Source organism: Mauremys mutica, chromosome 1 (assembly GCF_020497125.1).
Source record: "Mauremys mutica isolate MM-2020 ecotype Southern chromosome 1, ASM2049712v1, whole genome shotgun sequence".
In the NCBI taxonomy this organism is placed as follows: Eukaryota; Metazoa; Chordata; order Testudines; family Geoemydidae; genus Mauremys; species Mauremys mutica.
Genome location: NC_059072.1, coordinates 46436398 through 46932423, shown reverse-complemented (window position 1 = coordinate 46932423; position 496026 = coordinate 46436398). Strand labels below are relative to the sequence as shown.

Genomic DNA, 496026 nt, shown 5'->3' with positions numbered 1-496026 from the left:
TAGGAAGCAAATGATCATGAATGCTTATATATCAATGTTCTAACAATTAAAGCACAGGCTAGGGGGATTGTCTGCCACCAAATTGAACTACAGGATGGCCGGTTCCTTAAGCAGCTTTCTAAAATATTTTGGGGGCAAAACTTATCATGGGGGACTTCAAATTGAATGACATACTTGAAGTCTCATGCTACTAATACTAAAACTTCATTGGAATTTCTAGGTATTATAGATGACAATTTCCTAACTCGAAGTGATGCATCTAACATGGGGGAATTCTAAATTAGACCTCTTGACAGATAAAAAGGACTTAAGCAACAGGGGCGGCAGGTTTGTATGATTTTTGGTCCCTCACCAGAACGGGTCCCTCACCCAGGGGCCACAGGGACATGCTGCCTGCTTCTGGAAGCAGAGCGGAGCAAGCAGGCGGGAAGCTGCCTTAGCCCCATTGTGCTGCTGGTGGTGACGGCAGGGGCCCTTTTAAATTGCCCAGGGGCAGCAGGCAGGGCTAGGAGGGACACTCCAGGGGAGGGGCATGGAGGCCACAGGCGAGGCTGGGGGCAGGGGCGGCTCTAGCTTCTTTGTGGCCCCAAGCACAGCAGGCAGGCTGCCTTCAGTGGTGCACCTGCAGGAGGTCCCCGGTCCCACAGATTCGGCGTATCCGCCACTAAATTGCTGCCAAATCCGCGGGACTGACGGAGCTCCTGTAGCCTGACTGCCGCCCTCACAGAGACTGGCAGGGCGCCCCCCAGCTTGCCGCCCCAGGCACGCACTTGGAGCGCTGGTGCCTGGAGCCGCCAATGGCTGGGGGAGAGACCCGGCTCTGAACTTTGATGGAGCCGGGCCCCCGTGCTCTCATATTGGTGGAGCACGGGCCTCACGGGCCCATACAACTCACCACCTCTGCTGGGATCAGGTGGAAGTGATCATGACTGGATCACACTTGTTGTGTGCAATCAGAAAAAAGTCCCAAAGCTGACCACAGTTCAAGAAGGATGTTGATAAATTGGAGAGGCTTCAGACAAGAGCCACTAGAACAATTCAAGGATTAGAAAACATGCCTTATAGAGAGTGACTCCAGGAGCTCAATCTAGATTTTTAAAGAGAATATTAAGGGGTGATTTGATCAGTCTATAAGAACCTACATATTGAACAGAAATTTGATAATAGAGGCCTCTTCAGACTAAGATCATGTCTAAACTGCACAGCTTTCTTGATATAAGGCAGCTTATGTTGACCTAACTATGGAGGTGTACACACTGCAATGCTCCTTCTGCCACTTTATCTTGCCTGCTTTGCTGACATAATAAAACCACTTTGACAAAAAGCATAGAGCTTAGAGCAACGTAGTTAGAGAGATGCAGTGTCAGCGTAAACACTATGTTACTTACGCTGACATAAATGGCCTCCAGGAGGTATCCCACAATGCCCAACATGACTATTCAAGTCACCGTTTTGAACTCCACTGCCCTGCAACCAGGTACACAAGTGGACACCCTCTGGACTACACGGGAGGTGGTGGATCTCCTGGGTCTGTGGGGAGAGGAGGCTGTGCAGGCACAGCTGCCCTCCCAGCCGCAGGAACTTGCTCAGGGCATGGAGGGGAAGGGCTATGATAGGGACATGCAGCAATGCCGTGTACAAATCAAAGAGCTGTGGCAGGCATATCAGAAGGCAAGGAAGGAAAATAATCACCTCTGGTGCAGAGCCACAAACATACCGCTTCTATGAGGAGGGGGCTGGGGTCAGAATGGTGGTGAATAGCCTTCCTCCCTCCATTAAGCTTCTCTCTTATAGCCTTGTGCTTATAATGCTCAGCACAATACTGAAGAGCAGTGCAGGATTCATGCTTTCTGACACAGATGGCTGGTTCAGAGGTTACCAGGGCAGTTGAAAAGCAGCTGGAAACCTAGTAGGATGCCCATGGAACAATGGGATTGAGAAACCTGCATCATGTGACACTGAACCTGGCCCCATGAGGCATTGCAGACCCTTCCCAAAATACCCTATGACCAGTCCTGCCGACACAAGGAGCATAGTGTGGACATGCAACCACGATTTAATTACAGTGGTGGCTGTATGTTGACGTAACTTAAGTTGACTTAACTTTATAGTGTAGACATTGCCTAACAGACAGAGGTATAACAAGAATCAGTGGGTGGAAGCTGAAACTAGACACATTCAGACTAGAAATTAGGTGTATATTTTTAACAGTGAGGATAATTAATCACTGGAATAATTTACCAAAGGGTTGTGACAGATTGTCCATCACCTGAAATTTTGGATGTTTTTCTAAAATAGAACATACCTTTTAGAAAAAATATGCAATCATATTCAAACATAGCTACTGGACATGATGCAGGAATTAATTCAGGTAAGTCCTATGGCCCATGTTATGCAGGAGATCATCTCTTTGAGAGCATCTAGAAAAAGAAAGACCTTACCTTATTTTTCACTCACACAATCTGCGGATTTGGTAAGGAATGTGAAGAAGCCCACAAGAGGATGTTAACTGAAGTAATAAGGGTATGTGAATCAATATCTCTCAAACAGCTTTCAAGAGAAGGCACTGGTAACTAATTTGCTTTTAAAGGCAACGACAACTCTAGTCAGAAAACAAGGTTTTCCCTGAACATAGTAAAAATGTGTGCTGCTGGGATCATATTGGCTGTAATGGTGATAGTTGGATCATGAATTCCCCTGCCTCCAGGATTGTAAAAGTTTATTCCCTCACTGGCAAGAATGATGCCGGAATCTGCAGCACTTGGGAGTACATGCCCTTGTTTTGGAATTTAACTTTTAACCCTCAAACCGCTATCCTGGGGAACTAATTTCCTGAGGGAATGTCAGATGATATTATTGCAGGACCTCATTAAAAAAAAATAAAAATGTATTGCTATCCCTAACACTTCTGGCCTCCGTTTTTATTATCCAAAAGGATGCGTTTTGAAATGATTCCTATGGTACAACCATCTCATCCAGAAAATGGGACAGTTAACCATCCTCCTTCCAAGCTGAAAGTGTAATACTGCCCAAATGGAACCACTGTAATGGGGGACAAATTCCAGTGCAATGGAGGTTATTCTTGCTGTCAGTGTTGAACTACTACTATCTTGCTGTGCAGACTGTAATATTGCACTAGGAAAATGAGGACTCACTGCATGAAACAGCTTCATTAAGAAGTTATCTGTATAACTGAGCAAATAAAAATCACAAGGGAATTTAAGCAATTGACTGCCAAGAAGGACTGATCACACTAAGGAGTTAACTCCCTTAGCAGTTGGATTAAACCCCTATGCTAGGGAGCTGGTAATGAAATGCTGTTTGTATTGAAATGCTTCACTAGGGAGAAGTTTACTTACTAATGAAGTAAAACTGCTTCACTAGGTCATTAGCTCCATCAATATAACCACAACACAGGGGAATTAGATCCCTTGCTGCTGATGTGGAAGTTTACTAGGAAGTTTACTCCCTCAGGGGTGAAATTCAGCATCTGCGGTTGTGAAGGAACAGGCTTACAGCCCATTGAAAACTGTGCACTGGCTCGTTGTTGAGATTGAACCATTGTATTGTGAATTTTCTATACTCCCAACTTTGAAACTTAACTCCTTCATCAATACTACAGTAATCTAAGGATTTCTCTCTTTCATAAGCTAGTTTGAACTTCTGGTATGGAAATTAACATTCAGGGCCAAATCCAGCCTGAGGGAAAGAGATACAACTGACACATAAGTCCCTAGCCCAAATTCAGTGATCACATAAATAGTGATGAGAGTTATATATCAGGTGTAAGTAGAGAAAACAAGTCTAAGTTGCAAAGTAACTTGCACCAACTTGGCATTCAACAGGTGTGCAAAATTAGTGTATTTATACACAGAGAAGGCTGCAGGAAGAGCAACTAACAAGAATGTGTGAGATAAAGCAACCTTTCCTCCTTCACTGATTTTAAGATCTTAGGTAGGAGGGATCTCAGGCAAGATCCTGTTCTCAGTTATGCTGGTGAAAACTGGCCCATGGGAGTGCAGTGCTCGGAGCGGGGGCAGCACGCGGAGCACTGTGCACCCCCCCGCTTAGGAGCCGGACCTGCTGCTGGCCACTTCCGGAGTGCAGCGCGGTGTCAGAACAGGTAGAAACTAGCATGCTTTAGCTGGGAAATACTGCCAATGGGACTTTTAATGGCCCAGTCAGTGGTGCAGACCAAAGCCGCCATGACTCAATGCCTTCCCTGCCACGACCCAGTACTGGGTCACGATCCGCAGTTTGAAAGCCCATGACCTAGTGTATGCCTTATTAGGTGCCTGTCTCTCCCCATTCATTGTACAGTAACTCCGCACTTAAAGTCATCCCTGTTAACATTGTTTCATTGTTACATTGCTGATCAATTAGGGAACATGCTCATTTAAAGTTGTGCAATGTTCCACTTCTATGTTGTTTGGCTGCCTGCTTTCTCCACAGCTGGCAGCCTCCCCATCCCCATAGCACCTCCTGCCCGCCTGCAGACCCTGCGGATCAGCGCCTTCCCCCTCCTCCCCCCGCCTCCTGCCCGTGGCAATCAGCTGGCTTGCGGTGTTTAGGAAGCAGGAGGGAGGGGGGAGGAGCGAGGACTCGGTCCGCAGGCTCCCCCTCCTGAACAATACAAAACAGCTTATTGCCCTGGGGGGAGGAAGGGGGAGCCTGTGCACCAAGTCCTCACTCCTCCTTCCTGCCTCCTAAATGCCGCAAGCCAGCTGATTGCCCTGGGCAGGAGGCATGGGGGAGGAGGAGCAAGGACTCGGTGTGCCTCCCCCTTCCCTCCCCTGCCTCCTGCCTGCAGCAATCAGCTGGCTTGCAGAGTTCAGAAGGAAGGTTGGAGGAGGTGGGGGGGAGAAGAGGCAGGTCAAGGGTGGGAGTTTGGGGGAAGGGTAGGAGTGGATGGGCCGAGGGTTGAGCCCCCTACCCCCCCGGGCAAAGTCAGTGCCTGTGCTTGCAAGAACAGCAAGAGGAGCAGCCGGACAATCCATCCTTTTCCACTCTCTGACTCCACCACCTCAACCAAGCTTCATACTCAGCAGCAATGATTGTCGTATTAAATTGCTTGTTTAAAAATGTTTTAAATGTATATAATGCCTTTTGTCTGGCAAAAAAAAATTTCCCTGGAACCTAACCCCCCCTATTTACATTAATTCTTATGGGGAAATTGGATCCACTTAACATTATTTCACTTAAAGTCACATTTTTCAGGAACATAACTACAGCGTTAAGTGAGGATTTACTGTACAGGGAGCCTAGGCACTTAAGTCACGCTTTGTGGAACATGGTATTGGTCCTGTGATTTTCTAGATGCCTAAAAGTTGGGTTCCTAGAAAAGTCCAGGCATAAAAAACTTTACTGTGAGGGCAGAGCCAGGGAGACAGAATGCCACTAGTTTGGGAATGAGGAGTATTTTAGTATAATTTGAGCACTTTTATTGTAATACTTACTACAATATATAAAATTCAAGTAATGTTAAATATGTTAAACTGGGTATGCTCAGCAATATGTATCTAGCACCTTTCCTCAAAGGATTTCAAAGCACTCTATAAAAATTAATTAAGCCTCACAACAGCTGTGATAAATGAAGGGCAGGGGGAGGTAGCTCCCTTGTATGGACACCTAGCCAGCCAGCTATAAAATCCCTGTTAGTAGCTATTCTCTACTTACTTTACCTATAAAGGGTTAAAAAAGCCCATAGGTAAAAGGAAGGAGTGGGCACCTGACCAAAAGAGCCAATGGGAGGGCTAGAACTTTTTTAAAATTGGGGAAAAAAACTTTCCCTTTGTCTGTCTATTGTTGTTCTCCAGAGAGAGGAGATGCAGGGTAGGAACAGGGCTGAACTAGGCTGTAGGAAGCTTTAAGCCAGGTATGAAAAACCATCAGATCATACCTAGGGACATAGGCGGCAGGTTTGTATAATTTTTGGTGGGGCCCAAAATGGTGGTGCCCCCCCGCTCCCGCCCTGTAAGCCGATATAAAATGAAGCTACAACGCGTCAGCACCACAAGATTACAAGGGTCAATTAAAAGTGGAAAGTCAGAAGCAGCACTTGCCTACTTCAATATACGGTATTATATTTTGTTGCATCTGTTGTGATGAAGTGGGAATGTTCTTAATATTTTCTCTGAATACTGTGTGGGTGCCTCAGTTTCCCCTGCAAGATGCCAACTGAAGGTGTTGGGGACAAAGAGATCAGGTGGCCTCCTTGTCCAGAAGAGACACAGAGGCCAGAGGAGGGAGTGTCAGTTTGGAGCTGGCTGGGGAAATTGGGAGAGACCCAGAACTTGGTTCTGGGCTCCCCACCCCCCAAGATGGACCTGACAGAGGGGTTCTGTTTTCTGTACCAACAAGCTCTGTTTAAACTGTGTTCCCATCATCTAATAAACCTTCTGTTTTACTGTCTGGCTGAGAGTCACATCTGACTGCAGAGTTGGGGTGCAGCGACCTCTGGTTGCCCCAGGACCAGCCTGGGCAGACTCACTTTGGAAAGTGCATGACGTGGAAGGGCATGCTGAATGCTCCGAGGTCAGACCCAGGAAGGTGTAAGCTTCTTGCCCTGGAGACAGTATGCTCCGAGAGAGGAGGCTCCCCCAGAGTCCTGACTGGCTTTGTATGGAGATGTTCCAAAGCATCACAGCATCCCCTTCCACACCGTGCACTTCCCAGAAGTCCGCACAGGCACTGACACTCCCTCCTCCGGCCTTTGTCTCTTTTCCAGGCATTAGGAGGCCACCTGATCTCTCTGTTCTCCAACACCTTCAGTTGGCACCTTGCAGGGGAAACTGATTTGGGAGAAATGAAGTAAAAGCTGCCCAAACCGAGCTTGAGCACTCCTGAATTTTGAGGTGTTCAAATCTGGAAGGCAGGTGCTGGGGGTGGGAGAGGGCTGTGGGCTCCATGGGGGAGCATGGCAGCAACTGTCTGGAGCTGCATGGAGCCAGATACGCTGGTCTGAGTGGCACAGTAAGCGGTTTGGGGGTTGGAGAAGAGGTAGGGAGTTCCGGGGGGCAGTCAAGGGACAAGGAGCAGGGGGAGTTGGATGGGGCAGAGGTTCGAAGGGGCAGTCAGGGGACAGGCAGCAATTGGATAGGCATGGGAGTCTAAGAGGTTTATCAGGGGACAGGTAGGGGGTGCGGTCCTGCGGGGGGGAAGTTGGGTGGGGTCTCAGGAGGGGGCAGTTGGGGACAAGGAGAAGGGAGGCTTAGATAGGGGCTGAGGTCCCAAGGGGCAGTTAGGGGCAGGGGTCTCGGGAGGGGGTAATTGGGGAACAAGGACCAGTGGGGCTTAGATAGGGGGTGGAGGTTCTGGGGGGCAGTTGGGGCAGGGGTCTGGGGAGGGGGCAATCAGCGGACAGAGGCTGGGATTCAAACGGCTCTGGGCTGCTGGCAGCCGCGGGGATCCCAGAGCCCTTTGAATCCCAGCCCCGGCTGGGAGTCAGAGGACTCTGGGCTGCCTGCAACCGCAGGGAGCCCAGAGCCTTTTAAATCCCAGCCGGGGCGGGAATCAGAGGGCTCTGGGCTGCCCGCTGCGGCGGGGAGCCCAGAACCCTTTAAATCTCAGCCGCTGCTGGGATTTAAAGGGCTCTGGGCTGCCTGCAACCGCGGGGAGCCCGCAGCCCTTAAAAACTCAGCCGCGGCAGGGATTTAAAGGGCTCTGGGCTGCCTGCAACCGGGGGGAGCTGAGACCCTTTTAAATCCCAGCCGCAGCCGGGAATCAGAGGGCTCTGCGCTGCCCGCTGCGGCGGGGAGCCCAGAGCCCTTTAAATCTCAGCCGCGGCTGGGATTTAAAGGGCTCTGGGCTGCCTGCACCCGCGGGGAGCACAGAGCTTTTAAAATCCCAGCCGCGGCCGGGAATCAGAGGGCTCTGGGCTCCCCGCCGCAGCAGGCAGCCCAGAGCCCTCTGATTCCCGGCCGCGGCTGGGATTTAAAAGGCTCTGGGCTGCCCGCCGCGGCGGGGAGCCCAGAGCCCTCTGATTCCCGGCCGCGGCTCGGATTTAAAAGGCTCTGGGCTCCCCGCGGTTGCAGGCAGCCCAGAGCCCTTTAAATCCCAGCCGCGGCCGGGAATCAGAGGGCTCTGGGCTGCCTGCTGCAGCGGGAAGCCCAGAGCCCTCTGATTCCCGGCCGCGGCTGGGATTTAAAAGGCTCTGGGCTGCCCGCCGCAGCAGACAGCCCAGAGCCCTCTGATTCCCGGCCGCGGCTGGGATTTAAAGGGCTCTGGGCTCCCCGCCGCAGCGGGGAGCGCAGAGCCCTTTAAATCCCAGCCGCGGCTGGGATTTAAAAGGCTCTGCGCTCCCCGCGTTTGCAGGCAGCCCAGAGCCCTTTAAATCCCCGCCGCGGCTAGGATTTAAAAGGCTCTGCGCTCCCCGCGTTTGCTGGCAGGCCTGTGCCCTATAAATCCCCGGCGCGGCCGGGAATCAGAGGGCTCTGGGCTGTCTGCTGCGGCGGGCAGCCCAGAGCCTTTTAAATCCCAGCCGCCGCCGGGAATCAGAGGGCTCTGGGCTGCCTGCAACCGCGGGGAGCCCAGAGCCTTTTAAATCTCAGCCGCTGCTGGGATTTAAAGGGCTCTGGGCTGCCTGCAACCGCGGGGAGCCCAGAGCCTTTTAAATCCCAGCCGCAGCCGGGAATCAGAGGGCTCTGGGCTTCCCGCTGCAGCAGGCAGCCCAGAGCCCTCTGATTCCCAGCCGCGGCTGGGATTTAAAGGGCTCTGGGCAGCCCTGGCGGCGGCGGCAGCGGCGGGGGGGCGCTCCAAGCAGGGGAGAAAAAACATTGGTGGGGCAGAGCCCCTGCTTGGGATTTATTCATGGGGCTAAAGCCCCAGAGCCCCATATAAGTCGGCGCCTATGCCTAGGGACTACTTATTTGAAACCCCCAGATATGTAAGTAGATCAAGGAATGTCTAGGAAGGCGTGATTAGATTTATCACTTTTTTTTTCGTATTGGCTTGCAGACTCCTCTGTGCTAACCCCCAAACGCTTTTGTTTTGCTTGTAACCATTAAGCTGGACCTCAAGAAAACTATCCTTGATGCTTAATTATTATATTTGCTCTTTTTAAATCTAGCAATAACCTAAGTTCCAGATGTATTTTCTTTCTTTTTGTTTTTAATAAAATTTACCTTTTTAAAGAACAGGATTGGGATTTTTTGTTTGTTTTTTTGGTGTCTTAAGAGGTTTGTGCATATGTTGTTTAATTAACTGGTGGCAACAGCTGATTTCCTTTGTTTTTCTTTCTCAGCTCTTCCCTGGAAGGGGGGTGAAAGGGCTTGAGAGTACCCCATGGGGAGGAATTCCCACGTGCACCTTCCTGGGTCCAAATGGGTTTTTTGCACTTGGGTGGTGGCAGCATCTATCCATCCAAGGTCACAGAGAAGCTGTGATCTTGGGAGTTTAATACCAGCCTAGAGTTACCAGTATTAATTTTTAGAATCCTTGCGGGCCCCCACCTTCTGCACTCAAAGTGTCAGAGTGGGGAATCAGCCTTGACAATACCCTTTTGAGTTAGATAATATTTGAGCCATTATTTAGATGTGGAAAACCAAGGCATAAGAAGGCTAAGTGACTTGCTCCAGACAACACAGCAAATCAACAGCAAGAGCTGAGGCAAGAACCCAGAGGTACTGATTCCCAGTCCTTTGTTTTATTCAGTAGACCATCTGTCTAAATATATAAATTGAACAGACTGGGAATCAGATGTCCCAGTGCCAAGAAAAAGAGCTTGCACTGGAAATTAACTGATACTTTCCTAGACAAAATAAATGGCACCATGAACTAATGCTTTTGCAGCTGGAAGAGACCACTTTTCAGTGGGATTTGTTCCATTTCATACTCCCTATGCTGTTGAGATGTCAGCTTAGTGCACCAGCTTCAAAGAAAAACCCTTTTAAAATTCAAATTTATGATCTGGCAAAGGGTTAAGATCACTGCACAAGAAATCAATCCTCTTTATGTCTGGGACAAGGGGAAAACCATTCTCATTGGAACTAGAAGTGAACCCACAAAAACACCCTCTTTGGTAAGAAGATGTAATATTATGACTATTGTGAGTAACCAGAATCCAATATTGTATTTCTGACCATAAAAGCTCTTGCTAAGTGTAAAAATAATATTGTTTTATTCAATTTCAGGTTTTCTTTATTTCCCAGACCATCTTGTTTCCTTTCACCATGGTTGAAAGACATTAGTACATGCTAGACCACAAGGGAGATTTGGCTTAGTGAGGTCACTCTAGAAAATAACTTAAACAAGCTTGTCCAGAACAAAGCTGCCTCTCACCCATCTCTGCAAGAAATGGATCCTTCTCTTTCATTTATTTGAGCCCCCCTTGATAAGCTGACAGGCCTACAGTAGTTGGTTGCTAGGCAACCGCAAAAGCAGTGATGTTTATACCATTAGGTATTAATTATTGTCATGTTTTTTTGCTGTAGAAAGTTCTGAAAATATGTAATTAAACACGTCATAAGAAGTAATTTTACATTCTGACAGACAAGTACTATTAATCTTTAGAAAATTCAGAATTCTACAAATTGTTCTAAGTTGATTGACTATATCCAGCCTAATATTTTCCTTTTGTCATGCTAGTTTTTGTAATTGCAGCAGGAGAGTTGGAATAATATGAATACACTGTTTAAAAAAAATCTAGACATAAAATATAATATTGTTTCCTTTAGTTGCCTGATGAAGGTATACAAGTTTTAAATGATCTTTATAAGGATTTACTTTTGTTAGGTCAAGCTAGAGGCTGGGCATTAATATATAGCTTTACACTTAGAGTTTGAAAGCTGTAAAATAAAATGTGTATATTAGGAACATGATGCCAAATAAGGAACAGTAGCAACTCAACAGCAACTATCCTCAATAGCATGGGATGTAATATTGTGAAACATACCATTGTTATGAATGGGTACTGCTGAAAAAATTCTGTCCTATGCAATATTGTTTTTCCATTGGACATACAGGATCACACTTTTCTCAGGAACACCCATGTAAATCCAGGGTAACCCTACTGAAATCAGTATAGTTAGTCCAGATTTACACAAGTGAAACTGAAAGAAGAATTTGGACAATGGAAAGAAAAATGGAATTTGAACAAAATCATGGTGCTACCAAAGGTGAAAAATAAACTTGCCATCATCACTTCACCATAGTCTTCAATATGCTGCCAAAGTGTATATAACCACAGTGTAGCCAGAAAATTGCACCTCCACCACTTGAACTGAGTGGGGAAAAAAAAAGGATAGAAAGAAATGTTTGGAATTTTAAACATCACTAAACACTCAGAAGTTCCAGGTCACGAAGGCATGGGTATGTGAAAAAGTGCCTATCATTTTCTAATCAAGGGAAGGAGACAATAGGGATGGGAGAGGAGGGGACCGAGACAACACAGGGAAGAAGCAGCTGTGTAAAACCTTTGTCCACATAAGAAGTTCCTCTTCCCATACCCAATTTTCTCTGTGCTGCACATTCCGGTTCTCCATGACCTTGTAACTTGTGTACATTTACATCTATGCAAAGTGAGCATTAAATGCTACCAAATAAGAAAGAGAGCATTTTGACCCTGACTTTGCAAAGGTGTAAATGGCTGCACTGGATATAAGGTGGTAGAGAACCAAACCCTTCCCTTGTATTGTTTCCCTGCTGTGCTGCCCTAGGATGGGGTTTGCTGGCAGCAAATCATATCAAGGAAATGGATATCTGATGAACCTACACAGAATGCTTCGCAGAATACACCTCTACCCCGATATAACATGACCAAATATAACACAAATCCGGATATAACACAGTAAAGCAGTGCTCCGGGGGAGGGGAAGGGGCTGTGCGCTCCAGTGGATCAAAGCAAGTTTAATATACTGCGTTTTAGGTAAAACCGCATTAAGATTTTTTGGCTCCTGAGGACCGTGTTATATTGGGGTAGAGGTGTTCCTAAACAGAACACCTGGAGTATTAGTCAGTATGACTGGTACTCTGCTGCTGTAAGTGTCCACAGATCTGGGTGCAATAAAAGCAGGGTGGGGGGAATCAGGAAAAAATTGAACCTCTGCTTGCTCAAGTAGGAGACAATCAGAAGTTTGAACATTCAGGGGGTTACTTTAGATTAAACGGGGCCTGGCTCCATGAAAGGTTCAGGTCTGCCTCGCAGATAGTTAAAAGATGACTTGGCTGTTCCAAAGCACTGCTATCTTTGTGCTGAGCTCACTGATGGCTATAGCGTTCTCTGCTCCTGCTTCCAGGCAGAAAGCTCTGAGCCTCAACCACTACACTCTGCTTTTAGGTAGACAGATCATGAGATTAACTACAGTTTGCCCTCGAGTTATGGGTGGAAGATTCTTGGAACATGTTGCTCCATGATCCTAACTGTGATGGATGTGTTCCCAGGTCCTGGTTTTCCAAGGATCCTGCCTTAATCCACCACAAATGCTTTTCAACAGAGTGGTATTTTCAGGAAATCAGTAAAGTAATTTACATAATTTGATAAGAGATTATTCCACATACAATCAATACATTCAGAGACAAGTTAGCATACTGAAATTAGTCTTCTTGGAAAAGAAAATTAATATGCAATATTAAATGCTGTAATGAACTAGAGTGCATGTGTGCTCTCTTCTGGATAAAATCAGAATTGCTCAAATTTGTGTCATAGGCACTATGCTGCTATCAGATAATAAAGACTTTTTTTTAAACTCAGAAGGTTGGGGCCAGTGCTTTTAAATCAGGTGGATCTGCTGTCACCATCAAGTTCTTAGGCGCTCACAACGTAGCACAGAAGTAATCATAAATTTCAGGGTGACCAAAGATCTGTTATAATATTAAAGCTTTGATTAAACTTTCTGGCACAGCAAAAGTAATGATTTAGCCAGGAGAAGTGGGCAGATGTGAATCAGACTGTTACATTGTAACACAAGCTATTCCACTACTCCTCACCACCAATTAATGCATCTTTATAAATGCTCCCTTATTCCTCTCTTTCTCTCATGCAATTGATCTACAGGTTTGTCTTTTCTAGTAGCTGTCTGTTTAGAAAGCATCAGTGAGAAAGGAAAATAAATGTTTTAGACATTTTCTATTTATATATTTTTTTGGGAAATGCAACTGTATTCCTTGAAATCTTTTAGCATACCCTGTTTGTCACAGAGCGCTGGGTTTAGAAACATGCCTGATGCAGTTACTCTGGTACATCTCTCCCCTCTTCTACAGTTTTCCAATCAGGGCAAGCCAATTAAGTTTTATTATTATTTTACATCTCTTTGGTTAGAAACTTTTTCAAACTAACCATTGCCCTTAGTTATGTCCGTTAATTACAACTTCCATACCATTCCTACTCAGATGTCTACCTTTACAGTATCTTTCTCCCTAGCCAAGTCTTCTTCGGTAATCTATTGTCTTCAAGAATTTTGAATTCAACTTAGCACTAACATGGTGCAGCTCTCTGGCTACTGAGGGCCAGCTCTTCAGCTAGCGTAAACTGACTTCACCTCCAGCAAAGTGAAGGGAGCTATGCCAATTTATTACCAGCTGAGGATCTAGTCTCAAGCCTGTGCTTTAAGTCCAGTACAGCACTCTCCATTGACCTATTTAAAAACAAAACAAAAAACCTACCCAGAAATTCCAGCTTAGTGTTCTACAATACTGATTAATAAGAGCTTAATCCACTTGTCCCCCTAGTAGGTTTGCTAGGGGTTATACAGTTATTGAACAATAAGAGCCATTCTTGCCCAGTGTTTAGCCACCAAGATTGCAGCCTAGATGGTATCACTATCCCCAAGAAATGAATGATGCTCTAATGTCTGCTGACTGGCCCCATGCTTTAAGGTGCTAACAAGATCTTGCATCCCAAGGATGTTGATTTATGGGGCACTTAAACCAGGTTAAAATGGATACATCTTTAGCAAAATTCTGGCAAGAGCAGGGTTGGAATGGAGAGAGAGAGAATTCACTGGAAGCTCAGTTTTAAGCACAAATAAGCCTCTCTGGTGTTTCAGACTACTTTCAGCATGGGTTTTGGTTAACTAAAATGATACAAACTTGGCAACCAGCCTTTGTCTGGGTCCCCTTTCTGCAGGGATATCCCAACCCGCTGATTATACAGACTAAACCAGGTCATTCTTATATCCTCATCCTCCACCCTATCCCCAAGCAACTTGTTCTGATTCCCCTCAGCTGCTCTTTAAAGTGCTGGATCTAAATAGGATCAGCTGTACATAATCAACTTCCAGCTGGGAGTGCTTCCCTAACACATTCTGAACCCTGCCTGGAAGTTAACCCCAAAACTTCATCCTCAAGATGGATCTGCAGGGCCTCTCTTTACCAACATGGCCATAGCATCTCTTCGAGGGGGTACCCTGTAACCTTCAGTACCCTAGTCCTGTGATTTCTTATAGTGCACCAACTTTCCCAGTTCCTCTGCTGGCCACAGCCAGTGTCCAGGTGGTACTTCTAAGAGGGTGTTCTGAACCAATTCCTCTTAGATAGGTAATATTGTTTTCTCCTGCAATGCATCTCACCAAAGGTCAATAGGTATCCTTCTCATGAAGGATACAGTACTTCAATGACTTTACCTCAGTACAATCTAGAACTCAAATCTTCTTATTAAAAACAAGATTTAAGAACAGAAAAAGAAAATCAAATTAAAATAAAAGAAGCTGTGCAACATCTCTAGTTTTATAATTGAGATGAGTTAAACTAGGTAAACACATCTCGAATTATTTGTACTAATGGAACAAGATGATGTTTCTAGAGTGTGGTCTGTCTTAATCTAACATGTGTCCCTTTTGGCTACTCTGCCTCTCAGAAATCTTCTTGGATTTCCTCCTCTTGTTGTCTCTCACAGCCCTATTACACCTGGTAGATGCCTTTGGTGTACCTGGTTTATTGTCATAAAGCACATGCCCCGCAAAGTGATGCTCTCTGGGGTCCACACATTCAGGATTGTGTTCAGTGTTGTACCTAGACAGTTTCAGTTCCTGCTTCCTGTCCCAATTTTGCATCTTATCCCGCCAAATAAGCACGCTCCTCTCCAAGATGTCTACCTTTGCATGTTAATTTTCATGGTGGTAGTCACTCTGAAACCATCTCCAATTGTTTTTAAAGATACAGGTTTCCTTTACTCTACAATAAATCTTAACATTAATCCTACTCTATATCAAAGATGAATTGTGGACAATGAAGCTTATGTGTCACAACCAAATCACACATGATCCACATTTAAGTGCTACTATTGTCTTAATTACCTTGTTCCTATTAGCAGTGGCTGGCTCAGTAGTTACATTCCCTTTTGATCCCTCGGTTACATCATCATTATCCCAGTTACATGGAATAAACTAACATTAACAGGAATAACCCTATTTAAAGTTAACTTAGGTCTATCTTCTCTCACCTGTCTTGGGTAGGCCCAGATATACCACTTAACAGTTATATGTAATGAGTGTGCCAGTGAAATAAAGACATGGCAATGGATTATTCCAACACAATCAGTGCATGCTTCTGTACAGCAGTCTCTTTGACTACATCTTCCCCCAGTTTATTTTCCCTGACAACTCGTCGTCACTCACTCACCTATTGATCTCACAAGAAATTGCAATTTATATTTATTTATAAAAAATAAAAGATTCATTATTCAACATTCTGAACTGTATTAAGGTTTATTTTACTTTCTCTGGGATAAAGAAGGTGCACAATACTCAGTTTGGGGAACAGTGGGTTCTTAGTATTTACTGATTAGTGATCAGTCCAGCAGCATTGCAGCCAACTACGGAAAAAGATTGGGGTGAGCATTTCCCACATCTCTGGGAATAGTGTGCTTAAATCCCATGCTACTCCAAATATCTAGGAGATAATGAGACTCCCACAGAAAATAGAAAAATGAGGAACAAGATAACTTCAGTATAAGAAGATGGAAATATGAACATTGCTTTTTAAGTCACTTTTGGAAACAGATGGCTGCTTCAGCACACATTTGTGACCAAAATACTGTAGGGAGGACAAAAGAGTCTACCCTGGTTGCCAAATGCTAAACCCAAAAATTCCATGAATGTTACTGATATGGACTATTTGTGGAGCATCTTCTGTACATAGAGTTTGTAAAGCTCATTTATCTGGTTTATTGATGTCCTCTTAAAATGTAGGTCAGTAAATCAGACTTGTCCTGCACTACAAGCATGTTATGGTAAATAATAGCAGCAAGAACCTAAGTAACCCCAACTAACCTGGAACAACAACAAAGAATTTGCTGCAGGCCTTCTAAGCCTCCTGGATTTTTTCCTAAGCATAAGGTTACTTGAAAGTTTCATAATACTTCATTCTCTGTGAAACTGGTATTCTCTGGGCTTTTTTCTTGCAAATTCTTATGTTCGTTTCTAAGCTCTGAACTCCTTGTCCAAACTCTCAGAACTTTCTACCTATTTTCCTAATTAAAGTGTTTACTTATGCTCTGTTTTCCAAACATAACAGCACATTAATAAACAGGAACATAGTTCAATTTGTCAATCTTTTCTAAACATTCTGGCAATTTTAGAAATTTTTCTGTCTGGTTTACTGCATATAATTATAGTGATCTACATGATGCAGGAATGAAAGAAATGCAGCTGAAAATAATGCATTCATTGACATAAATAAACCAAGATTGATATGAAATGAACCCACACTATTGGCACCAACATCATTGTTGAAACAAAATGCTCTCCCAACAACATTCAAAATGGTAATGTACTGAAGACAGGCACAGAATTTGTAGGTAGGGCAGAAGTGCCCCCAGCTGTGAAAGAACCTCAGGCACCCTTGTGCATAAGACATTATGAAACTATGCCACCTATAATACCATACAAACCTCAGAAATTTCAACCGTTACTGTATGAGCAGAACCTTAAAACTTCGGCTGTTGGAATTATAGTCAATCACATTTCTGTGTTTATTGCAGATCTACCAGCACACAGGAAGAATGGTAAAACACCACTTACTACTGCTGCTTGGAACTAGCTTAATTACTTCCTACTTAACCTTTCCTTTGCTGGGTGAGACTAGTAACTTATGCTGGGATTCCCTCTGAGACCTTTTCCACTCGACTTATCCAGAACACCTTGTCCAGTTCTGGGAGAACACTTTATCCAGTTCGCTGGAATCCAAAAACTTGGTTTGAATCTGGACTCATCCCTGAGGTGTCTTTATTGACATTTCATAAAGCTACACCTGAGGTGATCAGGCTCATGTGTAGTGGGGTGGGTTAGGGTGCACCACAACTCCAAAGTACATAATTACAAATCAGATTATATACATATTCTAAAACAGACTAACACATTCACATTACATTCTACATTGTATCACATGCTTTATGATGGGTTTACCAATTTTGAAACCAATCTCTGTATAGATCACGAGCTGTCCATGCACTAAAATATGTGCTAGTTAGCAAAGCTGCAGCTGCAGCTGCAAGCTTATCACACATTATCTTCTTACTATTTCTTTATCCACTAGCTACATATTATTTACAAGGCCATTTGTGAATTCATGCTTTGTCCATTGTTAACCTCTATTTCCTCACTTCTGTTTTCTTTCATTGTTCATGCAAGACCTACAGCTTGCCGCAATAAGAACCAGGACCTTGATACTAGAGAAACATATTGAAATTAGGAAAAGGGGTGTTAAACCTCTCGATCCACTGTCTTTTGAATGACATTATCTTCTAGTAATAACTTTTGATAGCTGGTAAGGCTACAGATGCCAAGAAATGAGTTTAGTTAGTTCAGCAGTGACTTCCATTTGGCAAGGTGAGTTAGGAGCAATGGGTAGAGCTAGTGATTGAAGAAGATCACTATATACTGCTATCCACAGAAACCACCCTGTTAGTACACAGACTGGGATACAGGGGACAGAGTTCTGGATAGACCCTATACTTCCCAGCCCCCTTCCCTTCAGCAAATTGCTTCTTCTTGGCCTGGGGAGCAGCTGCAATTCTGGGCAGCCCTTACATGGGGTGCATGGGTTGAGGGAAGGGTGTTATCACACAGCTACATAAGGAGGGGCTCACAATCTAGATTTTGATTTCAGTGGGAGTAAGGTCTTTTCAGAGGGCAGGTGGACCTGATTCACGTGCACCATTCACCTGTGACAGGATCTCTCCATAACTCCCTATTAGTAATCATTAAAGTAGGGGTTATCAGCATTGGAGTCACAAACCCCAAGGGGGCTGAGAACAGATGTCAGGGGGTCATGACCACCCTGCCCTTCACTTACTAAATGAGAGGTGGGTCCCAGCTAGATTCTGGCTAGCCAGTAGGTGAGTCCTGGTATGGAAAAGCTTGAGAACCACTTACTGACATATAACCTAAATTTATATGGTGTACCAGAATATTGTGCTCACTCTAAAATTCAGGGTATTTTCTTGTTGTGTCTTGTTATTTGAGATGCAAGTGCTGTGTTATTTCATTTTTTCCAAATAAAACAAGGTGTTATTAGTAAAGAAAATTTATACCGTTAGCTGCCTATTCCTTGTGCAGGAAAGACTTGGTACATACTTGATTGATGACTGGTACTGAGTGACCACATGAAACCAGCAAGGGCAGCTTATCTGACCTTTTCAGAGTTGTATTGAACTGTTTACTTGACAAGTCAAGTGGTGTTGAACAAGTGGTGCTTTTTGAAAGTCAGATAACATGGATGCTTCTTGGCACCAGGATATTGTGTATCCAGTGCTGAGAGAAAAGTATTTCTATTTAGAAAAAAAATGTCATGGAATAATGTGGCTTGACTCCAAATGACACAACATGAAGCTTGTAACATGACGTGCGTGAGGAATGATGGGGAATGCCCACATTATCCTTGGATGGACCCAAGAATGCTTCTGCAGTACGTTTGTTTAATGACTTTTAACTCTTAGTGAAAGATGCCCACCTATTGTTTAGATATTTAATCTATTTAAAGGGCTCCTCTTGCAAGACATCTAAGAAAGCTGGTCCAGAATGTAGCAGCTTGTCTACTCACTAACATAGGTTATTAGGAACATATTGTCCCTGCTTTGTCACTCTATACACTTTTGGGGAAAAGAGTCTAGTTAATGGGTGCAGTACTGATTTTCTAAGTTCTGCATGGTATTGGCTGTGGCCATCCAAGAGCTCACCCTCTCCTTCCACAATGATAACCTCACATGACAGATTCTCTCCACTGGAAAAATTAAGTGGTCTGCAAACAAGGGAAGACTCTTATTTGTAGGAGCTAGAATTTTCACAGGAGCTGGATGAAGATTATGTTGACTGCAGTATTCTTTCACTGACACAGCTGTGTCTACACTGGAGGTTAAGTTGCCATAGCTACGTTGGTCAGGAGTGTATTTTTTTCACACCCCTGACCAATGCAGCTGTGTCAACCTAACTTTTAAGTGTAGACCAAGCCAAAGATATTTTTGTGTGTACTTCTTGTGGAAGGTGATCAGATACTATGATGTTGGGAGGCACCATGAAAACCTAAACAGATAAATGTTATAGAGTAAAGATCAATCAAAGTATTAAGGGCTTGATTCTGAATTCATTTTAGCCTGTTTTACATCATTTTAACTCCATTGGCTTCACTGGAGTTATTCCTGATTTACACTGAATAGGTGAGAAGAGAATTGGGGTCTAAGGACTGGATTCTCCACTCACACCAGTGTAAATCAGCAGTCAATGGAGTCATATCTGTGTATGTTAAAAGAAAACCAGGTCCTAAAGTCTAAATAGAAAGCAGTTAGCCAAATAAAACTCATCCAGATAACAAAAAAAACCCACACACCAACCCAAAATTGATCAATTTGCAACTAGTTAGAGGAGTGGGAGAAATAAAAGGTGGTTGTTTTACCTGAGGTTACTGGGATCTTCTTGAATCAATGCACTCACACTAACTCTTGTTGCATCTGACGAAGTGGGTATTCACCCACGGAAGCTTATGCTCCAATACGATTGTTAATCTATAAGGTGCCACAGGACTCTTTGTTGCTCTTGAGGAATGTAACTATTGGCTTTCTTGATCAGGCCTGCACTGCAGGAGTAGCCACACAGTATTGCCTAAATAGTCCCCAAGTCCTGTCCCAGCACGTTCTGGGCTCAGTGTAATAGCTGACATGGTTTTTTAGGGGTGGTCTCTTCTTCACTCATTCTAAAGTCATGGGTGGGAATCTGGAAGGGATTTTCCCACATAGCAGATGAAAAAACATGGTAAAGATGCTGCAAAACAGGCAAAGATAGGCCTATGGAAAGAAAAAGGATGTGCAGCATGCCATAAAACCAGCCAGGAAGTGATTCTGTGGACATCTTTTGGGAGGGAGCGCTATAGGAGAGGACCTGTGTACAAGACAGACTTGCTTATAGCTCAATTTGGATGAAAACAGCGGCCAAGAGCAGACCCACTTTAATTCTGTGCTTTAGATACTTATGAAAGTACAAGAATGTGGCAGCCTTCTGCCAAGAGAGTTATTCACTGACAGGTGAAATTATTTGATCTGTTCCATTAACTCTGCTGATTTCCCCAGACATTTGAAAGGAAAAACTACAACTGCACAGAAGCTGGGACACCAAGAACAATGTGATGTTAGGCGTAACTTTGAGCAAGGGATGTTGGGTAAATTGCACCATCCCAGGAGCAACCCCAGAAGACACTGTGCTCTGACTTCTGCAGCTGGAGCCACAATCTGAGTAGACCTATCTCATATAAGCAGGGCTTTACTCCCCTGCTTGGCCAGGGGAAAGTTAAGAAAATCCATCTTCAAATGGTATGAGTATAAAGATGCTCCACAATGAATAACATAGAGCTTGTTTAATATTTTCATCTGAAATGGAAGAACCTTATTTGGCTTTGCAAATGACCCTCCAGAGAATGCTTTACAATTTGTTCTCTTTTCCTAAGTAACTGAAGCTCCATTTTTTGTTCTATTTGCTTTTCCTGCCCCTCCTGTCCAGTGTATTTTATTTTCTCAAAATATATGAAATGGTTAAGAACTGAATCCAGTTTTGCAGAGCAGAAGTAGGACATGGATTTTCTGTTCTGTGTTCCTATAGTACATCCTCCCGCCGTTGAGAAGTGATATCAAATGGTTTGAATTTAGAAGCTACAGTTCACCTTTGACTGGGGAGGCAAAGTATAAAACCTACATTTCTGACAAAAATTGCTTCTTTCATTTCTGCTGTGATTTTCACACCCACTGTGCACTGCCTTACATAGATGTTATGGAATCTTTCATGTTCCTTTTTATACCACCTCTGAAGCAAATGATAATAGACAAGTGGTCGACAAAATAATATTCTGAGATTTACTGCAGTACTCAAAAAGAAAAACACATTTCAGAAATAAAAATGATCACTTGACTTAGAAAGAAACAGATGGGCATGAATTACTCAACCAGTTAAAATGTGAAATAGACCCAACGTGAATTAACTGCTAGTGTGATGAAAATTAAGCATTTTTTTTCTGCTGAAGTGAGAAAACAATCCTACTTACAATGGAAAATTATTCACTTCTTTACTGTAGCAAAAGACAAAATCCATCACACTGGAAAAAAGGTGTTGCTAGGATGAAGAAATACACGCCCTTGCCAATGGAATTAATTGCCTTACTGCAGAAGAGGTTGCAAAAATAGTTTTAAAATTAGGCAACCCTGGACAAGAAATAACTGCTGCAGTAAGTAAATATTTAAAACTTTTTAGCTGAACAGGTAGGACTAGCAGAACAAGGTTTTTTAAACACGTTCTAATGTTAGAATCATAGAATTCAAGATCAGAAGGGACCATTATGATCATCTAGTCTGACCTCCTGCAAGATGCAGGCCACATTAGCCGATCTACCCACTCTTTTAGCAAGCGACCCCTGCCCCATGCTTCGGAGGAAGGCGAAAAACCTCCAGGGACACTGCCAATCTGCCCTGGAGGAAAATTCCTTCCCGACCCCAAATATGGCGGTCAGCTGAACCCCGAGCATGCGGGCAAGACTCTCCAGCCACACCCCTGTTGCAAATCTGTCATTTGTTATAAAATTGCTAGGAGGCTTCACCATCACATTTTCTACCCTTGACAGATCTTGCAGTGATTAGTAATCATTATTGTTCTTCCATCAGCAATAGGTGTTCTTATATACTCTATCACTCCATCTTAGTTTGTTTAAGAAGTCTCTCTTTAATAGGACTAAAACTGCTAAATATCAACTCACTTCCACAATACTGTGTGGAACAACAACAACAACGACAATTGATAATTATTTATATTACAGTAACACAAGCCCTACCAAGATTAGGGCCCCCAATGTGCTAGGTGCTGTGCAGGGTATGTCTTCATTGCAGAGTTAATTTGATTTATCTACATGTAACCCACACACCTCCAGGGTGTGGTGTTCTGTCCCATGTAGTGGCACCGAGACCACTGAGAGATGAATGAGCCTGCTCTACAGCCTTAGCTAAAAGCCAGGTGTCTTTTAGCTAATGCAGTAAAGGTTCATGCATTTAGCTCCAGAGGTCTCTGGTTCAATCCCACGTGCCAGGGACCATGGTCTGGCGGTGTTATATACATTTGATATTCTTTCTCTTGAGTTAGCCTAGTCAAGTGAGAGCAGCCACACTATGAAATAACATTCACGCTGATGTGGTCATATTAGTGCTGCAGTCACTCGTGTTTGGCATGAAAACTTTTGGGAGCACATCCCACTATTCTTTTTGCTACAGCAAGATGAGCCAATCTATGAATTCTTTCTCAGTGAATTGTGGGAAAACTTGTCCGGCATCTCTGGGCACACAGGAAGAATTATGGGAAGGGACTGGAGGACCAATGGCACTAGAGTGGAGCTAGTCTGCATCCACACTACAGAATGGTCATGTTAGTAGGTGCCATATTGTGCTGACTTGCACTTTAGCTATACCTCCTGACAAGCCAGAGAACTTGAGATCAAAGCAGCACTACATTGGAGTTAAGGGTTTTTGTGTGTTGATAGGACTCAAGTTAGGGCAACACAAGTTATAACTCGAGTTAACTTTTCAGTGAAGACAAGCCCACAGGGAGCAAGCAGCAGTCCCTGTCCCAAAGAGCTTACAATCTAAACCTGGTCTACACTAGGCGTTTAAATCGGTTTTAGGAGCGTAAAACTGATTTAACGCCACAACCGTCCACACTAGGAGGCACCTTATATCGATTTTAATGGCTCTTTAAACCGGTTTCTGTACTCCTCCCTAACGAGAGGAGTAACGCTAGTATCGGTATTACCATATCGGATTAGGGTTAGTGTGGCCGCTGATCGACGGTATTGGCCTCCGGGCGGTATCCCACAGTGCACCAGTGACCGCTCTGGACAGCATTCTGAACTCGGATGCACTGGCCAGGTAGACAGGAAAAGCCCCGCGAAGTTTTGAAATTCATTTCCTGCTTCCCCAGCATGGAGAGCTCATCAGCACAGGTGACCACGCACAGCTCATCAGCACAGGTAACAATGCAGTCTCCTGAGAATCGTAAAAGAGCCCCAGCATGGACTGCACGGGAGGTACTGGATCTGATCGCTATCTGGGGAGAGGATTCAGTGCTAACAGAACTGCGTTCCAAAAGACGAAATGAAAAAGTATTTGAAAGAATTTCTAAGGCTATGACGGATAAAGGCCACAGCAGGGACTCAGTGCAGTGCAGAGTGAAAGTTAAGGAGCTCAGACAAGCCTACCAGAAAACCAAAGAAGCAAACGGAAGGTCCGGGGCAGGTCGAAAAACATGCCGCTTCTATGCTGAGCTGCATGCAATTTTAGGGGGCTGCGCCACAAGTACCCCACCCCTGATCATGGATTCCGAGGTGGGGGTTGTAATCTCTGCCATGGCTGAGGATTATGCAGACGGGGAAGATGAAGATGAAGAAGAGGAGGAAGACCTAGCAGAGAGCACACAGCACTCCGTGAGCCCCAGCAGCCAGGAGCTTTTTATCACCCTGACGGAATTACCGTCCTCCCAGCCCTCACAAGCCACTATCCCAGACAATGACACCATGGAAGGGAGCTCTGGTGAGTGTACCTTTGCAAATAGCAAACATTGTTTTTTAAGCAAGCCTTTTTTAATGATTGATTTGCCCTGAGGACTTGGGATGCATTCGCAGACAGTATAGTTACTTAGAAAAGTTTGTTAACATGTCCGGGGATTGAGAGGAAATCCTCCAGGGACATCTCGATGAAGCGCTCCTGTAGGTACTCCAGAAGCCTTTGCAGAAGGTTTCTGGGCAAGGCAGCCTTGTTCCGCCCACCATGGTAGGACACTTTACCACGCCATGCATGTAGCAAGTAATCAGGTATCATTGCGTGGCAAAGCATAGCAGCGTATGGTCCCGGTGACTGCTGGCATTCAAGAAGCATCCGCTCTTTATCTTGTTCTGTTATCCTCAGCAAAGTGATATCGTTCAGGATAACCTGGTTAAAAATCAGGAATATAAGTAAGGGGGGTGGCCATTTTTCTACTGGGTTCGTGGACTGCAGCAGCTTAAAAAAAAAAACTTTCCTGCACGTAGCGAAGCGGGGGGGAGGGGAGGAGTGAAATGCCGATGATCTTTTCTGTGTTTGGTCACCGGCGATCTTCCCCAAGCTACCAGCCACGCAGTGGGTGGGGGGGTGGGAAGGTTGTTGATTAGCAGGGAGCTAGCGTGGTATTAGCCATGCGTTGAGGGGGAGGGGGTAAATCACTACAGAAGCCGAAAGACAGTGGCTTACCATGGCCGCATGCAAGCTGAATTCTGATGCCTGGACCTGTGTCTGTGAGATCTGTAACTCCAGAGCTGCAAGCACTCACTATTAAGATGAAAAATGCGACCTTGTAGGGAAATCACGTGCTAGGTGAATAGTGCTGTTCACTGTGAAAGAGTATAACCATTGTTCTGTAAAATGTATCTTTCTAAATATTTATCTCCCTCATGCAGCTGCAAATTTTTCAACCATCCCTCCTCCATCCCAAAGGCTAGCACAGATAAGGCGGAGGAAAAAGAAGACGCGAGATGAGATGTTCTCGGATATTATGGAAGTTACACGCAATGAAAGAGCTCATCTGAATGAGTGGAAGGACGTGGTATCAAATTACAGGAAAGAGGCCAGTGAACGTGAGGACAGGAGAGATGAACGTGAGGACAGGAGGGACAACCGAGATGAGAGGTGGCGGCAGGAAGACCGGCAGGAAAATCAGCGGTGGCAGGATGCAACTCTGGGGCTGCTGCGTGATCAAACTGACATGCTCCGGCGTCTTGTGGAGCTTCAGGAACGGCAGCAGGATCACAGAGTGCCGCTGCAGCCCCTGTATAACCACCCTCAACCCTCACCATGTTCCACATCCTCCTCACCCAGACGTGTAAGAACACGTGGGGGGAGGCTCCGTGCACCCGCCCACTCCACCCCCATGGACAGCCCAACCAGAAGGATGTCGTTACTGTGAATTTTTTTTAATGGCCTTCTCCATCCCTCCTATCCTCCTCCCAAACCACACCCTTACTTCTCTCCCTCTTTTTATAATGAATCAATAAAGAATTCATGCTTTTTAAATGAGAGTGACTTTATTTGCATAAGTAAGCTGTACTCGAAGGGGGAGGTGGAGTTGCTTACAGGGACTGAGTCAATCAAGGGGGTTGGGTGTTCATCAACAAACACAGCAGTCACACTGTACCCTGGCCATTGATGAAGCTCGTTTTCAAAGCTTCTCTGATGCGCGCCGCTTCCTAGTATGCTCTTCTAATCTCCCTGGTGTCTGGCTGCGCGTAATCAGCGGCCAGGTGATTTGCCTCAGCCTCCCACCCCGCCATAAAGGTCTCCCCCTTACTCTCACAGAGATTGTGGAGAATACAGCAAGCAGTAATAACATAGGGGACATTGGTTTGGCTGAGGTCTGAGCGAGTCAGTAATGTCCGCCAGCGCGCCTTTAAACGGCCAAATGCACATTCCACCACCATTCTGCACTTGCTCAGCCTGTAATTGAACAGATCCTGACCACTGTCCAGGCTGCCTGTGTATGGCTTCATGAGCCATGGCATCAAGGGGTAGGCTGGGTCCCCCAGGATAACGACAGGCATTTCAACATCCCCAACTGTTATTTTCTGGTCTGGGAAGTAATTCCCTTGCTGCAGCCGTTTAAACAGAGTAGTGCTTCTGAAGACGCGAGCGTCATGAACCCTCCCTGGCCATCCCACGTGGATGTTTGTGAAACGTCCCTTGTGATCTACCAGTGCTTGCAGCACCATTGAAAAGTACCCCTTCCGGTTTACGTACTGGGTGCCCTGGCGCTGCGGTGCCAAGATAGGGATATGGGTTCCATCTATCGCCCCCCCACAGTTAGGGAATCCCAGTGCAGCAAAGCCATCCACTATGGCCTGCACGTTTCCCAGAGTCACAACCTTTCGTAGCAGCAGCTTAGTGATTGCTTTGGATACTTGCATCACAGCAGCCCCCACAGTAGATTTTCCAACTCCAAATTGATTCCCGACTGACCGGTAGCTATCTGGCATTGCAAGCTTCCACAGGGCTATCGCCACTCGCTTCTCTACTGTGAGGGCTGCTCTCATCTTGGTATTATGGCGTTTCAGGGCAGGGGCAAGCAAGTCACAAAGTTCCATGAAAGTGCCCTTACGCATGCGAAAGTTTCGCAGCCACTGGGAATCGTCCCACACCTGCAACACAATGCGGTCCCACCAGTCAGTGCTTGTTTCCCGGGCCCAAAATCGGCGTTCAATGGATAGAATCTGCCCCATTACCATCAGGATCTCCAAAGCGCAGGGGCCCGCGGTTTGAGAGAATTCTGTGTCTACGTCCTCATCACTGTCATCGCCGCGCTGCCGTATCCGCCTCCTCCTCGCCTCGGATTGAAGGTCCTGGTTCACCATAGACTGCACGAGAGTGCGCGAGGTGTTTAAAACATTCACGATTGCGGTATTGAGCTGAGCAGGGTCCATGCTTGCTGTGCTATGGCGTCTGCACAGTTCACCAAGCAAAAAAGGCGCGAAACGGTTGTCTGCTGCTCAGGGAGGGAGGGGTGAGGCTGTACCCAGAACCACCCGCGACAATGATTTTTGCCCCATCAGGCACTGGGATCTCAACCCGGAAATGCCAAGGGGCGGGGGAGGCTGCGGGAACTATGGGATAGCTACGGGATAGCTACCCACAGTGCAACGCTCCAGAAATCGACGCTAGCCTCGGACCATGGACGCACACCACCGATTTAATGTGTTTAGTGTGGCCGCGCTCACTCGATTTTATAAAATCTGTTTTACAAAACCGGTTTATGCAAATTCAGAATAGTCCCGTAGTGTAGACGTACCCTAAATACACAGACCAGACAGACAGACAGTGGGAGAAAAGTATCATTATCTCGATTTAACAGATGAGGAACAGAGGCACAAGAAAATTAAGGATGAAATCCTGGCTCTGTTGAAGTCAATGGGAATTTTGCCATTGACTTCAATGGGGCCACTGACTTGTCTAAAATCATGGAGGAAATATGTGGGAGAGCCAGGAATTAAACCGAGATCTTCTGAGGCCTAGTCCAGTAATTTGACTACAAGTCCATCCTTCTTCTCAATTATAGTTAAATAGGGTTATAATTACTGGACTATAACAGTGAGATAATTATATCTAAGTAACGTTACAGTCAGCTACACTCCCTCCCACCCCAACACCAAACTCTGGAACTGTGGAACTTCGACCACAATAGAAAATGCTTTAGAGATTTTTTCATTGAATGCACATATTTTCTAAAGAATATCCTACCATTTCAATAACTACTCAAAAGAACTCATTGGGGTGCTAGTTGCAATGCGTTTTTTACCATCTGGTTTTAGTCAATCATTTTGTGGCACCATGCCTACCAAACAAAGGTTTCCTGCTGTAACATGCCATGTTATTGCACAGTGACTACTCATTATTTTAGTCACTCTGTCCTCCCAATGTCATGCACTGCCTAGGGGGTCTAATAAATGTATGTGCTACAGAGAAGAGTGTGGTATAAGAGAAATATTCATAATGGACTTCTTTATTGTTGACTGCAATAGCTTTAGACACGTTGCCTACATTTTAGCAACAAACATTTGAGCACTAAAGAGAATATTTGTTATTAGAAAGGTGATCGTCACTGGTTACATACAGTTAAGAGTGAAAACAGAATGCTGAATATATGAGAGAGAGAAATGGCATTAAAGGAACTGAACAATTAACTTTTTCCTCTGTATACTTCATGCTAGTGAACAGGGGACCGCAAACAGGGGAGTTTGAGAGGAGGAGAAGGAGATCCCCCTGCTGAACGAATAAGGTATGAAAACTAACTTTGGGGTGAGTGAGTTTGTTTGGCTGTTTGTGTTTCTCTCTCTCTTTCAGGTTATTTCAATTATTTTCAGTTATTTCAGTTACTGGGTCAGTTGGGATTGTGTGTGAGGACTGTTTGAGCCTTTGTTCCCTGGATCATCCTTAATCATCTTTGATCAGCCTCAATCAGCTTTGTGATCACCCTCCCCCTGTGTGATTAACGAGGGAATAGGGCTGACCTAGGAGAAAAGGCCTTAAAAGCCAGAGGCTAAGTGACCAAGGGGTGTTTGAGAGGAAGTTTTTGTGGAGGGGAGATGTAATATAGTCACTATGGTTAGGAAGGGCTGTATTGCCTTAGCCAACATTGCTCCTGTCTCCTCCACCTGCACCTGTATCCTGACATAGAACCTAACCATGGATGCCTCTACCCAGATCCTGGTGTGGATTTGCAGAGACTGTGGCCTGCATTTCCCACTCACAGAAAGCGAGGCTGGGAGGACCATCCAGTGTGAGAGATGCCTGCTGGTGGAATCTTTCAGGAAGCAGGTGGGAAAGCTACAGGAGGAGGTGGCTAGGCTGAGGAGCATCCGTGCACACAAGGAATTCATTGACAGTATTCATATGAAGACTTCCAAGGCTGAGGACACTATCCAGCTAGAGCACTGCTGTCAGGCCACCGGGGGAGGAGGATATGGCTCTGGCTGGTTATTTCTGTCAGCAGGCAGTGCTCCACCCCTACTCTGAACCCACCCACCACGGTGATGGAAAACCGATATGCTGCCCTGGCAACGAGCAATGAGGAATAACCTCCAGCGGAGGAGGAGAATCCATGTACCCCTAAGGCTGGGAGGATCACAGCCACCACTCCCAGGAGGAAATGTAGGGTAGTGGTTGGTGACTCTCTTCTGAGGAGGATGGAGGCACCCATCTGGTGTTCTGACATGGCATCCCGGGAGGTATGCTGTCTGCCAGGGGCCCATATCCGAGATGCTACGGAGAGATTGTCAAGGCCCATCTGGCCTTCTGACTACTACCCCATACTACTCATCCATGTGAACACTAATGATACTACAAGGTATGACCCTCAGCAGATCAGAAGTAACTACAGAGCTCTGGGAGTATTGGTGAAGGAGTTTGGAGCAAGGGTGGTGTTCTCTTTGATCCTTCTGGTCAAGGGTAAAGGCCCAGGCAGAGACAGATGCATCCTGGAGGTGAATACCTGGTTGCGAAGATGGTGTCGCCAGGAGGGTACGGCTTTCTTGACCCCGGGATGCTGTTCCAGGAAGGACTGCTAACCAGAGATGGGGTCCACCAATCGAGGAAGGGGAAGAGCATATTTGGATACAAACTGGCTAACCTAGTGAGGAGGGCTTTAACTAGGTTCGAAGGGGACAGGTGACCAAAGCCCACAGGCAAGTCAAGAACATGGAGACCTGGGAGAAGGTTTGGAATTTGGGGGGGACATGGGCTGCTATAGCAGGGATAAAGGAGAGACAAGACAATTGGGGGGAGGAGAATCAAATCAGTATCTTAGATGTCTGTATACTAATGCAAGAAATATGGGGACTAAGCAGGAACTATGACATAGATAGCATCACGGAGACCTGGTGGGATAATACACATGACTGGAATATTGGTATAGAAGGATATAGCTTGCTCAGGAAGGACCGGCAGGTAAAAAAGGAAGGAGGTGTTGCCTTATATATAAAAAATGTATAAGCTTAGACTGAGATTGAGATGGAAATAGGAGACAAACTTGTTGAAAGTCTCAGGGTAAGGATAAAAGAGGTAAAAAACCAAGGTTGATGTCATGGTAGGGGTCTACTACAGAGTACCTAACCAGGAAGAAGAGGTTGATGAGGCTTTTTTTAAACAGCTAACAAAATCATCCAAAGCACAAGACTTGGTGGTGATGGGGGACTTCAACTACTCAGACATCTGTTGGGAAAATAACACAGCAGGGCACAGATTATCCAATAAGTTCTTGGAATGTATTGGAGACATTTTTTTATTTCAGAAGGTGGAGACAGCTACCAGGGAGAGGCTGTTCTAGATTTGATTTTAACAAATAGAGAGGAGCTGGTTGAGAATTTGAATGTGGAAGGCAGCTTGGGTGAAAGTGATCATGAAATGACAGAGTTCATGATTCTCAGAAATGGTAGGAAGGAGCACAGCAAAATAAAGACAACAGATTTCAAGAAGGCAGACTTTAACAAACTCAGGGAGTTGGTAGGTAAGATCCCATGGGAAGCAAGTCTAAGGGGACAAACAATAGAAGACAGCTGGCAGTTTTTCAAAGAGATAGTGTTAAGGGCAAAAGAGGAAACTATCCTATCTTGCATAGGAAAGATAGGAAGTATAGCAAGAGACCACCCTGGCTTAACCAGGAGATCTTCAGTGATCTAAAAATCAAAAAAAGAGTGCTACAAAAAGCAGAAACTAGGTCAAATTACAAAGGATGAATATAAACAAATAACACAAGTATGTAGGGACAAAATTAGAAAGGCCAAGGCACAAAACAAGATCTAGCCAGAGACAAAAGAGTAACAAGAAAACATTCAACAAATACATTAGAAGCAAGAGATAGACTAAGGACAGGGTAGGCTTGTTACTCAATGTGGAGGAGAGGTGGGGGGAATAATAACAGAAACTGCGGAAATGGCAGAGGTGCTTAATGACTTCTTTGTTTTGGTTTTCATCAACAAGGTTGGTGGTGATTGGACATCTAATGTAGTTAATGCCAGTGAAAATGAGGTAGGAACAGAAGAGGCTAAAATAGGGAAAGAACAAATAAAAAATTATTTGTACAAATTAAATGTCACCAGGGCCTGATGAAATGCATCCTAGAATACTCAAGGAGCTGACTGAGGAGCCATTAGCGATTATCTTTGAAAAGTCATGGAAGACGGGAGAGATTCGAGAAGACTGGAAAAGAGCAAATATAGTGCCAATCTATAAAAAGAGAAATAAGGAAAACCCAGGAAATTACAGACCAGTCAGCTTAACTTCTAAAAAACATGACCTATGAGGGAAGATTGAAAAAAATTGGGTTTGTTTAGTCTGGAAAAGAGAAGACTGAGAGGGGACATAACAGTTTTCAAGTATGTAAAAGTTTGTTACAAGGAGGAAGAAGAAACTTTGTTTTTCTTAACCTCTGAGGATAGAACAAGAAGCAATGGGCTTAAATTGCAGCAAGGGAGGTTTAGGTTGGACATTAGGAATAACTCCCTAACTGTCAGGGTGGTTAAGCACTGAAATAAATTGCCTAGGGAGGTTGTAGAATCTCCATCATTGGAGATTTTTAAGGGCAGGTTAGACAAACACCTGTCAGGAATGATCTAGATAATTAGTCCTGACACGAGTGCAGGGAACTGGACTAGATGACCTCTCAAGGTCCCTTCCAGTTCTATGATTCTATGTTCTAACAGGGAACATGATTCTATGTTCACATGTAATTATTGTGAAATGTATAAGAAAATGGAGTATCCTTGTAAAAACACACCACAGAAGCAAACTACTTTGTGTTTTGTTTATTTTCTAGAGATGAAAGTGTCAAATGAGGGATGATTAGTATTGCTCAGTCAATGCTCTTACTAAATCCTCACCTACATTGAGACATGCAATGGACTAGTCTCAGGGAAACCAATACATTCTGCTATTTGCCAAATTGCAAGAGCTTATAGCAAGATTGTAAATAACTGATCTACAATTTAAACTAAGGACTAGCCTAGATACATGTTTTGTGAAAAATAAGTACAGATAAATAAAATAAGCAATGACCTTTTGCAGAGAATAATTCTTTGCACTGGTGCAGTGGTTAGTCTGATGAATACTTGAAACTTTCAGCAAGTGCACTGTAAAGCTTTCAGTTCTAAATAAACTATTCATGTACTGATACTGTGTACTGCAGCAGAGACAAAATTTAAAACATCAAGATTTCTAGGTCTAAATTTGATTTGCAAAAATCCTTTTCTTGTAGGATGAGGGAACCCACAGAGACCTGTTCACCACTCAAGTTCCACAAAAAGAGAGCAATTCTAATCTCAGATACACCAGTGTAAATCAAAATAACTCTGCTGAAGTCAATGGAAATTACACTTGTGTCATAAACATACAGCAAAGGGTAGCATAAAATCCCCCTTACTCTGTAAAGGGTTAATTCCTCTTTTACCCTTAAAGGATTAAGAAGCTGAGGTAACCTGGGGGGCACCTGACCAAAAGGAGAGAAGATACTTTCAAATCTGTGGGGGAAGGTTTTTTGTCTGTCTCTCTTGGAACCAGCCAGGAAACAGGACAGGGAAAGTACATCTCCTTAAGCATATCTGAACTAAGCATCTAGTATTGCAGAAATAGTAAGTAATAGGAAAAAAAATGTGTTAGGTTATCTTTTGTTTAGCTTGTGAATTTTCCCTGTGCTAACAGGGAGGTTTATCCCTGTTTTTGTAACTTTAAATCTTGCTTAGCAGGGAAATCCTCTGTTTTTGAGTCTTTTGTTATTCTGTAAAGTACTTACCATCCTGATTTTACAGAGGTGATTCTTTTACCTTTTCTTTAATTAAAATTCTTCTTTTAAGAACCCAATTGATTTTTCATTGTTCTTAAGATCCAAGGGTTTGGGTCTGTGTTCACCTGTACCAATTGGTGAGGATATTATTCTCAAGCCTCCCCAGGAGGGGTTTAAGGGGATAGTTGGAGAAGGTAGGGCTCCAAGTGGCCCTTCCTGAATGTTTGTTTAAATCACTTGATGGTGGCAGCGATACTAAGGCAAGGAAGGAATTTGTGCCTTGGGGAAGTTTTTAACCTAAGCTCGTAAAAATAAGCTTAGGGGGTCTTTCATGCAGGTCCCCACATCTGTACCCCAGAGTTCAGAGTGGGGAAGGAACCCTAACAACTTGTATAAAATAGGGTTAAGTTAGATCAGAATCAGGCCCTTATTATGTAGGTTAAGTAGTGCATAGGCTCTGAGAGGGCAACTTTTGGCACTGGAGTAAATTTCAAACCTAGTGAATATGTTTGTAGATTTCCCTCCTAAAATCAAGTAGGATTTTTAAAGTTAATTCTTCAAGCATTCAAAAATGTTAAATATAACTTATCCTTGATTATCTATCCCCTAATATAAACAAAGCTGTCCATGAACATAGTCTACCACCGCGTGTCACACATGCCTGTACTTGACCAAATGAAGAGACATCTCTAAGCATCAACAGAATTATTAGGGAATTCGCTATTCTATATCTGCTTATTTCATAGGGTAATTTGCTTTGTGAACACGGTTTCACAGTAAGGCTCAGTTCTAATCTCAGATAAATACTCCACATGGATCTTGTAAAATCAGTTCCTGCTAATGTGTGCACATGCACAGGAGCTGATTTCACAATGCACAACCCCATATCTGAGATTAGGATCAAGCCCTGAGTGTTATCAAGACTTCACCGTGTTCTGCAATCTCCATTTCACTCTCAAGGAAATGCCAGCTGTAAAGAGGCATTATGCATTGTTACAGTTTCAGTCTAACTGCACCTGTATTTCCCCCTCCATGGTCCACCAAGAGCACCCAATTTAGGCTTTTGGCTCCCAGCCAGGGGTGGCTCCAGGAACCAGCGCAGCAAGCGTGTGCCTGGGGCGGCAAGCCGCAGGGGGCAATGTGTCGGTCGCCGTGAGGGCAGGAGTCAGGCGGCCTTCGGCGGTGTTTCTGCGGGAGGTCCGCCAGTCCTGCGGCTTCGGCAGCAATTCGGCACAAGGTGCCGAAGGCGCAGGACCATCAGATCACCTGCAGAAATGCCGCCGAATCCGCGTGACCAGCGGACCGCCCGCAGGCATGCTGCCGAAGACTGCCTGACTGCCGTGCTTGGGGTGGCAAAAACCATAGAGCTGCCCCTGCTCCAAGACATTGCCTCTTTTGTGTGGAGACGCTCATTTCTTTCCCTCCTGACTGGGGATTTTAAGACTGCACAGCTCCCTTACTCTGTGATGTCCCCAAAAAGACAGACTATCTGAAAAGGCCAGAGCTTGTGGTTTCCAGGGGCTATGACCAGTATATTGCCCATGGTTTTAAGTTACTACACAGCTCTTTCTAAGCAGGCTCATTTATTCTTAAAGTAACATTTTATAGGGAAAACATATTAAAACAATAAAATAACCTATGTGTATGCTAAAAAGATTATTAGAGGTCACCTCCAACTCCAATAGAAGGCATTGGTAGGTGTCCGTCCTTCAAACCCCACAACTGGGTTTTCCCTGTGGTTACAAGTTTATTAATCTTAGCTCCACAACCAGACCACAGACCGGGCAGATCAGCATTTCTTTATACAGCTCAGGCCTTTGGTCTTGGCTGTCTGTACCAGGTAATCAGTAGACAGTGATTCTGTCCTCGGGGCATAGTTTCAGAAGGCAGGATTTGTGCATAACTGGAGTAGGGGGATGTGCATTAATCTCTCCACAGGGATTCCCCAGAAAATCCATTTAACACTGATTGTCCCAAAAGTCCATGCTTGTCTGGCACATTTTCAATACTGCATAGTCTTTTGAACTCCCAGATCTTACTTCTGTCACATCTCTACCGTAGAGAATTTACATACACTCCTGCCCCACAATAATACATGTACTAAATATAACAAAGTCTTCCAAGGACATTGCAGGAAACTGCCATATCTGTCACACACATTATCTGCTTTGCCCATTTTTCATGTGACAAAACTCTTCTAAAATGTGTAAGCAAAGCAGTGTTCAGGGGAAGGACAAGCCACCTCTTCCTATTTTTGAAATCATATTCCATAATGTTTATTACCATAAGTTATACAGGACCTTGAAGGGAACTCTATTATATAATCTGTGCCTCAAATTCATCATCACTTTAGCTATAAAAACTGCAGTTATAGGGCTACATAGTAGTAAATGATTGAGTCCCATTGTCACTATGGGGCTATCAGACTAAAGCAATCATCCTCCTCCCGGTGCCTAGTTCATCTGGGCCACATTCTGATCCTCTTACTTACACTGAATAGCACCTTACTCTGAAAGTAGACCCATTGACTGCTCTGGCTCAGCTACTTGTGGGAAAAAGTGCTTATCAATATCAGTAATGTTGGCTGAGCATGGTTCTTAACATTTGTAAAGCAGTTTGAATATGTCAAACACTATATAGGAACATAAAAATGGCCATGCTGGATCAGACCAATGGTCCATCTAGCTCAGTATCTTGTCTTCTAACAGTGGCTGGTGCCAGATGCTTCAGAAGGAATGAACAGAACAGGGCAATTATCTAGCGATCCATCTACGGTTGTCCAGTCCCAGCTTCTGGCAGGCAGAGATATAGGAACACCCAGAGCTTGGGGTTGCATCCCTGACCATCTTAGCTAATAGCCATTGATGGACTTGTCCCCCATAAAATTATCTAATTCTTTTTTTAACCCAGTTATACTTTTGGCCTTCACAACCTGCCTTGGCCAGGAGTTCCACAGATTGACAGTACGTTATGTGAAGAAGTACTTCCTTATATTTGTTTTTAACCTACTGCCTATTAATTTCATTGGGTGATTCCTGGTTCTTATGTTATGTGAAGAGGTAAATAACACTTCCTTATTCACTTTCTCCACACCACTCATGACTTTATAGACCTCTATTATATCTCCCCATTGTTGTCTCATTTCTAAACTGAACTGTCCCAGTCTTTTTAATCTGTCCTCATTTGTAAGTTGATCCATACTGTTGCCCTTCTCTGCACTTTTTCCAGTTCTAATACATCTTTTCAGAGAGAGGGTGACCATACTCACAAAACTGGGTGCCGACGACCCAGACAGTATTAAAGTCATGGTACAATATGGCTTTATATAGTGACATTATGCTATTTTCTGTCTTATTATCTATCCCTTTCCTAATGGTTCCTAACATTTTGTTAGCTTTTTTGACTGCCTCTGCACATTGAGCAGATGGTTTCAGAGAACTATTCACGATGACTCCAAGGTCTTTCTTGAGAGGTAATAGCTAATATAGACCCCATCATTTTGTATGTATAGTTGGGATTATGTTTTTCAGTTTCCATTACTTTGCATCTATCAACATTGAATTTCATCAGCCATTTTGTTACCAAGTCACCCAGTTTTGTGAGATCCCTTTGTAACTCTTCACAATCAGCTTTGGATTTAACCGTCTTGTGTAATGTTATATCATCTGCAAACTTTTCCACCTGTTTACCCCCTTTTCCAGAACATTTATGAATACGTGAACAGCTAATGCTGTTCCGTCCCAGTACAGATCCTTGGAGGACCCTGCTATTTACCTCTCTCCACTGTGACAACTAACGGTTTATTCCAGCCCTTTGTTTTCTATCTTTTAACCAGCTATTGATACATGAGAGGACCTTCCCTTTTATCCCATGACTGCTCACTTTGTTTAAGAGCCTTTGGTGCGGGACCTCATCAAAGGCTTTCTTAAAGTCCAAGTACACTATACTGACTGGATCACTCTTGTCCACATGTTTGTTGACATCCTCGAAGAATTGTAATAGATTGGTGAGATATGATATATCTTTACAAAAGCCATGTTCATGCTTCCCCAACATATCATGTTCATCTGGGCTTTCAATAATTCTGTTCTTTGCTATAATTTCAATCAGTTTACCTGGTACTGAAGTTAGTCTTACTGGCCTATAATTGCCAGGGTTACCCCTGGAGCCTTTTTAAAAATTGGCATTACATTAACTATCCTCCAGTCACCTGGTACAGAAGCTGGTTTAAGCGATAGGTTACATCCCACAGTTAGTGGTTCTGCAATTTCATATTTGAGTTCCTTCAGAACTCTTGGGCGAATACCATCCAGTCCTGGTGACTTATTACTTTATCATAGTCATTGAACTCTGGAACGTATCTAGTCAATACCTCCAATAGACTACTTTATAGGAGTGTGGATGGAGCCTCAACAGAGCACAGCTTTGCAGCATACTGTGTGCTTGTGTATGTGTGTCCCTTTGCAGGATCTCTATATCCTGCTTCACATTAGGCAATGGAATTGCACCAGTTCTTCTGAAGTTTTGGCTTTCTGTAACCTTTAACTGGGCCACACAGCTATGACCCTGAGTATTGTTAATATTAACAGCTGAATTCTAACACTACCTGTAATTCTAGATTAAGGAAGTGAGGAAGAAGAGAGGAGGAGTTGTTTAGAACTGTTCAGTTTATAGGCTAGTAGTTAGCAAGAGTCTGAAAGGTAAAATTACCAATTAGCATTCTAGCAGAATCTGCGTATGAAAGATTACTGTTTATCAGCTAAGAAATGACATTTCCTTTCCTATTGCTTCCTGGTGTTAAAATCTCCTATAGCCAGGTTAATTTAAATAAATCTGCTATCAGCAGTTCAGTAATTCTTGTAGACAAAAATGATTAAATGCCCTGTTCACACTATGCGTGTGCATATATATTTTATGAGTACAGCTAATAAACACAGTGGCTGACATTTCATTATTATAATTAGGTCATGCAGTGTCCCACACTCATGAGTAAGTTATACAAAGTAAAAGGAAAGGACCTGCACATTGCATTCTGATTCATATAGAAAGCTAAATTACAAAGTATTGGCCACATTCTGCCCTGAGATAAAACGCACAGTACTGCCACAGGCAGCAGTGGGAGTTGTGCATGTTTATGAGGGCAGAATATTTTAAGGTAAAATAGCTTACTTCTCTTCTACAATCTCCCAGGCAAAGATCTAGTCCTAGTGCTCCCTGCCTTTGCCTTCAGATTATTTGACTGTGAAACTCACTACATGTGGGTCTCAGGGTAAAGGCAACATAGAGATTCCAATTTGTATAAATTACAGCAGCCCATTTTTGTAGTAGGAAAAGCCACACATAACATACCATATCAGGTTTCTACACTGTCCACTCACTCTGAGTTCACATCTGATGCACATCTTGATAGGCTGGGGCTTGGCTACATCAGAGTCTGCTTCTTAATTCATGACCCACCAACATTTATGATATTTTAATAAAGAAACCACTCCGAGGATGCAAGCACTAGCTAGTTACATTTATTCTTATTTCTAATCCTCTTTTCCAAACAAAGAGCAGACATCACCATACAGACTCAAAAGATGCTCTTGAGGGAGCAGGAAGCCTTTCACAATATCCTTTTCTATTGACATCCCAGCCCAGGTGTTCATGCTTACATAACAGAATACAGCAGCAAATTCAAGGATACAAAGGAAAACCAGATCTAACTCACTCATTTATCCTCACACATGAACAACTCCACAGACAATGGGCCATGTGCTCAGCTCAGAGGGGAGCAAATATGGGAAGGAAAAGTCCCTGAATACACAGATAAGAGCTATGATGCTGCAACATGTTGTTCCCAGGAAACTGTTCAAATCAAGAGTTTCAAAGTGAGGACCTGTGGCTTTTGGGTGTGTAGGTCAGGAAGAAGTGGGCTGTAGCCCACGAAAGGTTATGCTCAAATAAATGTGTTAGTCTCTAAGGTGCCACAAGTACTCCTGTTCTTTCTGAGGAGCGTGTACAACCCCCACTGTACTATTTGCATTTCCACTGGAAATCCGAATGGCTGGCAGAACACCTCCATACTCCCTGCGAGAGGGAGTACTCTGGGGGTGGAACCCACTGACACCGAGGCACCAAAGGAAGTTGTACCAAGAGTGGGGTGTCACGTGGCAATGGTAAATTCAAAGAGAGAGTTACTTGCTACTAATATTGAACACTAACACTAGTCCACAAGCCTCTCTCTCTCTGTGTTTTGCTGCATAGCTTCTTCTCAGAACCACTCCTGCCTGGTTCCCTCCTGGAGCTTTAAAAACACCAGTGCACATATTCCAATATGTTGGGTAGCCATAAGATAGGTGCAGATATGCCCAAGATCCCAGATCCTTGGTTCCCCTACAGAGGGGAAAATTTCCCCACTCCCATTACATTTGTCTGATCTTCTCTGAGGAAATTTAATATCATCACGTGTCCTGAATTTACTCCTTCAGGCAGTATTGCCCCATCTCCAGGAAGCTATCTAGTAACCACCTTCCTTTTATCTTCTCTAGAGACTATAAGCCCTCACATTTTAAAAGATTCCCAAAGTAATCATGCAAGCAAAAAACACAGCTAGAGGCAGCCAGCTAGATGGAGGTTCTAAACCTGCACATGACTGCAAAGTTTGGTGAAACAGTATTTGAAAGGATGAGGGACATACCAATCTACACATGCTTGACTGGTGTAAACCTAAGGGAGGGAGAGGAATTATTATGTTGTGATAAGGGTATAATTAAGAGTAATAGGATGAAAGAAAGGGAAAGCTTTGGCTGAATAGCAGGAAATTAGATCTACTAGAGCATGCTATGGACCAGTCTCCCCAGGGAAGTGGTGAAAACCAATCACAGTGAACACTTCCATTAAGATTTGACAAAGTATTAAGGTAGTGTTTGTTAGAAACAATCCTGCATTGGCTGAGGATGACATAATAGGTCTTTTTCAACCAGGATTTCTGTGATCAAATGCAGGTGTATTTTGAGAGGACAGATGGACATGAACAGAGAAAAACAGGTTTTTGGCTGGGAATTTATCTGATCAAAAACAAAGGGATTTTGACAGGTTTTTTTGCTTTGGTTGGTTGGTTGTTTTAGTGGGTTCATCCATCTCTATTCTTGGCATTTACCAGTGGTCAATTTTCTGCAAATTCTATTTTATTCAGATTCTTATAATTTTCCCATCATCATGGTATCTGAGCACCCTTATAATACAGAACTATACAGTCTCCCTCAGATCTAGTTTTCTGTGCTTGTGGTAGAAGTTATTCTGGTTTGCTCAGAATGATGCCTAAATTATCCTATGTGCTATAATATTGTCTCATTTCATGCTCTTCTAGTAGCCTCATAAAGGAATCACTTATATCTGCTACAGTCAGGATATTTGCTATGGTTATTCACTGGTCTGAGGTTTCTGCGGTTTGTGTTTCAGTGCATTTCTTTAGGTTTTTGCTAGTTGCCATTTTGCATATCAATATAATTATTGAAGCCTCTTTGAACAATTTTTCAGCGGAGAGGGAGCAGAGTTTTATTTCCCTGCCTACAAACTTCCTTGCTATTAATCTTTTTACTGCTCCTGGGGTGTAGGAGTCAGACTAGAGGTGTTGATCTGTGCCAAATTCCTTTCTGTGAATTATCGTCTGTATTTTGCCATCTGGCTGCTTGATAATGAATTCATCTCATTATCAAAAAATGGCTCATTATCAAAAGGATGGTACATATCTAAACTATATTTTGCAAGGGACTGTGTCAGCTCAGTGAAATTGTCTTGACAGTGGTGTCTCATGATCACATATATGTCATCATGCAAACCTTTCCTGTGTTTTGCACTAGATTAGGATTGTTGCACTATGTATTCAAAATATAAGATTATTGATATATGCAATGTTTTGAGTATACCATAGCAAGGTAATCCCATAGAGACTGATGTATGTATTATATAGAATTAACAAGAAATTGCTAATTAGATAGAGGGTGAATAATACTGTATACAATCCACTGTTCCAAGGGAAAATTTATGATTAGGGCTGGTTGAACATTTTTCATCAAAACTGTTCCTAATGGAAGTCCCTGTCTGTGGTGCATCATAGGAAATGTAGTCTGGGCAGGGAACCCTGTTTACAGAGGAGAATGAGGCACAGAACTACAACTTCCATGAGGTACTGTGAAGCAAGTCTGAATAGAATTTTTTCAGTTTTCAGCTGCAATATAGTGATATTTGAATTTTCTGCTGAAAAAAATCAAAATTTTCCTTTGGAAAAAAAAAAGAATTTGGTCAGCTCTATTCAGGATGCCTATAAGCAATTAGCCTACTAATTAAGATTAGGTTGGAGCAGTCAGGTATAGCTGATATGCATTTCTTTACTTAAAAAAAGACCTATGTAACCTATATAAAAGAGTGTACCCAGTTGTATTCTATTCTTCTTCTCCTCCTCCACCTTCATATATTTCTTTTCATCTTTCATTGTAAACTCTTTCAGGTATGGAGCATGTATTTGTATGGTGTCTAGTACGTGTCTAGTGGTAGGGTATGACCTGATCTTGATTAGGACGTCTGGATACTACAGTGATTAAACAATAAAGGTTCATGTTGAAACATAGTTTACAGATAACCTTGGGGGCAGAGGAGTTTGTCTATGACCTCATTTGTTTTGTTGGTTCCCACCCTCACTCTTTAAAGGTGACTCCTCCACATATTTCTTCTTTTCTGCTTGACTTGAGTGTCTGAAGAGGAGGAAACATTTCCCCTTTTCATACCTAGCCAGTTTACATCATAGTGGGAAGTTACTCAGCAGTCTTGGTACTTAGCTACTGTAAAAGATCATTGTTATTACTAAAGTATATATAAAATGAGCTGGAAATGTCTTTGATATAGATTTATTGAGTGAAAGATTTTTAGTTTTTTAAAGGTAGATTTTTTATTGGGCATCCTGTTTTGCTGGGCAATTTAAAAGAATCATATTTCATGGTTGTATCAAAGTTATGGAAAGCAGCCTTCTCAACATCAAAGGCATGAGATACATTGTGAGTCATAGCAATTTTTTTCCTAGCCAGCCACAGGATTTTTGCTGCTGCATACATCCTGCTTGTGAAAGATGTCAATTGGACAGTCCTGGAAACTGCCAAAGGGACCCAATTGTTACTAGCCATGATGGATTTGGTGATGTGGACATTGTCCACTAGGAACTCATCTGATGCCACAAAATAGGTACCAATAGGTATTGAAGAAAAGTGACAATAAAGTCATGACTTATCACGTCTCATGTTTTGGATGGTGTCACAGTTCCTGAGGGAATTGCACCTCTAACTCCTTTATGGCATCTTTGAGGGTACCCCACTTAGATTTGAGGCCTGTAGCCATCACATTTCTGGATATGTTCTTCTCTCCTTCTAGACCAGGGATTTAAGCTGCAATTTCCCCTTTAGTTCACTGTCATCACCTAGGCAAGTCTGACTTTTGTTCAGCACCTGCAGTCCTGTTCTCTGAAGAACAATGACAGGATTAATCTGTGACTGTCCAGCCTTCATAAAAGCAACATATTACATATTCATAACAAAAGCTTTAAGAAAACAATATCTTAACAAATAAACAGTTTATATGCATGTCTATCTTATCAGGTATTACCCACCTTCCACACGGTCCCTGACAGGTTTCAAAGTCCTTCAGGTCCTCTCACCGGGCCTGTCTCTCTGGGTCAACCTCATGTCACTTTTTGGATCAGGTAAGAGCGACCTCTCACCCTATGTTAAGGTGGTTACTTTATACAGTTTTCCGTTCTTTGTTTTTTAGCCTTTACACCTGGTGAAATCCAGTCAATGCAATTTTGTCCAGAGGGTGAACCTTCTGACTTGTGAAATGCCTGAGGATTTGCATTAATTACCCCACCATGATTTTTCTTCCTGCAGGAAACTCCTTTAACTTCAGTGGAGCTTGAATGTAGTCACTAGCCCACACAGGTACATATAATGTTTATAAGGTTGATACAATATTCAGAATATTCGATGTGTCTGGATTATCTCCCACAGATAGAACTTTCAATCACTATCTATTTGGGCTGTATGCAAAATGACAATGATATATATAAGGAGAATTACGAATCCCTTAAGGTATCTAGTCCCCAGAATGTATATTAGTTGTTAAGATAGTCTGCTGCACATGAGCCTTGGATTCACCTTTCATTCTATAGTGTAGTTGATTATTTCCTTTTGAATTTAAAAATGTTTGTCTAGCTTGAGAAATAATGTAGTGAAGTAACATGGAAAAGAACAAACCCTGCCCTTAATTTGTACACATGCAAGTTGAATTTTTTTAATTTTTTTTATTTTGACATCACAATCTAGGCAGGCGACAAGAAGAGTGATCTATTTCTATCCCTGATGCTTTTTGTTTAATAATAAAATTTGTACCTATGTAAGAGATAATGGAAGGCTTTGTTTTGTGTAAATGCTGCAAGACTGGCCTTTGATTAGTTTGTGGCTGTTGCTTATTACACTAATTGTCTCACTGTTTCCTTGTGCTCCTCATCTGTTGGTTGTATGTACCTGTTTCTCATCATATGTGCAGTTAGTAAGACTTTTGGGACAGGGATCTTTGTTTTGTTGTATAGTCATAACAAGAAGGGGCTCCAATCCCTAACTGGGACCACTGGGCTGGGCACTACTACAATTCATATGATAATAGTCTTGAATGTGATCAGTAACCCCTATCAGGATAATATATATTTGCTTCACAAACTAAGCAGGTTATGTGCTTGTCTAAGTGAAGGTGTTGGCTTGATCGTCTCTGAGCGCTATATTTTTCATTAACCTATTTGTTCACATTTTTATTTTTAAACGGTCAGAGAATACATGGCACCACTGGTGAAGAACAAGTACAATAATAAATCAGATAATGTGTTCTTCACCAGCAGTAAATGCTTGGAATGCTGCAGACCCTTCCCTCCCCCCTCAAAAAAAACCCCAACCAACCAATCAACAAAAAAAACCAGAGCAATTACATTCTGCAATACACCACCTCAGCAAGGGATATCAATTATCAGTTCATGTCAAATGCCTGTCATTACAGCATTTAACTGCTGTCTATGAATTATAAAATTCCAACTCTGTGGAAGTCCAGTCAACTCTGCCATCCTACTTTATTTAATCTTGGGTTGCATCGTTGGAGCATGTGTATGGATTTTCTTCTGTTCTGGTTCAAAGGGGAATGTTATATCAAAGAGGCAAGTCTTACATTATGATCTGAAAATGGCAAAGCTTGAACTCTTCCTGATCTCCTTTGGAAGGATGTTCCAGAAGGTTGAGCATGCTGTTGTGAAGACCTATTTCACCTTCTTCAAGTAGGTAGCTGGACTCTCTTAAATCCAGTGTGCTAGATGATCAGACATCACAATTTGGAATGCCTCTTTTGGTTGGTTTTTGGTGGGTGTTGTGGCCAGGGAGAATAATTGTTTGTTTGGTTCCAGAGAGAAATTCTGTTTCACTATAAGCTATGCCTGTCTATAGTCAAAGTGTTGGATAGACATAATGAGGCAAATTCTACTTTAAGCTACATCAGCATAACGTCATTGTGGTGCATAGGTTGCACAGGGGTAAGAGCAGAATTTGGGTTATACTGTGTATAGAGAGGAATGCAAATCAGCATTAACAGTTTTCAGGATTTGAAAAAATCACGCTAAGCTTAACTTCAATTACTTCATTTCTATTGGTTCATGTATTTAGAGTCAGAGAAATCTCTTTCAGTCAATGAATGCTTGTTAGTGTTATGTAAGCTAAGTTGATATGTTGATGCACAGGCATCAGCCACTGAAGACACAGACACAGAGTGGCAACAAATGCACAATAGGTAAACTGCATAGATGGCGTATCAGCAGACTTCTCTATATGTCTGGGCTGAAGACTGTCTCTTTGCAAAGAAACAGTAAACTTTGCAGAGAGACCGCTTTCAGCCCACAGGAAAAAATCTGCTAAGGGCACCTATTGTGTACTTGTTGCCATGCAATCTCTGTCTGTATCCTCAGCGGCTGATACCCGTGCGAACTCCTGGCCACTGGATAAAGGCTCACTCTGGAGCCTTTTACAGAGGATGAGAATGAGGAACTTCAGTCACTTTAATATATATCAGTGAGTCGCAAATTTTATACCTTCCAGCAAACAACTGGTTTTAGTCTCATTTTTATGAATTTCGTAACCATGAATGGTTGTCCTGACTAGCATCTACTCACCCTAAAAAGTAAACACTCTGGGCTTTCACTATAGGAAATTAGAAGTTAAATATGCTGCCACCCATATTACTCTTATTTTGCTTCTTTTTATGTCTGCGATCATAAGGGAGCATTACTTCACCCTCTAACGTGTTAGAGTACTGCAGTGTGTTGTTAGATACGACAGCTTAGGGCCTGATTCTCATTTACAGGAAGGTCCCTTTATACTGATCTGACAGCATATCTAATTTATACCTTTTATATCAGTAGTGCAGTGTAAAACCTTAAGAAGTGTAAAGGGGCCTTTGTGTAAATGAGAATTGTCCCTTAGATTCTTCCCTCCTCACTTGGTTCTTGTACACCTCTCAACATTTGTTTCATTATTTTGTTGGGCCTAGAAGTCAGACTTTCAGCCTCTGGATATTGATTGTCAGGAACAGACATCTTTCCATTTTTTTGAAAAATCAGTATTGGTTTTGCCTCTCTTCTAAAATGAATGCGGGGGGGTATAGGAAGGTCATTTGCCAATATCCATTATATTCTAGGATGCTGATCGCCCTGACTAGCTGATTGTCTCACAATGGGTATTAAGAATACTATTTATGGAAATATGTCATTAGCTGTAAAAGAAGTTATCAAAAGTGATACAGAGAAATAATTGTCTGTTCCTTAAACAAGAAGTCACAGCAGGTTCTGAACTAGGTTCCAGTGATTCACATCTACTGCACAATTAGGCACAAGGCCATAAGTCAGCTTCATTTCGAGTGACAATACAGAAATGTTTTACAACGTTTTGATTTAATTAAGAAAATGCAAAAAGTGTTCAGTTCTCATTTTCCTCCCCACACACCCAACTTTTGTCACAGAACACAAGAAAATATTGCAGAAAGACAGAGCTCAGGATAGCGGTTTGAATCCAAAATGTGAATTAAAGCATTCTCTCCCCACTGTGAAGAGTGATAGCAAATCCAGTATCAGAATTACCAGCAGGTTTAATGAAGAATGGATTTTTGTCTGACACCACATAGGATCCATAGTTCATCTTCATAAAATATTCATTTCCTGGCCTATGAAAGCAATTTCACATGCAGTATTACAACAGAAAGCAAAGGAGAATGACCTTTTATTTATAGCATTTTCCGCCTTTAATTTAATTTCAAATTAATGTACCACACTAAGGGCTTTCTCCTGTGCTGGTATAAAATGTCGCTGTTCAATTTAAATCAATGAAGCTATCAGAGCTTACACAAGCTGAGGATCTGGCCCTAAATATTTAAAGTATAAAAACATGCCTTTAAATTCTGTATGAATCGGTGCAGTTAACACTCTTAGCTGTCATTTTAAAACTGCCTAGAACCGAGCTCCTTGAATAGAGAGATTGTCAAACTACCAGCTTTCCCCCCTGATTGCAGCCAAGTTTTAAAGTCTGCAAAACTTTACTCTTCCACTGGTGTAGAAGGGGAGCTGGTTATTTGAACTTCTGTTTATCTTAACTAGCCCCTGCAGCAGCTTCAAAGGATACTCTAAAAAAAATGGCAAGAGCTAGGCCAGTGCACATGTAAAAGAAGAGCAGTGACTAGGGCTTTCACAGCAGGTTACAATTATGTAGGGCAGAGTTTTCCCATTGGACAATACAGTGGAAACAAAGTGTCACATTTTGCTCTTCTTTCAGTGGTCTAAATCCACTGTAATCCATTAATACCAATGAAATTATTCTAGATTTACAGGACTGTGAGCAGAATTTGGTCCAAAAGGTCTATAAAACCCCTACCCTGCAGCACAACAGCAGGGGTATATGCACCTCATGTAAGTCTTGAATGAAAAAGGATTCTGTCTGGGTTTCATGAGTGTACATAAGAGTTTTTACTGAATTTAATTCTAATTTCTTTCTTTCTGTTGAGTTACTACCTGTAATTATCAATTTCAACTATACTGTAGCAGGCTGCAGCCCTAGCCAGCTCTCAACCAGCTCCACCCAAACTGGCATCAAAGCCTTCCAAACAAAAAAACCTGAAAACACTACCTTCATTGCAAAGTCCTTCCCTCCCAGGCATCTCTGCTGGGACATCCTTGGAGACCAAATTTCCCACATTATGGTAAGGGAAGAGGCAATTTATATGCTGACCATTTTCCCAGCACTTGTCCTGGTTGGCTGAAAGTGAGGAGCCTTGGCCCACCCTACATGACAAGGCTCTTTGGCCTGGGCCCTTAAAGAAACAGTCACCTAGATTTTTCCACAGACACTGTAACCATGGGACCACCTTCTCTTCCCTCTGCCATTTCCTACACCCTGTTCTGCTCCAGAAATCTTGTAAAGAGGTAGACTGGCCTCTCAGACTTCCCCATCTGGCCTTAAAGGGCCAGTATATCCCTTGCCTTGATGTTTTTTCACTAGAAATAAAAAGACTAGACAAAAAATAAAACTAACCAGTGTCAGTAGCAGCACTGAAGGGACCGCGATGAAGCTACAGACTTCCCTTAGCAGGATGGATGGAAGATTCTGAGCTGTTTGGGGTGGGTAGCAATTGAGCTACTTCTCTTTGGGTGTGAAAGTGATGCAAGACACAGGCAGAGATTGAAAGCTTCCCCAGAAATTCTCCTTGACCACAAAATATTGAGAGGATGAAAGAATACTGCAGTTAAAATCACTGATATATTCTCTTTCCTTTTGGAACTACACCAATGACACAGAGATGATGATTATACATGCATGTAGATTTGCATTAATGAAACATTATTACAAATTATGTAAATACTTGACTGAGATGGCACCACAGGCAGGTGTAAGAGCTGAGAGCTTTGTTTTGTAATAGATTTTATTTTGAATGGAAATATAAAAGTCATGTGACTTTCTAGAGAGTCTTTAGTAAAGCAATAGTCTGGCAGCCATAAAAAGTTCATATTGACTTTAGGCAGTTCAAGATCCTATACCAGTACTTGCTAGCATTTAGAAACATTCACATTCAATGCAAATAGAAAAATAGGAGTCATTTCTGTTATTTGTGTGCTCTTTCAGGGTCATATTAACATGTAGAAGGTTGAATTGGGTGATGAGTTTGGAAAAGTCAATAATGTATTGTAACACATCAGCCAATGTTCAGCAGACCAGATTGTTCAATTAGCTCAGCATGCCAATATCTTTTTTTTTTCAGGATAAATTATTAAATGGTTCTGAACAGCTTGTAACTTTGTACTGACTACTGTTTATCGTACCAAAAATGAACACTAGTTCTAAATGAAAACAGAAATGGGGTTTTGCCTCCTGCAACAATACCAATGGAATGTTCGGGGTGGGACTTTTAAATTTAGGTTGTTTTTATAAATTGGCCAGTCGGACAATAAGTTTTTAAACAGTTTATTCTTCATCACAGAAAATCCTTATCTGGATAAAAGGGAGTATAATATCTACTGCTTCACTGGGATACCTATAATATATTTATTAAAATCCTCACCTATCTAGCATCAGGGATTCACACCGTATATAGTAGGCCAGAGTTTGATCTTGATTACACCTATAGAACCTGATTGATTTCAGTGTGGGTTATATGTGTCTAAATATGGGCAGGTTTTGGCCCAGAGTCTTTAGCATACCTTTTATGTACAACTGTTAACGAAAATAATATTTCGCCTTTATATGGCACCTTTCATCTAAAGTTCTCACAGTACTTTTAAGGTAGTGAAGGGTTACTAGCCCCATTATGGGAAAACTGAAAAAAGAGAGGTTAAGGGACCTCCCAAGAGCCCACCCAAGTCAGGGATAGAGTGGCACACAGCAGAACTCAGACCTCCTGATTCCCTAGTCCCTGCTTTAACACCTTGCCACCACAATATAATTTTAAAATTCACAAACAAAAGACTTAGCTGATAGTGTATTTCAGTGAACTCCAGCTACCTCCCTAAGACCAATATTATATGTTCCCCTTTCGAAAACCCAAATGTATGAAAGCCTGGAAAGGGGCAACTTAAGGATGCAGCCAGATCTTCACTGCCACAGAACCTTCCATCACTCCCTGTCAGTCCACCCCCTCCCCCCACCCTTGGTTTTATCTCCTTATTTTGTAATGGAAATACGCTGTTGGGTATACGCTGTTGATAATGTATATTTTTAAAACTGAATGTGTCATAGTTTAAAAGGAGTCTAGCGCCTCAGTCCATTAGATTATGTTAGAGTTTTATATGCTCTCTTAGGCCTGGTCTACACTAGGAGTTTATGTCGAATTTAGCAGCGTTAATTCGAATTAACCATGCACCCGTCCACACCACGAAGCTATTTAGTTCGACCTAGAGGTCTCTTTAGTTCGATTTCTGTACTCCTCCCCGACGAGGGGAGTAGCGCTAAATTCGACATGGCCATGTCGAATTAGGCTAGGTGTGGATGGAATTCGACGGTAATAGCTCCGGGAGCTATCCCACAGTGCACCACTCTGTTGATGCTCTGGACAGCAGTCCGAGCTCGGATGCTCTGACCAGCCACACAGGAAATGCCCCAGGAAAATTTGAATTCCTTTTCCTGTCTGGCCAGTTTGAATCTCATTTCCTGTTTGGACATCGTGGCGAGCTCAGCAGCACTGGCAGCGATGCAGAGCTCTCCAGCAGAGGAGTCCATGCAATCTCAGAGTAGAAAGAGGGCCCCAGCATGGACTGACCAGGAAGTCTTGGATCTGATCGCTGTGTGGGGCGAGGAGTCTGTGCTTTCGGAGCTGCGCTCCAAAAAATGGAATGCAAAGACCTACGAGAAGGTCTCCAAAGCCATGGCACTCAAAGGATACAGCTGGGATACAACGCAGTGCCGTGTGAAAATCAAGGACCTGAGACAAGGCTACCAAAAAATCAAAGCGGCCAACGGATGCTCCGGAGCCCAGCCCCAGACATGCTGCTTCTACGAGGCACTGCATGCCATTCTCGGTGGGTCTGCCACCACTGCCCCACCAGTGACCATGGACTCTGATGATGGGATAGTGTCGACGGACAGTTCCTCGGCGATGTTCGCCGATGGGGAAGATGAGGAAGGGTTTGTGGAGGACGAGGCAGGTGACAGCGCTTACAATGCTGATTTCCCTGACAGCCAGGATCTCTTCATCACCCTCACAGAGATCCCCTACCAAACCTCCCCGGCCGTTAACCTGGACTCTGAATCAGGGGAAGGATCAGTCGGTAAGTGCTATAAACATGTAAACATTTATTTTTTAAAGAACAGGAATATAAACTATGTGAAAAGAAGGTCAATATATATGGGGATAGAACAGAAATCCTCTTGGGAGATTTCCACGAAGCTCTCCTGGAGGTAATCGAAAAGCCTACGCATGAGATTCCTGGGGAGAGCTGCCTTATTGGGTGCTCCATGGTAGCACACTCTTCTGCGCCAGGCTATCATCAGGTATTCTGGGAGCATTGCCTCCACGAGCATGGCAGCATAGGCCCCTGGTTTGTGCTGGCTTTCAAGCAGCATGCGCTCTCTATCTCTCTCAGTGACCCTCCTCAGGGTGATCTCGCTCTGCGACTCCTGCATCTAATTAGGGGAATTAGTGTAATGTTAGTACTTAGTAATGCTTCACTTTTGCTTTGCATAACAATAAGCGTCGGTTTACAGCCACGTGATGGAGGCTGCAGAGGGGCAGCATACAGGGATCTTTCCTGGGGACAGCCGCGAGGGGGTGGAACAGGGGCAGAGTTTATGCTTTCCGGATTGCCTGCAGCAGGAAGGCACTGCTATACATTAAGTTTTAAGCAGCCTAAAGTCTACGGCTTACCATGCCTGGCTGCTCCATGGATTCTGCTGTCCTGCCCAGCTTGTCTGATCTCCAGTGCAAGACCCCAGGCAATGAAAGCGAAGGCCGAAAATTCGAACTTGTCCTGAGTGCGCATGAGATAGGTGCTGTGCATGGTCTTGTTCACAGAGACAGACTAGACTGTGTTCATTGTTCACAAAAATGTATCTTTGCAAGGAATTCACTCCCTTTTTCCCATCACACAGCTGTGACTGTCTCCTGACCTGCCCCAGCATCCCCCTCACAGAGGCTGGCTCAGATTAGGTGGCGAAAGAAAAAGACACGGGACGAGATGTTCGCTGAACTTATGGGCTGCTCCCGAGCCGAGGCGGCCCAGCAGAGCCAGTGGAGGGAGAACCCCTCTCAGTACCAGCGCTCACACAGCGAACGGGAGGAGAGGTGGTGTGAGGAAGACAAGCAGGCGACTCAAACGCTGCTTGGACTAATGAGGGAGCAAACGGACACGCTCTGGCGCCTTGTGGATGTTCTGCAGGACCGCAGGCAGGAGGACAGAGCCCCCCTGGAGGGTATCTGCAACCGCCCTCCCCCGCCACAAAGTCCCATATCCCCCTCTCCCAAAATAACAAGAAGGAGGGGCGCCAGGGGCCGTGAAAACTGTCACAGCACCCCAGCAGAGTGCTCAAGTACCCAAAAGCTCTCATTCCCTAAATTTTGAGAAGTCCTTCCCTTCCTGACTCACCCAAGCCCCAATCCCAGTTTCATCCACTAACTGTCTACTTGATTATTAAAAATACTTTGCTGTTAATTACTGTTTCCGTCATGTTTTTGTACAGAAGACTGTGTTTGAAGGGGGGGTGGGGAAGGGGGTTGGTAATTGCATAGGACAGTCACCTTTACCAGGGTACAGACACGGGGGCAGGATCAGCAGCAGGTCACACACACAGTGCAGTCAGTAGGCACCCTGGTCGGTATGGGAGGTGGTTTCCATGTTCTGTGTGGGTGTCGGGTTACGTGACTTTGTAGCGGGGGAGGGCGGTTACAGATCTTATGCAGCGGTCCTTGTCCTGGACCACAGAGCCACACAGCAGGGGAATCTGTAACCGTCCTCCTCCGCAACAAGGTCACATAGCCACCGCACACAGAGTCCCAAAAAGGAGGGATGGCAGGCTCCGTTGAAACGACCAGTCCGGCACTGCAGACCGCTCTAGGAGCAGGAACCTGTCATTCCTCGAGTTTAGAGGCGGTCTTTACATCACTGCACACCCTACCCAGCACAGTCTGTGTCCCAGTTTCAACCCTTTAACGCAAAGTCATTAATAAAGAAACCTTTGTTAAGTAACAATGGAATATGTATTTTATTTTTACACGTGTGTTGGAAGGGGGGAAACGGGGTGAATGAGGTATGTAACTGCAGAGGATAGTCAACAGTAACTGGGTAAAGAAACAGGGGCAGGTTCAGCTTCTATGTAAATAAACTGAACAGTCACAGGTCACGCTGCTCGCTGAGGAACCTAGCTTTCAAAGCCTCCCGGATGCACAGCGCTTCCCGCTGGGCTCTTCTAATCGCACGGGTGTCTGGCTGAGCGTAATCAGCAGCCAGGCGATTTGCCTCAACCTCCCATCCCGCCATAAAGGTCTCCCCCTTGCTCTCACAGAGATTGTGGAGCACACAGCAAGCTGCAATAACAATGGGGATATTGGTTTCGCTGAGATCCGAGCGAGTCAGTAAGCTTCGCCATCTCCCCTTGAGACGTCCTAAAGCACACTCCACCACCATTCTGCACTTGCTCAGCCGGTATTTGAAGAGTTCCTTGTCAGTGTCCAAGGCGCCTGTATAGGGCTTCATGAGCCAGGGCATTAGCGGGTAGGCTGGGTCCCCGAGGATCACTATAGGCATCTGCACATCCCAACAGTTATTTTGTGGTCCGGGAAGAAACTACCTTCCTGCAGGCGTCTAAACAGACCAGAGTTCCTGAAAACACGCGCGTCATGAACCTTGCCCGGCCACCCGACGTTGATGTTGGTAAAACGTCCCCTATGGTCCACCAGTGCTTGCAGCACCATTGAAAAGTAGCCCTTTCGGTTAATATACTGGCTGGCCTGGTGGTCCGGTGCCAGGATAGGGATGTGAGTTCCATCTATAGCCCCACCACAGTTTGGGAATCCCATCACGGTGAAGCCATCTATGACGACCTGGACGTTTCGTCCAGGACGTTTCGTCACTACCTTTGAGAGCAGTAGCTCAACGATTGCGTGGGCTACTTGCATCACAGCAACCCCCCCGGTAGATTTGCCCACGCCAAAGTGGTTCGCTACTAACCGGTAGCTTTCTGGCGTTGCAAGTTTCCAGAGGGCTATGGCCACTCGCTTCTGCACAGTCAGGGCTGCTCGCATCCGGGTCCTTGCGCTTCAGGGCAGGGGACAGCAAGTCACACAGTTCAAGGAAAGTGCCCTTACGCATCCTGAAGTTTCGCAGCCACTGTGATTCATCCCAGACCTGCAGCACTATGTGGTCCCACCAGTCCGTGCTTGTTTCCTGGGCCCAGAATCGCCATTCCACAGCATGAACATGACCCATTGCCACCATGATCTCCATGGCACGGGATCCCATGCTTTCTGAGAGGTCTGTGCCACTCTGAGACTTCATGTCCTCACCGTGCTGCCGGAGCCTCCTCGCCCGATTTCTCAGCAGCTGACTGTGGAAGAGGTGGACAATAAGGTGCGAGGAGTTGACAACGTCCATAAGTGCAGCGATGATCGCAGCGGGCTCCATGCTCGCAGTGCTGTGGCGTCCGCGCTGTCACTGACCAGAAAAGTGTGCGAACAGATTTCCTGCCGGCGCTTTCAGGGAGGGAGGGCGGGAGTGACGGTTCAATGATGACAGTTACCCAAAACCACCCTCGACACATTTTTTCCCCCAGCAGGCATTGGGGGCTCTACCCAGCATTCCAATGGGCAGTGGGGACTGCGGGAACTGTGGGATAGCTGCCCACAGTGCACCGCTTCCAATGTCGACGCTTGCCCCGTTAGTGTGGACTCACAAAGTCGAATTAGTGTCCTTAGTGTGGATACACAAATTTGACTTCGTAAGGTCGATTCCACAAATTCGAGTTAAGTTGAATCGAACTACTCTTGTAATGTAGACATACCCTTATGGGGTGGTGTGCTGGCGGAGTAGAATTATTTGATGAATGACTGAACTGGATGGTGTTCTGAACTGTGTTGATTAGATGATGATTACATTTATGGAAGTATAGCTAGACCTTGCAATACTATTTTTAACTACACTTTGCAGCAACTATCATAAGTAGTTTATATGAGGAATGTTGTAATATGTATTAGTGCTATGGCATATTAGAAATTGATCCCTTAAATACCAAACTGGATTTTATAGGTCTTGAGTGTAAATTGGGGGTGGGGGGACACAAGGAGCTGAATGTGGCTCCTTGATCTGGAGTCACCCAGCTTTGGGGAAGGTTAGAGCCACACAGGACTTTGAGGACTTATAACAGAGGAGAATCATATGGCAGAGCTCTGCTCTGTTACATCCCCTTTCCACCCCACCCACAGAACTGCTCCAGTATGGCCCTTCTCTCCTTTTACTCTGGAGGTTAGGGGAGAGGATAATGCAACCGGGTCCTTTGCAGGTGGGAGAATACAATCCATAATCTCCTAGTAATTTGTTATTTTTGATTTTTGCTTCTATTTTTGTAAAAGTTAGAGGGCAAGGTTAAGGCTAGGTGTGTGGAGTTTGTTAGGTGTAGTGTCAGTGAGTGAAAAAGTATTGTACAGCAGTGGAGAAATGACTAGATCCCTTTTCTCTTCATTTCCAAACACATGTTGTTGTTGTTTTCTAAGGTAGAGAAGTTTTGTACTATTGTTCCATAGTTGTAATCTCGGCTCCACTGAAACACACATTCAATCTTAAATCTTATGTAATTAAGTGTTGGGCCAAATAATGCTGTCATGATGCAGGGGCTTGATTAGAGCTGGTTGATTTGATTTTATTTAGTGAAAAAGATGCATATTTTTGTTTCATTTGAAATCTCTTTTTTTAATGTAAAACCTCCATACTAAATTTTTCAAAGTGAAACAAAACATTTTGTTTAAAAAAATTGTTTTGAAATGTTTAGGATGTGGGAGAGGGGTTCCTGAACCTGTCATTTTTTTAAAACTTTCCCATTTTTTCCCCACCGAGATGAATGGAAAATTTTGAGACTTTAAAAAAAATTCAAAACTTTTATTAGAAAATTTGCATTCAAAAATGTGTTGAAAAATGAAAACAATTCAAAGAGATGTTTTTCTTCAGAAAATATCATTGTCATTGAAGTGCCATTTTTTTTTTAATTTTAAAAATAACTGTCTAGAGCTGACTCTCATTTACATTAAGGCCCTTTCACATTGGTCTGAGCATAAGGAGTCTTAAAATGGATGTAGATTACCTTTACACTTCCTTTAAAGGCCCCTTTGCACTGCCATATCTTTTGTGTAAATTTCAGAGTAGCAGCCGTGTTAGTCTGTATCCACAAAAAGAACAGGAGTACTTGTGGCACCTTAGAGACTAACAAATTTAATTGAGCATAAGCTTTCATGGGCTACAGCTCACTTCATCGGATGCATTTGTGTAAATGTGAATCAGGCCACATATGTCTCTTTGTACTGTACCTATCAAACTCAGCAAGACTCGTTCAGTGAGAAAGCACCATCCATGAGTGGTGAATCTAAAACAGTAACAAGTATGGAAACCACAACAACCCTACCTGTGAATAAACACCCTTCTGTCTCACTCCCGGGTTCAGAGGTGCATATGTTATGTCTGAAATATTGTTTATTGATACATTAGCTCCCGATTATTCTCTGATAGAGTGCTAAAGTATATGTCTGTAATGTGCTTCAGTGCCAGCATATTAAGCAGAGTGTAATTTATATTTGATTTCATACAAAAATTAATGACATTTCCCAAACCAAATCTAACCATGTCCCATTTTCTCTGTTTTTCTTCTCTCTCTACTGCCATCTCTCCAAGGGGAGAAAAGAGTCAGGTAGGCCAGTCTAGTACATCCAAATCTCCTGTCTGGAGGATGGCAAAGTAATGTTTAATACACTGGAATTTTTAATCCCTTGGAAATTGTCATCACATGAATGGTTCATATATACAGTGTGACCACGGTAGCACAGCAGAATATTACAAAATAATATCTAGTTTGGGAAACAAATTATTGTGAAATAACCGCTGCATGGGCAGATGTCTGTGCTTGCGGGGAGCCCCACTGAGTTCAGTAGTTCTATCCAGCTGCAGGGATCTGCCTGCACAGAGCTCATTGCTGGATTAGGGTCAACATAATTTTAACTCACAAATGTAGGGGGGAAATAGGGGTGAGAGCTGGAATGGTGAACTCGCCAAAACCCTTGACTCAAAAATCCTCCTACTGCTTTACATTTTTGAAAGTTTTATGTACAAGCTTTAAAGTTACAATATTTCAAGAACAACAAAAACAAGTATAATTTCATCTAGTTGGGGACATATTCTGTTGTTACCTTACAGCTCAGTACAGGAAAGCATTTAAGCATGTATTTAACTACATCCCTATTGGGGTAATTAAGCATGTGTTTAAGGACCACTATGGGATTAAAACATTGCTTTGCTGAATAGAGATGCTTCCCTGAATTAGGACCTCAGTAAGACCATACTGATTACAATAGGAGCGTTGCATGAGTGTGACAAATAGTATGACAGAGCGAGAGAGGAAGACTACATGATTCTGTTAGTACTCTATTAAATACCAGAATGCATGCTATTCCCTATAAAAAATAAATATGAATTAAATATTAAAAATATACAGTGAGACTTGATAAAACTTGGTATGACACCATCCTGAAGTAAACAACTGTCAAGCTCTTATTGGTGAGAACTGGTAATTCCCAAAGCTAAGTTAAAAAAACAAAATACATTAGTGCTTAATAGTAGCAGCTTTGCAGCTGGAAACAATTTCAGAGGACAAAGTACACATTCATTCCCAGTGGAGGCACAAGCCATAGATAAAACATAGCGTTCAGGACAAAAAACTTTGTCTATCAAAATTTTTTTTTTAGATTTGTTGTTGTTGGTGTGTTGAGGAATAGAAGATTGAATATCAGAGGGGTAGCCATGTTAGTCTGGATCTGTAAAAGCAGCAAAGAGTCTTGTGGCACCTTATAGACTAACAGACGTTTTGGAGTATGAGCTTTCGTGGGTGCATGTAGTGGAAATTTCCAGGGGCAGGTATATATAAGCAAGCAAGAAGCAGGCTAGAGATAACGAGGTTAGTTCAATCAGGGAGGATGAGGCCCTCTTCTAGCAGCTGAGGTGTGAAAGCCAAGAGAGGAGAAGATTGAATGTTATTCCTGAAGTTCTAGCTCCAGTATCACTGCTTCAAAAACAAGTTAAGTAAAGCCTGTCCTCTTGCACCTCATTCAACATAATACAATAGGCACAGAAGTTAATTTTAGCCTCTGCACGATAACAGTAGCTATATACGTAGCTATATAATAGCTAGATATTAATTAGTATTATTGTAATGCACACAAAAGATGAAAACACATTTAAGAGATCATATTCCAGCAGGCATTTAGACCATATTAGATCTATTTCTCACATTTCTCTCCTTACCACTTGCCATGATGCTATTTCTTGTGACGTTATTTGGTCATTCAGTGCACTTGTTTCATAGCAATAACTCCTCTTCTGACTGGCTGATTGCAGCCTGATCATTGATAAAACCATGGAGAGAAAGTTATAAAGCTGACTTCAACCTCCTAGCAATGGCAAATCATTGCAAGGAGATGCACAACTCTTACACCTGTAAAACAAACACCTTGACGTCTTAGTGAGACCTGAGTTTAGATTCCAGTAGGTGTTTCTGTGTACAAGAAAGCTTGGAATTTCCTATTCTCTTCCCACGTTTTCCCCAAAGCATGATGAATTAGATATTGTACTCATCTGGTATTCAATATCTACTCTAAAATGCACTTTTGAAAAGAATAAGCACCCTGGAATCACAAACACTCCTACAATGCTCCAGTCTAGGCTTTCAAATTATCTAGTAATTAAGAGACTCCTTGTGCTCCAGATATCTACAACAGAAATTGAAATTTTACTCTACTTTCTAGGAGGCTAAGTGAAAATATTGTTTAATTATAAATCCTGTTTGAAGATGTCCAGTTATCTGTCTGCTAAGGTTCAGATATAATTTGAGAGAGGGATCTTTGTAACAGAGTCCCTTACTCACATGATTGTGCCTCCTTATATAGAAAAATATTTCATTGATTTCAATTACAACTTCATTACAACAACCTGTAACCCACTAACCCTCCTTTGTCCTATGACTGCAGAAGTATTAATTGTCCGCTTCATCTTGAACGGTCTCTTGCAATATGTGTTAACTCCTTATGCTCCAAACTCTGGCCTGGTCTACATTGTGGAGTTAGGGTCTATGTAAGACAGCTTATGTCAACCTACATCTGCAAGTGTCTACACTAAAATGTAGCTCCCACCGATGTAACTCGCCCAGTACACTAACTTAATAACTCCTCCTCCGCAAGAGGCATAGTGCTTAAGTCGATATAGTTAGGTCAATACAGTGTCAGTGTAGACACCGCAATGTTACTGCCTTTCAGAAACCATCCCACAATGCCCCACGCTGGCAGTTAAATCAGTGCAAGTGCTCCTGGTGAGGACATGCACCTCTGACACAAGGAGCATACTGTGGACATGTAAAACTGATTCAAATACTGCAGTGGCTGTACATCAACATAGCTTAGGTCAATTTAATTTTATAGTGTAGACTTGCCCTCTATTACACCTTGTATTTAGCTATGACATTCTGGTTACTTTTTCCAGACCTGAAGAAGAACTTTGTGTAGTGTGAAAGCTTGTTTCTCTCACCAACAGAAGTTGGTCCAATAAAAGATATTACCTCACCCACCTTGTCTCTCTCCAATGAAACTGCTCATTTGAAAGATGATTTAAAGGCTTAGGTCTTTAATATAAATTCATTTCCTGTAAATGAGTATGCTATTTAATAAACAGGTTCAACTATTTGATGCCACATATCAGCCCGATGTGGATAAACCTGCAGGAGCCTAAGCATGTGCCAACAAAACTTCCACCAATTATACATAGGTGAGTTACCGGCAAACAGCTCTGAAAGAGGACAGAGGGAGGATGGGCAAAAAAAACTCGTCTAGTCTAGTCCCATATTCATATATTATGAAACTATTCTTACCTCATTGCTAGTTGTATTGTGATTAAACTAATCACATTTTAAAACAAAAGCCTTTTTATTTATTTTCATTTTGCCTTTGTTTTTGATTGTGCATGAAAGGGATCAAGTCTTTAGAGAAGAGTTTACTGTAAATAGGAAAAATAGCTCAGCAATAATGGTTTAAAATGAAAGTATCATTTTACCGTAGATACTCTGTGAAGAATCTATGGTGGAATTATGTCATCAGGAATAAGTAATGTCTATAATCCACTTATTCCATTCTTTCTTTGTTCCTTTTAGTATTAATTCAAATTTCAATAGTATTGGAAAAACACAGCTGTTTCTCGTTGTAAAGTCTGTTATTTCCCTCGTATTTACAGAAATAATTGATTCAGTGAGATGTAATCTATAAATCTGGCTTTTAAAAACAAAATTATATACTGAGCCATGTTTGTCCAAGCTACTTCCGGCAAACATGCATCATTAACCCTCTTTCCCATCCATACACAGTTATATGTTTTGAATGTGATCAAAGGGACACTATCAAGATTTTAGGCACAAATATTAACCTTCATTGAAGTGGTCACTCTCCTGGGGAAAGTTCTCCAGATTCAGTTCTAAGCAATCCAGACCAGAACTCCCTTGTGTGTGCATATATCAAAGGAAGGTCATGGTCCTTTGTGTCTTGTTTTTTAAAAAAACAAAGGAAACACACACTGACACCACACACACATATACAATTTCATTGTATTCATTTTTTTAAAGAAGACACCAAGGACCATGTACTACATATAAAATATTTGATAGTATGTAGTAGTATAAAGGGTATAAAGATATCAGCATGATTTTGTGATAGCAGTTTTACACATAGTGTCAAACCATGAGTAAGTCGTGCAGACCATCCTAAAACCTTTATACCTCATACAGAATACATGATGTTGTGAGATGCCACGTGTTACAGAAAAAACATTTTAGTGAGGTTTTAGAAATGTTATTGACCTACTTTTCATATCCCTCTCCCTGTAAATCCAGATGCTCCAGTTATCAGTTCACCTACAGAAGGTTTCAGAGGAAGCATAAAAATCTCTAATAATAACCTATGCCTTTCAATCCCATCATCTTGGGACATACTAAGACTGATAGCTAGTTCTGGGTCCCATTGGGAAGCTATGACTTTCTCATTCCCAAGTGGATAAAACTCCCAGTTCTAGCCCTGGGGGTTCTGAGATACCAGAAGCTTTAAATTCATGACATTTTTATGAATGGAAAACCTGTTACTGGTGCAAGATTGAATGTTATTTGTCCTAGGGTATGTCTACACTACCGGATTATTCTGATTTTACAGAAATCGATTTTTGGAAACAGATTGTATAAAGTCAAGTGCATGGCCACACTTAGCACATTAATTCAGCAGTGTGTATCCATGTTCCGGGGCTAGTGTCGACTTCCGGAGCGTTGCACTGTGGGTAGCTATCCCATAGCTATCCCATAGTTCCCGCAGTCTCCCCTGCGCATTGGAATTCTGGGTTGAGATCCCAGTGCCTGATGGGCAAAAAACATTGTCACTGGAGGTTATGGGTACATCCTCCCCTTCCCTCCGTGAAAGCAACAACAGACAACCATTTCGCGCCTTTTTTCCTGGGTGAACTGTGCAAACGCCATACCACGGCAAGCATGGAGCCTGCTCAGCTCAAGACAGCAGTCATGAACATTGTAAACACCTCACGCATTATCGTGCAGTCTATGCTGAACCAGGACCTGAAAAACCAGGCGAGGAGGAGGCGGCGACAGCAGCGCAGCGACAAGAGTGATGAGGACATGGACCTGGACACAGAATTCTCTCAAACCGCAGGCCCCCGCGCTTGGGAGATCATGCTGTTAATGGGGCAGGTTATAGCCATGGAACGCCGATTCTGGGCCCGGGAAACAAGCACAGACTGGTAGGATCTCATAGTATTGCAGGTCTGGGATGATTCCCAGTGGCTGCGAAACTCTCGCATGCATAAGGGCACTTTCATGGAACTTTGTGACTTGCTTTCCCCTGCCCTGAAGCGCCAGAATACCAAGATGAGAACAGCCCTCACAGTTGAGAAGCAAGTGGCGATAGCCCTGTGGAAGCTTGCAACGCCAGAGAGCTACCGGTCAGTCGGGAATCAATTTGAAGTGGGCAAATCTACTGTGGGGGCTGCTGTGATGCAAGTAGCCAAAGCCATCACTGAACTGCTGCTACCAAAGGTAGTGACTCTGGGAAATGTGCAGGTCATAGTGGATGGCTTTGCTGCAATGGGATTCTCTAACTGTGATGGGGCGATAGATGGAACCCATATCCCTATCTTGGCACCGAAGCACCAGGGCAGCCACTACATAAACCGCAAGGGGTACTTTTCAATGGTGCTCCAAGCACTGGTGGATCACAAGGGACGTTTCACCAACGTCAACATGGGATGGCTGGGAACGGTTCATGACGCTCGCGTCTTCAGGAACACTAATCTTTTTAAACAGCTGCAGCAAGGGAATTAATTCCCAGACCAGAAAATAACTGTTGGGGATATTCAAATGCCTATAGTTATCCTTGGGGACCCAGCCTACCCCTTAATGCCATGGCTCATGAAGCCATACACAGGCAGGCTGGACAGTAGTCAGGAGCTGTTCAACTACAGACTGAGCAAGTGCAGAATGGTGATAGAATGTGCATTTGGACATTTAAAGGTGCGCTGGCGCACGTTACTGACTCACTCAAACCTCAGCCAAACCAATATACCCATTGTTATTGCTGCTTGCTGTGTGCTCCACAATCTCTGTGAGAGTAAGGGGGAAGACGTTTATGATGGGGTGGGAGGCTCAGGCAAATTGCCTGGCCGCTGATTACGTGCAGCCAGACACCAGGGCGATTAGAAGAGCACACCAGGAAGCACTGCTTTGAAAACCTGTTTCATGACTGGCCAGGCTACAGTGTGAAAGTTCTGTTTGTTTCTCCTTGATGAAAACCCACCCCCTTGGTTGACTCTACTTCCCTGTAAGCAACCCACCTTCCCCTTTCGATCACAGCTTGCTTTGAAAGGAAATAAAGTCACTATCATTTAAAAATCATGTATTCTTTATTAATTGATTATAAAAAGAGGGAGAGAACTGATAAGGTAGCCTGGGTGGGGTTTGGCAGGAGGATAGGAGGGAAGAAAAAGGCCACTAAAAAAGTTCAAAATAGTGACAGCCTTTTGCTTGGGCTGTCCACTGGGGTGAAGTGGGAGGGTGCACAGAGCCTCCCCCGCCGCGTTCTTACACATCTGGGTGAGGAGGCTATGGAACTTGGTGAGAGGGGAGGGCAGTTATACAGAGGCTGCAGCAGCACTCTGTGGTCCTGCTGCCATTCCTGAAGCTCCACCAGATGCTGGAGTATGTCCTTTTGCTCATGCAGCAGCCCCAGCGTTGCATCCTGCCTCCTCTGATCTTCCTGTCGCCACCTCTCATCTTGAGCGTCTCTCCTCTCCTCACGTTGGTCCTGTCTGTCCTCACGTTGGTCCCTCATGTCCTCACGTTGGCTCCTCCTGTCCTCGCGTTCACTGGCATCTTTCCTGTACTGTGAGACCATGTCCTTCCACTCATTCAGATGAGCTCTTTCATTGCGGGTTGATTCCATGATTTCAGAGAACATTTAGTCTCACATCCATTTTTTTCGCTGCCTTATCTGAGATAGCCTTCGGGACGGAGGAGGGAGGCTTGAAAAATTTGCAGCTACGGGAGGAAGGGAAAAAAGAGAGAGAACTATTTAAAAAGATACATTTTACAGAACAATGCTTATACCCTTTCACGGTGAACAACACTATTCACATTACATAGAACATGTGATTTCAGTACAAGGTCACATTTTGCATCTTAATATTGAGTGCCTGTGGCTTTGGTGTTAGAGATCACAGACGCAGGTCTGAGCAACAGAATTCCACTTGCATGCAGCCATGATAAGCCATTGTCTTTCGGCTTCTGCAGCCTTCATAAAAGCAGTGCCTTCCTTTCCCACATACCAAGTAAAGCCCGTTGAGTGCTGCGGTTTTCCTGTTAACATGCAGCAGCAGAAACCAAACTAACCCTCCCCAATCCAATTCTCTGAGATGATCGCTTTACTCCTCCCCCCCCCACCACATGGCTGGTATCAGGGAAGATACCTGCTAGCCAAATGCGAAAAGCTCAGCGCCAATGCCTCCCCCACCCCTGGCTTGGCTAACTGCAGGGAAGGATTTCTTTTCAGCCACAGGCAAACAACCCAGTAGGAATGGCCACCTCTGTCCCCTTAATTAAATTTCCCTATTTCAACCAGATTACCATGAACGATATCACTCTCCTGAGGATAACACAGTGAGATAAAGAACGGATGTTGCTTGAATGCCAGCAAACATTGGGACCATACGCTGCCAGGCTTTGTCATGCAATGATACCAGATTACTTGCTACTAGCGTGGCGTGGTCAAGTGTCCTACCATGGAGGACGGAATAAGGCTGCACTGCCCAGAAACCTTCTGCAAAGGCTTTTAGAGTACCTCCAGGAGAGCTTCATGGAGATGTCCCTGGAGGATTTCTGCTCCATCCCCAGACATGTTAACAGACTTTCCCAGTAACTGTACTGGCCACGAATGCATCCCAAGTCCTCAGGGCAAATTAATTATTAAAAACCGCTTGCTTTTAAACCATGTTTTATATTTACAAAGGTACACTCACCAGAGTCCCTCCCTTCCATGGCTTCATGGTCTGGGATACTCGGTTGGGAGGGTACTTCAGTCAGGCTGAGAAAAAGATCCTGGCTGTTGGGGAGAACGGAGTGCTGTGTGCTCTCCACAAGCTCGTCCTCATCCTCATCTTCCCTGTCCGTAGAATCCTCAGCCATGGCTGAGATTACCCCCTCCTCGGAATCCACGGTCAGAGGTGGGGTAGTGGTGGCGACCCCCCCTAGAATTGCATACTGCTCAACGTAGAAGCGGCATGTCTGCGTCTCTGAGCCGGACCTTCCGTTTGCTTCTTTGGTTTTCTGGTAGGCTTGTCTGAGTTCCTTAACTTTCACGCGGCACTGTATTGAGTCCCTATTTGGCCTCTCTCCATCATGCCCTTGGAGATTTTTTCAAATGTTTTGGCATTTCGTCTTTTGGAATGTAGCTCTGCTAGCACAGAATCCTCTCCCTATACAGCGATCAGATCCAGTACTTCCCGTACAGTCCATGCTGGAGCTCTTTTTCGATTCTCAGACTGCATGGTTACCTGTGCTGATGAGCTCTGCATGGTCACCTGTGCTGATCAGCTCTCCATGCTGGGCAAACAGGAAATGAAATTCAAAAGTTCGCGGGGCTTTTCCTGTCTACCTGACCAGTGCATCTGAGTTCAGATTGCTGTCTAGAGTGGTCACAATGGTGCACTATGGGATAGCTCCCGGAGGCCAATACCGTCGCATTGCGGCCTCACTAACCCTAATTTGAAATGGCAATGTCGATTTCGGCGCTACTCCCCTCGTCGGAGAGGAGTACAGAAATCAATTTTAAGCGCCCTTTATATTGAAGTAAAGGGCTTTGTTGTGTGGACGGGTGCAGCGTTAATTCGATTTAACTCTGCTAAATTCGACATAAACTCGTAGTGTAGACCAAGCCCTAGATTTCAGGCGGGTGTCATTTTTTGCAAGGAGAAGCTCTGCGAAGAATGCTAGTTAGTTAACAGTAAAATTGTCCAAAATGCATGTGTGTTTACTTATATGCATGATTCTCAAATATACTAAGTACAGTGGGAAGTAGTGTAATATAAATTCTCTTTAAGGCCCTTTTATGCTGCGAGACCGGTGTGAAGGAGGTCTTAGTGACTATTAGAATCAGGTCCATATATATAATATTACACACACTACTCCTGAGGGAATTCTGAGGCAAAAATATAAAAATTCTGCACACAATATTTTAAAATTCTGCAAATTTTATTTGTCAGATAAATGTGAAGGCTTCAGCCTGGCATTGGGGAGCACAGGCCACTGGCTGCACAGAGGTGGGAGATCACTGTGCAGCTCCCACTGGGACATGGAGTCAGAGATGAGGCTGCACCCAACCCTGACACAGCGCAAGGACTGGGCCTGCCCCAGAAATACCCCAGGGCCCTGCTCCTCTGTGCCAGGTCCACTAGGTGTGGGCAGGCAGGGTCAGCAAGGCAGGACCCAAGTGTGGAGGGGCTTAGTGTGGGGGGATCCAGGTGTGGGTTGAGAGGGTTCTCTGTGGGGCAATCTGGGTGCGGGCAGCTCAGGAGGAGATCCAGTTGCAGGGGGATCTGGATGCACAGGAGCTTGTTTGTGGGGGGTGTTCTGGGTGCAATGGTAAGGGGACTCTGCGGAGGGGGGGGTCCAGGTGAAGGTGGTTGGGGCTCAGCGGGGGAGGAGTGTCTGGGCATGGAGGGGACAGAGCTTGGCAGGGGGGTCTGGGTGTCTGGGGCTCAGTGGAAGGTCCAGATGCAGCTGCTTGGGGCTCAGTGGGGTGGGGATTCGGGCGGCTCGTCAGGGTGGTCCAGGTGCAGGGGGAGTGGGGCTCATTGGGGGGAGGGTTCTGAGTTTGGGGGTGTGAGGCTTGGTGGGAGGGTCTGGGTATGAGAGGGTCTGGATGCACAGGAGTTGGGCTGATGGGGGAGCAGCTCCCTGTACAGGGATCCCTGCCCTTGCAGCTAAGTAGTGATGGGTGCAGGAAGTGGGGAGGAGGCATTTGAAGAGCTTCCTTCAGCTGGGGGAGAAATCTGGGGGTGGGTCTGACCCAGCCCTGGATGCTGTGCAAGGGAAGAGGAAGTCTTGTCCTCCCCAGCCCAGCTGCACAGGGTAGGAGCCACCAGCTGGGTTTTCCCAGTCCCGCCTCCTGCCCCACAGTGATTTACCTCTCTGCTGGCTGCCCTGGGCCCCTGAAACATACTTCTGGGGAGGGTCGCATGACCACTCTTGTGGCTTCCCTTTGCTTTCCCATTAGAAAGTCATTTTTATGTGGGGAAGCAAAGAAATCTGCAGGGGACATAAATTCTGCGCATTCACAGTGGTGCAGAATTCCCCCAGGAGTAACACACACACACCACACATGGGTTGCTTGGAGGATGACAATTCAATTTCATGGCAACTTTTGAGATTTCAAAGGTTTCAAAAGATTTCAAAACCTTTTGAACATTTTCCTGAAAACGGACTTGTGTCAAAATGTCCATTTTTGATTGGGAAGGCAAGTGTACATCCTGGTGGGTGGGGCACTGATCTGGGATTTCAGAGATTTAGCTTCAAGTCCCTGCTCTCCCTGAGTCAGAGCAAAGTTTTTCAGCCCAAATCATCCTGAATCTGGCACACCTGGGACGTAAACCAGGCTGGCCCACATCCAAGCCCAGAGCTCTAATCTCCAGGCAATAGAATCTCTCTCTTTCTTTCAAAGACTTCCCAATAAAAACGTCATTTAAACCAATTCAGCTCCTTAAATGTTCTAACCAGCTCTAATGCATACTCTTTGCAGATTCCACAAAACAAAAGAAAATACAACTCCCCCCACACACACATTTTGCATTATTCTGTTGGTTCCTCCTTACCAGTTAATTAAAAAGCTCTCTTCCAAGTTCTGCACTGACATTAGTCAATGATGCTTGTCTACAAACAAGAAGGTTTTGTAGTGAGTGTTCTGTTCAAGTGGAATTTTCTGTTATTATACCGAATAGCCATGTTCATTTCATCTCCAGTCAATAAATGCAGGGAAAAAAGAAATAAATATTTGCCAAAGGAAAAAGAACAGGCTTGGATAGGTAAAATACAGTTTGTCTATTTATTTATTTATTGGAATTATATCAAAGTAGCATTTAAAAATCTTGTACACGAGCCATCCAGACTAACATTACCATCTAAGAAAATATATATCCCAATGTCTGCTTCTCGACAGAAGGACTATATGAAAATGCAGTGACCATACCAATTAGTACAACATCACTGATCACCTACACACACGAAACATAATGGAGATGGGGAAAATTAATGTAAGAAAACCATCAGATTCATCTGAAAGACAAAGAGAAAAATGTTTCTTGATTCAATAAACACACACAATTTTAATTCAACAGCCCAGCAGGCTGCTTTGCTCCAGCCCTGGAAGGACTGCCCTGGCATATGAGGATCTTATGGTGGTAGAGAACCATATAGTGGCTCCTTCACCCCCACATCTATATGTCTGGGGCCAAGACTTCCCTTTGGCAATCCTAGCAGCCATATTGTGGATCCTGGTAGCTGGTTTAAGCTAGAGCAGCCCTGAGGCTGCTATGGAGAGCTGGCTGCTACACATCTGGCCTAGGAGTGATTAGTAAATCCAGATCAACTTCCTTATCTGGTTCCAAAACATCAGAATTCTCAAGAACATTGCTTTCTAATTTAAGAGGCAGTTGCAAACAAAAGTGTGTGTGTATACTCACAAACACACACATACACACTATCTAGATATACAAAATGCAAACTGTTCTAAAAGTATCTTGACAGCATCCTTTAACGCTATAAGAATATGCTGATTTAAATATCTAACTATTATCCATATGACACAAAACTGCACTAAAATAAACACAAATATCCACAATGCAGTAAAGATCCTTACATTTTGAGAAGCCCTCTTTGCACCCTTCATAGTAGAGTTCCAGTACGCACTATATTTGGTTAAATGCCACAAGTAAGGCATCAATGGAAAAGACAGCATAATCTTTCATTGCCTAAGGGATGAACAGCTTATGCAAGTGGGATATCATTAAATCCTTCAGTAAATCATTAGATTTTCTCAGTGTCCTACATCTACTGTATATATGTATAATTATATCTGCAGAGCATTGTAAAGCATCCTCTCCCTAACTTCAAACACCACAGAAACTATAGATGTTCACATTAATTCTGGTTGTTAACTTTCATATGAAAATTTATGTTGCTCAGAACTCACCATGCATTATTTCCCCAAATGCATGTGAAATGAGTCACCATCATTGTCTTACTTACATCTTACATTTCTTCAGAAAAATTAGCAGTCACTCTTCTGTATGCTCAGTTTGTACGGACTGTCAGTCGGGGAAGTGATAGCCAGTGGGAAGATTACAATAAGAAAGGCCCACTGCTGGAATTCACACGTGTCATAGGCCTTTCAGGTGGAAAGCCTTCAGTTTCTGCTGGTGGCAATTACAGTGGAAACAAAGAAGTACTGGAATCCTTGGATTCCCATGAGTATCATTATCCCTCTGTTTTATGGCATGTAGTAAGGTTCATTTTCACACGTACAACTTTAGCTTTCCCTAATCAAGAATTTTATTCTGGGCTCAGTATACATAGGTGGAGATACTATACATGCATTCCTAGTATTAATAGATTCAAATAGCACATCACAACTGTTAAAAATAACATCTAAGCACTCTTTGGGGTTTCAACTTGAAAGAAACCTAGGTTCCTGAAACTTAATTTTTACATTAGAAATTCAAGTTATGTCTAGCTCAGAAGATTCCAGTACAACAGGGAAACTAGTGAAACAACATCACAAAATTCAAGAGAGTGAAAAGTGGGCAAGTGAAAGGTGAAAAGGGTTTTTTAGTTTGACTACTTAAGATTGCTATTCTTAACACTATTCAACTTTAATGACTAAGTAACATTTTGGAGAAAAATGTTCTTAGAGATTCAACTGCCTGTCCTTTCAATGAAGGTATAAGAATTCACAGTATATCTCCTCTGAACTACTCAGTAGGTCTCCTGCAAAACCAGGGAAGACCAGACTTGAAATTCCTGGTATTTCTAAGGTAAAAAACAAGCCAATTTTTTTTAAACAAGAAAGAAAGAAAGAAAGAAAGAAAGAAGAGCTCACAAATGGAACATGGTCTCATTGTGAATGGGATCTCCGAAGATACTGTGACGTATTTGAATCTAATTTACTAAATACTACAATGCCTGCTGAAGAACTGTCTCAGAAGGTATTATATTCTCAGGACCTAAATACCAAATATTTCACTCTGTGCCTGTGGACCAGCAGAGATTGTTGTTCATATTCTCTAGTGCTTTGAAGAGTAAACTTGTGGAATAAGCACAGGAGATGCCAGTATTTCTTTCAGCCTTCCGGACAATTATCTGAGCTGAGCTGTGACCATTCATTTCAGAACTGAAGTGTAGGCCAAGGCATCCAGATATGTGGAGAAAAATACTAAAATCTAACGCTGGGTTTTTAGGTCACATTGTGTCTGAGCAGGATTATAATGTATCTTGGGTGCTGGCTGGGATGATTTAGCTGGGGATTGGTCCTGCTTTGAGCAGGGGGTTGGACTAGATGACCTCCTGAGGTCCCTTCCAACCCTGATATTCTATGATTCTATGGGTATAATATGCCTTCCAAGCCCTTCCACAATGTGTTAAATGGCAATAATATCAATGCTGCCCACATGGACTAGATGAAGAATTCCAGGCAGGAAGTGGTAATGGTAATGCCAATGCCAGATGATTGTGCTATATCATATGTCCTTCAAAATCAAAGTTTCTTTACCCCAAGAGGCCGTTGATTCCCTTAGGTCAGGAACAGGGCTATCACAAACACAGTGTGCAAAATAAATTGGAAGTGAAGTGCCCATTTCACCTTTACATATCTTCCAGGAGCAAAAGCCCATCCCTTGTGAAACACTGAGGCATAACAAAGATTATTTAAAAGGAAGATGGGTATATTTTGGGAAGCCTTAACACAGTGTTTTGAAAGGGAATACAGATCATTTATCTCCTTTCTTAGATTTAAAGATATTAGAGATATGGACAGTCATTTTGTTCTATGGCTGTACAGTGCCTAGCACAATGGGTCCTGGTACATGATGGGGGCTCCTAAGAGCTACTTCAATCAATCAATCAAAATAAAGAAGAAATTATTTACAGGCTTTTTATACTGTAGTTTAGTATTTATATACTTCATAAATATGAATGGATTTATCCTCACAACATTCCCCATTTTACAGATGAGGAACTAAGGTTCAGAGAGATGTGAATGACTTGCTCAAGAAAGTCTGTGAGCACCAGGTCTGAATCCCAGTCCAATACCTTAACGATAAGGTTGTCTTTCCTCTCTAAAACTGTCACTATAGTAACTGCCTTATTAAACATTTCCCTTATTAACATGGAAATACAAACATCTGCCTAAAACAACCACACTTACTATATCAATAATATCAGCTAAGTATTTTTTCATTGTTTTTAAAAAGAAAATAAATATGAACTGTCTATTCTTGGTGACATGATCTTTTGGGTGACATGATCTTACACAGAGTTATGGGATGTTCTCTCTTTCTTTCCTTAATAAATTAGTGTACATATACAAAAAGGAAAGGTGGAAGAAAAAAAAAGATGGAAAAACTACATTTGAGAGGAAAGAGAGCTGGATGGTGTAAGACTAATTGTTAAAATTCCTTCTGGTTTTGCAGCAGCTCAAAGATCAAGCAGTAGTAGTGTTAACTTGCACTGTCTTGAATATTATTTGGAGAGAACACAATTGCATTGCCATGAGCTGGTACAACTTATCGTTTCTTGCTTGCCATTGTTTTCCATGCAGAATTGTTTCTGAATATTTCAAATCACTGACATATGTTTGCAAAATTGCATGTCACGTAGAACCAGCCAAGGGATAAGGCATATCCCTACTGTACAGTATATAAGGATCAGCATAAATTAGAGTTAACACATGATCGGCCCTTCTGTGTGCAAAGAAGGATTTTCTCCCAAAGTAATTAGGCTTTTTGTGCAAATAGCGTTTTTCCCCATTACTTGTTTATAGAAGCCTGATCAGATACTAATCTCTTTATCATCTTTTTAAACACAGATTGTCTGGCTGTTGCCTAAGGTTTTTTAGCATGGTACTTTCATCATCATGAAACTGATAATAGTGCCTCAAATCCACAATTTTTTTCCTTTAACCTTTTCATTGCAGATTGTGATATGAAAATCACATATATTATTCCCAAGACCCTTTTTAATACACTTAGCACTTTGCAGGGGCGGCTCTACAAATTTGGCCGCCCCAAGCAGTCATGCCCGGGAGGCGCCCCCGAGCCGCGGGAGCAGCGGACCTCCCGCGGGCATGACTGCAGAGGGTCCGCTGGTCGCGCGGCTCGGCTGGACCTCCCGTAGCTGCGAGCGGTTGGCTGGTCTGGCGGCTCCGGTTGAGCTGCCGCAGTCATGCCTGTGGGAGGTCCAGCCGAGCCGCGGGACCAGCGAACCGTCCACAGTCATGCCTGCGGCAGGTCCGCTGCTCCCGGGGCTCCGGTGGACCTCCCGCAGGCATGACTGCGGCAGGTCCACCGGCCCAGCCTGCCGCCCCCCCGGGAAAGGGCCGCCCCAGGCGGGTGCTTGCCCCGCTGGGCTCTGGAGCCGGCCCTGGCACTTTGACTTGTGAAATACCAAGCTCTCTTTTTTTAAATGTCCTCTTTCGTTTTTGCGGATCTTAATACTTGCAAAAGGTACCATGTCACTAGGGCTGAAAATTGAAGATCTATTTTTAATCACAAAATGGATGTAGGCAGAGACAGAACAAGCTTCCCACACTGTCCTTCCAATGTACTTCCAACCTGACATGGGGTGTGGCAGGCTATTTCTGGGGGTGAGATATGCGCTTGCTATCCAGCTCCTTTTAGCCATTAACTTCTTTTCTGAGACAGCCAATTAAAAGGTGACAGCTGGAATGATGGTTTTTATGATGAAGCTCTATCTACTAGGTATTGGACTGAAATCACAAAGGGCTTGTCTACACAGAAAGTTAGTGCATGGCAAGCCAGAGTGTGCAACATAACTAGCTGACTGTGCACTATCTCACTGTGTGGACCCTGTTACAATGCACAAAAAGTTCTGAAGTGTGCTTTGATAAGCTTCCAAACTTTGATATATTTGTCGAAGAACTGAATTTCGGTGCGGATTGGTCCATCAATTTTCCAAGCAAACTACAATACTTCTCTTCTCCCCGCCCCCCCAAAAATTTTTTCTAAAACTTATTCCACATTTTAGCTGTAAAATTTGCTGCATGTCATAACCACAGCACATATACTTCATTACAAAATAATAAAATGTCAGAACTCTTTCAAGAAGCTAGAGGTGTCGGGCTGTGTCCCAATTTATTCTTTTATTAGCTACTTCAGTAGAATGATCTTTAATGAAGTGGAGATAGATTTCATCAGCATCTAATTAAAAAGGGTAGATTAGACAGTTTATTGTTGAAGGGTAAGAGATCAGGTTATGCCCCAGCAGGATTAGCTGTATTAGGCTAAAATAGTGATATAACCTAATTTGTATTAAAAATAAAGATTTTTCTGATGTATGGGATTTTTAAATGAGCTGTGTTGTTTTTTTATACATAAAAGTTTACACTGATTGAAGAATATATTTTCAAGGAACTTTTTTTATTATGTTATGTTTGAAGTCTGCAGGGAAAAGAATAACAATATAGAACAAAGACAACAGAAGGGTTGCTTATAGCAACTATAACATACACGGCAACTATATATAAGACCTGGGTGTTATATAAAACTCCTTAAAGTAGGCTGGATTTAATAAAAGTTAAAAGTCAAAAACAAGACTGATTCTCAATGTTACTGTTTGTTACAACATTGTGCAAAGAACTGTGTTGATCATCAGGGGTTCAGTTCCACAAGATGCTGTGCACAGGCATGAGGTAAGGAGCACCTTCAGTCCTGTCACAGTTAATGAGAGGTGAGGGGTCTCAGAACCTCACAGGAATGCTCATCACCTTGCAGAATTAAGCCCCAGACTCCTGTTTGCTTTATGTTCTGTTAAGCTATGGTGCAATCCTAAACTCTATGAGCCAATAGTGAAGTATAATATTGTGTTGGTCCATGTGTTTTATTGCTCAGTGGCTCTTGCCCTCTGCTCCTGTCCTCCACTGTGCACACAGACTGCTTGGAAACTGTGTGTGTAAACACTACGGTGTGGTTTATTTACCATGTTCCCCCATCACCCTTAAAGCATTGTGCAGCCCCTTATTTACAATAACATGTAAGTCCTTAGCCTCATTAAACCAAGTTGAGGAGAGGGAGGAGATCTCTCCCTTCAAGATCAGGCTGAGATCCTGCCTTGCTTGAGCTTTCTTGCTCATCTCTCATCCTTCTGCATATTCATTTCCGCCCGGAGCTAGTGGGCTAATTAATGTTTTAACTTGTCTCAGCCATTCTAACTTAACAATTAGGCACAGTTTTGCCCTTCAGGTTTCCCATTCTCCCCCCACACCTCCTCCACTCCAGGGCGATTTAATTGGTGATACAGTGATCAGAGTAGTGCTACAGCAGCTGACTCTTATCAAGGTCCCAGTTCAATGAGACTTACGTACATGCTTAAAGTTAAATACATGTTTAACTGCTTTCCTGAGTCAGGGCCCAAATTAACTTAGATTTTACTGAAAAGATTCCCCTCCCCCAACTGTGAACCCACCCTACAAACCCAGCATGGGATCCGAATATCAAACTGGTTACTCTCCTGTTGCAGCATCACCAGTAATAAGAATTCTGTAGTTTGAATCTCATTAACAATTCTGTTGATGATGCATGAGCTAGGATACAATCCAACTCACTCTCCCACAGATGTCTTGGTTTCACAGTATGAAAAGGGAACAGACCTATTAAGTAAAAAAGTTCCATTTTTTTTTACATAGCCACTCTACTGACCACTTTAAACAAGACTGCTGCATGGAAATAAAGTAACCACTGCACTCATTCTGTCAAGCTGCAATGATCCACCATGCTTTGAAAATAGGTTATCCTCATTTTTATTGATTTATTTAAAAAAAAATTCTCTCTGGAATATTCCTTGGAGGGTTACAAGCTCTTTGACAACTTGACAAGGCATGGAACAGATACATATTAGGCAGTTGTAGTGGTAATGTATATAGTAAAAGAATCTATATAAATCCAGCATCTCATCAACAATTTGTTCCCAAGTTTATGGTAGAATTTCATTCTACTGTTTAATATAATTATTCAGAAGACCTTGTTTTCATTTAACATAGATGTTTTAATGATTTAATGCTATGCTAAGAAAGTGGCAAGAGGATTTATGAACATGAGATAGATCAATCCATAAAGAAAAATCAGAACAGTAATTGAAATGACTCCTATTCACTTTTTTACTTCAAAATAATAATGTTCTTGGTAGATCACATCATTTTAATTTTTTGGCCAGTTTAATAAAGATGTTTTAGAGATTTATTCTGTTCTCTTCTTGGTGTAACATTTACAAAGAACAGACAAATGGTGCAGGCTGAGTCAGTCATTGTTCTACCCACATAATACAGTACAGTAATTCCCCATCTTATAAAGCCTGAAGGAATAACAAAATCATGCTGTTATAATGCCATGTGCAGATTTCCAAACTAATCCTTATCTTTTCTCAGAGTGAAATAGGATAAAATACCTGTTTTATTGAACTCACTCTAATAAACTCACAGTATGGAAGAAGGAAATGTTAATATTCATTTCCCTGGAAACAGAGCTTGCAGGAGTATCTATTATGCAGTGTTTTGGGTTAGGAACAGAGTTCAGATCCTACTTTCTGCGCAGTCAAAATTGATTATACACTGTGAATATGCAGTGACAACCTCCATGTTGTGTCAACCTCCACTGGTATGAGTCTGGGTAGGTATCACTTCTCAAAAACTGACTGACTCATTTCTATAAGCTTTCAATAGCAATGACCCAACCCAGCTACTCTGTAGATTGTGGGACACTAGTTTGTTTTTTCCCTTATGGATGAATTTTGTTTTAGTGATTCTGAAAGTAAGCTACACTGAACTACATTCTGCTCTTTGCACACCTATTGCCACCCCACTGACTAGGGTTACAGAGAGGAGCAAAATGCAAAACAGGGCAGCATCTCACCCTTTTTAGTTCTAGTTGGACACTGCAAGCTGGACCACACAGCTAAATCCAGACCTGAAACATCTTTACTATTTCAGCATAAATTTCTTGTGTGCAGAGAATGTCAGTTGTGCCAGATGCTGTTGTGATGTGAGCCAATGACAACTGCAACCAAGCAGTTTAAATTTAATGCATGCTGTAAGTCAGCCCTGAATCCAAGTAGCTCCCTAGGTTCAAAAGGCTCATGAAACTCTCTGCTTTGGAACCTTTTATTTGTTGGCACAATCACTATTTTGAAAGAAAAAAATAATGTATTGAATTCTGGTTCTTTTAATGCATCTATGGCAGCTGATGAGAATCATTTGAAAATCCTGTGACTGAGCATCTAATACTATCCTCAGCCAAAAAATAGACTAGAAGTCTTTATCTTTAAAACAAACAGCGTGCATTTGTGTGTGTCTCTCCTTTTTGTATGTCTCTTTTGATTTAGTTTGCTTAGTTCATTTGCTTTTTGTTGTTTATTGCCTTTGAACTTCCCATGCAGTACATGTAAGTTTACACCTCAGATGACCTGTATGACTCTGATTAACATGGGCAAAGGTTGGAGAATGATCTAGATGTGCAGGGGAGCTTATATAAGGCCTATGCACCATATAAGTCCCATTTGAGCCTTTTAAGTTACTGATAAAACCAAACTTCACAAGGGAGGAAGTCTGGACTATATACCATGCAGTTAGACGCTGGAGCAGGGTGGGAACTTCACTTGGTAACAGTACCAAATTTCTATACACACTCGAGTGGATGGCAATGGGTAGTGCCTTGCCTAAATGCCTAAAATTGTCTTGTTAATTCAGCACCTCCAATTTATTTAGCACATACAAATATGAGGAATCCAAATTCATATCAAAATGCTGTCAGCATTGTTTTCCCACATTGTATTACACCACTCAAAGACAGCTATGTAGGTGCTGCTAACAAGCAAGATCTGTTTTTTCTAGAGTCATAGACTAAAGCAGTTTGCAAGAGAGAGGGGGAGTTATACCATAGGGTGGTGTTTCAGAAGTCTCTCATCATCAACTCCCATGCAGAATACATGTCACATGTTCCTTGATGCAAGATCTCAATGAGGTAATAAATCCAAAGGAAAGGGGCAGAGATAGAAAGGAAAGAATATATTTATGAATGTCAAATGCAATTTATTCAATCTTTATAAGAAAAACAATAAAAAAAAATCTCAAAAATAGTATAGCATGGGAAGCTGCAATATACTCAGTCCCTTGGCACTGTGTATCAGAAAAATATAAGCATTTCAAGTTGATCCCTCAATGATCTCTCCATCTACAGCATATCATTTATTCCAAGAGACTATTAAGAGCATTTACAAAATGCAATATGTTTCCCAAGATCTTCATCAATGAGAATTACTGGTATGGACCTAGAGCAGTATATGAATTTAAATCAGAACAGCGAGTAGATTTTCCTGGGTTTTTTTAAGTTAACCCTGGACATTGGCATTTTTCAAATTGCTGGCAAATTAATGCTTAGAAGGATAAACACTGTGTATGTCTGAATTTTCCTAAGGGTTATGTTTTAATCTACATATATTTACTATCTCAGATCTTCATAGCTTTCAATACAATTATAAGTTTGTAGTTATAAGTGTGTAGTTATTATTAATTGTTGTAGTGCCTAGGACCCCAGCCATGGATCAGGATCCCATTATGCTAGGAGCTGTACAAACAAAAGATGTTCTCTGTCCCAAGAGCTTTTAGTTTGTTTTTGAAAAAGGTCTTTGCATTGTGTCGCATCCAGCCACTATTAACATCTGTGCCCCAGGAAATTGCACAACTGGGCATAATGATTATAGCACACCCCTTAATTTCTAGCCTCAAGATAAAAATCTTCAAGACCACCTCAGCAAAGATTCCATCCTTCTTAGCAATATATTACTATAAATGTACTCTACTAACTTCACACTCAGCAAGTTCATTTGATATTTGTCAGAAATTTCAAGCTGCTAGGCCTAGAGATTCCTACTAGGTTACAACCCACGACTGAATATCACAACCATATTTTCATGCTTCTGGAATTCTTCTCAACCTGGTGAAAATCTTTGGCTGATTGCCACTTATCTACAGTTTTTTTACCTAGTTTTTTCTTTGATATTTCTAAAGCAATTCCAGCTGTTTTGCTGGAACAGCTTATTCCAGCCCTCCCAAGTGAAATAAGCTATATTGGCAAAAGAGCTTATCACTGTGTCTATGCTAGAGGCTTTTGATGGCACAGCAAGGTCAGTCATAAATCACACCTCATCACACCCATGACCCAGATATGCCAGCAAAAGTTTGTAGCATAGACCTGACCTCACACCAGGAAGGCAGGTGGGTTAAAAGAACAGCAGGGAATGTTATCAACTGTGTTCATGGTGGATCTTTGCTTCTAGGAGTATATGTATGATTAGAGGAAAATTCATATGCAGGAAGGCTGTTCGTTGTTTTAAATTTTTTTTTCTCTAAAGCTTTGTTCTAGCTGCTAAATAAAAATACTTTGCTTTTAAGAAGGTTGGTCAATTTCACTGGTTCTCAAAGGAAGGCTCATGCAGGTAGAATGGCTGAGACAGGTCTGTGCGGTAATAAGCGATTGTTATCCACCTGATCATGCATCCAGGTCCTGGTCGAAGATTCTAAGAACTACGAGATTCCACCAACACAGGTAATGGCAAGAAGCCAGAACCTTAGGCTTGCTCTTAGAGACACTAAACAGTGGGCAGAGATGCAGCGAGACCTATAAGGTCACAGTTTGATTTAAAGATGGACCCAAACACCTCTGGTGTTCTGGGAGCATTTAGATCTATAATGCTGGATCCAGATCCACCTCCAACCCTTAACTCCTCCAAGGTCCCACCCATGATTGCTGGTTTTGAAGAGGCAACCCCAGAAGTATTGCTAAGTTCAAGGGATCAAAAATCATGAAGTGGGACACCCTCAAGAAAGATCAAAAACATGAGTCAGACCCCCAAAACCATAAGATTGACCTAAAAATCATTAGATTTGAAAAACCATCTAAGTATGTTTTTTTAGTCTGTCTTGTGACTTTTTAACTCCCCTCTATTCTTTTGCCAATGTGTGTGTGTGATAATTGCAGGTTGAAAAGTCAAACTGGAATGCACAAGAAAATGCCTAGCTGATCAGATGCTGACTCCACTTACTCTTTCTCAGCTGTGAGACAGATGAACTGCCATCCATTTCCTATTACTGTCTTGACTCCCTTCCCCCTTAATTTATTTCCTCTGATAAAAGAAGGGCTGGCTGGTAAATAGTTTGAGAACCGCTCTTCTAATTAATGCATCATGATTCACGCTCGCACATAGAACTTATATTACTTTTTTAGGGTTGATGAGTTACAGATATGCATATTAAAGAATTTTACATTAACTCCTTCTTTCTGAATTTAGCTGAACAGGGTGCAGAGGAATATGTCAGGAGAGGAGGTCTTAGACAAAAATGAGTCCTGTACATTGCATACAACAGCAAAAAGAAATAGCTCTGCCATTACATTTGAGTAAATTCAAAGGTTTTGTGCTGGTGGGGGTGGGAGATGAAACTGTCTTCTGTTCCTGATATTCCAGTACACCACCTCAACAGTCCTATACATATAACACGTTTTAGGGTCCAGATCAATATTCACCACAAAGCACTCCCACATCCATGATATACCTCCCCTTTCGTATCAAACAGGATGGCAGACATGGAAAGTTCCCACACACCCTCACCCCATTATCTCAGAACTTCTGGGTCTGAAGTTGAGATCTGATCATGCCACCTTCTCCTCTCATTCAACAGCTAGGGATTGTGGTGGAGAGTAAACCCATATTTCTTAAGGTGCCAGACACCAGGTTCAACATACAAAAATGTGCCTGGCAAAGGAAAACAACAATGCTTCTTAAAATTTCCACCATTTTGCTTCAGATGCTGGTCTGGAATTCATACCTAAAATGCTGTCAGCTGAACAGTCAGATAAAAATCTGCATCTTAAATTCTAATTTTAGAAATATCTACGTCTGGACATAGCTGGGTAAGAAATTTCTCACTTAAATAGACAGGGTTTGGTTTTCCTCTCAATTGCACCAATTTTGCACTGAGGTAAATGCACTGAGTGCAGAGGAGACAGGCCAGGTCTACACTGAAATGTTCAGTTGACCCAGCTACGTTGTTCAGGGGTGTGAAAAATCCACACCCCTGAGAGATGCAGTTAAGCAGACCTAACCCCTGGTGTTGACAGCGCTAGGCTGATGGAAGAATTCTTCTGTCAACCATGTTACCACCTCTCGGAGAGATGGATTAACTGCAGAGATGGGAGAACCCCTCCCATCACTGTAATGAATATCTATACTGAAGCACTACAGAGGCACAGCTGAGTTGTTGCAGCTGTGCTACTGCAGCATTTCTAGTGAAGACATAGACTTAATCCTCATTTATACTGGTGTAAGTGAAATGAGACTCAGGCCCCTATTTGTTTAGTGAAACTGAAGCTTATAACGTTTTATTCTTTGGAACAAACATTGCAGGCAAATTATACAAACACACACTATATATATATATATATTGTCCTCGGATACAAAGTTACAGACTCAAGATGAGAGCAAAACAAATTTTAAAATTATATTGGTTGCTCATCTTCCAGAAATGGCAATGGAGCACATTCTTTCCGAGAGCTACAAAATAAAATGTTGATCTATGGCAAATATGTTTAAGCTTTAAAAACATAATTTTCACTGTGAAAAGCTTTTCTGAACATCATTTATGCTCAAATAAGCATTTTATAGCCAGATGGGTTTTAAAACTTTACACTCTCAGATGGGCACCAGATCCTTGTGGGGCTAGCCACGGGAAGTTCAGTGAGTGGAGCTCGGGGACTGCCAGACGTTCACAGGGACAACACTGTAGATATCAGTTGTCAGGGTAAAACTATTTTGGTGATGGGTGTTTTTGTTTTACTTCATTTTATTTAAATTGCTGAAACTCAGGTATATCTCCCAGGTTTTTGGTTTTTTTATTCCAGCTTTGGAGAAAATCATCTTTCCACTTACATCACAGCTGTGAAATTTAGCTAATGGAGAGTGAGTTTAGGGTCATCTGCTATGAATATTTCTATATTTCAGAGATGTAGAGTGGCCTAAGAAATCCTGTTTTAAGACACACACATGGGAGTTTTGACACTGACTTCAGTGGGGGCAGAATTTGATTTTGGGTGATGGCATTGCTATTCTTAGTATGTACTTCATTCTGTTGTCATTGTTTAGAAACAGCTTCTGATTCTCAGTCAAGATCAGACCAACTCTTGCCCTATTTCAGAACAATAGAAAAACTGGGGCGAAGTTAAAAATGACAATTGGCATTCATCATATTATTTTTCTAAGCTCAGATAGTCTTCTGTGTATTTCTCTTATTCTGAAGTGTGCAGAAAAATCTGACAATGAAGTATTGCATACTATCAGTATTACCTTTTGTCTGCTAATTAAGAACTGACTAATTGCCATAAATTAGTAGATACTTCAGGCTTTTACAAAGTGTATAGAAGTCTATAGAGACTTATGTTATGCATATTGGCAATATATAGCATGCAGAGAAGGTCAATTAAACTCTCTACCAGATGCTCTGTAAATGGAGAGGAAAGCACATGTACTTTGCTTGTACTAAGCCTATTTACATAGTCATTAATTGCAGTCTGCTGCTCAAACAGTCTCCTGAACTGTGGAATAAGTGGAATTTAAATAAATGGATTGCTCTTAGTTCAGCATGCCCATTTGAAAAAAAATTATATAAAGCTTTAGTTCAACAATGTAGATGCTATCCCCTCTTTTATAGCTTTTAAATATAAGCATTCAAAATCGGGGATGTTTCCCTATTTTCTTATTTTAAAACACAAAGTGAATCCATGAACTTAGAACAGTTTTGCAAATTGTGCCATGAGTGGAAAGCTTGCTGGTGACAAATAGCCTCAGCAGAATTACACTTAAAGTCATAAAAGTAACATGTCACAAACAATCACAGTTCCCCCTTACTTAACATGTTGTGCTGTTTTTGGTAAAAAAAAATACTGGACCAGATTCTGTGGTCTAGCTGTGATGTGCTACAAGAACAGGAAAGAAGAGAAAGGTGATTTTGTACCACGTTTGTGGCATCTGGATCCTGGGGCCATCTGAGGACAATTTTGTTCTACTGCCTAAGATATAACACAGCACGTCAGGCTCTGTGACTTATGCCTGACTACTCAAAGCCCCAAAGGGCCATTACAACAGGTAGGGATAGCCAGAGCACCAAGATGCTCCATCCATACCCCCTTGTACCATGAACCAGCATGAGGGTGAATAAGAGCTACTATGCCAGCTGGCTGGATAAGCAGAATCTAGCCCACTATATCTCTTTCTTTCATAAGGTCAGGCCGCTACATGTGACAGTGATGCTGACGATCTTGCAGATGATATTCCATTCTAGACCAAGCTCTCTCTTATGCTGGACATTGCGTTCCTAAGCATTTTGTTACCTCAGGCACTTTTATTCCTGCTACATTTCACATCTGCTTACTCTTTTAAGAAGAGCTGTGTGGAGCACAGAGATTCTGTTTTGTGAAGGATTTTGAGATTTAGAAATTTGGCTTTGTTCCAAATCAGACCAAAACCTGAACATTTCTAAATTCTCCACAAAGGAAAATGCTGAAAACAATTTTGGGGGGGAATTAATTAAGCCGTTTGGTGTAAATTTTGACTTTTAAAAAAATTGTATATTGATAAGCAGATGTCAAATCTTGCAGGAACAATATATCATATTAATACAAAAGTTTAAAAATCAAAACATCCATTCAGGTGATGTAGAATCAGGACATTTCTGCATTGTCAGAACTTTATTTTCCTGTTTTTCCTCTTAAATAAAATTTCAGTGAAATCAACACTATTTCAGGAAGCATTTTGATTTCAACAGAAACTTATTCTCCAATAGAAAATGGTTCTGTCAAAGTTTTCCTGACCAGCTCTAATTTCACATTTCTCTTTTCAGAGACACAGGCAGACACACCATGTGTCTGTGAAGATCTTGTATTTTGTGTACAGTTACAGCACAGATTTTACCACTATAACAGAGCCCAGAGGAAAAAAAATGCAAAACTATATTATCTCCTGGCCTTAGACTAACTGCTATTGAAAGTCTAAAGAAGGGTTTTTCTTACAAGAGACATCTGTTGCAGTTACTAGGCTAACTACATCTCTGACCCCTCTTGGTTTCTTCAAGCGCACACCCTCTCAGGTGTCAGGACACTAGCTGTCACCAGTCTCAAGGGTGCAGTCACATGATTCTCCCACTCTCAGGGTACGTCTACACTACGGGACTATTCCGAATTTGCATAAACCGGTTTTGTAAAACAATTTGTATAAAATCGAGTGCGTGCGGCCACACTAAACACATTAAATCGGTGTGATGGAGCTCAGCCTGACTGCATCGCCACCCGTGCTGATCAGGAAATATTCAAAAGTTCGCGGGGCTTTTCCTGTCTACCTGGCCACTGCATCCGAGTTCAGATTGGTCCAGAGCGGTCAGTGGTGCACTGTGGGCAGACTGGGTTTGGTCTGCAGTCCCCTCGTAGTAACCATGATTGCCTCAACAGGTCTGACTTAGGCTCAGACACTGCAGTTCTGTTTCAGGAGCAATGACAGTGATATCCAGTAACCCAACAGCTTGTTTAAAGCAAAGTATTATTTACTTAGAATCAAAGCATTTAAGAGAAAACAATAAACCGTCTACACTCTTGCCTGTCTTTCCCTAAGATTTACCATTCCCTGGGAGCCAGGAAAGGCCTCAGTTGCTTTCAAACACTCCTATGGAGCTTCTTTCTGTCAGCCTGCTCCCTGACAGCTCTTGACAATTGACTCCTGCTCCTTGTCTTCTCCTGATAAGGGCTTTTTCATTGTTTAGTGTTCTTTTGATCTCTTCATTCTTAGCATTGGCAGTTATGTCACTTTGGCCTGGGGCCTGGAAGAATGCTATTGTCCTGTAATTGCCTCCCCAGTGTTTGCTGGGAGGTTGCTTTAATATAGTTATTGTGTTGCGTGTTTTCCCCACTGCCCACTGCTAGAACAATACATTCATACGAGAAAGAATTATAAACTCGAGTTGGCAGAATTTGATTATTTTTTATCTTTTTGACAGATATTATTTGTAAGCTTCTCTTTTTTTTTGTAGATTTTCATCTATTTAAATTTTACAATTGTATGGAATTATGGGGCAGGTATGTGATAGGGTGCTCGGGGGGCCAGGCGGTCTAACAGTTAGCACATTGGGCCTTTGGCCCCTTGCCTCTCTGTTCGGGTGGCACAGGTGCCTGGTGCCTTACCCTAAGCCAGGAATCTTCTGGCCTCCACCCACATCTGGGCCTCAGTGCTTAAGGGGACATGGTAGCTAATGCTGGGGGAGCTCTCTGTACTTGCAGGAAAAGATCAAGGAGGAAAGTGTTCTAAACACTGAGAAGGTACACAACACTGATGAATCTGTGTTTTGGGAAAATGATATCCACTCACCCATTAGCTCAGAGCACCAGGGAGGCAGCACACAAGGGTTACAAAAAGATGAAGAATAGACCACCTGTAGTTTTGTGCCCCTGCAAGTGGTTGCCATGAGCTTTTCTGCACTGGCTGTTATGTAACTCCTTGATAGGCTAAACACATTAATGTACAAGCACTCCTATAACACAGTACTACTTCCAACAGCTAGAAGACCTACTGAAGACTTTAAGAAAAACTTGGTGCCTTCTGTTAAAAATTCTCTGCTGTAGCAAAATGTCTGCCAAAGCCACTTTGCTTAGAGACAAGTGTCCTGACCACTCAGTAATCCTGCCCATGAAAATAGTGAAAGGAGAAAATGTATGGTTTTCTACCCCCAAACATCACATTCTGTATTCAGTCCCTGGATCAAGATATGGCTTCTGTCTTGTGAAGCTTTGTCCTTGAACATGTGATCACTGACTTTGTGAAAGGCTTCATCTGGGTAGGGGAGTGTAACAGGTGGGTCCGGGGCTCAACCCTCTGAGGGGAGGAGGGGAGCCACACCGGCCCGCTTGTCTCACAGGGGTTCTGTCCTGTCTCTTTAAGGCTAGGACAGGCCCAGGCCCCCTGGTGCAGGGGCTGGGCGACAAACAGTCTAAATAGGTCTCAGGCCTTTGGGTAGCAGGCTGAGCCAGTAACAAACAGTACAGGGGCTCAGGCCTCTTGTGGCAGGCTGAGCCAGTAGCAAACAGTACAGGGGCTCAGGCCTCTTGTGGCAGGCTGAGCCAGTAGCAAGCAGTACAGGGGCTCAGGCCTCTTGTGGCAGGCTGAGCCAGTAGCAAACAGTACAGGGGCTCAGGCCTCTTGTGGCAGGCTGAGCCAGTAGCAAACAGTACAGGGGCTCAGGCCTTTTGCGGCAGGCTGAGCCAGTAGGTAGAGGGGGATGACTGCCACCCGTGAGTGGGGTGGCAGGGGGGGACACAGGCCCACCCACTCCACTGTGTCCCGGCCCGGGGCCCTAGGCAGCGGTCCTCACCGCTGCCGGTCAGTGGGGATCCTGACCGCAACACACTGACATGGGTTCAGTCTGGTCAGCAGCCTGACTGAGGTCAGCTGCCCCCGGGCCACTTCCACTATCCCCCTCTTGGCCTACCTGGTCCACGGCGTCTCGCCCCGGGAAGTCCTACTGCATGGGCTCGTCCCAACCTGGGCTGGGGGGTAGGTCTGGTAGGTCCTTAGGGAAGTCCAGCCAATCCTGCCCCGGGGGCTCCTCGGGGTAACAGCATGGCAGCTGGGGCGTTCCCCCGGGCTCCTCGTCGTAGGTGGCGCGGGGGAGTTCCGGCTGGTCTTCCCAGGAGCGAGGTAGGGTGCTCTTCATCCAGTCCAGGCAGTCGCTCGGGGCTCCAGTGGTTCCTCCGGTAGGAGCTCCCTCAGGCAGGTCTGCTCTCCCCGGTGGCTGAGAGCTGACTGAGCTGGGAGGCCCGGCTTTTATTCTTCCGGGTCGCCGCCTGACCCTCTGAGGGGCGGGCTCACCCTGCTGTAGCCCCGCCCCTTCCTGTGTCCGGGGCTCAACCCTCTCCGGGGAGGAGGGGAGCCACACCGGCCCGCTACAGGGAGTGAATTGAATTGTTACCATGTTGCAAACTACTGGGTGCACTATTTGCTTGGTATGTATTCTGAACAAAAAAGGGAGGAAAGAATGTCAGATAGTTAGAATTTCACGTGCAATATTGCCCCAGTAACAACTGAATCATATTAGCCTATGTAATGCATGTGCAAATGGGTAGCGATTGGTCATTTGAGTGTCTAAAGACTGCAATTGTGCATGCAATCAAGGTACACATGCAGAAGTCATATTCACATTTGCCTGTACAGTATTTAAAATATTGGCCAGAAATAGATGCACTGGGCAGGAGAGGGAAACTGAGAGGATGATGGAAAGACTTGAATTGACAGAAAATGTTTGCAAGGCAGCTGAAAAGTGGCTCCATGCCCATGACCAATGACTCAGACTATGACTGACAATGAAATTGTTCAAGGAGTCACGAAACCTAATGAACCTTAGAATGAGCACATTGATGAAATGAGCGCAGTAGAAGAGCTAACACAACCAAAAATTGTGTTTCTTTCCATAGTCCGAATACAGAACTTCACTGACTAGAAAGACAAGGAATTGACTCTATAGAGGTACTGAACACAAAGGCAAGACTGTGCTTATTCTCTTCTCAGACATGTCAACAGTGGGATATCAGGTTAGGATTAAGACAATTCTCATACCAGCTCAGTGATATCTTTGCAGCTCTCAGGCCTGCTGGGATTAGGGATGACTCAGAAAACTGAGGTTCTATTCCATGTTCTTCACTGGCCTGCTGGGTGACCGTAGACTAGCCAATTTGCCTCTCTGTACCTCAGTTTTCCCATCTGTAAAGGGGGGATAATTTTTTGCAAAGTGCTTTGAGATCTATGGATGAAAAATACGAGCTAAATATTATTATTTAGTGCCCTGAATACTGACTACTAACATGTCAGTAGCCCCAAAATACAAAATTAAACTATTACTAATATGCTGTTTTTAATCTTATTTGTTAATTCTCTTACAGGGTTTTTTATGTTTTCCTTTTTCTGTTGTAATTAGTGGTATTTTATGTGGAGGAACAATAAAAGAATTAATCTCAGGGCTTGTCTATCCAAACACATAGTTCCCAGCAAGCTGGAGTGTGAATCTGCTGCCCTAAGTGTCCATGTGAACCCTGCTGATCTTTCCTGCACTTTAATCTTCTCCCATTTCAAAGCAGGGTACATCAAAGTGCCCTGAGGAACTGTTATTGTGTGTCAGCAGGGTCCACAAGCAGCAAGCTAGTGCATGTTAGATTCACACCCCAGGTTGCGATGAAATAAATCATAAGAAAGTAGCTAATGCCAAAAATGCTCAGTAACATTATAAATAATTTCACAAGCATTGCGCGCATACTTTTTTTTAAAACAGTAGAAAATGAGCGGGATGATCTGGCTAAGATTAATTTTCTGATCGTCTCAAAAAGGCTTTGGAAGATGAACAGCAGAAGTCTTTGAAGTAGCACACCCCACTGGTAGCTGCAGTTAAGTGACTGTCTCAGAGTTTCACAGGAATGTATTGTGGGTATGGTTTTTACTTTAATTTAATGAATTGCTTTTGGACTGAGGGCCCTATCCTGCAAGCTTTTGGCATGCAGAACTCTCAGCAAACTGGATAGGAAGTCCACATGCTAATGGCATGCAGGATCGAACCTTTTGGATGCCATTAAATACTTGTGAAGAGCCATGAAATGCATTTAACCGAATCTACTCCCTGCCAAGGGTCTCAAGCCAGCCCGCATACTGTTTGTAAGGGTGCTGACTAAGTAGTAGGAGACAACCTATAGAGAGTTCATGCCATGTGAGTTCAATAAATAGATATCAACTTTAGGATCACATTATGTAACATGCATTCCCCACATTGGTACCCTCTTCTAAACCTCCTTCACTACCTCTACAGCCAGCTATTGCACCTTGTATTAATCTAGACCATAAATTATTTCAGGGCAAGGACTGTCTTACCCTGAGCAAGTCCAGTGCCCAGCACTCAGATTCTGATTGTGGCCCCATGGCACTATCGTAGTACAAATAAATAATAATGAGGTTTTGCTACTTCATACACCCTTTTTTAGATGTGGATTTTAGTGGGGAACGTGTCATTTTATGGGTTTTAGCAGTGTAACTTTTGCACCCTTGTGGCCAAGATGGAGTCTGCTCTGCAGGCATCTCTGGCCAAGAAAAGATGCATGCAGGAACACAGCAGGGAAAGTCCCTTCCACCGCAGGGGCACCTGTTCCAACCCCCTTCCCCTAGAGTGAACACACACTCACTGGAAAAGTACAATGAATAGAGGAAAGAGAAATATGTATTCACAGAGAGATGAATGGAGAAAAACCAACAGGGAGAAATATAGGGGGAGTGGTAAAACTGGGGCTATGGCTACATTAGCACTTCAAAGCGCTGCTGCGGCAGCGCTCCCGCAGCAGCGCTTTGAAGCGCTAAGTGTAGTCAAAGCGCCAGCGCTGGGAGAGAGCTCTCCCAGCGCTGTCCATACTCCACCTCCCTGTGGGGAATAACGGACAGCGCTGGGAGCCGCGCTCCCAGCGCTGGGGCTTTGACCACACTGGTGCTTTGTAGCGCCGCAATTTGCAGCGCTGGAGAGGGTGTTTTTTCACACCCTGCTGCAGCGCTGCAAATTTGCAAGTGTAGCCATACCCTTAGTTGCATTCAACACAAGGCCCCACAGGCCTTGAAAGGTCAGACACCGAGCAATGTCTCTGCACATAGAGTTCAGGAGTCCTGGGCAAAGTTCCAGTCCAGTGGTGAGTCTTGGGTGCTCCTGGTCGTCTTTGGCACCAGTAAACTTTCCCCCAACAAGCCCCTCCAGTCAGGCCCAGCTCTAGGCACCAGCAGGTGCTTGGGGTGGCACATTTTCAGGGGTGGCATTCTGGACATCCTTTTTTTTGCTTTGGGCAGCAAAAGCCTAGAGCTGGCCCTGACAGCAGCAGTGTGTCATGTGCGGGGGGCACCCTGGGGCTGCTGCAGTTAGAGCCACGGGAGAGCAACGCCCGCACCTTGTGTCTGGGCCAGGCAGGCTCCGAGAGCGGGACACTCGGGCTGGGGGCTGCCCCACGGGGCACACGGGGCTGGGCAAAGCAGCCCGAGCTGCCCAGGGGCTGCGGCAGGGTGGCCAGAAGCAGCAGCAGCAGCGGGGCTATAGAGGGTGGGGCGCTGCCATGTGGGGCCCGTGTCCCACTCTCTGGGGCTCTGCTCCCTCTGGAGCTACCCTGCCCCAGCTCCTCAGCCCCCTGCCGGGGCGGTCCCCCAGCTCTGCCCTCCCGGGTCCTGGACAGTCCTGGAGGCGGGAGCCCTGGATGGAGGCGTGGCCTGGGAGCCCCACTGCTTACCCCGACCCTGCCAGCACCAGACCGGCTGGAGGCGAGGGGGGAGCGGGTGGAGTCAGCACTGGTGGGGGGGAGCCCAGGGCTGGGACGGCAGGGGGGGCAGGTGGGGGAGGGCACGAGTGTGCGGGGGGTGAGAGCCCAGGGCTGGGGTGGGAGGCAGCCAAAACATTTTTTGCTTGGGGCGGCAAAAAACCTAGAGCCGGCCCTGCCTCCAGTGCACTCTTCTGCCACTCTCCGCAAACCCACACAGAGCGACCACCTCCCCGCTTAACTAGCTAGCAGCCTCTCTCCTTATTCCCAATGCAGTCACAAGTGCCAGTACTCATGGCCCCATGCAGCTCCGGGCAGCAGTGACACTGGATCCAGCTTTGATTTGTCCTTCTCAGGAGATTCCTGCCTGGCACACCGCTCCTCCTGGCTCCTGTTCTGGGGTGTCCCCAGTCAGACTCTCTGTCCCTCCCAGACTTCGGGCATGTTCTTGGCTGCTTCACTCTGTGGGGGCCTGCTTGCTGCAGCCCTTATGTCCGGACTTCCAGACACACACCCTTTTGCTCTCCCACCCCCCAACCACCCAAAACACTTCCTTTTCCTGGAACAATCCGCGCTTCCCCCCTCAGGACAAAGATTTAAAGGGGCCATGCTCTCTAAACACCAAAATGGTTAAACCAGTGTCTTCTGCTTTATGTAAATCAAACCCTTTCCTTGATTTATCAGACTTTTGGTGAGTTAGTCCCAAACATTCTTCTGTCCCAAATCATTTCACTGATATCAGTAGAGGTACAGTCTTTAAATGGCAACTTTTACTCTGTCACAAGCTGTTCTGTGGGTTCATTTGCCTCTTGTACTCTCAATGCTTTTGGGATGACATTCATCAAAACTATTTTAATATGACCTTGGCTCTTTTTTCCTCTCTTCAGCTAACATATCTAAGGGTAGGTTTACACTTACCGGCCGGGTCGACGCGGTGAGTTCAACTTCTCGGAGTTCGACATATCGCGTCTGATCTAGATGCAATAGTTCGAATTCCGGAAGCGCTGCGGTCGACTCCGGTACTCCACCACAGCAAACGGCGGTGGCGGAGTCGACGGGGGAGCCGCGGAGTTCGACCCCGCCGCGTCTGGACGGGTGAGTAGTTCGAACTAGGGTACTTCGAATTCAGCTACGCTATTCACGTAGCTGAATTTGCGTACCCTAATTCGAACCCCCTTTTTAGTGTAGACCAGGCCTAAGTGTAAGTATCACAACCCTTCTTGCCAGCACAGATTAGCAGATAACAATATCTTTCTTTCTCAATTTTGGGTTTTCTGGGATGTTTGAAAATAAGCTCTTCATGTTGCTTGTGCTTCAACTTTGTACAGGTTTTCCTCATTCATTTGGGGCAGATGCATTATGCTGGCCAGTTCCTCTCTTAGGTTTGTTTCTGCACTTACAGGGCTTCTGACACCTAGTCATGTTTTGTTCACTTACAGGGGAGTAACCTTGGCAGTACTTATTCCTTGGAAGGATTCTCAGAGAGATTCAGCCAGAAAAAATTAGGAAAGAAACCAATGTTATTATTGATAAATTCAGCTTCTAAGAAGAACTGTATCAAAGCTGTCAATAAGCATTTTCTCAAGATCTAATTCCTATAACACATTATATAAACAGAATTATCAATTACATATAACAACACAATCTGGTAGCTACCAATGATGTTACTTTGAAAATATCTGTAATGGAGGAAGTCTCCGGGCTCATAGGATTTTCTCCGGAGGCAGTCTGCAGCATAGGAGCAGCAGTGGAAAAAGCACATGTTGAACATGAGCCAGGGTCGGGGTTAGTGTAACAGATGGCAAAGTGGTAGTCAAAGTGGAAGAGAGAGTTGAGTGGATGAACAACAGCTGACTCAATGGATGTGAGAATAACAGGTGGGAGACTTTGAGCAGCTGAAAAGTCAGGAGACTAAATGATTTGGAGGCAACAGAAAAGCTGCATGGAGAGGTGGGAAATAGGGGTGGAAAGGAGAATGTTAAAGGAGAGGAGGTAGTTATTGGAGGGAAGGATCATAGTGCCAGAAAGATCTGAGAGAGAGCAATGCTTAGTGAATGCAAAGTCAAGTGGGTGGCCATTTTGGAGGATAGGAGAGTTGAAAGACAAAAGAGTAGGCAAGAGGGAGGAGGCAGGGGACTAAAGGAGCTGGATATATCATCAACACAAAAATTGAAGCCACCAAAAAATGGGGTGGATTCATGTTCCAGGAGCACTGAGAAAGCAGATGGTATTGCCATTGATCCTGCTTGCCTTTGTACCCTGTTCAAGTAGCCATTTGGGATAAAGAAATACAGACTAATGTCTGAACCTGGCTGTCTGTGTGGCTAGTCTGAATCTACCTTACCTTATCTGAAAGCTCAGCAGCACAACACACCATGAAACAAGGCAGAGAAAAGCAGAGTACACATCTGTGGGGAAGGTCTGAGTGTTCCTTGTGTGTTTTGGTTAAGTCCCCTTTTTCCTGAGCATACATCTTACAGCCATGTCACACTACATGGTCAGCGGGTCTTCACATTCATTGCACTAGGCCCTCCAAATGGGTTTTAGGGCTGCCATTTGCAATAGTCAGCTTCTTTTGTATATCCTCATATTTGGTCAATCATTTGGCAACTGGTCACTCAGTGATAGGTGAATTAGAAAAGCAGATGGATTGAGTTAGGTAAGATAATGTGTTATAAATTTATGTTGGGCCCAACACTTGGTATACAAACAAATCCCACATCCATTGTGGATAGTGTCCAATGCATTAGTTCTCTTGTCAGACATAAGTCCAGGAGAGGCAGAGAGAAAGTGAAGGTGTGGGGTGGGGGGGAGAGAGAGGAGGGGAGTCTCAAAGGCCCTCATGTTGTGATGCAGCTTCTCCTACACTTATTACAATCTGGGACTTGTCTGAACTACACAGGGCAGAATGTCACTTTCCAGTGTGCACTGTTTGGTGGATGAGAAATCAGGATGACATTTGCCAATGATTTCATTCTCTTTTCCTTTGGGGTTGTCCAGTACTGCACCAGCAGTAGTCTTCTTAGCAGATATTTTTCTTAACTTATTGAACAAGAATTTTTCAAACATCTTTCTACAACAGCAATTCCTTCTGTGTATCATCATTCCATCTACTAACAATGTTCCTATAACAGATTGCTTTGCTGGAAGCCTTCCGATTCAGTGCAAAACCCCTGTTATTCTGATGTACAGTGTGTTTTCAGGTTGCTTGGCAATGGTGAATGTGGGCGTGTGACTCCCTCCTCCATCTCCCCAGCACCACTTGCATTTGTCTTGGCCTTTCTTCTTTTGTTCCCACATCTCAGTGGGATGCTGGTTACAGAGAGATTTTCAACTTTGCTTTCCTCTGAGTTTCTGCCTTCAATGGTTTTATTTTAAATCAGCGCCATTGTCATCATTGTAAGAAGCACTGATTTCACCTAAAAGTTCCTATATGTGTAATGGCGTTACTGATAGGTGGACACTACGAATATGTCTTCACTGCAGAATTAACTCAGGTAATCAGCACCCAGGTCTGAGCATCCAGGTTAGCCTAGCCTGGGTGTGAGCAGCCACATAGCACAGGCCTCCCTGTTACTTGGCCTCACTGGTGCTATACTCACACATGTATGTCATTATGACTTCTGGGGGAATAACTGATGGTTCTTTGCACTGCACTAAGTTGAGACACTTTATGATTCTTTCCTAGTGAATTATAGTTAAACTTGTCTGTCCTTCTGGACACACAGGGGTGTCAAGCTGCCGGGAGTGGCTCACCAACGAGAGTACCACCCTCAGGGCAGACTATTACAAACCAGGGCACAAACCTTACACTGACTGTGAGTTCTATACTTAGATTTCACCAACCAGCTATCAAGTGTTAACTCCTCAAGTTCCATAACAGCCTTAACATGGAGTCACAGACAGTCCCCTTGCATGCTGTGGTCTATCTTGCCACTCAGGCAAGCCTGCCTTTGTGATAGATGGTCCCTTACACCAAAAACCACAACAATGTTCAGGTTACTCCCAGTCCCAAAGGACCGGTCCCTCACCCCAGGTCAATTGCACCTCAGATCTCAAACAATGGCAACGCTTTTAGTCAATCCTTTATGAAACTAACTGAAGATTTATTAACTAAGAAGAAGAAATAAGAGTTATTTACAAGTGTGATACATGGCCAGAAAGGGTTAAGCATACTGCAGGATAGATGACCCAAATTCAACCCTTAGAGACATTTTGGTAGATAAAGTTTGTGCTGTTGTGTGTTTACATATATATTGTTAGAGGTTAACAATGTAATCAAACAGTCCTTGTCTATGCTGTATTCTGTTAATTCAAAGATCAAAAGGACATCTTAACATTTAAATGAACTGTAAACGTAGGATATTGCTGTATTCATCTCTCTTTGAAATGTACAGGCAATCACCTGCTAATTGTGGAAAACAGACAATTGCCTTATGTTAATCCCTGTAGCTAATTACCAGTGATGCTTAGGAAATAGATCTAATTTGAAGTCTCCATGATTGCCTATTGTTCGCCTAAGGACTCAAACCTGTCAAGAGAAGGCCTGGAACTGTATAAAAACTCCTTGGGTCCTGATCCTTTTTATCTCAGATTTGTTTGATGATTCATGCAGGGGACACTTAAGTCATAAGGCTGAGATCTCCAGTCCTAATCTGGATCACCCTGAATATGAATGTTGGTCTATAACCTATGGACTAATTCTGAAAGAACTCTTTGCAACTACAAAGCTCACCATCTCTACTACAAATCTGATCTCAGAGCTGTACTCAGGTCTGTATGTATACTGATATTTTAACCAATACTCTCTTTTCTTTTTTAATAAATTTTAGTTTAGTTAATAAGAATTGGCTGTAAGTGTGTAATTGGGTAAAATCTGGAATATTCATTAACCTGGGAGGTAATGTGTCTGATCCTTTGGGATTGGTAGAACTTTCTTATATAATGAATAAGATTTTCAGTAATCCTCATCATACTTGACTTGGGTGTCTGGGTGGAGGCCTGAGGCTGGATTGCTTTAAGGGAACTGTGTTGTTGGCTTCTGGGTAAGCCGTGAGGTATTACAGAAGCTGTTTTGTGCTGGCTTGGTAAATCTAAGTATTGGAATATCCACCAGCTTTGGGGATTGTCCACCCCATTCTTTGCAGTTCACCCTAATTGAGTGACCTCAGCGTGGCCTCCTGGGACCCCGGTCACAGCAAGGTTAAATCAGGTAAACATACGCACACAAATTAGTTACAGTCTTAGGTTCTAAAAGTAATAGAAGCTGCTGTAATGTGCAAGCTCTATATGTTCTTCATGGCTAACCCAAGCTAAACAATGAGATCCCTTGCTTATGCTTAGAAGCCTTACCCTGTCTTTGAAATCCAAGCAGCATAGGGATAACAATTTCTTATTGACAGGGATTTTTATTCCCTTTCCCCAGAGCTCATGCTGATGGGATGAATGTTTGTGCACATTTCCTCTTCATGGGTGTGGGGGAAGCAATCAACAAAGTCTTTTGTGCACTGATGTTCCACAATGGCTTGTCTGGTATCTACGGGGCTTCTTTTGTTGATCAGGAGATGATACCTCTTGTGGTAAACTAGTATTTCACACTTGGTAATGCTTCTCTCCTGACTGTAGGGATTTCCAGTTTCATAGCAAACTCTTTTATAGTTACAGAGCGAAACACCTAAATATTACCTTATAGCATGGGGTAAACATATTTTAAATGAGATTAATGCATGCAGCAATTCACAAGCATTTCATTAAGTCTAAACACTAAACACATTTTTATAAAGCAAATGCCTATTTTAACAATGCTAACACAGGATGAGCCATACTGGTTTCCATCTATGCATTTGTTATCAGTGAGGCCTGGGGGCTTTAGCATGAGCTGGCACCTGGTCTGCCAGAATCATGGGGGAATTGTGGGAAGACTTTGGAGTGACTATCAGCCTGCATCCTCACTCACAAAGTGAGCAAGTTACCAACCCAGGTAAAAGCAGCACCTGGGCTATAGTCTATAATCCCAGCTGTGCCAGCTAGCTGGGTTGAAAGCACCGGAAAACTTGGCTGAGAATATTTTGTATGTAGACAGGAAGGGGGTTAGCCCAGCTAACTCTGTAGTGACACCATAACCTAAGAGTTTGCAGAAATACAAATTGCCACGTGAGAAAGATAAGTGATGTAATGTCTAGTAGTAGAGCTCAGTGTATAACTAATAATAAATAATTGGTTGCATTTCACCTGTTTTTCTCTTTGTGAAATGTTTGTAGCAGATTGCAAAATTCTCAGCTGTATTCGTTATTCAAAACTATTTCCAAATTCCTTCACCAAAAAAATTTCCTGCATGCATAGCTGCAAATAATTTGTAACGAATATTAGATATTTGAGCTTTGAAATTCCTGCTTTGTTTGGTTATATAATTAAATCACATTAACATTTCTGATCCTTGAGTGGATGACATATGTAACCAACCAACACAGTGCAAATTGCAAGCTTTGCTTATTACCAAAAAACATGCAATTTGAAATTCATTTCCAGCCAATATTTGAGCATGCAAGCTTAATATTCTTTTATCATGAGTGCACTGGCTATGCATTTTCTTAATCTGGTTCTCTAAATAGCCAAATATCTTTACCTAAAATAAGGGAAAATGCTGTGAGTAGATCAGAGCAGTGCTCTCCATGCACAAAGCCTTTGAATTATACATTGCAGAAGGCTTCTCATTTACAGTATTTCTGCAAAACTGGGCAGGGCAGGAACAACAGATATTTGAGTATCAGGATCATGGACACCCAATTGAAGGGTAAACTGCAGAACACTTTATAAGGTGCTGAATGCCCTGAACTCTGACAGAAGTCAGGATTGGGCCAGCCCTAATAAATCTCTGTGATGATTGTTATGATTCACCTTAATCTACCTGTGTGCTTGCAATTCTACTTTGTGATTAATGCCTCTACCTGTGTTACGAGGTTATTGACAGCTGACCCCATGACAGTTTAGCAGATTCTTTTAAGAGCTGGCGTGTGTACAAACTGGAAAGCATTTGGGGCCTGAACCAAAGCCCATTGACTTCAGGCCCTATATATTTTTATTTATTTGGCACCTTGCATTGTTCATTCAAAGCATGGATTTATGGACGTGGATTTTAAATAATTAACCATTAAAACTAGGTACTATCTGTTGTTTATCACTGCAATTTCCAAGAAAAATACATAAAATAGTGTAATGTTAGAAAAACAAATATATGCTGGTGAAATACTGAAGTAGATGAAAATGGTTTAAGGAAAATATTACAGTCCAAATATTGAACTGAGACCTTAAAGAAGCAACAAAAGGAATTCCCTCCCCAGTTTTGTAAGAGCCATTTCACTCTCTTGCATTTTAATTTCAACAGTTATAGTAAGAGATATAAAAAAACCTCTTGAAAATTTCTTCCAACCCTACAATCTACATGCTTTGAATATCATTAAACAAGAGAGGGAAAGCACTCCTCCTTTGTAAAATCTAATAGAAAAAATATTATTGAATACTGGGAAATGATGGTAAAATTGTTGGCAGTGTGAAGATACCACTTAGTTATTATTAGTTTAGTTGGATATTTTTCCATAACCAAAGTCTTCCATTAGAACTGTGTGAGAACACAGAAAATAATCCAAATTAAAATAATATCTTAAAATATATAGTCCCTTCTATCTCAAAGGATTCCAAAGCACTTTTTTAAAAAATGGGCTTGATTCATCACTCTGCCATTAGTCCATTGCTTGTAATTTGTGTCTCAGTACAGCCATGGGGACAGAGGCTTATACCATTACTGTCCTCCTTTAGGCAGCTTTCATTTACAGCAGGAATTCCCCAGTCTACTTTTTGCACTGTGCCAGCTGCCCAGAATCCCCCAGCAGAGCAGATGTTTTGGACAGCTTATACTGCTGTCCACATACTCAGGTGCAAGCACACAGAGCCTGCTTCCAGGGTTCCACCTGCAAAATCATTAAGGTCAAAGTTCACCAATCACTGACATGCAGCCACTTCCAGCATAAGAACCCAGCAGTTGTTTAACGAAAAGCTCCACCACAATTTAGGATATGATGATGAATAATTTATGCAATGAAACTGCAGAAGGAACTCTGGTTAGCAGAATGTGATTGCCTAAATTAGAATTCGACCAGGGTATCTTCTCTTCCACAATATGTCAGGGACCCTAAAATAGGTAGAATGTCATTTTTACCCAAAGTTGCAAGATCCAAAATACTCCCAGCAGTGCATGGTTCTTTAGTACCATAATTGGGCATTATTTCAATACCAATTCAAGAGGAAGATTGACACCTACTGATTCTCCTGCATTATCACAGGATTTCCTTTGAGGCCTCCCATCCAATTACAGATCAGATACAATCCTGACTGACCTGTAAGATCTGATAAGGTCACAGCAGAAGGTGGTATGAGGACAAATATAGCTGATTCTGCCACTTCAAATATCAGTACACTTGTTGTATAGGGGGAAGAGGAAACATATACTTACCTGATGTTCCTGAGAAGTAAATGTAGACAAGAATTGATTACACATGAAAGCAAATGCAAGCCTTTTCTTAGTGTTCACACTGAGTTGTCTTGGGTTACTATGGTGGTATGTCATCTTATCAATTTTCTGCTGGCCCTATTGATTTCTGCAGAATGTGAGATTTTATTAAAGTTTCAAATGCTCCTGAGTGCAAAGAAAATGCTCTGAATTTGCACCAATGAAGAGGTGGTTTCCTGAGTGTGCAGATGGACAGATGGCACAAAAACTCTAAGCATCTATAGAGACATTTCTAAGGCAGCCATCACGACAGTGTTTGGGCACCAGACACATAATTATGAAAAATATTATTATTGTCTGAATGGACCACAATTTTCACATTCTTCCCTGTTTACATTAATCTAGTGTTATTCTTGTTTGTCTTCAGGAGACTGATGGATGGGCTATTTTGCAGCCACTCTTACTGTGGGCTTGCATAAAGACGTGGGCTGCGGCATGTGACCTGCCCCCATTTATACTAATAGGATGTTATCTCTTGAGTAAAGTTTTACTGCTTCTCATACCTTACCCAAATTTGGCCTATGATGTGCATCGATTTCTTTCCCACATTGTGCTTTTCAAGTGGGGAGCGTGATTGATTGATTTAATTTGTATACTTCCTGAAAGTTTCTGTATCCATAAATGCCATATGTGGTAAATACATCTTATCAATTTTCTTCAAAGAAATAGCTAGGAAGACGTCTCCCTGACATATTGTACTGTAGTTAATAGTGGAAGCTATACAAGACTGAACACTAAACTGAAAGCAGGACAGCAGGGATGGCAAATGCTGTTGGATTTTCCCTAGAAACAGGCTAGAATCTTTCTGGTCCCCCTGATTGCCCCACCTGCCACTAGGTTTTGCAGTCTTGCCTGTGGCTCTTTAATAACACACAAAATAACTGAGAAAAATTGCATTTCATCCAGAAAATACATTTAATCTGGAATCCAGTCTTAAAGATTATTATCAATCACCTCTCTGTGAACATGGGTGGCACCAGCATGAATGACTTTTCCTAGTGTTCATTTCACACATATGAAAACACACAGATGGCCAATTATGCCAGTGACTGCACTCAATTATTATATATAATTAGAAAGGGGACCATGCTTCGAAGTTAAGAGAAGTTTAGATCTGAATATCTTAAGTCTAGGATTTGGTATGAGTGTGTGAGGAGGGGCATGTTTTGGGTCCTATCTCCATATATGTCTTGGTACTATATATTTCATATCAAGCAATCGCGCAAATACTTGGGAAACCATTCAAACTGAAAGCATTAAACCATGTTGCACTTGTTTTTCATTATTATTTTTTCCCAGTGGAGAGAACACTGGACCTGGACTCAGAAGGCCTAGGTTCTATTGACATCCTGCATTGACCTGTTGGGTTACCTTGGGCAAGTCGTATCTCTCTGTGCCTAGGTTTTCTATCTGTAAAATAGGGATAGACCTCCTTTATAAAGCACTTTGATATCTAGGGATGAAAAGTGCTAGAAAAGGGCTAGTTATTGTTATGGTCATTTATTTAAGTAGATAAATGAGCTGAAGAGGAATAAATCTTCATTCATTTCCACTCTGACATGTTCTGCCATAAACAGGAGATAATAACTTCACTTTGAGGTCAAGCAGAAAGAGACTAGAAAAAATAAAGCTTTCATCCAAATTCAAAGGTCTGAATTAGTAGCAAAGGAAATTGGTATTTGGTTGGATGTTCTCATCTTTCAAGTTTATGCTGGGATGAAATTATTTAAGTAGAGTTGGACCTGGTCTATTCACATGAATGACTGAATGATTCATTGGGACTTTCTACATTTTTCAAATGTGTAAGCAAGCAAACCAACTCAATGGAAAAAATGAGAGAATGCATGTACTCAAAATGTACTTTGATTAATCTGATAAGCATTGTTTAATTTTATTTCTGATAATATTTCATAGCATGCTACTACTAAGTGTTCAGAGTTATATTTTGAAAAAAAAAAGGACATCATAATATGAGCTCTCTACTGGTCTACTTTACTGCTATTAAATATTTGAATAGTGGGGAGAGACATCCAGGGCCACCGAGAGCGGGTTCGGGCCCCAGTGAAAAAAATTTTCTGGCTCCCCCAGCAAGGGTGGATCGGCTAAACAGGGCCAACGAAGCTGGGGAAGCCGAGCCCCGGGCCCCCTTCCGGACGGGGTGGTTCTAGGTATTTTGCCGCCCCAAGCATGGCAGGCAGGCTGCCTTTGGCGGCTTGCCTGCGGGAGGTCCCCGGTCCCGCGGATTTGGCAGCACGCCTGTGGGAGGTCTGCCAAAGCCGCGGGACCAGCGGACCCTCCGCAGGCATGCCGCCAAAGGCAGCCTGCCTGCCGCCCTCGCGGCGACCCGCAGAGCGCCCCCCGTGGCTTGCCGCCCCAAGCACGCGCTTGGCTTGTTGGTGCCTGGAGCCGCCCCTGCTTCCGGACCGTCGGGCCCGGGTAATTTGTACCGGCTTCCCCCCCTCTCCTGTCCGAGTACGTAATCCACCCCCCGAGAGGCAGCAGCTAGGGCAATGGAAGAGTTCATCCATCAACCTAGCTCTGTCTACAGCGGGGGTTAGGTCGGTATAGCTACGTCTCTCAGGAGTGTGGATTTTTCAAACCCTTGAGAGACATAGTTATGCCGATGTAAAATCCTAGTGTAGACCAGGCCTAAATCCCCTAAGCCCGTCACAGTCTCAACCTGGGGCAATAAGACATAGTTTATTCCATATGTGTCTGCTGGGATTAGGTTACTAATTTTTGTTTTCATAGTAAGTGATTCCTGAATGCTTTCATTGGCTGCCAATATAGTTGGACTTTAAAACTCAGTGAAAATTGAAGGTGCCTGGAAGGAACCAGGCTAATGGCTGAATCTCTGTGTACATCCTGGAAAGTAATACACTAGTACACAAGAGGTGCTGCCTTAAAGAAGTGAGGAATTAAATCAAGGTGTGCCATGCATTGAAATGACAACAGAATCCCAATTTTACCAAGGACTTCAGGACACCAGAGAGCTGCATCAAAACTAGCTGAGCACCATTAGAAGCAGAATTCCTGTAGGGCTCCATTCATATGCTGCTTATCAGCTGCATTGGACCTTAGCTTCAACTCTGAGACGCTTAGCAGCTCCACAGGATGAAAGCTAGAGGCTCCACTCTTGGGTAGCTCCTAGGTAGGAAAAGAGCTTGAGCCAGTGAAACTGGGGGATACAATTAACCCTTGGTTAATCTTGACTTCTGTTTAATCTGTCTAAACATATCTATCTGCCACCATAGTATCTAGGAATTATATTGGAGTGAGATAAAGTGTAGAGAAACTTCGTTGTCTCCATTGAACACGGGGTTAAACTTATTTTTGTACAGATGTTCTGCTAACAGGCTATGTTTGGGAAACAGAGGTGGGGAGAACAAATCTATTTACGTTAGATACTTATATACCCCTTCCTACCCAATACAATAATATTTGAGCATGTCACAATTTTTAATGTAGTTATCCTCATAACATCCCTGAGAGGTAAGGAAGTGCTATTATCCCCATTTTACAGGTGGCAAACTGAGGCTCAGAGAAAGTGACTTGGCCAAGGTCATATAGGAAGTCTATAGTGAGCCTAGAATTGAATCTAGATCTCTTGCTTTCCATCAGACCATTTTTCCTCCCTGAAAACCCTTGTGGGAGGGAGAGCTCCACAGCCAGACTCATAGGACTTGGTTGAGCCCCACACTGGGGAGCTTTTCTGTTTATTTAATTCAGCTTTGTTTTGTTCCCTTTTAGGAAATATTCCCCAGTCCTAAGCTGTGGGCCCACTAAACCATATCAGAAGAATTCAAAATTACTTGAAAAAAAAGCTGTAATAACTGTACAATCTGCATCCCGTCATCCACAAATTATCAGCAATTTATAACTTCCTCCCAGGAAGCCTGAGAACAAATCAATCATGCAATATTGCCCCAAAGTTCAACAGATCTGGGGTATGAAGCAGCTTTCCTCTCAGCTCCCCTGGCTGTTGCTGCTATCCATCCCTCAGTGGAGGATCCACTCCCTGAGAGAGCCTCCATCCTCCTCTTGTTTAAACCAGGGAGGGTTTTCGATTGATTGGTCTGAGAGGTTTCAACTGTTGCAGTATCACGTGGAGACAGAGGCAGTTTCCCAAGATCACAGTGGTAGTCATTGCAAATACTGGAGTACAGTAACTGGAGTACAGTAACTCCTCACTTAAAGTCATCCCGGTTAATGTTTCATTGTTACATTGCTGATCAATTAGGGAACATGCTCATTTAAAGTTGTGCAATGCTCCCTTCTGTCATTTGGCAGCCACCTGCTTTGTCCACTGCTTGCAGAAAGAGCAGCCGGATACAGCTAGCTGGTGGGGGCTTGTAACCAGGGTGGACCGGCAGCCCCCCATCAGCTCCCCGCTCCCCTAAGTTCCCTGTGTGGCAGCTGCCCGCAGGCTAACAAGTACCAGGCAGGTCAGCTGTCCCTCTCCTCACTGCCATGTGCTGCTCCTGCCCTCTGCCTTGGAGCTGCTCCCAGAAACTCCTGCTTGCTGTGCAGGAAGGGGGGGGGTCTAATGTCAGGGTGTCCCCCTCCTCCCTGCTCCTGCACCCTGCTTACCCCTTCTCCATATAGAGCAAGGAGGGGACACGGAGGGAGAGAGACAGAGAGAGCTTGGGGCAGCAGCTGCTGTCTCAACTTCCTGATCCACTTAAAAAGACAATGCACTTAAGAGTGGGTTAGCTTACTTAAAGGGGCAGTGTGCATCTCTCTCTCTCTCTCCCACACACAAGGTGTGTGTCTGTCTCTATCTGCTATGCTGTTTCCCCTTCCTCGTGTTCATGCTGCCTTGTGTGAGAGGCTACATTAACAACAATGTGTTAACCATTGAGGGCTCAGCCAAGTGCTAGTTCATCGTTTAGCAGTAAGGCATTCCCTGGGAAATATCCTTCCCTCTTCCACCCTCTAACTTCACCATCTCAACCAAGCTTCACAATCATCATAGCTGTGAACAGTATTAAATTGTTTGTTAAAACATAACTGTGTGTATTTCTATATAAAATATAGTTTTTTATCTGGTGAAAAAAATGTCCCTGGAACCTAACCCACCCTTTTTACATTAATTCTTATGGGGAAATTTGATTCGCTTAACATCGTTTCGCTTAAAGTCACATTTTTCAGGAACATAAATACAACATTAAGTGAGGAGTTACTGTAATATGCTCCCTGCAGGAAAATTGCCTCATCCCCCATTTATTGGAGCCTAATAAATAAGCTAAATATAGCTCTGTCCAATTAAGCACAAGGGGCAATAGGTTAGTTGACAATGTCAGAGTGTTTGCTAGTACCAATACAATGAATCCATTGCTTCTGATTTCATATTTGTATTACATTAATACCTAAAGACCCCTACCAGGTCAGGGTTCCATGTCGGTAGGCAATGATAGTTTCAGTTTAAGACATGACTCAACAGGTGGGTGTAACAAACAACGCTGGCTAGAAAGAAGTCTTTCTCTCCCACAAAAAAGTTCAATTTTTTTGAAAATTTTTTTATCCTGAATCAGGATGAAAAGTCAAAATTTTGTATTTTTTTTTTCATGGGAGGAAAAGAGAGACAAAACTGTCTGGAAAAAACAAAATAGATTTTTTTTGTCTTGTTCCCTGGGCTGCCTTACTCCCCCAGAGGCTGTGTGATTAACAATGTGCTAATACATTGGCATGGTGCTAGGAGCATTTGTGCTGCAGGCGGTCGCCTTTGGATAAGATGAAGAGCTGGGGCTCTGACCATTTTTGTTTGTTAGGAACCTGATACAAGCTTGCAATGTTATCCTCCAATCGCTGGCATGTTTTGAGAATGTCAGACAAGTTCCCGGGGGGGGGGGGGGGGAGGAATGTAATGAGTAACCTATAGATAACTAGCTCCTGTTTATGCTAGACTGGTTATTATTCGATGTTTTAAGACTTCTAAAGGGTACAGTGCTTGGATTATCAGTCTACCACCAGGAAAAAATATTTTCTTGAGACAAACAAAGGCAAGACTGAAAGCCCAGGAATGGACTGCATCATTAAGAGATGCAGCTTCATATGAAATGGTCATTTATAAGTTGTCTAATAATGAAGATAAGTATGGGGACATCTGGGGTCCTTATCTTTTATACTGTATAATGGCAATCAGCCACTTTAACCTCCCTTAATCCTTCCCTCCCTTCTCTGACTTCTTTCTTTCTTCTTAAGAAGGCTGAGGAAAATGTTTGCTCTATGAATATATATTTATCTGCCTCAGCGCTGTCATCTGATCAAATTCCTGCAGGACATTGAAGTTGCAGATCTGTTTGCAAGTGTAGCACTGCATGAATTTATTTCCCTTGGTTGTCCTTTTGTGATTGTGGATTATGCTTTCAGTAGCTACCTCTCCCGCAGAGAACTCACACAGAGCCATAAAAATCCATCACTGCAGGAACTGGCGTTACACTAAAAATGGATATGCCCTGTCTTGATACAGCTGGTGGTGCCCTTTATCAGGCAGTATGAAAACTGTTAAAAAATTAATGTTCATGCTGCATAATAGCTTATGAGAAGAGGAATATTTCCACAAGACAACAATGCCATGTGAAATGAGAGAAGGAGAAAAAGTGCAACATGCAGAGCACTCAAATGTTCCAGTTCATAAAGAAGGAAGAGAACTATTGGTAAAGGATCTTTATATGTTTGTGAGATACTCCCTTAATTGGGAAAATAAGTTAATCAACTGAAATGTGAAATTATAATTAGCAATACAAATGCTAGTAGGGAAACTTGCATGGTTATTGTGCTCTGCACCTGAAGATTCCAAAGCACTTTATAAACCCTGGGAGGTAGATGTCTTAGGGCCAGTGCAGAGACAGAAGGGATGTGGCTTGTACATCCCCTATTCAAGGGTTGCCATGGACCAGTGTACCACTGGACACAGGCTAGAGCAGCCCTGAGGAGGGCCCCAGCCATAACCTTCATCTACTCCCTCCCTCCTCTGAGCTGCCCCAGAAAATACTCTCTTCACTGAAGCTTTATGGGATGGTGGTGGTGGCAGTGGTCACAAACAGTCTTTGAACTAAAAGAATTAATTGAGGGTTGTGAGCGGCCACAAAATAACTTTGAACCAGGCCCTGGGCCACTGCACCTAGTGTCAAAGTGCAAAGTGTAAAATGTCACTGTTTGGACTTGCATCGGTATCAATGGTGACACAGTGCAAGCCTAAGAAGAATCAGGCACATTTCATGCATTCTGATAACTCCCTTGTCTGGTAGGTAAATGTTAAATGGTTAAAGTTGTTAAATGTTAAATGGTGAAAGTTGGCCTCTTGTTTTTGGGGCTGTAGTCTGTGCACAGAAAGATTGTTAGATCGCTTGGACATTAAGGTACCTGCTTTGTAGGTTCAGTTTGGTATCTAAACATCATGATGATCCTAATTACAAGTGCATGATTAAGCCTAACCAATTGCAGAAGCAAAATCAGAGGCTGGGTTAAGGCCATGCTGAAAGTCTGGTTCTATTCTTGTTTTACAGTTCGGTTAGCTAAGTACAGTTAGATAAACTGCTTGGCACCTATATGGTCACACTGTGACAGAACTAGAAAGAGATCCAATGTTACTGACTCCTAGGGGCTTGATTGTGGTGTAGGTCAGTGGTGCACAGTTGGTGTGAGATCAGAGTCGGGAGTCTTCTTGACACCATTTAACTGCTAGACCACACTATCTTCTCAGCCAACCATAACCAAAACACTATGTCTATTTCCCTCCCAAGACCCCCTGCAAATTAGTGATGGTCTATTCCAGAAGGACAATTAGTTACAAGTCATGACTGTCTAATGTCACTTAGGGATAGATTGTGGAACCCTTACGTTACCCTGTATCAGTGAGCGGTGGCAGAATTGGGAATAATGTTTCTTGACTCCCACTTGCCTGTCCTAACCACCAGGTCACATGCAGTCTTATGCTTTGTGGAATCCCAAATGCTGTGTATGTACATTTTCTTCATTCGGTCAACTGTTAATTCCCTGGATCTATGCCTAAATACTGCTACTGTGTATGTTCATAATGTTCCTAGTACCACCGACAGAAATTGGTCACACCTTTAGAGATCTTATTCTCATCAGCAATAATAAAAATCCTCAGTCCGCTCAAGTGAGGACTATGACATGTCAGTATCATAATTCTCCTTTACTCAGTTTACTAGTGAGATGAGATTCAAGAATATTCTAACTGAAACCCCCTAAAAAGATTGGTGTTTGTTTTTTCTTAGAAATTGAAAAGTAGTTTCATTCTTACCAATGTATACTTTAATCCTGTCAGTAATTTTTATTGAGTTCTCAAAATGTAGTTGAGAAATATACCAGGTCCCTGCTACGTATGGCTTTATGTGTAACAGTCTTTTTCTATTGTGATAAATCATGGATATAAAATGCAGGATGGGTTTGTCATCTGTCTTGCATTTTGTGGAGTCATTTACCACTGTGTCAAGTGGGTACAAAATGTTACCCCACCAGTATGAGTGAAGAATGCTGATTTGGTAACATTTTACATCCACTTACATGGGGCGCTGTAGACTAATTGTAAAATTGAACTTCTGGCAAAAGACAACTATCCTATTCACTGACCTATCTACAGTGTAATATACCCAGCCTTCAGGGCCAACACAAAGTGCTGGTGATTGTTATCACACAATAGCACAGCCTGCAAATAAATGTGAAGGAAAGCAAATAAGATGATAGGATACATTGCATATGAAAATATATGCACAAAGACTTGACTTTAACCATACTAAATCAATAAATATTCTGGCTCTCTGGCACCCCCTTCCTGCAGAGCTAGCACTGCAGTCAGGTCTAGAGCTGCATGAATGCTGTGATGATTTGGGAAATCTGTCTGTACAATTTATTAATTCTGTCAGATTATGAATGGTCTGTATGTATTTTTATCCACCTGAAAACTCCATTTTGAATGTGGGGGCTAGTTGTCTTCTCTGATGTCGTCTTGTCTCTATGTTGGACTAAAACTCCAAGTCTTAGGGTACGTCTATACTTACCGTCCGGGTCGGCGGCTAGCGTTTGACTTCTCGGAGTTCGATATATCGCATCTAGACACGATATATCGAACTCTGAACGCGCTCCCGTCGACTCCAGAACTCCACCACCGCGAACGGCGGTGGCGGAGTCGACGGGGGAGCCGCAGACTTCGATCCCGTGGCATCTGGACGGGTGAGTAGTTCGAACTAAGTTCGAGTTCAGCTACGCTATTCGCGTAGCTGAACTTGCGTACCTTAGTTCGACCCCCCCCCCTTAGTGTAGACCAGGCCTTAGGGATACAGGGTTGACTATAGAGGGTCATTGACTTAAGTGCTCTCCCACTGAAATGGAATAGAGCTACATAATAGGCTAGCTCCTACGCAGGAGAATTGATTTGTCAGGGAAGGGATCACCTGGCAACAAAGTCACCTGGCAGAGTTCTGTGATCCTCTGTTGAAGCTTATCTGGAGGTCACCTGACCGAGGGACTGGAAAGTTAATAAAAGGGCAGGAACTGATTTATTCAGGATCTTTGGCCATTTTCATGAACTCAAGATGAGGGAAGCTGCTGTAGGAGCCTCATGAGGCCTGGGGACACCCTGCTTGTCTGAGCAAAAATGGTCCCGCAAGGACTCACAAGGGAAGGTCAAGCTAGAGTGAGGGACACTGCATTCAAGTTGTCTGTTGCTTTCTATATGATCTATACTTTCTGTGTATTTCCCATGCTTAAGTAAACGTTGTGTTTGAGTCCTGTGCAAAGCCTATATGTGGTTATGCGCTACACCTTATCAAGTGCCTCCTGAGAGAGCTACATGATCACCCAGACAGTTCACACTTTGTGTGAGATTGTGAGAGAGGGTGTTTTTAAGATACAGGCAAGCTTGAGGGGCCAGTACTAGTTCCAGGGACTGGGCAGCAGGCTGCTCTCAAGAGGGAATGCTAGATAGAGGATCTGCACTCTAAGAGTGTGCCTAGGGAGCCCATAATAGGGACAGTATCTGGGCTCTGTTCAAACTCTGGAGGCTTAAAACACACAGGCTCCAGCAGCTGGGTCCTCTTGCAGCACTCTGGTGAGTGGCTGAGGGAGGATGCTCAACTAGAGTTGTGACACACACTGTTAATCCTTAGCATGGCCATTGGATTCATGCAATCCCACTTGCAGGAGGGGCTGGTTCTATAAACGGCAGGTCTTATTCCATTTTGGATTCATTCTCTTGCACAGCAAACCAGCCAAAGAAGGTAGCTTTTAAACAGGAGAAAGGGAATAGTAAAGAAAGGAGCACACCCAAGGAGAGAGGTGGAGAGAGTGTACACCCTCTGTCTACATTCAAACTGTAAAAGGAAAGTTGGGAGTTAAAGGGGACAAAGGTGTTACGTCTTGGAGTTCTCTGGGGGTAAGGGACATCTCACTATCACATCCGCCTGTATCATATGTCTGAATGTCCCTTCACAGGGTGAATTGTTTAATCAGTCCCAAAAGACCTAAAAAGGAAAGATAAATTCCTGGTTGGGCTACTACATAAGTTATACTTAGAAAGCATCACTATGAATATGGAAAACACAATTCAAGTCCTCTGTAACAATTGAGAGGCAGCATCATAATTCTTAGTTCAAAAGTTGAAGATGCGCCACCAAATAAAGTTTAAGTGTTCCTAATCCCTTTCCCTCACTCAGCCAAAGGTCCATCCTCTCTCATGCAACCCCGAGCCTCCCTGTAGTATTATTTATTCACTGAATTCCCAAAGCTCTAGGTACTGTAGAGATACATGGAAGAGATGCAGTCCCTGCCCCAGAGAGCTGTTGATCTAGATTAAATAATTGCTCTCCCTTTAACCTCAATCTTCACCTGCTAGCTACTCCCACTCTTTGCCACCTTCTTCACTTGCTGGCTACCAGCTCCCTTACTATTTCTGGTAGGCGAAGTGGCTGAGATTTGGCAGCTTCCCTACACCTTGCTCTGGCCGCTCTCCTTCTGCACTGGTTAGAGGCCTCTGCAACCCTGCCCCTTCTACTTCTCCACAGCCTCGTTTCCACAAGCCAATCAGAAGCAGCGCTGGGAGAGGCAGCAGGGCCAGCTCCAGGCACCAGCCGAGCAAGCTTGTGCTTGGGGCGGCAGATTCCAAGGGGCAGCATTCCCGCAGGTTTTTTTTCCCCTTTGCTGCTCCGGCCGCCCTATAGGGGGTGGCAGCGCGGAGGAGGGGAGTGCCCTGCTGGGAGCAGTGCCAGGTCTGTAGCAAGCCCTGCAGGTTTGTTTCTTTTCCCCCCTTCGCCGCTCCAGCCGCCCCGCAGGTTTGTTTCTTTTCCCCCCTTCGCCGCTCCAGCCGCCCCGCAGGTTTGTCCCCCCACCACCACCTTTGCCGCTCCGGCCGGCCCACAGGTTTGTTTTTTGGGTTTTGGGTTTTTTTGCTTGGGTGGCAAAAAAGCCAGAGCCGGCTCTGAGAGGCGGTCTGGGAAACTCACTTTTGTTTTCTTATATTGAAGTCTGGCAGCTACTGCCTGGGCCATTCATGGGTCTTGTGCTCTGTTGCACCCCTGAATTAATCTTAGGGGAGTCCAGCAGTGATGTGCTGGAGAGGAGTTCTTGGGCACATCCAACAGCCCACTGTTAAAAATCTACCACCAACAGAGGGGCGGGTTGGAGTGACTGCCCTTCCATTGATAGACTTTCCCCCCTCCCCCCCCCCCCGGATATGTCTGAATGTTACTTCACAGGGTGAATTGTTTCTGGGCTATATAAAAAATACTCTGATGAGCATTTTTTTAATGGGCTAATTTGCACCAGATGGCAGCTAATTAAAAAAATCATACGGAAGAAGAAGCCACAATTCTCTGTAAGGTCTTCGCCCCCACATCAAACTATACAAGCTGAACATTGTGCTATACTAACAATACACTCAGTATATTTTTCTGGAACAAAGTATTAATGTGTCCTGCAAATGCACTTAATCTTTGTTTGCCAAGTGGTGCCTCCCTTGTTGGTTATGTTTGAGAAAGCATTTTTATTTTAATGGAAAGACAAATTATAGACCCCCTTCATCCCTCCATTCTCCACTCTGTCAGCAAATACACCCTTCCTGTGCAGGGTTCCTTCAAAGAAAAGAGGGTAATGTTATGGGAGCCCTTTGTTTAAAACATTGTCAGTATACGATTGGAGTTGAGTCTGGAAGACCAGAGTGAATCTCTCAGTCATATCAGCAGGCACGCTACTGCTGTGTTCATGTGTGAGGCAGGGGTCAGACTATAATGCTGGAAAAGACATGTTGTGATAAACTGCTTGAGGTCTCTTGAAGAATGATTATTACTTGGTGCTGCTTATCAATATTATCGAAGTAATGGAATTAATCCTGATTTACACTGGTGTAAGGGAGAAGAGACCCAGTCTAGCCACATATATATTCTTAGATGAGCTTGTTTTGTTAATATCTTGCCTATGTGATGTCTTAAGATGTATGCCTCCTATGATGGCAGCTCCAGGTCATGATCTCATACATGAGGACTTAAGCGTCAGAATATAGGGCCAAATTCCCAGCTGGTATAAACAGGCATAACTCCAGTGAAATCAATGGAAGACCACCAATTTATATTGGCTAGGTAGCTCTGGCTGAAGTCTCAGACATTCTCCTAGTTATAAACACTACAGAGACATGGTTTTGCTGCTACTGTCTGAAATAAGCATGTGCAGGAATCTTGCAGAGAAGTCTATCTAACGAGTGTTTGAATGCTATGGTACCATGAAAACACCCACATAGCAATATCTAGGAGACATGTGCTAAGCTGTCTCATGAGTTAGCTGTGATGTGCTACCAGTACAACAAGCAAGTAATATTCTCTGTGGAAGACCTTGTTGCAATTATTTAGTACCAGAACACATGCCATTTGCAGTACTTTGCGATTTAAAAAACCCCCAATATTTAGGAGGAACTATCATATTAAAAATTCCAACTATTTGGGGCCAAGTCATATTCCCATTAAAGTCAGCGGGAGATTTGCATTGACTTTGAAAGGAAAAGGATTAGACTCTAAACAGCTAATGTATGAAAGACAAGTGTTATTTTGGTAGACTAGGGTTTTTTTCCAGAGTATTTCAGGAAATTTATTAATAGCAACTGAAGAAATCTGAAAAAATACTTGAAAAAATGCTAAATTACCATAGCAACCTCTGCATCACATACTGTAAGATCTCATGCCTCCAGAGAGGCAGAGAGCTAACATGACCAGATGACTTCTTTTCAAATGTCATATTTATTAAAATTCAGACTTTACAATATAAGCCCATTTAAAGACAATCACGAAGATAGTTCCTTTTTGATGATTTTTCCAGAGCAGCTCCACTGACATTTTCATAAACAAATTCACGATACAGTCTTTATACATTTTAAATGACGTTGTTGTTGTTGTTGAAGCAAGGATGGCACTGAGATGCAGAGATTTCCAAAGGATGTGTGATATGCTTGTGATGAACTGGGGGGCTCTGTCTGTACATCTTATGAATTCTGGATAATAAAACAGTATCCTGAAATTACTGTGTCATTTAAAGCCTATATGTATATGGACCCCCCACTGCTGACAGGATATGCATCAGGTACACCCCCAGACTCAGGACAATGGGAAGGTACTTAATGAGAGTGCTTTGACCAGACAGTGGAAATGCTCAGCAGGGAGAAAATACTTCCTGCTCTGTTTGAAAGGAGAGGAAAGTGGGAACAATGGAAAGTTACCAGACACAGAACAAAGGAAATCAGGTAACCAGGAGGGGATTAAATAAGGAAACATGTTGGAAGCTGGGGGAAAGAGAGGAAGGTCACAGATACTGGGGAAGAAGTCTCCATGAAGGAGCAGCAGCCCAGCATGTAGCAGTCTCACAAGCCGGGGGCCCGGCCTGTTTCCTGAGTCCAGATGGTCCCCAAGGACTCCCAAGGGAAGGGTGAGCTAGTGAGGGGTACTGCAGTTAGAATGTTTGTTGTGATCTAAATGATCTGTACTCTCTTGTGCTTTATATGATTAAATAAATGAGCAACTGTGTTAGACTGGGGGCAAAGTGTCTCTGTGTGGTAAATGCTTGACAACAGCTACAAGCTTACAAAGAGAGTTATACAGTAAACCAGAGGGCTCAGATCTTTCAGTGGAGTTCTGGGAGAGTGTGTGGTTAACTACAGGGGAGTCTGAAGGGCCAGCCCTGCACCCAGAAGGGCTAGGTAGCTGGACAGCAGGTTCCTAGGGATGCTAGATGTCCAGTTTTTGACTGGAAAGTTCGGTCAAAAGGGGACCTGTACAGTGTCCAGTCAGACGTACTGATTGGACACCAGAAGTCTGGTTACTGCCCAGAGGGGTGCTGGAATGGGGGGCCAAGGCAGCATCCACTGCAGCAGGTGTGACCGCAGCAGGGCACTTGCAGAGAGCTGGGGGCAGCATGGCTGTGAGCCAGGTGGGTGCCAATCCATGCCGCTGGATTGAGTTTGGATCGCATCCTATTTTCCACTCTCCTCTCTGCTCCCTGGCTCTGCCCCCGCCCTGCCTACTGCAGAAACACCCCATCTTTGTGGGAAGCTGCTCCAGGGGCTCCGAGACATGCATGACCAGCACCGGAGCCACAACCTGAGCCAGAGATCCCATGCCAGGTGGTCGCTTCTCCTCAGGGCAGAAGTGACTTTGCAGCACCAGCCCCCGCTTCGCCTCCCTCCACTCAGATGAGAGCTCAGTGGCCCAGCCCAGGAGGGTAGGCGAACAGCACCCTTAAAGCTCAGGGCATGTGGCTCATTGCGGAGCCTGGCCTCCAGTTTGCACACACAGTGCGGGGAGGGAAGGGCATTCCCCCCCCGCCCGGACCGATTTGCCCAGACAGACAGAATGACAACACCCCCTGCCCTCCTGCCTTCCCATCACTTCCTGCGAACACCCCACCAGCCTAGCCCAGGGCGTGGGGACCCGGGGTGCCAGATCATCAACCCGCACCAGCCCCTTCTCAGCCAGGGATGACTCCTACCTTCATTTTGTGGGCAGGCTCCGCTTCAGCTCCCAGCCCAGCTTGCAGGTGGCAGGTGAGTCCCAGGAGGGAGGGGGGAGCAAGCAAGCGAGCAGGGGTGGAGGAGCTGTTGTGTCCAGATTTAAGAAATTGGAAAGCTGGCAACCCTACAGGTTCCAGCTCTCAGGAGAGGGAGTTAGACCAAGGGTCTGTACCCCAACGGTATGCGTAGGGACCCCAAGACGCCATTCAGGCTCCAGAAGTTAAAAACATCCAGGGATTCAAGGACCCAGAGGCCTGGATTCCCCTCACAGCAGTCTAGTGGGTGGCCAGAGAGGACACCTGACTTACTCTGTGTCAATTCTCAAATCAGCCTAATTTAGAGAGAAGATAAAATCTGGATCTCTTAAAATGTGGAGCGTGTTTAAAACATACTATACATATTTATTGACTGACACTTGATGCACAGTACAGTGTATATAAAGTAGGAAAACCAAGGAAATGTAGGAGGAAAATATATTATGATGTATTCATTGTGATTCAGGATGGTTGTTAATAAACTATGCAGTCTAACTGTTGAGAACAACATTACTTTGTTATTAGCCTCAACCACCATGATGGCCTCAATCAGGCAAAACACTTTCAGAATGTGAGATGCCCTGCTACTCCAATGGGCTTTGGATCGGGCCCTAAAAATATTTTGATGGATTCGGACCTATGTAATTGGTAGGGAGTCAGGTAACCAGAAAGCACCAGCATTTTGCAGCACTTCTTCCTCTGCTAATGAAGTACTCACTCCAGGCCCATGGGAAGAAATCCAGAGACTGTATAGCAGGTGTCTTGGTACCATACCAACATCTATTTTGAGCCTGAATTTTAAAAAATGATTTCGTTCAAATGGGTAGCTATATTACAGAGCATGAGCTTGTCACCCTCTCTTGCATTTGCTTAAAACTTCTGTAGGCTTTCACCCTTGGGGACTCAAACATTCCAAACTTGATATCTGCCCAAGGGACATCTTTTTTTTTAATTTTGAGGTGGGGGGGGGAAAGGTATAGCGATTTTTGAGAATGAAGACAGTGGGGAAATATCTGTTTGTCCTGTTGAAATTCTCTGTCTTTATCTGACATACACAGAGTTGTACTGTGCACTACAAGATACTACACATGTATATTTAAGGTTGTAGAAATGTATATATTATACCGTGTTATCTGATCCACAGGATGACCCTGCAATGAAAGACTGTACTGTAATACATACACATAAGGTAAGGGCCTCCCAGGATTCTGATTCATTCTAGCTGGCTCTGATTGTTTATGAGAACAGATCTTATTACTAAAATAGTATCCTAGCGCTACAGAACAATTCCATGACAATTGTGGGGTGCCCAAAGGGAAGAAGAATACATCTTACTAGAGGAAGCAGAGTGTACATTCATTTTACTGTATTTCTGGCAATATATAGCTCACTTGAAGAACATTTTCTGACAATAGTAAAATAACACTCTCTGAAGACTAGCTATTTAACCCCCCTGCTGGATGAATCCTGACAAGAATTAGAGGGTTTTATTAATTTGATAACTTGAGAGAATTAAGCCTGAGTCATTGCATAATGTGCCAAAACAAGTGAACTACTGAAATCTTTAAACTTTCCCTCATGATACATGATCTTTTAATTAGAACCTCAGACACACACTAAAGTCAATCATTTTACATGCAAAAGGAACTCTCTTGCCAGAGTTCAGTGCAAGAAAGGAGTCTATAAAAGCAGAAGGGAAAATGTGGTACCATGTAATGCATTTTTGCCTCACTAAAAATCTCTAATGTCCCCTGAGCACTGAGTTAGAACAAATGGCTTTTTAGAAGTATGACTCTCTAGTGCTGACTTCCCCACTTGGGAATGAAGTGTTCATGCTGCCATTATGGTGGCAAAGGAAAATCAAGTTAATTTAAACTACCACCTTCATAGGGTCACAGAATCGCGGGTAAGAAATGGCATATTTTTAAAGCCTCAGTAAATATATTTGTTCAATTACTTCTGCTGTAGCATAGATCAGTTTCATGACCCTAATACACTCCAGATAGCTTAACTTAAAAGGTGTTTGATATTATGCATCATTACTGAATGAGCACTCTTACCTTTTTATATACAAGACATCTTTACATCATTTGCATTTGAAAGTACTGCGTAATTTTCAGCTTTGAGAGAGTTTAGCCCACGTTTCTGCACATAACTTTGTATTCCACTTAAAAATTCTTTCTCTCAGGCTGCAGCTTTCATATTCCTTTTATGCTTGTGTTACCCAACATCTCTCACCCTGCCAGGTTTGCCCAGTATCACTCACGAGTACTGCTCAGGAACACCCACAGAGGGAGATGAAAGCTCAGTTCTGCTCTGCATTTCTTCAAACCACTTCACTAATGTCTACTGGGGATTATTCATGGAAAATAATGTAAGAAAAGAAGAATAAATTTGCTATATAAATCTTATTTTGGCTTTGCGTATTATCTTAATCCAATTAAAATATGCACTACTCAATACTAGTCACCTTTTTTTAAATTAAAAAAAAACCTAGTTTCTTCCCTCACTGCATCCAGTAGGGCTCTGTGCAGGTGCAGATATCTACATGGATGGAACTACTAGAAGGGCCTAAATCATCCCCATAACTGACTGCCTGTTCATCCTGTCTTCTGCATCTTCATGGCCATAAAATCCTACAGTTATGTCTTGTTCACCATTGTGATCTTAAGAGCCCTTTAATGCCAAAAGGCAGGTGCAGATATCTACATGGATGGATACACTCACTACACCTAATGCACTGTTGTCATAGTATGAATCTGTAAAGCAGGGGTCGGCAACCTTTGGCACGTGGCTCTTCAGGGTAGTCCGCTGGCGGGCTGCAAGACATTTCGTTTATGTTGACCATCCGCAGGCACAGCCCCCCACAGCTCCTAGGGGCTGGGAACAGCATACCGCGGACACTGGGAGCTGCAGGGGACCGTGCCTGTGGACAGTCAACGTAAACAAAATGTCTCGTGGCCCGCCAGCAGATTACCTTAATGGACCGCGTGCCAAAGGCTGCCGACTCCTGCTGTAAAGAGTGTCATGTGTGTAGCAAATGAAAGCTGGTGACACACCAGTTGTTAGTACCATTGTGTGATGTATGTACAAATGGTGTGTAAAATGTATGTATGTATGCTGGAAATATATTCCCAAAACATGTTTGTGGGAGGAGGACTTGATAAACAAGTTTGTCCTAGACAAAGGACTGTTGCTTTGCCTATTTGCCTGTGTCTATCATGTAAGTTGAGCAGGATGATGCCAGAGATAATGGGCAGTTCACTTGCATCTGAAGTAAACACCAGTTATCAGGAGGATGAGGAAACAGCATGGTGTCATCTCACTGGAGCACATGCAGTAGGGGAGAAAAACTTTATCTGGGGATACACTTCCGAAGAGCACATCTCAAACGGTTACTGGACTACATGAGAAAGGGGAGAGAACCCTTTGTTATGCCTCACTGAGGGATAACAAAGAGGTTAGCGCTCTTTGCATCTATGAACAGTGGATCTCCAACTATAAGGGTTGCTGATGCTGAGAGGTAACTGTAAGTGAGAAGGCTGCTTTATAAAGCTTGGAGCCAGCTAAGAAGTGGCTTAGGGTAAGACAACAGCCTTAGACAAGGATTGTAACCCATTAAGCTTTAGTCACTAGCAAGCATGATTATATTTTTGTTTTATTTGTAACTATTTTCTGTTTCTATTATCTCTGCTTAGTATTACTTAAATCTCCGTTCTTTATTAATAAACTTATTCTTATTTCATTATAAATCCATCTCAGTGCTGTTATGTTAAAGTGAGGGGTGCATCCTCAGCCAAGCCAGCAGGCTGGTGTGTACTCTGTCTCTTTGAAGACAGCAGATTTGGTATTTCTGTAGGCATCCAGTGACAGGAGCTGGATGCTGTGGAGGAACGCTGTTCCTGGGGATTTGGACTGGGGTCACCAAGAGTTCCCTACAAGGCAAGGCAAGGACTGGCAGGGTCCTGAGAAGTTTGTTGGGCTGTCTAACAGACTGGAGTGTCAGGGAGTTGGCACACCGTTTTGTAGCAGCAAATGTCTCTTGCTGAAACAGAAGGGTAACAAAGTGACTTACAGTTCTGGACACCCCAAGAAAGCATCACAAGCTCTACAAGTTACTCAGGAAAAAAAGTCATCAGGGCTGTGTAGAAACAAAACTAGAGTAGGAAGAGGGCTCTTGGGTCTTCTTACCAATCCTCTGCCAGTGCCAGACTGTTCTATATAGTACGCACAAGTTGGGAAATATACATTACAGCGCTGAAGCCTCTGCCTCTTTTCCTCAAACTCTTCAGTTTCTTATGTTAAGTCAAGGGACATAATTGAAAGGTGAATGCTGAGTTTTTTGAATGTATTAAGTTTTATCACTAGAGACACTTGTCCCAATTACTTTTTAAAGTAAATCTGCCTTCAAAACAATACCTTTTCCAGGTCTCTGAACTAGTATTCTGACTGCACCCGCTTCTTAGATAGAGTCGTTATTGGCACTAATGATTAGTGCTGGAGTTGGAAATCTCATGTAGCATGCTCTGCACTTCAGCCAATCTGTAATGATGTTAAGTGTTGCATGGCTAATTTGTTATTTTAACTGCCCATAGAGAGTTTCCTTTATTTCTTGTTTTTATCTGGAATGGGCTAGTTCAGTCAGGAATTGAGACCATATAAAAGCAATCCAATGTTACTGATGAACAGCTGACTTATTCTGATGTGCCTTCTCTAAGCAGGTCTTTGCTGGGAATGCCTATATTAGTACCTACATTATTACAACAGAACTAAGTTTACTCCTCATTTTTTAATGTTACTGTAGTTCTTATGAAAAGAGTTAGCTTGATAGTCCTGGAGAATGAAGTCCTCTATCCACATACCAAGTTCAGGACAGACAACAGTATAGGCTTCCCTACGTACAGCAGGCTACTCGGTGGGATCTTCATGTGAGACAATGCAATAGTTCAGTGTCTACACTCATTAGACATGGAACTCAGTGTGTCCCATTTCTAAAGCTGAAGGCACCTTTGAGAAACCCTGACAATGGAAGGTCTGGATTACTAAGATACAAGCATCATGTGTGTTGTTTCTGTAGTTCTTCAGACAAAGGTAATATGAAGGAACCTCATGGGAATGTTGAGGTTCAAATAACCATGTATACAACATGCAAGGCTGTGACCTTCCCCTCTGGTGTTCTCTGGACTAGTGATCTGCTAGATGACTCCAATCCTTGACTCTGGGAGCCAGCCCGAGAACCCCCACTCCTGGCCTGCTCACGCACAGCCTCTGGCATGTTAACTGCTCCCGGGTACTTGCAACCAAATGACACTAGCCAATATCTCTGGTCCCAGACACAACCCTGGGAACCTCCACCTTGCAGTGTCCAGTTACGCCGGCTGGACACTGCAAGTTTATATGAGTTCTCAATTTAACAAAGAAATTGATATGTACCAGGCTTGTTCTCCCAAGAGGAATCTCTGACACACTTCAAACCAAACGCACTGCTTCAGGTAGAATAAACGAACAGATTTATTAACTATATAGATAGATTTTAAGTGATTATAAGTCAAAGCATAACAAGTCAGATTTGGTCAAATGAAATAAAAGCAAAATGAATTCTAAGCTGACCTTAACACTTTCAGTGTCCTTACAAACTTAGATGCTTCTCACCACAGGCTGGCTGGTTGCTCTTCAGCCAGGATCTCCCCTTTGATCCGCACTTCAGTTGCTTGGTAGTGGTGTCTGAAGATGGAGATGGAAAAGACAGGAAAAGCATGGCAAACATCTCTCCCTTTTATCATGTTCTTTCTTCCCTCTTGGCTTTGCTTCCCCCCCCACACACACACACACACACTTCTGAGTCAGGTGAGCATTACCTTATTGCAGTTCCAAACTAACAAAAGGAAGTGGGGTGACCCACTCGAGAGTCTAACACAGGAGTAGTCAACCTATGTCTCTGGAGCCACATGTGGCTCTTCAGAAGTTAATATGTGGCTCCTTGTATAGGCACTGACTCCGGGGCTGGAGCTACAGGTGCCAACTTTCCAATGTGCTGGAGGGTGCTCACTGCTCAACCCCTGGCTCTGCCACAGGCCCTGCCTCCACTCCACCCCTTCCCTCCCCCTCCCCTGAGCCTGCCGTGCCCTCGCTCCTCCCCCCCTGCACACCACAAAACAGCTGATCGGGAGGTACGGCGAGGGAGGGGAAGGCGCTGATCGGTGGGGCTGCCAGTGGGTGGGGGAACTGATGGGGGGCTGCTGACATAATACTGTGGCTCTTTGGCAATGTACATTGTTAAATTCTGGCTCCTTCTTAGGCTCAGGTTGGCCAGCCGTGGTCTAACAGATCTTTTGTTGTTGCCTAGGTCTGCATCCTTTGTTCCTGTGAGTCTGGGCTGAGTTTGTCCCATATATGCCCTGGTGAGGTATGAAATGCTTCTCTGTTCTTGGAGAGCTTTTGCCTGGGCTTGCTTTCAGCCATGAGGATATATTTTCAGCCTCATAACTATATACACGAAATTATAACCTATAACCTTACTGTAACATTACTGTAACAATTACTATAACATCAACCCCTGCCCCGATTTTTCACATTTGCTATCTGGTCACCCTAATTGAAGATGCTTTAGACTATTGTAAATTTAAAGATACTGTTTTGCGAAGTTTTCAGATTACCTCTGAAACATATAGAGTTAAATTTTGGAATCTTAAGAGGGATATTGGGATGAGTAATGAGGAATATGTCAACAAAATCAAAGATTTGTTGGGAAAATGGGTGAGGGGCAAAGAGGTGGCAAGTTTTGAGGGAATGTTGGATCTTATTGCTCAAGAGCTTTTCCTAAGGCGGATGTAAAGCAGTGTCTATGGGACAAAGATGTAAAGTCTGTGGATGAGATGGCTTTTTTAGCTGACGCCTTCAAACAGAATCAGGCGTCTACTGAGGGCAAGCCCCAGAAGGAGGGTTTAAAACCGGTGGGAAGGGAGGATCCCATTTTGTCCCTGGAAATAGAGAAGGGGGTTGGGAGCCTAAGCATTCTCTTACCCAAAAACATTCCTCTACTGGTAACTCCTATCCCAAATCTGTAAAAGCAAAAGAGCCCAAAAGGTGCTATCAGTGTAATTCCACTGATCACCTGAGGAATAAATGCCCTGTGCTAGGAGGAAGCAGGCAACAAATAATGTATGTTAGTTCTGCTGTCCTCAACACAGAAACCCCCCATGCAATTGAAACCTATCACATTGGTTTTGTGAGGTTAGCCTCTGCAGAACCAGATATGGAGCATGTTAAGGCTGTCCAAATTGATGGCAGGGAATACTTGGGGCAGAGCGATAAAGGGGCCCAGATCTCTCTGGTTAAGCAGAGTGTAGTCCCAAAGGCCACTATGCTACCTGGCCAAATGGCAGAGATTGTGGGGGTGGGCAAAAGCAGATTCCTCATACCACTAGCTAAAATCCATGTGGTGTGGAAAGGTCTGGAAAGTGTTTTGACTGTGGGGATAATAGAACACCTCCTAGTCAACCTGCTTCTTGGTAATGATTTTTTCCATGTAGCTCAAGTTAAAGTATTTGCCTGCAGCAGGAGGGAGTTTTATGCTGGGACCCTCGAGAGAAAGAGTAAGGTCTCAGGAACTGCTGAGAGAATGGGAGAGAGTCTCCTTGATTCTTCTGCAGCAGGGTGAAGCCAAATGCTTCCAGGTGGGAGGGTTGTTGAAACCAACTCCTGCACTGCAGCTGGAGGCAACACCACATCAGGAAGGGATGGGGGTGTAATGCCTGCCAGGGAAAGAACTGTCCAGGTTCTTAACTGCCAGCAGGTTGCAGCTGAACAAGAGGCAAACTCAGCTCTAGGGAGCATAGAGAAATGTGTCCCAGAGGAGAGCCCAGAGAAGGGGCAGAAGATCTCAGAAACCACTGAGGTGGCTGAGGATTCCTGTGACTCTGTAACACAGGGAAGCAGGGTGCTTCCAGGTATGGGAGGGGCTGAGACTAACTCCTTTCTAGCAGAAGGCAACATGCCCTCAAGCGTAGGGGCAGGAGAGGTGTTGTCAGTGATTAAGGAAACTTTCCCAGTTGTTAGCTGACAGTTCTGCAGATGAACAAGAGACAGAACCCTTCCTATGTAGCACAGAGAAATGTGTTGGGGGGGACGACAGAGGAGGAAACTGGGGAAGGAATAGTGGGGGTACAGGAATGTCTCCTCACTAGTCACTTGGGGCGGGATGCCCAGGACACTAAGAGGATGGCTAGGTCAGCATCTGTGCACCCAGGCACCCATCCTGTGACCCGGGTTTGGGAAGGAACTGTATACCTCACCTCCCGGAGGGGAGCAGTTACACAGATGACTTCTCAGGGAAAGAGAAAGGGGTGGCAGAGGATACCTCAGTCCAGGTCTCAATTTTTCAGGATGCTATTTCTGTTAAATTTTTGGAAAGTAACTGTGTCTCTTTAAATGAAGGTGCAGCTCCAATGCCTGTGATAACAGAGGAGTTGAGACCAGGAAATTGCCACGTGGTAGTTTGCCAGAATACAAATAACCCAGCTAACAGACAAGGGGGTGTTTTCCCCCAGGCTGGTGAGACAGAGAGCAGTTATGGGAAAGCTGCTGGGAAAAGGTGAATCTGATCAAAGGGTAAACACACCTAGCCCAGAGAGCACAGATCACCGCCCTCTAGGGGGCAGGGAAGGACTCAGTGCTGGGAGAGGGAAACACAGGGTAACCCCAAAAGGAGAGTTGGATTTTCTGCATATGTACAGTCCTGGGCTTGGGAGACTGCTCCCCAAAGGGCCAGCCAATGTGCAAGATCTCCCTGAACACCTATTTTGTCAGACTCCCCTTGGGATAACAAGCCTAATACATATGAATTTGTTTGTTAAATTAAAGAACTTATATAAGCTTGCAGCGTCCAGTGGGCATAACTGGACACTGCAAGATGGAGGTTCCTAGGGTTGTGTTTGGGACCAGAGATATTGGCTAGTGTCATTCAGTTGCAAGTAGCTGGGAGCAGCTTACATGCTAGAGGCTGTGCGTGAACAGCCCGGGAGTGGGAGTTCTCACAGCAGAGCAGAGTAAGGCTGGCTCCCAGAGTCAAGGATTGGAGTGGCCGAGCAGATCACCGGTCCAGATAACACCAGAGGGGAATGTCCAAGGCCTAGCTACATATACACACTGCTGCTCCGGCAGGGTTTGTTTACTTCTGAAACACGGAAGACAGTGAGGGCCATGAGAGGGCTCCAGCTGAAGGGATTGTCCAATTCCTATACACCACATACTCCTCCCCCTTTAGTGTAAAAGTACATAAGCAAAAAGAGTTACAAATACTGTAACAGGGTGCTGGCCAGGAGAGCCTGGCCAGGTCCCTGTTAGCCCCTTTCCAATTAAGGGGATTAGTTGGGGCTGGCAGGGGAGACCAAGCCCTGATTACTTGAGCATCGGCACTAGGGTGACCAGATGTCCCGATTTTATCGGGACTGTCCCGATATTCGCTTGTTTGTCCCGCGTCCCGACCAATGTTCGGTCGGGACACGGGACAAACAAGCAATTTTGCCCTCTGCTCCGGCACAGGCAGAGCCCGGAGGGACTCTCGCTCCCCACCCTGCAGTCCTGCTACCTCCTTCCCCCATTGGACCCCTCCCCAAATCCCCACTCTGGCCCCACCCCCTCACTGCCCCATTGGATCCCTCCCCAAATCTCTGCCCTGGCCCCGCCTCTTCCCCAAACACGCCGCATTCCTCCTCCCGCCCACACTGGAGGGAGGGGAGAAGTGGAGACGGAGCAGAGGCAAGCTGATGGGTGGGATGGAGCGGCGGCGGCGGGGGGGGGGGGGTTTGGAGTTTTTTTGTTCCCCCCCTCCCCCCCCCGCGTCCCGATATTTCACCTGTGTGATCTGGTCACCCTAATCGGCACCTGCGGGCCTAATCAGCCAGCCAGCCATATAAAGCTGGCAGAGGGGAAACTAGGGGGTGAAGGGACACAGGAAGGGGAGGAGTGTATGGCTCTAGGTCCCTGCTGGTAGGGAAAGCTAGCAGTCCCCCGGGGGTTGGCCTGAAGAAAGTGTAAATAGCTGGTGGTGGGAACTGGCACAAAGGAATAAAATAGCACTGGTGCATATAGTTGGTGTGGTCTCCAACTGAGTTTTGTGGAGGAGCCAGGAGGGCACCGTTACAGATAACCTATAATTGAATAAGCAACATGTTGCAAATCAAGTCTGAGAGCTGGATTATGACTTCTCTTGGATAAAGTCTCATAGGCATCACAACAGTGTGTGAAACAGTGTCTATACTTTCTGGTGTAGCTGTATCAGCAACAACTTCCTGCTCTGCAGCGTTAGGGTCTTGTGTAGCAGAAACAAGGACATGAGGCTCACTAGTACTATCACAAGTCACTGTCCGGGGCTGTATTGTAGGCTCAGCCATCACTGGAGTTCAGCATCCCACTGAACATGTACTCGAAAGCTGGTTCATGTGTTTGTGCCACTTTTGTCTGACAGACAATTGAAACTCTTCAGATGTTAACTGAGTTTCAGGGTCACAATTTGATCAGGAATTCCCATCCATGAAAACAATTCTCTTAACACTTCCACCATGTGCAGTGATTTATCCATACACAATACCTTAGGACAGTTAGAATGGACATCTACCGCAATCCAAAACACATGTTCCATAAATGATCCGAAACAGTTTATGTCGATTCTTTGCTATTGAATTGTTGGCCACTCCCTGGGATGAAAAGAAGCATGTTTATGCATCCTTTGCATTTGCTGACAACCTTGACATTGTTTTGCCATTTTCTCTACTCATGTATCCATTTTTGGCCACCACACAAAACCCCTGGTGAGGATGTCCATTTTTACAATTCCCAAGCGGCCTTCACTTAATTCTTGGGATACATATGACCTGAGGTTAGTAGTAATTACCACTCTGATGCCACATATTAGGCAACCTTGATATAGGTTAGGATCACAAAACAGTATCCCAATACAAGAGGGCCAGGGTCTTGCTGGTCTCTGGTAGCGAATTTCAGCGGGCCTGACCAGTTCAGTGTACTCCAACTCACTAATGTCAGAACCGATATCTAAAAGGCGTCATGTAAGATAGTAATAGAAAGCTAATAACATACTGGTCACTAATATTATTGTGTGGTATATGTATGAAGGACAAATTCAAAATTACAGACATATTGGGAATTATGTTGTTAAAGTATGTGTGCCAGGCAGGGCTGATGTTATCCCACCTTAGAAAAAGGAATGCCACCTTGAAGGTACTTCCAAAGTACTTTAAGAGACAATGGGAATGCATTTACAAAAAAGGTAAACAAACCCATCAAACTGAAAAGGGGAGGTGATAACCTCTCTGCATCACAGCAGAGTGAGGAGATTGCAGGAACAGTTCAATCTGTAATTTAGCAAACACTAGCAGGGAAAGAAGCCAGCATGGAACTTCCTTCATCACCAGGCTCCATGTCTCCTTTCTCACAGCTTGAATGCATTGGTGACCTTCCAATGCATTGGTGACCTTCCAGAAAACATCATCCTGGCCACCATGGATGTGGAGGCTCTCTACACAAACATCCCACACGCTGATGGAATACAAGCTGTCAGGAACAGTATCCCTGATGATGCCACAGCACAACTGGTTGCTGAGCTCAGGGCCTTTATCCTCACACACAACTATTTTAAATTTGATGACAATATATATCTCCAGATCAGTGGCACCGCTATGGGCACCCGCATGGCCCCACAATATGCCAATATTTTTATGGCTGACCTGGAACAACGCTTCCTCAGCTCCCGTCCACTCACGCCCCTTCTCTACCTACGCTACATTGATGACATCTTCATCATCTGGACCCATGGGAAAGAGACTCTGGAAAAATTCCACCACAATTTCAACAGCTTCCACCCCACCATCAACCTCAGCCTGGACCAATCTACACGGGAGGTCCACTTCCTAGACACTACGGTGCAAATAATTGATGGTCACATTAACACTACCCTATACCGAAAACCTACTGACCGCTATGCCTACCTTCATGCCTCCAGCTTCCATCCCGGGCACACCACAAGATCCATTGTCTACTGCCAAGCACTGAGGTACAACCGCATCTGCTCTAACCCCACAGACAGAGACCAACACCTACAAAATCTCCACCAAGCATTCTCAAAACTACAGTACCCGCACAAGGAAATAAGGAAACAGATCAACAGAGCCAGACGTGTACCCAGAAGCCTCCTACTGCAAGACAAACCCAAGAAAGAAACCAACAGGACTCCACTGGCCATCACATACAGTCCCCGGTTAAAACCCCTCCAGCGCATCATCAGGGATCTACAACCCATCCTGGACAATGACCCCACACTTTCACAGGCCTTGGGTGGCAGGCCAGTCCTCGCCCACAGACAACCTGTCAACCTGAAGCATATTCTCACCAGTAACTGCACACCGCACCATAGTAACTCTAGCTCAGGAACCAATCCATGCAACAAACCTCGATGCCAACTCTGCCCACATATCTACACCAGCGACACCATCACAGGACCTAACCAGATCAGCCACACCATCACCGGTTCATTCACCTGCCCGTCCACCAATGTAATATACGCCATCATATGCCAGCAATGCCCCTCTGCTATGTACATCGGCCAAACTGGACAGTCTCTAAGGAAAAGGATAAATGGACACAAATCAGATATTAGGAACGGCAATATACAAAAACCTGTAGGAGAACACTTCAACCTCCCTGGCCACACAATAGCAGATCTTAAGGTGGCCATCCTGCAGCAAAAAAACTTCAGGACCAGACTTCAAAGAGAAACTGCTGAGCTCCAGTTCATCTGCAAATTTGACACCATCAGCTCAGGATTAAACAAAGACTGTGAATGGCTTGCCAACTACAGAACCAGTTTCTCCTCCCTTGGTTTTCACTCAACTGCTAGAACAGGGCCTCATCCTCCCTGATTGAACTAACCTCGTTATCTCTAGCTTGCTTCTTGCTTGCCTATATAAACCTGCCCCTGGAAATTTCCACTACTTGCATCCGAAGAAGTGGGTATTCACCCACGAAAGCTCATGCTGCAAAATGTCTGTTAGTCTATAAGGTGCCACAGGATTCTTTGCTGCTTCTACAGAACCAGACTAACATGGCTACCCCTCTGATAGCTTGAATGAACTTTACTTTGGAGGTAACCTTCAGAAGAATCAATTTCAAAGGCTCATTGGATTAGAAGAAGAGGGGCAAAGAACCCCATGTTATCTTTCACCTAAGAAGACAAAGGAACAGAGCACTTTTGACTTTGTAGAAGATCCTGACTAAGGGAGTGGTCAGGCATCTTTCTGGAAGGTAGTGTGGTAAAAACTTACCTTGAACCAAGACTGTAGTTTTATTAAGTCTTAGTCTCTAGAAAGCATTTTCCACTTTTATTTGCATATAACTATTGCTAACTCTATCTTTTATACTTGAGTTCATTTAAAATCCGATCTCCTTTTGTTAATACACTTGTTTTACTTATAATCTAAACCAACCCAATGCTGAGTTTCAATTGAAGTGATAGTTAACTCTAGTTAAAGTGATAAGCTTGCAGTTTGTCTCTTTAGAGGAGTAAACAAACTTTGTTATTCCTCTGAATGGCCCAGGAAAGGGCTAGAGATTGCAGAGCACATGGTTTGGGGAAAATTTGGAAGGGGTGGTGGTGATGGAGTCATCTTGCTAGGTGTAACCAATGCTGGTAGAGGTCAGAATGCGGCTGTTGTGTAACACGCAGGCTGCTGGGGTCAGAGCTGCTGGTCCAAGGCTGCTTATCACACAGACACTGAGTGTGTGCTTGTATGCTGGCTGTGAGCATCCAGACAAGGGTGCTACAGCAGCAGAGCATTTTAAGATGCCCAGGATTACAGGGCAGGTGATGACACAAGCCCCCATTGGTCTGGATTGCACTCCAGAATGTGACAAGGCTTAACTGCTCTTTTCAAGGAACTAAAGCTGGAAACAGTTATCTGTTGAGTCCATGCATTTGATGTAATGTCATACACTTTAGCGAGAATGTGGTTGTGACAGATATTGCAAACACATGTAGTACCTTTGGGGAATATGGTTTTAACTTTATGAACATTTTGTGTGCGTGCCACTGCATGCATCCGACGAAGTGGGTATTCACCCACGAAAGCTCATGCTCTAATACGTCTGTTAGTCTATAAGGTGCCACAGGACTCTTTGCTGATTTTGTGTGTGTGTGTGTGTGTGTGTGAGAGAGAGAGAGAGAGAGATCCTATTGTACCCCTTTGTAAAAGTTAACTGTGTGAGCCAGGAACTGACATCAGTGGGGGATGATTACTATGAATCCTCAGATGGGTAAACAACTCTGGAAAAGTACCACACATAGGGAGAATTACATACATTGGTTCAGACTGGGTCACAGAGGCCCAAGGAGAAAAAGGTGTTATAAAAGGTGAAATTTAAATTAAAGGGCCTTCATTTTTTGATGCAATAAATGGACATGACTCTTTGCCCAAGGGCTGCTAAAGGGTTGGAAGGACTTTGATCTCCCAGGCCCCCAATGTGGAACAACTGGATTTTTGTTGTTTGATTTTTTTTCTCTATCAGGCTTTTAGCCTAAAATAAATGTACTTTGCCTTGTGAAAGCTGCTAGTCCCTGGTAAACCACTGTCTTAGTCTTGAGAGAAACAGAGTGAAACTGCAGGGGCTGAGCTAAGTCAGTCATGCTGGGATAATCGCAGACAACTGCAGGAGGGACAGGAAGACTAAAACCCCACTCTGGAGGAAAAGGGATGTGGGCCCCTGCTCAGAGAGAGGTGATGGCCTGAGACGTAAGGGGCATTCCTTGCATAGACCATGGGGTAGGGCTGTGCGTCAGCAGTGCAGTTACCTCGAAACTGACAGTAGTTGCTAATCCAAAACCAGCTATTGACTAAGGCTGGTTTGTTCCTAAAATATGCATTAGATATGCAATATCTAATTGTGTCCATTAGAAATGGCTTTATCTATGTGTGACACTCTCCTCAGAGTGTCCATAACCATAAGCCACTACCTCTCTGACTCAGCAAGGGAGAGCTCCAGTGTGGCTTACGCTGTGTGTCAGCTCGCTGCCACACCAGTTCTGTTAGCCTCGCCAGCAAACTCCCTGAGACTTGGACAATCTAAACCTTGCTTTGCAGGTAACATTCAGTGCACTCCAGTTCCCCAGAGACGTCTCTCTGCAGTGTCCAGTCACTCTCACTGGACAGTCACAGAATTTACTAAGTCCCCTGTCTCCAAAGAGACAGAGCATACGTCATCCTGTTGGCTCACTGAGGACACACTCTTTACCATAATACACAGCACTGAGATAGTTTTATAATAAAACAAGAATAAATGTATTAATAAAGAACAAAGATGTAAGTGATATTAAGCAAGAGAAAAAGAGACAAAAATGGTTGCAAATAAAATATAAGTAAAAACACACTTTCTAGTGGCTAAAATTTAACATCTTATAATCCTGGTGTGACACTACACCCCATATTCATCCTAGGGGTATGACAATGATGTAATTATGACATAATTATAATGCAATTTGTACAAGATGAATCATGAAAGCTGTCAATGGAAAAGTTATGGTTTGCTGAATATGATTATCCTATTTGTATGCATGTATCATTTTTGTATCCAAAGTTATGACTATGTGTCTGTGTTCCAAATGTAGTTACACCTGAGTGATATCATCTGTAAGCAAGATGCTTCCATCCTAGTTAGCTGGTTGGGAAGGGCCTATTCAAGGTAATGGGCCATCAGGGGAAACAATAAGCCTTAGGAGAAGCTTATCTCCCACCTGGTGAGCCTTCCTGAGAACCCTCCAGACAGCCTATAAACAGAGGTGAAAGTAAGCCAGTACGGTCCGGTACGCCATACTGGCAACAGCCGGTACACCATACCAGACTGGACTGGCTTCCCCGACAGTGACTTAAAGGGCCCAGGGCTCCAGCCACTGGGGCTTGGGCAGTGCTTTAAAGGGCTCGGGGCTCCCTGCAGTGGCCAGAGCTCCGGGCCCTTTAAATCCCTGCCCGAGCCCAGCTGCCGGAGCCCCGGAAGCAGGGCTCCAGTGGCGCTTTAAAAGGCCTGGGGCACCCCGCAGCGGCTGGAGCCCTGGGCCCTTTAAATCCCTGACTGAGCCCAGCTGCCGGAGTCCTGTGGCTCTGGCAGCCAGGCTCTGGTGGGGATTTAAAGGGCCAGGGGCTCCGGCTGCTGTGGGGAGCTTCAGGCCCTTTAAAGTGCTGCCCGAGCCCCGATACCAGAGCTCAGGTGGTGCTTTAAAGGGCCATGGGCTCCCCTCAGCGGCCGGAGCTCCGAGCCCTTTAAATCACTGCAGGAGCCCTACCACCCCAGGGTAAAGGTGGCAGGGCTCCTGCGGTGATTTAATGGGCCCGGAGCTCTGCAGCAGCCAGAGCCCCGGGCCCTTTATTTCGCCCCTGAGCCCCGGGGTTCCAAGCTGCCTCTGCAGCTGGTAGCTCTGGGGTGATTTAAAGGCCCTGGGGCTCCCAGCCACAACCGGAGCCCCAGGGCCTTTAAATATTGAAAGGCCCTGCCTCTTTTGGTTGAGGCCACGGCCCCGCTCAGGACTCTGGCATACCAGTAAGTCCTTTAAGTTACTTTCACCCCTGCCAATAAGTAATGACTGCTATGACTCAGCGGGGCATGCAAGGGCATGTGATCAGACCACATGACACTGATCTCCATTTTGGGTACCTGTATTTTTCCAGAAACTGGGCTGGGAACTGATTTTGGAACAAAGGGGTCATATATAAACAGAGACACACTGCTCATGAATATCATTGTGTGATATATATATCCCATATATTCATATCATTTTTTACACAACTCATTGTGGATTTGAATGGGTTGTATTTGAATTAGCAATCTCTCACCCTGAGTGATGATACAAGCAGTTCCCCAGGTTTCCATATACAGGCTGGAAATCCTTTTAGCCTGGGACCAACACTTCCCCCATTCCAGTCTTTTTTCCGCAGGTGTTTTCAGGAGTTCTCATGTATGGGGAGTCAGGCACCTTGATGATGTCACACCCCACCTTATCTAGCTTTAACATATGGCGGGACCCCTTTGTTCCAAAATCAGTTCCCAGCCAATACAGGTACCCAAAATGTTTCTCTACACCCATCATGATTTTGTAGACCTCTCTCATATCCCCCCTTAGTCGTCTCTTTTCCAAGCTGAAAACTCCAAGTCTTATTCATCTCTCCTCATACAAAAGCTGTTCCATACCCTTAATCATTTTTATTGCCCTTTTCTGAATTCCAATATATTCAATTTTCCAATTCCAGTATATCTTGTTTTGAGATGGGTTGATCAGATCTGCACACAATATTTAAGATGTGGGCATACCATGGATTTATATAGAAGCAATATGATATTTTCCGTCTTATTATCTATCCCTTTCTTAATTATTCCCAACATTCTGTTAGCTTTTGACTGCCACTGCACATTGAGTGGATGTTTACAGAGAACTATCCACAATGACTCTGAGATCTCTTTCTTGAGTGGGAACAGCTAATTTATACCCTTCATTTGTATAGTTGGGATTATGTTTTCCTTCAATAGCATCATGTTATTTGTGCAACAAATGAATTGGGGTCAAGCAAAAAGCACAACATGGACAACACTCAAAGATTGTTTCCCATAACAGAAGTGCAGTCTGAAATTGGAGGTGACTGTTAGTTCAAGGACAAACCTTGTAGAAACTGGGACATACACAGTAAATGTGCACATCAGTACTAAAAGCACAACCACCACCTCATGCAAGCAATACTAGATAATTTTAGTTTCCTTAGCTCGCAGATGACAATTTGCAACACGGACTCCACTGAGAACAATATAGCATCTATACAACTATTTAATTTACAAGATAATAAATGAATTGTTATTTAATGGATTTCTTTACAAGCAGAAAAAGTAATACTTAAATTAGAGGTTGATCCAGGGCCTGCTGTTTCAGTAATTTCACAGTGAAATTAAAAGAGACTACTTAGAGGTAAAGGTGCAGAAAACCCCTGTGCTTCTAAAAACATATTCAGATGAAATCTTCACTCTTCTGGGTGTTATTACAGTGAAGGTAACATAAGTGTAAACAGCATATGCTAAACCTCTATGCTGTGAAGCGAGGAGGTCCTGCATTGTTTGGTACAAAATGATGGGGAGAGATTCAGCTGGATTGGCAAAGCACAGAAAGCCTGTGTGGTTCAAAAATTATGAACGTCACCCTAAAATAAAAATTAAATTACAACAGCATTTCAATATTCCATGAAAATGATTACAAGAAAAGTTTAAATCTAACCTCATGGCAGTGCCTTTGCAAATTCCATCTCTCCAGTAATGCTGAAGTCTTGGTGGTGGCAAGTTGCAGAAGTGCTGTGCTGACAGGTTGCTTCTTCTTGATGCTGAGTTATGGCTTCTCTGTTCTTAGTTGTCTGGTTGCTGGCAGAAAGATGAGATGAACAGGTGGTGGAGTATGCACCTCTTTCAGGCACTAACCTGGACTCAGATATCAGCCATTGTCGCCTTTGGCTTAGTACTTCCTGGAATGGCCTTAGTAACATTTTCAGCTCATGGATATCCAATCTACTATGCAAACACAGCAGGGCTGTAACTGCTTTTGTCTTTGTGGCGGGAAACTCTCAGAACATTTTTAAAGGTAGAGTTTTAACTCTTACTCAGTTCATTTTAGGTTCATCAGGGTTTAATAGGATTTGAAATTCTTGTTTCAAATGAGTCCAAACACTCCTATTTCCTGTACAGGAGTCTTTCAGTGCTTAAAATAGTCTTTTTAAATGTAGATGATTCTATAAAAGAGTGTCTTTAGATGTAAATGGTTAAAGAAGGGGGGAGAGATAGCTCGGTGGTTTGAGCATTGGTCTGCTAAACCTAGAGTTGTGAGTTCAATCCTTGAGGGAGCCACTTAGGGATCTGGGGCAAAATCAGTACTTGGTCCTACTAGTGAAGGCAGGAGGCTAGACTCAATGACCTTTCAAGGTCCCTTCCAGCTCTAGGAGATTGGTATATCTCCTATTATTACCTAAGAAATTATTGTATTTTCTTAAAACCTGGAGAGATGGTTCTTGTCTGAATTTGGTAAGGAGTTACTTAAGCAATGTCAGCTAGCTAATTAATTCCCCTATATTAAAATGTTTATATTCAAAGAATATTCCTTCCTGGCAGACATAAGAACACTCTACCTTGAGAGATAGGAAGAATAGAAAACTCCTGAATCCTGCCAAATTCCACAATATACTCATAGAGATCTCTACCCAAACCAAAAGCCCAGTAGTAGAAGTAGTAAAGCATATTACAACCACTTTCTTAGGCTAGGACTGACGCACACACACACACACCCTCCCATCCACACAGATCACAGCAGCACTTGAGTGACCTGTGACAGAAAAATCAATGAGGAAGAAAACTTGAGTGGTGCTGGCAGAAGATACAGCCTGACAGACACAGACTCAGACACAAGGGCTTTCTGGAAACATATACCGCTGCCAAGAAGACAAAGAGAGGCAGAAAAATCACACTGTACAGAACTTTTCCAGACCATAAATCACTTTATAAAACTAGACTTGCTCCACCGAGCTACAGAACTCAGCTCTCCTCACTAAAATGAATGATCTTTTTTTTCCAAAGAGGAGATCACCAGCATCTAGATGGCTTCATGGACTACCAGTAATAAGTCAAGCACAGGATCAGAATCACAATGCCTTCATAGCCAAGCTTCAGCCCACTCACATAAGAAGTAGTCATGGCCCAGATGTCAGGGCCACCAACAAGTGACTCAGATCTCCTTTCCTTCCTGAATGGCAGTAACTCCTAAGGCCTGATTCTCATTTACTCCAAATCACCTTTACATGGCTCTGGCAATTTAAAGGAAAATCTCACTTTCAGGCCTCTTACAATGTCAGTGGGGCCCCAACTGGCTTTAGTGAGAACAGCATCGGGGCTTGGCCCAGAGCCAATTCTAAGAAGATTATACCATACAACTATGGTATAAAACTTCAACAACAAATAGAACACAATGTTACAGAACCTTTTAATTTTTCACTAAACGGCTGTCTTTATTTTCCTAGGGTAAGAACACACCAGTGTCCCTGGAGTTAAATTTGTTAGCATAATAAGACTCAGTGTCTACAAGAAGTTTATATGGTGATCTGAACTTTCATTTTTGTTGCCTGCATACTGGAGAAAGATGGAGTAAAAACCATCTTATATGCTGGTAAAGATGAAATTAATTAGAATTACTGTAATGGTCTGATAATGGGTTATCCCAATTCAGCAAAAAAGGCTCAGCTAGATGCAATTAAATTAGATTAGATAACTACTCATGGAAACTGTATTTCCATAAAAGTATTTCCCCCTCCTATATAGACCATTGTCTTATGACTGCATAATTATTGGAATGAATTCCGCTCATCACTGCTGGGTTTGATGGCACTCTGGCATTTTTCAATACAGATTTTATTAGGAAGAGAAAGCAGATTTTGTCGCAACATTACTTTTGTATTTTTAGCCTGTGAGGTCTGACTAATGAGTCAAACTTCCTATTTGCAAAGCATGTGCCAAATTCATCCCTGGTGTCAACTTACTGCTTTAAGATTTACATTGACTCCGGTTGGGTTTTCCCAAGGATAGATCAAGCCCAAAGAATTTTACTGCAGAGTTATCTGAAGAGAGTTTGCAAGATTTAGACTGTACAGGTGAAGAAATTAATTTTTATATTCTCCTGAAATAACCTTGCTATATAGAAACAGGGCTGGCCTTAGTGAAAATGGCACCTGACATCGAGTCAGAAATGGTTAAGCAACTAGCAGGCTAAAACGACCCAAATTCAACCTTTCAAGACATATTAGAAAAGTATATAAATGGCAATTAGGGCCATGCCTTATAAGTAGCTAACAAAGCCACATTAGATAGACTAGAGCTTTGAAATGCAAACCTGTATTGTTAGAGAATTAGAGGTAATACTAATTGTATGTGTTTACTAATTTCTTGTTAGATGTTAACCATGTAACCAGATTAGCTTGTGGATGCTAATTCCCTTTCATGTCTTAACTACATTATATTATGCTTGCGGATAGTTCAGTTAACCTTAAGATCAAAGATGTAATATATTGCAAGAAATAAAATTACTTACATTGTCTTCATCTTACATCGTTTGTGCCATAATGGAATGCCTTGATCGTTTGAATGGATAATTGCCTTATGTTAATTAATGCTACTAGTTTACCTTAGGGTTGCCAGGCATCTGGTTTTTGACTGGGCAAGGGACCCTGGCAGCTCCAGACAGCTTTAGGGTTGCCAACCCTCCCAGTTTTGCTGGGAGTTTCCCGGAATCTGGCTTTATCTCCGGAGGCTACTGAAGCCAAACCAGGAGGTTTTAGGCCACTAAAAGTCCAGCGGTGCAGCGGGGCTAAGACAGGCTTCTTACCTGCCCTGGCTCCACACTGCTCCCAGAAGTGGCTGGCACATCCCTGCGGTCCCTGGGGCAGGGCAGGGGGATCTTCCAATGCTGCCCCTGCCTCGAGCACCGACCGCAGCTCCCATTGGCTGGGAATTGTGGCCAATGGGAGCTGCAGGGGTGGTGCCAGCATGCAGAGGCAGCGTGCGGAGCCCTTTGGCCTCTGCCCCAGGGGACATAGGGAGGTGCTGGCCACTTCGGGGAGTGGCACAGAGCCAGGGCAGGCAGAGAGCCTGCCTTATCCCCGCTGCACTGCTGACCAGGAGCCACCTGAGGTAAGCACCGCCCAGCCAGAGCTCACACCCCTCACGCCCTGCCATACCCCAACCCCCTGCCCCAGCCCTGAGCCCCCTCCCAGAGCCAGCACCCCAAACCCCCTCCTGCACCCCAACCCCCTGCATGAGCCTGGAGCCCCCTCCTGCACCCAAACTCCCTCCCAGAGCTTGCATCCCACAGCCCCTCCTACACCCCAATCCCCTGCCCCAGATTCAGCCTGTACTTTCCTCCCATGCTCCGAACCCCTCAACCCCAGCCCAGAGCCCACACCCACTCCCACAGCCAGCCCTCTGCCCCATCCCAGTGAAAGTGAGTGAGGGTGGGAGATAGCAAGCGACAGGGGGGCGGCATGGAGTGAGAGGGGTGGGACCTCAGGGAAGGGGTGGGGCCTCAGGGAAGGGGCGGGGAAGGGGGCAGGGCAAAGATGTTTGGGGTTTTGTGGTTAGATAGTTGGTAACCCTAGTCAGCACCACTGAACGGGCCTTTAAAAGTCTGGTCAGCAGCGCAGTGGGGCTAAAGCAGGCTCCCTACCTGGCATGTCTCCCAGAAGCAGCTGGTATGTTCGGCTCCTAGGCACAGGGGCGGCCATGGGGGCTCCATGCACTGTATCCGCCCCAAGCACCAGCTCCATGGCTCCAATTGGCCGGGAACTGTGGCCAATGGGAGCTGCAGGGACAGCGCCTGCAGGTGGAGGCAGCATGTAGAGCCCCCTAGGCCCTCCGCCTAGGAGCCAGACATGCCACCCGCTTCCCGGAGCCACCTGAGGTAAGCATTGCCCAGCCAAAGCCCGTACCCCAAACCTCCTCCCATACTCCAACCTTCTACCCCAGCCCTGAGCCCATTCCCACACCCAAACTCCCTCCCAGAGCCCACACTGCATACCCCCTTCTGCACCCCAAGCCCCTACCGCAGCCCAATGCTTCCTCCTGCACCCCAAACCTTTCATCCCCAGATGAACTCCAGAGCATGCACCCCCAGACAGCACCCTCACCCCTCCCAAACCCTAGCCCCCTGTCCCAGCCAAGTGAAAGTGAGTGAGGGTGGGGGAGAGTGAGCGACAGAGGGAGGGGGAATGGAGTGAGCAGGGGCAGAGCCTCGGAGAAGGGGCAGGGCAGGGGCAGGACAAAAGTGTTTGATTTTGTGTGATTAGAAAGTTGGCAATCCTAATTTAACTGTGTATAGAATTGACTTCAAAGCCACAATGTTATTACCTATTCTTCATCCAATGAATGCCTGTTGTGTTATGATGCGGTCAAGAAGCCATAGAAGCCTGCCAGAGATCTATAAAAGAACTCTAGGACCTGATCCTGTCATCTCAAATCTCTTGAGCCTTTAGCAGGGGGAGTTTTGAGTTGTAAGACTGAGGTCTCCAAGTATCCTGGACTGTCCTTGCGCATTCTTATGGAAGGATTTGAATAAATGCTTTACATGAACTGCCTATTTGGATTATAAAAAGGTAATAATTGGAGATATACCAATCTCCTAGAACTGGAAGGGAGCTTGAAAGGTCATTGAGTCCAGCCCCCTGCCTTCACTAGCAGAACCAATTTTTGCCCCAGATCCCTAAGTGGTCTCCTCCAGGATTGAACTCATAACGCTGGGTTTAGCATACCAATGCTCAAACCACTGAGCTATCCCTCCCCCCATAACCTATGGAATTCATTCTGAAAGAATTTTTTGCAACTCAGTGGCTAACCATCTCTATTATGAAACTGACCCAAGAACTTTATTCTTATCTGTATATATAATGGTCTTCTCACCACAATACTCTCTCTTTTCTTTTTCAATAAATCTTAGTTTAGTTAATAAGAATTGGCTGGAAGCATGTAATTAGGTAAAATCTGAAATATTCATTGACCTGAGGGTAATGTGTCTCATCCCTTGGGAATAGAAGACATTTATATATGATGAACTTTATATATGATAAGCCTTTTAATTTTTCACTAAAACACTAAATTTGGCTGTCTGGGTGGAAGCCCGAGGCAGGGTTGCTTTAAGGGAACTGTATTTTTGGCTTCTGGGTAACCAGTAAGGTATTGTAGAAGCTGTTTTGTTGCTGGCTTGGTGACTCTAATAATTAGAATAACCACCAATTTTCAGGATCGCCTGCCCCATTCTTTGCAGTCTGCCCCGACTGAGCAATTTCAGTGTGGCCCCTCCAGGAACCAATGGTCACAGGCGACTTGGGTGTATTTTCTTTGGCACCCTTTAAGTACTGCTTTCTGAGCAAGTAGGCAGATTTTTAGGAAAAGGAACAAAACTATCAGGCAGGGGAACAGCAGAAGCAACAACCATCATCAACAGTTTGTGCTGTCTGATTAAACTGGTAACTAGTTAGCACTGGATTAACACACTTCTTCAGAACAGTGCAGAATATCAGGCTCAAGGAATGTCTGGCCCTCTTAGGAGGGCTGCCAGAAACAGAACATTGCCATAATTTACCTAAGTAACTCTTATGCCCTTTGTCAACTGCACACTGAAGTCAATGGAATTACACTGATTTACACTAGTCAATGATTTGACTCCTTTGCAGGAGGGACCTGAGGTTATACTCTCCCCCAGGGTAATTTAAAATGAAAAAACACCTGGCACTAGGTGACTCTAGTCAATTCCAAAGAAGTATTTGGAGTCCCAAGGGATAAGGTATCACTGCCAGGAATTATTTAGCAGCAGCCGGAGAGGGATGCCTCCATCAGAGGAAGGAGAAATCATCCTAACCCTTGCCTCAGTTTGCTGGCAGAATTTCAGTCGGAAGTTTCTAGGAGCCCCCAGAGGTCCCTTTTTGCATATCACTGAAAGATTTCATAAGTTGCAATTGCACAATGAGAAATATTTACACTTCCTTTGCTTTTATTACTGCAAAAAAGGCCCTGATCTGCAAACCTCAATCCTTACCCCTTCGTGGAGTCCCATTGACTTCAAAACCCTTTGCAGAACTGGGGCCTAAAACAAAATTTTTGTGTATACAACCTGAATAGAGTGGGCTAAATTCACTATGGAGAAGTTTCTAGCTGATAATTTGCAATTTGAGCACCACATGAAAATATTTAAGACCACTGTGCATCTCTTTGAAGATTTGAGCCAAGATGTATTTAACCTTAAAACGGAAAATGCTTTTAAAAGATGTGCTCCTCCTAAAACATGTTCACAATCCTGATCCTACTAAAGGCAATGACAAAACTCTCAATGATTTCACTAGGAGCTGGATCTGACCCTTAAAAATGTGTATGAAGCTCAGAGTATATAGCAATTGGACAGTTGATAAAAATGTATGAGTAGTTTTGTGTATGGACAATACGTGTTTGACAGAATCATGAAAAGATCAAATATTGTGTTCTTGATTTCTTTTCTTTAATGCTTATCAGATTGTTTTTCAGCATTTTTCCACTTTTAGACCTGATTCTCTGGCTGCACAGACTGTCAAACCTACCTAACTATAATGGAGATATTTTTAAAATCTTCTCGCTTAGCTCACCAAAATAGAATATGTATACAGGTTTCCTAACTTTAGTGCAACTGCAGCAAAGAATCCTGTGGCACCTTATAGACTAACAGACGTTTTGCAGCATGAGCTTTCGTGGGTGAATACCCACTTCTTCGGATGCAAGGTGAATACCCACTTCTTCCTGCAACTGTAAGTCAGGAACAAAGGATAGCATTTAAGACAAAACCCATGTGTTTTTGTCTAAGGTGATGTAGCTGAAATCCATATCTCAGCTTTGAAATAATTATTAATAACCTATTTCTATAAATGTGCACATTCATTTTAAAGTACTTTTCTAAAAAAAAAACAACCCCACAGTTTACACATTCTCAGTAGAGACTTGTTAGAGTCTGGTAGCTAAATTCTCTGGATTCTATCAGGATTGAGCATGCTCCATCCCCTCACGGTCCCTACACACTGACCAGAGCATGCACACACCATTCCCTTGCAGCTCCTACATACTGATCAGATTGCACATGTGCCATCCCCACAGAGTGACTGAGCAATGCTCCAGCCCAGGGCTTCTTTTTCTGACAAAGCTCATAATGGGATATGCAGAAAGAAGGGTACAATTATAAAATATTGTGGCTAGCAAGGGGAAAACAGACAAAGAACTTCAAACAGAATTTCTGGAAATGTTTTCTGCTATGTTGCTTCTACTTTATTGAAATGGTCTCTGCTTACAAGCGCCCCCAGAGAACATTATTGCACTTTTATGATCACCTGCCATGATTTGCATTAACAACGTCAAACTGAATGTTCAGACAATAGTGGCTTCTTAGTTAGAAATTATATTGAGCCAAAGTGCTTATACATTTCTAACACAAATCTATCATTAAAGAAAGGAAGATGCATTCACATGAACTTAAGAGTGCTATGCACTCTCTACATGAACACTATGGTGATTAGCTATTTCAGGAATGAAGAAGTTTTAAAAACTCCCTTAGGTTAAATACAGGATCCTGTGTGCAAGCAGAGTTGCTATGGTGACATCGCTTAGTACTTCTATCACTAACTTCTATATTATAATGCTGTAGTCTTCTATTTTCTAATTCCTGTTGAAATTTTAAAAACTGTTCTAGATTACTTGCTACAAGGCAAAAGGTGTTGTGAATTATCATTAAGAAAAACTACTAATATGGCATGATTAAAAACAATGACAATATTTAATTCCCAATTAAAACAACTTCCTTAAGATAGAGTTCAGATAAGATTATAAGTATAGCTATTAATTTACTGTTGGGACCTGGTAGATACAAAATAACAAATTCTTGAAAGTAAGGTTTGCATCTGGAGTTAAGATTACAAAAATTAACTGTTAAATGTCAGGAAATTATAATGCTGTCATTAAAAAATACTAAGCATCAGAAAATTTGGAAATACTCAGCTAAAGTTCTGCCAGTCTGCCCCCTATGCCTTGCTTAGTCTCCACTTATTGGTAGGGAAACCGCATTAGTTGTCACTTCGGAAATAACTAAGTGTTCCCTGTTATGAATATGGATACTGCTATTATTGAGTAATATTTATACTAAAGTAACATCCAGAGATCCTGCTATGGTAATTACTATGCAAATACAAATTGAACAACGCAGCAGGAGTAGTTTCCCTTAGAAAGGAGATGAATACGAGGGGACATGGTATATGTTTATAAAATAATGAATGTTATAGAAAAGGTCTATTGGGAACTTCTGGTCTCCCTGTTTCATAAATGCAAAAATAATGAGACACTGATTGAAACTGAAAGGGGGTGTGATGGGGTGCTCACCCCACACTGGAGTGGAAGGGGTTAATTGAACCTCATGGGCCTGCCGCACCCCATCCCAGAAAGGAGCAGTGGAGGTGAGTCCTCCAAGCAGCCTAGAGAGGCTGCGCAAGAAGCAGCCAATTGGAGAGAGGCTGCATGAAGCAGTCACTTAAGGCCCAGAAGGCTAGTACAAAAGAAGCTTCTGGGTAAAGCAGGGTCGGTTGCTATGGGGAGCCCAAGGAGTGAGGACTGTGTTCCGACCAGGCTGCACCAAGGGTTGCAACTTGGAAAGAGCAGTTGCTGGCAGGGACTAGGGGAACAAGCGGGAGCTCCTGGCTGGCTGCTCGGACTTGCGCAGGGGTGAGCTGGAGCCGGTTCGCACCGGTTCGCACGAACCCGTTGTTAAATTTAGAAGCGGTTTTAGAACCGCTTGTTAACTAGCTTCCCTGCGAGGGAAGCTTTGATGGGCTCTGCCTGGGAAGCCTGTAATTCCTCCTCCCGGCCGCCGGGGGGCGCTGCGCTGTGCTGCGAGAGCCATGTGAGCTGCCTCCTGGCCCTGTTGCTGCTGCTCCTTGGACCTCTGGCTGTGGGGCTCCTGCTGCTGCTGCCTCGTGAGTCCCCGGCTGCGTCTGGCTGCTCCCAGCCCCCCCCCCCCGTGTGAGTATCTGCGCCCCTCCCCCGCCTTCCCTGGCCACAGCCACCCCCTGCTACAGCCACCCCCCGGCCCCCAGCCACCCCCCTGCCCCACCCTCTGCCCCCAGCCACCCACAGCCAGCCCCTGCCCCCAGCCAGCCCCAGCCAGCCCCTGCCCCCAGCCACCCACAGCCAGCCCCTGCCCCCAGCCAGCCCCAGCCAGCCCTGCCACACCCTGCCAGCCCCAGCCACCCCCTGCCCCCTGCCAGCCCCTGCCACCCCCTGCCCCCAGCCACCCACAGCCAGCCCCTGCCCCCAGCCACCCACAGCCAGCCCCTGCCCCCTGCCAGCCCTGCCACCCCCTGCCCCCTGCCAGCCCCAGCCAGCCCTGCCACCCCCTGCCAGCCCCAGCCAGCCCTGCCACCCCCTGCCCCCAGCTAGCCCCTGCCATCCCCTGCCCCCAGCCACCCACAGCCAGCCCCTGCCCCCAGCCACCCCCTGCCCAGCCACCCGCTGCCCCCAGCCAGCCCCTGCCCCACCCGCTGCCCCCAGCCACCCCCTGCCCCCAGCCACCCCCTGCCCCCAGCTACAGCCACCCCCAGCCGCCCCCCTGCCCCCAGCCACCCCCTGCCCCCAGCCACCCCCTGCCCCCAGCCACCCACCCCCAGAAACGGAGCTCATTTCTAGTTCAGCCCCATCTTTTTAAAAAAGAACTTTAGGTAGGGTTAAAATACATCTGTATTTTCCTGGACATGTCAGGCTTTTCGGTTCTTAATCACCTGGGAAAATATGGACGTATGGTAACCCTATTGGTACAAAAAATACATGCTGTCGCACATCCCTTAAATCAGAACTTTTTATAGGGAACCCGTCGTTAAATCAGAACTTTTTATAGGGAACCCGTTGTTAAGATTTTGGCAGCTCATCACTGGACTTGCGGGCTGAAGGCCCTGAAGAGAGGGTGCTGGGGCCGCGGAGAAGTGGCCCAGGGAACTGAAACAGCATTGAACCAAGTTAAAGAGATGAAACAGGAGGCTGCTCTCTGCAGAGTCCCTGGGTGGAGACCTGGAGTAGTAGGCAGGCCTGGATCCCCTCATTCACCACTGGGGAAGTGGCTTGACTGGTGGACAGTGACACCTAACCCCGGAAGGGAGAAACATAGATGGTGACACAGCCAGAGGGCCGAATCATGGAGGATGCTGAGGTACTTGGACTAAGGCCAGTCTGCAGGTTGAGAAGATGATGAGAGAGGCACGACCTGGAGAGATAAGTAACCATTCTCTGGCAGGGGGAAGGCATGAACAAGAAATTTACATTTCATCACAAGGACAATTCAAACCTAATGTCCACAAAAGATTGTTTTGCCACTGTGACTCAGCAAGGATATTTCTAGCACAAGAAATTGAATTATAAAAAGGGGAGAAGAATGCTTGACCTCACTCTTCTCCTTCATCTCTGCTCATGACACCAGTGACTCTTAAAGAACTGAATTGGGATGGGGGAATCCTGGCTGAAGCAAGCCTCCTGTAGTCCTCCAAGATGCCTGTAAGCTTATGATGAGAAAAAACTTTTGCTTTTAAGTTCACTTAGCTTTTTAAGTGAGGCAGTTAGCTTGTGTTTTATCTTTTTTATTTTCTTGGTAACCAGTTCTGACTTTTATGCCTCATCACTTGTAGTCACTTAAAATCTTTCTTAACTTTCTGTAGTTAATAAACTTGTTTCACTGTTTTATCTGTCCAGTGTGTTTGGATTAAACTGTGGATGGGGGGACTCCATTTGGGATAACAAAGCTGGTGCATAGCATTTTCTATAGATGAATGATGGACTTTATATGTGCTTGCATTGTTCAGCAGGGTGCTGGGCAATACAAGACACATTTCTGGGGAAAGGTCTGGGACTAGAGAATGTGCTGGTATTCTTCTATAGCAGGGGTAGGCAACCTATGTTTTTAATCATGCCATATTAGTAGTTTTTCTTAATGATAATTCACAACACCTTTTGCCTTGTAGCAAGTAATCTAGAACAGAATCTATGGCACGCGTGCCGAAGTCGGCAAGCGAGCTGATTTTCAGTGGTACTCGCAAACAAGCTGTATGAAATCAGATCTACTCTATGGTCTGGGTAACAGCCTAATGAGATAGGTTGAAATCTTGTAGTCAAAATCTTATAGTTACACTTGACTTAAACATGCATGAACTTTCTTCATAGAATTCATGACCCTCTCTCCGCAGCTGCTGCTAGCAGCTTTCTCTGCCTCATTACTAGCTAGAATTAGTCAGAAAATCCTTTTCCCCCTGCACTCAGAAATTTCAAGTTTTTTGTGAATATTTCAGGTCTCTCATCTTGGTAATGGGAGGTGGTTCAACATATCAGTCACATGGGCTGTGGTGTATCATGGTGACAAAGTAAGTTTGGAGCAGAGGCTTTCTGTGAAAAATTCCATTTTGTCGAAAACCCAATTTTCCCATCAAAATCAGTTTTGACAGAAAGTTTTCCGCCATTTCTACTGCTAGCATCACAACACATCAGGTGTGGAGTCTTCTCTCTCTCCCTTTCTCAGTATTGTGTCATCCCACTTATACTGTTGGGTGCTATGAACATATTTATTCAATGACATCTGATCAAACACAGTTTATAATAGAGACATGGAGAGAGATATTCCACCTTTCATTGTTTGAACAAAAATCTGCATCCATTAATGCACAATTTGTTTTTCAGTCTTCTGTCAATCTATTTCACACCAAATGCCACTCTAAACGTGAGCAGATACAAGTTATTTTATATATCCCTTCCACTGTCACCCAGCTACTTTTACCCTAACAGATTATATTATCGGTTATTTATTTGTAGTAGCACCTGCTATGTGCCAGATACTTTCCAAACACTCAAGGATGTTCTTTGTTCACAGTCTCAGGACAAATTAGTCGACAGAAGTCAGGAGAAGGGGAATAACTACAGACAATTGATATATAAATCAACTTGATTCACTACTGACAGCATGACAGAAGTGGACCTTTAAAAGGGACTTAAATGTGGACAGGGTAGGGGTCAACCTAATGTCTTCTCCTTTTCTGGGTATGAGTAATTACATTACATAGGTTTTCTTTCCCAGACTAAAGAGTTAGTTTCTTTTGGACTAGTGTAGGATCTCCCCACTATCTTTATGTGGAGTGTTAAGCCAAAGATCTTTCCCTTTTTAGCCATAGTTTTCAAGTTCCCATGTTTCTTTCTAATTCCTATTCATAATCAGGTAGAATGTATCTCAACACTGTGTCACAATGTAGAAAAATGGATCTCTGCCTTATATCAGGAGTGTGAGGTCTCTATACAATAGAGGGAGGGAGGATAGGGTAGGGTGGGCTATCCTACCCACAGTAGAGTGGCTGAGGAAGGCAGAATCTTGTGTATACAATATTTTGTGGAGGGTAGTATGTTAGGTTTTGCAATCTTTGGTCCTTCCAAGGGCACTGTAGTTTATAGTCTCTATCCTTGAATTAGAGTGTCTCGGGCGGGGCTGGGGAACTTGCAGGTTAGAAACAAACATGTAGTTTTCCCTGAGATAATGAAGGTCCATGGCTCCTAGATGAATCCTTAAAGGATTGTGCTTTGGCCTGAGAGGCAGACGCATAGGTGCTGAAACTAGGGGTTCTGGGGGTGCTACCACATCTCCTGGCCTGAAGTGGTTTCCATTATTCACAGGGTTTACAGTTTGGTTCAATGGCTCTCAGCAGTCCCACTATACAAATTGTTCCAGCACCCCTGGGCAGACTTAAGACTGTCACTACAGCTTCGGACAGTTATTTCCAGAGTCTGATGCTTAGGTTTCATATCCCAACTTTCAAGTGTTGAATTTGTAACCTTGCCTCTGGCAAGAAGAGGTTGCAAGGAGGTCCCTTTGCAAATTACACCTAAATATAAGGAAACTGTGGCTATGAAACATAATTATTATGGAAGGATGGTTTATCACTATACATATGGGTGTGTAGAAGCTTCTATTTCAAACTTAAATACTGGAAAGTATATACTTCAGTAGAAGAAACAAAGAGCTATTAAACAGGTGAGAGGGACTGTAGGGTTCAAAGGTTTATAAAAGGTCTATAGAACCTTGGACATCGCAATTACCAGTTCAGGTCAGGACTTTTCAGAAGTTTTCCTTACACTATTCAACAACTAAGTGAAATGGGTTTGGTGGTTTAAGTCCAGTTCCAGCTGAGAGGTGTCTGCATCAGAAATCATCACCACAGTTGTCATTGCTTATAGCAGAAAGGCCTGGAGACAACTTATTCTTTCATCTTTAGAGGTTATCCTTCCAGGTACGGCTGAAGTTCTCTGACAGCAGCAACATGGGGATACCTGCATTGCCACTGCTGCACCTGTTTAATGGATAAATGCTGGATTTCAGTCTCCAAGGCTGTCAGTCTGGTAACTTTCACAAGCACTTAAATCACATAAAAATTCCATCAAATATATTTCTTCAGGCAGTATGAATAAAGTTTGTTTTGCTGGGCTAAGCCAGTCCTGGGATCACAGCCCACTGCTGCCTTCTAATGAGGCATTTGAGATGTATATGGTAAAATAATTTAGACTGAATGTGTTACATAGTACATGCAACCCTGACAGATATTTAGATTTAATGAGACAATTATTGCATGTTATATAAGGATAAAACATGTTTAAAGGTTAAGTCATGTAACAGATATATCTATTGCATAGCTTTTAAATCACAGTAGCTTTTTAAAAAAAATTAATTGGTGTCTAGCTGACATCCTGGTAAAATCCCATTAAGTCTAGCTCTTAAGATGGAATGACAGCTAGCTGATCCTTAGAATGAGTAGGTATACATGATACTTTGGGAGATTTACAAGGTTATAAGTTAAAAGCATTTCTTATTCTTTAATGTAGTATTTTTTCTGGAATCATTTAGGCTCTTCAGAGAAGACCACGTGATTCTGAATTCTCAAGGATCCAACCATTTCCCATCCTTTACCACTTATCACCTTCAAGAATTGGAACCAAAATGGCTTTCTCTCCTGACCTGAGGGACTGGATGGGACATTCTTTGGAGACCATCAACACACATACTCGGCCAGAGGGGTCTCTGAAGAGTAGCATCATCATAATAATTAATAATAATTATAATAATTAATAATACAGTAGCACATAAGGTAAGAGACAGTATCAGCCCCAAACTGCTTATAATCTAAACAGACAAGACAGACAAAAGTATTTTATCCCTGTTTTACAAATGAGGAAACAAAGCACATAGCATGTAAGTGTCTTGTTCAAGGTCACACAGGAAGGCTGTGGCCTAGCTGAGACCTGAGCCTCTTAGACTATGGATGCCTTAGCTTTGAAGATGTTGAGAGGTATGGCTTTGATGCATCGCAGCTATCCAGCTGGAGAGAGAGAGAGAGACCCACACGTTAACCATAACACAGACAAAGACTAAAACCGCACCTTTTAACATTCTTGCTATTTTTGAAAGAATAGTCATTTACAAATTGAGACGTGTGCAAATACCGAGGAACCAGTTTCCAAAGCAACCGTAACTAAGAGCAGCCCAGGAACCAAGTCGTGATTTTTTAGATGTTTGACAGTAGGGATAATAAATGTAGGTACAAAGCATCCTACCCATATGTATAGCAGTTGCCTTTATTAATTATTAATGATTATTTATGTATTATTTATTAGAGAGAGAATTGTGAGATTTTGTCAGAATAAAAAAGGGCATAGAACATAATGCAAAATACTTGCAGTGGAATCAGCCATAACAGAAGGATAGTGGGCATTTTACACTGCAGCAGATGTAAATGATGAGCTTTGGGATCAATTATAGTTTAGTATTCACAGTATAATCCCGAGTCTGACTAATGAAATGGCACTAACTAGTTTCCTGTTACCTGACTGAGACTATGATGAGAGAGAAGGAAGACAAAAATAAAAATTCAAAGAGATGGCACCAACTCCTTCAATCCCTTATACAACTGTTTTCATTGGTGTCAAGAGGATTGCTTACAAGACTAAAGATTATTTGAGTGTGTAAGATGTTGCTGAATCAGGTTGGAATTTAAAATTATAATCAAGTGTATGGGATAATAATTGTCTTTTACAAATGTGCTAAAAATCTTATTCTGCACATAGCAAAATATACAATCATCTGGTTTTTATAATTGTGAAAATTTAAACTATTGAAATTGGACTGGTTGAAAATGTTCTATTGAAACTGGTTTTTGACAGAAATTTGCATTTTTGATCAAATGAAATTTTTCACAAAAAGCCTTTGCTTTCTGTGGAAAATTTATATTTTTAACTGAAAAAACAAAAATATGAAAAATGAAAAATTTCATCTGAAAACCAAAAAGGATAGTCAGAAACCCAAAACATTTATATTTGAAAATACCATGCAGTGTCTTATGGGAGTTGTAGTTTTGGTATCTCATTCCCCCATTCTCTTTTTGGGACGGGTTCCCCTGCCAGACTACGGCTCGCATGGTGTGGCTAGGTACTTCCATGGTGCACCATGGTAGGTTGGCAAGAGGGGAGACAATGTTGCATGATGGGTATGTAGTCTAGCCAGGATGCCTTGTGTACAGAGAAGAATGTTGGCATGAGGTACCTGAACTACCATTCCTATAAGGCACCATGTCAGTATGTCCAAATCAAAGTTCTTCATTTTCAGCCAAAAATATTCTTTTTTGCCAAAAAGTTGTACTTTGCTATGGAAAAATTTCTACTATTTTTTTTTTTGGTTTGGCTTTCCTCAAAATTTTCATAGGAAAAACTGCTTTTTTCCTAACATTTCTAACACTATACATCATTAGTTCAGAGCTAGTAGCATTACTATGAAGCCCACTTAATAACACATTAAAATATATTCATAATAAGATATTACTTTAAAATATCAGTGACTGCACTAAAATGAATAAAGAGAAAAGAAATGCAGAATGTTAGATACGACAATGTAATGCAGAATACGTACTAGTCTGAGAAGTTACAGAGATATACAAAACATCAGGAATGTTCCAACAGCCAGAGAGCATGGAAATTTGCCAGTGTCCAACAAATACATATGTCACACACAGGCTCTCCAGACCAATGGGGTCATCCATGTTTTGCATCGTTTTTATAAGAACGACCTTCTCTCAAATACTGGACTGGTCCTGTTGGCTCCCCCTAACCACTACACCAAGAGATATTCAGCATTCTAACCTCTCATTAGCAATTTCAGCTGTTCACCCACACAGTACAGGAATCTGTGTTCTCTCACCCTGTCTGTGCACCTATAGTGATGAGTTTCTTGAAAGGCTCACTATATGTCTTTCTTCTTCTTTGGGATCCTCCCCTATCCTGGGACTTAAATGTGGTGCTCATCAAATTGATGGGACTATCTTCTAAGCCACTGTCAGAATGTTCTCTGTGCCACATCTAAAGACTCCATTTCTAGTGGTAATTGCATCATCTCAAAGTGTCTGAAATCCAGACACAAATGACCAGTTCAAACAGTCAATGTTCCATAAAGATAAGCTGGGTGGATAATATGCCCACATCCTGAATGCTTATCAAAGAGGGACTCTGTTTTTTCACCTCAAACAGTTAATTAGTCTGCCTTCATTTTTCCCCAGGCCCCACTCACTACCAGACTTTATTGTTTAGATGTGAAGAGGGAACACAGGACCTGATCCAACTTCCATCAGGAGTCTTTCCATTGGCTTCAACTGGCATCAGATTGGGCCTTTTGTTACATGGTAAATGATTATGTAGGTTGCAAAGCATTGGAAACCCTAACACCCTGCCTTTTCCTGCATCAGTAACCCCTTAAGTATTTCAATATAATGCATTTCCTACACAATGGTTTATAAAATTATACAGCAAAGTGTATGATAAACTCACATAATGATACTTCATGAAGCAAAAGACCCTATCATTGCTGCATGCACTCATGTGGGGAAGAGTTAAAGACAAGACACTCAGAGTTGAGGCCACAGCCACCTTGTGATTAATATTTTGACCTTGCCATTTTACTAATAATGGGTCAAATCCTGAACTCCTTATTTCAGCATTATCCATCACTCCATTTAAAGTTTTGCCTGAATAATTTTTAAAGTAAAATCTGAGTAAGTACCTTAGGATTTTGCTCATAGTTTTATCTATATCTATATCTATATGTATATCTATCTATATATAATTTTCTTTTAAAAAAAGTCCAACCAACCAAACAAAAAACCCAATAAAATTTTGGAGAGAAGTACAACCTCAACAGCAGGCAAAGCTTCTGTAGGAGATTAAAATAGCAGCTGGATTCTGTTAAAAAACAACTCCTTTTTTCTTTGAGGTCTTTCAATCAAGTACTGACCAGGACCAGTGTAGCTTAGCTTATGAAATCTGACAAGCTCACAGCCCATGGCTGTAAGATAGTGATTTTTTTGTTGATGTATTCATTGAAGCTCTAGGGAACAAAATTACAAGATCCGGCATCAAACAGAGGTCTCCAACATATTGCAGAGCACTGCATCTAGGCCACCAGGCAAGATGTCAATAATACACATATTTTACTTTGATTTTATTCAACAATCATTACATTGTTAAGACCAGCTGTTTCTGTCAAAGAGAAGCATCAAGTGTACATGCTCAGGTAATCTCAAGAGGCACTGTGTACAATATTTACATCATCTTACTTTTATGTTGAGATGTATATTTTTCTTATAAATCAATTTGATCTATTAATTACATTTACTTTCGAGCATAACAATGATTCACAGTGGGTTTGTTGGACACAAGTAGCTTCTTTTTATTTTTTTTTTAATTAATTTTTTTTCATTGGTATCAGTGGGAGAAAACAGGCTTTTATGGTCTGAGTCAACACAACTAAAGTCAATGTGAGTTTTCTCGTTGACTTCAACAGGAACAGGATTGAAGCCTTAAAATTTAAATGTCTCACAGCTGTCTTAGTGCCCTCTAGTGATACTTAGAGCTACTGTTGAAAGAAACTGGCAAGGACACAGAATTCTCTAAAATTCATAACAAAAGTCTACTGAAAGTGTGCCTTCTTGTATTCGGAGATACAAATGTATCTCTTGAATGTCAGGCCATTCTGATATTTTTTCCCCTAGCAGAACAGGTAAAATATTGCAGTATCAAAAGTTTTGAAAACTCCACAGAAGAATTGCAATTGAAGAGGCCCATTCTTTATTTCTTTAATGACTAACACCCCAAATTTCTTTTTCTTCTTCTCCAGGGTCTCAAGCTTCCTAGTAATTACTGGAATCACCTTTTTCTAAAATGGAGTGGAGTTTTTACTTTCTATAAAGGAGCTATTGGGTTAGGTTTGCTTGCTCATGAAGGAGAAAAAAATCTAACTGCTCTTTTCCTATCATCCAAGTTAGAAGAGTCTGGGAGCAAAGTAATAGCCTTTATGCCAGACCTCCTGCAGAAATGCCTTCCAGTTGTGATATTCTCCAAAACACAGTTTTGCTTGTTCATAGCCTGAAAACTCTTGGCCTTATGTGGAGAGATACTGAGGACCCACAGCTCCCATTGAAGTCAAGGTGAGGTGCGTGTTGTGCCATGGGCGTTTCAGAATAAAACCTGTAGTAGCCTAGTTAACTACCTAACACTTGTTGGCCAGATCATTCTCCCAGTAATCACAAAGTGGAAAGAACCCTCCATGCTGATCTTCTCTGTTCTGTGTGAACAATGGAGCTTCCACAGCACATCACTCCAACCTCAGACCCTGCAGAGTGTTTTGATGTCTAATGCTGGGAAGAAGTGGGCCAACAACAAGAAGGTGCTGGCTGGGAGAGGGTGGGAAGGAAGGCACATTGTTTTTCCTGGACACCATCAGAAAAGACAGTGGAAGGTTAATGCATGCAGCCTGATAGTTCACTAATTGTTCCATGACTCCCCTCCACATTTGGGAAACCCCTTTGAAGAGAAGACTCCCAGAGGTGGCAGCAGCAGCAGCTAAGGCAGCAGCTCCTCCCAAAACATTCTATAAAAACTCCACCGCCCACCTGTGCCATAATAACTGGTTTTCTGCATATAAAAGCCAGGGCTGGCGTTAAGGGGTAGCAAGCTGGGCAGTTGCCCAGGGCCCCAGGCCACAGGGGGCACCGTGAAGCTAAGTTGCTCAAGGTTGGAATGGTTTGGAGAAAACTCCATGAGGCAATCCTGAGTCTGCCTCTCCCCAGGCCACCACCCATAGATATTTGCAGTAGATGGATCATCCCAGGCTTTAGTCTCCTGTATTCCAGAATTCTTAAGGAGTCCATGAATAAATGGATAAACAGGATTTGTGGGGCATAAAACTTAAACAGATGGCAGGGCAGAGATTGCAGGAGACGTACTGGCATCCAGGTTGAAAGGGAGATCCCGTTTTGGGGCTATGCCAAAGACTTTCAGTGCTGAATGGCTCTGTCAGCCTGCAATAGACTAAACCCAAGAATCTGAACGGTTAGCTCAAAGGACAAAGGAAGTTAAAATAAAGGCAACTCATTTTATTATTGTTGTGCTCTGTGAGCAACTGACTTTGACTCTCATGACATCTTAGCAATCTCCCTCCCTGTCAAAGCCTGTTAGTGAACATTTTGAGAGTAACAAAGGGAGCAGTAACTTATTTTTATTTTATTTTAGTAACTGATTTCCTTTGCAGTAGGAAGAATGTTTGTATTTCACTCCAAGGGATAAAGCAAAGCAATGAGTACTACTACTACTACTTCTTCCCCCCCTCTCCCCATTGGACCAAATTCTTACGCCCTTGCTTAGATTTTAGCCATGCTTTACTCAGGCAAACTTTCACTAAGGGCTTGGCTACACTCGAAACTCCAAAGTGCTGCCGTGGGAGCGCTCCCGTGGCAGCGCTTTGAAGTGCGAGTGTGGTCGCGGCGCCAGCGCTGGGAGAGAGCTCTCCCAGCACTGCAGGTACTCCACCTCCCCGAGGGATTAGCTTACAGCGCTGGGAGCCGCTGTTTACACTGGCACTTTACAGCACTGTAACTTGCTGTGCTCAGAGGGGTGTTTTTTTCACCCCCCTGAGCGAGAAAGTTGCAGCGCTATAAAGCGCCAGTGTAGCCACGGCCTAATTTCAGGCATTCAGTGGTGTGCTTGTGTATCAACTAGGTCATTAATCACTTCAATGAGAGATTGTTTCCCTGAGTTAGGAACTGAGTAATGATCTTAGAGCTGTTACCAGAGTTTGTAATACCCTCGTCTGTGGTTGGAAGCAAGATTTCTTTTTCTGGAGATGAGCCTAAGCCACAAAGTTCTGATCCAGATGGTTGGATGCTGAAGGGTCTCTCAAGGCAGACATTGGTTCTGTCTATTAGAGAGGTGTGCTGGTCATTAATCCAGAGCCTGAACCAGAGCAAAACTTCCCCTAAGTGTTGTGGATGTCTGGATCCAAGCTTTTCGTTCAGGCTCATTTTCAGTTCTTTACTGTCTGCTTTCATTGTAAAGGCTGAAATTTAACTTAGGGTACGTCTACACTTACCTGCCGGTTCGACGCGGAGAGTTCGACTTTTCAGAGTTCGAACTATTGCGTCTGATCTAGACGCGATAGTTCGAACTCCGGAAGCGCCGCGGTCGACTCCGGTACTCCACCTCGGCAAAAGGAGTTGGCGGAGTCGACGGGGGAGCCGCGGAGTTCGACCCCGCCGCGTCTGGACGGGTGAGTTGTTCGAATTAGGGTACTTCGAATTCAGCTACGCTATTCACGTAGCTGAATTTGCGTACCCTAATTCGACCCCCACCCTTAGTGTAGACCTGCCCTTAGTTGACTATATAAACATCATTGACAACAGTACAGAGTTGTAAACGAAAGGCAATATTCTTCTCTCTAGTCTACAAAGCAAAACTCTTATATCTGTTTATTTTCTTTCCATTTAGACAATAAAAATTACCCAGACCCCCGGTGTCCCTGGTTATAGTTACAGAACCAAGTATACCCTTCCTACCAATCAGCAGCCCTAAATACAAGTAACACCTCCCCAATGCACTGGCCAGTAGGTCCTACCGTCATTAGGTATACAGCGTGACTCTCTACTCTATTTTCTATCTTAACTAATCTCACTGATGTATCTATCTAGGTCCCTATGCTATGTTCATCCCTGTGGTATCTAGGCACCTGATGCTACTCATGGAATTCTCACTGGCATCAGAGATCTGCACTGTACGAAATCCACAATGTGGACTGAAGAGAAGAACGTTGAGTAACTGGTAAATAGTCATTTGGTTAGTACAACTGTTTAAAGATTAATAAAAGCAATTCACTTCAGAGGGTGGGAAAGGATTCAGACCTAATCAGAGCATCATCCAACCTACTAAATTGATAAATGATTTAGTGAGTGCAAAACTGCCCTACTGTATTTCTGTCACTGGCACTGGACTGTGGAAATTGTAACATGCTTGTCATGAGCAGAGGAAAATAATGTGTATCACAGAAGCATATGAAATAAGTGACTTCACTGTGCTGTAACTGTGGAGTGCAGCTGGGAAGTACATCCGTCCTGCCCAAGGTGCACATAACATTCCATTAAATGCAGTAAACTGACTTTGCAAAACATGCATAGTGAGAGGAGTATATTTAATCTTCTCCTTTCTTTTCTCTGAGAGAGACACAGAAGCCTATTAATTAAATCTAGTTGTAATCATCCTAACCAGGTTCCACACACTGGGGGTGAAATCCTGGTCCCACTGAAGTCAATGGCAAAACTCCCATTGATTTCTGTTGGGCCAAGAGTTCACCCTAAGTTTCTTAGCTGATATGGAGCTCTTACAATTGAAGATCAAAATGGGGACCACACTCTGACAAAAGAAGAATATGTGTTCCACACATAAAGCAAAATTTCCCCCTTGGATCCACACAGCAGATTTTCTCTCCAATATTCTCTCTGTGCAAAACATTTGTAGGAGTTGCACACATAACAGAATATCAGAGCAGAGATCTGCCATGTGGATTTGAAAGCAGCATTTTGCCTTCAGATTTTAATGCATTTGTGAATCAAGATGCAACATTTCATATCAAAGGCAGAAAGCAGTATACAACAGAGAGCTTTGTCATCTAGCTGAGATGTTTCTGGGGTGCCTATCACTGTAGTATTTAAGGAATGTGGAAGATATTTATATTCCCACTAAAAGGTATTTATTTCATTTAAAAAAATCTATTTCCACAAGAGCCCTGAAGAGTTTTGTTTTCTGTGAAAGCTATTTACAATACATAATTATTCTGAAGCAGAAAAAAATGTGTTAGTACATTTGCATGCCCTCTTTTACAGTATGCATCTTCAATTGCAATAGAAATTACACAGTGAAAGAGATTTGTCATTATCATTGACTCATTTATATGGCCCCAAAATATCATTTTGTGTAGGTGGAGTGGGTACCTGAATATCTCCAACACATGTTGATTTGTTCTGTTACTACATGTTCTTTGAAATCATCAACATACTGAAAAATGAATCTGCCATATGCCTAGACTCAGTCATTTTTATTCTGCCTAATACACAGCTCCTAATTAATAGAGCACTAGATTCTGCCATCTTAACTCTTGTTGAGTGGTACCTTGCCCCACAAGTAAAGTCATAGATTTAAGAGAAGAGACCATTATGATTATCTAATCTGACTTCCTACATAATTCCATCTAGTCAAACCTGAATCAAGCCCAACACCATGTGGTTAGCTATATATTTTATAAAAATATTCATATTTCTTATCCAGTACACCAATTCTGGGATTAGGGTGGTCTCTCAAGGTAACTGAGACCATCTACAGATGACTCAGAAAAGACAGAAATAGATACAGCTTCTGCTCCTCTTTGAAGATTTATAAATGTGCAGATAATAGAAAATAACAGTATTTTTGAATGGTGCAAAAATAAATCAATATTTTTTTCTCCTTAGCTGCTGTAAGATGATTGTGAATGGTTATTAGGAGTGGATGTCAAACTCTGTGCTTTATATATCAGTGTTGTTTAGTAGACTGACCTCAGAACTGGGAGCCTGGAATGCTTGAGTTCTAATACTGGCTTTGTTACTGTTTCACTCTATGGCTTTGGGAAAGAAACTTCACCTCTTTATGTCTCATTTTCCCCATGTGTTAATAATGCTTACTCATCTATTTCAAGGGGAGGCTCTGAGGATTAATTACTTATTGTTTGTCGAGTGCTTTGAAGATACAGAAGTGCTGTATAATTGTTATTATTAGATGTAAGGTTATGTGACTTTGATGTTTCACTAAAAATGAATATTGAAAAGTCCCATTTCCTTTTATTCTCATGCATGCATATAATGCTGTGTGAGCTGCTAAGGTGTTTGCAGTATATATATCCTTTCATTTTGGAGGCATGGATGAAAGATGTCACACAAAGAAAATGATATTAAAACAGCAATAAGAGTCTATCAAACTCTCCAAATCCTTGAACATCAGAAATAAGCTTGAAATTCCAGCCTTAAGACACCCTTCAACACTTAGGAATTCTGGACCAGATTCTGAACTCTATTACACCAACGTATATCAGTGTAACTCCTTTGGGGTGAAAGGAGCTACTCTGATTGACACTGATGAAGTGGAGATTAGAATCCAAAATCTGTATTGTGCCAGTTGGTGAAGCATACTAGTTAGTACATATGTGTACCCTGTCCTCATCTGGGCAGAATCAGACCAGAATAAGTGCTAGTGCTTATGGGCCTGGCCTGGCTCCCATTTTAGTTTATAGGGTGCATTCTCAGTAGGCCACACCCTTTGTTGCTATAAATGATCAGTGTTCCATTAAAGCTAATGGAGCTACACATTTACACCAAGTGACCCATTGATTTTAATAGGATTAGATTGAGCCCTATGTCATTCCTCCAGTGACAAAAAGAAAAGACGGTTACTCACCTTTGTAACTTGTTCTTCGAGATGTGTTGCTCATATCCGTTCCAATTAGGTGTGCGTGCGCCGTGTGCATGATCTTTGGAAGATTTTTACCCTAGCAACACTTGGTGGGTCGGCTGAGGCGCCCCCTGGAGTGGCGCCACTATGGTGCCGGATATATGCCCGTGCCAACCCAGAGCCCCCTCAGTTCCTTCTTGCCAGCTACTCCGACAGAGGGGAAGGAGGGAGGGTTTGGAATGGATATGAGCAACACATCTCGAAGAACAACAGTTACGAAGGTGAGTAACCGTCTTTTCTTCTTTGAGGGCTTGCTCATATCAATTCCAATTAGGTGACTCCCAAGCCTTACGTAGGCAGTGGGGTCGGAGTGAGATGTCGCGGAGTGAAGGACCGTTGAACCAAATGCAACATCACTCCTGGACTGATGCACTATCGTATAGTGGGAAGCAAAGGTATGTACTGAAGACCAAAGGCCCTGTGTGTGAAGGTCTGCAAGGTGAGTGCCTCAGCCCAGAGATGATGCATCTGTGGTTAGGACTAGGGAGGGCTGTGGGGCATGGAATGGCATCCTCTGCATACTGAGTTGGGGTTCAGCCACAAAACCAGGGAGGTTAAGACTTCCATCGGTACCATGCGCACTGTGTCTAAATTGTCCCGGCCTGAATGGTACACTGATGAGAGCCAGGCCTGAAGTAGACGGAGGCTCAGTCTGGCATGTCTGGTCACGAAGGTGCAAGATGCTATGTGTCCCAGTAGACCGAGGCACATGCATGCTGTCAAGGTCGGGAAGCTTTGGAGGCCGTGGATAATGCTCGCCATGGACTGGAAGCGGGCATGCGATAGGCACAACCGGGCGATATTTGAATCCAGGACTGCTCCAATGAAGTCTATTCTCTGGGTCGGCTGCAAAGTGGACTTTTCGACATTGAGCAGCAGGCCCTGCTGTCTGAAGAAGCTCATGGTGAACTGAACATGAGATTGCACCTGGAGCTCGGAGCGACCCTGAATGAGCCAGTTGTCGAGGTATGGAAACACTTGGATCTGATGTTGACAGAGCGAGGCAGCTATGACAGCCATACACTTTGTAAAGACCCTTGGTGCCGTGGATAGGCCAAAGAGGAGGATGGTAAATTGGAAGTGTCGTTGGTTGACCACAAAGCGAAGGAAGAGCCTATGCGGTGGGTAAATTGCTATGTGGAAGTACGCGTCCTTCATGCCGAGGGTGGCGTACCAGTCTCCAGGATCCAGGGAAGCGATAATGGTCCCAGCGAAGCCATGCGGAACTTCAACTTTACCATGAATTTGTTGAGACCGTGCTGGTCCAGAATGGGCCGTAGCCCCCCCCCTTACCTTGGGGTTTAGGAAGTAACGGGAGTAAAACCCCCTGCCCCTCAGTTCCTTTGGAACCTCCTCTATAGCCCCGATAGTTAGGAGTGTTTGCACCTCCTGTAGGAGGAGTTGCTTGTGAGAGGCGTCCCTGAAGAGGGACGGGGAGGGAGGGTGAGAAGCAGGGGACAAACAAATTGAAGGCGGTGTCCACTTTCCACCGTGCGTAGGACCCAGCGGTCTGAGGTTATTTGGGACCACGCAGGGAGGAAATAGGAGAGGCGATTGGTAAAAGCTGGGGAAGGTTCCTGTAAGGAGAGTGGTGCTCTGCCCTCGGGCGCATCTTCAAAAGTTTTGTTTGGGCCTCACCGATGGTTTGGGGGGGCCCTGGTTCTGGCCTGTCTGAGGACCAGACTGCCTTCTCCTACCAGCCTGGCCATGTCTTCTAGAGAAGTCCTGTCTCGGCCGGGGGTTAGGGTAGGTGCGCTGCGGTTGGGGTCGGAAGGTCCTACGTTGTGTCACCAGGGTATGCATGCCCAATGAGCGCATGATGGCCTGGTTATCCTTCAGACTCCGGAGTCTGGAGTCAGTTTTATCTGAAAATAGCCCCTGGCCATCAAAGGGCAGGTTTTGAACTGTTTGCTGTACCTTCGGTGGAAGACCGGACACCTGCAGCCACGAGATGCAACACATAGCTACACCCAAGGCTAGAGTCCTAGCTGCTGAGTCTGCCGCATCTATCGAAGCCTGCGAGGATGCCCTGGCTACTTTCTTGCCCTCCTCTAGCAAGACCCCGAACTCCTCCCTGGACTCCTGAGGAACCAGCTCTTTGAACTTCCCCATTAAGTTCCAGGTATTATAATTATAATGGCTCAAGAGGGCCTGCTGGTTAGCCACCCTAAGTTGTAGGCCGCCAGTCAAATAGATCTTGCGCCCGAATAAATCCAGATGTCTAGCATCCTTGGATTTAGGAGCAGAAGCTTGTTGACCGTGTCTTTCCCTCTCATTAACGGACTGTACAACGAGGGAGCACGGTTGGGGGTGAATGTACAAGTACTCATAGTCCTTGGAGGGGACCAAGTACTTCCTCTTCACCCACTTGGCAGTGGGAGGAATAGACGCCGGAGACTGACAGATTGTAATGGCATTAGCCTGGATAGTCCGAATAAATGGTAAGGCTATACATGTGGGGGCATCAGCCAATAAAATGTCCACCACCAGATCCTCGACCTCCACCACTTCCTCCACCTGGAGGTTCATGTTTTGTGCCACCCTACGAAGCAAGTCTTGGTGCGCATGGAGATCTATAGGTGGTGGGCCAGAGGAGGATGGGCCCGCCACCACCTTGTCAGGGGAGGACGAGAAGGATACGCTTGGGACTAATGGGTCCTGGGGCAAGTCTTGCTGGGGGAGGGTCCGGCTGGCCTAGGTCCTCTATGCTAGGGGCATGGGCCTGAGCTGAAGGTAGGGCCGTTGCCTCCAAGCCCCTTGAGTGGGGCGACTGACAGTGGCCTCCAGGACCCGAGGTTCCGAGTGGGCAGAACGAGAAACTGCTGATGGGACACCTTGGGCCTGATGATATGCCCAAGGGGTCCAAAAGGACCATTGTGGGGGTCCCTGAGCAGGATCCTGCCCCTTGTCCTGCCATTGGCTAGCTCTGTCCATGATTTGGTCATGGACGCGGTAGCCATTCTCCAATTGGGACGACCTCGGGTTGGGGCGGGAAGGCCAAGGTGGAGCTGATCACTCATGCTGGGTTGCACTGTCAGGCATTGTTGGCCCGCACCCTGGAGACGGAGATCGGTGCTGCAGTCTCGAGCGGTACCACGACCTGAACTGGGACCGATGGTCGTATCGGTGCCGGGAGGTAGATCTGGACCTCGAGGAAGAACTATGGGCAGAGCGGCGCTGGGAACGACTCCAAGGAGACCAGCGCGTGGATCGGGACCATGACCTGGACTGGGACTGAGATCGGTGCCGACCCTTCTCACTCTGCGATGGAGGGTGCATCATGGAGGGCTTCCCTATTGATGGGACAGCCCGCATTGGCGGTACCAAAGTTTGAGACAGTCCCGGCTCGGTGAGTGCAATCAGGTCACGAGCAGTGGAGAAGGTCTCCGGGGTGGAAGGCATGCCGAGCTCAACCACTGTGCACACCAGGGAGCTTATGTGCACTGGACTCAATGGCGCTTGTGGCACCGGAATCAATGGTGCCAGAGTTGTAGCCTTCGCAGGGCGGTCCGGCACGAGATGCTGCTCCAAGGGGGGCACAGGCGGTGCCGGCAACTGTACAGGAGCAGCAGGTTGCTTGTGCTTCTTCTTGGCTCCCGGAGACAGCAAGCGGTGATACGTTGGTAACGGTGCTGGAGACGTCCGGTGCCAGGAGTCTTTGCCAGTGCTGGGTCAATCCGGTGCCGGAGGCGTGTTCGGACCGATGGCGCCGGGTCTCGGCGTGGGGCCGAGGGCATTGGGCTAAGTGCTGCTTCTATGAGGAGCTGCTTCAAACGAAAGTCCCGCTCCTTTTTTGTCCAAGGCTTGAATGCCTTACAAATGTGGCACTTATCTGATTGATGGGATTCCCCCAGGCACTTCAGACAGGAGTCTTGGGGGTCTCCCGTAGGCATCGGCTTCAGGCAGGCCGAGCAGGGTGTGAAACCTGGAGACCTAGGCATGGACCTGGTATTGGGAAGGAGGGAAGGGGAGAAGCCCCTTACCTCCAATTACTGTATACACTAACTAGAATCATAGAATCATAGAATCTCAGGGTTGGAAGGGACCTCAGGAGGTCATCTAGTCCAACCCCCTGCTCAAAGCATGACCAAATCCAACTAAATCATCCCAGCCAGGGCTTTGTCAAGCCTGACCTTAAGAACCTCTAAGGAAGGAGATTCCACTACCTCCCTAGGTAACCCATTCCAGTTCTTCACCACCCTACTAGTGAAAAAGGTTTTCCTAATATCCAGCCTAAACCTCCCCCTCTGCAACTTGAGACCATTACTCCTTGTTCTGTCATCTTCTACCACTGAGAACAGTCTAGATCCATCCTCTTTGGAACCCCCTTTCAGGTAGACCCCTCATTCTTCTCTTCTGCAGACTAAACAATCCCAGTTCCCTCAGCCTCTCCTCATAAGTCATGTGCTCCAGCCCCCTAATCATTTTTGTTGCCCTCCGCTGGACTCTCTCCAATTTATCCACATCCTTCTTGTAGTGTGGGGCCCAAAACTGGACACAGTACTCCAAATGAGGCCTCACCAGTGCTGAGTAGAGGGGAATGATCACATCCCTTGATCTGCTGGAAATGCCCCTACTTATACAACCCAAAATGCCATTAGCCTTCTTGGCAACAAGGGCACACTGTTGACTCATATTCAGCTTTTCGTCCACCGTAACCCCTAGGTCCTTTTCTGCAGAACTGCTGCCCAGCCATTCGGTCCCTAGTCTGTAGCAGTGCATGGGAGTCTTCCATCCTAGGTGCAGGACTCTGTCCTTGTTGAACCTCATCATATTTCTTTTGGCCCAATCCTCTAATTTGTCTAGGTCCCTCTGTATCTTAGCCCTACCCTCCAGCGTATCAACCACTCCTTCCAGTTTAGTGTCATCTGTAAACTTGCTAAGGGTGCAGTCCACACCATCCTCCAGATCGTTAATGAAGATATTGAATAAAACCGGCCCCAGCACCGACCCTTGGGGCACTCCACTTGATACCGGCTGCCAACTAGACATGGAACCATTGATCACTACCCGTTGAGCCTGACCATCTACTACAAAAGCTACTATTAACTACAATTAGAAACTGCTAACAACTATACTATGACAACTATCTACAGGTATAAACGAGCAAAGAGCTAGGGAAGTGGAGATCAGCTCCACAGTTCCAGCAACCGTCATGGGCGGTAAGAAGAAACTGAGGGGGTGCTGGGTCAGCAGGGGCATATATCCGGTGCCATAAAGGCGCCACTCCAGGGGGTGCCTCAGCCAACGCACCAAGTGTTGCTAGGGTAAAAATATTCCAACAATCGTGCACGTGGCACGCGCACACCTAATTGGAATTGATATGAGCAAGCACTCTAAGAAGAACATGTAAATCATACTGACAAGAATGGCAATTCTCCTTTAATATCAATATTAGAAGCCTGTGCATTTGGAGCTAAAATTCCTTGGTTCTATCCCCGTGGTTGCAAATATGTAGTATACCTGACTTCTAGGAGGTGTTTATGTATGCTGCTATGGATTTACTCCAGCAGCACAATATGGAATAATTTTGCATAATTATTACACTAGCTCTGATATCCTAAAGCATTACATCCTATTGTATGTTACCATGAGAATGCTGCAGCACTTTCTTGTGATAATGAAGAAACTAATGTGTGTCACCACCATATGGCTGCCTCTGAATGCCTTCATGGAAAAGTTGCTGTGGAGCATTTCCATGGAAAATTTCTCCAGAACTGGACCAATTTTCCACAGCAATGTTATATTTTTTTGAGTGAGAGCTCTACTGAATATTTCAGTAGGGGTACAACAGCCCCATCATTAAACAGTTTGCTGTTACGTGGGTGTTGCTAAGTATTAAAACAATTACTCAGCAAAAAAAATTGAAATTCTGTTTGAAAACAGCAGGCTTCTATGCACTGGGTTATTGCAGCTTGTGGGTGACGCTGGTTCTCTGAAAGTTACTGAAGTCCACAGCAAGTGATTTAGACACCTCTGGATTCTAAAGACATAGAGTTCGCTGTGCAGAGAAAGCGCTGGGCACAGCTGATGGGGGAAAGCCACAAAGCAGCTGTTAGTGTCTCCCTGATCCCGGGGCTGGTCAGCAACCATTTCTGACCAGTGCAGAGCAGGTTTAAGGTTGTTCTGCGCTAGATCTTGCTGATTATGGCCCCAAAAAGCCAGAGAGCCAACCGGAGATTGCTGGAGTGCATTCAGCTTTGGCCACAGATCCCTCCCTCCATCTGCCCCCAGGCCAGGTGCCAGGGGAAGGGTGTCATAAGAGGGGAATTTCCAGCGGGAGAGATCCACCAGCTTTCCAGCCCCTTTGCTTTTAAATAAAAAATTAAATAGAAATATAAAATACTAAAGGCCTAATCTTAAAATTAAAAGGCCAGATTGTGACAGGCATTTATAGACTCATAGACTTTAAGGTCAGAAGGGACCATTATGATCATCTAGTCTGACCTCCCGCAAAATGCAGGCCACAGAATCTCACCCACCCACTCCTGTAACAAACCCTTAACCTATGTCTGAGTTATTGAAGTCCTCAAATTGTAGTTTGAAGACCTCAAGCTGCAGAGAATCCTCCAGCAAGTGACTCCTGTAGGTTCAGGGCTGGCTTTAGCAAGTGCGGGGCCCAATTCGTACTCACCCAGCGGCGGTCCGGGTCTTCGGCGGCATTTTGGCAGTGGGTCCTTCACTCGTTCTGGATCTTTGGCGGCACTCAAGGACCTGCCGCTGAAATGCCGCTGCGTGACTAAAAATTAAAACGGCGATGGCGCGGGGCCCTCTTAGGTGTGGGGCCCGATTCCGGGGAATCAGGCAAATCGGCCTAAAGCCGGCCCTCTGGGTCCTCACTGACCAAGGACAACCACTGTGGGTGGGGTGTGGTGAGGGAGCAGAGAGAGCCACAGTAGAGGATTTTTTGGTTGTAGAACTCAAGAATCTGAAGCAGAGGACACTGCCCAATGTACTCTGGGGTCGGTGTTTTGCTCACGGATTTATGTTTATATATCCTGCTTGTGGTATTTCCCCTCATTAATGTTAGGTGACTTCCCTCCTTTCATTAAAAGTTTCTTTTCTACATTCAGACTCTGTGATTATGAGAGGAGAAGTATTGCCTCCTAGAGGTGCAATGGGGTTGTGTGTAATTTTACCAGGTTACTGGGTAGAGGCTTGAGCCAGTTCTGTGTTGTATTTTTGAAAAGGAACCTCTAGATATTGAACCCAGCCCTCGTTGCAGCCAACTCCACCTGTCAGAAGGGTTACACATATATCATGTAATTTGCATGAAAAAGTGGCATTTTCTTTTCAGCAGAGTGCTGCAGAGAAGTCTCATATTACTAAGACACCATTATTTTTTTACAAAAGGCATTACAGTACATGAAGAAGTATTTTCAGTAACTAAATCTACCTGACAACTGTCAGAATAAAGAAACAAATTACATGTTGCAAAGCGTTCTCCTTGGTTTTTCAATTCTTTGTTCACTACTAATTTCAGAATTTCAAAAACTAGTAAATCTCTCAATCATTAAAGAGAATTAATGAGGTTCTTCTGCACTTCTCACTTTGCTGTAAGTCTGCTTGGAACCAACCCAAGTTCCCAAAGTTTTTGTTCTAGGAAGTGTTGGTTGCAAAATTTAAGATGAAGTCTTTGGAGGCTGCCTCTGCTTTGGTTCATCCAAAGCGCTAGCCAGGAACATGTAGGGGATTTTCCTAGGATAGTAATTGCATTAATTTAAAATATGTGTGATTCATTTTATAATTAGGGCCCTACCAAATTCACGGTCCATTTCGGTCAATTTCACGGTCAGAGGATTTTAAAAATCTTAAATTTCATGATTTCAGCTATTTTAATCTGAAATTTCATGGTGTTATAATTATAGGGATCCTGACCCAAAAAGGACTTGGGGGGGCTGCAGTACTGCTACCCTTACTTCTGCGCTGCTGCTGACAGCGCTGCTGCCTTCAGAGCTGGGCAGCTGGAGACTGGTGGCTGTTGGCTGGGATCCCAGCTCTGAAGGCAGAGCCGCTGCCAGTCGTGCAGAAGTAAGGATGGCATGGTATGGAATTGCCACCCTTACTTCTGTGCTGCTGCCTGCAGAGCCGTGCCCTCAGTCAGCACCCGCCACTCTCCAGCTGCCCAGCTCTGAAGGCAGCAGCACAGAAGTAAGGGTGGCATGATATGGTATTGCCACCTTTAATTCTGTTCTGCTGCTGGTGGGTGCTAGGCAGAGATGGCTTTCACCTTTCGAGGAGGGGAAAGACCCTATTTGGACACAGACTGGCTAACCTAGTGAGGAGGGCTTTAAACTAGGTTCGATGGAGACAGGTGAGCAAAGCCCACAGGTAAGTGGAGAACATGGAGACCTGGGAGATGGGTCAGAAATAGGAGGGAGCGTGGGCTATAATGGCAGAGAGAAAGGAGGGTCAGGGCAAAACTGGGAGGAAAGATCAAATCAGTATCTTAGATACCTATATACAAATGCGAGAAGTATGGGTAATAAGCAGGAAGAACTGGAAGTGCTAATAAATGAATACAACTATGACATTGTTGGCCTCACTGAAACTTGGTGGGAAAATACACATGATTGGAATGTTGGTATGGATGGGTACAGCTTGCTCAGGAAGTATAGACAGGGGGAAAAGGGAGGAGGTTTTGCCTTATATATTAATAATGTACACACTTGGACTGAGGTGGAGATGGACATAGGAGACAGAAGTGTTGAGAGTCTTTGGGTTAGGCTAAAAGGGATAAAAAACAAGGGTGATGTCATGCTAGGAGTCTACTACAGGCCACCTAACCAGGTGGAAGAGGTGGATGAGGCTTTTTTTAAACAACTAACAAAATCATCCAAAGCCCAAGATTTGGTGATGAAGGGGGACTTCAACTATCCAGATATATGTTGGGAAAATAACATAGCAGGGCACCGACTATTCAATAAGTTCTTAGACTGCATTGCAGACAACTTTTTATTTCAGAAGGTTGAAAAAGCTACTGGGGGGGAAGCTGTTCTAGATTTGATTTTAACAAATAGGGAGGAACTTGTTGAGAATTTGGAAGTGGAACAAAGGGCAACAAGAAGACTTTTTATCAATACATTAGAAGCAAGAGGAAGACCAAGGACAGGGTAGGCCCACTGCTCAGTGAGGAGGGAGAAACAGTAACAGGAAACTTGGAAATGGCAGAGATGCTCAATGACTTCGTTGTTTCGGTCTTCTCCGAGAAGTCTGAAGGAATGCCTAACATAGTGAATGCTAATGGGAAGGGGGTAGGTTTGGAAGATAAAATAAAAAAAAACAAGTTAAAAATCACTCAGAAAAGTTAGATGCCTGCAAGTCACCAGGGCCTGATGAAATGCATCCTAGAATACTCAAAGAGCTAATAGAGGAGGTATCTGAGCCTCTAGCTATTATCTTTGGAAAATCATGGGAGACAGGAGAGATTCCAGGAGACTGGAAAAGAGCAAATATAGTGCCCATCTATAAAAAGGGAAATAAAAACAACCCAGGAAACTACAGACCAGTTAATTTAACTTCTGTGCCAGGGAAGATAATGGAGCAAGTAATTAAGGAAATCATCTGCAAACACTTGGAAGGTGATAGGGAATAGCCAGCAAGGATTTGTAAAGAACAAATCACGTCAAACCAATCTGATAGCTTTCTTTGATAGGATAACGGGTCTTGTGGATAAGGGAGAAGCAGTGGATGTGGTATACCTAGACTTTAGTAAGGCATTTGATATGGTCTTGCATGATATTCTTATTGATAAACTAGGCAAATACAATTTAGATGGGGCTACTATAAGGTGGATGCATAACTGGCTGGATAACGTTCTCAGAGAGTAGTTATTAATAGTTCCCAATCCTGCTGGAAAGGTATAACAATTGGGGTTCTGCAGGGGTCTGTTTTGGGACTAGCTCTGTTCAATATCTTCATCAACGACTTAGATATTGGCATAGAAAGTATGCTTATTAAGTTTGCAGATGGTACCAAACTGGGAGGGATTGAAACTGCTTTGGAGGATAGGGTCATAATTCAAAATGATCTGGACAAATCATTTAATAAAGACAAATGCAAAGTGCTCCACTTATGTAAAACTGATTGTTCCTTCCTATACAGAATGGTAAGAGACTGTCTAGCAAGGAGTACGGCAGAAAGGGATCTAGGGGTTATAGTGGACCACAAGCTAAATATGAGTCAACAGTGTGATGCTGTTGCAAAAAAAGCAAATGTGATTCTGGGATGGATTAACAGGTGTGTGTAGTAAGAGGAGGCCCTAAGATTTAATAAACCTTGGTATCAAAGGCCCAGTTGAAGCCTGAGGCCTGAACTAAAGTATGGTCAAGGCTTTGCTAACATAAAGCAAAGTTAAGCTGTGAGCCAGAGGCAGGCCCTGTTCACAGAAGTTGGCAAGGAAAGGGCTGATGTTGCATAAACATATATTCACCTAGTGTAGTAAAGTATAAACATGGTACCAGAACACACTATACTGGAACATTCCACAGATAACAAGGAACAGGCCTGGGGCGGTGTCTTTGTCCGGCCAAGGGGGCAGTGGAAAGTCCCGCCACTGACTGAGTCATGTCCATTGCCAAGAGGCGCATATTCATAGTATGCCCTGAATTAGGCTAAGAAACCTATAGTGAACTATTATTGTGTCCAATACGGCAATAAACCTGGTCGACGTGCCTTCGTACCTTACTAGACTCTGTGGTCATTGGGTGTTCTCTTCGGGTCTGCTGTGTCAACTATCTGCAGAGCTGGGGAAGCACACAGAGGGAACACAAGCACGCAGCCAAGTGATACTAACAAGGAGACAGCAGAGCATCACACTGGTAGCACTCTGACAACACTGGTACAAACAAGTTACACATCACTCCTGACGTATGAGGTGCAACCCCTCTACGTAGCAAGGTACAACCCCTCTATGTAGTAAGGTGCCGCCTCTCACCTTGTACATGTTGGTTTGAACAAAACAACTCTATCCATCATATTACCCTTTTGGCCCTGTCATTGGGATGGGTCGGCCTGTTCCTTGTTATCTGTGGAATGTTCCAGTATAGTGTGTTCCTGTACCATGTTTATACTTTACTACACAAGGTGAATATATGTTTATGCAACATCAGCCCTTTCCTTGCCAACTTCTGTGAACAGGGCCTGCCTCTGGCTCACAGCTTAACTTTGCTTTAAGTTAGCAAAGCCTTGACCATACTTTAGTTCAGGCCTCAGGCCTCAACTGGGCCTTTGATACCAAGGTTTATATCTTAGGGCCTCCTCTTACTACAGTGTGTTGTGAGCAAGACACGAGAAGTCATTCTTCCGCTCTACTCTGCACTGGTTAGGCCTCAACTGGAATATTGTGTCCAGTTCTGGGCACTGCATTTCAAGAAAGATGTGGAGAAATTGGAGAGGGTCCAGAGAAGAGCAACAAGAATGATTAAAGGTCTAGAGAACATGACCTTTGAAGGAAGGCTGAAAGAATTGGGTTTGTTTAGTTTGGAAAAGAGAAGACTGAGAGGGGACATGATAGCAGTTTTCAGGTATCTAAAAGGGTGTCATAAGGAGGAGGGAGAAAACTTGTTCATCTTAGCCTCTAAGGATAGAACAAGAAGCAATGGCCTTAAACTGCAGTAAGGGAGGTTTAGGTTGGACATTAGGAAAAAGTTCCTAACTGTCAGGGTGATTAAACACTAGAATAAACTGCCTTCGGAGGTTGTGGAATCTCCATCTGTGGAGATATTTAACAGAAGGTTAGATAAATGTCTATCAGGGATGGTCTAGACCAGGGGTCGGCAACCGGTGGCTCACGGCTCGCCAGGGTAAGCACCCTGGTGGGCCGGCCCGGTTTGTTTATCTGCCGCGTCGGCAAGTTCGACCGATCGCGGCTCCGACTGGCCGCGGTTCGCGGTCCCAGGCCAATGCGGGAGGCAGGAAGCGGCGCGAGCCGTCTGCCTCCCGCATTGGCCTGGGACCACGAACCGCGGCCAGTGGGAGCCGCGATCGGCCGAACTTGCCGACGCGGCAGATAAACAAACCGGGCCGGCCCGCCAGGGTGCTTACCCTGGCGAGCCGCAAGCCACCGGTTGCCGACCCCTGGTCTAGACAGTATTTTGTCCTGCCATGAGGGCAGGGAACTGGACTCGATGACCTCTCGAGGACCCTTCCAGCCCTAGAATCTATGAATAAACTATATGCTATTGTAGTTTAAGTGCTCTTAACCTTGCAGTAAGGGATTTGTGTCTGAGGGATTTTGTGCCTTGTTTAGGATTTTTAGATCATATTGTAGTAGGGATTATTAGTTACTTTAATAAAAGATACTTTATTTTGGAAAGAATACTGCCTGTGTCAATTACTTTATCAAAAGATTATAGCTGTGTCCTTTGGTGATTCCTTAACAATCCCTGGAACTTTTACCTCGGGAAGAACAGACTAAAGAGGCAATAGGTGGGTTATTATAGCAGCGCCCCCAAATCCATTTTTCAAGGTAACAACCCAACTCTAGTTAACAACACCATCTTGCAGTTTAATTATAAATAAATATAGAAGTAGCATCCACTATATAGTACAGTACAGGCGTTCATCATCCACATTATATGACATAATGTGATATGTCACTTTGTTGTACTCACTGCTAATTCAAACAGTAACTAGTGTCACCAATGGAGGTAAGAAAAAAGCTCCAGTATATGAAAAAAAACCTACATGACATTTGAAAAAGATATTGGGTTTTTACCAACAAAAATTAAAATGCATTTGCATTGTTCAAAATCTGTTTATAAAGGCATTACCAGATGTACATTATTTGACTGCCAATTTTCTTCAAGTCTCTCATGATGTTAGTACTCTGAGGCGGGGGTGGGGGGTGTTTGTTTTTTCCTAATGAAAACACTTGCCTTTCCAATCAAATAATTGTCTACAGGCCTCTTACTGGACAATGCCTAACCAGTGTCTAACTTGAATCTCTAATTGTATCTTTTGCAATTAAGGCTTTGTTTGGCTGAAACTTTATTGATTTATCAGGCTGAACTGCCAATCACAGTTTTAGCTAAAAAATGGAACTACTTCAGAAAAGCTGACATTATGACTTTGCATCGTGTATTTTTATATATTCATGCAAGGTACTCAGAATGTGCCATTTATTGAGCTGAGAATGTTTCTGGAAAGTCTATATCCTTTAGGTGGGTGTGATGGGGTGTACTTGTACCGCACTGGACAAGAAGAGGTTAACCCCATACTTTGGGTAGAGGAAGCCATGCCCCCTTGATCCTACTGGGCATGATTCCAACTGGAGCATCAGTATAAAGAGGAACAGCCCAGCTCAGTCAGGGCTGACTGTCAAAGAGAGAGGATGTATGCTGCAAGCTCTGCCCGGGAGCTGCTGGAGCCCAAGACCACAGAGGCCAAACCCGCCAAGATCTATTCTAGACAGACACTCTGCTACCTGCAAACACCCAGGAAGCATTAGAACTGTTGGGAGCTTCACAGGCTGGAGACCCAGGAGAGATGGAGACCATGCCACTGGAAGACATGATAGGAAGTAGCCATGGGGAACTAGACATTGATCCAGTTGTAGGACCAGGAACTAAGTCAGCATGTTTCGGTCGGATCCCCGCTGACCCAGCGGCAAGTACATTTGCTGCTGGCAGGGCCCTGGGCTGGGACTTGGTGGAGAGGGAGGACCTGGGTCCCCCTGCCCCAACCACCTAGCCTATCCCCCTCTAGCCATCAGCCCTGTGAGGAAGGGCAGCCATATTGACTCTAGCAACTAAGCTGCGTAGCCCTGCTAAGGAGGGCAGTCATATTGACTCTGGCCACTAGGCCATACCGCCCTGAGACTAAGGATAGTTAGGTGGATGCAGCCTCTGGGCTATAACACCCTCTTCCCCATCCCAAAGGGGCCCAAGGTGTATTTGCCCTGCAATAGTGGTACTGATGCCTGTTTTCTGCTCAGGGCTTCTGCTGGCCTCAGAACATCTTTCAGTTGGATAAATAAGCCTCTTTAAAAATTGTTAATTTCTTTCTGTAATGGAGTAGCTCAAACAGAACAAAAATTTGTTACAGTGAATGTACAAATGAGAGGTATTGCAGAGACTAGATATCAGTTACCAGCTCTGCTTTAGCTGGAAACTGAAGATAATTATATGCCTCCCCACCAAACACATTTTAATAATCCAATCATGTCATGGCTTAGATTTTATGTCTAGGTTTTCAAAGAAACTGGAAGCATATTTCAAAAATCACTTAAGGTGGTTGCCTTCGGTTTAAAAAAAAAACGTTTCAAAGCTATGTCTGCTTTTATTAAGCCAAATGCATTTTCAGTATTAACAATACAATAAGTTTTATAAAAAAAATCTCTTCCATTATTTACGGTATCTGCTACTCAAATGATGTTGCTCTATTCGTCTAAATAATCAGCGTTCTTAGACTGAACGTGGGAAACAATATTACATAGCAGTTATGAAGGAAAGAGAGACCTTCTACATAAAGGCTTTCCATTTTAATTTCAGTACTATGCCTTCATTCCTAATCCAATGGTAGTGTTGCCTGAGTAAAAAATTGAGATAGGGTCCAAAATCACCATGAATTTGATCATGGATTTAATGGACATGGTACATATTCAGTGAAAAATAGTCATAACAGTTTAGGAAAGTTATAGCCTCCTGCCAAAAAAATAGCTTTATAAAAAATTAAATTTTTTATTATTTCCCATTTCCCATTGTAGCAAAGAGGCGTGGTCGCCCTCGGAGATTAACAGCGAGGGACAGCCAGAGGCCCTCTGGTGGGCGGAACCAGAGAGGCCATGTTCACCATACCAGAAGCAGAGGGGCAGGACAGGAACAGGATCTATAAAAGGTGGGACCTATAGCTCAGTTGGGCTGGAGCTGCCAGGGAAGACAGATGCATCTAGCTGCACCAAGGACTGGCGAGTGCTCCCAGACCTGCTGACTGATGGAGATGCTGAGGAACTGCCTCCTGAGGACGGGCCACAGCTGTTGGCCAACTGAGGAGCTGCCATGGCTGCCACCTGAGGACTGATCAGAGGTGCTGGCTGACTGACACTGAAGAGCTACTGGGGCTGCTGCTGGCCACCTACTTGGGGGAGACTGAGGACAACTACAGTGTAAAGGTACACTGTAGTGGGGATGTAGGAAGTAGCCCAAGGAAACTAGACAACAGTCTGGTTGAGTGCTGTCCTGATACAAGGTCAGCGTGTTGTGGGTGGATCTCTGTGGACCCAGTGGTGGACCACTCTGCCACTGTTAGGGCCTTGGGCTGGGATATGGTGGAGTTGGGTGGGCCTGTGTCCCTCTACTCTCTGCCATCCCATGGGGTTGCAGCCTCCCCACCATAGGCCAGGAGGCCTGTCAGTCTGCTGAGCTAGGACACTAGACTGTGTTTGGTGCTCACCCTGGCCTGAGCCCTAAACTCTTACCTGCTCTATCCTGCTTGAGGGCTGAAACTCTAGACTGCTTAGTGCCCTGAGCTCTTCACTGCTCTACCCTGCCTGAGGGTTTGTGCCCTAGAGACAGCTAATTTCCTCCTTGTACAGACTGCCATTCGAGGTGCCTGACAGCAAAGAGGTGTGGCTGTCCTTGGAGATGGCAAGTGAGGGATGGCCATGCACGCCTACATGCTTACACCCATGATTCTTCAGTCATTTTTTCCCCATGTGCATAACAGACCATCACCTGTTTATTCACCCCAGGAGTGATTACAAAATACCAGTCAGTCATGTATACACTGTACACATTCAGAATAATAGAAGATAATGTTTAGAGCTCTTGGGAAGAACAGATTGCATATGTTAGCTTCATGGCAGCAGAGACTTGCACATTGACAATCAATTTGGATATTATGCTCCCATTTACAGTAGACGTTATTCATAAAAAACAGAGCTAATTTCAGCATCTGGCTCATCACTTCTGCAGTGTCTGAGAAAATGGAGCACCTTTTTAAAGACACAACGTACTCCAGTATGTCATGTGATGATTTTAGCCAATTTTTGGCAAGAATAACTAATGGAAATGAGTATATTTGCATATGAATTTTTTTTTCCTGCATATTAATTTATTCTCCTTTTATCACTTTAAAAAATTTGTTATTGAAGGAAAAAGCAACCAGGTGGGAGAAATCACAACAATGCTTTACCTTGACATGTGGAACATTTGGCTTGACACACTACCCTGGAACTTTTATTTGCAGGTTAACAGAATAAATATGTCACCAAGGTAATACTCGGGGTCTCTTGAATAGGAAAAAGGAGAGAACTGACTATATTGCTTACAGTCCCTTGCAAACTCATCTAGTTATGCACCACTGCAGTACTCGGGTGGGGGGGAAGGAGGCAGAATGAGTTCCAATCGTTTTTTCATAACAAACGAGTGACTAATTGCCTAAGAAGGATTATTAAGGCATTAGACTGAGAGTCAAGAGATCTGGGTTCAATTTCTGGCTCTGCCACAGACTTCCTGTGTGACCTTGGACAAGTTTCTGTGCTTGAGCTTCCCATTTGTAAAATAAAGCTAATAATTCTTTCTTGTCTTTGGGGCAGGAACTGTCCCTCATTATATGCATGTACGGTGCCTAACACAATAGGAGACTGATTGACTGAGGCCTCTTGGTGTTGTTGTAATACAAATAATAATCAACTGGAATTGAGTTTGGGATTCAGGACTCCTGGGTTCTTTCTGTTTCTACTACTGACTTCAGTGTGGGATCCTGGATAAGTCAGTTAACCACACTGAGATTCAGTTTACATACTATGTAAATGAATACTTCTCTTACAAAATATTGTAATGCTCTAAGTGTGCAGAGTACTTTGAGGTCCTACAGTGAAAGGAACTATAAAAGGCCAGAGCTGTATTAGTAGCCTGTCCAGCACAAGCTGAATACAACCAAAAAGAAGAATTATATGTGGAGAAGGTGCTCTGAAACACCAAGACAGTCTGTGTTCAGCTCCATGTGTACATCTACTGTGGATTGTAGAGAAAGGAAGTGAATTTGAGTGACATTTCACTCACTTCTATGACTATTCAATTAGATAGGGCTAATATGTTAAGTGTTTCTGAACAAGAACTTAAGGGACAAGCATCTGGAGCAGTAATCAATAGCGCTATAGCAAAGTGGTTGATAATGAAAAGGCAGTTACCACAGGGATGTCTGAACTACTCTAGTATCAAAGGGGTAGCTGTGTTAGTCTGAATCTGTAAAAGCAGCAAAGAGTCCTGGGGCACCTTATAGACTAAGAGACATATTGGAGCATGAGCTTTCGTATTCACCCACGAAAGCTCATGCTCCAATACATCTTAGTCTATAAGGTGCCACAGGAGTCTTTGCTGCTTGAACTACTCTAGTTATTTCTAGATACTATGCAGTGATGGTAGCCACTCCATAACTGAAGTTAGCGTAATGGGAAGTTTATTATAAGCCCCATTTTCAACACCTCCCCCAACTACTACCCTCCCCCCCGCAACTGATTTCCTGAAATTTCAGACACTGCATCTGATCACCTTAGAGTTGCCATGCTTACCTGCAAAGTAAGTCACAAATGCCATAGGCGCCCATACACTTCCCCCAAAAAGCACAGGGCAAAAAAGGGTCAGGATCTGGGCAAAGAAGGGCTGTGCCTGAGAAGACATGGGTTTAACTTCATTCTAATGAAGCACTGAACTATGCACTCTACTCTTCGGCACTGCTTCTGCTACCAGGCAAGACAAGCCCACTTCAGCATATCAGTAATGCTGGATCAGGTTTCCTTGTGTTCCCTCTATTGCTTATCATTTTTTTTTACCATGTGGTTATGCATGAATCACTCAGCACCTGCTCCATGCAGGATCAAGCCCATTATGTATACTACATCCACTTATACAAGTGCTACAACAATGCTACTTGTGCCAAATGAAAGACCCAGGGCACAATGAAAACCCATTTTGATAAATAATGATTCAATGTAAATTATACAGGAGAAACATTAATTTTCTTTTCAGTGCAATTTATATTAAAACTGGCAGTAGGCCGTGTGTAAGTCACCTCCAGACAGAGCTCTTTGACCATATACTATTCCTTTTATGTTGTGTTCTTGTAGAATGCAGCAAATGAAACGAAAATGGAAGAGGTCAAATAGGCATTGTTACACAAAGCATTAAGATAAAGAGCATTATATTTAAAACTGTGAGATCTAGTCATCCTAACAGAAGCTACATATTAGGAATGTATGATATGATGAACTGTGCCTTGATAAGTAGAAAATCTACCAGTACAGAAATATCTACTACCTGTAAGTAATTTAACAAGTGAGAATTTATCTACGGCTGCAACAAATGAAGATTGCATGTTAATAAGTCAGTTCCTTAACTGTCCTTTTAGCATTCATTTAGACATTTATTTCTGTTTAGAACAAATGAACATCTGGGATTACGACTGTAGGAAACCAATTCAGGTCAGGTGTTTAGTAACTGAGACATCCTAAGGACAAATAGAATGTGCTGTGGGACCACTTGCCAAGCAGGCTTGTTTCTAAGGGACTGTAACTCCTATTCAAAGCCTGCTAGAACTTTTAGATTGTTAACCTTATCAAACACTTCATCTGCTTTATGCCAAATGCCCATCTAAGGGTATTGTTTTAAAAAAATGTCAGGCTCAACTGTGGCCAGCACTGTGGAGGTGCATAAGGACCTTCACCCCCACCCTCACACACTTGTATACCTGTGCAAGTGTCAGCCATAACCTACGTCCTGCTGCTGCTGACATTCCACTGCCACCAGTAGAACTAGAAACCCATAAGAAGGCAAGGAAGGGCAAGGCAGAGGTGGGTCATGTACCTGCTTTTTCTCAAGTGCGCACACACCAGCCAGTGGAGTTGAGTCAGTAAAAGGATGTAAAGGGTAAAGTTAAAAGGTAAAGCAGTGTTTTTTGCTGTGTGCACTCTGCTCTTAAACCAGTGATGTTTTCATTGTTTGTTTTCCCTTTGTGGAGGCAGATACAATGATGACTAAGCCAGTGTGATTCCAGCGAATGAAAACTGATGTAGGAGAAGTGTTCTCTTGCATCACCAGCCTCAACCTTGAGGCTGACGCAAACAGCAGTCCATTCTTTCCTTCACTGCAAGATGGATTGAGTTGAATCTGACAAAGAGGCAAATAATGGCAAAACAGATCATGTCCGGTACGCTTTGATCTCTTTGGAGGAATTGACATAGTGGAACTATACTGACTTACACCAGCTGGGGATCTGGCCTATAGAGAAGTTACTGAAGCACAAGGAGCAAGGCTCATGTCTTTGGTAGTTTCTTCAAGACTGCTCAGCAACTGTATGGCAAAAGAGTGATGGTTGAAAAAGGAACAGGATTGGAACCAGGCTCCCTCTGGGGCTGACATGGGAATCTTAGACTCTGACAATACCATGGGGGACTGATGTTGTACCCCTGTCAGTGGGATTATTTCTAGGGGACTTCACCTCTCCTTAACTAAGGATTTCTACAGGTCATATCAAATGAGATGACTTCTAGCAGCACACTAGGAGTGGATTTCATTCGCCTCTAGCTGCAGCCTAATAAAGCATTGACCCCTGCTGCCTTTGGAGCAGAGGCCAGCACACTTTGGAAGCTGTAAAATTACCTATACACAGACACAGTAACAAGGTCATCAATCACCCATCCCTCCAGCCACAAGGCTCACATACAAGAAGGTATCTGCTTGCAGATGAGCAGCGCAGCGCCCTCTTGCAGTTCTGATAGTGCTCTCATCCTGGCTAGGCAGCTTCTGAGGAGCCAGGATCGTGTGCAGATACAGCCAGAGGAGCACATTCAACTGCCACCGTGGTTGTATAACCCACTGAAAGACAATCAGTCATAGCAGCTACCTGATGGCAGATTACTGATAATCAAATAGGAGGCAGATGAATGTTCTGGAAAGTGACCTTGTTCTAATCTAGAGGGAAACATCAAATGTTCTTTTTAATACATGTTATTTAATAATAATCAATATATACATATTACAGAAATATAACATTCAAAGTGAGATAGTAAGTATAATCATGAGAAGTGCAGAACACAAGACAAAAGGAAAGGTTTCTCATTAAGAGATTTAACTTGCTCAATAAATCTGAGGGCTTGATGGCTGTTATGTCTGTACATATGCAGTGTTGTTGTAGCCATGTTTGTCTCTCTAATATCTTAGGACCAAGTGGGTGAGGTAATATCTTTTATTGGCCCAAGTTCTGTTGGTGAAAGAGAAACTTTCAAGCTTAAACAGGTCTCTGTGAGCTCTGGATAAGCTCAAAAGCTTGTCTCTCTTACCAACAGAAATTAGTGCAATAAAAGATATTACAGAGGTGGGCAAACTACGGCCCGTGGGACCGTCCTGTCCGACCCTTGATCTCTTGACTGGGGAGGCTAGCCCCCGGCCCCTCCCCTGCTGCCCCCTCTCCCCCACAGCCTTGCGGGGAGCGCTCTGGGCAGCAAGGCAGTGTGTCTGGCTCCAGCCGGGCGGCACAGCTGCCAGACATGCTGCTCTGAGCGGCATGGTAAGGGGGCTGGGGGTTGGATAAGGGGTGGAGGATCCCGGGGGCAGTCAGGGGACAGGGAGCAGGGGGGTTGGATGGGGCAGAGGTTCTGGGGGGGGGTTGGATAAGTGTGGGAGTCCTGGGGGGCCTGTCGGGGGTGGGAGTGTGGATAGGGGTTGGGGCAGTCAGGGGACAGGAAGCAGGGAGATTGGATAGGGGTGGGGCCCCAAAGGGGGTTAGGGGCGGGGGGTCCTGGGAGGGGGCAGTGGTCAGGGGACAAGGAGCAGGGGGGGTTGAATGGGTCAGGGGTTGTGAGGGAGGTAATCAGGGGGCAGGAAGTGGGAGGGGTCAGATAAGGGGCAGGGGCCAGGCTGTTTGGGGAGGTACAGCCTTCCCTATCTGGCCCTCCATACAATTTTGCAACCCCGATGTGGCCCTCTGGCCAAAAAGTTTGCCAACCCCTGAGATATTATGTCACCTCCTTGTCTCTCTGTCCATATATAGTAATTCATTGTACTATCAGGGACAGAGTCTCAGCTAGGGCAAAAGATAGATACTTGAAGCTCTGCGTTCCTGAGGCCAGTGCTATGCTGGATGACTATGGCTCCCTCCCAGGGACCATCTGTCATCCAGAGAGAAGCAGAGTGCTGCTGATCAGCTATTCCCCTCCCCCAAGGTCAGTGGGTGGGTGGCAAGGGATCCAGACATGTCAGCTTTGCACACACTGAGGATTTCACCAAGATGGTGGAATTCCCAGAAAGTGAGATCCAACTGGTTTCTGCTCCTTTTGCACTGCTGGCGCAGTACAAAGGGAGTGGAGTGAGCCACAAAATTTGTCTCCATGTATCTAGCCTGATCTCTGTTAAGTGTTTGAGATACCTTTAGCATGAAAGGCACTATATAAAACCAAAACTGGTTTACTATGTCTTGTACAAATAAAAATATTCCTTTCTTCACTGCTTGACATGATAATGAAGTATTAAAAGAGACATTCTATTATCTCTCGTTCAAAAAAAAGAGAGGGAGAATGACTAACTCATTTTGATAAATATGATCCACTACTGGATGTTTCAATCCAGTTCACAATAGAAACTGATGGGAAGGGCCAGAACAGTCCTTCTGAATTAAAAAATAACAGGCGAAAAGGATACCTCAAAATAGGGATGTGTAAATAGCAACTTAACATCCCAGCATGAATTTTCAGGGTGATCAGCATTCTGTGAGTATATGTCAATGAATGAGGATGTTGAATATGTGGAAAAAGCAAATTTTGCCCAAATGTTACAAAAGCTCTCTTGTTTATAATTCCTGATGACCCAACACATAGCAGATTGCATATAGTTACAGCATTCAGCTCAGATGTAAGAGATTCTTTTCATGGAATGCCAAGTGGTAGCATGAGAGTCACTAATGTCAGCCGAAAAATAGATAGAGTGAGTGTGTAATAGGTTTTCGGTCCTGAATTCCTATAGTGGGAATATCATATGACAGTCCATTCAGTAAGGTATAAGAAGCAGGCATCTGACTGCACACTTTTCTATGTATACATTTATATCAATGTATCAGGTCTAACAGTATTTACATGTCACCTGAGCAATAGTCATGCCTGTCAGACCTAGAATGAGGTTCTCCTTGATATTTATGTTGTTGGAATTGCTGTTTATAATTATATGCAATAAAGAATTTCAACAACACAACAATCAGAACAGAAATTATATCCACAACAGACATCTGAGGCATTCAGAGACAAATCTGTAATGGACATAATGTCCCCTCATTCAGTAATGGAAAGCTGATCTTCTGAAGGTGAAAAGCTGCAGTGCATACAGATTCTGATAAGTGCATCTTACCAGTATGACATCAATACATATTTCAGAGTGGTAGACGTGTTAGTCTGTATCAGCAAAAAGAACAGGAGTACTTGTGGCACCTTAGAGACTAACAAATTTATTTGGGCATAAGCTTTCGTGGGCTAAAACCCATGTGTCACCAATATGCCATATATTCAATTTGTTAATGATCCATCCTGTAAGTATACCTTATTCCCCCTCAAGGAGCAATAACACCCACATTGACATCAATAACAACTACTTTCTCACAGAGCTGAGAAGAAAAGATGCAATTTAAGATGCTGCCTTTGGAAGCTTTACTTTGTTCACTTCTTGCTCCCTTTTTTGGCAGTTTTTTTTTTAATGACATATGGATTATGGGGGTTGGCCCTAAGCATATGAAGCTCACAAGCACTTTTTCTACAATGGCAGTGTAATTTACATGTATGTAAAGCACCTAGCATGTTCTCAACAATATATACTAAATAATCATTAATAATTTGAAGCACTGAGATACTAAGGTGAAGAGTGAGGTATGAGAACCGAAACAGAATAGTGTATATGTACTTAGCAGAAGTACATGTATTATTTTTATTTACTGTGTATAGAACCATAAATAAATATACACAGTGCTGTACAACAGGTAAGGTGTGCAAAATGATTAATAGATCCTGCCCTGAAGGGATTATATTCTAAGGCTGGTTCAATGCAGTACAGAAACAAAGTCACAGAAGATCGTTTTATTCAGAATTTATCACAGAGTAAGTGAGTTTTACAGATTTTTTTTTAAGAGGTTGAGGAAACATTGTCTATGCTAATTATAATTAACCAGGATGTGAGGAAGATAGGAGCAAGTAGGGAGCCAGCTGTGGAGATAAATGGATGCATAGAGGTGACACATAGGCAGAACAAGGGCTGAGGAGGAGATAAGATCAGAGGCTTATATGGCAACCAAGTGATGACTGCCTCGGAGATGAAACGCACTGTCATTCCTAGATTTTTAAAGCTAAAAGGAAGCATTATGATCACCTTGTCTGACCTTCTGCATAACACAGGCTGTAGAATTTCACCCACTAACTCCTGCATAAGGCCCACAACTTTTGACTGGATTAGGGGGTTGAACTGTCGCACATGCGCTGATTAAACTGTGTAAATCTCAGGCAGGGCTGATACCTATCACGCACTGCTTTAGGGCAGGAATTTGCAGCGGCTGATCGGAGCCAAAAAACCTCAGTGCGCATGCACTTAAAAGCTTTGAGGATGGATAGCGGTAGGCATGCTTGTAGTTACGCTCAGTGTGCATGTGCGGGCCAGAGTGGCTGTGGTGGAGTGGTGCAGAGAGGATTGAGGCAATAGGTGTTGGGCGGCAGCTGCGGGTCCCTCCCAGGCAAGGGGCTGCCAGGGCTGCACAGTGGCTAGTGTGACAGGCCTGCAACTGCAGCCCACAGCTCGTGGTCTCCCCAGGCCAGCTCCGTGCCGCTGCAGTCCTACCCCTGCTGGGTAGCAGATGGGAGGAGCATACCTGCAGCCTGCCCTGGGTTGTCGTGGGCAGGGGGAGAGAAGTGGCTGAGTTTTAATGCTTCCAAGCCAGGGTGTGATGGCGGGGGGCAAAGGGCAGGGCCCCAGTAACTGCCCCTCTGCCCAGCTCTGGATACAGACTGTGACTGTGTCATGCCAAGCGAGCCACAGGAACGGTGGCTGTTTGCTAAGAACCTGCAGATAGTGTGTATAAAATGCAGCTGTTTGCAGAGATGACTGATCCCCGAACGTGGCATGATTAGGCCACTGAGATCAAGATAGCACGAAGCCTGACAGGAGCTGCTATCTGCCTGTGCTACACTGATACTGAAATGAGCAAGGCCATGACATGAAGCTCCAAGGCCTGCATTTGGCACTTGTCCAAACTTTGACCACCTGATATTGAAGAGAATTATATTCTGCCTCCAATGAGAAACATAACATTCAGTTGTCTCCATAATAATTCCATCATAGCAAGATGTCTTTCTAAAAGATACTCTAGCCCAGAGATTCTCACAACAAAATTGTTGGTGGCCTCAGAATGTGGCAACCAACTCCTGCTGGTGGCCACACTCACATTTTTTTCCCTAAAATACTTAATTAACTTTAGGAAAAACAAATGAGTATGGACATATAAATATCCAGATCATTGTAATTTATTTGTGTAGGGTTTTTTTTTGCAGACTCAATAAAAATAATACTGTGAACAGTGATATTTATATGTTTGTTAAATATCAATCACTTTTCACAGGACACTTAATTGCTAGCTGGGAGGCTGTGAAAAGTGATATTAACATACATACAAGTATCTCTTTTCACAGCCTCCCAGCTAGCTAGTATGTCTGCTGCGAAAAGAGGTACTTAAATGTTTGTTAACATCACTTTTCTCAGCAAGTCCCAGGACAAATTAAGCCCTGGATGGGGGGGTTGGAGTGGAGGGGAGGGGGCACGGGAGCCACGGTGGAATGGATGCGGGGCTGGGGTCGCAGCGGGAGCCCGGGCAATGGAGGGATGAAGGGGCAGGAGTCCAGTGGAGATGGGGGTGGGGGGTGGGCCCCGACATTGCTCAGCTGGAGCCGGGGGTTGGCACCCGCTGCCGTGAGCCAGCGCCCGCGGCAAGAGCCCAGAGCCGAGGCGGGAGTGGCACAGCCAGGGCCGGGGGCCAGAGCCTGGAGCTGGGGGCCGGAGCCGCGGGGAGCCTGCCGCGGCACGGCCAGGGGTCGGCGCCTGCAGCCCCATGGCTGGAGGCCAGCGCTGGGGGTCAGCGCCGAAACCCCGCGGCTGGGGCTGGGAGCTGGCGACTGAAGCCCGCGGCCGGGGCCCTGGTCCCGCCGCCCGCCAGCGCAGCGCTGAAGCCCCCGAGCCCCGACCTCGCTCCTTCTTCAGCCTGGCCCCGCCCAGGGGGCTGTCGTAGCCGCGCGAAAGCCCTGGCGGCCGCGGCTGTGAAACGCGGCCCCACGCACATCTCCCCGCCCCTCCCAAGCCTGCGCGTGCGCAGTGAGGCAGGCCAGCCGCGTCTCGGAACGTTTGGCGCGGGAAGTCTCGCGGGAGCCGGTTGCCGGCCCCGGTGGTGCTAGCAAGCAGCGCGCGGAACGGAGCCGTCCCCGCCATGACCTCCGCGCTGGAGAACTACATCAACCGTATCCTTCCGCCGGGAAGGGCTTGTGTGCTGCGGCAGCGCCCTCTCTCCCCCCGCCTCAGCGGTCGGTGGCGGCTGCTGCTCCGAGACCCTTGTGGGGGCCCCTCCCCCACCACACACACACCGGCTCGGCCCGGGCGGGGGTGGAGGCCGCGGCCTTCCCGGGCCGTGGGGCTCTGCGGGGAGGGGGCTGGGCCAGTGCTGCCTACGGTGCCCTAAAGGGGGCGAGGCCTCCCGGTGCCGCCTGGCGTGGGGCAGCGCGGCCGAGGGGGCAGAGCACTGAGCTGGGCTCAGGAGACCTGGTTTGGGTCTGGGCTCCGCCACTGCGCTGCTGGTTGACTTCGGGCGAGTCCCGTCAGTGTTCGTGCCTCCGTTTCCCCGTCTGCAAAGTGGGGCTAATGGTCTGAGCGCGGTGGATGAAAACGCCGGGGCTGAACAGATCAGGGCAGGACTCTGAACCAAGGCACGTTCCACTTGAAAATAAGGCATCAGTAGCGAGGGTGATTTACCACTGGACCAAACCAGCCAGGGATGTGCTGGATTCTATATCTCTTTGTGTCTGCAGCGCAACACTGGTTGGTTTTGGGGGCAATATGTTTTAGCCCAGCACAAGTTATGGTGCACAATATGGGGGTAAGTGGGTAAAATGTGATATGCAGGTCAGACTAGATGATCTAATGATCGAATTCTGGTCTTAAATTCAGTGAATCTATGAACAAAATAAATAGCCCCGAGTCAGAAACTCTAATGGGATGGCCTACCTCAAATGCTTTAGGCAGCCAGCACAGGCTGTCTAAGCCAGTCCTGATGATAAAGCAAAATACCTCACTCTATGTATTTGGGGATCTGCTGCTTTGACTTATGGCTCTCCTGCAAATGAAAGCACAATGAAGCTGGTTTGACAGAACAAAAAAATTATCCCAGACCACTGCTAATTTCAGAGGTTGATTTAATCAGTCGGTTAACACGTTTCTTTAACAATTTTTTGAGTAAGAAATTCTTAGGGCACAAAGTTAATCTCTTGAATCATAATTTATATTACAGATTTGTGTTGAACATAACACCCTCATCTTGTTTCAAGCTGTGAATATGTTTTCTTTAAACATTTCCTTGACTGTACTGTTAGGTACTGTTGCAGTAATTACTTCTGATGGAAGAATGATTGTGGTGAATATAAAATTAGTACTATGTAAATAGTATTTGAATTGTGTGGTTTTTAAAAATAACTAGATCATTCAACTTCTAATGGTAGATGCTACACACAAATAACAAAGCATGGAAATGCTCATCTTGAACATTGTTCATCTTCCCTACAGAGCCTAAATAACCTTTTTAAAGAGACATCACTTTTAAAGTCCTGTCAGTTTAAAAACAAGTTTCAGATACTGTTGGGGTATGAAAGACCCACACAAACAGGGAAATTGGCTATCTGTAATTGGCTGTCAACTGTACAAAGTACACTTGAAAAAAGTAACTCCCTCTAATACAGTGGTTTTGAAATGGCGGGTCGCAACCCAGTACTAGGTCATGGCATGCAAGGCACTGGGTTGCGGCGGCTCTGGTCAGCACCATCGACCGGGCCATTAAAAGTCCTGTCGGCGGTGCTGCCTGGCTAAGGCAGGCTACTCCCTACCTGTCCTGACGCTGTGCTGCGCCCAAAAGCAGCCAGCAGCAGGTCCAGCTCCTAGCCGAGGGGCTCCACACGCTGCCCCCGCTCTGAGCAACGGATCCGCACTCCCATTGTCCAGTTCCCAGCCAATGGGAGTTCGGGGGGTGCCTGTGGGCGAGAGCCGCTTGTGCGCCTCCTCCTAGGAGCCAGACCTGCTGCTGGCTGCTTCTGGGGCGCAATGTGGTCCGTGGTGCCAAGAGAGACAGGAAGCCTGCCTTAGCACCCCTGCTGCGCCGCTGACTGGTAGCCGCCCAAGGTAAGCTGATGTCCCAACCCTGCCCCAGCCCTGAGCCCCCCCAAACCTGGAGCCCCTTCCTGCACCCCAAACTCCTCATCCCCAGCCCCACCCCAGAGCCTGCACCCCCAGCCCAGAACCGTGACCCCCTCCCATACCCCAACCCCTTGCCTCAGCCCTGAGAGCCCCCTCTTGCACCCCAAACCCTCATCCCTGCCTCGCAGCCCTCACCCCTGCACCCCAACCCTCTGTCCCAGCCCTGAGCCCCTCCCGCACCCCAAACCACTCATCCCCAGCTCCGTTGGGACGCAGGCATCAACAATTTTTTTCAACTGGGTTGCCAGAAAAAAAGTTTGAAAACCACTTCTCTAATATTAAAGTTACAGTAATCTTAACTGTTACTTGTAACGTGATAGTAAATGATAATAATCTTAAACTGACTCTCTTCTTTCAAGTTCCAGTCTCTAACAGCACATGTTTATTCAGCTTTAAAGCTCACAGTAAAATCTAGATTGATCATCTCTTCTACAGTATATTGCTGCCTGAGTTATTCTTGTGAACTAAAATAAAAAACTTAAAGATAATTGGAATACTTAAATTTTTTGTGCGCTTTTCAGGGAACCCTCAAAGGTTTTGATCAGACCATCAACTTGATTTTGGATGAAAGCCATGAACGAGTGTTCAGTTCTTCACAAGGAGTTGAACAAGTAGTATTGGGATTGTACATTGTTAGAGGAGATAATGTGTAAGTATCGCTTATTCTTTTCTAATCCAATCAAATCAGAATTAGTTAAAAATGTTTAAAGCTGTAATGATGCAAGATGTCAGATTGATAAACCTAAAAACCCTAAGTTCTCTTTATCCACAGGTTCAGAATAGACAGTAACAGTAAACCTCCCTCAACCTTGACATAGTGTGCAAACATCTGTAGAATGGCTAAAATAGTTCAGTCTTCAGTTTTGGGACCCCTTACTGAAATAGCCAAGAAGCGTCCCAGTTAGTACTAGCTCAGATGAAGATGTGCACACTTGTCACTAGAAAGTGAGGAAGACATTTTACAAAGGCCCTGAATAGAGCCATCAGAGGGTTCAGTTTTTGGTCAGTAACAGCTTTAGTCATATTCAAATTGGTAACCTAGAGCATTGTTTCTCAAATGCAACCATGACAGCCTCCTGGGTAGAGATGGGGAGAGGGCAAAGCAGCGGCCCCTCCCTGCAGGGCCTAGGGGTGGGCTTCAGCCCTCTCCCCCCCATCTTCAATTGTGGGACTGTGGGGGCAGGCTTCACACTCCCACCCCCGCCCCTTCAGCTGTGGGCCTCTGGTGGTGGGCTCTGAGCTTCAACCCCACAGGGTGGTGGTGTTCTGTGCTTTACCCCCCCTCTTTTCCAGGTGCAGATGTGGGGCTCTGGGCTTCACACCATGGTCAAGAAGCAAGGAGCAGGGTGAGCCTGGAGTGTGAGGCCCCGGAAGGGAGCTTGGGGCAATGAGGGGGAAGCAGTGGTGTCTAGGAGGGTGCTAGGGAGTCCTGGGAGGGCAGCAGATGCCAGAGGGGATCTGGAGGGGAGGCTGTGAGAGGCAGCGGAGGCCAGGGACACCAAAATACAACTATATATTTTTATTATTGAGTCTGCAAAAAAAAAACCCCTACAGAAATGAATTGCATTGATTTGGACATGTATAGTGCATATTTATTTGTTTTTCTTAAAGTTAATTAAGTATTTTAGGAAACTTTATATGAGCAGCCACCAGCAAGAGTTGCTGGCCACACTCTGAGACCACCAAAAAAATTGTTGTGAGAACCGCTGACCTAGAGGTGAAAAGGAATTGTATACTTCAGACCTGGTGACCTGTAATAAAAATTGTAACATGAGTTCTCACTTGTGGATTTAGGACTTATTATTTATTTGTATTACCATAGTGCCCAGGACCCCATTGTGCTAGGTACTCTACCCACACACACCAAAAAGGCCATACCTGCCCCAAAGAGCTTCCAATCTAAGTATAAGATGAAACAACAGATCCTGGAGTACAAGGAAATAAAACTGGTCAACATGATAGGAGCAGGCTGAGCATTGTTTAATATTCTGTAAATATCATGGTAAAGAATAAACTGGATGAAGTATTTCAGATGAATAGTTTATTTGCCAAAAAATGCAGTTTTCAGTCTACCAAAACTATTTTGTGTTGAGTTTGCCAAATAGTTTAACCAAACTGAAAAATTTGAAACACTTTTGGTAATGTCAAACAAAATGTTTGATTTCCATTAAAAACAAATTATTTTTATTTTTCTGGCCTTTTTACCAAAGAAAAGAATTCACAAAATGTCTGGAGGTGTTGATGCCTTCCTGATAACCGTTAGGCTACTCACCTAGGATGTATCAGACCCAGGTTCAAATCACTGCTCCCATTGCAGGAGAGTGCCCTAGCCACTGGGCTATGGAGTATTCTGGTATAGGGCTTTCTTAATCTCTCTTGAAGCTGTTCCACTTTTTGTAAATAATTAGTCTTTGAAGCAGGGATTTGAAATTAGGTCTCCCACATCCCAGGTGAGTGCCTCAACCACCAGGCTGTAGAGTCATATCCCAGGTGAGTGCCCCATCTACCAGGCTGTAGAATCATTCTCACTCTTTCCTGGGCCCAATGACTATACATTGTTAGTCATAGACAATCATGGTGTTAATGAAGTCATTGCCCCAGGGAAAGCAAATGAGAATAACTCTACAGCCTTGCAGTTAGGACACTTGCCTAGAATGTGACACACCCAAATTCAAATCCCTGTTCCAGTGACTAGGAGTAGACAGATTTCATCCAAAGTTGTTGACGCATCAAAACGTACAATATCTTTTCAGGCTTCTAGATTGCCAGATGTTTGCGGAATATACTTATTGTTCAATTTTATTTTATTTTTTTGCTCCAAACAAAATTTATGGGGAAAAATTACCGAAGTTTTTGCAGTTCTGTAATCACAAATCTCATTTTGGAATAGCAAGTCACTATATTTGTGGTTTCCGTCTTGTTTCAAAATGGGACAATTTCTACTAGTGGTACTTAATCTGTTTTGTCCTTTAGTGCTGTCATTGGTGAAATTGATGAAGAGACAGATTCAGCACTTGACTTGGGGAATATTCGAGCAGAACCTTTGAACTCAGTAGCACACTGAACAGGAGAAACACAAGGATGCACAAGGACTTTGTAAACTTTGGCTGTATAGAACTATTTAAAAAACAGCATGAAGAATTTTTACAAATTGTTATAACTTGGTTGGGCCACACTTTATTTTGTGAATGTGTTGTAGTTTGATATGTAAATTAAAATAATCTACATTTTATTGAAGTCTCTCGTATAATTTCACTGCAAAGTAAACATACATCTAACATTAGGATTTAATTTCAGTGGCAGGCTTGACACTTTATACATAAACGACTTGTGAATGCCATTTGTGAAATAGAAACATAAATCACTACTCTTAAAGGTGAAGTGTGCTTTACTGTGTTGATCTGTAAATTACACTTCATAAACACAAGTCAATTTAACCTCTGCCAACAAGTAGCTTTTTTAATGTGTGATATTTCAGTATTACAAATAGTGATGTGTGTTGGACAAATATAGTTCTGATTTGAGTGCAGGAATGAAAGTCTAATACTAGGATCCTTGTTTACTAACCTGTATGTGGAAGTTTCATGATGCATGTTTCCAAAGTATTGCAAACTTGCCTTTATCAAGGTAATAGGACTGTTACACTGTTCGGGTAATCACAAACCATCTAAATGTATTTTGTTTATTAAACCATTCCAGCAATCACACCAATTCACGAATGTCATAACATTCATAACTTTGGTGCACCTCTGTGGTGTTTGTGAATATCAGAATAAACATAATTTGTTGTCACTTGCATTAACACACATTAGGCTACTAGAATAGTGAGATCTATTCATTGTGAACAGGGGACTTAAACAGAGTAGTCAGATGGAAGGAAGACTGTTAAAGTCCAGAACAAAAATGATTCTTGTCCTGTACTCTAAACAATCCCTCTTGCATCTTAAACTTTAGGGAAGAGCTGAATAAAGAGAATGAATTGTTTATTTGCTAATGTGTAACTTATTTTTGTTAAGCATTAGTTCTTTACATATTGTTGGCGCAGGTTAATGTCAGAGTAGAACAAATTGTTCATTTTTCATGTGTTTTTGCATGTACAATTACTAAATGTATGTACTTATCTTTGTAAAGTGCTTTAAGATTATGGATCAAAAGCACTAAATAGGAGCTAAATATTGTAAATTAGGCAGATGTAACTATGCACTAAACCGAGGGAAGCTAGGCTGCCTGTGCTGGAAAAGGCTGCAGTAGCAGTAATTACTGCGCAAAGGCAGAGTCCTTACACATTTAAATGTGCAATACACAGAAAGACATCATAGCTACATACATCAGTTAGGTAAAACTGACTCGCCAGAGCTGTATTAAAATTATTTTCTCAGTCTGGAAGAGTTATCCATCTACTTACCAGAAAAAAATGATCAGATCTGGACTAGGTTGATCTGCACTGAGGGAATTAAACTGATAAGAACAGGTTTATTAAAGTTAATGTTTAAAATTTAAATATACACAAGAGGGAAGGCACTGTACATGAGGGATTACAGGTATCGGTTCCAAGGATGAAGAGATACATAACCAGCATGGACCCAGATTGGGGTGCAAGAGTTTTTAAAGTGTCAGTGGATAAGTGGGCTCGGGTACGCCACCCATGGACTATAAGGAGTCCAAGTCAGTATGGGGGTAGTGAATAAGTACATGGGTGGGGTGTGTCCCTTGGTTTGTCAGGGAAGGGAGTAGGTTATTTCCCTGGTGGGTGGTCTCAATTACTTAATGTGGTATTGACGGTTAGTACAAGGGAGGGAGATTTTAAATGCACCACTGCCTTTGGTTGAGCTGCATCCAGTTAGGTCTCAACTAGATTTATGCATTCCAGGATCATATTAGCTCTTTTGGCCACAGCATCACACTGGAAGCTCATGTTCAGCTGATTATCCACTGCAACTCCCAATTTTTTTCAGAAGCACCACTTCCCAGTATAGAGTCTCCCACCCTGCAAGTGTGGCCTACATTCTTTGTTCCTAGATTCATACATTTATGTCTAGCCATATTAAAACACATATTGTTTGCTTGTACCTAGTTTTTCAAGTGATCCAGATTGCTCTGAATCAGGAGCCTGTCCTCTTCGTTATTTACCACTCCTCAATTTTTTGTGTCATCTGCAAACTTTATCAATGATTTGATTTTTTTTCTTCCAGGTCACTGATAAAGATGTTAAATAGTATGGGGGTCAAGACCCAATCACTGCAGGACCCTACTGGAAACAGACCCTCATGATGTTGATGATTCCCTGTTTACAGTTACATTTTGAGACCTTTCATTTAGCTAGTTTTTAATCCATGTAATGTGTGCCATGTTAATGTTATAGTGTTCTAGTTTTTTAATCAAACTGTCATAGGGCACCAAACCTTACCAAAGTCTAAGTATAGTACATCAACATTATTACGCTTAGCAACCAAACTTGTAATCTCATCAAAAAAAAGATATCAAGTTACTCTGCCAGGATCCATTTTCCATAAACCTATGTTGATTTGCACTAGTTACATTACCCTCCTTTAGATCATTATTAATTGAGTCCCATATCAGCAACTCTATTATCCTTCCTGGGATCAAAGTCAGGCTGACAGGCCTATAATTACCCTACTCATCCTGTTAACCCTTTTTAAAAACTGGCACAACATTAGCTTTCTTCCAGTCTTCTGGAACTTCCCCACTGCTCCAAGACGTATTGAAAATCAACAGTAACAGTCCAGAGAGCTCCTCAGCCAGCTCCTTTAAAACTCTGGGATGCAAGTTTATGGACCTGCTGATTTTAAAATGTCTGACTTTAGAAGCTTCTGTTTAACATCCTCCAGATTTTGTGGAATGGCAAGAGTGTTATCACCATATGGTGAGACAGCATCATCTGTTTTTGCCCCAAATATAGAACAGAAATATTTATTGAACACATCTTCCTTTTCTGTGAAGTATTATTTAATCATAATAGAAGGACCAGAGCATAGCAAGAGAAAAATGTAACACACTATCTAAGTGTATATCGGTCTTATCCAAAGCTTTGGTTGGTCTACTGTGGTGTTTAGATGTCGCTTGTGATTATTAGAACTGAGAGCACTGGCTGTTGGGAGTCTGAAAGGACAGGAAACAGGAAGGAGCGGGGAGGAGTTGAGGAGGCAGAGTGAGAGTTACAGAGGGTGCAGCAGCAGTTTGGTAAAGAGGTTTCCACTTTAAAAATAAAGTCCTGTTGAAGTTTGTTAGTACCTTGCCTGGTTGATACAACATCTACCTTCACTTGAGCACCCCCACCTCTGGGGACTGGGGTTTAGTTTGCTTCCCCACAGACCCTCTTTCTCCTCTGTGCTTCAAAAGCTCTCTGTTTCTCAATCCCAAAGTTCTTTGTTCCAATTTCCTGCCTGAAAGCATCACCTCTCTTGGGTACAAGCTGAGACCCTTCCACTCCCAGCTCCCCAACCATACAATTGATCTCAGCATGGTCAGAAAGATATTTCAAGGGGGATGACACCTGCTTTGTCCTTTTAAGTGTTGGTAAATGGGGCAATCTGAAGTTACCCTGTGCACTGGGGAAGGCCATTCCCCAGATTGTTGTTTGGCATTGTAGCGGGACAGCTGCCCCACTCTGATAGACAGAGGTTAAAAGCAGCCAAGCTAGACTGATAAGAGGGCTGGGGGCCAGGAGCTGGGAGGAGTCTCACTCTAGCCCTGGAGTGGGAAGGGCTAGCTGCCTGACAGGAAGGTACCTGAACTGTAGCAGTGCTGGGGAATAGGGCAAAGGAGCTGGGGAGCTCCAGCCTGGTAAAACCGCAAGCTGCAGACCTTGTTGAAGGCCTACAGAGGTACTGGGGCTGCAGAGATACAGCCTGTGAATAGGCAAAGGCAGCAGGTCCTAACCCCTTGCCAGTGATGAGTGGCCATTACGGACTGCAGTCTGCCCCAGTGAGTGGGGGCTAGATGATGACTGGCAGTAGCCACTGAGGCAAGGTGGGTTTAGAAGGTTGGGGGTTGCCCAGGGAGGGGAGACACAGAGTGTTGGGGTACTGCAGTGGAACTGGGGTCCAGGAGAGTCATGGGACATGAGGCAGGCGAGCCACCGGCCAGCAGAGGGTGTGCCGAAGCTGGAAAAGAGCTAATTCCCAAGATGACCAGCAGGAGGCGCCGCGCCGGTGAATCTCGACTTCGCTACAGGCATGCTGTGTCTTCATGCCTTGGACTTGAAAGGATAGACACATTTAGCTCCTGGCCTTCCTCATGACAAGCCGTACAAGCCAGCTCTTCAAATCCATCCACTGGTCAGGCCCCAGGCAAAAGAAACTTTAGAAGACCCTAACGTGCCCATCACCATTATTGGTTTTGAGTTAGAACACTAAGTCTAGTTTCACTTCCAGATCTTCTCCAGTGCCAAAGAGGCTGGTTCTGTCATCTGAATCTTTATCTCAGGGCATGTGTGGTACTCAGGAATTCAGTGCCTTTTCTAGCCAAAAATTGGCTGGTGCTATCAGTACAGGTTCTTCAGTGCCGAGTCTGTTCCATTGCTCTGGAAGTTTCCAATTAAGTGCCTTTGTGTCAGTGCTAAGCTTTCCTCAGATCTTGGTTCTCCATCAGACCTAAAGTTTAGGAATGCCTGTATTCCCTTCTCTGTGTTTGGAGTTGTGGTGGGCGTAGGGGAAATGTTGACCTATGTTAGGGAAAGGGAAAGGACTGTGATGTTATAAGGTCATCCTGGCATCCATACAAGGGCAGGGTTACGGTTGTGTGGTTGTGTTGTGTAAGAAGTATTCCCTTAACTCTGCATTTCCTCATGCTCTAACCTTTGTTTTCATAGTGTCTAATGCTCTTTTAAGAGAGAGGTGCTGAGACTGTGACTGAGCAGGTTCTGCTTCCACAGGTTGGACTTTGCCTTATGCATTTCAAAATCTTGTTCCAGAAGGGTCAGAGGAGCAGAATACAATATTGTGCATCAGCAATCTTTACACTGTTCCTTGTAAATGAATACATAATTATGGACAAAATATATACATCTGGAAAAGGCAGTTAATGTACCCACATTCATTGATGATATATCTGCCTAGATAACATATTGACAAGTAAGAACCTACTCTGGTGCTCTGTGCCTGTTCCAGAGAGCTGTGTCTAGAATTACAGAATAGGTGCCTCTATGCTCACAGTGATGGCTGGAGAGTGTGCAGAGCACACCAGCAAAGTGGACACACTGAACTGTTTCAGCAGTAATAGACACACTTTTGTTATGCTGCTTAACCTCGGAGTGGAACAATTTTTTTAGTCCCTCTGGAGCTATAGAATGCTACTTCTTAAAGGGAGTGATCCCAAAGCGTCCACCCTTGATTTTTCACTTGTGCACAGGAGCAAGATGAACTTCTGGAGGCAATGGATTGAATAGTTTTGTTATCCCTATGGCAACAGTAAACAGCAGTCCCTAATGCTATGGCTGGTGCTAATGCTGACTCTCAATACCTCTGTTCCAGCAGCCAGTGTCTGGAAACTTCAGCTCCCTCTGCCAACAGGTAATAAAAAAGCAATGGCATTGTGTTTTTAAGCAAATATAACTTTTTACAACAGGCTATATATATATATATATATATATATATATATATATATACACACATATATATATATATGTATGTAGTGTGACAAATAGAGAGGCTAAAGAGAAGAAGGGGATGGTCAGCTGGGAATTGGTCCTAGGTGTAAATATAGGCCAGATTTATATTCTTTGTGCAAAGCAGTGTAGAAGCAGTCATAGTTGTAAAGCCCTGTAATGAATTACAAGTGGCTGCCTGCAAATCTCAAGAGTCAGGATTGAGTTGTCTGACTACTATCTCTACAGCAGCCCTACCTGAATGAGCTTTAACTGGTCCCTCAAGCAACAGTTCTGCCAATGAATAACAATGAAACAGCATGCTCGTTCTTTGGACAAAATTCAGTACATCTTGAATAAAGCAAAAAGCTGGATGGGCTTTTTTAAAATGTTTGCCCCTGGTTAAAAACTAATGGACATGATCAGATACAGTTTGTGAAAGGAAATTTTCCTGGTATCGTATTTGTATAGCTAGCCTATAGCCCGTGAAAGTGCAACTTATTTTTGAAAAAGGAATTTGCCACGATGCAGTTTAAAAATCTAGAAGTTCATCCTAAAAGAATCCTTAGCAAGCTGCCTTTGTGACATATCTTAGCAAGGAAATTAAGAGGTGTTTCTGACACTAACTATATAACAGCCAGTGTATAGATAAATCAGTAAAAAATTATATAACTCATTAGCACAAAATCCTAACAGCTTCTATACCAAGTCACACAAGGGACTTTCACAATACAATGAACAGTTACCTAACATCAGAACAAAGGTTACAAAGTGGCAGATAAGTATATGGGCCCACACCATCCTCTCCTATGGTAAAACCAGAAGGAGATGGCTTATTGGGATGAAATCTCTGTGAGCAGCCATTTACAGAAATCCCATGAGGGAGGTGGGATTGCTCCCCTACCAGAATAGGCCATGGGACCTGGCCCAAACCTGAGAGTACCCAAGGTTCTATTGGAGGCCATCTGTGGAAAAGCTCAGTGCTTTCACAACAGCTCTGGCCCCCGCCAGCTGATACCACACCTGCTGTTAGTTACATTACCAGGAATGCCTGCTGCCTGAGGTTGTCCCCGGATCGCTGAGTGGGAGGTTCCATAACCTGAATTATTTTCTCTGGGGAAATCTCTGCAGGGCCAAAGGAGGCATAAGGTACATGCCCCTTACCACACCTCTCCCCTGCCCATTCACTCTCCAAATCTTCCTGAGGGCTGATGCTAGGCCCCAGGAAAGGCCTCCCTGGGGGAGGGTGGAACAGTGTGGTATGGGGTAAATCCATACATGGAGGGTCTCCTCTGTGCATGGATTTCAAAAGGGCAGGCTAGGCAAAGAATGAGAAATTTCTTACTAGATAACTTTCTTTTAGCAGTTTCTCTTCTTGCTCATCTCTAATAGGTTAACCCCCCCCCTCCAGAATTCCAAGGCAGTGTTGTTTCTGGAGGCTCCAGGACTAAGCCCCACCCTTCCATACAGGCCACTGGAGGAGTTCTTCAACAGCTGTAGAAATACTACAGCAACTGATTATTAGCATTAAGACAACATAAGAACATAAGAATGGCCATACTGGGTCAGACCAAAGGTCCAACTAGCCCAGTATCCTGTCTACTGACAGTGGCCAATACCAGGTGCCCCAGAGGGAGTGAACCCAACAGGCAATGAGTTACAATGTGATACAATGTGTTAAATTAACCTTAAGACAATTATAAATACCTAATTTTCCCTCTAGTCATGTACCAGAATACCAGGGTGGGCTGAATGAGGAGAGAAGCTGCTAATGGAAAGAAAATGATCAGGTAAGAAATTTGGCATTCTCTTGCACAGCATCTCTCCTCATTCATCATTAGTGGGAAGCAGCAAGCAGTGAATCCAAGAAATGTGTGTGTGTGTGTGGGGGGGGAGAATGTTTTAATTATTATTATAGTTGAATAATAGGCAAGAATGGAAGTTTCCCTCCATAAAGAGCCAGAGCTCTGTAAGCTAAGGAATTATGTGGGAACCCACCCAGTAGCAGTTTCCTGTGGAGGAATAGAAACAGACTTTGCAAATCTTCCTCAGATGAGGCTCGTACACTTTCCTTCCAGTGCCTCTAAAGACTTCAGTGATGCCTAGCATGCCACCTGTGCAGGATTTTTGTTTTTTGCCTGGAGCAACTTCGATGCCTTATGACCTTGACATTTTGGATAGCATGAGATGAACAGGACACAACTGGTACATGTACTCCATTTATGCCACAACCTTCCCAGGTTTAGAACAAAACAACAAGAGAAATGTTTCCCAGGAATTGTGGAAAGAGAAACTTATCGTGATCAGAAAGGTTTCTGGAGCTATAAGAGTAACCTTTTCCTCATGACAACAGCAGTGTGGCTCTTGTACAGATAGGGGAACTAATTTCAAAAGTTGCATTTCAGAGGTAATGGCAACTAGAAAGACCAGATACAAGCTTGTGTTATCTTGTTATTCTGAATAATCTTGGCACCTGATACTCAGATGGAGAATCGAATGTGCCTACGTATGGAACATCGCTAGGGCCAGTTCTTCAAGTGCTTGTTCATGTTAATTCCAATCAGATGTGTGTGCACGCATGTGCACAGTAGCTGGAAGATTTTTCCACTAGCAGCATCCATGGGGTCGACCTGGGCACCCCCTGGAGTCATGCCTTCATGGTGCCCAATAAAGGGCCCTGCCGACCTGCCACCCCCTCAGTTCCTTCTTACTGCCAGTGACGGTAGCTGGAACTTCCCCTTGCTCTTGCTTCAGCAAGTGGCTTAGCAGTACTTTCGGTTTTTGCTGCAGATAGTTCTAGTTGGTTAGTATAGCACAGTTAGTTCATGTATAAGTTTCAGTTATGGGGGGGTTCCCTCCCTCCATTTTTCTGCCCTCCCTTATTTGTCATCGGGGCATGCCACAATTCCTGGGCTTCAAGACTTGCCAGGACTGCATGAAGCACATGCCTAAAAGTGACCCCCCACACCTCCTGTTTATAGTGTCAGGGGGAGGGAAAAAGACTGCTGCAAGATCTGTCGGGAATTCTGACTGAGAACTCTTAAAGAGAGGGAGCAGCAGCTTAAAATACTCCTCATGGAGGCATCTCTCCAACCTCATCCCACTCCCAGTACGTCTTCTTTGGCGCGGCGCGCTCCAGTGCTTTCTTCGAGAGATCTAGCATCAAAGAAAGACACTGCCAAGGAGACTCGGCACCATCATGGAGCCTCTCGGGGGCACTCCAGCCTTCGGCACCGGTCCCAATTGCCGGCGCAGAAGAAGAAGAGGATGGAAAGAGACCGACCCCCCTCAGCAAGATCAAGGGACCAGCCATCTGTGGCAACTCTGTCAGGTCATGGCTCTGAGGCTCAGAGTGGGGCTATGTTGACTCCTGCCAAAGTGAGGCAGTCGAGTCTGGGCCCATCACGCTTGCCAAACCCCTCAGAGGCTTTTGAGGTGGCACAGGATCTGCTGAGACTCACATGCCGTTCTCACCCCCAAGGCAGGAGGATGCGCCAGAACTGCAGGCTCCATCCTGGCACCCCGTTCAGTCAAAGGGAAAGCTGGTGATGATACCATGCTGATCCCCATCACCTCAGCACCCTCCCACACACTGCCAGCACCTCCATCCATTGAGCGTAGTCGGTCCCCAGGCTCCCGACGCTCTACGTCAAGAGGTGCAGTGCCGCCCTGGTCCTCCTGTTCTGAAACATCAGAGTCGAAGTCAGACTTGTACCGCTCTGACTATAGCAGGAGCAGAAGGTCCAGCTCAAGGCACCATAGGGGGTCCCACCTGATGCATTTCAATTATCTCCCTCAGGACAGGATGCAGAGATAAACGTTTGAGATACCTTTAATGACTGCTTGAAACAGCTAGTCCTGGAACACACCAGGGGAGAGACAATTCTTGATTGACACAGGATTTGGTCCGATAAGCAAATGTAGATGAACCACTTAGTAATAATGATCATAATGTAATTAAATTTAACATCCTTGTGGTGGGTCAGAGTTTGGATTCCAAAGAAACTCACCCCAGTAGCATTTACCTTCAAAAAGAGGAACTACACAAAAATGAGGAGGCTAGTTAAAAGGAACAGTCACAAAAGTGAAATGACTGCAGGTTGCATGGAAACTTTTAAAAAACACCATAATAAAAGCTCAAATTAAATGTATATCCCAAATTAAAAACATTGTAAGAGGACCAAACAATGCCACCATGGCTTAACAGTGTAAAAGAGGTAGTTAGAGGCAAAAAGGCATCCTTTAAAAATTGGAAGTTAAATCCTACTGAGGAAAATAGAAAAGCGCATAAACTCTGGCAGGTCAAGTGTAAGAGTATAATTAGGCAGGCCAAAAGAGAATTTGAACAGCAACAAGCAAAAGATGCAAAAACTAACAGCAAAAACCCCCGCAAAACCCGCAACCAACCAAAAAAACTTTTAAGTACATCAGCAGCAGGAAGCCTGATTTTTTATCAGTAGGGCCACTGGATGAGCAAGGTGCTAAAGAAGCACTCACAGAAGACAAAGCTGTTGCAGAGAAGATAAATGAATTCTTTGCATCCGTCTTCACATCCTCTGCAAAGAGGGAGCTTCCCATACCTGTGCCAGTCTTCTTAGGTGACAAATTTGAGGAACTGTCCCAGCTTGAGGTGTCATTAGAGGGGGGCTTGGAAAAAATTGATAAACTAAACTAATAAATCACCAGGACCAGATAGTATTCACCCAAGAGTTTGGAAGGAACTCAGATAAGAAATTGTGGACCTACTATCTGAGGTATGTAACTTATTGCTGAAATCAGCCTTGATACCAGATGACTGGAGGATAGCTAATGTGATGCTGATTTAAAAAAAAAAGATTCCAAAGGGGAGCCTGGCAATTACAGACCAATAAGCCTAACTTTAGTGCCAGGCAAATTGGTTGAATTATCAGAATACAGAGCTAAAGACAATTTATTAGGGAAGACTCAACATGGTTTTTGTAAAGAGAAATCATGTTTCATCAGTCTCTTAGAATGCAAATACGTGGATATAGTGTACTTGGACTTTCAGGTCCACTCATGGATCAGTAACTGGTTAAAAGATAGGAAATAAAGTGTAGGAATAACCAGTCAGTTTTTCACACTTGAGAGAGGTAGCTAGCAGGGTCCCTCAAGAATCTTTACTGGGACAAGTGCTATACAAAGATTGAAACTAAAAACTTCAGTGGTGTGGTGTTCACTGGGGCAATGTTGCATAGACACCTGCTCATGTTTTTTTCTTTATTGGGGCATGTGCACAGTAATCCTTCCAGACTACACATGCAAAGAAACGACCACACATTCTTAAATACCATTCTCAATTTGGGTCCCCCAAAGATTTAGTGGGTATCATGCCCTACCTGGGCTAAAACTTGTCCAAGTGAGACCATTTTGACCCACATCACAGCAATAGTTTGATCTCTAGATCTGTGCAAAAATAAAACAAAACACCAAAAACTCTTTTAAAAAATGGCTATTTTGGGGGCTCATATTTTTGCACCCCCCCCTTGCACAAATAACCTCAATTTGGGTCTCTACCATAGGTTGATGTAGCCTCCCAATTCAATGGTGCACTGGCCCCTCCCACCCACCAAAATGCCACAGGAGCGCCATTTCAGATTTTGATGCGGGGAGCGAAGCAGGGGCCCAGGGAGGTCACATGGCCATTGAAAGCTTGTGGAGCTTTTGAAATGGCAGAGAACTTTATTATGCCAGAAATAATTTGGACAATCTTCTCCCCCAATTCTGTACTTGGGTTGCATGCAGGGCCGGCTCCAGGCACCAGCGCACCAAGCAGGTACTTGGTGTGGCCAATGGGAAGGGGCAGCACGTCCTGCTCTTTGGCGGCAATTTGGTGGGGCTGCGGCGGGTCCCTCGGTCCCTCTCGGCGGGAAGGCCCTGCCGCCGAATTGCCGCCGAATAATGAAGTGGCAGCGGTAGAGCTGCCGCCTAAGTGCTGATCACGGGTTTTTTGTTTTGTTTTTTGCCACTTGGGGCGGCAAAAAGGCTGGAGCCAGCCCTGGTTGCCTGGCTCTAAGAAATACTGGGAAACAAGGAGGAGAAGTTAGCTATGTAACCCTTCTGCCATGTGATGTAGGCAGCAACAAGGGCTGGGTTCACAATCCAGGGGGCTCCTCTTAACAATACAAAATAGAACTGGCTTGAGGCCGGTTATCTGGGAAAGCTGGACACTGCCCCAGGCCGCCGCCGCTAAGAGGCAAGACGTCACCACGCGCACGGCCTGTGTATAACAAAGGAAAACGTTTATTAAGGGAAGAAAACACAACGTTCATTTCAGAAAATACAGCAAGGCTGACTGAAGGGACTTGCACATTTGAACGTGACCCGCTCGGTCACAGGGTTCACTGCAGCGCTCTGTGGAGCGAGCTTAGAACCAAGAGCCAGGGAAAGGGCCTCAAACCCGCAGCAGCCCGATCGCTCCAAGGGGTTAAGCTTGAACTGTCACTCACCCTATTTTCCTTCCTGATTGGTTAAGTCTGTTCCGTTTTTGCCGGGCTTTAGCCGCTTAGTGAGACGTTGCTGGGCAGGATAGTATGAGGGCGGGCTCTGCCTCCCATTGGCCGTACGTCACGCCATGTTGCCGGGCAACCTGTCACTTTTTCTATGGTGCTGTGTTTGGCTGCGGAGGTTGAGCTTGGAGCTTTATGATTGGCTATAGAAATGTGATTTTTTTTTTCGATTGGCTGCCGTGCTGCCAGCCTGGATTTTTGATTGGCCGGAGAGAGCTGTTGCTAGGCAGAGTAACCAGTGCCGGGACTTTGCACAGCTAAGGCGGGAGCGCAAGAGAATCGGGGTCAGGCGCTTTTGTGTCCTCCCCCCTGATGGCGGTGGGTGCAGCTACACCCCTGGGCCCCGGTCAGCCACCACTGACCCTGGCCCTGCATCCGCTGAGGCCCCAGACTGAGCGTGTGGCGGATGACCAGACAGCAAGTGTGAAAAATCAGGACGGGGGTGGGGGGTAATAGGAGCCTATGTAAGAAAAAGCCCCAAATATCTGGACTGTCCCTAAAAAAAATCGGGACAGCTGGTCACAAAACCCAAACACCTGGAAACTTTAAAAAAGGACTTCTTTTTCAGGGCTTATATCACCACCTTAGTTCAAATCACCCCAACTTTGGGTGACTAACCCTACCTGTCACCTTCCTGAAGCACACCAAATTTCAAAGGGACACTGACTAAGAATGTTGATTTTAGAGGATCTAGGAAGGTCAAGCTTTAAACATAAGCTGTGATGCAACTTTACTGTAGTGGTGCAACGGGAATATTTTATTAACATTAATAGACACTGTTGATCCTGGCCTGGCCACCACTCAACTGAGGTGAGGTGCTGCTATACCTTGTGTATAGGACTAGCTTGCTAGATGGCTTCAGGAGCCTGGAAGGATGCCTGTCTTCTCCCCAGTTTATGTAGCACCATGGATGTACTGCAGAAGTCATTTAGTACCACTCCAGGCTTAATTCAATAAATCAAGAGTAATTCTGAACATGGGAAGAGATATCTCACTTATCTCTCTATAATCCCATGGTGGTGCAGCCGTATGGGGAATGGAGTCCTCATGTGGCCCTTGATCTGGTCATAGTCTGCCTGAAGTGCTACTTTCATTTTAGTGTGGGGCCTGCCTGTGGAGAGAGGCCCCTTCTCCATCCTTAAGCCTGAACCCTTTTTTCTGGTAGGACATGGTTTTGTGGGCTGAGAGCCAGATAGGCACAATTCCCATTACGCTGCAGCCTGACACAGATAGAAGTAGGTTGGTTTCCATACTATGTTGTTTTCTCTTTACACAAGAGCAAAATATGAATGGATTTCCATTTGCATTTAATTCTGTTTGAAGAATGATGGTCAGTGTGGAACAGGAAGAGTTTTGGATCACAGTAGATATTAAAGGATCCTGTGTATTGTGCCATTCAGCCCCTTGCCACAGAACTGGACTTCAGAATCTTAGCTTTCATTTAAAAAGCAAAACACCTTGTAGCCCTTGTGGTTGCAAAGAAAACTTCAAAACCCTTAATCAGGTGTAAATGGATGCACTGTCATCTGCCGGTGTCTGAAGAGAGGCTGATTAATAGCTTGGAGAAGGGTCACTTCCCCCATTCATCTGAATCAGAGCCACATGGACTGCAATTCTGTAACTGGTAATTTGGCAGTTTCCTCAAGATGTCACAAAGTTAACTATTTCTGTTTTAGCATCACCTGCTGCTGCAGTCAGACACCCAGGGGCGGCTCTAGCTTTTTTGGTGCCCCAAGCATGGCAGGCAGGCTGCCTTTGGCGGCTTGCCTGCGGGAGGTCCCTGGTCCCACGGATTCGGCGGCTTGCCTGCGGGAGGTCCGCCGGTCCTGCGGCTTCCGTGTACCCGCCGCCAAATTGCCGCCGAATCCGCGTGACTGGCAGACGTCCTGCAGGCAAGCTGCCAAAGGCAGCCTGACTGCTGCCCTCGCAGGGACCGGCAGGGCACCGCCCCGCGGCTTGCCACCCCAGTCACGCGCTTGGAGCGCTGGTGTCTGGAGCCACCGCTGCAGACACCTGACATTTTGTTTTGTTACCCTGTACCTTGTCTGTACCTGCCTCTTGCTCTGCCCCTTTCCATATCACAGGGAATTAATTGGATTACAGTGCATGCTCTTTGCAATATTCTGTGGACCTAGGCAGCAGGAGGTTGGGGAGTGAGAACTGGAATATAGTCAGAGAGAGGGAGGGACAGAAGCAGAGACTAGCTAGCGCAGCAGCTGAAGTCTGAGTTCTGGTGAGATAAATGCTTAAGCAGACTACAGTACAAGCTTCTCTTTGGTAGCAAATATTGGGAGAAGGAAGTTGTGAGCTGTGTTGCCATGGGAGCTGAAGCCCAACCACCAAGACAGCATACCAGAACAAATGCTCTAGTCTAAACTAATCATGGTTGAAAAGTATAATGAAGTTTTATGCCAATGATTATTTTCTACTAGAAGCCACAGTGGTGTATGTTTTCATTACAGTGGAGATCATAACGATGTTGATACACAATAAATTAACATTATAGTGAAATTTAGGAGTTGCTGCTGTGGAATTTTGTCCCATTGTGTCCTGGAATACAAATGGCTCTGGTTAGCTGAAGGGTTTGCTGACTGATTGCTAACAGATTACCAATTTGGGATGCTCAATTTCATATTAGGGGCATTTAGGGAAGACTCCAGAGCCAAAAATGATTTTGATTTTTGAGTTGTAGTTTGAGTTACTAGTGCTTTCCCCTAAAGATGTGGTGGTGGTGGTGGTGGTGGGGGAGAGATGTAATTTCAATGAGAGCTGCTGAGAGCGCTGAACACTTTGGAAAAAATTAGGTCACTATTTAGGAGTCTAACTTTAGGGGCACCCATTCTTGAGTCTTGGCTGGGGTATCTAGAGGTGACAGATAATGAGCTGGATCCTCAGCTGCTGTAAATCAGCATAGTTTCATTAAAGCCAATAGGACTATGGTGAACGACACCAGCAAAGGATCTGCTGCAATATCTCCCCTAAACTGTATATGTATGAGGTTTTAAAAAGCAATTTGCTCAGGGTGAGTGAAAGTTTTGTATGGGATATTGAACTCAGTAGGGGCCATTCTCCCTGGCCCACTGAGCTGCTGTCCCTTCAATCAGAAGGAAGGAGAAGACCAGAGAGAAAGGAGTATGTGGATAAGCATGCACATGGGTGTGTAGGAAAAAGACAGGGGACTGACATTTTGTGGGGAGAAAGGAGAGATAAAAGTATTAGAGATGAGATCAGTTGTGAGGGTGGAGCAGAAGACAGGAAAGGGAGTAAAGGGATGGTAGGAGAAGGAAGGAAGGAAAGAAAGAACAGACACTGGAAACAACACAGAAAATGATACACAAATATAGTCCGGAAGAGAAGCAATGTAAAACAAAAGTGAGACATGTTACATTAAAAAATTTATTGAACAGTTGAAATCTAGTATTTTACAAGTAAATACAATACACCCACTGTACAAAACTGTTTTATTCCTTTAAAACTATTAAGAGACATGGTGGCACAGGTCTTTTCCACCCTGGCTAGTTAGCTTAGCTCTTGGAGTAGTAGGTACAGGATATATTTTTCATGTCCTACTCATCTCAATATAATCATTGTTCATGTTTTCTCCAGTGGGAATTTCTTCCTCTGTTTCACCATCTTGAACCACAACATTAGTGACTTTTAAAGATATTTAATGGCAGAAATATGGGTCTTCAGTAACAACGGATGAATTGCTGGAATAAGTAAAACTGTCTTGATCATTGAAACAGACTCGCTTTAAATCCAGTTTACTAGATTTATGATCAAGGGGTCTTCTGCTTTTAGTAATAATGCAAAACTTAGCTTTTCCATGCACCAACTTTGGAAAATATCAAGAAAATTGGAGGTAGGCGTACACTATATATAGATATAGATATAGATATAGATAGATATATATATAGTTTTACTCTATTTCATCTACAGAAGAGTTGTACTTACAACATAGCAGTGATCTACTAACAACTCAGAATGCCCCAAGTTGCTGTATTATTTAATTAAAAATTCAGTGCATTGTATTGGTAAGTTCCCCTACCATATAAAACACACACTACAAATCTCTTGGCATTATTATAGATATGTAGTATTTTTTAAACACAAACACAATGGAATAAAAGCAAAAACAAATCAGGCAAGAGCCTAATTCTGCCAACCTAATATAGGTAAATCTTACAGTGAATCAACAGGAGTTTTCCCTGTGTCAGGACTACAGAACTGGGCACAAAACAGATGCATCAGATCTGAACATGCTAATGGCTACTTAAAACAACATTTAAAAACATAAAATACATGTAAAAGAGAAAACACACAAAACAGAATTCAGGAAATGCTTTGGTTAAAATACATCAGAGAAAATTAATGGGACAAGACTCAGAACAGCTGTTGTAACAACTAACATTCAGGCAGTTCTGTCAAACTCAAGAACACTGCTCTGCATTTCCTTTGCTAGTTACAAATGAAAACAAGGTATGGCTTATATATTTAATTTAAAAGGAGACTATATAACTATGTGGTGTTTCTCTAGAGACAAGTGCAATGTGCCTGATATTTATAAAATACCTTTATATTTTATATTTAAATTGTAATTAAGATTTTTCACATCTGAACCCATTTAATGGGAAACCATTAAAATGTTATGTAAACAAAATCATTTCCACAAACTTAATGTTTTGTTCAAATCATATAATTTTTCTTTAAAACATCTTGATACTGCCGTGTTGCCCTGGAAACCGGATCCTGATCCACATTTAGATTTTTTGAAGATCCATCAGTAGATCCTACAGGAGAGACTCTTACAGATCCAGTTTCAAGTTCAGCTGTGGCTAGAAAGAACAAGAAAAACAAATGACCATATATGTTCTGTGTTATGTTGTGTTATAGTTTTACAATAACTTTGTCATAAACCCATTGAATTTTTTCCATTGACAGCAGTGGGTATTGTATCAGGTCCAGAGACAGCAGATACACATTTTTAAATCAATACAAAGAAAACATTATGAAAATGACATAAAAGGGACATTCACAAAGGAAGAAACCATATTTTTAAATTATATAAGCAATACATTAGCCTTTTTACTAATCAGTAAATAACCATTAGTATTTCAAGGGCTATTGAAAATAATAGATCAAATCCACAGATGCTGTAAGCACACTAAATTCCAATGAAGACAACGGCATGACATTTGCTTGTTCTAGTGATAAATTTGAATGAATATCAATTATATACAATAATACTGATTAAAATAAGTGTGAGAGGAGAAGTGTTTTTTTAAAGTTCGTGAAAAATCTTAAAAGAGGATTTATTGTATTTGTGTTAATCCTATGTGTGTGTTATTTGGGAATTTCTGCAAAATTGACTTCAGATTAAGACTTTTTTGGTGGGGGAAATTACATAATCTGTACAGCACTTTGGTAAGTGGGCAGTGCTTGCAAAAAGAACTTTACTAAATTTGAAAATTAGTAGAAACAGCAATGGTGTATAACATAACAGCTAAATACTATTTCTGAATTATAACAAAATCATAAATACTGAGTAACATTCAGTTTTTGAAAAAAAATGTTAACATGCTCTGACAAATTACCTTGGTCAAGTTCTTTAGTGATACTTTTTTCTAGTTCCTGCTGCATCTGAAATTAAATATTAACAATATTTTACATATAAGCAGTTTAGGGTAGTTACTGTCACAAAAATATTGCTATATATTTAAAAACAACTACAGAGTGTAACTAAAAGTGAAACGAAAATCCTGAACAGAGATTTACTTTTGTTTTGGAGAAAATCTTGATTAGCTGAGTCTTCATATTCTGATGGTTGAATAATATCAGCAGCATCGTAAAACAGTCTATACCTTCATAGAAATCATAGAAATGTAGGGCTGGAAGGGACCTCAAGAGGTCATCAAGTCCAGGCTCCTGCGCTGAGGCAGGACCAAATAAGCCAGACAATCCCAACTGACTAGACGGTTGCTAATTAGCCTCTTCTGTTCCTATGAAGTATTTTTACAAACTATAATTAACTATTCTATAGCTCAGAGGAGTGTCGGACTCATGGCTTTTACTCCCCTTCATGCACATACTGCTTAATAAACCATCCTTACTAGTTGTTGGCTTATTAATGTATTTAACTAATAATAAATGATTCATAATTTAGTAGTTAAACACATACAAACAAGCACAATCAATTAGTAACGGAGGGCTAAATTCTACCTTCAGATATGTGAATAAAATCACAATTAAATTTAAGGGTGGATATATGCATCTAATTCAGACGTGGGCAAACGTCTGGCCGGAGAGCCTAGTCCCTGCCCCTTCCCCCCCCTACACCCTCCCCCTCCCCATGCAGCCTCATCTCGCTGCGTGGGCCGCGCTCTGGCCCGCTGCTCCCGCTGGGCAGCGTGGGGAGCGCAGCTGGCTCTGGCTGGGTATCGCGGCTGCGAGCTCCTGCTGCTGGTAAGGGGACGGGGAGCAGGGGGGTTGGGTAAGGGAGCGGGGGGTCATGGGGGGCAATCAGGGAGGAGGGGGCTGTTGGATGGGGTGGAGGTTTGGGGGGTGGTCAGGGGATAGGGAACAGGGAGGGTTGGGAGTGGGAGTCCCGGGGAGCCTGTCAGGGGGTGGGGATGTGGATAGGGGTTGGGAGGGCAGTCAGGAGACAGGGAGCGGGGGGGGTGTATATAAGGGGGTGGGATCCCGGGGGGGGGGCGGATAAGGGGGTGGGATCCGGGGGGGGCAGTTAGGGGCAGGGGGGGTCCCAGGAGAGGGTGGTCAGGTGACGAGGAGCAGAGGGTGGTTGGCTAGGGGTGGGAGTCAGGGGCGGGGGTATGGATAGGGGTTGGGGCAGTCAGGGGACAGGGAGCAGAGGGGTTGGATAGGGGGTGGAGGTCCCAGGAGTGTGCGGTCAGGGGACAAGGATTGGATGGATTGGAGATTCTGAGGGGGGCAGTCAAGGGGCGGGAAGTGGGAGGGGGTGGATAGGAGGCGGGGGCCAGGCTGTTTGGGGAGGTACAGCCTTCCCTACCCGGCCCTCCATACAGTTGCACAACCCCGATGTGGCCCTCAGGCCAAAAAGTTTGCCCACCCCGATCTAATTCTAAGTTTGGCCAGTTAAAAATATAAGGCCCAGTCCTGCAACCCAATGAAGATACTGTTGCAAGAATAAGTTTTGCAAGATTGAGTACTTAAATTGTATATAAAAATAAAATATCAGTATTTAATTTAGCTGCTATAAAAATGTACAATATTAGTTTACTGCAAGGCCCTCAGATCACACTGAGAACCTTCTCTCTATCTTTGTGGAAAGATGCAACACTCATCTCTTTTTGTCATCCTTCTCCTAAGGATGGTGAATGATGGTTATGGGATTGGAGAACAAGCTCTGCACCTTTGTATAAAGTGGCTTAAATTGACTAGGGGGAATGGAAAAGTGTGTTCCTCTCTCAAAGGAATTAGTTACTGTCACTTTTACAGTTTTGATTGCAAGCTCTTCCTAAGCATTTTGTTTATTCATACCCATGGTACTGTGCATTGCTATTTATAACTTGTATTTCTGTAGTGTCCACAATAGACTTTCCATTAAGACAGTCAATGACCTGAAGAATTTAAAATCTAAAAAGACAAGACACAACAACAGCCAGCATATAAGAAAGCATAATTTCGAAATATATGGAGCTAGTACGCAGATATAACAGTGATGAGTACCTCACGAACAGTAATTTTACAAATGATGAGATTTACCCATTCAATATTCTGAGAAACAAATGGAAGAATTTAAATACTGGTTAATATCCTTTTTTTTCCCTTTACAAGGTTAATTTACTCACCAGTTCGGCATTTTGGGAAGAAGAAACTGCTTCAGTAAGGGAGTAAGACAGACACAATTGGGGAAAGAGTAAGAAGAGAAAGAACCCTCCAGAGAGCACAGGGTTTGACTGGTACTGAGTGGCAAGGCACTCTAAACAGTGGAATATGCAGATAAGCTTTGGTCAGGTCTGCTGGAGAGATTGTAAAAAATAATGGAAGCTAGAAACCCATCCTGAATTTAATTCTTCTTTGTTGCCCTGTTCAGCCTCTTGAGGTCTAAGATGGCTTGGACTCTTTCTGATCTTTCCCTTGCTATGAAGAGTATGGAATAGAACCCTGAAAACATTTGGTCTTGAGAGAGAGGCTCTACTACCCATAGCTCTGGGAGATGAGAGATCTACTTCAGGATGGTTTGCTGTGTCTTAAGGCTGGAGAATGGATAAAGATGTAGAAGAGCCTGGAGCACCAGAGATTATCAGTGTTGTATTCTAATGTTGACTGGAATCATGTGCCTAAGTGCCTTCCAGGAGTATTTCTGGGTGGAATCAGGTATAGTTGCAGCCATACTGACTGTTTGGATCGAAAACAAGGGCTGAATGTGTTCCCTGAGCAGGACTTGCCTGTGAGTTACTGGTTTAGTGTTTACCCAGAAATAAGAAAAGTCCCTTATCTGGTGGCCTGTGTTGTGGGTAGCAATGAAAGGAGGTTTTGTACAAGAACTGTAGTCCTTTTATCTTTTCTGGTGTAGAGAATCCCAGTGTCTAACTAAACAGGATTCCCACCTAAGAAGTTGAGGCACAGGGGGATTTGCTTTGAATAGTCTTGCACAGCCTTTTGCTGCCAGCTTCCTGGAGTCCATGGATCCATCTGCTACAAATGTAGTTGCTACGGATAGTTTCTTCAGTGTTGACTTGAACTTGTCATGGGCTTCTGGTGGTCCAGGCTTTTCAACTCACTGCAACAGGACATCATGGCTCTAGTGAAGAATATGCTTGCCAATGAGTGTCTATGGGTTTATCTACACAGCAATTAAAAACCTGCCAGGTGGGAGGGTCTCAGAGCTTGGGCTGCAGCCTGAGCCTGAAGGTCTATACTGTAATTAGACAGCCCCTCAGCCTGAGCCTTGTGAGCCTGAGTCAACTGGCACAGGCCAGCCTTGGGTGTCTAACTGCCGTGTAGACAAACTCTATGGATCACTGAAGAAGTTTCAAAGTTCTATCTAAGGGTAGCTTCCTTCTTATCTGCAATGTCTTTTGGGAAGAAATAATTGTTGGTAAGATTAGCACAAATTTTTACTTGGGGAATTTCTGTTTATCAGCTTTAGGGAGAATAAAGATCTTTGGCTTTTAAGATCCTATGAAACTCCAGGGCTTGTTGACAGCTTTTTTTCCGTCTTTGGTTGGGAGTTCTTATCCTTCCCCAGGAAAGAGGAGTGGAGGACGACAAAGGAGTCAGAAAACTATTAACACCAAGAAAAATGAAAAACGAAACTATAAAAAATACAAACTTAAATGATTAAGTATTGAGTGCTAGACTGATAGGCAAAAAGGAAATGAAAGGGTCATCATATACAATATATACAGTACCGTAGCATGACACTAGTCCATACACAGTAAATGCATGACTGAAGGATTTTTCCAGGATTCAGTGGATTAGATAACTATAAGGCAGTCCTCGTGAGAAACTCCAAGAGTGGATTTTACAAAAGAAAGACTAAGTTGGAAAACAACTTTTTACTTAAAAGATAAAAAATGATATCCACACCAAGCCCTGCTGTTTAAAGACAGCCATGACTCAAATATAATAAATATGATTCTGTACATTCCATTCTTCAGTACTGATCAATGGTATCATTTTAGATGTTGTCAGCGTTACATACAAATATATAAAACACAGCAGTACTGTCTTGCTAATTTAAATAATTATGCTATTCGCTTTTGTAAAGTGTAGCAAAAGTATAAACTGAGTTTTTAAATTTGTAATATTATGACAATCGAGACAAAATTTGTTCTTAATTGAAATTAAAATTTAAACAATACAAACAGAAAAACGTGCCCAGTACAAAGAACTACATAGTATTAAGCAATACTGACTACACACCTTGCCATGTATCTGGTTGCAGAGAAGAGAAGGAAGAAACAGACTTTTGATCAAGGAGCTGAAGAAGTAAGAACAAAAGCCAATAAGTTTATAGGTCTTGGAAATCAGAAATGAAAAATGACCCGTAAATACATGAAGAAAATAAAATTACTTAGGATTTTTGAATACTATACTACAAGAGAGTGCAGATGGAAGAAGACTGGAAACAGAATTGAAATTTAGACATAAAATAAGGAGATTCCCCTTATTTTCACAGATAAATAGATGTGCTTTATAACTATATTGACTCATGCTTAGTGTGGTTGGCAATAGAGACCACTACTGTTTTCCAGGGTAAACTGTTAAAGTTTATTTTTATTAACTATGTTTTAAAATATTCATCTATTAGTTTTATGCATAGCCCTTTGTTTAATGTTTACTAAGGCCTCAGTCCTGCAAGGAACTCCGCATGGGCAGATCTCCCCTAAAGTAATCAGAGCTCCCCGAAAGATTGGGGCCTATTGGCTAGAACCTATCCTAGTGAACAGTGTGCAGGTATAGCACGCCATACACAGATCTCACTCTGCCCTTGCACAAGGGATGGCAATGCATACTTCTCACTTCCTCCTGGCTACAGAGAAGCTCTGCTGTTGGGGATCCAGAGAGTTAAGAGGAGTTGAGATGGGCTAGCAAGTTTAAACCTACCTCCCCCCGTAACACTATAGGCTATCTAAGTTACTACAGATGCAGTTTGCAGTGGATTTCCCAAATACTTATAGTTGCTGTTTCTTAAGAATAATGTTGTATTTTTAATATGAAAACTGTGTTATTTATCTGTAGTTTAGTATTTAAGGCTGACCAATGTGGGTCGTTAACGTGTACATATTTTTTTGTTTCCTTTTCAAAAGGGGTTTATATGCAGCATTTACATTTTGAGGTTACTGATGAATATAGTATTTATTCTGGGTCAGAGTTAAGGTGGTTGCGATGTGATTAAATATGCTTTTTAAAATATTTGATATGAATAATGAGTTTATGTTTCTTATATGCCCAGCATCAGATTTATGAGGTTCTTAACTAATAATTTCTTTGGTTTTAAGTGCTTTGGTTTTTAGATGATGTGCCAGGTAACTACCTTGTTATCTTTTCTTTTGTGTAGGTAAATGAAAAGACCATTTACATTTTTTTTATTTAGTGGGATGGACAAGATCACCAAATTATTAAATCAAAGGAGCGGCTAGCAGTGAACAAACTAATAATGGCTTCTGCAGAATAATGTCTCTTTCAATTGCATCTGGCAGTATATTTTCATTCTTTATGCTGTTAAGATAGTCATGGATGCATGCACAGCATAGCCTACCTTTACTGAAAGTTGGTAAAAAGTGCCAAAAAGTTGACACATTAAGTGTCAATTTCAAGGCTGAAACCTAGGTATCTTCATTAAAGAATCAGTGCCTAACACATTAGGAGACTCTTCTTCCCTGCCAAGTCACTGAACCTCTTTGTTATGCGTTAGTTGCTCCATCTTAAAAATGTGTTTAATAATGCTTTGCATGTACATAAACCACTTGTTCATCCATACATCTCAAAGCCTTTTACACATAGCTGAGTGAACATTATCATTAAGGCTACGTTTTAGTCATGGGTATTTTTAGTAAAGTCATGGACAGGTCATGGGCAGTAAACAAAAATTCACGGCCCGTGACCTGTCTATGACTTTTACTATATACCCCTGACTAAAACTTGGGGGGACAGGTGACCCTAGGGGTGACGTGGGTGCGTGCTGCAGGTATGCAGGGGGCCGCAGTCTGGGGGGCGCCACAGGTACTTGGGGGGCAGGTGCTGCAGGTGCTCGGGGGCAGGGGTTGGCAGGGCTGCGGCAGGTTCCCTACCTGGCTCCTGGGAAGCGGCAACCTCCAGCTCCTAGCTCCACATGCTGCCTCCACTCTGCCCCCAAGCCCTGGTTATGCAGCTCCCATTGGCTGGGAACCGCGGCCAATGGGAGCTGCGGGTGGAGGTAGTACGTGGAATTAGGAGCTGAGGGAGGGGAGTTCCTGTCGCCCTTCCGGGGAGCCTCCACCAGGTAAGCACTGCCCCGCACCCCAACCTCTAGCCCTGAGCCTCCCCACACCTAAACTCCTGCTTCTGCTGGGGGCGAGACTGCCCCAGCAGCAGTCAGTGTAACTGGCCCAGGGGCTGCCCAAGCTGCTCAGGCAGCTCCCAGTCCAGCCACACGGGCTGCTGCAGAAGTCACGGATGTCACGGAAAGTCACAGAATCTGTGACTTCCGTGGCCTCCGTGACAAACATGGAACCTTAATTATCATCTCCAATTTACAGGTGACCTAAGCAAGCACTGTTGAAACAATGTGTATGAGAGGCATGTAACAATGTGTACTGTTTCTTTAAATCTGTGAAGGAACCTTGGAAAGTCAGAATTTAGGGAGGATTGTAGGAAGAAGCTCAATAACAAAGAAGGCAAACACAGGGTCGCTGTACGATTAGTCCAATTTTCCTTATTTAGTGTTAGAAGAAACCAACTATTTTACCACATCCCAAAGTCTCTTTCCACTTTTGAAAAATCACCCAAGGATGTTGACAAAAAATATTTTCTATTGCCACTCACTGCTGCCTCAAATCAGCTCCGCTGATAGAGAATTCATATCTGATTTTCAAATAGCACCAATTTTAAAAACATTTTATCATTCTTGTTGTTGAATGCTATTTCTTGCATAAACCAATGTCAAAATCTACTTAAGTTTCAATTTTTGTGAGGTAATGTAGAAAAATACAAAGAAAAACACTTTTCTAAAGTTTCAGAAGGGTATTGTTAAGACATTTTAAAGTTCTCGAGATTAAAACAATTAAAACAGTCAGAAAATGTTCTAGCTGAAAATGGAACTTAATCTTAAAAATCTCTGAGCATGGAAAATTCTCTTCTTTGCATTAGAAAAGGGATAAAAAATCAATTAGAATGGGACTGTGGTTGTAATCTCTAAACTATTAAGAGGCTATCACTTCAAAATAATAATGAACACTTGTGGAGCTCAGACTGGAATTCTGCTTGGCTACAGAAACACAGGATCTACCACTTGAGCTGAGGAAAATATCAGTTTGCTGCCATCTAGAGAAATACCATTATGTTTTAAGCTGCAATCAGAAAAAAAATGCAACATGCTTTACTCCATGGGACAGTGCCCAGGTCTGTTCCCACTTTAGTCTACATGAAAGAACTCACATTGATAGCAGTAAAAGGATGATTGGGCCCATAATGCTTCACATGGGCGGGCAGGTGAACCTCCGCTTTGGAGAGGCTAGTCTGCTGGCGGCGCCCCCTTCCACCCGAGGCCCCGTCCCCTCTGCATGTTGTAGCTCCAACCTCCCCCCATAACAGGAGGAGCCCTCTTGAGGCCCCTCCCCGCGACTGGAGGAGCCCTGTGGCCTGCCCACCCCAGCCATGCCAGGCCACCTACCCCACGGAGCGCCAGTCAAGCCCCAGCCATGCTGGACCAAGCCCCCACCGTCCTGGACAGGCTGAACACTGGGCTGAGCCACCCCCCGAATGGGATGGGCCCTGGCTCCCCGCCCCAAGTCGGGATACCAGGCCAAGACGCCAGCTACAACCCTACTGAGCGCCGGGCCGGCCCCAGCCACACCAGCCGGGCCGAGCTGCTCCCCCCACCCCATGCCCAACCAAGTGAGCTGCCTCACTCCCCAACCAGACCCTCCCCCCGCTGGCTCACCCTGTTCCCTCCTCACTCCCCCACCCCTAAGGAGGAGGGACATGGTTAGTAGCAGCATGCAGGTAGCGGCAGAAGGTGGGGGTCTCGGGAAAGGCGAAGGGACAGAGCCACCGTAGCCCAGGTGTCCAGCAGCAGGTTGGTGGCAGCTTCGCCAGGGAAGGCTTAGAATTCCCTGGTTTATTATACCTGCTGCCCATGATGCTCTACAATAAAAATTGTTAAGAACTTTGCCTTATCTCCAAATATAAGCAGTATGTGACTTTTCACAGAGATTTATCCACTGGGAAAGTTTGAAGAGATAATAAGTGGTTTTTGATGCAGAGGGAGAAAAATGTTTTTGTTCTCTGTTAATCTGTAAATCAAGATTTCTGAATTACTTCAGATTGACTGTTGAAAATGCAAAACAAAACGGCTTCAAATAAGGCAGAGAATCTGAGAACTTGTGTCTTGTTTATTGTACACCACCCATTCTTTGTAGTGAATAAGGCAGGAGTCAGGCAGAGGAGAAGGTTACTCACCTTGTGCAGTAACTGAAGTTATTCAAGATCTGTGTCCCTGTGGGTGCTCCACTTCAGGTGTCAGTGCATCACAGCGCTGTTGATCGGAGATTTTTGGTAGCAGTGTCTGGGCGGGGTCCGCATACACAGTAGCAGTCTCACGGTGCCGCTGGTGCCTCATCTAGCAGGCACATGGCCTGACCCCCTTCAATTCCTTCTCTACTGTGGAGTGTTTAGCTTATACTCCAAAATAGAGGGGGGAGGATGGGTAGTGGAACACCCACAGAGACACACATATCGAAGAACTTCAGTTACTGCACAAGGTGAGTAAATTTCTCTTCGAATGCTGTCCCTGTGGGTGCTCCACTTCAGGTAAACGTAGAACAGTGCCCTAATGAGGATGGAAAGGGCTTTGGAGTTGAGTTCGTTGCTGAAGCTAGTACTGAGAGACCTAGTCTTGTGTCTGAACTTGAACTGAGAGTAACTGTGTAGTGGTTCATGAATGTGCGTTCAGAGGCCCAGGTGGCCGCCCTGCAGATGTCTAGAATGGGCACATTGTGTAGGAATGCTATGGAGGTAGATAAAGCTCTTGTTGAGTGGGTTCTGATGCCTGGACGGGCTTCAGTGTTGTGTAGTGAATAGCACATATGGATACAGCTGGATATCCATTTAGATATTCTTTGCACAGATATGGCAGAGCCCTTCAATCGTTCTCTTGTTGACACAAAAAGTCAAGGTGATTTTCGGAATGGCTTCATTCTGTCCAGATAAAATGCTAAGGCATGGTGCACATCCAGTGTGTGCAGGACCACTTCTTGAGTGTTAATGCGTGGATTTGGATGAAATGTAAGTAAGTGAATTGGTTGGCTGAGGTGGAACGAGGAAAACATTTTGGGCATAAACTTAGGATGTGTTCTTTATCCCTGAAGAATATTGTGTATGGGGGGTGAGCCACGAGAGCCGCTATTTCACTGACTCTTTGCACCGATGTAATGGCAACTGGAATGACACTTTCATAGATAGTAACAAGCATATGGCTAAAGGTCTGAATGGGGTCCTAGTTAGACTTCTGAGCACCAGATTTAAGTCTCAGGCTGGTGTGGGTTCTAGGATGTTCGGGTACATGTTCTGTATGCCGGTTAAAAATTGCTTTGTAATTGAGTGAGCGAATATCAAAGTCCCATTTACCTGTTGATGGAAGGCCATGATGGTGGCGAGATGAACTCTAAGCGAGCTTGTAGCAAGCTCACCTAAACATCAGACACGTAATGAGTGGCCATCAGAAATTGGTATTGTGTCCTTACATGAAGTACGTCTTTAAAAGCCTGGGGAGCCAGGCATATTTACGGCATCCATTTTTTGTGGAAAAAAAAGGGGGATGAGAAAACAAATTTTTTTTTTTAAATGGCTATCTAACTAAGGTTAACTAACGCTAACTATAACTATACTAATTAAAGTAACAAAAGGTAATAACCAGGCTATCTAACAATCTACTTTTATTGAAGGTTTTTAGTGACACCGCTAACGGACTCTGTCTCAAGCTGAGGATGGGGGCTGAGAAGGAACTGAAGGGGTTAGGGTGTGCATGTGCTAGATGAGGCACCAGCGGTGCCACGAGACTGCTACTGCACACGCACACCCCGACCAGACACTGCTACCAAAGATCTCCGATCAATGGCGCCGGGACACACCAACACCTGCAGTGGAGCACCCACAGAAACAGCACTCGAAGAAGACCTAATAGTATGGGGGCCTAATTCCAGCCTAGTTTTGCCACTGACTTCAATGGAAGCAAGATCGAGTTCTATAGTATTATACACACAGTAACAAACATATGCAGCCTTTTCTTTGGTATTTCTGACTTGAATCCTTTACTCTGAAACTTTAATCTCTTAACATCATTTTTTGTATGGAATAGATATCTTGTACTTATACTTCTTCAGAAATGGGTAAAAAGAAGCTGTCTTCCAATATGATGATGAAATACTGTGCTATGAATAGATACTCTCAGTTTGCACAGCTATGTGAAATATGTATTTTATTCAACTGTTCTCCAGTAATGACTGAACTTATTGCTGAGAGTTCTGTTTATTTTTCTGAAGCATGTTTGAAAGAAGAAGCTAAGAGGTATAACCCTTTGGAAACAAATCAACTATTCAGTGATCTGGGATGATTAATGTTGACATTAAAGTGGGTCACAGTTGTTCCCTAACCAGTGAATAGATGAAAGAATATGGCTAAAAGTTCTGCAGCTTAATGAAAACATTAATGAAAAAAAAGACTGACAGACATTGAAAGTTTAAGCTCCTGAGATCAGACTCCTGTTTTGTTAGAATACATGGCAGCTGGAAATCCAACAAAGAGGATCTACCTTAAAGGAGCTGAGTAAAATGGGAAAAGCTGGGAGGCAGCATCACTACAGAGGAGGATCAGCGTATCAAAATGGAAGAACTGGATGACCTGGAGGACTGGAATAATAGAAATGGGATGAGATTTAGTAGTACAAACTGCATGGTCGTGCACTTAGGGACAAATAACAAGAACTTCTCCTATAAACTAGGGACTCATTAGTTGGAAGTGACAAAGGAGGAGAAAGACTAGGGTCTATTAGTGAATCACTGGATGCCTGTGACCCACCAATGTAATGTGCTATAAAAAAGGCAAATGTGATCCTAGGATATATTGGGAAAAATATTTCCAATAGAGACAGGGAAGTATTAATATCATTGTACGAGGCGCTGGTAAGACCTCAACTAGAATAATGTGTACAATTCTGGTCGCCTATGTTCAAGAAAGATTAATTTAAACTGGAATAGGTGCAGAGAAGGCTACTGAGATGATCAGGGAATGGACAGCCTATTTTATAAGAAGAGAGTAAAAGAGCATGGCTTGTTTAGCCTAACCAAAAAAAAAAAAAAAAAAGGCTGAGAGGGAATCTGACTGCTCTCTATAAGTATATCAGGGGAGCAAACACCAGGGAGACAGAAGAGCTAGTTAAGCTAACGGACCATGTTGGCAAAAGAACAAATGGGTATAACTGGCAATGAATAAATCTGGGCTAGAAATTAGAGGAAGGTTTCTAACAGTCAGAAGGGGAGTGAGGTTCTAGAACAGTCTTCTTATGCGTTCTTATGGGAAGAGAGGGGAATGGTAAATTACCCATGAATCTAATAGTAGTTCTACTTACTTTCATCTAGGAAAGGAAATCATCTCTATTAGAATAAAAAGATAATCCTGCCCTGAAAGGTAAATTTAAGATTTTACTATGGATATGTAGTATATAAAAGTGTGTGTGAACTATCTACAAATATCTGTAGGATGTAATCAATAAACAAGGCTAGAGAGCAACTCTTTAGGATGGTAAAAGGGAATTTAATTTGGAGTTATAGGATGAAATTAGGAGAGGGAAATTTAGGCTGAATAACTGGAAGACTTTCCTGACAGTAAGACTCTTTCTGATACTCACCTCAAAGCTTTTTCCTAATAAGATTATTGAATTTTTTTTTCAAAAACATTTGAGATATTTCAAAAGTAAACCACATAAAAGCACTTGCAAATATATAGTGAAGAACAATCCTGCATTGCCAGCTAGATACAAGTGACCTAAGAAGTAGGCATCTCTCCCTACAGGGTACTCACACAGGAGAGACTCACACGGAAGACTACGACTCTCTTACACCTCCCTTCAGCAAAGAGCGTCGGCTAGTCTCTGGGAGACGGCGCCGCTTACTCTAATTGCATCCAGTGAGACGAACAGATTGTCAGTAGCCCACACAGAAGGGAAAGGGGAGGGAAGATGGGTTCACATACTCCTAAACCCAGGCAGCTTCCTCGCCGGACTATGCCAGGCTGAGTCAGCCCACCGTGGGTCGGATCTCCTAAAGATCCACTAGTTACCGGGCTTGCGTTAGAGCAGTCCTGATCATTAGCTTCCGCTTCACAGGGTACTCTGGGCGTCTTCTGATAACGATCACTCACACTGGTGTACACACACACACATACACACCAAGGCCACTTTTCTTCCTTTTTTTTTTTTTAACCCTTTTTTAACCTTTTTATCTTTTAATTTTTTTTTTTTTTTTTTTTTTTTTTTTTAACCACGATGCATCTTTACCTGGTCCGGACCAATACCATGAGGCGGTATGACAACCCCTCTTGAGGCGGTAAAAACCCCTCAGCACCGGTGCATTCTAATGCATTTACCTATGCATTACCTTATGCATTTACCTATGCATTTACCTTGGCCAACTCAGCAGTTCCCAGTACTGCTATAAACTAACCTTATTGGGGCCTCTCCCCAATACCACTTTGCATTTGATCCTGCTGCACAGTCAATAAGTTCAGATGGCGTGAGCCCAACAGAGACAGACGTCCTCACGGACAGTCCTCCTCCGATACCCCAATAGAGATTTCAAAAGGTCTCATACCTCTCATGTGGCGCCATGGGGTTCGAAGGGGAATGATCCGTAGTAGCCGTCTGTGGGTCCGTGGGCGTTGCCATCCCGGACGAGCCCCCAAATTGTCGGAGAAAAACTTAGTTCTCGCTTTTTGTTTGGGTGCAGCAAAATCAAATACTTTATTATTTCTCCAGTAATTACAATGGAGGGAGAGAGTGCCATAGGACACAGGGTCACCCCAGTCCCGGACAGGTCTCTCAACTGGTAAACAATTACATCAAGCCTTTATACCTTTGTTACAGACAATTTCTAGCAATCATGGAGACAGTAAAAAAAAACATTTGCATTTGTTTATACATAAGCCTCTTTGCTATCTTATTTGTCTCACTACTAGAAAAAAGCAAGACTGCATATTGCAAGGTCGTAATAACTTTCACACAGTTCACTCTGTCTTACATTATCTTGCTTCTACAAATCTCACGTCATTAGGGTCACAGCTAGCCTAACTCATGCTAACTAACTAACATTCATTAAGATCACTTCAAATCCTTGTTAATTATTAATTGGCTTCCACACCATTTATCTTTTATTTTAAAGAAAAAATCCAAAATTAAGAATGAGAACATTTAGAAAATGTTTGACATTATTAACCCAACAGAGGAATTAGTTACATTCATGCAACCCTAAGAGATGCTTGGAAAATACCAAACCATTTTTAAAACTTAAAGGAAAAAATTGTTTAGATAATTTAGCTGTAATTAATGTGATGTAAGGGCTCCAATCAAAGATGTTGGAACATGATTGCCACACAATTATAGAACTGGTCTACTGTACTACTAATTAAACGTTAGACCTGGATTTAGCACCTGAAAATGAAAGGGACTGAACGTGACAGATTCTTTTGTTCTTTAAACAAATAGGTGGTGTGGCTGAAGTAGAATGAAGAGAGATATTCAGGTATGTAAAGTGCCTATCACAAAGGTAACCAAGTGCCATGCAATAATTAAGCAGCACTGAAAATGCTCACAAAAGGCTACAATCTGACATTTTTAGGAAGGCTGGCAAATTGATGAATCCTATTGAAAAGGATTACCCATTAGAAAATGCTTTGGGAGGAAATCTCATGAACAGTTAAAATGCTGTGAATCTTCAAGACCTTTGCCATTTTGTGAAACACATACTGAAAGGAAGTTAATCCCCAAAGAAGTTTGTATAAGGGATCTTCAAAACATGTTCCTTCTTTCCAAAAACTTTCCACCTAAAATCAGAGAGTATGCGATGACAAAAGCGTTAGTGCTGTATTATCATTTGTGCAAATAGGTCTGGAACATCATTCTTAATAGATAAAATTAATGGTGCAAAGAAAGCCAATGACTGACATGTTTCTAGTCAATATTTTATATTTCAGAATGCATGAACAAAAATACTCCAAAATATAGGCTAAGTCAATGAATCTGCCAGAAGTCATCATCTGCCAGAGTCAAAATTGGAGCTTGAAAGGAATAAATTTAAGTCCAGTGCAGAGGCTCAGATTGGTTTCTATTTAGTCTCTGAGGGTTGGACAGCTTTCTATGAAATAAAGGAGGCTTAATTACATTGGTACCAATGAGGTCCCTGAAGGGATCAACAGGGTTCCATGAGGGCATTCCTCAGTGCTGTAATTGGCATCATGGCTAGTGCTAGCACCTTTTTCTGTGCCGATGCTGGCTTACTTAGTGCCATTCCCTTGGTAAAGAACTGAAGTGCTCTGCCCTTGACGGAATAATTTCCGTTTTCTGTGAGGCAGTGCCTCTATGCTTGCAGCCATGTCTGATCTCTCCTCGGCCCTTCCTTTCGGTGTCATCCTGGAGTTGGGACACTGGTGCTGGCTCTGATGAAGTCACTGTTGGTGCTGGAGGAGCTTGTGCTAAGGCCAGTGCCAAGTCTATTGATGATGATACAGAATAGGCAGTGGTGCCAAAATGTACTGGGCAATCGGCATCATTGTCACCGGTGTCTGTTTCAACAGTTTTATTCCCAGCAACAAGATCAATGTCTTGAGAAGAGGGAGTTTATTTAAGACAGAGTTTGCCCTCCCTTTTTTGAAAACAAGTTCTTGAAGATGGAGAATCTGAAACAGGATGTTTTCCTAGAGGCCAAATCCAAGCAATAATGTGGTGAGTGTGCCAAGTAGCTGCATTTGTCTGGACAGATGGAGATGTCTGTGAGGTAAACTGTGGTAGCAGTAAAAAGACGAGAAGTACTTGTGGCACCTTAAAGACTAACAAATTTATTTGGGCATAAGCTTTTGTGAGCTAAAACCCACTTCATCGGATGCATGAAGTGGAAAATACAGTAGGAAGATACATATATACACAGACAAAACATAGGTGGTGCCATACCAACCCTAATGAGACTAATCAATTAAGGTGGGCTATTATCAGCAGGAGAAAAAAACTGCTACCACTCTAAAACTTGTGGTAGCAGTCTCACCTTGGATCAAGTAAGCCTTGACAAAGCCTTTGGGCCAGCAGATCACAGAAATGAGGAATATAATCTGACAGCCATATAGACAGGATCCTTTTGGTAACAGCATCGCCCAGTGCAAACTGAGTACCCCCTCAAGAAGTGGTCTTCTCCCAGAAATTCAAGGAAACTGGTGTGCTGGTCCTTTACAGAAACTTTATTACCACATGGCACATACTGTTTAATGGTAGATATTTTATCTGGATCTGATATGAGATTAGTCAACTTTAAATCAGGAAACTGATTAGAACTAACCAATTTAAAACAGTATTAACACTACTTAAGGTTTTAAAAACTAAGGTTTTGAAACTACAGCTAATCTACAAACTGACCTGATATAATTAACCATACTGCAGTACAACTGAAGCAAGTGATCATTTTGAAAACTACTGACTATAGTGGAAGCAGTCTTGGGGCCCCAATATATAGTAACAAACAGATCAGTGAATTGCTATTCTTGTATTCTTGATGATTTTGGGGCTTGTAGCCCAAGAATGGAGATCTGTCAAGACAATTCTTGGCGGATAAATTATTATGTCTGTTGAGCTTATTAACTTCCTACTGTTAACAGTGTTCTCAGATCTCAGTACCCACTAAAAGGGAAAATAATAGAAACTTATTATTGATTTGTCACATGGCCTCATTTCAGGCAGTAATGAGTTAGTTAATTCCTATAATTCATTTCATTTAATTCTTTTAAAATAAGTTATGACCAAAGCATTTAAATACACTATTATAAAAACCCTTAAGGTAAGGAGAGATTAAAGTAAACCAGCAATGAGAAGCTCACCAATTCTGGTGTCTGTTGTCAAAGATCTCCTCATCTGCTGCTTTGAGATTGCATTATCTGGTGGTGATGTGATGCACCAGGAGGTAGGACAAGGAATTAATGTCCTCACGCAGGTCAAGGCAAGAAAGAAAGTAGGTATATTCTGAGCACACATTCACATGTATGCACTGTCAAGAGCGGTGTAGAGGTATATCCCTAGTGCTCCCCTTTTCTGTAACTTATATATACACACACACACACTACAAAATCTAGTAAGACATAAAAAAAATCACTAACCTAAAAGTTGCCTGTGTCTTCTTTTCCTGCTTACATTTCTTTATTCTGATTTTCTCTACTTCCATTTCCACTTTCTTTCCCTTCTCTGTCTCTCTTTTTCTGCTTCTTTAAAAAAACACAACTCTTATCCCTTTTTGTTTAAACTGCAACAGCGTTCTCTCTTTTATCTCGATAGAACTGATTCCTCCCTTCCCCTTGTTCTTCCTGTTATTTTCTCTGTTCCATTCTCTCCCTGCTGCTCTTCATTCCCTCCACTCTATTCCTATCCCAACTCCTATTCTTCCTTGTTCGGCTGCTTCCTCCCCTTTGCCCTTCAACTTTTGTGTCTCCTACTTCTAATCTTTGCCTTCCTAAATCCTGTTTACATCCCCTTTCTTACTTCCTTCTTTCTGGATCTTGCCTATTCCCTGCTGCTTGCCTTTTCTGCCGTGGGTTAGTTCTTCAATAGTCAACATGTCCCCTATTCTGCCCTAAATATATGCTGGTAATTATCAAGAGAACATTGTCTTCTTTAGATTTGCCACTTCTATTCATTAATTCATATTGGTTTGTCCTGAAGCCATTTTCTCAGGTTCAAGTAAGCAGACACATTTTTAACAGGATGCTGATTAAATGGATTCTACTGTAGAACTAAAATGAAAAACTTGTCACTGAAGTGAAAAAAAATATTTCTCAGCTCCTACCAATGGTGGAGTGAATGGGGGAGGGGGAGAGCACGAAGAAAGTAAGACTGAGCTGAAAGAAAAGTCTTATTCACAGAAGGGAACTGAGAGGTATTTGTGAAGAATCACGTACTCAAGTGATCTAAATATAGTTTGGTGGTTCCTGAGCCTCAAAGTAGGAGGCCAATGCATTCTTCATAAGAGTGAAGATCATGCATTGAACATGTGATTCCTGTTAGGGTAAATGCTGAGCAGTTCAAGAAATTTGTGAACCCATTTAATGAAGAAAAGACAGCTAACTTTTCCATAACTGGTGTTCTTCGAGATGTGTTGCTCATGTCCATTCCATATTAGGTGTGTGTGCTTACCACATGCTTACCACCAGTGCCAGAAGTTTTTCCCTCAGCACTATCCGTAGGGGACCGGCTCTGGTGGCCTCTGGAGTGGCACCCGCATGGCATGCATGGTATGGTATAAGGGGCACCGCCGGCTCCCCGCACACTCAGTTCTTTCTTGCCAGAAATCTAACAGTGGGGAAAGATGGCGGGATGTGGAATGGACACAAGGAACACATCTCGAAGAACACCAGTTAGAGAAAAGGTAACTGTCTTTTCTTCCTCAAGTGCTTGCTCATGTCCATTCCATATTAGGTGACTCTAAAGCAGTACCCCAGGAGGTGGGTAGGAGTTCATGGACATGTCGATTGCAACATAGCTCTGCCAAATCCAGCATCATCTCTGGCCTGCTGAGTGATGGCATAAGAAGCTGTGAACATGTGGACAGAGGAACATGTTGCAGTTCTACAGATGTCCTGGATAGGAAGGCCACCGAAGATGCCTGTGCTCTCGTCAAGTGGGCTCTGACAATCGGTGGTGGCGGAACCCCCACCAGGTCATAGCAGGTCCTTATGGACGAGGTAATCCAACTGGAAATCCTTTGGGAGGACATGGGAAGACCTTTCATTCTATCCACTGTAGTGATGAAGAGCAGAGTTGATTTACGGAAAGGCTTGGTACATTCTAAATAAAAAGCCAAGGCCCTTCAGACGTCCAGCATGTGAAGACACCTCTCTTCACTGGTCTTGTGTAGTTTGGGACAGAACACCAGGAGGAAGATGTCCTGGTTCATATGGATACCACCTGCGTCAGGAAGGCCTGGTGGGGCTGCAGATGAGCCTTGTCTTCTGAAGTCAAGGCTTTAATTTCAGAGACCCATCTCACCGACATCACTAGGAATGCGATCTTCCATGACAGGTCGGAAAAGGAGCAAGAGCCCAGCGGCTCAAAGGGCATGCCAGTGAGCCTAGAGAGGACCAAGTTAAGATTCCACCGCGGGACAGGAGCCCACATCTGTGGGAAGAGCCCCTCGAACCCTCTAAAAAATCAGACCATCATGACATGGGAAAACACTGTCTGTCTTTGGATCAGTGGGTGAAAAGCAGAGAGGCCCCGAGATACACTCTAATGGAAAAGTGTGCCAGGCCCTGGTTCCTCAAATGGAGCAGGTAGTCCAGGACAGCCTGTATGGAAGAATACGAGGGAGAGATGCCACGTTTGGATGCCCAGTGGGAAAACCTCCTCCACTTGGCCAGGTAAGTCGGTCTGGTTGAGGGCTTCCTACTCCCCAGAAGGACCTGTTGGACTATTTCCGAACAGGTCCGTTCCTCTGGGTTCCGCCACACAGCATCCATGCCAAGAGATGGAGGGACTTGAGGTTGGGGTGTAGGAGCCGAGCATGGTCCTGTGACAGCAGGTCCAGGCGGTTGGGCAGGGGTCAGGGTGGGGCTGCTGACAAGTTCATGAGCATGCCGAACCAATGCTGGCGAGGCCATGCTGGGATGATCACGACAACCTGCACTTTGTCTCTCTTGATCTTTGCCAGGATCCTGCTGATGAGTGGAGGGAATGCATACAGCAGGCTCCCTGACCACAACGGGCGGAAGGCATTGGAGAGGGAGCTCTTGCTCAGACCTTGCCGAGAACAAAACCGGGGGCATTTTCTGTTCTGTCTGGTAGTGAACAGGTCCACTTGGGGAGTTCCTCAGCCTGCATGATCTTCTAAAGGTATCTCTGGATGGAGCGACCCCTCATGGTGAGAGGAGAAGTCCCTGCTGAGCTAGTCCACCAGCATATTCTTGACACTGTGAAGGTGACAAGCTTCTAGGTGGATTTCATGGCTGATGTAAAAGTCCCATAGATGGGGTGCCTTTTGACAGAGAGCCGATGAGCGCGCTCCCCCTTGCCTGTTGATGTAGAATATCGAGGCCGTGTTGTCCGTCAGGACTTGTACCACCTTGCCCGACAGGTGGGGCAGGAAGACTCTGCCAGCTGGACTGCTTGGAGCTCTTTGACATGCAACCTTGCCTCCTTCGGGGACTACATCCCCTGTGTCTGGAGGTAGCCAAGGTGCGCACCCCAGCCAACCTCCAAGGCGTCTGACAGCAACTCGATGGAGTGAAGGGGGTGTTGAATGGAACCCCCTCCAGGACTGCCTCACGGTCGGTCCACCATTGCAGCGAGGTAAGTATCGCCTGGGGAATGGTGGCACATGGCTTGAAGCACCATGACATCCCTTTGGACTTGAGACCTGGAGCTTCCCTTGACGAGCCAGTCGTCAAGCTACAGGAAGATCCGGATACCCCGGTGCCTGAGGTAAGTTGCTACCACTGATATGCATTTGGTAAACACACTCGGTGCTGTCGCCAGGCCAAACGGTAGGACTGCAAACTGGTAGTGGTGGGCCCCACTGTAAACCAGAGGAAGCGTATGTGTCCTTGAAAGATCGCTATATGGAAGTATGCGTCCTTCAAGTTGAGGGTGGCATGCCAGTCTCCTGGATCCAAGGAGGGGTAATAGAAGCCAGGGAAACCATGTGGAACTTTAACTTCTTTAGGTACTTGTTGAGGTCTCGCTGGTCCAGGATGAACTGTAGACTGCCCTTGGCCTTTGGGATTAAAAAGTACCAGGACTAGAACCCCTTGTTCCTGTATTCAAAAGGAACTTCTTCCAGCTGTAGCAACCCTTTTACCTCCTGTGTGAGGAGACTCTCGTGAGGAGAGTCCCTGAAAAGGGATGGGGAAGGCAGGTGGGAAGCGGGGGGAGAAAGGAACTGGAGGGATAATCCTGCTCCACCGTGCTGACCACCCGTCAGTCCAAGGTTATAGTGGTTGGTCCAAGCAGGGAGGAAAAGGGAAAGGCGATTGGAGAACACTGGGACAGATGGATCCGGGGAATAGTCTGGTAGGTTGCCCTTGGGCACACCCTCAAAATGTTTGGCCTCTTGCTTGGCATGGGTCGAGCCCGACTGATCAGAGGGTGAAGGTGGGTGGCTCAGATGGTGCTTGTAGCCCTTGGCACATTTGTGGGGCTGGTCCTGCTGAGGTTGGCTCTCCTGGCCCAGAGGCTGCTGTGGTTTGAACCACTTACGTGCCGGGGTTGGGACATAAAGACCCAGGGTTTTCAGGGTGGTGTGGGAGTCCTTGGGCAAGTCCTTCGTTGACTGCTGAGACTCAGAGGGCAACCCAGAGAGGAGCAGCCAGGAGGCTTGCCGCATGGAGATAGTGGAAGCCATGGTGCAGGCATCAGCGGTATCCGACGTCACCGAGGATTGCTTGGAACTCCTTCTTGGAAGCCTCGGGAAGCGACCCTTCGAACTTGGCCATGGCTTGCCACATATTAAAGTCACATCATCCCAGGAGGGCTTGGTGGTTGGCCACTCTCAGCTGAAGGCTGGAAGATGAATAAATCTTACGCCCAAAGAGATCCAGTTCTCTAGGTCTTTATTTTTGGGGGTGGCCCTGGGCTATCTTTGCTTCTCTTTGCCTCTCTTTGTGGTTAACTGCCTCTACCACAAGGGAATTGGGGGCTGAGTAGGAGAAGAAGTACTCATGCCCCTTGTTGGCACAAAGTACTTGCGTTCAGTCCTCTTAGAGATAGGGGCCAGGGAAGAGGGGGTTTACCACAGGGCACTAGTGATTTTAGTGAAAGGGTATTGCCACCCTGGCAGGAACTGAGGAGCTGAGGACATCAAACAGGGAGTCCGAGGGTTCTTCCAGTTCCTCTGCCTGAAGCCCCAGGATGGATGTGACCATTTTCAAAAGTTCGTGGTGCACTTTGGTGTCATCTTGAGGAACTGGATGAGGGGGCCCCGTGATAGCCTCGTCTGGCGACAATAAGGACAACACCAGTGCCGCAGGGACCTCTACTTCCACTGGTGGTCCAGTAGCTTGTTCCCCTGGGTCCTCCTGGATCTGTGGGGTCTTACCCCCCAAAGTCTCAAGTGCCGGAGGGGGATGGGATACTGAGGCCGCTGGTCTCTCCGAGGCTCCCAACACCAGGGAGGGTTGGGTGAACCCCCAAGGGTTCCACAGGTACAATGGCACTGGCCACTGCATCTGGGGCCATGAGACAGGTTTCGGTGCTGATGATGTAGGCAGCACTGCAGGTACTGGGGCTTGACCCGTGGTCAGGGAACCTCGCTTCATGCTGGAGGTTTAAATGGAGCGGTCGGTACCAGGCGACCAGGATTGGGTGGAGCAGTGGCTGTTGTCCGACTGGTGCCGGTCACTGTGTCCCAAAGGCAACCTGTCCGAACAAGACAGGTGTCTTGGTCGGGATCTCGGGGACTGATAGTGTTCGGTGGATCTGCATCGGAGACCTGGCGATCCACACCTCACGCTACTCAACCTGTACTGGGATGTCGAACAGGACCGGGAGCTAATACAGGCCGATTGCTGGGAGGCTCTTCTTGAGTAGGACGACCTACTGCTAGGAGATGGGCAATGATGGCCCAGTGAATGGCAATCTCTGATCGCCAGTCAGTCCCGTGATTGGTACCGGGCCCTTGGAGACAGTCGGGGCCGGTCTGGGAGTTCTTGCCGGGTGGCGCGTGCCTCAGAGGGTCTGCGCCAATCTACCGGCAAGATACACCTTGAGTCCCTTGATTGGTGCCCCCTGTGTGAAGACCAAAGACGGCTCTGCTGAGCCTGCCTCTCTAGTCTTGAGGTGTGATGGCTTCTGGTGGGCGAGCGATGGCGGGATGTGCCGCTGAGGTGGGGACACCTGCATAGGTCCCAGCATGGGTTTTCCCTGAGACCGGGGTACCGCTGGAGCCGGTGTGGGCAGCACCTGGAGCGTCAGGATCTCCTGAGCTGCTTGAAGGGCGTCAGGCGTTGAAGGAAAGGGAACAGCCCTCCTGTGTACAATACTATTAAATCCCTCCTGGCCAGAGACACCAAAATCCTTTTGCCTGTAAAGGGTTAAGAAGCTCAGGTAACCTGGCTGACACCTGACCCAAAGAACCAATAAGGAGACAAGATACTTTCAAATCTTGGTGGGGGGAAGGCTTTTGTTTGTGTGCTCTTTGTTTTGGGGTTGTTCGCTCTTGGGACTAAGAGGGACAGGACATCAATCCATGCTCTCCAAATCTTTCTGAACAAGTCTCTCATATTTCAAAGCCAGGCAAGGCGTGTTAGTTTTATCTTTGTCTTCTCAACTTGTAAATGTTCCCTTTTGCTAAGAGGATTTACCTTTGTTTGCTGTAACTTTGAACCTAAGGCTAGAGGGGGTTCCTCTGGGCTCTATGAATCTGATTACCCTGTAAAGTTATTTTCCATCCTAATTTTACAGACTTGATTTTTACCTTTCTTTCTTTAATTAAAAGCCATCTTTTTAAGAATCTTATTGATTTTTCCTTGTTTTAAGATCCAAGGGGATTGGATCTGGACTCACCAGGAATTGGTGGGGGAAAGGAGGGGGGATGGTTAAATTCTCCTTGTGTTAAGATCCACGGGGTTGGATCGGTGTTCACCAGGAACTTGGTCAAGAAATCTCTCAAGACTATCCAGGGAAGGGAGCAAGTATTTGGGAGTAGTGGCAGCAAAACTAGATCTAAGCTGGTAATTTAGTTTAGGAGTTCACATGCAGGTCCTCATATCTGTACTCTAAAGTCCAGAGTGGGGAAGGAACCTTGGCTTTTGTTTGTGTGCTCTTTGTTTTGGGGTTGCTCCACTATCTGGAGTTGCAGGTGAAGTATGGGATGGGCTGCATTGCTTGACTTGAGCTGGGCCCCAACTGAGCTGCCCAGCACGGGTCATGGCTCACCTCCAGCTCTCTCCTTTCCCTTACGGGAGGTAGAAGATCATAGAATATCAGGGTTGGAAAGGACCTCACGAGGTCATCTAGTCCAACTCCCGGCTCAAAGCAGGACCAATCCCTAACAATTCCCCTTCCAGTCTTTTTCAGCTTCTTGACTGGAGCCGTGGAGGGGGATTGGTGCTGGCTCGTAGACGGTGCCAGTGGAGCACTGCGCAGAGTCTGCGGTGCTTGGTGCAGAGTCAGACTGCTGCTCCAGTGTCAGAGTAAGTGCCAACTCCATTAGGAGCATTTTCAGACAGATATTGCGCTCCTTCTTCATCCTAGGTTTAAAGGACTTGCAGATACGGCACTTGTCACTTATGTGCTCCTCGCTTAAGCACCTTAGGCAGCTGGTATGTGGATTGCTGGTGGGCATAGGCCCTTTGCAGCAATCGCAGGGCTTAAAGCCTGGGGACAGGGGTATGCCCCATCCCCCAGCTGACTCCCATTTGGGACTAATGAAGAGTTTGAGTACTACTAAGGGTAACTAAGAAACTACTAACTATATACAACTATATTACAGTTTTTCAAAGTTTGCAAGAAGTTCACATGAAACAACGCTAGCTGAAGCAGCAGATATTCCAGCACTGTCACTGGCGTCAAGAAGGAACTGAGGGTGGGAGCAGCCGGCAGTGCCCCTTATACCGTGCCATGTGGGCACCACTCCAGAGGGTGCCAGAGCCGGTCCCTTACGGATACTGCTGAGGGAAAAACTTCTGGCACTGGTGCATGTGGCGAGCGCACACACCTAATAAGGAATGGACATGAGCAAGCACTTAACGAAGAAAGAGAAGTTACTTACCTTACTGTAATTGTGGTTTTTTGTGATGTGTTGTTTGCATAAATTCCACCTTGAACATGCATGTGCCCCATGTGCACAATATCAGATGATTTTTAAATATCAATATCCATTGGGGCTGTGCCTGAGTCCTGGGAGCTCTCAAAACTACCGTAGCCAAGGATATAAAGGATGAGATGGCCTCAGTTTCTTCCCTGATAAAGAATCCCATGTGACAGGACTTTGAATTAGCAAGGACAGAGGGCAGGTTGTGGAATCTGTGTGGACAATACATCTTGAAGAACCTCACTTACTGACTGTAAAGTTAAATAACCTTTCTTTTTTGAGTGACTGTCCACACAGATTTCACTGTTGGTGCTAATTGCAGTTAACTCATGCGATTAACTCAAAAAAATTAATCGCGATTAATCACAGTTTTTATCACAGTATTACACTATAGAATGTCACTTGAAATTTATTAAATATTTGTGGATGTTTTTCTACATTTTCAAATATATTGTTTTCAATTACTAACACAGAATACAAACTGTACAGTGCTCATTTTATATGATCATTTTTGAGGACAAATATTTGCACTGTAAAAATGATAAATAAAAGAAATAGTATTTTTCAGTTCAGCTCATACAAGTACTGTAGTGCAATCTCTATCATCAGGACAACTTACAAATGTAGATTTTTTTGCTTCATAACTGCACTCAAAAACAAAACAATGTAAAACTTTAGAGCCTGAGTTGACTTGTAGCCTCTGAAGTTTTATATTGTTTTATTTTTGAATGCAGGTTTTTTTGCTACATAATTCTATATGTGTAAGTTCAACTTTCATGATAAAGAGATTACACTACAGATTTGTATTAGGTGATTGAAAAATACTACTTCTTTTGATTTTTACAGTGCAAATATTCGTAATCAAAAATAAATATAAAGTGAGCGCTGTACACTTTGTACTCTGTGTTGTAACTGAAATCAATATATTTGAAAATGTAGAAAGCATCCAAAAATATTTAAATAAATGGTATTCTATTATTAACAGTGCAATTAATCACACGATTAATCGTGATTAGTTTTTTTAATCGCTTGACAGTCCTAGTGATAAGCAAGCAGTATCCTGTGCCCAGATGTATGTAAAGGAATCCTATTTAAGTACTGATTGAAGAATCACCTGACCAAAGCTTGCATCTGATCTAGAGGCCTGAGTGGTAAAAGTATGGGCTGAACTCCATATAGCTCCTCTATATATCTCAGTCAATGGGACCGTTAAAAGAGGCAGTGTAGGCCCGGTGGACTCAAATCACATGAGACCAGATATGTCTGGGGTAATCCCATTCTTTAATAATACATACCAAGTATATATATTGTTCAAAATCCATTTAGACAATCTCTGCAAGGATATTTGTTGTCTCCTCATCTGTTCTACAAAAGCACCAAACAGTCTCAGTGAAGCTCTAATCAATCAATCAATCTAGTCCTGTCCAGATAAAAAAGACTGCTCTAACTACATCCAGTGTGTAAAAGTTTGCTTCAGCAGGTGAAGAATGAGGTTTGGGGAAAAAGACTGGCAGATAAAGAGACTCATTAATGTGGAAGTCTAAGACTACCTTAGGCAGGAACTTCAGATGAGGCCTAAGAGTGACTTTGTCCTTGTGAATGATGGTATAAAGAGGGCCTGCTATAAAGGCCTGAATCACCCATTGTGACGAAGTGGGACTGTTCTTAATGTTTCCTCTGAATACTGTGTGGGTGCCTCAGTTTCCAGCGTGCATAAATGGCTGACACTCTGTCTCCTGGCAACAAATAGCCGGGGCCCTTCCCCCCTGCAAAGGGATCGCTAAAGGTGAACAAAGAGATCAGGTGACCTTCTGGCCCGGGAAAGAGACAAAGGCCAGAAAGGAGGGGCTGGAGGGGGTTTCAGTTTGGAGCTGGCTGGGGATGGGAAGTGAGGGCAGACAGGGTTGTCTGCTCCAGAATGGACCCGGCTAAGGGGTCCCGTTCTCTGTACCTACAAGCTCTGTTTTAGACCGTGTTCCTGTCATCTAATAAACTTCTGTTTTACTGGCTGGCTAAGAGTCACGTCTGACTGCAAAGTGGGGGTGCATGCAGGACACTTTGGCTTCCCCAGGACCCCACCTGGGCGGACTTGCTGTGGGAAGCGCACGGAGGGGCATATGCTGAATGCTCCAAGGTCAGACCCAGGAAGGTGAAGCCATGTGAGCTTCTTGCCCTGAAAACAGTCTGCTCCAAGGGAGAGGAGGCTCCCCAAAGTCCTGACCAGCTTTGTGGGGAGCAGTTCCAGAGCATCGCCCGGGGACTCCATGACACCCATATCCTTCTGGACAGGGGCATGGGCACCGGAAAGACCACATCTTCACTGAGATGTGATGGAAGGAGCAAGTAATCATGGGTTTGAAGGAGAAACCCATTAAAACCAGACACTGCAATCAGATCGCAAGGGACAGGGACTGGTGGAAAAGCTTGGATCAGTCCTTTCAGAAATGTTTCCACAGTGGAGTGACAAAATATCATGTAACTTTGTATTGGGGGACAATTTGCTGAGATTGCAGCCAACTGGACTCCAATTAAGCGCAGGGATAGTCCTGACTGCTTTAACAAGACCAAATAATCAATTATTGGAACTGTTGTCCTTAGAGGTGAGCAGTGATTTTGTTCAGCCCAAACAAACAAACGTTTTCATTTGGACTAGTAAATTTTCCTTGCTGAAGGCTTTATGTTTCTGAAGCAAGATGAGTAGGATTTCTGCAAAAACAGCTCCTCTCTGTAGGTGTCAGTCAACCAGACTCCAAACTGCCAGGTGAAGGGACTATGGGTCTGGATGGAGGACCTGGGTATTGTTCTGAGACAATAGGTTGGTTAAAACCAGTTAGGTGATTGGCTTCTGAACAGACAGTTCAATCAGGTCCAAATAAAACAACTGCCTGGATTAAGTTGGGTTATCACAGTAATAGTTTTATCTCAGCTTCCTAGCACGCTGGGGATCATGTGTATCGGTGGAAAAGCATACATCACCTCTGGTGTCCAAAGAATGAGGAAGGTATCTGTGAGGATCCCAGACTCCTGCCTTCTCTGGAGCAAAATCTTGGATATTTGTTGTTGTGGCATATAGCAAATAGGTCTACTGTCAGAGACTCTCATCTGTGCAAGATAGCCTAGGGACACTTGAGGGACCACTCACAAATCTCCAAGAGTCCTCTGCTGAGGCAGACTACCAGCATGTTCTGATGCCCCAGAAGATGAACAGTTAGTTGGATGACGTGATGCTGAATGCTCCAAATCCATACAAGTATGAATTCCTGGCACAGAGGGGATGACCTGGCTTCTCCTTGCCTGTTGATGTAACACTTTGCAATGGTGTTGTTGGTAAGCAATTGAAAGGCCCTGAAAGAGAGGCAGAAAGGGCCTTGCATGCCAAACAAATTGCTCTGAGTTCTAGCATAGCAACGTGGAGGGAGGATTCAGGAGCTGACCATTTCTGTTGAATCTGCAGTTGATTTAGGTGTGCTCCCCACCCTTATGTGGAGATGTCCATGACTAATCTTTGATGGAAGGGATGTGGAAAATGGAACTTTCCAACATATTTATTTTGGTTGTGCCCACCAATCGAATTATCACAGGACTTCTGTGGGGCCCCCCTTCTTGTCCATGCTGCATTGAGCAGATACACTGATTTCAACCACACTTCAAGTGGACAAAAGTGAAGCGTGGCAAAATCTTTAGACAAGTTCTCACTTGTGTTATGAACTGCACCTGGAACTGCTATATGATGTCTGATCTCTGTTGAGGTTGGCATGTCTTTGCTAACCTGGAATCTAAACATTGCCCCCATGAATTCAATGCATTGTACTGGAGTTAGTGTTGATTTGTTTTTGTTCACCATTGAGTCCCAGAGGGCTGAAGGGAGCTAGAGTTTTTTAAATGGTGTAGGTGACTTGTTGAGAGGACTGATTAATGTGGAAGTCAGATGAAGCCGAAGGGTGATTAAGGTATTTTTTGTGATACTCCCAGCACAATGTGAAAGTAGCTGTGAACCAGTCCATGGGATCCAAAGAGGGGATAACACAGGCTACAGTGACCATCCTGAATTTGAAACACTGAACAAAAAGACTGAAATGTTGAAGATCCAAGTGCGGTCTCCATGCCCCCTTCTTCTTTGGGATCAAGAAGTAGTGGGAGTAGAGCCCTTTTCCTTTGAATCCTTAAGGAACTTCCTCCACTATTCCCAGTGTTAAATTTCTTGTCTTAGAAGTGTCTTGTGAGAGGGATCTCTGAGGAGGAATGGGAAGGGTGGGGAGGAGATTGTAACAGCTTGAAACTGGATGGGATACACCTTGTTCACTATCTTGAGGACCGACTGGTCTGAAGTAATCCCAGACCAACCTTCTCTGAAATAAAACAGGTGGTTGCCAACATGAATAGAAGGGAGTCGATACACAGGTGGTCCAGCTGGGCTCTTGACATTGCTTTCAGAGATGTTTTGTGACCAACTGTCCCTGTTGCAGGGTGCCAAAGAAGAGCTCAAGGAATGTCATTGATGAAAACATTGCCTCTTCCTTGATGGCTATGAAGTGCGTTGTTGAGACTAGCATTGCTGCTGTATTTATATAAGGATCACTGACAACATTGTTGTTTACCTCTGGGAGCTGGAACACATAAGCCCCAGTGACTGGAGGGTTGTCCTCGGTATCTTTAAGAAAGTGCAATGCCCCATTGGTGTAACTGTTCAACAGTTCATTACCTGGGAAGGGTAGATCCTGTATGGTCACTTAGACTTCATGAGGGATACCAGATGTCTATAGCCAGGACGACTTTCTCATTGACACAGCCATAGCTGTGGTTCTAGCTGCCATATCTGATGCATCAAGCACTGCTTAGAGCAATGTTCTAGCAGTGAGCTGTCTATCTGTCATGGTTGACCTTAACCTTCCTAGTATTCACGGGGGAGCTTGTATGTTAAGGTGGAGAGCCTGTCCTGTAACAGGGCATCATACTTAGAAAGAAGTGCTTGATAACTGGCAACTCCTAGTTGACAATTCGCTGAGAAGTATATCTTTTTGCCTGAAAAGATCTAATTTCTTTGTCTCTTTCTGGGAATGGATTTGGACTGTTTAGATTTCTCATGAACAGCCTGGACAATCACAGTACTGAGGGTGGGATTCTAAAAAGTATTTGTGCCCATTAGCTGGCACCTGGTATCTCCTGTTCGTGCACTTGGAAGTTGTGGGGGGAATGGATGCAAGAGTGTCCCAGATGACCTTTGTTAGTTCCAAAAGCCCTAAATTAATAGGTAAAGTCATTTTGCCTAAAGATGATGGGTGGAAAAGGGCTAATAGCTTATGTTGCTTTTCTTGGATTATCTCTAATAGGATATCTAATGTTTCTGCTAGTCTCAACAGTTCCTGAAAAACTTTTAACCACACTGAAGAGGATGTAGGAGGAGGGTTGGTCGTTTCATCAGCTGGTGAGGAGGACATAGCTAGAGGTTGTGAGTGGTCAGAGGAGAGACCATCTCCACTGAGGTCTTGCTCTCCTTTCAGCAACTGATGACGTCTGAGAGTGGGTACTAGGACTGGCTCAATCTGCTGTGCAGGCAAGGGTGGTCTTGGTCTGAGGACCACTGAGGAAGCTGGTTTCCTGATGTAAGGGTTGATACTGCATGGAGACCAATAAAGCCAGTGTTGGTAGGAGTGTTGAGAGGGAGGAGGACACATGGGATGGGAGAGTACCAGCTTAGAAGTTCCCTTATCAATTCAGAATACTTGTGGGGGCTGCTCAGGGGGTTCCTTCCTCGATTGTATGTCCGTGTTCCACTGGGTTTTCTAAAGGAGGTATGGGTCACATTCAGATGAGGAAGGTCTGCTGTATTCCTTAGAGGAACTCAACTTTTCAGCCTCTTCCATCCATGGAGCACACTGGCCTGATCTGTGGATGGTACTGAGAGATCACCAGAGGACCCTGTTTGGTTTATCACTTCTCTTGGCCTGTCCAATATCAGAGATTCCAAAATTGGTCCCACAGCTAACTCAGCCAGCTCTGAGAAATGTCTCAATTTCAAAGAGGCCTGTGTTGGTACCAATGCATTTGTCAATGCCGTAGAAGCTGCTGGCGCCATCATTATGGTACTGATGTATGCATCACCAGTTTTCTTGGTGCTGCTGCCATTGGTATGGACCTATCCGGTGCCAGAGAGGAGTCTGCCGCCTGAGTGGTATCAGAAGCGACAAAGTGCTTACTGTGTGAAGTGACTGGCTTTGATGTACTTGGGTGAGGCTCTGCCTGAAGGGAATAGAGTGTCAGAGCCTCAGGTGAGGACTTGAGTCTTCTGACTGGGTAGGAAGATTTGTACGCTCCTTGGTGCAAGGAGCAGAGCTCCTTATGGTCACTGTCCTAGGTCAATGCCAGAGGAATGGGTATTCTGAGTGTTCTATGAGCTTTGGATGACATCATAACTTGCTGGAGTGTGTGTGACTGACTGGATGGAGTAGGTCTCTCAGGTCACTTGCCAGGATCTGAAGATGCATGCCTAGATGTCTCCAGGTGATGCAGCTTCAGGGTACTCAGAGATATTTGTGTACCAAGTATCACTCAGCTACGTCTCCTTCTTTTACACCTAAGAGGCATCCTGAATGTCCATCACTGATGGACACTGCTGTCTCACAGGACGAGCAAATCTTGAATCCTGGAGACTTGTCTTCAGCCATTCTGAGCCTGTGTATGTGGGGTGAGGGGAGAAGTGTCTAGCTCTTACACAGAGAGGCTGGGGGGGGGTGTTTGCAAGAAATCTGATATTAAGTAAAAATGTTTTTTTCCCCAATAGCATTAACTAAGCTTATGTAAGCTACCAACTAAATATCTAGACAACAATAGCTCCAAATACTCTCTGTAGATGAAGAAAAGTGGACACCACGGGGTTCAATTTTGTAGCCACAAGCAGTAAGAAGGAATTGAGAGGTGGTTGAGGCTGCCTTGCCACTTTTATCCTCAGCTATGGTGGTTGCAAGGGCTCCCAGGCTGCAGGCATGGCCCCAATAGACACTGCTATTGAAAAACAATCCAATCTTGCATGTATGGAATGCATGCACACTCAAAGTAGAATTTGCATTTACCTTTTAATTATTATTTACTATTCATATTCCAGTGGAAGAGGAAATCAGGCAATAATACAGTACATATATGGTATCATTTATCTTGCCATATTATACTACTCTTCAACCTGAGACAGCCCAAAGAGACTAAGATAAGGAGTTATTAAAAAGTAAATATTTACTATGCATGGCATAAATTCCTCACCATGGGATGTATACTAAATACAGACAACCCCATTGTACAGCACTCTTTTTTAACGGGTCCCAATATTCATGTGCCAAGTCAATTGCCAAAGAGTGGATCCCTATGAAGCATGTATATGGCATAAACATTAGGAAGTTAACAGAGGAAGGCAAAAATACTGTTAACTAATACTTGTTCTTCAAAATTTTTGTACATCTCTTTTTAATTAAAGCTAGCAAGTTTGACAACACCATGAGCTTTTTATCTGCACCCTTTCATAATACAAATGATCTTTCTATGTAAATACATAATATGCACCTGTGTTAGGAGTTTCCTGCAACCTAGGACAAATATTCTTAACATCTAACAACAAGAAGAAAATAATCTTAATTGCCAGATATTCTGTCTTGTGTGCATGCTTATTTGCAAACAGGCCCATATGGCCCACCGTATGCAAGTACTATAGTCTCTCTTTTCCCTCTAAAATTATATATTTATTTATTTTCATGATTAATGATTGTGGTTTTTACACTATTAGGTTACAAGCATTGGGATATATATTTTGCATTTAAAATAAATGCTCATTAATAAAACTAAGACAGACTATGGTTTTAACCTAAATTATATAAAAATAATTTAGAATGATATCTATAATTGCTCACCTTAGCCAGATAAGCTTCCACTCTGTTTTTTGAAGATAATGCATTTCCAGTTGGGTTTATGAAACTTCCTCCAAGACCAAGACTTCTATTTAGTGTTAAATTATTGCCAAGATTGCCAAGCTGAGTTGTATCCAGGACTGGACTTGCAGAAAGACTTCCATTTACAATGCTGTTAGCAATTAAAGATTTGTTCCTGTGGCGCTCCTGAAGGAGTTTAGCACTGGCCTCTGCTATCTTTTCATTAGCTCTGTGAAAAATATAGATATAGTTTTTTACTCACACTTTTACAACTAAACATTTTCATCCAAATTTCAAGCTATTTTTATTATTTCTATAACTGTAAATGATTAAGAATATTAGAAATGAAGAATTGCTCAATTCTCTCTATCAGAGGGGTAGCCATGTTAGTCTGTATCCACAAAAACAATGAGGAGTCCAGTGGCACCTTAAAGACGAACAGATTTATTTGGGCATAAGATTTAGTGGGTAAAAAACCACTTCTTCAGATGCATGAAGTCCCACAAAAGTTTATGCCCAAATAAATCTGTTCGTCTTTAAGGTGGCACCGGACTCCTCGTTGTTTTTGTCAATTCCCTCTGGAATTTTCTAAGAACCAAATCCTGAAAGATTCTGAATGCCTCTTGGGAATGAAGGGGAGTTAGAGATGCTCAGCACTTCTCAAAATTTGACCTCAAGACAATTTATCTTAGATAGTTATAAGTCCCGATTACTATAATCTTTAATGTATTTATATTATCTCACAACACCTTGTGAGAAAGGAAAGTAATATTATCTCCATATTACATAAGGGGGAACTGAGGCTCAGAGAGAGTAAGCAACTTGCTCAAGATTACAGAGGAAATCTTTGGCAGAGCTGGGAACTGAACCCAGGTCTCCCAAATCCTAGGCTAGTACCCTAATAATTGGACTGTCCTGCCTCTCAGTGTAGTTCCAATCCTGAGAAGTACTGTTATAATGGGAGCTGAACTGATCCTAAACGCACCACCAGATTAGGCCTTTTTTCTATGGATTGAGGCTGATAAGGTAAGAAAAAAAGAGATTACTCATCCTGGGCAGTAACTGCAGTTCTTTGAGATGTGTTCTCCTGTGGGTGCTCCACTTCAGATGTGCGTGCACCCCACGCATCTTTAATCTGAGATTTTCATGAGCAGTGTGCATTTGGCCCATGCATGCGCTGCTGATATCCTCATGCCTTGCAGCGAGGCTATATTAGGCTGCATGGGCAAACTTCCCTCAGTTCCTTCTTCACTGCTCCATCTCAGAAGGAAACTCTGAAGCAAAGGGGAAGGAGGATGGGTAGTGGAGCACCCAAAGAGGGACACACTTGGAAGAATTACAGCTAATGCACAGGATGAGTAACCTCTCTTTCTTCTTCAAGTAATGTCCCTGTGGGTGCTCCACTTCAGGTAACTCCCAAGCAGTATTCCCATAAGGAGAAGGAAGCTTCAGAATTGAGTCAAGCACAGAGGAAAGAACTGCATTGCCAACTGCTACATCAGCTCTAGAGGCACTGACTAAGGCATAGTGCCTGGAGAAGGTATGTACCAAAGACCATGTAGCAGCTCTGCAGATCTCAGATACTGGGAACTTTTTAGGTAAAGCTATAGATATAGATTGTGACTTTGTTGAGAACCTTTAGATCTGTCTTCAAGCAAAATGAGCAATCTAGGAGATTTACAAAATGATTTAATCCTGTCTAGGTAGAAGGATAACACCCTCTTGACAGTTTCAGTATGGAAGGCAGTCTCTAGATTGGAATTATGTGGTTTGGGAAAGAACACTGGCAGGTAAATGACCGGACTCACATGAAACTCAGAAGACAGTTTAGGAAGAAACCTGGTGTGTGGTCATAAGGTAACTTTGTCCTTGCAGAATACTGTGAAAGGAGGGTCTACCACGAAGGCCCCATCTCTCTGACTCTGCGGGCTGAGGTAATAGCCACTCAGAAGGCTGTTTTCGTGGACAAATTCAGTAAGGAGCATGTCACCCTCGGTTCAAAAGGAGATTTCATGAGACTTTTAAGAGGCAAATTAAGGTCCCAAAGTGGGGTGGGGATTTTCACCAGTGGAAAGGGATTACCCAGACTTTTCATGAACTTTATGGCTGTAGGGTGAACAAACAGTGAGAACCCCCCAGTAATGGTATGGAAAGCTGTTAAGGCAGCCAATTGAACCTTGAGAGAACTAAGTGGTAGTCCCATTTGCTTTAGTTGTAGCAGGTATACCAGAACAAGAGGAAACAAGGCAGATTTGGGGACAGGATTCTGGAATTCACACCAGTGACTAAATCTTCTCCACTTTTTGAAGGTATTTCTGGTAGAATCTTTCCCATTTTATCTATCGTACTTCTGCAACGCAGACCAACTCTAACCCCACAAACCATCAAGGAGCCATACATACCTTCAGGTGGAGAATGCTCAGATTACAATGCAGCAGTTGACTGGCACCCTGGGAGAGGAGTGATTAGAAGATTTATCACAGAACAAAGGACTTGGCGAAACAGGTTGGAAATCAGGCCTGCCTTGATCGTGTTGGGGCTATTAAGATAACTCTGCTCTTGTCCTGTCTGATTTTGTTCACCACTTTGAGAATGAGGCACATTGGGGAAACACATAAAACTGTTTCTTTGTCCAAGTGAGGAGAAAGGTGTCCCCCAATAAACTGTGAACTAAGCCCCTCCTTGAATAGAATAGATAGCATTTTTTGTTCATAGCTGTGGCAAAGAGGTCCATTTCTGGAAATCCTGGAGTCTGAAATATGCTAACAAAAACCTGGGACTCCAACCCCCATTTGTAGTCTTGGGCAAAACACTTGGTGAGAGTGTCAGCTGTGACATTCATTACTGAAATTCTATGCAATGTTTTATACAGCAGTTCCATAACCTTATTGCTTCAGCGCAGAGGGAAGGGGATCTCGCTCCTTCTTGACGATTGATATATAACATACAGGCCACATTGCCTATTATAACTTTGACAGACCTGTGTCTGATGAGAGGCAGAAAATGAAGGGAGGCATTTCTGACCACTCTGAGCTTCAACAGGTTGATGGGGGGTAGATTCTTAGGGTGACCATCTGCACTGTAACATTAGAGCACTGAGGTGCGCCCTTCTCCATCCTAACAGAGATGCATCTGGGGTTATGGTTACCATTGGTGTCAGTTGGAGGAAGGGGATCTGTACCCCTACATTGTGATGAACATTCCACCAGTCTAGGGAGCATCTGACTTGTTGAGGAACTGACACCTGTTTGTCTAGGCTGTGTCTGTTTGGTAAGTAAACTGGTGTGAGCCACCACCGGAAACAGCAAAGGCACAATCTTGCATGTTCTGTCACAAAAGTGCATGTGACCTAGAAGTTGAAGACGGTTTCTGACAGAAGTCTAGGGTTTCCTTTGAATATTTCTGACAAGGTTTGATAGTGTTGTGGATCTCTCCAATTGAAGGAAGGCTCTGGATGCCAAGGAATACAGGGATACACCTATAAATTGTATGTTCTGAACAGGAGTCAGTGTGGATTGTCCCACTTTCAATTGAAGACCCAAGTCCAAGAACAAAAAGTGTTCTGTTTGGCAGACAACATTTCTTGGTATGACCAAACCTTGAGAAACCAATCGTCAAGGTATGGGAATACTGTGATCGCCTGATGACACAGGTAGGCAGCCACCACTGACAGAACCTTTGACAACACTCTTGGAACCGATCAGGGCTCTTGAGAACTGCTGCCAATAAGCTGCCCAGGAATCCCAATATAGTCATTGAGGACCATAAGGGGGGGGTGAGTGGTATCCAGGGTTGCTCCCATCAGGAGTTTAGAGGTCCCAGGACATCTTCTGTCTCTTTGAGAAAGGGCGTTTATATATGGGTATGTAGGAGAACCCTAAACAGAGATTGAGGATACTGAAGAGAAGTCTCCATCATCATTCTCTTCCTCCTCTAATGGGGGAGCTCAGACCAAAAAGGGAAGTGACTGTACTGGGGATATATATAGGTCCAGAGATTGGGAGGTTCTTGGTACCTAAAGATGCTCGGTACTTGCCAGCAATAGGGATTCTGGTTCAGCAATCACTTATAAGTCCTTCGGATACCTAATGTCTTGCAGCACTGAGTGGAGCTGCATCACTGAATGTTGTTGCAGCGCCAGCAGACTGGAAAGCTTGTCCCTGCAGAATGGTGATGATGGTTTTGACTGATTCACAGGCAGAGCTGATGCAGACGGAGGCTTAGTCTTACATGATATTGAAAAGCTTGACATAGGTACCAGGAGAGGGATTAAGTCTGATGGTACCTATATTCTTCTGTTTTCTCTGATCATCTCCACTAGATGGTACTGGAGCCTTCTCAGAGCCAGCTCTACTCTTCAAGCTGCTGGATTTTCCTGACTCGTACTGGAGGAGCCCTTCACCTTTATGGTACCAAACCTTGAGGATGAAGTCTCTGAGGCTGCTGACCTGGTTGAAGAGCGAGGCTTTTCGAGATGGATCTCTTCAGAGGGAAATTAGAGCTTCTCTTTTTAGGATCTTTAGAGGAGGTCTCTGAGGCTTTCCCCTTTTCAGCAGAGTGTAGCACCAAAGTCAAAGGGGCACTAGAGGGACTGATGGACGGGGTGCGGGGGTTCTCCTGACTTGGTTCTGAAGTGGGGAGAAGGAAGCACTCCTTCATTAACAGTCACGGTTCTTCTGTACACTGGATTTGAGGGCTAACTGGAAGTTACACTTCTGTGGACCATGCAACTCTCCCAGGCAGTGAACCCACTTAGAGTGTCCATTGCTGATCAGGATAGCTTCTGTCCACATGAGGCAACATTTAAACCCCAGAGAACCAGGCAGGCCCCTCATAGACAGGATTTTCCCAAAGGAAATAAAACAATCTTTCAATAACCAGTAACCAAATATTGTAGTACTACTAACAAATAAACTCAACTAAATAAAATCAGTAGAATGAACTCATTAAGAACCCAAGGCAGGCACAATGTAGACATGCTAAGCTCCACCTCAGGCTGAGGCAGTTGAGAAAGAACTGAGGGCAGTTTGCCTGCACAGCCTCATATAGCCTCAGTGTAGAGCGTGAGGATAGCAGCAGCGCATGTGCTGGCTAAATGGACATTGCTGATGAAAATCTTTGATCAAAGACATGTGGGATGCAAACGCACCTGAAATGAAGCACCCATAGGAACACTACTCAAAGAACTGCAATTTCTCTTGCTTACTGTAAGTACAAGAGATTATTACAGACCAGCCAGAAGATATGCCTGTTAAAAATCAAAAGAATTTTATAATATACTCTATAAAAATGAATGATATTTCTGCTACTTATAAAATATTGAAAATAATACATGTTACTCAGTCTTCCAGTTAGTTGTGAAAGTCTACTGCATCTACAGATACCTGCTCTTGGATTGATGCACATTATGGTGAGCAGGTCAAGGAGTGAGGCATTTTAGGAGGAAAGTTAATGAAGGGAAAAATAATATTTTACCATTTGTTTTAAAATAAAGGTTTTGACTTACCTATCCAGTTTACTTGCTAGTGATTTTCTAATTTTTAATTCTTCCAAATAAAGATCTTTGTATCTTTCCAGTTCTGTCTGCGTAGACTGTTTTTGAAAGACACTGTCTTCTTGTGTGTTTTTTATTCTAGCCAGTTCAGTTTCTAGATCTCTAATTCTGTGCTCCAGTTGGTTTCTCAGTGAAGCATTATTAGTAATTCTTATTTGTTCTAATGTCTCTTGGGAGGCTGCCTGCGTCTAAAGTAAATAATACAACTTTAATAAATTGGAAGAAAGAAGAATTTTTTTCCAACAGTTAATCATATTCAGTATAAATACACTATCTTATTCAGATAGGGAACTACTCTTCCTTAGTGCCATCAACCATACAGGGAGACATTTGAAGTCACTATGCAATAGAAAGATTTCGGGCTTAGAAAGAAACTGTCCCTTATTAAGGACCTATTACATTAAAGTTAGCACTACACAACTTTCAATCTTATAGGACAATAGTCTAATTGAAACTGATCCCCCTGCTGGAGCCAGAATCCCATGTGATCTATACACAGGTAGATAATACTTCCTGCATTGAAATAATAAATGTGGAGTCAAAAAGAGGAGGTTACTTTTGTTCTCTCAACATACTGTGTTCAGAACCACACTGTAGCGGTTAACATGCCTGGTCACTGACCATGGAACCATCAATAATAATAGCCCGGAGGGGTGGAGGGAAGGGAAAGGGTGGCGTAGGTGAGGTGGTAGACATGTATCTTTTGAGCCCAACAATCTACTGGCCGAGGATATAAATAATCCATTCCCTTCATCTTCCCTCAGTTCTTCTCTATCTACAAACTGAACTCCAAACAAGAGGGGAGGAGGGAAAATCAGTGTAGCTCTGCAAAATAAATAGAAAGAACAAAAGCTACCTTGGTCAGTGTGATAGGATACTATCCCTCTAAGAGTAAGGCAAGCTTAGCATCCCCTCCAGGGTAAAAAATGAGTCATGAGGGAAAATAAGTCTGGGGTAGGCTTTGGGATAGAATGACCCACAGGTGCTACTGCAAGGGATTGTACTCAATTTTACTTTTCTTTGTATTTTTTTCTTCCTTCTATTGTATCTCTAGTTCCCTAACTACCAAACTGGAAACATATGGAAATACTATATATTTAGCTTTTATGATGAAAACAAAGCACCTAAAATATAAAGTTCAACTTGGAAATGAATATGGAATATAAAGTTTAAAGTACCAATACACAGCATATAGTAAGTAGCAAATAAATTAACCTGCAAAAATAGATTGACTTCTTCTAGTTTTTGTCTTATTTCTTGTCTAGCTCGTTCTTCAATCTCTCTTTTATACTGTTCTATTTGACTGTGGTCCATCATATTAGTCTCTACTTGATGTTTGAGATGAGCTACTTCTCCTTCCAGCTGCCATTTGCTCTTCTCCAGCTTTTCATGATTCTTATGCAGTATCTTCATGGAAGACAACTGTTCTCGCAGATCACGATTTGTAGACTCTAACTGCATAGATTTTTTTGACTCTATATCCAGCTTTTTGGAAAGGTCATCTGTCTGTACACATTGAAAAAGTTTAAACTCAATTATCAAACAGGGAGTTCAAAATTTCTCTAAATTCAATGGAAGTCAGTGGAAAAAAAATCAAGATAATTTTAAAAGTTTGTAATTTTAAATTTAAAATGAATATAAATCATTCTAAACTTAGTAAAAGCAGACCTTTTAAATTATTTTTCATAGAACAGCTTAAGTCCTTTTCTTTCTCAACCTATATACAGTAGTTTGTAGAAATACTTTAAAAAATAAAATCATTTAGGCCCCAAACCTACAAGCATTTTACCCATGTATGGGACTATTCATATGCTCTAAAGTAAACAGGAGCATAAGAGATAGGGCCTTGTTATGTATCAAAAATGCTATGCAACCATTTAAAACTTGTAAAACTGGATTGTAGGAAGCCTTTTATGCTAGCAAAGAAATAATATACTTATGGTAAATCAAAAGGTAGTTTGAGTATAAGAATTTAAAAGACAATGTGAGATCTTTCAGTAGGATCTGAAACCTGAATAAAACTCATTGGAAAAAAACAATCTTTTCTGTCATTACTGCATATTTTATGGTTTCCTTGTCCTTTTTAATATAAAAAAGGAAAATAGGAAAATAAATACTGTGTAAAAATATGCAGACAGTATCAAACAGACCTTCTTATTCCAACTGTACTGAAATGTATAAACATAACTGCATGGAAGGGAATATATAAAAAAATCCCCTTCCTTGATGTTCAAATATAATTTTTACATTTTAACTGCAACAAAGTCATACAAATACTACTAATTTTATTTATAAAAATGCCCTGATGTGAAGGCACTCAAAGCACTAAATACATAATTAAAAAAAGTTACTTAATTTCTAAAATATAGTGCACTAGCAACAAAGCTACACTCATAAAAAATAAGGAGAACAGACTGTAATAAGTTTGGCCCTACGTAGGAAGGGTGGAAATGTTTCTAAATATAATCCAGATAGGGATAATAAAAGCTACTTCTAGGACACACTTTCAGGTGTTTAACAGTAGGGCAGGATGGGCTGAGACAACTGTTAAGGGGAAATAAGTTCCACTCCCTACAGGCCCACCTCATTGCCTGCTGACCTAAAATATGATGGTGGAATCCCTAAAAGGCAGGTGACATCAGAGCCTTAACATGTTATAAGATTCAAGAAGATGGTCTGGAACAAAGCCAAGTATATTCAATGGCAAAAAACTACATTAATGAAGGTTGCTTGGGGCATGTTGTCCCCATGCAGAACACTGAGTTGAGCAAAACTCAAAACTTCTGAAAAACAGGAAATGCAGTTAAGGTTGTCCATGCAACCTTAACTCTGCTCTCTTTCAGAAATGCCCCAATATGGCCTGTTAACACACATACCTTTACTCTGCCACTCCCTGGTTGCTGAAATGTACAAGCTCTTCACCGCCTTTTACAACTCATTCACTCTCATCCACAGAATTCCATGCAACACTATGGGGGGGGGGGGAGGGGGAAGGTTGCCTACATCACCTTTGCTCTGTTCCCCTGGAGATGGCAGCAACCTATGGGAACTATTTGCATGCAGACAGTGTTAGGCATACCTACACTAAATGGTGGAAGGCACAGGGCATTTATTACAAAGGATATTGTCAGCAGTGAGGGGCAATATGAGAGGATTCTAATGCTTTAATTATGTTTAAGTGAAAGTGATGGTTGAGATGATATCGTGTGAGTAAGCACAAGGGAGTTGTAAAAGGCTGTTAAATAGGCTATGTCTACACTATGGACCTTACAGCTGTAGTGGTGTGTTTATGGGACATATTGGGCATTGCTGAATGAGGTCAGAAAAATGTTGCATGGGCTTAACTGTGCATTTCCTGGTTTTCAGAAGTTTGAGTTTTGCTCAACTCAACATTCTGAAAGGGGACAACATGCTACCAGGAAAAGATAAATTGTTGATAGGAGTTAGTAGTCATGTAAACAGTTGTTCATATCCCTTCCTGCAGTTTGCATACTGAGTCAAATCAGCATGTGTCAGCAATCCCTATACTGTGGTGTACTCTATACTTTGCCACATCCTTGTGGAGGAGGAATCACCCAGAATCTACATGTTGGCACCCTGGCAGAACACATATTTCTCTTCCTTTAGCGATCAAGTCACCTGTGCTGTCAGTTCTGTACTTCTGCACTATGTGTTTTAGGAAACACCACATTAATCTATTCAAAGATCTGGAAGTAGTCCTTTGCCCTCACCTCCCCAGAGGCTAGTAAAATGAAAAATCTGTAAACAACGAATGCAAGGCTTGCCTATCATCCATCCTCACTACCCACCCCTCCTGTAACTGCAACCTCTCTTCTTGTCCCTGTCCTTCTTGCCAATCCACAAGTCCTCTGTTGCCAACTCCTCCCCACGCAAAATAACAAACATTTTGCTTAAATCAGCTACTGACTATTCTGCTGTGTTCACAGTAAACCTCCCCATAAAATACAAACACATGATATTATAACAGACAACTTGCAGCAAGCAGCATGAGTTATTAGATCTTTATTGCACTGGTGTACAAAGATTAGGACTAGAAGCAACAGTGGAGGGCTGTTCATTGGTGCAGTGGCATCAGCACATTTCCTCAAACTACCCAGACAAGCATAAAATGGTTGCATAGAAACCCTCTCGCGGTTTCTTCTTTACTGGGACATGTACATTGTAATCCTTCCAGACTGCACAACTACGCAATTGAAGAAATGAACACTTCCTTAAATTCCCTAAAGACCTAGTGGATGCCGTCCACTATCATAGATAATAACTAATCAATTGAGAACATTTTGAGCTGCATCACAGCAGTAGTTTTATCTCTGGCTCTGTGCAAAAAATCCTACCTAGTAACTTTCTGAAAAACTGCTATCTTTTTCAGAACTTATCTCTCTGGAACTACGGTCTCAAATGATCCCAAATGTGGTCAGTAACCGTACAATGTATTCCCACAAAGCAATGCAAATTTCAAGAAAATCTGTCCAAACATGCAGATTTTAGAGCACTATGAAACATAATCCTTTAAGCAGGAAGGACAGAGGGATGATAGAGGGAAAGGGCTTCTCTACACATCCTCCTTCAGCACGGGAGTCTTTAAAACGTCTGAGGCATCCCATTCATCTCAATGTGTTCTTATGAGCAGAATAAGAACATCCTATTGAGATTAATACAACCTGAAACAATAACTTAGAGATGTGTGAACTAGTCCATTTATCTCAGTGGGTGTTCCCATCCCCCCCCCCGAGTGCTTTTTAGAGCCCGTGAGATGCATGAGGATCTCATGAGGCTCTTCGGGTGAGGAGCGGAGAACGGTTATTTCTTTACAATCTTTAATGAGAATAAAACCAACAAAAATCCCACTCAAAATGTAGCCACCACATTTATAGCAATTCTGAGAGGAATATATGAAGAATGAATGATGTGAGTTTCAAATATTAGAACTTACCTTTGTCCTTAATCTACTAACTTCATTGTCCATTTCAGAATATCTGTTCTTCAGTTCTCCCTGGAAACTAAACTGGGACACACCCTCTCCATTCTCATATTCCTTTAGTTTCTTCTTAGCTGTTTTTAGAAGTTTCTTCATTCTGCATAGAAAGTACAGTAGAAAGACAAACAGACTTGTTTATGTATTTTTAGAAACCATAGCCAAGCTCCTCAAACCCATTTTTAATATATTTGATAGACAAATCTGAGGAATCATCCTCTCAGTCTCAGAAATCATTTTTAGGGCAAACTTCTGGCTGTCCCTATCAGGATGTCTGTAGGTGTAAGTCCTTTTCTCTCCTTCCCTGCCTGAAGAGTTGCAGGGAAGCCTGGCTTACCATACCTGCTCACTGCACTTTGCAACAGGTGCTCAATTACAAAAGCGAACAACATTAAAAGTTTGGCATTATACAAGCAATTTGTGAGGTCAGTTGTGCAATCATTTTTCAGTTAAAGTTTAATTTTGTAAACAGAACAAAGTCACGTTTTAGTTTACTTGATATTTTCTTGGAAGTGCTGAAAAAACTGTACCCATTACATTCTTTTTGCAATTCACTGTTTCTCTTCATTTCTTGATCCAGTCGGACGTCCACTGATCGTTTTAACTCTACTAGCTTCTTCACTTTTTTCCTTTCACTCTCGAACTTTCAAAATGAAAAAAAAAATACATATACACGTTACTACATATAGTATTAATGGAAGTTTTCATTTGCTATATATGATACATACCGGAAGCAGATCTTCACATTCCTTACAGAGAAGCTGGAATACATCTTTGTTTTAAAATTTTGATGTTTTAATATAAAATTCTATTAAACATACATTCATGGCCAATTAGGAAGCAGATACAACTGATGTTAAGTCTTGTTAACCTTATTAATTCACTGTTCATTATTATTAAATATTATTTATTTCAATGTTGCTCACATTGTGATAGGTGCTATCCATGTAAATATAAAGACACTCTTCGCATCACCAATTATCTCATATTGAAACTCTACGGTTTTCATTAGCTGCTGTTCTTCCAGATGTAGAAAGTATATTTCATCTCCTTATCTAAAAATTAGATTTTGTCTTGCATCCCTCCAGTATGGACTGAAATGAATAGGATACTTTCTTCTCTGTTCTCACTCAGGAAATGGGATCAAATTGCCACAATGGAATTTTGGCACCTTCTGCAGTAGCAAGAGATAAAGACTATCAGCCCCAAAACTTGATTATAGAGTGGGCTTTCCAGAGTAAGGATGATCTTCACAGAAATCTGTATTTCAAGAAATACATGGGGAAAAGTTGCCATTTTATGTTTAACTTGGCCATGTCAGAGACTAATGGGTTTCATCTAACAGTAACCCAGTAGACTCAGAGAAGGCACTATCATGTGACAGAAACACGTGTTTTTTGGGATTACCACACTAAAATCTTCAAAATGTAGCAAAAGGAGTCCTTTCCATTAAAATGGTGATGCCTAGTGGGCGAGTGTGGACTGAGTACTATGTTGCTTTCTGGAAGATCTCTAGCACCACAGCAGACTCCTGTTTGGATCAAGAAGCTACTATGACTCTCACTAAACATCCTTTGACCCTGCAAAAGACTTAAGCAATATAAGTTCATAGTCACTTAGCTGGAGTGGAACAAGAAATTGGCTGCCCTCTCCAGAAATTTACCCATACTTGTGGGCTCAGTTTAGCATTTGTTACATTAATCTCACTCATGGTTGACATTTTCAGGGTCCTGGTAGGAGACATCTATTGGAGGAGGTCATGATCATGTAGACGGTGCTTAGGTAACATGGGTCAATCCCATGGAGGCTTTTGAAGAAGAGGGCTGAAATTTTAAATTTGTCCCCAGTATTTAACAATGAGTTAGTGAAAGGGGAGCATTATGGTGATGTACTCTTGGAGGCCTGTGGCTCTGTAAGCAGGCTGCTATGTTCTGAACTAATCAATTTTTTTTAAATAATTTCATTCCTAGTTAAGTATATTCCAGTAATCAAGCCTCGAGAGCATAAATGCTTAGTCTGAATGTAACGGGTTTTGGCCAGCAGTAGGTGGGAAAAGGATTTTTCTTTGTAAAAAAATAAAAATAAAAATTGTTGTGGGTAATGAGGTACCCAGTGCAATTGAGGAGATCAGGTGAACATGTATACCATTTCCATGATCTGAGGGGAGACACCCTCAAAGAAGCATGATGTTATGGAGATGGCAAGTTCTTGAAAGTTTCTGTCCCTCTCTGATATCAGCCCCATTTCTGTCCTTCTGGATTCAGTTTCAGTCGGCTGCTACTCTTCATCCATCCATCCCAGAGCTGGAAAACTGTACTGCTTGAATCTGATGTGGTACTTGTGACTTTCCTGATGGATGGAGGAAGGGAAATCCTGACCTGAGGGAACTATAGATCACTTTTGTTTTCTTGGGATTAGTGTGATTAGCCTTAATTGTCTCCCTAATATGGTTTTCATCATGAGGCAACCGGCCCTTAAGCTTCTGTTGTACCTATTTCCGAAGGCCAAACACTTGCCATAGCAATCCATGACTATAGGCATCTGGTTCCAAAGGCAGTTGCTCTTACTGTGGTATCTGCAATATCAAGCAACTTTCCAAGTACCTTGATAACATTTCTGAATTCTTTCTGGTCTTTTTCAAGAAAAGAATATATGATGTGGCAAGACTTGCTCCACATTTTGTACTCATAGTAGCTCATATGAGACTGGTAGTTTCCTATGCAAGTAGCAAACTATGTTTCTGAAGGACGCCAGCATCTGGAATTATGGCAAGGCAACAGAAAGAAGGTTACCTGTGTTGTAACTGTTGTTCTTCCAGATGTGGTTGCACATACGTATTCCACTGAGGTATGCGCTTGCCCAACAAGATGGAACCAGAGTTTTCTGAAGCAGTACCCATCAGGACAGTGCATGTGCCCTGAACCGCCCCATAACCCTTCCTGAAGCTACTTAAGTGCAGTGCCACCTCAACACCCCCTCAGTTCCTTTACAATGGAATATGGTGGCTCAGGACTCCAATGCAGATGGGACAGAAGGCAGGCGCTGGCATACATGTGTGCAACTATATCTCTAAAGGACGACCGTTACAATACAGATATGTAACGGTTTTTCCTTTTTTGAGTGGTTGCGCATACATATTTCACTCAGATGACTCACAAGCAGTTCTGTTAGGAGGTGGAGTCTACTTAAATAATGATTGCAATATTGCTTTCCTAAAGTTGCAGCAGATCTTGAAGTAGTTGTGATGGCATAATTATGAGTGAAGGTATGCTTCCACAGATGACCAAGTAGCAGCCCTACAGATATCCAATATAGAAGTGTTTCTCTTGAGCTTGAGCTCTTGCTGAATGGGCCAATAGTCTCTGTGGAGGAGGTGTATTTGCTATCCTGTACGTCATTATGATACAGGAAGTAACCCATCTAGAAAGTGTCCATGCTGAAACAGCTTGGCCTCTCACTGTCAGACTACAAAACAAAGAGCCAAGACAAGGGGACAACCTGACACATCAGAGCCATTAAACATAAAATCATAGAACTGGAAGGGACCTCGAGAGATCATCTAGTCCAGTCCCCTGCACTCATGGCAGGACTAATTATCTAGACCACTCCTGACAGGTGTTTATCTAACCTGCTCTTAAAAATCTCTAATGATGGAGATTCCACAACCTCCCTAAGCAATTTATTCCAGTGCTTAACCACCATGACAGTTAGGAAGTTTTTCCTAATGTCCAACCTAAACCTCCCTTGCTGCAATTTAAGACCATTTCTTCTTGTCCTATCCTCAGACGTTAAGAAAAACAATTTGTCTTCCTCCTCCTTATAACAAGCTTTTACATACTTGAAAACTTATGTCCCCTCAGTCTTCTCTTTTCCAAATTAAACAAACCAATGTTTTTCAATCTTCCCTCACAGGTCATGTTTTCTAGACCTTTAATCATTTTTGTTGCTCTTCTCTGGACTCTCTCCAGTTTGTCCACATCCTTCCTGAAATGTGGCGCCCAGAACTGGACACAATATTCCAGTTGAGGTCTAATCAGAGTGGAGTACAGCAGAAGAATTACTTCTTGTGTCTTGCTTAAAACACTCCTGCTAATACATCCCAAAAAGATGTTTGCTTTTTTTGCAACATCATTACACTGTTAACTCATATTTTGCTTGTGGTCGACTATGACCACCAGATCCCTTTCCACAGTACTCCTTCCTAGACAGTCATTTCCCTTTTTGTATGTGTGCAACTGATTGTTCCTTCCAAAATGGAGTACTTTGCATTTGTCCTTATTGAATTTCATCCGATTTACTTCAGACTATTTCTCCAGTTTGTCCAGATCATTTTGAATTTTAATCGTATCCTGCAAAGCACTTGCAACCCCTCCCAGCTTGGTATTGTCCGCAAACTTTCTAAGTGTACTCTGTATGCCATTATCTAAATCATTGATGACGATATTGAACAGAACCAGACCCAAAATTGATCCCTCGTTATGCACTTCCAGCCTGACTGTGAACCACTGATAACTACTTTCGGGGAACGGTTTTCCAACCAGTTTTGCACCCATCTTAAGGTAGCTCCATCTAGGTTGCATTTCCCTAGTTTATGAGACGGTCATGTGAGACAGTATCAAAAGCTTTACTAAAGTCAAGCTATACCATGTCTACTGCTTCCCCCCATCTATAAGGCTTGTTACTGTATCAAAGAAAGGTATCAGGTTGGTTTGTCATAATTTGTTTTTGACAAATCCATGTTGACTGTTACTTATCACCTTATCTTCTAGATGTTTGCAAATTGATTGCTTAATTATTTGCTCCATTATCTTTCTGGGTACAGAAGTTAAGATGATTGGTCTGTAATTTCCTGGATTGTCCTCATTTCCCTTTTTATAGATGAGCACTGTATTTGTCCTTTTCCAGTCTCCCATCTTCCATGACTTTTCAAAGATAATCACTAATGGCTCAGATATCTTCTCAGTCAGCTCCTTGAGTATTCTAGGATGCATTTAATCAGGCCCTGGTGACTTGAAGACATCTATTTGTCCAAGTAATTTTTAACTTGTTTTTTCTCTATTTTAGCCTCTTCTGATCCTACCTCATTTTCACTAGCATTCACAAAGTGGTATGTTTTCTTTACTAGGATGAAAAACTAAACTATCCCTTTTAAAAATCTAGCAATCTTTACATCCTTCCCACACCAGTGTTAGCACATAGGATGGAAACAAGTCTTTTCCATTCCTCTCTGTCATTTGCTCCTGGTTCCATTTGCTCTGTGAATAGAGATCAACTATTTTACCCTCTCTGCTAAGAGTTCTTCTTAAGGTTTCTCTTGGGTGCCTTTATTTCCTCACACCAGATGGTTTCTACTTGACAGCTTCATGTGGATGTCTGTGTTGGCATCTGGAGTACATGCCCTAGATCTGTCCAGCACTTCCTTCTGATACTGATGGAAACAAGTTGCTTGTTGGCGATTTCTCAGATCTCTGCTGCTGCTGAAGTCTTTCCAACTAATGTCCAGAATCTTTCTCAGGTAGAGGAGGTACAGCTGGCTCCCAGGCTGGCTGACTCTCAGTCCGGCCCAGTGAGCCCCCTCAAAACGGTTGCACTTACTGGAGCCACTGGTCTGCCACTTCAGCCTTGCGGCAGCTGCAGCACAGCAGTTACTCAATGCATACCGCTCACAGTTGCACTTGCCCTACTATGACTTTCACTTTCTGCCCCAAGCCTGCTCCCACTCTAGCCTCAGTCTCCCGGTCCATTCTGGTTTCTGACTCCTTGCTCCGACTCTTGGTTATGTTCCTGACTACGACTCTGGCTTACCCTTCAGCTTAGGCTTTGACTTCTGACACCGGTTCTAACCTTTGGCTTGTCCCCTTGACCCTGACGCCAGTTTCACCTTTGGACTAGTGACTGATCCCGGATCTTCACTTGCCATTACCCAAACTGTCACCACCACCACCACCAGGCAAAGTCCTGTTCCACTCACTATGTTGGTCGCACACGCCCTGAAAGCTTACAGTTTGAGCAGCCCATAAAAGACCAGATGTAGGGAGGGCCTGGGCTTAATGACATAGAGGTCGCTTCTGAAACAATCACAGTGGGAGCCCCACTCAACCTAATGGACATAGTATGGGCCTTAAAGGAAAAACAAGCCCAGTTTGCTGCATTTCAAGAACAGAATGCAGTCCTGTAGGCCCAGGTGCAGGCTCACGAAATCCAGGCCCAGGTGACTGCACTATAGAACTGGAATGCCAGCCTCCAGACCCAGGTGCAAACCTAGGCAGTGGCTAAAGTCCCTTTGACTCTCACACCTATTATCTGTGAGTCCAACGTTCCCCTACTGGACAAGTTCAATGGGGACTGGACCAAATTCCAGGGATTCTTGAATCAATGTCACCTTGTTTGTGCTGCAACCACAATAATACCCCATGGATTACTCCCTGAGTAGGAATCATGATTAGTCGGCTTACTGGAGAGGCTCTGTGGTGGGCTTACCCACTATGAGAGATATTTGGCCCTCTTTTCAAACATTTTGAGACAATGGAAGATATTTTTGACAATCTTAACAGGGAGCACACTGAAGAGTTTGTGCTCCATGCCCTCCAGCAGGGATCTCGGCCCATTGCCAGATACACCGCTGAGTTTTGATGCCTGGCAGCCAATACCTGCTGGAACCAGGCTGCATAATGACACCTCTTCTGGTAAGAACTCAGTGATTCTATTAAAGGTGAATCAGGGCCACATAGTGAATGAATGAAGTCTTTAGGGATATTCCAGATCAGTTCATGGTCACCTATTTAGCTGACATTCTCATTTTCTCTGAAAATCAAGAGCTCTGTATCTGTATCATTCTAGACTGGCTTAGTCAGAAACAGATTGGTGAATGTCCTGAAAGAAAGATTTTGGCCAGAGACAAGTCCAGGATGACTCTGTGAAGGATAATCTTAGGTAGGAACAAAAATGGAATTGTCCCAATTTAGATGGACAGCTAAGGATTGGAACAGTGTGCGTGTCATGTTGAAGAAACGTTTTAATGCTTATTGAGAACAACAAAACCTCTAACAATTTTTATTGTTTCACGGGAAACTGGCAAGACAAAGGAGTCTGGAACAGGATATGTCAGAAAACACAGAAACCCCAGTTGATAAAGGTACCTTCTGAGTTGTGGCCAGGATCAAGGCTGATGTTGTTCCAAGGTTTAGTGACTTTTGGAAAATGAAAATTTTTTATGGTAATTTTTAATAAATTTACCTGCACAGAAAGTACTAATAAGGGAAAACTTGTTTTTATTTATTTTAAATTAAAAAGTATAGCTGAGACAGCCATCAAGATTTCCTGGGGGCTCCTCCAGTCTTACTGCATACAGTGAAACTGAAAGCTGATGATATATAAAAGGGATTGCTGTGGTTCCTCTCCAGAAGTGGTGCACAAAACACACCAGTGAAGTCAATGGTTGTAGAACTACAGACTATTATATATATATATACACACACACACACAATATTATATATATATATATATATATGACTGTCTTGGCAATCTAGCACAAAGAGCATACACCCAAGAACGTGGATCTATTATATGTTGTAGCTTTAGAGAATCTGACAGTTACTGGCTATCATATCATCATATCATATAATATGCCACATCACTCCTCAAGAGACACAAAATCTTCCAGATTTTTAAGAGGCTTTCCACCTTCTGTTATAAACCTGTCAGTTGACTTCCCAGAATTTGTATGCCACTGTAAGCATGAATTTCACAGGATACTAAGAAGGGTGACATAAAATAAAAATGTAACTATTTAAAATACAGATACAGCTTAAAAATGACAAATTATTTGGGTATTTTTTTGACTTACTTGTTCCAACATCTCAGCCTTTTCCCTGTCAAGTTGAGATAGACGAACTCCAAGTTTGGATCTGGACTTCAATTCCTCCTCCCAAAGATTATGTGTATCTTTTGCAGTCATTGACAGCATGGTTTGTTTTTGGACCTACAGAGTAAGCATTTGCACAGAACAAAAATGTAACAAACAAACATCAAAATTGTAGTCAGGCTGGAAGTTATAAAAATTGTAGTCACATATGAAGGCCCTAATTATCAGTACACTAATGCCTCGCTTAACGTTGTAGTTATGTCCCTGAAAAATTATACTTTAAGCAAAACAATGTTAAGCAAATCCAATTTCCCCATAAGAATGAATGTAAATGGGGGAGTTAGGTTCCAGGAAAACTTTTTTTGCCAGACAAAAGTGTATGTGTGTGTATATATCTATATATATCTATCTATATCTATATATACACACACATATATACACACACACACACACACAGAGTATAAGTTTTAAACAAGCATTTTAATACTGTACACAACAATGATGATTGTGAAGCTTCATTGAGGTAGTGGAGTCAGAGGGTGGAAGAGAGTGGGATATTTCCCAGGGAATGCCTTACTGCTAAATGATGAACTAGCACTCGGCTGAGCCTTCAAGTGTTAACACATAGTTGTTAATGTAGCTTCACACTCTACAAGGCAGGAGGAATGGAGGGAGGAGACACAGCATGGCAGAGAGAGAGACACTGTGTGTGTTTGAGAGAGACACACACAGACGGACAGACTGTGTGAGTGTGTGAGAGAGAGAGAGAGAGAGAGAGAGATGCGCATTTCCCCTTTAAGTACACTGACCCCACTCTAAGGCACCGCAGAGCAGCTCCAAGGCAGAGGGCAGGAGCAGCACACAGCAATGCTGAGGGACATCTGAACTACCCGGCAATTGATAGCCTGCTGAGCAGCTGTTGCACAGGGAACTTACGGGAGCTGACAGGGAGTCTGCTGGTCCACTCTGGTTCCCCACCAGCTAGCTCCAACGGGCTTGCTGCAAGCAGTGGACAAAGCAGGCCGCTGCCAACAACGTTATAAGGGAGCATTGCGCAACTTTAAACAAGCATGTTCCCTAATTCATCAGCAACATAACAATGAAACAACGTTAACCGGGATGACATTAAGTGAAGAGTTACTGTACCCGTCTTTTTATCTGCTAATTTCTCTCTTAAGAAGCCCACCCAACAATCTATAACAAGAGGGCTGTTTTATTACTTATGACCAGGAGACAGCAATAAAGAAATTAGAGGAACAAACCCATAGGGGCCCACTCCAACTCAACTCTCCAGAATGAGGTCTTCTATAGCTGAAGATCATATGAAGTATAAAGTTAACTCAAGAAAGAAAACTAAGAGCAACACTGGGAGAACTGATGGATAGAAATGGCATGCCGTATTATGTATCTAGAGAAAAATCAGCATGTGAAATTTCTCTATATCTAATAGAAGGCAGGCATTGATGATTAGAAGCAAAAATATATAAACACTCACTCCAACCACTCACACAAATTTTAATATTATGTACAGATTTTCTGTCAGCCCTACACCAACCTACAAGACTTCTGCTAAAGGCTGCATCAAAAGAAGTCAAACTTATACAGCCTGATAAAACTGTCGATGCTTGATCATGATGTAAACTTGCAAATTTCTTGCTTGGGTCCCTTACACTTACGAAGTTGCTGTAGACTGACTGAATGGTAATAATGCCTCTGCTTTTTGGCAAGCAGAAACTCCTTATAGTGTAGGCTTCCCCAACAATTCCTGATCCATTTTGTTCTATCACTAAGACAGTTACCTTTTCCGTAACTGGTGTTCTTTGAGATGTGTTGCTCATGTCCATTCCATATTAGGTATGTGTGCTTGCCACGTGCACTGGTGCTGGAAGTTTTTCTCTCAGTGGTATCCGTAGAGGACCGGCTCTGGCGCCCCCTGGATTAGCTCGCACATGCCGTGGTATAAGGGGCACCACTGGCTCCCCCCACCCTCAGTTCCTCCTTGCCGGAAACTCCGACAGTGGGGAAGGACGGTGGGTTATGGAATAGACATAAGCAACACACCTCGAAGAACACCAGTTATGGAAAAGGTAACTGTCTTTTCTTCTTCGAGTGCTTGCTCATGTCCATTCCATATTAAGTGACTCTTAAGCGGTGTCAATGGAGGCAGGTAGGAGTTCACGGCTGTGTAGATTGCAACACAGCTCTGCCGAACCCAACGTTGTCTGTGGCTTGCTGAGTGATGGCGTAGTGCGCCATGAATGAGTGAACTGAAGACCACGTTGCAGCTCTGCAAATGTCCTGAATGGGAACATGCGCCAGGAAGGCTGCCAAGGACGCCTGAATTCTGGTTGAGTAGGCCCTCACAATTGGCAATGGAGGGACCTGTGCCAGCTTATAACCGGTCTGGAAGCAGGAGGTGACCAAGTTAGAAATCCTCTGTGATGACACCGGAAGGCCATTCATGTGGTCTGCTGTCATTATGAAGAGCTGGGTCAACCCGCGGAAGGGCTTGGAATGCTACAGGTAAAACACCAAGGCACATCTGACGTCCAGGGCATGCAGCCTCCTTTCCTCCCCAGTGGTGTGCGGCTTCGGATAAAACACCGGGAGGAAGAAGTCCTGGTTAACATGGAAAGAAGACACCACCTTCGACAGAAAGGTCGGATGGGGTCGCAGTTGAACTTTGTCCCTGTAGAACACCGTATATGGCAGCTCCGATGTCAGGGCTTTAAGCTCCGACACTCGTCTCATGGATGTTATCACCACAGGGAATGCGACCTTCAGTGACAGGTGGGAGATGGAGTAGGAGCCCATAAGCTCCAAGGACTGGCCCATGAGCCTAGAAAGAACCAAGTTAAGATCCCACTATGGGACAGGTGCCCGGGCCAGTGGGAAGAGTCTCTCAAGGCCTCTCAGGAATCGGACCGACATGTCGTGTGAAAACACTGTCTGATCTTGGATTGGTGGGTGAAAAGCAGAGATAGCTGCAAGGTGTACTCTGATGGGGAGAGGGATAGCTCAGTGGTTTGAGCATTGGCCTGCTAAACCCAGGATTGTGAGTTCAATTCTTGAGGGGGCCACTTAGGGATCTGGGGCAAAAATCTGTCTGGGGATTGGTCCTGCTTTGAGCAGATGGTTGGACTATATGACCTCCTGAGGTCCCTTCCAATCCTGATATTCTATGATTCAGGTCCCTTCCAGTTCTATGAGATAGGTATATCTCCATATATAAGATAGACTTAAAGAGGAGCGCATTGGAGAGATGGTACGCTCAGATGCCCAGTGGGAGAACCTTGTCCATTTAGCCAGGTAGGTTGCTCTAGTGGAAGGCTTCCTGCTTTCCAAAAGGATTTGCTGGACCTCATTAGAGCAGGCCCGCTCCTCCAAGTTCAACCACACAGCATCCACACCGTGAAGTGAAGGGGGGCAAGGCTGGGGTGTAGGAGACACCTATGATCCTGTGAGAGCAGATCCTGTCGGTCGGGACAGGGCTAGGGAGTGGCCACCGCCAGGTCCATCAGCGTGCCGAATCAATGTTGGCGCGGCCACACTGGGGCAACTATGATGACTTGAGCCTTGTCTCTCGACTTTTGACAAGACTCTAATGATGAGCAGGATTGTACTATCTATCCCCATTTAACATATGGAGAAAATGAAGCACATTCTAACACAAGGGTGGGCAAACTTTTTGGCCTGAGGGGCACATCGGGTTTCCGAAATTGTATGGCGGGCTGGTTAGGGGAGGCTGTGCCTCTCCAAACAGCCAGGCATGGCCTGGCCCCTGCCCCCTATTCGACCCCACCCCGCTTCTCACCCCCGACAGCCCCTCGAGGACTCCTGCCCCATCCAACCCGCCCCGTTCCCTGTCCCCTGAAGCTTCCCCCTCCGGAACCCTTGCCCCATTGCCCCCTGACTGCCCCCAGAACCCTTTCTCCTGACTGCCCCCCGCCACCCCATCCAACCCCCCCTCCTTCCTGACTGCCCCCCCGGGACTCCTGCCCCCATTCAAGCCCCCTGTTTCCCGCCCTCTGACTGCCCCGACCCCCATCCACACCCCCGCCCCCTGACTACCACCCTGAACCCCCCCTCCCCGTTCCCTGCCCCCTGACGTGCTGCCTGGAGCACCAGTGGCTGGCGGTGCTACAGCCGCATTGCCCAGAGCACCAGGACAGGCAGACGCGCCACCCAGCTGGAGCCAGCCACGCTACCGCATAGCACAGAGCACCGGGTCAGGCCGTGGCTCTGCAGCTGCACTGCCCGGTGAGAGCTCGCAGCCCCGCCACCCACAGCATTGCAACGGCGGCACAGTGAGCTGAGGCTGCAGGGGAGGGGGCTAGTCTCCCAGGCCAGGAGCTCAGGGGCCGGATAGGAGGGGCCCATGGGCCAGATGTGGCCTGCAGGCTGTAGTTTGTCCACCTCTGTTCTAACATGTTCAAGATGACATGGCAACCCACAGCTGAGACAAGAACAGAAAGTTTCCCACATTCCACTCCTGTGCCTTAACTACATAAGCATTTCTTCCCTATAGGCCACAAAACACATTATGCATGAAACTGTTCATGTTGATGAAAACATTACATGTTTACAGGGGCCTCATAGACTTTAAGGTGAGAAGGGACCATTATGATCACCCAGTCTGACCACCCTCACATAACCTCACCCACCCACCTCAGAAAAAGGAACTGTTAAGCCCATAATATGGCTCCTAGGAAACATATAAACAAGTCCTTACTAAGACACCTTGCTCTATAATAAGGTCTTGAATGCAACTCCTCTGGGTATTGTGTAATTTCCCCCTTCATACAAAGCTCCCAAACCAAAAACAGTTATTTCATTCCTGCCCCACAACCATTATCATCTATAACAGTTTGCAGAGGAGATAAAAAAGTAATGACCATGTGAACTGTGTCTTTTAATTTACCTGCTGATTTAGCTGTTCTTCTAAATTGATTTTTGCTGTCTGTAAGCCTGTTATCAAGTCTTCAAGGCGATTATGAACCTATACAAGCATGAAAAAAAGATATCACATTTGTAACTTTCCACACTCAAGTCCATATATAATTACAGAACAAAAGTGATGCAAAGAAACAAACAAGTATTGTGAAAATTTCTAAGGACAGTCAGACATATTCAAAGAATATTTTCCTTTTTGTATTATTACATGCCTGCCATATCTGTTTTGATGTCTATGTCAACTGATTATTTCCCCTAACATTCCAGACATTATGGAACAGATTTTCAAAGGGCTTCTGAAAATGTGCTAATAAAATTGAGAAGTCGTTCATTTGCTAAATGAAAATTCACATTCTTTTCTAAATTAAAAAACCACAAATATTATCTGTATTTGAGATCCTATTTGATTTTGGAAGCTGCGTGCAACGTGTTGCAAAGCAAGAGGTGCAAGTTCAGGAACCACTGAGAAATTCCAATTACAATAGACTAGTGGAATTTGGAAATATCAGAAGCATTACGGCTCTCACTTTTATAAAGAAATGGTTTAGATTTTTCTCAGATGTTTGGAGAGAGGATGGACTGAAAGGGGAGAGTTATATGTTGTGGGCAGTTAGGGTTTTAAGCTATTATGGTAGATAAAAGGAATATAGAAGAAAATGTAAAAAATAGCTTTGTATGTATGATAGTTTCAATGTTTATATTTTATTTTCTACTTTTTGTAAGGAGCTCAGAGCAATGAGTGTGTGCTTGAAATCAGTCAAAAGAAGGTAGAAAAACTGTGTTTTATAGAAAGGATATCTTATGTGATGGCCCCACAAGATTAAAAAAGGACTGTCAATCCAGAGAGAATGACAAATTACCATATATACTCGTTCATAAGCTGAATTTATTTTTTAGTAAAAAAGGGAAGCACCAGAGAAGGGGGTCGGCTTATGAACGGGTATAGAGAGGGAGAGGTGGGACACAGCCCCTCCCTCCAACAGAGGGCACAAGGAGAGGCAGCACAGCCACCAGAGACAGAAGGGAAGAGGCGGGGACAGAGTCTCTCCGCTTCTGACCACACTGTTTTCCCCCCAGCCTCCAAAGCAGCTGCAGCTCCGGGGCTGGCAGGCTGTAGCCGTGCCGCTCAGCCCCGCCCCCCAGAGCAGGCTGTGGCCGCGCTGCCCGGCTCGCCGGAGCACACTGCAGCCGTGCCGCCCGGCCCAGCCCACTGGAACATGCTGCAGCCGCACCGCCCGGTCTGGCCCATCGGAGCAGGCTGTGGCCACACTGCCCAGCTTGCCGGAGCAGCTCCAGCCAGGCCAGAAACATCCTCCCCTGGCCTTCCCCAGATATGGTGGGAAGGGATGGGATGGGGAGAGTGTGGGGGTCCCGGGCTAGGGGTGGAGTCATGTGGGGGGTGGTCACAGGGGTTACTCCCAGCTTTCCCCCCCAAAAAACATTTCCCCACCAGCTGCTGTCCCGGCCCATCAGGGTAAGCATTTGCTGTGCCAGGACACTTTGTTTACTTAGGTTTACCTCCGTGCCTGCGGACGCTCGAGGTAAACAAACCATCTCGGCCCACCAGAGGCTCATCCTGATGGCCTGGGAGCCAAAGTTTGCTGACCCCTGAATTATAGGGTCGGCTTATGAATGGGTCATAAAATTTTTCCATTTTTACTTATCCATCTTGGGGGGGTGGGGGGGAAGGGTCGGCTTATGAACTAACCGGCTTCTCATAGAGTATATACGGTACCAATCATTTGCATTCATAGTATTTACTCAACAATTCTACATGTCACAAGTCTATGAACTATGTAAAATGCAGTAACTGTTGTGAAAGCATGCATACCCTGTTCTCAGAACCAAATATTCTAGGCAAAAATTATATAAAGTTCACAGCCAATATAACCTCAGCTTTTTACTGTGGCTCATCATCTAGAACTCAGATGAAGTGTGGATCTGCAGAGTCAACATATAAGTCTCTCTCCTACGTTATTTGCCATATATAGAGAGACACACAGAGGGGCCTCTGTTCAGAGCCATTCAATTAATCTCTAAATCCAGGCCTGTTATTACACTGCAGGTGTCTCAGTACCTGAGGGTATATGGTGGTCCTTCATTACGTATAAAATCTCTACCACAGCATGCCTAGAAAAAGCCTAATCGTATCTCTCTCTCCCCACCCCCAAAGTACTTCCCACTTACTCCAGTGATTGAAATAGACTGTGGATATCAAGAATAATTCCTCTCGGAACAGCTTGCTTCTGCTAGCATTTCTCCTCAATTTCCACACAGTCAAACTCAGGGAACTACAGGAGCATGTGACAAAAGGCCTATCTTTGAGGAAGAGGTGTATGGTAAGATGCGTCTATATTAGACCTGAAAACAATGGCCTTCATGGCAAATTGGGAAAGATGAAAACTAAAGATGCTCCCCATATTGCTTTGCCAGTTTGGGTGGAGTAGACAGTTCAATCTCTATGCCCATTCATATTTGACTTCTCTATGACAATTAGTGACAACTGTCATGGTGATTTCTCTGATGTGGATTTTATTTAAATGAAAAGCTAGCCATCACAGAAGAAAAACGGATCTTAAACAAAAAGTCAAAATCTCCCAGAAGGTACCACAGGGATCCAACTTTGTTGTTTATTGCACATCACTAAACACAATATTAGGAAGCAAAAGGAAAAATCAACTATACATAGCAAAACCAACCTCTGCTTATTGAAAAATCTTATCAGCTGACAACCTAAAAATGATCTTTTCCTTATATACATGTGTTCTTCCCCTATTCATTGCATATTTAAACCTTTACAGTTCTTTCATTTATATTATGTTAAAAAAATTCTAGCCATGAAATCAGTTGTAAAAACTGAGAAGCCAACATATAATACAAGGGATATAATTCTATTCAGATGATGTCATTTAGCATCAGCAGACTAGTGCAGAAGTATTTTATCATCAGAATTCCAAGGGAACTTCTACTGATTAGCTTGTTACATATATGTTTTTAACAATATACATGTCTAATGAATGTTTGAAAACTTGTCTGATTTAAAATCTTAAACATTCACATTAGTATTAATAATAAAATATATCATACTGAAACTAATTTAAAATATGTCAAATGAATAATAATAATACATATAATGCCGTCTCAAAATTCTCAGAAACCAAGTATTTGGCTATATTAGACTGGCATTTTCATAACAGCGTAACTCCATCAGATTTGAGAATCTATTTCCCTTAGGCTCCTTTGAAAATCCCCGCCTTAATGCATAGGTGCAATAAACTCACAAGAATGTTAAGCCTGTGGCTGACTTACAGAAGCAGAATCCTGCAGGTCTTTCTGAAGTATCTCAATTCTGCTTGTTTGTTGTTTGGTTGTAGCTTCCAATCTGGCATTTTCAATTTCAAGTCTTAAAAGCAAATAAACTTTTTAATATGTAACAATATGATTTTTCTGGACAAGTCTGTAAATCCACAATAGCACAAAACTTGAAATAGTTTTGAAATAATAATTTACATATGAATTTCATAATCTAAAACTCATTTTAAAATTGTATTTAGTATTTAATTCTGTAATTTGTAATTGCATATTAGCAAAAGTCCTTTTTTTTCTGGCCATATTTCAACATGTTGTAATTTTCTTACCTTTGTATATGTTCTTCCAGTTGTTTTATAGCATTATTTGTTCCAGATGATGCTATTAGAAGGTCTTGCAATTTCTGGGAAGAAGCATTCACTTCTCGTTCTTTACTATCCAGTGCATTCTTCAAATCATGAATACGTCGTTCAGACTGAATATATTGATCTTCTGATTCTTGCAGCTGTAAACAAATCAAATTTAAGGTAACTGACGTTTGAAGTGCAAGTATTTAAACCATTATTGAATTTCAGATGAAAATTCAGGTTCCTGTACATAAACATTTGTTTTAAATAAATCCCTGGTCCATTTCCTTTCTTTTCTGTCCAGATGTCTGAAAGCCTTGTCCATGCCTCATCTTTTTCCTCAATTATTACTGCAACATCCTCCATACTGGCCTCACCAGTCCCATATTGCTCCTCTCTAATTTGTCAAAACACAGCTTCAAAAATGATTTCTCCTCATCTTATAAGACCAGGTCAGACTTTGAATGTCTTCACTTGCTCCTCCTTGCCCACTGTATCTCGTTTAAAATTTTCATCCTTACCTTAAAGTTGCTGCACAACTTTATAACTGATCTGATATTTTATTATTTGTATTCCAGTACTTCCCAGAGGGGATCGGGGCTCATTGTGCTAATTACTATACAACCACAGAAAGAGATGGCCCCTGTCCCAAAGAGCTTACAAGATTTTAGTTGAAACAAGATGGAGCATGTTGGTGTAATAAACAAACTGAGGGTATGAAGATGAGAGAGGATGGCAGCAATGAGAGAGAAAACAGGAGTTACATGAATTAACTTTAAAAAAAAAATGAAGTATACGGATTGATAGCTAAAATCTCAGTTGCAGAAAATACTACAAAAATAATCTGTTGCACAAATAGATGTAATAATCCAATATTTCTACTTTTCTGGAGAAATCAGAGACTGAACTGAGCTAAAGAATTTATTTACAAACTAGATCAGGGGGTCTCAAACTTCATTTCACCTTGACGCCCTTCTGACAACAAAAATTACTACGGTACCCCAAGAAGGTACTACAGTACTCCAAGAAGCCTGAAACCACCCAAGTCCCACCTCCCCAGGAGGGGGAACCAACCACCTCCTCCCCAGGCCAGGGGCCAAAGCTGAAGTCCAAGGGCTTCAGCCCCAGACAGGGGGCCTGTAACCTGAGTCCTGCCCTGGGCCCCAGCAAATATAAGTCAGCCCCAGCGACCCCATTAAAATGGGGTCACAACCCACTTTGGGGTCCCAAACCACAGTTTGAGAACCGCTGAACTAGATAATATGTTAAGTAAAAGACATATACATGCATCTTCTTTGTCCAAGTGAGGATTTAGTTACTCTAAGACAAATTGTTATCAGGTATGTACCACAGTTGTGAAAGAATGTAAATTACTTAAATGTCATTGTGTCTCAATAACAAGTTGCATCTTAGATGCCTAGAAATAATTTTAAGTCAATAAGTGTTTAAAGTGCTGAGACGATGAAAACTACTCGTTGCACTACTCTAAATATAAACTGTATGTAGGTGCTGTGAAATGATAGCTGAAAAAGAAATAATGAATACAGCAACTGGAGCGTATACATTTTTCAGAACACATGGTTTGCGATGTCACAAAACGGACAGCTCCTTAGATAATAGAGAAAATGTGAATTGAAGTAAGAGGTAAACCATTATTAAAGTTACAAGTTACCTGTAGTTATATGTACTGGTGAATAATAAGTAAAATGAGAAGTGGTTTTGAATCATCAAGTGCATACTTGATGTTAGTAGGTGTTGTGTGTGTGGAAGAGGAATAGGTTTAATTGGGTTTTAAGTTTATAACATGAGTTTTGCTTCTCTAAGCATTCAAGAATAGATTTAGCTTAGAATTATGTGGGAAGATGATTTTAAATTGAACTGACATTTCAGTAGTTAAAGCAATTTAAATTTCTAACTTTAGAATTTTTTTGATTGAACTGTTTTGATAATCATACAGTATTTGATTTGTATAAAGCTTGACTGGCAATTTGGCAAAAGATTTGTATTAAGTTTCCATAGTGGTACCAAAATTATTTCCACAAAATAATACACAAGAAGTTTTATCACTGAGTGATAAAATTGTGTACCTTTCAGTTACTGTGATTTGATGCATTACTTCAACAAGTTTAGCATCCTGTGTCAAGGCAATTCACTTAAACCTTGTAAACACTATCCTATAAATATGTTTAGTTTGCTTTCTATAAACTTATTTTCTTTTTAAATTCTATTCTGATAACACAAAGTCTTCAGATATGTCAAATGCAGACAAAGTTTTCAGGCTCTATGGCAAAACCCCTCATTTGAATAGTTAACCACATTTCCCTGTCTCCTGGGGGAAGGCTGCTAATCAGCGTTACAACATGTGCCTAAGGAATAGCCTACTATCTCAAAAAACGCCAACCACCACTTGTCCTGTCCCTCCTCGCCTGCAAAGAGGTCTTTGGAACTGGCTGGAGAGAAGCTAGATTTTAGTACCAATATGCAACTCTTTCTGGCTTCCAGCTCTACCTACGTTTCCAAGATTAGAAGGATGACAAAAAGGATTGAAACTACATGTGAGACAAGCTTCCACTCCTGCCCCATTCCACACCACCACAGCCTGAGGCGGAGGCACAAAGTAAGGGAGTTTCTGTTCCTGCTCCCTGCCTCAGTCCTCAGTGGAGGGGTGAAGAGCTAAGTGTTTTCCTAAAAATAAAGAGGGTGGAGAGAGAATAAAATGCTTGAAATAGCAGAGAGGGTGAAATGCTTTGTAGGAGGGGGCTGAAAATTTAATTGTTAGAGGAGAAATGGAGCAAGAAGAGAGGACTGATACACTGTAGGAGCAGGGAGGACAGAATCAGTTATTTGCAGGAATTCAGAACTGATTAGTTGGAGAAATGCTGCTGCTCCAAAATTCAATGAATTAATGAGAAATTAATGTATGTTTAATTGATTAATTAAAATTATTTAACTTGTGTTTTGCACGGTATCTGTCCTAATAGTCTCACATTAAATGCCCTACTCTAGTCTTTCCAGTGCACGTGCACAGATCTTCTTGCTGCTGCCAATAAAATATGTTGTCTCAGTTCTGCCTAAAATAGGAGATTAGACTTTCTCCATTAGAAGAAAAATGTAGTAATGAGAAACAACTATTTTTACCTATAGCTAATGAAGGCTGACATCATGCAGAATATTTTTCTTGAATGCTTAGAGAAGCAAAACTCATGTTATAAACTAGGACTCTATTAAACTATTCAATTACTTTACATTTAAAGAAAAAAACGAACATTTTAAAAGGCCAATTTTGCATTCTCTCACCCTGCTTCAAGACCTTAGCGTGACCATAATAGTTAAAGTAAAGCTACTATTGGAAGACAAGGGACTCCTTCCCTTTATAACATTAAAGTCAAAGGTAAGTGTAGAAGTTTAACCACAAGGTAACTGTTGTGACAAACCATCAGTAAAACAATAGTAACAGAAATCAGCTTCTAATTTTATGTGACAAAGTAAGACACTAGATATACTTGTATTTGAAATGCCATGCTATCAAAATCTTTAAAATAGACTCCTATGTAGAAAGATTCCATTTAGTTTCATGAATTGTGACATTTTGTAATATCTTGCCATTTATAACAAAGTAAATTAAATTAATTCATGAATATAACTATTTGATATGATTCTCAAAATAAGCAGAACATGTCATGTTTTTCACTATTTGTAAAATCAATGAACCAGCTACAGATTTACTACTATATGAAGTTAATAGACTTTGTATACCTTGGTTTTAATCTTGTCTATTTCCTTTTGCAAATGTAGTTTGTCGTCTTCCAGGTCGTTGCGATAACGTGTTGTAACTTCAAGTGAAGCTTCTGACATCGATTGCTTTTTAAGAGCATCAGCAAGTTCTTGCTGCAGTTGTCTTACTGTACCCTAATGAAATATTTTCAAGTTTGTATTAATAAAGACTACAAAAATTAGTATGAGGAGTCCAGATCAGGATTTAAAATATATTTTTTGATTTGTTAGGTTATATATGTCAACAAATCCATTCAGGAGAGCACTAAACGGTAAACAATCATGTCTGCCAGTGATGTGCCTAAATAGCTGCAGTCTCCCTCCCACCTGACCACTGCCAATCAAAGCCAGTTGGACAGCTGGTGCCAACAAATTCGGATTGCCATTTCTAGAGAGGTTAAATGTTTTAGCCTGTTTAGGATGTGTGCTATCTTCTCCTCATGGTCATTTAAAAAGAAAGGGTCTTGGTCATTCCAGTGATGTAGGAAAGGACTTTTACAGAGAGTTTTCATTTTTAAGTCGGGTTTTGTTTTATTTTTTTAAGATATACCAGAATGCAGATTTCTCCATTTAGGCATAAAAGCCACAGTCTGATTGAGTGTATAGTTGGGACATTTAGGACTTTATTTTTTTTTTAAACCAGATGCCAACCTTTATTATCTTCCTTACCAGGACACTGAGATTGTTCAAAAGTGTTCAGAGGAATTAGCGACCACTCTGGTTATCAAAAAAATAAGTCACTGCTTCATATTCACAACTCCTCTACTATCCTTTTCTCTAGGTTTCCCACTCCACTAAAGAAAAAAGCCCCACATTTTTAAATCCTCTTGAGGTTCCCATAAAAAAGTATGTGGCATATCAAAATCCTCTCTGATTTTCCACCATCTTATTTTAGAACAACACCGCCCTCTCTCTGCTGACATATTGTACTTAAAATTTGGGTAGCTCCGGTTATTTTTAGCATCTCCTGATGGAATCTATTATTTTAACTTATTAGCATTTAAGACCTACAAAAAAGACTCCAGGAAAAAGTGGCTGACAGCCCTGCTACAAATTCTTTTTTTCTTCTTTAAAGTAACCTTGATAAATTAGTCATTAGGTAGGCCTTCAACACCTTAACATATCTGACCTTCTCAGAGTTTCTGGAATCATAATACATAAAGGTAAATGCAATTTCAGAGTATCAATAATTTCCCAGCAACACTAAACTTAAGGCAGAGATCTGCCTAAGAATTGCTGACATTGAGGGTTTATTTTCAAAAAGACAAGGGACAGGAGAAAATGTCTGAAAGAACATTTCCAACTTAAAAATCATAACTCTGTCTGAAAATTTTGTATCTAATCTTCTTACAAGTAGCACATAAAAATACTACAAGAGAAAGAGATTACAGGGAAAAAATAGTTCCCTCCAGGCTTGTTTGTTTACTTTGGGTGTAGTTCACCCCACTGCAGATGCTAGCACATGGCCTATGCATCATATAAATTTCAGTTTGAAGGGCTTAAATGGGATCTCAGAGATATATAGACTTGTGCTGGCCTCTGCACAGAGGTGATTTTCACTCTTGTGTAGTTGCAAGCACTTTATCTATAGTTCGATTCTAGCTGTTTTCCTTTTCAGTCACTCACTTTCCATTTTTGTGTGCAGTCTTTCATACAGCAACAAAGGAGCAAAAACATGCTTAAATCTCACTGAAAAGCATAAAACCCAGCAGGCGAAGCTTGGACCAATTGTAGTACCTAAAACTAGCTCTCATTTGAAGGTGGTGACTAGATTTCAAATTGCCAGCTCTTCTCCACTTAGCTGTCTCTTACCAATTGTCCACTCTTCCCAAGGATTCTTCAACAGATTTCTACCCATGCCCAAATCTAGTTTACTCTCCCTTGTGTTCAGCGTCCCTTTCTTAATCTGTTACTTTTCTTAATTTTCTCCAATATTCTTCTTTGTCCTTGCCAAGGCTGATTCCCCACTCTGGCACTTTGAGTGCAGAAGGTGGGGGCCTGCAAAGACTCTAAAAATTAATACTTGCCACTCCAGGTTTCTATTAAACTCCCAAGGTTACAGCTTTTCTCTGACTTTGGATGGGTAGATGCTGACACCACCCAAGTGCAGAACCCCTTTGAGAGCCCAGGAAGGCGCACTTGGGAACTCCTTACTGTGGGGTACCCTCAAGCCCTTTTACCTTTAGCTGTTGCCAGCAGCTAATTAAACAACATGTGCACAAACCTCTTAGGACACAAAAATCTAATTCTGTTCTTGAAAAAGATAAATTTTATTAATAAAAAAGAAACAAAAATACATCTGGGAATTTAGGCTTTTGCTAGATTAAAAAAAAACAACTACAAGGATTAAGCATCAAAAATAGGTTTCCTGAGGTCCAGCTTAAACGTTACAAGCAAAACAAAAGCATCTGGGGTTAGCATAGTGAAGTCCACAAGCCATTAAGAAATAAAAGGGATAAACCTAATCGCGTCTTCCTAGACATTTCCTGATCTACTTACATATCTGGGGTTTTAGATGAGTAGTTTCTAGGTATGATACTGATGATTTTTATACCTGGCCCAAGCTTCTCACAGCATAACTGCCTCTCCCCAAGAACAACAACAGACAGACAAAAAGACAGTCTTGTTTCAATTTTACAAAAGTTCTAGCCTTCCCACATTAGCTCTTTTGGCCAGGTGCCCACTCGCTTCCTTTTACCTATGCATAGCAGAGAGACTTTTTAACCCTTTACAGGTAGAGCACTTAGAGAACAGCTACTAAGAGTGATTTTATAGCTACTGGGTGGCTGGGTGTCCGTAAAATGGAGCTATCTCCCACCCTGCCCCCTTCATTTATCACAGTCCTATTGCCTCACTTATTTCCCACTTCCTCTCTTCTAATCTTTTGCCTCTGTGGCTTTCCTTTGTTCCATGCCACTCCAGTCTAATGCTATCTGGAACTTCTTGAACTGTTTGTAAAGTTTTAATTTCCATTCCATGATGCACAAATACCACTAGGTAAAAACTGAAAGGAGATCACACTTGTAGACAAAGTGGTTTATCCTTGAATAGTCTGAATTCGGAAGTCATTGCTCAAATCTTCTGAGCAGAATACATAGGTGAGGGAAAGCAGAGATGGGATTTATTTGCCACAAGCTATTACTATTCCAAGTACGAAACAGATAAGTGCATTCCCCTGTAAGTAAATTACAAAATTATTTTTTCCAGCTGGTGTATTTCAAAATTTTACAAGGGTAAATTTTAAACTTTGTTATGGGACCTTCAGTGAATAAATGGTAAAACTCAAATCACTGTTTGAAATTTTTACACTTACCTCTCTTTCTACTTTCTCTGTTTCATATTTAAAGACTTGCTCCCTTAAATTATTACATTTTGTGATTAATTCCTTATTTCTCTCTTCCATTATATGAACTTGCTTTTCAGTATCAGCTCTAAGTTTACTGAATATATCACTAAATCTGTCTTGGACATCACTCACTACTTTTTCTTTGATGATCCCCTTGTTTTGCATATCTTCCAATTGCTGCCGGAGTAAGACGTTTTCACTTTGGAGCTGTGCCAATCGTTCTTGCATAGATTCCTGTTTTACAATATATTTGTTCATTTGATCCTTCTCAATTTGTCGAGCATGATCAAGTTCCTTTGCCTGACATTGTGCATGACTTAGATCTCTTTGAGTACTTTCCAGAAGCAAAGTTTTTTCTCTAAGTGTATGTGTTACATGGTGAAGTTCATTTTCTAGACTGTTGGCTTTAGTTTCGACTTTACTAAGCTGTTGAGACAAGATATTATTGGTGTCTCGCAGATTGGACAGGTCATGATTGAGCTTGTCTTGCAAACGAAGCCATTCATCACGCTCTCTTTGTAGTGTTCGCTCAACATCACTTTTTGATTTCCGACAGCACTCAAGTTCTTGAACAGCAGAGTTCAAACGGGAACGGAATGATTCCATCTCTGTCTCCAGTCTATCTTTATTTTCTTTTGCATGCTCTATTTTGGAAGTTAACATTGCAGATTCTGTCTTTAATACATTCAGCTGTCCATTGTACTGAAAAACTGTTTGTGTCAAAGCCTCCTCATTGAGTTTTAGCTCCTTCCTAAGATCTTCATTTTTTTCTTTCAAGACCTCATTTTCTTCTAAATATTTGGTTTCTTCCTCCTGGTGCCGAATTCTTACTTGATCAAGCTCTAGTCTTAGTATAGCAATTTCATCTTGCAGTATCTGATTTTTGTGTAACAGATCCTTTTCTCTCTGATTATCAGGTACCTGAGTAATTGAGAACATATAAACAGAGGTGAGAGGGGGGGAAGGAAGGGAGAGGAGTTAAATTTCAAAAAACTGAGAACAAACATGCATTTTGATGTTTTCTAATAATCAACCTTAACTTACTTAAAATAGCTTTATAAACTACAATCTAATTGGATGAAAAGGCTCTGAACCCACATTATCTTTTAGTGGATGAACTCACTGGAACTGGAAAATACTATTCAGCAACCAAATCAGTAAGCCACATTCAAGTGTCTTTTTTATATCAACAATAATATAAACAAAGCCTTTAAATATTTTAAATCTAAAGCCTTTAAAATATATTATAGTGTTACTGAGTACATGTACGCTTTAGTGTATATGGGTGTGTCTTTATATTCCTTTAAAAATGTGGTTTAGGCTTGTTATGCCATTTGCAGAATCAGCAACAGAACCAATGAACCTGATTCATTGTGTTTTTACTTCCCGATTTATTATCTCCTTCTCTGACTTCTATTTGAATATATATACTATATCTTTAAACTTTATGTATTATCTTGGCATTAAAGTGTGGTTTTTCCATGTATACTTCGTTTTCCTTCCCTCTCTCTTCTTTCCCATATTACTGAAGCTTAGGTATGTAGTCTTCCAATCATCCAAACAGCATAATGTACTCAGATAATAATCAAATAGGAGATGTATATGTAATCTCTTTTGCTCTGGAAAGGGATAATTCATCCACTGTACCGAGAATTTTGGGTAGTGTGGTGAGGAAGAAGTATGACCAAAAGTTGGAGTGCTCCTGACAAACAGCTTCTCACTGTGTCAAGCTCAGGCATGTTAAATGTAATCACATTACTTTGAAGATGAAGTTACACTCTCAAAAGTGACTGTAAAAATGGGTTTCCTGGATTCCACGTTTATCTCTCAGTGGCTTCTGTACCAAATTTGCTCAGTTTACAAATAAACAGCTATTTTTAATAGATGTGTTCATTCTGCTTTGTCCCTCACTGCTAGTAGTAAGGAACTCAAATGGGAACTTTGTTATCTAGTATATGATTGTATCTGAGCCAGAAAAGGATCCAGATCAATCTCCCTCAGCTTCACTGGCTCTGCACTGCTAGCAGAAGTTAAAAGTAATTAAAAAAACAACAGAAAACATTTTAGAATATTGTCAAAAAAATAAGCAGATGACTGAAGTTGAGAAAAGTCATTTTTACTTTACAAATTTTCTAAGAGTATTTGGTGGATACTGCCATCCACAGCATACCAATTTTAAATCTGAAAGTGAAACAAAGATAGCAATGTTTACAAAACTATATTACTTTTATATATTGTAAATATTCTGGCAAAGGATGGCATTTTACGTGAACGCAATTAGCAAAACATCCTTTGTTTACACTTAATAATGAACACTGTGTAAGCAGGGGCAGCTCTAGGCATTTTGCCGCCTCAAGCATGGCAGGCAGGCTGCCTTCGGGAGGTCTGCCGAAGCCGCGGGATCGTGGCGACCGACAGAGCGCCCCCCATGGCTTGCCGCCCCAAGCACGCGCTTGGCGTGCTGGGGCCTGGAGCCGCCCCTGTATGTAAGTTTACTTGAACTGGACAGAACACTGCTTACTTCTGAACTTTTAGCTACTGTTATTTTAGTCTCTTCTTCTATTTCTTTCTGTTTCCAAAGATGGTTGTTCAAAATACCCTCTTGTAGAGCTCTGGCACTCTGTTCTTGAGAGAGCTGTCTCTGGATTTCATTACGTTCTTCTTCAACCTAACACAAAAACACATTTTAAACATTTTAATATTGGAAAAATATACTAGATATAGTAATAATTGTTCTTTTCATCATGGCTTCCTCACCCATATATGAAGAGGTTCTGTACATTTGCCTAAAGAACACCTCTTTCAGCTATGTCTGCTTCCTTAGAATGCATATAGGATGGAAGTCTATCTTGAAAAGACAGCATTTAATATTGTTTTTACCTGATCTACTTTTAACAGTAAACTGAAAAAAAGTCCAATATTTAGATCACCCCAAACATTAAAAAAAAACATTTTTGTAATAAATTTTTCTTTCAAAGATGAAAGTGGTCACAAGTAAACATAGCTCTAAACTTTCAAAAATATGTCCCCAAATTATGGGCTTAAAGTTGCAAATACAATTACTGCACCTGCAGTAATTACTGCAATTGCTGACTAAACTCCTGATTGCCACAGAAAATACACAAATAATTGCATTTGCAATCTCAAAGCCTTAACTGAGACCTAGCTAAAAGTCAGGTTCTTAATATCACTGCACAGTAATGTACAGCAAAATTTAGTTAAGACATTAAACCTCAGAAATGTATAGCATCTTGACTTTAATAGAACTTAGGTATGTGCTTAAAGTTAAGCACATGCTTAAATGCTGTGCAGAACAGGACTTCAGTGCTTCGCTGAAATGGGATTTATACACTTGTGCTCAATCCAAGACTTTGTCAAATTGTTGTACAAACAGTTCAGTGTGTCCATACTAGCCATGCTTACTGGTGTCCTGAAGTGTTGCAGTTTTCGCAACATCCACAAAGTCTGTTCTAAACCATTTCAGATGCCCTTTGTGTACCGATCATACAGTTCCCGGCACAGCTTCCAGAAGCAATTGATTCTGGGAGATTTCAAAATATTGATGATGCAATATGGGACAGTAACAGAAAGACCACCTGAACCATTTTATTCTGAACCATACTAGTTCCATCCACATTTGCACTAAACCTGTAGAAGCTGAAATTGTTCAGACTAATCTAGTATTTATTCCTACTGAGAGCAAGTCTAATCTAAATGGTAGTTGGTACCAATGAAAACAATTTGGATCTCGTATGTGTAAGAACAGGATGTGATCTACAAGTGTAGTAGGAGGACCATGCTATTCTTACCATAGTAAGTTTCTCTAGAGAAGACAAGGCATAAAAGTCACAATGGGAAATTGCTATCATGTTTTGAGGATAAGTTGGAATGCAAGCTGATTTTAAGAATTTTCAATGGTAAAGAAGCCTTAATGTTAAATACATTTCAACACTGAAGGTTATAAGTAGGTCAAGCCTAGTGAAAAGATCCATGGGATCATGTGCAGACAGTTGAATGGTACACACCTCATAAATACAGTATGAGTGTTTCAATAGCTTAATAATCATATTTGAAATACCCAATCCTTTAATATAGAAATCATGATTCTTATTTTATAAAGTCAGTGCCTCATTGAGTATCAACTAACTATACAAGCCCCATAAAAACTATTTCTCAGAAATAGAGACCATGAATTCATAGCTTTATGACGTTTTGCTTTTTAAAAAAAAAATCTGTCAACATTAAGTGAAGACTGACACTGAAATGCAAGTCAGAAACACACAAAAATGGTGTGTTTTCTCTGAAAATAAGAGAAAAAATAAATCAAATGATCTTTTCAACTTAAAGTGATATTCTCAATATTCTTTGTCACTTACTTCTTAAGCTGAACTAATTGGACAATTTTAGATTATTTCTGAAGCTGTACCAAAAAAACCCCAGTCATCTCTGATGAGCAGGTTACTTTTCATGGAAAACTAATTTGGTATTGAAAATGTAAGGAATCTACAATTAAACAATTTGATCACCTAGTATCACTAATATCAAATAAGGGTAAATGAATTTTCCAGCGTTTGGTATTGAATAAAGAATCATTTTGCAAGAATGGACACCCTGCTTCCATTTTAAAAGTCTAAATAACTATAGCCTTGCCGAGATACAAAATTTGAGTCTGCATCCATCCATGATCTGCAAACATGGTCTGTGGATATAAAGTGGATATCTGCAGATTTGCAGGGCTCTATAAATAACATACACAGTTCTCACAGCTAGGAGGTCACCAAGGGACACAAAATTCTTACCATTTTTCGAACAGTATTCACAAGGCCTTGTATTTTCTGAGGTGTTTTCCTCCTGAATCCCAGGTCTAATGTAGTTGAAGGAAAATTAATCCCTTTACGAGCACTCTCTCTCACAGGAGGAATAGAAAATGATAGAAGAGGGGAAGGAAATCTGCTTTCAAGTCTGCTGGGAACATGTGCTCTACACAAAGGAGTAGAGGCAACAGAGCCTCTAAGAGGCGGACTAGAGAAAGAAGAAATGGGCTCCTGATGAGGCTGAATAACTTTCTTCATTCTATTAATTCTACATTTGCCAGACCTCTTGCTACAATCCACACAGACAGAAGTCAAAAGGAAATTTCCTAGCACTCTAACCTCTGAGAATATCCACTTTTGAGCAACACAACTGCAGTCTTCGCAAATATTTCTTAAATCCACATTTTTTTCAGCTTGTTAAAGATCTTCTCTTCCAAATTCCCAAACAAAATATTAAGCTGGAGATAATGGGATTCCAGGAAAAATTATAAAAGAAAATAAGGCCCGGGGAACTTAACAGAGTGTCCTGAAGTGAGACAAAACCCTTCCTTAATTTCTTGATGTTTGTTCATAAGCTCTATCTTTATCTCATAAGCTCTAAAAATAGGCAGGTATTTTAACTATTCTTAAAATTGAACTCAAACAGGCAAATATAGCAAATTTAAAATAAAATCAGTAAACTAACATGTTGTTCTACTTAATTTTACAAATTTGTAATCAATTTATTATGGAAAAATAAAAATATGGAAATACTATAAATAATGATACATCCATATCTGCATCTGTCTCTCTTGCTGTGTTCATCTGACATCACAAAACACTAGAGCTTTGCTTTCATGGCTAATTATGATGTCACTAAAAATTTCTCCACACCTGCCTACCTTTATAACACAATTTGTTCTCAATCATAAGGTTACAAAGAAACAAGATACACATTTGTCATTCCTCTAAATTCAATGAAGCAGGGAGAAATGACAAATATTGTTGCCAAGAACCAAAACAGAACAATTATCAGATATTTATCTTCTTCACTTTAGAGAATCAATAAGAAGATTAAGAACTTCTAGTATACCACCCTGGCATATCCACATTTTTTAATATGGCTTAGTACCACAAGCTCAATAGCATCTGGAAAGCAGTGACCATTAGGGGTCTGAATAAGCCTCCCCACAGATCAGGATTGTTGGCAGATAACAGAAACTGAGGGCTGCTGGGACTACAGTCCCTTTTATGCCTATATTCAATTAACAATATGATCAGTCTGAGAAAAATAAAAAACAACATGGAGTAGATCTATAGAAGCAGCATAGTAACATATGCATTCTCAGAATGAGTGCTGGAATCTGCAGAGCCAGCCCTTGAAAGAGAATCGTAGTTTCATGAGCATGCATGTAGAGAATTATATACTGCCATTGTAAACGTTTGACTTTACATTTTAAAACTCATTTCTTAAAACATATTAGAAGAGCACATCTGAATTAAAACAAATGGGAAGTAACATATACAAGAAAATTGTGCTGAATTACATATCTTAAGATTTAATAAATAATAACCTGTTTCAAGTGATTTCTCAATGTTCTCAACTCCATTTCTAGGCTCCTTTGGGTTAGCTCAAGCTGTTGTTTCTCCTCCATCTCTTTACAGTACTGATCTTCTTTCTTTCTAAGCAGTTCTCTGTTTTTTTCATACAGCATTTCTGTACTCATTCTCTTTTCTTCTTGTTGTTTCAAAGTAAACCTGGTATTTAACACAACATTATTTTAAAACCAAAACCCTGGAACATGCTTGCATCCATCATGAATTTCAACTGTTGATATTTCAGCCCGCTTAAAAATTTGGTAAAGAGAAATATTCCATAGTATGTAGCTTGAAGAATAAACAAACAGAAGAAGCACATTTTTAAAATCCCCACCACCTTCAATTCTTATCTTGTGACTCTTAAACTGACTTTTAAAGCAAATTGTAACCTCATTCAGAGGTGCCAGCTATACAAAAGTTTTTATGAAGATACATAACACAGAAACTCACCAGTATGTAAGCTTTATAACAAACTAAAATACCACAATATTTGGTTATAAAGTTATAAAAGGTGAAGTTGTAAAACATATTTCTTTACATAATGAACACAATGCCTTAATAAAAGTATTTAATTTTAAGTATCCTCAATGCCATAAGGGCCAAATCCTATATCTTATCCCAAACCATGGAGGTGGGAAAGGAAGGGATTCTCCCTGCCCCCTTCCAAAAAGGTACTATCCAAAATGTTGAGTCATTGTACTAATAATGTGGAACAAAGCATATTAAAACAGAGCAATTAACTTAGAAATAAAACATATGGCCAGATTCTCAAACTAATGTAAATCAGTGGAGCTATGACACTTTACTATAGTTGAAGATATGGCCCAAAATCTAACTAAGGTAAAACTTGGCAGCTGTCTTAAATATCTTAACTCTGAACCTGTAATATTCACTAGGAGTTCCAAATAGTAAGTATAGGTAATACTACCAGTAAACTAAGGATACGTCTATACTACCTGCTGGATAGGCGGGTAGTGTTCAATGTATCGAGGATCGATTTATCGCGTCTCGTCTGGACGTGATAAATCAATCTGCTAATCAACGCCCACACTCCACCTCGGCAGGAGGAGTAAGCGGAGTCAACAGGGGAGCCGCGGCAGTTACCTGGCCGTCCTCACGGCGGCAAGTTAAGTCGAACTAAGATACTTCGACTTCAGCTACGCAAATAGCGTAGCTGAAGTTGCGTTTCTTAGTTCGAACTCCTCCGCTAGTGTAGCCCAGGCCTTAGTGTCTAAGGCAAAACTGGCAAGATTTTAAACATGACTTTTGTATAAATAAACTGACTGCACACCTTGTAGTAAGTAAGCAGAATGTTTTCTCCTCTGCAAAGTTTTTTTTTCATAATGGAGTGTACCTAAAGAATGAAGCCAATAATCTAAAATAAGTTTAGAAAAGTCTTGCTAATTAATCAGCATAAGCTTCAAGCTTAATGTGATAAAAATGACAAGAATTTTTTTAAACACATGAAATTGAACCTTAAGGTACAACATCGATTTAATTTATAGGTTAACAGAGAATGAAGGCCTTGAGGAGAGTTTAGCAATTTTATTTTTTTTTCTTTTCTGATAAGTGAATCCAATTATCTATAAGTATAGAGACAGTGAACAATGACAAAAACAATGCATGGTATGTTTCCTTGTTCCATGATGTGAATAATAAAGCATTTGAGTATTGGGTGACTTTTTAGATATTTTAACCAATATCACAAATCATTAGACAACAGGAAAAATCTGATTGTATATGAGGAAATGGTTGCTTTAAAATCGTGCTAAAGATTTTCCAAGTATTTGTAACTACTAATATGTAAGTGATTCATATTTCAGAATGTGGACTCCAAACTTTACAAATAGTAAGGAAGACAAAGTGTCCTGTGATAAAAAACATTGACATGCAACATCTGAGTCTGAACTTCAAAGATAAAGGGTTCAATGCCATACTTACTGTAACTCTGCTAGACTACAGCTGCTCATGAGTGTAGAGCTGGTATTCATTTACTTGTCATTTTATTTAAAAAAAACCCAACATTCAAATATTTGTTACAAAAATAAAGAGTATATAAGGATTTGGTAAATAGAAAAGAAAAACAAAAGTATGCCAAATTTGGGATCAAACTGAAGTGTCCTTTTAAATACTAATACTTATCTGTTACACAAAAATCAACTTCTAAAAACAGGCTATTTATGTGAACAGTAACAAAACCAAAATTACGCCTCTCCTCCCACCCCCAAAAAAATTCATACTATTCAGATACTGCTCAGGTGGAAGCCCAAAGTTTGATCTTCCTTGACCGATCTGTCACTGCTAATTGTGCTTGTCTTCACCCTTGCTTTCTTCCTTAGAACTGACACAGCCAGAACAGATTTCCTGGCACCCTTAAGGTTCTTCAGTTTGCTGGAGAAAGTGACGGGAGCCAAGACTGGCCTCTCAGACCTTGGATCCAACATGTTTCTGCAACTGGATGGTTTGGCCTAAAGGAGCTCCTTAGGGAGTAGCAGCTGTAATCTGTTGTGCCTCTCATCAAGAGCTCTGGGTGTGAAAGTCCAGCAGATGGAACACCCAGAAGGAAAGAGGTTGTCTCCCAAGCATTTCAGACACTGAATGTGGTCATCTGATGCCGGGAAGACAGCTGGGCTCAAAACCCAGCTTCTTTCTCTTCGGTTCCACCATAACCCAAAACTGAACTAATAACTAACTATACTTATCATCATAGGCATAGTTTGACTTTTATATAATTGGAGAGGGGACAAAGACTGGTGGGGTGAGGCTTGGTGGGAGGCTGGGGCTTGGTGGGGGGGGCTCTGGTTCTGGATGCGGGGGGGTAAGGCTGGGTGGGATAGGGATTCAAGTGCAGGGAGGGTGGCTCGATGAGGCAGGGGGCTCAGTGGGGGAGGTTCTGTGTGTGGGGGGGGGGAGAGGGGGGGGTCCAAATGCAAGGGGGTTGTGTGGACATGGAGGGCTGCTCCCCATACAGTGACTCCTTCTCCCTGTGACTGAGGAGTGATGTGGGCAGGAAGTGGGGGAGGGATACAGCGCTTCCTGGGGTGGGTCTGACCTGGCCCCAGCTGCTCAAGGGGAAGAGGAAGCCCCAGTCTCCCCTCTTTCTCCCAGCAGCTGAGCCGGGTGCAGAATTCCAGTTCTCCCAAGAGTAATCCACTCTGTCACTCACCTGGGCTGTACACTGTGGAAGCAGCTGTGCTGCCTGGTTCTCCTGGGTCGCTGCTTTCCTGCCCTCCCCTTACAAAGATCATGAAGGCAAAGCTTACCTGCTAGCAAAGAACACCTGGCTGAACCCCCTCAACATTCCTCTGTGCCCCCTTAGGGAGATGAGGGAGAGGGGACAAGCAGCAATGCCAGGCGCTCTGTGCCTGCTGGTCAGTTTCCCCACGTGGACTGTGCAGTGAGTCAACAGAAGCTGATCTCTGTCCTCCCCTTATACAACCTACATGGGCAAACTGATTGGCAGGCACAGAGTGCCTTGTGTTGCCGCTCATCCCCTGCCTCCCGTAGTTCCTTCGCAGGGAGGAAGCAGGGCTAAGGGAGAAATCTAGATGCTCCCCCCATACAGCACCTCTGTGACATATTCAGTTTGGGGCGGGGGGGGGGGGCAATGCTCCAGTAAGAACTGGAGAAAACCCAGACCTGAACAGACTGGAGTGGTTCATTTTTGTCTGGCACAGTGGCTGGAAGGAACTGAGGTGGTAGGGGGCACCAGTGCCCCCTCAGAAAGGCTCACCCTCAGAATGTTTGGAAACACTGAGGGGAAGGCTAGGAGACGGTGTGCGAGGACTAACAGACACTGCTTTGAGAAAGTTCTACTATTAGGCTCCACTAGGCAGTGCAATACTCATAAGTGGGAATAGCAGAGCCACTCAAAGAACCCTCATTTTTCCATACTCTCTCCATCTCCTTTTTGTTTTCTGTCATTCTTTGGGGGCAGGGATTGGTCACATTTGTCTGTAAAACACTATGTGTACCCATGGTCCTATATAGAAAATATCTAGAAAGTCCTAATTTTGTAAATAAGCAACTTGTTTCTGAAGATTGGAAAAACAACAGCCTGGAACAGACCTTACTGGGAAACTCTACCAGAAGCATATCACCACACAGTCTCTTTCATATAAAGGTATACACTGGATTGTTTATGGTTAGTGTGACAGAGGTTACAGGGGTAGTTCTCACCATGGCAGCCAAGAAGGGGGAAACTGTATGGTGCGAGATTTAGCTGAGCAAGAGATAGCAGAGGGAGGCAAAAGGGCAGCTTTAGCCCCAAGTAAATCAATCCCTCCCTTTCCACATTACAACAATTAGCTGAACAAAATATTGCATGGAGAATATCTGGTAGACTTTTCAGACAGAACTACTATCAAACAGTAAGTTTTTGACCAAACAATTTTGAGCTTGAGGCTGTAAAATGCTGAGAACTAGTCCAATCCAGCAAAGTACTTAAGAATGTGCATTACACTGAAAAGCATGTTGATCGTCTCATTGACTTTAATTCCAGCATCCTTTTTGCTATTTGCATTTGGACAAAGTAACCTGGTAAAATGCTTATTAGAATTTAAGATTCCGTACTTGAGACTGCTGACATCGCTTTCCCATTCCATTTTTTGGTGATCCAGCATGGATTTCAATTCTCTGGTCTCGTCCAATACTGTTTGTAGCTCTTTCTTTTCATTCTCCAGCTTTCTTACTTTTCCCAAGAGCTGTGTATAGCGGCCCTTTTCACGGTCTATTAATCGTTCATATCCATGAAGTAAGTTCTGAATTTTCAAGAGACTAATAGAATCTGCTTTGTGAAGAAAATCAATAATGTAAAGATATGTGCCCATTTCAATTTGCAAAAAATCAAAAGCACTTCTGATTGCTTTAATTTTCTATACTGTATCTGGAAACAAATGTAAATGTCTCTTTCAGTACTATTCAATATAACAAACATAACAAATGTAACATAATACTTGCTTTTAGATTTCTTTTGCATCTCTGACGAAGAAATACTTTCTAAAAATACTTCTGTTCACTGTATAATTTATATAAAATACATAAAACTATCATTTACATTAAAAGTGCAATGTTAAAACTTTATTTTCATTTTTATTTCATTATGCGAAGTACGAACCAGAGTATACACATACATACTCTGTGTGTGTACATAAAACATTTTACACCTCCAGTGACTGTGAATGCATGATTTAAGTCCAATTCAATAACTTCTATATACTACAAAATGCATGCTTTTACAGAGAGGAGGAGATTTTCAAAGGCATAAAGGGTACCTAACTGTCTTTTATGCCTGGGAGAATCTTCCCTTGTAATACCCGATAGGGAAATTTTGTGGCATGTTAAGTGGTCATTGCTTGTTCTATGTAAAGATACTGTAGAGCAGAGGTTCTTAAACTGTTGTCCGCAGATAGTTCCCTCTAAGGTGCGTGCCTTGGTGGCCACACACAAGAGAATGAAGGGCCACCCACCTGATTAGTGGAGCTGCACAGGCGTGGCTCCACTAATTAGGTGCCTGGACCTTGAGAAGATGCACATGTAAGGTGAAGTGGTGGCCGTGGAGGGAATAGGGGGTAGGTGGGAGGGGGCAGTGGGGTGAGAAGAGGGGAATTTGGGACGTGCAGGGCTGAGGCAGCCAAGAAAGAGGTGACTTTCCCCAGCTCCATGGCTGTGGCTCCTGGGGAGAGATGGCCCTCCTTCCGAGCCTCAGCTCTGTGGCTGCTGCGGCAGGGGAGGGCCCTCCCCTCCTTCCCAGCCCCAGCTCAGGGGCTGCCATGGCGGGGGAGAGAGGGCACATCCATTGCATTAGAAAGGTAAGACTACTAATATTAAAATACGAGTTGTGTGCTTTTATTTGTAGAACAAAAAAAATTAATTATTATTACTTTTTTTTATATAGCGCTTTTATCCAAACTGCTTTACAATAGTTAGCTAATGGTATAAACAACATTTGGAAAGATCATTAAGTGGTCCGCCGAGACCCTCAGCAATTTTCAAGTAGTCCGCAGAAAAAAAGTTTGAGAACCACTGCTATAAAAACTATACAGTAAAGCTATATGACTTCTGTGCAAACTGGAGACAGATACTAAGTTTGATCTCTACTTCCTCTAACAAAGGTATTACAGAGGCCACATACCCAGCTGTGGGGATGGGATAAAGGAGCCCTCTGCTGCTGCAATACTGGATACCATTGTCTCTAAGTGTCAACACTAATAGGTGACCCTTCTGTAATGTCTGCTGCTTGTGGAAGCTAGACAAATAATGGGGAGAAAAGGAAAATATCTAGCTAAAGCTCAGCAAATATATAGAGAATGGGGAGGAGATTCTGTGGAGTCTTTGTAGATATGTCTCCACTGCAATTAAAACCCTGCAGCTGGCCCATGGCAGCTGATTCAGGCTTGCAGAGCGTGGGATAACAGGCAGTTTAATTGCGGTGTAGACATTCAGGCTTGGGCTGGAACCCAGACTGTAGGGACAAGATAGGAGGGTCCCAGAGCTCAGGCTGCAGCCTGAGCCCGAATGTTTAAACTGCAATTAAGAATCCCCTTAGCTTGAGTCCTGTGAGCCTGAGTCAGCTGGCATGGGTCAGCTGCAGGTTTTTAATTGCAGTGTAGACGTACTCTAAGAGGCTATCTCCCTTAATACCTGTGCTGGGGATTTTCCCTCCCCCTGTTGTGTTTCTGGCTCTGGGGCTTTTAGAGACCCTTTAGAGGTGGAATAGGTCCTTTTACCCAGTCTATGAGGGTTATCCTGACTTACTACCCTGAATCAGTGCTTCAGACAGCCAGGGCTCTCAGGGAATGTATCCTTCTTTATGATCAAAGGAGACAATACGTTTGGGAACAAATTGCTAGAAATACCTAGGATTTAAAAATTTGTGCTTGAATTTACAATGAGAATTCAAAGACACACAGGTGAAAAGCATTAATGAATTGTAATCACTTGTCTTCAGTTGCTATTGAAACATAACTCTTTTACCTTTGCCATCCATACTAAGCTGTTCTATCAGCAACATAGCATCTCTGTAGGTTGAAGCAGGCAACTCTAAGTCCTCTGTAGCTGTGTCAGAAGACTGTGTTAATTCATCAAAATCATCTGCAACATCCATCTGTTTGCCAATCTACAAACAAGACATAATTTCATGAGTAAGAAATATTGTAAATTACCATACATTATAACAAAAACAAGGTTATTATTCATTTACTCAACTATTTCCTACACATTGTGGTCTCAAACATGATAGACTGTAAACTTGTCAGAGAAGGGATAGTGATTTACATATCTGGTGAAACACCATGCCCATTTATGAGTGCTTAAAGTGCTATATAAATGATTAACATTTAAAGCAATATTTTTGTGTAGTAAGCTATTTTACAGTACCTTGTTCCTTTCATCTACTGTTTTGGCTCCAGGTCTAGAAAACAAAAATAAATTTTGATATTGGAAAACTGATGTTAAGATAGAAGTAAAGTCACATATTTGTTCTGGAAATATCGATTTATTTATTTAGTAAATGTGAATTCTTTTACGGTCAATCCTGCATGAGATGTGGACAAGGACTCAGAGTACACAGGTGAGTTACCATCAGAGCTGCTTAACACAGTGCTTTGTTACTCACAGTCCAACAAGATGAATAAACTGAGAGCAGTGGTGAACTGGCAAGAACATTGCCCAGAATACGGTAAGTCATGAGGTACTAAGCAGCTGGCTGAAAAAGTAATACTATTTTCTTACAACTAGGCTTGGACACTGACACTTGCTCACATTGCTCAGAACCATGTACACTTCACTACACTCTGCAGTGGATGGCTCTCTGTATAGATGTTCAAAAACACTGCATTCGCAACACTTGGGATTTTGGTTCTTTCACTTCTTTCGGCATTAAGGAAAAAGCCTCTTATGGTCCAAGATAATTTTAAACCACTTATTTTGGATTTCCCATTCTCCACCAACAATGTTTAATTTTAGTTATTTCTTTTCTAGGTTGTCAACAGCTATCTAAATGAGTCTTGCAAATATATTCCATAAATGCAGAAACAATCTTTTTAGTGTGACATAAAATGTAAATATGGTCTCAACAAGAAACAACAGGAACATTTTTTCAATGAACTTTGGATGTTGCAGAGTATTACACACAAAAATGGTTTCATTTTCTTAAAAGACTAAAAATTAAAGTTTCTGACATGACTTTCTTTTAAGCAGTGATAAACTTAATTTTTAATTACTCAGAAATGTACCTGAACTGAGTCACCATGTGATCTTATCTTCCTCTCCTCATCCTGTTCTTTCCCTCACTGATTTTGTTATTTCTATATTTTAGATTAGAAGTTCTCTAACTGTGGTCCATGGGTGACTGCTAATCTGAAGTACGTGCTAGTGGTCTGTTACATGCTGCTAGCTCTTCCTTATTTCTAAAAATATATAGACAGCTAAAAATAGATTCTACTTCCCTAAATATATATTTTTTCATAAGCAGTTAAGCAAAGTGAGCAGTCATGAGGTAAGAGGGATGGTCCTCTCATAGATCAGTAAGATAGGAAACAAAGGGTAGGAATAAATGGCCAGTTTTCACAATGGAGAGAGGTAAATAGCAGGGTCCCCCAAGGATCTGTACTTGGACCTGTTCTGTTCAACATATTCATAAATGATATGGAAAAAAGGTAAACAGTGAGGTGGCAAAGTTTGCAGATGATACTAAATTACTCAAGATAGTTAAGTCCAAAGCTGATTGTGAAGAGTTACAAAGGGATCTCACAAAATTGGGTGACTGGGCAAGAAATGACAGATGAAATTCAGTGTTGATAAATGCAAAATAATGCACATGGGAAACCTAATCCCAAGAATGCATACAAAATGATGGGGTCTAAATTAGTTGCTACCACTCAAGAATGAGATCTTGGAGTCATATTGGACAGTTCTCTGAAAACATCTGCTCAAAGTGCAGCAGCAGTTTAAAAAAGCTAATGATGTTAGGAATAATTAGGAAAGGGATAGATAAGACAGAAAATATCACAAAGCCACTATATAAATCCATGGCACACCCACACCTTGAACACTGCATGTGATTCTGGTGGCCCCATCTCAAAAGAGATATATTAGAAATGCAAAAAGTAGAGAAACGGGCAACAAAAATGATTAGGGAGATTGAACAGCTTCCATATGAGGAGAGATTAAGAAGACTGGGACTGTTCAGCTTGGAAAAAAGATGACTACGAGGGGGATATTATAGAGGTATATAAAATCATGAATGGTGTGGAGAAAGTGAAAGTGTATTTACCCCTTCACATAACACACAAACCAAGAGTCACCCAATGAATTAACAGAAAGCAAGTTTAAAACAAACAAAAGGAAGTATTTCTTCACACAACACAATCAAACTGTGGAACACATTGACAGGGGATGCTGTGAAGGTCAAAAGTATAAATAGGTTCAAAAAAGAATTTGATAAAATCATGGAAAATATATCTATTAATGACTATTAGCCAAGATGGTCAGGGACGCAACCCCATGCTCTGGGAGTCTCTATACTTCTGATTGTCAGAAGCTGGGACTTTATGACAAGGGAGGGATCACTCAATAATTGCTTTGTTCTGCTCGTTCCCCCTGAAACATCTGGCACTGGCCACTGTCGGAAGACAGGATACAGGGCTAAGATGGATCATTGGTCTCAGTATGGCCATTTATTTGTTGCAATTACCACAGTGTGTTGGCATCTGTACAAAGGAAGAGATGCTCAAACATTTGTAAGTAGGACAGCAGACGGACCCTGAGGATTTTCTGTATTAAAATGTATTCCACACTATGAAAAACACTGAGAACTGTTATTTTAGATTACAAACTCTTTGGGTAGAGACATTAGTATTTGTTTTGCGAAGTCCCTTGCAAAACAAATTCTAAGCTCTGTTGGTACTACAGTAGACACTCATTAGTAGCAACATATCAATGCCCTTTTGCATCATAGAATCATAGGACTGGAATGTACTTTGAGAGGTCATCTAGTCCAGTCCCCTGAACCCATGGCAGGGCTGAGTATTATCTAGAGCAAACCTGACAGGTGTTGGGCTAACCTGCTCTTAAAAATCTCTAATAATGGAGATTCTACAACGTCCCTGGGCAATTTAATCCAGTGATTAACTACCCTGACAGTTAGGAATTTTTTCCTAATGTCCAACCTAAACCTCCCTTGCTGCAATTTAAGCCCATTGCTTCTTATCCTACCCTAAGAGGTTAAGGACAACAGTTTTTTCTCCCTCCTGCTTGTAATAACCTTTTATGTACTTGAAAACTGTTATATCCCCTCTCAGTCTTCTCTTCTCCAGATGACACAAACCCAATTTTTTCAACCTTCCATCATAGGTCATGTTTTCTAGACCTTTAATCATTTTTGTTGCTCTTCTCTGGACTTTCTCCAATTTGTCCAAATCTTTCCTGAAATGTGGCACCCAGACTGGACACAATACTCCTAATCAGTGCAGAGTAGAGTGGAAGAATTACTTCTTGCGTCTTGCTTACAACATTCCTGCTAATAAATCCCAGAATGATAACTGCTTTTTTTTGCAGCAGTGTTACACTGTGGATTCATATTTAGCTTGTGATCCACTCTGATCCCCAGATCCCTTTCTGCAGTATGCTTTCCTAGGCAGTCATTTCCCATTTTATTTGTGTGTAACAGATTATTCCTTCCCTATTTACTTCAGGCCATTTCTCCAGTTTGTCCAGATCCTTTTGAATTTTAATCCTATCCTCCAAAGCACTTGAAACTCCTCCTAGCTTGGTATCGTCCGAAAACTTTATAAGTGTACTCTCTATGCCATTATCTAAATTATTGATGAATATATTGAATAGAACCAGACCCAGAACTGCTCCCTGCAGTACTCCATTTGATATGCCTTTCCAGGTGGACTGTAAACCACTGATAACTACTCTCTGGGAATGATTTTCCAACCAGTTATGCACCCGCCTTACAGTAGCTCCATTTAGGTTGTAGTCCCCTAGTTTGTTTATGAGAAGGTCATGCGAGACAGTATCAAAAGCCTTACTAAAGTCAAGATATACCACATCTACTGCTTTGCCCAAGCCACAACACTTGTAACCCTGTCAAAGCTCTTAGGTTGGTCTGACATGATTTCAAATCCATGCTAACTTATCACCTTATTATCTTCTAGATGTTTGCAAACTGATTGGTTAATTATTTGTTCCATTATCTTTCTGGGTACTGAAGTTAAGCTGATTTGTCTGTAATTCCCTGGATTGTCCTTATTTCCCTTTCCCTATGCTGCTCCTAAGTGGCGGTTGCTGTTGTGGGGAGTGTTTGACCAAAGGCATATGAAGAGTTAAGAGGGTTTTGGAAGGGATGTGGCAGCCACATTGTGTGTGTGGGAGTTGAGGTGTGTGTATGTGTGGGGGGGACCCCAAGTTTGGGGGGAATTGGTCAGGGGAACCCTGTGTTTGGCAGGGGCGCCCCCAGCTGGCAAAATGGCTGAGCAAGCATGGCTGCCAGGGCCAGGCTGAGGATGCTCCCATTGGGAGGTTTGTGCTCCACTCTGGCAAGAGATGGATGGCTGGGGAGGGCACCGTGTACAGCCTCCAATGAGGGAGGGGAGGAAGAGGTGACTCCTAGCATGGACAGCAGAGACGGGAGGCGGGAAGGGGATAGGTCAGTGCCCTGACCCCTCACTGCAAAACAGCATACCCACACCATACTGCCAGCATCCGAGATGGAGGGGACTACTCAGTGCCTGAGCAAGAGGGGGTACGTGGGTCTCCACAGCAAAATAGCAGCCCCCCGACCCCACCAAGCCAGATGCTGAGGAAGGGAGAAAACATTCCAGATGTGCATTTGATGCTCCGTCAATCCCAGCTCTCTGCCCCCCAAAATCCCGCTCTTCCAGACCTTCTCCCCAAACTCTCCCCCACACATGCTCTCCATGCAGGCTCTGTCAGGCAGGGCAAGTGGACAGGGATGTGTTCTCTGGAGCTTTGCTGAAGGGCCAGGATCGCAAGGGGAGTGCAAAGATGCAGTTTGGGGAGGCAATGCCTGTACATGGCCCCCCAATCTCCGCCGCTGGATGTGATATCATGATGTTACAAGTGTTGCTCTTATGCGATGGTTACGTTGCTGTTACCAAATGGACACAGTTGGGAAAGTGTTCCCAGGGAAAATGTTGCTCATAAGCGGCAGTTGCTCTTATAAGGTGTTGCTGCAAACAAGTGTCTATTGTATTACTCATAGCTAAAGAATAAATTAGTCACCGAAGAGAATTACAGGGGGAAAAAAAAAAAAAAGCAAAGAATGACTTTGACACCCTGTTAATTTTACTCACAAAAGCTTATGCCCAAATAAATCTGTTAGTCTTTAAGGTGCCACTGGACTCCTTGTTGTTTTTGTGGATACAGACTGACACAGCTACCCCCTGATACTTGTATTGCAATGGGTAATATCACAATGAAATAATGGAAATAAGTGATCTTCTGATGCGCTCTGCAACGAGGCAAAAATATTTGCGAGATACTGTCACTTATCTATGGAAGCACCAATCTGTCTCCCCTTCTCACCAATCAGACAGCAAAGTTGAGAGCAAAGGAAGAACAGGAGAGCAGCACCACCCTAACCCAGCAGGGAAATGGGTAAGATGTAAGAAAGAACAAACAACTATCACAAACACATGCCAGTGAGTAACTTTTCTTTTCTTCTAAGTCTTTCTTCTGTCCTCTTCTAATATGCATTCAGGATATGTAGCGAATGTTGAGACAAGAACCCAAAGTTTACTTAACAGTGACACTTGAAGGACCCAGGCCCAACAGGAGAGCATTGGGATGCAGAGAAGTTCAACTCATATTGTTATATGAAGGAATGAGGAGACAACAAGGTTGTTATCTGGCAGTCAGATAAAGTGACAACCCCAATATCAGAATGGCACTGAATCTCCTAATGGTGAGTAATAGCCAGCCTTCTTGTAAGCTAGACAGTGTTTCTTAATGACTGGTCCATGAACCAGCACTGGTCCCTGAGATCTCCCAAACACAGTTTAGGAAGGTAGCAAGCTGGTCCGGGCTCTCTAAAAGGATGAGAAACACCTCAGCTAGAAGATACAAGTGCATACCATTCTAACAATGGCAGTCGTTATTCAATTCATCTCTATTACAGCTATCAAAAAAGGCTAATGTCCACATCCACAAACACCATGTGGAGTTCTTTAAATGGGGAAAAGTAGTACCCTAACCATGCTCCAATCCCCCATGAAGGTGTCAAAAATGAAGGCTAGGTGGGTTCAGAAGCAAAGTCTTCTTTCCTTTTTTATTTTGCCTTTCCTCCTATACTCCTATCTTTTTTCCCTAAAAGAAAAATACTAAGGGCTGGTCTTCACTGTGGGGAGATCGATGTTACTGCCCATAGATTCCTTCTGCAGCGACAATTCCATGTGTATCCCCTCATCCACCAATTAAATTGTTGCATCAACCCTTCTATGTATGTGCTGCAGTTGGAGTGTACCCGGTCTACCCACCATTCTCTGGGGTGTACCACCCATCCTTGCAGTGGGGATCAATTTAGCGGGTGAAGACCCGCTAAATTGATGGTAGAGCGCTCTCTGGTCCACCCCGGTAACTCCCCAAGAAGATTAAGGTAAGTTGACGGGAGAGCATCTCCCATCGATGCAGCACAGTGAAGACACTGTGGCAGTGGTCCCCAACCTTTTTGGCTGGCGGGCGCCAGCCGAAGGACCACTGCGGCAGTGGAGCACCCGCCGAAATGCCGCTGAATTTCAGCAGGGATGCCTCTCGATGACGTCGCTTGTCATCGAGAGGCGTCCCCGCCGAAATTCGGGAGCGACGCCTCTCGATGACGTCACTTGTCAACGGCAAGCGGCATCATCGAGAGGCGTCGCTGCTGAAATTCGGGAGCGACGGCTCTCGATGACATCACTTGTCGGCGACAAGCGTCGTCATCGAGAGGCGTCCCCACCAAAATGCCGCTGCGGCATTTCGGCGGGTGGTCTCCTGGGGGCCAGAACGCGGGCGCATTGAGATGCCCCCGCGGGCGCCATAGCACCCGGGGGCACCACGCTGGGGACCCTTGCACTGCGGTAAGTCAACCTAAGCTACGTTGACTCCAGCTACGTTATTCATGTAGCTGGAGTAGCTTAACTTAGGTCGACTTACCCCATAGTGAAGACAAGCCCTAGGCATTAAAAGAAGAGGAAAAGGGGAACAGAACAGTACTAAAATGAGGGCTACATACTTCTGAATAAAAGGAAGCAAAAGAACCTGGAGGGGAGGAAAGTTTTTATAGATAAGAGAGAGCGAGCTCTCAATTCATTTGCCTCTTTATTTCCTGGCATACTGCATGCTTTTTGAGAAAATTATTATGGAAAGAATGGTGTATGGTCATGGTACTAGTGGACAACCAGCAAGATGGATGGATGGGGCATGTCAGACCACTGGAAGGTCAGCTGTTAAGTGGTCAAGTTAGCGACAGATTGTGAAGGCTACCAAAAATTCTGCTATGATGTCACTCATAGTCAGACATGAATAAACAGATTTACTTTACTTTTTAGATAGCTCACTAATACTAAATTATTCTGAATGTCTGTATACTTGAACAACAAACTTGAACAAACAAACAGTAGTATGCAGTGTTGTAGCCGTGTCAGTCCCAGGATATTAGAGAAACAAGGTGAGTGAAGTAATATCTTTTATTGGACCAACTTCTGTTGGTGAGAGAGAAGCTTTTGAGTTACAGAGCTCTTCCTCAGGTCTGGGAAAGATACTCGGAGTGTCACAGCTAAATACAAGGATGAATAGATAATTTAGCATAAGGAATTAGAATATGTGCTAAGGGACCATTCAAAATGAAGTGGCCTATTAACACCCCTATAATCATAGGACAAAAAGGGGGGATAGTGGGTTACAGATTGTTGTAGTAAGTCATGAATCCAGTGTCTTTATTAATTTTTAATGTCTAGCAAAGTTATGAATTTAAGTTGCCAGGCTCATCTGTTGAAAATGTGCAGGTTTCCTTTGAGGATGAGGACTGATCAATCACTCTCTAGCTAACCTCTGTTAAAAGCGTTCACCCACAGGTGATATAATGTTTTTGTTGTTTATCATTTCCCTTTGAGAGTTTATTTGAGAGCATAGTGATTGTATGGCTCCACCCACATAGTTATTGGGGCATTTAGTGCACTGGATGAGGTACACTAAGCACATTACTGAAAAATTGTTTACTTTCTCATTTTTACTATATAATTATAAAATAAATAGATTGAAATATAAATATTCTACTTAAATTTCAGTGTATAGTATATAGAGCTGTATAAACTAGTCATTGCCAGTATGAAATTTTAATTTGTATTGACTTCAAGAACCACTGCCTTATAGCATGTGCTAACGACTTATGCTGAACTATCTGTCCTTGTACTTAGCTGTGACAGTGAGTATCTTTCCAAAACCTGAGGAAAAAAAACTTCTCTCTCTCACCAACAGAAGTTGGTTCAATAAAAGATATTACCTCACCTAACTTGTTTCTCTAAAACAAATACAATAGAACCTCAGAGTTATGAACATCAGAGTTATGAACTGACATCTCTTTTGGAACTGGAAGTACGTAATCAGGTAGCAAAGGGAAAAAAAATCAAATACTATACATTTCTGCGTTAAATGTAAACTACAAAAAAAAAGGGGGAAGTTTAGAAAAAGATTTGACAAGGTAAGGAAACTGTTTCTGTGCTTTTTCATTTCAATTAAGATGGTTAAAAACTGCATTTTTCTACTGCATAGTAAAGTTTCAAAGCTGTATTCAGTCAATGTTCAGTTATAAACTTTTGGAAGAACAACCAAAATGTTTTGTTGAGTTATGAACATTTCAGAATTATGAATCACCTCCATTCCCAAGGTGTTCGTAACTCCGAAGTTCTACTGTAGTACTTATTTTTAGTGTTAGTTCTCAAGCATTTCTATCTTAAATAAGTTATATTTCTAATAGTCTTAAATGAGAAATATAGTATTGTTATATCTGTACCTTCCTTCATCCTGAGATGTTTCACTCAAAGTGCTATCATCCAGTACTTGGAATTGATTTCCATTGGTAGAATTCATCTGCTGATTACCTCTCTGTTTTGAAATCCGCTTTTTGTTTTCATTTTTCTTTACATCCTTCACATTCAAGGCAGAATTACTACTTTCAACAGGAATAAAGAAAAAAAAATCCAGTACTTAAGTATCTTTAAATAAAATACTTTGTAACAGAGACAAATTAAAAAATAACATAGAAGACAATACCCAGGAACATTGAAGCACTTAAAAGAAAAATATCTTCTACGATAAAGTACTGAAGCTGATTCCACCAAAGAGTGAAGGACACACCAGCGGTCTAAGCACAAATTTTCCACCACACATAACATGTTGCCACATGCATTAGAATTCCTGAGTCAGATTCAGCCCAGCAGGAGCAAATGTCACTCTTCTGTGCCCATGGAAGCAGATGCTCTGGAATGGGGATTCACCTTGAGGGGCAGGTGGCATTACTGCAGCTCTTCATCATGAAAAAGCTGCTTTAAAAACCTGAAAGATTCACTGAATCAGTACATCTCCCAGCTGATTTACCTTCACCTTTCCTTGACCAGCCAAATCCACTATGATGACTGTTCTTGATGGCTCTAGATCTCCTACAGAACAGAGATTGTAGGTGTTTTGCACCATTATGTCCACCTACTCCACTGGTGAACTTTCTACTGCTGACAAGCAGCTCAGGTTCCACCAATAAGTAAATCTAGCCCTTTCTAGTCAAAGTGAAACAGAGAGAACCACTGTATTATAACAGTGTCTGAAGGGAATGGTTAAAATACTTCTCTCTTGACAAAAATGAATTTTCAAATTTCATACATTTTCCCGTGTTTCAATGTTTTATAGTGTGTTTATAACAACACCCTAGAACTCTCTTCTAGACATAACGGGTTTAATACTGCCAGGTGCTGAGCACTCTGGCCCTGAGTGCTTTAAGTTAAGTGCTTTAAGCAGTGCTGAGTAGCCCCAATGGGACTACTCACATGCTTTAAATTAAGCATAGTTTGCTGGAAAAGACTCAGCAACTTGCAGGCTCAAACCCACAAAGTGCTCTTATTTACCGTTTGGGCAATTCCAAGAACTACTTATCTGCAATTTGATCAACTTGGTAACAATTTTCTGAGATTTCTGTACAGGTAAGGAATGGTGATGGAATTCTTTATACAGACATAAATGTGACTCATACTAATCCATTTCTTTATCTAAAGTTAAGTTGAAATAGATATCTGAAAACTGTAAATTTCCATCTATTTATAGAAAATAAATTCATGTGGTAAATATTTTTTAGATTACTAGAATACACTTTTGTCTTCAAATATAAGCAGTGTTTAGTTTCTACAAATTACTCTTTTAATCAATCTACCATGTGGTTATTTTTAATTCTCTTATTAATTATATGTAATATAACAAAAATTCTTTATATTGTCATTCTAAATCCTGCCTTGTCTAAACCCTTACTCCAGAGGTGGAGAAATAGATGGGATATAAGGTGGATAGACTCTGATCCTTGTTAGTTGTCACTGTGGCCTGACAGAGAGGCATAAATGCCCCCTTATTCCCTTGCACCACCTACCAGGTTCATAGGTAGCAGTAGAGAGAAGAAAACACAGCCTCCACAGTGCTCATTCTTTGCACCCCAACATAGATGAAAGACAGGAGAAGATACAGAATAGAGAGCAGGCAGAGCACTGGCTTCAATCACAACGAACCAGCTAACATCGCTATCCTGGTGCAACCAGCGGAAATACACTGTGCTAGCACAAATTTGGTACAGGGTACTTATTAAAGCAAGGGGGAACCCAAAAAGCAGACTGTGACTCACTGTCTGCTCCAGGGATCGTGCAACAACTGAGTCACAGTGTTCCTTCTGGTCTGCTCTACAGGGAAATCAACAACTTGCTACCTCTTGCTCAGGGCAAAAGCATCACTGTGCCTTAAAGGGGGAGAAAAGAAGAAAGGTGATGAGAAAAAACGGTTACCCACCTTTTAGTAACTGTTGTTCTTCGAGATGTGTTGTTCATGTCCATTCAAAGTAGGTGTGCGCGCGCCGCGTGCACGCCAGCCGGAAGATTTTCCCTAGCAGCGTCCGTAGGGTCGGCCCGGGCGCCCCCTGGAGTGGCGCCACCGCGGCGCCCTATAAAGGGGCCCGCCGACCCTCCACCCCCTCAGTTCCTTCTTGCCGGCTCTCCGACAGAGGGGTAGGAGGGTGAGTATTGGAATGGACATGAACAACACATCTCGAAGAACAACAGTAACAACAGTTACTAAAAGGTGGGTAACCGTTTTTTCTTCTTCGAATGGTTGTTCATGTCCATTCACAAGCCTAACCTTAGGAGGAGGGATCGGAGATCACTGCTGACTGGAGAACTGCACGACCGAAGGCTGCGTCATCCCTCACTTGGTGCGTGATGGCATAGTGAACCGAGAAGGCGTGGATGGAGGACCACGTGGCCGCTCTACAAATCTCCTGAGTCGGGACCTGAGCCAGGAACGCCACAGAGGAGGCCTGCGCCCTAGTGGAGTGGGCCGTGACCGGAGGGACCGGGGTCTTAGCTATACGGTAGCATTCCCGGATGCAGGTCGCGATCCACAAAGAGATTCGCTGAGAGGAGACCGGGAACCCCTTCATCCTCTCCGCCACAGTGACGAAGAGCTGAGTCAAGCATCTGAAAGGCTTGGTACGCTCTATGTAAAAAGCCAATGCCCTGCGGACATTCAGGGAATGTAGCCTCCGCTCCTCACTGGAGGAGTGTGGTTTCGGATAAAACACCGGGAGAAATATATCTTGGCCCATGTGGAATTGGGAAACGACCTTAGGTAGAAAGGGTGAGGTCTAAGTTGGACCTTGTCCTTGTAGAAGACAGTGTACGGGGGCTCAGATGTTAACGCCTGAAGCTCTGACACCCTTCTGGCCGAGGTGATCGCCACCAGGAAGGTGGTCTTGTATGACAGGTACAGCAGGGAGCACGAAGCCAGAGGCTCAAAGGGAAGCCCTGAGAGGACGGAGAGGACCAGATTCAGGTCCCAGGCAGGGGTCGGCTGACGAATATGCGGGAAGAGCCTGTCCATACCCTTGAGGAAACGCCCAACCAGCGGGTTCGCAAACATCGAGGCACCCCTGGTCTCCCAGATGAAAGGCGGATATGGCCGCCAAGTGAACACGAATGGAGGAAAGGGAGAGGCCCAGATGTCTTAGGTGAAGCAAATAGTCTAGGACAATGGGGATTGGGACCCCCAGCGGGTCGTGACCCCGCTGACCCGACCATATGGAGAAGCGCTTCCATTTTGCCAGGTAGGTAGCCCTAGTAGACTGTTTCCTGCTACCTACCAGCACCTGCCTGACCTGCTGGGAGCACTGCAACTCCACCGGGTTCAGCCATGGAGCATCCAGGCAGTGAGGTGAAGGGATTCGAGGTTCGGATGGCGGAGGGAGCCCCGGTCCTGCGTGATCAGGTCCGGCAGCAGGGGCAGCGCCAGGGGCGCCTGAACTGACATGTGCAGGAGTGGCGTGTACCAATGCTGGCGCAGCCACGCCGGAGCTATCAGGATTTACCCTCGCGTGGTCCCTGCGAATCTTCAAAAGCATCCTGTGTACCAGGGGGAACGGAGGGAAGGCGTAGAGCAGACCGACCGCCCAAGACTGTAGGAAGGCATCCGACAGAGACCCCCGACTGTGGCCCAGGAGAGAGCAGAACCGTCGGCACTTCCTGTTTTCCCTTGAAGCAAACAGGTCTAACCGGGGAAAGCCCCAGAGCTGGAAAATTGATCGCGCCACATCCTGCCGAAGGGACCACTCATGACCCCGGAACGAGCGGCTGAGGCTGTCTGCCAGACCATTCTGCTCCCCCGGAAGATAGAACGCCGTCAGGTGGGTGGCATTGAGAATGCAGAAATCCCACAGCGCGAGGGCTTCCCTGCACAGGGGAGAGGAGCGTGCACCCCCGTTTGTTGATATAGAAAACTGTCGCCGTGTTGTCCGAGAGGACTGAAACACATCTGCCGGCCAGGTGGGACCGGAAGGTTAGACACTCCAGGCGGACCGCTCTCAGCTCCCTGACATTGATATGCAACTCGAGGTCCTCCAGCGACCACAAGCCCTGCGTCTTGAGGTGACCCAGGTGCGCTCCCCAACCTCGATCCGAGGCGTCCGTCACCAGGGAGAGGGAGGGCTGCGGGGCAGCGAAGGGGACACCCATGCAGACTTCCCGCAGTCGAGCCACCACTGCAGCGAGCTTACCACCAAACGGGGAATGGACACCACTAAGTCTAGGGGGTCCCTGGCTGGGCGATAAACTGTCGCTAACCAGGAGTGTAGTGGGCGAAGCCGGAGTCTGGCGTGGACCACCACATAGGTGCATGCCGCCATGTGGCCCAACAGCCGGAGGCACACTCACGCCGTGGTTACCGGGGCACGGCGCAGTCCAAGGATACGCTCGGAAATCGCACGGAACCTGGATTCCAGCAGATACGCTTTGGCGTGAGTGGAGTCCAGAACTGCTCCTATGAACGCTATTCGTTGCATCGGAGACAGGGTGGACTTGGCTTCGTTCAAGAGGCGGCAAAGGTCGAGAAAGGTCCACCTGATGAACGACACCTGTGCCTCTACCTGCTCCTTGGAGCGGCCCTTTATGAGCCAGTCATCCAGGTAGGGGAATACCTGGATGCCCCGCCTGCGCAGGAAGGCGGCCACAACTGCCATGCACTTCGTGAAGACCCTGGGAGCGGCTGACAGGCCGAATGGGAGCACCGTGAACTGCAGATAGGCGTCTGCCACGACGAACCTGAGGTACCGACAGTGACGGGGAATTATGGCAATATGGAAACAGGCGTCCTTTAAGTCGAGGGCGGTTCACCAATCTCCTGGATCCAGGGAGGGGATAATCAAGGACAGGGAGACCATGCGGAACTTCAGTTTCCGTACAAACTTGTTCAGCCGCCGCAGGTCTAGGATGGGCCTTAGGCTCCCTTTCGCCTTTGGTATTAGGAAATATCGGGAGTAGAAGCCTTTGCCCCTGAGCTCCCGAGGGACTTCCTCCACCGCCCCTGCCTCCGTGAGGGACTGCACTTCTTGAGTTAGAAGATTCTCGTGAGATGGGTCCCTGAAGAGGGACAGGGAGGTGGGTTGGTGGGGCGGAAGGGAGGAGAACTGGATAGAATATCCCCTCTCTACCATGCGGAGCACCCATTTGTCTGACGTGATTCGGGACCAGGCACGGTAGAAGGGGGACAGACGTGACCCAAAGGTAGGGGTGGAAGGATCCAACGTCTCAATTGGTAGGTCTCCTTCCCCGTGGCCAGGGTGCGCGAGGCTGAGTCCACCGCATCTAAGGTGGCCTGAAGGGAGGCTCGGGAGATCAGTTTGCCCTCCTCCACTAGAGCCGAAAACTCTGACCTCGAGTCCTGGGGAAGGAGCTCCGTAAACTTCAACATGGCCGAACACGTGTTGTGACCATATCGGCTTACAATCGCCTGTTGGTTGGCAATGCGGAGTTGTAGGCCCCCCCATGGAGTACACCTTTCTACCAAAGAGCTCGAGTCTTTTCGCGTCCCTGTTCTTTGGCGTTAATCCTTGAAACCCCGACGCGCCTGCTGGTTGGCCGCATCCATTACCAGGGAGTCCGGGGGGTGGGGTGGGTGTACAGGTGTTCGTGCCCTTTAGAGGGGACGAAATAGCGCCACTCCGTCCTCTTGGCAGTAGGGGCCAACGAGGCTGGCGTTTGCCATAGGGTGCGGGACGTATCTGTTATAGTCTTTATCAGCAGGAGGGCCACCCTGGATGGCCCTGAGGGGGCCAGGATGTCCACTACAGGGTCCGCGTCCACCTCGATTTCCTCTGCCTAGATCGCGAGGCTCTGAGCTGCTCGCCGGAGCAACTGCTGAAGGATACGAGTGTCCTCTAGGGCCGGTGCCGCAGTCATGCCAGAGACCGCTTCGTCCGGGGAGGACGACGAGGATAATACATGGAGCGGCCCTTCCTGCGGTGCATGCAGTCCCTCAGGGTCATGCGGCACATGGTACTGTGGTTGCGGTGCCGGTTCCGAGTCTAAATGCGGCACCGCGACCGGTACCGGGGTCGCCAGTGAGCGGCTTGCCATATCATGCGGTGCCTGCGGAGCCCGACCTGAAGCCACTACCGGTACCGCTGCTCTGCTAGGGGGTGCTGAACTTGGAAATGGCAAACCCCTGCCCGGCGACAGCACCGGTGGAGGAGGCAGGTGCGCCGGGGCTACCGAGGTCGAGGACACCGAGGCCAACCTTGATCGAGGGCCGAACGCCTGGCCTACCGACTGGTGGTAGGCCCAGGGAGTCCAAAATGGCCACTGCGAGGGTGGCTGCCATTGTTGCTGCCACTGCAGGTAACGGTGGTGGCTTGCCCCCGACACCGATCTCCTGCTCCGTGATCGGCTGGAGCGATAGGAGTCTGCCTCTGAGTCTGAGGTCTCTGAGTATGAGGACCTGGGGGGAGCAGCACCCGGTGCCGATGGAGAGCGGTGCAGAGGCGGCGGCGGGCCTCTCGCCTGGTCCGGTGCCATCCTCGTGGTGTGGTGCGGAGAGGGAGGCGACAGCATGGCCGGCTTGCCCCTAGACTGCACTGGGGGACGGACCACCATAGGCAACTCCTTGAGGTATGGGGAGGCCGGCGCCGAGAGTCCCATCAGATCTGAGGCAGCCTCGAACGCCTCCGGCATCGAAGGAGGACATAAGTCTCCGCTAAGGTCCGGGGAATTAGGCCGGTCCGGACTCAACCGCCCTCTCTGCGGTGCGGGAGTCGACGGAACCGCTGAGGGCTGTAGCCCGGCCTGTCCGCTTGCAGTCGCGGACGGCGTCGACCTCGGATCCTGGTGGGGTGACCTATCCCTCACCGGCTTCCTCCTCTTGGCGGGCACCGGTGAAGGCGAGCGGTGCCGCACTGAGGCCGACTTCCTATGACCCGACTCCGTCCGGTGCCGGGTCTTTGACGACTTGGGCTGGGCCCTAAGTCCTGATGCCGGTGCCGGGGTGCTCCGCACCGAAGAAGACGTGCTGGGCACCGCCTCGGCCGGTTCCAGATCCGAGGGTGGCTGCAGGGCTGCCTCCATCAGGAGGACTCTAAGTCTTTGAGCCCTGTCCTTGAGAGTTCGCGGGCGGAAGCCTCTACAGATAGAGCACCGGTCCTTTTGGTGGCTCTCTTAAACACGTAGAGTGTGGGTCACTCTTGGGCATGAATTTCCCGCAATCCTTGCAAAGTTTGAACCCGGAGGACCCGGGCATGCCCCAGCGGGCGACGAAAACTCGGGGGGGGGAACCCCGTAACTACTAAGAACTAAGTACAGAGAACTAATCAGCTAACTATAATACAACTTTATACACGGACTAAACAGTAAGAATAGGACACTGCCGACTTGCTATGCACAAGAGAAGTTCCAGCTAGCCGTCATCGGCAGTAAGAAGGAACTGAGGGGGTGGAGGGTCGGCGGGCCCCTTTATAGGATGCCGCGGTGGCGCCATTCCAGGGGGCGCCTGCGCCAACCCTACGGACGCTGCTAGGGAAAATCTTCCGGCTGGCGTACACGCAGCGCGCACACACCTACTTTGAATGGACATGAACAACCACACGAAGAAGAACTAGTGTTTGCCTACACTCTCAATTGAGTTCAGCAGTAAAAGAAAAAAGTGACTAAAAGGTTAGGTTGCAGTTAAGAAAACCCTGCTGCCACTAAGCAGCAAAATTAAAAGGAACTGTGTGATGGCAAGCCAAGCTTTGTCTAGCTGCACACTATTCCAACTCTGGGTAACTCGTTAAAAGTATAATCTCTCCCCTTATTCCTGCAACACACACATGAATAGAATGACAATGAAATCTATAAATTTACTGATTATAAAAGAGACAACTTCCACCCAACCAGAAAAGGAAAAAATTAAACTGTGAGCCACTGTCTCTCTATAGCTAAGTCTGCAACCAGTTTCCACAATCCCATCATATTTTTGCCCGTCTAATTTTGGCTTTGAAAATTATTTGGCCTGAATATTGATACTGAAGTCAATGAGAACTTTTAGGTGGTTCAACATTTTTTAAAAAAGCAGCTAATTTAGGGTCTTAAGTCTATTTTATTCACCTAACTTTTGGCAACCTTTTTTTTTTTAAATCTTGGTCAATGTGTTCATTTGGTCAATGGGCAGTGCACAAAATAGGTCCTTAACTATTTTTAGGAAGGAAGGTAAATGTAGTATCACTTGTAAGCAAGCACAATGTGTACCCCAAGTTTTCACAAGTGGAAGACTATTTCATTAAGCTACAGAATAAAAAATACTTAAGACAATTAGGTTTACATGCAAATAAATGAAGATTATTATTTATTTTTACTATCTTACCCCTTCAAAGGTATTTGAATTAACTTTGCTCTTTCCCTGGAAGAAATACTGTTCTTCATGTGTTTATCTTCTTCTGTGGTTTCTCCACTTTCTACTGTAGAATACTGGTTCCCTTTTATAGTAAGTTTCTGTTTCATTTGCTGATTAATACCATTTCCAGCCAATGTTTGCATATGTGACTTATAAATATCTTCTCTTTTCTCCATTGCCAACATTTCCCCACATTTTTGCTTTCTCTTTTGCTCTTCTACCTAGGATAAGAAAGTTTGACACTCAATATTTTTGTCATCATTTTCTTGAATTAATAAAGAGGTATTCTCTCCAGAAGGTACACTAAACTGTATTCCTATGACTCACATAAAGGAACTAAAAAGTGTTTTTAATTTTAAAAAACTACACTTACATAATATTCCACTACACAGGGTAGCATTTGAGTGGGAATACTTTCACTCTTGGGGGGGAAAAAGATGAATTCATTCACTACTAAGAAGTTTAATACAAACATACCCTTTAAAACTGAAATACAATTTACATCTCAAAACATGAAGCAATGAAGAGCGTAACTGTATTAATGACAGGAAGTTAGAAGGAATGAATAGTGTTTGTTATATAGACATAATAGATATGATTAACAGAAATGTGTAGACAATTCTTTTTGAATGTAAAACACCTAATCAAAGAATGGTTTCACTGCAAACTGAAGAGTTTCAGCAAAGGGTAATGAAAGATACACATGCACAGAACAGAGCAGATGCAAAGATTAGTCAATACCCTGTTCAGAAGCTATTTTCATTCTTTGGTTCAAAGTGAGAACTGATGTAAATGTGTGCATTTCCTTTGAAGTCAATGGCAACTACTTACACTACAACTGAATGTGGTCCTTTATGTTTGAATTGTAGACTACTATTAAGAACAACCAAATTTTAGATTTCTTAAATCTTCTAAACCACATAATGGAGGAAAGGAAGATTCTCTCCACCTGCCTCTCTCTAGAGATACGAAATATATTTGCATTGCACAAAAAGCCAATTTGAAGAAGAAACCTTTCTGAAATGATGAATAGCTGAAGTGAACAGGATGGTTGATGTGGAGCAAAGACCAATGAAAATGAAGCAGCAGCAGGTGAACCTCTACCTCTTTTTGTAGTTGTACTTTCTCTTTCTCCAAAGCCAGGAATACTATCTGCAGCATTCCTACCTCATTCTTAAACCTTTCCATATCCTGTTTCAGTTCTTCATCCAATGGTCTTTTCAAAGTTTCATCACAAGATTGTCGAGAGTTTCTCAAATTACTTTCAATTTCAGTATTACTAGTTTTAGGATTGCCAACAAAGCAGTGTTTGGGAATATTATCATTAAAATAGCGTGAGTCTTTTCCACGTTTGGTTTTTGCTACAGCAAGAAGTGTGTTTTTATCATCTGTAGAAACAGGTCTTACAACATCTGGAATATTAGCTCTTTTGTCCAAAATGCTTTCTTGCAAACTATGTTTTAATGAATAGCCAGGACTATTCTCTAAATTTGAAATATTTCCAGCCACATTTTCTTCTATTTCCATAGCAGCTATTTGATCTTCCCTCTCTTTATTTACAGCTTCTTTTGTACTTTCCACATTGTTAGTAAAATCCTCTTCATTTACATTCCATATATGTTCAGTACACTGTTTGTTATTTTCACATAGCTGGATACTATACTGATTGGGATGCTCATAAGAACTGGAATTTAAAGCATAGGACATTACGTTTTCATTGCTGGATTCCTTTTGTTCTAGGTCCATAAATTCACTTCTTCCTTCTATTCTACTGGTGGGTTTTGTCAAATTATGTGGTGCTTCATGAATGCTCTCCAATTCTTCACTGAAGTCATCTTGTAATGTCCCCTCCATGGGCATAGTTTTCTGAAATTCATTATCGGTAATTTCACCAAACATTTGCTTTAGCTCTGCTGTAATGCTTTTAAAATTTGTTTTCACTTCCCTTTTCTCATTTTCAACCCACATTTTCTCATACCTTTCTTCCCAAAGTTTTGGATTTAATTGCACATCACCATGTGAGTCCTCATTTTGTTTTAGTGGCTCAGTTTTCATTTTTGGATGTGGAAATGAAATTTCTGTTTTGTCAGTCTGATCATCAGATGCTGTTTTTTCTGTCAAGTTGGTTGTGTCTAATATGTATTTATCCTTAAGAAGGCAGGTATGGAGAAAGAAAAATTAGTAAAAGAACAGCAGTTACAATTAGTCTAGTAAGCTTATGTTGCCAACTTGTCCAAATAGCACAAATCTGAGTCAAAGAAGTCTTGAAAATAACTGGTCTGTAACCAAATCTTGTAAAAAATCCCTAAATATTCAAAAGGTTTATTGAGTGTTGTTTATATAAAATGAATCTTTTATTTTGGCTGGATTGAATTTATCTGAGCAGTGCAGTTTCTTAACTCATTTTAAATTTTCAACCCGTCTACTTTCTGTAATTTCAAATATATAAATTAAAGAAGGACACTGGAATGGATTGTGCCTCTGAAATTCATGTGGAGAAAGAGTTCACCCATATACAGATCACCTTCTCTCTGTGAAGAAGGGCTTTCTATCTAGACCCCTCTCTCAATGGTCCAGAGACTGCACTATGGGAGATGGAAGAAAACAAATTAGGGGAAGAAGAGACAGGTTAGAGCTCATGTTATTCCCTTAGGGGAGCCATCCTAGCCCAATGTCTCCTTTCAAATATTTGAAATTAGAGAAAATTTCAACACAGAAGTCACCTGGAAAAGTTTGTACACAGATTGTGCTATCTCCCCTCACCCTAAATTCCAGGATCTGCCCCACCCAAGAGGAGGTCATAGTAACACAGATCCAAAGATGCAGAACTCTCACAGGGGCCATGCAGCTGCATGGATGGCCTGGTCTCTCACAGATCCCCTGAAATCCTCCAAGATTGGGGGAGCAAATTTTCTGTGGTGATGAGGCAAACTCCAACTCCCACTGGGATGATTGGGATAATCTCTGTGAGGGAATCCTTGTGGAGATTTCTTCACAAGAAGTCCCCTCCCACAGCTTCTAACAAAGAAGGGACTCAGATCTATTTCTAGTTATTTGCTGAAGACACCATATGTGGTGGAAGTTGATTCTGCTCCAATAATATGCATGTATCCTCCACATTTGTAATTCACTATGCCTTTGATTTTCAAGTTTTAAAAACTACAAAATTATTCAAATTAATGACAATACGCCCAATGGGTTTAACCACTGACACAAGATTTCCATGCCATGCAAAATGAAGGGGGTATTAACTTTTGTGCAGTATTCTGTTTCATTGGCTTCATTTCTGCTATACCAATAATTAATGTTTTGGCTACCATCATCTAGTTTAATGAATACAGTAATTATTACTGCACCATTATCGAACAGGTGTTTTCTTCCAGGTTTTTTAAAATAGTTTATATTGAATACCCATGTCCCTTTAACAAAAACTTGTTAAAAAGGAAAGTAAGATCTTGTCTCCTAAGTAAAATCTTGTGCAATGTAAACAGGCAGGCTGAAGAAGAGAGCTCTCTTACTGAAGCCAATTGGGTTATACACATAGTAAAGCAGACAGAACTTGGCCCTTAATTTGTATGATTCCTTTATTTTTCTTCTTCCATTCACCATATATTTTTTGCATGAACTCTCATTGGTTTGTCCCAAAATTACAATTTTGTAATTTATATTTTAATAAGGTTATTGCTGTAACAAATACAGATTTACAGGTTTGTATTATGCTTTGTTTAATGAATCTTTGCTTTAGCCAATCAAAAACCAGCCTTGGAAAACAAATCTAAATATGCAATGGAGAAAGAAACAACATTTAAAGGCTGTGTCATAATGCATACACACATGGGGGTCAGACTAGGCTACATAGGCACCCTTAATTCTTGCATTTCCGAAATTCTGAGTGCTTGACTTTGCAGCTGTAATAATGTTCTTTTAATCTCATTTTGTGTGTATCATTTCCTTGGTTTTTAAAAAAGCAAACTAAAAAAAACCCTCCCATGTGGCATCACTTTAGGCCATGGGTCATTAGTAGAGTTGAAACCTTTAGATCTATAGACCTCTGCCACTTGAGCTAATGGAGTAATTGATAGCAGTTGTAGCTTGTCAGCTTCGATGAGGAGAAACACAAAAAGGGGATAAGACACTTTGCCAGCAGGTTTCATAAATATTTGCTGACAACTGAGAAACGGTGCCACTCAGGAATCTTGCGTTCCATTCCAGCCTCCCTGGGAAGTGTGCACACAATCCACTCCCCCAAGCAAGGCCTTTTCTGCCACATCTTCTCCAAATGGTCTGTCTCAGTCCATCTTTCCCCTGCTTCTTGTTCCAGTTCCAGTCCCTACTCCTCAGGCTTCTTATCCCAGTCTTCTTGCCCAGCCAGTTCTAGTCTCACCCCCCAAGTCCCCAGCTCCTTTTCCCCAGTCTCCTTCCCAACTGATCCCAATTAGTCTCTCGGCTCCTCATCCAATCTGATCTCCTGCAACCTGGCCTCCAGTCACCTCTATCTTCCCCCATCCCCTCTGGCTCCAAAGCCCAATATTCCTTCCAAGACTCCTAATTCAATCTGACAGACACATAGCAGGTCCTTGCACCAGTCTCTTTGACCAGCCTGTCCCAGTTCTCTCCCCACAATCTGACTCCTTGTCAGATCTGTCTCCTCTCCCTCATCATGTCATTCCTCTAACCCATAGGTTCTCTGTTCCAGTTTCCCCTTGGCTCTTCATCTTATCTCAGTTTCCCTGCCACCTACTAGCTCCCAGTCCCTCTCTCCCATTCACAGTTTTCAACCCTCCCAGCCCCAAGCCTCAGTCTCCCATCTCTCAAGGCTTTTTGACCCAATCTACTACCCCACTGTCCTTAGGCTCAGTTCTTGTCTCCTCTTTATTCAAATCAGGCAGCTTCCTCCTCCACACGGTGGAGGGAGAAATGGGGACGGCGGTGGATGGGTGATTGAAAGCACAGGAGACACAGTCTCCCTGCGCTCAGTTCAGGTGCCTAGTCCCAGAACAGACTGCAGTAGCCCAGCACTGCATTTGTAGACTAAGTTCTGCTCAGCCTCAAGCTAGAACACGCTCAGTACAGACAGAATATTTGGGGAATTCAGCTACAAAAATCTAAATTTTCCACTATGAATGTGTGAACTGCTAGTTTTCAAAAGCCTGTAACTTGGTCAAATTTGCAAAGATTTTTATGGGGACAGCAAAAGGAATCTCCTCTACACCTCCTCTTCCCCTCACTTTTCCTGCAAATTTACGTTCTTTCTCCAAAGCACAGAGCTTTTCAAAGAAAACGTTGCCAGACTTTTTTAACATGGGCCAGTCAAAGTTTTTCTCCCTAGCATCACTCTGAAAAATGGCAGAACCTATTTGGCTGAAATTTTCCAAACAAACAAACAAACAAAAAAATCAGCCTGAAGTAGACAACTAGCAAAGAAAATCTCAGCCCCAATGGTTAAAGTATGGCAAAGTTATAAGCAATTGAGAAGAGGTCCTTTTATTGGAAAGTGTTGGGCACCCTTAATAAAAGGTAACACTACCAGCCCCACCCTATAAAATGATTTTAGTTTACAGGGCTGATTTGATTCATGGTCTCTAAAGTTTATTTACAGTTTTTAAAAAGTACTTAGCAAGGGCTTTGTGACATTTATGATCCAGCAATTCAGCATGTGAACTGGCTAATGTCAATTTTATTTGGTTATAACATTAGCGTGAAACAATTTTCAAGATAGCCTTATCTAAATTAAAACAAATTTGCTTTACATACCTGCTTCTTGTAGTTTTCACCTGCATCTTCTCGTTCTTCATCTGGTGATGGCATATTAAAGGAAGGTTCGGATAGTTCATCTAAATTAATATTGAATAAAAATGCTTGTAATTGTAACTTAAAGGCATTAGCCTGCAGCATTTACTTCTGCCTATATTACTTTGCAAAAGATCAATTCTTTATATATATATATATAGACATTAAACAACTAATATATATACATTAAACAACAAGGAAGTTTTAAAACATCAATGGAAAATTCAAGTTTCTCAAACTTATGCAATTTTGAAGCAGAAACTGACACAAAAGTACAGATTTAAGATAGAGCTGGTTTAGTTTTGAATCTTTTCTTCTAATTAATTTCCTTTTTATATATATGAAAGAAATCTATTATAGATCATTATAATAATAGATGCCAAACACATATCACTCTTATCTCTCTTGGAAATAGATAATTAGACATATAATTTCTCAGTCATATTGCTCATGCCACCTTGTTGCATATCTGTATTATGACACAGTTTAATTACATGATCACATTTTTCCATAGGATGCCTGCCTCATTCAGTGCACAGGATGGACCTGCTTTGGGGATCAATCAATGCTGTGTACTAAAGGAGGCTGTTTACAGGACCCCTACCTCATTTATTGCAGAAATTGGGAGTAGACTTACCAGAATTCAATTATTTATCTATAAACTTTTTTTTCAATTACTGATTTAAATTTTCACAGCTGCAAAAAACATTATGGGTTTTAAGTATCTTTTCCAATTTTTATCAATTTAAATTTCCCAGAGTTGAGTGAGATTATGGTGGGTGGGAGAGAGTCAAACATTTATTTAATGACAGACATCGAGATTCAAAAAGTTAAAGCTTTATAATCATTACAAAATAAATTGTCAACATCATATGTCAAAATATACAAAGCAAATATCTTTAAATCAAACTCTGAGAAGTTGTCAAACACCATTTTTCTTAGTTTGTCTCTCTGTACAATTTGATTATCATCAATGGAAATATTTTCATTGGTTTGCGTATGCATGGTGAAATTGAAATTTATTGACAAAAATCTAATCCTTCAAAATCTATGAATGAGGCAGAGGATTGCAGAAAGAGAATAGTCTCAGGGCTAAGATACCTGAGTGCAGCCCTGAAGAACTGAATTCTCTCCATGCCTCTGCTATAGACTTCCTCTGTGATGCTAGTCAAGTCACTTAAATCAAACTTTTCACAGGTGGCCATTAATTGTGTGTTCCTCATTTTCTGGATCCCCGACTTGAGACCTTGGAGCCTGATTTGCAGAAGTGCTGTACTCTCACAACTGTAACTGAAAGAATCTGAAAAATCAGGTCCTAGGAATTTCAAATCGTGCATCCAAAAGTTGACCTTAATTTCTCTGTCTCTCAGTTCCCTGTCTGTAAAATAGGGACAGTACTACCACTACTCTCACCTCACACGAGTATCATGAAGATCAATTAGTATGAGTGCTTCACAAATAATTATAGTGATGAGAACCATTAAAAAGCCTATGAGACAATTAATAATTCTGTCTTCAGAGCAGGATTTGAATAGTGCACAATAAATAATGCCTGGGGCCACACAATGAACAGTGAAGAGAAAACAAAATATTGAATAGCTGCTCATTAAGTGAACACTGACCACTGTGAGACTGGTGTCCTGTGGAAAAAAATAGGATGTCATCACATAATTCCAGAATGGATCATAATGCATATGCACAAGGAGTCCAAATTAGTGTTACCAGGACAACCTTAGTTCTGGCATTATCTAACTTTGCAACTTTAATGATCCTTTAACAGTGCATACGTGTGTGTGTGTGTGTGAACAACTGTATTAAAAAAATGAATGCTATTTAAAATAAAAATTCATATGAAAATACGGGAGTAGAGGGAGGGCAGGAGAGAAATTTACCATACCAGTTTTAAAAATTTCCCTCTCACAAATGTTCACCACAACTAAGATGTCTGGAATAAATAAGAAGTTGCCCCTGTAGACATATTATAGACAAAGTGGATTTAAAAAAAATTATTTTAAATTAAAAACTAGTTTTTAAATTTAAAAAATAGTTTGTATTAAACAATTTTATTTAAAGTTAAATACATTTTTCTTTTTAAAAATAAACTTCAAATCATGACAACCTACATCAAGGCCTAAATTTACTATAATCTATTATAATAATTCAATTAAATAAAAAATATTAAACAGTACATTTTTGCTCTGAAGTTTTAAAGAAAGCTCAACTATGGTACCGGTCAAGCACATGGAACAAGAGTTTGCTGAAGAGCTAAACTGGTGTCTGACAGCAGGGGCAAAGAGAATATTTTCTTCATTTTAGATTATTCAAATAGTTCAGTTCAATGACTAGGTCATTTAAAGTTAAGTAACCATTGGGAGTTGAAAAACCAGGAAAGCTTGTTTTCTTCCAATGTACGAATAAAAATTAGGTGAGAGAGGATGAGCTCTACTAATACTAAAATCTTGAAAGATTTTATGGGCACCCACATGGCCCCACAATATGCCAATATTTTTATGGCCGACCTGGAACAACGCTGCCTCAGCTCCCGTCCACTCAAGCCCCTTCTCTACCTACGCTACATTGATGACATCATCATCATCTGGACCCATGGGAAGGAGACTCTGGAAAAATTCCACCATGATTTCAACAGCTTCCACCCCTCCATCAACCTCAGCCTGGACCTATCTACACGGGAGGTCCACTTCCTAGACACCACGGTGCAAATAAGTGGTGGTCACATTAACACCACCCTATACCGAAAACCTGCCGACCGCTATGCTTACCTTCATGCCTCCAGCTTCTATCCCGGGCACACCACAAAATCCATTGTCTACAGCCAATCACTGAGGTACAACCGTATCTGCTCTAACCCCGCAGACAGAGACCAACACCTAGAAAATCTCCACCAAGCATTCTCAAGACTACAGTACCCACACGAGGAAATAAGGAAACAGATCAACAGAGCCAGATGTGTACCCAGAAGCCTCCTACTCAAGACAAACCCAAGAAAGAAACCAACAGGACTCCACTGGCCATCACATACAGTCCCCAGCTCAAACCCCTCCAACGCATCATCAGGGATCTACAACCCATCCTGGACAATGATCCCACACTTTCACAGGCCTTGGGTGGCAGGCCAGTCCTCGCCCACAGACAACCTGCCAACCTGAAGCATATTCTCACCAGCAACTGCACACAGCACCATAGTAACTCTAGCTCAGGAACCAACCCATGCAACAAACCTCGATGCCAACTCTGCCCACATATCTACACCAGCAACACCATCACAGGATCTAACCAGATCAGCCACACCATCACCGGTTCATTCACCTGCACGTCCACCAATGTAATATATGCCATCATATGCCAGCAATGCCCCTCTGCTATGTACATCGGCCAAACTGGACAGTCTCTAAGGAAAAGGATAAATGGACACAAATCAGACATTAGGAATGGCAATATACAAAAACCTGTAGGAGAACACTTCAACCTCCCTGGCCACACAATAGCAGATTTTAAGGTGGCCATCCTACAGCAAAAAAACTTTAGGACCAGACTTCAAAGAGAAACTGCTGAGCTCCAGTTCATCTGCAAATTTAACACCATCAGCTCAGGACTAAACAAAGACTGTGAATGGCTTGCCAATTACAGAACCAGTTTCTCCTCCCTTGGTTTTCACACCTCAGCTGCTGGAACAGGGCCTCATCCTCCCTGATTGATCTAACCTCGTTATCTCTAGCTTGCTTCTTGCTTGCTTATATATACACCTGCCCCTGGAAATTTCCACTGCTTGCATCCGAAGAAGTGGGTATTCACCCACGAAAGCTCATGCTGCAAAACGTCTGTTAGTCTATAAGGTGCCACAGGATTCTTTGCTGCTTTGAAAGATATGGTGAGCAGAAACAATCAGTTCAATTCACAAAGTTCAGACAATAATCCTTGGTTTGATGTTTTAAATGCAAAATGTTTTGATTCTTTTTTTTTTTAAATGTATCCAGCACACTGAAGGTAATTATTTAAATATTGTTTGTGCATTTTTAATTGAATTCTAATTCCCATCCAAATAGAGATTGAAACAAATTGCGAGTAAAAATATTAATCTAGTAAATAAGAAACACATCAATCACCGTTTCCTACCATAATAAAAAAAATGAAAAATTAAGCATCTAATAAATGTTAAGCAATGTAATTGCTTAAATGTGTATACATACAGTGCATCTGTGTGGTAAGCAAAAAGAGGTACCAAATTTAACTAAAAGACTCTAATTTAGTTGCAAATCAACATGTTTTAATGGTTACCAACTAATGGGAATCAATTGCTCTTTAGAAAGAACTAAAAAGTACAAATGCAAAACAAGATTAAAATCAAATATTTAAATAACTTTGATTAAAAGTAATCCACTCTGTTTACAGAATAATTATACATTTTGGGAGTCTCCCAAGCATATGGTACTGGCCACATCTCATATGGCAATTCCAATGTTCCTAAGAACTTCAAAAAATTGGCCAATTCAAATAAGAGACAACTGAAAAGAAAAGATCTCTATAGGAATGTTTTGGAACCCTTTTCAAAAACAGGTTCTGAAGGCTGAAAGATGTACTCTGATTCCTCCCCTTGAACAGAATCTAAACCAGTCGTCCTCAACCATTCCAGACTACTGTATCCCTTGTAGGAGTCTAATTTGCCTTGCGTACCCCCAAGTTACACCTCACTTAACAAAACTATTTGCTTACAAAATCAGACATAAAATATAAAAAGTGTCACAGCACACTTACTGAAAAATTGCTTATGTTCTCATTTTTACCATACAGATATAAAATAAATCAATTGGAATATAACTGTTGTACTTACATTTCAGTATATAGTATATAGAGCAGTATAAACAAGTCATTGTTGTCTGTATGAAATTTTAGTTTGTATGGGCTTCGCTAGTGCTTTTGATGTAGCCTGTTGTAAAACTAGACAATTATCTAGATGAGTTGATGTCCCCCCCTGAAAGACCTCTAAATACCCCCAGGGGTACTCATACCCCTGGTTGAGAATCAGTGATCTCATCAACTGTGCTTTGCAGAAGACCATGAGACTGCTTTGAACATATCTGCTATTACAACACATCTTAGGTTGGCAATCAGAGCTATTCTGCCTCAATGAGGGCCATGTTCATGATGTGACTGCAGGCCTGCTCAGTCACAGCAGTAATACAATACAATATTAGACAGGTATGTAGACATGATTGTTTTAGTAATGACAGTACCTACAGAGATGGTGTCAAAAACCACACCTACGCCCAACATCCTCCAGGTTTACTCCTAGGCTCCTTCCCTCTCCCTCAGCTCCTTCGTTACCCTTGACTCCCGCCCAAGCCTTTGCATTCTCTGACAGGTGCAAGAAATACAGTTCTGTATTGTAATTTAAATGAATTACACAAAGTTCTGTATTAATATGCCTAATAAGGAATCTATTTGTCAAAAAAAAAATTACCAGAATCTTTGTCTGTTTTGTTACAGACATATTTGCTGACAGATATTTTGAAATAAATTACCAAATAATTCAAACTGTCATGATTTATTCTGACAAATAAAATATGCAGAATTTTCAAATACTGCGTGCAGAATTTTTAATTTTTTGGTGCAGAGTAACCAATCTGGTACAACAACAGGCTGAAGCCTTGCTTTGTGAATGGTATAAATCTTTTCAAGATAAATGGTGAAGCACATTTGCTGAGCCTGAAAGGCTGTTAGGACTGAACCAATACCAAATCTCAGCATCCACTGGAGAGATACTAGTAAGGAAATTGCTTGAAGGAGAAATCCTTTAGAAGTATTCTGGGCTGGTATCTTATCAACCTTACAGGATTCTCTCAAGTGCCTCAAAGAATAACCCCATTTATTCCACATCAGGAAATAAAGCCTGTTAGCTATTAGGTTGCTGTAAATACATCAGACCCATGTCCAAGTCCTCTCAGTCAGCCTCTAATGATAGTTTATGGCTTTTGTCCCAATTCTCATAGTGATTAATGGATCAAAACCCCAGTTATGTTAAAGACCAAATTTCAATCAACTGCTGAGACATCTGTACTCCCGTGGGACATTGCAGATCACAAAACCCAGGACTAAGCATGCAAATATTGGGGACAGAACATTCTCAGTTCAGGGAATCCAGCTACAGAACAATCTTTCATCTGAAGCCAGTGGGGATATAGTCAGCATGGCTAAGCTGTGCTGCCACTGCCTATGCAACCACAACTGCACTACTATTTATACCAGTGGTAGCTCGATGTGCTAGCGCAGGTATGTGTACACTGGCTGGGAATCACAGCCCTACCTCATAATACAGATGAGGTCTAAGAGTGCCCTCAGGTGGTTTAGCTTAGAATACTTTAAAGTGGACTAAGCTCAAGTGCACAAAAGGTATTTTCAGTACACAATAAGAGGCCACATGGAGAATTAGTATAGAGTAGCTAATGTGATGTAAATCCACATCCCTACCTTGCTGTTCCCTAACTTCCCATGTAAACAAGCTCCAGGTGAATCCAATGCCTTACTGTTTTTAGGAAACACTGCAAACCCTCCTCTTCAAAAAGACTTTTCCATTATAATGGTACCCACAACTATGAATCCTCCTTCTATGTGAAAAGAACCCAACAAAAACAAATCAACCATTTTTTTTAAAAGAACTCTACCCCAGGCAGAGGTTTTATCCTCAAAAGGGTGAAGTACCAGACATACTGCAAAGACTTCGCTATTATCATCAATTTTAAGTGGAAATGTGACAGTGTATAGTCCTAAAATAGAAAAAAACAAGTTAAATGCTGCGTATCTCCAGTTAGAGGATAACTAGGAATACTATTACTATCTTTTGATGTTCATTGTCTTGTATGTTTCTTTTCAACATTTTTCTGTATTTCTACAGTTTGTGTAATGAAGTTACTGGAAAACCAACTGCTTACCATTGAGAAATGAGATCCTGTTGTTGGAACAGTAAAGTTATTTTTATTGCAGTATTCTGATTTTGACGGTCTTTGTTTTTTCCATGCTCTTTGAAGCATTAATCATTTACAGCTTAATAACAGCAATTTCAAAGCAAGGGTCATTATGTGCTTTCCATGAAGCTTCACAATTCTGTACAACATCGCCAAGTAGACCTAATATGCAACTACACCATGCTCATCTCCTGGGCACTGCTTGAAGCAGCTGGGCTTCTTTCCTGAGGTGAATCAGGTGCTGATGCATCTTTGTGTCAGAGTTTACTCCCTCGCCACTCCCAACCCAGAATGTTATCCTCATCATCACCATCCCAGAAGAAAGGTTCATGTCCAAAGCCTCTTATTTATGAATGACTTGCACCATGGTTCACCTTTTCTTCAGCTATATTTTTCAGCTGGTGTCAAATTTTAGAATAATGTGACTCAAATATAAACTGAGAGACTCAGAGTCAAAGACAATTTTTAAAACATATCAACAATGCAAAGGCAATCAGTGTGTGCAACAGGTTACCAAAACAATTGCAAGAATAACTGTGCAAAAATAAGACATATATATGGGAAAAACAGTATAAAAAGGGTATAGTGATTAAGAGAAACATTTTCAAAGAATCTATGAGAGTTAGAGTCTTAGGGCTTGTCTTCACTACGCAGCTAAATAAGCACTGCTGCAATCAGTGCAGCGGCATTGATTTAGTGGGTCTAGTGAAGACATGCTAAATCAGTGGTGGTCAACCTGCAGCCCATGGGCCACAAGCGGCCCATCAGGATAATCTGATTGCAGGCCACAAGACATTTTGCTGACATTGACCATCCACAGGCCCCCGCTCCCCACACAGCTCACAGTGGCCACAGTTCGCCGTTCCCGGCCAATGGGAGCTGTGGGAAGCGGCGGGCCACAGAGATGTACTGGCCTCCACTTCCCGCAGCTCCCATTGGCTGGGAACGGCGAACCATACCACTGGAAGCTGTGGGGGGCTGTGCCTGCAGACAGTCAATGTCAGCAAAACGTCTCGCAGTCTGCAATCAGATTACCCTGATAGGCTTGAGATTGCCCACCACTGCATTAAATCAATGGGAGAGCGCTCTCCCATCGATTTCTGTACTCCACCTCAACGAGAGGTAGAAGCAATGTCGGTGGGAGAACAGCTCCCATTGACACAGCGTAGTGTGGACACCGTGGTAAGTAGACTTGAGTTAGGTCAACTTGAATTACGCTATTAATGTAACTCAAATTGCAAAACTTAGATCGACCAGCAGCTGTAGTGAAGACAAGCCCTAAGTTCCATTGACTTGAAATGGGACTTTGTGATGTCTGAAAATTGGATGCAGGCACACCTCGTGCCAAATTAAGGTATAGACAGAGTGGAGAAGGACAAGATAGAAGGATCAAAAAGGTCTTCCACTCCTCAAATTCCAGTTTTCAAATAAGTTCTTCCACAGTAATTGTAACTATGAACAATTGGGGAAAAAATTATAACAGATTATATCAACAGACAAATAAATACCTTTGCTTTTTAGTGTTACTGGCAGGAGTTGTTTTTGGAGAGAATATAAATGGGTATTTTCTGGTGCAGTCACAGTTTGAGCTTTTGACATTTCTTCTAATCTTGGAGGAATAACTCCAGAAGCCGTGGCTGCTGCATCATCCTTTGCTATTAATGTTGGTAGCAAAGATGAAGGATTCCCAAATGTCAAAACCTTGGGGCTTTTAGTACCCGGTAAATTTTTAAGTGAAATGCTAGTAGAATCCCAGTCTGATACATCTGAAAAGAATATCAGATTTAAAAGAATTAAAATGCACACAGTAATGCTAAATTCTAGTAGCATACTCAGTCATCCATGACCACCACATAATAGACTGCATCTTTCTACCCTCAGATGCACATGTAGTAGTCAAACACATCCCAAGGCCACTTAGACACATCCCAAGGCAATCTGTGCACATCCAGAGACTACTACTCTAACAGAGCATAGGTTGCATGTACCTTAGCAAGCCACAAAACATGTTTGATGCTATCTTTTTTTTTTTCCCCCCTTTCTGTCTTGAGATTTCCTTCATAAGAAATAAGGGTACTTTATAGAGGGATTCTTGCAGTGACCACAGAGTGAAGAAGGAATTGATTATTTCATTTGCATAAAAACACTATGGGAAAGGGATATTTAGCTATGCTCTGAAAGCCCCATATTCTAAAAACAGATATGATTTGAGAATCAGTATCTAGGAAAGCAATATGGAAAAGTGGTATTTGTGACGCTTTGGGGTTCATCCAAACCAGTAAACCAGGCAACACCTGCCTTGGAATTCTGGGTATCTTAAATGCTATGCTATTGTGGCTCGCAGCCTGACACACCAGCTAGCATACAAGCAGGCAGGTCACACCCTGGATTTTACTGCCAAATTACTCTTTACAGGGGGACATCGACAATCCTTTCAGCCCTGAGTTCTGCCCCCAAAACATCTCTCTCTGCAGTGCTCAGCCCCTCTTACTATGGCATCCACAAACCTTATCAAGTTTGCTGCTCCTTTAAAGAGACAGTACACAGCAGCTTATTAATAGGGCAGTCAATTGATTAAAAAGATTAATCGTGATTAATCATGAGATTAAAACAATCACACTGTTAAACAATAATAGAATACCATTTATTTAAATATTTTTGGCTGTTTTCTACATTTTCAAATATATTGATTTCAATTACAGCATACAATACAAAGTGTACAGTGCTCAGTTGGTATTTATTTTTATTATAAATATTTGCATTGTAAAAAACAAATAGTATTTTTCAATTTACCTAATACAAGTACTGTAGTGCAATCTTTTTATCATGAAAGTTGAGCTTATAAATGTAGCATTATGTCGGGGGGAAAAAACGGCATTCAAAAATAAAACAAAGTAAAACTTTAGAGCATACATGTCCACTCAGTCCTACTTCTTATTCAGCCAATGGTTCAGACAAAAAAGTTTGTTTACATTTGCAGGCGATAAAAGTGTTCGTTTCTTCTTTTCAAAAATGTCACCTGAAAGTGAGAACAGGCGTTCGCATGGCACTAAAGTAGCCGGCGTCGCAAGATATTTATGTGCCAGGTGCTCTTTTAAGACTTCTGAAAGCATGCTTCACACCTCCTCCCTCTCAGATATTGGAAGGCACTTCAGATTCTTAAACCCTGGGTTGAGTGCTGTAGCTATCTTTAGAAATCTCACATTGATACCTCCTTTGCGTTTTGTGAAATCTGCAGTGAAAGTGTTCTTAAAACGAACAACATGCTGGGTCATCATCCGAGACTGCTATAACATGAAATATATGGCAGAATGTGAGTAAAATAGAGCAGAAGACATACAATTCTCTCCCAACGAGTTCAGTCACAAATTTAGCGCACAAACATTTTTGTAATGAGCGCCATCAGCATGGAAGCACGTCCTCTCGCATGGTGCCCAAAGCATGAAGGAGCAGCCAAATGTTTACCATATCTGGCATGTAAATAACTTGCAATGCTGGCTACAAAAGTGCCATGCGAACATCTGTTCTTGCTTTCAGGTGACACTATAAATAAGAAGCGGGCAGTATTATCTCCTGTAAATGTAAACAAACTTGTTTGTCTTAGCAATTAACTGAACAAGAAGTAGGACTGAGTGGACTTGTAGGCTCTAAAGTTTTACATTGTTTTGGTTTTGAGTGCAGTTATGTAAGAAAAAAACACTACACTTGTAAGTTGTACTTTCACGATAAAGACATCGCACTACATCAGGGGTAGGCAACCTATGGCACGGGTGCCGAAGGCGGCACGCAAGCTGACTTTCAGTGGCACTCACACTGTCCGGGTCCTGGCCACCAGTCTGGGGGGCTCTGCATTTTAATTTAATTTTAAATGAAGCTTCTTAAACGTTTTAAAAGCCTTTTTTACTTTACATACAACAACAGTTTAGTTATATATTATAGACTTATAGAGAGAGACCTTCTAAAAACGTTGAAATGTATTACTGGCATGCAAAACCTTAAATTAGAGTGAATAAATGAAGATTCGGCACACCACTTCTGAAAGGCTGCTGACCTCTGCACTACATGTATGAGGTGTATGAGGTGAATTGAAAAACACTATTCCTTTTGTTTATCATTTTTACAGTACAAATATTTGTAATAAAAATAATAATAGAAAGTGAGCAGAGTACACTTTACATTCTGTGTTGTAAGTGAAATCAATATATTTGAAGAGGTAGAAAAACATCCAAAAAATTTAATAAATTTCAATTGGTATTCTATTGTTTAACAGTGCGATTAAAACTGCGATTAATTGCTATTAATATTTTTGATCACAATTAATGTTTTTGAGTTAATCACGTGAGTTAACTGCGATTAATCAACAGCCCTACTTATTAACTTAACTGGCGTTGACAAACCTTCCACTTCAAGCAAAGCACTGAGTTGCTTTATGGCTAAAGTAAAACAAGCTTATTAACAAAGTGACATAGGTTTAAGTCATACCAAGTAGAAGGAAAAAGGTTAAAATTTTTTACAAAAAATCAAAAGTAAAAATATGCATCTACAATTGAATTAGAACTTAAACTAGTCTTTTCTTCAAAGAAGTGTCTCACCAGTCATTCTTCCAGCATAGCTGGCCTGTCCTTTAGCCAGGACACAACACACAGACCTCAAAGTGTCAAAGTGAGGACAAAGAGTTGGAGCAACAGAAGTTTGCTGACCAGGACAAGCACAGGTAGTTTGAACAGAAGAGGGGGGTAAATCACAGAAACACGAGAGCTGGAGGAAGGACATAATGGTGTGCCTGACCAGGTGCTAGCACACAGACAGGTGCATTATGGACCCCGTTACTCCGCCTGTAGCCTGAGTCACTATGGACACTAAAGGTTATTCTGTACTTCTGACTGTGGGAATGTTGGAAGTTTTTTTTTTTTTCTTGATGTGCTATTTTCTATAATGATATAACAAGGTTGAGCTCAAGAGCCAAGGTACAAGCCTGCCATGACCACACTCAGTGGTTAAGGGTGTAAACATTCACTGGGGAAACCGAGTCAGTGTTATGTGTGTTTGTGGCACAGCTATAAGGTGTTGTGGCCCATGATCTGCTAGAATTAGTAGGACTCCAGTACAGATAGGTAAATAGCTATGAGCCAGCACTCCACTGAGAGCAGTGGAACTGATGCACAGCTGGAAGATGTTGTGGCCCAAAAACTGCTGGGAGTGGTGAGTCACTAGTATGGCTATGTAAATAGCTGTCGGCCAAGACTCCTCTGGGAGCAGGGCAGAGTCAGGGTGGTAAGAGATCTGGTTTCATGCCTTTGGAATCCTCTGGCCTGAGTGACTCAGATGGGTGTGCAGCAACTGCTGGGGAAATAGAGATGGTAAGGAGGGGAAAAGGTGACTCTTAACCTATGGGCTAAGGGGGATTTAGGACCAACGCCTAAACGATAGCTAATTGTACTGCGTCAATGTCAGGGGGAGGTGTGACAAAAATGCCCATTGGTGGTTCACTACTCTGTGTCAGCAACTTTTGTCAGGTCTGACATACTCACTACACCTCACACACTGTTGTCATAATTTGTCTCTAAAAGTATCACATGTAAGGAATCATATATAACTAGTAACACCTGGCCCCCAAAATCATTGTGTAGTATATGTATAGTGTGTACAAAGAGTTATAAATACATGCTAGAATTATGTTCTTAAAATGTGTTTGACAAACAATGCATAAGCCCAGTCTGTCTAGGACAAAAGAATATGTATTTGTTTGTCTGACCAGTCTGGTCGTCGGGCAGAGACAATGAAGGTCCCAATACAAATAAAGTAAATAAAGCTATCAAGCTAAAAAGTGAGGGAGAAGATAGCATAGAATTTATACCCATGAAGGAGAAAGAAACTTTATCTGGGCTCATGTTTCAAAGAATACATTTCAAAAGTTTACTGGACCAAGAAAAGAAAGGAAGAGAACCTCATGGTTATCCTTCACTCAAATAGTCAAAGAAAACAAACATTTTGAGCTCTGTGTGTTGGGTCCTGGTTAAAGAATGGGCCAGCCATGTTGGAAGAATGCCAGTGATGAGACAAACTACTCTAGTTTCTTAAATTGATTTTTAGTCTTAAAAACATATTTTTACTTTTGTTTGTAACCAATTCTACCTTATTCTTTATACTTGGTAAATCTTAAACCTATGTCTTTTTGTTAATACACTTGTGCTTCTTTTACCATAAACCAGCTCAGTGCTTTGCTTGAAGTGGAAGGACTGTCAACCACAGTAAAGTTAATAAGCTGCTGTGTACTGTCACTTTAAAGGAGCAGCGAACTTAATATGGTTTTGTGGATGCTACAGTCAGAGGGGCTGTGCACTGCAGAGAAAGGTGATTTGGGGGCAGAACTCAGGGCTGGAACGGTTGTGGAGTTCCCCCTGCAAAGGGAAACCGGGCGGTGGAAGCCAGGGTACAACTTGCATGCTAGCTGTTGGTGTCAGGGCTGTGAGCCGCAACAGCATAGCATTTAAGGTACCCAGGTATCCAAGGGAGGTGTCTGGCTGAACTCCTTACTGTCCTGCGTGAATCCTAATGCATCAAGTATCTTCTTCATTCTGTCTTTTCCAGGCTTGGCAAATGTAGGGCATTTCCCTTCCCCTTAGATTTACAGAGTAATGAAATAGGGGCTCTTAGGCCCCTTGGACACTGGAAACATCTAGCCAAGGGGTGGGCAAACTTTTTGGACTGAGGGCCACATCTGGGTGGGGAAACTGTATGCGGGGCAGGGAGTTGTGGTGTGTGAGAGAGTGCGGGGTGTGGGAGGGGATGCGGTGTACAGGAAGGGGCTCAGGGCAAGGGATTGGGGCAGAGGGGGGGTGCAGGGCGTATGAGAGGCCTCAGGGCAGGGGGTTGGGATGCAGGAGGGGTGCAGGGTATACGAGGAGGCTCAAGCAAGGGGTGCAGGAGAGATGCAGACTGCGGGAGGAGGCTCAGGGCAGGAGGTTGGGGTGCAGGAGGGGTGCGAGGTGCGGGCAGGGGGCTTAGGGCAGGGAGTTGGGTGGCAGTGTACAGCAGGGGTTCGGGCTCTGGCCCGGCACCGTTTACCTCAAGTGGCTCTGGGGTGGCAGCGGCGCGCACCAGGGCCAGGGCAGGCTCCGTGCACACCTGCCCTGTCCCCGGCTCCGTGCCGCTCCCAGAAGCGCTGCCAGGGGGCAGGCGGAGGGCTCCGTGTGTTCTGCCCATGCCGCGCCTCGAGGTACCTCCCCCAAAGCTCCCATTGGCCGCAGTTCCCCGTTCCCAGCCAACGGGAGCTGTGGGGAGCGATCCCTGGAGGCAATGCATGGAGCCCTCTGCCCCTCCACCCAGGGTCCGCAGGGACGAGGTGCCAGTGGAGCTGCGGGCCGTATCCAAAGCCCTGAGGGGCCATAACCAGCCCGCGGGCCGTATCCTAAACCCTGAGGGGCCGTATCCAGTCCGTGGGCCATAGTTTGCCCAACCCGATCTAGCCACTAGTGACATGAGACCATCTCCATGCACATGAACACTGCTTAAAGCCACTTTGAAAAAAGAAATATTTGTGAATATTTCTCTCAAGGCTGACTCTGAAACTGGAGAGAATAAGGTGTCATGGAACTTACTGGAATACACTGAGCAGATGAACAGTAAGAGCCAACAAAATATGCTACTAACTGCCCATCAGTTTGTTCTGCATTTGTAACACAATGGGATCCTGGTCTATTACTAGGGCTCTGTAGTGCTACTGCAATACAAATAATAAAGTATCCAACTCTTTCAGCTTCTTCCAAAAGAGCACATACTTCAAAAAGAAGAGAAAAATGGAAGCTCATGCTTTTAACACATTTTCTGTTCTCAAACTACAAGCCCACATTTACAAATTTCTCTAAAAAGAAGCTTAGCCTCCATTGAATTCGAAGTGGGGAGAACTGAAGTACCTTTTCTTTTTAAAAACAAAAAGAATTTGAGATCCTAAATCATAAACAGACTACATGTATGCTATATATTTTATTTACAATGCATTTCAAAATACATGAAAGTTCTCTCTTTTACTTACCTGCCTAGAACTGAGTCCAAGGTTTTGTATTCCCCCCACTTCAGTTAATATGCTTAACATCTAATTTTTGCAGCAGGAACACAGAACCCTGAATTCAGCTCTTGGCTGATTAATAAAAGAAAAAACACATTACAAATCAACGTAAATTAAACAAAATTAAAAATCCTTTAAGTCCACATTTTCTCTATGCAAGATTTAGGATCTCAAACTGTGGCTATATTTTTGGATCCGTTATTGCGTGTTCTTCAAGAAAGAATTATCAAATGTCATAAGATACGTTGTTAAAGCACAGAATACTAACAAATTAAATATGGAAGTTTTATACATCGACTATAAATCATTTTTGTATAAATTGCAATTAAAACATGTAAGTCAGAAAAAAGGACAAAAACCATATAAATACCTTCAATATCATCTGCATCATCTAAACCAAGTTCTTCCATTAAATCTTCAAAAGAAAAAAAATAAGCAATGTTTAAGATAAATATTTGTTAATGAAGATGGCCAGTCCCTCACCAAAATTTGATGTAGTGAATATTACCTGATTTTTGCCTTTTGCCAATCTCAATTCCCTTTGCAGGACAAGAAGAGCTGTCATTTGTTTCTAAAATTGCTTGAGTGGTCTTTGGCTATTATAGACAATCCAACACACAAATATTAAATAAAATTCAAAATAATGATATATTCTTTAATTAGTAAGACAAATTCTTAGCATGAATGACACTTACCTGTGAATCAAGAGTTTTTTCACAAAAACCTAAAAAAAGAGGGATGAAAAGTATTACCTGGTGTCTTTTAAAATCCTGAAGTGTAATAGTGATCTTCATGCAAAATTAGTACCTTGTGTGACAACTATATATTGCCTATTTGCAACCATTGTTTTAATTCCACAAGTCTTATTTTTAGTTAAGCTAAATACATCATAGCAACCAGCACATGTTAGTATTATAGAAACATACGATTGTTCAAACATGCACCTCAGATTTCAAGTGGCCAAGCTAGAGTAATTCATGTGAAGCAATAAGGCCATGCTGAGTTACAAAAACCAAAGTGGAGTGGAGTAGTTTAATGTGTCATAAAGCAGTGCAAAAGTACTATTATTATGATTACCCCACAAGTGTTTGTGTGTTGAAGAATCTCTATTTTCTGTAGATGAGAGGAGTCGGAGAAGAGTTATATGCAAGTTATCTGCAAGTACTGGCTTGACAAAGCACTGGCTAAGATGATTTAGTTGGTGTTGGTCCTGCTTTGAGCAGGGTTTGGACTAGATGACCTCCTGAGGTCTCTTCCAACCCTAATCTTCTATGATTCAATGTCATCTCAATTCAGTTATCTGGCAACAAATTCTCAACATAGAAACCACTAAATGATGTCATCTCAGTTCAGTGATCCACAGATCAGTGTGCTTAGATTACCAGGAATTACCAGAAACAACTCTTCTGTTTGGCTGTATTGTCCACTTTTAATACAATTCTCAATAAGAGTTTCAACTTTTGTCTAGTGTAATATCATTTCCATACCCATGTGATCTACTGGCCTCTCTACACTTCTTGTAGCCTCTACCTTAGTCATCATATACTGTAGTTTCTTGACCCTCTTTTGCAAGGAGGAATATAAAATGTGTTAGAATGGAAGTATACCATAATTTTAATACTACCAAAATTCAGGTGTTCTTATAAGCAACTATTACTTCATCTCAACAAAACTGCTGTCCAGTGATATGGCAATCTTTCTAATGTATTTCCACAATTGTCTTTTGATCTTTTTAAAAAACATTTTATTTATTTTAGCAGAATCATACCAAAGTAAAGGGAATGCAAAGCAACGGACTTCCCCAAGGCAACCCTGCACTACAGGATTTAAAGCCTTCAAAAAGATGGAAAAGTTTTGGCTACAACCTAATGACATATGATATGAAATTTTCATTTAATTGTATCAATATGTTCATCATGTTCCAATGAGAGTGACAAAATCATAATTCTTTAAAGACAAAAATAGGAAGAAACATGCTGTCTTAGCAGTAGAACATTCTTGCCCTCCTCATAAGCAAATAGTCACAGAGCACCATGCAGAAAGTTTATTATTTTAAATATTAAGGTTTATGTATTATTTTATCAAATAACATTTTATCCATTACTTTAGCTTCCAGGCAAAACAAAGAGAGAGATCAATATAAAAGTAGCTACCAAAGGAGGAAGTATTACCCTTTTTGTGCTCAAGGTTCACCCACCAGGAAAAGTCAAGAAATTCAGAAGAGGACAGATATTATCAAGAAAGTTTAGAATATCAGGCAGATGCTGGGTTGAAAACAGTCAGTCTTTGCTCTACAGGCTAACAGATTTGAACTCTGGCTAACCAGCAACGGTAGCAAGTTCCATAGCCGAGAACTTTCAAATGAGAACAGTTTCTTCCAGTCCTCAAGAGAGCACTTCTGGGGACAGTAAGCAAAAGTACATCAGGTATCTCAGACATTTTGCTGGTGCAAAGAGAACGAGAAGAGGCTTGATTCTTAACAGTGGATTGGCATAGCACAGGGGTTCTCAAACTGGGTGTCATGACCCCTCAGGGGGTCACGAGGTAATTACATGGGGGGTCGCGAGCTGTCAGCCTCCACCCCAAATCCCGCTTTGCCTCCAGCATTTATAATGTGTTAAATATATAAAAACATGTTTTTAATTTATAAGGGGCTGTGTAAAAGGTGTCACCAGTACAAAAGTTTGAGAACCCCTGGCATAGCAGATTGGAACTCTACACCAGATGGGGCAGGGAGAAAAGTCACAGACCCGGATCTGGCAAAGTTACACCCAACAGAGACTTTCTCCCATGGTCTCTCTGTAGAGAATTTGTGGCCAGATTGCAGTACCTTTATGTGCTTGAGCAGTGCCAAAGAGCCACAGCACTCCAGAAAATCTGGTCTGATATGTCCAAAATTGTCCAGCCCTAAACCATGCAGGGCTTTACAGACTGACAAATAATATTAATTGTAGCCAAAACCACTGGAATGAATGAAGAACAAGGATGATGGGTCCAGCTGGACCTGCTCCACTTTCTAGGCAGACCAGCAAATTCTGCACAAACTGAAACAGAGTGGCCACTAAGATAGCTCTAAGTATTGCACAATTATACTAATCAAGATGTGAGGTGTCAAATGTCTTGAACAAATCGAAAGACATCTGTAACTATTAACCATTACTGTTATTCTTTTTTAATATTGAATAGAGCAATAATCTTTTACGCTGCTTTACAGAAAGATTATTTGGCACACAAAAGAGATACAACTATGGACTTCTCATTTGCCATTTGAACTTAAGAAAATTAGACTTCTCAGATGCCAAGTACTACCCTTTCTGGACTCAGAAATAAGTTAGTATTCATAGATAAAATGTGAATTCCGAAAATGAAAAAAAATCTCATATTTCCAAGAAAATTATCTACTTCATTCACTCCTTTCTGTCTAGAACCATCTGTTAAGCTCTGGAAAGTGGGATATTTGAAAATACAAATGCAATGGATCCAAAGTAGCTGGGCACTGAGAGTACCGTTTATGAGACGCACAGTTGCTAAGCAAATAAAATACTTAACATCTGTCTTTGCCTCTGGGAATTCACCCAAATCTTCCTTCCCCCTTAGGTTTCTCACTCTCAAGATGGAGATGATGAGGTCCTCAAGTAATAGACAATGGATGATCTCAGGTCATTCAGAGTCAGACATTCTATCAAGCCAAAAACTCTCCATCTCTCTATAACTTTCATAGGCTAAACCTCCTGGGCTAATAAAACTATAGAGAGGAAAGAAATATAACAGCAGCAAAGCATAACACTTTTTGACCATAAAAAAATATCTCATACCATCTTTTCTGTCAGAAAAAACTTTCTATACAAATAAATAACCTGAACCATGTCAAGGTTTTGAAGAACATTTACAAGAGTCTAGTGAAAATACAGTTTGAACTCCTAAGGAGAGTATCATTCCAATTACACCTCTACCCCAATATAATGTGGTCCTTGGGAGCCAAAAAATCTCATCACCTTATAGGTGAGATCGCGTTATATTGGGTTTGGTCCGGTATGGCAAGAGCCGGTATGCTGTGCCGGACTGGCTTCCCTGGCGGGGATTTAAAGGGCCCGGTGCTCCAGCCACTGCAGGGAGCCCCAGGCCCTTTAAATCACCACCGGAGCTCCGCAGTGGCTGGAGCCTCTGGCCCTTTAAATCACCACCGGAGCTCTGGCAGCAGGGCTCGGGTGGCGCTTTAAAGGGCCTGGGGCTCCCCACTGCTTTACCGCGTTATATCCGAATTTGTGTTATATCGGGTCGCGTTCTATTGGGGTAGAGGTGTACTACCCACTTTAGCTGCTAGTCAATGTTCAAGGACATACAAACTACCATAGTTCCTCTGAAATGGATCATCTCCTGAATTAACGTCAAAGCATTTTCTGCTCTTATCAAGAATAAAAAAAACCAAATCTATCAATAATGACAATTAACCAGCAGTTTTCTATTGCCACTGAGAGAACCACCCACTCTTTTTTTGGAAGAATTCCTAAGGCGTACATATAAAATTAAGCTTATTTTATAAAAGCTCATGAAGTATGGATAATAATACAATGATAAAATTACCTTCATTTTGTTCCTCAAAAATACTCTGCATGTGTGTGTCAGTTCTGACAGCAGATGAAATTAATAGGTTGACTGGTAGTTTTCTTGGACTTTCAGAAGCACACTGGTTAATTAAAAACATGCATGATAACCTGGATACAATTAATTTTTAATTGCTTTCCACAGAAAAAGTATAGATATTTTTCGTTGCTGGGTATCAGCAATGATCTACAACCAAACATTTTTGTGCGCTACCCAGTATACATAGTACTCACGTATCTCTGAAAAAGCTTTAGAAAAGGAATGTCATAATATAGACTATTTTTAAAATCATAATACTTATGAATATTTTTCATTAAAGTGTTAATAAAATGCTAGTTAAAATTTCTGTCAATTAAGATGTCTGTACTAGCCTTGATATAAACAGAAGAAGTGGTAACATGAAGTAGGGGGAAATTTTTTTTAAAAAAATTAAAAAATAAAAAGACTGCTTGAATAACAACTGCAGTTCTTTACAATGATTGTTTGTATCTCTGGGTATGTCTACACTACGGGATTATTCCAATTTTACAGAAACCGTTTTTTAAAAACAGATTGTATAAAGTCGAGTGCACGCGGCCACACTAAACACATTAATTCGGTGGTGTGCATCCATGTACCGAGGCTAGCGTCGATTTCTGGAGGGTTGCACTGTGGGTAGCTATCCCATTACTATCCCATAGTTCCTGCAGTCTCCCCCGCCCATTGGAATTCTGGGTTGAGATGCATGATGGAGCAAAAACAGTGTCGCGGGTGATTCTGGGTAAATGTCGTCACTCAATCCTTCCTCCATGAAAGCAACGGCAGACAATCACTTCGCGCCCTTTTTCTCTGGATTGCCCTGGCAGATGCCATAGCATGGTATTCATGGAGCCCGTTTAGCCTTTTTTCACTGTCACCGTATGTGTACTGGGTGCTGCTGACAGACGCGGTACTGCAGTGCTACACAGCAGCATTCATTTGCCTTTGCAAGATAGCAGAAACGGTTACCAGCCCTATTGCACTGTCTGTTGCTTTGGAAATTGGCAATGACGGTTACCAGTCATATTGTATCGTCTGCTGCTGTCATGGGTGCTCCTGGCTGGCCTCACTGAGGTCGGCCGGGGGCGCATGGACAAAAATGGGAATGACTTCCCAGGTCATTCCCTTATGTTTTGTCTAAAAATAGAGTCAGTCCTGCCTAGAATATGGGGCAAGTCTACTAGAGAACCAGAGAGCACAGCCGCTTCGGGTCAGAGTCCCAGATATCCCGCAGAAATGATGAGCTGCATGCCATTCTAGGGGGTACCCCTGCAAAAACCCCACCCATTGCTTCCCTCCTCCCACACCCCTTCTGGGCTACCGTGGCAGTTATCCCCCCATTTGTGAGATGAAGTAATAAAGAATGCAGGAATAAAAAACACTGACTTTTTAGTGAGATAAAATGAGGGGGAGGCAGCCTCCAGCTGCTATGATATTCCAGGCAAGATATCTCCATTACTCATTAAAGGGTGGCGGGGGAGAGGAGCTCAGCCTCCAGCTGCTATGATGAGGATGGTTACCAGCACTATTGCACCATCTGCCGGGACTGAATCTCCAGGACACAAAGCTTAAAGAAGGGAATGACCGGGAGTCATTCCCATTTCTGCCAGGCGCCCCCGGCCGACCTCACCGAGGCCAGCCAGGAGCACTCACAGGATGATGACGAGGACGGCTATCAGTCATATTGTACTGTACCATCTGCCACTGGGGAGGGCAGGGGAGATGATGCTGCGGTTTAGCGCTGCAGCACCCCATCTACCAGCAGCATCCAGTAGACATATGGTGACATTGAAAAGAGGCGAGAAACGATTTTTTTCCCTTTTCTTTGGGGGAGGGAAGGGGGGTAAATTGACGACATATTCCCTGAACAACTGGCGACAATGTTTTTGACCCTTCAGGCATTGGGAGCTCAGCCAAGAATGCAAATGCTTTTCAGAGACTGCAGGAATTGTGGGATAGCTCGAGTCCTCAGTCCCCCCTCCCTCCCTCCCTCCCTCCATGAGCATCCATTTGATTCTTTGGCTTTCCATTATGCTTGTCACACAGCACTGTGTTGAGTCCCTGCTGTGGCCTTTGTCTATCATAGCCTGGAGATTTTTTCAAATGCTTTGGCATTTCGTCTTCTGGAACGGAGCTCTGATACAACAGATTTGTCTCCCCATACAGTGATCAGATCCAGTATCTCCCGTACGGTCCATGCTGGAGCTCTTTTTGGATTTGGGACTGCATGGCCACCAGTGCTGATCAGAGCTCCACACTGGGCAAACAGGAAATGAAATTCAAAAGTTCACGGGGCTTTTCCTGTCTACCTGGCCAGTGCATCTGAGTTCAGATCGCTTTCCAGAGCGGTCACAATGGTGCACTGTGGGATACCGCCCGGAGGCCAATACCGTTGAATTGCAGCCATACTAACCCTAATCCGACATGGCAATACCGATTTCAGCGCTACTCCCCTCGTCGGGGAGGAGTACAGAAATCGGTTTTAAGAGCCCTTTATATCGATATAAAGGGCTTCGTTGTGTGGACGGGTGCAGGGTTAAATCAGTTTAACGCTGCTAAATTCGGTATAAACGCGTAGTGTAGACCAGGCCTCTATCTGATTTTCATGTCCTCAGCACACAAGTCTATGGGAGTTGAGCATGCACCCTACGATAATCAACAGGCTGACAGCTGCACAGGGAATGCTATAAGGAGGACTGAAGAAACAAAGTCCAACAAGGCCAAAAAGTTGACAAAGACTAACACTAACTATCCTAAAACTTTAAGATTAAAATTTTAAAAGGATAAAAGTTAAACGCTCTCAAAAGGAAACTAATGTGGTAAAAGAACACCACATTCTCCTTGCTGCCTAAAGCAGTCCACAAGGACTGAGTAGCAACTGGGGTTATTCGCTGGATATGGGAGAGGCAAGAGACCATAGCTAGGGTGTATATGCAGCTCCAATGGTTACAGGTTTTTCATAATGTGCATCAGCTTAAGAGGGAATTCTACAGAGGCAATGCTTGCAGACAGAGATAAAAGGTAAAAACCTGACCCCAAATCCATTTAGTGAGAGTTTTAATGTTGACTTAAATGGGGACAAGATTTCATTGTCCTTTTAAAAATAATATAAAAAAAAACCAACAGATGTAAATACCTACTTTTTTTACCTTTCAAAAACATTTAAAACAACTAAACTATTTAATAATTCAATATGATGCTAGAAATACTAATTGAATCTGGGGGGAGGGGGTCCACTGCCAGGAGACCTAGGTAATTAGCAGTCTTAACTAGTCAGCCCCTAATATAGCAGAAGTACTTCAAAACCACAGCATCAAGCCCTGTGATCCATTCAGCAACGAAGAAGTAAAAAATGCAATAAAAGTAAACTCTTGAGTGGTAGTAAATTGAATAAAATTGGTGGGATCATAATAGCCATATTAATGGAAAGTACCTCTGAATCCCAGGGTGATTCTGTATCCTCCTCCTCATCCAATCCTAATACTGACATTGTATCTACAGAATAAAATAAATATGAAATTTTACTTCTCTTATAAACATTTCACATTCGTTTGTACTCTATCAGATAAGCCCTGTATTCATAAGATCGCAATAGGCATACATAATTTATCTCAATCTGTATACAAATAATTCACATGTGCTGCTAAGGTAGCTGCAACACCACAGTGTGTCACTCTGTTTTCTTTAGGCCTTCATCTTTCTTCTCTCCTCCAGTGGGAGCCCGCTAAACACCTGCTATACACGCGGAAGAAAGAAACTGAAGGCTAAAGCCTGGTATACACTTAAAAATTACATTGACTTAGCTATGTCCTTCAGGGCTGTGAAGTATTTTGTAACTTAAGTGCAGCACTTAAGCTGACCTAACTCTGGGTGCAAATAAGCTAGATCATCAGAAGAATTCTTCCATCAATTTCACTACTTCCTCTCATGGAAGCTGGTTACCTACACTGACAGAACAACTTGTATACTGATATAGGAAGCATATATACAATGGTGCTACAGTGGCTACAGAGGGATAGCTCAGTGGTTTGAGCATTGGCCTGCTAAATCCAGGGTTGTGAGTTCAATCCTTGAGGGGGCCATTTAAGGATCTGGGGCAAAAATCTGTCTGGGGCTTGGTCCCCCTTTGAGCAGGAGGTTGGACTAGATGACCTCCTGAGGTCCCTTCCAACCCTGGTATTCTATGACATGCTGAGCAGCTGTAGTGTAGCACAAATTCAGTTATAACACGGTAAAGCAGCACGGGGGGGGGGCAGATCAAAGCAAGTTTGATATAACACAGTAAGATTTTTTGGCTCCCGAGGATAGTGTTATATCTGGCTAGAAGTGTATGTAAAGGCATGATGACATCCTCAAAATTCAGTGTTCTGGCTGCATCTGCTGGTTGGGAGGAACTTTAACAAATATCTGGACTGGTATAGAAGATTCAATAGAATAAGGTTTTTTATAGAGCACTGGTGTTCCATGCTGCCACTGAGGAGCTCCACTTAAATGCATTCTGTACTAGCCACAGTTTCTAAATGGTTTTAAGGTGTAGCCCGATTTGGAGTGTGTTGCAGTACTCAAAAATTACAAAGGCACGGCCATGGAAGCTATATCCCATCAAAAAATAGATTTGAACCCTACCTGCCAGACACAGAAGAAAATCATCATCAGTACTAGCCACTGCTGCTATCTGATCATCTAAAAGCAACTGAAGGTTGTGAAATTAGACGTAACATTCACCCACTCTTCTGATTGTTGTCCTCAACTTACCAACATCATTTTAGACATATCTGTGAGGTGACTTAATTTAAAAATGTAGGCTATAAAAAATCCAAACTATTCCTATTTCTGTGCTTTACAATATGTCCAATCTACTTTATGCCTTTTTTAGATTGTAAATGCTTCAAGACAGGGACTGTCTGTAATGTGTGTCTTTTACTCTTTGGAGTCCCTCAGAAACAAAGGAAACAAGTGATTTATCAGCCGAGACATTCCCTGAGAGTGTACCAGGGCAAGTGAAAAACATCTCATGGTTCACAATACCAGAGGCAGCAGATTATGATCTTTTCTTAGTACTCTCACACAGTAAACTAATCTAAGAAAAACATTTGGATTACTATTTACTAATTTACCTTTCCTAATAGCAGTATCTTCTGAGGGATTCTGTGCTTCACGGTTGCCATTACAAATCAAACTTTTATCTACAACATTTGAAATTTGTGGTTGCTCTATGTCATCTTCCTCCTCTGATGATTCTTCCTAGTAGAAAGAGATTGAATGAAAAATATCTTCCCAAATAAAAATACTAAACAAAAGCAAATTACTTTCTATCTATTTTAAGATGTTATACTCCCACTCATCATTGTAGTGTCTGAATGCCTACATCAAATCAACAGTAAAAGCAAAGTCACTTTTAGAGGCAAAAAACTCTGCTTGGGAATGGGGTTTGTTTAGCTGGGTGGATGATTCATTTGTTTTAGGTGGGTTTGGTTTTGTTGTTTGGATGAAGGTATCAATGTTGTGAGTATCATTTTTGCTATGGTGAAAAGTTCTTGCAGCATTTTCTAAAGATGGTCAGATTCACCTAATCTCCTCTGGAATTTCATTCCTTAGTTGATCACCTCAACCAAGACTGCTTTTATTCCCAGATCTCACACCCTTAATCATGGGCTTTATCTGTATTGTTCCAGAGGAGCGCAACTGACCATCTGATTCTAAAAGCGATTTTATATTCCAACCACCTTCTTTTACTCATTTTTTGTAAAAATAAATAAATAAAATCAGTTTATGCTGTTATAGTTCAATTTATTTTTCATAACACATTTGGATTTTGTCAGAGCCCAGTTACTCTTGCAAACAATACCCAATTTATTTTATGCATCATTCTTTAGGCCACAAATTATACTGACTTCAGGACAATGAGTCTAAAATTCATCCTTCTATAGCATCATAACCACATTTAGAATAAAAAAAATGCTGCTCACTACTATCCTAACTAATGCATGAAAACTCTGCTTTATTAGAAACAAATTTATAGTCAGTCATTTCTTTATTCAATGAAGATCAGATTAAATTTGAGTTACATGATTCTTGTTAGCAATCGTCTATTAAGGTTTTTCATTTAACTATATTCAAACCATTCAGCTACAATACAAGTACTTTGTGTCTTATCTTCTGCCTTACCTGTGTAAAAATCCTTGTTATTGGGTTTGTCCCTTTTTACTTACTTTGATGCTTGGTTGAAATGCTTCTTTTAGATTTTCTTCACCGCTATTTACAGGCAAATTCTCACTTTCTGGTTCCAGCGTTTTACAGACTGTATTACCCAATCCCTCGGAATTCTTGCATTGCTCCTTTCCAGCATTTTGATCACCTAGAAATCTAAGATTCTCTGAGTCCTGTCTTCTGTTCTCATGCCTTGGATCTTCTGCCTCTGACCAAGGATCATCATCACTTTCAAAGATATCATCTACTAGGTTTGAGTTTTCCTCCTTAATATAACAACTGTTTAAGACAGATGGAGATGCATCTTTTTTCCAGGCTGTCATTTCAGATTCTTCAAAAGAACAGCGGGTCTTACATCTGATTTTCTCATTTCTATCTGTATGTAACAATTCATTTGTGTTCTGAAATTCATGAACTTCTTCATGTTCACTACCATCTTCTTTTTTTGATGAATCATAAGGTACTTCATTATTTACCATCTTAGATGATATGGCAGTTATATTTTCCTTTAAACCTTCATAATGTCCAGCTATAAAAGACACAGGAATATCAACAGATTCCTGCATTTCCTGATCTTTCTCTTCACATGTTTCATGACTACCACCATTGTGTATATTTTTGCTTCCACATTTAACTTCCCTTTCTGATTTAACAGCATTGTTGAAGATTTCTAACTCTTGATCATGCTCATGCTCCAATTTTCCAACATATTCCTCTTCCTCATTCTCTGTGTAATCATCTTGACTTCCTTCTTCATCTTCTGTATCTTCATCCTCCTTTTCTTCCTGACTAAATTCTTCCTCATCATCTTCCTCCTCTTCTTCTTCCTCTAATTCTTCTTTCTCCTGTTCGCTTGATTCTGAAATATCTTCATTTGTTAGTTCTTTACATTCTTTTTTATCCAAATTTGTGTGATTTCTGGTTACTTGTTTGAGGTTTTGCTTTGATGACTGAGGACTTCCAATTCTAATATCCTTGCCATCTTCATAAAATCATAGATGAATTTGAAAAAGAAAAAACACAGCATAGGAACCAACAAATTAATTGCACAAACAAAAATTTACCTGTTTAAACCCCAGGAGAGGAGGAGTCATCTGGGAAGGTTTTGAACAGGAGCCAGGTGAGGGATGGAGAGGTCGAGGGTAGGACTTGACTTGGGAAAAAGGCTTAGGAGGGGATTCAATGACATCTTCAGCTTCACAATCTGATTTATTTTGCTGTGAAATGGCTATATGTTCTGTTCTCATAATGCTACTTTTCTCACCTACTATAGTAAAAAAGCAAAGATTAACTATACTTAAAAGAGGAAGTAAAATACATAATAAATCTACAATTTCCTATCAACGTATAATGTAGTAAAGGAGATTCCCTTCCCCTCCCCTCCCCCCAAAATTGCTTACTGTTTTTCTTGAATTGATGGGAAGAGTTCATTAGCAGAGTCAAACTTGGCTTCTGTGGTTTCTGTAAATAAAGTTAACTTTAAGCACATTGAGTTTTTACATGAATAGTAAGTAACACCCCTCTGTTTTTATCAAATACTGAAGACTAAATTCAATAACATTTTCTTACTGACAATGCCAGTTGAGGCTTCCATCCTGCAGTCCTGACTCAACCAGCACTCTTATTGAAGTCAGTCAATGAGAGTTTTGCCCAAAAGATTTAGCCCATACATCATTAAATAATATATTTCAAAGTGTATTATATTCTACAAAATCTTTTCCTTAATCCAGTCGGCATTAGCAATACTGGCATTTAGGCCATTTTGTTTCAATTTTATGTCTAAGAGTCTTAAATACTTGATAGATTCCCTAGGATTAGTCAACAGATTAGTCACTTAAAATGGCCCAGTCCACTGTCTGATGACACCAAAATTCCTGCATCATGATGGGAAGATGTTACTGCTTCTATTTTAACACACAATGCACGTGAAATAAAGTAGAAATTCAGCAATTCATCCTCTGAGTGGAAGAGGAAACAGTCATCAAATTGATACAAAAAAATACGTACACAGAAGTTTGCAGCAATTTGGGTAAGAAGAGATTAGTGATCCAGACAGACATAAACTAACGACTGTATTTTAGGGTACGTTTTCAAAGAAGTTCATGAAGATTTAATCATGTGTCTCCTCACTGGTGTAACACAGAGAATTCCCTATGCAATGCTTTTAAAACATACTCCAAAATTTTCATGTACAACTTCTAAGGTTTCAGAAGATCTAATGAAAACCACAGTTGAAAGAGTGGACCTTCAGCAGGTAGTGCTTCCATTATTCATGTTCCATGCTTAATGAGAATGGAAAAGGCCTAATAAATAATTATAGTGTCTACCATGTTCGATCAAATTATTCAGCAGGTGGTGGTGCTTAAAAAAAGACTCAGTGCTCCTTAACAACCTATTGTGTATTTTGGCAATGGTATGTTAATACTATAAGCAGGCAGGGAGGGATAGCTCAGTGGTTGTGAGTTCAATCCTTGAGGGGGCCATTTAGGGATCTGGGGCAAAAATCCGTCTCGGGATTGGTCCTGCTTTGAGCAGGGGGTTGGACTAGATGACTTCCTGAGGTCCCTTCCAACCCTGACATTCTATGATTTGTATTTAAAAAGAGAAATCAAGATACAGAACAGTTACTTACACTTCAACGCCTATTGCTTCAAGATGTTTTGTCCACATGGATCCCACAGGAGCATGCAAGATCAGATTCTTTTGGCCAGCAATCTCCACTGGGACTGCGGCTGCACCCTTCACATCCTCATGTTCCCCACCCAAGAGCATAAAGGGCAGAGCAAACTCAAACACTTCTCATTCCTTTCACCAATACAGAATCCCAAGCTAAAGAATTCTGCAATAGAGGGGAAGGCATACATGAAAATATGCAGTTTGCTGGTCAAAATCACAAATCAATCCTGAGGTTTTAGGGAGGGAATTATAGAAGCCAGAGTGACCATCCTGAGCCCAAAGTGATGGATGAATTTGTTGAGTTGGAGATGTCATCCTCTTCTTTTTCAGAATGGCAATACAAACTTCTGCACCGAGCAGAAATCAATCCTGAGGTTTTAGGGAGGGAATTATAGAAGCCAGAGTGACCATCCTGAGCCCAAAGTGATGGATGAATTTGTTGAGTTGGAGATGTCATCCTCTTCTTTTTCAGAATGGCAATACAAACTTCTGCACCGAGCAGTAGGAGGATGACTGTCTCTTGTAAGAGGAATCTCTTAGAAGGAATGGGGATGGGTAGGCAAGGCCTGAAACTAGTCCAAATAACCCTTTTTGATAACTTCCAGGACCTTGTGTTCCTTAATTCTAGTACCAGCCTACAAAAAGAAATAAAGGAGGTTGATAAGGAAGCGGTGTGCAGGGGCGGGGTGTGTGTGTGTGAGAGAGAAACAGGTGAACAGATCTGTATAGATCAGTCCAGGACTCTTGACTGTGGAATCTATTTCTTGTCTCAGGGATGGTGACGTGTGAGTTCTAACAGAAGATAAGGTTGAGCTTCTCCTTCACTGGTAGTGAGGTCTTTTCTTGGGAAGCTCTGAGGACTTCTGTTGATAACAATATGAGAGGCTGACCTTAGCCTGGAAAAAATTTGAGGTGTAACATGCTTCCTCCTCTGGACTACACTGTAGAGATCTAGGGACCAAAATGTCTTTCTATAGTCTTTCAAAAAGAGTGGAACTCTTTATTTAGGACTTAAAAAGGTCATGACTTTCACATGAAAGGTCCTTAATTGTGAGATGACCTTATCAGTGTGGATGAAACCTATATAATCTGTACAGATTAGATGGGCTGATTATGGAACTCAATTGGCATGGGGCCAGTGCCGAGGAGCATGCATCAGACAGTAGATCAGCAGTGAGAGTCAGGCTTTGAAGGAGGAACTGTGGCCAGATCAGAAATAGAATGACTCCTCAGCCTACTCTTTGATTGTACCAGGGAAGGTGATTGGTGCAGTTTTTGCTTTTGGCCATGGTCAGCAGGAGCAACTGACTCACTTGTGGAAACCTATATTGATCAATCATGAACTCTAGATGAGGTCTGAGGTCTTTTGGTAGCTGTCGTGCCCTGGGTGCTAGGGATATTGGCTGAATTTACCAGAGAACTAGCTGAATGTGGTTTATGAGCAGTTGAACCACCTTTCAACTCACAATTCTCTGGGTTAGAGATGCTCTTCATTATTTCTATTGGAACAATCAATTTCAGGCAGCATCTCAGTCTTTCTGTATCCATTCGGAGAAAGATCTACAGATGGAGCACTTGCAAAGTATGTGGCCTTCTCCAAGGCAAAAAAGTAATTTAGAAAGGCCGCCATTTTGGGATTTGCCACCTAACAAGGAGGGCAGGACTTAAAGTCTAGAGACTTTGCTTTGGCCATGACATTAATGCCTTGGTACCAAGGATCTTCATATTTTCTAACTTATTTTTTAGCCCAATGAGGCCTGGTCTTCACTTAAAATGTATATCGACCTAGCTACTCTGTAACATTTTAGCCCAATGGGAAAATAAAATGTTAAGTACTAAACTAATCCTAACATTAATTGAGGGAGTTACGGTTTGGCAGACCAACACTGCTGAATTCAGTCTCGCTGCCATGGGTGGCTTTACCCACTATGTCTTCACGTGAATTGGTGCGAGCATATGCAGGATGAAGGAACAGCCCCAGTGAACGCTGCTGGCCAAAAGAACCTGATCATCACACACACAGCGCATGCCCACCTAGAGCAGGATCCATGTAGAAAAATACTCAAAGAACAACTTCTTATTTCAGGAAACTGCTAGTAGGCATATGATCTGAGGAGAAGGAAAATGTATGCGGCTTCTTCATAAGTAGCTGATTGTTTCATATGGTATATAAACTCAAATATTTTTTGAACTAGTCTGTAAACAAGCAACTTAAGAGGTAAATTCTGTGATAACTTTAAGGGAGAGGAAAACTTGGTAGAATGTTGCTGCACATATACCATTTTTTGTTTTGTTTTATTTTCCATTTCGAAGCACCTTGGCCCAGATTTTTAAAGGTATTTAGGCACTGCTGCACTCAACACTGTAATACCTAAGTTAGGAGCCTAAGTCTCTGTGATGGGGTGTGACTCACCGTTGTGGTGCCTCTGGCTGGCTGTCCTGGGGATTAGCTTTGCTAGCCAGTGCGCCCTTTTCTGATGGTGTCTTGCCACCGTCATTTCTCCTCCAGGACCCATATCACTCCCAAACCATGTTGTCATCTTCATGGCACAGCCCTCTGGCTGTGTCATGCTCTGTTCTCCCTCCTTCCAGGGGAACTGCAGTCCACTGTCCAGGCACTTCCCTCAGTGGCAACTGCAGCCCATTGTCTGGCCAATTCTTCAGTGGTGGTGGTGGTGTGTGTGGGGGAACCTGGTCCCACCCACTACTCCGGGTCCCAGCGCAGGAACCCTGTAAATAGCCACCACTTGCTGTGTCCCCTCCAATTCCTCAGTTCCTTTCCCTGGGCCACTTCCCTGCAGCCTCAGCACCCTCTTTGCCCTTGCCTCAGGGCTTCAGTCTGCAGATCTACAGCTGCAGCCTACCAGGAGCTATCTTAAGCTTTCTCAGTCCCTGCCTAAAACACTGCTCTGTCCAGGGTGCTAGCTGTCTTCAGCCTTCAAGGCAGCCAGTCCTCCCCTCCTCAAGATCCTGGGAGCAACTGAAACTGCTCTCCCCTGCACTCCTTTTTATATGGACCTGCCTGGCCCTGATCGGCCGCTCCTTGCAGCCCCTTTCAAATTGGCTGCCTCCTGCGCAGCCTCCTTAGGGCTCAATTAATCCCTTTATAGGCTAGTGTGGGGTAGATGCCCCATCACAGTCTCATTTTCAGAAGAAACTCAGGCACTTAGATGCCAACACACAATTTACAGTCAACAGGATTTAGGCTTCTAAGGGTAGGTTTACACTTACCTTCCAGGTCGACGCAGTGAGTTCGACTTCTCGGAGTTTGAACTATCGCGTCTGATCTAGACGCGATAGTTCGAACTCCGGAAGCGCTGCGGTCGACTCCGGTACTCCACCACTGCAAACGGCGGTGGCGGAGTCGACGGAGGAGCCGCGGAGTTCGACCCCGCCGTGTCTGGATGGGTGAGTAGGTCGAACTAGGGTACTTCGAATTCAGCTACGCTATTCACGTAGCTGAATTTGCGTACCCTAGTTCGACCCCCCTTCTTAGTGTAGACCAGGCCTAAGTGTCTATATCACTTTTGAAAATGAGATTTAGGTGATGCAACACTGAGTGCTGCAGCCCCTAAATACCTTTAAAAATCTGGGCCTTTCATACCTCAGCGTACATAGAAGGGGAGAACATTTAATTCTCATGGATTTAAACTGGTTAGTCATTCCCTATATCCCCTTTGCTCTTTCTGAAGACTCTGTGTTTGAAAAATAGTCCATCTTCCCCCCTGCCTAACTCTATACATGAATACGTAAGTCAAACTTCATGACCTTTTAGATACTGGACAGAAAAAAAGAGTATGACTCAAAAAATTCAGCATGTTGACTTCACAAAAGGATCCCAGACTGGAAGAAAGAGATAATAGGTTTTGTTCAAATATAAACTATTTTCTATAACATGGAAGAGTTATAAAAATGAATATTAAATATATTTCAAAATCCCTGGTGTAGTTTTCCCAGTCCTCCTTTAGTAGAGTATGAGGCCTGGTCTTCACTTAAAATGTATATCGACCTAGCTACTCTGTAACATTCACACTCCTGAACACCACCGGTAAGTCAACCCAAATCTCAGTGTACATGTGACTTGGTCAACGGAAGAACTATTTCCTTTTACAACATATTTCCTTTTTGTTTAACATGTACTGTAAAATTAAATTCTCTAAGATCCCAATTTTTGCTAAGTTTGGATATTTCTGGAAGTGCTTTCTTGCCTCATGAAAATTGATTATATGATCCATGTAAGATTAATAAAGATTTCTGGACTACTATAATCAGAATTTTTGCCTAGACTGAATGATTTCAGCCTAGGCAAATATCCCAGTGCTCATCAAAAAACAGAAGAGTATATTTTCAGTTAAAACTAAGTAAAGTTTTTTCTGAATTTATAATTTCTTTTTTATAGCATACAGGGGTATGAAATGAAAGGGATTGTGAATGAGGCTGAAGGATATGGGAAACTTGTTCCACTTAGTGAGAACTGCAGAGAAAAAGACTCTTGTATCAACAGTAATGAGGATGTAGGAAGAGACAAAAAAAGGAGTTCAGTACCAGTCTGGAAGGAATGGGGAGGGAGATGAGGTTAAGATTATGTTCATGGAGTGTTTTAAAAACTTAAAAGAGCAAATGTGAACTAGCGTGAAATTGAAGGGGAGCCAATGAGTTATGTGAGGATAAAATTAGGTGACTAAACTGTTTTTTACACACCTAAATAGTGTGGAGCAGTATTATAAACATGTTATAGTCTGAAGAGCTGAGAAACCAGAGACATGAGAGTTACAAAAATCAAGGTGAAAGCAGAGATAAGCATTCCAGAGGAGGTGAAACTGAGGCACTAGCACACATGGAGAATATTGCAGGGAAGGTAATGGGCAGATTTACAGAGGTGGGAAAAGAAAATACAGGGGAAAGTAGATGAGACTAAGGTTAAGGACAATGTCACCGGTCATGGAAACTTCCTAGTGAAAGCTATATGTTTTCATCTTGACGTCACAGCATCATGATTCTATGTCTTCTGTCAATGCTTCTATTTGAATTCCATATAACAAAAACACACTAACAAAGCTGACTACTATTTTCTGCAGTTTGAGATGTCATAAGGAAAAATTAGATATGCATAATATTTTACAGACATAAGATAAAGTTTCTGCTTTGAAGAGCTAAAGTGGACAGATACCACATGGAAAAGTGACAGCAGACCATGAGGTGAGGAAAAGGAAGAGAGATAGGAAACAAGGGGGAAAAGAATACTGCTTATGAATGAGTAACATTCTTCAAAGACAACTGACTAGTTGTTTCAGTTTCATATTTTCTCCCTTTTAAAAACAAAATCACCAAGTATGAGTGTGGTAATAGACCAGGGGTGGGCAAACTTTTTGGCCCGAGGGCCACATCTGGGTATGGAAATTGTATGGCGGGCCATGAGTGCTCACAAAATTGGGGTTGGAGTGCAGGAGGGGGTGAGGGCTCTGGGATGGGGCCAGAAATGAAGAGTTCAGGGTGCAGGAGGGGGATTTGGGCTGGGGTACGGGGAGGGGGGCGCTAAGGGCTCTGGGGTGGGGCTGGGGATAAGGGGTTTGGGGTGAAGGAGGGTGCTCTGGGCTGGGACTGAGGGGTTTGGAAGGCGGATCAGGGCTGGGGCAGGAGGAGGAGGTCAGGGGTACAAGCTCCGGATGGCACTTACCTCAAGCAGCTCCTGGAAGCAATGACATGTCCCTCCTCCGGCTCCTACACGGAGGCATGGCCAAGTGGGTCTGTGCGCTGCCCCATCTGCTGGCGCCTCCCCTGCAGCTTGCATTGGCTGTGGGAGTGGCGTTTGGGGCAGTGGCAGCGTGCTGAGCCCCATGGCTGCCTCTATGTATAGGAGCCGGAGAAGGGACATGCGACATTGTCGCTGCTTCCCGGAGCCGCGCAGAACCAGCCCCCGACCCCGCTCCCTGGCTGGAGCGCCAGAGCAGGGCAAGCCCAAGACTCCGCTCCCTGGCTGGACCTCCAGGGCTGGATTAAAACATCTCGGCCCACGGGCCGTAGTTTTCCCACCCCTGTAATAGACAAAACCAATCTGAAGATTATAAATTAGAGGCTAACCAGAAGAAATTAGATTCAAGAAGGGACTGGAAGTTTGAATGGGATTTGAAAATAGCTAGCTATGTAGGAAAAAGGCTATTCCAAGTTGGGGGACAATAAGAAAAATAGTGGGAGTCACAGAGGGAGAAACAGACAATATGGAAGCAGCAGGAGTGTGCGGAGAGTAGGGTGAAAAGTGGGACTATAGAGGAAATGAGAGCTGAGAAGCACGCAAGGCGAGCTATGTGAATGCTTGAAGTTGAAGTAATGGAGTTTGAAGCTGATAAATCATCAGAAAGCCAGTAAAAGTATTTTAGGAGTGAGGTGGAAGAACATGATCGGAGAACCAGGAAAGAGGGCATTTAAGTGCTCCCAGGTTATCACGAGCAATATAATAACAAAGTAGAAGGTAGAACCACTTCAGTGCTAATCCACTGAGCCCACTTGAGCCCAATTTGTTGCTGAGGAAATGGTGAAGCATTTAAGTGGTACAAGAAATATCTGATGGAAAGAACAGGCAAATAAATAATTTCATTTTAATGCACTGTTAGCTTGTCATAAAAGTATTACGGTTCAAGATCAAATTCTTAATTCTGGAATGGAGTAGAGGTAATTGTATAGTTTAAAGAACTACCTTTATTCTCTTGAAACCATGGTTCCAATGAGCAGAAATAAGTACAATATATGAGGTGGTCTTTATCTCATCATCTACTGAATATTTATCCAAATCATAAAACCTTTATATACTCTGTCAGAGAGCTTATTCCTTCACTCTCCCACTTCCCTGGTCCTTCTCGCATGAACAGAGAGCAACAATACCCGAAGTCCGAAGGTGCAAACAATTTGATGTTTATTGAGGTGAACTTCCAACAAGCTTAAATCCAAGTTCCTTTTTCCTTATTTTCGAATCCCAACTTACTTCCTGTTTGCCCCTAATTTATATAGTACTATTCTTAGCTATACCTTAACCAATTATTCTACTAAAATTTACCTAACTAATTCTAACATATTATAACATGATTAGCTAACCAATTAGATCCCACCACCTTAATTAGTTTACACCCAGCAAAATTAATTATACAGCAGACAGAAACAATTACAGAACCAAAAAGAGACCATGCAAATAAAGATAGCCAAGTGGGAATTATAATGACAAAACAATACAGAAGTGAGGATTTTACAACTACATTTATACAGACATAAGGGTTTCCCAGCTGTGTCTATTGATAAGTGAGTTTTTACCAGACAGAAAACTATTAAACTATTTTTGTTTTTGTTTTACATCTGCTAGGTTCTTCCCTTTCTCTGGAGATGATAGATTGGATCACCTTCTTAACAGCCCCAGATTGCCTTATTTTAATATGACTAGTTTGGAATGTGAGGATGTGACCGCACGCTTCCCAGCTTATGGCTGCCTCTGCTGCTTAGCCAAAGGCACTGGCCTAAGAACAGGGCCTCAGACTGTCACAGTGAGAGAAGGCCCTTACACAGATTCTTTCTTTTATACCTCTATAACTATCTAAATGATAAACATATACCTAAATTCTTAAAGAATAGGCCTTTACAGACAGGCTTGAATATCTATATCCTAACACTCCACTCCTTCTTCTTTTGGGATCCTCCTGCCCAAGTATCCATGGAAAAGCATAGGACATATGGTGACACACTTCATGATAGGGTCAGGCATCAAGGTGGAAGGTGTTGATGCTCCATCTGTCCCACTGCTCCTTGTGTAGTACCGTGCCCCTGCACCTTCTCTCGTACGGACATACCACACCTATTCCAATTAGTGTTCCAGACTTCCCATTATAGTGGGCCCAAGAAGGTTGGGTCTGGGTTGTCCAGTACACTGAGTGGGAGGGCTTACTACATTACTTATAGGTTATAATTAGTGACTAGTGATTAGAAATTTGGTATTGTTTAAAGCAATTTAACTACTTGGTATGGCATGGGGTAGTAGGTGCTGGTTTGATTGTTTACAACGATTAAGTCCACTACATTGGTGCACCATAGTTCAGGTGGCAGTGTACAGAAGTTCATAATTTGGTCATATACTGGAAGGATTTTTCCTCCTAGTGTTATGTTGCAGGATTGCATACATTTTCAACAGAATACACCATACCTTATATACATTACCCCTAAATGCCCCCCCTTTGCAACAGGCCATTGATCCTGCTCCTCCATAGTCATAGGAGAGGGGCACATCCATATTCCTCCTCTGGATATACAACTGCTTAATGTGATGACAGCCCAATTTACCCCATTCCACCCCACCCCCCCACCTATTTCCTAGTGGCTCCCAACACGCTCCCCCTTCCCTAGTTACTTCCATAGGGCTTAAGGGGACCACCTTATTTGCATTTCCTTCCCATGATATCATAGTAACAATTACACAAGAACTCTCCCCACACGTGGGGGATGTTATTTTTTAGGTAGATGGGTATGTTTTTGCAATTGTGGATAAATATGGGCTAGCCTCCCGATTTAATACTTAAGGCCATTGTTCTGACCAAGCATCTCTTATAATATCCATTAACATTATTAACTGAGCATTTTGAATACCTACACACACTTCTCCCCATGTTAGTCTTCCGAAGTCATCCCCCACCCATGTCACCAGGTCCCTTGCCAATGAGTTAACTGCAAGTTTAACTTTACTGCTGTCCTCCACCCTCTGGCAACTGCCGATAGTTGCTGTACCCTTAATTCATTAATTTGTTGTTGAAATGAGCAGAAATAAGTACAATATATGAGGTGGTCTTTATCTCATCATCTACTGAATATTTATCCAAATCATAAAACCTTCATACACCCTGCCAAAACTAAGTCTTTTTAGAAGGGGCTCAAGGTGGGAATAGAAAGGGTGAAGATAGGTCAGCTGCAATTGTATTTTGGGAAAACTTGCACTATGGCTGACTAGAAGTGAAGTCTCTCAATCATAGCAAAAAAAAAATTAATAAAAATCTTTGCTAAAATCTCCCAAATGTTAAAAAATAAAGTATATATGCTTCATCTTATAGCTAGCTATGAAATATTTTTCCATAAGAGCACTTTACCTTGGGGGTAAAATCTAGTTCTTCCTCCTCTGATGTAAGCCAGCTGCTATCCCCTTCAACTTTTTCAGAACTTCTTAAATAACAAAAACATAAGACAATAAGAAGTCATGCTCTCTCTCTCTCTAGGATTTGCTAAAATATGTTATTTTTTTTAAATCTTACCGTACTGAATCTCCTTGGGACAAGTCATCTATAACTGTTCAAATATTAAAATAAAAAAAGAAATTAATAATTTTAGCATTAAAAGTGAAAGACTTAGAAATTGCCAGAGATAAGTAAAAATATTTAGCATGAGCAAATCTACAAGTAATTCGAGGCTGAAACTTAGTACAGACATCTTAATCAAGGGTAGTATGAATATAAATATATTTTCTATTATCAGTTGAAAAAATCTGTATGTTCAAAGGATGAAACAAATAAGGTCTTCAGTTTAGTGAGCTCTTTTGTACTTATGTTCAAAATATTACATACAATTTAAAAATGAAACTAAGTTAATGAAGTTAGTAAACAATTGGAACATAGTTAATCATTTTTGGTGGGCATGATGTGGTGAAAGGGAAGTAAAACTGCTAAGATAAAATTTGGAATTGTGGGCGATTCATATGCATAGAAACTTTTTTGTATTTACAGTCTGGGCTATAAATTGACATATGTTGGACTATGTCCACAGCACCACTGTCTTCTCTGCATTATTCTGGTAATGCATCGGGAATGGAAAGCAGTACCCTTGCATAGGGAAATTGCCAGGTGGTGGAAAGCTGACTGGGCCTACTCTACATCACCCACTCTTGACAGAAAGGGACAGAAGGGATGTGAGTAGAGCATGTTGCTCTGAACCATCCTTCGCTAATGGAATGGCAGTAACATACAACAGTGGCCAAACTAGATCCTTGTTTCCCCCAGGACTGGGGAGGCCAAAAGATGGTGGAAAACCACTTATGCATCCTCATTCCCAGCTATTCAGAGTGCAGCTCTAGCACACTCAAAGACTGGACCCATAAATTAGTCAGCAATAAAAACCTAGGTCATGACTCTCAGAAGATTAAGACATGCTTAATTTCACAGATTGCAAGTAGTCGAATAGAAATAAATGGAACTACGCACTGTTCATAAAGTTAAGAACATAGTTACATTTGTGCAGGATTTGGGCCTTTACTACAGGGATATCTAAGACGTAATTAGAATGCAAATAGTTGAGATTCCCCAACTCCCACTGACTTTAGTGAGATTTGAGGGAGCTCTGGATTTTCCAGGATCAGAAAATAAATACTATTCTATGTTCAGAAAAATTAATATTTGAGATATCATTGTGCATTAACTCTTGTAATTCTTATTTTAAAAGATGTGATGAATATGCATTTTGTGACTTTCCATGAAATTTTTTTTTAAACTCCTTAACATGGAAATCAAATAGCAAAGAGCTGTCTTAAATAACAGACTGAAATAAAAATAATAAAGTCAGGAAACTGAAAATTAACAGCAACATGTTAGTTACTTAAGCATAGGCCAAGTTAATCTCAAGGCATACATGTCCTCCGTAAGAACCAAACAAAATACAAATAAACTTGTTTTAATATGGCAATTATATTCTTCATAACTCCAGAATTAATGTTGGTACACTGATGATTATCTTTTCATAATCTCAGCAGAATTTTCATATTTTGCCTTACTGTTTACAGCTGCTGTGTCATTTTTGCTAGACACGCCTGAATGGTTGCAACTTCAACTCTGGGCATAGGTGAAACACTGATTAAAAAATTCTGATTAGCAAGAATGGAGGTAAGTGCAAATATTTTTAATGAATTTTGTCCTTTTCTCAAAAAGAGTAACTCTCTTAAAAACAATCCTTTCCCCCAACATTTTTTTTCCATTTTTAAAATATTTTTATTATAAATTTGATAATTTAGTTTGTTGACTATTCTTCAAAACGTTTCTTTTTGCACTGCGATTTTGATCAGTCTTTTAGTCACATTATGCCTTTTAAAAAAAAATCAGAAGTTTTATTACAAAAGTTGACTTCAAAAACAATTTTTTAAATGACATAGAAAATTTAATTTTTTATTTTGTTTTTCCCAAAAGATTATAGTACACACACAACCCCTCCCCCCCAATTTTGCAGGAATTCCGATAAATTATATATTTTTAACCAATTGTCTCTTCTGAAGGAGATGGGGCAGCTATGAAGAAGAGAGTCTTGACTATTATTATTGTTGTTGCAATCCATTTATTTTAAATTGAAAATGTTCTCAATTCTTGATGGTTACCTATAATTGTTACACATTTTACAGCAATAATGAATTATGATTTTCCTTTAGAAGACAAGAGACAAATTCATGCTCCAAGTTTAGGGTGTTTCAGACACCTTTGGGTTTGGTTCGGACCAGCCATAAAGTGTTTGATCTAAATTCAAACTGTATTTGAGGGTTGCTCATATCCACAGTTTTGGCTCAGGCCCATCTCAAGTTTGGAGCAATATCAAATTAATAGATTTAAATAAGAACACTCTATTACTTAATAACACACTACAACACACATTAACACACTACATTCTGCAGTCTTACATGACAAATGCCAGAACTGACTAATTAGTTCTAAAAGATTTGCAAAACAACAAAAGCTATAACATCACCACCACAAAAAACAATTTAAAAAGTAAAATCAAGCCATTAAAGGACTTTTGAATTCACACTAAAATAATAACCATCAAATATGTATAAACATTTGAATTCGGTATTTTCACATTGGCAGTCTTATCATATGGAATACCTTTCCCTGAATCTCTTGTTCTTGATGTCTGGTTGGGAGACTGTTGCATTTCTATTTCCATTTAGGGAAAGGCATGGAAAGGACAGATGAAACAATGAAATCAGAAAATAAAGTTGTAAAGCAGAAACATGCATATATGAAGATGAAACAAAGAAATACATAACTACTGACTGTTATTAATCTACTGAGCAGTTATGATAGTGCTGAAAGCAAACAAGAAATGCTATCTGTATAGACTCTTTTAAGACCCTACTAGTAAGTTTAATTTTCATCTTATTCTCTATTATTTGAAATACCATCAATTCAATATTAAAATGAAAACATTTCTCTATCAGATTTGTACTTTACTACTGGCAATCTCTAATGTATACACCCACACATATGAAGAAATGTGACAGACTAGAACCACATGAGTTCAGGGAGGCAGGAATTAGAGATTGCCAGTAGTAAAGTACAAATCTGATAGAGAAATGTTTTATAAAATAAACATACCTGCAATACATGGAATGGGTGCTTACACAAACATTATATAATGTTGTATAAGCACCCATTCCATATTATATAATGTTTGCATAAGCACCCATTCCATGTATTGCACCCATTCCATGTATTGCAGGTATTTGTATAAGCACCCATTCCATGTATTGCAGGTATGTTTATTTTCACCATATACATGGAATACAGGGAAAGCATCAGTGCAGTACAATAAAGTTTGACTGCTGGAGGGCCTAAATTCCCTTCACAAATACTGTGCTCCAAAGCTGATGTTTTGTCTGTGACAGCAAGCTAAACCTGTGAGCTCCATTGTCCAGAGTTAATGAAAGAGATTTTTGCACTGGGGATGCCATGCAATCACACTTCGGATCAGGACACATTCTCCGGTTGTGACGTGGTTTGAGACCATTTCCCCATAGGCATGGTTACGTATGTTTCTAATACTTGCTAATAAAGTTGTAGCTTTAAGGCAGCTCACCTTAAAATAGTGTCTCTTATTTGTGCACACCTGAAATAATAAAAAGACCTACCTATTGTCCCAAATCTGGGCCTGGAGGGGATCCTCTTTACATATATCAGTCCATAACCATATGAAAGTGGTGAGAGAATTCCTCCTACCCAAGACTCACAAGTCGGAAGAGTGTACAGTGTGTGGAGAGGTATGGTGGGGACAGGGGCAGGACACACATTTACCTCCAACTCCACAGGAAATATTCTGAAAAAAGTAATTCATACTGGAGCTATATTAGTTTTCTGAGAGTGCTCCATGCTGTGGAAAGAACTCCACAGGTAGCCATAAGCAGAAATCAGAATGAAGCAGCTATCCCAGAGCCAATGCAGGGGCTCTGCACTTCCACACAAAAGACCCTATGACTCTGGCTACATCCCCCAGATATAGCAGGGGAACATGGACATGCTATTTGGCAAGCACTATAAACATGATGGCCTTTCAAAGTTACATTTTTTTCTTTGACAGAGCAGTGAACTTAGAATTTGGTAATTATCTTTGACTAATCTATTTGACGGTCTTTTAAAGACTTTTTTAAAGAGACTAAACAGTTAAATAAGGAAAAATTAAGGCACATTAATAGGGCCCTACCAAATACACAGCCCATTTGGTCAATTTCAGTCATAGGATTTTAAAAATCATAAATTTAATGTTTTCTGATATTTAAATCTGAAATTTCACAGTGTTATAACTGTAGGGGTCCTGACCCAACTCTGAAGGCAGCAGCGCAGAAGTAAAGGGTGGCATGGTATGGCACTGCCACCCTTTACTTCTGCGCTGCTGCTGGCAGTGTGCTGCCTTCAGAGCTGGGTGCCTGGCCAGCAGCCACTGCTCTCCGGCCTCCCAGCTCTGAAGGCAGAGCAAAAGGGTGGCAATACTGCATTCCCACTATAATAACACTGCAACTCCCCTGCCCCAATTTGAGAAACGCTTGTCTTCCCCATTAAATCTGTATAATAAAGACCAGATTTCACAGGGGAGACCAGATTTCACGGTTGTGATGCATTTTTCACAGCCGTGAATTTGGTACACATTAAGGATCCCCAAAATAAACAAAATAAACCATGTTTACAGGTTCTGAGATAAAGTAGTGCCTAATCAATCACAATTTGTAAAACATTAGCTTAATTTACATTACAAAGTGATACTAAAAATTAGCAGAATTTGTCATGACCTGTACACAGTTTGTATTCTAATCAAATGTTTTTCTGCCCAAATGGAGTTTTTACTGAATCTGGCAATGATCAATCAAAACAGTACATTTAAGAATTGTTTTGATAAAAATTTAAAACATTAAAACAGACATGGTAAAATGCAAAAAGAATTTCAAGTTTTCTGAACATTTTTTCCAACAAGAAGTAGGGGTGCAAGGGTAGAAGAATGTAAGGAAATAGTGACAAAGTGGCAAGCAGGGGCGTTTTTGGGTCTTTGAACCTCATCAAATTGTTCTCTAATTCTTTATTTCTAATGCTTTCTTCCCCGCCCCCCCAATCTTTTATTAAACTACAGCGACGCTACTTTCCACATATTTTACAGAGTATAGCTCTTGAAGAGAAATATTAAAATCTAATTCCATTTTATTTATTTTAATTAAGGTCATCTGTCCAGGAAAATTAAAAGAAAGTTTTCTGATCCTACAACCATTTGTACCAGTTTGCCAGTCTAGTGCAGTTTATGGACCTTAAAGCAGTTTAAAAATATGTGAGCTGGTTGGGGAAAAATGTAATCCTTTTTAACCGTTTTGTCCTATTTGTTTTTTGATGATCATTTTCCCTACCTTACAAATGAGAATGATCATGATATACCAAGAAGTTAAGGCCCAAGCTGTTTTAAGTGTCCACTAATTTGGGGTACTTCAGTTCTTAAATGCCCAACTTGAGATACATATGGTTGATTTTCAGGTATATTGTATCCTCATAGCTCTCATTGACTTAAGACTAATGATGTCAATGCAACAAAGCAGGCACTAAAAAAAGTAGTTGTTGAAACACCACCTGGACACCTGACCAGACCCAACTGGAAGGCAGGGTGTGAATAAGAAAGGATACATCAATGAGGCATCATTGGGATCCAGAGAGGAGACAGAACAACAGCTGATGAAGCAAACTCCTATGGGGAGCTCCTCTGACAATCTTGGTCAAAAAAGACCTACATGGCTGTTTTTATAACAGTATTTAAAGTAGGTAGAGGATGGTGCTCAACAGCTAGTAAGGACCTAGCTCCTGATCCATCCTACAAAGGCCAAAAAAAACCTTAAGAGAAAGGGGAGGTCTATCAGCCTTGGGATAAGGAATCCTACAAAGTGTTTCTTTAAAGAAACTTACTTTATTCATTACTAACAATAGTTTGCAAACAGAGAAAGGCAAAGAAAGAAGAAACAAGGAATACATAATCACACCCCTTCACTACAATAATGACTTGGTGCTTGAAACGCGGCAGCATCAGACTGGCTAATGAGTAGGGCCCTACCAAATTCATGGCCATGAAAAATGCATCACGGACCTTGAAATCCTGTCTCCTCCTGTGAAATCTGGTCTTTTATGTGCTTTTTCCCTATACTATACTGATTTCATGGGGGAAAACCAGCGTTTCTCAAATTGGGAGTCTGGACCCAAAAGGGAGTTGCAGGAGGGTCACAAGGTTATTTTAGGGGAGGTTGAGGTATTGCCACCCTTACTTCTGCGCTGCCTTAAGAGCTGGGTGGCCAGAGAGTGGCGGCTGCTGACTGAGGCCAGGAGCGTAGCTGGGGGGGGAGCAGCCGCCCCCACACCGACCACAATCTCCAAAAGTGGTGCCTTAGTGAATCACATCAGAAGTGAATAGGCAGCAGGAAAAATTACTTGCCTGAACAAATACAATATTTCAGTTCCCATACTTTTAAGCAGCAGAATTTTTTTTGTATATATCCTAGTGAGATCTAGTCGGGAGGAGGCTGCAATCCTTTGGCAAGACAGGTCACAACCAGTCACAGGCGGTGCAACAAGAATCTGCTCAGATCCATAGCGAACTAATGAGAGGTGGGAGCGTGTACAAAACTTCCTAGGTTGGTCACTCTCTTTCCTTTGCTGGATGACTAAAAACCAGTTTTAACAAGACGTGAGTAAAGTAGCTACTGACTCTTCATTTAATTGAATTTTTTTTTTTTAACAATCCTACCTTCTTTATCTGTAGCAGGTGCTCCCAAAGCAAAACCAACATCTCCAACCCTGTCTGGACTGCTAAACACCGACATGCCTTTTGTATTGTTTGGAGAAGGTTTTTCTACATTTTTCCAGTTGGCATACTCAGAAAGTTGTTTACTAAGACTACCCATAGACAGAAAGAAAACACATTATGGAAACAGTAATATGATATTTAAATATATAATATTTACTAGAACAATAACATCCATTATTCATGGTGCGGTCTAAAAAGATTATGTACAATATTTCACTGTATTAGAGACTATTGTTAAAATTTTAACTGTAAACTGTAACATTTTAAATATGTATTTTAATAATTTAGATACCTATCCTGAAATCTGATCTGCATCGGCAGACCCTTAAACATGCATGGAGTTCCACTGATGTCCATGCAGCTCCTCAAATACAGATCAAATTGCAGAATCATAATCTTGGTGTGATGGGATTTTCTTGGTGTGAGTTAATGGAGAATGTGGATAAAATTTTCCAGAGCATGTAAATGACTTTTATTGAGATTTAGGCACTTTTGAAACCTTTAGGCAATTAAAGCATAAAGACTTTCTAATGTTTAAAAAAAGGTCAAACAAACCTAAACTATTTATTTAGGAAGTATTAACAGGTTTGCAAGTCTTTTCCATGTAAATATCAAACAAAATAATAATGAATTTTTGTTTAAAGAGACATTATACAGGAATATAGTTATCAGATGTCTCTATTTAACAGGGTGTTACCATATTTATAGAGTATCATTACAACACCTATGACATGCTGTTCCTAGTGACTATTAAATTGAGTGAAATCTCTGATGACTCATATTTAACAGGCCAGGCATGTCTATCAAATCTTAATATTTGAAAAAAAAATTACAGGTGTGCTGGGGTGTTATGCAGCTGTCGATTAATTGCAATTAACTCATGCGATTAACTGAAAAAATTAATCATGATTTTAAAAATTAATTGTGATTAATCACACTTTTAATTGCATTGTTAAACAATAGAATACCAATTGAAATTTATTTTTGGATGTTTTTCTACATTTTCAAATATATTCATTTAAATTACAACACAAAGTGTACACTGCTTACTTTATATTATTTTTTATTACAAATATTTGCACTGTAAAAATGATAAACAAAAGAAACAGTATTTTTCAATTCACCTCATACGAGTGCCATAGTCCAATCTCTTTACCATGAAAGTGCAACATACAAATGTAGAATTATTTTTTGTTACATAACTGCACTCAAACACAAAACAATGTAAAACTTTAGAGCCTACAAATCCACTCAGTCCTACTTCTCGTTCAGCCAATCGCTAAGACAAACAAGTTTGATTACATTTACAGGAGATAATGCTGCCCACTTTTTATTTATATTGTCACCAGAAAGTGAGAACAGGTGTTCGCATGGGACTTTTGTAGCCGGCATTGCAAGGTAATTACATGCCAGATATGCTAAACATTCGTAGGCCCCTCCATGCTTCGGCCACCATTCCAGAGGACATGTGGCTGACGGTCATAAAAAAATAATGCGTTAATTAAATTTGTGACTGAACTCTTTGTGGAAGAATTGCAGATCTCCGGCTCTATTTTACCCTAATTCTGCCATATATTTCATGTTACAGTAGTTTCAGATGATGACTCAGCACATGTTGTTCATTTTAAGAACACTTTCACTGCAGATTTGACAAAACGCAAAGAAGGTATGTGAGTTTTCTAAAGATAGCTACAGCACTCGACCCAAGGTTTAAGAATCTGAAGTGCCTTTCGATATCTGAGAGGGAGGAGGCATGGAGCATGCTTTCAGAAGTCTTAAAAGAGCAACATTCCGATGCAGAAACTACAGAACCAAACAAATAAAAAAGAAAATCAACCTGCTGCTGGTGGCATCTGACTCAGATGATGAAAATGAACATGCATTGGTCCGCACTGCTTTTGATTGTTATCGAGCAGAACCCATCATCAGCATGGACGGATGTCCTCTGGAATTGTGATTGAAGCATGAAGGGACATATGAATCTTTAGCACATCTGGCATGTAAATATCTTGTGACGCCAGCTACAACAGGGTCATGAGAACACCTGTTCTCACTTTCAGGTGACATTGTGAACAAGAAGCAGGCAGCATTATCTCCTGAAAATGTAAACAAATTTGTTTGTCTGAGCGATTGGCTGAACAAGAAATAGGACGGAGTGGAGTTTGTGACAGTTAGGCCCCCCCGCCCCTCTGCATGCCACCAGATGTGTTAGGATGCCACTGAGTTGGTCTATTCTGCCAGCCTGGGTCCCCTTTACCTGGTCTTGCTGGACTAGGCTCACAAGCCTCTTCCAGCCAATCACATAGGCAGAGCCACACCCAGCTGCACAGAGAGATAGAGATCCGCTCTGGAAAGATTCAGGCTCTGGTGCCCACTCCCTTAACAGGGTACAAACCCAAAGGTTTTATGAAATTCGCCCCTACCCTCAATGTGGAGGGATATATACACAACTTCTGGCCCCCCATTAGAAATTACATAAACTGGATTATATTATAAACAGGAAATGAGTTTATTAACTACAAAAGGTGAATTTTAAGTGGTACAGAGGTAGCAAACAGAAGTTTCTTCATTGAATAGCAGGCCAACCTTATATATTTCATGGCTCTCCCAATCCTTCAAGCTCTCTCATTCATGATTTTGGTTAAGATCTGGATTATTTGCAATGGGTGTCATCAGTGAGGGAAAATAATTTATCTACTTCTATCATAAATCCATAGAGTAGCCTTTGCTAAAGGATGTGTATGAATTTCTGGAGGGCATAATTTTTTATTAATCAATGGTAGCCTAAACAATGTTTGCATGGCCAAAATTTTCTTATTCAATAAAGACCTAGTGTTTGGCTGGGTTAGAGAGCCCTTAATCGCTATTTCTTTGAGCTGGTTGGCTTGACATTACCACAGAATATTTGGAAAGGGTAGTGTCACACCCCAAGGCCCCCTTCCTCAGGGAGTCCCCTGGGAAGGCAGATCAGCACTGTATATTGCTAATGCTGTTGCTAGCATCGCAAAGCATTTTGGGGAGGGTCAAAGGTGTGTGAATGGAAGTTTCCTTTGTAGGTTACAGGAGGCCGAAAAAGGGGAAAGCAGACGAAAAGAGCAGAGAACGAGTTAACTCAACACTGCAGCTAGCAAGCTCAGTCTGAAGATAAGACGCTGGCCCCAGCCCAAGGTTATGGGCTCAAATAAATCAGCAGTTGCCCAGCCGTGAAAAGAGAAGAACTAAGTTAAGCAGAGCTGGAGCGATAACAGCAAGAACAGTGAGAGCGAATGAACCCAGGACTTAAAAACCCTCCTGAGAGATGAAGCAACTCGGAGAGCACAGCAGATTCTTGGACAACCTGGGTCGTGTGTGTGTATGAAAGTGGGTTAGGGCTTGAGGCATTAACGCTTTCTTTCTTCCCCTGAGTGATGTGAGAGCGTTCCCAGCACTCTCTGCTGTCATTTTATTATTTTATCAATAAAGCTTTAAACTTAGACCCTTGGTGTGCTTCATCATCTCCTCCCTGAAAAGATCCTGAGGCATCAGCCCGATCAACTAACGCCTTCAGACAGATTGGTAACAAAAATCTGTCACAATAGCACAGCCTGTTTAATGGGTCTGTACAAAGTACACCTTTACCCCGATAGAACGCTGTCCTCGGGAGCCAAAAAAAAATCATACTGCATTATAGATGAAACTGCGTTATATCGAAATTGCTTTGATCCGCCGGAGTGTGCAGCCCTGTGCCCCCCTCCCACCTCCCCGGAGCGCTGCTTTACCACGTTATATCTGAATTCATGTTATATCGGGTCGCGTTATATTGGGGTAAAGGTGTATCTGCATTCACTCTTGGTCTTTTCTTATTCCACATAAATTCTAACAAGCCCATGACAAAGCCCTGGCTGGGATGATTTAGTTGGTGTTGGTCTTGCTTTGATCAGGGGATTGGACTATATGACCTCCTGAGGTCTCTTCCAACCCAGCACTCCAGATCTTTTTTTAATTTGCTGAAGTAGTGGTTTGACATTTAAATCTTGGAGCGCATCTAGGCTATCTGAGATCTAAATTTCCAGGTATCTTATAGAACTTGTTTCTCATGTGTACCAAAATGTTTTCTAAAGGAATTGCTTTTCAGAATCTGGCAAGTTTTTAGCTAGCATTTCAGATTTGGCATAATTTACTTTAAATCCAGATGCTTTCCCAAACTCACGGATTTCTTTAGAAACTAATTTTAGGGAAATATTTAGTTTAGATTAAAAAAAAAATTACATCATCTGCATATGAAGCTATTTTCTGATGTGTTATTGCAAGTTTAATTCTTATGATAGATTTGTTTGTCCTTATTCTCTGTGCAAAAGGATTTATAGCCAGTGCAAAGGTAAAGGAGAAAACAGACATCCCTCCCTAGTCCCTCTGTGCAACTGAAACGAGATTTAACCCCATTTTGTTGACATTTTGTAACAAATGTACGATCAGGAGGCTTAAAATTTAGTAATAATTTAGTCTCTGATATTTACCCAGCAAGGCTTTGTAAACCTGTTAAAACTTCAACAATTTTGTTTTACTTCATTTAAAAAAACCTAAGTATTATCATCTCAATGCTATGAGGAATTCCTAATTCTTAAATGGCAAGAAACTCTACGAGACACTGGGAACTGAGGGGGTCAGTAAGGGTAGTAAATGCTACCTGGAGCAGCCAGATACCTCAGGGACCTTAGGAAGCCTGCAAGAGTCTCTGATAGGGGTAGATGATTAAAACTTTATGGATATATTTATTCTTTTCTAGGAAAATAGGAATTTCCATACTAGATCAGACCAGTGTTTCAGTGCCCTGTCTCTGACTGTGGCCAGTTCTTGCAGACAACCATGGAATTGCCATCCTTAAGGGAATTTTATTCCTAATACTCATCAGCTACTAGTTGGCTTATGTCCTGACATATGACAATACCTTTTCAAAAATGTATCTTATCTAGTCTGTGCATGTTCTCGTTCACATCTAATCTTTTTTAACCTTACTAAGCTAGTGGTCTCAATGATCTATTGTAGCAATGAGTTCTACAGGTTAATTATATTAGTTGTTGAGGTTGAGATGGAGAACTGACAGATGAAATCCAGATGCAATGCTGAATGATTTAACTGCTTATTTCCTTGCTTTTTAGGTTTTGTATTGCACAATATGCAGTCTAGCAACTTAAATTCCAATTTAACAAAGTTTTTTTGTGGAGGAATATCTCAAGATTTTAAATAGATACATATAAATATTGAATGTTCTATCAACACGGAACTTTCAACTGTCTTTTGACAAGTTATCATGCCAAATTTGAAGACTAAATTCAATCACTGAGGGGTGAAACAGAGGAATTATTTTTCAAACTTGAAATTAAAATTTCAATACAGTATTAAACTATGGAGTTGCTACCAATGACTATTATCAAATCTGCAGCTCTGACTTCACAGTTTTGAAAGAGGTGTAAAAACTTACCCAGAGTATCCAGCAATAAGAGCATAGTCCTCAGATGTCCATCTATTTATATCTTTATGGGAAACGTCAGCACCATACTGAAGGAGAACTTTTATTAAACTAAGCTCTCCTCCAGAGGCAGCAATCATGAGGGGTGTTCTAAAACAACCACAAGATCAATTTATATGATCTTTCATCTTCATTTTTTTAATCTCTATTTGTTCTAAAAAATAATTAATCTTTCTTCCTAGCGCAAGTTAAACAAAATCAAAAAAAGACACCCAAAAAAAATTTAGACTCAAGCGTAAACAGAAGAGAAAATAAACTACTGCACTCAGTTGTCTTACAAGTTAGTAGAACACTAACAATATAGAAGATATGTTTGAATTACGGAATTTTTAAAAAAATTCTTACCTCTACTAACACTAATTCAACTCACTACTAGGCCTCCCACCAGTCTGGTACTACCAGTGTGAATTCTTTCCTAAAAATCTCTTTATAGAAAAAGAATGGCTGCAGAAGTCAGTGGAAGAGGACTTATTAGATTATGAACCCAAGATAAAAACGGTAGTTCAGTTTCCAGAAGTCAATATGAGATGAGTTTGCATACTTAGCTGTTTACTTAACATTTATAGCGCTCTCCCATACCCATAATCAAACAGAGTGTAAGAATATTAAGGGGACATGTTATAGCCAAACCATTTTTGAATGTGCAATGAAACAGATATAGGAACTGAAATTTCACCAAGGAAAAATCTTTCTTCACTTATAGTGAATATGGCTTCCAAGCAGACTACTTTCTGACAAGGAACCAAGAAGCTCTTCTTTTTATCACATAGACAATACACTTCTTACATGGCATGTATTCTGCAAACTGCAGACTCCTTCTGCACTTATTACTTGGCAGACACAAATAATATGGCAGCCAACCCACAGAAATATAATTTCACAGAGAAGATTTATTCTATTTTGCACTTGAAGTGAGATATACCCAATCACAAGTCTGATTTAGGGAGACCAGCCAGCAGCAAAATATACATGATTTTGCACTAGCAGACTAAATCCATATTGGGAAGATGATCACTTGTGAGCTGCACGTGCTAGGATCTTTCCTTCTATTAAGTCTTCATTAGGATACCACGATATGTATCAAGGGCACACACAGCAAGCTGTTAAAGAACTGAAGATGCTGCAGGAATGAAGTCTGCCTCTCCTAGGCCTTACTATGCAGTAAAATAACTCCTAACCATCCAGAATTGGGGTTTCTTCCACTTGCTGGAAAAGGGAAGCATCTAAGAGAAGTGTCAATTAATCCTCTGATCAGAATTTGATATAATCTGAATTCCTTATTCATGCAATCATCTTCTGCTAAAAATAAACCTTGCTGGGCTAATTAATACAAAATTGGAGGATTATATATTTTAAAATGTATTTGTAATGGTTATTCATGACCATGGTTATTCTCAAAAGTAGACATCTAGCAAGAAAGAAGCTAAGGGACAGATTCTTTTCCACTTTGTGCCACATCACCAGTGGAATCTAGTATAGCCAGAATAGTCCAGATTTTGCTCAGATGGCATAGGTTTTCTTACAACACAGCACTTCCCTCATGCAGATCTAGCAAGGAAGATAGCCAAGACCAGAGGGAAGTGGGTGGATTCAGATCACTCCACATCACACTGATCATTGGGCTGTTTGCAGGCTTTAACGTACCTTTTTACACACATCTTTGATCTGTGCTTTGTGAAGATCAGCTACACCAAAGGACCTGCCTCCGTATTACTTTTGTAACATCCATAATTTTGTGCTACTGCTTATTCTGTAGATTAGTCAATAATAGTTTGACCTATACTTTACCTTTTAGACTTGTCTCTAGCATGTACATCGGCTCCTTTTCTAAGAAGAAACTCAACCATCTCTTGGTGATTTTCAGTTATAGCAATAGTAAGCGGTGTATACCCCTCCTATGGAATAAAGATACATTTTTTTTTCCATAGATGTATTGTGCACATGCACACAACTCCTACTTTCTATTTAAAGTTGTAAAGACACCACCTTTTAGCTGCTGGAAGGGGAAGGAGGCTGCTGGGGCCATGTGCCCCCAAGGATATGGTTCTGTGGAAGGACCACAAAAGCAGAGGTCTCAGTTATTAGGCCAGGTGTATACTGCAAACTTTCACCAGCATAACTATATCAGTTAGCGGTGTGATCCCAGACTGACATAGCTTTGCAGGCAAAAGCTTCAAGCGTAGACACAGTTATACCAGCAGAACTGTGCTTTTGCCAGTACAGCTTATTTCGCTCGAGGAGGGAAAGGAAGCACAACTTTGCTGGTATAATCTGTGTCCACACTAGCAGCCCTTTGCCAATATAGTGTACCAGCAAAGCTTTCCTAGCATAGACCTGGTGTTAATTCTTTACCCTGTTCCCTGGTGCTGCTGGCACCTCTGCTGCTGAATTTCCCTTTTCTGTGGGATTCTGGCAACTTCTTAAAAGGGCCACCCTCCAAAAAGGCTGAAGTTGATTTTTTTTTTTTTGTGGTACCAGCAGCTTATTTATGGTTCCTTATTTGAAGACCAAAATTGTTTAAAAATATATCCATGTAAGTTTACATTTTTTAAAAGTTCATCAGATTAATCTGCTTCAATGTGATAAAAATTTAAATTACTAATTATCTGATTATTTAATTAATAACAAATTAAGTAAACTGGGATTTAAGTGGCTGTACATGATAAAATAAATTCTAGGTCACACCATATGACACATCCCTATTGCTGTCAGACTATTCTGGGACAGGCTTCTTGCTGACCTGAAGCTTCATTCTTGAACAGCATGCTGCCACATCTCACATCCTTATTCCACTTGCATTTTGTATATGGAGTTTGAACAAGGAGCTGGATTTTGACTGACTATACATGACCAAATAACTCTTGGGTTACCCCAAGTGATATGTCGCCACAAACATTAAACTGTTCTGATGTAGCTGAGACGTGGAACTCCCTTACTTGAAACTTTTCTTTGTGAAAAATTGTGGCCCATATCACCAACCTCCTCCACTGGCCCCAACGCATACACACCCTTTAGCAGGGTAACAGGAGGGGCAAACAGGGCTGTTTCAGAGGGAGAAGTTGTAGATCCTAGGCTTGTAGGTAGAAGGACGTGGCAAATGCTGTATTTGTTCGTGAGAGTTCTGTGGCTGGGCTGTATACTCCTGAACTGGCCAAGTGAGACAAGTCTGTGTCTCAAGGAGGGCCTTGTCACCAGAACTGCTGGGGCTTTGAACAGAACAAGTGTTTGCAGTCTCTGAGTGGTTATTCCATCCTTGTTTGTGAGGGAGGAAGCTCAGCATTGTGTCTTAGAATGTAAGTCAGTTGCCAGGTGAACTAGAGTGGCAAACCAGATGAGTTTGGGTGGGAGTTTGGAGAAGGAGTATGATTGCTGTTTTAGGGATGGCTACACCAGTTAGCAGATATGGATTATGAGAGAACTGCTGTGACCTGCCTTGGATGTGCTATATTTCCTTTCTGCTGGAATACAGAACAAATTTCTGATGTACGCAATGCAAGCTGGTGCCCATACTGGAGGGGAAAATACATGGTCTGGAAGCGTAAATTGAAACATTGTGCAAGAAAACAAAGGCTTCTTAGACAACCAGATTTGGAAATCATTGTCACATGTGGAAGGGAACTGGAGAGAGTAGAAACCAGCAGGGCAGATCAGGGAGTGGCATGTCACGGATCCCTCAAAAACAGTCTGACAATCACAGGAATGTGTCACTTGGGGCGACCAAAACGCATTTGGTCAGATATTGTCTGTTAAAACCCAGTTCTTTATTGAAGCCCTATGTACAATATGGAAGTGGGGTGGAAGCATGAATTTAGCAGCCAACTGCTCAGGAACAAAGTTTTGGGTCAGTGAGTGGCATGTCCCAAGTCCTTCAGAACTGTCTGACTGTCAGAGGGATGTGTCACTTAGGGTGACCTGAAACTTATTTCATCACAAAAACAATGAGGAGTCTGGTGGCACCTTAAAAACTAACTGATTTATTTCCTAGCTCCTTGATTAATTAATGAACAATTAAGTAAATAGGAATTTAATTTTTTATCACAATCATATGAATTTGATGACATTTTTAAAAATTGAATATATTTCTAAGTAATTTTTTGGCCTTGGAATAAGGAACTGGGAATCACATAAGGAGGTGGTAGCACAAATAAGAAACTTGGAAAATGTAACCAGGAATAAGGAACCAACTTCAGCCTCTTCACCAGCCTCAGGAAAATTATGAGTATGGCTCCAGGCCACACAGTACTCCTGGGAGGGATCACAGAGACTGCTGAGGCCATGTCCCCCAAAGTCCTGGCTCCGCAGGAGGCCTGGGGGGAACATTTGGCTAGTCCCCACCCCCACCCCAGAGATGCTACTTTACCTATGATAATTTATATACCAAGATTCTGATTAAAACAGATTTTAAAAGGAAATTTAAAAATACTGTTTTAAGACAAAAATGAGGGTTATTCTTTCTTTAAAAACATACACCAAACTAGAAGTTGAAATCTACAATTTTTCTTGTTCTCTTTTTCTAAAAATAAGGAGTTACCTTATTCTGTGAATCAATATGGGCATTGTACTCAAGCAATTGTACTACTAGAGATATATTAGCAGTCTGGGCAGCCAGGTGAAGGGCAGTGTTGCTGTTAACATCCACAAGATTAGGGTCTGCACCATGTTCTAGCAGAATAGTTGCACATTTTTCCTCCTGGCATTGTACTGCCTGTGAATATAACAGAAAAAGAGAGAATAAATTCTGCAAGTTAAATTCCATCTTATTAGAATTGCCACAACTTAATGAAATTAATAAATAAAAAATTGCATTAACATTTTGTTTATATACTATATTACATACCCACTGACAGTAATGTAATTTTATACATTCCATAATACATAGTTTGTAGTTAAGTGGAAAAGTAATATCAGTACATCTTACATAACTGCATTAAATAATGTGCATACCTTCATCAATGGGGATCTGTTATCATTGTCACACAGATTTAGTTTGCACTTGTTGTCCACTAAGTAATTAACAATATCTGAATGTCCATTAGCACAGGCAAGATGCAAAGGTGTCCTAAAAATAAGTTGATACAGCAAATTAACAGACAACCAAATAGAAGTTTGATGTTTATGTTACAGGAATAATGTCAAATTAAATTTGGCCCAAATTTTAGATTTTGTAAAAATAAGCTTAAAAAGAAACCATATTACCAATGGAAAACATTTCTGTACTTTAAAACATTACAAAACTAAGAATCTGAAAATTATAATAGCTATTAAAAAAACCACAATAACCTTGAAATAATACACTTATTAGATGCTGATCCTGCAACTGGACCTGTACAGGTGAACTCCCGTGCCCAAATAGGGTGCTTTAATAGGACCCCAGTGCAATGCAGAACAGATTGCAGAATTGGAATCTTAGACTATAACAACCAAACCTGCAATTTTTCCTTATAATTAAAATGCCAAAACTGTCCAAAGTGTTAGGATACTGGCTTTTGTAACAAAATTTCAAGAAAGTTCTGAATTTTGTAAACATAATATATATATTACATTTTCTAGCAACTGCAGCAAATGTAAGCCTACGGTCACTGGAGTGGGTTTATAAAACTTCTGATTGGCCGAGTAAGATAAGGAAATTATCACCTTTAATTCTTTAATCACTAAAAAACAAAGCAGAAAACACAAGAAGTGTCCTGTCTTTGTGCCAATCTCAACTCTAATAGTCCTAACATTGAATCCTGCTATAAGAGTCCTCTCTAAGGTAGAACTCCTTGCAATATGAGTTGATCACTTGTTCCAAAACATGATCTATGGTTGGCTAATTACCAGCTTAGAGAGTATAGTTATTTTTATTTCCTTACAACAATGTCACCAAACAGAAAACCCAGTCAACTTTGCAGTGTGTCAATAAATAAAATATATTTAATTTATTACAGCCTGTAATTCTCCTATTGTCTACATTGCGCGTATGCTCCTTGAATCTTTTGCATTTGAAATATTGTAGATTATTTTCTTTTGCTACTAAACACTTCAACTTTCGGCATCTTTTAAGTCTTAATATACCTAGTTCAATGGATCATCAATGGTACTTCTACTCCACAAAATAAAGGCAGAAAATGTGCCTCATGGCTCCATCAATTGCAGTTGCCAGGGTGCTATAAGAAAGCTACTTTCCTGATTGCTGGAGATGTTAGCACCACAGGTGGTCTTACAATTTTCCTTCCATTCAAACTTCATAGAATCATAGAATCTCAGGGTTGGAAGGGACCTCAGGAGGTCATCTAGTCCAACCCCCTGCTCAAAGCAGGACCAAACCCAACTAAATCATCCCAGCCAGGGCTTTGTCAAGCCTGACCTTAAAAGCCTCTAAGGAAGGAGATTCCACTACCTCCCTAGGTAACCCATTCCAGTTCTTCACCACCCTACTAGTGAAAAAGTTTTTCCTAATATCCAACCTAAACCTCCCCCTCTGCAACTTGAGACCATTACTCCTTGTTCTGTCATCTTCTACCACTGAGAACAGTCTAGATCCATCCTCTTTGGAACCCCCTTTCAGGTAGTTGAAAGCAGCTATCAAATCCCCCCTCATTCTTCTCTTCTGCAGACTAAACAATCCCAGTTCCCTCAGCCTCTCCTCATAAGTCATGTGCTCCAGCCCCCTAATCATTTTTGTTGCCCTCCGCTGGACTCTCTCCAATTTATCCACATCCTTCTTGTAGTGTGGGGCCCAAAACTGGACACAGTACTCCAAATGAGGCCTCACCAGTGCTGAGTAGAGGGGGATGATCACATCCCTTGATCTGCTGGAAATGCCCCTACTTATACAACCCAAAATGCCATTAGCCTTCTTGGCAACAAGGGCACACTGTTGACTCATATTCAGCTTTTCGTCCACCATAACCCCTAGGTCCTTTTCTGCAGAACTGCTACCCAGCCATTCGGTCCCTAGTCTGTAGCAGTGTATGGGATTCTTCCGTCCTAAGTGCAGGACTCTGCACTTGTCCATGTTGAACCTCATCATATTTCTTTTGGCCCAATCCTCTAATTTGTCTAGGTCCCTCTGTATCCTATCCCTACCCTCCAGCGTATCAACCACTCCTCGCAGTTTAGTGTCATCTGCAAACTTGCTAAGGGTGCAGTCCACACCATCCTCCAGATCGTTAATGAAGATATTGAACAAAACCGGCCCCAGCACCAACCCTTGGGGCACTCCACTTGATACCGGCTGCCATCTAGACATGGAACCATTGATCACTACCCGTTGAGCCCGACCATCTAGCCAGTTTTCTATCTTCCAAGACAGAGGAGAAAACTTCTTCCAAGACAGAGGAGAAAAATAAGCATCCAATGGAGAGTTGGGACAGGAGTTTGAATGGATACAAAAGGCAAAGAACAGTCTTAAAATAATTTGCACCAAGCAACCATGGCCGTAACTATGGTGGGGTGAGCAGGGCAGCCACCCATTGGTGCAGAGCCCGCAAGGATGCAAAAATGGGGCGGCGTGCAGGATTGGGCCCAGTAGCATCAGCCCCCACCCACTTGCAAGATTTGGCCCAGCTGCATTGGCCGGAGCCCAGGTTAGCAAATTGTGATGGATGGTTGATGCCCTGTCACAATTTGCTACTCCCGAACCAGAGAGGATGGGAAAACTGAGCGGTAGCAAACTGTGACATGTGATTCCTATCTGTCAGAATCTGCTAATCCTGGGCCAGAAGATTACAAAGGGGAGAGGTAGCAAATTGTGACAATGCAGGAAAAGAGAACATCCGTAGATGTCAGTAACTGCTGCTGATAGCAAAATCTGTCAGTAGCTGTTTTTGACATTACACCCTGGTTCCTGGCCAGGAGGTAACAGTTTTCAAACTATGTGGTGCATCCCCCTAGGAAGGTGTACCCAACAGTTTGAAAACCTCTGTGCTAAAAAGGAGGCAGAAATCGAGCAGACCCCACATGTCCCCCACAGGTCACATCTAGGGGGCGCAAATATGCTTGCTCGCCACAGGCGCTAAAATGCTTCATTACAGCTCTGCAAGCAACTGGCAGTTTTAAAAAGCATAAAACCATCTAAAAGTGTGCCTACATTTGGTAACGTTTAAGGTATATTACAGAGCCATTCTGGCTCCCGAACTTCTGTTTCAAGGGAGAAAACAGTTTTGCCACAAGTAGGGTGACCATATTTTCCTATGCTGAATACAGAACACCTGGTAAAATTTCTCATATTCAAGCGAGTTCAATGGCAATCAATCAAAACTAATGTTCAAATTAGCATCAAGTTGACTGAGCCCGTTACAAAGAAATACTGAGTAGTTGGATTATTTTTTAAATTTACCTTCTTATCTTTAAGGCTTTAGGGTTCACAAAGGGAGAGGTGACACACACTCCCATACACTTCTCCGGGGGCGGGGAAGGGAGGGAAGGCATGATCGACTGACCTGACCCTCCCCTCCCTGCCCAGCACTCTCTACCCTCCATGCTTGGCTGTGCCCCCGAGACGGACCCGCCTCTCCTGGTACCTGGCGCCAAGTCTTCCCCAGGCAACATATGGGGGCAGCATGCAGGGTCACCTACTCGCCCCATATTTCTGCCAGGGTTCACACCAGAATGTGGCCCACAGCAACCTTTCAGCACTGTGGGGGAGGGATGGGATGGGATGGGAGCAGCTTCCAGCCACAGAGGAGGGGGAAGGGATGACCTGGCCAGTGTCTTTGCAGAGCTCACCTCTTCCACACCGCCCACCCTTGTGTCTGGAAGCAGCTTGTCCCTTCCTGCCCGCATAGTGTTGAAAGGCAGCTAACATTTCCAGGCTTCTGTTGGCCACCTACACAACACAACAGCCTCCTTTCCCCTGGCTACAGCACGAGCAGGAAGGGATTAAGCCCTAAAGATGCATTGTGCACTAGGGTCCAGGGACCTGACTGCAGGCACTTCAATGAACCCAGCCAGAGAGGTGGCTTAGCAGGGGAGGGTGCATAGGGGACAGAGCAGCCCAGTGTTCCCTGTGGGGAGGACCCCGGGTAGGGGTGTGTGTGAAGGGGATGCTAAGACCCTGCCCGCCCGGGGGGCTGCTATGGAGCCTGCACGGTCGGGGCACGAATAGGCTGGAAATCACATCCCCCCCACCCCGCCACTCCAGAGCTTAGCTGAGGGGCGGAGCGGCTTCCCTGTGCCAGCGCTGTGCAGGGCTTTGGCACATGCCAGGCTCGGCTCCTCCTGGCCAGTGCCCCAAGCCAGAGGGCCTTGGGCTTTCCTGGGGTGCCAGCCCAGCCAGAGGCAGTGGGGGAAGGAAGAAGCGCACTGACCAGGCTATTGGTGAGCCAAGCACTCTGACCGGGGATATGAAGGAGCAGCAGAATTGGAGGGGGAGGAAGGGGCAAAGCAGGGAGAGGACAGCAAGAGGTGGAGCACATAAGGAGCAGATGGGTGGACAACACTTAACTGGCTGCTGCCTAGCGCCCGCCCACACTCACCAGCCACTGCAGCTCGCAGCCAGTGCCAGCTGGAAATGGGACTGGGGATGGGGCCCTAATGACCAAGAGTCAGCACCCAATGGGGGCTGTACTGATGGACCAGTGAGGGGATGGCCAGCCCCACATGCTGCAGCTTTGCCCCACCACCAGCCTTGCACACCCACACCCATCAGCGCCACTGGACCCCCACACTCACCACTGGTGGGTGGGTGGCTGGCAAACGGGGATCGAGCCAGCAGCAGGAACTACTAGTACTGATTGAGGGGGGTGGGGGGCAGAAAATACGGGACAATTTGCCCGTTTTAAAGAAAAAGTCAGGACACTTGCAGGGGGGCTTAAATATGGGACTGTCCCTTTAAAAGTGGGATGTCTGGTCACCCTAGCCATAAGACTCATAGACTTTCAGGTCAGAAGGGACCACTGTGATCATCTAATGTCTTATCTCCTTTGCAGCCACAGAACCTCACCCACCAACTCCTATAACAGACCCCCTCACCTCTGGCTGAGTTACTTAAGTTCTTAACTCATGGTTTAAAGGCTTCAAAAGTTACAGAGAATCCACCATTTACATTAGTTTAAATTGAAACTGACCCGTGCCCATGCTGCACTGGAAGGCTACAGCATCATTAGGGTACAGCGGTTCTCAATCTATTTACCATTGGGGACCCCATATGCTGCTCTCTATCAGTTATGTGAGCCACATCCACACAACCTGTGGCATCCTTGAGGCTGTCACATGGGCCACCGCCGTGTGCCGATTGGGCCACAAACTGCCCGCGGGTGGAGACCCGGTGGTCTGGAGCAGCTGAGGGTTTGGTTTACAATAAAACAAAAACAACGAGGAGTCCTTGTGGCACCTTAGAGACTAACAAATTTATTTGGGCAGAAGCTTTCGCGGGCTACAGCCCACTTCACTGGCGCCTATGTAAATGCTGCTTCTCTGGAGCTAGGGAAGGAGGGTCTTTGGCCCCACTTGGCGAGCCCCGGCCACAGGGAGGTGAAGGGGCTGCTCCGAGTCGCGCTGCCCGGCCACGGCGCCCCGCCCGCCCCCGTTACCTGTTCTCTTTATCCAGCTGGTTGATGTCGTGTTTCTTCAGCAGCTGCTGGAGCCTGCCCAGGTCCCCGCCGGCGGCCGCTCGGTGCAGCTTGCCCAGCTCCTTCTCCCGCACCTCGTAGCCGACCCCGGGCAGCGAGGCGCGGCTAGACGGCGACTGCCCCTTCTTCTTCTTCCCGAAGCCGAAGATCTTCTTCATCCTCCGGCGGGGCGGGCCGGCCCGGCCAGCTCAGCGGGCGCAGCAGCGGAAGGGGGCAGGGCCCCGGCCCCAGGGGCGTCCCGGCCCCGCGCGTCGGGAACTTTCCGCCCACCGCCGCGGCCAAACCCGGATTAGCCGCGCGCTCACTGCGGGGCTCCCGCGAAGCGTTGGCTGAGGACAGCAGGGGCTGAAGGGCCGCGACCCCTCGCTGTGGGGCGGGGAACCCCCTAAGGCCTGGGGCTCCGTCCGTCACTCCGCAGCCACGGCAACGGCGTCCCAATCCCGATCGCGCATGCGCAGGAGATAGGGGGCTGCTGGGATGGGCGGCTCGACGCGCAAGCGCGAACTCTCTGCGGCCCCGCCTAGTTGTTCTCACTGCGGTCCGCCCAGATCTCTACCCAACAGGCTGAGGCGAGGCTCGCGGCCGAGGAGAGTTGCTTGTTCTTCTGAGACGAGCCAAGGCTGGAGGCCACGTCCCGTCGCTGTCACCTCCGCCCTCCTGACTCGGCGCCTCATACCCCCTTCCCCCTCCCCACGATAGACCTTGGGTGCTGTGGTGCCCGTGCCGGGCCAGCCCTGCCCTTGTATCCCTCCGCCGTTCCCCTGCACGCGGCCAGGGGCGCCCCGCCTCTCTTCCTTCGCCGGGCGGCTGCTTGGCGATGCTAGTCATGATCCGAGGGGCTCCAGGGGGCCTTACTCATGTTACTGGTAAGTCTCCCCTGGGACACACAGCGTAAGGCTGGTCCCCCTGCTCGACACCACTCTTGCATTGGGCCAGGCCACTGAGGTAACGTTTGCAAAGCGAGTTCAGAAACTGAAAGACCATCTCCATTCCCCGTGGTAAGGGGTCATTTACGTATCCCCAAGATTTACAGAACACTTCTTTCCACACCTGTAAACCATCTCTAGTAGCGACCCAGTTTTTGTTGGTTCTTTGTTCACTTAAAGGATTTGATTATAGACAACCATTAATTCATTTAGTTCTTAGGGTCTTCTAAGAATCTGAACATACATTTCATTACATATTTGTAATTATACAAAAATAACATTAAAAGATTATTAAAATTGCACAGTCAAGCACTCAGACGTTAGGAAGTGCCACATTTAAGGTTGCATTGTGATACAGTCTCTATATGATCAAATACAGTTGTTCCACAGGACCCTTGCCTCATTCAGTGCACATCTCTCACGTTAGAGGAAAAACTCCCACACATAGGCGCTAACTTCTACTGGCACCAGTGGGTGCTTGACCCCCCTCTGCTCCCGGCCCCATTCCAACCCCTTCCCCAAAGTCCCCACCCCTACTCTGCCCCCTCCCTGCCCCTATTCCTACTCCTTCCCCAAATCCCTGCCCCCACCTCTTCCCTGCCTTCTCCCCTGAGCCTGCTACTTTCCTGCTCCTCCCCCTCCCTCCTGGAGCTTGCTACAGCAGTTTGGTGGTGACAAGCGCTGGGAGGTAGGTGGAGGAGTGGGGATGTGGCATGCTCAGAGGAGGAGGTGAGGTGGGGCGGGGAGCTTAGCTGCTGGTGGATGCAGAGCACCCACTAAGCTTACCCAGGAGTGCCCACAGAATCAGCGCCTATGCTCCCACATATATCAACTTCAAGTCCCTGCTCCAAAACACAAGGCATTAAAGCTTCCCAACAAAATGGATGTAAGGATTTTTTTTTAATCTGGACAAAATAACATATTTGTCCCTAATCTTTGTCTCAGAAACAGGTGAACTGTTTGTTTGGGTGGGTGGTTTTTGTTTCATTGTGTTAGGTTTTTTTGTGTGAAATGTTTAAAAATAAATTTAGCTCAAAGCAGACATCCAACATGGAAAATTTAAGTCCAAAGGGTCAAAATTTGGTAAAGCTATAAGCAACTGAAAACAGGGTTTTATAATAGAAAATGTTGTGTAACCAAATATAGTCTTTGCTACTTATACATACATACATACATACATACACATACATTCACTACTGCTTATAATTACAATAAGCACAGAGGCTTCAGTCAGAATCAGGGCCCCATTTTACTTGTTATGGTCCCTTCCTCAAAGACAAATATTAATGAATCAAACCAATAATCTTGCTAGGTATGTAACTTCTTATTCCCATTTTTGAAGGGAGAACTAAGGCACAGAGCAGTTAGGTGCCATTCCCAAATCAGTGGCAAAAATTCCCATAAACTTCAGTAGAATTAGGATTGGGCCTCAAATGAAGCATAGTTGATCTGTCTTAACTATACAATTATTCTGAATATGTCTTATCATTTCTCCTTCCTTTGCACTGCTAGGTTCTAATCTCTGTCCTCATGCCCTCATCACTCCTTACACTAGCTCAGAGGTCGGCAACCTCTGCCACATGGCTCACCAGGGTAAGCACCCTGGTGGGCCAGGCCAGTTTGTTTATCTGCCACGTCGGCAGGTTTGGCCGATCGCGGCTCCCATGGCCGCGGTTCGCCGTCCCAGGCCAATGGGGGTGGCGGGAAGCTGTGGCCAGTAAGTCCCTCAGCCCGCGGCACTTCCCGCCGCCCCCATTGGCCTGGGATGGTGAACCACAGCCAGTGGGAGCCGCGGTCCACCAAACCTGCCAAAATGGCAGATAAACAAACTGGCCCGGCCCGCCAGGGTGCTTACCCAGGCGAGCCGCATGCCAGAGGTTGCCGACCCCTGCACTTGATGCTCTTAATTGAATCTTTTCATGTTACACAGTATTGTTTTCAAGGTGAATTAACCAAAACTGTGATATAATAATGTATCTGTATCAGTGATTTATATGAACTTGTCCTAATGCTTTCTGTTTAGTTTTTATCTCAGTGTTTTTTGCCATTGTACAACCTAGTTTACCATTCACCTCTGACTACAGTTACTGTAATTGATCATACATGATTATCGACCTATTCACAGTGGTCCCAGACATTTTCTGTATGGGGTTACTTTGTTACAGGCTATCTGCAGCTACTGTAATTTCAAATTAGTTCTCCCTACGTACACGACCAGTTAAAACCATGTAAGACTTCATTTGCATTCATTTAGTTGTCTACTCGCTCACTTTGCTTAGTATGTTCTTCTAGTTAAAGCACTCTACCAGGATGCCAGACACTTAAGTTCAATTTCCATCCCTCCCACAGCCTTCTTTTCTGACCTTGGGCAAGTCACTTAATCTCTCTGCCTCAATTCCCCACCTGTAAAATGAGGATAATAATGCCCCTCCTCCCACCTTTTGTCTCTTGTATATTTAGATTGTAATCTCTTTGGGGCAAAGATTGTCTCTGTGTATTTGTACAGAAGTTAGTATAACCTAACTTTGCTTTGGCCTTCTAGATGCTACTGTAATATCAATAATAATCACTTACCTTTTCCATCGTTTTAAAAATAAATATTTGGGTGCCAGCCTGCAGATCTAGCAACCCCACTGCCCCAAAAGTTTTCCAAGTCATTCTTGGACAGCCTGTATAAATTATTTGACAACTGCATATGAAACAATGTAAACCATCTCATTCTAGCTAAAAGTCCGGGAATGAATAGGGCCTTGGTGGTTCTCAAACCCAACAGGTAGAACGTTGTTCTATAACAAGAACATTATGACTTCCAAAGCAAATTTGTCAATAGGTAACAGCCTATGTTTCATTTTCAGAAGTGACTTAGGGCATGGCTACACTTGTGAGTTAGAGCACATTAAAGCAGCCCAGTGCGCTCTAATTCACAAGCCGTCCACACTGGCAAGGCATGTAGAGCGCTCTGACTCCACAGCTAAAGCGCTCCTGGTGCCTAAAGCCACCTCGGCGAGTGGAATAACGTTTGCTGCACCCTCTGCTGGAGAGCTGCGGAGCCAGTGTGAAAGCCCTGGTCTGTTAATGCGCTCTGATCAGCTTCTAGAAGTGTCCCACAATGCCTGTTCTAGGCACTCTGGTCATCAGTTTGAACTCTACTGCCCTGCCTTCAGGTGACCAACTGTCAGACCCACACTTTAAATTCTCTGGGAATTTTAAAAATCCCCTTCCTGTTTGCAGGGCCACCCAGAGGGGGGGGCAAGAGGGGCAATTTGCCCCAGGCCCCGAGCCCCACAGGGGCCCCCACAAGAGTTTTTCGGGGCCCCTGGAGCGGGGTCCTTCACTCGCTCCGGGGGGCCCGGAAAACTCTTGCGGGGCCGGGCGCAGGAGCTTCTTCGCTCCCGGTCTTCGCCGGCGGGGGGTCCTTCCGCTCCGGGGCAGAAGGACCCCCCCGCTGGCGAATTACCGCTGAAGACGGAGCGGGACCCACCGCCGAAGTTCAGCCCGGTGTTCGGCGGTAATTCGGCGGCGGGGGGTCCCGCCGCAGGTCTTCCGGGCACTTCGGCGGCGGGCCCCCCGCCGCCGAAGACCCCGGGCCCCCGGAATCCTCTGGGTGGCCCTGCCTGTTTGCTCAGCCAGGCATGGAGTGCCGTCAGCGAATCTTTCCAGGTGACCATGCCTCCACACGCCAGGCGATCCCCAGTATGGAGCAATGGTGGGGTGTTGGACTTCATCAGTGTTTGGGGGGAGGAAGCTGTCCAGTCCCAGCTGCGCTCCAGCCATAGGAATTACGATACCTTCAGGCAGCTATCAAGGGATAAGATGGAAAGAGGCCATTACCGGGACGCTCTGCGGTACAGGGTTAAAGTGAAGGAGCTGAGGAATGCCTACTGCAAAGCCCGCGAGGCAAACAGCCGCTCCGGTGCTGCCCTTGCGACCTGCCGTTTTTACAAAGAGTTGGATGCAGTACTTGGGGGTGACCTGACCTCCACTCAAAGTACCACCATGGACACTTCAGAGCCCTTGTCCCAAAACTATTTCCCTGGTGCCCCCGTCACCTCCAACCCACTTTCCCCAACATCCGGGTATTTATCGCCACCAGCTGCCTCCAACACCCGTAGCTTCACCACCAAGCCCTGAAAATTACGACCCTTACCCACTGCACTCAACCCCCATCACCATGCAGTATAGCCATCCTGAAGTGCAGCACTTATTGTACAACACTCCAAACTGGAAGGCTGAGCAGGATAACAGGACGTACACAAATCTGTGATTGTATTCTTCCCCACTGCACCCCCTTGCCCTTTCTGTTTCCCAAGCAGTTGTGTTTCTTTTCAATAAATAAATGCATTTTTTTGCTTTGAAAACATTCTTTATTATTGCATAAAGTAAAAGATACCTTAGCCCAGGAAAGCAACAGGCACTGCAAGTCAGTGTATCATAGGTAGCAAACACAGATTCCTACTAACATTGGAACCACTGCACTTCATGCCTGTGCAGGGCACCAAACATTACTGGTTACTTTCAGCATCAAATTGCTCCCTCAAGGCATCCCTAATCCTTGCAGCCCCATCCTGGGCCCCTCTAATAGCCCTGCTCTCTGGCTGTTCAAATTCAGCCTCCAGGTGTTGAACCTCTGAGTTCCATGCCTGAGTGAATTTTTCACCTTTCCCTTCACAAATGTTATGAAGGGTACAGCACGCGGATATAACCGTGGGGATGCTGTTATTGGCCAGATCCAGCTTCCCATACAGAAAGCGCCAGCAGCCCTTTAAACTGCCAAAAGCACACTCCACAGTCATTCGGCACTGTCTCAGCCAATTGTTGAACCGCTCCTTGCTGCTGTCAAGGCTCCCTGTGTAGGGTTTCATGAGCCACAGCATTAAAGGGTAAGCGGGGTCTCCAAGGATCACGATGGACATTTCGACTTTCCCTATGGTGATCTTCTGGTCTGGGAAAAAAGTCCTGGCTTGCAGCTTCGTGAACAGGCTAGTGTTCTGAAGGATGCATGCATCATGCACCTTTCCAGGCCAGCCTGCATTAATGTCAACGAAACGCCCATGGTGATCCACAAGCGCCCGGAGAACCATAGAGAAATAGGTTAACATACTCGGAGGCTAGGTGGACTAGTGCCAGAGTTGGAATATGTGTCCCATCTATTTCCCCTCCACAGTTAGGGAAACCCAGTTGTGCAAAGCCAGCCACAATGTCATGCACGTTACCCAGAGTCACGGTTCTTCTGAGCAGGATGCGATTAATGGCCCTGCAAACTTACATCAACATGATTCCAACGGTCGACTTCTCCACTCCAAACTGGTTAGCGACTGATCGGTAGCTGTCTGGAGTTGCCAGCTTCCAGACTGCAATAGCCGCCTTCTTCTCCACCGTCAGGGCAGCTCTCAATCTCGTGTCCTTGCGCCGCAGGGTGGGGGCAAGCTCATCACACAGTCCCATGAAAGTGGCTTTTCTCATACGAAAGTTCTCCAGCCACTGCTTGTCATACCAGACTTGCATGATGACGTGATCCCACCACACAGTGCTTGTCTCCCGAGCCCAAAAGTGCTATTCCACATGGTGAGCATGTCCATGAATGCCACAAGCAATCTCGTGTCATATGTGTTACTCGAGTCGCTATCGGAGTCCTGTCACTTTGGATCTTAAGGAATAACTCAACTGCCAAACGTGATGTGCTGGCGAGACTCATCAGCATATTCCTCAGCAGTTTGGGCTCCATTTCTGCAGACCGAAAGGGAAGAGAGAGCACGCAGTACAAAAAATGTTGAAAGATGACGCCAATTGTGGACGGAAGCAGAGGGATTGCTGGGATGCGAACCGATGCATCACGGGGCATTGGGACAGGATCTGCGCCCCCGCACCCTTCCCAGAATGGGAAGAGGTGCTCTGTGGGATAGCTGCCCACAATGCACCGCTCCCAATGCCACTGCAAGTGCTGCAAATGTGGCCACGCCAGTGTGCTTGCAGATGTCAGTGTGGACAGACTGCAGCACTTTCCCTACTGCGCTCTGTGAAGGCTGGTTTAACTCAAAGCACTCTACATTTGCAAGTGTAGCCATGCCCTTAGGGTGCTCAAGTCAGTGCTAAACACTTACTTCAGTGACGGAAAGGGTTCTTACATCGCTATAGGTAATCCACTTTCCCAAGAGGTGATAGCTAGATCGATAGAAGAATTATTCTTTCAACCTAGTACTGTCTACACCAGGGATTAGGTCAGCTTAACTTGCATCTCCCAGGGGTGTGGATTTTTCATAGCTATGTCAGTGTAACTTTTCAGTGTAGACCATCCCTTGATATTATTTCGAGTTGTCTCAGGGCTGGTCTACACTGGTAACTTACATCTGCATCAAGAGGTAGTGTCTACACTCAAATGCTGCAGCATTGCTGGTGTAGCAGTTTAAGCATAAACATACCCTCAAGGTTTTCCCACTAACTCTAATGGTCCACTATCTTCTTGTCCTGGGCTGGATAATGGATAGTTACTTGAAGTCAGTTTTGTGTAAACAACTGGTTTAGGAGATGCCCTTGACTGCTCACACCTCCCTGCTGAGAGGTGGAACTGAAGTTGCACCACAGGTTATGAGCACAGTTTTCTAAATATACAAATACAGAAATTCATAACCACAGCCTGTGTTCATATCTCATAATGATTAGTAAGTTTAGAACATTACAAGCTTTCATAAAAGATCTTATTTGATATATTTAACTGTACAATAATATAGTATGCAATCAGTTTAATTTCTTATTTTTGGGGTTAAAACCCTTTATTCTCCCCTTGGGGAGTCTGGACCCTGGTTCTAACCATGATCATTTAACACCCCCTCCCCGACACACACCCTCCTCACTAAACTAGTTATCACAATTATATCCAGCAGCAGTGAGCTCCAAAAGTTAATTACACATTACAAATATCTCCTTTCTTTGAGGGCCCTCTTGTTCTAATATTAAGGCACAAGGTAAAAATGACCTTATTTTATGTACCTCTGTCAGATCTCAAATTCTTCCAAATTATTTCCCCTTCCAAACTAAGGGCTCAAGCCTGCATGGTACTGAGCACTCTGAATCCAATCCAGCAAAACCCTTAAATAACTTTAAGCACATGAGTAATTCTCTTGATGTCAATGGGATTAGTCACATTCTTAAGTCTTGGATCAGAGCTAGATACATCAGCACATTGTAGGATTGAGCCCTAAGCTTTTAATTGTGTTCAGTTTTAGCAGATGTGTAAGGAGAGGGAGGATACACAAGGAGCATTTGTACAAGAGCTGGGCACACATGTTCCCTAAATCCAAGGCTTCTCTAGTTTAGCACCTATTTTAGCCCTAGACTATCTTGAAGGTGATGCCATGGTCTGATTCCCTCCCCAGGAGTGTCAGGGAGCTCCAAGCTTGGTGCAGCTTCTGAAGGTATTATATCTGCCGAAGACACAATGTGTCCATCAACTCCTGCTGGGATGCTGTGCCTCAATATTACTATTATTGTGGGCTGTGGCTTAATGCCACAGCTGAGCCCTAAATCATCCTAGTTGTTCAGACCAGTGTACCCGACAACATCATAGCTACAATTGTGTTTGAAAACAGTTGTCAAGCATAGTTCTGTTCAACATGGTTTGGTGAATCCACATTGTTGATGTGTGTTAGGCATTGGGTATCAGAACTATGGTCATATCTGTTCAGGAACTTGTAGATGTGGGGCCTCAAACATTAAACCATGTTAACAGAACAGAGTATCTATTCACTAATGCACAACAATATTACAAACAATTTTGTTGGCAAAAGTGGGACTCTACATTATACATGTATCTGGGTTCTGGCATGGTCTGTAATTGTGCTAAGTGTGAATGCCAACTGTTCTAAAAAGCACTTCATTGCAGTTGTGTTTCGAACAGGTTTTAAACAAGATTTGCAAATATTAGTGTGGGCAGAGCCTTAAAATGCTCATGCTGGAAGCCCTCCCAAAAGCTTCAGCCAGCAAATGTTTCTCCTTTTGATGCAAACATACAATTTTAAATTGCTATTTTTTTAAAAAGTCAGAATTGGTTAATTAATGCCCTTTGGATTTTAAACTACTTTAGAGCTTGAGTATTTAAAATCCCAAGAGCATTGCATAAAAGTACTGCCAAATTTATATGCATATGCAAATGGTGCAGCTCTTGTATTGCATAATCTTTGATTATACTACAAAGCAATCAGATTTCATCTAATTACAAATCATTACACAGCTTTCTCCTAGTGCATATGTAATTGATCATTGTTGCAAGTTTACTGTACTTTCATTACCTCGTTAGGCTCTCCTTGGTAATGTGGCATAATAGACACTAATAATTGTTCCAGTGTATGAAATCTACTCTAAATGCAATTTTAGCTTTACAGCCCATGCATTCATTAACTATAATAAACAGAATTGATGATCAGCATGGCAGAGAGAAGGGGTATTATTGCAGTTGTTTTCACTACATGTGCAGTTGTGTATATGGCCAGAATGTTTGTCAAAGTTGTAATGCTCAGTCAGGTTCCTTGCACTTAAAGAAAAAGAGAGGCATTGTGAACAGAAAATTTATAACCTTCTGAAAATGTGGATGCATTTCAAATAGTGCCAGGCTGAAGCAAATATAATTGAAACAGGAGCAGTAGGGCTGTTAACAGAAAAAAGAAGAAGGATGGTACAAGGCCTCCAAGTCAATAAAAGTGTAAACATTATAGTGCATATGGTACAGCCACCTTCTCTGCCCAGGAACCAGGGTCCGGTTATGGAGCTTGTTGCACCTCTGTCCTGGTCCTGGTCTCTCTGATGGCACCCCCTCAGGTTTTGGGCCTCATGCATTTAATTCTCCTGGGTGGAATTCCACAATTTCTCTCACTGTTATACTGGGCCCTGAACTACAGTATCTTTGTGTATCAACCATGCTTACCTAGCAAGTCTGACTGAGTTTGTAGACCTGCGATTCTTCCCTTTCGGAGTTTGTGATCACTGATGTATAGAGCTTCCAGTGTACTTAAAGTACTGTTTGTTTCAACAGTGTGAACAAAGCATTTAGACTAAGAGAGAGAATTTTACAACAAAGTGCACAAACATCTGTTTTAAGTAAAGGCTTATCATCCCCTGATGGTAATCAAGGCAGGCCTGATTTCTTCAGGCATCCTAGTGATGTCACTGTGTCAGTTCCCCTGAAAAGCACTTGCTCCACCCCTTGAGAGAGTGTTTCTTTTTGAACTACAAGAGTCCTTTTGATCTTCTGGTTCCCAAGGCTGGGCCCTGCTCACCAAACCACTTCTGTAAATCAGCTGAAGCCAGGAGATAGGATCTCCAGAGCTAATAACTCAGGCATTGTCTCTTACTAACCCTCACCAATGGGTGGTTTCTCTTGAGGCATTGTTTCCCTTCCTGCTTATCTCCTCATTAAACTAAACCTATATGTTCATACAGTAAACATCTCAATAACCAGAACATACAGTATGCATAAATTATTACAAAGCAGCTCCAGTTCTGTCACAACAAATCTAGAAATGATTCACATGGGGCCTCCCAACAATATATAAAAAAGACATTTGATTGACAGCTTGTCTCTCTACTGTAGAGACAAATTGCTTGAGATTTCTGAGATGTGGCACTGCCTTCCAGACCAAGTTGCATATCTTACCCAGTCCTGAATTTACAAAGATACATTTTATTTATATTTCTCTTCATGGCTTTTCCCAGGGAGTAAATATTACCGCAGTGCAGACAGCCTGCGCAAGTCTCTACAGGCCATAAGGCCTGCATTAAAGGGACATTATCAATTTGAAATTTAACCAGTTTAGAAAACTGCTTAGAAGTAATTTCAGGTATTACACCTCTCGAGTCCCTCTGCCAAAATTTTTAGTTTGACGATGACATTTTCATACTTTAAAAATTGTTTTTCTCATCTATTGCTGTGTGAACGGCCCTAGCAAACAACAGGGGACATTGGCTAAGTAGCTGACTCTACAGAAGAAACAGTAAACCAGATTATATAGAGAGTGCTATCAAATGCACAAAGTGAAAAACAGAGAACACTGTTTTTGTCCAATCTCGTGTGTTGTTACAAGAGGAGATAAATGTTTTTTTAGAAAAGTGCAATTTTTAGGTTGGCAGCCTTTCATCAAAGGTGAGATTCACTTCAGGGCACAGCAATTACTTAATCTTCACTTAAGATGTTAATGCAGGGTTTAAGTACAGCTTAAATGAAGGGGGCCTCTGCACAAGGTTATGAAGTTCACCTTGGGTGAGGGCCAATGCACATCCCTGCTGGAGCTGTATCTGGATGAAGCACTGGTAAAGCGGCTACCCAGGACTGCCTCTACACGCTATGGGCTGGATTCTCCAGTGCACCAAGCTGTCATCCCAGCCCTTGCATAAGGCGCTATTGAGGGGACAGGTTGGGACATGGAGCTGCACTGCAGTACACCTTATACTCTGCTGGTTTAAGCTCCATTACAGAGCTTCTGCCTCTGGCAAAAGTTAGTCCACCTGCCATGCTAACTTCTGCAGGGCTTGGCGACTGAGGATCAGGGATCTACTGTCCTGGTACTCAGATTTAGTGGAGAATTGAAGCCTATGTACCTGCAGAATGGGTCACTTTCTTGGACAAACATAGACCAGTGAGAGTTAGAGGTTGGTGGCTGAAAAGCTAGGGACTACAGGATCTATGTTTACAGGTGGTGCAGAACAGTTGCAGTCACCTTTCCAGCCCAAAGGTCAGAGTAACACACACACAGGAAAGAAGAGCTCCATGGCAGTCTTGGGCCCTGGTTTTAAGCTCTCAATGACATTCTTTCACATATTGTAAAGCCCGGTTTATTAGCTTTTATGCAGTTGAAACAAATTTCGCTTTTAATATGAGGCTTACATGGTACATAAGGCCTGTGTGAGCTCATTGCACCAGCATGAATTTTGCCTGTGGGATCAAAGTGGAACTTTATACTTTGTATTGGGGTGACATTCACCCCAAAAGAGGATGCAATTCTTTTTTCTAAACATTAATTATCGTGCAAATTTTGACCACAACCTATATGAAGCACAGCTCCATTTTAGAAGATTTTAACACTATGCTGTAAATGTTTTGTGGTTAATCTATATGTCAAAAATGGCCAAGGCAGTTTAGTTTCTTTTGCTAGTGTGGAAAAATATCACATGGCCAAAAATGTCTATCAATATTACTGTTAAGTTCATAATGGCTTATTTTCCTTTAACATGCAGGGACTAAACAACAGTACTTGACAGTATCCCCATCAACATACTTGCTCACTGACCTGCTTCAACATGATTAAAATACCTGGGATGGACAGTATCTAGCTGGGGACATCAGTGTTTTGAGTCCCGTGAGCCATTTGTTTCAGTAGCTTAGATGGGTTCTGAGTTCAAACAGTATTTGCCTCTTGTGTCCACTCTTCATTGTCAGTGATAAGTCTACCCATCATGTACTTGATCAGACATCAGGGTATTTAGCAAGCCTGTGTGAGAGATGTTTATCTCCAAATGTCTTGGTAAGGGATAGATCTTCTTGACGTACTGTTATTTTATCCAGACAGCATCGTGAGCAATATTTTCTGCTTGGCATGTGTTAGTTTCATCCAAATGTCACTATGGGAAAGAAGCTTGCTTGGCACTTGTCTCTTTTATACATCCTCTGAGCATTCTTGGCAGGTTGTCCTGAATGAATAATCTCACCAACCTGTTCTTTCCCCCCCCAGTAGCATTCTTTGCTACACCACATGCCATCTAGTGGGCTAAATGATAATATACATTTAAAAAATAAATCAGTACTATAGCAATAGCACTAATTGCAATTGGGTTACCAACTCAAAACACATTTAGATTGTAAGAGTCTTGGGGCAGTTCTGTCTTTTCTATTATGTTTTCTATTATGTTCTGTCTTTTCTATGTATGTTTGTATTATGTATGTAGTCTGCATAATGAGGGCCTGATACTGATTAGGACCTTTGAATGCTACTGAATCACAAATAAATATTTATCATCACTGTCATAGGCAGATACTTAGATATGTAGAATGATCCTCATTTATACCATAGCCCCTTAACACCTCCCCTCCCCATGCTTCCTGCACCCATCACTCTTCATCTGCAGGGGGAAGGGTCGCTGTACAGGGAGCTGCTCTCGCATCCACCCAGCCTCTGTGCATTCAGATCCCCCCTCATACCCAGAGCCTCCTGCATAGCCTCACCCCCACCCTGCACTCAGAATCCCACTCCCCCTGCCCCTGGACCACCCCAACAAGACACCCACACCAGGATCCTCACCCTACTGAGCCCCAACCAGCTGCACCTGGAGCCTCACCGCACTGAGCCCTACTCCCCCAGCATCTGGACCTCCCACTGAGCTTCCCACACCCGGACCCCCCTGCTGAGCTCTATCTCCCTCCCCATACCCAGACATCCCCCCTGCTGATCCCAACCACCTTCATCTGGACCCCCTCTCTACAGAGTCCCATTATTGTTGCACCCAGAACCCCCCAACAAGCCCTTTTGCATCCAGATCTCCCCCGCACCCAGATCCCCCACTGAGCTGCCTGCAATCAGATTGCCCCACACAGAACCCCCTCAGCCCACCCCTGGACCCCACAAACTAAGCCCCTCCACACTTAGATCGTGCCTTGCTGAGCCTGCCTGCCCACATTTGGTGCACCTGGCATGTAGGGGAAGGGCCCTGGGGTGTTTCTGGGGCAAGTCTGGTCCTTGCTCTGTGTCAAGGTTAGGTGCACCCGAGGGCAGGAGGGGGGGAGCTTCACAGTGATCTCCCACCTCTATGCAGCCAGTTGCCTGTGCTCTCCAGTGCCAGGCTGAAGCATCCACATTTATTTGACAAATAAAATTTGCAGAATTTTGCAGAATTTTAAAATATGTACGGTATTTTAAATTTTTTTTTGGTGCAGAATTTTTAAGTTTTTGATGCAGAATGCCTTCAGGTGCCCTCCTGTGGTGCATTTTGCTGACTTCAGCATATGTGCAGGATACAGAGGGCCTCATTTTAGGGTTCATAGAGAGCCAATAGAATTGTTAGCTGTTCCCCAGCCTAGTGCTGAAAGGAGTACATGTGGTGTGATACTATCTGAGTGTATTTTGGGGGGAAAGAAGCCCCGTGACATCATAACCTTACTACATGGGTCTCTGTGCCTCCATTTCCCTGTTCTTGGAGGAGCCAAATGCTTCAATATTATTTAGCTCTCTGGCCAAATCATGCAGTGCACTCCATCCACCTACCCTTCCAGAGGTAAGAAAAAATTTAAACAAAACAAACTCTTCAGTTCTTAACCTTCAGCACAGGGCTCCCCATATCCCTTTATCCATCCTCCAGGCCTCCCCCATTTCTTGTATCATGACTTCTTAAGTCCAACTGATCCCTTCCTCAAAGCTGCCCTATTACCCTGATATCACAGTTTCAGTTGCAGACTTTCTGACTTACTCTAGAAAACCACCCACCTGTCTTTACTACAGCAGCAACTTCCTGCTCTCTGCAGGTCTCTCTCTATCTTTTTTCTTTTTCTTTATTTTAAATGTCAAAGAAGACTTCTGCCCATCTGAATGCCCAGAATTCATTTTATAGGAAGCACTGACTCCAGATTGATGCTTGGTCACTTGATCCAACCATGGGGCCCCAAACCAATACCCATCTCTTAAGGCACAAGTAGGACTGAGCGTAGGCACTGACTTCATGGGTGCTCCGGGGCTGGAGCACCCATGGGAAAAAAATTAGTGGGTATTCAGCAGCCGGCACCAGCTGTCCCACTGATCAGCTCCTCCCCCTTCCAGCACCTGCCGCCTACCGTGATCAGCTGTTCAGTGGCATCAGGACGTACTGGGGGGAGGGGGCAGAACTGGCAGGAAGAGGTGGGCTGGGGTGGAGCCTTGGAGAAAGGGTGGAGTGGGGGCGGGGCCAGGGGCGGAGCAGGGGCTGAGCATGGCTGGGTAAATGAGGAAGCCAGCGCCTGTGGGGCTAAGCCCAATCCTTGTAAAGGGCCAGCCCACCCTCTGACAAAATCTCTATACTTTTTCACTTTCTTCACACTCATGCAGCTCAGGGCAGGATTTAGTACCTAATACATCTCATTTTGAAGTCTGAACTATATGTTCCTGCATTTATTTTAGAGTATGTACTTCTTGCCATCTAGTGGCAGTAACATATTGTTTCACTACCCTGAAGTGTTATGCAATGAGCTTCTCTGCGGTGTTAATACATAGCTCTGGAGAGCTTAGCGTGTCAGCTTAGCACATCCAATCTTACTTTTTCTAAAAGCAATAAAGTAAAATGTTGAGCAGTTGAAGTTATGACTTCCTAGAATACTGTAACTATAAATGACTCCTTTCCTTGACTTATTTCCATAGGTAATAATTCCAGTTCAGTTTGGGCATGTTGTCTCTTTTTTTTCTGTAAATAATTAGTAAGGCTACATTTTAGTCACTGGTATTTTTGGTAAAAGTCATGGACAAGTCATGGGCAGTAAGCAAAAATTCACAGCCCGTGACCTGTCTATGACTTGTACTATATCCCCAGGACCCTTGCTGATGCTGGGGGTGGGAGGGTTGGTGGGGCTGGCAGGATCCTTACCCGGCTCCGCGTGTCCCTGCAGCTCCTGTGGGAGGGAAGACCAAGAGGGCTCCATGCCCCTGCGCAGCTCCCATTGGTTGGGAACCACAGCCAATGGGAGCTGCAGGGACGGCGCCTCCAGGCAGGGGCAGCACACAGAGCCTGACCCCTCCGCCTAGGAGCTAGAGGGACTAAACTGCCCAGCAATGGCCAGTTCGCCTGGCCCAGGGGCTGCCTGATCTGCTTGGGCAGCCTAGAACCAGCCGCACCAGCCACTGCAGAAGTCATGGAAAGTCACAAAATCCATGACTTCCGTGACCTCCGTGACAGACATGGAGCCTTAATAATTAGTAAAGCTGGTTGGGAATTTTCCATCAATTTTTTTCAACAGAAAATGTAATTTGCTCAAAATCAACATTTTCTAGGGGAAATGTTTGATTTTTCTGGAATATTTAGATTTTTCATTGGGAAAATCAAAACAAAATATTTCATTTTCAGGTTGACTCAAAATGAAATACTTCATTTTATTGAACAGGGCATATGGATCACTCAAAAACTGAATTGAGAAGTGGTTCTATAAATACATTAAAAGTAAGAGAATGCTCAAGGGAAGCTGCAGATCCACTACTTAATGGGAAAGGAGAGCAAATAATGGATAACACACAGAAGGTTGACATGGTTAAAATCTTTTTTACTTCAGGCTTCACTAAAAAAGTTAAATTATGACCACTTAACACAATTATTTAACACAATACTTAACGCAATTAATATTAAACCGGGAGAAAGATCTTGGGTCTGGAAAGGGAAAGAGCAGGTTAAAAAATATTTAGATAAGTTAGATGTATTCAAACTGACATGGCCTGATAAAATTCACCCTATACTATTTAAGGAACTAGCTAAAGCAGTCTCTTAAAATTTAGTGCGTACCTTCGAGAACTCTTGGAGGGCAGGTGAGGTCTCAGAGGATTGGAGAAGGGCAAACAAAGGGGAAAGAGAGAGACCAGGGAATTATAGACCAGCCAGCCTAACTCACAGGCACAGGGGTGATGTTGATTACAGGACAAAACCACGCCTATGGAAAGTTCGACATGTCAGCTTCCATAGTAAATGGTCTGGGTGGATAAGGATTGGGGCTGTAGTGAATGCCCTCTTCACTTGATCAATGGCAGACTGAACTTCCAAGGACCCAGAAAAACTGTGCTCCTTTTCACAGAAGTGTCTGCATAGGGGCGATCAGGCTAGAAAATCTCTTGATGAAATACCAGTAGAAACTGGCAAAACTCAAGAACTACTATCCCCCTTGTATGTTCTTCAATGGCCTCTAGCTGGATATGGCTACCACTTTGCATGGGTCCATAGTTTGTCCATAGGGGAGACACTAGACCCTAGGAATTCAACCATGTCCTGGTCGAACCTGTACATAAGAACATAAGAAAGGCCGTACCGGGTCAGACCAAAGGTCCATCCAGCCCAGTATCTGTCTACCGACAGTGGCCAATGCCAGGTGCCCCTGAGGGAGTTGAACCTAACAGGCAATGATCAAGTGATCTCTCTCCTGCCATCCATCTCCATCCTCTGACGAACAGAGGCTAGGGACACCATTCTTACCCATCCTGGCTAATAACCATTTATGGACTTAGCCACCATGAATTTATCCAGTCCCCTTTTAAACATTGTTATAGTCCTAGCCTTCACAACCTCCTCAGGTAAGGAGTTGCATAAGTTGACTGTGCGCTGCGTGAAGAAGAACTTCCTTTTATTTGTTTTAAACCTGCTGCCTATTAATTTCATTTGGTGACCCCTAGTTCTTGTATTATGGGAATAAGTAAATAACTTTTCCTTATCCACTTTCTCAACATCACTCATGATTTTATATACCTCTATCATGTCCCCCCTTAGTCTTCTCTTTTCCAAACTGAAGAGTCCTAGCCTCTTTAATCTTTCCTCATATGGGACCCTCTCTAAACCCCTAATCATTTTAGTTGCTCTTTTCTGAACCTTTTCTAGTGCTAGAATATCTTTTTTGAGGTGAGGAGACCACATCTGTACACAGTATTCGAGATGTGGGCGTACCATGGATTTATATAAGGGCAATAATATACTCTCAGTCTTATTCTCTATCCCCTTTTTAATTATTCCTAACATCCTGTTTGCTTTTTTGACCGCCTCTGCACACTGCGTGGACATCTTCAGAGAACTATCCACGATAACTCCAAGATCTTTTTCCTGACTCGTTGTAGCTAAATTAGCCCCCATCATGTTGTATGTATAGTTGGGGTTATTTTTTCCAACGTGCATTACTTTACATTTATCCACATTAAATTTCATTTGCCATTTTGTTGCCCAATCACTTAGTTTTGTGAGATCTTTTTGAAGTTCTTCACAATCTGCTTTGGTCTTAACTATCTTGAGTAGTTTAGTATCATCTGCAGACTTTGCCACCTCACTGTTTACCCCTTTCTCCAGATCATTTATGAATAAATTGAATAGGATTGGTCCTAGGACTGACCCTTGGGGAACACCACTAGTTACCCCTCTCCATTCGGAGAATTTACCATTAATTCCTACCCTTTGTTCCCTGTCCTTTAACCAGTTCTCAATCCATGAAAGGACCTTTCCTTTTATCCCATGACAGCTTAATTTACGTAAGAGCCTTTAGTGAGGGACCTTGTCAAAGGCTTTCTGGAAATCTAAGTACACTATGTCCACCGGATCCCCCTTGTCCACATGTTTGTTGACCCCTTCAAAGAACTCTAATAGATTAGTAAGACATGATTTCCCTTTACAGAAACCATGTTGACTATTGCTCAAGAGTTTGTTTTTCTATGTGTCTGACAATTTTATTCTTTACTATTGTTTCAACTAATTTGCCCGGTACCGACGTCAGACTCACCGGTCTGTAATTGCCGGGATCACCCCTAGAGCCCTTTTTAAATATTGGCGTTACATTAGCTAACTTCCAGTCATTGGGTACCGAAGCCGATTTAAAGGACAGGTTACAAACCTTAGTTAATAGTTCCGCAACTTCACATTTGAGTTCTTTCAGAACTCTTGGGTGAATGCCATCTGGTCCCGATGACTTGTTAATGTTGAGTTTATCAATTAATTCCAAAACCTCCTCTAGTGACACTTCAATCTGTGACAGTTCCTCAGATTTGTCACCTACAAAATCCAGCTCAGGTTTGGGAATCTCCCTAACATCCTCAGCCGTGAAGACTGAAGCAAAGAACCCATTTAGTTTCTCCGCAATGACTTTATCATCTTTAAGCGCTCCTTTTGTATTTTCATCGTCAAGGGGCCCCACTGGTTGTTTAGCAGGCTTCCTCAAGATTTGTATATAGGTGGTTTTGCCAGAGTCTTTCTAAGACATGGTACACATAGAGATCCTGCTCCTCCAAAAAAGAATATTATCAAGATAATTGACTACAAATTGGTCCAACATGTCTCAGAAGATACCATTAATGAAGTGCTGAAAGGTCACTGGGGTGTTGGTCATGCCTTTCAGGCTGTGCAGTTATTCAAAATTCCCATACCTGATATGGAAAGTGATCTTCCACTCTTCTTCTGAAATCTGAACTAGATTATAGGCTCCATGAAGGTCCAGCTTGATGAAGACCCAGGCAGAGAGCTCACTAATAAAGGATATGGAGTACCAGTTCCAGATCATAATCTTATTTAATGTCCAATAATCCACTCACATGGATGCAGGGAGCCATCCTTCTTACTCACAAAGAAGATTGGAGCCCCAGCCAGAGATGTGGAGGGGGTGGATGAACTCTTCTAGGTTTTCCTTGAGGTAGCTCTGGAGAGCCTGTAGCTCTTGCTCTGAGAGGGAATAGATTTGTCTGAAAGGTACCTCCACTCCAGACTGGAGGTCAATGGGGCCATCATATCTGCCATGCAGTGGCAAGATGCCAACCTTTTTTTTTCTTCAGTTGAATACATCTGTGAAAGCCTGTTACTTGGAAGGTATTCCCAAGGCAGTTGGGAGAATAACAGAGGCTGCTGGGGTTCCTTCCCGACTAACTTCTTTGGTCTTGGGGTCCATTGGGGGGCGAGTAGAGCTGCAGAGGATCTCTGACAAACATGGAGCCTTAATGATGAGCCATGGGATGCTGAGAATGTTTGGAGAGTGCAGTGAGCAAATCAACCACAACTGGAGGACCAGGGTAACCTTGAAGGGTGACAACTTCTAAGGGGGCTGTGTGGTGGATGACCAGGCCTGAAGAGAACAGTGATCTGTCAATGGCCTCTATGAAGTCAGGAGGAATTTTGCATTGGGTCAGGATATTATGAGCTTGGGCAAACTCCAAATCCATGAAATTGCCTGAAGCTCCAGAGTTCACTGTGGCTTTTAGGTTAACCTCCAACAGAACAGAGTGCCGGAGAAAAAGCAAGAGATGGAGGGATGTCGGACTATGATTACCTGCTGCTGAACTTCTGTTGGACCATGCTAGCATGAGGTATCGGAGCAAGGGAGTGCAGGCCTGGCTGAACATAAATAACTTGTATAAATAAGCATAAGTAAGATCTCATTTCTTACTGGACATGAATGGGAAGGTGAATGGAAGGTTAAGTTGTAAATAGAGGTTTAACTAGCAGCATGCTGGAATCAGGATATCTGTGCTAGCTAAAATAAGCAGGAACAACCACGGACAAGATAAACCAGGTTTTACACGAACAGCACATGGACAGAACATGCTGTACATGAACATGCTGTACAGGTATTGGTTCCTGGAAAGTAACCATGCCAATCATAAAGCATATGAGGCAATGTACAGGTAAGAATGCATGTGCTATTAGAGTTAGTAAAAATGTGTATTAAGTAAAGTTTTGCTGTATAACTTTGAATGTGTGTTATGCCCTATGCCCACTCCCTATGCTTGAGTCTCATCAACTCAGCATAGGTTTGATGGATGCCAAATAATGGAACCTGAGTGATGAGACTGGAGTCGAGCTGAGTTTTGAGGAACCGAGTGGAAGGGGTTTTGGGAGAACCTCAACAGGGGAAGATGCCAGCTGAGCCTGGACCTCTGTATCAGGGCTGGAGTTTCCCATTTCCTGACTGGAAATACAGACAGGGCTTTCGCAGGGCAGTTTGACATGAAATGTCCCAGTACATGATAGGCCCCATGTTCAATACTGAGAATCAGGGCTGGCCTTGGTTGAGCTGCATGGCTTCGGGCTGGGACAAGAGTGCCAGGCATTGGCAGACTGGACCTGGTGAGACAGATGGGGATCAGGACCTCAACCTTCTTTTTAGTCAGCATTCCATCAGGCAGTTTTTAATGCTTAGCTCATTCAAGATGTCCAGACCAGCCAGTGTGTCTGCTCATGCCAGCTCATCTTTAATCTCATCTTTGAGGCTGAGCCGGACGCAGTAGCACTGCACAGCCTCATTCCATGCAGTGTTAACTACCAGGTACCAAATTAGTATACTTAGCATAATTAGCAGCATGATTAGCAACTGGCCAGAAAGCCTGCTGGAGGGTCTGGAGTGCGGCCTCAGCTGTGTGCACATGGGTCAGGTCATCAAAAATGACTGCCATGGCTTGAACAAAGTTCTCAGACTGGTTCAAGAGGTGGCTAGACTTTTCCAGGAGTGGGGAGGCCCAAGCCAGCGCCTCCCTGGTCAGCGGGCTAATGATAAGTCTCAGCCAAGATGACTGATTAGTGGGTAAAGACTGGGAGCAGCAGGAATAGGAACCGGCACAGGAGTTTAGGTTCCCGAGGGGGAGGAGTTGTGGGTAACATGGCCTTTGCCTGCAGTGTAGCATTCTGTGCCTGTGGGAGGTCTGCCTGAGTACATAGCTTCTGTAGGGTGCCCACTACCACCAACAGGGAGATGCTGGCCTTAATGGGATCCATTCCAGTAACAAACTCGTTTCTACTCCCCTTCTTTACCTCCCTTTTTTGTTAGGCAGCTAAAACTGTCACGGACAAGTGGTGGTCATGCCTAACGGTCAGAGCAGTGGCAGTCCGGAGCCAAGGTTCAGAGCCAGAAACAGGAATGATCACAGCTGTGGGCATAAGTGTTGAGCAGCCACTGGCCAAATGCTAATGCTGGGCATAAAAGCAGTCCTGGCAAAGCTGCTCAGCCAGTTAGGCAATCTGGCCAATTAAAGGTTTCAGCTGCGGTTAGCTAGCTGATCTCAGGCCAAGCTTCAGGCCCTCATTTCTGACACTCCTGTATGTCTCCTTGGTTGAACTACAGTCCCACCTCTGGTTGAACTGCCCTGAGAGAACCGTGACCATGGTGTATCATGGAAAATGTATTCCAGAGAATAATGGGAGGATGAGGCTGTGATGCTGTCTAGAATGGCTCGCAACTGCGAGTGCCTAACTCAGGGCAAATAGGGCAGACACCCCAAGCTGGTGCTGTGTTCTATAATTAGATTTCACCAAACCAGTAACAAAGGTGAACTCCTGGATCACTATACCAGACTTACCTGAGTTGCAGAGAGTCCCCTTGAACACTCCACTCTATCTTATCACCCAGACAAACTGGATTTTGTTATAAAATGGCTATTTACACCAAAATCATATCACATATAGGTTGTTTACAGACTCAAAAGACCAGTTGCTTACCCCAGATCAATTGGTACTCTAGATCTTACACCAAAGACAATGCTGATAGCCAATTCTATAGTAAACTAACTAAAGGTTTATCAGCTAAGAAAAGGAAGTGAGAATTATTGAGAGGTTAAACCAGATAAAATATATGCACAGATGAGTCACAGTTTGTAATTCCAAATGGTGGCAGTGATGTAATAAACTGCCAGTTTCTCAAAAGTCTTTTCAGAGTACCCAGATTGTCTCTGGGGATCTCTGCTTTGCATCTGGTACACTGTTAGAATTCTTCATTTGCATTCCATAAGGCTTCTTTCTCGTTTGATTAATTATTTAGTTATCAGGTTGTAGCGGGGTGATCACCCTGCTCCTGCCCTGAGCAGGTTAAAGCAGCCCTGGAGAGGGCTGTGGCGGACAAAAGCTAGGCTGATTGGGAGAAAGCAGCCACAGGTGGGGCCACACCCCAATCAGGCCACAGCTGGCCCTATAAGAGGGCTGAGGGCCAGAGAAGGACCTGGCTGCCTGGGAAGCTGAGGAGGGTACCTAGGGTGGAGTAGTGCTGGGGAGCTCCAGCCTAGAAAAGCCCTAGGCTGCAGGCTGAGTTAAGGGCCCACAAAAGGGCACCAGGGCTGCAGAGGGGCAGCCTATGACTAGGCAGAGGCAGCTGGTTCACCCTCCACCCCCTTGCTGATAATGAGTGGTTTATAGATTGCAGTCTGCCCCAGGGAGTGGGGACTAGATGGTGACTGGCAGTAGCCACTGAAGCAAGGTGGGGATACTGGGTGGGGAGACCCAGATTGTGGGTTGCTGTGTGGGGCAGAACCCCTGGGTAAGAGGCACCGGGGTTTGGGAGGGACATGGGGGGCCAGCAGCAGGTGAGATACTGGCCTGTAGAGGGTGCTCTGGGCTGGAAAGAACTAATTCCGTGGATGACCAGCAGGAGGCGCTGCACCAGTGAGTTGTCACCCTGCCACAGAGGTGTACACAATGTAAATGTTTGCTACTACATTACAATAGGATACAGATAAGTGAAAACAATGTAAGTGATATCCCACTAGATTTCTTTGTTTAAACACCAAATACACTCGTATACATTTAACAATCACTTTGATCTAATTGGTCTGGGGCTCTGGCATGAACTGGAACCTGGTCTGCCAGCATAACAGAGGCATCTAAACTACCACTCCTATAAGGCACCACAGCAGCTCAGTTGGATGCAGTTCAATGTCAGACTGAGCCAAAATGAAATGGTTTGACATTTCCAAATCAAAATTTTTTGGAACTTTCTGTTCTAAGAAAAACTTTGATATTCTGATTTTTCATCCTTATTCAGGAATTAGGCATAGGAGTATCAAATTTTACCAAGGGATGGAGATTCTGATTTTCTACCAGCTCTAATAATTAAGTTTTCCAGCTATAACTGAAAATATTCAGTACTTTGCCAAAATATAGCTTTAAATTCTGAAGTTCTATTACACTATAACCATTTCAAAATGCAGCTCCAAATTAGCATCAGGGCATTCATTTGATCAGATAGCTTGTTTGAATAACGCAACATAAAAAAATAAGTCTCATAAAAGCACAGATTATGAGCATTCCTGCAGTTTTAATTTCTGCTCATATTGAGATACTATGCCTAATTTCTGACAAAAAATGCAAACATATCCTAGTACCTTTTAGCTCTTGGTGAATATTCTGCAATAGAATGTGAAACTTCCATAAGCAGGTGCCATTTTGTTAACATGTTTCTTTTTGTTCCAAGGTGCATATATTTTTAAAGCTGATTAGTAATTCATCTGGAGTAACTTGTCCCCTGGATCTGAGCATTTATCTTAACCATTGGATTTGGCATGTCTGTGTTTTGTTCTGAGTCATTACAATCAGTAATTAAAATATCTAAATCATAATAGGTTGTTGTAATATGGAGAAATTATGTATGTGCTTGTGTAACAGGTTAGAGGAGTGCTGAGGTAATATGTGAATAATACTCATCTTTCCTGTGCCTCAGTCTACGTCTCTGCTGATGCACCAGAGCTCAGCTTTTTTCAAAACTGGGGGGTGGGGGGGAATGATAGAGTTAAACCCCAGAATAAAATTTCACGCATACAAGCAGTTGCAATCGGGCATTTGGAAATCAGGAATTTTTTTAAACAAAACTATTATGCACTAATTCTCTTGGTAGTTACACACAGAATCCCTCACTTTATTGCTATTACAAACGTTTCTGTTTCAGTGTTACCTTAGTACCTGCATACATACTACTCTCCAGTCATCTCATGCAGATGACTTCTTATCTCTGCAGTGTGGTATCAAAGGTGTCTGTGTATCACCTGGACTTCTCAAAGCCAGAGGAAAATGGTACCCCCATATTCCCCTCTAAACTCCTCGCTAAAAACTGTCAGAAGATCCTTACAGCCAGCAGCAATTTTCAGTCCCCAAGTCAATCATGGGACATCTCCACAGTGTCCTGTGAGAGAGAGAGAGAGACTCTAGCCTGGATCCAAAGTGGTGCAGGCTTTGAGATGCAGCCCTAACAGCAGACTCATCTTAGGGCTTGTCTTCAGTGCAACATTTAGCTCACATGAGAGCAACCACACACATAAGGTGATTGGGTTAGCAGCTCCGAGTGACTGGATTAGCATCTGATGAGTTGTGCTAACTGGAGCTGTACCCTGTAGTTGCATCCTCACTGGAACTTCAACCCATACACAGATGGTCCAACTAATTCAAGTTAAAAGCACAACTTAACTGGAGCTAGAGATTTGGGGTGTGGACGAAAATCAGGTTGGGGCAACATTTAAGTTATACCTTGGAGTTAACACAGCAGTGACGACAAGCCATTAGTCCTGTGTTGTTTAGCTGCTGAATCCACAGGGCTTTCTCCACTCTCCCTCCCCATTCATAACATTTTCCCCACTTAGTTGGCTCAGCTGTGAGATGGCAGATGAAGTATGGAACCTGCTAGACAGCTTTGCCTTAATAGAAACCCTCTGCACACTTCAGAGGCAGCTACTGAACGAGCCCAGAAACTATCAGATCCCCTCTCCTCTAGATGCCTTTGAGCCCTTCTAAGGGCTTGGCTACACTTACAAGTTGCAGCGCTGGTGGAGGCTTTCCAGCGCTGCAATTACACCCCGTCCACACTTGCAGGGCACAACCAGCGCTGCAACTCCCTGGCTGCAGCGCTGGCTGAAAACCCATCCCGGCAGGGGTATAAGGAGTGCAGCGCTGGTGATCCAGCGCTGCTCAGCAGGTGTGGACACTCACCAGCGCTTTAAGTGTCCTCCAGGGAATAAGGAGTTATCCCAGAATTCCTGTTCAGCCACTCTGCTCATCAGTTTGCACTCTACTGCTCTTGCCTCAGGTGACCCGCCCTTTAAATGCCCCGGGAATTTTAAAAATCTCCTTCCTGTTTGCTGCAGCCAGGTGTGTGTGGAGTGCAATCAGTTAATCTTTCCAGGTGACCATGCCTCCACGTGGCAAACGAGCCCCAGCATGGAGCAATGGCGAGCTGATGGACCTCATCAGTGTTTGGGGGGAGGAATCTGTGCAGGCACAGCTGCGCTCCGGCCGTAGGAATTACGATATCTTTGAGCAGATATCAAGGGCCATGCTGGATAGGGGCCATGATCGGGACGCACTACAATGCAGGGTGAAAGTTAAAGAGCTGCGGAGTGCCTATTACAAAGCCCGCGAGGGGAATCGCCGATCCGGAGCTGCCCCCACGACCTGCCGTTTTTACAGGGAGATGGACGAGATACTTGGGGGTGACCCCACTGCCAATCCCAGGATAACGATGGACACTTCTGAGCAGGCTGGGGGACAGGAGGAGGAGGCGGAGGCGGCGGCGGCGGGGGGGGGAGGAAACCGCGAGTGAAGCTACTGGGATGGGGGAAGACACCCCAGAGTGGGCATGCAGCCAGGAGCTCTTCTCAAGCCAGGAGGAAAGTACCCAATTGCAGCAGCCAGCAGTTGCAGAAGGACAAGCAGAGGAGCGGGTTAACGGTAAGCGGCTTTTATTTTCTGGGTGGAAATGTTTCTGGAGAGGAAGGGGGGTTATGGCTGCATGCATGCCAGCCTCTAGATGTGGAATAGCCCGTTGATGTGGTCTATCACATCGCGGTAATCTGCTTCAGTTATCTCAGCAAAAGTTTCATCCAGAGCGTGGGCAATATGCCTGCGCAGGTTTATAGGCAGAGCCACTGTGTCCCTTGTCCCAGTGACGGTGATGCGTCCGCGCCACTGTGCTGCCAGTGGTGGGGGGACCATTTCTGAACACAGGCAAGCCGCGTAGGGTCCCGGGCGGAATCCACATTGCTCTAAAAGAGCCTCCCGCTGTTCCCTAGTGACTCGCAGCAAGGAGACATCTTCCAGGATTAACTCCTGTGAAAAATGTTGGGAGACTCTTTAGTGAAGAGATAGGGAGATAAGATCACCCCTGCAGCTGCATCTTCACTCAACCCCTCTAGCACTCCAGATTACCCGAAGCAACCAGCTCCCCTCTATCACTCAAGCCCCACTTCTCCCTCTATAAGCACCCCTCACTCACCATTTCGTGGCTTCTGTTGTGTTATGCGTTTGGGAAAAGAATGCTAAAGTGAGAACTCCCTCAGTGTAACAATTCATGTCTGGAGATAGTGAATACAATGCTGCCCGTGTTAAATGTTGTCATTTCTGTGTTTCTACAGTGACCTTGACTACTGGACTGCCCAGATGTTCAACATCACAGAGGCTTCAAAATTTGAGAAAAAATCCCCGAAAGAGCAAAGAGGACATGCTGAAAACTGTTCTTCATCACTCTGCTCGAGAGAGTAAAGAACTGAAGGAGTGGAGAGAGAAGGAGAGCAGGATCCGCAAGAGAAATGCAGTGGCCAAGAGGAAAAGCACGGAGCGGCTGCTAAGCATCCTGTCGCGCCAAGCGGACTCTATAGAGTCACTCGTTGCCATGCAAGCAGAGCACTACCGTGCTACTCCCCCACCGCCCCGTCCCAAAGCTTTTTGCCTTGTGCCCCAATGTCAGCTCAAACCGCCTTTCCCCAGCATTCAGGTTCTTACCACCACCAGCTGCCTCCAACACCTGTACGTTCACCAACCAGCCCTGATACCTACCACCACCCTTACCCTCTGCACTCAACCCTCATCACCATGCAGTATATGCACCCTGAAGTGCAGGATTCATTAAACAGCACTCCAGACAGGACATATGCAAACTTGTGACTGTACAGTTCACCAACCCACACCCCTGCCCTCTTGTGTTCATGAAATGTTGTGTGTCTGTCTGTCAAGGAAGTTTTTTTCTTTTCAATAAAACAATTCTTGGCTTTGAAAACAGTCTTTATTATAGCAGATAGTTAAAGATAACTTAGCCCAGTAAAGAAAGAGGCACTGCAAATCATATTATTATTAGGGATAATAGAATAACAGTGTAAGCAGTGCAATTCACTCCCATGCAAGGCAGCAAACATTACTGTTGGCTTTCAGCCTCAAATTCTTCCCTCAAGGCATCCCTAATCCTTGTAGCCCTGTGCTGGGCCTCTCTATTAGCCCTGCTCTCTGGCTGTGCATATTCAGCCTCCAGGACTTGAACCTCGGTGGTCCATGCCTCACTGAATGTTTCACCCTTCCCTTCACAAATATTATGGAGGGTACAGCAAGCGCATATAACCGCGGGGATGCTGCTTTCCCCCAAGTCTAGCTTCCCATACAGACATCTCCAGCGGGCTTTTAAACGCCCAAAAGCACACTCCACAGTCATTCTGCACCGGCTCAGCCTGTAGTTGAACCGGTCCTTGCTCCTGTCAAGCTTCCCTGTATAGGGTTTCATGAGCCAAGGCAGTAACGGGTACGCGGGGTCTCCAAGGATCACAGTGGGCATTTCGACATCCCCTACTGTGATCTTCCTGTCTGGGAAAAAAGTCCCTGCCTGCATCTTCCTGAACAGGCCACTGTTCCGAAAGATGCGTGCATCATGCACCTTTCCAGGCCAGCCTGTGTAAATGTCAATGAAACGCCCGCGGTGATCCACAAGCGCCTGGAGAACCATAGAGAAATACCCCTTACGATTAACGTACTCTGATGCCAGGTGGGGGGGGGCCAGAATAGGAATATGCGTCCCATCTATCGCCCCTCCACAGTTAGGGAAACCCATTTGTGCAAAGCCATCCACAATGTCCTGCACGCTCCCCAGAGTCACGGTCTTTCTTAGCAGGATGCGATTAATTGCCTTGCAAACTTGCATCAAAACGATTCCCACGGTCGACTTTCCCACACCAAACTGGTTCCCGACCGACCGGTAGCTGTCTGGAGTTGCCAGCTTCCAGATTGCAATAGCCACCCGCTGTTCCACCGTCAGGGCAGCTCTCAATCTTGTGTCCTTGCGCCGCAGAGTGGGGGCGAGCTCAGCACACAGTCCCATGAAAGTGGCTTTTCTCATACGAAAGTTCTGCAGCCACTGCTCGTCATCCCAGACTTCCATGACGATGTGATCCCACCACTCAGTGCTTGTTTCCCGAGCCCAAAAGCGGCGTTCAACGGTGCTGAGCATTTCTGTGAATGCCACAAGCACTTTGGTGTCACACGCGGCAGGAGAATCGATATCGATATCATCGTCAGACTCCTCACTGTCACTTTGGAGCTGAAGGAATAGCTCGACTGCCAAACGTGTTGTGCTGGCGACACTCATCAACACAGTCCTCAGCAGCTCGGGCTCCATTTGCCACAGAAATCGCGATTCACACAGAGAGTAAAACAGAAAGACACTCACAATGGCGCCAAACGCTGCCGGAAAGAGTGAATGCTGGGATGTGAAGCGATGCACCACGGGGCGCTGGCAAACAGGAAGCGGAATGACCCGCACACTTCCTTCCCCTTCCCACAATACTCAGCGCCAAAATGGGACGAGGTACTCTGTGGGATAGCTGCCCACAATGCACCTCTCAATACAGCGCTGGAAAGTGCTGCAAGTGTGGCCACACTGCAGCGCTGGTAGCTGTCAGTGTGGCCACACTCCAGCGCTGGCCCTACACAGCTGCATGACCAGCGCTGTAACTCCCAGCGCTGCAACTTGTAAGTGTAGCCAAGCCCAAAGTGCTCTACTATGCTTTCTGCAGAGACACACATGGCAAAGAAATTCATTTCTCCTCCCCACCTCTGCTCTCCCCTTGGGGAACGGGTGGGTGGTGGTTGGGAATTAATTGCTTCAGTACCAGCATGCGGGGTACACTTGGAGAGAACTTTAAAAGGCTAGCAAAAAAACCCCACATCCAAATCACATCATCTTGGAGCCAAGGATGTATATATGTAATCAGCATACTGTATCTTGAAAATGAAATCTGAGCCCAACAAACTATTACAACAGATAGTGGGTACCAAGGCTACATAAATATCCTAAGGAAGATGGCTACCCAATCAGAAAGCCACACGTGCTGGGCCAGATTTTCAGCCGCTGTTCTGTCCACTTTGTACTGCCTTACATGGTTAAATGCTGTTCAGAGCAGGAAATTCAGCCTTTTGTGTACCTTTGAGATTTTGTATACAGGGAATACAGTGTTTTGTTTTGTTTTTCCCCCCTGTTTCTGGGCATTAGGGCTTGTCTATGCTGGCACTTTACGGCGCTGCAACTTTCTGGCTCAGGGGTGTGCAAAAACACCCCCTGAGCGCAGCAAGTTTCAGCGCTGTAAAGCACCAGTGTAGACAGTGCCTCAGTGCTGGGAGCAGGGGCGGCTCCAGGCACCAGCACGCCAAGCGCGTGCCTGGGGCGGAAGCCACGGGGGGCGCTCTGCCGGTCACCGCAAGGGCGGCAGGCAGGTTGCCTTCGGCAGCATGCCTGCGGAGGGTCCGCTGGTCCCGCAGCTTCGGCAGACCTCCCGCAGGCTGCCGCCGAATCCGAGGGACCAGGAACCTCCCGCAGCCTGCCACCAAGGGCAGCCTGCCTGCTGTGCTTGGAGCGGCAAAATGCCTAGAGCCGCCCCTGGCTGGGAGCCACACCCCTCATGGAGGTGGGTTTTTTTTAAAAGCGCTGGGAGAGCCCGGCACTGCGCCACGACCACACAAGGCATGTTAAAGTGCTGCTGCGGCAGCACTTTAGCATTGCCAGTGTAGACTAGCCCTAATAAGTCTTATTCCAGTGGAACTACTCACGATCTTAAAGATAAGCACTTGCTTAAATATTTTGCTGGGTCAAGGCCTTAGTATTTATGGAAATTGGTGGTTTTGTTCCTCATCCTCTTTTCCCCTTTTGGTTTGCACCAGCCGTAACAGAGAGATGAACTTTCCCAGCAAATAACCCTCAAAACCCTTAATTTAATTAAAAAACACTACAGAATAAAACTTAAAGCCTTGATTAAAGTGTAAAGCAGGGATCGGCAACCTTTCAGAAGTGTCAAGTAGATGGATTTCCACTCCATACGGCTAAATGCAGTGCCTTGCATGGTGTCAAGTAAGATGGATTTCCACTCCATACGAAGAAGTGGGTATTCACCCACTTCTTCCATCCGAAGAAGTGGGTATTCACCCACGAAAGCTCATGCTGCAAAACGTCTGTTAGTCTATAAGGTGCCACAGGATTCTTTGCTGCTTTCAGAAGTGGTGTGCCGAGTCTTCATTTATTCATTTTAATGTAAGGTTTCGTGTGCCGGTAATACATTGTAATGTTTTTTAGAAGGTCTCTCTCTACAAGTCTATATATTATATAACTAAACTATTGTTGTATTGTAAAATAAACAAGGTTTTCAAAATGTTTAAGAAGCTTCATTTAAAATTAAAATAAAATGCTGATCTTATGCCGCCGGCCTGCTTAGCCCGCTGCTGGTCTGGGGTTCTGTTCACCTAGGCCGGCAGCGGGCTGAGCAGGGCCTGCGGCCGGGACCCCGGCTGGCAAGGATCCAGCAGCCAGAACCCCAGACCGGCAGCGGGCTGTGCAGGACCGGCGGCCGGGACCCCAGACCGGCAGCAGGCTGTGCGGGGCTGGCTGCCAGGACCCCAGACCAGCAGTGGGCTGAGCGGCTCAGCCCACTGCCGCTCAGGGGTTCCTTCTGCCAGCTCCTGCCAGCCAGTATTCCAGCTGCTGGACCCGCTCAGCCCGCTGCCAGTCTGGGGTCCCGGCCCTGCCCACATACAGTGGGTACCTACCTTCTCCCTGGTTCTGGCCCATTCTCTTCCTCCTCCTGCATTGAGCTGAGGGTGGGAGTGCACTGAGCACAGGGCTGGGGGTGAAGGGTCTTGCCAGGAGCTAGAATGAGGGAGGGGGCTCAGAGTTGGGGCAGGAGGTTTGGGTGTGGGGCACTTACCTGGGCAGCTCCCATTTGGTGCTCAGGGTGGGGATGGGGATGCGGGGAGTGCAAGAGTCAGGATCTGGGGGGTGCATGGGATATGGGGGATTGGGTATGTGGGGGTGCAAGAGTGAGGGCTGGGGGCCTGCGGGGTGTGTGGGGCACAGGGCTCAGGACATGGGCCTGGGGTGTGTGTGGGGCTCAGAGCAAAAGGCAGGGGTGTGTGTGAGGGGGGGTCAGGGCAAAGGGCTGGAAGGGATAGGCCGTATTCCACCACCCTCCTTCCCCAAGGCCCTGCCCCCGCTTCTCTGCTGGGACTCCAGCAGGCAGCAGCGTGCCATTAAAAATCAGCTCGCGTGCCGTCTTTGACACACATGACATAGGTTGCCGACCCCTGGTGTAAAGCTTTTATATGCTTGCATCTGGGTTCTTTTTAGCCAGTGACATGATTGTAAGTGGTACTGGTTCTCAGACTGACTGGAGTGGCTCACAAGTGTGAGTGCCAAGCGCAGGGCAGACTGTCAAGGAACAGGGCACAAACCCCAAACTGGTTGTATGTTCTATAATTTCACCAACCGTATCAAGTGTGAACTTCTAAAGCCTTGTAACAGCCTAACAAGACAGTGCCCTTGGGCACTCTGGTCTATATTGCAATGCAGGCAAACCAGCCTTTGTGATAGATGGTCACTTACATCAAAAATCACAACAATATTCAGGTTACTTCCAGTCCCAAAAGACCAGTCATTTACCCCAGGTCACTTGTACCTTAGATCTCTCACCATCCTATAGTAAACTAACTAAAGATTTATTAACTAAGAAAATAAATGAGTTATTTACAAGATTAATGCCAGTAAACATACATACCCAAATGAGTTAGTCTTAGGTTTCAAAAGGTAATAGACACGTCTGTAATATGCAAGCTGTGTGTGTCCTTTAGGGCTAACTCAAGCTAAGCAGGTTGGGGGTCCCTTGCTCATGCTTAGAAATCTCTAAATTCCAAGCAGCATAGTGATAACAATTCCTTCTAGACAGGGACTTTTATGCACTCCCCTCAGCCTTCAAGCTGCGATGGGATGACAGCTTGTGCACGTGCCATGTTCACAGGTGTTAGGGAAGCAATCAATAAAGTTTTTTGTCCATTGATGTCCCATAGTGGTTTGTCTGGTGTCTTTCGGCCTTCTTTTGTTGGGGAGGAGTTGACACCTCTTGTTGTAAACTAGTATTGCACACTTGGTAATGCTTCTTTTCTGACTGGGGGATCTTGCAGTTTTTGCAAACACTTTTATAGTTACAGAGCAAATGCTTAAATATTACCTTATAACATGGGATATAGATCTTATAAGTGAGATTAATGCATGCAGCAACTTACAAGCATTTCATAAAGTCTAAACACTAAACACATTCTTATAACATCTATTTTAACAATGCGAACACACAGGTGTGTCTGACTGGTGTCCAGCTATGCATTTGTCGCTGTTCAATGAGACAAACTGAGGAATTGTCATGTAAAAGAAGGACGGATTAAAATGAATTGGAAATACCCCACTAGTCCTCCATGAGTGGATGGTGTTCAAATAGCAATATCTGGTATACTCACAGAGAAGCAGTTATGTTTTTGTGTCATTGCTTATTATGCTGCTCATAATTGTCTCTTTGCTACCTTTGCTTCGTCACCCCAGCTAGTTGTTGCATTCACCTGTCATTTCACCTCTCATATTTAGATTGGGGCTGAGCTGTCTTTTTGTTATGTTTGTACAACACCTGACTCAATGGGGTGGAGGTACTGCAGCAGTACAAATGAACTACAATAATAATTCCCCATATGTGGGCTGCTTTTAAATTTTCAAACGAATTTGATCTTTAAATGTGTAAAACAAACAACCCAAATCCCCATAATTTTGCATACCAAGCAATATTTGCTACAAGAAAAACTATCACTGAAATAACCAGAGTAAAAGGAGAATAAATACTAAGTTACATGGACAAATGTTGTGCAGCGTCTTCCTAAATTGTAGTAGTGCTATTAGCATCTGCATTTCATCCACAAAATTGAAAGGCAGCTAAGAAAAATACGCCCACACAACATGCACACTGGAAAATGTAGGTTAAATGTTTCTTCAGCATCAGGGTTTTAAAAACATTGATTTATATATTTGCAGATACCCCAGTATAATGTTATGCCAGTGGGGGGGGGGGGGAATACAGAGTATGCAATTTTCTTGGGTTAATGGAAAGGCTTCTTTTAATTATGAACATATGAAGTGTTTTAAGAAAAGTATAATTTTTAAAATGGTATATGAAATCACTAAGTGCACTTCTTTGTTCTGTCTGTGGGTACCACTGTTTTGCCATGCTTTTGCTTTTATGTCTGGTTAGTTTGTACTAGCATGGATTTACAAACGGGCTATCATACTTGAATCAATTTCTCACTACCAACTGAGAAATTGGAGCCTGGGTTGTCTTTTGCTATAAATTTCAATCACAAATAACCGACTTCATGGTCTTTTGTTATGTATGCAATGCACTGGTTGAGGATTTATAAATGTATTTAAAACAAAATGGTTTAGCCTGGGATTTTCAAAAGCACTTCAGTACTTTAGGAGCACAAGTCCCATTTATTTCCAATGGGAGTTATGCTCCTAATCACTTACATGCTTTTGAAAATCCCTCACTTCTTTGTTCATATAGAAAAGAAATCAAATTTGCTATTGTGATTACTACAGTTAATTGACCAGGAGCCTGATCCTGTATACAATAGTCTCAGTTTTGCTCCGATTTCAAGAGGGTGCTTCCCCCCTACATAAAACCCACAAAATGTCAGTTCACTAAGAACATTCCCATCTTAGGGTAAAGTCACATCTGACAAGCCCCCTCTCTCCATACCTGCCATGTCAAGCTGGCAGAGAATGCACAGTCATTGAATCCTGAGGTCATTCCCATGAGCCTGATTGCAGTCAGCATGTAACCCTCACCATAAAGTCCACAAGGGTGCTTCTCTGGCTGTTACCTAGGGAATATTTTAAAGGTATTATTTTTTTAAACTGAAACAACTGGCCCTTAGGACAAACCTAGGAGCTATCTGTCTCTCACACCTTGGGGCCAGGTTGTAGGGGAGTTACTCCAGCCCTAATGTCTGTAGGAACTTCCATAAATTCCAGCATAAGGGAACTCTTCTTTCCTTACAGCTCTGCAATTCTTCATGCAGAACTGCAGGGCACGGGGTTTTTCACCGTTTGCGGTGACCTTCGTTTTATTTCACTAATGTGCCCATCATCATGGCCTTCGGGCACATTACAGATGAAAACAAACATACATCAGTTATAACCCAGAAGTCTGAGCACTGTTAGAAAGAAAAGCCAATGCCTCAGTTAAGGCTTGCCTGAAAGCTAAACCCTGCTCTGTGCTCTCAAAGGTAAGAAACGCTATCTCATGGACATTCCATAGTTCAAATGTATCTGAGATTGTAAAGCCTTTGACATGGAGTGGCTCAGTGGATAGGTCATGGGAATGGGACCCAGGAGGCCTGGGCTTTTTACTCAGTTTTGTCACAATAGGGACCTGCTCTCAGATGGGGCCTCTAGGCAAAACCATAATAAAAACAATGAATAATAATCCGCCAAGAGATGAATCTTCAGTATTCCTGTCATTTCCTGTAGCTGCTTCCCCATACATTAGCATCACCTCCATTTCATTTGGAATGAACTTTACTGTAGCTTATTCTGATCCTGGTACTTATTTTAGCTAGATAGTTGAATTTCTTCTAGTTCTGCTATGTCATTTTTTGAGATAAGGTGATCAGCATTCAACACAGAACTCCACCTGAGGGTGTGCCACCATTTGTACAATAGCATTACATTTTCAGTATTGACTTCCATTCAGTTGAATACATCCTAATATTTTGTTTTCTCTTTTGAGCAGCACTTTACATCAATCAGATGTTTTCCATAATCTGTCCAAACTGACACTCGGGTCTTTTCCCTACAAGAGTACAGTTGATTTAGAAGCCATTGATGTGTATGAATTCAAATGATTTCTTCCAGTATACATTACCTGGAACTTGTCAAAACTGAACACAATCTGCCATTGCGCTACCCAATTATTTAGGTGAGTTAGGTCCCCCTGGAGTCCACTCACTAGTTGTTTCTGGCTAGCTACACAACAGCTCAGGCTAGGGCATGCTATACATTTACAAGTTAGGTCAACATAGCTATGTTGATCAGGAATATGAAAAACCCCTGCAGAGTCTGGCCTTCTGTAATTAACCCTTTCTATGGAGATTTTCATGGCACGTATTCAGTCATATCAATAATTCATAATTTACATGTAATTATCATCCTTGCCCCAACATTATTATGGGAATACTCTCTACTTTTCATTTTCAATATTGTACCAGGTTAGAAGTGATATCTCAGAAAGAAGTGTTACAGAAGAACTTTGCACTCTGCTAATCTGCATACATTGTCATTTGTACAGAGGAGAGGTTTCTTGAAGTGACTGCTTGGAAGTAGTACTGTGGAAAGGGATCTGGGGGTTATAGTGGATCACAAGCGAAATATGAGTGAACAGTGTAACACCATTGCAAAAAAAAAAAAAGCAAACATCATTCTGGGATGTATTGGCAGGAGTGTTGTAAGCAAGACACGAGAAGTAATTCTTCCGCTTTGCTGATTAGGTCTCAACTGGAGTATTGTGTCCAGTTCTGGGTGCCACATTTCAGGACAGATGAGGACAAATTGGATAAAGTCCAGAGAAGAGCAACAAAAATGATTAAAGGTATAGGAAGCATGAGCTATGAGGTAAGATAGAAATATTGGATTTGTTTAGTCTGAAGACGAGAAGACTGAGAGGGGACATAACAGTTTTCAGGTACATAAAAGGTTGTTACAAGGAGGAGGGAGAAAAATTATTCTTCTTAACCTCTGAGAATAGGACAAGAAGCAATGGGTTTAGGTTGCACATTAGGAAAAACTTCCTGTCAGGTGGTTAAACTCTGGAATAAATTGCTTAGGGGGGTTGTGGAACCTCCATCACTGGGTATTTTTAAGAGCAGGTTAGACAAACACCTGTCAGGGATGGTCTAGCTTAGTGGTTCTCAATTATTATTATTATTTTTTTTTTTTGCAGTCCACTTGAAAATTGCTGAGGGTCTCAGCAGACCACTTAATGATCTTTCCAAATGTTATTTGTATCTTTACTAACTATTGTAAAGTGCTTTGGATAAACCCACTATATTAAAAAAAAAAAGTAATAATTAACTTTTTTTGTTCTACAAATAAAAGCACACAACTCATATTTTAATATCAGTAGTCTTACCTTTGTAATGCGATGGATGTGCCCTCTCTCCCCCGCCACGGCAGCCCCCGAGCTGGGGCTGGGAAGGAGGGCCATCTCTCCCGAGCAGCCAGAGTCCTGGAGCTGGGGAAAGTTGCCTCTTTCTTTGGCCCCCGCAGCCCTGCATGTCTCAAATTCCCCCTGTGATGTTGCACTCCATATGTTTATGGAAATATGCTTATGAGTGTAAATATAATGCAACTGGAATATGCTTTATGCAAAAGGTTTCTTGTAAGGTATCATTACAAAGCTTATGATCTACTGTGTGTGTTCATCCTATTTGTATGAATGTATCATTTTTGTATCTAAAACTAGAAATATGAAGTTAACTCTGAGGTCCTATTGTAATTATGCAAAGTGTGGGCCATTAATGGTGGTTTAGAATCTTGATGGCAGCCATTGACTAGGACAATTGGCTGTAGATGGTTTATTTACCCGCAAGCCTTCTTGTGGACATGGGAACCAGCCTGTGGAGGAATGAGGTCTTACAGTGACATGTGACCATGTCACCTGATACTGGAATCCATTTTCAACCTGGTGCTTTTCCATTTAGAGGGAGGGTGGGAACCCAGAGAGACAAAGGATCCCCCCCCCTTCGCCAAAGCTATAAAAGGTGGTGGAACAGAACAAAGGGGGTTGCCACAGTCATGAGAAATCCCCTAGTTACCACCTGAGCTGGAACTAACAAGAACTGTACCGGGGAAAGGATCGGTCCCAGACTAAGGAGGAGTCTAGTCTGTGAAAGAAGCTTATTGGGACTTCTCTGAGGATGAGATTTACCTGTATTCAGTTTCCTACTGTATTAGGCTTAGACTTGCATGTTTTGTTTTATTTGGCTTGGTAACTTACTTTGTTCTGTCTGTTATTACTTGGAACCACTTAAATCCTACTTTTTTTTATACTTAATAAAATCACTTTTGCTTATTATTGAACCCAAAGTAAGTGACTAATGCCTGGGGGAGCAAACAGATGTGCATCTCTCTCTATCAGTATTATAGAGGGTGGACAATTTATGAGTTTAACCTGTATAAGGCTAATACAGAGTAAAATGGATTCATTTGGGGTTTGGATCCTATTGGGAGCTGGGTGTCTGGGTGCTAGAGACAGGAGCACTTGCTAAGCCATTTTCAGGTAAGTCTGCAGCTTTGGGTGTGTGGGTCAGACCCTGGGTCTGTGTTGCAGCAGATTAGCACCTCTGGCTCAACAAAGCAGAGTTCTGAAGGCCCAAACTGGCAGAGAAACTGGGCTCAGAGGTAGTCTCAGCACATCAGATGATAGTCCCAAGGGGGTCTCTGTGACTGAACCTGTCACAGCCCCACCCCCTCATCTCGCCTCCCACCTACCTCCTATTCCCCCCCAATGCCACCACCTCACCTTACATGTGCATCTGCTATACCTGTGCAGCTCCACTAATTAGGTGAGTGGCCTTTTCTCTTGTGTGCGGCCACCCAGGCATGCACCTTAGAGGGAACTATCAATAGATCTGAATGGAGCTCACAGACCACTGGTGGTCCACGGCCTATAGTTTGAGAACCTCTGATCTATGTCCCTGCCAGCAGGTATATGGGATCTTGGGGAGCAATTACCACACGGGTGGGGTGCAAAATAAACTTTATTAAGAAAATGCAAAAACAGGGAAAATTCAATAGTGAGGGGTATGGGGTTTGTTAAGGTAGACAATTGGGGAGGGGTTTCTTTTGGTGAACAGTGTAGGGGGTTTCAATAGTGGGGTACAATATAGTTGATAAACAATTAACACTGAAGTATAAAAGTAACAGGTAGCTAACAATTTCTATGTAAAAAGGTGTGTCACAGCAGCATATAACCAACTAACAGTTATGGAAAAATATGTTAAATAACAAACAATTTTAGGTAAAAATGTGTCACAGTGGGGTAAATGTAGAATGTGTGGTGTATCAGAGAGAAAAAAGGTAACCAATGGGGTTTTATGCTAGATCGGGATGGGGGAAGAGGAGCACGTGGTGGAGCAGAGGGAGATTTAAACTTAGAGAGAGACAGAGAACAGAGAGACTGTAAGGAGTCAGAGGGACACAGAGAAGCTCGGGGGGGGGGGGGGTTGCAGTGGGAAGACAGACTTAACCACAATTATACAAAACACAGCAAAATCTTATCTATGATCTAACTTAACCAAGACTACACAAATTAGCAAGTAACAAAACACAATGCAACAATTCTCTAAGCCTAACTTACAGAGTATAATGCTAAACCTAACTTAACCTAATGAGTGCACCTTATACTAGGGGTGGTTCTCCAAGGGTGTGGCTGCAGCAGTGGAGCAACTGCAAGTGGGCTGCCCAGGATAGAATCCAGGGAGGCACAGGGTTATTTCTAGCAGCAAAGGAGCTGCAGAACCAGAAACAGATTACAGATGCAGACCAAGGAGTTAACTTGGGTCTGTCTGTTGGGGAAAGAGAGCCAGCAGCTAGAACAGGGGGGGTCTGCAAGAGAGAGTTCTTACCAATCCCCAGGACAACAGCAAAGGCAGAAGCAGGCATAGCTGCAGCATCAGAGGACGCAGAGAGGACTCAATTTGCTCACAATAATCAGGAGATCTCCAGGCAAAATTCGTTGTTCATGGGAGGGGAGTTTAAAAACGGGGGTACGCTCAAAAATAAAACGAGAGTGGAGAAAGGACCCCCCAGAACTCCTGGCTGATCAGACCAGGCAGCAATGCAGGAATCTTTCTTTCTAAAGTCTGTTCAAAAAATGTCTGGTTATATAGGCAGACTTAGGCAGTTTCCCACCAGTAATTTTGATTGGTTCCCCTTGTTAGAGAGGAGGAGAGAAAGCAGAGAAAAGACTTCAGGTGAGCACAGACTTGTCTGGGCTAGTTCTAAGTCACAGGCATGACTTACATGTTCAGCTATGTGGCCATATAAGGTCTTGCATTCTTGGGCAGCGCCCCCTACACCGAGCCCAGGTCTGAACAAAGGAGGCAGAGGCCCACCCCCGCCTGAGCAGAGCAATGGCTCTGGTTAGTCTGCAAAGGCCATTCCACTGAGCAGGGCCAGGCTATGACTTTTGCTAGCCCCATGGCTGGGAGGGGCGGCCACACAGAGAGGAAAACAAAAAAGGAATGCAGCAGGGAGGCAGCTGTAACAGACAGTCTAGATAATACTTAGTCCTTCCATGAGTGCAGGGGACTGGACTAGATGACCTTTCAAGGCCCCTTCCAGTCCTATGATCCTCTGATTCCAACAACCTTAACCTATTCAAATATCTCTTGAAGAAGCATTTGTGCCATTTCACCTACATTGAATCTACACCCTGTTCACACCTTTTGTTTTAGGTGAGTTTTAGGCTTCCAGTTATGTTAATTGAAGGGTGAGTTCACACATTAGTCTCAACCCCATAATAAGGTTTCATCTAGCTCATAATAATCTTTACTACCAAACTGTACTTATCAAATCAATGAACAAAACACTTTAGGTGATTCACTATCCTTGCTTTTTTAATGTGTTTGTTCAGTTACTCACTAATTTGAATCTTCCAGTCATTAGTGCAAATTAGATACGTTCAGCTGTACTTTCAGGAATGTCTGATACATTTTCAATATTTAGTTTAGTTTATTGGCTAACAGCTACAGTACATTTTTAGCAATGCTGAAAATCCACTTTTAATACATAATGCAGCATTCATTATAAAAGATAGAATATACATTTTCCTTTATATACCAAAGCAAAATGACACCAGTTGCATAGGCTTTTACCACAGAAGCAGCATGTGGGAGTTGACTCAACAGCCAGCAAAAAAATTCATTAGGAAGAGCAATTTCATAACTCAAGCACAGTTTATAGATGGGTTTTGAGAAATAGAAGAAAACAGAGGACAAGAAAGAGGTTGTCCTATATTGGCTGACAGATGTCGCTCAATCTCTTGTTTCATTTAGACTGCTGGAATATTAGCCACTTACTGCTATAAGTGTATTTTATATTTTTTCCCACAATGGTCCATTTAACTCTATAAAGGTATTCTTATCCTTTGGATAATGAAAAGGAGCTAAGATGAAAATTAGGACTCTTTTATGTTAGTGTTTCTGATGCTATTGGCAAACTGGGTGCCCAGGTCAGGCATAGAACCAATTTAACAGCAAATGTGAGAACACTTTTTCCAAAGTTCCATTTTTAAAATTTTTGGTATAATTTTCAGATGTGAATAAAGGGAAATTCTGGTACTATCAGGTTGTTTTCAATAACATCACAAATGCCCCCTGAAGTTCTTTTAATGTGATAAGTACTTCATCCTTCTCCTAGTCTGTCTTACTTTTTTGCCTCATTCACATGCAGTCTCTGTTACTGTGCATTTGTCTATCAATTTTCCCAGCATGTTTGAAGGGGAAATTCCATAGCTCTTCCTTTAGTGATGCAGAATTAGAATATTTACATTGTTACTTGCTTGGGGCCATGTCATTCCTTTCACTTATTGCGGCATCATACCCACTTCCCTCCCACCTCATGAAAGCCACCCACCAGGCCAAATTCTCGCATGGTATAAAGTGATATAGATCTAAGCGTAAGGGGCAGCAGGTCTAGAACCTAGTTCTGAAGAGTCCCTAGACAGACAAGACCTTCATATTGCTATCTTACAACTCTGGCAGTAGAAAGACTGACCAGATATAAGCGTTGGGGGCCCACACATCAAATGCTGTGCCATTCACAGAGGGCCTGAGTGACAGGATCTTCCTGCCTGGCCCAGTGTGACCATAAGAGCACCCCAATGATAGAAGGCCAAGGGGCTTCCGGTATGTATCAATGAATCTTGATCAGCTCAGTGCACTCCACACATTGTTGTCATGATATTTATTTAAAAGGTGTCTTTTACTTTGAGCTCTGGGTTGGATCTTGGCTAAGAAGTAGCCAGCCATGCTGGAAGAATGACCAGGGTGAGAAAATCACTTTGAAAAGAAGACTGTAGTTTGTTAAGTTTGGTTTTAGTCTTAGAACTTGGAAGCATATTTTTACATTTGTTTGTTTGTAACCATTTCTATCCCAATTCCTTCTACTTGGTTTCACTTAAATATCAGTTCTTTGTTAATTAATTAATCTTGTTTCATTATAGAACCGTATCAGTGCAGTGTTTCAGACTGAAGAGTAAACTCTTCAACCAAACTAATAGCTGGTGCTATGTACTGTCTCTTTAAAGGAGCAGCAAACTTGATATGGTTGAAGTGTTCTCCTACAGGTTTTTGTATATTGCCATTCCTAATATCTGAAAAATATCTACAAAAACCTGTAGGAGAACACTTCAGTCTCCCGGGCCACACCATAGCAGATCTTAAGGTGGCCATCCTGCAGCAAAAAAACTTCAGGACCAGACTTCAAAGAGAAACTGCTGAGCTTCAGTTCATCTACAAATTTGACACCATCAGCTCAGGATTAAACAAAGACTGTGAATGGCTTGCTAACTACAAAACCAGTTTCTCCTCCCTTGTTTTTCACACCTCAGCTGCTAGAAGAGGGCCTCATCCTCCCTGATTGAACTAACCTCGTTATCTCTAGCCTGCTTCTTGCTTGCTTATATATACCTGCCCCTGGAAATTTCCACTACATGCATCCGACGAAGTGGGTATTCACCCACGAAAGCTCATGCTCCAAAACGTCTGTTAGTCTATAAGGTGCCACAGGACTCTCTGCTGCTTTTACAGATCCAGACTAACACGGCTACCCCTCTGATACTTGACACCATGCAAAATGTCCATACAGAGTGTGAAAGGCTGTTTTCCATTCATTGCCTTCTCAGATGTGGACCAGGTTCTAGGTGCTGCATAGGTCAAGATTAGTGAAAATTTTATCCAAGTCTACCCTCTCCAGTAGTTCATTGATCAATGGCAAGGGATATTATTCTTGATGGTGATATTGTTCAGAGGTCAATAGTCTATTGAAAGGCTCAGGGTACTATCCTTTTTCTTGACAAACAGGATTGAGATCTAAGGGGGACATATAGAAGGAGGGATACAATTCTTCGCTAGATTTTCATTGAGGTATTCCCATAAGGCCTTTGTTCAGGTTCTGACAAAGAATAAATTCACCCAAAGCGGATTGTGTTCCTTGACTAGAGATCGATGGGGTATCCGTAAGGCCTATGTGAGAGCAGGGCATTGGCATTTCTTTCATTGACTATGTCTGCAAATACTCAAAGCTGCTTTCATTGAGATTCCCATCCTGGTACACCCAGATCCAACCCAAGCATTTGTAGTAGAAGCCGATGTATCCAGTGAGGCTATTGGGGCCATAGTCTCACAGAGACACAGACCTGAACAATTACTGCATCAGTGTGCCTAACGCTCAGAACAAAACTACAAGATTCTCGACAAAGAATGCTACTAGCTCAAAGGGGTGCAGTACCCAATACAGGTATACACAGGCCACAAGAACCTTGAGTATTTATGCAAGGCCAAAGCCCTGAACTAAAGACAGTTTCATTGGGCACTATTCTTTTCCCCCTTTTGATTTCACATTATGTATTGACCTGAAACCAAGAATGGTAAAGCTGATGCTGTGTCACATAAAGGGGAATACTACAACGAGTAAGAAAACCATAATTGAGAAAAGCCCCTTCTCCTCCTCAAATATTGCAAATTCCCTGATGCTGCAGTGGAATGGGATCTCCTTACTCTGATCTGGTCAGCTTCACAAGGTGCCAAGGAAGTTGCAGCTTCCCCAGAGCAACCTGGTAGTGGTTCCAAGAGATCACATTCTGTGATATAACAACATACATGAATGGTTACATCCATGTCCTACCAGGGTACCCCCAGATAGAGATACTCTTTATATGCCATGATGCCCCCCAGGTCTGGCCTCCTGCTTCTTTTGATCTCCCAGGATGCAGACAGAGATTTAGACCTATGTCAATTCCTGTGATATATATGCTCACACCAAAGTTCTGTGCACAAAACTCCTTAGCACAGGGGTGGGCAAACTTTTTGACCCAAGGGTCACATCTGGGTGGGAAAATTGCATGCAGGGCCATGAATGTAGGGCTGGGGCAGAGGTTGGGGTGCAGGAGAGAGTGTGGGGTGTACGAGGGGGCTCGGGACAGGGGGTTGGGGTGCAGAGTGTGGGAAGGGGCTCAGGGCAGGGGGTTGGGTGCAGGATGGGTGCAGGGTGCGGCAGGAGGCTCAGGGCAGGGGTTTGGGGTACAAGAGGGTGCAGGGTGTGGCAGGGGGCTCAGGCCAGGGGGTTGAGGTCCAGGAGGGGTACGGCAGGGGGATCAGGGCAGGGGTTTGGGGTTTGGGCTCTGGCCCGGCGCCGCTTACCTGGAGTGGCTCCAGGGTGGCAGCAGTGCACAGCGGGGCTAAGGCAGGCTCCCTGCCTGCCCTGGTCGCATGCCGGACTGTGCTGCTCCCCGAAGCGGCTGGCACCACATCTCTGCACCCTGGGAGGGGGCAGAGGGGTCTGCATGCCCTCGCCTGCGGGTACCTCCCCCAAAGCTCCCATTGGCCATGGTTCCCCGTTTCTGGCCAATGGGAGCTGCAGGGGGTGGTGCCTGCAGGCAAGGGCAATGCATGGAGCCCTCTGCCTCCCCACTCCCGCCCCGTTCATCTCCCGATTTGTTCATCCCCATTTTTGGCATGAGATTTGCCAGCTATTAAAACATCTGTACCAGCGTATCATCCATGGACCACCCCCCAGACAAATGGCAAACAGAAAGAGTAAAATAAGTACTAGAACAATACCTGTGGTGTTTCACTAATTACTGTACCATAAAGATAACTGATCCACTCTTCTCTCATATGCTTAGTTCACATACAACAACACTGACAATGTCACCACGGGCCAAATCCCCTTTTTCACCAAATATGGATTTCATCCCTGTTTTCATCTCATGTTCCCAATCATCTCCAAGAATCCAGCAGCCTGCAATACGGTCCAGTAAATCCACTATCTCCAGGAAGAGCTCAAGGAACACCCAACAGAGGCAAAGCAGGCCCATAAGCAATATGCAGCTCGCTGGATACAAGAGGACCCAAAAATCAAGGTTTGGCTATCAATCACACTTCTTGAAACCAGTTAACTGTTCCATAAACTAGATCACGGTATCTCAGACCATTTCAGATTTGCCAGCTTGTTAACCCCATCTGCATTAAAGTCGACCCACCAAGGTTGCTCAAAATATACCCTGTTTTCCATATCTCCCTTTTGAAGTCATTCACAGAAAACCTGTGGCTGAATGCAACCACCTCCACTACCCATCCAGGTCCAGTGATATGAAGAATACCTAGTTTGGCCATACTGGATCAAGCAGAGTCAAGTATGATATCTTATGGACTCAAAGAGGTATGGTCCTAGGAACTGGCCCACCACATAAACACCCCCAATCTCATAGAGACTTTCCACAAAAAGTGTCCCAAGAAGCCAAACGATGTTGCAGGGTCACCCTTTTGGGGTGCATGTGGAGCAGCAGGTCTAGAACTTAGATCAGCCAACTCCTTGGTTAGTAACCACCTTCACGTAACAGTTCTGCCACTGGAAACACTTCACAGCGTATGAGTATCAGGGATGCACACACCAGAGGATGTGCCAGCCACAGAACACATAACTGACAGGACATTCACATTCCTGATTGGTCCAGATGTACTTTTTAATTCCAGGGAGGCTACAGGAAGTTTGTTTGTGCAACTAGATGAAACCTCAGCTAGCTAGTGCTACAGACTCTGCTTCCACGTGCTGCTCCTGATCCCCCATTCCTGACTTTGGCTTTACCTCTTGACTCCATTATCTGGTTTCTCCTGCTTCTGACTTCAGCTTCCTGACCTCGGTCTTACCTCCCAGCACCAACGTGGCCTTGATGCCTGACTCTGGCCCTGGTGTCTGACCTTAGAGAGACCCATGACTCAGATTCTTGGAATCTGACTGTGGCTCTAGCCACTAGGCCAGCTGTCCACAACTTCACCTTGACACACGATGTCAGTTTATACCAGCTGAGGACCTAGCTCTACATGTCTAGAGTTTCATGTTTTAAAGGTACGCATGGCTAGGTGAGGAGGGCAGGAGTTAGGTATGAATCATTTTCTGTGACATCATACTCCTTCAAGCTTGCAGAGATTTCCCTGTGTAAGATAATGTCCCTCTCTGGTGTTGCTCATGCTATGAGCTGTCAAACTTCCAAAAATTAAAAAGAGGCTGGGATACTGCACAAATCCCCTCACCCACAGTGGATGCTTTGAGATCTGCAGATTTCCCCAGGTACCTCTATGTGGTTGAAAGATAATGTTCTCTGTCCCCACTACTAGAAGTTTTCCCCCTATTTTTACCTTTCCTCTAGATCTTTACATGGAAGGACATGATTAAGTCCTTTCATTAGTACTATAGCTAGAGGCCCCAATCCAGCAAAATAATTATGCATGTGTTTAAGATAATAAGTGGTCTCACGGGTCCAAGTTAAACATGCGCTTAAATGCTTTGCTAGTTCAGGACCAAAATGAGTACAAATTTTGTGTGTCTCTACTTAGGATATGGGATAATCACAGATATCTATGAGAATCCTGTTTGGTTACTAAATTGTACACTAACATACAAAAGGATAATTTTATGTACTGTATCTAAAAGATGTGTGGGTATTAAACCACCTCACACAAGATCAGCAATCAGTATTATTATAGTGCCACCAACCTGCCAAGTGTGATGACCCTACTGCTCTAGGCAGTCAACATTGCTGGTCCTGCCTGACAGGAGCCAAAGTGCAATTATGCTAGAGACATGTAGGCTTAGCATTCGTCTTTTCCAACGTTATATATCTCATCACAACTTCATAGTCATTTTAAATAAAGGCCATTTGTTTTAAAAAAGGAGTTTGGGGATATATTGTCTTTCAGTGGTGGAAAGCAAGAAGCGCTCAATAGCAACACATCAAAGGATACACAAAAGGACAAGTATCAGAATAGCTACAGGTCAGAGGTTATCTCCCCTTGTGCACCACACAATATCTCTAAAGCTCAAATGCCAGTTGTAATAATACTGAGGTTATTCTGTAACTCCACAGCATTACACCCAAGTATAACACATTTGCTTGTTAGTTACATTAAGTAAGCAAATTAGCAGGGCCGGCTCTAGACCCCAGCGCGCCAAGCGCGCGCGTGGAGTGGCATTTTCCCGGCAGGGCGGCAGGCGGATCTGGTGTACCTTCCGCAGTCATGCCTGCGGGAGGTCCAACGGAGCCGCGGGACAGCTGACCTCCCGCAGGCATGACTGTGGAGGGTCCGTTGGTCCCGCGGCTTGGGTGGACCTCCCGCAGGCGTCCCTGTGGAAGCTCCACCGGAGCCGCAGACCAACTGCAACAGGTCCCGCGAAGCCGCGGGACCGGCGCCCGGCAGCGCGCCCCCTGCAGCGTGCTGCCCAGCTTGGGGCGGCCAAATTCTTAGAGCCGCCCCTGCAAATTAGTAGTAGAGCACTTTTGCTGAACAGACAATGGAAAAACTGCCCAAGATTGTCCACTAGTGAGAAGATATATAGGTAGATGTAGGGGCCAGATTCTGGAAAGGACATGAGATGCTTGAGTCTCTAAATTCTAGCTGTATATGTACAAAAAGGAACCTACATGTCCACATTTTCAAATCATGCCTAAGTAGATGCACTAGCTTTTGTTTGTACACAGTGGGCATTCCAGGGTTATGCCTACACAGAGTCAGACACGCTTAGTTTCAGAGCAGTGTGTCTAAAGGGCAACTGGAGTAGGCATGCTATTTGTGTGCAGAAAGCAACAGTAGGAGCAATCACAAAGCTACTATCACAGCTGACAGAAAATGCCCTTCAGCACAGAGGTCATGGAGACTGATTCAAGTGGCACTGTAGTTACTTCTCACAAAAGTAAATATGGTGACCAGATATTCAGAATATAAAACTGGGACAGCTAACACCAGATGTAGCAAGAATAGAGCACAGGAGATGGCTTTGGAAAAGGTCACAGATGTGCACGCAGGAACACATTGGCAGCTAGGAATTAGGACGAAACGAACATTTGGCTTTCAGGTTTTTGGTTGGTTGATTGGTTTTCTCCAGAAGATCATTTCAGGGTGACAAACTAATTTGATTGCAAACTAGAAACATTATAAGTCTTGTCAATATCAGCTATGATACAGAACATTCATTCAGACACATTCATTCAAGCCCTACATTCAAACTGCTTCTTGCATGAAGGCAATTAAATATTGCAAGTCTTATTTACTGGAAGTGTACAATATAACCAGTTCCTTTTATTTAAAGCTACAGGAGTGTAACATGGACATGGGCACTGTAGTTACTGACAGTAAATAAAACACAATAACGATTACCCAAGACAGTGAACAAGAGCTAAATCACAAGCTGTTCAAAAACAGGAAAATTACGAGGAAAAGACATATGATACAAAATTAGATTATTTGTGTAATTCTAATTATTCATATCCTGCTCTAGTCAGTGTCTTGATTAATTTTATCTGGTTCAGCAGAGGCACAAATAAGACCATTTTCTTTTGCTGAGAATTTGTGTATTTTAGGAGGTGGATCACTCAACATTGCTCTGTTCTGTGAATTTCCTCTGAAGCATCTGGCACTGGCTACGGTCAGAAACAAGATACTAGGGTAGATGGAACATTGGTCTGACCCACTATGGCCATTCTTATGTTCTTAAGAGCTCAGCTTTATCAATACATAAATGCAGACTTTTGCAGATAATTATTACCTATTCTACAACACTAGAGAAAATATTAATAAAAAGGAATATAATTCCATTTCCTTCCTAATACATGTTTTCTGTCCAGTACATTGTAGAGGACAGCATTATTTGTGAAGATTTTCGCTTTGGTGCACCCTAGTTTTGCAATGAGGTTATCCATATTTCACAGGGACATTGACGCCACGGTGTGAGAGGCAATCAATGTGAAAAAAAGCATTTGGAAAGGAAGACAAGCTGGTTTGTAAGTGGTTTGTAGGTGTGCAATTTTGGAAACAATATGGATGGAGGTTTCAGTAAAAGCACATGAAGCAGGGCTCTGTTAAATAATCAATAGATATGAGCAGGAATACACAGAAAGGACAGGGCACCATATATTGCACAGTTATTAAAACAGTTACAGAATTATGTCTCTGGCGTGGGTCACTGCAGAAAGCCACTTCACGGCTCTGCTCAGCTGTGTGAGAAACTCCTCTTAAGGTCCCTGAATCCATAATTTACACAAATCCAAAGCAGACTTTGCTTTCCAATATTTAAGAATAGGTTCCAACTGAATCTCACCTTACCTTTTCCAAAAATAATAATGGGCACAAGTCAGTGGGAGTTTTGCCTAATGAAGGAGTGCAGGATTTGACCCAATGAAAATAACATTTTTTTTTCAGACATTGCATCCAGAATTCTCTCCCTACTCTGGCAAAATTCCCAATGACTGTGTACTGAAACCAGGATTTTCCTATGTGCTGGACCCATTGAAGGAACAAGGGGCTAAATTTTGCCCATGGATTGTATGGGTGTAAGCAAGGATAAAATTTCACCCCTCCTGCATTGGGTCCAGCACATAATAGGATTTTGGTTTCAGTACTGTACCTTCCCTGACATCATGATGCATTTCAAGACATTACTTAGCACTAGTTTAATGACTAAGGCTCCAAACTGCACACACATTCTTAGCCTTAGATTATGTTTGCAGGATCATTTGGTTATTTATCAGACTTCCCAAATCTGCACTTGGGAGAACACATTTTCTGATACTCCTTTGGCAGAAGGATACATGCAAATAAAATTGTATTGCTGATTAGTCATGTTCCTGAATTAGAGAGTACATAAGAACAAATGGATATGAACTGGCTGTCAAGAACTTTAGGCTTGAAATTAGACAAAGGTTTCTAACCACCAGAGGAGTGAAGTTCTGGAACAGCTTTCCAAGGAGAGCAGTGGTGGCTAAAGCATAACTGGCTTCAAGACTGAGCTTGATAAGTTTATGGAGGGTATGGTATGATGAGACTGCCTACAATGGCATGTAGCTATCGGTGCCTGCTAGCAGCAGATATCACCAGTGGCTGGTGATGGGACACTAGATGGAGGAGGGCTCTGAGTTACTACAGAGAATTCTTTCCTAAGTGTCTGGCTGGTGGATCTTGCCCACATACTCAGGGTCCAACTGATTGCCATATTTGGGACCAGGAAGGAATTTCCCCCTGGGCCAGATTGGTAGAAATCCTGGGGGGTTGGGAGAGGGGGTTGCCTTCCTCTGCTGCATGGGGCACTGGTCACTTGCAGGTTTAAACTAGTGTAACCAGTGGATTCGCTGTAATTTGAAGTATAAATCATGATTTGAGGTTCAGGGCTACTACAGGAGTGGTGGATGAGGTTCTGTGGCCTGCATTGTGCAGGAGGTCAGACTAGATGATCATGATGGTCCCTTCTGACCTTAAAGTCTATGAGAGAAGATGAATGTTTTATTTTCTCACTCCTGTCCCATTTGCCTAGAATCTTAAAGCCATCTCATAAAAACACCCTTGATGCGCATTACTGCACATCAAAGCTTTCATTGTTTTTATGCTTGAATCTTAAAATGCAACTTTCAAGCTTCTTTATTTCTAATGAGCATATTATTCAGGACTAAGGGATAGAGAGAGGTTTACTTAAGTGCACTCTAGGGGTGTGTTTCCCCCCCCCAAGTTTCCTGGGTAATATGTCACCATCGGTTGCTTGGTCACAAGTTCCATTATTTGGAGTGATGCATGGTGACAATGACAGTCAGCTGTGACATGTCCCTAAAGGAGACACAACCTGGGAAAATGGAAACAAAAGTAATTATTCTGAAACCCATGACATTCTTCAGAAATAAAGTTAAGAAAAAAAGTTTTTTTTTAAAAATAACTCCTCCTCCTTGTGGAAAGATTTGAGCTGATTTTCCCAGCAAAGATTGTAAGGGGAGCAGACGCTAGCACGCAATTAATCCATTCATCTAATCAAGTTTTAATGAGAACAGAAAATGGTTCAGAATTCCATTCTTCTGATAAAAACTGTAATGAGAATAAAAGAACAAAATCCAGCATTAAGATTACCATGTGAACAAAAATTATACAAACTCTATCCATTTGACCAAGATTATAATGAGAATTTTGGGACAAGTGAATGGTATACATTTAATCAGCTCTCTTGGCAGTATGAACATGGCATTTTCATTGTTCTCTGTAGATGTTTTGCCGCACTTGAGAGAGGTATAATATACTCAAAGCTAGGCTGAAAAAAACCAGCCTAGTAAGGAAGATACAGACAACAAAGGCATGGTAGAAACTACACATGTAACAGCTGATGAGAGGAAAGCAGAACACATACAGGTACTTAAGAGGGGGAGAAAGTAGCCAGTAAGATTAAGGGAGAGAGAAAAATATTATTCACTGTGGGCTACTGCCAAAAGATTTTTATGATTTATTGAGGGGAGCTGTCAAGGGAAAACTGTTAACAGCTTGTTCACATTACTGTACCTGGTAAACAAACAAATGGAAAAAGAGATAGTTCCATAAAAAGCTAATGGTGGAACACAAGTAACACCAACTGTTGTTCCTCGATAGGGTGAGGTATTTCTATTTCAGCTGTGCTAACCTAATGGAAAAACAGATATAAATTATTTGTTGATGTATTTGAAAGTAACATCTCAAGATTCAATCTGGAACAAAGCAGAGGGCTGATACGACACTTAAATTAGGGGCCCTAATTATATCTAGAACAGAAGAAAGGACTCATTGTCTCCCTGGACTGCTCTTTTTATTCAAAAACACACCATTTAGATACCACAGGGAAAATCTGATTATTAATGCCAATAAGTTAGATCAAATTTAATGTAATAATGAGTTCCTGGAAGCACCCACTGTAACTGAATAGACATTATCAACTAGTTACCTAGTCATTTTCAAACTTGATTCAAAATAGTCTAAGGTACCCCTACCGACTGCCAATTTCTGTAGTTAATCAAGCACATTTCACTCTACCTTAATAATGTTTTTCTCTCCTCTGCTGGTATATGAAAAGTCCACATAAACAAGAGAAACTAAGTCATCCCCCCCGAATCCTGAATTTATGCATGCTCATTCATAGCTTTATATAATGCTAATCCCACTGTTGATGGACTTGAACTAATAACTGAATCTGCCCATCCTCCCCTAAACCGCTTCCTGCAAGTCTAAATGCATCTCACTTACCAAAGGACTATACAAGGCTAGGCAAGTTGAGGGTTACCCCTGATCACCAAGTGAGTATAAGTGCCTCCATTTAATTTTTGTAGCACCTATCGCTGCTTTCTTGCAGTTTCTTAAGAAAGATTCATCACCAGATAGATCTCTGTTCTTTCTATTATCCACGATGTTTGTCTAGCGGCAGGCATCTTGGTTTTATTGGGGTTTTCTATATCCCCTTCTGGTAATGCTAAGCAAAAATGTCTCTTTTTCATTTTTTTGAGGCTCACAGGTCTTTGCTAATAAATTTGAAATCTGTAGTCCTTAAATTTTCATCCACGCACATAATTCTTCTTATTGCATTTATAGTCTAAGCATAAAGTGCTACTTTAATCTTGCTGCAAGTTCAAGAAAAATTACCCGTCAACTTATATTAAATAGGTTTATTTTCATTTTGGAAGCAAAAGGCAGCCATTATTTTTGTTCTGAAATTATATCTGAACCCATCCTACCCTGCCAAAAAGAACAGTAGTTTAAAACCTCCAACATTTAGAATACAAAAAAACCACCATAAACAAGGAAAAGTTTTTGTCTCCACAATGTGGCTGTTTTATTCTTCCCTTGCCTATAATCACTGAAGAATTTTCTGGTTATATTTTTATAGAATATGAACTATGCATGTTAATCTACCACCTATACGCATGTTGAGTAGTCCTTACTTTTCCTATTGTCCAATTTATTTCAGTTGAACCACTTGAGAAGTAAAGTGCCACTCGAACTGATTAAGGGGCCAGTGACAGCAAATCAGCGCATTGAAAGTGTGAAGAGTAAATGGGTTCAGATAAGCTACAAATTTCTGGGAAATTCAGTTTTATTGTTCAAATAGTTATTTCAGTTTTTCTCATATCATGCAGATGAGTCAGTAAAATATAATAAAGGACTATTTTCTTTAGCACTGCTTCAGTTGGGGCAAATCTCAAAGCCCTCATCAGATAAAACTCCTATTGTCTCCAAAGGGAGTTTTGATTGTGTAAGAATTGAATAAGGACTGTAGGATGTTGCCCTTCATTTTTAAAGGAAAAATAAAAAATAGCAATTGTTATGAAACTTACAAGAATAAAAAGAACAAAAGCCTGATTGTGCTTTTCTTTGGAGTTTTTGCCTGATTGTCAATTGGAGCAGGATCAAGTCCTCTGTAGACTACATTGAACATATACTTTTGCTAAACTCAACAGACCTGGGACTGCAACTCTTACTTATGCAAGCAGACTCATCGAAGCTCAAGGTTTCCTCATCTGAGAATGGTTGCAGACCCTACTCATAGGAGTATATTTGCTCATATGAAGAAATATATTTCTAATATTTGACCAAATATAATTTGTATGTTACACATAACTACAAAACAGACTGAGTTCAAATAATTAAAAATAAAGCATGTGAAGTAAATCTGTAAAATGTCTCAACACCAACTTCAAAATAAGAGCAATTATTTAATAATTTCAAATACATCAAATTTCAGCAGCTTTGCATGTAGGTTCAACACTTCTCAGTCACGACGTCTATGATATGATATGCCATGATATATATTTAACATATCATGCTGATATGTTAACTACAACTTAGACAAGTTAACTGCATTGTTTTACCACAAAATGCAGTAATGCTAATATAGCTGAGTATGAAGTAAGTATGCTGCAAATCACCATGTCCTATACTGCAGGTACCTACAACCTAACCTTAGATGTGAGGAATAGCTCATGATCTTGCTAGGGACATATTTAACATGGATTTAATTTATGATTCAAGTATTTTCCATACATGTGTTCAACTGACTAGGAAATTTGTTGGTTTTGCTACATTTGTTTACAGCGCCAATCCTGCAATGGATTCCACAGAGGCACAGAGCTCTGTGCACACATAATCCATTACAAGATCGGGGACTAAAATGATAGCCTGGTTTGAAGATGTTGTAAAGATCTGTGAAAAGGCATTAGTCGTTTGAGCCATAAATGGGACAAATTTGACAAGATAGTAGATCAACAATTTGGTTCTGAAATGTGGTTCCCGGAACTGGCAAAAAAAGAAAGAAAAAGAAAAAAAGGAGAGAGGGAAAGAAAAAAAGAAACAGTAAATTGAAATTAGTTAGAGAATATCAGTGTTATTAATGGAGTATATTCAAGCTGGTAGACAGTCATTAGTGAGGGACCCATAGGGAGCAGTTTTAAGGCTATTAGAGTGCCGTATCTATCATAAATGACAGAAATAAGGGAATGAAGAATAAGATATCTAAATGTGCTGATGACAATAACAGAATGGAAGATCAAATATTAGTGACAATCGCTGGATTCAGCAAAATTTTTGTCCATTAACAAAATGGGCTGTTAAGAAACTAACATCATTCATCAAATTATGTGAAGAGGAAATGGACTGAATGAGTTCCCCTAAAATGATTTTTTTCTTTGTTGATTGTACACTGAGCAGTGGCATCAACTAAGATATTTTTTGTTGGGCGGGGCAAATCTGGTCCCCACACCCCCCTGAAGGGACCCCGTTCTGATCCCCATGTGTCCCCCTTCCTTTGTCTTGTAGGGAACCCTGGGTCTCCCTCAGCTAGGGAATCTCCCCTCTCTCTTACCCACACAGTACATGAGCCAGTGCCACCCTGAGTCAAGTTCTTGGCGGCCTTTGCTGTGCTCCACTGTATAGGAACAGACTCCCCATGCTCCAGGTCAAAACACCATTGGGCCAGCCACCTTGCCATCTGGCCGGAACAGTGGCTGGGCCAAATTTGAGTGGCACTGTGACCCAGTGTATCAGGGCACAATGCCTTTGTATGGAGGGGTGGGCAAATTTTCTCCAGACCGCTCAGGCAGCAGCCATTCTGATTTACACAGGACATTGTGTAAAAGTGTCCCCTCCCCATCCCTGCTCAGTCGCCTGTGGAGCTTTGAGCAAGTGCAAAAACCATGGAGGGTGGGGAAGCATTTCCCCACCAGCTGCTAAGCAAACTGGAGTGAATTAGATCAGCAAGGTATAGCAGAGGCTAGAATGTTAGGAATTGCTAGTTTTATAACAAACATTAGTTTTAAAGAACACTATTTTAGTTTTTTCCAGTAACAAGAATAGGCAGATATTTTTGATCACTGTGGTATGGCATGCATCCATGCAGTGGGAGAAAAACTTACCAAGATTTCGTTATTTTATCAAGTCATACTATAGACCATTTTTTATTAGTGCACTGTAAAATATTATCAACAATAAAACAAAACACTTGTCAAGTAAGGGTCATATTCTTATTCTCTGATGTATATTGAATAAAAAAATACCTTGCTTCAATGGGACTACACATGGTATGAGGTGCTACTCATTGTGAGTAAAGGTGTCAGAATCTGATCCTATATGAGCAAAGCACATTTTATGATGCAACATCATTGCTTTATACTATGGCTTGTTTGCTTATTCCCTCAGGGTTCAACCATGCAGACTCCCTGCACCATCTTCATCATGATGAACGGGACACAGAGAGGCAAAATTCTAGTGCTGACTACTCAGATTTCACTCAGCCTCTGCTTAGAGAGGCTTCTGCATAGCATCAAGAAATGTGTGCAGTGCTCAGCAAAGTGAACAAGGCTTTAGATTGATTCTCCACTGCATTCTGGTTCTATACCTGTGTAGCTACCCTGATTTCAATAGTTACATGAGCTTTAATCTGTTGTTTCACAGTGTGAGCATGTCTACACTACAAAATTAAGTCAACCTAAGTTACGTTGACTTACAGCCACCGTAGTAATTACATTGCTTTTGCATGTCTGCACTACGCTCTTTGCGTCATTACCAGGAGCGCTTGCACTGATTTAACTGTCAGTGTGGGGCATTGTGGGACAGCTTCTGAAAGACAGCAACAGTCAATGTAAGCAATGTAGTGTCTGCTCTGGCACTGTGTCAACCTAACTACATTGACCTAAGCGCTACGCTATTAAAATCTCCTGAATTGCTTCCAGTAGTCACCAAGAGATGGATGCAAATTCTGGAAGACTCCAGGCCAATCCTGGAGGGATGGCAATCCTAAATTTGAGGCTTCAGCAGTCAGTCTGCTAGTCTGGAGCAAGGTGGGCTGAGCTGTGTCTCTCTGCCTTAGGGAAAAGCCTGCTATGTGTCTCAGCACTTGGTGGTTGTGTATTGGTGTTTTGAATTCTCACAAATAAAGTAGTGTTGCATTGCTGCCTTTCAGGAAGAGTATTTATGTTTTGTTTCTAACTCTTTGTGTATATATAGGGCCCTACCAAATTCATGGTCCATTTTGGTTAATTTCACAGTCATAGGATTTTCAAAATAGTAAATTTCATTATTTCAGCTATTTAAATCTGAAATTTCATGGTGTTGTAATTGTTGGGGTCCTGACCTAAAAAGGAGTTGTGTTTGGGTGTGTGTGTGATGTGTGTGTGTGGGGGGGATTGCAGTACTGCTACCCTTATTTCTGCACTGCTGCAGGCGGTGGCTGCCTTCAGAGCTGGACAGCTGGAGAGTGGCGGCTGCTGGCTGGGAGCCCAGCTCTGAAGGCAGAGCCGCTGCCAGCAGCAGCACAGAAATAAGGATGGCATGGTATGGCATTGCCACCCTTACTTCTGTGCTGCTGCCTGCAGAGCTGGGCCCTCAATCATCAGCCACACTCTCCAGCTATCCAGCTCTGAAGGCAGCAGCACAGAAGTAAGGGTGGCATGGTATGGTATTGCTAACCTTACTTCTGTGTTGCTGCTGGCAGGGGGCTGCCTTTGGAGCTGGGTGTCCAGCCAACAGCTGCCACTCTCTGGCCACCCAGCTCTGAAGGCAGTGCAGAAATAAGGGTGGCAATATCACAATCCCCCATAAAATAACCTTGGGACCCCCCTGCAACTCCCATTGGGGTCAGGACCCCCAATTTGAGAAATTCTCTATAGTATAGGGTAAAAGAATACAAAAGACAAGATTTCATGGGGGGAGACCAGATTTCACGGTGCGTGACACATTTTTCATGGCTGTTAATTTCGTAGGACACTATGTATATACCATGAACATAACATTAACCTCAGGAGACGGTGAAAGCAGAGATTGTCACTAGAGTTGGCTGCTGAAGTGCTTCCACTGGTTTTCAGGGAGCAGTGTTTCTTCCTGTCTGTTCCTCAGTGTATACGTTGGGCCTAGGGTTCTGGCAGCTCAAGCTCCCATCAACTCACTGGTGAGAGGAAGAATGGTCCAGTGGTTAGGGTACTAGCCTTTCACTTCAGAGACTTCCTGTGTGTGACCTTGGGAAAGTCCCTTAGTTTTTTTCTGCCTCCATTTCCTATCTGTGAAATGGGACTAATAGCATTTGCTGATCTCACAAGAGTGTTGTAAGCAGAAACAACTTACACCTGTCAGACTGTGAGCTTCTCAATTACTAATAAGGGCTAGATAAATACCTCAGAAAGATACATCAGGGTATTGCACTGGGAGTAGCACCACATCATGCTCAGCAGCCATGCTGGTGGCTCAGCACTGTTCTCTCACATATCTTGTCTCCCTCCCCGCACAGGAGCCTTAATTCCTAACATTCAGTAATTCTCAGTGGGTGATGGATCAAGCAGCTAAAGGATGGGCCAATAGTGGAAAGCACAGCTGTCATCAACCATAGTGTTGTATATTCACCCTAACACTGTTTTTCATGTATTATGAGTAATTTTTTACTAGCCAAAAAAAACAAAAACAACAACAACAAGAACAGTCAGGGATATATAAATAATTACCCTACATAGACGTAGCCAGTCATGGAACAAGATTAATTATGCTGCTTAGCTCTGCATAATTGGGCCCAAATCTCAAGAGTAACATGCACCAAGCAATCCACAACATTTGAAATGGCTAATACATCTGAGCTGCCTAGCACCAAAGAAACGTGCTTCAATAATTATGACGCTGAGTCTTTTGTATCATAAAGTCTTTTGTACAGCATTGCATTATCCAGGACATTAGTAACAAGAGAGCCCAGTACTGCAAGGGCTGTTGTAGTGCAGATTTAATCTATGTATAGTTACAATAGATTTAAAAAACAGAGAATAAATATTTATCTTGGTGAATGGAATGTTGACATAGGTGACTGTGCTGCAACCAGTGAAAATATAACTATTTCCATTGAAAACCTAACTAACTTTCTACTGAGTCTTCAGCATGCCCAGGCTCCATGATGGGCTGGAGCCCCCTCCCCGTCTCCCAGAGGCAGAGCCAGAAACTCAACAGCCAGGAGGGGTTGCTATTGGAGGTTGGGATTAAGGGGCCAGCTAGTATTTCCTCCACCCCAAATATAAAAGAGCACAAATAGGCCTCCAGAAGCTCCACTTGAAGGCATGACATAGGGTTGAGCCTCAAATTGTCCACCTAGGGGCAGAGCCAGCCCCCTGAAAGGCAGAGACTTCTCAATCAGAAGAAGGAGCTGAGATGTAGGCAGATCTCCATCTTTACTCCTCTCCAGACATTGGACACAGCAGGGATTGATTAAGGATACCGAGAATCCAGTGGCTCTTCTCCAAAGATACCACATGGGGCTCAGTATCAGTACTACCTCGCCGAAGGAGAGCCAGACCCTCAGAGGCAGTGACTCTCCAGTCAGGAAAAAGTTACTAAAGGGGCTCACCATAACTACTTTAGAAGATCCTATGTTGGCATCAACATCAGCTGTCTGTTTATGTAGGAGAAGGACTGTCTGCTGAGGAGAGGCAGGGAGAGGAGGCTGAGAGAGGATCTGAGGTCATAGTGTGGAAGGACAGAACAAGGGAAAAGGAATGTTTAACTGGAGGAAATTAACAGCCTGTTTAATGGAGAAGTGGGAGGCTTAGGTGCTGAGTGTGCGTGAGATATATAGGTAGAGGAAATGATTATATTGACAAATCTGTGGAAAACATTAAATAAATAAGGAAAGGTTGATTTAAGTCATAAAACAGGACAATCAGAGTGAAAATAAATACAAATTCCACACCAAATAAATATTTTTTCATTCTATTCCCTACTTCTTTCTCTGTGCGTTGCCTATTCAGATCCTGATCCAGCAATGATCTCTGTGCAGACAGAACCCTGCACCAGCACAGAGCACACTTGAGATGTTATATATAAATATATTAATAATCTTGCTGAATACTGTTAAATTCAAAATGGACATGATGAAAGGAGGTGTGTGATTGACCTCTGGGGGTTCTGACTGTGGGGGTATCCAGTATAACTACACAGTTCAGGAGCTGTTACCTAGCTTACTTTCTCTTAAATCACAATATCAAAAATATAGCAGAGAATGCCCTTCAAGATGTTTTCCTTCATATTTTTTTTTCTGGAACCCAATATTTGCACATGCCATTGTGAAAATGGCACCTGCAGCTCTCAGCCTTCAGCCTCTGAAATGTAACGAAGTTCTAACGACACTGCTCCTGGAAGCCAGCTGATGCTCCCTCCCTCTCCTTTCTCCTTCTCGATGGAAAAGAATGGGATATGAATGATTATTTTAAAACAAAAAATCTATATTTCAGTGAACCAGTGTCCAAGGTGATTTAAAATAATCACTGTTCTTCCTCTCCTTTTTGTCAAATCAGCATCTGTTTCCATGTTATTGGGGAAAAAAATGCTACCGTTAGGAGAAGAATTGTTAGAATTGTGTAGGTTTCAGTGGCTGTCAATGACACATGCAAGTCTTAGTGGATATAAATCCTATAGGTTTCAGTATTTAACAGGCTGTTAAGAGTCTGCAGTGTGCTATCACTGGGGAAGAGTGGCATGAAATAAAAATCTTTAAAAACCAGTAACTTTGATTTCCAAAGCCTATTTAACTAATAGTCCCAATTTTCTGGAAACCACGTAAGTCCCTCAAGGTTTTCTGCCAGTGCCAGCCAGCTGAAAGAGACTTTGGGGGGGTGGGGGAGGAGTGGAGTTTCCTTTGCTTCTTTATTAGCCAGATTCCTTAAATTTAGCTAGAAGGAGAGGAAGCAGAAGGAGACAAAGAGGTTTTATGCACATATGGCAGTGTAGCTAAAATCCTCTGCACAGTAGCTGGTCTGGACTCTGGCTGGATATGCAGTTGGGTAGGAATTGTTTCCCCATCATGTGGAGGACATCAAGGTCTGTGTAGTGGATCTCTGGCCCTGGCCCCATTTGTCCTGACACTAGCACACTTTGTGTAAGAAGGCCCTTGCAGAGATGAGCTCCATGCCCCACAAGAGGATGTCCTCAGCCCCCAATGCATCAGGCTTACCACTTGTGCACTAAGACTGCACAGGTTCTGCTCCTTGGATAGCCACTGAGTGGTGGAGACAGGACTGGATTTTAGCCTCCAGCTATGATTGTAACAGCTTCAGTGCATAAAACCAGCTCTACCTAATTAACCCTAATTATTCAAAGGTTTCAGTTGTCCCATGAGACTTCTAGGTAATTGAGGTTCTACTGTCATTTGTTTTAAAGGAGGAACTTTCAACAATCATAAAAAACACTCTCAGATGAATAGCTCTTGATTTTAATGGGAATTGTATTGGAATTGACTTTGGAAAGAGGCTGAGCTACTCAACCTGTCAGTAGTAAGTATGTGATGCATTGACAGCTAAGCAAATAACTGGCTTACTCAGAGGAGTGCATCCAGCCCCAGAAAGACTCGAAGTACATCTACTGGTTTCAACTCATCTATAAAAGCAACTGAGTAGTTCAAGCTAGCTTCCAAAGCTTTCCAGTAAAAATTCTATTAAAATAAATGAGTGAGAGGGATCAAATGGCTTGTTTTATCACTGCACAGCCCCAAGTTATAGACTGTGCCTAAAAGAACAAAAAGCACAAACAACTGAAGAAAACCCTTCAGCAGCAATCAGTCAGAATTAAAATGCTTATGCTGTGTGATAATATTACAGACTAACTTTGGGTGAGCCTACCAAAGATGCAGAAATGTAAATTTAAGGGCAATTGGACTTTTTACAATTTTCCTAATGTATCACAGCTCCAGCAAACATCTGTGCTGATTTGAATAATGTTGTGCTGATGTGCTCTGAAAACTGGGTGTTAAAAAGCCCTCTGTATTTCTTTGAGTGGTTGCACATTGGATTATAGCATTTAGCAGGAAGGATCACTTAAATGCCATTGGGTCTGATTTGGGAGGTTTTACCCACGTGAATAGTCCCATTGACTTCAGTAGGACTAGTTGTAACAGAAGTGGAGCTGCTCTGGTTATTTGGGACGTTTACTGTATGAGTGGTCTGGCTTCCATCCCCTCTCCAACTGTTGCAGCTGTCTGGAGGTGCTCGCACTCCACGCCTTCCTCATTTACACCTCGTTCATTCAACAGGGCAATTGATTAAGAGTGGGGCGGGGGGAAGATCTTGTTCTACTGCTAGCAAAAATGCATTTTTCTTCTATCTTACTCTATCCTTAGGGACTATAACATTATAACGAGGTTCAATGCAAAGTTTCTAGGTGAGGCTTTGATACAAAGTTTCCATATACCAAGGCTCATCAATACAACGTTTCTATATGAGGCTTTGATACAAAGTTTCATGAAAACAGAGGTCCCACATGGGTAGACCCACTACAAGGTTATATGAAGAGGCACAATGTAAAGTCATATGAAAATTATCAGAGATTTATCTACAGAAGCCCATCATTGGGGAATCATGGGGGGAGGAAGGGGGCTGGCTGCCCTGTTGCTCTCCTGTTCTACAGGAACAGAGGTGACTCTAGGTACCAGAGCCATCAATCCATCACCTCTCTCCAGTGCGCCATTCAGACCCCCCCCCCAAGTTCCATTTACTGCAGCAAAATGTCTTCAAAAGATCAGACAAAGGTATTACCAGTGACATGTGCAGAATGTCAACTACAGTCCCATTCGGGAAGGCAGTGAGCAGTTCCAAGTGGCTGAAGGCTTAGTGCAGAGAGGCAAGAGAGATGCCTGAGAGCTCAGATTAGGTCTCTGGGTTTTATTGCTGGAGCGTACATTATGCATAAAAGAACCTGTGGTGAGGGATGCTGCGGAGCACCTCACCAACCCAGATATGCAGGGGGACTGCATGACATGTGAGAGGGATTCAGTGGGGACCAGGCCATCTTCTGTGCTGGTGTGGGGGAGGGGGCTGATCCTGGATGTATTTTTAGTGAAAGTGGGGGCGGGGGGAAATCAGATTCACTCATCTATGGGTGTAACCATTGGGTAGGCTGTGGGAGTGCAGTGCCCCCTAGTGGCTGGTTCCACTTACTCACAGCCAATGAGGTAGTTCCCTTGGCTCAAGGGGTTGGTACTTGTGGGGCTACAGGTCCAGGGTACAATCTCTGGGGCGGGGGGTATTGTAAATATAGCATTTAAAGCAGCCAATCTTGCTGCTGCTAGAGAAAACTCAGCTGCCATCTTGGGAAGAAAATCAGGAGCCTGATCCTGTATTTTTTGTGGAACCAAGACTCCTGTTGAAATGTATGGGAGTTCTGAGTGCATGGACAATGTTGGACAGTGATCCACCCCACAACTCAAATTTTGACCCAAGATTAGATTTGTAAAAACAAGGCCAGCAGAGAGATTTGGGATAAATTTTTCTGAGCATTCTAATTGAAACAGTTTGGGTTTTCAAACAAATAAAGTTTCCCTGCAGTGTTTTCCAACCCAAACTTCACAGCCCTGCGAACCCGACTGTAAACAAAGGTGGAACTGACTTTATTGATTTCCCTTGTCAGCATTAAGAGAAATGCAAAAAGCAAACAACAGAAATAGTGACAGGTGAAATGGCTTTATGTTTCTAATATTCAATGTTCTTTCCTACCAGATTGCTGTTTTCTTTCCACTCAGCCCCGCCCCAACTCCGCCCCCTCCCTGCCCCTATTGGACCCCTTCCCAAATCCCTGCCCCGCCCCGACTCTGCCCCTCCCTGCCCCTATTGGACCCCTTCCCAAATCCGTGCCCTGGCCCTGCCTCTTCCCCAGCACGCCGCATTCCCCCTCTTCCCCCCTCCCTCCCAGGCTTGCTGCGAATCAGCTGTTTTGTGGTGCAAGCTCTGGGAGGAAGTGGGGAGAAGCAGAACCCAGCGGCCCACTCAGGGGAGGAGATGGAGTGGAGGCAGAGTGAGCTGGGCAGGGACTGGGGAGCTGGGCTGCCGGTGGGTGCTTAGCACCCACCAATTTTTCCCAGTGGGTGCTCCAGCCCCAGAGCACCCAGGGAGTCAGCGCCTAAGGTGCCACTTTTGGAGAATGTGGTCAGTGGGGGAGCAGCCGCTCCCCCTGCTCCCCCCCAGCTACACTCCTGCCCTTGATAAGTTGCAATGGTATGTTTAACCAAAAAAGAAAAAGAAAAAAGTGCCTTATTTCTTTATCTAACTTCCACTTTGAGCCACTGGATCATGTTATACTCTTGTCTGATAGACTGAAGAGCTATTATCACGTTTTTGTTTCCTATGGTGGTACTCATAGACTGATCGATCAACCCTTAACCTTCTCTTTGTTAAACTAAATAGATTGAGCTCCTTTAGTCTGTCACTATAATGCATGCTTTCCAGTCCTTTAATCATTCTTGTAGCTCTTCTCTGCAGCAGAACAGGAGACAATATTCCAGTAGCAATCGCACCAGTGCCAAATAAAGACATAAAATAACTTCTCTGCTCCTACTCGAGATTCCTCTGTTTATGCATACAAGGATCGCATTAGCCCTTTTAGCCACGGGATTGCACTGGGAACTCATGTTCAGCAGATTATCCACCATGACCCATAAGTCTTTTTCAGTGTTACTGATTCCCAGGCTAGAGTCCCCCAGCCTGTAAGTATGGCCTACGTTCTTTGTTCCTAGATGTATAACTTTTCATTGACTATATTAAAACACATATTGTAGTTAGTCTCGTACCTGTGACAGGGACTGTAAGGAAAATAAGAGGGAAGGGAAATAATGGCTCAAGATAAGTCACCCCTCAGTAAACCCTTGAGGGCTGTAAAGAGACAATTCCTGAATTATTAGCTTTGAAGGTTTTGGTTGCAGCAATGCACAGAACTGGCTTTGATGAGCAGGGCCAAGGCCAGGGAACCAGAAGATCAAAAGGACTGAAGCTATTTAATAAGGATGCTCTCTCAAGACAAGTGTGTGGTGTGGTGGTGGGAGTTAGTAGTTTGGGGAGTTGTTCAGGAAGCCAGACTGACATGCAAACATACCCACTGGGGATGTCTGAAGAAGTTAGGCCTATGTAGTCACCATCAGGAGATAGTAAGATTTTAGGTAAGACAGACATGTGAGTAGAGTGTCTGTTGTTTTCAAATCCTTTTTTCCCCCTCTAAATGCTTTGTTCCCACTGTTAAAACAAAGAACACTTTGATTTGTTTTAACAAAACAAACAATACTTTGTCTAGTCACTAGAAACACAGCTGGCCACAGAATCCCAAAAGGAAGAACCACAAGTGCTGAGCCCAGTCAGACCTGCCAGGTATGCACAAAGGACACACAGGGTACACAAAGGGCAGCAGAGTCCACACGGTCAGTTAGTGCACAGCATGTGGTAGATTTGTGCCCCAACTTGCCATGTACTAACTCTCCATCTACACAAGCCCTTTGTTATTCTGAGTTCTGCCTCCTTGCCCACTAATGAATGGTTCTTGCCTACACGCACAGAGAATTTGTTTGAGTTTCACAATACCTATTTAGCACTCAGTGTCATAATTTTTAGTTGTACTGTGAGCAATATCCATATTACACTGGATTTGTAACAGTTTCATTGACAAAGCATTGTTTCATGGACCTCAGTACATGCAATGGAGGAGTGAGCACACAATCCATTTTAAAACCTAAATGATTTCCTGTCCCTAGATCCGGTTGAAAAAAGATGCCTGATCTGGTCTCTTTTCTTCCCATCCTGTCCCCATTGCCGCTGCAGTTTTTTGTATTATGTTGTCAAGTAAAGGCTTCCCTTTCACCCTCCTCTCCTCCCATTCCAGAAGAGAGGAACCATTCTATGATACGCTTAGTTGCTCTAGTGACATGTTTGTGCAAACTGGATGGTGCATCGCCTGACTAGATGCTCTTCTCAGAGCAGTTCAGCCACATAAGTAGGATAGCGAATGCAGCCAAGAGGGAGGTAAGACTAGAAGATGAAGTGGACATAGGGGAAAAAATGAAGCATGGAGTCATAGAATAGAAAAGAGAAATGTACAACCACAACAACTGAAAAAGAGGGAAAATAGCTTTTATAAGGCTGCAAATGTAGTAGTTGCAGAGATGGCTATGCATAAAAGTCCATCTCTAGGAGGAGGGCAGTAGATGAACCTGTGTGAGGCACAAGGATCAGTCTCCAAAGCAGCAATACGTTAAAAAAAAGTTATAAAAAGAATAATTTACTTGTCCTTTCCCAGGGAAAAGAAAATCCCGGAGAAAAAAGAGTGACTGTCACACTAGCCTAACCTCCCTTTTGTACTGTTTATTATCGTAGAATCATAGAAGTGTAGAAATGGAAGGGAGCTCGAGAGATCTTGTTCAGTCCCCTACACTCAAGGCAGAATTAAGTATTATGTAGAGACCATCCCTGTAGACAGGTGTTTGTCTAACCTGCTCTTAAAAATCTCCAGTGACAGAGATTCCACAACCTTACTAGGCAATTTATTCTAGTGCTTTACCCTGACAGAAAGTTTTTCCTAATGTCCAACCTAAACTGCCCTTGCTGCAATTTAAGACCATTGTTTCTTGTCCTATCTTCAGAGGTTAAAGAGAACAATTTTTCTCCTTCTTTTAACAACCTTTTATGTACTTAAAAACTGTTATCATGTCCCCCCCAAGTCTGCTCTTCTCTAAACTAAACAAACCAAATTTTTTTCAGTCTTCCCTCAAATGTCATGTTTTCCTGACCTTTAATAATTTTTGTTGCGCTTCCCAGGACTTTCTCCAATTTGAAAGTCCTGAGTGGAAGAATTACTTCTTGTGTCTTGCTAACACCACTCTTGCTAATACATCCCAGAATAAAGTTTGCTTTTTTGCCACAGCATTACACTGTTGACTCATATTTAGCTTATGATCAACTATGACCCCAAGATCCCTTCCCGCAGTACTCCTTCCTAGGCAGTCATTTCCCATTTTGTATGTGTGCAACTGATTGTTCCTTCCCAAGTGGAGTACTTTTCATTTGTTCTTATTGAATTTCAACCTGTTTACTTCAGACCATTTCTCCAGTTTGTCCAGATCATTTTGAATTTTAATCCTATCCTCCAAAGCACTTGCAGCCCCTCTGACCTTGGTTATCATCCACAAACTTTACAAGTGTACTTTCTATGCCATTATGGAAATCATTGATGAAGATATTGAACAGAATTGGACCCAGATCTGATCCCTTACGGCCCCCCCCTTGTTATGCCCTGCCAGCCTGACTGTGTACTACTGATAACTACTCTCTGGGAATGGTTTCCAACCAGTTATGTACCCACCTTATAGTAGTTCCATCTAGGTTGAATTTCCCTAGTTTGTTTATGAGAAGGTCATGCGACACAGTGTCAAAAGCCTTACTAAAGTCAAGATATACCAAATCTACTGCTTCCTCCTATGCACAAGGCTTGTCAAAGAAAGCTATTAGGTTGGTTTGGCATGATTTGTTCTTGACAAATCCATGCTGACTGTTACTTATCACCTTATTATCTTCTAGCTGTTCACAAATTGATTGGTTAGTTATCATCTTTTTGGGTACTGAAATTAAGCTGACTGGTTTGTAATTCCCCAGGTTACCTTCATTCCTCTTTTTATAGATTGGCACTATATTTGCTCTTTTCCAGACCTCTGGAATCTTTCCCATCTTCCATGACTTTTCAAAGATAATTGCTAATGGCTCAGATATCTCCTCAGTCATCTCCTTGAGTATTCTAGGATGTATTTCATCAGGCCCTGGTGACTTGAAGACATCTAACTTGTCTAAGTAATTTTTGACTTGTTCTTTCCCTATTTTAGACTCGGTCCTACCTCATTTTCATTGGCATTCACTATGTTAGATGTCCAATTGCCACCAACCTTCTTGGTGAAAACTGAAACGAAGTCATTAAGCACCTCTGCCATTTCCACATTTTCTGCTATTGTTCCCTCCGCCCCTATTGAGTAACAGGCCTACCCTGTCCTTGGTCTTCCTCTCGCTTCTAATATATTTGTAGAATATTTTCTTGTTATCCTTTATGTCTCTACCTAGTTTAATCTCATTTTGTTCCTTGGCCTTTCTAATTTTCTCCCTACATACTTGTGCTATTTGTTTATATTTATACTTTGTAATTGGACCTAGTTTCCACTTTTTGTAGGACTCCTTTTTGAGTTTCAAATCACTGAAGATTTACTGGTTAAGCCAGGATGGTCTCTTGCCATGCTTCCTATCTTTCCTCTGTAGTGGGATAGTTTGCTCTTGTGCCCTTAAAAATGTCTCTTTGAAAAACCACTAACTTCCTTGAACTGTTTTTCCCCTTAGACTTGCTTCACATGGGATCTTACCTAGTTTGCTGAAGTCTGCCATCTTGAAATCATTATCTTTATTGTGCTGTTTTCCCACCTACCATTCCTGAGAATTATGAACTCTGTCATTTCATGATCACTTTCACCCAAGCTGCCTGCCACTTTCAAATTCTCAACCATTTCCTCCCTATTTGTCAAAATCAAATCTAGAACAGCCTCCCACCCCAGTAGCTTTTGCCACCTTCTGAAATAAAAAATTGTCTCCAATACATTCCAAGAACTTGTTGGATAATCTGTGCCCTGCTGTGTTATTTTCCCAACACATGTCTGGGTAGTTGAAGTCCCCCATCACCACCAAGGCCAGTGCTTTGGATGATTTTGTTAGTTGTTTATAAAAATCCTCATTCACTTCCTCTTCCTCTTAGGTGGTCTGTAGTAGACCACTACTATGACATCACCTTGTTTTTTTTATTCCTTTTATCCTTACCCAGAGACTTTCAACAAGTCTGTCTCCTATTTCCATCTCAACCTCAGCCCAAGTGTATACATTTTTGATATATAAGGCAATACCTCCTCCCTTTCCCCCCTGCTCGTTCTTCTTAAGCAAGCTGTACCCTTCTATACCAATATTCCAGTCATGTGTATTATCCCTGCCCCATGATGCCAACTATGTCATAGTTGTGTTTATTAACTAGCATTTCTAGTTCTTCCTGCTTATTACCCCTACTTCTCACAGTAATATACAGACATCTAAGATACTGATTTGATTTCCGCCCCCGTTTTCTCTCTTGTCTCTCCCTTATCCCTCCTATAATAGCCCATACTCCCCCCCAGATTCCGATCCTTCTCTCAGGTCTCCATGTTTTTTAATTACCTGTGGGCTTTTGTCTCCTGCCCCCATCTAACCTAGTTTAAAGCCCTCCTCACTAGGTTAGCCAGTCTGTATGCTCTTCCCCTTCTTTGATAGGTGGACTCCATCTCTGCTTAGCATCCTCCTTCTTGGAACAATATCACATGGTCAAGGAAGCTGAAGCCCTCCTGGTGACACCATCCTCGCAGCCAGGCATTCACCTCCAGGATGTATCTGTCTCTACCTGGGCCTCTACCCTTGATTATGAATTATGGATTCATGATATATACTTTTCCAATATCTGAGCACCAGATGAGACAAGTGGAAAAAAGGAAATATTGTTTTTGCTCCAAAATGTGTCTCTGTCTCTAGCTTACTGATCAGTATTTGTTAGTTGAAATTTTTGAGCAGCAGGAGCAATGAGATAGCATGTCGCACCTGAAGAACACTTGTGTGACAAGCATGCCTTTATTTTAATGTCTCAGGTCAGAAAATGCTGCAGATCACGCTCACATTTTAGATAAACATTCTAGGAATGTAGGAATATAGGAATTGCCAGGCTGGTTCAGACAATGATCCATCTCATCCAGCCTGTCTCCAACAGTAGCCAGCAGCAGATGCTTACGAGAATGGACTAGGAACCCTGAAGGAGGCTGTTTGCCCTGGGATCATTGCCCCATTTAGACCCAAGCTTCTGGCTGATGTTTGGGGCCCTGGGTATGTTCCAAGTGCAAGTAGAAATTAGTGATAATCGGGTATTTCTCTGATGCAGTTTTGTTCATTTATGTGGAATGTACCAAGTCCTGCTTCTCTGCACACAGAAGCAGTGGCACTGGAACAGTTCTTATAGTGGGGGTGCTGAAAGCCATTGAACAAACTGTAAACCCTATATCTGATGGAAACCACTTCAAGCCATGGGGTGCTGCTGCACCCCCAGTACCCTTAGTACCAGTACTCCTTCATGGAAGGAACCAAAAACAGGAGGAGCAGTTTCTTAGTTTACAGCCCCAAGTCTCTTCATCCAACAGTCCCCAAAGCTCTCTTGCAAGCTTTCTCTAGGCTCACACTGTCTCACAGGCTACTGCTTGGCTTTCTTGCTTTTTCCCCTCTGCCTCTCTGTTCTCAGTTTCTGTGTGTTCTACCCTCCCCCCACCCCAAATTTGGAGGGCTTCTGATTAACTCATCCTGACAGTTATGTTAACTGAAGGGTTAACCTCAAAGAGCAGTGTTGGAAAATCTTGTCACTAGTATGAATTTTTGTTTTAAAAGGTTCAGTTGAATCATAGAATATCAGGGTCGGAAGGGACCTCAGGAGATCCAACCCCCTGCTCAAAGCAGGACCAATCCTCAACTAAATCATCCCAGCCAGGATGTCAAGCCTGACCTTAAAAAACCTCTAAGGAAGGAGATTCCACCACCTCCCTAGGTAACCCATTCCAATGCTTCACCACCATCCTAGTGAAAACATTTTTACTAATATCCAACCTAAACCTCCCCCACTGCAACTTGAGACCATTACTCCTTGTTCTGTCATCTCGTACCACTGAGACTGGAAGGCACTGTCAGGACAGTGTCCCCAGCATCTCCATGATCATTTTTTGGGAGGAAGGATAACTCAGTGGTTTGAGCATTGGCCTGCTAAACCCAGGGTTGTGAGTTCAATCCTTGAGGGCCCCATTTGGGGATTGGTCCTGCTTTGAGCAGGGGGTTGGACTAGATGATCTCTTGAAGTCTCTTCCAACCCTAATAATCTATGATTCTATGACAGCAAGTCTTTGATTTAATAAAGCATTGAACTAAAAGTGTCCTTATTTTTCTAACCAACACCTTGCTTTCCAAGAATTGCTCCATCCCAAAGTAGATTTCACATACAGTATTGTTTGACATGTTGGAGAAACCCCACTCACATGTTTCAGCTTCCCCATTATGGCTACAATTCTGCCCCTTACTGCTGCAGGCAGCTCTCTGAGCAGAACCCCATTGGGTATGTCTGCATAGGAAAGAAAAACCCACAGCTGGCCCGGAACAGCCAACTTGGGCTTGTAAGGCTTGGGCTGCAGGGCTGTTTCACTGCTGTGTAGACTTCCAGGCTTGGGCTGGAGTCTGGGCTCTAGGACCCTGCGAGGTGGGAGAGTCCCAGAGCTTAGGCTCCAGCCTGAGCCCAGCAGTCTACACAGCAATGAAATAGCCCGAGTCCAATCCCTGTGAGCCCAAATCAACTGGCATGGGCCAAACACTGGCATTTCTTTGCTGTTTTGACATACCCATTGAAGTCAATGGGGCACCAGAGGTGCAGGATTTGCATGCTTGTGACAAACTGCAGGATCAGGCCTTAAGCTGCTCATTTAAGATCTACTTCCCAGATCTGATGACAGAATTTGTCCTTTAATGTGTTTGTGATAATGATTTTAATTACAAGTGTCACATTATTTACCTCTGGTACAGTCCTTTATTGTGTGCAGCAAGGAAAGAGCAATAAGCTTAGTATTCACAATCTCTCCCCAGGATACTCAAGGTTAAATATTCTACGATGTCTGTGCTTCAGTTGTTAAATGAAGAGATTTTGAGATTCAAGCATTTAAAACTTATTGGAAATGAAGCCAGAGATTACTGTTTACTTTATCCCATATAGTGCAATGCATCCCAGTCTTATGAAGTGAAACATCATAAAAGCAACTTTGATTACATTAGACACCCCCATGCTCTGAGTGATTTGAAGATATTGTACTTGTTGCAGTGCTTCCAATCCTGGCACTTCTATTTTTATCCTGAGAATTCACTGTCCTCTCTTTCATTGCTGCCTGTATCAGAAGACCTAAAGCCTGTACCCTAACAGGAAAACTGTCACAAATTACATTCGTGAGAACTGCAGGCTGCAACTTGTCACTATCACATGGGGAAAGACTAATGCAGTTGTTTTGGTTAGATTTATAGATTTTGTTGATCCACCTCAGTGATATTTCAAGTTTTCTAAGAGTACAATACTTCCTGATAATCAGAGAAAGGTTATTACTGTCATAGTTTGTGCTTTAAGTATACTCCAATTTTGCCTGTCATTGTTTGGGCTTCAGATACATTAATTTAAAACTACAAAATAATTAAATTATAATGCAGATAGATCCTCAGTCTAACTATTGAGGTAATGAAAGATAGTGGGGTTTCTGTATTGTTATGATTAAGACTGAATGTTTGTTACAGCCATGACTTCTATGACCCAAAAAAAGCGACTTTTAAATTGTTGCTACTCTCTCAGCCAGCTTGCAACTGAGCAACCCTTTCCCACAAATGTTTACAAATCTGATTCTAGATATCTTCAGTGGAGCGGAATATGGGTTTATAAAGATTTTAAATATGATTAAGTGCTTTTAACCATTTTTACTGAAAAGTAAAATGTATTGAATTAATTTTTCTCATAATCTCTATTTTGAACAATTTAATAGAAAGTATGTTTTGTCCTTACTTGTTCTTTTTTAACTAAAGTTATTGGTTTTGCACTTTTCATCATGCAGCCAGCCTTTGTTATGAAACACCATCAGCATATAAATAATTCATTAGCTAATGTAATTATAGCACTTCATTTTCAAAGCACTGTGCAGGCGTTACATGGATAGAAGCAGCAACTGGTTTTGGCTGTGATTCAGCAGTCTATCCCTAATCCACAAAACAGTTAAGTCCATCCTTATTTAGCAAAGCACTTAAGCATGTGCTTTGCATAGGGATGGACTTAAGCACATGTTTAAATGCTTTGCTGAACTGGATGTAGAGTGAAAAACTGCATAACAATTTTGATTCTAAATCCTTGGTTTTAGATGCTCAGCTTTCTGAAAATTTTATATATTGGCAGGGCCATCCTTAGGATTTATGGGTCTCTACGCAGTATTATTAAACTGGTGCCCCTATGCCCGACTTGCTCTTAGCAACACAAACATAAGCTTACAGTATTGGAAAACTTGCCACGTGCACTTTATTAAAAACAGTTTAATTGTGCTGCCTTCACCCCTAATCTCTGCACAGTACTGCCTTCACTCCTAACCCCTGTACTTCCCTCCCACTTGCACCCCCAAACCCAGCCCTGCACTGCCAACATGCCCTGCCATACTGCCCCCGCCCAGTACCTCCCACCCCCTTATGCCCAGCAACCCCCATCCCACTGGCCCCTCACCCAGAGATCTCCACCACAGATCCCTATACCCAGCAATCTCCCACCCACAGACCCTCCCACTGCCCAGCACCCCTCTTACAGCCCCCTTCAAACTGCCCAGCACCCCATATTCCTGAGGGAATTCAGCACCAAAAAATTAAATTCTGTACACAATACTTTAAACTTCTGCAAATTTTGTCAATAAATAAATGTGGAGGCTCCAGCACCACAGTGGCAAGTTTAGGCCACTGTCTGCATGGAGGTGAGAAATCACCCTGCAGCCTTCCCCCTTCTCTCCCTTGCTAGGATAGGGACTTTTTTTTTTTTTTTTAGGAAGAGCACTTTTAATGACTACAGGACACAGTAGAGAGTTTTACAGGAACAGAGAAAACAGAACTGAAGTGACAGCACAGGGAAGAGACGAGACAAGTTAATACTCTTCTCCTTCATCCTCACCCTCAATGCTATCTGCCCCCACCTCTTCGTAATCCTTCTCTAGGGCAGCCATGTCCTCCCGCGCCTCCGAGAACTCGCCTTCCTCCATCACCTCCCCTACGTACCAGTGAACAAAGGCACGCTTGGCATACATCAGGTCAAACTTGTGGTCCAGACGAGCCCAGGCCTCAGCAACAGCTGTGGTGTTGCTCAGCATGCACACGGCCTGCTGCACCTTGGCCAGGTCACCACCAGGAACCACAGTGGGAGTCTGGTAGTTGATACCAACCTTGAAACCAGTTGGGCACCAGTCCACAAACTGGATGCTGCGCTTGGTTTTGATGGCAGTGAGATACCTCTGTGTGCATGTCAAAAGGCCACAGGGAAGTGTTTTACATGATTGCTGGGATGTCAGCCATGACCCAAAATCCATTTGAGTGACAAAAAAGAAATAGCTGATACCAATGGCTGAGTCCAGCCCTCATCCAGGCCCTTGCTTGCCACTGCTCTAGGCCATCAACTCCCAAATGGCCTTTCATTCTCCCTACTCCTGAAAAGTAAAGCGGTACTTGGGATGTGCCGTTTAATAAGAAAAGGAATTATATTCAGGCACCAACCTTTTTTCCTGCCCTAATTTATACACCTGGTTGCCACACATGGCTCAGTGGAATTGTACTGGGTATAACTCAGCACGCAGTTTGAACAGTGCTTCAACAGTGGGGCTGGAGCCATAACCAGCCAAGTCTCATTTGAACAGTGGCTCTTGTTTTGGATTATTTAAGGCCGTTTTTAAAGGTCTTTCCCACAGGTGAGAAAGAAGGTGCTGCATTCTTGAAGGGACCTTTAAAATCCCACTCAACTCTGCACTGTTTAGAACTCTCTCTCATTCAAAATGCTACCAGCTTGAGAGAGAGCCCTGGAGATACTTGGATCCACAAGAAAAAAAAATCATGTCCCTTTCCCCTAAATAAACGTTTTCAGCTACTCCAGCCTTGTCAAGTGCGAGTCCATCTTCCTCCTCAGCTAAGAGGTCACTCCCTCCCTTGCATTCTGCAGTCCTGATTGCTTCTTTTCTGCTCCAGGTACATCCCACTCCTCCCATTGTTTTAGTGTCAGTTTCCTCCTGTTGACACTGGAATATTGCGAATGGGCAGGAAGAGCAAACACCACCTTCTTTTATTTTCCTTTAACTTTCCCACCTCCCCAGCCTGGTTGTGTGTGTGCCTCTCCCTCTTCCCAACCCGCATCCGCTGCTGATCCCTGCTGCGGAAGGGAGGAGAGGAAAGGTGACAGTCCAAAGGGAATCCTCCGCGTCTGGGCTTAAACTTCAGAGAAGAGGGAGGCGGCGTGAAAGGGAGACTAGGAGAGAGATTGCAGGGAGTTGCCGGCAGGACAGGGCATGTGGGCAAAAGAGGGGAGAGGTGCAGGTACAGTGTGGGGCTGCTCAGAACAGCTGCTCTCTCCCGGGGTCACCAACCTGCTCCCCAGGAGGCCCTAGCGCATTTGTTGCTTGATCACTGCGCCAGACAAAGAACCCCCCGCGCTTTTCCCTTCCCAGCCCAGCTCACCTCAGCAATACCCAGCCCAGTTCCTCATCTGTTCCCTGAAGTCCTGTGCACACCTCTACCCCCACCCCAAGTTTAGCTCCCCCCCCCCAGCCTCCAGGTATCCCCCCTGCTCCATTCCCTGCCTTGCCTGCCCCCCGCCCCTGCATGGCACAGCTCCCCCAGCAATCCCCAGCCCGGTTCTTCCTCCGCCCCCGCCACTCCCCGAAGTCCTGTGCTCAGCTCTACCCCTGAGCTTGGCTCCCCCCCTTCCCAGCCTCTGGGTATTCCCCCCACTCTGTTCCCAGGCTTGCTTGGTCCCCCCCTCCCTGGCCCGGCTCCTGCTGCTCACTCGCATGTAAACTTTCGTTCCTGGCTCCGTGAGGCCCCGCCCTAGCCAGAGTTCTCAGCCAGGTGGCTGAGGAGTGAGTGGGCAGAGAGGAGGGGCCAGGGAGTTGGGTCGGGGAGAAGCCTGCTGGCCAACCATGGGGGAGGGCCAGAGAGGAGAGGAGTCTGCGCCGCAGCCAGGGAGGGTGGTGCCCAAAATTTATGGGTGCGCTACGCAGCCGCATATGCCTAAGTACGGCCTTGCCTATTGGGATGGAACTTTCCAGGCAAGGTCCTAGCTTGAGCAAAACTGGTATATGTGTGTGTGTGTATGTTCATGTACAACAGTGAATTTCCACGATTATATTATATATATAAAACAATAAAAATGCTTGACTTTTAAAAAAATCCTTTATAGCTAAAATGGTTCAGGATTGAAAGTTATAATAAAGAAAGAGCCTTCACTGAGGTGTCTTTGCTTACCTTGCAGACAATGGCTATTTGTAACAGAGTGGATTATCCTATGAGCTGGAGAGCCATGGACTAAGATAAGCCAACCTGATTGCAGGAGTGGGTGGGTTAGGTTCTGTGACTTGCAATGTATAGGCGGTCAGACTAGATGATCACTATGGTCTCTTCTGGCCTTAAAGTCTAATGAGCCCCACCTCAGGAAAATCAGGCAAATTCCCCATGAAGCAGAAAGTGGCTAAGTAATGAGAAAGGCTCGTAATAAAGCCTTACGCTGTAATAAAGCCTAGCTGGGGAAAGGGCTGGAGAAAGCTCAGAGAGTAAGGAAAAGCTCAGAGAGTAAGGAAAAGCTCTTCAGGCAGGGTGGCCTGGGAGATACCCTGATTAAGCAGGGAACAGACAGCGAGACCCAGAGGAGAACTTAAAAGGCTGGGTGGCAACTGCAGTGCAGGTTTAGGAGCAGACTTAGCTGTTCAGTACAGGGCCCAGGGCCAGATCCCAGAATAAAGAATGGTTTGGCTTCCCCTACCAGCCCCAAGGAAGGGGGTATAGAAACTTACCAGAAGGGCTATTGAGCCCAGCAAGGGGGCTACAGGATAAACTGAGGAACAGCCCCAGAGAGTGGGAAGAAATTTTTTTTTTTAAAAAGACATTTGTTGGGACTTTCAGTTTGGACCCCAGAAGAGGTGGACTTAGGATGCTGACGGACTGACGGGTCAAGTGACTGTTGGGAGGGGCTTCTAGCCTAGTGAAAGAGCTGCTATACCATGCCTGGGCACCAGGAGGCACCTTGTGGTCAGAGGACTCATTTAGAAAATTAATTTGGATGATTAATGAGTCTTTGAAAAATCTTGTGTTGAGCATGCACATTAGGGTGAGATCCTGACTCCACTGAATGCAATGGGAGTTTCTCCACTGATTTCAATGGAGACAGGATTTCACCTTAGGATTTGTTTGTTTGTTTGGCTTTGTTTTGTTTTTTGGGTTGTTTTTTTGAGTTCCTTTTGTAAAGGGTGCAGCTAAGGAATGATTCATTAAGCATGTGCACATGGCTAAATACATTGCATAACAAAAAGGGTAATGGAATATAGTGCTGTTAGTCAATAGGTATGTTGACTAACTGCCTGAAGATGTTGTGAAGGCCAAGAATATAACAGGCTTCAAAAAAGGACTCGATAAATTCATGGAGGATAAGCCCATCAATGGCTATTAGTTAAGATGGGCAGGGCTGGTGTCCCTACCCTCTGTTTGCTGGGAGGCTGGGAATGGGTGACAGAGGATGGATCACTTGATCATTACCTATTTTGTTCATTCCCTCTGGGGCACCTGGCACTGGCCATTGTTGGAAGACAGGATACTGGGCTAGATGGACCTTTAGTCTGACCCAGTATGGCCGTTCTTCTGTTCTTATGTAGGTACATTCTGGGCTGGCAGAAGAACTGCTGCAGCTTCTGTAAATTGGGCAGGTCCTGAGGCAAGGGCAGATGCTTCTATTCCAGCAGATCATGTGAGGAATGAGCTTTTGCTTCAGCCTCTCTGGATCTTGTAAAGTAAAAAGGGCTCTTGAGAAGTTATAACTTTTGAAAGGATTGAGGAAGGAGTTTTGAGACTTTGTAAGTTGCTCAAGAGGGATCTCTGCAAAAATGTACCTTTATGAGCTCTGGAGAGATGAAAAGGTGCTCATCCTGCTACACAGACTTTAAGGTTCACAGGAAAAAGTCCTCCTGACCTGAGTACCAACTGAGACCTATTGGATAGGGCATTCTTATAGTACCTGTCCAAATTCTTTTAGATTATAGAAATTAAGTGTGCTATTGGGTTTGTTTGTAAGCCAGTAGGGTTTTGAACTTCTGGAGAGTGCCTTGTCATATTATTTGTTCTGTAAACAATCTTTTGAAACTAAGATATTAAATATATTAATAATATGTACAAAAATGTATTAATAAAACACTAAGGATGCATGATAAATGCTCAAAGCCAGGAAAGGCCAAAATTAAGGTTGGACATAAAAACTTAACCTCTGACACCTTGCATCATAAAACAGACATTGATCACATGCATATTTTGAATGGAATTAATTTAAACAGATGACCAGTATCTAATACAAAACATAAATAGACCAATTTCCTATACTGAAGTCAAACAAAATTCCCTATTGTCTGTCAAGTATGCTTTAATTAGCACCAATCTTACTTTGGGAAAGACAAGTATGTGTTTGTGATTCCTGTCCCATCAACTGATATCAAATTGACACAGAAGCTACAGTGTGCAATCAACTAGCTGAAAAGACACTAGCCCTTAATCCTATTAGCCTGATTCTGACAATTTTGTGAGATATTAATGATTTAATGACAGGATTGTACTAAACTATTCAGTAGTATCTGATTAGCTGTGAGTGGTAGGCAATGCTTAATTTGTAATGAAAGACTTGCCAGGGCTCAAGCAATTATTTTACTTTCATAACTTATGTGGCCAGCGTAGAGGTGCCAGGACTATGAACTACTAAGCATAGAAGTGCTAGGGTTCATCCCTGTTTGTAGGGAACAGGAAAGGAAATCAAATTTTTACAGCATGAATGAGAAAACTATAGTATATTCCATGAACAAATAGCTGATGGGAGAATGTATTTCTGTTAAAATCATTTTCATTTTGCTTCTTTGTGTCTGGGTGAGAGAGTGAAAGAGCTAGGTGTAGGTACAGAAATAAAAGGATGACATGATGTTATACCACATGATAATGTCTTCATACTAACCCTGAACTCGGGGCTAAAATTCCATCTGCAAGGTAATTAATGTTTTTTTAGATTTTAAGTTGCATTCTTTATCTGTCTCAGATCTTATATATTCCCATTGCTGTAGCATCTGAGTATCTTCAAGAATTTAATAATAGAATTAACAGTAAGTATCTCATTTTCTTCCTTCCCAATCTTTAGGAGACATATCTTGATAAACAGGTCAGTTTATTTTATTCTAATTACATTTGCGTGAGTGGGTGTGTTGTGTGTATGAAAAGCTTATTGAGGGAAACATGAGTCAACAGTTTAAATAAAGTTTTTGTTTAAATATAGTGTCTCATCTGGTGCCCGTCTGCACTATCCATAAGCAATACTGCAGATGTCCACAGTAGCTTGGCATTACTTTGTTTTTCTGCAGTAGAGCCAGTAATCGCTGATTTGTTGCCTTGTTTATTTCACTGTGCTTACCTGCTGTTTCTAGCCATTTGTGTTTTAAAGTATTTTAACCAAAATGTTGCTCTTTCATTCTATTTTGATATACAAGATAATGTATTCTTCTGTTTTTTATTTTTAAGGTTATCATTCATTAGGGAAAATATCATAGCTTACTTGAAGTCACTTTAACTGATACATGTGCACTCACTACATTTTAAAGCTAAAAGTGCCATCCTTTCATCCACCATTCATGTTCTAGTCCGTGGGAAGAAGAGATGACTGAGCCAACACTGTGAACTTAAACCTCTTTCAAATTTTATTGGTGGGTGGTGTGATGCTGTATAAAAGAAAGGTGACCATGTTTACACTAGTGTATCACCACCGTTGCACAGTTATGATACATCCTGTACAAAGTATGTTGTGTAAGGCATCATTGGAAAAGTTATCGTCTGCTAAGTATGATTATCCTGTCTATATTCATGGGAAGTGGGTGAACCCCGGGCTGAAGGAGGCTAGCCCCTGTCCCGGCCCTTCCCTTCTGCTAGGGTTGCCAATCTTCTACTCACACAAAAGAGAACACCCTTGCCCCGCCCCTCCTCTGAGACCCCATGCCCATGTCCCTTCTTCTCCAAGGCCCCACCCCCGCTCATTTTCACTGGGCTGGCTCAGGGGGCTGGGGTGCGGAAGGGGGTGAGGGCTCCCACTGGGTGGGTGGGCTCTGGGGTTGGGCCAGAAGTGATGAGTTCAGAGTGCAGAAGGGGGCTCCAGGCTGAGGCAGTGGGTTGGGATGTGAGAGGGGGTGAGGGCTCCGGTTGGGGGTGCAGGCTCTGGGGTGGGCTCAGAGTTGAGGGGTTTGGGGTGAAGGAGGGGGCTCCCAGCTGGGGGGTGGAGCTGAGGGGTTCAGAGTATGGGAAGGGGCTGGATGGGTGTGCAGACTCTGGGGTGGGGCTGGGGATGAGGAGTTTGGGATGTAGGAGGGTGCTCTGGGCTGGGACCGAGAGGTTCGGAGGGTGGGAGGGGGAAGAGGGCTGGAGCAGAGGGTTGAGGTGTGCGTGGGGGGGGTCAGGGGTACAGGCTCTGGGCAGTGCTTACCTCAAGCAGCTCCTAGAAGCAGTAGCAAGTCCTGCCGTCTGCAGGCACCGTCCCTGCAGCTCCCCTTTGCCATGGTTCCCAGCCAATGGGAGTTGCGGGGGTAGTGCTTGGAGCAGTGGCAGAATGCAGAGCCTCCTGGCTGCCCCTACATGTAGGAGCCAGAGAGGGGCCATGCTGGCTGCTTCCCAGGAGGTGCTGCCAATCCGACAGTCAACGGCCGCCGCTGGGGTCCCTTTTCAACCGGGTGTTCTGGTCGAAAACAGGACACCTGGTCACCCTACCTTCTGCCCAAGGCCCCACCCCTCCCGCTGAAGCCCAGAGGCCTCCCCCATGTGGCCCCCAGCCCCAGGCACATGTGCTGTGGGTATAAATTGCAGACTGTGACATCACTCCCCCAGAACACCAGGTGGGCAGCGTGGCCCCCCACCCTCAGCCCCGGAGTGCTGGGTGGGTGGGCAGGTGATGCAGCCTGTGGCCCTCCCCAGCCCTGGAGCACAGGCCGGCCCCCATTAGCCCCACCCCAAGCCTGGGGTCCCAGCCACGGGGGAAGAGCCCCCCACAGCACAGCACTGGGAAGCAGGAAGGGGCCAGGGAGTGGAGTATGGGCGGGGCCACGTAAGGCCTGTAGTGTTTCTGGGTAACACCCCCAAGACAGATTTACATCAAGGCTAGCCATCCTGCTTAATGGCCTATTAAGGTCAATTAGCTCTTCCAGGGACCCCTCCTGAGGTCTCTTCAGCACACAAGCAATGAATGCCTCATGACTGAGCAAGGCACATGTGACCCAGGCCTCCATGTTTGTGCCAGTAACTTTCCATGCACATGTGCAGTGGGTATAAATTGCAGACTATGACATCACTTTGTCTTCACTTCTGCACCTTTTCCCCGGACTGTAATTTTCTAACAAGAAAGAAGCATTGAACAAAGGACTGATGGTCCCTAGTCTTTTCGGTGATCCAGAGAGACTATTTGCAGGCTAGCAGAATTACCATCACTGCTATTATCCTGAACTACAGACTCTGAAATCAGTTGTAATGTACATGATTCCTTTAACCATTTAATAACTCTCTTCTTTTCTTTTTTTTTAAATAAATCTTTAGTTAGTTTACTAAAGATTGGCTGCAGCATGATATTTGGTGTCATCCTGAAAGTACATGTTGACCTGGGGGTGAGTGTCTGATCTTTTGGAATTGGAAGAATCTAATGCATGGTGAACTTTGGTTTTAATAACCTTTCATCATTAAATCCAGTTATTTTGGTGGTAACCAGGGGCTGGAGTGCCTAGAGGTTGTTGTGTGGCTCTCTGTGAAATAGTGTAGTGATACAAGAGCTCACTTTTGTTACTGGCTTGGTGAAATCTTCTGATAGAATATGCCATCAGTTTTGGGATGTGTCAGCCCTGTTTCCTACAGTCTGTCCTGAATTTGGCATTCTCAGCTGTGTCCCATACCAGACAGCATGACAGGTAGACTTGTATCCTCAGAACTGAACCAACCCGTCCTCAGCTTTAGCTTTCAATTGAATTCAAAAGTGGAAGGAGACTTGTTTCTATTTAAGGAGTCATCAAAGTCTTGGGCTATTCTCGCAAGAATTTGTCTTGACATGCTGAAAATCACGTGGGAATACCTGATCTTGTAAGATTTTTGGCTACTTTGGGTTAAAATTTTACAAGATCTTATGAGTTTTTAGTACAGTTGGATCTACCTTAGGTTTTCTACAGAATCTGAATATAAACTTGAATTCTAGACTTGATTTTGCACCTGAATCTGAACTTTGCCTCATTGGTTCATCTCTAGTTGGAAGGAATACTTCTATTCACATAACATTAGACACATTTTTTTTCTTTCAGTTGCCTGCATATGAAGCCAGTGGAAACCATATGTACACATCCAAAGGCAGAATGTAACCCACTGTAGGCATATCAGGTAATATAAATCCTCAGAAACACTCTGAGAGCAAAACGTATTCCCTGGGGTAGACCTAAACCATGTGGCACATAGCATGTTATGTCACATGTATGAAGAGATTCTGAAAGAACAGGAATAGACAGACATAACTATATCAGGTTAATATGGCACATATATTTGTGTAAGTGAATGAATAATAAAAACAACTTTGTAATTAACATCTTTTTCATATCTAACATGCACAGTCAGTACAAAATGAATCATAGCTTATTCTCTATTTAATGATACAATTTAATGGTCAAATTGTACAGCCTGCAAGTCCCTTAAGAGCAGCATGAGAAATCAGCTGATGTGCTGCAGCACATCTACTAGTTATGATCTATTGGATGGCAGCCAAGAATGAACAGTGGAGGAAATGGCCAGAAGTGCTCAATACAGTAATGTAGTAAAGGTTACCTTCTTTGTGGGAAGATATAGCTCCCAAACTAATTGAAAAGGTGTAAGAGTCTAAGATGGGTCTTAGCGGTAGATTTTTTTTTCTGAACGTGGGACTACACAGATCTCTCTGTTTTAAAGACAGCTGTTTCTCTGAGGTGTGTGTATTATTTTGTTTTTTTAGTTGAAGCAGTTCCAACCTCTTTCCATCCTCTTCATTATATATATCTGCATTTATACCTTGATCAGTGTTCTGAGTTAAATCTTGATACCATAACAGAAACATAAAAGAATCTTTACAAATAATTTCCCACATAATTTGTCTTCAGTGCAGAATCACCTTTGATATGTGACTGTATACTAATTTTCATATTCATTGTCTGAGAAATTTCTCCCCTGTGTGTTTACTATTATGGCATAACATACCAACCATAAATGTCTCTTTCCAAATGGAAGTGGATGATAGTAATGTTCCTTGTGCTTTTCTGTGTGCTTTTGTCCTTGTACCATGTAGAATCTCTTTAGTGGGATGCAGCTTCTCATTATTGTCTCCTGCTGCCTGAAGTATTATTTCTAGAAATTAGACTCTGATAGGGGCTGCAAAAATATGAACTGTTTCCTCAGAGGGGCCCTGTGTGACCTGGAAGATTCAATGTCATCTGAGGATTTATAACATCTTTGAGAACAAGAATCAATAACTTTAACTTCAGACTAGTAATAGGCACTTTGCTTTGATAAAGTAGATTCCACTTGTAGTGGGTTTTAACAGAATCACATTACACAGGCTATTTACTATTAAAAATAATGAAGACATACTAAGCATTCCAGTCAGAATAAATGACAGTCTCTACATTCTGCTCCGGGCTCATTCTAAAAATTATATGAACGCACCATGCAATTTATTTCCATTGTTCACAGCAGCAAAAATCTGACTAGTCCATTCTGTTAATGTATGTTTGGTCACACTAAATGCAGTAGGCCAAGTTCTGCTGTCAGTTGCGCTGTTAACTTTAGTGGGTGTAACGGAGGACAGTGTCTGACTGAGTACATTTGCCTGCTCCTGAGGCTCACTTCCATGGTTGTAAAGGGCACTATAGGGTGCAGAGGTCCCCTCAAGTCCCCACTTCAGGCCTTTATACTGTCTCTATTCTCCACCTGGCTTGTGGAGCAAACAAATAAAGGAAAAGTCCTCTTCCCACTCTCTTCCCTTATGCGAGAGGGGAGTTCACAGGAAATTAAAGAGAAGTAAGGGTGAGCTGGGACTGAGGCAGTCTTCCTGGATCAGCCCTTTGGGCTTAGTCTAGATGAGGTCTACCTCCAGGACCAGGGCTGGCTTTAGCAAGTGCGAGGCCCAATTGGAACAGTTTCAACGGGGCCCCATCAGGGATGACTGAAAGAAAAAAAACACACATAAAAAAATGATGTGGGGCTTGTACTCACCGGGCGGCGCTCCTAGTCTTCAGAGGCGGGTCCTTCACTCGCTCCGGCATAGGCGGCAGGTTTGTATAATTTTTGGTGGGGCCCAAAATGGTGGTGCCCCCCCCGCTCCTGCCCTGTAAGCCGATATAAAATGAAGCTACAACGCGTCAGTGCCACAAGATTACAAGGGTCAATTAAAAGTGGAAAGTCAGAAGCAGCACTTGCCTACTTCAATATACAGTATTATATTTTGTTGCACCTGTTGTGATGAAGTGGGAATGTTCTTAATATTTTCTCTGAATACTGTGTGGGTGCCTCAGTTTCCCCTGCAAGATGCCAACTGAAGATGTTGGGGACAAAGAGATCAGGTGGCCTCCTTGTCCGGAAGAGACACAGAGGCCAGAGGAGGGAGTGTCAGTTTGGAGCTGGCTGGGGAAATGGGGAGAGACCCAGAACTTGGTTCTGGGCTCCCCACCCCCCAAGATGGACCTGACAGAGGGGTTCTGTTTTCTGTACCAACAAGCTCTGTTTAAACTGTGTTCCCGTCATCTAATAAACCTTCTGTTTTACTGTCTGGCTGAGAGTCACATCTGACTGCGGAGTTGGGGTGCAGGGACCTCTGGTTGCCCCAGGACCAGCCTGGGCAGACTCGCTGTGGAAAGTGCATGATGTGGAAGGGCATGCTGAATGCTCCGAGGTCAGACCCAGGAAGGTGTAAGCTTCTTGCCCTGGAGACAGTATGCTCTGAGAGAGGAGGCTCCCCCAGAGTCCTGACTGGCTTTGTATGGAGTTGTTCCAAAGCATCACAGCATCCCCTTCCACACCGTGCACTTCCCAGAAGTCCGCATAGGCACTGACACTCCCTCCTCCGGCCTTTATCTCTTTTCCAGGCATTAGGAGGCCACCCGATCTCTCTGTTCTCCAACACCTTCAGTTGGCACCTTGCAGGGGAAGCTGATTTGGGAGAAATGAAGTAAAAGCTGCCCAAACTGAGCTTGAGCACTCCTGAATTTTGAGGTGTTCAAATCTGGAAGGCAGGTGCTGGGGGTGGGAGAGGGCTGTGGGCTCCATGGGGGAGCATGGCAGCAACTGTCTGGAGCTGCACAGAGCCAGACACGCTGGTCTGAGTGGCACAGTAAGCAGTTTGGGGGTTGGAGAAGGGGTAGGAGGTTCCAGGGGGCAGTAAAGGGACAAGGAGCAGGGAGGGTTGGATGGGGCAGAGGTTCGGAGGGGCAGTCAGGGGACAGGCAGCAATTGGATAGGCATGGGAGTCCAGGAGGTTTATCAGGGGACAGGTAGGAGGGTCCTGGGGGGAAGTTGGGTGGGGTCTCAGGAGGGGGCAGTTGGGGACAAGGAGAAGGGAGGCTTAGATAGGGGCTGAGGTCCCAAGGGGCATTTAGGGGCAGGGGTCTCGGGAGGGGGTAATCAGGGGACAAGGACCAGTGGTGCTTAGATAGGGGGTGGGGGTCCTGGGGGGCAGTTGGGGCAGGGGTCTGGGGAGGGGGCAATCAGCGGCCAGGGGCTGGGATTCAAAGGGCTCTGGGCTGCTGGCAGCCGCGGGGAGCCCAGAGCCCTTTAAATCTCAGCCGCGGCTGGGAGTCAGAGGACTCTGGGCTGCCCGCAACCGCGGGGAGCCCAGAGCCCTTTAAATCCCGGCCACGGCTGGGATTTAAAAGGCTCTGGGCTCCCCGCGGCTGCCGGCAGCCCAGAGCAGGTGAGAAAACTTGCTCCAAATATTGCTGGAGCAGAGCCCCTCACTCTGAATATTCCTGGGGCTAAAGCCCCAGGAGCCCATATAAGTTGGCGCCCATGTGCTCCGGGTCTTTGACGGCACTGAAGGACCTGCTGCTGAAGTGCTGCCGAAGACCTAGAGCGAGTGAAGGACCCGCTGCCGAAGTGCTGCCGAAGACCCGGAGTGCTGCCGGGTGAGTAAAAATGAAAAAGGAGCCTGTAGCCAGGGAAGGGATTCTCAGCCACTTGCCCCCCCTCGCGGCAAGGCTACTGGGTGCGGGGCCCTCTTAGGCGTGGGGCCCGATTCGGGGGAATTGGTGCAATTGGCCTAAAGCCGGCCCTGTCCAGGACCGTAGGGCGCAAACTTTTCCAGTTGCACTCTGCTTCCTCAACAGTGTAGCTTGGGCTGAAGACAGAGCTGGGGGTGGAACTGGGGATGGGGGAGGAGCTGGAGCTAGAGGCACTGGACTGGGCAGAGAGAAGGAGGGCAGAGCTGGGCTGGGGGTGGAACAGAGTGCAGAGTGAGCTGGGGCTGGAGCGGGGTTGGGGGAGAATCTGGCTTGGAGGCAGAACAGGAACAGTCCCACTACAGGGTTGGAGGCAGAGCTGGTCTGAAAGTGGAGCAGGGCTGGAATTGTCGTGCTCTCTCCCTGCTTGGCAGTGCCAGGTTTACAATGGTGCCAGTGGCTCCCTGGAGCTGGGCCCATGCCCAGAAGGGGCCCTGGCCTGCTCTACTTGCACTGCACTCTGAGACCCCGCTGCCTCCCCACCACACCACTTGCTCCTCTAGGCCTGCCCGCCGGCTGGCTGAGGGCTCCTCTCTGCCCCCTGGCCCCACCTGCCGGGTTCTCTGTCCCCTGGCCTGACCACAGTGCACCTCCGGCTCAGGGCAGCGTCTTCTTACCACCACCTGTGAGGCCCCACCTGTCTCCCTGGAGCTGAGCCACTTGAGACTGGTGCAGAAGCCTAGCCAGTCTCAGCCAACCAGACAGTCAACGGCCTGATCAGCAATGCTGACCGGAGCCGCCAGGATCCCTTTTCAACCTGGTGTTCCAGTTGAAAACCGGACACCTGGTCATCCTCCTAGGGAGCGGGGGTTCTGTGTGGGGTGCTGGGCAGTAGTGGTGGGGCTGTGGGCAGGGGGCACTGGGCAGTGTTGTACAGGGTGTTGTGCATTTTTGGGGTGGGTTTGGAGGGAGTGCTGGGAATACTGGCCATATGGAGTCAGGGGGATGTTAGGTGCATGGGCTGTATGGCATAGAATGCCCACCTCTGAGGGGAAGGGGCATGCTGGCAGCACAGGGCCGGGTGGTCTGCTGTGCGTCTAGCAAATGATTGTTTGTAAATAGTGCCCTTGCACTGGGCTTGGTGGAGAAGGGCCGCTCCTGCCATGCCATGCCCCATTGCCCTTGGCTGGCCTCTCGCTCTGGGGACTGATCTCCCTGTGCCATGGTCCATTGCCTCCATGGGAGCCCACAAATATGTTTGGCATCGGGCCCACAAAAGGTTAATCCAGCCCTGCCTGCCCCAGTTAGGGGGGCTGAACAGGATTGGTGGAGGAACAAGGCTGGGGTGTAGCTTTTCTGGCCATCAGTTCCCTCAGCAGCTGTTGCTGTTGTTGTGTGTTCTGAATTTGCTGCTGGGTAGTCTGCTACTGCAGCAATTGCTCTTGGAACTGCTGTTGCTGAGTGGCTTGCTGCTGCTGCATCTCTGCTAATCACTTATACCAGTGCTCCGATTCTGTCTTACGCAGACCAGCTGAGCTTTATTCCCTCTAAGGCTTTTATTTTTAAACCCTTGTATCAGGTATGGTCATGCCTATTTCCCACCATTTATAGGGGGCAGAGGTCCCCTCAAGTCCCTGCTTCAAGTCCTTATAGTGTCTTTCTACCCCAGTGGACATCCAAGGGGGTTCTTGAAGCAAAGAAACATAATAAAAGTCCTCTTCCCTCCCTTATGGGAGAGGGGAAATTAGAGAAGTAAGGGTGACCTACAGCTCAGGCAGTCTTCCTGGATCAGCCTTTTGGGTTTAGTCTAAATGGAGTCTACCACCATCCCTTCCTCATGGGGTGTTCTGGGTCATGCAGCTTCAGAAATTGTGAGGCTTGTTACTGTCTCCCTGTTCGCAGGCCTGTATCAGCTGTCTGAGGTGGGGCAGTCTTCTTCCTGTTCACTGCTCCTGCCTGTGGCAGGTTTTCCCTTTTATGCAGTCTCCCCCTCCCCACCCACACAACAAGCCTTGCAGGTGGGGACTCATTGGGGTTGAACAGGCCCAGAAGAGCTCATTAGACTTCTCTCTGCCACAGTGCGGGAATGCCCCTTCAGAGGCACATAGGTCCCAAAGAGTGACATATGCTGTACACAAGGTGCACGGATCCTGAGCAGGTTGACCTGAGGACAGTTTGCCCATTGTGAATTTGATCCTGCCCCCTCCCCCTTGAAAGCAATAGGCATAGGTGGGAGGGAGGTGGAAGGGACCTACACCCTGTCTCCAGGGCCAGGATGTAAACTCATGCCACTCAGAGTGTGTGTGTGTGTGTGTGTGTGGGGGGGGAACATATCTTATGTTAAAAAAGTCCCAGCATCCTCCAAACAGATCTCCATGGATTGTGATCACTTCCATTCCAATTCAAAGCTAGAGGCGATAACTAAAGCCCTCCTACTGCAGAAGGGGGAGAGGGTAACTGGCACTAAGATTCCAACAGATGAAACAGAAACAAGAATAATTACATCTTTATTGGGCATGGAGTGGCTATGGAGGGAGAGGGGCGCTCATTCTATTGTGTCTAGGTATAACGTGGAGTCCTGAAGCAGTATATCAGCCTTCCTGTGTTAGAAATGAGCCGAAAGGGAGAGCTTATGCTTACAAATGTGGCATTTGCATCATTAAAGATGTGCTGGGTCATCTCATTTGGTTCAAATCCTAATTCCTCAAATAATTTTTACTCAGGCAAACTCCCACCTTATATGAGTTCTGCCCAAGTAAGAACAGAGTAAATGTTGAGTAAGAACCTCAGGATTTGGCTCTCTTTGAGTTTGGCATAGAAATTAGCTATGCGTTATAGTGGGATTGATGTGACTGGAAGTACACTATGTACAATTTCATAGAACAGAACATTTACTGAAATCCGAATAATGTTCTGTTTTTATCATTCTTTCAATGCAGAGTGAAACAATGTTATGAAATGAAGCTATTCCATTGCTTAACAGCACTTTTCAAAGTTAAATAACTAGGTCACCCATTCACTGTAAAACATTGTGCTTGCAAAATCTAGTTGCAAAAACATAGGTGCTTTTCCAAATCTAGTCTTTTTATTTTTTAGCTAGAGCATGTGTGAAGAATCTGGGAGGTAGCTGTATTATTTTTTATGAACGTTATATAGATATATCTGTGGGGTTGGTGGTTATTGTATTGCTGGTTAAAAGATGACAGTTAAATCACACAGTAATCCAAATCGATGATAGCAGACAGAATTCAATTGCCTGTGCTCAGTTGGACAATATTGGGTATCCACTGCAGGAAGATTACCTCTGCCCCTCTTTAGACATACATAACCCAGTTTGACCAGGTTCAGGAGTCCTAATGGAAACCACAGGAGATCAACAGGCAGGAACTCTGATTCAAAAGTACTTTGAAATGGATAAAAGCCTGTGACCTGAGATGCATGTGAAGACAACCCTTCTTCCCCCCACCCGCCAAGCTGTGGGTCAGATTGTCAGAGAGGCAGTAGTTGCTGGGGCAGCCTGTCTCACTCAGCTCCAGTGCTTTGGGGGTGTCTTGGTTAAGCACAAGCTACTTAAAGTTAGCTGTCCCGAGACAGGTAAGGAAATGAAAACTTAGGCTTTTGTTATTTTTAACCCTTTTCTTTCTGTTTTGATGTTCCTCTGGATCAATAAAGCATACGATGTTGTGAAGAGGCTATTCTCTTTTACCAGCCGGTCACAGCTCTCACAGAGGACTCGATAGAAGGTGGCAGACCCAGTTGGACCTTCTGTAATACAGTTGGGAAATAGGGTGCTCTAATCTGATGATCAAGCAAAAGGTGGGGTGAATCATAGGGCTGCACTCAGAAGGGTGGGTACTGTATATGGCACTTGAAAGAAATGCCATGGAGAGACAGATCATCGGTGTAGCTCACCTTAGAACTGTAACAGGATGAAAAAACAAAAAAGTAAAACAAGGCTGAAATAACCCATCTGTTTTCATACATTACAACTTCAGAAACATAATCATTTTAAAAAAAATACAAAGTGCCTGTGACAGGCTTGGTCACAGAGACCCCCTTGAGATTGTCGCCTGATGTGCTGAAACTACCTCTGAGCCTGTTTTCTCTGATGGCTTGGGAGTTCAGAACCCTGTCTTGTTGAGTCAGACATGCTAGCCTGCTGCAACACACACCCAGGGTCTGAACCACGTCCCCAAAGCTGCAGACTTTGCTGAAAATGGCTCAGCAAGTACTCCTGTCTCCAGTACCCAGACACCCAGCTCCCAATGGGATCCAAACCCCAAATGAATCCGTTTTACTCCGTATAAAGCTTATGCAGGGTAAACTCATAAATTGTCTGCCCTCTAGAACAGTGATAGAGAGAGATGCAAGCTGTTTGCTCCCCAACTTACTCTGGGTTGGTTAATTAATAAACAAAAGTGATTTTATCAAGTATAAAAAAGTAGGATTTAAGTGGTTTCAAGTTATAACAGACTGAATAAAGTAAGTTACCAACCAAAATAAAACAAAACAAGCAAGTCTAAGTCTAATACATTTAAGAAACTGAATACAGGTAAATCTCACCCTCAGTGATGTTCTAATAAGCTTCTTTTACAGACTCGTTTCAGAGGGGTAGCCGTGTTAGTCTGTATCAGTAAAAACAATGAGGAGTCCTTGTGATACCTTAGAGACTAACAAATTTATTTGGGCATCTGATGAAGTGGTTTATAGCCCACGAAAACTTATGTCCAAATAAATCTGTTAGTCTCTCAGGTGCCACAAGGACTCCTCATTTTCACAGACTAGATGACTTCTTAGTCTGGGCCCAATCCTTCCCCTGGTACAGTTCTTGTTAGTTCCAGCTCAGGTGGTAACTAGAGGTTTTCTCAAGACTGCAGCCCCCTTTGTTCTCTTCCACCCCCTTTTATAGCTTTGGCACAAGGCAGGAATAGTTTGTCTCTCTGGTTCCCACCCCTCCTAAATGGAAAAGCACCAGGTTTAAAATGGATTCCAGTATCATGTGACATGGTCACATGTCCTGTGAGACCCCCTAGTCTCCATTCTTCCAGGGCTGCTTGGTATACCCCCGGAAGGTTTGCCGGTAAACAGAGCCATTTACAGGTGATTGATTCTGAAGCACCCTTAGTGGCTTCCACTTAACATGTTTACATCGGTAATACAAGTTTATATCTTATTCTCCTAACTTTAGACAGAGAAATAATACATGCAAATAAATCGCATGAATACACTCAGTAGATCATAAGCTTTGTAATGATACCTTACAAGAGACCTTTTGCATAAAGCATATTCCAGTTACATTATATTTACACTCATAAGCATATTTCCACAAACATATGGAGTGCAACGTCACAGTGCTCAATGCATTAGTGCCACTATCTCAAACAATAAAGGTTTCATATGGTTATTAGGGACCTTCATTTGACTATATGCTTCATGGATAAAATCCTACTGAGTTCAGATCCATGGGTCTGTGCTGATAACTTTCTGAAAGGGTGGCCCTCACCTGTATATTGTAACTCCGCATTCAAATTGCCAAATAATGAAGGGGAACTTCAGTGCCACGTTTCAGTTGTAATGCTAATTAAGCATGGAGTTTATAATGAAAATGCAAAACAGGTTTGAACATAGCAATTCTGTCAGATGTTGTTTTGGTAATGATTAGAGAACAAATTGTGATCCTATGTCTTAGAAGTTTCCTGGTGGCATGTCATGTCTGAGGTGGATTAGCATAGAAAGGAAGCAAGTTTCCCTTTAAAAAAAAAAAACAACAAAGGAAAATTGTGACAAGTTGAAAGATCCCTTGAGGTTTGAAAGAGGGGTAGCAATAAAAATACAATAAGCCTGAAGAAACTCTGTGGTACCTTTTCACCTATTATAATTGTGACATTTTCAACACTATGAGCAAGTTTCTGTCAGCACTTTCATTATATCATCAATCATTATCATCAGAGGTTTAAATTTCCCCATAAGGATTCAGTCTGAGGTGAATTTAGCACACATTACAGAGTCTATACTTACTTGCAAGTTTTTCTTAGGGCCTCTGCACCAGACTGTTTTGTAGGTTCTGAAAACCAAACATCCAGCTCATTTCCCATTCTGTATGGAGTAGGGGATGATGCCAGCTGGTGAAAACAGAGAAATTGCATGGAGTTTTCTTCCTCTCTTACCCTTTTTTTGTGTGCCTTTTTAATGGATGAAGCAGCATGGCCTATGCTGTGTGTAAGTAAAAGGATCACTCCTTCATCAGCGCATACAGAAACTGGTCATATCATAGCTTGTGGTAGTTTGTGTCAAAGCCATTTCCCATCTATCTTGGTACTTTACATGACCCTCATCACCGTAATAGTGGAGTGCCTCCTAACAAATGAAAGACCACCACCAATTCTCCCCTTCCCTTGTCCATTGGCAGAAGTTGATTGAAAAGTAGCAGCACTTATTTTTATTATAATTCAGCTAAGAGTAAAAAAGACTGAGTTACAATAGTAAAGCCATATTGGGTGGGATTTTCAAAAGTGCTCAGCAGCCCTGACCTAACTCTTCTCCCACTGAAATCAGCGATAAAGCTTCTATATGGACTTCAGTGGGAGCAGAGTGAGGCCAAAGTTGAGTTCTTCTGAAATTCCCACCCATCTTTAGCTAAATCTCATTTAGTGGGAAATATTGTGGTCTGGAAACCCAGAGAATTCAGACGATGGAATGAGTAGTTTTATTAGTCAAAAGTGACTTGTGTTAGAGATCAGGGCAAACTGAAATTTTACCACACTAAACTACAGATTACCTTTTTATATCCAGACTGTCATAGGGCACTGCATGCCAACACCCCCCCCTTGTGGGCACTCTTGGTTCTAGAGGTGCATTGCATGCAGCAGCTCCTCAGGTTCTTTCAATCAATTACCCAGCTTAGGTTGGTTCAGAACATGTACCCTCTTTGTGGGGCTGATTGGATGAACCTTTCTACAAAATGTAGCCCACTTCATCAGTCACGCCCACTCTGAGTCCTCATTGGCTCTCTTGCCCCTTCCTGTGCTTGGGTTTCATGCTAAATAGTCACTTCCTCTTAAAACAAGAGGTCCCAGTTCTCCTCCCTGGAGCTGGATTGTAATTTAGGCCAGCAGTAGGGTCTTAGCCAGCTTCTCTTTCAGCTAGACTCTTTTCCCCAATGAGTTCTCAGGCTCAGAAGGTTTGGAGAATCAGTGAGGCAAGGCAGGGGCTGGGTGCAGGGCAGGGAACAAGCGGGCACAAGAGCTATCACAGCTGTGGGGAGGTGTTTTGAGCAGCCACTAACCTGCTGTTGCAGCTGGGCTTAAGAGCCAGTCTGTTGATCCTTCCAAATGATCAGGTGACATAGTCAATCAGGCAATCTACTACAAGCCAGCTGCACTGGTATTTTGCCTGGAGACTGGCTATGCTGCGGGTCCTGATTTCTGTCAGGATCCTAATTCAAAACTGTTGCAAAGTGCACTCACTGCTAGTGGCAGTACCGGGTTTACAATGGCACCAATGGTACCATCCCAACACTTGGAAGGGGCCCATAATGACTACATGGGGGCCCACAAAAAGTTAATTTGACCCTGGCCACAGCCTGGCAATGTGAAGAGTCAGCAACTTCTCAGCACCTGCTGACATTCAGCAGCCCAGGTTGTGCAGTGCACAGACACAACAGGGACTGGGTGTTGCAGGGTATGGTGGGAGTCATAGTTCACTGCATTCAGCTGGGGCCCTCGGACCTGCACCGCCAGCTGCATTACTGCTCCCAGAATGCACTGCACCATGCTGCGAGCCACCCCAATTGAAGCAGATGGTAGCGGAGCGGACCAAAAACAAATCTAAAACAAAGAAATGATGCATGGAGAGGGTTCCTGGTGCTGGGGGTGCTGATCCCACTGTGCCCTTTTTTCCTGTGGAGCATGGGGTGGGCATAGGTGCCAACTTCTCCTGGCACCAGTGGGTGCTCATGCCCCCTGGCTCTGCCCAGATTCCACCCCTGCCCCACCCGCATTCCACCCCTTCCCCAAATTCCCTGCCCAAATTCCACCCTCTCCCTGCCCCTATTGGACTCCTTCCCCAAATCCCCACCCCGGCCCTGCCTCTTCCCTGATTGTGCCGCATTCCTGCTCCTCCCCCACCCTCCCACAGCTTGTTACACCATGAAACAGCTGTTTGCGGTGGCAAGTGCTGGGAGGAGAAGCGGTGACAGTGCATTCAGGGGAGGAGGCGGAGGTGAGCTGGGGCAGGGGGATACGGTGGGGAGCTGCCGGTGGGTGCAGAGCACCCACCAATTTTTCCCCATGGGTACTCCAGCCCTGGAGCACCCATGGAGTTGGCACCTATAGGGGTGGGGGCTCCTGACTTGCCCCCAGCCCCCAAGTCTCCCCTGCTCTCCTGGGGCAGTGGGGAGCCAGGGACAGCAGCGGTGCTGTGAGTCTCGATGTGCACCCCGCCCCGGCAACCCTGATGCCCGGCTGCGGACTCCTGGGAACTGTCTCAATCCTGCAGTTTCGCACCAGGTGTGTGTCCCCTCTCAGCCACCATCGGGGCCCAGTGCAGTAAAGGCTGATTGTCTGTGTTCCCCAGTGGTGGTGGGGATGGTGACAGCAGAGCTGGGCAGTGCTGGTTGCCGCACCCCGTGCCAGAAACTTCCCCCCATACTCTGGGGAGGGGATGGAGTAGAGCACGGTTTGGAGGGAAGGGGCAGTTGTGGGGTAAGTCCAGGTGCGACAGGGGAGCTGGCAGTGACTCCATGTGGGGGGAGAAGCAGGATGTTAAAATGGAGGGTTAGGTTGGGGAGCAGCAGACGGGAGGGAGGTGACAGCCCTGGGGCAAAATGGGGTGGGGGGAGGCTGGGCAGTAGCAGGGAGACTGAGGAGAGCCAAGGTGTGAAGGTGGGGCAGTAGGCGGGACGGGGAGAGCCCAAGTGTGAAGATTAGGGTAGGGACTTGAGGCTGGGTTGTGGTAGCCTTGGTGGTAAAGTAACTGTCTGTGTGTGTGTGTGTGTGTCTGTCTCAGTGGCCCTTTCTCCCTGCAAAAGATGGACACCAGTAATTTTCCTCCCCACACTCCACCCCAGTAACTTTACTGTTTCACTTGAAGTCATGAGGGATGGTGAGGGAAAGGGAGAAATAGTCTAAAGAAACTAACTTTAAAAAGTTTTGTAAACATTATTGTACCAAAGTAGAAAATCCTGCTTTCAAAAAATGTATTTACGAAACATAACTTTGGGTGGAGGTGGTGGTGGTGAGATGCAGCTGTAACTCCACTATCTGGTACACCTGGGCTTAATTTGGCTCATAAATGTGCTAATTAAGCACTTGTGTTCAGAACCTTGAGTGTTAAACAGACAACCACTTCCCACATATTTAACCAAATTCAGGAGTATTCTGGATATATTAATGCTAGCCCAGTTTGTTCTCTATGGAGATCTCATTCAAGTGTGGCTTCAAATATGTTGTTTTGTTTTTGAATAAATGTTTTCATCCCTATCCCAGCAGTACTAGGATACTAGGGTAGGGACTTGAGGCTGGGTTGCATTGGGCCAACACTCAGAAAGGGCCCATGATAACTCCATGGGAGCCGCATGGCTTTGGGCCTACAAAAGGTTAATCTGGTCCTGGCTAGTGGCGCCTCCTCTTGGTCACTCTGAGGATTAGCTTTGGCTAGGCATTATGCCCTCCTCTAGTGGTGTCTCCCCTATCATCCTCTCGTCACATAGACCCCTCTCACTCCAGGAACCACAGTTTCCTCTTCATGACTCAGCCCTCCGGAAAGGTCACTACATGGTTCCTCCTTTCAGGGACGTAACAAAGTCTTTCCAGAACAAATCAAGCAGTCTCTGCCTTGTTGCTGCTACATCCCCAGTGGCCCACCCTCTACTCCAGGTTCCAACTCAAGGCCCTCTGGTCAGCAGCCAAGCCCTGCACTGTCCTACCTTGCTGCTTTCCCCTGAGCCTTTCCTAACTTCCTGGCTTCCCCCCTCTCTGGGTTTGCCAGTCTCCCAACTCTCTCCTCTCAGGGAGTGACTGCAGCCTGCCTTCCTGCTGCCCCCTTCTTTTGCCAGCTCCTGGGCTTCATACAGGCCACTTCTGTTCCTGTCCAGCTGAGCCTGCTCCCAATCAATTCTCTGCTCCTCCAGGTGCATTCTGTGGAGTTAATTGGCCACTTGAACCCTTTCAAGCCTTGTGGGGGGTGGATATCCCATCACAAAATAGAATTTGACAAATTGGAGACTTGGTTTGAAATCAACAAGATGAATTTCAATACAGACAAGTGCAAAGTAGTACACTTAGGAAGAAAAAAAAGTCAAACTTGAGAAGGATCTTGGGGTTATAATGGATCACACATTGAATATGGGTCAACAATGTCATGTAGTTGCTAAAAATTAATATCATGCTGGTGAGAGTTAACCAGTAATGTCATATGTACAACACTGGAAGTAACTGTTGAGACCTCAGTTGGATCCAATTTTGGGCATCACACTTGAGGACAAATTGGAGAGTGTCTAGAGAAGAGCAACAAAAATGATAAAAGGCTTAGAGGAAAGGTTGGTTTTACATCAGACTGACTGGTGACTTGAGTTAGGATGCACTTATATGTATTAACTATGTATCTAATAAATACTTTTGTTAAATTACTAGCAATTAATTGTTATTAAGACTAGTAGATTGCTTGAATATAAAACAATACATGCTACCGGAAATGAAGGAAGTGATAAAAAGACCTGGAAGAAGTTTTGTTTTGTTTTAAAAAAAAAACCATGAGGTAAAAGTTACTCAAAAATGAAAAATAAGTTTGAATGATATAAGATGGCTCAATTATGTGTTCCCACATTCCTAAATATATTGAAAAATGCTGCAGAAAATTGGAAATGGTTTAAACAAGAATTTGCTCTATTTTTGAGGGTAGTTGGATCTCTATTTATAAGGAAGATGAAGAAAAGGTTGCTATGTTTTTGAATAGTGTAGGCTCTTAAGCAATTTCATTATATAATTCATTTGAGCTTAATATTTGAGAATGAGTTAACTGAGTCTGTATTTTTTTAAAAAAAATGAGGGATGCTGTTTACCAAAAAGAAATAAAACATTTGAAAGATTGCAGTTTCACTCAAGAAATCAAAGTAAGGAAGAGACTTCTGAATAATTTTTAAACAGATCTAAAGACAAGAAGTCAGATATGTAATTTCCAGAATCTGAGTCAATGGTAGGAGATCAAATTGTGATGAATATGATAGGTCAAACCTGTCATCGCTGCAAGAAATAGAATTATTTTTGCAAAAGTTTGTAAACAGAGAAGTCTGGCAAAACTTAGAAATATACATTTAGTTCAAAATTTAAAAGTTTCAGAGATGATACCAAAAAAGGAATATAGAGCTGACATTACAGATGAAGAAAATTTGTGTCTGGTTATTGTGAAACAGTCACTTTGAAAAGGAGAATTGGACAGTTACTCTATCTACTAATGGAATATTTATTTTGTATGTAATAGATACAGGTGCACAAGCTAATATAATTTTAGAAGATATTATAAAATATCTAAAAGTAAAACCTGTAATAAGAGAAAAATGCATATTAATTTGAAGTCTGATAGTGGTGAAAAAAAATCCTGTTATGGGTATTTGTGAATTTCAGGTCCTAGTTAAAGATAATTTAGAAAATGTAACACTTGTTGTAGTTAAGGGACAAGGTATTTCTATTTTAGGTTTAAAAACATGTTTAGCACTAAATCTAATTGGTAGAATTCAGACAAATCAGGATTCCAAAACACTGGAAACAAAACATAAATTTACAGAGTTATTCACTGGCTTTGGTAAATTGGAGATGATGCATAATATAGAGTTAAATGAAACAAAGAAACTAGTTATACATGCAAGTAAAAAAATACCTTAGCTTTAAGAAATAGGGTGTAAAAGGAATTGGAAAAGTGTGGAAGAGCCAACTGAGTGGGTAAATTAATTAGCAATAGTAGAAAAAAGAGATGGATTTTTACATTTGTTTAGAGCCAAAAGACTTATATAAGTATGTTAAATGGGAACATTTTAAAATACATATCAGAGAAGAAATATTTGGACAAAATATTTTGTCCCATGACATTTCTTCTTTAGATGCTTCTAATAGATTTCGGCAAATATGATAGGCGCAAGAAAGTCAATTACTGTGTATAATTAACACATTTTTTGGATGTTACTGTTTTAAAATATTACCATTTGGATTATGTGCAGTTCCAGAGGTATTTCATAGAGCAATACAAAAGATTTTTGAAAATATAGATGGCACACAGGTGTACATAGATGATATAATAACATGGGGAAGAACTGTAGAAGAGCATGATAACCAAGCTGGGAGGGGTTGCAAGTGCTTTGGAGGATAGGATTAAAATTCAAAATGATCTGGACAAAATGGAGAAATGGTCCAAGGTAAATAGGATAAAATTCAATAAGAACAAATGCAAAGTACTCCACTTAGGAAGGAACAATCAGTTGCACACATACAAAATGGGAAATAGCTGCCTAGGAAGGAGTACTGTGGAAAGGGATCTGGGGGTGATAGTGGATCACAAGCTAAATATGGGTCAACAGTGTAACGCTGTTGCAAAAAAAGCAAACATCATTCTGGGATATATTAGCAGGAGTGTTGTAACCAAGATACGATAAGTAATTCTTCTGCTCTACTCCGCTCTGATTAGGCCTCAACTGGAGTATTAGGTCCAGTGCTGGGCGCCACATTTCAGGAAGGATTTGGAAAGAATCCAGAGTAGAGCGACAAAAATGATTAAAGGTCTTGCAAACATGACCTATGAAGGAAGATTGAAAAAATTGGGTTTGTTTAGTCTGGAAAAGAGAAGACTGAGGGGGGACATGATAACAGTTTTCAAGTATGTAAAAGGTTGTTACAAGAAGGAGGGAGAAAATTTGTTTTTCTTAACCTCTGAGGATAGGACAAGAAGCAATGGGCTTAAATTGCAGCAAGGGCAGTTTAGGTTGGACACTAGGAAAAACTTTCTAACTGTCAGGGTAGTTAAGCACTGGCATAAATTGCCTAGGGAGGTTTTGGAATCTCCATCATTGGAGATTTTTAAGAGTAAGTTAGACAAACACCTGTCAGGGATGGTCTAGATAATACTTAGTCCTGCCATGAGTGCAGGGGTCTGGACTAGATGACTGCTCAAGGTCCCTTCCAGTCCTATGATTCTATCATATAAAATTAATTAAAGCATTATTTAGACCAAAACAAGCAGGATTGAAATTTAACAAAAATAAATATAAATTTAGTGTGTAAGAATTAATGTTTCTAGGAGAAAAAGTGACTAGTCCGGAATTACAGATTCATCCACAATGAATACAAGCCATTGGAAAGATTTCTTACCCAAAAGATAAGGAGTCATTACAGAAACTTTGGGGTATGGTTAATTTTGTATGAAAATATATATCTAACCTAGCCAAAAAAAAACCCCAAAAAACAAATTGAAGGGCTTTACTCTGTAAAAATAATCAATAGAAATGAGACTGTCAGCATCTACAAGAATTTCCAAGCAAGCTAAGGAACTAACAAAAACAGTTCCAGTATTAAAACCATTTGATAATAACCGACTTACAAAATCATCTTCAGTTGCATCCAAAGAAGGCCTTGGAGCAGTTCTGTTACAAAAGTATGGTGATCTATGGAAACCAATTGCTTATGCACCTATAGCTAAATCGAAAACAGAATGTCAGCATGCTCAACTATAGAAAGAGGCTTTGGCATCAGTTTTTGCATGCAGAACATTTCATATTTATGGTAGATCTCTACTGGCAGAAACAGATCATAAACCATTAGTTACTATTTCAAAAAGGAATCTGACAGACACACCACCTCAGTTACAAGGATTTTGTTTTCAATTGTATTTATATGATTTTAAATTAGAATATCAGCCAGTCAAATCATTAATTGCTGCTGATATTCTTTCTAGAGCTTATGAGTCTAGAGCTTCAATGCAACTGAAGAAGATGATGGGGTAGTACATGTAGATGTACTTAAAAATTGTTTCATATATCAGAAAGAATATGGGCAGAAATTGTACAAGCAACTAGACAGGGTATAGTCCTAACTATAAGGTTATTTAAGCTCTGGAATAGGCTTCCAAGGAAGGTTTTGGAGTCCCCATCATTGGAAGTTTTTAAGAATGGATTAGGCAAATACCTACATGGTCCTGCCTTAGTGCAGGAAGCTGGACTAGATGATCTCTTGAGGTTCTTTCCAGACCTACATTTCTATGACTCTATGAAACTTTAACTGATTTAGGAATTTCCCAAATCTGATGTATGTAGATTTAATAATATTATCCATTAGTACTTAAATATAATAAACAATCACATCTTTACTAAAAGTTCCAGTTAGAGCTTTAGTGCAGAGAAATCCCTCATCTTATCATTGATATTTTTGTACACTTGTAGTACATTGTTGTAAATTTATAATTTTATTTGAAACCGAGTAAAAGTATTTAGAAGAGGTTTTTATTGAAGAGACGATCATCTCCAATGAGCCATTACAAATGGAATGTGGTGAAGAACCTGCTCTCAATATTTCTTAAAAACAACATTTTCATGTGCAGAATGTTTGTTTATTTTGATATTGAATATTCAGAAGATAAACTTGAGTTGTGATGTAAATCTAGTTTCTTGCAGATTTCCAGTTAGTTAAATTAACTTAATAACTAATTAATGGGGAAGACTCACTAGAACATCACATGTGTGCAGGAGTATTATGCTTTACAGCAGATGGTGTGGTACTGCTATTACGTCTTGTCACAGACAGATAGAACTGTGGGAATAGTGGATTTTTCAGTTTACTGGCAACTTTGAAAAAAATGCTAAAATTGTTTTGGGTATAACTAAAAATGAATTTAAGACTTTCCATGACTCAGACTGGAAAAAAAATTCTGATCAAATGAAATGTTTCAATTTCAAGAATTTTTAAATGTTTGATTTTAAAAATAAATAAATACAGTTTTGATACAAAACAATTTCAGATTGAAACCATTTTGTTTCTAAAATACTGAAATCAAGTGTTTTGAATTTTTGATTTTTTCTCCCTGACGAAAACAATTTAGTGAAACCCACATGAATTCAAAAAAGTTTCAGTGTCTCTAAAATTTTGCCCACTTCTACCCAGGTCCGGCTCCAGGCACCAGCCCAGCAAGCAGGTGCTTGGGGCGGCCACGTGGAAGGGGCGGCAAGTCGGGCTCTTCGGCAACAATTCAGCGGCAGGTCCCTCAGTCCCTCTCGGAGGGAAGGACCTGCCACCGAATTGCTGCTGAAGAAGAAAGCGGCACGGTGGAGCTACTGCCGATCGTGATCACGGCCTTTTTTTTTTCCACCGCTTGGGGCAGCAAAAATCCTGGAGCTGGCCCTGCTTCTACCTACATATACACAAACTTTTAGCCAAATAACAGCTGAGCAGTAAACAGGACTTGACTTAACTTTTTAAGGCCCGGCTTGACAAAGCCCTGGCTGGGATGATTTAGTTGGTGTTGGTCCTGCTTTGAGCAGGGGATTACTCTAGATGACCTCCTAAGGTCTCTTCCAACCCTAATATGCTATGAGTCTATGAACTGGTGATTGTGCTTTACAAGGACTTTACTGATACTCAGAAGCTAGGAGTAATTTGTCCATTGTTCCTTTGTGGTTCTCCTATCTTTCTCCAATAGTTCAGTTTATAAGCTATTTGGAACAAGGACTGTCTTATTTTTGTACTCTACCTAGCACAAAGGGGCCCCAGTCATGGATCAGGGCTTCACTCCTTTCTCATCCTCTTTATTTATTTATTTCTATGCACTTTGCATTTGTCAGTTGTTTCTCCAAGTCTGGTTATTAAAACATAATTTTAAATGTTCACTGTCCAACTGACATGATTTGTTTTGTGTTTGTAATTGATGGTTCTCTCACAAATGAAGGGGGAGACTATAAAATATTTTATGTATTGAAAACTAGAGGAAATTTGCAATTCTTGCTTCACTGATAAGGTGTTGGTCATACTCATGTAACCGGAATTACAACGAAGTGCTGAGAATACAAGCAGATGTTGGATTTCCACTTATAGCATTTGCAGAGCATGTAGCATGGGATTCCACAAGACAGAAGTTTTTGCTTTGGCTTCTACAACTACTTTAATGATGATGGTCAGTTTTGTTCCTAAAGGACATACTGAAGTGTAAAGAATTAAAAGAAGCAATACTCCTACTTAAGGGGTAGATTGTTAGAGTTCAATATTGTAACTAGTCCAAAAAAGCTTAGTAAAAACAGCATTGTTTATCAGTAAAATGTTTATAAAATTAAATAATCTGTGGTTTAGGTAATAATGACAATGCCGTGAACACTGGGGAAAACTAATGGTTAAGAATAGGATCTTGCTGAAAACCAGATGAGTGTCTGAACTGGGTGTCTTTGAGTATAATTCACAAAAAGTTGGGGATATTTCCCTAAATTGCCAAAGCCAGATGAAACAAGGCATTCATTAGAGGCAATGCTGTCATTATCATTCTATGGACCAGATTCTATACTGTAATCCAGCCTCTTTACACCACTCCAGTAGAGCAAAGCTGCCAGAGAACAGCTGGCTCTTCCCAGCTGGCACAGAGCAGGTGTAACCGTATTTTCTTACCTCTGGCTGTTAGGATATTTTTGCTATAAAGTTTTAATTAACTATGCACATATTGCACAAGTTGTTGTGCATTAAAATAATCAGATGAAAATGCCAACCTCAGTATTCAAGATGAGCAGGGGCTTTTTAATTCTGGGTCCTCATCCTGCAAACACTTACACACCTATTCAATTTTCCTTCCTTGAGTAGTCCTAATTGAAATCACAGCAGTAAAATTAAGCATACATTTTCAGGATCAGGCCCCTACTATTAAGAGTGGGTTGCTGTTGGTTATTCATAAAATATGGCATACAAATGAACACATGAGCTGTGCAAAGCTAGTTCATGTAAACAAGGGCACTGCTTTAAAAAAATAGGGAATTCTCTAGTATGTACTCACCAGCTTTCTGGTTGCATCATACCAGATTAATTTTCTGGGATAATAATACAGGGGGAATATAATGGGTAAATGTCATCTCTAATTTAGTTGTTTATCCCAGTTTCAGATCTGTTCCTCCCCTGGTGCCTAATTACCATTAGAATCAGTAGGCATGAAACATAATGAGATATTGGATACTAACATTTATTGAAATATGCTTTATTATTTTCTCAGGTACTCTTACCTCTGCAACACTGACTGACTATGTTTTATTGAGCAAAAGTCCCCATGGAGTAATATCACAAATACATTATTGTTCTAAACATAGTTGAAAAGGAAGATCTAAAAATAGCTTCCATCTTTACCTGGCATGACAACATTAATATTCAGTGCCTCACTCCTCAACCTCACCCAATTCTATTCATGCCAGTGTTAATGTCTGGGCTTTGTCTTCTGAAAAACTAACAGCAATGTATTAAACAATTCTAAATGAGGTACATTTGCCATAAAAGAAGACATTGGCCTTGTTTTTTGGAATGAGCTACTGTATATTACTTGTATAGTAATTGTTGCTGGAAACCTGAAAACCCTTTAAATATCTTTTCCCCTTAATTTTATAGTTTGTACTTCAAACAGAAAATAGCACTGAAAATATATTTTGTATAAAAAATAGAAATAGGACAGCTTTTGAGTGATTTATGTTATCAAGGATTCACGTGAACATACCTGTAATTTCAATTTCTGCCCTGGGAAATGTTTCCAGAAAGATGGTTTAACTAGGTGACAGGCAATTATTTTTTGAAAAATGTAGACTAATTAGACAGTTCTTTGTCAAATATATTCAGTAGTTTGCTCTCTACAGGAGCAGTATGCTGACAGACATATTGCCCCTTTTATAGTTTGGTACCAAGAAAAACCTATTAAAATTATAAATGTTGATATTATTTTAAAAGGCACCTTAAAACTGTAAGAATTAATGTGTTTTTAATTACTTGTGGGAAAATGCTTTTAAAAAAACAAAACAAAATCCCATTCATTCTAAAAGAAATATGAATGACACCATCTATTTTTAATCATACCTATGAAATGGGAGCAAAGTCATCACTAAGTGATATTTTATCCTTATTTATAAATAAAATTATAGGGTGTATGGCACAACTGAGGATTTGACAGGAAAATTCCTATTACAGTAAGGTATGCTCATATGAATACTAATACCACATGGGTATAGACAGCTGGGCATTTAGGGGATGAAGGGAGCAAAAATTCAGGGATTGCATTAATAAATAAAGGAAACCCTGAATTTGGAACAGAAGCTCACTTACCTCACTTTTAATAAAGTGGAAAAATTAGTTATGGTACAAAATTAGTTATGGAAAAATCATGGAGCAGGTCCTCAAGGAATCAATTTTGAAGCACCTAGAGGAGAGGAAAGTGATCAGGAACAGTCAGCATGGATTCACCAAGGGCAAGTCATGCCTGACTAAACTAATTGCCTTCTGTGATGAGATAACTGGCTCTGTGGAGGAGGGGAAAGCAGTGGATTATTCCTTGACTTTAGCAAAGCTTTTGATACAGTCTCCCACAGTATTCTTGCCAGCAAGTTAAAGAACTATGGGCTGGATGAATGGTGGATAGAAAGCTGGCTACATCATCGGGCTCAACAGGTAGCGATCAATGGCTCCATGTCTAGTTGGCAGCCAGTATCAAGCAGAGTGCCCCAAGCATCAGTCCTGGGGCCGATTTTGTTCAATATCTTCATTAATGATCTGGAGAATGGTGTGGACTGCACCCTCAGAAAGTTTGCAGATGACACTAAACTGGGAGGAGTGATAGATATGCTGGAAGGTAGGGATAGCATACAGAGGGACCTAGACAAATTAGAGGATTGGGCCCAAAAAAAATCTGATGAGGTTCAACAAGGACAAGTGCAGAGTCCTGCACTTAGGACGGAAGAATCCCATGCACTGCTACAGACTAGGGACCGAATGGCTAGGAAGCAGTTGACGAGAAGCTGGATATGATTCAACAGTGTGCCTTCGTTGCCAAGAAGGCTAACGGCATTTGGGGCTGTATAAGTAGGGGCATTGCCAGCACATCGAGGGACGTGGTCATTCCCCTCTATTTGACATTGGTGAGGCCTCATTTGGAGTACTGTGTCCAGTTTTGGGTCCCACACTACAAGAAGGATGTGGAAAAATTGGAAAGAGTCTAGCAGAGGGCAACAAAAATGATTAGGGAGTTGGAGCACATGACTTATGAGGAGAGGCTGAGGGAACTGGGATTGTTTAGTCTGCAGAAGAGAAGAATGAGGGGGGATTTGATAGCTGCTTTCAACTTCCTGAAAGGGAGTTCCAAAGAGGATGGATCTAGACTGTTCTCAGTGGTACCAGATGACAGAACAAGGAGTAATGGTCTCAAGTTGCAGTGGAGGAGGTTTAAGTTCGATATTAGGAAAAACTTTTTCACTAGGAGGGTAGTGAAGCACTGGAATGGGTTACCTAGAGAGGTGGTGGAATCTCCTTCCTTAGAGGTTTTTAAGGTCAGGCTTGACAAAGCCCTGGCTGGGATGATTTAGTTGGGGATTGGTCTTGCTTTGAGAAAGGGGTTGGACTAGATGACCTCCTGAGGTCCCTTCCAACCCTGATATTCTATGGTTCTATATTCAACACCTATTATAGCAAAGTGACAGTTTTGTTATAAGGTTAAGACAAGTCTTCTGTTTAAACTTCAATTGTTCTACATGCTCTAAAATCTGATATGGTTACTTGAATTCCCGTCATTTGGTGTCCTACATGGAGGCATGGGATATGGTCTTTGTTTCAAATTTGGGGCTATTTGTCCAAGGGGTCCCTGAGATGCAACCCCTGGAAAAAAAAACAGCTTTTCTTAAAGCTTGACACATTCTAATGAAGTTTTTTGCACACCGCTAGAGATCAAACCAGGGCTAAGATCATTACACCATGTCTCAGATGGTCAAGAGTTACCCAACAGGGCTAACTAGCCCTTTGGAGGAAATCAAATTAAAATGGGGTGCGTGTGGATCTGGGCAGGTTGAGCCTTTTTGTCCCCATCATGTAAGATGAGATTGGCGGGCCTTGCTTCTCTGGGAGCAACTGAGCCCTGACTCCCTGTGTGTGTGCCTGGACCCTAGAGGCAGCGGTGCTGAAACAGGGTAGGCCAGGGGTCCATGGTCCCATTACTTTTTATCAGCCATAGGGGCGAGCAACAGGGGGAGAGAGCGGAGAGGAGTGAGTGGGGCAGGGGTCTTGGGGGAAGAGGCAGCACAGGGGCGGGGCCTCGGAGGAAGGAGCAGTGTGAGGGTGGGAGTTCGGGGGGAATGGGCAGCATGAGGGCAGGGCCATGGTTCGGGCACCGGTAGCCCCCCACTTTAAGAAGATTCCGTTCTCCTGCTTAGAGGCTTGCCTTAGTGGATGGCTCTCTGAGCCCCACTCCCTACCCCCATGTGTTCTGGGATAGTTGGAGCCCAGGCTCTCAGGGTCCTGGAGCCCAGGCTCAGGCTGGAGCATGGAAATCTACACAGCAATAAAACAGCCCCGCAGCCCAAGCCCTGTGAACCCGAGTCGGCAGGCACAGGCCAGCTTCAGGTGTCTAGTAGCTTATAGAGGAGATCTGAGCCCATCTCCCAACCTTCTCCTGAGACAGGATGTGGAGAAACCCTGCCCCTCAAAGTGAGGGAGCTTAAAACAGGTATGCTCAGAGCATGCACCAAGAACACACACTGCTGTGACTGGAATAAGGAGTTGAGAATGGGCATACTTGACACATATCAGAAATTCTATGACTGGACAGGGGGAACGGGAACACCCACTGACATGACTGGAGCAGTTCACACATCTCAGAGCTATTGTTTCAGGCTGTATTCACTTTCAACTGAGAACATCTCATTGAGATAAATGGGTCCCTTCACACCTCTTTGAGCCTGCTCTTGTTGCTGATGGATGGGTCATGCCCCTCCCCTCCATTCTCCTTCTAGGGGCTTGTTTACACCATGGGGTAATGCGCTTTATGGGGGTATGATTTCTAAAGCATTCATTGGACTGTGTAGTCCTTTTGGTGTGCACTAAAGGTTCTATGTTTCAAACAGCACTACATTAAAGCACACCAGCAGTCTGCACAGGCCAATTAATGCACATCACATTAGCGCGCTTTATTAATCACCTCCCTCCCTCCACCGTATAGACAAGTTCTAGGCACAGTGCTAGCTCTGAACCCTCAGAGAGTTCAGAGAAGCAGAGCCCTGCACAGATACAAAATTTATGTCAATGGATGCTGTCATAAGTAGTTAGTTAAGGGTTAAGTTCTACCTGTAAAGGGTTAACACAGACCTGGTGAAACACCTGACCAAAGGACCAATCAGGGAAGAAAATTTGGAAATCCCAGAGAGCGGGAACTTGGGTCTCTGTGTTCTTTGTTCTGTGTTCTTAGCCGTCTGGAACTACACCAGCCCAGACGCTTAATCAAGTCTGTGCATCTTTCTGAACTAATTTCTTCTATTCAAGCTAGTGAGTATTAGAAGTACTGGGTAATTTCATATAAGAATCCTGTGTCTGCAATTCTGTGTGTTTGTATTGATTATTCGTAATTTTGCCTGTATTGTTTGTACTGAGGAAAAGGGAGACATTTCTCCAGGGATTAATAAGACTAGACCCTATGAATGTCTATCTTGGATTCATAGAGATTGTGTATTTTTTTCCTTTTTTTATTCTTTAATAAACTCTTTTAAGTTCAGGACTTGGTTAAAAGTTCCTTACCTGTGGATTCAGGGGAAGGAAGCTAGGCGCCACTCTGTGGAGACAGGGGTTGTCTCCAAGCAGAGAAAGCAGGGAAGGGAGAGGGAAGTGAAAGGAATCTTTCTCCCTCTGTGATTTGATCTGTGCTTCCCCAGGAAAGTCTCTGGAAGGAGGAGGGGGGAACAGAGGGGTGTCTCGATTCACCGAATAATCAAGTGGTGGCAGCGAGAAGGAACCCTACCCTAAGGGTTAGGGTGGGGGGAGAATACCTGCGGGTCCCCATCTTTGAACTCACAAGCTCAAAAGTGGGGGTGAGACCCTAGGACATGGTGGCACAGCGGTGTGTCGAACCCATTGCTAGAGGCTTTCTACCACAGTAGAAGCATTTTCAATACAGTGCCTGGAAGGCGGTGTGTGCATTCCTTAGGTGGGGGGAAGTGCCCCTCACAGGTTTGCTGGGGAGATAACGATTCTCAAGCCAGAGGTTTTTAACAGTTCAGAGCTAGAAACATTTTTAGCTCTGGTTGCAAGGAGGTGTGTCCCTCCTTTGTGTGATCAGGATTCCTTGGGTGGGGGGAGGTGCTCCTCGGAGCTCATCCCGTCCAACAGGGAAAACAGGTTTGGTGAGGAGAGAAAGATCCTGAAGCCAGTTTTTTTTTTCCTGTGACTTTTGAAATGCAGAAGGCAGGAAGGGTTTGGTGAGGAGAGAAAGATCCTGAAGCCAGTTTTTTTCCTGTGACTTTTGAAATGCAGAAGGCAGGAAGGGTTTGGTGAGGAGAGAAAGATCCTGAGGCCAGTTTTTTTTCCTGTGACTTTTGAAATGCAGAAGGCAGGAAGCCACTGATCCCTGCGAGAAACTTTGAGCTTGTGAGTTCAAAGATGGGGACCCGCAGGTATTCTCCCCCCACCCTAACCCTTAGGGTAGGGTTCCTTCTCGCTGCCACCACTCGATTTAATTCGGTGAATCGAGACACCCCTCTGTTCCCCCCTCCTCCTTCCAGAGACTTTCCTGGGGAAGCACAGATCAAATCACAGAGGGAGAAAGATTCCTTTCACTTCCCTCTCCCTTCCCTGCTTTCTCTGCTTGAAGACAACCCCTGTCTCCACAGAGTGGCGCCTAGCTTCCTTCCCCTGAATCCACAGGTAAGGAACTTAACCAAGTCCTGAACTTAAAAGAGTTTATTAAAGAATAAAAAAAGGAAAAAAATACACAATCTCTATGAATCCAAGATAGACATTCATAGGGTCTAGTCTTATTAATCCCTGGAGAAATGTCTCCCTTTTCCTCAGTACAAACAATACAGGCAAAATTACGAATAATCAATACAAACACACAGAATTGCAGACACAGGATTCTTATATGAAATTACCCAGTACTTCTAATACTCACTAGCTTGAATAGAAGAAATTAGTTCAGAAAGATGCGCAGACTTGATTAAGCGTCTGGGCTGGTGTAGTTCCAGACGGCTAAGAACACAGAACAAAGAACACAGAGACCCAAGTTCCCGCTCTCTGGGATTTCCAAATTTTCTTCCCTGATTGGTCCTTTGGTCAGGTGTTTCACCAGGTCTGTGTTAACCCTTTACAGGTAGAACTTAACCCTTAACTAACTACTTATGACAGATGCGGATATCCACAAATATAAATCATTATCCACCGAGCTGCACGGCTGTACCAGGCACTGCACTAGTGAAAGCAACAGCATACTGGGCTGCTGCTCCCAGGAGCCAGTGCTCCATGCCAGCAGCCCCTTTGGTGTGGCAGTAATACCCCCTGCCCACAGCTCCGCCCACTGGGGTGGTCACCAGGCTCACCGGCAGGTGTCCCTGGTCATGCTAGGGTGTGCAAGCGGCTCGCATGCTCCTGGACAGGAGATGCAGACCGCTGCGTGGAAGGGACTCCTCTCTGGAAGCATTTGAGCTGCTTGCACACACCAGTGTGATCAGGGACAGCTGCCAGTGAGCCTGGTACCCGCCCCAGTGGGTGTGGCTGGGGGCGAGGCTGCAGTCGGTACAGCTACGCTGGAGTTGCTCCCGGCATGGGGCACTGGCTCCTGGGAACAGGGGCCTGACATGTTGCTGCTTTTGCCACTGCAGTTCCTGATATAGTCCTGCAGCTCTGCAGATACCAATGTATATCAGTAGATAGCCACATCCACAGATATAAATTTCATATCCATGCAAGGCTCAACAGAGAAGAGCCACGTGAATGATTAAAGGATTAGAAACCCTGATTTATAGGGATAGACTCAAGGAACTCAATCTATTTAGTTTAACAAAGAGAGGATAAGAGTCTATAAGTACCTACGTGGGGAACAAATATTTGATAATGGGCTGTTCAGTCTAGCAGACAAATGTATAACAACATCCAATAGCTGGAAACTGAAGTTAGACCTAGAGGTCCACAGATTATATCTAAGGGATCTGCGAAAGATTAAGACTGAAAACTGACTCAAGAGAATTCAACTGTATATACAGACAATAGATTTCGAAAGGGGGCTGCACCTCCATTTGAAATTTTCAAAGGGGTCCATACCTCCATTTGAAATGTTTTAGGGATCTGCAAATAAAAAAGGGTTCAGAACCACCGAGTTAGACACATTCAGACTGAAAATGAGGCATAAGTCTTTAACAGTGCATGTGATTAACCATTGCAACACTTTATTGGGGGCTGCGGTGGATTCTCTATCACTGGCAATTTTTAAATCAAGATTTTATTTCCTGGTTTTCAGACGTTTGACTTTAGCTGAACTCGCAATTCTGCAAGAACTCAGAGCATGAGCTATCACTGGGCAACCTTAACTGCACTGACACATTTTTTTTGCCATTTATTTATTTTTTTACTGTAGCCCTCCACTAAAAGTCACTGTCTACATTCCTGCACCAATACTTCTACTGAAAGCAACTGGACTCTTTACAAGAGTAAAATGAGAAAGATTTGATACAATTATTTTCTGCTGTTTCCTCATGTTTTCCAGAACATCCAATCCATTTTTCATGCCACCCCCCTCAATACAAACAATGTAAAGAACACTCAATGATCTGAATCAAATGTGGCTTGCCTTAGACAGCGTACCACAGATATCAGTGGGACCTCCTGTGAATAAAAAGCCTAATATGGTATGTGACAGAAAATGGAGAAATAACTTATTATTACAGTTGATCCTGGAGACCCCAGCCAAGATTGGGGGCCTATTGAGACATACATACAGAGGAGAGACAATACCTTCCCCCAAAGGGTTGCAGTCTAAACAGACAAAGGGCAAGAGGGGAAACTGAGGCAGGGAGGTAACATGATTTGCCCAAGGTCATTGGTAGAGCTAAGACTAGCATTTAGGTCTCCTGACTCCTGGGCCTGTAGCCTGTTCTCTAACCCATGCTGCTTCTAAAGAAACAATTCTAAACTCTATTTACAAATATTTCTGTTTCTGGCCATGTCCTGAGGTTATGTAAGACTTGTATTCCAGCACAGCGGAGCTCTACACTGGCTTACCTCATCCTAGGCTGAAAAGTAGGAGCCATTGTCCCCCTTCTACACTTTAGAATGTCAGTCACATTGTCCAAGTAACCCCTTTTCCCAGAGGAATGGTCAAGATTCAGCTTTATTTCTTAATAAATATACTAGGCCAATAGCAGTTGAATGACTTAGGTCTAAGGCTGTCTACACTATAAACATCCACTTAATATGCAATCACAGCCAAAAAAGCTAAGAGAATGTTAGGAATTAGGAAAGAGATAGATAAGAAGATAGAAAATATCATATTGCCTCTGTATAAATCCATGGTACGCCCACATCTTGAATACTGAGTGCAGATGTGGTCGCCCCATCTCAAAAAAAGATATAATGGTCTTGAAAAGGTACAAAAAAGGGCAACAAAAATGATCAGGGGTATGGAACAGCTTTCATATGAGAACAGATTAATAAGACTGGGAAAAGAGACGCTGAAGGTGGGATATAATAGAGGTTTATAAAATCATGACTGATTTGACTAAAGTAAATAAGGAAGTATTATTTACTACTTCTCATAACACAAGAACTAGGGGTCACCCAATGAAATGAATAGGTAGCAGGTTTAAACAAACAAAAGGAAGTATTTCTTCACACAATGCATAGTCAACCTGTGGAACTCCTTGCCAGGGGATGTTCTGAAGGCCAAGACTATAACGGAGTTCAAAAAAGAACTACATAAGTTCACGGTGGATAGGTCCATCAATGGCTATTAGCCAGGATGGGTAGAGATGCAAAACCATGTTCTGAAGCATCCCTAGCCTTTGTTTGCCAGAAGCTGGCAGGGGGATGGATCATTTGATGATTACCTGTTTTGTTCATTCCCTTTGAAGCAGCTGGTATTGGCCACTGTCAGAAGACAGGATACTGGCTAGGTGGACCATTGGTCTCAGAGGCAGTGTCTTTCTGATTTCCCGGGGGATGCTCAACCTCCCCTCCGCCCCGCCTCCACTCCACTCCCACTTTGCTCCCACCCCACCTCTCCCCACCCCACTCCACCCCCTCCCCTGAGTGCGCCCTGCCCTCACTCTGCCACTCCTCCCCCTCCTCCCACAGCACCTCCTGCCCACCACTGAACAGATGATCCTCAGTGGGCAGGAGGCGCTGGGGGGGAAGAGCTGATCAGTGGGGCCCACTTGCAGATGGGAGGCGGTAGGGAGGAGGGGGAGGAACTAATTGTCAGGGATGGCCAGCAGGTGGGAGGCGCTGGGCAGGAAGAAGAGGAACTGATTGGTGGGGCCTGCAGGTGGGTGCTGAGCACCCACTACTTTTTTTCTGTTAGGACCCATGTAGTTGGTGCCTATGATTGGTCTGACCCAGTATGGCTGTTCTTATGTTCTTATGAGTGCTTGTATTGATGCAGAGTGTGGTGCACCATGGGTAGGGATCCCACTGTGCAACTCGCCACCATCCAGCACAGTGTCTTTTGGGAAGCTTTGGCAATGCATAATGGGGCCAAAACGAGTTGCACAGAGGTGACTGGGAGCATGGGATCAACTTCACAGTTTGCAACTGTCTCCATCCCATAAAGTTATCTATATTCCATAATTTACATGCCTTTTTTCAAAATCCCAAATACTTGTGCATCCCTCCTTGTTGTCCGCCATCTCTGACAGAAGCATGGAGCCTGCTCTGCTCTGCACTATTGTCATGAGCATTGCAAACACATTATGCAAAATCCTGGAGTATTTGCAGAACCACAAGATGAACCAAATGAGTAGGGATCATTACGATTTCTTGGAGGACAGATTGCTGTGGGACATAGCTAGAACCAATTCAAGGTTGTTGGCGGCATTCACTGAGCGGCTGCACGTGATGGAGCACTGCTTCTGTGCCCGAGAAACAATCACTGACTAGTGGGATTGCATCATAATGCAGGTTTGGGATGATGAGCGGTGGCTGCAGAACTTTTGGAGGTGCAAGGCCACATTCCTGGATCTGTGTGCTGAGGCTACCCCAGCCCTCCAGGGCAGGCACACCAATATGAGAGCTGTACTGACAGTGGAGAAGTGAGTGGTGATCACACTGTGGAAACTTGCAATGCCAGATTACTACCAGTCAGTTGGGAATCAATTTGGAGTCATGAAATCCACTGCAGGAACTATTGTCGCGCAAGTGTGCTGGGCTATTAATTGTGTGAAAGCCAAGGAGCTGTGGCAAGCATATCAGGAGGCCAACAATTGATCAAGAGCCACAGACCTGATGCTTTTACGAAGAGCTGCATGCCATTCTCGGTGGAGACCCTCCATCCCCCTCCACAGCACCTTGGATACCTCCAAGGAACCCAAGTCACAGGCCCTGCCTATGAACATACAGGATGTGGTATGAATGAGGAGGAGTATGAAGGACAGGAGCCAGCTGCACAACAAGCCAGGACCTGTGTTTGACTCTGCTTCCAGGTGAGGCTTCTTTCCTCAAATGGGTCTTTCTCCCCATGCCTGCTCTCATCCCAACCAGCCAGCCCTCACTACCACTCCCCCAGAGGTATCCTTAACTACTGCCCCAGGGAAGGAGGATGAAAAGGCTTCCCTAAAAACCTCTTCCTGCCTGGAGAGGGAAGGTGGGGTAAAGACTCCCTATAGTTCTTCCAGGTCCCTCTCTTGCTGCCTGTGAGGATGATGGATAAAATGACTCAAACCCAAGCAAGGTCCATGATCCAGAGCATGACTTATCCTCACTTGGCCCTAGCTCTCCACTCAGAACCACCTCGGTTAAACCACTGAAGAATAGCGCCACATGATTAAATTGAATGGGGGATCAGAAGGGACAAAATGAAGTCTGGATCACATAAAGACCTGCATGTGCTCTAACTTTACCCATGTGAGTAATCACCCTACTTCAGTGAGACTGCTCCCAGGAGTGAAGTTAAGCACGTGTGAAAGCCTTTGCAGGATTGGGGCTTTAAAGAAGAGAGTAAGGTGGGGAGTGTTATAGAAAATGTTCCTTAACAAATGCAATTTCCTGTAATTTTTTAAGGAAACCTGAACATTTTAGGCCCTAAAAACTAATCTCTTCATATGGAATTCTCTATGTGAGTAAATTCCTAGAAGCAAATTGTGTTCTATTAAAAAAAAAACCATGACCCTGAAGTACTTGTGAATCTCCCTTCAGACATTCATAGAAACCAATATTAAAACAGGAAAATATATTCTGGAGGTTCCAGCATCACCCTTGCTAAAGTACATTAAAAAGCATTTTATTCTAAATTAACAATTCCACCCACTCCTAATAAAGCCAGTTATCCCCTAATGCATAAGTAGGAACATTTATCCACCCACCACATCTCTTATAGCATTATATCCTCTGGCATCGCCTGACAAAGTAAATATTCACTTGTGTTTTATTGTGCATTTGTATGCCAATCAGACTGTGTAAAACAATGAAACAACTCATTGTTGTGGACTCTCTGCCTTGGTTTTGTCCTTCCCTGTTTCCCAGTTCTTTCCTTCACTCTGCTTCTTCCCCTCCCCCATCTTTCCTTTCACTTTGTATTTTTGGTGAATCTTTTATTTCTCTTTTTCCTACCTTTTTCCTTCCCTCTGTCTGACCTCCTCCAGGGATCTGAGAAGCAAACCAAAAAGTTAAGGACTTTGGAAATATGAGCTAAGCTAACTGTGGGCAGTAGTGGGGCGGCTCTGTTTTTTGCCGCCCCAAGCACAGCAGTCAGGCGGCTTTCGGAAACATGCCTGCGGGAGGTCTGCTGGTAATGCAGATTCAGCGGCTTGCCTGCGGGAGGTCCGCCGGTCCCACACCTTCAGCGTACCTGCCACCAAATTGCCGCCGAATCCACGTTACAACTGGCCCTCCCGCAGGCATGCCGCCAAAAGCCGTCTGACTGCTGCCCTCACGGCAACCAGCAGACCACCCCCCCGGCTTGCCGCCCCAGGCACGCACTTGGTGCGTTGGTGCCTGGAGCCACCCCTGGGCAGTAGCCAGCACAGATATGAATTTAAACTAACCTTTTTTTAAAAAGTTTTTGTCCCACAATCACCTCATTGGCTCTTGGCTCAATACAGACACCACAGGATATATCATCTGTGATGCCAGCTGTCTAGTCAGTTACAATTCTCAATCAACCCAGGTAGTTCCAAAACTTACTTTCATTTATGGAGTGGTCTTAAGTTTACATTTGAATTAATAAAATAATAAAAGGAGGAAGCTAAAAAAATTGCATCTTACCTGAGCCTCTGTAGACTGATTCAATATTATAGCTGATGAGTAAGGCTACATTTTAGTCATGGGTATTTTTAGTAAAAGTCAGGGACAGGTCATGGGCAGTAAACAAAAATTCATGGCCCATGACCTGTCCATGACTTTTACTATATATCCCCCTTACAACAACCCCCTTGCTCAGCTGCTAGACGGAGGCATGGCCAGGCAGCAATGCGTGCTGCCTCCACCTGCAGGCACCACCCCCACAGCTGCCATTGGCCGCGGTTCCCAGCCAATGGGACCTGCAAAGCCTGTGCTCTGGGATGTCGCCGTTTCTGAGGAGCCCCCCAGGTGAGTGCCTCCCAGAGCCCGCCTCACCTCGTCCCGTGTCCCAACATCCTGCCCCCTCCCACACCCAAACTCTGTTGCGGGGAGGGGAGGAGTCAGTGGCCCAAGACTGCCCCAGCAGCGGCTGGTGCGACTGGCACAAGGGCTGCCTGATCTGCCCCTGAGCCAGGCACACCGGCCACTGCAGAAGTCACAGAGGTCACGGAATCCATGACTTCCATGATCTCTGTGGCAAACTCACAGCCTTCCTGATGAGTACCCAACATCCTAGAATAATGGCTCTGGTGAACCTGGAACTAGCAAGTGGTTTTGTGGGACACAGATTTCTTTTTTTCAAAAGGTGAGTTTAAACTGATATCTGTGCCAAGTGATTGCCCCAGCTTGCCTAGTGGGGCATTCAGCTCATAGTTTGAAACTTCACTTCAGATTTTGCTTTTGTTTCAGGTCACTATTAAAGCTCTCACTCTACTTTCCTTCCATTTCCTTCTTTCTGATTCCTGTGTGTGTTCTCCCCCTCATTCCCCATACTCTTTCCAGCTTTCCTTCTGGCCCCTCATGCCTTCTCACCTCAAGTCTCCTTTCTTCCCTTTCTATTTCTGCCTCCTCCCTCTCTCCGGTTCTTTGATCACCTTTATGCTCCCTGCCTCACATTTCATTCCTTTTATCCCATCCCCGTCTCTCTTTTCCACCAATCCTCAGACATTCCCATCTCTGCCCCATTCCATAGCAACTTTCCCATCCATCACCACCCTATTCTATGGGAATCTCCCTTTTGTCTCATCCTCTGTCCTTCCCATCCCTTAGAGCTCCATCTCAATTTAGTTCTGCCTCCCTCCTCCTCATCCCTCAAGCACTTCCCTGGGCTGCTTCTTCCTCTTCAGGAAATCTGCTTGACTGCCTCCTTACCTGGTGATCTCCCAGAAACACCAGCCTCTCATCCCTTTCCTCCTCAACCCAGCCCTCAAGAACCATGTCAGCTCAGGCCTCTTGTTTTGTTTTCAGTGGGATCTGAAACAAATGATGAACAAACAAACACAGATTATGAACAAAATACAGGAAAAAAAAGGGCTTTTGAAAATCTCATCATATGGGGGAGTCTGAGGAGGCTGCTCGGCCAAAAAAAAAATTACTTATACAAAGTGACAGTCATTGCCCTGTGGATATTTCTGTTTGAAATATGACTATTTGGAGGGAAGAGGATTGGATTCCTCAAGGAAATTCAGGCAGGCAGTCTGCAGTAGCAGAGCTCCTGGGGAGTGGGAGGCAAGGAGACAAACAGTTGTTTGCTTAAAAAGAGGAATGGAAGGAATTAAAGAAAATCAGGTGTGGGATTGTGAGCAGGAGGCTAAAAACACATTTCACCTCCCTTGCTCTGGGGATTAACTGTCCTTTTAGTTGGTAAGAGAAGAAAAATAAACCTGCAAGCATTCATAGGCCTAAATGTGCACAGTGGTTTGCTACACTTCACAGGAGATGAAGAAACAATGTAATTTGCTAAACGCAGCTGTTGTCAATATTAAGCATCCATAAGGGATAATTCATATATGTAAAGTTATTGTTTCTCTAATGCTAAATAAATTAGAGAATTAGTAGCTATTCCAATAGGGAAAAACAAGTATTAGCATAATATATTGTTAAGAATGTGGCATGGAGTCCTATATATAATAACCAGATCATTTCCATGTGGAATAATTGAATATTTGTTGCTTTTGTCAACGCTCATTCATTACAGTGACATTTTTGCTCAAACATACAATTGTACTATTGTTGTTCAGAATATAGCTATAGATTATACCATCTTGTAGCTATCATATCTTAAAAGGACAATTTTAGTAACAGGACTGGAGGGAAAAATTCACAGCTATGGAACACTGTCACACAGTTAAAAAGTCTTACTCATAAGGCATAAAATAGAAAGAAAGTACCTTAGCTATCTCAATGTCTCATTGAAAAGGTGCAAAGGGAATGCTTAAACCTCTTTAAATTATAACTATTCCTTCCCAATTCTCATGCAATTTTTGTTGCTGATTAAGGATAATATCACTACATAATACCCAGCTTCTCTAACATACAGTACACAGGAGCAGGCCTTCTGCGTGTTCCAGTTCTGAGTCATCTGGTACGCTGCTAAGTGAGGTCCACTGCCTACCCATGTAAAGCTGAAGTTTAGGTTATGGCACCACCTAGCTCTGGGCATAGTAAGTACAGTTCTGTTGCCCTTCTTCACACAATAAGGATATTTCATTACCCCTGCACCCAAAACTTAAATCTTTCTTTACCAGAATGACCAAAATGTTCACATTGAGATGATGGGTAAAAAAATATGCAAATAAGGGCTGGCTCATTCTGTCTATTCCTCTGCTTCACCATTTAGTTGCAGCAGAGCCCCAGAAGTTCAGGGCTGCCACACTTACGTTCATCTGGTTATGTTACTAAATGATGGCTGTTTTTATACTGAAGAGAGTACATTTGGATTTGATATTGCTGAGCTCCTTCAACTCCCACTGACCTTAGTGAGAGTTGAGGTCACTCAGACTCACAGAATGAAGCCCTTGAGGCTTGTTCTGAGGGCCGGCCCACAACATTTTGGCACCTGAGGCAGAGAGCCCCCATGCTTCCTCACTTGGGCCAAAACTTTGAAAGGTCTCAATTCTGCCTTCTTCCTGTTCTACTCCTCTCATGGTACTGCTCTGCTACCTACCCCAATAAAGGAGAACAAACAACTTAAAATGCCTCGTTCAAAAATTTTAAGTAACGCTTAACTTTCAAATGCCTGAACAGCAAATGTAACTTTTCTTGTCTGCATAGTAAACACTGGCATTTTTATGTTTGAATAATCAAAGTGGTGCTTTCCGTGCCTTCTTGGTTGCAAAGATTTTAACTGCTTCCTGGAGGTCCACAGTCTGGGCCAGCTCATGCTCTAGTGAGATGGTTGCAAGGCCGACCATCCTCTCCTGTGTCATTGTGGAGCATAGATGTGTTTTTATTAACTTCACCTTGGAAAAGCTGCGTTCTCCACTGGCAACTATTACAGGAAGTGTTAGAAGTATGTGCAGAGCAACAAAAGATGGTCATCTTATTTGTGCACATATATTCCAGAACAGCCTTTGGAGTTGATACTGCTGAAATGTATCTTGAAAGGGCTTTCAGTTCATCACCTAAATTACTCACATCAATATTGCGCATGTCGTCATGTGTCAACACTGTCTCTAGTGCCCTGCATTGCTGGTGTAGGTCTTCCTCAGGTATAGTGAGGAGTTTTGGAATATCATACAACGTCCCAAACATACTGCTGTGTTCCTTGAGCTACATGAAACGTTTTTCAACTGACAGTATTGCACAATCTAGACCTGGTTAAAGAATTCAACTTTAAATTGTTGTTTGGGGTCTCTTACGGGATTATCCCGTGCCTTGTAATCAAAGTGTCTTCTTCTTCGGTGATGCTTGTATTCTTGAATGGGTGGGAAAATAGCTTCAGTGTGAAGTTCCTCTGCCAACTTCTGTGCACTCTTCAGAATGTTTTGAAATCCCTCATCTGACCGGTAAGACTGTAGGTATGACTTTGCTTTGTCCAGTTGTTCCATTTCCCTCTGCCACTGTTTTCCCACAAACAGTTCCTGTCATAGCATTATCCTCCATAATGGCGACTATGGCATCATCTATCTTCCCAATTTGGTGTTTGATAGGCTTTATCGCCTCCACTCGACTTTCCCATCGTGTGGCACTTAGTGGTTTCAGTGTCAGAGAGGATGTTCCCAGATGTTGCTTCAAAATGTGCCATCGATGAGCTGATGCAAAGAAAAATACATAGATGCTTTGAATTACATTAAAAAATTCAGCAGCCTCATTAGAAGCTGATGCTGCATCACTGACCACTAAGTTCAATGAATGAGAACTGCATGGGACAAAAAAAGCTTGAGGGTTTAACTCTTGGATCCGTGTCTGCACTCCTCTGTTCTTTTCTCTCATGTTGGTACCATTATCATAGCCCTGATCTCTCATGTCAGTTATCACAATTCCCTTATCTTCCCGCTTTTTAAGAAGCACATTTGTCATACCAGCTCCTGTAGTAGCATCAATGTCAATAAATTCTAGAAAATACCCTCTAACAGTCACCATTGCAGGGACATTTTCCCTAGGTTCTGTTTTTGTTACAAAACGCACCATTGAAGTAATTTGTTCTATATGGCTGTGTAGCGGGCCGGTGTGGCTCCCCTCCTCCCCGGAGAGGGTTGAGCCCCGGACACAGGAAGGGGCGGGGCTACAGCAGGGTGAGCCCGCCCCTCAGAGGGTCAGGCGGCGACCCGGAAGAATAAAAGCTGGGCCTCCCAGCTCAGTCCGCTCTCAGCCACCGGGGAGAGCAGACCTGCCTGAGGGAGCTCCTACCGGAGGAACCACTGGAGCCCCGAGCGACTGCCTGGACTGGACGGAGAGCACCCTACCTCGCTCCTGGGAAGACCAGCCGGAACTCCCCCGCGCCACCTACGACGAGGAGCCCGGGGGAACGCCCCAGCTGCCATGCTGTTACCCCGAGGAGCCCCCGGGGCAGGATTGGCTGGACTTCCCTAAGGACCTACCAGACCTACCCCCCAGCCTGGGTTGGGACGAGCCCATGCAGTGGGACTTCCCGGGGCGAGACGCCGTGGACCAGGTAGGCCAAGAGGGGGATAGTGGAAGTGGCCCGGGGGCAGCTGACCTCAGTCAGGCTGCTGACCAGACTGAACCCATGTCAGTGTGTTGCGGTCAGGATCCCCACTGACCGGCAGCGGTGAGGACCGCTGCCTAGGGCCCCGGGCCGGGACACAGTGGAGTGGGTGGGCCTGTGTCCCCCCTGCCACCCCACTCACGGGTGGCAGTCGTCCCCCTCTACCTACTGGCTCAGCCTGCCGCAAAAGGCCTGAGCCCCTGTACTGTTTGCTACTGGCTCAGCCTGCCGCAAAAGGCCTGAGCCCCTGTACTGTTTGCTACTGGCTCAGCCTGCCACAAGAGGCCTGAGCCCCTGTACTGCTTGCTACTGGCTCAGCCTGCCACAAGAGGCCTGAGCCCCTGTACTGCTTGCTACTGGCTCAGCCTGCCACAAAAGGCCTGAGCCCCTGTACTGTTTGTTACTGGCTCAGCCTGCCACAAGAGGCCTGAGCCCCTGTACTGCTTGCTACTGGCTCAGCCTGCCACAAGAGGCCTGAGCCCCTGTACTGCTTGCTACTGGCTCAGCCTGCCACAAGAGGCCTGAGCCCCTGTACTGTTTGTTACTGGCTCAGCCTGCTACCAAAGGCCTGAGACCTATTTAGACTGTTTGTCGCCCAGCCCCTGCACCAGGGGGCCTGGGCCTGTCCTAGCCTTAAAGAGACAGGACAGAACCCCTGTGAGACAAGCGGGCCGGTGTGGCTCCCCTCCTCCCCTCAGAGGGTTGAGCCCCGGACCCACCTGTTACAAGTGGCACCTGACCAGGGACTGTGATCCCTTGCCCCTGTGAGAAGGGGCCGGTGAGAGGGCGGCGGACCGCCCCTCTTAGCCAGGAAGATGGAGACTGACCGGCTGTTCCAGCTGCTGGTGGAAAGCCAGGAGCGGCAACAGACGGCTCAGCTCCTACAACAGCAGCAACAGCATGCCGCCCAGCTGGAACAGCAGCGGCAGCGAGACGCAGCCCAGCTCCAGCAGCAGCAACAGCAACAGGTAGCTCAGCTAGAGCAGCAACAGCAGCTGGTGCAGCAGCTTGGGACCCAGCTGCAGCACCTCCTCGGGCCCGCCCCCCGCCCCGCTGAATGGCCCGCGGGGGAGGGCACGGGGGGGGGTCCGCGTCTGGCGACCCCCCTGCGTCTGACCAAGATGGGCCCAGATGACGACCCGGAAGCCTTCTTGGTCACTTTTGAGCGGGTGGCCCTCGTGGCGGGATGGGCAAGAGACCAGTGGGCCACCTTGCTGGCCCCCTATTTGACCGGGATGGCCCAAGCAGCCTACCGGGGGCTGGCGACCGAAGAAGCCCGCGACTACGACCGCGTGAAGGCTGCAGTCCTAGACGCTTTGGACATTAGCCCGGAGACGTTTAGGCAGCGATTCAGGCGACATACCTACCCGGCGGGAGCCCGTCCCCGGATGGTGGCCCAGACCCTGAAGGAGGCCTGCCGTAGGTGGCTGCAGCCAGACGTCAGGACGGCGGAGGAGGTCACCGAGCAGGTGGTGTTGGAGCAGTTTGTTCACCCTGCCGGCCAAAGGCAGGGCCTGGGTACTCCGCCACCGACCGAAGACCTTAGCGGACGCTGTCGCGCTCATGGAGGGCTTCCTGGCTGCTGAAGCCTCGATAGGGCCCACCTTCCGGCCACCTACCTCGGGGCCCGAACGACCCCGGGACGAGAAGAGGGCGTCGAACATGCCCCACCCACGAGGCCCAGATCACGGGCCGGGACCCCGACAGGGAACCCTGACTCCACGCTGGGAAGCAGCCCCCCGGCTGACTACCCCGGCCTTCACCCAGGGAGCGCCCAAGGTCCGGTGGAGCCCCCCCCGAAGTACCAGAACAAGCCTTCCCCGGAGTGGACGCCCTGAGCTCGGTCCCTGCTTTAGATGTGGGAAAGCAGGACATGTACAACGAGACTGTCCTGAGATGGATTGCAGTTTCGGGCAGGTTTACGTAGGGGCCGGCCGGGCCCGCCGGGCGGAGGCCCCCAAGCTGATAATCCCGGTGACGGTTGAGAACCAGACCACACAGGCCCTGATCGATTCAGGGTGCGGCCAGACCCTGGTCCGCCAAACTCTGGGACCACCGGCCGACCCCCGTCTGACGCCGATACAATTACAGTGCATCCATGGAGATGTCCGACCTTACCCGAGTGCCTGGGCCCAGCTAACGGTGGGAGGCATTACCCGGCGGGTAGTCGTCGGTCTGGCGCCCGGCCTGGCCTATCCTGTGATTCTGGGGCGAGATTGGCCCTCATTTGAAGAGGTCCTCAGGGCAACGCCGGGGTTGGCTGCTGAACCCCGGGGACCTCCACCAGAGGCGGGGCAGGCGGGTGAGGAGAGTGAGGGAGGAGACCAAGAAGGTCAGGGGCCGCCGGGACCAACTCCCTCAGCACCTCGCTTCGATACGGACTTTTGCCGCGACCAGCGGTCGGACCCAACGCTTAGCCGGGCCTACCAACAACTTGCGGCCGTCGACGGCTCCGTAGTGGATTCTCATCGGGCCACGCAGTGGCCTCATTTTGAGCTGCGGCGAGATCGGCTCTACCGCATCGATCGAGACCCACGCACCCGGGAACCCTTGACGCAGTTGCTGGTACCCCGTTGTCACCGCAGGGCCGTGATGCAGTTGGCCCACGATGTGCCTGCCGCCGGGCATCTGGGGCAAGAAAAGACCCTCGCCCGAATCCTGGCGCGGTTCTTTTGGCCCGGTATCCATCAAGAGGTGAAGCAATATTGTACCTCCTGTCCCGAGTGCCAGCTGGCCGCACCGCCTCGGGTATCCAAGGCCCCCTTAGTCCCTATGCCAGTCATCGAGACCCCCTTTGAGCGGGTCGCCATGGACCTGATAGGTCCGCTTCCCCGAAGCGCGGCCGGCTTCCAGTATGTTCTCGTCCTCGTGGACTACGCCTCCCGCTTCCCCGAGGCCGTTCCCCTGCGGAGCATCACCGCCCGGACCATTGCGGGGGAACTGATGAAGATTTTTGCCCGAGTAGGGTTGCCTAGGGAGATCCTAACGGATCAGGGCACTAACTTCACGTCCCGGCTGCTCCAACAGGTCTGCAAGCTCCTGGGGGTGAAACAGCTGCATACGTCGGTATACCACCCGCAGACCGACGGGTTGGTAGAGCGGTTTAACCGCACCCTTAAGGACATGCTAAAAAAATTTCCCCCCGAGGAATTGCGGCACTGGGACCAGTTCCTACCGCCCCTGCTGCTGGCCATCCGGGAGGTTCCGCAAGCCTCGACCAAGTTCTCCCCCTTTGAACTGTTGTACGGGCGGAGACCCCGCGGACTTCTAGATTTGATGCGGGAAACATGGGAGGAGTCGGTCTCCCCAACCCAGGGCCTCCTCCAGTACGTCCACCAGTTACGGGAATACCTAACTCAGGCCGGGACAGTAGCCCGGGAGAATTTGCGGGCAGCCCAGGCGAAGCAGGAGCGGAACTATAACCAGGAGGCACGGGCCCGGAGGTTTGCTCCTGGGGACCGGGTCCTACTGCTTCTACCCTCCAGCGAGTCGAAGCTGTTGGCCCGTTGGCAGGGGCCCTATGAGGTGGTGCGGCAAGTGGGACCCGTGACATACGAAATCCGCCAACCCGACCGACGGAAGAAGCTCCAGGTCTACCACATCAACCTGCTAAAGCCATGGTGTGACCGAGAGGGCCTACTGATCGACCCTTGCCCGCCTGAGCCCGAACTGGGCCCGGACACGGCCGAGACAAGGGGTGTGGAGGAACCCCCGATAGGCCCCTCGCTCACGGCAGAGCAGCGTAAGCAGGCTACCTGTCTCCTGCAGGCTTTCCAAAAAACCTTCACGGCAGTCCCGGGGTATACAACCCGGGCCTGTCACACGATTCTGACCGAGCCAGGGAAAACGATCAGGGAAACCACCCGGCCTTTGCCATACCGGATGCGGCAGGAGGTAGAAGAAGAGGTCCGAACCATGTTGGCCTTGGGGGTCATCGAGCCTTCCTGCAGTGAATGGCGCAGTCCGGTGGTGCTGGTCCCCAAACCGGACGGTACGCGCCGATTTTGTATAGACTTCCGTCGGGTGAACGCCATCTCGCGGTTTGACGCCTATCCAATGCCCAGGGTGGACGAACTCCTGGGCCGCCTGGGGGAAGCCCAATTTATTACCACCCTGGACCTGAGCAAAGGATATTGGCAGATCCCACTCGACGAAGCATCCAAAGAGAAAACAGCCTTTGCTACCCCCTCAGGCCTTTATCAATTTAATCGAATGCCGTTCGGCCTCCATGGGGCCCCTGCGACCTTCCAGCGGTTGATGGACCACCTCTTGCGGCCCCATCAGGAGTATGCGGCCGCCTACTTGGATGACGTGGTAATCTACAGCCGCCACTGGGAAGATCACCTCAACCGGGTCGCCACGGTCCTACGAACCTTGCGAGAGGCAGGGTTGACCGCCAACCCTAAGAAATGTAGGATCGCATGGCAGGAGACCACCTATCTGGGCTACACGGTGGGAGGAGGACGAATCAGACCCCTGGTAGGCAAGGTACAGGCCCTTGCGGACTGTCCCACACCCACGACGAAACGCCAAGTGCGGCAGTTCCTGGGGCTCGCCGGGTATTATCGGCGGTTTATTCCGCAATTCGCATCAATTGCCGCACCCCTAACTGAACTCCTCACAAAAAATAGCCCCCGACAGGTGCGCTGGACGGCCGAGTGCGAGGTGGCCTTCCAGACCCTGAAGGACCACCTTTGCCAGGAACCAGTCCTGTACAGCCCGGACTTCGACAAGCCGTTTGTTCTACAGACAGACGCGTCTAAGACCGGCGTCGGGGCGGTCCTGTCGCAAGAAGCGGATGGGGGGGACCATCCAGTAATATACCTCAGCCGGAAGCTATTCCCCCGCGAGCGCAACTATTCCGTGATCGAGAAAGAAGCCCTAGCGGTGAAGTGGGCCTGTGACGCCCTCCGATTCTTCCTCCTAGGTGCCCCCTTCACCCTCGTCACGGACCATGCACCCCTCCAATGGTTAATGAGGATGAAGGATAACAACCCCCGGATCATGCGGTGGTACCTAGCCCTACAGCCCTATGCCTTTACCATCCGGCATTGGGCGGGCAAGGACCACGCGAATGCCGACTTCCTGTCCCGCCTTGAGGAGATGGAAGGACCTGGCCCCAAGGTATGGGAGCCAGGCTTGAGGGGGGGGGCATGTAGCGGGCCGGTGTGGCTCCCCTCCTCCCCAGAGAGGGTTGAGCCCCGGACACAGGAAGGGGCGGGGCTACAGCAGGGTGAGCCCGCCCCTCAGAGGGTCAGGCGGTGACCCGGAAGAATAAAAGCTGGGCCTCCCAGCTCAGTCCGCTCTCAGCCACCGGGGAGAGCAGACCTGCCTGAGGGAGCTCCTACCGGAGGAACCACTGGAGCCCCGAGCGACTGCCTGGACTGGACGGAGAGCACCCTACCTCGCTCCTGGGAAGACCAGCCGGAACTCCCCCGCGCCACCTACGACGAGGAGCCCGGGGGAACGCCCCAGCTGCCATGCTGTTACCCCGAGGAGCCCCCGGGGCAGGATTGGCTGGACTTCCCTAAGGACCTACCAGACCTACCCCCCAGCCCGGGTTGGGACGAGCCCATGCAGTGGGACTTCCCGGGGCGAGACGCCGTGGACCAGGTAGGCCAAGAGGGGGATAGTGGAAGTGGCCCGGGGGCAGCTGACCTCAGTCAGGCTGCTGACCAGACTGAACCCATGTCAGTGTGTTGCGGTCAGGATCCCCACTGACCGGCAGCGGTGAGGACCGCTGCCTAGGGCCCCGGGCCGGGACACAGTGGAGTGGGTGGGCCTGTGTCCCCCCCTGCCACCCCACTCACGGGTGGCAGTCGTCCCCCTCTACCTACTGGCTCAGCCTGCCGCAAAAGGCCTGAGCCCCTGTACTGTTTGCTACTGGCTCAGCCTGCCGCAAAAGGCCTGAGCCCCTGTACTGCTTGCTACTGGCTCAGCCTGCCACAAGAGGCCTGAGCCCCTGTACTGCTTGCTACTGGCTCAGCCTGCTACCCAAGGCCTGAGCCCCTGTACTGTTTGTTACTGGCTCAGCCTGCTACCAAAGGCCTGAGACCTATTTAGACTGTTTGTCGCCCAGCCCCTGCACCAGGGGGCCTGGGCCTGTCCTAGCCTTAAAGAGACAGGACAGAACCCCTGTGAGACAAGCGGGCCGGTGTGGCTCCCCTCCTCCCCTCAGAGGGTTGAGCCCCGGACCCACCTGTTACAGGCTGATGTTTGACTTTTGTTGCCAGTAACTGTATGATCTCATTTTGAATTGTTTTTCCAAGGTAGTGGTGTGTGTACATTTCTTGAGTGGTGACTCTTCTTAGATGCTCCTGGAGTACAGCATCAAACTCAGCCATCAGCTCCACAATTTTAAGGATGTTTCCATTGTTTGGCACATATAGCTTATCTGAAGTGCCAGGCAGTGCTAGGTTTTGGGTAGCAAGCATTCTCACAATGGCAACGAGCCTTTTCAGAACATTTTGCCAGTAAAGAGACTCTGATGCAATCTTCTCTTGATGCTGATCATCTATGGTGGCCTTTAATCTTAGTCTCATCTCAAGCTCTTTCTACCTCTGGAATGCTCTCTGGTGATTTGCTGCCTTCTCATGGCATGCCTGATTTCTAGCCAGATTTTTCCAGTCCTTTATTCCTGTGGCTGGAACATTAGACTGGAAGAGTTTGCAACAAAAACAGTATGCAGCATTCTAGGTTTTTGAGTACATAAGCCATGGCCTCTCCACTTTGTCCACTTTGGGGATTTCATGCCATTTAATGTGTTGGATGGAAACTTCTATTTTCATTGTCTTTGGGGAACATGAAGTTTTTCACTTGCTGTGGCCCATGCAGTACAAGGAAATCCCTCAGGCTACTGTTCAAGTGGGTCCACAGTCCTGGATCATCTAGACTTGGAACTAAACTCAGCAGCAGCTGTTTCTTGCGCCTCCACCACACTCTTCTCTGATCTACACTTTACTTCAGGAATGTGCATGGTCACATCCATTTGAGATCGATGCTGCAGTAGCTGCCAGGTCACCTGCTCTCTGACTAACTGGAAGGTCAGGCATCTCCTCACCACTCACATCCTCACTGGGGCCATAAGGCTCACCGTGAACATTTGTGTCTGTGTATCTCTATGCTGCCCCAGAGGAGTATTTTCTTCTTTCACTCATGACTGCTGTTCTGTGCCAGCTATATTGGCTCTCAACACTCAATTGAAGGGGACAAATAAGCAGGCTGGTAGCAGGGCTTGAGTGAGGGAAGATATCAGCATCTTAAGGGCTAACTGGCTTCTACTACTTCAGTTGACTGCCTGATCTCCTCAAGTGGGTTAAGGGAAGCAGCAGGAAACAGGAAGCTCCCTGAGAAGTTGGTGTTAGTCAGTCCAGGCTCCTGCTGGTGCTAGAGAGTACATAAGAGGCTCCTCCTCCTCTCTCTCCCTGCAGCTCCTGCTGCTTTCTGTTATTCCCTCTCACCTTTTCTCCTGCCTGCCTGTTATGTCTCTTGTGCCCTCCTTCCTCCAGCACAGCACTCCACCATCTCTGTGCATCTAGAGCAGAGAGAATACATATGCACCAGCAGCAGACACAATTTTCTACACTCTGGGTCCTAGTGGCACCCCTCCAAGGTCTGCACCTGAGGCGGCTGCCTCAGTTCGCCTCATGGTAAGGCCAGCCCTGATTGTTCCAGTTCCCACTGAAATTAATGACAATATTTCCATTGACTTCAGTGGCAGAAGGATTAGATATGGCCTTGGTTTGTTGGGGCAAATTGGTTGGCTAATTCTGAGCACATGGCGGAAATGAAACATAGGAACAATAACACTCTCCCCTCTTCCTCCCTTTGCAGTATACAGAACACATGGTAAAAGATATTTCCATTCTGTCTCTGATACCAAGTGTGATGAATTGATAACCAGATAAACTTGGAGCACTTACAGGAAAATAGCACAAGTTCAGAATAGGGACATAAAATTTGCATATGAAAACACTTGTGTCTAATGACACCGTATGTTGTCCATCACATGGATTAACAAGGGCATCATCTTGTGAAGTGCACTGTGCCCTCACCAGCACCTTCTCAGAATAGGGCCTTATTAAGGAGTGAGGACTACCTGCCTTCATTCCTTGGTTTGTCCAATCCAGAATGGTGAAAATATTGAATGTGTATTGCATATGAATGGAAAGAAGTCCATTAAGGATCGTCACAATATGGTGAAGAGCAAGGCATTTTTTGTGATAAAATGGCCGTTTGTGCTGTATGGATATGATTGTAGGCCTGGAGGCAGATGTGAGTATTTTGGGTTCTTGTGTGAGAATTCAGCTTTAACTCTGCATGTCCTTGTTTGTTTTCATCACAAATGTGTTTGTAAGAAATGCTGGGGAAACATGGCAGGAACCTTAATTCCAGCTTTAGCAAAGATTTTTTTTTCTGATATATATTTCAACTCAAGCAGAGCCACACCAGAAAAGGGAGTTGAGCAGACACCTCCATGAAATCCACTAGGGATTTCTAGGTCTAATGCAGAATTAATTTACTTTAGAAAGCCTTGATGCTATGGTGAAGGGTAGTAAAGACAAATCTAAGATACTTTTGTATCTTCTGCTCTTTGCATGACACATAATATGAAGAATTCACCCAGGCACAGAAGGGTACAAATAATTGTTTATTAACTATAGACAACATGCAAGGTCTAGCTACATATACACACTGCTGCTTTGGCTGGGATCTGGGTGGCTTCAGAAACATAAAAGATGGAGGCCACTAGAAAGCTCAAACAATTTAAAGGGATATTATCCCACAGTAAAACCTCAGAGTTACGAACAACTCAGGAATAACTTCCATTTGTAACTCTGAAATGTTCATAATTCTGAACAAAAAATTATGGTTGTTTTTTCAAAAGTTTACAACTGAATATTGACTTAATACTAGGGCTGTCAAATGATTAAAAAAATTAATCGCAGTTAATTGTGTAATTAATTGCACTGTTAAATAATGATAGAATACCATTTAAATATTTTTGGATGCTTTCTACATTTTCAAATATATTGATTTCAATTACAACATAGAATACAAAGTGTACAGTGCTCACTTTATATTTTTCAATTCCAACATTACAAGTACTGTAGTGTAATCTTATCATGAAAGTTGAACTTACAAATGTAGATTTATATAAAAAAATCTGCATTCAGAAATAAAACAATGTAAAACTTTAGAGGCTACAAGTTCACTCAGTCCTACTTCTTGTTCAGCCAATCGCTCAAACTAGTGGTTCTCATCCAGGGGTACGTGTACCCCAGGGGGTACACAGAGGTCTTCCAGGGGGTACATAAACTCATCTAAATATTTGCCTAGTTTTACAACAGGCTACATAAAAAGCACTAACAAAGTCAGCACAAACTAAAATTTCATACAGACAATGACTTGTTTATACTGCTCTATATACTATGCACTGAAATGTACATACAATATTTATATTCCAATTGATTTATTATGTGGTAAAAATGAGAAAGTGAGCAATTTTTCAGTAATAGTGTGCTATGACACTTTTTATATTGTTGTGTCTGATTTTGTAAGCAAGTACTTCTTAAGTGAGGTGTAACTTGCAGGTACGCAAGACAAATCAGACTCCTGAAAGGGGTACAGAAGTCTAGAAAGGTGGAGAACCACTGGCTCAGACAAACATGTTTGTTTACAGTTGCAGGAGGTAATGCTGACTGCTTCTTGTTTACGTCACCTGAAAGTGAGAACAGGCAATTGCATGGCACAGTTGTAGCCGATGTTGCAAGATATTTATGTGCCAGATGCGATAAAGATTCATGCCCCTTCATGCTTCAACCACCATTCCAGAGGACATGCGTCCATGCTGATGATGGGTTCTGCTCTATAATGATCCAAAGCAGAGCAGACCGACACATGTTCATTTTCATCATCTGGGTCAGTTGTCACCAGCAGAAGGTTGATTTTCTTTGTTCGTGTTTCGGGTTCTGTAGTTTCCGCATCGGAGTGTTGCTCTTTTAAGACATCTGAAAGCATGCTCCACACCTCATCCCTCTCGGATTTTGGACAGCACTTCAGATTCTTAAACCTTGGGTTGAGTGCTGTAGCTATCTTTAGAAATCTCACATTAGTACCTTCTTTGCGTTTTGTCAAATCTGCAGTGAAAATGTTCTTAAAACGAACAACATGTGCTGGGTCATCATCTGAGACTGCTATAACAAGAAATATATGGCAGAATACAGGTAAAACAGAGCAGGGGACATACAATTCTCCCCCAAGGAGTTCAGTCACAAATTTAATTAACACATTATTTTTTTAACGAGTATCATCAGAATGGAAGCATGTCCTCTGGAATGGTGGCCAAAGCATGAAGGGGCATATGAATGGTTAGCACATCTGGCACGTGAGTACCTTGCAATGCTGGCTACA

At 43.7% G+C, this 496026-nt stretch overlaps 3 protein-coding genes and 2 long non-coding RNA genes across 7 annotated transcripts; 3 read left to right on the top strand and 2 right to left on the bottom strand.

The window, feature by feature from the left end:
* The first annotated feature begins 148716 nt into the window (after positions 1–148716).
* On the top strand, positions 148717–169441 carry LOC123373343. Of its 2 annotated transcripts, none has more exons than XR_006580673.1 (3): positions 148717–149097; positions 151633–151777; positions 169185–169441. It is a non-coding gene; the product is annotated as an uncharacterized LOC123373343 (long non-coding RNA). The 2 variants fall into 2 exon arrangements; XR_006580669.1 differs by having other exon boundaries at positions 148717–149102.
* Positions 169442–179789: 10348 nt separating this feature from the next.
* LSM8 (LSM8 homolog, U6 small nuclear RNA associated) lies at positions 179790–185182 on the top strand. The gene is made up of 4 exons (XM_045006425.1): positions 179790–179951; positions 181077–181117; positions 182472–182599; positions 184924–185182. Exons 1-4 carry the CDS (start codon positions 179921–179923, stop codon positions 185012–185014), a joined length of 291 nt encoding a protein of 96 aa, XP_044862360.1. The 5' UTR covers positions 179790–179920; the 3' UTR covers positions 185015–185182.
* Positions 185183–200526: 15344 nt separating this feature from the next.
* LOC123378056 (ankyrin repeat domain-containing protein 36C-like) lies at positions 200527–366617 on the bottom strand. 2 transcript variants are annotated; one of them, XM_045031530.1, is made up of 41 exons: positions 366178–366617; positions 360608–360722; positions 360195–360368; positions 357452–357558; positions 355616–355753; positions 350095–350243; positions 345936–345986; positions 343332–343365; positions 343170–343242; positions 332778–332838; positions 332442–332644; positions 330285–330411; positions 328601–328662; positions 325129–325231; positions 321622–321657; positions 321240–321268; positions 321053–321140; positions 320915–320959; positions 313985–314242; positions 305461–305540; positions 300811–301854; positions 299677–299927; positions 291281–291439; positions 282643–282676; positions 282241–282382; positions 279838–280054; positions 275241–275424; positions 271395–271541; positions 268841–269794; positions 265510–265662; positions 261736–261911; positions 261407–261500; positions 258066–258143; positions 253127–253261; positions 245811–245923; positions 245239–245380; positions 241500–241790; positions 240237–240472; positions 234713–234959; positions 202677–202722; positions 200527–201917 (listed from the first exon to the last, which is right to left on the bottom strand). In XM_045031530.1, the coding sequence occupies exons 1-41, from the start codon at positions 366372–366374 to the stop codon at positions 201769–201771; spliced, it is 7122 nt and encodes a 2373-aa protein (XP_044887465.1). In that variant the 5' UTR covers positions 366375–366617; the 3' UTR covers positions 200527–201768. The 2 variants fall into 2 exon arrangements, with proteins under 2 accessions (XP_044887465.1, XP_044887469.1); XM_045031534.1 differs by lacking the exon at positions 321622–321657.
* A 131-nt stretch (positions 366618–366748) lies between these two features.
* LOC123354251 lies at positions 366749–418918 on the top strand. The gene is made up of 3 exons (XR_006574688.1): positions 366749–367082; positions 417034–417176; positions 418756–418918. It is a non-coding gene; the product is annotated as an uncharacterized LOC123354251 (long non-coding RNA).
* A 19919-nt stretch (positions 418919–438837) lies between these two features.
* On the bottom strand, positions 438838–439275 carry LOC123356648 (tubulin alpha chain-like). The gene has a single exon (XM_045000027.1). It carries the CDS (start codon positions 439273–439275, stop codon positions 438838–438840), a length of 438 nt encoding a protein of 145 aa, XP_044855962.1.
* Positions 439276–496026: the final 56751 nt, after the last annotated feature.

Excerpts from the sequence above, each read along its gene's own strand:
- LSM8 (XM_045006425.1), top strand. The coding sequence starts at position 179,921 with ATGACCTCCGCGCTGGAGAACTACATCAACC. Across the intron at positions 179,952-181,076 it reads GCTGGAGAACTACATCAACC|GTACTGTTGCAGTAATTACT; the intron begins GTATCCTTCCGC and ends CTGTACTGTTAG. Across the intron at positions 182,600-184,923 it reads ATTGTTAGAGGAGATAATGT|TGCTGTCATTGGTGAAATTG; the intron begins GTAAGTATCGCT and ends TTTGTCCTTTAG.
- LOC123378056 (XM_045031530.1), bottom strand. The coding sequence starts at position 366,374 with ATGAAGAAGATCTTCGGCTTCGGGAAGAAGAAGAAGGGGCAGTCGCCG. Across the intron at positions 343,366-345,935 it reads AACAAGAGATTCAGGGAAAG|TTATAGATGACTTGTCCCAA; the intron begins GTATTCCATATG and ends ATATTTGAACAG. Across the intron at positions 325,232-328,600 it reads AATCACCCTGGGATTCAGAG|TGTGCTTCTGAAAGTCCAAG; the intron begins GTACTTTCCATT and ends TTAATTAACCAG.
- LOC123356648 (XM_045000027.1), bottom strand. The coding sequence starts at position 439,275 with ATGGATTTTGGGTCATGGCTGACATCCCAGCAATCATGTAAAACACTT.